Consider the following 510,730-nt stretch of genomic DNA (forward strand, 5'->3'; position numbering starts at 1 on the left):
AAGAAATCAAGAACGGTCTGGCCTAGTTTTGGCCGGGGAACCGCCTCCGACGCTCAAATCAGCCTAGGTAACAATAATGGTTCTTGAGAGAGTTCTCAAGAACGTAATGAGTAAGTACTCAGATGAAAGTTCTCGATACCTTTCTCCATGTTGGAGGTAGGTTTATATAGAAGTTACCTGGAGGCGGCGATTCCTTAGATTCCGGATCGATAGTTGAGGAGTGAGTGGAGTAGTGGAATAACGGCTCCTTCTTTGTCGCACCTGATAACGCCGTTATGCTGACTCACCTCCCCAATTCTCGGAATAGATATGCTGAGTGTTTATGCGTAACTAACTCTTCTTGACTTAGTCAAGAGAGTCTTCTGAGAAATGCTAGAGTTGGATATTTTTCCCAAGTGTGGCACTTCTCCAACGAATAAATGAACCTGCCCAAGGGGGAGGTGTCTCTCCCGAATGAGGCCCTCGGGACCTTCTTCAGGGATGAGGTGAGCCATCCCACATGGGAGGTGTCTCTCCCGAATGAGGCCCTCGGGACCTTCTTCAAGGAAGAAATCAGATAACTAAGAGAGGTGCATTTGTCCCGAGTGAGGCACTCGGGACCCTTTATGAGGGAAGAGATGCACCAACCCGAGGGAGGTGCATCTCTCCCGAGGGGGGGGTGCATCTCTCCCGAGGGGGGTGCCTCTCTCCCGAGGGGGGGGAATCGGGACCTTATATCCCCACAACAGATGGGTTCTTTTAAAGTGTTATGGCATGAGCTTGGGAAAAAAACAAAAACTAAAGAAGGATTCAATAAACATATCAAAGTGTGATGCGCACTGACGCTGTCAGTACGAGAGAGAAAACACCATAAAGCTTCAAGTGTGCTGCGCACTAACACTGAGAAGAAAGAGACAATGTGGTAAATCCATTAATGAGTTGACTTTTTCAACTCCCTCCACCATATGCGTAGAACGTTTGACTAATACTTACCATATTGGCAAATAAAGGATTATTCATCGTAAAATCTACACCATCCTCTGTATCATCTTCACGTAACGCATCAAATCTGGACCCAAACCCCAAGAATCTTGCCAAATTACCTTGCTCACCCCTTGGCGTGTTCCCTCTTTCCACATTTGGACCATCTCTCCCATTGCCGGTGCCAGCGCCGGCACCGGAAGCTTTACGAAAATCTTTCTTGTAGTGAGGTTTCTCGACGGTCATCCATGGATCATAAGTGTTCTCCGGGGCCATAGGAGTCTTGCTTGCAATAACTACCCCCTCAGCGCCTTGTGAAGCATCCTTCTTGGCTTCAGTGTTGCATGATTCATCATTGGTTGAAGTAGCACTACATTGTTCTTTCTGATGGCCGAACCTACCACACTCGTAACATAACAAATGCAGAGATTCATACAAAATATTATAAACCTTCTTTTTTCGCCTGAATTTAGAAAGCAAGGGTTTTGATAGATCGATCTCGACACACACCCTCTCCTCCCCTCCCCCTTCCCCCCTTTCCCCTTCTCCCCACCTCCCCCCCCCCCCCCCCCCCCCCCCCCCCCCCAAAAAAGAAAAATTCTTTTAAAAACATTTTTTAAAAAACCCCGGAAACACTACAACAAAAAGGGCATATAACCGCGGAATTTTCCGTAGTAAAATGTACCGAAATCCGTAGTAATAGCTTATAGCTACGGATTACATGCGGTTTATTATCTGTCGCAACAAGCTCCGTCGCAAACGCAGTAGCTACATATAAAATACTGCATGTACAAGGTTGTCCATAGCTATGGTTTTTTAGTTACATGTATTTCTGTAGCTATATATATAGCTACGGATTGTTAGTTACAGATGTTTCCACATCCAACTTCTAGCTACACATATTGAAGCGATGGATATTTTTGTGGTTATATATCATCTAGCTGCGGAAAAAATAACTGCGGATGTTTCCGCGACTACCCTATAGCTACGAAAAAATATAACCACGGATATTTTTGCATCTAACTTCTAGCTACACATATTGTAACGACAGATAATTCCATGGTTATAAATCCTCTATCTGCGGAAAGTATAACTACATATGTTACCGCGGCTACCCTATAGCTACGAAAACTATAACTGTGGATATTCTGCAGCTAACTTCTAACTACACATATTGTAGCGCCAGATGTTTCCATGGCTATATATCTTTTAGCTGCGGGTGTTTTTGCATCTCACTTTTTGGTATACACATAGTAGCGACTGATATTTCCGTGGCTAATCTATAGCTACGATATATTAACTACGAATGTTTCTGCTATAATGCTTTAGGTGTGGAAAATTATTTGTAGGTATTTCATCCACAATGAAGATGTGGCTACAGATTTTATTCTACAAATGTATTCACAGGTCATCTATTGAATATACATTTCTTCGCAACAAATATATAGAAACAAAATATATATTTACTGAATTCAGTATTATCTGAAATACATACACATCAATTAAAAATAAAAAGAAAGTTACTTGTCATCCAACTGACTCAAACTAGAATAATTGCAAATTAAAACTTAATTTTAGATAACGGTCTGTGCTAAAGTTCCAAGTGTACTTGAAAAAAAAAAACACTAGAATCAACTAGTCGATCCACGCCTCTGTGCTTTATGTTATGTGGAACTCTGCAGTGCTTGAATCAGCTTCTTAATAAATTATCCTGCAATCAATATAAAATTAAATAAATAAATAACAATTAACAATATTATAACAAAATTTCATAAGAAGCCCATAGCTTAGAGTATCACATTACCTTCATGAGAACAAGATGCATCATTGCTCCTAGAAAAGTGATTTCCTTCATGACTATTAAATTGATTAAGCTCCTATCACAGGGATACAGTATTTGCAAAATTAATAACAAGAAGAATCATAAAATTTAGGAATAGAATAAGCTTTAGAGATTGATAAAATTTTAGTAACATTACCTATTCCTCAGTTGAAAAATCTTCTATCTGACAATCTGGATTTGATTGCTTAACAATCGAGAAAATCTTGGTGACTTGAGCTTCTAACATATTAACTTTATTTTTCAGGAAAGCAACTTGTTCAGGATCATCTTCTCTTCTCGTTTCCATAGAGGCAAGCCTAGCTCCCAATCCTAGCCCTTGAATGCGTCTACGTTTATCTTTCTTTAACACCTGAGAAAAGATGTCGGTGTCCCAATTATTACTCTCACCATTACCTTGAGAGGCATCAATTTCTGCTTTCTTTTCCTTAACTTTTTCCTGCAATTAACATATAAAATATACATATCATACATATTTATTATGCTTAATTTTATTTGGAAACAAAAAAGTAGCTGACTGGTATTTTGATTAAAAAATAAATAAAAAATAAAGGAAAACATACAATTGTTTTTTGTGCAATCTCATCAATTGGACGTCCATCTGCATGTTCATGAGTGATTACAAACCAAAGACGGTCTAGTTGTACTCCAGTTTCTTTCAATCTGTTTTAACATTATAAATATCATAGTTAAATATTTGATACTATAATATTTATAAATATATAAAATGTAAGAGTTCTATAGTTAGCGTTTTCAAATATTACCTTTTCATGGCGAATTCGTGCAAAACTCTTCTGACCTGCAGTATGTGGTGCAATCAGACACATACAAAAACAAGCACGGTACTACTTACCATGACAAATGAAATAAATGAAAATGAAAAGTGGGTGCAATCAGACACATATACCAATGATTAGAAACAGAAAACATTGAGGATATGTATGGTTGAAACTCCATGAAATGAAACACAAACAAAAAGCAAAACAAAAAAGTGACCATTTTACCTTAAATATCACCGTATTTAAGAAAGTGTGTAAATGCAAATAAATGGTCTTGGAAAGTGAGCAATGTAGTGAATTTTGTCGAGATTCAATGGGATTAAGAACATATTATACATACATCTCCATGTTCTCTTAGAAAAGAATATAATAAAGGCAAAGTAAAGACAGGAAAACAATATTATATTTATACATATTAAAAAAAACCTATTCCTTTTGTGGGTTTTACCCAAACCTCAGATTAAACCCCCTTTTTGGAACAAGCATGAAGATAGGATTTAAGTAGAGACACAGACAGAGACAAAGAGAGAGAGAGAGGGACTGGAGAGGGCGAGTGTGCAAATTGTGAGACAGAGGAGGGGGAAGGAGATGTTGTTCTCTTTCTCTTCTTCGTCTCACTCTCTCACCTTTGGAAGTCACAATCACGACCTCCCCCATTTCCAACCTTTCTTGGTAGCAAGAATAATCAGAAAAAAAATCTAGAACACATTGTTTCGTTTTAATACATGTAGAGAGGGATCAATTTACCGAAAAAACAATGCAAAAAGGGATCAAAAGAAAGCACCTCAGACTGATCTTGCTGCTCTGTCCACATCAAACCTATGTTTCCCGAACTATTGTTTACTTGTCTCATTGCGCCATTCTATTCACAAAGAGGAGAAGAGATGGCGGGAATATTAGGAGGGAATGGGTTTGCTAGGAAACGTGGGGGTTTTTTTCTTTTTTGTAGGAGGGAAACGTGGGTTTTTGGGTGTGAAAATGTTGATCTTTTTCAAAGAAAACGATTTCTCCCCAAAAAAATCGGTTAGAAACTGAATCCAAATATAACTTCTTCCATTTTTATTGGGTAGAAGAATCCAAATATACCACTTTAAATCCAAGTTTTTCTTCTTTCCTTAATGTTTCAATAATTTTTCCTTATAAATACATTTTGTTTCTTTATTATAATTTCTTTCGTACTAGCAAGATTTAAGTTTAAATATTTTGGGGGTTTTTGTTAAATAATTTAAATCATCAAATATTTTCATTTTAGGGGAAAGAAAATTATTGTTTATTTTTTTGTTTAATTCGTTTGATGTTTCATGGTTTTCCTCCTTTCATTTGTCACTATAAAAATTTTAATTTAATACAATTCCATAATTCAAAAAAAATAAAAGTTGATGTAGAAAGAAGGAGACTCTGAATACTTATACACTCTAATTTTCGAATTTGATTATCATCCATTTTCAAGAGAAAAAAATGTTGTATACTTTACTCTATCCGGATATTATCCAATCCGATAAGCAATTATTTGAATCCGAATCCGGTTGCTTAGCAGACGGACACCGATATTTTTTGGATACAGATACCCTTAAACAAATATGAATGCGATTTCGGAGGTGGATTTCGGCTATCCATTTACAGGTCTAGGAAAAGGAGAAATTTCTATATCTCCCATGGGTGAAGCTACATTGGGGCAAAAGGACCATCCCCCCCCCCCCCCCCCCAAAAAAAAAAAAAACCCAATGTTTTGAATATTCCTCCGTTCCCTTATAAAAATTTTAAAATTTTCCTTTTGACCCTCTTTCCATGTATGAAATATAGGGGTGTCAATAAAGCCCGCTTGACCTGGCCCAGCCCTAACCCCCCCGGGCTCGGGCAGAGTCAACCTGAAGGGCGAGTTAGGGTTAGAAAATAGATCTGTAAATGGATTGGATACATAAGTATCCGAATCCGGTTAGCAAAATCGCTATCCAATCCGAATAATCTGACAGAAATTTAGAGAAGGCATCAGAATTCAAATCTAGAACTTTATCGAATATTTGATAATAATCTGATCCGATAAACTATCCGATTATTGATTGGTGATTGTCTTCTTTTTTTATTTTTTTATTTACAATTTCCTGTTATCGATTACCAGTTTCTGAATCTGATTATCAACCCTTTTTTAGAGAAAATTGCTAAATACTTTACTCTGATAGGATAATTTCGATTTACGATTATCTGATTACTAATTATTGGTTTCCAAATCCGATTATCATCCATTTTTCGAGAAAAAAAATGTTGAATACTTTATTCTATTTCTTATCCGGATATTATCCAATCCGATAAGCAATTATTTGAATCCAAATCTAGTTGCTTAACGGACGGATATTGATATTTTCCGGTAAGAAAATTTTCAAATACGGACACCCTTAAACGAATATGAATGTGAATTCGATGGCAAAATTTAGCTATCCATTTACAGGTCTATTACAAAATACTTGACCTTGGTAGGGTCTGGTTGGGCTTGGGTTCCACCCTCGAGTTTGCAGTTTTATTTTAGTATAAAATTAGAAAACTCAATATTGCTACATTTTTAATTACCACAGCAATATGTTTCTCATATTGCTAGAATTCCTAATTTTAGTGTTGTTTCTATAGTTATTATTATTTATTTATTTAATTGTTGTGGTTTAAATACTATAATCTAAAATATCTTAAATTACAACAATACATAACTTTAATAATATTTCTAAAGTTAGAGGGAATATGTTTACTACGATTTTTAACCACAGTTGTTTCCGCAACTAAAAAGAAATTGTTACTATATTTTTAAATAATACAACTATTATATAAATTGTATTACTACAATTCCAACTTGCAGTTCTATTTTAGTAGCCAAAAAAGTTGACATTGTTACACTTTTAATTCTGTAGTAATAAGTTCCATATTTTACTACACTTTTTAGTTGTAGTTTTGTTTCTATAGTTACAGTGTCTTTTTATTACTATGGTTTTGAATATTGTAGTTAAAAATATTTTAAATTACTACAATACATAATTGTAGTTGTATTTTAGTAGCCAAAAAAGTTGACATTGTTACACTTTTAATTCCATAGTAATAAATTTCATATATTACTACACTCTTTAGTTTTAGTTTTGTTTCCGTAGTTACAGTGTCTTTTTATTACTATGGTTTTGAATATCGTAGTTAAAAATATTTTAAATTACTATAGTAGATAACTATAGTTATATTTTTGCAATTAAAGGTAATATATTAATGCGGTTTTGAATACTGTAGTAAAAGGTTGTTCATATTACTACACTTTTTAGTTATAATTTTACAAGCACATCTATAAATATATTTGTTAGTGCAGGTGCTACATGTTGCAGCAATAATTATTTAATATTACTACACATGGAAAAACTGTAGTTAAAAGAGACTAGTAGCTTCGGTTAAAAAAAGCGTAGTTAATTATATGTAGCTATAAGGGGTTTTTGTTGTAGTGAAAACGGATGCGACAATTAGTTTTTTAAGTTCAAGACCTGCTAGGATTAAAATCCAGTTCCCATCTCCTGATGGACAAATAGTGATCAGAGATTATCCAAGGGCCTTCTGTTAACACCCGTCGGAAATCTTCCTGTGACCCAAACTTTGCAATATAATAGTCATATCCAATATCTATTAGTTCCAAAGAACCCCTCGGCTTCCAAAGGATCTGCACCCTCTTAGATAACGCCTTATACCCCATGGTCTTCCCTACTAACTTGAGAATTACTGATTGCTGCCATGGACGCCTGAGTCTTTACTTCTCCTTTTTTGATAGGTTGATGGTTGGACAAAATGGGTTATCCTCCACCTCTTCTTCACCGTTCACCATCTTATCTTTAATTTTCTTTAATGAGAATAAACGTAGGCTGAGTTATGTAAAGAAATTAAGATTATGGATAGCGTTCGTTTTCCATTTACTTCCAAAAATTAACGCTTTGCAACTTGCAAGTCTTCTTCTATTTGAAATTTTGAATTACGAATTTAATAGATTTAAATCTTAATTTAAGATTATCCTCTGCTAATCTTGAAACACGAGGAGGATTAAGAAATAGAAAATGTCACCAGCAAAGAGACCTGGATTGATCAACTGGTGATTATTTAATTTAGATGCACGCCATGATCACAAGCCATATCGACAAACATCATTCTTTCACAAATCTACCTGTTCTCACACTGCAGTTGGTGCGGCTCTCAGATTTCCTGTGCATCTCTCATATGTAGAAATCTTATTTTTTTATTAAAGTTATTGACTTCAAGGATAAACCCTAGGAAGATTGAAATTAAAAACTATAACCACCCGACATACGTTACCAATTGACTACTAAAAGAATGACTAATAATTAAAATGAATGATGTATGTGATCAATTGACTATATAAAAAAAAGGACTCGAGAAACAAAAAGTAGCTAGCTAGCTCACACATCCGTCCAAACAGTGCTGCCATATTTTCTTTTTATTGTATTAGCAAATGGGTTATGCATGTGTTGCCATAAATTGCTCAATATTATGGCCTAATTTCACTACTTGACTTCAGGATGATTGTAATGTTCCAGGAGATTTAGTTGTCCTGGAATTAGAATACTACCTTGTTATTAGGAATTATAATTTAGTGATAATGCAACCATTTATCAAAAATCCAAAAAGCCAATTTTTGTCCTTCTTTATTGAGGCATTTTTTATAATATTCATTTTGACTTAAGAGTTTTTAATTCCTTATACCGTTCAATGAAAAAAATAACAAGAGAGAATATTACTAAAGTATCTTTCTTTGTTTGGCTAAATACCCTTTCATGTAGATGGGGAAAAGGATTTCTTGTTCACCCATCTTCTTCATTTACCCTTCTGAATCACCCACTTTCCCGTATATTATTTTTCTACAATGAATCAAAACTCCACTTGTCCGTATCATTTTTCTTTCTTTCCCCCATCAATGTTACTGTGGAATAGTGCATGTGAAAATTCTTGGCTTTAGCACAATTTAAAATCGTCGTTATTTTATAAGAGTTTTTGGTAATTAGTTAGCAGTTTGAATGCTTACTTCACTGTTGTTTTTGCTGCTTTCACATCTATATCTATCTTCTTGTCCTTTGTTTTTCTTTGGCATAATTAAATTACTACTACAGTTGGGCTATCACTTTTCCAGAACTATGAGCCTAAATGCCAGATCAATGTGGAATGGTAGAGTTTCTGCGTTTGTTCTCTTTTTGCTTTTGAAAATTAAAACATCGCAAGTCAAGTCTTGTCCTGTTTGAAAATTTGAATTCTGAATTTAATAGAGTAGAAAACAAAATAGAAGAAAACAAAACGTCCCTTTCTTATCTTTTGTTGACCAAGTCTGTGGTTCATCCTCCGTTCCTTCTAGAATTTTTTCAGAAGGAACGGAGGATGAACCACAGACTTTCCAAGACTTTAGGCCTCTAACAAGAAGCTGCCTTCCAATGCACTAGAAACGCACTCATAGAAAGACCTCTTTCAGACGGAGCTGACAAAGCCAAGGAGTGCGGTATGACCATTTTATCATATATAAATTCTGAATACATGCTACCAAAAAAAAATAATTCTGTATATAACTTGCAATAAATCTGCACCATTGGAGATGCCATTCTCTTCATTCAAGATTATTTTTAGGTAACCTAGAAACACAATAAGGATTAAGAAATAGAAAACCTCATTATATTAATGCCATTCTCATGGACGCTGTAGAGGATAGGTTCAAATATCCATGTAAGCTTTTGTTTCTTTTTGCCTTAATCACGAAAGCTTACCCATGAAAGAGATGTTTACCAGCCCTTACCACTACACATATATATATATATATATATATATATATATATATATATAAATCATCGCCAGATGGGCACATGGGCCACATGGGCCACATGGGCACATGGCCCATTTGAGAGTCACTCCTACAGGCCATTGATTCGTTATAAATAATATTACATAGGTTTGAAATCGATCATCATAGCCTCCCTCAGCACCCAAGAAGTCTCTCAAGTCTTCCTCATCATCTGTCTTTTCTTCTTTCTCTCTTCTCTTGCAGGCTTTCCATTTTCCAACTTCCTCCTCCGCTGGAACTCTTCACTGCAACTCCATTTCTACCGTCTCCATAACTTGTGATCTGTCCATAAGTTTCCCTAAGCTTCTTTATATATTTTGTCTTGGGCATTTCGAATCTGCATTTTTAATCTTCATTCACAGATGCATCACCACTTGCTCCCCAATTTCTAGCCTAGTTACCCTATTTATTCCTATAATAAAAGCTCACCGAGTTAATTGCACTCCCATCTTCTTTCTTTCACTTCTATTACGTTATCATGAGTATCGTGAGTATCGTTGAGCCATTTCTGGGTCTTATCGACACTTATCTGATTGCTCCCTTGGTTCGCCGGCTTAAGTACTTTAGGAGCTTCAAAGATAACGTAGGAGAGTTGCAAGGTGCAGTTAAAGATCTCCAGGCAAGGAGGAATGATGAGCAAAGCAGTCTCAAAACAGAAGAAAACGTTGGACTCGTGAAGACTGACTCGGCGAGCAACTGGTTCGAAGCCGTCGCTAAAATCGAAGAAGAAGCTGCTAACATAGATAAGAAGTCATTAGAGGAAGAAGGTGGGCGAGGGTGCATCAGCATGAACTGCTGGTCGCGCTACAAATTGAGCAAGAGGTCCGTAGACCTCGCGCTAAAGGCGAAGGAGAGGCAGGGCGAAGAAATTGTTCTGACAAGGCAGCCATCTCTGAAGACTGTTGTAGAGATGCCAATCGAGGTGATAACAACCGAGAACCAACAATTCGTGCTGAAGCAGATACTTGATTGCATAGCTGACCCTGAAACTGGGATCATCGGAGTATGCGGCATGGGTGGAGTGGGCAAAAGCTATCTGGCCAAACAAGTGAACAATCACTTCCAAAAAAATCCTTGTTTTGACACCGTGATAATGTTCACTGTGTCTGCCACTCCCAACATGACAAATATGCGGACTAGCATCAGTAAGCGCCTTGGCTTAGACCTATCAAACGATAGTGAGGATGATGCGAGAAAGAAGTTGTTCGACGCCCTAGGAAGGAGGAAATTTCTTTTAATCTTGGATGATGTGTGGTCCAAGTTAAAGATCCTGGATGTTGGAATCCCTTACCCTCGAAAGCACAAAGGAAGCAAGATCTTGGTGATCAGTCGGAGTAAAGATGCCTGCACGGATACGGGTGCTACAAAAACTATATTGATGCAGCCACTATCAGAGGACGAATCATGGAATCTCTTTGTTGAAGTTGCTGGTAAACATGTTGCTGATGTTGCTGATATAGAGAGAACTGCTCGGAAAATTGTTGAAAGGTGCGGTGGTCTTCCTCTCGCAATTGTCACTGTTGCTCACGCGATGGCAAATCGTCGTGCAGTTGGGTCATGGGAAACTGCCTTAACAGAAATGAAACGATCATCTTCAGAGATCCGAGGTATGAAGGAAGACGTTTTTGCTGTTTTGAGATTCAGTTTTGATGGGTTGGAAAATGATATGCTCAAGAGCCTTTTCCTTTATTGTGCATGTTTCCCTGAAGACTATGACATTGGGGGTGATGAGGTAGATGACATGTTAAATTATTGTGTTGGGGAGGGTTTAGTAGATAAACTAGGGAGTTTGGAAGTTGCTAGAGCTAAAGTAGATGATTTGCTTGAGAGCTTGAAAATCGTTTGCATGTTGGAAGAAGGAGAGAACGAAGGTACAGTGAAAATGCATGACATGATGCGGGATCTTGCTCTTTGGATCACTTCTTCAACGTACTTGGGAACTAATGGCCCTAAGTTTTTGGTCAAGCCATTTGTTGAAGAGGTACCACCCGCAAATGAGTGGGTAGATGTAACAAGAGTTTCACTAGTATCTTCTAGAACAGTGGAGCTGACGGAGTTGAAAGAGACGAGCCCAAATCTAACTACTTTGCTACTAAGGAAGAGTCACATCCGCATTATTCCCCCAACAAATTTCTTCCAACACATGAATCATCTTAGAATACTTGATCTTTCTCACACAAAATTAGAATGCCTCCCAAAGTCGGTGTCATGTTTGGAGAATCTTCGAGTGCTTAGGTTACGGGGGTGTATAAACTTAAGAGCATTGCCTCCATTGGGAATGCTCTGGCGGTTGCAAGTATTAGATCTATGTAATTGTCATAGTTTATACCAGCAAATCCTCGGACTAGAAGATGAGGGGTGGGAAAGCAATTTAAGATACTTAAATGTTGAATGGAGCAAAGCTTCTATTCCGGAGGGGCTACTTTCTCGTCTGCATAAGTTGGAGGAAGCGAGATTGCATGGAGCAAGAAATATAAAATGGAGGTCGGTGAAGGCTAGAGATCATGGCAAAGGGGACGTGAGTGAATCTCGTGCAAAAGGACAAAGGGAAGAGGTGGTGGAGATGAGAAGTAGGTCTATTGATGTCGAGGAGTTGTTTTGCTTGAAATATTTGAGATATGTTACCATTGGATTGGAAGGTATCATTATCTCTGACGATTGGTTCAAACCATTGGTTGATAAGATTAGGAAATTATCGTTGACACGTTGCATGGTGGTAGAGCAAGCTCTACAGGCTATCGACCAATCCCGAAAACTGGAGGAACTAACACTTGATGGTTGCCCAGGTGTCAAATGTGTGCACATAGGTGCTAAAATTACCAAGTTAAAAGGTTGTGGAGATTTGGAGATTGTGACGGAGCGTGTGGAAGTCTCTAGCACTGAGGATGCAGTTTGCGTGTTACTGCTAGAAAGTTTGCCTAAATTGGAAAAGATACTTGTTAGCCGCACACCATCAAGTTACTTTGGTCGACTGTCAGAAATAGAAATACTGAGATGTCATAGCTTGAACATGGTATTCACCAAGGAAATGCCCCGCCAATTCAACAACTTGAAGAAAATCATAGTTGAATCTTGCAATAAGATGGAAGTAATAATTGAAGCAGAGGAGGAGGAAGAAAAAGAAATACAAGTTGGGGCTTTCGCTCATGGAGACATCTCACCCTTCCCAGTACTGGAGGAATTAATACTGAGAGAGCTACCTGCATTACATAACTTATACAGTGGCAACCACATCTTGCATTGTCCCCTTCTGAGATTTATAATAGTGGATTGTCCAGGGTTAAAGACGGATCCACTCAACATACGAGTAACGGATGGGTTGGTGGAAGTGAAGAGGAATCATTGGCAAAGGCACAAACATCATTGAAGGTGAAAGAAAGAAATTCAATCTTCAAAGAGCGGATCAATGTCTTGAATCTTGTCTACATGATTTTAGGTTTGTCTAGCGTTTGTTTGTTTTTTCAGGTAAGCTGTATTGATTTGAAGCTGCATTTTTCCCTATTTCTTCTTGAGAGAAAGTTTTTTTTTTTTTTTCCCCTGATTCTTTAATTGTGGTTTCCTAAGCGTGGCGTGTTGCTTTTTAATGGTATAATCCATGGTATTAGCTAGTGTATGAAAGTTGCTTTGAATTTGGCATTCACAAATATGTTTTGAGTAGGCATTTCCACAAAAAGTAATTATAAATCACCATTATGAATCAGTGATCGTCTTTCTTTTTTCTTCTCAATTACCTTTTATTTTAAATAATTATCCAGATTATCCCTTTGGTTTTTAGTTTACTTTGAGCAGACTCCTTTATTTTATTTATTTATTATTTTTTTAATGAATACTTGGCTGTTATTTTGCCAACTCTCAATTGTTGTTCCATTGTTTCACTCCTTTAGTTTGAACAATTATTTACTGATAATGAGTAGTGAAAGGGAATTTCCTACCAAGAAAAAAAAGAGTAGTGAAAGGGAAGTGTTAGCGTGGACTGCGCAACAGGAAACTACGTTCTATGGATGCTCAATCTTGCAGCTCAAGTTCCAGGGACAAGAGTGCTGGTAAAGGGAGTTGTGGCTTCTTTTTATGGGATCCAACAGGGAATTTCGTAGCTGCAGAGGCTCATACAAGTAAAGGAATTTCTGCTGCTGCTATAGAACCTGAAGCAACACGTACGCGATGACATCCATCTGCTATTTCACTGTGAGAGGGCAAATCTTGCTCTCTATTGAATCTTCTTATCTTTTTCTTTTGGCATTCACTTAACCTCACTGGTTTGATTCTCACTGAATCCGGGCCAAACCACTCGGGTTGGACCATTGTTGTATAAGTATCAGTGTCAGTTCATTTTTTGAGATCAATGTATTCGGGTTTTTTTGGGTTTTCTTCCTTTTCTCTCAAAGCGACGGCTAGCTCTCTGGTTCTCTTTTTTCTTCTCAATGGTTTCTTGTTTCTTGGTGCATGGAGGCTGCAACCGGGTTGTTGATAATGATTTGAGGTTTTGGTAATAATGATAACATTATTTTCTAACCCAATTATTCTATTCTGCTCTCACGAGAACATTCTCACCCTGCCAATGAGTAAACATTGAGAGTGTGAGAGAGGGTGAGTGACAACCCAACAAAAGGACAACCTTTGCTAGTGATAAGCACAACCCTAGCAAATGTATTTTGCATCTAGCAACAGATGGATACTTTGCTATAAGCCATACTCCAAAACAAGCCCTAATGTGTGGAAAGATGCCATAAAGCCAGGGCTGCCTAGGGGGAGTCCGGATAAGCGACCCCGACGGGGAGCACGACGCTTCCTGACCACAAACATCAGTGGGGCCTACGGTGAAAAACACTTTTTGAAAAAAAAATTAAAAAAGAAAGTTTTTTTTTACCAGTGGGGCCCACTGGTTTTTGTGGTCAGGAAGCCATGGAGGAGCACATAATAGTTCCCGACAGGGAGAAGATCCAGATTCGCCTAGTGGTGGCCCTCTCAAGATAGTTGGGCAGCACAACTTGAAGAGTCAACTGGAAAAGTTAGGACAACAAACAACAGGCCCTTCCTGAACCTTTAGCCCCATCAGACCCAAGGACCTGGCAATTCGGGAGAACAGTATCAAGACAAAATTAGAGTTGTCCTACTCCTACTCAAGAAAATAACGGTTGCTTTTGATTTCAATAAATCACCAAGCAGGTCTAATGCAAAAAATTCTGCATGCATTCTCAGCTCTCTTTTTAAACAGACAACCATAGATTCCAGTTGGGAATGGTTAGGGGGTTCACAGTCTAACCTATTTGAAGGAATATAATGCAACAGTAAAAATTTGGCCTCAGAAGCCAGCCCTACCAGATTACAGGGTGAGTATTGAGGAAGTAACTTCCAGGCCCAAATGCATATCGAGCTGAACCACGGCATGAGGGCAAGGGAGAGGGTAAGCCACTCGACAAGGAACTTGGTTCAGAAAACCAGCTCATTTTACTTATGAGCCACCTAACTGCCAAAAAAACTGAAGTTGCCAAAGGGAGACATGCAATCTAGGAAATGACCTAATATGTCAGGTGGAAAACCGAAAGAGAGGATTACGAGTACAGACAAACTTGGAATCCAAATACAATAGGGGCACAGCAGGATTGCAGGAAATAAGAACAGCACCACTGGATACTACTATATAGAGTACTGAAGTAAAGGGCCTACCGATCGAGGACTGTAAAAAGGAAGAAACTATATCTCTTCAAAGCTGAATCCAGATCAGTCACACTAGATAAAGAAATACATCAACCTGAAAGAATTCAGTCAATAAAGCATCAATCAGCTTGCAATTTGACCCAACTATAAATAACCAAAACGTACAACCAGGAAATTAAGATTACTTTTCTGAACTTATATCTAGAGGTAGACAACAGTCAATACATCTTCAGATTCCCGCTAGGGGTTAATTGAGCAATAATATATATATATAAAGCCAAAAGATTCTGGTTACAGGGAGATCCATCAAACTTACAGACTGCTACAAATCAACCATCTGCAGGACACAATGGAGAGAGCTCAAGGATTGATGCAGACCGATCACCAAAGAGGCCTCTTCGATCAGAAAACAACCTAGATTAATGTATGTATGTTGGGACTAGTAGGTAAAAAAGGGACAAATACAAATATTAAGTATATGACGCAACTTATTTTAATAGTTTAGGACATTCTGATTCTATTTCATCCGTCCTTTTCAGTCACCCCAGTTCGTTTAATTACCCCGTCACCAATAAGGTTTACAACAAATTTTGCGTTCCCCTTTAAAATAGGAGAAAATTTACGAGGCCTTCTATACAAAGGTATAGCAGGTTACTTTACCGAAATTTATAAAATGATTCGCATGGCTTAAAGAGCTGCTAATTTTTTGGCGAAAGGGCATGGGCGGTGAACACCCAGATGTATTTGGAGGAAGGGATGGAAGGGATTTCATTTTTTACCCTTGTAATCTAGAGTACATATGCAACAACGTCAAAAATTTAGAAAGAACCAGAAAGCATATACTATTCGAATTTACACAAACATTGACTTCACATAAAACTTGGTAAATGCAAGTCTAACATTGAACAAAAAAAAAGATTCACACCACACTATCAGTATTACCGGTAACTTCTTCAACCAGTAAATGTTACCCAATTCACGTCACTCCAAGTTGCAAGCCAAACATCCATATTACCAGCAAACTCAGTAAGGTGAGGTGATACACTAATTAGAAATTGCTTCCTTAAATTCTTAGAAAGTTCCTTGTAGCAGAGTGCAGCTGTGTCGCATTCAGAAGAAATATCAACTGATTTACAGAACTGAATAATAGCGTTAAGCCACTTATCCAATTTATTCTCAGCTGACACAAGAACAGGCCTGGTGCACGACATCAGAACTTGAAATCCATACTTCAACCGGTCACACACAATCTGCCAAAAGAAAAAATAAAAGAATAATCAAAAGATACAATCTAAGTTCAAACAATTAAAAGCAAAACCAGATCCCACTTACTTTGCTAAACAATGTGCCCATGAAACTATCCAGACCGCTGCAAAGTGTCAAACCACTGGTCTTAGAACCAAGATATAGAGAAGCCCCTACAGCTTCTCTGTTAAACGCAATAATATGCCCAACCACTGGGAAACAACATCCTACGGGAATCGAAAAGGCATCAGACCTGAATAAAGAAACTTATTACTCCAAAGAACCAAATTAAATCCTTAGTCCTATTAAATAAAGCTTATACATTATTGCATTCTTAGGGATCAACCACTTACACTATTTTCAGGGAGGCGTTTCCCAGATCAGGAAATAAAAATCCGACAGACACCATAGTTGGTTTACGGCCGTCAAGATAGGCCTATTCCCAACAATTATTGGGTTTGGGTGTCTTGTATTATGTGGGTCCATGTAATTATGGTTTTAGATTGTATTTGTAATTGAAACAGGGTTTGGGTCAATTACTAGTACTGGGGTAAAATTGTAATTATATTGGGATTAGGATTTTAGATTTCCTTATAAATAGTCTCTGTGGGATAACCTATAGGTATCAATCCCTGTAAAGGATTGGGGAACCCATCCTGTGGATAAAGAGTGGGGGCAGGGAACCCATCCTGAGGATAAAGAGTGGGGGCAAGCAAAGGGTAACACTTTGTGGTGGTGTGTGTGGTTTCCTGGAAATAGTGAAACTTCTTTTCTCTCTGGTGGACGTAGGCAGGGTTTTAACGAACCACGTTAAATTCCTCTTGTGTGCTTTGCTTGTGTTCTTCTCTAATCGTGGTTGTGCATCCATTATCTCCAAACAAGTGGTATCAGAGCGAAGTTCAGTGGATCTTCGTCGGAGGTATGTGAAGATCCAGAATGAAAAGGATAGATGCCAGGAGAACGGAGAAGGCTTCGACGGATTGATCGAAGGTATAATTCTGGACCTAGAATCGTGAAATTTTTTTTATCTCTTTTTCCTTGAAATTTGATCGGGTTAAATCGATTTAAAAGAAAAAATGACAGAAGGGAGCGGTCCGACTTGGGATCGCTTGGTGTTTGTTCGGTGGTGTTTTTAGGTATTTTTTTGTCACCACAATGCAATGGTTTGAAGAAAAAAATTAAAAAAATAAAAAAAAAAAAAAAAAAAGTTGTGAGTGGAGAACGTGGGGAAGAATCGTAAAGGAAAAAAAAAAGGAGAGGAGATTGGGGAATTGGGGAATCAATCACTGTCGGGTATTGGGGAACCCATCCTGAAGATAGGGAGTGGGGGCAAGCAAAGGGTAGCAATTTGTGGGTGTGAGATTGGCGTGTGGTTTCCTGGAAATAGTGAAATTCTTTTATTTCTGGTGGACGTAGGCAAGGTTTTGCCGAACCACGTTAAATTCCTCTTCTGTGCTTTGTTTGTGTTCTTCTCTGTTCGTGGTTGTGCATCCATTATCCCTAACAAGTGGTATCAGAGCAAGGTTCGGTGGATCGTCGTCAGAGGTATCCAATATCCTTAAAACAAAAATCGTATATCGTCTTTGTGGGAAACGGCGGCGTATCATTCAACAAATTATTTAAATGATACCAAAATACTGCAGAATGTTTCGGATGCAAATCCTACAATTAAAGGAAAATAACAGTTTCACCAATAAAACCAACAAAACGCAAAAGAACAAGAAATTTAACAGAAAAAAAGGAAAGACCTCTTGTGTGCTTTGCTTGTGTTCTTCTCTGTTCGTGGTTGTGCATCCATTATCCCTAACAAGTGGTATCAGAGCAATATCCACCCCCAACAGAAAAGATAAACGTAATGTAGAAAACAGTCAACATAGTCTGTTTACGGCCGATGACAGCCCTATTTCCAACAATATCCTTAAACCAAGGATCGTGTGTGGTCTTAGTGAGAAAATGTGATGTTTCATTTAACAAATTATGCAAATGATACCGGAACACTTTGCAGTGTTTCGGATTTAATAGTCTGTTTAAGAAGAAAAAAATAATACTTACGGTGAGACACCGACCATCTATTGAAATGATGTACTTCTTAGAAGACATAAGAAACCCGAAGGCTCTCATAGAATGATCATTACAATTAAAACAGCAAGATCGTACGCCTAATATTCTTTTAACGTCACTGGATGTATAGACCTTATAACTAATTCCATCTGGAATTAAACTCCATCTGGAATTATAACCTCACCGATTTCACCGCAAATCACCACAATTAGATCGTAGAATTGAAAAAAGTCCTGACAAAATCACAAACAACTCAGATCCCATGTGCTGGAAGAAACTACGACATCAACCTCCGACGGGAGGAGGTAAACGTAGTAATGCCGAAGACACAGTGTGGACATAGATGTTGAAGACATCTTCGAGAAAACCAAGTAATCAGAAAGAAACGAAAGAAAAGAAAGACAAAAAAACTAAGCAATCAGAAATATCAAAAAGAGAGCTAAATGGTATCAGACTAGCAAGAAAAAAATTAGAAAGAGAGGAAAGAAGTTCAACCCAAGTTTTGAAAAGAAGTCCAACCCCTTCCACTAGTTCCCGTCCATACCAAGCTTATCATCCACTAGTTCCCGTCCATACCAAGCTTATCAGCAAAAATATACATAAACCCCTTCCACTTGGTTCCCGTCCATACCAAGCTTATCAAGCACAAAATATACATACTCAAAGACTCCAACTAGAACAGATAACAGAATACTCTAGAACAAGAATAGACAAAATAAAACTAAGACAAAAAACTTAAAAATGGGATAGCTCCCAGATAATCGTCAACGCGTTAACGAGATTTATAGAGTCGCCTTCGTTGGTTGTTCCTTTCCTCAAGCGATGTGGGACAAAACGAATACGACTTCTTTGTTTAACATTTTGTATCCATATTTATAGAGTTGCCTTCGTTGGCTTTTAAGTTCCTCAGGCGATGTGGGACAAAACGAATACAACTTCTTTGATTAACCTTTTGTATCCATATTTATAGAGTTGCCTTCGTTGGCTTTTAATTTCCTCAGGCGATGTGGGATTAAACCAATACGTAAAATTAACATTTGTGCTGAGTCTACCCTATTTCCATAATTTCTCAATATTATTAGTAATATTTGACGGGCCCACTTACGTCTATAATTTGGATTTTTGTTTGCCACGATCACGCTGCCGTCGCCAAAAGTGGAGATTTTCCCACGTATACAAGAGGCAATCGGATGGTGTAAGATCAAAATTCAGGAGCTTAATTGTAAATATAATTTTTATTTTTATATTCAAAAATTTTATAAGTTTACAAATTTACAAATGGAAACCCTCACCGTCAGCCACCGCCCCCAACGGAAATCACCCACCACCGAACTGTCACCTGAAAAAAAAAGATGAGAGAGAATGAGAGAGGAACAAAATTCCATTGAATATGGAGGGAGATGGTGAGTGGAGGAGGAGGAGCACGAGTTTTCGCCGGAGATCGGAGAGTTTCTTCGGATTGCTTCCTCTTATCATCGCTTGAAAACACCTTTTTAGCCATCGCCATTGAAGAAGAGGGAAGTCTGTGGTGGGCCTGAGAAAGAGATCCAAAATTGTTCTTCGCGTGTTGATGTAGCACAATGCAAGCACAAGAAACTTAACAATATAAGAAGAAAGAAAGGAAAGACCTCCTGTGTGCTTTGCTTGTGTTATTCTCTGTTCGTGGTTGTGCATCCATTATCCTTAACAAGTGGTATCAGAGCGATATCCACTTCCGACGGAGAAGGTAAGCGTAATGTAGAAGACAGACAACATAGTCTGTTTACGGCCGATGAGGACAGCCCTATTTCCAACAATATCCTTAAACCAAGGATCGTGTGTGGTCTTAGTGAGAAAATGTGGTGTTTCATTTAACAAATTATGCAAATGATACCGGAACACTTTGCAGTGTTTCGGATTTAAATCCTACAATTAAACATTCAAATCTTTCAGATAATTCAGTAACAGCAAACGAAAACAACCGATAAAACCAACAATGCAAGAACAAGAAACTTAACAATATAAGAAGAAAAAAATAATACTTACGGTGAGACACCGACCATCTATTGAAAGGATGTACTTCTTAGAAGACATAAAAAACCCGAAACTCTCATTGAATGATCATTACAATTAAAACAAAGAAGATCGTACGCCTAATATTCTTTTAACGTCACTGGATGTATAGACCTTATAACTAATTCCATCTGGAATTAGAACTCCATCTGGAATTAGAACCTCACCGATTTCACCGCAAATCACCACAATTAGATCGTAGAATTGAAAAAAGTCCTGACAAAATCTCAAACAACTCGGATCCCATGTCTTTGGAAGAAACTACGACATCAACCTCCGACGGAGGAGGTAAACGTAGTAATGCCGAAGACACAAGGTGTGGACATAGATGTTGAAGACATCTTCGAGAAAACCAAGTAATCAGAAAGAAACGAAAGAAAAGAAAGACAAAAAAACTAAGCAATCAGAAAGATCAAAAAGAGAGCTAAATGGTATCAGACTAGCAAGAAAAAAATTAGAAAGAGAGGAAAGAAGTCCAACCCAAGCTTTGAAAAGAAGTCCAACCCCTTCCACTAGTTCCCGTCCATACCAAGCTTATCATCCACTAGTTCCCGTCCATACCAAACTTATCCGCACAAAATATACATAAACCCCTTCCACTGGTTCCCGTCCATACCAAGCTTATCAGCACAAAATATACATACTCAAAGACTCCAACTAGAACAGATAACAGAATACTCTAGAACAAGAATAGACAAAATAAAACTAAGACAAAAAACTTAAAAATGGGATAGCTCCCAGATAGTCGTCAACGCGTTAACGAGATTTATAGAGTCGCCTTCGTTGGTTGTTCCTTTCCTCAAGCGATGTGGGACAAAACGAATACAGCTTCTTTGTTTAACATTTTGTATCCATATTTATAGAGTTGCCTTCGTTGGCTTTTAAGTTCCTCAGGCGATGTGGGACAAAACGAATAAAACTTCTTTGATTAACCTTTTGTATCCATATTTATAGAGTTGCCTTCGTTGGCTTTTAATTTCCTCAGGCGATGTGGGATTAAACCAATACGTAAAATTAACATTTGTGCTGAGTCTACCCTATTTCCATAATTTCTCAATATTATTAGTAATATTTGACGGGCCCACTTACGTCTATAATTTGGATTTTTGTTTGCCACGATCGCGCCACCGCCAAAAAGTGGAGATTTTCCCACGTATACAAGAGGCAATCGGATGGTGTAAGATCAAAATTCAGGAGCTTAATTGTAAATATAATTTTTATTTTTATATTCAAAAATTTTATAAGTTACAAATTTACAAATGGAAACCCTCACCGTCAGCCACCGCCCCCAACGGAAATCACCCACCACCGAACTGTCACCGAAAAAAAAAAGATGAGAGAGAATGAGAGAGGAACAAAATTCCATTGAATATGGAGGGAGATGGTGAGTGGAGGAGGAGGAGCACGAGTTTTCGCCGGAGATCGGAGAGTTTCTTCGGATTGCTTCCTCTTATCATCGCTTGAAAACACCTTTTTAGCCATCGCCATTGAAGAAGAGGGAAGTCCGTGGTGGGCCTGAGAAAGAGATCCAAAATTGTTCTTCGCGTGTTGATGTAGCACAATGCAAGCACAAGAAACTTAACAATATAAGAAGAAAGAAAGGAAAGACCTCCTGTGTGCTTTGCTTGTGTTATTCTCTGTTCGTGGTTGTGCATCCATTATCCTTAACAAGTGGTATCGAGCGATATCCACTTCCGACGGAGAAGGTAAGCGTAATGTAGAAGACAGACAACATAGTCTCTGTTTACGGCCGATGACAGCCCTATTTCCAACAATATCCTTAAACCAAGGATCGTGTGTGGTCTTAGTGAGAAAATGTGGTGTTTCATTTAACAAATTATGCAAATGATACCGGAACACTTTGCAGTGTTTCGGATTTAAATCCTACAATTAAACATTCAAATCTTTCAGATAATTCAAGAATGAAGCAAACGAAAACAACCGATAAAACCAACAATGCAAGAACAAGAAACTTAACAATATAAGAAGAAAAAAATAATACTTACGGTGAGACACCGACCATCTATTGAAAGGATGTACTTCTTAGAAGACATAAAAAACCCGAAGCTCTCATTGAATGATCATTACAATTAAAACAAAGAAGATCGTACGCCTAATATTCTTTTAACGTCACTGGATGTATAGACCTTATAACTAATTCCATCTGGAATTAGAACTCCATCTGGAATTAGAACCTCACCGATTTCACCTCAAATCACCACAATTAGATCGTAGAATTGAAAAATGTCCTGACAAAATCTCAAACAACTCAGATCCCATGTGCTGGAAGAAACTACGACATCAACCTTCGACGGAGGAGGTAAACGTAGTAATGCCGAAGACACAGTATGGACATAGATGTTGAAGACATCTTCGGAAAACCAAGTAATCAGAAAGAAACGAAAGAAAAGAAAGACAAAAAAACTAAGCAATCAGAAAGATCAAAAAGAGAGCTAAATGGTATCAGACTAGCAAGAAAAAAATTAGAAATAGAGGAAAGAAGTCCAACCCAAGCTTTGAAAAGAAGTCCAACCCCTTCCACTAGTTCCCGTCCATACCAAGCTTATCATCCACTAGTTCCCGTCCATACCAAACTTATCCGCACAAAATATACATAAACCCCTTCCACTGGTTCCCGTCCATACCAAGCTTATCAGCACAAAATATACATACTCAAAGACTCCAACTAGAACAGATAACAGAATACTCTAGAACAAGAATAGACAAAATAAAACTAAGACAAAAAACTTAAAAATGGGATAGCTCCCAGATAGTCGTCAACGCGTTAACGAGATTTATAGAGTCGCCTTCGTTGGTTGTTCCTTTCCTCAAGCGATGTGGGACAAAACGAATACGACTTCTTTGTTTAACATTTTGTATCCATATTTATAGAGTTGCCTTCGTTGGCTTTTAAGTTCCTCAGGCGATGTGGGACAAAACGAATACAACTTCTTTGATTAACCTTTTGTATCCATATTTATAGAGTTGCCTTCGTTGGCTTTTAATTTCCTCAGGCGATGTGGGATTAAACCAATACGTAAAATTAACATTTGTGCTGAGTCTACCCTATTTCCATAATTTCTCAATATTATTAGTAATATTTGACGGGCCCACTTACGTCTATAATTTGGATTTTTGTTTGCCACGATCACGCGCCACCGCCCAAAAGTGGAGATTTTCCCACGTATACAAGAGGCAATCGGATGGTGTAAGATCAAAATTCAGGAGCTTAATTGTAAATATAATTTTTATTTTTATATTCAAAAATTTTATAAGTTTACAAATTTACAAATGGAAACCCTCACCGTCAGCCACCGCCCCCAACGGAAATCACCCACCACCGAATCACACCTGAAAAAAAAAGATGAGAGAGAATGAGAGAGGAACAAAATTCCATTGAATATGGAGGGAGATGGTGAGTGGAGGAGGAGGAGCACGAGTTTTCGCCGGAGATCGGAGAGTTTCTTCGGATTGCTTCCTCTTATCATCGCTTGAAAACACCTTTTTAGCCATCGCCATTGAAGAAGAGGGAAGTCTGTGGTGGGCCTGAGAAAGAGATCCAAAATTGTTCTTCGCGTGTTGATGTAGCACAATGCAAGCACAAGAAACTTAACAATATAAGAAGAAAGAAAGGAAAGACCTCCTGTGTGCTTTGCTTGTGTTATTCTCTGTTCGTGGTTGTGCATCCATTATCCTTAACAAGTGGTATCAGAGCGATATCCACTTCCGACGGAGAAGGTAAGCGTAATGTAGAAGACAGACAACATAGTCTGTTTACGGCCGATGGAAGCCCTATTTCCAACAATATCCTTAAACCAAGGATCGTGTGTGGTCTTAGTGAGAAAATGTGGTGTTTCATTTAACAAATTATGCAAATGATACCGGAACACTTTGCAGTGTTTCGGATTTAAATCCTACAATTAAACATTCAAATCTTTCAGATAATTCAGTAACAGCAAACGAAAACAACCGATAAAACCAACAATGCAAGAACAAGAAACTTAACAATATAAGAAGAAAAAATAATAAACTTACGGTGAGACACCGACCATCTATTGAAAGGATGTACTTCTTAGAAGACATAAAAAACCCGAAGGCTCTCATAGAATGATCATTACAATTAAAACAGCAAGATCGTACGCCTAATATTCTTTTAACGTCACTGGATGTATAGACCTTATAACTAATTCCATCTGGAATTAGAACTCCATCTGGAATTAGAACCTCACCGATTTCACCGCAAATCACCACAATTAGATCGTAGAATTGAAAAAAGTCCTGACAAAATCACAAACAACTCAGATCCCATGTGCTGGAAGAAACTACGACATCAACCTCCGACGGAGGAGGTAAACGTAGTAATGCCGAAGACACAGGTATGGACATAGATGTTGAAGACATCTTCAGAAAACCAAGTAATCAGAAAGAAACGAAAGAAAAGAAAGACAAAAAAACTAAGCAATCAGAAAGATCAAAAAGAGAGCTAAATGGTATCAGACTAGCAAGAAAAAAATTAGAAAGAGAGGAAAGAAGTCCAACCCAAGCTTTGAAAAGAAGTCCAACCCCTTCCACTAGTTCCCGTCCATACCAAGCTTATCATCCACTAGTTCCCGTCCATACCAAGCTTATCAGCACAAAATATACATAAACCCCTTCCACTGGTTCCCGTCCATACCAAGCTTATCAACACAAAATATACATACTCAAAGACTCCAACTAGAACAGATAACAGAATACTCTAGAACAAGAATAGACAAAATAAAACTAAGACAAAAAACTTAAAAATGGGATAGCTCCCAGATAGTCGTCAACGCGTTAACGAGATTTATAGAGTCGCCTTCGTTGGTTGTTCCTTTCCTCAAGCGATGTGGGACAAAACGAATACAGCTTCTTTGTTTAACATTTTGTATCCATATTTATAGAGTTGCCTTCGTTGGCTTTTAAGTTCCTCAGGCGATGTGGGACAAAACGAATACATCTTCTTTGATTAACCTTTTGTATCCATATTTATAGAGTTGCCTTCGTTGGCTTTTAATTTCCTCAGGCGATGTGGGATTAAACCAATACGTAAAATTAACATTTGTGCTGAGTCTACCCTATTTCCATAATTTCTCAATATTATTAGTAATATTTGACGGGCCCACTTACGTCTATAATTTGGATTTTTGTTTGCCACGACTGCTGCCAGCTGCCAAAAGTGGAGATTTTCCCACGTATACAAGAGGCAATCGGATGGTGTAAGATCAAAATTCAGGAGCTTAATTGTAAATATAATTTTTATTTTTATATTCAAAAATTTTATAAGTTTACAAATTTACAAATGGAAACCCTCACCGTCAGCCACCGCCCCCAACGGAAATCACCCACCACCGAACTGTCACCTGAAAAAAAAAGATGAGAGAGAATGAGAGAGGAACAAAATTCCATTGAATATGGAGGGAGATGGTGAGTGGAGGAGGAGGAGCACGAGTTTTCGCCGGAGATCGGAGAGTTTCTTCGGATTGCTTCCTCTTATCATCGCTTGAAAACACCTTTTTAGCCATCGCCATTGAAGAAGAGGGAAGTCTGTGGTGGGCCTGAGAAAGAGATCCAAAATTGTTCTTCGCGTGTTGATGTAGCACAATGCAAGCACAAGAAACTTAACAATATAAGAAGAAAGAAAGGAAAGACCTCCTGTGTGATTTGCTTGTGTTATTCTCTGTTCGTGGTTGTGCATCCATTATCCTTAACAAGTGGTATCAGAGCGATATCCACTTCCGACGGAGAAGGTAAGCGTAATGTAGAAGACAGACAACATAGTCTGTTTACGGCCGAGGACAGCCCTATTTCCAACAATATCCTTAAACCAAGGATCGTGTGTGGTCTTAGTGAGAAAATGTGGTGTTTCATTTAACAAATTATGCAAATGATACCGGAACACTTTGCAGTGTTTCGGATTTAAATCCTACAATTAAACATTCAAATCTTTCAGATAATTCAGTAACAGCAAACGAAAACAACCGATAAAACCAACAATGCAAGAACAAGAAACTTAACAATATAAGAAGAAAAAAATAATACTTACGGTGAGACACCGACCATCTATTGAAAGGATGTACTTCTTAGAAGACATAAAAAACCCGAAGGCTCTCATAGAATGATCATTACAATTAAAACAGCAAGATCGTACGCCTAATATTCTTTTAACGTCACTGGATGTATAGACCTTATAACTAATTCCATCTGGAATTAGAACTCCATCTGGAATTAGAACCTCACCGATTTCACCGCAAATCACCACAATTAGATCGTAGAATTGAAAAAAGTCCTGACAAAATCTCAAACAACTCAGATCCCATGTGCTGGAAGAAACTACGACATCAACCTCCGACGGAGGAGGTAAACGTAGTAATGCCGAAGACACAGGTATGGACATAGATGTTGAAGACATCTTCAGAAAACCAAGTAATCAGAAAGAAACGAAAGAAAAGAAAGACAAAAAAACTAAGCAATCAGAAAGATCAAAAAGAGAGCTAAATGGTATCAGACTAGCAAGAAAAAAATTAGAAAGAGAGGAAAGAAGTCCAACCCAAGCTTTGAAAAGAAGTCCAACCCCTTCCACTAGTTCCCGTCCATACCAAGCTTATCATCCACTAGTTCCCGTCCATACCAAGCTTATCAGCACAAAATATACATAAACCCCTTCCACTGGTTCCCGTCCATACCAAGCTTATCAAGCACAAAATATACATACTCAAAGACTCCAACTAGAACAGATAACAGAATACTCTAGAACAAGAATAGACAAAATAAAACTAAGACAAAAAACTTAAAAATGGGATAGCTCCCAGATAGTCGTCAACGCGTTAACGAGATTTATAGAGTCGCCTTCGTTGGTTGTTCCTTTCCTCAAGCGATGTGGGACAAAACGAATACAGCTTCTTTGTTTAACATTTTGTATCCATATTTATAGAGTTGCCTTCGTTGGCTTTTAAGTTCCTCAGGCGATGTGGGACAAAACGAATACAACTTCTTTGATTAACCTTTTGTATCCATATTTATAGAGTTGCCTTCGTTGGCTTTTAATTTCCTCAGGCGATGTGGGATTAAACCAATACGTAAAATTAACATTTGTGCTGAGTCTACCCTATTTCCATAATTTCTCAATATTATTAGTAATATTTGACGGGCCCACTTACGTCTATAATTTGGATTTTTGTTTGCCACGACTGCTGCCAGCTGCCAAAAGTGGAGATTTTCCCACGTATACAAGAGGCAATCGGATGGTGTAAGATCAAAATTCAGGAGCTTAATTGTAAATATAATTTTTATTTTTATATTCAAAAATTTTATAAGTTTACAAATTTACAAATGGAAACCCTCACCGTCAGCCACCGCCCCCAACGGAAATCACCCACCACCGAACTGTCACCTCAAAAAAAAAAGATGAGAGAGAATGAGAGAGGAACAAAATTCCATTGAATATGGAGGGAGATGGTGAGTGGAGGAGGAGGAGCACGAGTTTTCGCCGGAGATCGGAGAGTTTCTTCGGATTGCTTCCTCTTATCATCGCTTGAAAACACCTTTTTAGCCATCGCCATTGAAGAAGAGGGAAGTCTGTGGTGGGCCTGAGAAAGAGATCCAAAATTGTTCTTCGCGTGTTGATGTAGCACAATGCAAGCACAAGAAACTTAACAATATAAGAAGAAAGAAAGGAAAGACCTCCTGTGTGATTTGCTTGTGTTATTCTCTCTTTCGTGGTTGTGCATCCATTATCCTTAACAAGTGGTATCGGAGCGATATCCACTTCCGACGGAGAAGGTAAGCGTAATGTAGAAGACAGACAACATAGTCTCGTTTACGGCCGAGGACAGCCCTATTTCCAACAATATCCTTAAACCAAGGATCGTGTGTGGTCTTAGTGAGAAAATGTGGTGTTTCATTTAACAAATTATGCAAATGATACCGGAACACTTTGCGGTGTTTCGGATTTAAATCCTACAATTAAACATTCAAATCTTTCGGATAATTCAAGAATAAAAAAACGAAAACAACCGATAAAACCAACAATGCAAGAACAAGAAACTTAACAATATAAGAAGAAAAAAATAATACTTACGGTGAGACACCGACCATCTATTGAAAGGATGTACTTCTTAGAAGACATAAAAAACCCGAAGGCTCTCATAGAATGATCATTACAATTAAAACAAGAAGATCGTACGCCTAATATTCTTTTAACGTCACCGGATGTATAGACCTTATAACTAATTCCATCCGGAATTAGAACTCCATCTGGAATTAGAACCTCACCGATTTCACCGCAAATCACCACAATTAGATCGTAGAATTGAAAAAAGTCCCGACAAAATCTCAAACAACTCAGGATCCCATGTCTTTGGAAGAAACTACGACATCAACCTCCGACGGAGGAGGTAAACGTAGTAATGCCGAAGACACAGGTATGGACATAGATGTTGAAGACATCTTCGAAAAACCAAGTAATCGAAAAGAAACGAAAGAAAAGAAAGACAAAAAAACTAAGCAATCAGAAAGATCAAAAAGAGAGCTAAATGGTATCAGACTAGCAAGAAAAAAATTAGAAAGAGAGGAAAGAAGTCCAACCCAAGCTTTGAAAAGAAGTCCAACCCCTTCCACTAGTTCCCTTCCATACCAAGCTTATCATCCACTAGTTCCCGTCCATACCAAGCTTATCAAGACAAAATATACATAAACCCCTTCCACCGGTTCCCGTCCATACCAAGCTTATCAAGCTTATCAACCAAAATATACATACTCAAAGACTCCAACTAGAACAGATAACAGAATACTCTAGAACAAGAATAGAAAAAATAAAAGTAAGACAAAAAACTTAAAAATGGGATAGCTCCCAGATAGTCGTCAACGCGTTAACGAGATTTATAGAGTCGCCTTCGTTGGTTGTTCCTTTCCTCAAGCGATGTGGGATAAAACGAATACAGCTTCTTTGTTTAACATTTTGTATCCATATTTATAGAGTTGCCTTCGTTGGCTTTTAAGTTCCTCAGGCGATGTGGGACAAAACGAATACAGCTTCTTTGATTAACCTTTTGTATCCATATTTATAGAGTTGCCTTCGTTGGCTTTTAATTTCCTCAGGCGATGTGGGATTAAACCAATACGTAAAATTAACATTTGTGCTGAGTCTACCCTATTTCCATAATTTCTCAATATTATTAGTAATATTTGACGGGCCCACTTACGTCTATAATTTGGATTTTTGTTTGCCACGACTGCTGCCAGGTGCCAAAAGTGGAGATTTTCCCACGTATACAAGAGGCAATCGGATGGTGTAAGATCAAAATTCGGGAGCTTAATTGTAAATATAATTTTTATTTTTATATTCAAAAATTTTATAAGTTTACAAATTTACAAATGGAAACCCTCACCGTCGGCCACCGCCCCCAACGGAAATCACCCACCACCGAATCTCACCTCAAAAAAAAAAGATGAGAGAGAATGAGAGAGGAACAAAATTCCATTGAATATGGAGGGAGATGGTGAGTGGAGGAGGAGGAGCACGAGTTTTCGCCGGAGATCGGAGAGTTTCTTCGGATTGCTTCCTCTTATCATCGCTTGAAAACACCTTTTTAGCCATCGCCATTGAAGAAGAGGGAAGTCTGTGGTGGGCCTGAGAAAGAGATCCAAAATTGTTCTTCGCGTGTTGATGTAGCACAATGCAAGCACAAGAAACTTAACAATATAAGAAGAAAGAAAGGAAAGACCTCCTGTGTGATTTGCTTGTGTTATTCTCTGTTCGTGGTTGTGCATCCATTATCCTTAACAAGTGGTATCAGAGCGATATCCACTTCCGACGGAGAGAAGGTAAGCGTAATGTAGAAGACAGACAACATAGTCCGTTTACGGCCGAGGACAGCCCTATTTCCAACAATATCCTTAAACCAAGGATCGTGTGTGGTCTTAGTGAGAAAATGTGGTGTTTCATTTAACAAATTATGCAAATGATACCGGAACACTTTGCAGTGTTTCGGATTTAAATCCTACAATTAAACATTCAAATCTTTCAGATAATTCAGTAACAGCAAACGAAAACAACCGATAAAACCAACAATGCAAGAACAAGAAACTTAACAATATAAGAAGAAAAAAATAATACTTACGGTGAGACACCGACCATCTATTGAAAGGATGTATTTCTTAGAAGACATAAAAAACCCGAAGGCTCTCATAGAATGATCATTACAATTAAAACAGCAAGATCGTACGCCTAATATTCTTTTAACGTCACTGGATGTATAGACCTTATAACTAATTCCATCTGGAATTATAACTCCATCTGGAATTAGAACCTCACCGATTTCACCGCAAATCACCACAATTAGATCGTAGAATTGAAAAAAGTCCTGACAAAATCTCAAACAACTCAGATCCCATGTGCTGGAAGAAACTACGACATCAACCTCCGACGGAGGAGGTAAACGTAGTAATGCCGAAGACACAGGTATGGACATAGATGTTGAAGACATCTTCAGAAAACCAAGTAATCAGAAAGAAACGAAAGAAAAGAAAGACAAAAAAACTAAGCAATCAGAAAGATCAAAAAGAGAGCTAAATGGTATCAGACTAGCAAGAAAAAAATTAGAAAGAGAGGAAAGAAGTCCAACCCAAGCTTTGAAAAGAATTCCAACCCCTTCCACTAGTTCCCTTCCATACCAAGCTTATCATCCACTAGTTCCCGTCCATACCAAGCTTATCAGCACAAAATATACATAAACCCCTTCCACTGGTTCCCGTCCATACCAAGCTTATCAAGCTTATCAGCACAAAATATACATACTCAAAGACTCCAACTAGAACAGATAACAGAATACTCTAGAACAAGAATAGAAAAAATAAAAGTAAGACAAAAAACTTAAAAATGGGATAGCTCCCAGATAGTCGTCAACGCGTTAACGAGATTTATAGAGTCGCCTTCGTTGGTTGTTCCTTTCCTCAAGCGATGTGGGATAAAACGAATACAGCTTCTTTGTTTAACATTTTGTATCCATATTTATAGAGTTGCCTTCGTTGGCTTTTAAGTTCCTCAGGCGATGTGGGACAAAACGAATACAGCTTCTTTGATTAACCTTTTGTATCCATATTTATAGAGTTGCCTTCGTTGGCTTTTAATTTCCTCAGGCGATGTGGGATTAAACCAATACGTAAAATTAACATTTGTGCTGAGTCTACCCTATTTCCATAATTTCTCAATATTATTAGTAATATTTGACGGGCCCACTTACGTCTATAATTTGGATTTTTGTTTGCCACGACTGCTGCCAGGTGCCAAAAGTGGAGATTTTCCCACGTATACAAGAGGCAATCGGATGGTGTAAGATCAAAATTCAGGAGCTTAATTGTAAATATAATTTTTATTTTTATATTCAAAAATTTTATAAGTTTACAAATTTACAAATGGAAACCCTCACCGTCAGCCACCGCCCCCAACGGAAATCACCCACCACCGAACTGTCACCTCAAAAAAAAAAGATGAGAGAGAATGAGAGAGGAACAAAATTCCATTGAATATGGAGGGAGATGGTGAGTGGAGGAGGAGGAGCACGAGTTTTCGCCGGAGATCGGAGAGTTTCTTCGGATTGCTTCCTCTTATCATCGCTTGAAAACACCTTTTTAGCCATCGCCATTGAAGAAGAGGGAAGTCTGTGGTGGGCCCGCAGAAAGAGATCCAAAATTGTTCTTCGCGTGTTGATGTAGCACAATGCAAGCACAAGAAACTTAACAATATAAGAAGAAAGAAAGGAAAGACCTCCTGTGTGATTTGCTTGTGTTATTCTCTGTTCGTGGTTGTGCATCCATTATCCTTAACAAGTGGTATCAGAGCGATATCCACTTCCGACGGAGAAGGTAAGCGTAATGTAGAAGACAGACAACATAGTCTGTTTACGGCCGAGGACAGCCCTATTTCCAACAATATCCTTAAACCAAGGATCGTGTGTGGTCTTAGTGAGAAAATGTGGTGTTTCATTTAACAAATTATGCAAATGATACCGGAACACTTTGCAGTGTTTCGGATTTAAATCCTACAATTAAACATTCAAATCTTTCAGATAATTCAGTAACAGCAAACGAAAACAACCGATAAAACCAACAATGCAAGAACAAGAAACTTAACAATATAAGAAGAAAAAAATAATACTTACGGTGAGACACCGACCATCTATTGAAAGGATGTACTTCTTAGAAGACATAAAAAACCCGAAGGCTCTCATAGAATGATCATTACAATTAAAACAGCAAGATCGTACGCCTAATATTCTTTTAACGTCACTGGATGTATAGACCTTATAACTAATTCCATCTGGAATTAGAACTCCATCTGGAATTAGAACCTCACCGATTTCACCGCAAATCACCACAATTAGATCGTAGAATTGAAAAAAGTCCTGACAAAATCTCAAACAACTCAGATCCCATGTGCTGGAAGAAACTAGACATCAACCTCCGACGGAGGAGGTAAACGTAGTAATGCCGAAGACACAGGTATGGACATAGATGTTGAAGACATCTTCAGAAAACCAAGTAATCAGAAAGAAACGAAAGAAAAGAAAGACAAAAAAACTAAGCAATCAGAAAGATCAAAAAGAGAGCTAAATGGTATCAGACTAGCAAGAAAAAAATTAGAAAGAGAGGAAAGAAGTCCAACCCAAGCTTTGAAAAGAAGTCCAACCCCTTCCACTAGTGCCCGTCCACACCAAGCTTATCATCCACTAGTTCCCGTCCATACCAAGCTTATCAGCACAAAATATACATAAACCCCTTCCACTGGTTCCCGTCCATACCAAGCTTATCAAGCTTATCAACACAAAATATACATATTCAAAGACTCCAACTAGAACAGATAACAGAATACTCTAGAACAAGAATAGACAAAATAAAACTAAGACAAAAAACTTAAAAATGGGATAGCTCCCAGATAGTCGTCAACGCGTTAACGAGATTTATAGAGTCGCCTTCGTTGGTTGTTCCTTTCCTCAAGCGATGTGGGACAAAACGAATACGACTTTCTTTGTTTAACATTTTGTATCCATATTTATAGAGTTGCCTTCGTTGGCTTTTAAGTTCCTCAGGCGATGTGGGACAAAACGAATACAACTTCTTTGATTAACCTTTTGTATCCATATTTATAGAGTTGCCTTCGTTGGCTTTTAATTTCCTCAGGCGATGTGGGATTAAACCAATACGTAAAATTAACATTTGTGCTGAGTCTACCCTATTTCCATAATTTCTCAATATTATTAGTAATATTTGACGGGCCCACTTACGTCTATAATTTGGATTTTTGTTTGCCACGACTGCTGCCAGCTGCCAAAAGTGGAGATTTTCCCACGTATACAAGAGGCAATCGGATGGTGTAAGATCAAAATTCAGGAGCTTAATTGTAAATATAATTTTTATTTTTATATTCAAAAATTTTATAAGTTTACAAATTTACAAATGGAAACCCTCACCGTCGCCCACCGCCCCCAACGGAAATCACCCACCACCGAATCACACCGAAAAAAAAGATGAGAGAGAATGAGAGAGGAACAAAATTCCATTGAATATGGAGGGAGATGGTGAGTGGAGGAGGAGGAGCACGAGTTTTCGCCGGAGATCGGAGAGTTTCTTCGGATTGCTTCCTCTTATCATCGCTTGAAAACACCTTTTTAGCCATCGCCATTGAAGAAGAGGGAAGTCTGTGGTGGGCCTGAGAAAGAGATCCAAAATTGTTTTTCGCGTGTTGATGTAGCACAATGCAAGCACAAGAAACTTAACAATATAAGAAGAAAGAAAGGAAAGACCTCCTGTGTGCTTTGCTTGTGTTATTCTCTGTTCGTGGTTGTGCATCCATTATCCTTAACAAGTGGTATCAGAGCGATATCCACTTCCGACGGAGAAGGTAAGCGTAATGTAGAAGACAGACAACATAGTCTGTTTACGGCCGAGGACAACCCTATTTCCAACAATATCCTTAAACCAAGGATCGTGTGTGGTCTTAGTGAGAAAATGTGGTGTTTCATTTAACAAATTATGCAAATGATACCGGAACACTTTGCAGTGTTTCGGATTTAAATCCTACAATTAAACATTCAAATCTTTCAGATAATTCAGTAACAGCAAACGAAAACAACCGATAAAACCAACAATGCAAGAACAAGAAACTTAACAATATAAGAAGAAAAAAATAATACTTACGGTGAGACACCGACCATCTATTGAAAGGATGTACTTCTTAGAAGACATAAGAAACCCGAAGGCTCTCATAGAATGATCATTACAATTAAAACAGCAAGATCGTACGCCTAATATTCTTTTAACGTCATTGGATGTATAGACATTATATCTAATTCCATCTGGAATTAGAACTCCATCTGGAATTAGAACCTCACCGATTTCACCGCAAATCACCACAATTAGATCGTAGAATTGAAAAAAGTCTTGACAAAATCTCAAACAACTCAGATCCCATGTGCTGGAAGAAACTACGACATCAACCTCCGACGAGAGGAGGTAAACGTAGTAATGCCGAAGACACAGGTGTGGACATAGATGTTGAAGACATCTTCAGAAAACCAAGTAATCAGAAAGAAACGAAAGAAAAGAAAGACAAAAAAAACTAAGCAATCAAAAAGATCAAAAAGAGAGCTAAATGGTATCAGACTAGCAAGAAAAAAATTAGAAAGAGAGGAAAGACAAACTATTACATATAAACACACATGAATAACAAAACTCAGACAAAAAGCTAAATAATGGACTGGCCCCTTCCACTTAGAACCAGTGGAAGGAACCCGTCCATACCAGTGGAAGGAACCCGTTTTGGAAGCAGACCCCTTCCACTAAGAACCAGTGGAAGTAGGGGTGTAAATGGATAACCGAAATCAGCTTTCGAATTCGCATCCGCATCCGTTTAGGGGTATCCGAATCCGTCCGATTATTAATAGGATGCGGATATGGTATACCCCTTTCTTACCGATTATTATCCGTCCGATAAAATTATCCGATTAAGTTACTTATTTAGATTTATTATTCTTATTTTTATAAAATTTACATATGATATGTGACTATTTTTCTAGATTTTCCTACTAAAATAGCTACTAAAGTTGTTAAATTCTTAAATTTCAAACCTAGCCCTCACAAATAAAAAGGTAAATGTGTAAACAGGTAGTCAAAAACTTGTATTCAATCTATATTTATGCCCATTTAGAATAATCTACTTAAGAAAATAACTCGATTATCATCCGAATCCGACAGAATCCGTCCAAAAACCAATAGGATATTATCCGAATCCGTCCAAATATAATAGGATGCGGATATGGATATACCACTATCCGATCCGAATCTGGTCCGTTTACACCCCTAAGTGGAAGGAACCCATTTTGAAAGTAGACCCCTTCCACTAAGAACCACGGAAAGAACCCGTCCATACCAAGCTTTGAAAAGAAGTCCAACCCTTTCCACTAGTTCCCTACCAAGCTTATCAGCACAGAATACACATACTCAAAGACTCCAACTTAACGGATAATAGAATACTCTAGAACAAGAATAGACAAAATAAAACTAAGACAAAAAACTTAAAAATGGGATAGCTCCCAGATAGTCGTCAAAGCGTTAACGATATTTATAGTCGCCTTCGTTGGTTGTTCCTGCCTCAGGCGATGTGGGACAAAACGAATACAGTTTATTTGTTTAACATTTTGTATCCGTATTTATAGAGTTGCCTTCGTTGGCTTTTAAGTTCCTCAGGCGATGTGGGACAAAACGAATACAGCTTCTTTGATTAACATTTTGTACCCATATTTATAGAGTTGCCTTCGTTGGCTTTTAATTTCCTCAGGCGATGTGGGATTAAACCAATATGTAAAATTAACATTTGTGCTGAGTCTACCCTATTTCCATAATTTCTCAATATTATTAGGAATATTTGACGGGCCCACTTACGTCTATAATTTGGATTTTTGTTTGCCACGACTGCTGCCAGCTGCCAAAAGTGGAGATTTTCCCACGTATACAAGAGGCAATCGGATGGTGTAAGATCAAAATTCAGGAGCTTAATTGTAAATATAATTTTTATTTTTATATTCAAAAATTTTATAAGTTTACAAATTTACAAATGGAAACCCTCACCGTCAGCCACCGCCCCCAACGGAAATCACCCACCACCGAACTGTCACCTGAAAAAAAAGATGAGAGAGAATGAGAGAGGAACAAAATTCCATTGAATATGGAGGGAGATGGTGAGTGGAGGAGGAGGAGCACGAGTTTTCGCCGGAGATCGGAGAGTTTCTTCGGATTGCTTCCTCTTATCATCGCTTGAAAACACCTTTTTAGCCATCGCCATTGAAGAAGAGGGAAGTCTGTGGTGGGCCTGAGAAAGAGATCCAAAATTGTTCTTCGCGTGTTGATGTAGGCAAGGTTTAAAGTATCCCACGATACCATACGATACTAGCCGATACGTATCCATATTTGACCTAACCGATACGACACATCTCGATACGTCTCCCCATTGAATTACACTAAAATAAATTAGCTAGAGCGATACAATACTCGATACAGGACGATACGTCTCTTAAAATCACCTGACCGATACGATACTCGATACCGATACTTTAAACCTTGGATGTAGGGATCTAATGGAGTGATTCCATGATTCCATCTACAGAACCCTTGATCCTTGACTGCTTTGACAGCCCCGGTGCTTGCAGCCACGATCCAAGCCCTGTTCATTGAACTCATTTTGTGTTCTTAAATCTCTTGAAATCGATAAAACTATGGGCAAGAAAACAAGAAGCAGATTGATAGAGTGTGGTTATGATTTCGTTGTGTTTATAAAGTTCAACCATCCCGGATCTTTGGAAGCTAAATAATCCAACACAAATCCTAAAATTTTCAACATTTAGACTTTTTCTTTTGAATTTTTGTTAACTTGCAGCATTCACCAAGCTAGCGAATAGGTGAGGTTTAGACTGTTTTTCTAAGAAGGGTGGTGGTGGTGGTAAAGAAGGGTCATCTATTCGTCTTCAACTGTTCTACAACTCAATGGATTTTGTTTTTAAAAAAACAAAAAGAAAAAATTTGAAAAATCTGTTAAGGAATTTGGATTCCTTGTTTGGGTATTTGCTAGATTTGGATCGGGCAATCCGATGGTCTTTTCAAAATTGTTGGTCTCAAGAGGTGGTCAGCAGCGCTGGTGGTGGTGTTAGAGTGTGCGGTAGGATTTTTCTGTTTGACTGATGCTTGGTTGGGGGAAGATGAGGAAGGCTAAGGTTGGTGGTGGCGGTGGTGGTGGTGGTGGAGGTGTTAAGAACAACGTCGTGTTCCCCAAAATTTGATTCTTTCGCCTAAGCACTTGAGGTAGAGAAGTAACAGAGATCTTTCTCAAAAAGGTATTTTACAAACCCTAAACCCTAGAGTTTACAAACCCACCATGGATCCTTTACGGCAACTCTCAATTGCAGATAAGGTTAAAGGGTGAGCATGTTTTCGTAGGTAAGTCTTTGAAGGGATAATCGAACACAAGCTCGAGAGTGAAACTAGAAAGAATGTCGACGTCGACGTCGGCGTCGGCAGAGTGAAGGGCCTCATTTGTAAATTTGCAAACTTAAATGTAAAAACAAAAAAAATTATATTTACAATTAAGACCCTGACTTTTTTTTTTTTTGGTAAACTGATTTTTAATTAGAAGAAGGGCCAGCAAAACCCAAGACATCCTGAGTACAAGCTTCAAGAAGCCAAGGAGCAGAAATAGGCCAGACAGTCCTACTAGCCATGGACCGGGCCTTCCTAGCTAGGGTATCGGCTACAGAATTAGCCCACCTAGAAACAAACTGAACCGACCATAAAGGTTCAGAAGAGAGCATCCTCCAAATGTCCTCAATCACACGCACAACATCCACCTGAATAGGAAAGAAGGGGTCTACAACAGCTTTACATAAGTTAAAAGAATCAGTTTCAAAAAGCGAGCTTGTAAGACCAGCCTGTGCAGCCTAAGAGAGAGCTTCCCTGAGGGCCAACAATTCACCAAGCAGAGAGGTAGAAGCCGAGGAGGGGATAGAGCAGGCGTGGAGACACGAGCCACTACTATTTCTCGCAATGAAGGCGAGACCTGCAGAATCGTCTATTGGTGACCATGAGAAGTCAGAATTCACTTTAATGACAAGAATCGCAGGGGTAATCCAGACTCTAGAGATCGCAGAGCCATCATCACTCAGAGGAGAGCTTGAGCATCCAAATTCATGATAAGCAACCCCGACTTTTGATTCACACCATTCGTTTGCCTCAAGAATCTCCACCATTTGCAAATAAAAATCCATATAATTTTGGAAGATTGAATTTATTAGATTTATTTAGTTTCAGGCTTTCAGCTCCTGTTGTTTCCCGAGTTTTTAGAATGGTAGAGTTCGTTTTATGATTCATGCATGTGGCTTATAAAGCTTAGTAGTTCCTGTTTGTCTTAGCTTCTAATTTCAGATTAAGAAGTTATATTTTGTTAGCGTCAAGAATATTGGATGAATTAAAATTTTGCTTTATTATGTAAGGCTGATTTTATGAATTGATTATTTGAATATTTGCTTTGAGTTAATTCTTTTGTTTCTTGTGGTTGAAAAAATAATAGTAACCGCAAGCACACCGTATCATTTAGTTAACAGCTCGATCTTAGGGAAATATATTTCTTCACTTCACTCACTTATGCAATGAGAGATTGATATGGACTATGTGATTAATTAAATTGAACCAACGATCCTAACACATATTTATTTAGAACAAATGATACCAGTCTCAAATAAACACACCTAATGAAATTAAAATTTGGAATGAAAAATTGAAGTCCTAACTATTCATCGTCTAACAAGTAATAATAAAGCAATACAAACAAATAAGTTAAAGCAATAAATAAAATGGACCTTAATTAGAGTGTGACATGATTGTAGACATCTCTAATCAAGGATCCAGGGGGGAAGGGGAACAAGAAAGAACAAGAAAATAAAATAACTGAAAAGTAAAATCTTAGATTAAGAATGGTAAGTAATCAAAAGAGGGAAGTGGAGGGTATAGAGAAGAAAACTAACAAAGCCTACTTACGTGAAACTTCAATCTTGAACTATGAACATTGGTTCATTTGAAATTCTACCAGCCCTGAAATGAAATTTGAAAAGATTGAGTATGAAGTTGTTAGGCCCGGAGAAAACTGATCATTTAAAAAGTTTGTACTTAAAAGAAAAGCTTTGAAGACTTGTATTGATCAAATATAAAAACTATTACTTTCTTGAATGAAAAAAAGCTAGGAAGAAAACTAGTTGCATCAATTACATTCAAATAAATTCAACCCTAGACATTTCTATGTCTAAGAAAATAAAAGAGGAGAGAAAGAGAAAAGCGTAATTGCAAATAAAAGTGAATGTGTGAGTTACAGGAAGAGAGGGTCATATATGAAAACAAGGTTGGGAGAGAGAAGATATGGAAAGAAAATGTTAAAAAAAATGTCGGGATAAAGAAAAGAACAGAATAGATATAGTAGGACTACCTTAATAGAAGAAAAGAAAGATGGGAGAGAGCATGGTTCAAGAACTCGCTATTGACACCAATCTCGTCAGGCCAAAAAAGTGAGATCTCGCTCGAGATGTGGTATTTTTTTTGGCCAACTCAAGGGCCCATCCGTTGGGGTTTTAAGGGTCAAGTTGGGCTCAAAGTTGGTATTTAGTCTATTTTAAGTTTTCTGAAAATGTTGGTGGCCTTAGATTTGTGAAAATAACCCTAAATATGAATTCTAACTCAATCCTAAGTTTGAAATCGAAATACTGTAGGAATGAATATGCAAAAGTTATAAAGCATGAAATATAGAACCATTAGGACATGAAAATGAAAAGCAAGTGATGAGATACATCAAATAACTTAAATAGCAACAGAATTCCATCCATATGAGTACCATAGAATATCACATTCTCGACTCTCGAGAATACAATAATACAACCATCACAAATTCATAACAAAAGTGTTGGGTATGGTTTATGCTTTACATTCTGTTGTGAATAAATAACCTTTCCCCTAACTCACCTAGGCCTGTAGAGGCTTTAGGACTTCCTTTACAATTTGGGCTTTGGCCCATCAATAGTTTTTGTGGGAAAAATGTCACATTGGTTGAAGATTTACTTGAAATGGGCTTGATTGATCTTTTGTGTTGTAGATGTGCTAAAAGTAGTTGCAATTGAAGACCCGACTAAATCCACAAGAAATCTAGCTGAGAGAGTTGAGTACTCCTATCCAGTTTTTTGGGGTGAATACTCCTGTCCTTGTTTTCCTATATTCCTATTCTACTTCTTGCTGCTGCTGATTCTCTGTTTAAGTTCCGCTTTGCTGAAGACTATAGCTGTTGTTGCGAAGGAAGGCCACCCTTGAATTGGTTGCTGCTGCTGTTGAACCTGAAGAACCATTTAAACTGAGAGCAACAATTCAAGTTGCTATTAAAGCCTACTGCCGATCCCCTACTTGGCTCAAGTGAGTGAGTGAGAATTGGACTGATGAACCTTCTTCTTCCACCTGGGTTTATAGACCTTTCATTCCACCCACAAACCATGCTGGGTTTATAGACCTTCCATTACATCTCACCTCTCCTTCATCAATCCACCATTCCATGCATCCACCTCCTTATTCCACCATTAGACCAGAAATTTTCTATTTTCAGTCCACCTCCATGACTTCCAATCTAACTGCTGAAATCAAACTTCCAATCTAAGTTGAAATCAAACTAAGTTTGCATTACATATTACCCAACCAAGGCTGATCAGTCTTGGTGGCCGGTTTGTTTGAGACACTTCCTAACTCTGATTTGTGGGTTAAACAGGGCTAAGCTGATCCACCATTCCATGCATTACTGTTTGTTTCCCCAAAAATTATTGGGGAGTCAAATGCAAAATGTCATTTTTTTTTGTTCGAAAATGACTTGGGTCAAACCTTAGGGGGTCCAAATGAAAATTACACTTAATTAATTGATGATGTACTACCACTAGCACCACATAAAGAAATGGTAATGGTGCAGTTCTATTAAACATTATGTCCGTCCCATTACTCTCACTGCTAAACCAAAAACGAAGTATTTAGGGCCACTCATTTCAGGTCTAGTCATTTTTTGGCAGTTTTGTAACAGTCAGCTGTTGACTCTGGATGTGCTTTCTATTGATATTGGGGTGTCAAAATTATTCATCTAGCGTTGAAAGATTTGATAATGATACAGCTTGTGAAGGCTAAGGGAGAAAAATAAAAGCAGTTGTGAAAGCTATGTGGACAAGAGAATAGAGGAATTACAAAATTAAAGTCAGCTATATTCTCCATGAGGACCAGTCATTCTTGTGTTTTTCATACTGACAGATAACAACAGTGTGAATCCCACACTTGTAAGTGTCAATTGGCTGCGTTTGTTTGCAAAGGTGGGGTGGGGAAAAAAAAAAACATGTGGGCTCCATGTGTAGTGGGGTGAGGGAGAAGGAAAGGAAATGAAATGGTTTTGTGGAAAAGTGAGAGTGGTGAGTCCCATTTTGTACTTTTCCCAACTTTCTCACAAAATTCCATCAAATATGTGGGGTTTTAAAATAGCTTGGGGTGGGAAACTTGGGCTACCACATCACGACAAGTTTCCTTGATTCTCACTTTCCCACCCCAAGCATCCAAACAATCTACCATTTTGGGATTTTAGGAAAAAGTAAGAAATCTACACTTTTTTCAAGAATTTTCCCACCCCACCTTTATTCCAGCAAACAAACGCACCCTTTGAGTAAAAAAGCGAGTCTTTTCATTTTTTTGATAAAAGGTAAAAGCAAGTAAAAAAACAAATTAGATGAAGAGTATCTAGAATATGAAAGGCATCATTGTGTCTTGTGAAGGACATTGGACTTTTCATCTTTTTAGTTGAATCTAAGAGTGTAAATAAATAACCGAAATTCACTTTCGAATTCGCATCCGCATTTATTTAGGAGTATTCGAATTTGTCCGATTACTAATAGGATGCGGATATGGTATATCCTTTTCTTACTGATTATTATTCGTCCGATAAAATTATCCGATTAAGTATTTAGATTTATTTTTCTTATTTTTATAAATTTTTTACCAGAGATATGTAACTATCTTTCTAAATTTTTTTTATGGAAATAGCTATTACAGTTGTTAAATTCTTAAATTTCAAACTTAGCCCTCACAAATAAAATGGAAAAGATGTAAATAGGTAGTCAAAAACTTGTACTCAATCTATATGCATTTCTATTTAAAAGAATTTACTTAAGAAAATAACTATCCGATTATCATCCGAATCCGACTGAATCAGTCTCAAAACCCATAGGATATTATCCGAATCCATCCTAATATAATAGGATACAAATATGATATTACCACTATCCGGTCCGTTTACACCCCTAGTTGAAACAAACATTGTCATTTGATACACAATGGAGGATGAAGGACCTGCTATTGACAAGTAAGACAGTACACCCTACACCTTAACTCTAGAGCTTTGTAATCAAGATGTCTTGTGTCATTTTTTTCATTTTTTTCCCTTCATCCTTAGGTCTTTCTTCATTCTCCATTCATTATTTTAATGAAAATGTTGACAATCACCAATCAACTAACTAATAAAAAAAAATCACTTAAGTGTCATAATATTTCATCTTTTAATATGTTTCAGATATTAATAAAACTTTCAAATAAATCTTCTTGTACCAATAAAACTTCATGATTTAATAGCTCATCATTTGTTTGACATTAAGATTTAATAGATCGCATATCATAATTACGATGCATTTATATTACAAGATGGACAAAGACAAACTCTACTGTTTATAGAAAAAAAGCGCGGGGAGGTCGATGGTCCGTTTCACCTTGAAATAAAAAGCATATATATTGATAAAGGTGTTATAAAATAGAGAATATAAAATAAAAGCAAAGGCAATCAAAACAATGGCACTAATGATGAGGATGATGACAATAACAATGATTAGACAATGACATGGAAAGAAGCGGAAAGATGAGAATAAGTTCCAAGTCGTCAACGGGGGCAAATGAGAACACTAAATTCGTTTAGAGTTGATTGATGCTTGGTCTGGGCAAACCTCCTCGATCTATATCACATGAACCAACATGGATTTAATAGAGTTTCAATATGGAAATTATCATGATTGTGTGATTCAATTTGGAAGAATCCATACGTTTAACCTTAAATCATGAAGCCCAAAAATTTTCCGGTCTTTTGGGAAAATTGACAATTCCACGTTATTCTTGATTCTATGCCAATTCTTTAATGCTGGCAATCAAACGGTTATCTCTACTGCTCAATATAAGAGAGATAGTATGATATGTACAATTAAGAAAAGTAACCAAACAGTTGTACAAAATCGGATTCATTGATTCTACATATTTCAAATCTATTATCTCTGTACAGATATGCATAACCAAATGCACTTTAAGAGGTTTAATAGGGTTCACTTGTATTAGCTAGAACCATTCCATAAAGTAAAGTAGAAGCTGTGGTGCAGATCTATCTGAAATATATTAGATGTGCCCCCCCCTGTCACACCCCACCCAGTCGGATCCGGTCATTACCCGAATGCCCGTGGGGGTGATACACCGCAAGATCTAGGTTCAGTGACAAATCCATACAAAACATGATATAGTATAATTAAATGGACAAGAATAAATCAAGTTCAAGCAATAAATTATCATTTTTCGAAATAATGGTTACAGTCATCCATTACTTCAAAATAAAAGGTATAACATCAGAGTTTTGAAAAGAAAAGAGAGTAGTTTTATTCGAACCGAAAAATAAACTAAACTTGTTCTCTAATGGAATCCAATCCAAAAGAACTCCTTGATGTTAAGCTCCATGGCGTCCAATTCTTCTTCGGTCACTCCTTCAAGAAGATATACTATGCCCTTCCTCCATTTGGAAGAAGTCCTCATCGTATAATCTAATAGAAAAAGACATATAAAAGGAATGAGTTCAACTCATGAGGTCAACTCAACATCATATCACACATTCATTCTCAAGATTCCACACCACACATATAACATGAATATCAATAATGTAATTAATGACAATGATATGATATGTGAATGATTATGCTCCTAACTCTATCATGAAGTTCTCTATGGTAGACACGCATTAAGTCATACACCAGTCTTCTTTGGGCGGTCTCATCACTCTTCCCTCACGGCACTCAAGCACGTCCGTTGGGTTCTCCGCGGTTGTTGTGTAAAGTCTTGTCAAGCCATGGTTAGGGATTAGGTCACCACTCTCTCACATCACCATTGGTATGAAGATCCGGGGTGCAAGGATAATCTTAGGCCCAATGCAAAGTCATATGGTCTCGTACTACATATGGTCCGGATATTTCCCCTCACGCCTAGTGCTCTGTTGGTTCAATACCTTCCCACCTATGAATGAAATCCTCAATGGAGGCATCTGTTGGACCCCATTCATTAACCCGGTGGTCATCCACATATAATGGACGGGATGATCTCCATGTCCTCTCACGGGTCATTTCACCGGTCTTGAGCGTCCATGAGCCCTTATCTATTATATGCAACCCTACCTCTCTATGATGATAGTGGGCACGCTTGACATAGCGTGACCCCACCACTAACATCACGGGTTAACCGGCTTCAATACCCCTGCCGAAAGGGTAGTAGTACTCATGAGGTCACCTAACCAAACACTTCTAGACATGCCCTAAATATGTAAATTAGTAATCGGGAAAGAGCCAAGGGCACCATAGGAATGCGTCTCATACCGCCTCCTCTGGTGTCCTATGGCACTAAAAAAGGGCATTCCCCATTCCCAACCACAATATAAGCAATCATATAATGTCACTAGGGCAATGAGTGAACCCACAACCCTAGTAGAAAATACAAGGTAGAAGAAATAATAATATTTCTCCTCTCATACAATCACATTCCATTCCATAACAACAATAAAGATTTCAAAGCAAGGATCAACATCATAAGTAATAATAAACATAAATCATAGCAATTCATATTTAACAAAAGACATAAAATAACCACAAGATAATACTAAAGCAATACAAGATATCAATAATGAAAAGTAACTGACATCATTACACATGTAATATAAAGTTAAGTATATTCCTCACCTTTTACTTTGTTCTTCCTTCAAATCCAAGAATCTACTCCCACAAATTAGTGATTAAAGATATATTAACCTATTCATGCAAAAGAAATAATTATCACAAATTAGAGCCAATTTGGGTTTCAAAGGATATCCTAAAATCTTCCCACGAAAACCCAAATATGAAAACTAGGTTAAAAAATGGGTAGTTCTCGACCTCACTAGTGAATGGTCACTAATTTGCCACCAACTCAAAGTTTATAATGAAGCAAAACTTTGGGAAAATCTAATTGGAAACAAAAGGATCCTACGGTTACCTTCAATTTTATTAAATTTGACCAAAATCAAAATGCCCCAAATTTGGCTCTCATAAATCACCCGTGGGTGACCTAGAGAATCAAATTCTAAAATCTTTTGCAAGGAGATAAACCAATACTCCCAAACTCAAGGGAAACATTAATATAAGAAAATATAAGCATCTAGGGTACTTATCATTATTCCCTTTCACAGATCCCTCAATAGAAGAGAAAAGATATCACTCCCACAAACTAGGAAGGGACATTAATACAATAAAGGAAAGCATCCAAGATACCTAACAACCTTCCCTTTCAAGATTCCTCAAAAGGAAAGGAGAGAAAATACTCACAAAATTGGGAGTAAGAGAAGCATTAAAGAAAATTAACCTTTCGTAATGATTTTGCAAAGATAGATCATCCCTTCGGAGATTGAAAATCGCTCCTCTATTTCGTTTATCCTTTTCTCCAAAGCCTCCGCCTCTTTCTAGCCTCCAAAAATGCGTTTACGGATGAGATAAAACAATAAATAGGGTTTAAAAATCCGAATTTCCAATTTTGCCCCTAAATAGAAAATAGGGATGGGGGTTGGTTCACCTAAGCGGCTCAAACTTCGGCTCATGGTTGGACCCCAAACGACTCCGATTTTGATGATCTTTGGCTCGTTGGAAAGGTCTTTCGACGATCTTTGATTTGATATCTTATTTACGTCAATCGGATTCTCCATCACTAATCTACAGATATTCCAAAATTACCCTTTTTACACTATCGAGACTAATCTTCTCTCTTCACTTAAACTCTAGGAGAGTTTTTGAGTCATTATAAGGGTCATCTACCAACATTTGTTTAATTTCCAATCCTTCGGGCTCGAATTGAATGGTCCACAATTGTCGCCGAATCAAGGCCCAGGTTCTCGGTCTTAAAACCACGGGTTAAAGAGGTCCGGCCCTCACCCCCCCCCCCCCTTGCAATTTTTTGGCCCTGATAGGGTTGTACGAGGTTGGATTTGCCCTCATTTTTGCTTCTTCTTTTTTTTTTTTAAATGAAAATTATTTTTAAAAGAAATAAAGACAAATGCCCCACCTTGGTGCAATTGTAAAAATCTCTATTCAAATTAAAAACAATGATCAGAAGCTAAATTCTATTCTATAGCAATAAGGGAAATTAGGAGAGAAAATTAAATAGTAGATGAGAAAACAAAAGCTTTAACAGAAGCTGTTATGACTTTTAAGGGCCTAAATGATAATATTAGGAATATTTTTTGAAAAATCAATCAAAATCCTAGCTGCCACTCTATCTCAAGCTAATGCAGTGAGAGTTGCTTCTTCTAAGAGTTCCCAGTTAATTAAATACTAGCTAGCCACTAAACTCAAGAAGGTCTTTACAACTGGCACTCACAAGGACTCTCATCAATCTAAAGAAAAGTTTGATACAAATTACAATTTCTACAAAATCCTGGTTAATATTTTATGTAATTTAAAATATCTATTTTCGTGTAAATCCAAACATTGTAACTCAGGGAATCTAAAAGATCACAAATACAAGAGTCTTAGAACATTGATGAACAAAGACTCTATCTCTATATAAGGAAGCCATGTACACTACTCTCAATATAGTAAAAAATATTTGAAACTCTCCCGTGAACATAGATTGAATTAAACCGAACTACATAAACTTAGTCTCACGCTCTTTCTTCTCTCTCTGTCTCATTTTGCACTTCTCTCTTATTTTCACGATTCTATCATATATTCATTAGTTTAAAACCAAGTGGTCAAATTTGTTTATCTTAAAAAAATAATAAAATATAAAAGTGGTATAGCTTGGAGTTAAATCCAAAGTCCGGGTGGGCCGGGCCTATGTTTACAACTGTAACCTAGCCCAAATCCTGATCTCAAGCTTACACTTGGCAACCCCAACCGGGTCCTTTAGGCCCAAGTCCTATTTGGGCTCAAGGCAAGTCAGACTGCGTTTGAGCGCCCATGTATTCCTAATTGATAACTGTTCATTTTTGGGCAAAAAAATCTGAATTCTAAATCTAAAACGAATCTGCACCAATTTAGAAGGTATGTACATCCAATAAGGGTACCTAGATCTGATCATACTCGATCTGTTTCTATTTTAATCTAACAATATTGGACTGGTTCAAAGCTCTATTCATTTTTGTGTATGTATGCCTATTATATATATATATATATATATATATATATATATATATATATATATATATATATAATGCTTAATGACCAATTATTTCTTTTTCAAACCATATATTAGCACAATGTAATAAATAACTTAAGGGGTATTTTAGTCATTTTATATTTAAAATTTAAATATACTTAATGACGGCTAATAGTGTTAATCTACTTGGGACTCACACGTAACATATTGCATTAAGAGGACCCAACATTAATTTATGGCCCACTAAAGAAACCCAAATTTTTTTTCCTTTAGAAACTACAAATTTCATCAAGGTCCTTTGCCTTTATTTCCCCCCTTCCCTAGGCGGGACGACGGTTCAACCGGACTCTTCCGGTGATCTCATCTCACCTTTTCCTCGGCGGGTGGTGACCTCGCTACTTGCTCCAAATCTGCGCTTTTTTGGGCCCTTTTCCCCCTCTTTTTACCCGCGCCGAGACCCCCCCCCGCCAAAAGAAATGATTGGCTCAAAATGATAAAAATTCTTTAGTATCTCTAAATCCTTGCTTAAAAAAGGAGTGTAGAAGACAAGATACAATCTAAGGATCCAGATAATTGAACAAATCACCCAAATTAACAAAATAAATCAAGGATCTTGTAGAAATAAATTGAAGACAATCACAAAATAAATAACAACAAACCACCACAAAAATAAAAAAGAAATGCAAACAACATACAAAATTTTTATGTGGTTCACTAATCCGAAATATTCAAAATTAGTCACATCCACAGGGAGGGAATTCTTTTTTTAATCTTCAAAATAGTACAAGATTTAAGAATAATACAATGTTACCTCATCCAGTCCCACTACCTCTCAAATCTCTTTGAAAAAACCCTTCCACCTTCAAGTTCTTGAAGAAAACCCTTCAATCCGAGCTCAAACTTTAATGGAGTTGCAATGGAAAAGAAAACAAGAGAGAAGAAATATCTTTCTTGCAAAACCACATGAAGAAGAAGAAGAAGAAGAAGAAGAAGAAAACCCTAATAGTTCAATCTCATTTTTGCTCAAAACCCCTCATGGAATTCACTAGAAGCTCTCTTATTTTTCTTTACCCTATTTACCTCTCTCAAGGCCCTCTTAATAATACCAAACATTTAATTCATGTTTAACACTAATTAGGACCCACCAAATTTAAATTTGAACCCAAAAAGATGAAGTGATTTACATCACAAACCTAACAAGAAGCAGTAAACGATCAACAGTCAAGATGGATCGATTTGATAGCAACCCAAATGATATTTATTTCCAAAGTCCATTTCTTCATGAGCAGATGATCCGCCATTGAGTTGCTGGCCTCAGTTTATTAATTAAAAAATAAATTCAAGGACATCACAAAATAATCGATAAAAAGTACAAACACGCCAAAACTTTGTGAAAATGGCAATGGCGCTTCAAAATTTCTCTCAAATTTACACAATAGTGCACTGTGCATCTATTTAGCAAACTCTATTAAATTATGATTGGATAATTTCTTAATTTCTTAATTACTTTTAATCTCCTGTGATTTTACAATGTCGTCCTTGGTAAAACAAAACACCAAATTGTATCTATTATTCTTTCTTCATTCGTCATTTTGTCATAAAATATAGAATAATACAACTAAGGATATATCATTCATTTTCTCTAACTAACTAAGTGTTCTAACAAGAAAAGTCGTTAATTTGACTAGTTGTGGGGGTGTCTATACTTTTCCTTAATAATCTTGAGGCATTTCTAAAATTTTCCCAAAATAATTGACATGATTAGTTTGTAAAGTGGAATTCATTACAATACTGATACGACAAAAGAAAACTACATTGCGGTTTTTTTTTTTTCTTCGAATATGTCACTTTTATATATTGGAGATGGGTATTAAATAATATACCATCAAACATAATCGAACCCACAACCTCTTCACTAAAAAGTGTTGGTCTTCCCAACCGAACAACTCTAAGATGGTACAATGTCAATGTCTTCCTAAATTGTATTTTGGCACCTCTATCAAGAGTCGAGACTCGTTAAATTGCCATAAAATCTCTAAGGGCCTGTTTGGTTACGGGGACACCGGACGCGAACCGTGCCACCCCCCGTTGGGGCACTTTGCTAACCGGTCTTTCTTTTCCCCTTTTTTTTTTGTTTTTTCCCTCCTAAAGTGTCTTTCCTGTTTTTGCATTTCTACTAATGTTCATCTTCCAAATATACAACTACACAAAAAAAAAATTGTAATTCATCTCTACTTCACCAATGGCAATTGCATGTTAACTCCCTCCTCATGCCAGTAGGATCTACCTTAATCAAGCATATTTCAATACGATATTTTAATAAAATTGTTCCAACAAACTAGGTATACATGGCTGAAAATGGACTAGTGCGTATTAATGAAGAGGTCAGGACTCTTCTTAGTGGTATATGTAATAATCTTTCACTTTCACTTAGGAAATTAATAATATTTTAGAGTGTTTGGTGGCTTCAAAACTTACTCCCCTGTGAACAATTATTGCTTCATGCACATCTTCTTATCGATAAATTTTTGTTTATTATTAGTGGTAAAGTTAGGTAGGTTGTCACTTTCTTGAGATAAGCTGTGAAATTTGTGTGACATAAAGATGAACAATTGGTATCTTGCTTTGTGACGAGCAATATGATTATAATACCTCAATTCTCAAATCATGATTGTGAATAAGGATAAAGTTGAGGGATATCATGAATCAAGATTCCTTCAAGATTTTCATTCTCCCCTTTTTATAAAAGAGAAATTTATATTGAATGAAGCAAAATTGTTAGTAATTGGTAATGACATTCAACTTGATTATTCTTCAAGATTTTCATTCTCCATTCAAGTACTTTGATGTAGAGATTCTTTTCACCAGTCAGTCCTTCCACTCACGTATTATAAGTGTGAATAAATGAGTAAAAGAAAGAGCAAGTTGGATGAAGAATACATATCTGGACTCATGAAAGGCATCATTGTGTCGTTGAATTGATGCCAAAGGCTTAAAAGTCATTTTGTGGTCCATTAATTTCTTTAGTGCAGTGGTTGCGGGCAGCTGTACTCTCACCGTTTAATTCAACGATTCAGATGTTGGATGGGTGTATGGTTGTCCATCCAGCCGTTGGCTGCAGATACAGCCGCTGCTGCACCCAAGCAAAACCAATAAATTAGAGTTAAATCCAAAGTGTGGAAGGGTGGGCCAATGTTTTCAACCCTAATCTTCCCCAAATCCTAATCTCAAGTCGGAGATGAAGTTAGAGTGAGAGTGAAGGGGCAAGGGCATTCAAGATATTTTACATAATAAGGATAAAATGGTCATTTTAGAATAAAGCCATTAAAAACATTTTACATAATAAAAGGGCAAAATTTACATTTTTGGTTTAAAGTTAATAGGAAATTGATTGAGGGCTAACAAAGGATAACGGATAATTTATCAAGTTGTGAAAAAAGGGTAGTAAGTAACACTTCCCACTTAAGAAGGTAGTTAAAAGTTTGAGCCAAACTTAAGAGGGTGTCAAGTAGAAAACTCTAAACTTGAAGAAAAATGAAAGTTTCGGAGTTTTCTTCTATATGAATTATGAACATGATAGATTGTATAAAGGTTTTAGTTCCTAGTGTTTTCCTTTTTATTAGAACGGCTATTGTGAAGGACATTAGGTTCTTCATCTCAACTATTCCAAGATGTTCTTTGTATTTTCTTATTTTCAGAGAAAAGGATATATATATTACCATTGATACACAAGGGAGGACCTACTTTTATACGTAGGAGAGTAATAATAAGCAGAGAATAAGTATTGGACACAGATTGAAATTTTCTCTAAATTTACTGAGCTGTTGAGTGTGGAACAATAATGGCAACATGAGCAAATCGCCAAAAAAAATTTTATTTGAATAAACAATTTTAACAAATAATATTAGGACTGCGATCTCATAAATTTTAGTTGTCAATATTCCCACTTGGAGATTCAACATAGAAGGGAACAAATTTAAACAGCAACCGAAAGAAAAGAAAAAAAAAGGGTGACAACGATCAAAATATTTTATTCAAAAAAAAAAAAAGCCAATAATAAAGACAATGGCAATCATAATAATGGCACCAGTGATGAAGATGATGACAATAACAATGACTAGACGATGACGTGGAAAGAAGTGGAAAGATGAGAATAAATTCCAAGTCGTCGTCGATAGAGGCAAAAGAAAAGACTAATTCGTTTAGGGTTGATTGATGCTTGTTCTGGGCAAACCTGCTCGATCTATATCACATGAACCAACATGGATTTAATGGAGTTTCAACATGGAAATTATCATGATTGTGTGATTCAATTTGGAAGAATCCTTACATTTAACCTTAAATCATGAAGCCCAAAAAGTTTTCCCTTTTTTTGGGAAAATTGACAATTCCACGTTATTCTTGATTCTATCCAAATTCTTTAACACTGGCAATCAACCGGTTATTAAAATATCAGATTTTATTCATTATTTTGGTGATAGAATTAATATACCAGATTTCACGATACAACAGATTTGGACCGTGGAATCACTACTCAAAACGGACTATGATTGTTTCGAAGGTTGACGTGGTACAAAGGCATTTTTATGAGATTTTTACATGTGGGGTCCTTTTAGTGGACTATAAATTAATATTAGGTTCTCTTAACGCAATATAGATCCCGACCAACATCATTAGCCACCTTAAGCATATTTAAATTTCAAATTTAGAGGATCAAAATACTCCTTATATTACTTGATACACTATATGACTAAAATGCCCTTTAACGCTTAATGACCAAAATACCCTTATTCGCAGTTCTTATTTTCTAATATTTCTCTTCTTTTTTTAACCATCCGGACCATTAGTTAGTATTCTTATATTCCCAGTTTCTATGACAGACGATCTGTTATTGTACCCATGGCCATGAGTTCTTTCAATGGATTTGAAATCAAACAGAGTCGAATTGTATGGTCTATTTCCGCTCCTTGGCTTTTTGAAGTGTGTAATCACATGTGACATTTTCTTGCCTTTCTTCTAATTAAATCTCGATTTACCACAAAGAAAAAAAAAAAAACAAACAAACATTGTAAATGGATCTAATTGCAGACTGGATAGTATTTAAAGCATCAATCAACAATGAATGTAAGCTAGGTGGGGTCAAAATTGATTGCATGGCCGACAAATTTTTCTCTTATGTTGTTGATATTTATTAATTCTACAAAATCTAATGAGATGATAATCAGACAAATATGAAAGGTAACTCATCATTACATATTTTAATCTTCGAATCTCTACCACTCAATATAAGAGAGAGTACCATCTTCTTCAAACTAAAAATCATCAACCCAGCCTTGAAAGTGAAATTGAATTTCTTTAAATTGAAATTTTCACTTTAAATGATTCCGTCGTACGTTTTGTATAAATTCACTTTAAATTATGAATCTCTTTGTATAAAGTCACTTTTCAAAAGAAGATAAGAAATTCTGGCATTAGAAAGAGAATAAGACCGAAAAATAGGAGTACTTTGGTCATTAAACATTAATTAATATAGAGTTTAAAAAATACTTATTGTGAATAGTTAAAAGACAGTTTAATCATGACACATTGTATTAAATAACTATAAAAGCATTTTGGTCAGTTCAAGTTTGAAATTTAAATTCACTTAACCATAATTAACGATGTTAATCTGTTTAGGACTTATATATAATATATTGCATTAAGAAAACTTGTCGGAACAAAATGAAAATGGAATACATTACATGATGGTACGGTACGCATAGGTCAAGGGTAAGATAGGTTTTTCCTTTAGCAGATTCCGTGGCCGTGGGAGTGGACCTGCCAAGTGCCAACAGTAAGGATACCAAAGCTGATTGACACGTACGTGGAGCTATTTTGTCTGTTTGGAGCCGACAAGAAATGTGTGGGGATAAAGAAAAAGGAGAAGTAGCTTTCTGGGTTCATTTCATCTCATCTCATCTCATCTCCCTCGCTAGCTACTGGTTGGTTCTTATCGAAAAAGGAAAGAAAATCCCAATTTGAGTTAGAAGAGAAAGGAGATCGGAAATGGCAACAACTCAACACTCAGGTGTATGAGTCTATCGTCCACCAAAAGAAGAGAATCTCGATCCCCATGTTTCAGTGGCCTTAGTTAGATAGAAGGCTTCAAATCGATCATCAGCAGCAGCCTCCCTCCCTACGCCTTGCCTTCCTCATCACCCTGTCTTTCTTTGCTTCTTAATTTCTCTGTTCTGTTCGTTCCCCCCTTGCAAGGCTTTTCCGTTTTCCAACTAATTACTTCCTCAGCTGGATCGATCTCTAGACTACGAGGACGAGGACGAGGACGAGGACGAGGACTCCACTTCTCCCATCTTCATAAGTACTTGTCTGTCTATCCACACAATTTTATATCGTTAATTCTATTCTGTCATGGATATCGTTGTTGGGCCAGTTGTGGATCTTATCAACACTCATCTGATTGCTCCCTTTGTTCGCCGGCTGAAGTACTTGACAAGCTTCAAAGACAACGTAAGTGAGTTGCAAGGCGTAATTAAGGGTCTCCAGGCAAAAAGGAAAGATGAGCAAAGCAAACTCAAAGCAGAAGAAAATGCTGGACGCGTGAAGACTCACGTAGCAAGCAACTGGTTCGAAGCCGTAAGCAAAATCGAAGAGGCAGCCGTTAACATTGAAAAGGAGTCACTAGAGGAAGAAGGTGCACGAGGAGGAGGAGGAGGGTGCATGAACTGCTGGTCACGCTACAAACTGAGCAAGAGGTCCGTAGACCTCACAGAAAAGGCCAAGCAGCTGAGACACGGCGGCGAACAAATTGTTCTCACGCGACAGCAATCTCTCAAGGCTGTGCAAGAGATGCCGACCGAGTCTGCAACGATCGAGAACCAGCCATCGAGTCAAATCATGCTGAAGGAGATACTCGATTGCATAAATGACCCAGAAATTGCGATCACCGGAATATGCGGCATGGGAGGAGTGGGCAAAACCACTCTGGCCAAACAAGTGAACAATCACTTCAAAGGCGATCCTTGTTTTGACACCGTCATAATGGTCACAGTGTCTGCCACTCCCAACATGAAAACTATCCAAACCAGCATCGGAAAGCGCCTCGGGTTAGATCTAGCAAAAGATTACAATGAGGACGGTGCAAGAGAGAAGTTGTTCGATGCGCTAGGAAGGAAGAAGAAATTTCTTCTAATCTTGGATGATGTGTGGCTTGAATCTAAGTTCAGTATTCGGGAGGTTGGAATCCCTCGCCCTCGAAACCAAAACAAAGGCAGCAAGATCTTAGTCACCAGCCGTAGTCAAGATGCCTGCACTTACACGGGTGCTACGAAAAATATACCGGTGCAGCCACTATCAGAGGATGAATCATGGGACCTCTTTGTTGAATTTGCTGGTCAACATGTTGCTGTTGATGGAATAGAGTGCTTTGGTCGAGAAATTGTTAAAAGATGCAAGGGTCTTCCTCTTGCAATAGTCACTGCCGCACGTGCAATGGCTAATCGACATGGGGTTGGGGAGTGGGAGGATGCAGCAAGGGAAATGAAGCTATCAGCTGCCAATCTCCAAGGTATGAAAGATGAAGTATTTCTTCCTTTAAAGTTTAGTTTTGATAGATTGGAGGGTAAAAATGCATCGGAGAATGATATGCTTAAGGATCTGTTTCTTTACTGTGCTTGCTTCCCTGAAGATCATAGCATAGAGAAAAAATATATATTAGATCATTGCATTGAAAAGGGATTGGTAGATAAATTACAAAGCTTGACAGCTACTCGAAATAAATGTGATGCATTGATTGGAAGCTTGAAAATTGCGTGCATGTTAGAAGATGGAGGGTATGAAGAAAGTGTGAGGATGCATGATATATTGCGAGAGCTTGGAATTTGGATAATTAATTCTTCTGAATACTCTGGTAGTATTAGCCCGATCAAAGTCTTGGCCAGAAATGAATCATCAATTAAAGAGGCACCACAGGCTCATGAGTGGTCAGATGCAACATGGATCTCACTCGTGGATACCCGAATTGAGAAGTTACCAGAGTTGGGAGAGATGTGCCCAAAACTAACCACTTTGTTGCTGACAAGTAACGACACCCTCACTGTCATTCCTCCAAATTTCTTCAAATATATGAATAATCTTAGTGTGCTTGATCTTTCCTGGACAGAATCATTGGAATCTCTCCCAGATTCTTTGTCATGTTTGGTGAGTCTCCGAGTCCTTAGGTTGTATGGTTGTAGACGACTGGAGGTGTTGCCCACACTGGGAATGCTACGACAACTCCAAGTTTTAGACTTGGGAGCATGTGAAATGTTAGATAGGCAGATTCTCAATTCTGAATGTGTGGCTATGAGTAATCTAAGATACTTGGATGTGGTAGATAGCAATGTTTATTTCGAAGAAGGGGGAATTTCTCATTTGCGCCTATTGGAGGAATTGAAAATAAGTGAAATGGAATGGAGGGTGAGCGGTGAAGACAACAAGGAAGAGGGAAGTGGGTTCTCTGATACTGACTCCATTCTTGATGTGACGGAGTTGTCCCAATTGACCAACTTAACGTCCCTTGATATTTCCTTTGACAAAATAACCATTTCTGATTGGTTCAAACCTCTGGCCAACAAGATTAAGCGGTTGATTCTGAGACATTGTAGCGTAAGGCAAGACGCTCTAGAGGCTCTCAATGGATCCCAAAAGCTATGGTACTTAGAGATGAGTAATTGCTTGGGTGTGACATGTGTGCCCGCATGTAATGCGAGTGAAGTTGACATACGGAATTGCATGGACTTGGAGAAAGTGATGGATGAAGCGAAGGCCTATGACCACCCAGATTCCTTTACCGGGTTGTTCCTAATTGAATTGCCCAAATTGAAAAGGATAATTGGTAATAGTCTGTCTCTCACACCAATAAATTGCTTTGGTCAACTGGAGTTCATAAAAATAACACACTGTCATCAGTTGAAGATGATTTTCAGCAAGGAAATGCCACGCTCGTTCAACAACTTGGTAAGAATCGTAGTTTCGGATTGCAATGAAATGGAAGTAATACTCGAAGAAGAAGAAGAAGAAGAAGAAGAAGAACCACTTGTGGGGGAGGTGTCAGTAGGGAGTATTGGAGGAAACAACATATCACCCTTCCCACGACTGAAGTGGTTACATTTGGAGAATCTAGCAGCGCTACATGACGTGTGTAGCAGCAACCACTTCATGCATTGCCCCCTTATAGAATGTGTGGAAGTGCTCAATTGTCCAAGGTTAAACAAGGATACTCTCACCATCGAAAATGATGACGAGTTGCAACTTGTCATCATTGATGGGTTAAGGTGGGAAAAGACTAACAGGGTTAAGGAACACGAAATTCAAGCTTCAGTGTAATCGTCATCATGAGGGTTACCATTCTTGGCTCACTCCCAACTCCCAAGCATCTTCAATTCTAGATCGGCATTACATTCTTTACTGATTTGTTGTCTACGTTCGCACACCCACCCATCTCTCTATTTTCTTTTCTTTTCTTTTCTTTTTTTCCCTTCAATTCTGTATGCTTGTCCCCAATTACATTATAAGGTGATTTTTTATTGTCGTTTTTGTTTTTGTTGTTGTTGTTCATAATCATTATTTTTTTATTATTATATTAGGGCTAATTATTGTTTTCCCTAGCTTAATTACTACTTTATCTTATGTATTATTATTAGGAATTATGAAACTGAGTCGTTTACAAATGTTATGGTTAGGGTACTTGTCTAATTCCAAATAAATTGGTAACGTTACCCTAAGGCGCCAATATGGGAGCCAAACACTAAAACACAATGCGTGAAAAAGGATTTAAGCTTTTATTACTTCTTTCTTTAAAAATGTTCAGGGTTTGGCTTCAAGAATTGCAGGGGCTCATTGTGGGAAAATGACAGTTAGAGAAAGTAAAGATTGCACATATCCATGCATTTTTATTTATCTACTTAGGGAGGATCATTTTCACCCCCCCCCCCCCCCCAAAAAAAAAAAGGTAGCATGTCATATTAATCTCAAATTCATCCAATACTCAACCAATTTTGTTACATTGATCGCCCAAGATCTGACGATCATGAAGCACTTACGAAGGTCGATCATAAAGCCAAAGTAATATCTATTTACCTATGTAAACTTAACCTACTAACAGTATCAGGTGTGCACACTTTGATTTACTTTCTAATACTCATAGCTCTGCAAACATACTTTATTCTTCTAAAGCTGTGAGCATTTACTGACTTGATCGTCAAAGAATCTCCTCAGCTACACCGGCCGAGCACGTTATTTTATAGATTACTTGTTTCGTGGGTGATTAGGTTTTTGGAGCAACACAATACAATGATCGAGAATTAAGCATTAAAAATAACACTATAAGTGATTACGAATTTCAAAATAAATAACCTGTCATATCTTCTCAAATTCGCTAGACTTAGCCACCCATACTTGTAGTTTACATGGAAGCACAAAAGGAAACCAAAATAATAACCTTCACCAACAAGAGCAAAGTAACCACAATGTCTACGCCATATTCTTGGGGCTATGTTAATCTAATATGACATTCGTACTATAAAATTTGATCTTACCTATTCCATTATTATAAGTAACTATCACTGTACTATTAGTTTCTACTTCATCTTTATTTTTCTTTTTTTTAATGTGAAAAGAAAAGTTTTACAGGCTTTATTGGAAAGTTATGTCCTGAGCCGAGCAGAGTTGACTATGATAAAGATAATAAAGTACAACCTGCTAGTTTTATACCCTTTTCAACACTTTTGAGAAACTACAAGGATAGAAACATATGAAAATCTTACTTCAAATAAATAAAATATAAAATATAAAATATAAATAAATAAATAAAGATAAATATCACTTACGGCTCTTCTTAGCTAGACAAATAGCACTTACACCATTTTTCACTTGGATAATATCACTTACCTCCCCTCTTACCTAGTAAATATATCAAATACTTCCTCTCTGTTAACTTTCTTCATTAAATTTAACTTTTACCGTTAAATATTTTTCTAAAACTTCAAAATACCCTTGGCTAAAAATATTTTTTTTAATCTGAACCATATATTATCTTAATCACCCTAACAGCTAAAATATTAAATTTTCCTCGATTAAAATAATTGTTAAAAACCAAAATAATATACTTAAAACCCAAATTATCGTTAATTATTAAAATCCCAACATACCTTTTTTTTTAATTTTTTTATCAAACAACTAAAAAAAAAGAACTGCTTGATATCAAAATGCAATTTCAATACTGAATTATCAAAAGGGTATGTTGGGCTTTTAATAATTAAAGATAATTTGAATTTTAACTATGGTATTTTGGTTTTTAACAATTATTTTAATTGTTAGGGTTATTACGATAATTTAGGGTTTAAGCTAAAAAAATATTTTTAGCCAAAGGTAGTTTGAAGTTTTAGAAAAATATTAACAGTAAAAGTTAAATTTAACCAAGAAATTTAACAGAGGGAAGTGTTTGATATCTTTGTTAGGTAAGAGGGGAGGTAAGTGATATTATTCAAGTAATAGGAGGTGTAACTGCTATTTGTCCAACTAAGAGGAGAGGTAAGTGATATTTACCCAATAAATAAATAAACCAAAAATGCCCTTGTACCCAAAAAATTATCCTAAAAAGTAATATAGGACCTCCAGACATTGGATCACAATCAGTCATTTCTAATAATTTAAAACTTTGAACACATTTGAGGCCTCAAACAAACTCCAGACATTTCACATGATGAGAATGGATTGTTACCCCTATAAAAAGAAGGCTCAGTTTTGTAAGAAAATTAATACATAAAACACTAATGCAATGTTACTCAATTAGTAAGACCAACACCTCTTGTGAAGATATCATGGGTTCCATTCTTGATGATGGCAATATATAATATTTGCATCACTTATGCATAAAAAGCATTCTTACATCAATATACTCAGGTGCGTTCCTTATTTTCTTTTATTGTAAACTTGAAATTAAAATATTTGGAAGTCTTCTACTACTCCGATTATAAACTTGATAGAATATAAAACAATGACTTGAGGAGAAGTCTTATTTTTTTACTAAAATTATTGATTTGAAAGAAAAAGACCAGGAAGATTGAAATTGAAAACTACAACCATTGAAATATGTGATATTTTTCTTTTTTACAATTTTTTTTCGTTGGATTAACTAATGGATATTTAATGATGTTTCGATCCAAACGTCAAATTAAGTTAGTGTTTTATCTCTTGATCTGAAGTTCATTGAAGTCAGTTTAGGCATACGTAATTATATTCTCAAGATAGCTTTTATATATTATATATAACCTAAGTTAACATACCAGAGAAAGTTGATAGCCAATGACCTTTTTGGTCTTCACTAAAAACCATTGGTCATTTGTCAACTGACTAACCCTTGATGATATTAAGCAATTATTTTTACCATCTAGTCATTTAAATGTGTAAGCATAACTTAAAATAACAATTTCATAAAATTTCAACTATTCTTTTGGCTTAAAATCCATCGAAACTCAATCAAGAAAACTATTGCATTTTGACAAAAATTGACATCTTAGGAGTTATATGACAATGTTCTTGTATTTTTTTATTTATTTATTTATTTTTTAACAAAAACAGCCATATCATGTATGTGTAATCCATTTCAATTCTTGTGTTTTTTCCATCTATGAAACGAATTGGCATTTTGACACAGTTACGCCCACTTTCAAAAACACTTCAAATTGGTATTTCTCACACCAAAAAAACTTCTTTTAAAAAGGTAGAGGGACAGTCTTGCTTTTAAATAAAACATAACCTCCTATTATTATTAGATATTAAACACTCAATTTTGTTTTATTATTTCATTCTTTTTCTTTCTTCTTTCTTTCATTTTAGTTATAAAAACAAATTTTCTTCCTTTTCTAACTATACATGATTTGAGCACCGGAAAAATAATGAGAAAGAATGAAAATAAAGAGAAACAAGAAAAAAAAAATATTTTCTTACCTAAAAATAGGAAACACAATAGAAACATGCCATAAAACGCTTTAATTTGCAATCCCCCCTCCCAAAAAAATTCCCCGCTAGTCACCAAGTCTAAAGCAAAACCCGCTTCATTCTAGAATCGCCCTTGTTCAATACCTAAACAACCTACAAATTATACCTACCTGTACCTTATGCTAGAGTGCCAACTGAAGCCTTACCTATTTCCACACTCCATGCAAGCTTATACAATTCACCTGATTTGTGCCCTCCATACCCATTATCAACTTGATCATTAATCGTTATATGAACCCACAAGCTCAATACCAACGAAATGAAATTTTCTCAATCTGTCACTTCCATTGAGTTTCAAATACCCAAAAACCCTAGGAAAACCTAATATTGTACTAAAACCTTTACACAAAATCGTGTGGAAACAACTATACAGTATCGATCCGAGAAAGAAAACAAAAAATCAGTTTTTTTAACCCAACAACCCTAGGAACACCTAACGCCATAACTAAAAATCTTCACAGAAAATCATGTGAAAACAACTGTATTGTACCGATCCAATAATAAAAACGAAAAACCAATTTTAATTATTTCCAACCTGCCGCATCTTCTTCTCTCTTTTTTTCTTCCTCTTTTTACTAGACCGGTAAATGGATCGGATTCGGCTCGGATACACCAATATCTGAATCTGAATCCGATTAGCAAATCTGCTATCCGAATCCGGAAAAAAATTTAAAATAGGCATCCGAATTCGAAACTTTATCGGATATCCGAATATAATCCGATCCGATAAACTATCCGACTATTGATTGATAATTGTCACTTTTTAATATTTTTATTATAAATTTCTAATTTCTAATTTCTGATTACCGAATACCGTTTTCCGAATCCGATTATCATCCATTTTTAAACAAAAATGTTAAATACTTTTTTCTATCTGGATTAATTTTTATTCGGATATTATCTGATCCGATAAGCAATTATTCGAATCCGAATCCAGTTGCTTAGCGGACGGATACGGATATTTTCCGGTAAGAAAATTTTCGGATTCGGATACCCTTAAACGAATACGAATGCGAATTCAGAGGCGGATTTCGACTATCCATTTATAGGTCTACTTTTTACTACTCCACGTTCTCCTTCACCTTCAGCTCCTTTTTAAAAAAAATTATCCCTTTCCGATGTAATGATTACATTGAATCTGCTGAAGAATAAGTTTAAAAAACTTCAAACAAGAACCTCAACACAAAGCCTTTCTTTTCTAGCTATTTCACGGTCCAACTCCGAGTTTATATAGTCGATCCCTAATTTTTTATTCTTTTACAACGATTAAAACCAATCGCCCCTTATTTTCTAAAAGCAAATAGTGAAACAATATCAAACAAAAAAACAACCCAACGTCAAAATCCAGTACGGTCACTAGCTATCAAAACCAACCATCTTTCACTTCGCCAATGAGGGGTTAGTCTAGCGGTAAAAGACCCGCCCTCCCACGGGAGGTCGCGGCCTCGTGGGTTCGCATCCTCCCAGCGGCATATATAAGTAAATATTAATTTCTGCATTAATATAAAAAGTTACCCTGGGAATGTAATCGTGGCTAGCACAAGCTAGCCCAATGAACCTCAAATCCAAAAAAAATAAATAAAATAAATTGAAGTCTTGCAAATTAAAAGAGGAAGAAGATGCTGGAGCAATGAAGACTGATGTAGTGAGCAACTGGTTCGAAACCGTTAGTAAAATCGAAAAGAAAATGGATTCCCATCCTCTACAATTCCCTATAATTCCTATCTAAGATTACAACACATGGCAATTAATTTTTTTTGGTATCTGAGGTTCATCCGGACCAGCTTGCGTGCACCTTGATTACATCATCAAGGTGGATGCTTGTCGTCCGCAAGCATGGATCTTAAGAATTGAATCTAATAAATCTCTAAAATTTCTCTTAATTATTCAAGGGTCAAGATTTTGTCGAATCACGTTAAAAAATCTTCTTGTGTATTTTGCTTGGGTATACTTCTTCGTTCGTGATTGTGCATCCGTATCCCCAACATCTCCGAGGTATGAAAGACAAAGTATTTGAATGGAAAGAGACAAAGTAGAAAGTAGAATATTGTTAAAGTGGGAGACACAGTGGAGATGAATTGCAGAGGGAGGAGTACTGGCGGAGAGAGAGAGAGTCAAGCAAAATGAAATAGGGATTTGGGGGTAGGGTAAATGAGGGGTCTGATTTTGTAAAGTAGTAAACCTTAAACCCTTAAAATGTAAAAATAATATTTACAAATAAATCCCCTCCATTTGATTCTCAACCATTCGATGTGTTTTGATTACGTAGCAAAATCACCACCGTTGACAGCAGCCAAAAATCCAAGGGCCTCCCCAATGTGAGGGGGAGGGAGAGGGAGAGTGGGAGAGGTTGCTTTCATCCCCTTTTTCTGTTACATCTCAAAACAAGGTCCTAATTTACCAACACTAAATTTGAAAAACATACATTCCATACATTCCTTTTTATATTAGAATGGTTAGTATTTTAAAGATAAAAAGACCATGTACGCTTACACAAAGGGTCGGAACTGAAAAAGACTATTATACCCTTCTCCCATGAAATTTTCAGATCAGAAGACTTGATGGAAAAAATTCCTTCATTCTTGCAAGGCTGCTAAATCTATTAAAAATAAATTAACAAAATTCAAGAGTGAAAGGAGGTAATCAAAAGGGTTATTGGGGATTTTGAAGAAGAGAAAGAGATGGTTTCAATTACAGTTGCATTCAAGCTATCCGATTCTTGAAGAAATGCCCACATCTTTGTTAATAGAAGTGATAGATTGAGGAATAGAAGGTTGTACGCTTGTACAGGTTAGAAACATGGTACACTGTGTTGGCGATATATCGCCGTGTCGCTGGGGGGCGACACGACTCCCCCAGCGACACGAATTTACAATATATCGGCGATATATCGCCGAAAAATCGGTGATATATCGCTACATTCGCATATATAATAGTATAGTATTTCATTCGTTTTTCGCCGATTTTTGCCAAAGTGACATAGGACCTCTACAGGTTCCGGACCCCGTGTCCGTCAACAACAATATGTGAAGCATGAGCCATACTCAACATAATTGTATAATGAATTGTAAACTTTAGTACATCTATTTACTAGTTGTGTATTTGTGTTTTGTTTACATATTTATATTAGTTTTATGAATTTTCCAAACTTCCAATTTTGCCCGTATATAGCCGGACATGTGCTAATATAAACTTTAGATTAGGTGATGTTTTTTGTCAAAATAACACTCCCAATGTGAAAATTGGCCTCAAATTAGGCTACACGTCGAAATTCATGTCGAAAATCGAACCCCTGCTAAAAGTCGGCCGACTTTTGGCGACATGTCGCCCGAGTTGCCGTGTCGCCATTGTTCGACACGGTGACACGGACTAACATGTCGGACCATGGTTAGAAGAGAGATGCAATAAGTCGATGACACGTTGAAGGAGCAAACCACTCCGAGTTTTTTTCCATTTGAACCTTTTAACGATAGAATAAGAGAATGAATGGAGAGTGAACAGTGAAGTTAAGGCTTTTGTTTTGGAGGTGTTGGTACAATTTGCTCTTATCAAAACCAAATAAAAAGGATGAGAATCATGAGTTGTTTACAAATTACAACCGATATGGTTAGGTAGATTACTCGTCAAGTTTCATATGAAATGCCAGCATTACCCTAAGCCAGTATGACAGCCAATCACAATGCGTGCAAAGGGATTTAAGCTTTATTATATCTCTAAAAATACAGCATTTTTCAAATTATTTAAGATGTGTTGGGGCACTTGTGCTTTTCCACTGAGAAGTATGAATCTTACCACTCTACTGACCTGTAAGAATAATAAGCAACTTCATGCTTTGAATTCTTTGGAGGAAAGGTATGGGTGTAATTGAAAAAGACTAAAATAGGAAAGGACATATTAGACAATTTACATGGATAATATTACATGCATCATTTCTTTCTTTCAATAAAAAGAAATAGGGTTACATTGAATCTTAAGCCTAGAACGCTAACATTTTTGAAAGATATAAATTGAAGTTTGAGCTTTCTTTTAGCCCAACATATTTACGATAAGGGATTTACATTATAATAAATAAAAAGGAGAAAAATAATTTACACTCGCATGGCCTTGGCAAGGTAAATGGACTAATTTATCCTCATAGAAAATCTAAATCCTTTGTTTGAACTAATTTGATAGATAGTCTTTGTATGTGAAAAAAAGGATGATTTTATCTACTGGAAGGACTTACCATAAAGAAAGTATATAGTTTGATGTTGGAAATTAAAGACAACTTCGTCCAATACCAATTTCAATATCAATATTGGTTTTCATGTCTATTTTTTTGACTACTTAATCAACCAATGTTTGCACTGATTCTGATTTCAAATATATAGGGTAAACATTCGTAGCATCGTAATTCATTAGAAATTAACTGTTTGATTGCTCTGATGTTGCGAATTCGTTCAACTTTAAAAACAATTTGGTTACCATGATCATATGAGTTAAGGGTTTTTTTACTCAAGATCAATTGGCGGATTCCATGGATTAAGTATTTAACCCCAAACCATGAATTCCAAATAATTCTAGTTTTTAGGACACTTCATAATTCTGCATGATTCTTGGCTTTCAAATGATATACACAATTAACAAAAGTAACCACACAGTCATAAAAATATGGGACTCATTGATTCTTCATATTTAATATATGATCTATATGGATATGCATAACCAAACACACTTTAAGAGTTTTACTTAGGTCCACTTTCATAAAGTAAAAGTTGTGGTGCACAGCTGAAATATATTCAATGTGCTTTTAGGATTGCAGTGATAAATGTAATTAGGCTAAGAAAAAAAAATTATATTTGAACTTCCATTCTTTCACACTTTCTTTGACCCACTTCATCCATGAGCATTGAAGAGTGAAGCTGAACCCACCTGCCCTTTTCTTCTGTGTCTCTGTAAGAAGCATCCCCAGCAAATCATTTTGATAGGATTAGTTTCAAAATGAATCTCTCTCTTTTTTCTCATATCCGCAACTGTTAACACAAAAATATAAAGCGGGGAAAAGAAGAGAAAAAGAAAAAAGCAGGAAGAATCGTAATTTATCTATCCAAGTATTGATCTTCATTTCCTTTGCCCATGTGATTTCAATTTTCAAGTTTGTCCAAATTTATGCCAGTTCATTAATTTACACCGTCTTCCTTCCTGGACGGCAAAAACTTAAGAGGATTTTGACGGAACCAACGCTCATCACATTCGAAGGAAGAAGGCAAGAAGAAGAAAGATTGAAAATCATCCCAAACGGAGGGGTGGTCAGAGAAGATGGGTTGTAGAGAGAGACATAGGGCAATTAGATTTGGGTATTTTGGTAATTTTTCTTAAGGGAGGGTATTTTCGTAGTTTGACTTGAGCTTTTGAATCACTAAATTTATAATGAGGTTATTAGTGTCATCTAATTAATTAAATTGGGGGCATTATCGTCATTTCCTTACCCAAAGGGCATTATAGTAATTTGAAATTCAAATTTTAAATGTTTTAAATAAAAGTAAAGACATTTGAATAATTTCATAATCCATTTTAACAACAAACTTAATTATGGATAATTTGTAATTTTTCATGTTATTTATGAAGCAACAATGGTTGGTCAAGAGTTTTGTCCCAAATATAATAGGTGCCGTGTAATTTGCCCTAAAATGTTTTATACTATCGTGCCTAAATTTGTATATTTTTTAATATTCATCTTCCAAGTATGCAACTACACACAAACACTTAACTTTATTTTTAATTCATCTTGATTTGAAGGGAAAACCCGTAAAGATTGAAATTAAAAAAATATATATAACCATTGATGTATGCAGTTAACTTAAGTCTTTCTTTTATAAGAACCAGAAAATTTTCATTTAGCGTTGCTAGATTGGGTGTGAGGAATAAGAATACTTTGATGAAATAAAAGTAGATAAAAAAACATATGGAGACTGGTACCGAAATCAATAACTCACCATGAAGATACTTTAATTGCAACATTTGTCAAGAAAGGAAAACTATCAGTTTCCAACGAAGAGAAAATGTTATGAAATTGATTTGTTGAGAAAAATGGTACAACGGGAGCAACCAACCATAGTTGTAGTAGTCACGGAAGAAGACCATGAATAAGTAATGGTGAAGGTTTAGAATCATTTGTTAGGTTGATACTATATTAAGATGAATCTTTAATAAGAAAAATAGTTGAATGAATTCCATATGGGAGAATTCTCTAATAAATAAATAACATACATCCTATGCTGTTATGAAAATAGCGAACAATAAAGGAAAAATACAAAATATGAACATATGACATATGAAAACGTTTGAATAGAAAAAACCAACAAAACTAAATCATGAAAGTGATAGAAATAAATGGTAGAGATCCTATGGAAATAATTTAAATAGAAGGAAGAAATTGTATAAAAAAAATTTTAATTGTGGACAGGTTGTCAAAAAACATGAAAAATCATCATTATCACGCCAAATACTTAACCATCACGTAGCCTTGCTCCTTTTTGCTTCGCTTTCTCGATCACAAAACATGAAAAATCATCATTATCACTCCAAATACTTAACCATCACGTAGCCTTCTCCCTTGGCTTCGAATCACATGGACTTTTCCCTCCTCTTCATTGCTTAATATGCATTGTTCTTCAAACGCTTTTGACGGGAAGTTGTAAGAGATCTTGATAAACCGAGTACTTGGGAAATCTGGCATAAGATTAAGTTATTTGGAATGGATAAGCCTTGCTCCCTTCCCTTTCAAGATCACTTAGACTCCCTCATCTTCATTGTCTTAATATGCATTGTTCTTCCGAAAACGCTTTTGACGGGAATTTGTAGAGAGAGATTTTGATAAACCGAGACTTGGGAAATCAGTAAGGTTAAGTGGGTTAGAATTTGTAGCCTTGCTCCCACCATTCGATCACATCTAACTCCCTCATCTTCATTGTCTTAATATGCATTGTTCTTCCGAAAACGCTTTTGACGGGAATTTGTAGAGAGCCTCTTGATAAACCGAGACTTGGGATCATGATAAGAGCTTAAGTGGGTTTACTCATGGGTAGCCTTGCTCCCACCCTTACCTCAGGGTCCCGATCACAAAACATAAAAATCATCATTATCATAAAAGTTAACCATGCACGTAGCCTAATTTTTGATCACCACTCTCATCTCATTGTCTAATATGCATTGTTCTTCCGAAAAAACCTTACGAATTTGTAGAAAGGATTTTGATAAACGAGACTTGGAATTGTTGGCATAAGATTAAGTGGGTTTAACAATGGGTTGCCACGCTTAATGTGTAGTGGGGTGAGGGAGTATGAAAGAAAGGAAAGAGTTTTGTAATAAGTAATGGTGAAGGTCTAGAATCATTTGTTAGATTCCCACAATATGTAAGGTTGAAATCTTTAATAGAAAAAATAGGTTGAATAAATTCCATATTCGTGATTCTCTAACTAAATAAATAACCAAACAATCCTATTCTGGGATAATGGAAATAGTGAAAAACCTATAATGTTTTCAAGAATTTTCCCACCCACCTTTATTCCAACATATGCAAACGAAAACGTTTGTATAGTTTAATCCAACAAAATTAAGGTATCATGAAAGTGATGGCTTATAAGTGTAGAATGGAATTTTTTCCTTCGAAATAATTGTATGGCAATGATTCTGACACACTTATTTTGTGTCATTTGTCTATTTTAAAGGTAATTTTCATTCTGGACCCCGAGGTTTGGTCCATGTCATTTTTAGTCCAAATAAATAGACACTTTGAAACCCCGGGTATCCAATAAAATCAATTAAGGCAAATTGTGATCTTTATGACCAAAATACCCTCACATCTATTCCACATTAAGATTTGCATCAATGTCTTATCAAAAAATGGGGTATTTACCCATTAAACACGAACGTCAAATTCCATAATTTGATTTTCGATTAAACCTTAATCAATGCCTTGTAACCCTCTATTACCAAAGGAAAAATAAGAAGACGAAAGATGAAGAATTGTTAGTTCACAGAAAATAATAATAATAATGACATTGAATTGAAACCCATAAAGGAGAAAACGAAGATATAAGAGGAAAATGCATTAACGCATTCCTATCGATCATCTTCTATCGCTCTGCTTCTTGTCGACTCGTAGTACTCTCTCTCGTTCAATCTTCGATCATCTCAAATGCTTCGTTCTATTCTAGATTTAGGGACAAGGACAAAATGCTTTCTTTGGAAGGTAAACAATGGAGTTTAGTTTGTAAGTTTATCCATTCGCCTCGATTGCAGGAAATTGAGAGAAAAAAAATAGAAGATTACAAATACAACCTAACCCAGAAAACAAACTGCAAGAAAAACAATACCCATTTCAACCACCACGTCTCTTTATCATCATCGTCTTCCTTTTCTCGTTTCTGGGTTTCAGCTTTTTTCTCTTTTTTGGGTTTCAATTCAATTCAATGTAATTATTATTATTATTATTTCCAGTAAACTAACAGATTCTTCATCTTTCGCATTCTTATTTTTTCTTCTGGTTATAGAGGGTTATGGAGTATGTGCGGCAGATTGGTTTAATAGAAACCAAGTTATGAAATTTGAGGTATCGTCTTTAATGGTGTAAATACTCTCGGTCTTTTGATTTTTACCGTCGAATTTAATTGCGAAGATATGATGTAAATCTAGGATAGAATAGAGTAAGGGTATTTTGGTCATAAAAATCATAATTTGTCCTTAATTGATCTTATTTGATACTTCAAAGGAGGCAGATGCAAAGTGTCCATTTATTTGAATTAAAAATGATATGGACCAAACCTCAGGGGGTCCAGATGAAAATTATCCCTATTTTAACACAGAAGTCACCAGAATCTTGTATGGTAAATTGGTCCAACAAAAATGTGTTGAATTTTGAGGGTTTGTCACACAATTTCTGCGCCGATAAAAATCTCTAAGATAGAGAATCACTTTTGGTGAAAAAGCGGGCACGGTGTGTGAAGGCGACGGTGATCAGGGTTAGCTATGTAATTATACAACCCTAATTTCAAAAGCTGCAAATCGTCTCTCTCGACTCTCTGGTGTCTCTCGTCTCTCTCAACTCTCACGACTCTTTCTGGTCTCTTGAGAGTTGAGACTATCTCGTCTCTCTAGTCTCTGTAGTGTCTCTCGTCTCTCTGAAGCCCTAAGCAAGCCTAAGGGCTCGAGGCAAGGTCTCTGCAACCGATCTCTCTTCCAGAAGCCGAAGCCCTGTCTCTGCAATCGATCTCTCTTCAACCGAAGCCGTGTGTGTCTGCAACCCACTTCTTCGTTCAATTGCTTCTGATTCGAGGTATTTTCCACTTCCTTATGCATATTTTGGGTAGTTGCTGCTTTTATTAGTCCTGCGTTCAGAGCTGTTGGGGATTTTCTTCAGATTTTTTATCATTGAAAATGTGTTGTTTACAAATCATTCTCCTAAACTCATTTTGGGTTTTTTCAAAAGGATTGTGTAATTTGTTGGCACTGCTTATCAGGTTGGCTTTGGCTATGAAGGTAATCAGACTTGCGTTATACGACTGTTGTTTCTTAGTTCTGTTTCTCACTAAAGTCATAGGGAAATCAAATATTACCATCGGTGGGTCTTGTTCACCAAGTTGAGATTGTTTGGTGGGATTCTGGATTCCTAACGATATAATGCCTTTCCAGATTTTGGTTTTCTTGTCGAAGTTCGTTGATTTATCTGGGAAAAAAATCTGTACTTTCTTGCTCGCATCTACAGGTTATCATTGGAACTTCTTATTATTCTATCTCCCAAAATCCCATCTTCCTCTAAAGGGACTTCCAATCGTCTGTGTTAAATTCTTCAGCAGTTGTAGAAGTAGAGCTGTTTGGAGAGAAGAACTTGATGAAGATGAAATGCTTGTTATTGGCATCCGCTAGACCTTAATTTTCTCCAAGCTACAGAATGTAAAATTTCTGGACCTTTATGAATGTGGAATATTTCCTATGTATCATTACTAAATTAACTAACAAAGGTCCTTCAAATGTTTTTTATTCAAATCTGGTTTCATGTATGCATGGGGTCTGTCATGTAGCTGAATGAAAAGCTATGAAATTATCAAAGAAAATAATGGTAATAACTTGAAATATGCGTGGTTTCCGTTTGTGGGCTTGGTTTGCATGCTTCTTTTCAGTTTGAATGGGTTAGTGACGAGGAAAACAGGATAAAGTTTGAATGGCAGACAACTGATGTTCCCTTTCCCCTCTTTAATGAACACTTTTTCATGGCTTTATATTAGATATCTGATGGCATTCACTTTTGGAAGAGTTGCTGTCTCTATTCAAAGTGATCCTTTTGTGATCACAAACCAAAAATGGTAGACTAAATTCTCTTCCTATCCATGTGTGAAGAAAATCTTGGGTGATGAAGTATAATTGTGCTTCACCAAGAGCATGTGAACTTACAAACACTTCCAAGCCGCTGCTTGGATTACACAACCACAACAACCAATCTGATTAGTCATCTGAACATTAGTTGTGGTTTTCTAAAATCACAGTTTTATATAAGCTGCTAATCTGTTCCCACAGGCTATGATCTTAGGTTGCAATGCCATGAAAAGACCTGAAGTTTGAGAAACTGATTGAAACTATTATGTTCAAAATTTGTAGACTAAAAAAAATTCAATAAGAATTTTTTTGTTTACTTTTTACCTAGACTGAACATTGCCATTCAAAGACCTGCATTTAACAATTGACATTAGATTCTAGACACTTTAACAAATGTAAAAGTTCCCCTAAATGTATATAATTGTAATTCAAGTTTTTTAAAATCTGTATTACATACCAATGTGTATGAAAATGAGGAATGGAACAGCTTCATTGTGTTACTCTTTTCTCCCCACCGTCACCTGCTGTCAACATAGAGAAGTTGGTCTGCTCTATCAAATATTATTCAACATAGAATTGCATCACAATAAGTTTGGAATCCAGTATCTGACGTTTCTTGATTTGTAAGTATTTTCTGGCTGTCAATGATGCACATCACTTATTTTTTAAGCCAATCCTTTCTTTTTCTCAATAGAGTAGGAAAAAACCTACAGGAAAAAACCTTGTTGGTTGAATGCATAAATGACATCTGTCAGAACTATATCGCATTGAGATCATTGTCATTTTCATTCTTCTTGCTGGCTGTACTAGGCAGACATCAATGAAAGAACTCTGTACTCTTTCTTTCCCCTGTAAACATTGTGCAACACTTATTTATTATTTGAAGAACATGGCTTTGTAAAATGTGTGGTCAATTCATGAGTGGTTTGAATATATACCATATGATCATCAGTTTTGTTGTAGAATGAAGATATGTAAAAAGGAAGACAACCTGAACTGAGGGGGTCAGCTATCATGTCTACATTTTTTTTTTTTGGGGGGGGGGGGGGGGGAGTAGAAAACATGAATTTGTTCATGCAGAGAATCAACCCATCTGGTAACTAGTTTTCTTGACCCCACCCAACCCAGAAAAAAAAAAAGAAAGGAAATCATGCAAAGTGAGAATTTCCGTGCAGAATTTGTGATGTTTAACTGCATTCAAAGCTACTTAGTCTGAGTATGGTTTCCCTTGGCAAAGAGAGATGCCAAGTATAGATGCTGTTTAGCTGTTCCACCTCAATTAGGTGCACCGTTATAGTGTTACTCTGCTAGTGATCATATTTGGTCAGAACATGGATTACTCTATAGCTCTGAAGAAGGGGAGAATTCTGAAAATTAAATGTCTTTTTCAGTGTAGCTCTTGGCATACAATCAGTTAACAGAAATCACAGAATAGATCCTCACTAAATTTATGTTGCAAGGTTGCCCTACTGCCTAGGATGAACATTTTACATTATATCTGAATCATGTGGTTGTGCTGTAAGTTCAATAGAGTTCAAATAATCTGTGAAGTTGACATTTTGGATTTGTGTTTTACATTTTCTTGTTCTTCTCCACCTTGGTCTTTTGGTTGGTCTCCTAAATGATCCTTGAAGTTTAGATTGCTCAATTTTAGTGGACCACACTGCCACTAATCACTTGAAACATTATAATCTCACCTGATTTTATGTGAGCAACTGTGTATCAACTGATGTGTATTTACCTTTTTTAATATTTTATTAAAAAATTAAAAAGTGCTCATTTTGTATCCAAATTTTGTACATACCATACAAGACTCTGTGCCAATTTTGCCAGAGTAACGTGCCCGTCTGTGCCCAACCATACAAGATTTCAGTACAGATTCTATGCCTAATTTGCCCAATTCTGCACAGAAGCATAAAAAGTGCATTTTGTGCTGAATTGGGAAATTTGGCATAGAATCATTGCCATACAACCCCTAAGACTCTAAAACCCAAAACGTCTCATAGGCTTACAGCTATTATACAAGGCAGTGAGATTCCAACATCAACTCCTCAACAGACTCTTCTTGATGAACGATCATCGACAACCAGCTTTATGCTGTTGGTTCAACATTCTTCATCTGCATTTAATCTTCAGATATTGTTCGGTTTCTCTGATTCTGTCCAATTGAAGCGTAATAGACATTGTTTTTGGAGGGAATATATCTTTGTTGAGGGTTACTTTTCTTCTTTTAACTTTTCCATTCATTCCTCGTTGCGTTCATGTGATTGGGGAAGATGAGTAGTTAGTGGATGAATCCAAAATTTCATCTTTTCCAAGCCTTGCCCCGTTTATTCCGATTTCTCTTTATGTTCATATTTGTGCGTTAAACAGAAAATCTGAAAACTTTTTTTTTTTTTTTTTTTTTCTCATTCATTATCAGTTTAAGCTCACATATTGTTTTTCTTTGGTTATCAGATAACTGATTTCAGAGAAGGCGGTGCTTCCATGGCCGCAAGGGCTTCCAGGAATTTTTTCAGGGAGGCTTTGTACAGGAAAACGAATTTTAAAGCTTTTGCTGGGTCCAGACATTGGAGTTCAGTTGCTGCGACTGCTCCAAAGATCCCTCAGTCTTCTAAGAAAGTATAACTAAAGCCTAAGTTTATTTTTCCTCTTCCTCTTGTTATCTCTGATTCCTTCGCTAAAGAATGCAAAAGCTTTGTTTGACTAGTTCTGGAAAGAAGAAAAATATGAATAATAGAATGAATTTTCAAGTTTGGGTTCTGTCCGTGTATCCGTCAACTAATATCCAACATACCAAAAGAGAAGGGAAAAAACTACATATTAACACTAGACGAGATAAGGATCTTTTCCTCGGGATAGCCTTTGCGGTTCCTACTGCTTTGTCTTCAGGCTCTATTTTCTACGTTGCTTGTTCTGTCAAAAGCCTTTTTTGTATGCTTGTGTTGCTTTCTTGAGCATTTATATGTTATTTACTAAGAAGTTACTGGTTGCATTGCCAACTTGGCTAAATTATGGTGGATATCTTTTCTTCTTTGTATAAGTTTCTTTTGAAGGCATTTGATGTTGGCTAATTTTAATTCTGAATTTCAATTTCCTAATATGCTTTGGTTTTTAGGGGAGGTTATTGACTGGGGCCACAATTGGCCTATTGATTGCTGGGGGAGCTTATGTGAGTACTGCAGATGAAGCAACTTTCTGGTACACCATTCAATTTTCCATAATTATGCAGTTGTTTTCATGTCACACTTACTTATTTATCTTTTGTTTTGATGCTGCTAGTGGATGTATGATCATGAATAGAAGTCCTTGGCTTTGTTATCAATTTTGTTTGATGGACTGTTGTCTTTCTAAGTTTTGAGATTGTTAATAGGTTAAACTGAGTATTAGTGGTTGGTGCTACCAGATGGTAGGAGGTTCTGAGTGGTTCTTTCTGTGTATTTGATAGATTACTTAAATGGTGCAGTTGTTGTTCGTGATTCAGTTTTGTATTGAAGGGATCACAAACTCTTAAGAATCTTGTCAACATCTTTGAGTCATACTTCTTCTGTTATTTCACCTACTGATGAGTTACTTGGGATCTTTATTTTCTAAGGGCACTATGAAGTTGAAGTGTAAGAAACAAACTATCATTTTAATTTCAACTCTGTAACTAACTAGCTTGGTTAGTGGTTCCTGGGTAGTGGCCACAGTACACACCTTTTTCCCTCCTTTAGGTTGAATTTGATAAGGAAATTGAATAGTTGGATGGACCTGATGGTGGTGATACAGCCTATCAATTAAACATCTGTTCTTACTGGTGGAATGCCATTAAAAGATTTCTTTAAAAATTTCATCGATAGAAAATGCACTGCTTGAGGTGGAGTAATAACTGAAATTTTGCTTGAGGGATTATAGTGTTTGTGTGGCCAGGATGGTGATATGGTTCCCTTCTATTCTTTAGCTGCCCTTTGCCTGATTGAATGTGCAGAGTGATGCAGCTGGCCTAATCCTAATCCCTGACTAGCAATCAATTAGATTTGCTGCGACAGACTCAGGTTACAATTCTTAGAAAAGGTACTTTTTGGATTCACTGTTTTAGCAGTGTACAATGGGGAAAAAAAGGGGAATAAAGAAGAGAATATAGGAGAGGAGAGAAATTAGGCTGTCCAAACTTATCAAACTTGGATCAAGTGATGTGTAAATGGTTTACAAAAATAAATAATAATTTATCCATAAGTGATAAGCTTAGAGAAAGTCGTTTGAGGTGGCACGGCCACGTTCAACGGAGACCTATAAATGCTCCTGTACGGAGAAGTGATATAATCCATATTGAAGGAACTAGAAGAGCTAGGGGTAGACCTAAGATAACCTTAGGAGAAGTGGTGAGAAAGGATATGTATAGCTTAGGCCTCGTATCTAGCATGGCCTCGAACATAACTGATTGGAGGGCAAGAATCCATGTAGCCGACCCATTTAGTTGGGACAAGGCTTATTGTTGTTGTTGTTGTTGTTGTTGTTTATCCAACTTTTTATAGTAGTATTTTAAGTGTTATGTCATTCAACTTTTTTGGACGTTTAATTATGATCATATGAGATCTGATTAAAGACATGTTCGATGGATTGGGATTGGCAACACTCAAGAATCAAGATACATGTCCTATGGTCCATCACGTGATATTGTTTTGCGGGGCACATCAATTAAAATGTTTATTGAATGTAATGTTAGTATCGGTGGGAATATTAAATAGGTTTTAGGTAATTTTTGAGTACTTGCTGGAATTGCTGGATAGATCGCAGGCTTCAAAGAGAGTTTCTAGACAACCCGGGGTCCTCGAAAGGACCCTACTTAAACATCCTTGGCTGTAAATTCGTTATTATTTTCATTGATCAAAACTGATTTGTTACAGCTGTAGGCCTTGAATTTGTAGCCATTATATAAAGACTCCAAATAAGACTCCAGTGTAGGGGACCGAATTCTAGAACATCTTTGGACTCCTACTCAGACTCCACAGCCACTAACCCCTTCTTTCTCCTCATCTCCCTTTTACCCTGCAGCAACTCTTTTCTTCAATTTCTAATTGAGAAACCTCCAAGAACCTGCTGTTCCGATCCCCAGTCCACTGCTAGTCCTCTTTTAGGCTACCCAAAACCTTTGGCCAGCAATCCCAGCGCCTTCTCCCCCCATCTTGCGCAACCAAGAAAGAAGAAAGAAAAGATAAGAGAAAAAAGAAGAAAGAAGGAGAAAAGAAGAAAAAGAAAACTAAAGAAGGAAGGTGAGCAAGATTGAGTAAGACTCCTAACCCCCTCTTGCGGTATGCTTCCCATAGCCCCAAGTCCCATTTCCAATTTGTTAAAACACTAACTTTATTTTCTTCTTAACCCTCCTAGGTTTCTGTTAATCCAAATTTACCCTAAACCTTAGACAACCCATCTGGAGATTATTAAAACCCTAAAACCTTCCCAATCCATCTCCAAACCCTAGAAATATTGCGGTGAGTAAAAATATGAAACCATAAGTACTCCAGCCTCCTTGGTTACATCAGGAAATCCCACCTCTTTGTTGCTCTCAACCTTTGGCTGCTTGGTAATAGACTTCAATATTTACTGCGTTTTTGCTTGGGCTGCCTTCAACTTATGCTTCAGTAGGGGTACATTGAGGGGATTCAACACCAATGACTTCACTTTGAAAGTTAAGATGCTTTGATTCTTAAGGACACTGTTGTCAACAAGGGCATACAAGTAACACATCGGTGAGCCTCATAGGGATAACAGCACACCAAACATTTTCCTCGTAGTCTGAAACTTTCAAGGGGACCAAAGTGTCCATTATTTAACAAAGAGTCAAAGACACTGTAAGGTTGTGGGTGAGACTCCACCTAAAGTTACTAATCAACCACAAAAGCTTATGATACGACATTGACACAATTGCCACTGTTAACAATCACTTGGGCTGGGGCTGGTCTGCTTCCATGAGTGCATAAAAAATACAATGTCGTATCCAATCCTCATCTTTTTTTTCAGCCAACAGAATTTTGGTCACCAATTGACCTCCTAAGTATCTTCTTCCTAGCCTTCATACCATGTATCATCTGCTTCTTCTCCTCCTTGATTAGTGTTGATACCCCATTCATCACCAAGTTGTGGTCCACAAAGCAACACTTCGGGTTTGTCTTCCATGGCTTCAGCGACTTGTAATGTCTAGGGGCTGCCTTCAATAAATATTCAGCTTCAAGGGCCTTTTAAAAGCTATCGTTGAGGTCAATAATGGGTACTACTCCCATCTTGCCATGAATCTACTTGAAGCATGAGAGGAGCTGTTCATCATCTTCATGTACCTCAATATGTGAAATTAGGTTATTAAATTTTTCCATGTACTCTTCAACGGATATAGTGCCTTGGCGAATGGTGTTAAGGTGATCACGTAGCCTCCTACAGAAGGTAGAAGGAAGGAACTTTGCCTTAAGAAGGTCTTTCATCTCTTCCGATGTGGACCATGTGGTTGGCTCTTTATGTAGGCGATGCACCTTTGACTCATAATTTCACCACCACTCCCTTGCTGGTCTGGTCAACCTAGCATGAGTCAGCTTTAAATTTCGGTCCTTTGTCAAGGAGAACCAATCAAAATAGCTGTCAAAGGTGCACAACCAGTCATAGAAAAGAACGGGATTAGATTTCCCATATAATCCTTCAATTCCATCTTAATTTTGTGTTTAACATCTTATTGCCCCCCACCAAAGTTGTCATTGTGTTCTTTATGTTGCATTTGGACCCTTTGAGGAACCGGGAGATGATGTTGTTAACAAGTTGGAGGTCTCTCTATAGTAGCTTACCTTGTACTTATTGAATTTTTGCATCTCTCTCTCTCTCTCTCTCTCTCTCTCTCTCTCCATGATGTCAAATCTGTCCATCATCCTTTGTAGAGCTTGAAATAGATCATTGATACAAATTGGAGCATGGTTAGAGTTGTTAGAAGTTAGAACTACCTCCTGGAATCTGGCTCTGATACCAAATAATGTAAGCCTAAGATCAAGGCTGACTTAGCCAATTAAACCCACAAACCAGAAAATTCAGAACTAAGACAGAATTATTAGTCTAATTGATCTGGCCAAATCAAATTGTAGAGATGAGATCAGAATTTGAATGAGGGACAACATTAGTTCGGTACAGCAGCAACTTCAACACAAGCTTGAACAAGAGAAGAAAAGAAAAAGGATAAAGGTGCTTCAGCTCTCAGTATTTAGCTTCAGCAGCAAGGGTTTTACCCGTCTTATCACTCAAGCAAAAAGACATGATAATAAATTCAAAGTAAAGCTTCATTAGTAAGTTCATAAGAATCTGTGGGGGGTGAGAACAGCCTATTATAAATTTATAGAGTGCTATTACTTGCTCTCCAAGTTACACAAAATATTTAATCTATGGGCTGAGAATATTTTGTTGACCTAGCTAATATTTTGAGGAAATTTTTTTTTGGGTACAAATGCGCTTTTTATATATAGGGATAGGGATATTACATGCCGCCGGTAGGAGTTGAACCCATGACCTCTCCACTTAGAAGTTAGGTTCCTAACCATCCTACTACTCCTCCATTGGCATATTTTGAGGAATTTTTTTTTTCTATAATGAAGAAAGTTAGGATCTAGGCTTTATAATCACCCACATGCTTGAATCCTAAAATACAACTAACTTTTACAATGTAGGAAACAAGTAAATAGAAACTAAATAAAATCTAATGAGGTCTTCAAATCTTCCAAAGCTGTAGATGCAAGTGGGTCTCATCTAATCTTGCATAATAGGGAAAATTTCAGGGACACCCCAAAATAAATAGTTAAAATCACAGACACCCCAAAAATATATTAAATTGGCAGAGAGACCCCAAAATGTCTCTTAAAATGGAACAATGGTACACTTCATTACCAGTTTAAGTCAGGTTAGATAATTCATAATTCCTAAATTGACCTTAATGACTAGTGACTTTATAATATTACCCTTAACTACTTTCCTCTAATTTTTTATAATTTTACGATGCTGCCCCTAGTGGAATGAAATCCTAATTCAATAAATCCCAATTAATAGATACCGGTCATCCATCTTCTTCCTTTTACCTCCCCCCCCCAAAGAAATAAAAAAAGGTCATCAATACCCCCTTCATTACCTACACAAAACTGCCTCTGCAACTCCAGTTCCTTCACCTGTTTCACAGCTATGAAACTGTTGATAATACTATAGTTCATCTATTCTTGTGATCTTCACTACCCACCACCCATCATTATCATAAGCACCCACTTCATTACCTATACGAAACTCAGAAGCGTGATTTTTGGGGGCATCATTTGGTTGCAATGAACAATTTCTCTTAACCAGCATCTGCTAAAAAACTTTTTTATTCCAGAGAAACTTGTTTCATTTTTGTTGACAAATCCTTAGCTGCATGGTAAGAATCCTCAGACCCTTCTTCCTGGCTGTAAATTTCAACTAAATCTTCAATGTGATAGGCGGCCTATCATAGGCCAGGGTTGATTTTGAGTATTTTTTTAACTGGAAAGAGGAGATTATTTGTGTTCAATCAGAGGAAATTAAACCAGTTTTTGATTCGTAGATGAGAAACCCCAAAATAACAGAAGAAGACACGTTTGTATTCTCACAGAGCTGGGGCAGTTAGGAGGATTTGAACTTCGCCGATGCTTCCCTGTTGTTTGGTTTGCAGAAGGAGCAATGACGAACGAGGAAGAGGGAAAGAGGAGAGAGAAAAGATATTGTGGTTAAAAACATTTTTTTTATATTGGATTGATTTCAACCATTGGATCTTTTAAGTGGACATGTGTTATGCTTCTGTTAAGTAGTGGATGGAAATGGATGATACCAGAAATGTACACCATAAAAATCCTAAATTTTGATGGGAAAGAAAAAAGAAAAGAGTATATTGCTGTTTCTAAGTATAATATATAGAATAGAGTAAAATCATAATTTTAATTTTTAGTATTGAAATATTACTAAGGATATATTTTCTTATCCTCTTTTCAATTTACCATTCTAACGGAAAACAGGGCAGTTGCCAGTTTAAGAGACATTTTGGGGTGTCTCTGCCAATTTGGTATCTTTTTGGGGGTGTCTTTGATTTTCATTTTTTGTTTTTGGGTGTCCCTGAAATTTTCCCTTAATAGTATTCTCATTAAGATCACAAACGAAGCTGTGTCACTGTTCACATTAGTGTACACGTGAACAGTGTTTTGGCTCTTCTTGAAGCCCAGGTATGCAACTACTTGGCCCTATGGCCCTATGGCCCTATGGCCCAAGGGGTTGGTTCAAAAGTGAACCATCTCTGTTCTTAATTTTTCTGTTATATTTCTTGCCAAACAGCTCACCATCTACATCACTGCATGTCTGTCTGTGCACAGGTGCTTGTGTAAACTTTGCAGCAAACTGAGAAACTTCTGTTTCACATGGTTAATGGGTTATGTTGGAACTCCTCTATTGAGTTGATAGGGAAAAGTTTCTTCAGTTTTAAAATACTGATGATCTGTTATCTTCATGCTATATTCATGCCTATAGGATTAGCTTGCTCTATTCTACTTATATATGCTGTATTTTTCTGGTTAATGGACATTTCTTAAATTTACATTCTGCAGTGGTTGGCTATTTTCAGCTACAAAACTTGTGAATCCATTATTTGCCTTTCTGGATCCAGAAGTTGCTCATCGACTGGCAGTCTCTGCTGCTGCCCGTGGTTTGGTTCCAAAGGAGAAAAGGCCAGATCCATTGATATTGGGGCTGGAAGTTTGGGGACGCAAATTTTCAAATCCAATAGGTCTTGCTGCTGGTTTTGATAAAAATGCTGAGGCTGTAGAAGGACTGTTAGGGTTAGGTTTTGGGTTTGTGGAGGTGGGTTCAGTGACTTCTGTTCCACAGGAGGGTAATCCAAAGCCTCGTATCTTCAGATTGCGAGAGGAGGGGTAAGCCTGCATATTGCATCCTAGCCTTTTCCATTGAGTAAATAACCTAAGTTGAAATTGCTTACTCTTGTGGAGTCCGAGTTTCACTATCAACAAGAAGAGATTGGCAATTGTGTTGGCCTTGTTCATATTCCTTTTTTTTGTAATGATTTGTGGAGCTGCTTGGTTTTTTTGGCAGTGCTATTATAAACCGATGTGGCTTTAATAGTGAAGGAATTGTGGCTGTTGCAAAACATTTGGGTGCTCAGCATGGTAAGAGAAAGCTGGCTGAAATATCAAGCACTTCGACCTCCTCCAATGATGAAGTTCAATCTGGAGGAAAGGCAGGGCCTGGAATTCTTGGGGTTAATCTTGGCAAGAATAAGACAAGTGAAGATGCCGCTGCTGACTATGTTCAAGGCGTTCATACTTTGTCCCAGTATGCTGATTATTTGGTATGTTCTTTCCTTTTTGTTTTATGGTGCCATGGCTTTTATCTAACTTAGACACTTGACGAAGTATGTTATCTTTTGGTTGGAAGACTTAAATGTTTAAAATACTGAAAGAATACATTAATGCTCTATTAATCTTTATGAAAAAGATTCACATTATAGTTTTTATAATATCAAGTCCCATGCTAATCAAGTCACTCAACTTTTCATACTTTCTTGGGAATTCATTGAATTTAGCCCATATAAACTAGTAGTATTGCTGTGCAGGTTATAAATGTTTCATCACCAAACACTCCAGGACTGCGTAAACTTCAGGGAAGAAAACAATTAAAGGACCTTGTTAAGAAGGTTTGTATCTCCATGAACATATTTAGCTATTGATTACCCCTAACAACAGAAAGACCAACTGCTCCCTTGTTTTGTTCTGAAGGTACAAGCTGCTCGTGATGAGATGCAATGGGGTGAAGAGGGCCCTCCACCATTGCTTGTGAAAATTGCTCCAGACTTATCTAAAGAAGACCTTGAAGACATTGCGGCTGTATGTAGATGTTTTACTTTATAAGTTATTTTATTTACCATTGACCTGTTGATTCCATCTAAAGTGTCTCATGTTTTGTTTTTGTTTTTGTTTTTCATTGTTACAGGTTGCTCTTACTCTCCGCTTGGATGGATTGGTAAAATTTTATTGACCAGAATGTTAAGTCATTAACCTCCTCAGATTTGAGTTAAAAGATACTATAGTGGGTGCTTTACTCTGTTCTTCATTATCGTATGTCACTAAGTTGGCAGTATTATTGATTTAAACCCAGATATAGGGTTAAGGGTAGTATTGGAATTTTCCTAAATCAAAGGGTTTCCCAAGAATTCCAGCAAAGAGGAAGGCTTATTCTAGAATGTTCAGGATGTTGTTCTATGGCCCTAGAAACCCTGCTGTAATGCTGAACTCAGACCTTAACATAACTAAAATTCAAAAACTAGGGTTTTTTTTTGGGGGGGGGGGTTTGACTAGGGTTGGACAGGGTCTCCCCTTGCCATTTCTGCAATTTCAGAACTTGTTTTTAATGATTCTTGGACTTGGGGAAGGTCCAAATTGCATAAGCTTTAGGTTTATAGAACTTTTGAGAAAAGTTGCAGAAATTAGATGAAGAAGATGGAGTGCAGAATTTTCTTAAAGCTAGGGAAACAGGGTTGAATTGAGGGAATAACGGTAGGACTGTCTTCTAGGGAGTGGTGTGATCCTATTGGAAGCAGAAAGGGGGGGTTAAGGTGCTGGGGATAGGGGTTGCAGGGGGTAGGATCCTAGGGCTGCCGTGGGGGAGAAGAAGGGGTGGGGAGACCTGCGGGTGTGGAAGTGGGGAAAGGGCTGGGAAGAGTTGTGGACTTGTGGGGTGGGTTGGGGGGCTGCTGCAGTGTTGCAGCAGCAGGGGGATTCAGAGGTGCGCAGGACAGGGTAGGGGCAGCGAAGGTGCTGGAGATGAAAAACAGTGGTAGGGGATGCTTGTGTGGGCAGGGAAAAAAGGGGTTGTTGTTGGGGGGGGGGATACTTGGTAGGAGCTTTTGGAGATTCTCAATTGCTGCTGTGAAGGAATTTAGCTGCTGGTTGTAGATGAAAAAAGCTCTTCAAAATCCGCTGTGGCCCTCCCAAAGAGAACCACGGCCTTGTGTTCCACAAAGACTCTTAATTTTATTCAATCAAAATCAAAGAATTCCAAAGAAGACTTGGCTATTTATGGCCTTTATTTTAACTTTGACACTATTGGGAATCCTTAATAGACAAGGATCCCACCACTTGACCAAAACCCTTGATTTGGAATCTAAATAATGAAAGACCCTAACTCTAGGTGGGATTCCCTTATAGATTAGGATCCCACCACATGAATTAAACACATGAACTTTAAGTGACTTTAAACTCTAATTAGCATATGCTAAATTGAGTAGAATTCTAATTGACATGTGCTAGCCTAATGACTTAAAACAAATTCAATTTAAGAAATAAAAACAACTCAAACTCTAGAAGTAGAGCTAGAAATAATTCCAGCACTCACAAGAGGGCTAAAATACCCTAAATACCCCTACTAGGGGATTCACCCAGATCAAGGGGGCTTCTTGGAGCCATCCAGGGGGCCCCACTTAGGGTTTCTTGTTGGCAGTCTAACATCCCAAGGAAATTGGATGATATTTCTGATAGTACAGAAACCTAAATTCATGGCCTAGTGAGGTTAAAAAAAAAAAAAACACTTGAAACAGAGGCAGCCTTGTTCCAGCAGCAGTATCATTTTCAAATTTTTATCTCTTTTCTTCTCCATCATATGTTTTCATCTCCCAGTAAGCATTTTCTCTAGAAGAGATATCTGCAAATTGAGAAGATGCTAACGGAATGAAATTCCTAGTGTGACTATGTACTTACAATAGCCAGTTGTAAGGAAGAAAATGTTAATTTTAGGAATAGAACCAGATTTTCTCTTTATCTCTTGCTATTGTTGGAGTTTTACTGCAAACCCAATATCCCTTCCTTGAAAACAAAATCCAGGGTCTGCTACTCTCACCGGGACTTAACCACTACCAACTTTGTGTAATGCTATTACAGCATTAGGAATATAAGATGACAGAACCACAAGTTGGGCTAATAATAACTGTTACAGCAAAGAAAGAAAAGAAAATTTTCAATAGATGTTACGCTAAGAGCATATAAAACACCTCTGCGTCCCTTTTAGGAGACAAATATTTTGAAGTGCTATTCAGAATGTTCAGATCAAAGTGCTTCTGATGCTTGATTTGAAGTTTCACTGCTTCAGGTTATTAGCTTCAGATCGACCATGTGATTCTTAATCCTCATTCTATAGTCTTATGGGATTAGGTCCATACCACTGTTTCCAAATTCCAAATCCATACTTTCTTTGTAATTTTTACTAATTATGAAATTGGGCATAGAAACTAGAACCAGGAAGAAGCAAAAAAAGTTCCGAAGCCTGTAATTTTTTTGGAAATTTGTTGAATAAACTTGAGGATATGACAACAGGAGTTAAGTTTCATTGATGTTATGTAATGTTAGTGATGATAAGGAGGCAATGGTTCAAAATAGCGGTGCTTGTATCGATGAATACGCCTGATCCAATTCTTACCGCTGAAGCCATGACCCATGTCGTGTACCTGAAGAAATCTGTGAGCGTAGCAAAGGAAACCTAGGCTTGACCTTGAGATTGATATGAACTGCATATGGAAACTGAGGTTTAAATCACAAAAAGAGTGAAAAAGGATTGAGCAACAAATGTGGAATGAGAAACCCCTTTCTTCCCTGGAAACCCAATTTTAGGGTTAGGGTTCTTGGAAAGGATTCCCAAAAATTAAGGGTTTGCCCAAAATTTTCCAGCAACTAGTCTCCAAAAGTCAATGGGATGATCTAAGGTACCAAGGATGTTCCTAAAGTTATTACGGGAAGGTGTAGGGATTTTGTTTAACAAACCTAAGTGGGTTGGAGAATTTGGTTAACAAAGAAATGTGGGATGCATTTAAGATTTTAACAGAGTAGTGAGGGGTGATTAGGGGACCTAAACCTAACAAAAGGTACCTAGGGAAGTCTGCTGTTGGGTTTTGAGAGTTTTAGGGATGATTTGAGATAACTATGGGTTGATCTCTAAGTGAGGAAAAGATCTTTGGCAATCTGGAGTTCTCTTTCTTCTTTTCTTGTTTTCAGATTTGCTGCAAGTCAGAAACAGGGGAGGGGAGGGTTGTGACGGAGAAAGAGAGGGGAAGATGGGGCAGCAGGGTAAGGGAGAGAGGGGGGGGGTGCTGGAAAGGATCGTAGGTGGTAGGGGGAGCATTTTAAGGCTGTCGGGAGCTGGTGGAGTTGCAGCCAGCGGTGCGACAAAAAAGGGGGAGGGGTTTAGGGTTTGCAGAAGCAAGGGAAGGGATCTGTGGTTGGGGGCTGATTGCAGGTGGTAGGGGAGAGATGCGGCAGGCTGGGAACGATCCCAGGTGGTAGGGGAGGGTTTTAAGCCTGTTGGGGGCTGGAGGAGGAGCTGCCAGGGGTGCAACAGCAAAGGGGGGGGGGTTTAGGGTTTGCGCAGGTAGGGGAAGGGGGCTGGGGTAGGTGTGATGGGTCTAGGAGGGTTGGGGGCTTGCTGTACTTGGAGGCTGCAGTGGTTTCTTGAAGTTGTTGGAGAGTGGAAGAAGAGTGCTAGAGCTTGAAGACGGTGTTGATCTTTGAAGAAGACTCTGAATCTTGACTCAACCGTAATTGATCATGTTGATTCTGCAGAATCTCCTGTACTAAGTTTCTGCTGCAGCAGCACAGAAAATCAAGGCAGTAGCCTTGATGGATTAAAATTGAGTTATCTTCAGAGGAATAACCAGCTTGAGAATAATTAAATATTGCAAGCTAAACAATGCATGGCATCCAGGTGAGAACCACTGGCGGCAGAAGCACCTGGAAAAAATCAACAGGATCAATTCTTGAGAGATCGAGCCTCGATGTTAGGTTGATCCAAAAGTCTTTGAGGCAGCAGCACTAAACCAAAATAGAAACACTTGGTGATGAATGCAGGAGTTATTTGTAGTTAATATTATTCGCAGCAGGAGGTGGCTGCCACCACATTGGAAGAACTGAAAGAAAATAACAAGAGAAAAAAAGGAAGATGAATTCATGAACCTAATTATAAGAGTTTGATATCATGTTAGCATATCAGTGGACTGTAATCAAGTCAATTAGAAAGGTGGAAGAGATAAAGTTGAAGAAAAGAAGAAGAGGATTCAGATCTCTTGAAGGAGACCTGCGGCAGAGTTTATTAGGAACTCTACTATTAGGACTCTCTTTATAATGTTAGCTTTCTTAAAGTAGAACACATGACAATTCTGCCCCTATACTCATGACACACTTAAAACACCCTATAATCCACAACTGAAACCAGTCTTAAGAGGCTGGAGTGGACAGAACTACCCCTAGAATTTAACAACAGGGTGCTTTTTGCAATTTTTTAAATTGCGAATTAGGATACATTTACTTGACTTTTTTGAATTTCCCCCTTTTAAATATTTCCATTTTCATAGAAAGAATCCTTGACTTTTTTCACTGATAACTTTCAGTTTCTTTGTATAAAGTACATTCTGTCTTTTGGTAAAGCTTTGTATTACCTTTTATGGGTATATATGTGTGTGTGTACACACACACAAACACACACACACACACACACACACACACACACACACACACACACACACACACACACACACACACACACACACATATATGTATATTTTTCTTGAACCGTATGCTCTTAGTTTCTTCTGTTTCCTGGTTTATTTCTTTGTATAAGTTTTATCCTGAAACATTAGTTGTCCTTGTCTGTTCATAATGATCTATCTTCTTCAGATAATATCAAATACAACCATTTCAAGACCTAATCCCATAAGTCAGAACCCAGTGGCTGAAGAGTCTGGTGGCTTAAGCGGGAAGCCTCTTTTTAATCTATCCACCAACATCTTGAAGGAGATGTACCTTTTAACGAGGGTATGTTGTACTTTCTTTTCCTTCTGGGATTTTGGAGGGGAGGGGTTCTTTTTGTCAACTTCTTGTTGCTTACTTGACCTCATTTGTCTGCCCTTGCCCTGCTTATTGTGTTTTTTCTTTTGAGTTGACAGATTTCTTAATATTGACCGGCAAGATCTTGCAAGGTCCCTTCACAATTTTAAGCCAGTTGCAATATGTACTTACACATGACATCTGGGGTCTGATTCCTAAATATCTAGTCATTTCCTCCTATGTTGAATGAAGGGCCATCCCTGGTGATCTGGAACCACTTTTGGTGTGGGAGAGAGAAAAGGGGGTGGGGGTAAAAAAAGTGAGCCAGAGATGGTCAGGGTGGGCAGGGATTTTGGGTGATGAAGAATCCAATGATATGAATTTGCTGGAAATTACTGTCACTGGCTTCTAACAGCCACTAGAAAACTTCCTAATATTAAATCCTTCACACCCTCAAATTTTGGGCTGTGGGGAAGATTGAATTCTGGCAGCTGATGGTATCGTTATTCAATGATAATGTGAAATTGTGTGAAGCCCTTCCCTTTAGGTGGAACCCTCAAGTAACATAAGGGTGAAGGAGAGGTTGCACCTTCCAAGTTCAGCTTCATGGGTGATTACTGCATGTACCCATGGTTTATTATCTACTCTGCACTTCTTCAAACTTCTGCTCCATGTGAAGGTCCAACAATATATAGCCTCTTGAGCACATTGTTAAATAGTTTTGTGGACACCTGAAACCAAGGTTGTCAAAGTGACCAAAGCGATGGAGGGCTTCCCAGGCACAAAAGCAACAAAGCGCCAATAAAGCGACGAGTAAGCGGTCAAAGCGTTTTAGTGTTAATTTTTTAATATTTGATCCAAATATCAGAAGTTACATAAAATTCCTAGCATTTAAGTATGAAACATTTTGCAAACCTAATGAAGATTTCATTCATATACTCAATATATAAGATTGGAAAATGTAACATAGTCATTAACTTCAAATATAACAACATCAAAGTCACAAATCAAACTTCAAAGTTTTACAACCAAATTATAAAAAAAACTAAACAACCCTATTCGGAGACAAAAAGTAACTCAGACACCTGCTGAATAAATAACTCAGGCATTATGCCATTCACTTCCAGTTGATAACCAGGAAAAATAACATTAAAAAAAACCCAATATCAGAATCTTAGAGAAGAAATGCTATTTCAGAATCATAGTGATGTGATATTGGGTTTATTGTTGGTAACCAAAGATGCGATATACTGATATTGGGTTTACCATAGAAGTATTATTTCAAAATCTCAAAGAAGAAAACAGAATAAAAGTGGCAATAATAGTTGTGGCTAGACGACCAAAGCGACCACTCGGATGCTTAAGTGATGCTTTTAGCGACAAAACGACCTCTTTATTGACTTAAAAAAAAGCGACGGTTAAGTTGACTGGGCAGGACCGCCTGGACGCTTGAGCGACGCTTTGCCAATTATGCCTTGATGAGAAGAGTATTGTTGTTTTATGGTTGGGAGATGTGAATGCCTGGACTACTTGTACTCCACATTATAGGAAAAACAAAGCAAAATAAAAAAATGGCGAAGGTATCATCCACCTGATGCATGGTTCTAGATTTCAACTTTGATCTGGGTTTCAACTGTCTGAAATCTGTTACAGTTTGATTATCAAAGTCATATCTTGGTTTGCAGTTCCAGTGAAAGTCTAAGCATATTTAAACCTTTTTATTATAAAAAGAAACACCAAATGTTAGTTTGACTTTGGAAAGTATGTTGGTATTGTATATTGTGTGCTTCAGTATCCTTTCTTTTTCATGACCTATTCTACACTTAATTTAGTAGTTTAAAACACAGTTTAAAAACAGCATTCAGATATGCAGCTTAAGAATGAGGAAAAACAACTCTCTCATAGAACAATATAAAAAAACTGTTAACATAGCAGTTAATAGAGACTGTCTATTTGAGCATGTTTACGCATATTTGAAGCATTTGATTGGTAGAAAGAACACCCAAAGGTTTAAGTTGTAGTTTGGCTTTGAATCCTATGACATATGGCAGTCATTTCATGTCCTGCCTGAAGCATCTTAGTACATCAGAAGAAATCCATGGGTGTAAAATTTGAAATTTGAGGAATTTTTTTGGCCACGAGATGTTATAAATGTTCCTCCCAATTGTTGTTGTGGGCACCCCCAGTTGACCACCAAGTTCTTGATTCAAGTAGTAAAAGAAGGAATTTTCTAAAATGTTTTTTTTGGTTTTATAGTAGCGCTAGAGTGCTGAAGAGAAAATGGTGCAAAATCACGGAATTTTTGCCCAGATGACCAAAATAACTGAAATTTTGGCTGAAAATGTCCGATCAAAATTTGGTATTCGAGCAGAGTCAATCGTTGTTCTGTTTTGGCCAAGATTTCAAAATTTGATTTGATCTTTTGAATTCATGGCTACGAAATCTATGGCTAATGTTTCTTGAATACATTTTTCACATTCTGTTTGATGATATTTGCAACTCCTTGTTTTTTCAGGGAAAGATTCCCCTTGTTGGTTGTGGGGGTATTAGCAGGTTAGTATCAGTCTCTTTGTGACAGTACCATCTTTTGTTATTTGTGAAGATGATTTATGGTTTTTAAATCTGGTGAGTGGGTTGTGTTCAAAATGCAATTGATCCAGCGGTGAGGATGCATACAAAAAGATACGAGCTGGGGCAACTCTTGTTCAGCTTTACACAGCTTTTGCCTATGAAGGGCCAATTCTCATTCCCCGGATGAAGGTACACCCATAAGTTGGTTTTTAGGTTTTTGTCAAACGCACAAGTATATAAAATTGCATTTCTACATTTTAGAGAAAATGCTAGTCTCTTTATATATTTGGTCCAGTTGTGATTTTGAGCTCTCCCACAATCTTGACTGCAAGTTTTCACGGTGGAAGTCATTTTCCAGATTGACTCGTGTTCATGTTGATATGAATTTCTGGATTAATTTTTTTTTACCTAGTTAGAAAGGGCTGTCCAGATTTTATTGTAAAGTTAAAATTGGGATTGATTATCCCCAAAATGGGCCACAAAACTAAATTAAAAGCAACATTCAGAAATGCTTCTAGTCAAAGCACCCTGTAGAATTTGATCAAACCTGGATCGGAGATGGTGGGATGTAGATGACACATTGCTGAAAGTTTTCAATTGATTCCAGGGATTGAATTGAGAAATATGGCTTCAAACATCAAAATATTAACTAGGGTGCTGGAGGTCAAAGAAGCTACAGTTTGGCTCCAAATTTGGGTCACATGGAGGGTTGATAGTGAGCTTACAATGCAATTTATGGTTGAATTCTGATGATGTAATCACAGTTATGAAGGTGGCTTGTGAATAGAAACTATGTGATTGTGTGTGAAATAACTGATTGATGAAGGGATGTATTGAATGAAAGAGAGGTCTGAAAACCCAGCAAGATTTGGGGAATGGAAGAAAGAGATGAGGTGTTCTGCTGGTAGAACAATCAATTCAGATTACTGAGCAGTAGTGGTGGCATAATACTGTACTTGACTAGTTATAATAAAAGCCAATTAAGATCTTTTCACTTTGAATGATTTCTGACTTGGAAGGTTAACTGTGATACAAAATCCAATGTGAAACAAAAGTGAAACCCAGAGTGATATCATAATGGTGACTTTAGCATGACATTATGACAGGAGGGACATAATTGTAATTCAAAGTAGGGCCAGAATTGTAGATCAGAAATGAGCTAGGTTGAAGTGTAAATTACAACTCGTGCACCCATCTTGGTGGTGTTAGGGATCAATTTGGGCTAGAATCTGGTATTTAGTCTATTTTAAGCCTTCTAAACATGGTGGTGGCTCTAGGTTTGTGAGAAAACAAATGTATGTATGAATTCCAACTTGACCTTAACTTTGAAATAGATGTGCTAAAGGAGTGAATATGCAAACTTATAAAACATGAAATAACAACCATTACTTGATATAAATGAAAATGTAAAGGTTTAAAGTTAAATAATACATCAAACCATGAAAAAATTTCCACCGAAATGGGTGAAACTCATAGTTGTCACGCGACGAGGCGATGCAAGGCGGTTTAGGCTAATTGAGGCGATGAGTCGACGAGGCACCCTCCGAGGCGCTTTTGAGGCGTTTTAAGTGAAATTTTTAGTGTACATCTCATTCACTCTAAATCTATCATATCTTATATAATAAAAAAACTAATATCAGACTACCTCAAGTCATCCAACATACTACAAACCACACATAATATGTCCTAAATAAAAAGTCGCGAGAAGAAAAGAAGAGAAGAAGAGAGGAAGAGAGAAAGACATTAGGGATTAGAGTGAGAGTGAGAGACTTGAGTCAAGAACTTTTTCTTTCGATTTTGTTTGTTTTTATTTTTATTTTAACATTTGATCACATGTAGTGTCATTATACATATGCATATAGGTTCAAACAATAGATACTTTACAATTGGAATCTAATAAATATTTCAATACATGCCTTCGATTAGGCATCTTTCTCGTGATTTTAAAAAAAAAAAAAGCGGATGCCTTATTGCCTAAAAATAAGGCAACGCCAATTTGAGGCGCTCTGAAGGAGCCCAAACGCCGAGGTGACGGCAACGCCTTGACAACTATGGTGAAATTTTGACCAAAATATCTGCATTTTTCAAAGTCGAAATGAAACTTGCGAGATTTCATTTTGTTACATTGTTTCGCACGAACTGGTCTGAATTTTGACCAGTTTTGGTTGATTATTCCTTATAAAATCCTCTGTCTATTTCACGGGTTTAGACCTTTCTGCCCTAGTTTCGTAGCTTAGGTCTCGACCTATATTTGCTAATTTCTCTTGTTTTTTGTGATTTCTACCCCATTTTCACCCTATTTCCACAACTCCTTTGCCTTGAAACACCTCCTAAGCCACAAAGTTATTCATGGGCTCAAGCCCAAACTACAAAGGGAACTTTGAGGCCCAAAGTGGTATAAGGCCTTTACAGGCATAGAATGTCAAGCATGTGCCATACCCAACAGTTCCAAGCTTCCCATTTGCCTTAAATGAGCCATCACTTGATCTAGTTGGCCATTGTATTTTGTTGACTTGTTTTATATGTAACCATTCTATAAAAAAAAATTCATGTATGCTGATGACTAATGAGTGATGATTCTATGCTTGTAGGCAATATAATTTGTACTTCTCAAAACCAGTCATTTGTTAGTGCATTTGAATGATAACTTTTTAGTGATTTTTTTGCAAACTACTAGTTACATTGTGTTTATTATCCTTTAAATAGGTAGGAGGCAAAATATTAGATGAAATGGAGGCCATATAAGCCCCGAAACCTAGGGTTGAAACCTTGCTCGAAAGGTACCAAGCTTCGACCAAAATTTCGGTCGAAACCTCAAGATTTTAGTTTTTGGCAGGTCGAAACAGCCTCGAAACCGACTTTGATCTATGCATCGAACATGTCCCGTTTTTCCCAATTTCACATTGCAACATTGTTGTGCTTATAAGTTAAAACCACGGGAGTATAAGAGTAAAATCAATGACTAAGCAGCTCTTCCAACTTCTGCTCCACCAGCACCAACACCACCTCCATCGATGTAGAATATAATTTATAAGAAAAGGAAGTTTGGGAAGAACACTCACCTTGCTTTAAGATTGACTTCAATTTTTTTTAATATATTTTTGTTTTAGATGAGTTAAATAGCTTGTTGATGCACCTTAGGTAGAGATCCGACCACTTTTCGGCCAAAAATTTGGCCAAGACACCAAGACTAGCAAAGGGAGGAGTACAAGATTGAGATATCTCAGCTCGCCTCGATCGAGATATAGTATTTTTAGGGATTGGGTTGAACCAAGATCTTGCAAGATATGAGATCTTGAACCGAGATCTTGTATCTTTCTGGGATCATCTCATTTCACATGATATCTTGTCTCTAGGTCTCAAGAAAACGAGTTTTCAGCCGAGATTTCGTGAGACCTTGAACTATGTCAAAGTAGATAGGCAGTTCTTATTAGTAACTGAAAGCAAAAGATTAGTTACTTGAATAAACTTGTGAAGAGATGAAGAAAGTGAGGGAACAAATGAACAATAGTAGGGAATGAGAAACAAGTGAGGGAACAAATGAACAATACTAGGGAATGAGAAACAATAAGGACAACATAGTAACACCCTAGCTTCCACACTGTAAGGTGGATCAAAACACCAATCTACCTTGATAAAAAACTTGGTTTTTCTAGAGAAGAATGGTTTGCAAAAGCAAATATTGATTTCAATTCATGAGTGAGGTGCTCAGCCCTCTTACGTGAGTGTTCTTTTATAAAGCCATTCTAATGACACATGGAAATTAAATACATCAACGAACCACTAGCTAACCCTTATCAGCAAGAGTACTAACTCAAACCTAACATTGATTCAACCACTACCTAACTCTTGACAAGTGAAAGCCCCTTTAACAATGAAGTTTTTTATTTCACACTACAGCCCTTTTATTAACTTTTCTGTTTATACATGGACTGGACTTGGGCTGAGGCTTAGCCTATAAGACTATACCATGTGGGCTGATTCTAGCCCTGTATTGAAACTACTAGTCAAGTGATGAATCTGCTTCAAGTAGCCTGGTTTGACTGGGAGAGCACAGTAACATCAGCAACACAACAATCCTATTTGCAGGGGATGGTTAAAGTAGAGTTTGATGTTCTCTTCCAGTGGCAACAACTAGAAGCCTCTTCAGATCTTCAACACAAGTAAGATTCAATATAGAAGAGGAAGGAAGAAATAATAAAACTGAAAGTAGGTGGATAAAGGTATTTTGGTCCTCTCAGCCAGGTTCTACAGCCCTTTATCCATACAAGTACAAGAACTCAGTTTGCTCTCAATGGCAATCTCATAGCATACATCAATAATCAGAATTGTCAGGATGGGCTCTTACAGCTTATTACATATACATAGAACTTTATTGCTTGCATTATAAGCAAGGTCTGAGTTTGAGAGACTTATCGGCCTAACTGTTGGCTTTGTGGCCCATGGGATTGGTTCACCAATTGGATATGGGCCTGTTTGGTTACTGGAGTCTGGAGATTTCAAATATCCAGAGATTTCAAATCTATGGAGTTATAGTTCATACAATTAGCTGTGTGGTTAACTTGAATCTGTGGAATGAAATCTGTGGATTCATCTTGAAAAACTGTTTGATTAGGTTAACCTGAATCTGTGGATTCATCTTGAAAAACTGTTTGATTACTTGAATCTGTGGAATGAATTCTCTAGATTCATCCTGAAAAATTGTTTGGTTACCCTGAACCTGTAGAATGAAATTTGTGAATTCATTCTGGAAAACTGTTTGGTTATCTAGATCCATAAATTCCAAAACATTAACTTATATTAAAATTTTTTTTTGACTTTTTAATTCTTATGCTGACTTATATATGTTATATCACAGAAGAACTTGTTTGCCTTTTTTCATTGATTGTTGTCATTTTTGTCATTTGAATCACAAAGGGTTGAGTTTTTGCAACATTGAAGGCAATATTTCACAGTATTGTCATTTGAACTTGGTGTTTTCCATGTGCACACTTGATCGAATAAATCTGCAATGACTTGAGTTTGTGTGCTAACAAACTCCCATCCTTGACCTTTTTCCTCTTTTTACTACAAGAAACTCAATGTAATGTCAAAACATCATGGATGGCCATGGAGTTCACCACTTATTTTCTTACCAAAGTATAGAAACAAAGAAATTAATTAAAAAAATCATACAATTAGTAAACATACAAAGAACAAGAAAACAAGTAGATATTCAGATCATATCATTACTCATATCCAAAGATTCACTTAATCACACTTCTACAAAGATCTCAACTAAATCCCATCCCAGATTCGCTGCAACTCATAAGATACTACTTGGCAACTGCTTGGTATTGATTGATGTATTCATTTTGCTTCTTCTCAGGCCGAGCTAGCACAGTGCTTAGAAAGAGATGGTTTCAAGTCCATAAGCGAAGCTGTTGGTGCTGATTACAGATAGCTTTATACTGATGCTGTATATTAGCTTCTGGACAACTCCTTAAAACTGAGTGGTATGCATACCTTTCATTGGAGCTCTGATCTTTTGTTTATTTATCATTTCCATTCTTCCTCCCTCACGGTTGACTGTTTAATCATTTTCCGTCAGTTTTCCTGTTCTTTGGATTAGATATCTAATTTTTTGTAATTACAGGGAGAAGGGATCTGTGAGTAGAGCAGTCAAGGATCTGCTGGCTAAAAAAAAATACCAAAAGAAAGAAAGAATATTTCTCCAACTTTTAATCCAACATTGTGGATGTTAACTACTGTGAATACCAAGAAATTTTGTATCCCATTTTTATTTTTGTTGAGCAAACGAAACAAGTTCTAATAGAAGTTCCAAGGTGACTTGGTTTTTCATTTTCCCGATTAACCAAATTTGTTTGTGACAATGTATAATCTCACGTTTATGGTAGATGTGTCCAGGCACAGTGGTGGCATTTTCCTATATAGAGGTAGCAAGTCCAAGGAGGTAGTTTGAATTTTTTTCTACTTTCACACCTCTCCCTTCCCATCCCATGGGTTTATGGGTCTGTCCGTTCTTGTGATTAGCTTGACGATGACAAAACAAAAATCTCAATGTTATGTATTAATCAGAAATGTGAAGGGCCAATAGCAGTTGGGGGAAATTGCCATTTTGTTGAATTGGATCTTTAGAGGATGCAAACCAATTATGCCCAAATAGCACCTGAGGAAGCTTGGGCTGATAAAAAAGGGCTATTTGGAAGTACTTTGCCTTCATTATTCAGCCCTGGAGAGACTGCTCAGAATTTGAAAGCTCTCCATTCTTTTTATATTTAAGCCTCCATTCCTTTTGGCTTGGCAATCGGTGTTCCATGCTATGGTTGGATGTAGTGATGAACCTCCATTTGACCAAAAGAAGGTGCAATAGGCTTTGTTTAGATCCTTGAGCAACACAGATGGAGAAGTTTGAAACATGACATAAATTGGGAAGGAAGAGCTGTTAAACAACCTTCCCTAGTGCTGACAAATACTTTGGATTTTCATGTCTTTAAGTCTCCTGTCTACTCTATAAGTAAGGGTGTTACAGGGGTGTAAATGGATAACGAAACCGCTCGAATTCGCGCCGCACCGTTAGAGGATCCGAACCGTCCGAACAATAGGATGCGGAAGGTAACCCTTCATCCGGTTATTACCGTCCGATAAAATTATCCGATTGTTACTTATTTGGATTTTTTCTTATTTATATATTTTACTGAAATAGTGAGTATTTTTTAGATTTTTATTAAAATAACTACTAAGTTGTTAAATTCTTAAATTTGAAACCTAACACTACAAATAAAGTGGTAAAGATGTTACTGGTAGACAAAACTTGTATTAATCTTTCTCTTGATTTTTGAAATACTTCCGTTCCCGTCCGTCCGATCCGTGTTCCGTCCGCTTGGTCGGTTGGTTCCCTTCCGTCCGGCCGTGGTGTTACAATGTGCCATCTTTAACTTGCCATTTATTAGAGGTATGCCTAGGTTGATATCTATATCTGATGAAGACTTGATGTTGAAGTGAAAAGAGGTGCAGCCAGGGTTGTTACAAATATATAATAGATTCATGATATTGAGATACTATATTGGAAATCCCCCTAATAGCATAGACATTAGATGCGAAGGCCACGGCTGACTAGGCTTCCATCAGTATTAGCTTCTCCCATGTGGACCAATCAGAGATGATCTATATTAGTTAACCAACTAATAGATCATCATAGGTTTAAAAATTCATTTTTAGACTATAGTGCAAAAAAACATTGAAGATTTAGTTTAAAGTTTGAAGATTCATTGATGATATTTACATAGAGCATAATATTGTATAACTCTAGACTCTAGAGGTGATGGGAAGTGAAGGTTTCGAATTCTTAAGTCCTAGGGGTTGATTACCAAAAACCAAAAAAGTCCTAGGGGTTCACTTCCGCTATCCAAAATTCCAAATGTCTTTTTTCTCTTTCCCCAAAAGTTAAGTTGCGACTTGCGTGCACTGTCATGTGTTCTCATGGGTCTTCCAAATCATCTCGGTCATCAACACATGTGAGTTGTCAGTACTTTTTTGAAAAATATCATTGACTTTGGGGCATGGGTGGAGTGGGGGAATCCGGATCATCACCCCCGACGGGTTTTCCACCACAAAAAAAGTGGGCCCCACCACTGAAAATGTAAAAAAGAAAAAAAAAAAACTCCCATCACCACCCTGGCCCCCCCCCTGTTTTTTGTGGTTTTAAGCCGTCGGGGGAGCACAAAATGCTCCCCTTACGGGTCGCAGATCTGGACTCGTGGAGTGGAGTGGGCAAACGCAAAACCACTCTGGTTGTCAGTTGTCACTTTTTCGGATTACGTTTTTCAAAGGTGTGTGTGTGTCAGGCAATTTGGCATTATTAGTGGACTGCGGACTTTACCACCATTGACTCTTTTTAATTTGGATAAAATAAAACAAAGAAAAAATTAATTTGACTCAACCAACTTATCATTATCAGCCTAAAGAAATTTCTCTAATTTTGGAAGTGGCTTTTGTATGATTTTCAAGATTTTCATCTCATTAGACAACATTCTTGAACACCAATCGACTACTTAGTTTCATTCCCGTTTAATGTGGGTGAAACTACATGTCCATTTGATATGAATTTTTTACGGATGTCATTAATAATGTTCCCAAACTTTCTTTGGATCTTTGAATAAGGATGAAGAAGCAGGATACCCTGGTGAGAGTCAGATTTTATTTCAATAGGTCATGCCTCCATATTGAAAGCAATGCTCAATCCTTCCTTCAATACCAAAAGTTTAGTTTCTAGAACTTCATTACTTTGCACATTTTTTGTGAATCTGTTTCGAAAAGCTCTACTATAGTCTCTAATAACTCCTCCCGCTTAAGCAATTTGACATTGTTTGATCATGGAGGTGTCAGTATTACATTTAAACCAACCCTTTGGTGGGTTAAACCAATTACACTTCTTTGTAATACTTGGTGATTTCTGTACTTTCGCATTGCATGATTCCCATGCATCCTTTACTGTAGTAAAATAATCCTCAATTATTAACTTCTCATTTCCAAGTCAAACATAATCGATATCATGCACATCTTTATTCCTCTAGTTCCACAAAAAATGAATCACTCAAACGAATTTCTTTGGCTATCTTGAATACCATTTAGAAGCTTCTCCACAAATGTTAAGTTCATACCAAGAGGTTCAATCACAAGTAACAAATGAATTTCGACAAGTCGGGTTGACTAGCTGATTTCATATACCCATAGTAAAACCACGAGTCTCGAAAACATGCATATTGTCTTCCACTCCAGCACTATAAAAATTGCATCCATCTCCATTCTAGAGTTTCAAATATTTTTTGCGAGCATTCGTTAAGAGGTGATCTTTGCTTGCAAACCAAGTAAACAAGCACAATCTACTTAGTAGTTTTAGTTTCAAAATCAAATCCCAAAAAGTTGATGTGTTCGAATCAAGAGCCGACATTATTAGTTTATTTGAAATAGCTTCATAAGCTATGAGAACAGTGAATCACCCCATTTGGAGAATGTTTTCATATGAACCTATCACTACCATTATCTTCTGAAGATGGACACATGCTTTAATCTGTTGACAGATATTATTTGGCAAAAAATTAATAAATTTTTTATTAATAAATCTTAAAAAAAATCTTGGGAGACTTCCTCTATCAACTTGACATATTATAAAAATCCGATCACTAGAAGTGTTATTCTTTTCATTGAATTATTTATTGGTTTTAAGAGGAAATATCAGGTATATCTAAATTCAAAACTATAACCATTGATGTATGAGATTAATTAACTATAAAAGAACTATTTAAAAAATAACAAAAAAAGTCGCTAGTACACTAATACACCCCATCCAAAGGTCTCCTACCGTACGCCTCCATCCAAAAATCTTCTTCTTGTTTAGAATCTTCATGAAATTCTTATATGATATTTAGTCTGGTAAAGTCTTTTTCTCTGAAAATATAAAAAATAAAAAATAAAAAATAAAAAATAAAAAATTGACATCCTCTGTAATTTCTTTCCCTGCAATTCCCTGTAATTTCATCATAGGATTATGCCATTTGGCATTAAAGTAATCCAATCACACATGACCAGAGGCGTTATAAATATCCCCCGCTCAAATCGATCAATCATAGCCTCCATACTCAACACGTCTCAGGTCTTCCTCATCACCTTTCTTTGGTTCTTTCTGTATTCTCTTGCAGGCTTTCGTTTTTCAACTTCCTTCCTCCGCTGGATCTCTACACAACAACTCCATTTTTCCCATCTTCGTAACTTGTGATCTGTCCATAAGTTTCCCTAACCTTCTTTCTATATTCTGTCTTGGGCATTTTGAATCTGCGTTTTTCGTCTTCATACACAACAGATACATACATCACCACTCCCCAGTTTCATAAGCTCACAGAGTCAATTTCACTGCCATCTTCTTTCTTTCACATCCATCTAGTGCGTTGTCATGGATTTTGTTGGGCCATCTGTCAGTGTTATCGACAAATATCTGATTGCTCCCTTTCTTATCAGTTTCAAGTACATGACGAGCTCCAAAGACAACACAGCTGAGTTGCAAAGCGTACTTGGAGAACTCCAGGCAACTAGGAACGATAAGCAACACAAGCTACAAGCAGAAGCAAAAGCTGGAAGAGTGAAGACCGACGTAGCGAGCAACTGGTTCGAAGCCGTCAGTCAAATCGAAAAGGATGCCGTTGACATAGAAAAGAAGTTGGAGGAAACAGGGTGCATGAACTGCTGGTCACGCTACAAACTGAGCAAGAGATCCGCAGAACTCACGCAAAAGACGAAGGAGAGTTTGTACAAACAAATTGCTCTGACAAGGGAGCCATCTCTGGAGACAGCGGTGGAGATGCCAATCGAGCCGGAAACAACTGAGATCAGGCCATCTACTGAAATCATACTTGATTGCATAAAGGACCCTGAAATTGAGATCATCGTAGTATGCGGCATGGGTGGAGTGGGCAAAACCACTCTGGCCAAACAAGTGAACAATTACTTCAAAAAGAATCCTTGTTTTGATACCGTGATAATGGTCACAGTTTCTGCCACTCCCAACATGAAAATTATCCAAACCCGCATCGGTAAGCGCCTCGGGTTAGATCTAGCAAAAGATTATAGTGAGCATGATGCGAAAGAGAAGTTGTTCGATGTGCTAAGAACGAAGAAATTTCTCCTAATCTTCGATGATGTGTGGCCCAAATCCAAGTTCAACATCGAGGATGTTGGAATCCCTCACCCTGGAATGCACGAACACAACAGCAAGATCATGGTGACCAGTCGGAGTAAAGATGTCTGCACTGATATGGGTGCTGCGAGAATTATATTGGTGCATCCACTATCAGAGGACGAGTCATGGAACCTCTTTGTCGAAATTGTTAGTCGACATGTTGATGTTGCTGGTATAGAGTGCTTTGCTAGAAAAATTGTTAAAAAGTGCAAGGGTCTTCCTCTTGCAATAGTCACTGTCGCCCATACAATGGCAAATCGACATGACGTTGGGGAGTGGGAAAATGCAGTGAGGGAAATGGAGCAATCAATCACCAATCTCCGAGGTATGAAAGACAAAGTATTTGATACTCTCAAGTTCAGTTTTGATAGCTTGGAAGATGAAATGCTCAAGGGTCTATTTCTTTATTGTGCTTGCTTTCCTGAATATTTTGACATATGGAAAGAAGAAACATTAGCTTATTGTGTTGGAAATGGATTGGTAGATACATTAGGAAGCCTGACAGCTACTAGGAATAAATGTGAGGCGCTGATTGGAAGCTTGAAAATTGCTTGCATGTTGGAAGATAGAGAGTATGATCCGAGTGTTGTGAGGATGCATGATATGTTTCGAGAGCTTGGAATTTGGATAATTAGATCTTCAGGATATCTCTCTGATAGTATTAGCCCCAACAAGGTCTTGATAAGAAGTGGTAGGTCATTAATAGATGCACCAGAGGCTCATGAGTGGTCAGACGCAACATGGATCTCACTCATGGATACCCAAATAGAGAAGTTACCAGAGTTGGGACCGATGTGCCCAAAACTAACCACTTTGTTGTTGTCGAGTAATGAGACTCTCACTGTTATTCCTCCAACAAATTTCTTCCAACATATGAATCATCTTAGTGTGCTTGATCTTTCTATGACAAAATCATTGAAATCTCTCCCAGATTCTTTGTCATGTTTGGTGAGTCTTCGAGTTCTTATGTTGTACAATTGTGTAAATTTAGAGGTGTTGCCTGCATTGGGAATGCTACAGCAGCTCCAAGTTTTAGACTTGTGGGGATGTGAAAGCTTACATAGGCAAATCCTCAATTCTGAATGTGTGGAAGGTCTAAAAAATCTAAGACACTTGGATGTGGCACATAGCAATGTTTCTTTCCAACGGGGGGCAATTTCTCATTTGCGCCTATTGGAGGAATTGAAAATAAGTGAAACAAAATGGAGGGTAAGTGATGAAGACAATGAGGAAGAGGAAAGTGGGTTCTCTAGCACTAACTCCATCCTTGATGTGAAGGAGTTGTCCAACTTGACCAACTTAACATACCTTCATATTCAATATATCACCATTTCTGATTGGTTCAAACCTCTAGCCAACAAGGTGAAGCGGTTGGAACTGATAAATTGCAAAGTCAAGCAAGACGCCCTAGAGGCACTCAATGGATCCCAAAATCTACGGGGCTTGGAAATGCAGGGTTGCTCGGGTGTGACATGTTTGCCCACATGTAATATTGCTAGCAAAGTCATAATAGAGGATTGCAAGGACTTGGAGAAGGTGATGGATGAAGCAATGGCTTATCACCACCCAGATTCCTTTACCGTATTGAGCCTAATAGGATTGCCAAATTTGAAAAGGATAATTGGCAACAGTAATCTGTCTCTCTCACCAATAAATTGCTTTGGTCATCTGAAGCTCATAAGCATAGTGAATTGCCATAGGTTGAAGATGGTCTTCACCAAGGAAATGCCTCGCTTGTTCAACAACTTGGAAGATATTTCAATTGTGAATTGCGATGAAATAGAAGTAATACTCGAAGAAGGAGAAGTAGTTGTGGGGGAGGAGTCGGTAGGGAATACTAGAGAAATCATCAGATCACCCTTCCCACGGCTGAAGCGCCTATATTTGGAGGACCTAGCAGCACTACATGATGTGTGCAGCAGCAACAAGTTCTTGCATTGCCCCCTCATAGAAGAGGTGGAAGTGTTCAACTGTCCAAAGTTAAACAATGATACTCTCACCATACAAAATGCTAGTGGGTTTTTGCTTGTTGTCAATGATGGGTTCTGGTGGAAAAAAAGACAGCTAGGTTAAGAAAGATGAAACCCAAGCTTTTCTTTACGTTCATTACTCATCTATTGTTTACCTTTGCACCTTCACCCATATCTCTGCTTTTCTTTTGTTTTTTTCCTTCAATTTTGTATGCTTGTCCCCAATTACATTATAATGTGATTTTATTATCATTATTTTTTGTTGTTGTTGTTTTTGTTATTATTACTAAAATTTTTCACATGCATGTACACCCCTGTTGTTATTAGAGTTTTTTACTTGGACACCAGTGATTCTCTCACCAAACTTTTGGCATCGTCTAATTGTTCAAAAACTACATGTAGGTCCAAAAAAAGTTAAACACCCTCCCATTGCCGTAAATGGTTGAGGCGAGATGATGATTATACCCTTAATTATAAAAGGAAATTATACCATAATCCATACCCTGCACTAAACAACATAGATGGGCGAAGGGATTCACTTTTCACTCATGTTCTTTTTTGCTTTCTTCCCCCACCAGATTTTTCAGTTTTTCGAAGGTGCAATTTCGAGTTTTGAAAAGGCCACCTCCGATGGGAGGGAGAGGAAGAATAAGAGGCTGCTTTCAAAATATGGTAGTTGACAAACGATTACTTCATTAGATTGTGAGAAAAGGTTCATCATTTACCCAAAAAAAAGGTTTAATTGTTGATGGATTTTTTTTACCTTTCCTCCGGTGTTGAATGAGGCTTGAATTGAGTGCAGAAAATCCAAGCTGGAGAGATAAGTTGGCAAAATGATTTATTTTTTTATTATTATTATTATTATTATTATTATTTACTATTTCTTCTGTTTTTGGTGAAATTAACTCTTCTACTCGGTCTTGCTGCGGGTTCTAAATTTCTAATCGAAAAGAGGATAAAATCTAGCAACAATGAGTCAAGGCACCCGTCCGGTGTTATTTTTTGAATTGCTTTAATGGATACCACGTACACACATAATCAATTAAAAAAAATTCTTTAAAATAAATCCAACCATTTTTTAAGCGGTAGAAATTTAACAAAATTTACATAGCGTACAGTGGGCACCAAAGGTTCCAAAATGTCAATTGTACTACTCAATCAACATCCTTCAAATGCACTATTAACTTATCCAAACGCTGATTGGGGTTGATCGTTCGGATCCCATCCCTGGAACCTTGCTTGTGTCATATGCATTTAATGAGTAGGACACGTCAATCTCGCTGTCAGATCGAGATTTCGATCGAAGATCTCAATCTCGATAGTCGAAATTCAATGGTTAAGATCGAAATCTCGATCCAACAATCCGTTTAATAGTCAATGCGCATTAACTAAAGCAAAATGCGATCCCCAGCCTATCTTTCCATTTTATGATGACCCGAATTGTCCTTTTGTTTGAACAAAAACAAGCCAGAACACATTAAATAAATCCGCTGGGAGGTGAAGGGTAAGATAGACTTTTCCTTTAGCAGATTCCATGGGACTGGACCTCCCAACAGCAATAATAAAAAAATATCTCAAAGTTATTGAAACGTGGAGCTGTTTCGTTGGTTTGGAACCGATAAGAAGTGTGTGTTTAGATAGAGAAGAGAGATGCAGCTATAATGCTTCCAGGGTTCATCGTTCATCTCCCTCGCTTCTAGTTGGTTTTCATTACAGAAAAACGATCTCAATTCGAATTAGAAGAGAAAGAAGAGCAGAAATGGCAACAACACTAGCTGGTGTGAGTCTATCGTCCACTGGAAGAACTGTGGCTAAGGCAGACGATTCACCCAACAACACACAGAAGATTGGAGTCTCTCCATGTTTCGTTAGCCTTAATCAGAACATGAAGCTGAGAAACCTTGGAGGAAGAAGAGCAAATCTTGTGTTAGTGAGAACTGCACCAGAGAAGATATCTGAGAAGGTGGTGGAGAGCATAAAGAGTGCAGAAGAGACCTGTGCGGACGACCCAACTAGCGGCGAGTGCGCAGCTGCATGGGATGAAGTGGAAGAGGTGAGTGCAGCTGCTAGCCATGCAAGACAGAGGAAGAAGGATTCTGACCCTTTGGAGACTTACTGCAAGGACAACCCAGAAACCGATGAGTGCCGAACCTACGAGGACTGAAGGATTTATTAGTCTCTCCTCCTCCTCCTTCTTCTGGTTATCATTTCCATGACTACTCTTATGGATCGATGCATCTTCATCAGTTATCTGTATGTGGTTTTTGTGTTTTTCCACCCCTTTTTAGTAGAACTTGTCTGTGTGTTAGATTTGCAGTTTCTCCTGGTTTTCTTGTGAAATAATTTTGTGGGTTCTTGAACTTTAGAAAATAAATCTTGGTTATATGAATAAGCTTTCAGAGTTGCAGTGTGGATGTATGTTGGTTTGGCTTATAGTATTCTTTAATCAATAGGATATTATAGTAGCCCATATGACCTCACAGTCTGTTAAATTCTTATCCAGTGAGTTTCTGTGTGCAATTCAGCTTCATTAGCAGCTATGAGAATAAAAATAGAAGTAAAAATGAATAAACAAGAAGTTGTCTTGCGGCTGGAACTTTAAAATTCAAGTTATCTAGAACATGGTGGATGATTCGTCCATCTTTCTTTATAATTCTTGAATTTCAACTGAAAAGATTTTCTACTTATTCTTTGAATAATTTAATTTCTTTATTTTTTTTTCTTTCGAACCCAAAAAGAAAAAGCTTTTCTTGATTATGTTCTTAAATGTTTTATGGCCTTATATAAGATTGGAATCCACAGGATTGTAACTTTGTAAGTGAATGAATCCGGAATGATTTGGATTTCATGTTGGATTCTACTTGATTGATTCTTAGAATATCTTGGACATACAATGATTCGGGCTAAAGGAAATTTTGATTCTTAAAACTATGTTCATTAATTATCTCGAGTATTTTGCTTTAGAATAATCTACTATCTCACAATTCTCTATAATTCTTATTTAGGATTGTGACCGGTGGTAGTTAAATTTTCCACCGTCACGATTAAAACCCATCAATTTTGTCTTTCCTCTTTTATTGAGGCTTAAATTTAGCCTGGATAATTAACTGTCACGTGTTGCAATCTTATATAGAAATTACAATAAATTACAGATAGAAATTACAGTAAATTTACATAGTGTGAGAATTGTAGAATATAAATCCTATATATGGTTGCTATTTGATTTGGAGAAGAAGAGGGGAAAAAAAGTCCAGAGTTAACCATTCAAATATTAATAAAGTTCTAATGTAATTCTATATAAAAAAAATCATAATATAATTGAGTTTAGAGCAAATTACAGTGCACCACTATATTTGGGGTGAAACTAGTGACTGTCCACTATTATTTCATAAATTACATGGCACTCATATGCATAATTAAAAAATTATCCACAATTAATTTGCTATTAAAATGAGTTACAAGATTACTCAAATGTCCTTGCTTTTATTTAAATCATTTAAAATTTGGATTTCAAATTATTCAAATGCCCTCTGAATAGGGAAATGACAATAATACCCTCCCATGCCCATCTTGTACATACACTTTGCCGAAAACCAACCCACTGTCGTCCCCCACCAGAACCCACCCCCACCCATTCACCCCACTGGCGACCAACTGCCCCCTCCTCATGACAAACATTATCCTTTCCTCTTTAACAATCTATGCTCTTTTCCTGCAAGGAATTGGTGGTTTTATCTTCTTCTTCGTTGCTCTTTTTGGGATTTTTCATGTTTGTAATCTTTAGGTTTTGTTACTGATTACAGATTGTTTTCAATGCTACGATTTTGGTTACGATCTTGATTCAATTGCCTAGGGCCATCATTAGCTCAAGAAGCAACTGAATTGAAGCTTGACTCATCAGTGAGCAAAACCCAATTTTTTTTTATTGAATTGACATTTACAGTGTATCGTTTCCCCTGCAGAAAATAACCCTTAAATTGTAGATGGTATTTATAGTTTTCCAGTCAATTCACTGATAACTATTGAACTCAAAATTTGATTCAAAGAGAAACGTTATAATCATTGAATTTTATTTTTATTTTTATTTTATTTTTTTATAATCAAATCATTGAATTTTATTAAGGAATAGATAATGTTTTTGTAATTAGTCATGCAGCTATTCTATTTTGTAACTACACTTTGTGTATATATATATTTTATGATGGACCTGTATTAAGGTAACCATCGAGTTTATTGTAACCATGGCATCAGTCGCTTGGGTTTGACCCTAGTTCGTTTTTCTTGCTCTGGTTCATTTCTTGAACCTACTCCTCTTGATTTGTGACACAAGTTTCTCGAAATTTGCGTTACTTTTATGGGTTACTTTTCTTGAAACTTGTTCGTTTCTCCTCAACAAAGCTATGGAAATGAAGGCGACCAAGTCGTTTCAAATGAGATTTACGGATGGTTTCTGTTTCTTCTAGTTCTGCTTCTCAAATCAGTGTTCTTCTTCTCAAACCAGTTTTTTTTTTTTAATCTGTGTTTTTCTAGTGTGTTCAAGATCTGTGTTTTTTGTTAGAAGCCTGTGTTTCTGGTCTGGGATTACAGAGTTGGCTTGCATTTCTGGTCTGTTTTCAGCGTGGTCTTTGGTTACATATTTGGTTTGTGGTGGTTTCAAATCTGAGTTTCAAGCTCTGTTTTCTGCGTTCTATGTTCTAAGATTTAAGATCTAGTTTCAGTGTGAGAAATCCAAGATTTGTGACTTTTGATTCAAGATATCCAAGTTTTTTTGCTTGTCAAGATTTAGCAAGATTTGTGATTCATGGCTTCTGATTCATCTACATCTGATGTGCAACCTCTGGATTCGTTTTCTTCTCGTTCATTTTCAAATGTCCATCATTATTTGTCTGTCAATCTTCCTGGAGAGAATTATTTGATATTGGCATTCTCAATTTCTGCTATTGTTAAACACCACTGGTTTCATGTCTCTTGTTTGATTGAACGAATCCTCGTCCTGATCCATTTCTTGACTCTGACTTTGCATCTCTAAGACCGAATCCAACTTTCTTTACTTGGCATAAACAAGATCAACTGCTGTTGAGTTGGCTTCTTTCCTCCCTCACCGACTCTGTTCATTCCCAAGTGGTTGGCTTAAAAGACTCCTTTTCAGGTATGAAATGTGTTGATTGCTACCTATGCCTCTTCATCTCAAGCAAGGGTGATGCAGCTCCGGCTTCAATTGCATAATGAAAAGAAGGAAGCTGATTCCATGAATGAATACCTTCTGAAGTCAAAATTTCCGATGCTTTGGCTCTTGCATCTACTCCAATTTCTGAATTTGAACTGGTGTTATTTATTCTTGAAGTCCTAGGGCCTGAGTAATAAAGATTCTGGACTGCTTGATTCAGTTGAGTGTTTAAATCGTTTAAATGGGCCATTAGTTTCTATCGATTTAAGTAACACTAATGGACCTGCTACTCCTACACAAGGGGATTTCATTGATAACATTTTTAGTTAAGCTCATTTACATGGACAGACAGACTACACTTGGGCAGCATTTCACTCAGTTGACTTTACCTCCTACACATGATTTGGTTGATAATATATGTCGCTCTCTCTCTCTCCAATGAGTTGCCACTTAACTCAATGAGTCAATCTACTCCAATTGTTTTGCCTAGATCTCATCCAATGGTGACTTGATTTCAGGATGGGACCCGTATCCCTAATGAAAATGCTAACACTGCTGTTATGAGAGTTTTAATGGATTCACATGCTAAAAAGTGGGGGTTAAATAAAATTTATTTGTTTGTGGGTGCGTGGACTAATGCCTGGCTTCTATGAGGGAATTGGGGGTTTGGGGGGATGAGTTTTAATACAACCAAGTCTGAAATTAATATAGGAAAATTTTTACTTTTGAACATGAATTAATAGACTAATAATTCTTCTTTAGTACTAAAAGAACTTCACTAAGGAGACACGTTAAGCAAATGGAAGAGGCATACCTAGAAGACCCTACATCTCAGCCGTCATTTCTCATAGTAACAGTGGTGATCAATAGTATTAAATTCTATTTTAGTCAATATAATAAAATCAAAATCTTGCCTTACGATTGAACATATACGTGTTAATAATCCAACAACGTAAGTTAAACAATTTCCTCTTTTATACTTGAAACCATGTAGAGTGTAACTTTCTGTTTCCATGCATATTCAAATATAATCAGATATCCACTACCCGAATCAATAAGTTTACATCCGTGCAATAAACATATAAATAAGGATCAGATATGATTGCACGCAAGGAACTTCTTTTTGCAGAAATTCGATAATTTCGCCCCCTGGATAACTGAAATGAAACAATATATTGCGGCGATATATTGGAAATTTTAAAATTTTTTTTTATGTTATTTCTTGCACTTTTTAGGCGATTTCTCTTGTAATTTTATTACAATCTTACCAATTCTATCCCAATGATTCAAGACTCAAAATTTAATGTACTAAATGTAATTAGGAGGAGAATCTACATAGAATAATTTAAAAATAGAAAGACATTTTATAACAAAATCTTCAAGATTAATGAGCAATCTTACCAACTATATTCAAGTGATCTAGTCCTCAAAAGTCAACATGCCAAACGTGGTTAGGGAAGAGTATATACATGAAATAATTTATGGAAACAATTTAAATTATGAAGGGATTTTGTAATGGAATCGTCGGTTAATCATTCCAACTATGTCAAGAATGATTTAGGCCTTAGAAGGTAACACGTTAAATGTGGCTAGGCAGGAGATTTAAATGGAAATATTTATAGGAAATAATTTAAATTTACCATATATTTGCATCAAATTAGGATAGGCATCAAATTTAGGTTCAAAATGACCAAAAATACCCTAAAACTCATGTGGCGAAAATTACCAAAAGTCAACATGCCAAATGTGATTAGGGAAGAGTGTATACATGAAATAATTTATGGAAACAATTTAAATTATTGATAAATCTTGTAATAGAATCTTCAGAGTGAATGGATAATCATTCCAATTATGTCTGAATGATGTAGGCCTCAGAAGGTAACATATTAAATGTGACTAAATAGGAGAATTTAAATAGAATAATTTTTAAGAAATAATTCAAATTTACTATATATTTGCATCAGATTAGGATAGCCATCAAATTTACCAAAATTATCGAGTAAAAATACCCAAAAATCGGAGGCGAAATTTTCTATATGTGGGGCGAAATATCGCCAAGATCTCGGCCATATTTCGACAGTTCGCCGGTTCGCCGGGTAGCGAACCGGGCAAAACTTCGTTCCTTGATTGCACGTATAGCCTTTGCTTGTTTGTTAGGTAGATATTCATTTGGCACATTGCAATACGGTATTCAAAGCGTGAATGACCTCCTTATTAGGAGAGTACATATTGTTCTCTTGACATTTTTCTACTATATAATAGGATCAAGGTTCATAAGGAATCAACCGAAGGTCTTACTTTTGAATTATTTTACAAGTACTCAAATGCGAGTCCCAATAAACACTTAAAACACTTATTGTGTAATGAAAAAATGTAAAGAATATGCGCTCCCAACGCAGAGATGATTCAAGATTCCACACCTGATGGTACCCCAGAAGTGGCTAGGTCTTGCTTAGGTGTTACACAATGACAAAGCTGCCTATGGTCCAAATCTGTTAGGATTAGAGCGAGAATAGAAAACAAGGAAGAAGAAGACATGAATTTTACCTTGATTGACCTCAATGCGAGACTACGTCTAGCATTAGGTTTCTTTCACTATATTCTTCTCAAAAACAACTACATACAATGTTTTGTTACAAGAGAATTTATATAGATGCTTAGAAATTCTAAGCCACAGCTATTCATAGGCTCACACCCTAACTATAAAAAAGCTCTTAGGCCCACAGAAAAATGGACCTTCTACAGGCTATAGGGGTGCTGTCCTCACACCCCCGCCCGGGCAGCCTCCCTAGACTCCCATCTGCTCATCGAGGAGCAGGATCCTATGTTTACCGGCAACACAATGAGAAATATGAACCATACTCAACAAAATCCAAAATTATAATGGAGATAAAATCTCAACCATTTGTTTTGCCTGATTTTACATTAATTGCACAGGACTAAATCAATTCGCGACATGACTAGTCAGGGAGCTGAGATGGGAGCACCTTAGTTGGCGGGGGGCCTCACCTCAAAACAGACAACACAGACAACATTTCAAGCACAGGATTAGGACAGATGACTACACCAGGACAGCAAGTGGGAATCGTTGCAGTACAAGGAACCGAACAAATGGATGGAGCTGTGGCAGTGCGTGGTGATGCGATCGAGCTTTAGAGCTTTTGATCCAAGTGGTGAGCTGGGTTAACTTACATGATCTTTTTGTATTCACCAACAGGTGTTGCGCGTTGCTGTCCGTATTCATGCAGTGTCTTTCTCCAACGTGTACCTAACTGGAGCTTTAATTGCCACTGAAAGGTACGGTGGTGCTCTTCATCAAGCCCTGCATTGCCTACGCATGCAGTGACGTCGATAACGCAATTGGTGGTGTCGTATCAGCATGGAATTGAAGGAAGGGGTTCAATTTCAAATACAAATACCATAATACATGGGAAGTTATACGTATTTTAGGCATATAGATTCTTTGCGTTCATGTCTTTGTGCGTTCAGTCAATCCAATCGTTGGATGGACGACATCTAGATGTATAAAAACTGAATTATTGGATCTGTAATGTGTTTTCAAACATTTAACTATTCAGCTCTTTGTGCGTCTAGATGTCATCCATCCAGCAATTGAAAAAATAAATGCACAGAGACTTTCGACACAAAGGATTTGAATTTTAGATGATGTATCTCAACTGATGCATTGTTCATTATATTCCAAGAGAAGTCAATATTGTGGCTGACTTTATGACAAGAAATGAAATGAAGAAAGGCCCTGCTGATTCCACGTTCCTTGGTTGTTGGAGATTCCTAATCCTGGGGCTTAGCATGATGAAAATGTGAGTGTTCAATGTGCTGTTTAGAGGAGGAAATTTCAATGCACTTGTTCTTCTATTCCCCTTGGACTACTCATGTTTGGAGAAGTGGTTTGTTGAGAAATGGACTTTCACATTTTCATTGAGAAAAACCTGTTGGAGCTGTCTTTTCTTGTTTGATTTTCTTAGCTATAATAGGACGCTAATTAAGGAACTGGTCTTTCTCTATCAATATTATGCTACTACTACATTTGGGTATCTTGAAATAGGACACAACAAAATGATAAACATTATCAACTTCTAATTTCTCTTTGGGCACTTTAGGACATCTATCCATCTCGAATTGATAATTCACAACCATTCTCTCCTCTGGGAAGCCATTAAGGTTATACGAAGAGCCTTGCTTGAGTTTATTCCACCACCTCCAACACTAAGACATCCCCAAGTTCAACGTATGGTTCATTGGAGACCTCCTCAATTGGGATGGGTAAAGATCAATGTAAATGGCTCTTCTTTTGTTGATCTCCGCCTCTCCGGCTTAGGAGGTTTAACTTGAAATTATGATCATTAGGTCCTTTTTTTCTTTTGGGCAAGGTAGAGGTGTCCAAGATTCTATGGTAGCCGAGGCACTTGCAATGTGCAAGGCTCTCCAGTGTGCACAACAGTTTCAACTCTCACACATCATTATGGAAACAGATAATCAAGCCCTATAATGACATTGACATTTCTCACATTACAGATACATCCTTCTCGGAATGTTACTACCTTGTGAAGGATATTCTCCCCCTTGCCACAACTTTCACAACATGTCAGTTTCATTTTATCCTTCACGGCCCTAATTTCGCTACAGATGTTCTCGCCAAAAGTGCCACTATATCACAAGATTGTTTCTGTTCTTATAGTGGGTTTTAGTTTAGTGGGTTTTACTTTATGATAACGTTAGATGTAAAATTCCAAGAGGCTTATGTAAAATTCCAAGAGGCTTTGATATCAGTATATGAATGTCTTATTCCTGACCACCTAAAAAAAAAAAATTTAATCCAAAGAAAAATTTGTCTCTAGTAAGTTACTAGATGACAGGAACTCATATGTTAGATGAAATGTACACTAATCCTCCTCTCACAGGAAACGAACCGCTTCATTCACATGAAAACATAAGCTCAGCCACACATTCAGATAGGATTAGGTCATCCGTAGCTTTCCTCCTGTCATGTCCACCAAATATGGTGTAGCAGATAAGATGTTCTTCATCTTTTTCTATGGATTATACCATTTATTTTCCCCCAATCAACACATCTAAATTCGTCATTGTGCAGATGTGCCACAGTCCCAAAGACTCCTAAAAAGAACATGAAATCTAACAACTGAGGAGATTGATGAGTTGACTTAGCCAATGGCTTGAAACACCATTTTCATAAAATCTATATAGAAAAGAAATGCAAACTAAAGGAAGAAAAACATCCGGACATACCCAGATTTGACCAGGAAAAAAAAATGAGACAAACACAAATTTGCATTTTACATTGACAATTTTATTCAAATTTAAATTTTAAACTCATATCAGATCAACCATGATCGATTACCAGATCCATCCATTTATCAATAAACGATTTAACAATCGATTACACTAAAATCTGCAGCCGGGGGAAATTTGCTCAAGCAGGGAAAGCCCTTTCTACCCTTTTGGGTGTGATTTTTTTTGCAAACTTAGCTCAAGGATTTAGCTTCCAAAGCCCTGACCAAACATGTTTTCTCTTTTCTGTAAATCCTGACAAGACTTACTGGATGTGCTAGACAAATTTAGAGTTAAGACGACTCTTTGTCAAATTCTTCGTTTTAATTAATCATCTTTTCTGTCCAATGAAAAAAAAATCCAACGATTTAAGCATTTCACACGAACCTGCTTGATTCAGTGATGAGGTTATGAAAAGAAGTATCTTCGGAATTAAATTGGTGCAGCAAATCTCTTCCAGATCCATACAGTGATAAAGCTCTCTTATTTAATCCATCGATATTGTCTTCGATCAACAAGATCGACAGAAACCTCCTAAATTAAACAGCAGACGAAGCCATTCCATCCATGACTTCCCACAACAAACCCAGTTAAGTTGCACTTCAATTTTCACGGATCATAAATGATAAAACCACATCTTTCATGCAACGCTTAAGAATTAGGAAGCAACCCATCTCCATAAGACATAAACAAACGATCATTAACAACTAAAACACAACAATGTCTTAACCCAGGCTACAAAACCATAATAAAACATACTAATACTATCTGAAATCAGAACCAGAAATTCAGTAGCAGACACCTACATGTACCTAATCTATTCACATAAAGATGAACATCAATACTAAACTAAGACTAACTTTATAGAATGAAACGACATGGTTGAAGTTCAGAGGAGCAACTTGCGCACTAGAAAAACATTGGGCTCATATGATCAGCAGAAGCCATTATCGGCTGTGATTGGCATGGATGTTGCCATGGTTTCAGCAGAGGATCTGATACCTCAGGCATGTTCATGAAGAGATCGCTCGTATCCTCCATAAAACCAAGGAAAGTGTTGAGATACTCCAACCTTTCATTCAATTCCGCCATTCGAGCCTTCAAAACCTGATTCTCGGATTCGATCTGGTCATAACGCTGCAGTGTGGTCTCGGCTCTCTGCGCTATTTCACCGTTCTGTTTCTCAAGATCGGTTACTTGACTTATCAACTCATCCAAGTGCTTCTGCTTTCTTTGTCTCGATCGCCTCGCAGATTCGCGATTCGAAAGCATCCTTTTCCTTTTCCGGTCATCGACACCTGCGTAACGCTGATCGCCTTCAGATCCAGAGCTTGTCAGTGGCTGCAAAGTTGACATTCCTCCTTTTTCCTTTATTTCTCAGGAATCAAAATTTTTCCAAAAAGTTCGATTTGATAGTGATGCAAATCTACTAACTTAGCTAAAAAAATTACTCAAAAAAAAGCCGATCAAACAGAGAGGAACACAATCATGAGACGAAATAGAACCAGTAGAGGAAGACAACAGAGAAAGACTGAAGAAGACGAAGCCTGCGCAATAAGGTAACGTAGCTCATCTAGACATGAGATTTCCTACGAAGAAAACCTAATTCGATTAATATCATGAGAAGAAAATCTATCTAGTATCGGAATTCGAAGGATTGAAACAAACCCTAAAACCTTCAAATCAGGAAAAAAAAAACAGATTTTTCCCGAGGAGAACTGAAAAAGAAGAACGAATACTTAGCTGGATCGGAAGATGATCGACCTTGAACACTAAAATTGAGCTGGAATTGCAGAGGAGAAAACGAAGAGAAGCAACGAAAACGCGTATGTGTGTTTGGGAGAAGGTAAGTAATGAGACCTGAAGAAGTCCTTCACTTTTTTATAGAGGGAGAGATGGAAAACCGAGACAACGAAGAGAACGAAGTAAACGAGGTGGCTTCCTAAATTAAAATATTAAAGCATCATTATTATTATTATTATTAATTAATCTTAATTATCCTAATTAATTGCCGAAGTTCTCTAGAAAAAGCTTTGTGGAAGGATTTTTCTAATTTGAAAATTGAAGACTGAAATTTAGAGAGAGAAAGATTTTCTAGAGAGACAAATGGAAAGATGAAGATTTAGATAATGGAGCATCTGAGAATTTTCCAAAACAGCTGGCGTACATTATAGCACGATTGTTTGCATGTGGCTAGAGTTTGGAACTTCCATATAGCCACCAACTTTTGCATATTTCCTTTCCTGTCCTCTCCTTGTGATTTGGATATATAGATTTGTTCAAATCTAAATTAGAATTATTTGCACCCCAAAATGGAAGTCTTAAAGAACTGATAACTCCATTTTATGTTTAAAAAATATAAAGACCTAAAAGTTAGATTTTTATTAGATATATTTGTCTAATTTATTACTAAAAATAATTAAATCAGTGTTTATTTTGTTTCAATTTTAAAGATATTCCTATAATAAATAATCTGAACGATTTTTAGTGATAAATTACAAATATATTCAATAAAAAAATTTAATTTTGGGGCCTCTATGTCAGTGCTTTAAAGCCTTCATTTAGGGTTGCTAGAAATTATTTTCTTAGTAAAGGTTGTTGACTTATTTTTTGAAATAATTTAATTTTCATCATGCACTAGGGTAGTGAAGTAATTTGATCTTAAAAGATTGTCGCCGTCGGTGTTATTACCAAAAATAAATAAGGTAATTAAGTAAAATTAGGTTATGAAAGCTTAATTTAATTGCTTAAGCTCTTACGTCAGTTTCAAAAGACACAGTTTGATAATGAACTTTCAGGAGAAATAAAGAGGGATGATTCATGAATCATGGCTCCAACACTACTTGAAAAGATGGATTAAAGAAAGAAATGAAAGATAATGGGTAAAGCCTAAAACCATAGTTTTTTATATGGCAGCCGTTATACACTAAATCCACTAACTTAGTAAATAAATTATTTATGTTTTGCTTTGCTCATCCCTTGCGACAAATTTCTATTATGATGTGACTCCATTGTTTGGTTGTTTTGGATAAGAACAGAGAAATTGATACCAAAATCAAAATGACAAGACATTTCATCTGACCATCCTCTTAATTTAGGTAATAATTTTTTTAGGAAAATTTTTCGACATAGTTAATTTAAAATGAAAAAAAAAATTCTACTCAAGATATTTTTATAAATTTTTTCATTTTAAATAGATCTTATTTTTTAAAATAACTATCAAATCCCAAATGTTATGATAATTTTGACCTTCAACTAATACGGTGTGACTTTTTGGCGAAGTTCGTGGATTCGCCCTCCGATGAAACCCCAAAAACAACGAACTTCGCAGAAATTTCAGCAAATCTTCGTCCAATAATGTCATTGTAGGTGAAGTGAAACTCGAAGATTCCCAAGTTTGCGGAGATGGGTTTTTGAGTCCGATGATTGAGTGGAAGAAGATTAGAGAGACTCAGTCAATCAAGGACCGGGAATCAAGAGAAATGCATCTACTAGAGACACGATGAGAGATATGTGAGTGATCGGTGACCGTCGCGTGATTTCCAAAGGAAGAACGAAGACTTCTTGTTGTTGCAGCAATAATCTCTTAGGTGGCGGAGGAGGAGGTGGAGAATGATGGAGAAGATGAACACGACGAACACAACGAACACAACGATTAAGATGGATGGCGACGGTGACAAAGTAGCAATTGCACCAGTTTGCATACCACCTCCGATAAACGCCAGCAAGGGCTAAGGACCGTCTAATAACCCTAAAATCCAGAGAGAGAAAAATAATATTTATATTTTACCGTAATGAGAGGTAATTGCCAAAAGATCTCATGTTAAATTGCGAAATTTTCAGAATATTTGCCGGTTCTCACAAGTTCTTCGATTTTCCGGTTATTTTTGTCAATATCGATTTCGATGATATTTTATTTTGGTAGTATGCGAACCGGCTGAAATTCTTCACATTTCAGGTGAATTTCACCGAAATATTTTTCCATGGCAATTAATATTATACTATAAACTACCCAAATTACCTTCAAGTCTTTTATATAAAAACTTTTGAGAAGTACTTACCAATCCTTCAATCTCTTGGCAATTTTAGGGTCACATCTTGTCTTTTATAGTTCTCAATAGTCTTATCATTCGTTAGTTTCATCGTTTGCAATGAAAAACTTAAGAGTAATTTGGACAGTTCATGATAGAATATTAGTTAGACAAGAAAAATTATTACCAAATTTGAGATTTGATAATTATTTTAAAAATAAAATCTATATGAGTAAAACTTTTTAAAAATATTTAATGAATAGATCTCTTTTAAAATCTGACCATCTGAAAGATTTTTCTTATTTTTTATTTATCTATAAGAGGAATGGTCAACTGATATAATATATTGTCAATACAAAGAGTCCAATTGTGACATCAAACATTTACTTAATGAATTTTCATTAAATTTTGCAAAGGATAGATATGTCATGCATTTGAGTTCACTAAAGTCAAAACTTTTAAGGAAAGTTATCTTACCTAAAGTTCTAAGGAAAGTTATCTTACTTATCTTGATATTAATATCTAACCAATTAAATCCTAGGAGTTTTTTATTCTAATGATAATAACACATCTACAATCCATGCCCAAAAGGGACCACAATGAGTTCTAGACCAAATATGATGTAATTACGTACATGATAATCTCTTTTAAATTGGTTTTAAAATATTAAATAGGATCATTCCATGCATTTTGATCATTGATGCTTGTACACAACTAAATTATTTCTAGAAGGTAAAAGAAGATTGATTTGAAGAACTTAATAATTTTATTTGCATTCATAACTAAATAATAGAAAAGTTTCTTCAGACTTCAAGTCTTTAGCTAGAGAAGTATATGATAAATACCACCTAGTTTACGTGCATTTCAGCTGCATCTACACGAGATAACTTTATATATTACATATAAAACTATAAAGTGTTAGTATTTGCCAAGTGAATCAACTTTTGGGACTTTCGTCATTTAATTTTAAAGCCTCTATCGTACAATATTGACTTATCCGTGAACTGTAACCTTAGCCGAATTAGTCTTCCAGACAATTCTATCAATACTTATATGAATATCTAGCCTTAGCATATGCATATCCTTTCTTATTATATATGTAATGGTCAGTTTAGCCCTACCTTACCCGGTTCTATAAATATGATATTCACAATTTTTAGCTCCATAAATATGATCTTCACAATGTTGTAAGAACCATCTACATTAAAATATGTTAAAGGCTGTATTTGGTACCACAAGTTTGAATCCTAAAAACAGCCTTGGAAACATAGGTTATTTTTATATATGTGAATAAAAAGATAAACACTCTTAAAATATTAATATAGTATATCTAGTAGGAAACCCAAATACGACTCTCCAACCATATCCAATACTCATTTATTCCAAATTCCAATATTTAGAAGAAAGGGTTTTGTTTGTATTTAATATCACTCATTGAGGTACTCAATTTATTACTTAGATTTTCTATAGGGGGAAAGTTGTATCAATGACTCCCCTGCTAGTAGGAAATAATGGTTAAACATTAATATAAGTTAAAACAATTCCAAAAAGACAATAACATTCTTGAATGAAAATCCCACATGACTAGTCTTTACATTTCTTTACGTTTTGATCAACTACTCATCTTCTTCCATTCTTACATATCCTACATGATTTTTAATTTCTCACAAAAATTTGAATTTATTCTTGTTATAAAATAAAGAAAAAATATAGAATACAAAGAATAAAGACAAGATCAATTTAACTCTTCTATTGAGTTAGTCATTAAATATTTATAATGGAACTAGCATCTTCTTTGATATGGTAATATCAAAGTCTACAAAGAAATATAATATATGATTCTCGTACACAATAAAATAATCTTGATATGGAAGGATAGATTGCCACTCAAGCTAAAAGGTGCATAGAACGGAAATATTGATTGCCAACATTGTGTAATGAGATGGCTGTGACCTTCAATAATATGAGAATGTGAATCATTAAGATTGTATTCTGAAGTAGTTGAGATCTTCAATTAAAAGTACAATTTCTTTGGGATAATGAACATCCATAAATATAAATATTATTTATAACAATTATTTATTTTTCTATTATTTTTCATCATCATTTCTTAAGATATAGGGGTAATATTGAAAAAAAAAATTCTTAAGCTAGCACTATTAGTAATAAGGGGTCTCATTGATAAACTAGATAACTGAGGATGTGACATTAATTTTAGAAAGTAACTTAGGAGTGACGTTGAAATTTTTCCCATTACTATTTTGGATACAAATACAAGAAATTACATAAATAAGTCAAGGTCAAGAATTCAAAATCCCCTTAAAATGTAATAAATATATAAGATTCTAAAAAATTAGTCTATATGCATGTAAATTGATCGAAAAAACCTCATTAAAAAATGACCCACTAATATGAGACCAAAAACAAGTTCAATTAACTAGGTGCCCATGCCACACCTTATCTAAGAATATAAAACTACCCTTCTGACATTGTTAGGTTTAAATTTCTTAATGATAATATAATTTTATTTTTTTGGATAATTGATGATAATATAATTTTTGTGCACTAAAAGTTTAAAATAGCCTGCAAAGTGAGTTACCAAACATAGACTATTTTTGCCACCACCAGCCTCCAAATTGATTCAAATTCTTTGGGCGACTTTAAAACCGTGGGGCCTTTCTTCTAGAATCTGCGAAAGGGTGTTTGAAGTTGAAGTTCAATTTCAATTTCAACATGAGTAAAACTAGAATATAGCTTTGGGAGCTCTAAAGAAAAAAAGGTATAGCTAGCCAACCTCTTTAGACATTGACCATATTCATGAATCATTTATGGGTTTTGCTAATTAAGAATTAGAGGGTCAAGTGACCGTACACGAATGAGAACACTTTTAGATCAAAAACACATGTTTTATGTTGAACATGTGAAACTATTATGTATATTTTAAGTATAATTATCATCACATTTTTTTCAACATCTGCATACCATGGATCTTGGACATCTTCAAAGATTCAACTTTATCAAAAAAATTATTTTATTTTTTTTTGTTGATATACATATTTATTGGGTCAAAAGATGATATACGTATTCAAGAAGAATACGAGATTTCACTTATAATAGGTCTGTGAAGCCATGGAGAGGATAACGGTCAAATCGTTTTACTTGACAACATCAGGACCTTTTTGGCAAGGCAATGTGCTAATAAGTTTGCATTCTTGAAATATGAAAGACACCATACCAACTGAAAGAGCCGAAGAAATCTTATTTTGGAGGGGCAGGGGGAGACTGGTATTTACAAGCAATCAAAGAAGAGACTAATCTTGAAGAAACCTACTTCTAGGGAGTGTAACAATGCATTCCGAATGACTGAAGTTTCACTCAAGCTCGCATCTCACATTGGATAGGTCCCAACATCATAAACCCATATTCGCACCTTGACAGTTCTTTCAAAAAATTCATCTAATTGATGAAAGTGAATGCAAGGAAAAGACTCAAAAATAACGAATAATGAGACACCACTCATCGAGAGAAGCCTTCGAGTGAAGGAAGATGGCTATTGAGGAAAGGTTAGCACTTCGGTCAAGGAAGCAGCCTCTCTTTCTATTGCCAGTCAGCCTCAAAATGTAATGTGACTCTTTGAAATGCAATTACGGGCTAAGGATGGGACCATTCCGCCGGTCAAGAGGCCAATAGGAAGAAGATGGTACACTTGAATTGTATTATTTAAGTGCTTATTGCTTGCTAAAGATCCTACAGAGAGCTTTGAGCCTTTGAGCCATATGAGCTGTAGTTGGGTGTTGTTCTTATGGGTACTTAGGCTTTTGGCCTCACTATTCCTATTGATTCATACTGATTCCATAACTACATGGACTTGATTCATACTGGGATTGAATGAAGATTAGACCATTCAAATTAAACTTCACACCCATGCTTTAATATTTAATAATTTCAAGATTTATCAATGAATCTTCTTCAAACTTATATGAGTGGTCATTTTTGGTGTCTTCAGCCATCTAAATCATATGTCGAAAGTATCTAAAATCACATAAAATGATTTTTTGAAACGAAGGAGTTGTTTGATATGACCTTTTGGTATGCATTTCAAGAATCTGTATGACTACCAATTACACCTTTGCTTGACAAATCAATTACAATTTTTTCTTATTGTTTCTTTTTTACCAGAAAAAATTTCTGAAGAAGTCCAACTAGAGTCTAATTGTTTGGGTATTTGCAAAACCATGGCTTCCCCTAGATCTGTGAAAAGTTGTTTCAACTCTAATTATAAAATATAATTTAAAAGAAAAAAGAAAAAGGAGGTTTCAATTTTAGTTGTGTGAAAACCAAAAGACGTTTTGAGCTCTAAAGATAACGATGTAGCTTTTTATAAGTTCAACTCTATCAGCAAGCACCATATATTCTATTCTATTTACGAAAAAAAAAATGGCAAAAGAAAAAGAAAAGTTGAACCACATTGCAATTATCCGCCAAGAAAGAAGAAGAAAAAAAAACTTATGGTCAAAGGGGTAAGTCGTCTTATTGGTGCAACTATCCTTGAAATTTCCTCCATCTTGTTTTAACTTTTTGAAATTTTTGATTTGGTCCTCTTTTAGTGTGTGAAATACTACCACCTCGTCCTCTCAATTTTTTTGAGTTTTCCTTTCTCTTCTTGATTTTTTGAATCTTCTCCTCTAGCCCTCTTTTTATGTATGAAATATCTAAGTACTTGATCCTATTAGAAACTTGTTGAGGAATCTTTATGAACACGTGAAAGATTAGTTGTAATTACGAACTTAGTCAAAGCTGAAACATATCAGAGTTACTTTCTTTAAAGTATTTAGACACCCTAGTTTGTGCAATATAGGTACCAAATGTATCTTCACCCCCATGATTAGTCAACCTAAACCTCTAAGGTTGTACTTCATAAAGGTTATTTCAGGTGTAATCAGGTTGTACCTCTAAAAGGTTACTTCAATTGTAATCAGGTTGTTTTCACCGCTTAACAGAAAGACAATAGGGGTAGAGAGAGAGAAAAGGAAAATTTATTGTTAGAAATGAGCTTGAAAATAGGCTTATATAGAGTCTAAAAAGTTGTGGATGAAAAGGTAAAGTCACCTCCTTTTGTGAGGTTACCTTTCAGCTCAACTCTTTATAGGAAATACTTATTTAGTTGGCCTCCTTACAGGAGAGTGTCTCTCTAATGACATCTCTATACTTCCACCCAGCAATAGGCTTTTCGGATTAAAGCCCATGACAAAATGAACTTTTCGGATCAAAGTCTATGACCCAAGTCCCAAGTCATATAAAAATATTAATTAATATATAGTTATGTAACTAGGGTCCAGGTTTGCAACGTATTACATAAGTGTGATATTTAATCCTAAAAATATATTACTTAAATATTTACTATATATAAACCAAATAATCAACTCATTTTTGTCCAACATAAAACTAAAGGTGTCGATATAAAAATCATAAGATGAAATATCAACGTCATAAATAAAACATATATTAAAATAAGATAGAGAAGTTGTAAACATTTTTCAAACAGCCCTCCTCGATATTAAAATATAATTATTTATTTATTTATTTATTTAATTTCATTGAAAGGCATAAGCCAAGGGAAAACCACATCAGTACCCTACCACTTTGGCAGCACTTTGCAGCGAAGTACAGTAATCATCAATCCCACTATTGCCTTTGGATATATAGGTTGGTTTTAGGCATTAGAAAACTTCCCATGTGCTGTGCTTTGATGCTATCAAGTTTGTTCGTATTCCACGGTTTAGGAACACAGCTATAATATATGTACATCAATTCCGTCACTGCTTTTGGAACCGTTGGTTTTAAATATTATTGGACCATTTATTAGTCACCTTCCCATTATTATATAATTTAGGTGTTGGTTCTAGACCTCCAAACACTTTGTCTGATGCCAGGCTAATGTGGGTCCGTGGGCTGGTGGAACAGGTTTTATCCGATCCTTGCAGGGAAGCACAAGTTGGGGGTGCTTATGCTCTATCACTGATCTGACTAAGGCATATGTAAGAATATGTCTCTGAGTCTGGATCATCTTTTGTGATGATTCCTCTAACATTTTTTCAACCACAAAATCAAGTGATAATTATAAATAAAAATTATTTAAAAAAATTTAAGGATGGTGGTACCTAGAGTGATATCCTATGGGGCCTCAATACTTGTGGTCAGAAAGCGTCTGTTTACTCCCTATTAAGATCGTTGATCTAATCTTAGGTGTCTCGCCAATTTAGAGGTAAGTCCCGTTCCTAGTAGATGACAGATAGATGATCTAGGACTCCTCCAATCTCAATCTTAATTGTCCAAAGGGAGAAAGAACAAGCATCTAAAAGAGCATATGTGGGTCTGATGGAAGCATCTGGAACTGCGTTCAGATCAGTTCCTTTCGTTAGGAGAGAACAATGTATTACTTTCTCGATATTTCTCCACCACCTAATACATGTAAGACTCACTGAATGTCTCGAATCTGGATCATCTTCCTTGACGCTCCCCTAACACTTTTTCAACCACAAAATCAAGTGAGATCTATAAATGAAAAATAATTTAAAAAATTTAAGGGGACTGGGATCCATAGTGATACCTTGTGGGGCCCCCATACTCGTGGTCGTCTTTGTGCTTTCCATTAAGTTCGCTGATTCGGATTCAGGTGTCTCACTAATTTAGAGGTAGATCCTACCCCTAATATATGACGGGAAGATGATCCGGACTCTCAAATCTCAATCACGATTGTCCAAAGGGGGAAAAGGAAGCTTCTGGAATTGAGGCGGGGTCGGCCAATTTCAATTCGAATCCGATTCGGCCGATCTAACGTTAAAAGCTGCCTTCACGGCTCGGTTAGAACTGCTAGAACACTCGCGAAGCACGCTCTGCACAAGTTTAGTTGCTGAAGATTTGGGAAGGAAAGTAGGAACTGCAAGGCTCCCTCGCAGCAGGTGTCGAAAAACTCAATCAAGACTGAACAGATTTTTTAAGTCTCGAACTCAAACCCGAAATCAAACTCACAGAACAAATCGATCAAAATGAGTACTATGAAATTTTGCCGCGAATGGTAACGCTTCTTATCCTTTCCTTTCCTATCTGTTCCTGCATTCATCTTGGTATACATATTGCATTTCTAATGCGATCGTAATTTTTCACGTTTCGATTGAGTAATCACAGCGATTTCTCTTTTTTCTTTATCGGATTGGTGCTATTTCTTCTGATTTTGCTTTGCTTTCTCTTATCAGCAACAACATTCTTTACCCTAAGGAAAAAAAGGAGGAGAAGATACTTCAATACGCTTGTCGAAACTGCGATCACCAGGTTCCGATCTTTCTCTTTTCCATGTTTTTGCTTTTCTTTTCGCATTGCGTAAATTGGGATAATATTTCTGCTTTGATTGGCTAGGCATTACAACATTTGCGCAGAGCTTTAACGGAATTAGGGTTTTCTTCTGTAGTATCTTCTCTACTCAATTTACATTGTCTCCCAGTACCAGAGTTGTAGAGAACCCTAAATGTTGGATTTGATAGTGAGTCTGCCCGGATAAATTTAGTTACCCAGACAATGTTAGTAAAACAGATAGGGTTGCAAAGAAAATAAATTTTCATGCTTGTATAGTTGTACCTTCCTCATTAAAGAGCCACTGGTAGAGGCAAGTCTCTCCAAGTTCATAGAAGGCACGGTTTACCATAGTTTTCGGTATGTCTGCGACGAATTCACTGGCTTATGGGTTCAAATGAAGAGAATGAAGCCCGATGAGGATTAAACCCTTAAAAACTCTTTTCTTCTTTGAATTGTGCAGGAAGATGCTGAGAACAATTGCGTTTACAGAAATGAGATACATCACTCTATTGGTGAGCGCACTCAAGTTTTGCAGGATGTTGCAGCTGATCCAACTCTACCTCGAACTAAAGCTGTTCGATGTGCTGTGTGCAATCATGGAGAAGCTGTGTTCTTCCAGGTAATTTTAACTTCCTATATTTTATACTGATCCTTGGAAGAAGCCACTTATTTTTGAGTTGGTTACAAATAAAATAGGATATATGTGTTTCGATTATAAACCGATTGATTGGTAAAACTCTTTTCAGCTGATTGAATTTTTTTTTAACATCTGAGAGGAAATAGATGCTGAAGATGGTGAAGCAAAGTAAATAAAACCTTAGTGTTTTTGTAGGTTAAATGTTTTATGTAGTCTATCATACTTCAATGAAGGAAGAGGGGTAGGGGAACCAATATGACACAAAATATCTTTCTTTACTATCTTGAATACCTAGCATTATGAATACAGGGAATTTAAGTGTTGAAGCAAAGGAACTAAATTTAAGAGTTTTAGTTCGAGTTGTAGATTATGCCCTTCTGATCATATATTGGGTTTGTCCTTTTTCTACAACTCACGTATTTCATTTATTTATTCTCTTAACTATGTGCTTGGATCTAGGCAAGACTGATTTAGGAATAGTAACTTTGATGGCTGGAAATCCATATCTGCTCATGGATGGCTTCAAGTTGTTAGAGTTCTAATTTATGTATGGCAAATCCAATTCCTAAGGAGACTGCTATTTTCATGATCTCCTAGTTTTCATACTCTATTTTCTTTTTGACTCAACATCCTATTATACAAAAGCCTTAGTAGCCAAAGATTCTTTTACCCAATTGATTGATTGGATTAAGGGCTGAGAGCCCTGCTTGTGAGACCCGAAATTCCTCATCCCCCCCCCCCCCCCTCCTCCTCCTTCTTTTCTTGCGATCTTGACCCTTTTGGGGTGGGCGCTACGCCGCGAAATCAAAACATTAAGAGCTCCCATTGGGATCGCTTCTGCTTAAGCTTGGAAGCCTTGGGAAGTTCAAGAGGATGTTTTATGGCAGAAGAACTTCATCAAGACAAGCCGGGATGAGATTGGCATCTGTAGCAGCGTGAGTATGGTTGACCACTCCCTCTTGGAAACCTTATACCTTTTTGGTGTCTTTTTAAGCTCCAAGAGCTGGAGAGAAACAATAGCATCTCTTGTTCAATACCTTTTGTTTTCTTTGATGCTATGAATCTTGTAAAGTTGCAACTCCATATCATCCAAGGTTGAGTTGGATCCTATCGGAGCTTGAGTTTGATATTATCAAGGTTCAATACCTTGATTTTTGGCTCAAGTTGTGCCACCAATATTTATATGGCTTCAGTTCACTCTGAGCCATTTATGTATAAGCTAGTCATGTGAATCAAAAGTTGAAATAACATAATTTGTCCCTATCCTATATTGCTCGACAAGGAATGAAATGTTTAGAAGAATCTATTGTAGCCAGATTGGTTTCAACTTACAACCTTACTAAATGTTTATTTTTCTCTAGAGCCCAAAGAAATCAGTCCTGAAATTATTTTTAAGTTGATTATCTGGAGGCCAGAATGTTTATTTGTGAGGGGTTTTGTATGCACTTTCCTTGTTTATGTCCAATGTATGTCTAGTAATGCCAAGAACAACTAATAAATAACAAGTGATTTTAGACATTTTGAAACCAAACAAATAATTTCCGGAATCCATGGAGCACATTTTCATATTATGTTGTCCATGTTGATAGAAAGAAATCATCTGTTACACAGTCAAAACATTGACATTGGACCTGCAGGTGCTGTAATCACAGAGGTTCCTCTACACAGCCCATAAAATGACATTTGGAAGCATGCACAGCTCATTTCTTCATCGTGCCCTTAGCATGGTAATCAAAATGTCCTCCAAGACACCAAGGCCTATTTTTTGGTCAAGGCAACGCCTTGTCGCCTTGGTTTTTGTTGCCCATTATCACCTCGCCTTGCCTTGTTGGCTCGACAACATTGGCCCTTAGTAGTTAATCTAGGAGATATAATCCCATGCAGAAAGCCTAATTGCTATAGTGCATCAAATACCCACATTCAATTAGGTTTTTTGTCTCATTATGTTGCTTATTGTTAATCTAGTATGGCCTCAGATAGAGCTGATTGGAGGCAAGGATCCATGTAGCCAATCCCGTGTAGTAGGGACAAGGCATCTTTTGGTGTATCATTTCATTGTGAACCATCCCATTCATGCATAAGTGGTTGACAGAACTTTCTGAGCAAGGTTCAGCATTTATCTGCTATGCCATGGCAAGGGTTAAACTCTTAGATTTGCTCAAGTAGTAGCACTTACTGAGCTTTTGCTAACTCAGAGCCTATTCAGAGTCCTTATTACTAGTTGTACATGATCCCACATTCATAGTGCAATTCCCCACTAGCTGGATTCTGAGAATGAAGTTTGGTTTCTTTTTCTTTGTCATAGCAATTTGTTATCAAGGATTCAAGATCCAAAATTCCAAAGAGTTGAAATTGTTTTGAGATGAAAATAATCTGCTGCACCTCATGAAAACTCAATTGGGGGTGGGCTAGTATTTGTTACTATCCTCTTTCAATATCAGTATCAAATTCATGTAGGTATCTAATATTTTGGCATACAGGTCATTAATCTACTATCGTCTATGATGGTCATTTTTTAATCCTGTTGATGCATGTGCAGGCAACTGTTAGAGGAGAGGAAGGAATGACACTATTTTTCGTTTGTTGCAACCCCAATTGTGGCCATCGTTGGAGAGATTGATTCACATGTATGATCTTGACTGATGTTGTTGAAGTATGTAGACATGTAACGTCGTAATTTGGTCATGCATCTGTCAGATGGTCGTTACATTTTTGATAGATGATGGTCGTAATGTTTGGTTACAAATTTCAGGAGAAACCATTAATTTTACCCTTACAAGTATTCAGAAAAGGTCCAATTTTAGAATTGACTGTTGGAAAGCTACTTCTCTTTCTCTCTGCGTCTCTCGGTCGTGTGTGTGCCTAGCCTTTTTCTGAATAAATAAATTGAGTTTTGGCACCGAATACAGGATTTGTATCGGTCTAAGTTCTTACGAAATGAATCAGGCATTCTACTAGGCTTCCGGAGACCTAATGTGGCTCTGGGGGATGGTTGATTCCAAATCTGATGCATTAGGGAAGAAAGTTTGCACCCTTGGTTTTTTATTTTTTTAAAACTATAGAATAGAAGTGGGATACATCACTTAATGCAGATAAAATAACTTAGAGGTGGGATCCATTGGTGTGGTTTAAAAGCATCAGCAGAGCACATTATTGGTAATCCTGACTTGATGTCTCGAGGGTCTGATCCTCTTTTTGGGGTTTATTTGGGGTCTAAATGGATAGTTGAGATTTGCCTCCAAGTTTACATAACTATTACATTAATCTTGCAGATTGAATAACAAAAATATTACATTACTTAGTATTTGCTTCTCCGGAAAGTTGGTTAAATAACAAAAATATTGTATTTTCGTTGAATGTACCAATCAAACATATTTGCACCAAAGTAGAAGAACCAGCATTCATGAATTTCGATTTTGATTCTGAATCCAGCTGCAACCGACTAGACGTGGTCAAATCAGGACCCTAGAAAGAATCAACTGGATCCATTCAACCAGCAAAACTAGCTCTTTTTGGTTGGGTCTGATTTCTCAAGGGGTGGAAGGCTAGAAAATTATCTTTACCGAAAGAAAAAAAAAAAAAGGCTAGAAAATGAGTAGCCACATATTATCTGAACTGAAAGTGAAGAAAAAATGGCAAAAAATATTCAAAACAGTAAGGTCTTGGAATATTTCCCCCTTCTTTCTCTTGCTATTGTATAATGGCGGAAGTACTCTCTATACATCAAAGAATGACTGGTGGGTGTGGTTTTCTACTACTTCCTCTTTACTCAAGAACCCCCTCCCCTCATAACAATATTTCAAAGGAAAAACCAAATCCCTTTAATAAATAAAAAGAAGAAAAGAGCTATATACAAATATAACCTGACAGGGGTACCTTTTAACCCCCTCCAAGACCATTGAATCTTTTACAAAACTTTCTGGAGAAAATCTAGCTTCTGTAAGAACCAGTCTGATAGCTTCCTCACCTTGGTCGAAAGCTCTGTATTTTTCCTAAAGTAGGATTCGGCATTGGACCGCATCACTAAAATATCATGCTTCACTGCCTCCAAGCTGCGATAATAGTTATTCTGCAACCTTTCCAGGATCACTTCCAAAGACAGCGGAACTGGAAACCTGCAACAGTTCAATGAAGCTTATAGTATACAACCAGATGATAAAGAATATTGAAAAAATTAAATAAGAAAATGTGAAACTTTCAAAGTGGCTTGCAAAATAAGTTGTATGACATCATTCAAGCAAATCAAGTTTTATTAAAACCCATTCAATCCCCTTTCTTTTTCCCTTCTTTTTTTTTTTTTTTTTTTTGGGGGGGGGGGGGGAGGAAAGGGACGGTCCACACTTTCAATCTCCAACATATTTAGGAGAACATGAGGACCATTGTCCTCCTTGCTCACAGTGCATCTGGACAATGGTAATGGGAGATTCTGCAGTTCCATTACAAAAAATGTACAATACATTACAGCACGAATGCACAGTCAAACGGAACATTGGACTTAAGGTTCCATTGTTTTTAGGTAGAACTCCAATGAAAAGTTTTGAAGTAAAATTTGTAACTCTCAAATTGACTTTACATGATAATTTTCTTCAACATGGCTTCGACAAGAAACAAATAGGAAGCCAAAATGCAACATAATGGGAAAGTTCTATTTATTACCGATGACTATAACTAATGAACATACTTTACTCCACTATCCAACCAACTTACCTAAATTTCATATTAAAAGCGAGACTATCAAGAAATTTTGCTCCACTCTCCAACTATTATCCAAAACATAGCTGTTTCCTAACTTTTTAAGAGGCAAAGGAAGGTTCCACCAAGTTTACAGGATGTACAGAGGCAATTTTGGAAATTTCTTTGGGGAATGGAAGGGATTAAAAGTTGAATGGAATGGATCAAACTGATCTCAACTGTATCAGAAGGATTAGGGATCCACATGCAACTTTAGGATTCCCAGGTCAGATATAATCCGGATCCTAATTCTGGGTTTTTATAAACAGGATTTGTTTTGTGTGTGATCACTGATCAAGTAAATCATTCATACTGTACCATATCATACTCTATAAGAGTAGAAAAGCCTAATGATTGTTTGGTATTACCTTCTTTACTCATCAGAAATACCTAGTAACATATATCATTTCCACGTCCCTCTTAATGATTTCACAATTTCTCTTGTATTAAATTTACGTAGACAATAGAAACTCCCAGAGTCCTCACTCACAGTCATCTTTCTCTTTCTCTTCATAATGTAGATAACTCTTTTTGCATTCTTATGTTCCCTCTCTATACTTGCCCAACACTCGCAATTTCTAATTGCACAGGTACTCTTGTGCAATGTGTTAACTGACCCATCTTTTAAACAATTTATTATACTTCAAACAATAAAGATATGTGCACTTGTGACTGCCACCACTTTAGAGGGTTGACTTTTTCAATTTCAATCTGCATCCTATAGGATGAACATGTCCAATTTGAGGCCCCCTCTAACGTGATTTTAAGTACAAGAAGGGGAAAAACAAAACAAAAAAAAAAGGGGGGGGGGGGGAGGAGGTGAGAATCCATGTATCCAAATCAATAACCAAAATTGATTGAGTAGCCCTACATTTGGGTCAACAAACAATACAAATCCCCAATGCTATAAAAAGGGAAATTTCAAGAACACCCCAAAATAAATAGCGAAAAGCATAGACACCACTAAAATACATCAAATTGGCAGCGACAACCCAAAATGTCTCTTAAATTTGCACAATAGTACACTCCCTTAGAAAATTTCATCAAGTCATGGTTAGATAATCTTGAAATTCCTAAATTGCCCTTAATGTTTTACGACTTTACAATATTACCCTTAACCAATTGCCCATACTTTGGAAAATTTTCCTTAATCTATTGTATTCAAAAAAATTTACTTCATAATTTGTTTCTTATTTTTTTACCTCGATGGGTTTAAATTTAAGAATACTAACTTAATACCTATTTTAATGCTTTTCATTCCCTCTTAATACAAATTTTAACCTTAACTACCCAAAATATCATTTTAAAGTTTTTCCCCTCAATAATTTACTCCTAAAATTTAGTAACTACTACTCAAGTTTTCTCAAACAATTTCAACGAATTTATTCCTACAATTTTGGTATTCATGCTTTATTTAAATATTTCTTAATAATTTACTCCTATAATTTTGTTACCAATCCTCATGCTTTCTAATTTTTTTGATAATTCACTCAAAAGAAAAATAAAATATAATAAATAGAAAAAGTCGTCGTCAAAATTCAATTTTATTTTAAAAAACGTTGTTGTAAAAATTTAAAATTTTCTTAATAATTTACTCCTTAAAAGAAAGATCATTCCAAAATTTTAATTATTTATTTCCATAAAAATTAAGATACAATGAATAAAAAAGATATTGTGAACTTTTTAATTTTTTATTTGGACAAATTACTTCACCACGTCAACTCAAGAAACAAACTCCTACTATCCAGAATTTTTGGTTAGGACTTTAGAGTAATGAAGTAAAAATTGAAACAATCTTTGGAGTTTATTAAACCTATAATAAAACTAGGAAGAACTACTGGGTAGGGAAAAAAAACTATAAATTGACTAGGTGATAGTTGCTCGAATGAGATAAAAGGAATATTGTCTTTCTAAATTATAATATGATACGCACATTTATGTGTGAAATCTTAGGACATAAAGCATGTATTTTATACACTTAGAGTGGAGCTACCTTTGGTTTTATGTTGTTTTTGCATATTTTATGATTTTTTAGGACTTGAGCAAATATTTGGAATTTTGGGTATGAAACATGCAATTTTACACGTTAAGAGGTTGAATTCAAATTCTCAAGTGCGAAAAAGGCCAGATTTGGAGCATGATAGGCCATAGTTGTCAAAGCGTCCGCCTAGGCATGCCTAGGCGGTAAAGCAGTTTTTCAATTGCTTTGTTTTGAACCTCTTAATTGATGCCCAATCTACAAACAAACTCCAAGGCCCAAAGTGACATAGAACCTATTTTTTGCTCCGGGGGTGCTGCCCCCATACCCCGCCGGGGTGGCCTCCCCGGACCCCCGCTTGCTCACCGGAGAGCGGGACCTCGTGCCCGTTAGCAATAGAATGTGAAGCATAAGCCATACTCAACATCAAGAATTAATGAATCAGTAAATGCCTAGGCGAACGCTTTGACAACCATGGTTTGATGAGATGAACATATGTTTGTGTCTTTTTTTTTTAATTATTTTTCATAATTATGAATCTTGAATGCTTGTTTTTTTTGGATGAATGTGACTATTGAATATTTGTTTAAATTATTATAGAAAATAGTTGTACTAATAAGTTATATTGAAATATTTTTACCCAACCGGTTAGGTCGCCTTTTTGCTGCCTAGGCGGGAGCCCCAATCGCTTTGGTCGCCTTGCCGCTTTGACAACTATGTGATAGGCTAGAGATACGATTGTGGGCCAACTCAAAAATATATTAGAAATAAAGAAGCCAATTTTGATCGATGGCTGAGATTAGTTAGGATTTTTATTTTACTTTATTGTTATTAAAAAAAAAATAGTGCATGTATAGGACCCACAAGTAGTCAAATATTAGGATTTTCTAGTTTTTTCATAGATTTTTTTACAATATTTTATTCTATTAGATTTTGTTTCATTCCTTAATTATTTTTCTCTCTCCACCCACTTTCTATTTTTTTATTACCTTTTTATTTTTTATTTTTCCTTTTCTTTCTCACACTAACTCATTCTTTTCCTAGAAATTTTTTTTTCTCTTTCCTCCCTCTTTCTTCTCCATGTTTTCTAATTCAATATTTATTTATTTTCCTTTTCTCTTCCCCCCCTTCCATTATCAAACGAATTACTTATCTTTCTTTATTTATTTGTTACTTTTTTCCTTCCCATTTCACTCTTTATTTAATTAACATTATCATTATTGTTATTTTATTTTCTCTTTCCTAATTTATAATCCCCTTCATAACCCTATAAATACCCCTCTTCTCTTATATTTAGGTTACACTCTTTTTTCTATTTAGCTTTTTTAGGCCTTCTACACTTTTTTTCTCTTTAGTTTGTTTAGGTTTTCTCTAGTTCTTTGATTGCTTTGTGAAGTTCTAATTTTTAGATTCAATGTTTAGGTTAATTTTTCTATGTAATGCAACAGCTACTCAAGTTATTTAGTTTCTTTTATGCAAGCGTATTTTATTTCTTTTGATCAATGCAATTTCAATATCAATTTCGAGTTTAAGCTTCAAGTTTCAATTTCCAAGAGGATTCGTTTGTCTCTGGGTCTAGCAATTGCAGATTTGGATCATTCTATATCTAGTTGTTAGGGTTGGTTGAGATTCGAATCGATCATTCAAGGTTTTTTTTGTTATTCAAGATTCAAGGATGCAAGTAGCTTTCGTTAGTAACCCTCTCTCCCCTCTCCATTCCTACTACTATTTGCCACTCTATATTCTTAATTTAGGATTTATTTTTCAGTATTTATTTATTGTTTTCTTTTCCCCCGGTCCTTATCAAAGATGCTTACAGTCGTGCCTCTCTATGGTTCAGGTTTCCATTTTCCATTTATTGTTTTGTTATTTGTTTTATTATTTATTTTCTGGATTTTCTTTTTCTTTAATATATGTTCCCTTGATTAGTGGACTGTAAGTTATGGCAAAGGGTCCACGGTCAAAGTCATCCTAGTTATACTCCTCTTCCCTCGATCTAGAGCTAACACTCGAATCACTTTCCTTTTATTTTTTTATTTATTTATTGTTCGCATCTTTTTATTCCTGCCTTTGTTTATTTATGCATTTTTTTATTAGCGGATGAATGGTTAGGTTATGTCCATTTTATTTTTATTCTCAATTCGATCAAACTAGATGTATGTGTTAGGACCGCTTATGTAGATCTTTTAATTTAGTTTAATTAATTCATTAAAAATTTTGAATCCTTGTACTCTCGCATTACTATTAAGAGGTTAAATTCTAAAGTGGTATATCTCCCTAAGATCGACCAGTTTGCTACACGATACCGTGCGCTTGTGGTTACTTTTATTTCACGAACATAATATATAGAATAGGGTGTAGTTTTTAATTCTAGAACACAAATACTGGTAAGGATATATTTGTTTTTTCCTCTAATCAATTTACCATTCTAACAAAAATGGGGATGATTGACAATATGACATACTTGTGGGGGTGTCTTTGTTTTTTGCTATTTATTTTGGAGTCACTGAAAATTTCCCCAAAAAAACAGAAAACAAATCCACAACATAACAGAAATAGCGTACAAAAAAGCAATGGAAAAGTAACCTAAAATAAGAAAGGCATGCATTTAACACCCCCTCCCCCCAAAAACTCTCCCAAAGAAAAATAAAATAAAATCAATACATGCATGTTTGCTAATCACCAAGAAGAAGAGCATATGCAAACATTTATCCACTGGATAATTGCTTACACTATTCAAAATGACACCCTAGGCACACATATGGGTGCTTGGGGGCTCACCTAGGTGTGTAGCCGGCCAATGAGTTGACATAATTGGATCATGGTTTCCTAACTACCAGAGAAGGGAGAAAATATAAATGCTGGAAGTCAGGGAAAAGTACCTGTTTAAATAATCTGACTTCTGACCAACCTGTTTCAATTTTTGAATTCCATAAGAGTCCTGCAATGTTTAATAACTGAATCAACAATCTCATTACAAATTTTATAGTTAGTCTTTTCTACTAAAACAATACTAAACTTCGAGCATTAAAATTCTTTACCTCTAAAACATTGACCAGAAAAAGCATAAAAAAGAAAGAGATATGGAAACGTCAGTGCAGAATCTAACAAGAAATCAAGGCCCACCTCTTTCCTGCTGGCTGATTGCTCTAACTTCATGAAAGAAGTCAACAGTTTTTCCCTGGTCTCATCATCAATATGTGGGTGTTCCCATCGGATATCAGGATCGTGCAACTCCCAGGGGCAATGTAGATGCTGGCCAGCAGGATCACTCTTGTATGAAACACCACATCTCTCCCATGGACTGTCTGGAAACTCTGGAGACTTGGGTTTAACAGCCACAATCCGACCTTCCCACCAGCTCCCACCTTCTTCATTCTCCTCTCTCCAATACACCTGACATTTATCTCTATGTGTCCAGTTTCTCTTGATTGCAGCATCGTATCGTGTTCTTTCAACAATAAAGTCTGGGAAGGAAGTCAGTTCAGGCAACGTCAACTTGAATTCACTACCAAAAACACTCGATGTTGGATCTATGAATTCAAGTTTGATTTTACAGCAGCTCTCCCCAGACCCTGGAAGTGTAGAATAGTCAAGTTCATTAACTTTACAAAGTTCCACTGCTCTCACATTACCCTTGGCTGATTTCCATGGTCGTGCTTCTGATGACTGGTACATTTCAATAAATTCTTGATGGCCCTAAAAAGAAAGTGAAGCCTTGTAAGATCGCTCTGACAAGCAACCTCTGGATTGAAATTGAAAACAATCACATGAACCACTTCAGAGTAAAAGAATCATCCAAAAGGAGGGAGGATGATAGTAATCAGAAAACATATAAACATAGTTAGCAATTACCTGTCTCAAATATATAACTCCATCGCCCAACTGAGGAATGTATCTGTAGCACTCTTCATGCTCTGTTAACATTAACCAAGAGAGTTTTCCCACTGAATGATGTGACTTCCGCTTATCTGGATGAATTATGCCACCATTGTAATGGTTGCCTCTTCTGTTCCTAGCAGACCTTAAGCCAACAGGCATTTTTGAATGTGATCGCCACTCTTTACATAGGAGCTGCTCATGCGTGTTCCTGGCAAACTTCTCTGCATTTTTTGACGTTTCTGCCGGCTCATAACCTTCCCTTGCTCCAACATTTTGGTTCAAAGCACTAGTTTCCCCAATGGTTGCATTCATTCCCATGGATCTTGTTCTACGGACCCCATCAGATGCATCCACTGGGAGGTCCATCCTTCCGCCTAGATTATGCTTGCTTGCATTAGAACTTGAACTTTGTCCCATACCATCACCATCGCCTTCTGAATCAAGTGTAGCCTTATATGACTTCAATCTTTTGTAAACAACATGGCACATCTTATTGTTCGAACCTGAATGCAACCCCTTTGAATCCTGTAGAACAGGTGATTGAAAGCCTTTATCAGTTAAAACCTCCGATCTCCCTAATCCATCCAAATCATGATCTGGGTCGACTCCATTAGCACCTTCCTCGTCACCATGCTCTCCTGAAATTAGGTTCAGTTCCATGGATGAAGGACTTTTGGACTTAAAATCACATGCAGAACTTCTACAATCCTCAGTCCCAGTAGCAGGATTTTGCTTGTGAGGACTTTCAGCTTCCCTCACGATCCTTTTCGTTCTTATCCTTAACCTGGTAAAACTGGGCACAGATTTTCCTTGTCTTGCTTCCTCAGAATCATTGCTTCTACTCTTAAAGCACAACTCCGAAGATTCAATGGTTTCTGCTTTTACCTTGTCACCAAATTCCCTGTATTCACAAAGCTCAGATTGGTCATTGGTACCCATATTGACATATCCATTACTATTATCTGGGGATGCAACTCTTCTCTGTTCATCAAGGGAAGGCAGCTCAAATACTTTGGACTCATGTGACAACACAGGAGGAACAAGCTCTATATCTCTTGTACCATCCAAACCTTCTGAAGCACAAGGAGATGTCATGCCTCCTATGTTTTCAGGATTCAAGTGTTCATCAGCACTATTTACAGGAGTATGATTCACAGTGGATCCAGGAGCATCAGTTGGCGTGCCTAATCTGAAACGCTTGGATGTGCGTGCCTTGACCTCACCCCATTTAATTTTATTATCCTTGTACCCTGCAGGCAAATCCAAATGGTCCTCGATCCTTTCAGACGGTGTTCCCACTCTAATTTTACTTCCAAGCACAGGGTCAATTGCATGGCCAGAAGAACTTGGATCTTCAGAGCCTAAATATGCTTTAATAGTTTCCGGAGGACATTTGGATGATGAAGCCACTAAACCAACCAGTTTTTCAATATCAGATCTTGCATCTAATGGAGGTTTCTTTGATATTTTCAGGACTAACCTCTTTCTGTTTCCTGAATGCTTAACAGATGCAGGAAACTCAGAAGGTTCGCCCACATCGTTACTCTCATGAAAAGAAGGTTCTTGAAATCTAGGATGTTTTTGATGTTCGTTCGGCATGGATTTGTCAGAGTCGTAGCTCTGGCTGTTCATTGATTTACTTTCTGATGAATCAGTGTCTGAACCCTCTTCATCTTCTCCATCAGTTGAAGCTCCAGTGATTCGAGAAAACAAATTAAGAGCATTCCGTGCAGCAACTCTACGGGACGTGATGATTTTGAAGTAGAGGACTTCCACCTCAAAGCTTTCTGGCCATTTCTTGATTTCTTGGCCCTGTTAGTCCTAGATAGAGTACCATCTCGCTCATCCAAATTCCTCCTCTTAACACGTCTCCCAGAAGAAGTCATGAACTCAACCTGAGGAGTAGAAATAAATTTAGCAACAAGAAGGCCCAACAAGTAAGAGATGGAAGCTTGGGCAGCATCACTTACTTCTTTGTGTTTCTTTCTTTTTGATCTGCGATGGCTGTCTTTGTGGCTGTGCTCAACCTCATTGTCTTCTCCGCTGCACTCTGGGTCACTTGAAGAGCTGTTACCTAAGCTTCCTTGCTCCCCTTCACTTGAATATTCCTCAGCCACATTGTATTCTGAATCAGTATCTTCGCTTTGGACTTCATTTTCTGGTTCCCAATCCATTGCATCTATGAACTCTGGCAATGGATCAATCATTCTGTCCAAATCTGCTAACGGCAGCATTTGGTAATTGTGAAGTCCAAGGCTAATATCTGCTCCAACAGCATATTTTACAGCAGGAGGATGCCAATCCAAACCAAATGCACCTAATCGCCGTCGCTGATACATACTCTGATAAGGTTCCGGATAAGGAATAATGCCTGGCAGGATCAAATAACAACCAACACATCATAAAAGTGACAGATCATCCTAAGGACATAATGTTAATTGAGCTGTGGAATAATTTTCATACTGGCATCGCAGAGGAGATCCTGCATATTCCTCCGAAAAGGATTAAGTTGCGTCTCCTGCATCAAATTTAGCCAGGATTTTCAAATTTAAGCACATAAAATACTGAAAATATGGAACATCTCATGTATTATGAAGATACACCATAGATAATTTCAATTCTCAATCGGATTTGCAGTACAATAGAAAATACTGTAAGAACATGGAGATAAAGGAATAAAAAAATAGTTAGAATAAGGAACAGAGAGATGCTAACCAGCTTTGGGTTTCACATGTGAGCCTTGCTCAAAAGATGATCATCACCAATAATCGCTCCACAATTTTCAAGAGCATACACATTTAGACACTTAAACGAAAGTTCCACATGACTACTTGAGGTAATTATCTTTTGGGGCAGAAAAAAAAAAGACTAACTTGAGGACCACCAAACAGATAAAGACTGGAAACTAGAAAGGCAATTACATCATTGACCCTACCAATCCATTCTCACTAAACACAATCACCAACTAACCAATAACTTTCCTGGACACTTGCATATCGAAAAAGAATAGATGACAGCAACGCCTGAAGAGTCTTGGCTCTAGGCCTACTAGGCCCTCCACAGAGTCCTAAGTGACGTGAACCAAATTCTAGGGTTTAGATGTTAGAATTATGCCCTAGAATTGACCTCACTCTAAGATCCTCTTTCTTAGGAACCAGCAGTCTTCTAGGGCTGAGGAATGCCTTCGTTGGTAGTGTTTGGGGTGGTTTTAGGGTTCACAAGGGTTAAGTAATGGCCTAGAAGAATTCAGCCAGCCTTAAGGTTAAGGGACTAAGGGTTTTAAACTTGAATCCTTGCAGTTTCAGGTCTGAATTTATGATTAGGGTTAGGCTTTAGGGGATTTTAGGGTTCAGTTGAAAGATATTAAGGTTCGGGTGCTTCTGTTTGGTATTTTCAGAAGTGGATTTAAAGGCTAGGGTTTAGAGAATAGGGTCTCAAGGTTTTTGCTAGGTTAGGAATGGGACTGTTGTTGTTTTATAATTTTAGGTTTAGTCCTAATGGGTTTGGATTTAGTTTGAGGTTTCCTATTTGGAGTAGGACTCTTAGGGAAGTTAACTAGGGTTAGAACTTGGAAGGGGAAGTAGAGTAGGTGTAGGAGATGTTAATCCTAAGTGGTTTGGATTGTGGTCGAGAGTTTAAGTCTAGAGGTTGGAGATGAATTGCAGAATTTTAATGAAGAAGATGAAGTGCAGGATTTTTAAAACCTTATGGATGAAGGCCTTTTCATGACACTAAAAGTAGAACTGATGGGTAGCGGTAGGTGTGCTCCTATAGGGAGTGGGAGGAGTGGATAGGGGATGGGGATCTAGAAGTTCAGAGAGGAGGCGGCAGGCTGCTGCCGTGGGACAGGAGGGATTGGGGAAGGTGTGTGGGGTGAGAAAAGAGAGGAAGAGGGGCTGAATCATGGGTGGGGTTTATGGTAGTCACTTGGGGAAAGAAATAGAGTTCTCTAGTGGAAGAAACTTGCTGAATGTAAAGAGAAAACTGCTGAATAGATCACCTCTTGAAGTGCGTTCTCAATTTTATTAATCAAATCAACCTGCAAACACCAAGGTTGGAGGTTTATTATAGCCTCTCAAAGAAAGCAAACTAGGACTCAATTTATGAAACCAACTGATTTGAAACTAACATTCTAATTCGAAGTATGACACTCTTACTTAAGACTCTAATTCAAACAAGGATTCTATCATATCTCATTCTAGAAGGATCCAATTTTGCATCTAAGATTAGATATGTAATCCTAACAAGAAGTATATTGAAACTAGGGGATTCCAACATAACCTAAGAAAGTAAGAATCATACCCTAACAAGGACTCTTCAATAACTCACAAAATATTGACTCAAATTAAGAAACAAAAGTAGATCTAGGGTCCTAATAACAAGCTGGACCCAATGAAACCCTGACCATGGACTTCACAAAATTTACTAAAATGACCAAAAATGCCCCTGGTTCAATTTGGAGCTGTAGGGTTCAGGGAAGTAACCCTTGGCCCTATGCTGCTCCTGAAAACAGTTCACATATCCAAACTAATCAAGTAATCACAATGTTGCATCATTCAAGAGCATTTCTAAGTAGCTATTGGTTATATAGAAAAGGGGGGGGGGGGGGAGGAACTACACCATTTGGATAATAAATAAAGTTATAACTTATTTTCATAGGGAGTTGGATTTTTCTCAACCAAGGAAAATTCTAGACCTATTCTTTTTGTCTTCTAGTTTTCAATTATGACACCCTCACCCACAGTTCCATCTTTTCCATCTTTAATGATCACTAAGTCCGTCATCTAAGACCTTTAAGTTTATACCTTCATCCTCTCAATCAAATCATATTTAGGCATTTATAACCTTTATGGTGTTTGAACAATATGACATAAACCAAATAACCCAAATGGTATTTAACCATGACAAATTCCCTAAGAGACACACTTAGCTACCATCAAGATTCCAAGAGTTTGCAAATTACAAATCTTAAACCACTTTTTTTTTCTTTCTTTTTTTCCCCTCTCTTCTCTTCTCTTGCAATCAATTCAAGCTACGAGAAAGTCATTTGAGGTGGCACGACGACGTTCAACAGAGGCCTATAAATGCCCCTGTTCGGAGAAGTGATACAATCCAGATTGAAAGAATTATAAGAGCCAAGGGTAATGATATAATCCAAATTGAAGGAATTAGAAGAGCTAGGGGCAGATCTAAGATAACCTTAAGAGAAGTGGATAGAAGGGGTAGGCCTTGTATCTAGCATGACCTCAAACCGAGCTGATTGGAAGGCAAGAATCCATGCAGCCGACCCCATTTAGTTGGGACCAAGGAAAACTTTTCGACCCAAGAAAAGGCCAAAATTTTTAGTTTTTTTTTGGAAAAGACCCATATGATTTTTATTTTATTTTTTGAAATTTCGACCCTAGGTTTCGGGTCTTATATGACGTGCATTTCATCTGATTTCTTGCCTCCTACCTATTTAAAGCATAATAAACACAATGGAAACAGTATTTTGCCAATAAAAACCATTGAAAATTTATCATTCAAGTATACTAACAAATGTTTGGTTCCGACAAGTACAAACTGTATTGTATACGAGCATAAAATCATCAACATACATGAATTGTTTGATAGAATGGTTACATATACAACAAGTCAATAAAATAAAATGACCAACTAGATCAAATGATGATGTCTCACATATATTAAGTTGAAGCCCATGTATCATATATACATAAAATAAAAATACATAATTTAGAAAATAACTATTAAAAATCAGAAAATGAAAAAATGCTAGCAAATAATAAAAAAATAAGTTTAACAAAACACAATCATAGATTATAGTCCTAGGCTAAACATATATTCAAGACAATACAAGATCATTTAGGCATGGACAAAACAAAGATAAAAAAAGGGAAGTTTGGAACTATTGGGTATGGCTCATGCTTCACATTCTATTGCTGCCAGAGTTTCCTTTGTAGTTGTTGTGGCTTAGGAGGTGTTTGGAGGAAAAAGATGAGCAAAAGAGGCGCTTGAAGGCAAAGGAGTCATGAAAGTTAGGTGAAATGGGTTAGCAATCAACAAAAACTAAGGAAAAACAAGTTGGAATGTTGAAATGGTCGAAATTTCGGTCGAAACCTGTAACTTTTCCAAAATAATTGGAATTTCTTGCTGGACGGCTTCAACGTGCTGCATAGAGCAAACACAACCCATCACCGTTGGACATCTGCTTCTATCCTGGGCCAATAAGAAATTCTTATTAAGAATGCCTTTCCTCCAAAATTTTCAACCATCTGACCGATTCCGATCAAAACCTGTAACTTTTCCGAAATAATTGGAATTTCATTTCGGTGGAAATTTCTACAAATTCGACTGAAATTTCTTCCATGGTTGAGACAAAGCTTCTTCTTCTTGTTGTTTGTACCTCATCAAAATGGTGAAAGGCTGGGCCAACTCGCAAGAATCTAGACACAACATCTAGAATTTAATGTGCTAAGAAGACTAAAAAAAAAGCTACTCAAGGACATGACCAAGAATAGCATTTCAGAATAAACATTGTTATATACATAAGTTGTCACTTATTATTAATCTAATATTACACCTTGAAATTTTTTATGGGATAATACAACATTTAGTTTGCTAGTTGTGATATGTTCATCTGTGTGGAAGAAAATACCCAAAGTATGAAATGAAACAAATAAGTCTCTCATGGTTTTGTAGGGTCAGAATCCAACATGTGGCTGCCATGTAAACCCCAAATCTGGGGTTCGTCTTCAGGATCAATTGGAGCGAACCAGCAGTAAAGCTAGGGTTTTCCAACCCTGCAGTTGAGGAATAGGGGCTGACTTGAGGGTTCTAAGGTTTTGAAAGGGTTGGCAAAGGTTCAGATTAGGGCTTGTAGAACTTCAGTTTTGAACCTTGCTGTAATTTAGAATTCAGACCCAGGGTTTGAGAATTTAAGGGTTTGGTGAAAATTAGGGTTTTTTTTTTTTTCCGGGGGCGGGGGGGAGTGAGGGGGCAGGGTTAGGGCTAAGGATGAAGGTAGAGAGGGGAGGGGTAGGGGATGGTAATTCTAGAAAGCAAACAGTTTTGGTTGAAGGGTTTGACAAATATGAATGAAAGAGGGTTACGGTTTCTAGGGTTTGGTGAAAAAGAGGAAGGGTAGGATCTTCCAGGGTTTTCGATGAAGGAATGGCGCTGTAGTGAGGATCAAAGATGAGGGGTATCTGAATCCTAGAGGGGCTGGAAAATAGATAAGGGTTTTGAGAGATCTAGGGTTTTGGTTTGGGAAGAAGGTACGGAAACCCTAAGTTCAGAAATCTGAAGAAAGAAGGGTTGTGAAAGAGAAGAAAAGAGCAGAAAGGTAGGGGCTGGGGGTGTGGGGTTTGTTTGCACTTACTTGTAAGCGAGAAACAGAGGTAGAAGCACTCAAATAAGAGCAGCAATTAGAACTCCACAGCGGCTGAAAGCTTCCTTCCTCAAGAAACCCACGACTCTAATATTCACCTTCAATACTCGGTTTATTTCAATATTGAAAACCTGTCCTCTTTACAGTTATGGGGGTATATTTATAGCCTTACATGAGTGGACACAACACTCAGACTCAAAATTAGGTGAGTCAAAATAGGTATTAGGACTGTTGTTCTAACAAGGACTCTGACTTAATTCATCTTAGGATGATTCTAATTACAGGACATGGGTAAGACTAGAGTCCTTGTAGAACTTGAACTACAACTAATGGGAATCCCTCTCTAATTGGGATTTGGGAGTTGGGACTAATCAATAACTTGGCCAAAACAAACCAAACTTCAAAACCGAAGTAAAACTGGTTTCCCAATAGAATTTGGGCTACTGCTAGAGGAATCCCTCTCTATTCAGGACTCTTTCATAACTTAACGAACAACACAAATAACGATATAAAGACAGTTTTGCATTCCTAACAAGATTCTGATTCTGGCTAAATCAAATTGGGTCAGACTAGGGGTACCCAAAATGACCCTATGCTGGCTGAAGTGGCCCTTTCCCACACCCATTCCCCTCATAGACTAAAGTACATATTCTTATATACCCTTTAGGCAGCGCAAGAATAGGGAGAAGGGGTTCTCGGGGATCCTTCCCCCATTAGGAATCCCCTCGAGAATATATATACATTCGTAATGTGTAGCAAGTGAAACTCCGGGGAGGGGCATGAGCTGAACACTACTAGGAGACAAGTAGATGACGTAAGATCCTACAGTAGGCTAGGACCAAACCCAAATGCCAGAGACTAAGCAGATCACGCGAACGGAGGGTCATCAAAACAACTTCTTTACCTGGGTTGCTGGTAGGGCCGCAGGGACCTCCCTTGGGCCTCTTGGGTGATCCTAGATCCGGTTCACATCAGGCTGACATAAACATGCCATTCATTAAGTGGACATGTAACACTAGTAAAAATACAAGAAGTGGATGACAAAATGCAGATCTTTTCTCGTAATGTTTACGTTGATTAAGAAGTACATATTTAGTTACAGTAGAAAAGTTTAAGATAAAAATTGACAAGACTATGCTTGTAGTTTTAATAAAATTTCTTGTTTAAGCCTTGCCATTAACTTAAGAAAGTCATATAACCAAAATTTGTGTTAACATGAAGCACAGGCACATCAGTACCAACATCAACAACTAATATGAAACAACGAACGGTCAACCAACCTGATCAAGAGCATTCCCATGGGTGTCTTGGATAAGGGGACGATAATCCCCTAGGAAGAACTGTCACAACCATAACACAAATAAGTATTGCAGGCAAAATTTCATGGAACCAAACGTGCTCATCAAAAGCCAGGAGGCTGAAAGTTGTAGTACCTGATCATATTTGGCATCCTTTTGGGATTCCCCTTGACCGGTGTTCAATATGTAAATTTGCCCAACATCATCTGAAAGCACAATTGACGTCCCATCCCTACAATACAAAGGGAAACATTACACTCAAAGCCAAGTCTACAACCTGAGGACCAGAAGATAAAAACAGGACATACTACTTTGCAGTAAAACATAGATAGGAACATGAAGGCTAACCCAATTTGAAAATGTACGAACAAAGTAGCAGCACGAAAAGCTGACCCAGTTCTCAAGCTATGAAATAAATGATAAAAATCCAAGTGGCCAAAATCAAGACAACACCATTTCAACTAGGCAGCAACTCATGTAGGTCTGGAGGCCAGCCTAAACCCAGCCAGAGGGTATCCAAACAGATCTTAGGCCTCAGTTTTCCAAGCCAAACATAAGTTATGTGTATTGAAGCAGCTAGCCCAACCCTTGTACTATGATAGATTACACTAGGTCTAGGTTTAGTTTAGGCCCTCAAAATTGAGCTAGTCCCAAGCAGATCAAGGTTGAATACAATTCTATTGCAAGTACCAATGCCATCCAGAACAGGTCATTGTCAATCAAGTCAATACAGCAATCATCCACAAACTCCTATCAATAGCACTCCCTGAGACTGGCATAAGATGGTAACTGAAATCATTGGAAGTCAGGTAAATGACAATTACATCTCTCCTTAATTGGTAGAATGACAATTACCTCCCCTCATAATTTGCAAATGGCATGTACCCACTCTCTAACATAGAAATCCTGACAATAACCTCCCTACCATCAATTTTACCTGTTAAGTGGTAGCAAATGTCAATTTAACCCCACACGTTAAAAGACTAAAATACCCCTAAAACACAACCTCATAAACTCAGAGTGGGGTGAAGGATATTCTTCCTTTTTTCTAAAACACAACTTACCCTCAAGCTTTCTTAAAGTTCTGGCGGTTTTATTTGGGGAAATTCTGTCGTAGTGTCGTGCTAGGTTACTCTGGGTCTTATGCTTGCTTAATTTTATTATAACTTGTATTTCTGCCATTAGTCAGTGGCACAATTGGACTTGTACATGAGTTTATTTCAATATAAAAAAATAGCCTGCGATTAGGTGAAAATAAACCTAACTGCAGGCTGCTGCTTTGGCTTGCAACACATCTCTCTCTTTTCTTACCAGCTACATTTTTCTCCAGAAGGGGGGGGGGGGAAAGAAGGAAGAAAGAAAGGTCTTATCCTTCCCCATACCCATTAGAAACATATAAGGGGAAAATTAGAAATTACAAAATAATGGACGACTACACATGAATTTATAAAAGAGAAGCAATGGAAACAATATAGAATCCTCCATTTTAATAGTTCCTGCTAATGAGGGGAATTGAAGAGGGGGGGGGGGGGTTAAAAAGAAACACATGAATACAATTCAATGACTTCTTATAAAAGGAGTGGCGTGGACGAAAAATAAAAAAACAAATGTTATCACCATCAGCTTGGTTATTAAAAAATAGAGAGAGTGAGAGCACAAACGACTGAGCGAGACAGAGAGAGCAACACTTAATCAGTAGAAAAGTAAAGGCAACAAAAAAGAGAACAATGGTAACAGTAGGAAACAGAGAAGGTTAACAAAAATTGCATATGATATTTAAAGAAGTTGAGCTAAGGAAGCATAATAGGAAATCAGCATGTTTCAGTACCCTCAAATTTTATTAAAATTAGTACTTATTATTATTTCTTTTCATCCCATTTCTTCTCAAATGAAATATTTTTTAATATTTTATTTAATACCCACATTCAACTGCACGAGGATACTTGCTACTTTTTTTATTTTTACCTTTTTGGGTATAAAAAATCAGGGTAGAGAAACAAAACTACAAACTAACAGGACACAGGTAGCTAAATCTGCTTTGAAGAATCCCTTCAAGGTCACTAGGAGGACTAGGAAAGAATACCAAAAGATTAACCAGGTTCATTGTTATCTTAGACATCCAATCAGCAGCATGGTTTGCCACCCCACAGATGTGGTTAAAACTCACCAAACCATTAGAGCAAGCCAATGATTTAATATCAGCAACCAATCTCACAAATTTTCCATGAACCCTTCAACTAGGATCAAGAAAGGATACGGCCTTCTAAGAATCTTCACATGCAAAGGCAACCAACCATTCTCCACGGTTAACTGAAGACCATCCTTGATATCTGATGCTTTTCTGAATTAACACTAATGAATTTAATGTTAAGAAACACTTTTGACTCAAAAATATGAGGGAGAGGAAATAATAAATAATTTTGAGAATATATAGAGGTATTTAAAAGCATAAAAAATAGTATTTTTAATGAATTTGAGGCTGGTAATGATTTCTAACTAGATTATATCTGTTTCGGTTTGAGGTTCAGCTCTGTGCTATATCAGTTTCAGTGCAGTCCAGTTTGATTTTGGTATATGAAAACCTCAACCTAGCATGGTATGAATTTCGGTCAAAACCACCAAAATTTCGACTGAATTTTCAGTTTTTGAAGAAAAAGAGATGAAACTTGGGTGGAATCGAAAAAGTACCATGGTTTGAATGAAAAGGTTGAAATTTCAACCGAGATGGGTTGAAACCTGCGAAATCAGCTCCCGTCAAATTTCAACCTTTGAGTTTTGACCCCTAAACCATTTTTTTGCTGGTTTTTTGTGATTTCAACCCCTTTTTAAAAACCCTAAATCAGTAACTGTTTTACCTTCAATCAAACCATTCGCTCCTCCTTTTGGGGATTTTGGAAGATTCTTGCAAGGTTTGTTCCAAACTTCCCAATTTTTATTTTTTCTTTGTTGATGACTTGAATGGTCTAGATTTTTGCTTTGTTGATACCTTGAGCAAGTGTCGTACGGAGTATTTTCCCTAATGACTCATTTCCTAAGAGGGGATGTCTACATTATGTTGATGATCCCACCTACAGAAACACACTGAATCAGTTCCTAGACAACTTTAGGGATAACATGTCATGGAAAGCTTTCATCCAGTATTCAGAGTCCTACTATAGACAGGGGATGGATCCACCGATTTCAGCTAGGCACTCATCTTGGAATTGAAGCCTGCAACTTTGTTTTGGTTATTGTATGTTGTTGTATATGTAATTTTCTATAGAATATTTTGTGCATGCAATACAATTTGTTCAATTTTACAAAGTTTGTATTTCTCAAAACCTCTCATGTGTTAGTATACTTAAATGATAACTTTTCAGTTGTCTCTTTTAGCAAAATGCAAGTTCCATCATGTTCATCATGCTTTAAATAGGTAGGAGGCAAGAAATCATATGAAAAACACATCATACACGGGTCAAAACTTGTTGTCGGAACTTGGGTCGAAAACTTCTAAGTTTCCACTGAAATTTCAGTTGAAACCAGCAAATCTTGGTTTCTGACCTGGTCGAAACCGAGATTCTAAACCTTGCAACCTGGAAAACAAACCAATAAGCTCATATTGGTTCTAGTCAGTTCGGGCTAAGTTTTGACACCCTAATATATGTTAAAGAAAGGGTGTGAGTGGGTGAGGGTTGGTGAAGGATAAGAGAGGTTCTCTTCTAGTTTTCATTTTACCATTTTAACCTCACTTAAGTAGCACTTCTGTACATGCTATTAATGGTTTCCTCAATAAACTGACACTGGAAATTTATAGCCATAAATATAAACGACGACCAAATTGGACTTATGGAATATATGTAAATTATATCAAAGAGAGCCTTAATGGAAGGAAATATACAAGATCAGTCTGCTTAATCCTATGAAATTGAACTTACGGAGAAAACTTCCCGTCCACCAACTTGAAGCGTCCAGTTTCATATACGCGAATGGGTGTCCCTTCCCATATCTAAAACAAAATAAAAAAAAAAAATTAAAAAGCGCTCAACAAAACAATAGGCTATAAGGAGTTTATAGAACGAGAAAACTCACATCCCATATTATTGTTTTCCCATCATAACCAGCACTCATAGCCATCCGAGGGTTGAAAGGATGAACATCCAACACATAAGTCTACCAAGAATATCAAAAGGAAAACGATTAGAATGCATTATAGAAAGATAAGTATGTGGGTAGTGTCCTAAATATCCAATAGTCAAAGCACATCCATGAGCTAACCAAAACAGTATCTATAAAGGTGACACAATGAGTGAAAATTGGACAAAAGTCAATTTTTCAAGTTAAGAAACCAGGGAGTTGGCATGTTGAGATATGGCCAAGCAGACAACTTCATACTATAAGAACTCTGCTCAGGAAGTGCCAAGCAAATATGAATATATGCATCAAGGTTCAAGGAGAAACAGAAAATTAAAGTTATTCAATAATAAATAGTTATAACAACGACAAATCAAATTTTATAGGCACATAATGCAGAAACAATGAATAGCGCTATCATAATTCCCCAACAAACAGTAAAGAAATAATTACAGTACCATGTCAAAACCAACACAAAGTAAAGCTTCAGTAAAAAACTGGGAAGAGTTGCTCAGGGTCTGACTATTTACAAAAATTGGCAACCTTGCAAACTAAGAATGCAAAAACGCAGAACATTAAAATATGGAACAAATTAAAAAAGAGTTGAACCAAGGTGTCAGCAGTCAAAATTGAAAATTAAAAATACCCTCCAAGTTGGTCAAAATCTCAGAATTGGACGCAGGATCGTCTCCATTGATTCCAATTTGAATTGTTCCAAAACCATCTAGACTCAACCAGAATTGGCTGTATTGGAACTCAACAAACAATAAATCACGGTCAGTTTGACGTGGCATCATTCGTTGTAGATATAATCAGCCAAGTCCAATCAAACTCAACATAGCAAGAGTAAGTATCCAAGTGAATTGGCCAAAATGCACCATATCTTTAAGGTTCAGTTACTTTGGCTTAAAAAAAAAGATAAATTGCAACATGTTGATATGACGGTAAATGGTAGGACAAACCAAACCACACACAATAAGCTCAATACACCAGATGTAGCCCTGGAATGAAAAGGATCAATTAGGGGGCCAGTCTTCAAGGATCCCAATTCAAAACTTATGGGTTTAGGGATTTGAGGACTCTGGGGCAGTTTCTCGCAGAAGGCAGGAACATAGGTTATATAGTGGTTGGATGGGGATGAAATTTGGAGGGTAGGAAATGATATATAGAGATGATTCTTAAAGTTTGGGATGGTTCTAACAGACAGGCAAATTGGCGTAGATCTAATTTTGAAATTTGGGATTTTTAGGGAGTAAAAAAACAGAAAAGGACCCAAAACAAAAAAAAAAAAAAAAAAAAAAAAAAAAAAAGAGAAGAAGAAAGTGAAATAGGGTTTGGGAATTTGAAGGCTAAAAGAATTAGGGATGGAGACGATTCAACTTACCACTGTTGAGGATGTTCTTGAACAATAGAAGAAACTCTTCAAGGGAAAAAGAAGTAAAGGGATAACAATCCCATATGCAATGCTCAACAGCACCAATACTCCAAAAAGTCAAATCATACACTATATAAAGGTGAAACACTGAAACCTTGAGTTAGTTATGGACGATCTTTCATTAAACCAAAATACCCTTCACATAAAGTAACATACCCCTCTGCCATAGAATGCACCCTTTCAAAACACAACACCCCTTAAGAACCCGACCAAAATATCCTTCCTTCAAAGCAACATAACCTTCCACCATGGGATGCACCCTTTCTGTGAAATCCCTCACAACCCTAACCTGAAAATCTATATTGTAGGTCCAAAACCCGGAGTGCAAGAAGAAGACAACTGTGGGTCATCCGAATTGAACCCATTGGTTGTGACTTAGAACCAATGGAAGTAGATGGAGACGATGCTAAGATAGCAACCTTGTCGGATTTCGGAAGATCTAGCTTGAATGATGACGGACTTGGTAGATGGACCAAGAGTACAGTAATGAAACAAGTAGAAGGTCCCGGAAAACCAGGTAAGACCCTTCTATAACTTGGAAAACGACCCAAGAGGAAGTTAGAGCTTTTGGAGTACCAAAATTGCATTTTGACCAAAAACGGGACAGTTGGCAGCCTGCCTTGGTCACCCCAAGTGACCAACCCAGGCGACCAACCAGTCTTGGGGCAAAATTGTAACTTTTGGGAAATTAGGTTTCCAAGCCCTATTTAAGTATTTTTCGTTCTAAATCGTCTCAATATGTCATAAGGCCGTCAAAGAACGTCAGAGACACTCTAGAGCTCTTTGAAAGAAGATTGCCAAGCATCCGTAAAGTTTTCCGTCCAACGATTCTTCTTCTAAAAAGTTAGCAATCACTCTCTTCTCTCTAAATCTATTCTCTCTATTGTTTCTACTTACTGTAGAGATTTTGAAGAAGGTCTAAAGCTACTGTAATGACCTATTCTTCCATCCTCTTAGTTCTAGAGTGAATCTCCATTCACTCTAACTCTTCTGTGAACTTCACGGTGTGATTTCGGTAAAGACCTAGCATGAATCTATATGATTGTTATTCTCTTTGATTAGTTTGATTTCCAATCCATGCTAGACCATATTATATGTTGTTTTCAAACCTTATTCTACTGTTCTCTTAGTCTTGGAGTGAATCTCCATTCACTCTAGTCTATCTGTGAATCTGCGGTTTGATTTTGGATGAAACTTAATTTAAGACTCCTTAGGTTTTCATTCCTTTGGCCATAATTGATGCCAAATCATACTAGATAGTGTCCTACCATTATTTCAGAGTTTTCTAATTAATTTCGGAGTGATTCGGAACCCAAACGATGAGTTTTCGATCGATTTTAAGTTTTACTGTTTGTACACAGTAGCATTGGTCAATTGGCTTGGCAGCCCCGAGCAACCAAGCTAGGCGACCAATGGGTATCGAGACAGCAGAATGCCTTGATTTGCCCTCTTTTCATTTTCGAACCTTTAGGGTTTGTTCCTAACATTCAATCATCATAATATTAGGGCTTCTTTGGAAAGTTTGATTCTATCTTTTGGTCTACTCTTCAATGGTTTCAAGTCGACAACAAGGTGAGAACGTCTACTTACAAATAACATGAGTTACTTTCCATTTTTGTAATAGAACTTGAATGCATGGTTTATATTACTGTTTTAAGACTTATTCATGATAGATATGCCTCTGTAATTTCATAATGTTATTAGCAATGATGATATGCATCTTTGGTGGAATATGTGAATGTTGGAATGTGAATGAGTTATCATATGATGTTATGGTTGAAATCATATCGTAATGTGATTGCTTAGGTTGTGATTGTGAAATGGGGACTGGGCAGAATGCCAATTGGGTGTTTCTGTCTTGGGACATCAGTGGAGGTGGTATGGACGCATTCCTATGATGCCCCTTGGCGCTTTCCATAATTGTTGGATGTCATACCTAGGACTATCTAGAAGTGTTTGGTTAGAAACCTTGTCATATCTCATCCTATCGGCATAGGTATTGAGACCGAGTGACCCATGACAGCAATGGAGATTGTGGGCACTCAAGACCGGTATCCAACCCGTGAGAAGACAAGACACAATCACATTGTGGGGGCCATTCATTGGAAGGGTCACATTATAATAAGTCTGGGCTCATGGGCGTTCAAGACCAGTAAACAACCCATAAAAGGACATGAGAGCTTCCCATTTATTATATGTGGATGATCAATAGGGTTAAGAGTCTGTAGTCCGAGTTGGTTGAAGCCATAGGATACGATGACTTTAGGGGGAAAGATACTGAAACAGATTGCGAGAGCAAAGGAAGGGAAGTATCCAACCCTAAGTTGATATAACTCCGTAGATGACTTCCATTGGGCTAGGTATAACCTTGACACGCGCCAATACTCATACCAATGGTGGAATGAGAGAGTGGTGACCTAAACCCCAGCCACGGTGATAGTTTGAGATGGATGCCTTGACCCAACTACCGCGGAGAACCCAAAGACATGCTTAAGAGCTGTGAGGGAGAGTGACTGAGACCGCCCAAAGGAGTATGGTGTTCTATCTTAATGCGTGTCCGCCACTAAAGACTAGCATATGTTAGAGTTAAATGCATACTTGCATATTGTCTCATATCATATTGCATCATGCTTTGTTTTTGAATATTGATTGTAAATTGTTGTCTATATTTGAATTACTCGTTGAGTTCTTTTGAGCTCACCCTTCGGGGACAATGTTTGCTTTAGACTTTCATACAGGTGTTGATGACGCCGAGACCTAAGACTACGAGACATCTTCAAATGATTCGTACGATATACAAAGTATTGGCGATCATGAACATCACAGTGAATAATGTCTGTGTGATGACTACACGTACCAGGATTAGTCCAATTTTGGAGCTGGAGTATCCCGTACTAGATACAGAGATCTTTGAATATAGATATTACCTTTTTGATAAAGAGACTAATTATGAATAGTATTTAGAACGTTTTCGAGTCTTCTTTAATTCTTTCAGATGTAATACTTTAGTTGACTATTCTTCCGTACTTTGACTTTTAGAGTTTACATCCGCATACTCTTTTACTCTGATTACTTTGGTATCATTTTTCAGCACTCTGATATTATTTTAAGATCCTTTTAAGATCCATTCATTGTTATTCTTTTTAATTACATAAATACAATAATTATTTCTTACTTATAGTTATATTATTGTGTTATGTGGGAGGATGATTGTTGAGACTCGATCTTCAGGGCTGTGTATCACACCTACGGGTATTAGAATTAGGGTACCGGCTGGGGGAATGTGACACTTTCAAAACAAAGCACCCTCAGTAGCCCACCATTAATAAAAGTCATACTATTGTATAAAATTACAAACTCAAATTATAATACATTTTTTTATTCGATCAACATACCACAACATATCTTCAACAGCCATAACCCTTAATAGTACTCCCTCTCAAAAGCAACGTTTTATTTTCAAAGGGTAAATCTTCTGACTCTATTCCTTCAAGAGTTGTAACTCCACAAATACATTTAAAACCTATACACTACACTCCTTCAAGAGTAGCAACTTCCCATGTACAATTATTAAAAAAATCATATTTGAGTTTTTTACGGATGGTCCTCTTAGTGAAGCATAAATTAATGTTGGTTCTCCTTAATGCAATATATTACGCTTAGGTTTTTTACGCATGGGTCCTCTTAGTGGATCATAAACTAATGTTGGATCTCCTTAATGCAATATATTACGTTTGGGTCCCAAAGCAACTAACACCGTCACCCACATTTAAGTTTTTTTTTAAATTTCAAACTAAAGGGACCAAAATACCCCTCAGAGGCTTAGATTGTTTAATAACCAAAATAGCCTCCTCTACATATCCTACATTCATTCTTATGCCTACCATCCTAATACCTATTGACTCTCATGCAAAACCCTTATTTGATTGAAGTTTCACTATCACGGATTTGTTGTGTTTCCCTGTTCAAATTCCTTGCACAGCTTCAACGGTTTCATTCACAAGGACTTGAATTGGTACGTGAAACCTTAGTTCACATGATACTTGTCTTTTAAGTTCAACTTAGAATAAATCTTATCACTTTTTACCTATGTTGTTATCTGCTATTGCATGAACTATGTTTGAATTTTTAATGGTTCCTAAAATTCGTGATGGTTGACTTCAATCTACGTGGAGCTTTGTTTATGTTTCAGTTAATGTCATTTCTATTGCATTTTCTACTCTATTTCAATCTGATATCTTGAAATCTGTTCCAGGCTTTGCCTTATCAGCTCCACAGGAACTCAAATCAGCTTCTCGTTTGAGAACCGTGCAGTTCTTAATTACACCAGTCACCAAAGACTTTGGCTTGGTATGTGACATTAATTTTCTATCATACATCTTTTATGTGATTTTATCTCTGTTTCAATTTCGACAAATTTTATTGAGCAGTCAAGTTGGATTGCATCAGATTAATGGTTCTTTGTTCTTACTCGAAGTGAGCTGTTTGATTGTTTACTTTTTTTTGGTTTCCGTTTAAGATCTTTAGGAATAGAGAGTCAAGACCTGTTGCTCCTTTTCGACGCACATGACATCAAGTAGAGGTATGAAGAGTTGCGAGAGGGAGAGGGAGAGTGATAGTGAGAAATCATTAGGTATTAAGATCATTGGCATAAGAATGAAAATATGATATTCACAAAGGGCTATTTTGGTCATTAAACAGCCTGAGGGGTATTTTGGTCCCTTCAGGATTGAAATTTGAAAAAACTTAACGGTAGATAATGGCATTAGTTGCTTTGGGATCCAAATGTAATTGATTGCACTAAGAGGACCAAACATTAGTTTATACTCTACTAGAAGGACCCACACGTAAAAAACCCTATATACTACTATTATAAAAAGCATATACTCAAGGGACATGGCTAAACTTTTTTTTCCTTAAAATCCCTTAGTTATCAACATAGTTGACATCACTAAATGATGTCTACAATTGGAATTTTACATATACTAAATATGTAATCAACTAATATTAATGACATTCTATAATAATTAATATTATATATGATAAATGACAAATGAAAAACTCAATCAAATCAAACAATAATAAATATTGAAATGTCAGTATTCCAATAATTGGAAAACTGATGCTCTATAGCCTCAATCAATCATCAATTAAATGACTTACATGACAAAAGATAAAACGATACAATATACCCCTACCTATTGAAAAATAGGCATCCTTGGTATTTACCCCTACCTAATTGAAATTTCAATATGCAAGGGGAGAATTGGTGGTCCATTATCAAATTAAATAGAAGATATATGTACATGTATGATTAAAATCAATAACAATACTTTTCAACTAGAAAATTGGCACTCATCAATAGAAGTTATAGTTTCCTATCTTATCCCATTCCATATTGAAATTTTACAGTTTTATCTCACTCCATTGCCCCCCATTAATTTATATTTACTCATGCCAATCAATTCCAAATTGAAATATTACAATTTTCTATCTCATCTCAATCCCTCTTTATTTTATATTTTACTCATGATAAATGATAAATGAAAAACTCAATCAAATCAAACAATAATGAATATTGAAACATTAGTATTCCAATAATTAGAAAATCGACGTTCCATAGCCTCAATCAATCATCAATAGACATTACATTTTTTTTTTTATTTTTTTTTGTTTGGTTCAAGACATTACAATTTTCTATCTTATCCCATTCTATATTGAACATTACAATTTTCTATCTTATCCCATTCTATATTGAACATTACAGTTTCTATCTTATCCCTTTGCCCCATTAAGTTATATTTACTTATCCTAACTCTTCTTTATCAACTGAATTGAACCATTAGAGGTGAAACTTGGTACTGCTATCCAGCTACGTCCAACTATGTGCATCTAAGTAGAGAGGTACGTTCTTCTTTTCTTCACTACTTTTGCTTTTTTTATAGTCTTCCTCTTTGTAAGTTTTTTCTGTGTATATCTCACATGACCAGAGTTGCATGGGATCAGAAATTTGCATGTATGGTTGTGTTCCACCCAAGTTACTAATCACTGTTGATGCTTTAAACGCTTGTAGAAGAAACTTTCACAAAACAACCAGTCAACGTTTGGAGATCTTCCCAATTCCCAACTTCTTCTTCAAGTGTAAGTGACCGGTGAAAATTCATATTGGTATTCAGGTACAATCACCTTCATCAACTGTAGAGGTATGATAATCTTCGCTTCATTTGTCTTGTGATATTTCAATTTGTTTATTATTATTATTACATATGAGTGATTTGTCTAACACATCACACGTGCACATGCACATTCGTCATTACTAGTCAATAATAAAATCATCACCATTGACGGATGCATTACATAGACATGGACCTAAAGTTCCTTATTTGACTCATGCAAAAGGCTCGATAAAGTAAATAAACTCAAAACCGAATTATATCTAGTTATTAAGATCCTAATCTCACTCAAACACTAATTTAAATACAGAAATTACTAATCACGTGTACTGGCATTGCCCCCACTTCATTTCCTTATATATTAACTCCATTACATGAATAAACCCAAAAATAAGAAGTCTAATGTCTATATAAGCCACCTATGGGCCAAAATAAAGCATTTTAAGGCCAAATTGACCCACCTGGATTCTGGACATCCTAAACAGCATTAACATCTCTCATAAACTACATAACATTATCCATCCAGGCACAATACTTGCTACATGTAACGCGTTCTAATCATAAATTCTTTAGCAAATCAACTTGATTATTTGCCTCTACTGTAAATAAAAATGACTCTTTTGAGAGTTAAATACTCTGCAATCAAGGACTGAAACCAGATTTTGCAAGAACAGTTATACATCGAACTTTTGAATTTTTACTCGAATTTTAATATATAATGGAAAATAACCTGAATGATTGCACCAAATTAAATTCTTTAGTAACGTGTATAATCCTAGACTTTCCCCAAACTGAAAAAGACAATGTTTCCTGCGTAAGAAATTGCACCCATTATACATATTCAATTGAACACGCTTGTCTTGATGTACTTTGCTCCATGGTAGGAGATCTCGCTCTTGAGCGAGATCTCGTTACCATGAAAAACCGAGATCTCGACCCATCTCGGCGAGATCTCGGCGAGATATGCCATTTTTTGGGCGTCAACTAAGTAGCCATCTCGGTCGGTTTTAGGGTCCTAGTTGGGCTAATACTTGGTATTTAGCCTATTTAAGGCCTTTTGAACACATTAGTGGCCTTGAATTTGTGAGAAAATAGCCCTAAGTATGATTTCTAAGTCTACCCATAGTGTGCAACCGAAATATTGTAGGATTAGAGAATGCAAGGTTATATAACATGTAATATAAAACAATTAATGCTGTAGGATTAGAGAATGCAAGGTTATATAACATGTAATATAAAACCATTAAGGCATATAAATGAAAATCAAGTGTATCAAATACATCAAATAACTTAAATGTCATCAAGATAATATTCGTACAAGTATTACAATCTTGACTTTCAAGAATAGAATGATAAAAGTATACAACCATTAGAAGTTCTATATAAGTCATTAACGCATAAGTTCATAAGACAAGTAGAGGATGATTGAGCTTCCTTTGATGTTGTAGATGTGCTAAGAGTAATTGCAAGTAAAACTTTGGCTGAAATCCACAAAAAAATAGGCAAAAATTGAGAGTTCTAGCGAGATTTGGGGAGATATAGTGAGATATGGCGAGATCTCGAGCGAGATATCCCATTTCACAAGATCTCGCCTTGATCTAGTCTCGGTTTATGAAAAAACCGAGATACCTCGCGAGATCCCACCATGCTTTGTCTCCTTTTTTTTTGGATGAATAATTAATTAAATTACTAAAAGCAAACAAGAGCACATGTACAAATGGGAAAGAGAGGGGATGTGGAGAATACCAGTCAAGGAAGTGACTAGATAGAAGAAGTGAGACTCCAAGAACTAACAATCAGCCTATTTCTTGGAGAATCAACAACAGAGAAATGGGGAAGAGAGCGAAGTCTCGAAGAAACATCAAAATAGATGGTATTCCAAATCATATCTCCAGATCGGGATTTGGAAGTCCATCTTCTCATGTTACACTCCCACCAAAGATGGTGAACAATGGCGGCAAAGACAAGCTTACCCACTTGGCAACGGCAAAGTTTCTCAGGATCCATTTCCAATCTCGGGCAAAGCCAAATGAACTTCACGATCTGGGCCAAATGGAGGCCAAGGCTAAGGTCCAAAAAGAGCGGGAGAGCGGGCAACAGAAAAATAAATGGTCAAGGTCCTCTAAACTATTCCAACAAATGGTACGGTTGGGGCTAGTGGGAATGTGGCGGCTAATGAGGAATGCTTGAGTAAGGAGGGCAAGGTTAAGGGCTCTCCAAAGAATTAGGGAGTGGCGAGGGATGTGGCCTTTAAACCAAACAAGGTGAGTCCATGGAACAGGGGGGAGGGGGTTCTAAGGAGGTTCCAAGCGGAGGCAGTAGAATGGGAATGATGCCATGTAATGCGGCCATCGATGTGGGATGAACGCGGGGGGGGGCTTCAAACCTGTGTGAGACTTAGGTGACGGGTGGGGAACCAAGATCCAATGGAAATAAAGGAGGGTTATGGATTTTGGGATACGGGAATTGTACACGGTTCTGGGGCCAAGGAGAGTGAACAGGATACCCATCGGATGCCAAGGGTTGAGCCAAAAGGAAGTGGTGACACCAATTGAAACCTGGACTGAAATGGCAGAAAGAGCACGACCGTGGAGAAGTAAAAGCATTCTCCAGATCTAGGAGGGGTTGGAGGGGAGCGAGACAATTTATCTATATGATCCACAAAAACTTTGCTTATATTGTGCTCTTGTAGCTCTAGAAACATTAGAGACTGTCTAATATTAATTTGTAATGTATTGTGCAAAGTATTAGACAGTTAGGAAGCATCATATAGATAAACTCAATGTAAACGAAAAATAAGCATGTTGAGGAGGATGAATGCCAAAAGTAGGACAGATAACGTAAGGCATGATCTTATTAGAGTTGGGATGGCAAGTGGCTCCTACACATGATAAGCTATGAGAAAGTTGTTTGAGGTGGTACGAGTCGACCATGTTCAACTAAGACCCTTAAATGGTCCAAATGGAGGAGTTATTGAGTCTAGATTGAAGGATTGAAAAGAGCTAGATATAGAGATAAAATAACCTTAAGAGAAGTGGTAAGAAAAGACGCACACAACTTACGCCATGTATCTAGTATGACCTCAAATGGCTGATTGGAAGGCGAGGATCCATGTAGCCAATCCCATTTAGTTGTCATGTAACTAAGATTCTAGGGGTAAAAGGTTTTGTGATTGTTTCCCTAGAATTAGGGTCAGACCAGAATCCTTTCCACTTGTGAACTAGCAAAGTAATTAACAAATCTGAGTGGGAGCTTTTAACAAACTTAGATGGGATGATTAAACTCGATAAATTTAGGGTTCAGGGTAAGAGTAGGGATTAACAAAAATCAAAATGGGTTGCAGGGATTGAGATGGTAATGAGTTTAGGATTTATGGTGAATCTTAGGAACAAGTTAGGGGTGGGCAAATTTGATACCGGTAGGTTTTGGGATGACTAAGGTTTTAACAAATCCCTATGGGCTGGTCTAGGGATGATGAAAGATGGAACAGATAAAGAGGTTGGTTGTTAGAGGATTCTTGGGATCTCGGTAAATTCTTGGGCACTCCCTTGATCTTTTTTTTTCTTCTTTCTTTTCTTTTCTATTATTTTCTTTCTTTTTCTTTCTTTTATGGTTTTCAGATCTGCCGCAAGTAGGACCAGGAAGAGAGGGCCGAATGGGAGAAAGCAGGGGGAGGAGGTACCGCAGGGTATGGGGGAGGGTAGGGTTGCTTTCTAGGGTTGCCACAGGGGTGGGGGAAGGGTCTAGGCGTGATCACAGGGTAGAAGGGGGCTGTTGGGCTGCCGCATAGTTGGGAAGGGGGTGGGGGAGGCTGCGTAAGAAAGGGGAATGGTGGGGAAAGGTATCCAGAGTGAAAGGAGGAAAAGGAAGGGGGCTGGGCTGCTGTACTTGAAGAAACTGCTGGTCTGTTGAACTGATGATGGAGATTCGAATAATCTTCACAGAACTTTCAAGAATAAGCTCTCAAAACCCGTGGTGGCCCTCCCAAGAAGACCACGACTCAACTCCCTCAAATTCAGACATATATTCAATTCAAACTGTCTTTACAATGAGGTAGAGTGGGCTACTTATAGCCTTAAAACTGGAGGCAAAAGACTTAGACTCAAATAAAGAAACCTATCTTGACTCAACTAGCGATTCCCTTATAAACTAGAAATCTAGAACCCCATTAAAATTCATAAATAAACAACCACAAATAAAAATGAAACCATCTTGGAAAATAGCCACTAATTACCCAAAAAGAATCTTACTCCATCTCTAACCAGGACTCTCAATTCTAACTCAATCAGAGAAATAAAACAAGAGATGGACTCACAAATTAAAACTAAATTTACTGGACTAAAATAACCATCAAAAGTAGAAAATGACCAAAATACCCCTGGTAGGGTTCGACCAGCCTACAAGTTGCGTCAAGTGGGTTTGGGTTTCGGGCCCAAGATGCGGGTTAGGAAAGAGGGGTGGGTTTGCTTACATCAAGTTGGGAGACTGACTTGTTGTCATTGTTATTGTTTGCTGTACTAACTTATAATGTTTTATGCTTCAATATTCTATTATGCATGTAGTGTAAGCATTTCCATGTAGTTATTGACTGCTTCCAGGCATATTTGTGGAGCATCTTGAGTCGCTCCAATACAATATAATACATCTCATTAAATACCCTTCCAATATGATACTGGATACAGATACTTTAAACCTTCATAATGAGTTAACCTGCAGAATAGATCAAATATTTTTCACCAGAGAAAGGACTTTCTGCAGGCTCTAAGATACAAAGATGATACTTCAGGGTGAAGTATTGAGACCGCCATATGATATTTCCCATATTATAATTCATTAATATAACTAAGGATGGGTATATCTGCTCAAACTCACAATGCAATAAAAAAACATTAGTTACAAGAGGTGAAAATACTTACTGATTCAGTATGACCAGTCAAAGAATGGACCAGGCTGCCATCAGCAGCATTCCAAACACATATTCTGCAATCTGGAACAATAAAATGAAATCATAGGGTAGATTCAGTGATAAAAGACAAAATAAAAGATTACAAAATCGCCCAAAAAGATACAACACTGCAACAGTACAGGCCTACCCAGCAACTATCACTGATGGTATAGTAAATGTTCGCAAGAGGTTTTTTATTGAATATATGGTCCAAAGACAACTCCCCACATAAGGACAGGCCTACCTGAGCAGCCACTCTCATGTTGGCCTATATGATAAGGAATTAGTTAGGATTGTTGGGATTTGTTGGGCTACGTAGAGGGACATCAGGGAACAGAGAAAAAAGGGGGAGATAGTGTGCTTTGTGTGGGTGAGCTTAGATCATAGGGGAGGGAAGACCCTCAGTTAAGGGGCATTACGGGTAGGGATTCAGGCTGGGGAATTTCTTGTATTACAGACCCGTACTGACCAACTTCAGTGCCAGATTAATTGAGTGATATCTTTATAGTCTTTTCGCTTTGATTTACCATTGAATTGCAGTGTGTGAATGTGGTATGTGAATTTGCAGGTGCTAGCATCATTACTGGGGATCTTATCCAATTGACCAAGGTTTCATCGAGGGTCTTATCACGTAGTATTGGAGCGTGCTCGATCAAGGGAATTATTAGAAGCCGAATGGAGTCTAGGGTTGATGAACTCGAGTTGATCGTGCAGGAATTGCAAGAGCAGATGTCTTCAAAGGCCCAACAGATAGAGAGAGAAGAACAGAGCAGTCGTGATGTGAACCAGAATTAGGGCCGAACTTGGGCCTATGGTAGCATCCCCAAAAACCTACAGCCCTCTAGTACCAGAAGGGGTATTTTGGAAATTTTGCTATAATATGGTTAAGTCCACTTCAGGTTTAATTGGCTGCATTATGTTTGTGGGACCCTAGATTTATTTTTAAATTTAGAGTTTAAGTCACTATATGATAAGTTATTGAAGAGTCCTTGATAGCTTAGGACTTCGAAGTTATGAGGGAGTCCCCTATTTGTAGTCTACTTTTTGCAAGGATTCCATATCTACTATTAGTTTTCAATTTGGAACTTCCTAGAGTGAGATATGAAAGAATCCTTGTATGAGTAGGAGTCCTTAGTCCAAGTAAGAGTTCTAGTTTGAATTGTTTTTTAAAATTTAGTTCTAGTATGAGTTCTTCTAAAGGCTATAAATAAGCCTCTCTACATTATAACAAGAAGTTGATGATTATTAAACAAAATTCAGATTTGAAGAAGCCCATTGCCAGAGTCGTGGGTTCCCTAAGAGGGATCTTGCGGCAGCCTAGAGAGAAGAAAATATGCATGTTAGAAAACAAACTTTAAATAATCAAAACAACAGCTGAACTTGAACAGAGAAAAGAGAGGAGAAGAAGAAGATGAAGAGAAGAGAAATGAAGAACCAACAGAAGAGACCTGTGATTCTAGCTAAAGAGTCTAGAATCATAGAGCCCTTTTTATTTATAGCTTCTAATGAATCTAATACAACTTGAACAGCCAATAATTGTCCTCTAGAAAAGAAAAGAAAAAAAAAAAGAAACAAAAAATTACAGCTTTAGTAACTTTCTAGCTCCAAAAATAGAAAGTTCTGAAAAGAGAAACTACCACCAAAATAGAAACTATACATTCTAAAAACTCCCAAAACTTATGTAGCAAGACTCCTACATTAAAAATAAGGTAGAGTAGCATCACTAGCATAATACTGTTCACGTGAACAGTAAAATTACCCAAAAACTTGCATATACTTCAACACTCCCCCTCAAACTGGAGCATACAAATCTCTCACACCCAACTTGCAATAGATAAATTGAAAATTTGGTCTGAACAAAGCTTTGGTGAACAAATAAGCTAGAGGTCAGTAGAGCTCACAAAAGAGTCGCCATAAGTTTCTTCTTGACTACATCACGCACAAAGTGACAATCTACCTCTATATGTTTCATCCTCTCATGGAACAATGGATTACTAGCCATGTAAGTGGCTGCCTAATTATCACAAAACATTTTCATGGGGACAAAAATTGGAAATCCCATTTCCTCTAACAACGAATGAAGCCACATCAATTCAGCAGCGGTGTGGGCCATAGCCCTATACTCAGCTTCAACACTAGATTGGGCAATGGTGGACTGTTTCTTACTCTTCTAAGTCACAAGATTTCCGCCAAAAAAAGTACAATAACCTGTAGTTGACCGGCGATCAATGATAGATCCAACCCAATCTACATCAGAAAAGGCAACCAAATCCATTCTCCGATTTGGTCGATAGATGAGCCCTTTTCCAGGCGCACTCTTGAAGTACCAAAGTACTCTCAGTCTCATCACTGCATCCCAATGGGCCTTCATAGGAGATTTATATAAACTGACTCAACACACCAACAGAATAAGAAACATCACGACGAGTAACAGTAAGATAAATAAGTTTCCTAATAAGACTTTTGTGAACGATGAACATCATCCAACAAGTCACCATCATCACATCCTAACTTCAACTGAGGATCCATGGGAATGTCACTAGGCTTAGAAGCAAGCATGCCAGTCTCAGTCAAAAGATCTAACACATACTTCCTTTGTAACAAACTTACTCCTTGTTTATTGCGGATTACTTCAATCCCCAGAAAATATTGTAGATCACCTAAATCTTTGGTTTGGAAAGATTTTCGTAAGTGTGCCTTGACTGTATGGATTGCATCAACATCACTACTTGAAAGAACAATATCATCAACATAAACTACCATAATGACAACACAATCACCCTGTCGTCTAACAAAGATAGAGTGATCAAAATAACACTGTACAAATCCAAAAGATTCCACAGTCTTGCTAAATTTCTCAAACCAAGCCCTTGGAGACTGAGTCCATAAATTGCTTTATGAAGCCTGCAAACACGAACATTGTCCTACCCCTGAGCAACATACCTTGGAGGTTGCTCCATGTAAACTTCTTCATGAAGATCACCATATAAGAATGCATTTGTTTATGCCAAGCCGAAAAAGAGGCCAATCATAATTCACAACCAAAAAGATCAAAACACGGACAAAATTAAGTCTCACCACAAGAGAAGTCTTCAAATAATCCACACCATATGTTTGTATATAGCCATTAGCAACCAAGCGGGCCTTGAGCCTTTCAACCGTACCATCATAATGGTCCTTAACAATATACACCCACAGACAGTAGACCACATCTTTCCCAGGAGGTAAGTCTACTAAAGACCATGTATGACAAGATTGTAAAGCATCCATTTCCACATCCATGGCAGCTTTCCAACCAAGAATTTTAAGAACCTCGGTTCCTATTTTGATTTAAAAAAGCTTTGATACCATGTTAGAAAACAAGCTTTAAATAATCAAAACAGCAGCTGAACTTGAACAAAGAAAAGAGAGAAGAGGAGAGATGAAGAATCAGCAGAAGAGGCCTGTAATTCTAGCTAAAGAGTCTAGAATCACAAAGCCCTTTTATTTATAGCTTCTAATGAATCTAATAAAACTTAAGAGACAATAATTGTCCCCTAGAAGAAAAAGGAAAAGAAGAAGAAAAAAAAAAATTTCCAGCTTTAGTAACTTTCTAGCTCCTAAAATAGAAAGTTATGAAAATAGAAACTACCACCAAAATAGAAATTATTTTGGGCTGTATGATTCACTGGCATGGACAGTGAGACCATCCTAGCATTACCAAAAGGGGAAGAAGTCATTGAATTCTTACAAAGACCCAAAACTCTAAAACAATTAGGCCTTTGCAGTCTCTGATTCTAATAAACTTAATGAAGCCCTGAGTTTTTCTAAAAAGAATCACCCATGAAATCAACCGCTCAAAACCCTAAATCGATCAGAATGTAAACAGCCACAATATTAACACGCAATCTGAAGAATTAAATCCAACAAAAGTAATTAGAAATTCCAAAAACACAACTCAGGTGTTTACCAACGGCTATATAGGAACTCCACACAAAAGGCCCAGCCTCAACATGAAAGACCTTTTTACAGGTTGGATGATTCCTTCCTCCTCCAGACGATCATCACCCAAATCGATGCTAACAATCTGAATTCCAGAATTTGTAGGTTTGATAGCACAATCGTTACCAATCCCACCTTCACCGCTCTAATTGCTTCTTGAAGCACCATCCCCAGAAGAAATTCCCAACTAGGTTTCATCCACTGTACCCTAACAACTCAAGTTTAGTTTAGTAGCAGCTGACAACGCCCAAAACTTTCGGAGTTAGAAACGATTGGGGCACAAGACAGAGGGCAATTAGAAATGTCGTCCATGTTTGAAAACAGAGAACATGAAGCAGTGAATGTGTCTGGGCCGAGGACGGTGGATTTAAGGGGAGTGAAGTATCCAGCGACAATGGTGGTGGTGGGAGGGTTTGATCCATTGCAGAGAAGGCAAAGAGACTTTTATGAGTGGTTGAAGTATTTCAGCTTAGAATTAGATAGTATCCCAAATAGGATCAAATGACTAAGAAAATATTGTTTTCCAATCGAGCGATGTTGCATTTTTCAGAGGTTTTTGGCAGGGTCAACAATGGCGTTTTTTTTTTTTTTTTGGGTGTGTGTGTGTGTAGCAGTGGGGTGGTGATGGTTTCCATCAGGGGGAAGGTGGGGACAGTGGTGGCCGCCAAGGGGAGGGAGTGTGGTGGTTTCTGGCAGTGGTGGGTGGTTTCTGGTAAGGTGTAGGAAGAAGATAGGTAAAGGGATTCCCCTTCACCCACCAAAGGGTTGGGTATGGAATGAGACACAAGGGCAATTACAGGGAGAATGGTGGGGTTAGTTTAGTCATTACACATTCTACAAGGGAAATTTCGTCATTTAACATTCAAATTTTGAATTCTTTAACGAAGACTGAGGATGTTATGTGTGTGCTCCATGTAATATTGGAGTGAGTTTCAATTAATTTTCCCCTCTTAAGTGAGGCAACAAGAGTTTCACCCCCACTTAAGTGAGTTACATGTAAAAAACTCAACGTCATACCATTATATTCATACCTATACCAAACTCAACCAACAAAGAGTAAATGCCTCACCCATGATGGCAGCTAGCACAAAACGATTATCCAAGCTCCAGACAATCATATTAACACCACGAGGAGTTGGAAGTAATCTTTGACGCGGGCCACCACGAGGAGGCTGAGGAGGCATTGGTGGGGGTGGAACCTTCAGATGATATGCCCGTGTCCACCGTCCAACTTTTCCCTGCAACCAGGATAGGTTAAAATCAGAAACATTATATTATACGTATCTGACATCATTGAAACACAAAGCTAAATGAAGAAATCATACTACAAAACCATCCTCGTTGAAAAGCCTCTTTAAAAAGAACAACCATACGTCCCACTAAAAATGACAAAATGTACCCAAAAAAAAGCCTGAAAATAAGAGCTCACATGAGATCTACGTGATCTTGGGATCCAGATGATTGCACTTCCATCACGAGAACAAGTAACTATGTTGTCATGCGTAAACCTAAAAGGAGGTCAACACAAACCATGCATTGGCTTCTACATAGTATAATATAAGGCCTAGTAATGCAGATTATATATAAATGGAAAAACATCACACCAGGAATTCTTAAACTTCGGAATATTCTCCTCCTTCAAAGCATCGACTGTAGATGATCTTGAAGGCACCGCACAACCACTGCCCAGGGACATGGAAAAATCAACCAGCAGGTTAAATTTCATACTAAATAGATCTCTATTACATATAGTTTGTAATTTAATCAAATATTACAGAATAATTCATTTTGACCCCGATATCTGATACCTATGATAGACCATGTTTCAGTCAAATTGCTGATGAAAAAATATTTCATCTCAGTGCTATTTGGGGTGAAGCATTACATTGCCTTTATACTTAAAGCAAAGTACCAATCAAAATGGAAAAAAATTTTGACACTTTTCATTTGTTTTATCAGGTTTTGCAAAGGAAGAGGGGAAAACCTAATTTTTGTATTTTCCAGGGCAAATCATTGCCAACCTAATTTCACTCTTGTTAGAGAGACAAGATATTATGTAAAATGATAGGGGAAGTCCCCCTATTATGGTTCCATAGTTGGTTTAGGCCTTTTGTTATTACTGTTATTGTCAAAATAAGTTTCTGTCAGGATCAAGGCTTAGTTTCATAGAAGTCTTACTTCTTTCGTATCTATTTAGGTGCATCACAAATAGGTTTGCTAGTATGGTGAACACATTCTACCACACAGCCCAATAATTTCATGTTTCTCAATCTCTACCATAATTTTGCAATTATTTTGCATTTACCATCAAAACCCTTCTGTACCCTGAACATTCAACCCATGCAAGCACCTTGACCTTCAACCAAAAGCTAGTCAACATCTAACCAGCAGAAAATGTAAATTCTAAATCCATTCCATACCTTCTAATTCCATGAAACCCAAATTACTTTTCATCCAGCCATTCAAACCTCACCATATTTTGAAAAGTTGATCACAAGCTACTTACACAATCTTAACAAGACCATTCAACTTTGGTTGAAATCTGCAGTGCCAAAATTTTGATTTTTTTTTTTTTTTTCAAATTTCTAAACATGGGAAAACCTAAATGTTGCAAAAAAAAATTTTAAAAATAAAAATAAAAACTCCGATTCACCATTCAAATCCAATCCTCGAAGCCATGAATCTTCGTCGATAAACTCCCCAACACCTAGTGATCATAACCATACCATCAACTCCTAGCCCTTAAGTGGGCCCAACATTCTATTCTGATTCATTCAAACTTAAAAGGGCAAACTAGGTGCCAAAGGTTTCCACATAAACAGAGTCAAGGGGGGCGACTTTCATACGCAGCCTTAACCAGCAATTCCTTTAAGAGGTTGTTTTTAATGCCATCTCAGGCTACAACTGTGGTCCACTGATCATTACACCAAGGCCTGCCGCCTAGTTAATCCCTTTCAATCTAGACTACACCAGAGGCCAAGTAAGTCTTTCATTTTTGGGGTCTATCAAACACAGAAAAAGGTGACATAGATGATGAAGTTTCACAAAGAATTCAAATGGGATACAGGGTTATTCAACCTGCTATGACTAATAGGGAAGAATGCTGAGCAGTTAAAAGGTGCAAAATAGTGAACCCATGTGTTGCAAATATGAGGATGTTAAGATGGATGTGCAACAAAACTATGAAGGATAAAGTGGGGAACAAAGCAAAACTAAAAGGATGAAGAGAGGAACAGACGAATTAGAGCTGATGCACGGGTTGCCCCAGTCAGCAACAAGCTCAGAGAATGTCATCGAACATGGTCTAGCCATGTGCAACAGAAGCATGAGAATGCACCAGTAAGGAGTGATTTGGCTCTGATTAGAGAAGCTAAAAGCCCAAAAGAGCTAGGGTCAGGCCTAAAATAATTATAGGAGAGGTAGTAAAGAATGACATCATAGTCTAGGCCTTGTCCCAAGTATTACCTCAGGTGAAACCTATTGGAGGGCAAGGATCAACATTGTCAACACAATTTAGCTAGTATTTTCCTGATTGACTGCTATCCTCTTTCCTCTTGCTGTCATTTGTGCTTCTCCAGTTTCATTTCTTTCCTTATTTCATTTCTTCATCTTTGTTGTTCAATTCTCTTTACTTTGTGTGAATCTCAGTGTGTTTCCTATGCTGTTTAAAATGATCATGCAGCCGACCTCATTACTTGCCATAAGACTGATTTCTTAATGTTGTTGTAGGGGTTTCATCATCTTTAGAGGACCAAATATACCATTTCCTACAAGTTTCAAGACCTAATTTAGCCAACCGGGCCTCAAAACCTTTCACTGAAACTTCCATCCGAAACAGTACAGTTTCGACCAAATTTGGGCGAAACATTGTAGTTTTGTGTCAAAACTGAAATCAACCATATAATACCAAACAAACTTACCTGAATTGCACGTAATTCACATCGTTTTCATGGCCAGATAACACATCCATCTCATGATTTGGTTGATCTGAGTCTTCTATATTAGATTTACAAGCAACCCACACCTGCAAATAACTGATCATTGGTATCAAAGCATCTATATTTTCATCAATATTCAGATGAAATGGGCCTGAAAAATAGACTAGCAAGCAAAATCCATGACTAAAAGTATGAATGCCTAGATGTACCCGGGCTAAAGTGTCTGAGCTTCCAGTTACAAAAACGGTTCCATTAGCATTAAATGCACAACAAAGTATTTGATGGTTCTGAGGGCCAGTACTTGACAAAGGACCATTGCTTTGTCCTACAAGTTTCATAATTCCCATGTAAGCACCTGTCAGGCAACTCCACCAGTTAACCAACATAACCAGAAATAAAATAACAAAAACTACCAGCTGTGACTTCAGTAGGCCTTGGAACGTAAACTCGTGGGCTGCAGTTAGAGTTTCTAGCATCCCATATCCGACATGTACCATCATCTGATGACCTAAAAAGAAAAAGAATCATTGTAGGTTGAGAAGCAATTTGAATTGCTGGACTATGAAAAAGAAGTATTCAAAACGAAGGCTAGTTTCTTTGGGCAAAGCAAGGTCAATTAACCTTACAATAAACTGATAAATATTCATTTTCTTTTTCTGTTGTACAATCTTAGAAGTATAAATAAAAAATTTTGACAGGGATGGGTATCAGCCATTACATGAAATAGGAAATCAAAAGTCAAAAATATAAAAGCAAGTTGATATATTAACAATACCAATTATCAAATGAACATGGATTTTGACCTTCATGGGTGGTGGAGGACCCCCCCCCCCCCAAAAAAACACCCCCCTAAAATAAAAAAATAAAATAAGACTTTAAAAATTCATCAAATCATCCATCATTAAATCACTTTGCAATTCTTCTCCAGAAGAAGCTTAAGGAGCAAATTTGTAATAAACTACACCAATGATTTACCATTGGAAGTTTCTAAGAAGCTTAAGGAGTAAAATTGTAATAAACTACACCAATGATTTACTATTGGAAGTTTCTACACCTATTTACATCTTCAGAAAAAAGCGAAGGTTCACTCCCACAACCCTGATCAGACAAATAATTAACTCCTTCAATATTCTTCTCTTGGAGGATGAACCCTAGGTTCAGGTTACACACCCTGTACCACCGGACATCAAATCCCAAAACAAAAACAGAGGGGTTGGGGACGAATTTAGGTCAACAACAGGGTCAAAGTCTTCCTTCTCTGATGAAGGTCAGACTTTGACCAAGGTCACAACTTAGAATAAGCAAATCCAAAAATACAGCAAGGCTTCAATAATCAAGTAAACAGCAAAAGTTTGAAACCTGTAAACTAAGATTAGTGATTTCTGATAACTGTCGATCTGCACTATTTTCTGGTCAAAGGTGCCTCTTAGGAGGGCCTTTGACACCTCAAAACGTGGTGATCTCCCAGCTAGATCTCTTACGACTCCCATTATTGATCTCAAGGATAGGGCCCAACAGGCATCCATCAGGGTTTTCAGGTGGTTTTTTCCAACAATTTAATCCTACATCTAGCAGTGAAAAACAGAATATAGCCACCGAACCACGCTCCACCCCCCCCCCCCCAAAAAAATGACACTGAGATTAAACAAATCCCAGCAAGCACAACAGAATGGCAATAACAGTACAAATTGATAATTGAGAAGGAAAAAGCAACCTATGGCTTCCCACCAACAAACCTGGATCAGGATCCCACTGATTCCAAAGGTTTTTCCCTCCTTTAATTAAGTCTCACAGCAGTCCATTGGAGAAGAGAAGCACTTTTTCATAATAAAGTAGTAGGAGCTCTTGGCTCTTACAAACTCTGAAAAATTAACTAAAAATTGTGTCCATTCTACAAAACTGATACACAATTTTCAAGCAATATGGAAATCTTTGGGTTTTAGGGTCTGCCCAGGGGGGGTCTAAAGGCAATTGAATAACTAGTTAATAACTGGATTTACCAGCCAATGTTAGGAATATGGGGGCTTGTGGACCCAGCCAGTGGCTGCTTTAAAGTTATAAATAAGGCCTGTTTAGCAGGATCTTTGATTTTCAAGTTACTTGGTAAAGGATATAACGTCTTTAATTGATTCCAACACTAAGAAGATAAAAAATATGAATACAGCTAATAACATCCTTCATCTATCTAACTACAAAAAGAGAATAAAGGTTCCAAACAATGTCAAATAATTGAGACGCAAGTAGTTTTGCTGAAAACCGTCATCACAAACATAAAGGAGATTTTTTTTTTTTTTGGTGGGGGGGAAGGTATTCCCAACAGTATAGTGCTATCCCTTTTTTAATTAAAGAAATATAAATTTGGGGGGGGAAGAAGAAGAAGCTTTTGCCATAAGTTATGTAAATACATGCATTAAAGCAGAGATATTGAAAAAACTTAGATGGCTGAGGAACAGGATAAACTTTCCAAATAAAAATAAAAGAATTGGCACAAAGGTATTTAGGTGAAACCATAAGTACAAATTAGACTTAAAATAGATCACCAAACAAAATATCCCCCCCCCCCCCCCCAAAAAAAAAAAAGAAGAAGAAGAAGAAGAAGAAGAAAAAGCCAATGATACCAGATGGCTTTTCTAATGATTGTGTAACAATCTTGTCCCAAAACCAAGTTTTTAAGTTCAACCTGCAGCTGATGACCTTTTTTCAAACTCCCCATTTAAGGATGCATCATGGAACATACTGCCAGAGATTATCCTAGGACAAACATTTAGTCTCCCAATATTAAAACATCAACAAGATAAATTATTGGAAAGGTGTGAATATTGCCTAAAATTTAGTAAGAAGACGAAATGGGGGTTCTATGGAATAGCAACTACTGGTAAAATCGAGGAAAAAGGCTTACGATAAAAGCTGATAAACGGAGCTAGGCCTAGGACTGAATGCAATGGCGGTAACAGCTCCGGTATGTCCTCGCAAAACCGATATTGGACACCCATCAGGCAAACGCCACTGTATTAGACCACAAGAAACTGTTAAATTATCAAAGCAAATGAAGACAAACAAGACTGGTCACCATAGGTAAAACAAATCTTACAACTCGAATGACAAAATCATTTGATGAGGATGCCACCAAACAATTGTTTGAACTGACAGCCAAATCCGTGATGTCCCCCTACAAAAAGCATTTATACATAAAAATGAAGTATACTAGCATAAGGAACAAAGACAAACCATGCATGCATGTCTAACATATAAACCGTCTAAACTCACTTCATGCCCACGGCAGCTAGCCAAACAAAATGCAGTTTCCATCGACCAGATTTTTACAAGGCGATCATCTGAACCTGTAATCACATATCTCCCAGTGCGATCGAATGTTGCTACAGGATTTTCCATCAAAAAATAATCTATTAGGTACCAATCATTCGTGCCAAAATTCAAAATGCACACTAACTAGGGGAAAAGACTAAAAGCAAAAATACTGACAGAGCCAGGATGGAGGCTAGATACTCCACTGGAGTGAAGATGTGATTCAAAAAAGATGTTAAACATGATCCATATTATGGTCAGACAAGAATCCAAACCCACAGTGCAGATTGCAGAACTTAAAAGAAACTTAAGTCTGCACAGGTGTTTATGATTGATGAGAAATCCTAAGCTGAGTTAAATCATGGCAAAATGATACAACCATCAGCGCAACCAGTACCTTTCTTTATTTTATTTTATTTTTTGTTTTATTTCACTAAAATATGTTGCATAAGGAATGAGAAAACAAGTTACCCGTTTTTCAATATTTATTTTTTTACATTGGGTTACAAAAAGTGAAAATCGCAATGACTTGGTTTCTGGGCAGTTGGACACTATCCCTGTAAGTAACATCGGCTACATTTCAGCCTACCAAACGGTATTCTCTCTGTAGCAGATTCATGTTCTGATGAGCTAGCTCAGCTTTGGATTTATTTTGGTTAAACGCCTAATCCACTGGGTATTCAATAATATCTTTCTTCTTGAAGAATATCAATGGGTTGCATTATCATAGAGTTAGTAGGCTTACTGTTGTTGTTGTTGTTGTTGTTGTTGTAGTGAACGAGTGTTCCTATAAGGATGTGATCCTGGTACAGTCAATAATAAACACACAATAAGGAGTGCATGAGTCATACTGTGCAGTCTCTTCCCTCTTCTCCTTCCTAATTCCCCTTTCTCGCTATTTCCATTTATTTTTCCTCTGCTACTGTAATCGCTGTTATAAGCTTTAATCCAAAAAAGAATCACTGTTACAATATTTGGTTGACTTAAATGGAACTCCAAGTCTGCAAGGAAACTCAAGCTGACTTGGTGCTCCAGATAACAGATCAGTTCCTTCAGTTCCTCAACACAACCAGATACCACATTCCAGTAAATTGTCAGAGTTCCCCTTATCGTCGAAGTCATCACCTGCAACTGTGGGTTGTTACTATCACTGCCGGTAATTTCAGAGGCTTGTCAGTAGATCATTGTGTATTGGTTGGTGTTTCACTGATCTGGACTGGATCAAGGAAAGAACATAGTTTAAGAACTCGATTTCAGAGCCCAACTCAGTCAGCTAAAATAAACAAGTTGGAATGAGGTCTAACCAAACTGGTGCACCTCATTCGGTTGAAATGGAACCCAGGTTTTGGTTGGATGCATACAATCATAATTATAATAAAATACCGAGAAATATAGAGATCCTACCAAGAAATTAACTAGTGGCCATCTTGTCTCACAATCCCCCCCCCCCCCCCCCCCCCAAAAAATAAGGGGGAAAAGAAAAGAAAAGAGATTACCAAGATATTCACAACTTCTCAATTAATGAGAAAGAATTACAGATATTCTCCAACCAGTTTTTAAAAGCCTGAGATGATTTGAAGCAATCTGGAGAACAATCCCCAATGAACTTCAGGTTGGATAAGTTGGATAAGGTTGAAAAAGGCAGTTCTTTTTAATTGCCTTGAAAGATCTAGTTTCTGTTATTTAAACCCAAGACCCTATAGTCACAAAACCCCTATTACTTCACCTCCATTGTTCTCACGCAGGTTTTTCCCCACACACACACCCCCCAGAGTTTTGCTCATTTTCACTGGAAGCTTGGTCGGAGCTCCACCTAATCTGCATCAGGTTTAGAGCATCTACAGCAGTGATCAAGTGAGAACCTGGTGGATCTAGTGCTGGTGTTGGGGGAGCAGGAGTTGGAGTAGCTTAGTGGCTTGTTTAGTTTACACATGTGCTCTCGACCTCTCATGATCACTTTTAAGTACAGCGATCTTGTCATGCAAAATTGTGAACCACCGAACATGTTTGCTGTATTATTTGACCTTAAACCTTTATGTTTTCATATATATCAGGTACTTCATGTTTTATAAGTCTACATGTTCACTCCTTCAACATAACGATTTCAAAGCTAACGTTGAGTTGGAACTCACGTCCAAACTTGCTTTCTCACAAATCTAAGGCCATCAATGTATTTAGAAAACCTAAAATAGGGTATTCCAACCCAAATTGCCCCCTAAAACCCACCGAGATGGGCACTAAATTGGCTCAAATTAAGGTGGCCAAAAATATCATAACGGAGATTTTGCAAGATCCCAATTTTCTGAGCCACTCTGATCCCTATAGAGATCTAGATCTCAAACCATGGAGGGTTTTAATAAAACCAGAACCTACCCTTAGGCTAAAGAGCCTAGTGGGGAGGAGAGGGGGTGATCAACCCGAGGAAAGAATATGCCTCTTCCTGGGGCAATCTCTCGCGAGATCTCGCCACCTTGAAAAACCGAGATCTCGACCATCTCGTCGAGATATGTGATTTTTTGGCGTCAACTCAGTGGCCCATCTTGGTAGATTTTAGAGTCCCAATTGGGCTGAAACTTGGTAGTTAACCTATTTAAGGCCTTTTGAACACATTGGTCTTGGATTTGTCAGAAAACAACCCTAAGTATGATATCTAAGTTTACCGATAATGTGAAACCAAAATGTTGTAGGATTAGAGAATGCAAGGTTATACAACATGTAATATAGAACCTTTAAGGCATATAAATGAAAAGCAAGTGTATCAAATGCATCAAATAACCTACAAGTCATCAAAATTCCATCCATATGAATATCACAATCTCAATTTTCAAGAATAGAGTAATAAAAATATACAATCATTAGAAGTTCTACATAAATCATTAAATCATAAGTTCATCAAACAAGCAGAGAATGATTGATCTTCCTCCGATGTTGTAGATGTGCTAAGAGTAGTTGCAAGTGAAAATCTAGCCGAAATCAGCAAAAAAAGGGCGAAAATTGAGAGTTCCAGCAAGCTATAAAGAGATTCAGGGCGAAATATCATGAGATATGACAAAATCTCGAGCAAGATATCCCAACTCTCTGCTCTTGATCTCCATCTCGTCTCACTTCTTTGAAAAAACAGGATCTCCCATCATGATTACAAGTAGGTTGAACGAAACTTTCCTTTTGACTTCAAGTAGATCGAGTCCCCATTCTAATGAAGAGGTCTGAAGTTAGTGGTCCATTTCTTGGGATTTCACCACATCCAAATGCAATTTATAGTGGCACAAAAGCCCAATTTCCCGATTAGGTCACACAAAGTAGGACCTCCAAAAGTCATGTTAACCCATATCCAATCCCTTTCCAAAGGGAGAAGGCATATGGTTTAGGACCAGAATTTTGCAAGGACTCCTTTTCAAATAGCACAGGCAAACAGGGCAAGCAGAGAAAAAATGATTTGAGCCTTCAATTGCATTCCAACAGAGAATGCAATTCCTAGGGGAAAAAATGTGTCAATTCCATAGGAAAGATTGCATTACAAAGCAATTGAAAAAAAAATCCCAAGCTATTAAGTAGTGCCCATGGAACAAAATTTTGTGAAATGAACTGCCAAGGCAAAATAACGAAATGAAACACGTTTCGCCAAGATTTCGGCAACATTTCAATGCCCAGCGAGAATTGGCAATAATTGAAAACCCCAAGGGCAGCCTCTGTAATTTTGGTTTCAAAACCCACACTTCAACAAAATTTCGTTCAAAAGACAGCAGGGGAAGGGCAAAAATTCACCCCCAAACTTGAATTTTGATAAATTTTACATAAAATCTTTTGATTTCTTACATGGATCTTCTTGTTCTTGTGTGGAACTTGCAGCAAAAGCGTGCCTTCAGTGGATCGAGCCTCATTTCAGCTAGATTTGGGGACTTTTAATCCTAGAGGTATAACATTCTTTCCTAAACTAAATTTTTTTAAATGCATGTTAGGCAGTTGTTCGATGGGCACAAAAACAATATATGTTTAATACCGTGGACCAAGACAAAAAAAAATCCCAAAGTGGATTGTTTTTCTTATTTCCCTATGTTAAAAATCTATTTTCCTACATAGAAAATCTAAGAAATATATATGATATACAACTTGCATCGTGATGGAATAAATATATGTCGAACTCCATGGACTCAGGGGATGGATCCAGCCTGACACAACAACTTCTATTAGATAAGACTATGTCTCATTCATTATGTATTGTTATTGTGGACTGTTGATATCTTGTAGGATGTATGTTCGAATTTTAGCACCTGTAATCAGCATAGGGACTGAAAAGAAATTCAGAAAGAAAAAGAAGAATAGAAGAAGACTGAAGAAGAAAAAGGAGAAGAGGGAGAGAGATTGCATGTATGTTGGGCTCTCCCCTGGAACTTTATTATAATGTAAAACCAAGTCTTAGTTTAGAAAAGTTTCCTAAATTGAGTTGCAGCAAAAAGGAAAAGTACATATTGCATTGAATCTCTCAATCTACTAAAAAGGAAACTATCCTAAGGAGATTAGTTGTCAACCAAGCAATAAGAAAATTAGAAAGTAACCAAAATAGAAAATAACTAAAATAGAGCATAACCAAAATAGAAACCCTAATTTTTTAAAACTTGTCACCAAGACTGCTTCTCTAAAATAGAAACTTCTCCAAAATAGAAAGTTGTACAACTTGTGCACCAAGGCTGCTGCAATTCTCAACAATGTATCTTATTCATTCATTGTTTGTAATTTTTAACCGAGTATTGAGTTCTACACTTCTACTTGTATATTGAATTCTACTTGTTCTTGTATTTGTTATTGCATTTAATGAAAATTTTAGTGTTCTCTTTCATAATATCAAAATTCACTCTTTGAGGAAATGCATATCCCAGATTTTCAGTTCCTCCTTCATACAGTCAGTCACATGAAGATCAAGAACACCACTTTGAGTTAGGTATTAGCCTATTATGTAAAAATAACACTTTCATTGTGTTTATGAGCCTCAACTCAAATTAGGCTGTACACCCACCGAAACATGGCATTGAAACATAGTACATGTTTGTACTATATTTCGCCGAAATCTCAGCAAAATCTGTACCAAGTTAAAGATTAGTTCTTGGGTCTTGGATTCTTCTTTAAGAATAATATTCTTAACCATCTTTATTTACAAAAAGAATTCTTAGTATTTAAAGTCCCAGGGGAATCTATTTTCAAGGAGATTCCACTGAATCTTTGATTATAATTTTGGCAGTTGAGATTAATTGTAATGGGATCCTAATCTACAAAGGAATCTCACTTAGGTTTAGAGTCTTTTAGTAGGCTGTAAATAGCCTATTCTTTCTTTGTAATGGGGAAGTCTGATTATTGAACAAGAATACTGAGTGTAGAACCATGGTTCCTGTTTGAGGGGGCCACAGCGGATTTAAGTATGTGCTTCTCAAGATCAGCAGCAACTCTGTCTAGCACTCTTCTTCCCAGAAATTCCAGCAAGATCCAAGTATGTACAGCCAGCCCTAACCCCTCTCCCCACTCTCCCTCTCCATCGCAGGTCATTCCCACCCCTTTCCCTTCAATCACAGAAGCCCCTCCTCCCCCCCCCCCCCCACCTTCCCCTGTTCTGCACAAGCATCCCCATCCCCTCCCCTACTGCCGCACCTTGGCAGCAGCATCCCTAGGCCCCCACGATACCTCCAACCCCCTACCCTACCCGCAACAATTCCCTCTGCCCCTTCCTCTCCCTTTCCCTCTTTACCCTCTCAGCCCCTCTCTCTGTCTCCTTTTCCTGGCAACAGAACAAGAAACAGAAAATAGAAAGAAAAGAAAGAAAAAGAAAGAAAAGAAAAGAAGAGGAAAGCAAGGAAGAATAAGGAAGATTCTTATCCTAAATCCAGCTCATATTATTCCCACCATTATTTCACCCTTCTTTAGGAATAATCTCGGACAGCCCATTGAGAATTTGTCAAGCCTCAAACTTAATTCCCTTCCATCCCATCTAGTTCTAGTCAACCCCACCCATAACCTTTACATTTAGATCCCCATCTTTATTTTTAATAATATTATCCTTCCCACCTAGACCTGATAATTACTTTGCTGGTTCAAAAAGAAATTATCCTGGGCAACCCTAAATTTTAGGGCATCCTTCAAGAAACCCTAACCCTAAAATTGGGCTTTCCATCACCTCCAAACCCTGCAACAGTAGAAACCTAGTGCACTGTGCATGCCTGTTTACTCTTCTAATCATGTGCCGAACTTTGTAAGCTGAACAACATAATTGTGCTGGCTGCACATCACACGCTAACAGTAACCAAGTTATCAGGAAAAGACCTTTTGTTTTATGTAAAGATCTTCAATGATAGATCCCAGGCCTTCAAACATGGGAAACATAGCATACTATCTTCTATAATTATGCATTGGGTGTCTTATGCACCCTCCCCTGCATTGAACTTAAGTTTACCACCACCTTGCTGTAATATTAAAATCCTACAAGGTCTTTGGCAGAAAGACACAAAATATAGGCAACAAACTAGGAAGAAAATGTGAGGAGAGCCACTAAGTGATCAAAATTTAATAGTAGTGCAAGAATGCACGATAAATAAGGAGAAACAGAATCGAGACCTAGAGATATCCCAACGTTCACATTTGAGAAGGGATGCATAAGAGAAGTTTAAAAAAAAAAAGTAAATGAAAAACAATAAGAAATGACTATAAGTGCAAGCAAAAAGAAATGACTATAAGTGGAAGCAAAAAGAAATGACTGGTGAGTGTTGGGAGAAGTCAAAAAGAAATGACTGTAAGTGGAAGCAAAAATCAGATGATCAGCTCTTTTGTTTCTATGTGCCACCTCTAGTTCTATTAAAAGAGCATCAAAAGTAGCAGGTCCAATAACTACCCAAAAGTGACTAGCAAAAGATACCGTGGATGCCAATCAAATAGCAAAGAATAATTCTTTTCCTTTATCATTTTTGTGTGAACGTTTCATAACCCTAAGGAGTGCACCCAAGCATACCATTGTTCATCAAAGAATATGAAAGGGTAGTCCAAATTTGGATTCATGATTCATATTGCAAATATCAGAGTTAGAAATAGAAAATAGTACCACAATAGACAGCATCCCGATGGCCCCTTAGCTTCTTTATATTTTGCATCTTTTGTACCATAGTTGATGGTTTAGCAATGGCATAACATGCCGCACGAATGGATGGAGCACGATGATGTTTTGTGAAACCACCTCCAACTTCCCTTAAACTTAGACCATGCACCTGATCAGCCTGCATGTGTGGCCAACGCAAGTAGCTAGGCAGCTGATAGATTTGCTTATCTTTATTCCTTTGCGCTGAATGGAAACAGATAATGCATCAAAAATAGGAGGAGAATCAAAGAAATAAAGTAATACACCAGTTTAAGGGAAGAAATACATAGGATACTAGAAATGCAGTAAAAAACGAGACCAGGTTATACAAAAAGGACTGAAGTAATTGACTGCATATTCAAAAAACCACAATTCCAGCCACTAATAAAAGAAATGCCAAAAGTAGATTATTATATACATATCACATACATTCCAATAGTGAGAAGGAACCAGATCCTAAGAGTGTCGGAACATCAGCAGCATTTGGTGCGTTTCCTCCCATCATACCATGCAATGAAGGGGCCGTATTGAGTATCAGTTGCTTTAGAAGCTTTACCAAATGATCCTTTTCAACATGAGGATACCTAAAAACACAAAACGACATAATAAATCAAATTATTTATATTCCAGAAATGTTACATTGAAACCAATATGGGAGAAAAAAGTGAGATATTGGCATATTGAATGATGTGGAAGCCTTAGCAATACATGTTTGATATGATCATGTGATAATATCCACACAATTAAAATATAACCATGTTCATGTGTTGGTGGTTGACTCAAAGGTTGGTGACTTGCAGAAGCCAAAACATAGGGATTTGACTTTTGTGATAGAAAAATCAGATTCCCCTTTATGTTGGCACTCAGGTAATTTGCCAATACAGATTTCTTTTCCATTTTAATATGTTTAGCTATGCTGACAGACCTTGTTAGTTAAGTAAAGATCAAATAATATATATATTCACTTACGGTTTTTAGCCACATGGTACAATCCCTACCATGTCACAAGTACAAACATGCTTCATCATCATGTCAAGCAGTTCGGTCAATACATTATTTCTAGTCAGTAGAAAACAGTCAACAATAGACAGAAAGACAACGTAGGGCTTCTCAAGCCCTCCAGTTGGGGTTGTAGGGGGTTGATTAGAGTTTTAGGATGCATAAGGAAGAGTCATCAGGTGATCTAGGGTTTTCAGGGATTAGTTAAGGTGGCAACTTAGGACCGAAGGCTAGGGTTGGGAAGAAGAAGAGGATCCCAAAGGGGGAGGGGATTCTCTGGTGTGAATTGGAAATTACGGGATTTAGGATTGTGGTCGAATTAGGGTTTTAGGTGGAAGAAGATGAATTGTCGAATTCTAGGGTTTCTATAGGGGTAGTGAAGGCTAGGGTAGGGATCGAATGCTAAGTGGAAGAGAGGGAATGAAATCCTAGAAGGGAAAAGTGTTTGGTGAGGGAATTGAGAGATAAGTAAGGGTTCTTGGGGAAGAAGAGGATGTTTCAGATTTTAGGGTTTTAGTTGGTAATTTAGGGTGAGGGTAGGGGTCGAAGGTTAGAGAGGGGGAAGGGAGAGGAATCCAAAGGAGGTGGGAGTTGAAGGGAGGGATCAAGAGATATGGGAATTAGAGATTAGGGAAGAAAGTGAGAATGCCACCGGGATGGGGAAGGGTTTTAGACTAAGTACGATGGGGGAGAAGAGAGGGGGGAAGGTTGGGGATGTTTTGCTTAGTGCTTACCAGTTGAGAGCTTGAAGAAACTGACCCAAAATCCTAAAACCCTAACCTAACTTGTGTTCCGTATCTCGTCTCTAGTTTTGTTTCCTATGCTAACATATCCTCCACATCCCACACTTGTTTATCTACCATTGAAAATAATTCTCTCCCTAAGTTTGTTACAGAGACCTTAACTAGTCCAAGATGGGTAGTTGTTATGATGAAAGAATTGTCCGCCATACATAACAATCATACTTGTGAATTGGTGCCTTTGCCTCCTGAGAAGAAAGCCATCAAATGCCAATGGATGCTTGCTATCAAAGTTAGCCTGATGGGAGTCTTGCTCGTATGAAGACTAAACTCATCACGAAAGGATATGCTCAGGTGTACAGTGTGGATTACTTGCAGACCTTTTCTATTGTTGCTAAGACAACATCGGTTAGGATTTTAATCTCTTCGGCTGCCATGTGTCAATGATGACATCGGTTAGGATTTTGATCTCTTTGTCTGCTATGTGTCAATGGCCTCTATTTCAGCTTGATGTTAAGAATGTTTTCCTCAATGGTGATCTCCACAACGAAGTTTATATGGGGCAGCCTCCAGCATTTGTTGTTCAGGGGGAGAGTGGTCTGGTGTGTTGTCTTAAAAAGTCTTTGCATGGGTTGAAGCAATCACCTCGGGCACGGTTTGGTCAGTTCACTTCCATGGTGATAAAACTTTGGACTGACTCGTTGTGACAATGATCATTCAGTATTTTACTGTGGCTCTAGCACAAAAAAGTCTATTTCTCAACATTTATAGTGATGACATCATTATCACTAAATATGATTCTATAGGGTTAGATAAATTGAAATTATATTTACAACAACAATTTCAAACTAAGGACTTGGGAAGATTGAAATATTTTTTGGGTAAAGAAGTTCAATCCAGAAAGGGATTTTCTTGTAATTTGGGTCATCCTAGGAGAAGTTATGACAGAGTCCTTGTTAAAGTGAAAGTCTCAAGTCTATAAAGAGTTCTAGTTCGAGTCACCTTCTAAGGTTGAGTCCTAATATGATACACTCGTGTAAGGCTATAAATAAAGCATCTTTCGCTTGTAAAGGAGAAGTTGGATTATTGAATAAATTGAGAATTGAAGGTGAATATTGGAGACATGGGTTTCTTGAGGAAGGAAGCCTACGGCTGTTGTGGAGTTCTAATTGTTTCTGCTATCCGAGTGCTACCCCCTTTCTCTCTCACAAGTAAGTGCAATTAGACCCCATCCCCAATGCCCCCTACCCTTCTTCTTTCTTCTTCTTTCGTATTCTTTCTTCTTCTTTTTCACAACACCCTTTCTTCCGCATCCCCCCTAGCTTGCGGCAATGATAATTCCTCCCCAAATCCAAAATCCTAGGTCATCCCTCTACCTCCATAACCAAGTTATAAGGCATCAGTTTTCACAATTTTGGGAACGCCAGGATTGGCCAGGTTAAGGCAAGGAATTGTTTTGACCAAATTTTTGACTGTTTGAACTTTGAATAGCCGTAATATGATCAGAGGACCATGGTTTGGGATTTTTGTGAGCCGAGAATAAAGGGGTTTGCAGATTGTTCCAATTTGCGGGATGAAATCCCAGACATAGTTGAGGGCTCCCAAGAACCGTTGTAACTGTGTTTTATCATGGATTTGATCAGGAAATTTCTCATAAAAGGTCAAAGATTTTTCTATACGTATGATAGTTCCTTGGCAAATGTTATGACCTAAAAATCTGATTTTAGTTTAGTTAATTCCATTTTCTTAAGTGAAATGACCAAACCATTGTTCCTGATAATTTGTTCAAATGTTTGATATGTTCATCAAGGGATTTGCAACATACGAGAACATTATTGATATACACCAAAGTGAAGTGTTGGTATGGATTCAGGATATTGTTCATAATGTTCTAGAATTCACTAGGAGCATTTTTTAAGCTAAAGGGCATCACATTCCATTCGTATGTCTAAAGGGGACAGTGAAAGTTGTTTTATAACAATCTTGTTCATGGATTTGGCTTTGCCAGAACCCAAATTTCATATCAAATTTGGAAAAGATTGTGGCTTGGTGGATTTTTAGAAGATTATTTTTATTGGGGATAGGATACCGGATCCATTGTAGTACCTTATTTAGAGCTTTGTAATTGATAACAAGGCAAGGTGTCCCGTGTTTGATTTCTGCATTTTTGTTGACATAAAAAGATGCACAACTCCAAGGAGATTTACTAGAGTAAATGAGTTTTTTTATGTAGTAATTCATCAATTTATTTTCTACATGTTTCTTGTAATTTATGGATCATTTGTATGGCATAAGCCTTGGTTGGGATATTGTTTTCAATGAATCCTTTTTATGTAAGGTAACCTTACAATGTGTTGTTTGTGATGCTAGAAGGCATCTGGAAATTCCGAACATAAATCTTTTTTCAAAAAGATTTTTAAATTGTTGGATTTGTTGTTCTATTTTTGGTTCAGATAAACGTTCTTCAATACATTTATAGTTGATTTCATTTCAAGAATTGGAGTAGTTGTTGTTTACTTTGAAGTTGGTTGATGGCAGAAACTACAAGGTCTTTTAATTGGTTGATTTTATTGGTTTGTGATTTTTCTAAAAATTCAAAGAAAACTTCTTTTCCTTGAATATTGGTAGTTATACCATCATCAGTGAAGGTAAAAGGTTTGATAATCTCTAGGAAGGGATGTCCTAAGATGACATGTGTAACAATACCTTTGACAAGGATAAAGACTTGTTTTAGACATATTTGATTATTACATATGTGAACATTTGATAATTTGTAATTTACATTGAGACTTTGCCCATTGGCTCTAGAGAGTCGGTGAGTGGTTTTTTTGTAATATTGGTTGGAACAAGACCTTCTTTTCTGTATCTATGTTGTTAATTTCATGTTCTAAATCAAATGAACTATCTGTTTCAACGAATAATTGGAGAACGGTATTTCTAGTTTGTTCATCATCGATGATAAGATTGATCTTTTGGACTACTTGACAGTGTTTTGCCAAGTGTCGAAATTTGTTGCGTTTGAAACATTTGCCTTTGAATGGGCGGTTCTGTTCATTGTTAGGTTGTTTAGATTGTTCCTCTTTGGTGGGTGTTTCATTTTTAATAGAAGTATTTTTCTTGTTGTATTTGTGGGATTTGTAGTAGGGTTCAATAAGACATATCAATCCTTGTCTTTATACCTACTGGATGTTTTATGGTGATTTTTTTGGATGTTGTATGGTTATTTTTTTGGATTTGATTGGGGCAAAGCCAAATTGTTCATGGAATCCACCTAATTCGTTTTTATAGGCTTTGGATTCTTTATGGATTTGTTTTCATAATCTCATATCTACACACAAGGCAAGAGCTTCCTCATGTATTAGGCTTATGATATTACCGTAAGTTATATTTAAGGGATTTCTCCATTGTTCTCTTTTCTTAATCTTTGTTTTAATTTCTCAAAAAACATTGTTGGTAATCTTGTGATAAATTTCTCTTTCCAGAACGATGAATTTGCGTCATCTCTGATTAGGACTTTGGACATGAAAGCATCCTTATACCATTTGAATCGGTGAAGTCCTTTACATTTTAAATTTGACAATTATTCAAAAGACCTATTTTTCAATCTAGAAGGGTCTCCTATGAAATGAACGATGATGGTGTAAATTAAAATATTTACAGCATCCGAGATTCATTATTTTCAAAGATTGGTTCGCCATTTTCATCTAATCGAATGGCATTCAAAATGTTCAAATGTTGATCAAGGATGAGGATGTGATCCCACCACCCTTTTAATTGACCAGTAAACCTTGCTACAAGGAGCATGGCTATGAATTGGTCATTTGTTTCTCGTAAACGGTAAGCATTAGCTAACACCGTCATTTGTTAGGAGTTTATTGTTGATTTGGTAATCGGTCAGACCATCTATGTTCCATTCATAAATGATTCCAGATTGGTATTGGGCTTGGGCTTTACCTTGTTATTCAATGAGCAAGTCAAGGTAAGTAGGCCTGCGGAAATAATGGAATAGTTGATGGGTATTGTTTTTAACAAATTCGATTTCTCGCACTAACTCAGGTATTAACTCAGTTGAGTCAGACGAGTCAAACTCTGAATAATCATCCCAAATTGTTTCAATTCGGTGAGTATTAGATGAAGATGCTTCAGCAGCTTTAGCTAGAGTATCAAGAATGATGAGATTGCTTAACCTGGACTCAATTTTGGATGAAGATGCTTCAGCAACTTTAGCTAGAGTATCAGGAATTATGAGATTGCTTAACCTGGACTCAATTCAGTGAGTATTGGATGGAGATGCTTCAGCAGCTTTAGCTAGAGTATCAGGAATGATGAGATTGCTTAACCAAGTCTCAATTCTGCTAAGCATTTCAGATTTGCTTAATTCTTTTGCATGAGTTTTAGGGATTTGGTAGGATTTAGAGTTGGTTTGGGAGTTGCTCCGATAAGTGATAAGCTTTGAGAAAGTCGTTTGAGATGGCACGGCCACGTTCAACGGAGACCTATAAATGCCCCTGTACGGAAAAGTGATATAATCCAAATTGAATTAACTAGAAGAGCTAGGGGTAGACCTAAGATAACCTTAAGAGAAGTGGTGAGAAAGGATATGCATAGCTTAGGCCTTGTACTAGCATGGCCTCGAACAGAACTGATTGGAAGGCAAGAATCCATGTAGTCGACCCCATTTAGTTGGGACAAGGCTTATTGTTGTTGTTGTTGTTGTTGTTGTAGGGTTTAAACAAAGGGGTATTAAAAGATTGTTTTTGTTCAATGGCAAGCTTAGTTGTTTCTTTTTGTTGCTGGACTAAGTTTTCAACTCTAGTCAGCTGTTCACTAATTTGTTTGACGGTGTGAATTAGCAAAATTTAATTGTTCAACACTTTTAAGACTTCCTCGTTTGATTCCTTCTTTATTTTTAAAAGGGGCAGCTAAAATTTCTTCGCCTGAGATTGTTAATTTAATTCATTCCATCGGGGGATGAACAGATGTGATTTGTTCTTGGTTTAATTAACAAACCATTTTTTGTAAGGATTTGTGGTTACAAACCCGTTTACTCGATAAATGCTTGCACCAATACTCCAATCCAACCCATCATCATGAAATTTTTTCAAACTCATCGTCGAGGCATGAAACACTGATCAAAACGAATACTTTATTTCAAACAAGCCATTCAATAGCTCATCAACAAGCCACTCCGACCTAAAATGGAGACAAAATATCTCATGACTGCTACCATTAATCTTGGTACATTTACCCAATATTATGCAAGAGCTAAGTATAAGATCAATGAAATGATTGCATGATTAAACAATACGTTTAGTACCCACGACTTGAAGTTGGGTAATTGTTAGCCATGATGACACTAAAGAATGGCACATAAGTCATGACGTCAATATCGGCACCCTATTACCCAAGGTTAGATATGGGTTATCGTTACTACTCCGGCACTAATAGTCTGATTGTCCTATCAATGAAAGGACAACCCTGTTTATCATTCTAGGTTAAGAATGGTCTAGCCAAAACCTGGCCTAGTTAAATTGGGTTAACCAATTTGAACCGAACTAATAGGGAAAACAATGTCTTTGACACATTAAATGCCCTAGAGAGGTTCTAAAAGAAATACAGAACAATTATCAAACCAACAGTTAAGATTTGGCAGACAAATCTTATGGCCACAAATGAAGATGCCTTTGGCCTTAATTGCTCCTTCAATCCATTGGCTAGAAGACAAAGTAACTTTCAACCACATCAATCCATCAATCTACTGGCTAGAAGACAAAGCAACTTTCAACCACAGTAATCTACCATTCCTTTGGCTAGAAGACAACCTACTTTTAGCCACAGTAATTCAACCAATAAGGACAAAAAGTGTTTTCAGAAATAGTGTTCTGACAGAAAACAATATTCATCTACTTTCGGCCATATTAATTCAATCAACGAGGACAAAAGGTGTTGTCAACAAAAGATGCTCCCACAGAAAACACTATTCATCTACAGTGCTGCTGCGCAGAATAATCTTGTGTTTCTACACTACACACCACGTGTGTGGACCCCATGATTTGAACAATTGCAAAGCACAATGCAGTGTTAAATCTCATCAATAAATTGAAGAACATTCGTAGCATTTAGGGGGGCGACTTCAGAAGACTTCACTTTAGAATACTCGTTCACCATGAACAACTTGTAGTTTTTCATCTTATTTTCATCATTGTACACCATTGAAGATCCTTTTCTCTATATAGTATCTATATATATATTTGGCTATTGTTTTGCAAGACATTTGAGAATCCTTGTTTAGGTGAGTCAAATAGGTTGGGATCCCACAACTTGAGTCCACCTTAATCTCATTACTTTTAGGACTCCATATCTACTCTTAGAATTGGATTGGAGTCCTCTAAAGTTAGTTTAAGTTATAGTGTTTTTTAATGTCAAAATAGTTGAGTAGTAGTTGACTTTGTTGGATAAGCCAATTAGAGTACTAGTTGGTTTCCCAACTTAAAAAGTCTTTTTTTATTTCTTATTTGAGGCTATAAATAAAGCCCTCCAGCTATGTAATTTTGATGTCAAATGAAACACAAATCGAGGGAACCCAGGTCGTGGTCTTCTTGGGAGGACCACAGCGGAAGTTGTAGCTTTCTTTCTTCAAGTCAAGCAAGTATTCTTCAACCTACAGCTGTCAATCAATACCAGCAGCAGCCTTCTCTCAACCAAGTACAACTCATTCCCTACCCCTTCCCATGGTTGTTAAGGCGACAAGGCGAGACGAGGCGATAGAGGGCAATGAAAACCAAGGCGACACCGAGCAAGGTGACAAGCCAAAAAGGGGCCTAGGCGGCCGCCCACTTTGACAACCTTGCCCCTTTCCCAACCTTAATTACCCTCCCAAACTCTAAAACCATAACCCTAATGCCCATATCACACTTTTTCTATTTTCTGTAATTTTCAGATTTTTTCTTACACCTAAAATTCAAAGTCTATCTATGGCGATCTAACCGTTAGATCTGTCCCAAACTTTAGGAGCAACCTCCCAATTTCATACCAATTGGACCAACCCAAACCCTAGTCTAACCCCAATCCTAGTGAAACTCTCATAACTCCCAACCCCTCAACCAAACCCTAAATCCTCTTAGGATTACCTTCTCTACCTGCCCTCCAAACCCTAACCCCAACTAAGAGTCCTAAGCCAAGTAGGAAACCTAATTTTGAACCATAGCTTGAAGATTAATTCTCCAGACTAAATTCTGATAAAACAGAATTATTTTCTTCAACTTTCAGACCTAAAACAAATCTCCCCCAGTCAACACTAGACTACCCTAAACTTAACCCTCAGACTTGGTCTTCAAACTAGCCTATCCGCAGGGTGAATTGAAGCATTATCAGCTGTTATCCACTGAGATTTCAATCCAAACAGCAAGGATTTAAACCCTAATTTGCTGCAGGTTCTCTTTGAGAGGATCCTAAAGACTGGCCAGACCCTGGGTTACATCAAGGTGCATAGCAGAAATTAAGAGTGATGATAGAAAACACTAGAAAAAGAGGAAGAAGACAAAGGAGAGAGAAGGAAATGGGAAGAAGAAAAGAGACAAAGCATAGGAAGGCACACAATCATGAATGAGCTGATTGATACATTCACCTATTTGATTCATCTTGGAAAGTAGTCTCACAAAACTACAACTTAACATGACATCCAGTAGACAAGTGACAAAGCTACCCTTACTCAAGGGCAGTTAAACTTCTAACAGACCCAACTGGGGGGGGGAAAGAAGGTGGGGGGGGGGGGGGAGTTCTGTTGAAGGTGATGCTTTTCAGCGTCACAGAGACCAAAGACCAGCCAAAAATACGTGAGATTTTTTAGTATTGCTCTTTTAGCGCCAGAGGCAGGTGATAATTGTCTCAATAGATTGAGCACTTGCTTTTAAGAATATCATGGGGTTGCCTATAGAGCTAAGCGAGATAGACCTTTAGATTCTGGCACTTAAGACATAGGAGAGATGTATTGTAGGTAGTCATGAACTCAATCAGTCTCAATAGAATTTACAAAGTGTTGAAATAAACGATTGTAGTAGAATGGCTTATTGATCCATGATCTCAAGCCCTCTATTTATAATTAAGTGGAAAGTAGACTATTACAAGGAATAGAAGTTTACATGAATGCAAACTCTAATTTAACTCCTATACAAACTCTTATTAGACTCCTAATAGAATCCAACACTCCCCCTCAAGTTGAGGCATGGATATCACACATGCCCAACTTGACCAAAAGAGTATAAAACATCTGTCCAGGTAAACATCTGCAATTTGGTCTTCAAACTTATAGATTACTTCTGCCTTATAGACTTCCATTTGCTTTGTCCTCATCTTTACTGCAACTTTATGTCTCCAAGGAAGAACGCCCAAGAAAAAAGGTAGAATCTTCAAATGTTGAGAAGACTAAATTTCTGCGCAAATCTGAGGGAAAATATATTTTTGGGGTAACAATTGCTAGGGTAAAATAGCCAAAGTGAAACTTTTGATTTGTAGCAATGTTAGATCTTTAAAGGGAAAGTTTGCCAAGGGACAATCTCCAAAGGTAGGGGAAAATTTGTCAAGATAAGTGACAATTTCCAAAGGTAATAGAGATCAAGTTCTGCAAAGGTCAAACGACAAATCTTTTGCAATGTTAGATCTCCGAAGGGAAGTCAAGTTAAGGGGCAAATCTCCAGGGTTAACAGAGATCAAGTTCTGCACAATAAAAAAGATAGCTCTATAGCAATGTTAGATCTCCAAAGTAGAAGATTGCGAAGGTAAGGGACAAACTTTCAAAGGTAACAAAGATCAAATTCTACATAAGGAAGTCTACATGAAAAGCATTGAATTGTAGACATCTTCAATCTCCCCCTCACGTGTAGCTTTACACGTGGGAAAACAATAACAAAGGAAAGGAAGAAATTGTAATGTTAAGATGAAAGTATCAGGAAAACAAATCTAAAAGAAAATGACAAAATTTGAAAGGGGGATGACCTAGCCTACAGTGCCACTGAGGAAGGTCTGATATTACCAAATGGACCGGATTAGAAGATGTAGTCAAAGCAGAAGTAGATCCTCCAATCGGCTCGAGCAAATAAAATCCATTTACCATGTCCAATCTCCTTCCCCGGGACCAGATCCTGAAGTAGCATGGTAGGAGTTGGTAGGGGTAGTAGAGGAAGCAGTGGTCGAGGCTGTACCAGCAGTAGAAGACTGCAGAATACGTCGCAGAGTAGCGAACTCCTCCTGTGAAAAACCAACATCTGCAGAGGGTGTGGTGGAAACTGTCTCAGAAAGATTAGCCTTTGGTTTTCCCTTTCTTTTTGCTCCTTTTTGCTCAAAATCAGCAGGCTTCCCATGCAGTTTCCAACAATTTTCCTTGGTATGATATGGTTAGTGACAGTGCTCACACTTGACAATCTCCTTAGCCGGATCAGATTTAGTGTGAACAGACTGTAAAGCTGATTTCTCCATAATAGGAGTATGAAGCATGACTAATCGACGACTTTCCTCACATTGAACAAGAGCATAAGATTGTTCTAGTATAGGAAAGGAAGAACGACTTAAGACTTGCACTCTGATCTGTCGTACTCCACGTTCAAACCTGCCAAGAAGTCATATACTCGAATCTTATCAATATACTTCTTATATGTCGCTACATCATCTAGATTAGTGGGGTGATAATCCCCATAATGATCCAACTCTTGGCAAAGAGATCGCAACCTAGCATAATAGTGGGCCACAGTTAGTTCCTTTTGGGTAGTCTCATGAAGCTTCTTTCGTAGCTCATAAACCTATGCATCATTCCCCAACTGTCCATATGTTTCAGTAGTAGCCTTCCAAATTTGGGCTGCAGTATCAAGTAATAGGTAACCCCGGGCAATATTTGGATGCATGGAATTCAAAAGGAATGACATAATAAGAGAGTCATTTGATATCCATTTATCCTGTAAAACACATGCGGTAGTGGGTTTGATAGTGGTGCCCGTAATGTATCCAACTAGTCCTCTTCCAGCAATAGTCAGGTAAGCAGATCGAGACCAGATCAAGTAATTTGTGCCGTCAAATCTTACCGAAAGAGAATGAAGAGTGGGAAAATATTCGGATCCAGTGGGAGCAGTAGTATCATTGGTGGCTGCCATGTTGAAAGAATTGTCTGCAGTTCTTCAGTCTTCACCCCTTCTAAAAAAAAACTAAAACGTCGCAGAATGCAATAGCCGAACCACCTAAAAAAAAGGTTATAAATACCCTTCTTCTTTTCTTTTTTTTTATTAGATCAGTAGAAAAGGAAAAAAAAACAATAGAACCAAACATATGGTTCGGCCAAAGACTAATGAGTCTGGTTGGGTCTGGTCTAAATGTAAAGGAAACCAAATATAATTTGGTTTGGTCCAAATATGATGTGGTTTGGTTCAAATATAAAGACTTTTAGACAAAGGGTGTAATATTTGGTTTGGTTTAAAGGGTGTAAAGGGAACCAGAGGGGTTTTGTTTCAGACGAAGGGTACCTGGTTTCTTGGCGATGGCGACGAATTGCAGCGATTCTGTTCGGCTTTCTCCTGAAGTAGCAGAAAACAGCAGCAACAGGTAGCTGAAGTGGTTATCGTCCTCTCTCTCCTTTCCTTCTGATTTAGTTGTTCTTTCAGTGGCAGAAAAACTGAAGAACGATACCAGTTTGAGGCGCAGGAAACAGCGGCTTTTCTTCTGCTTTTTCTCCTCTTTTTTCTCCTGATGGCGCAGGAAGCAGCAGTTGTAGCAGCAATGACAGTAGCAGCCATAGATATCAGTCGGAACTGAAGAATTTCTCAGCAGCGGCGGACGGCGGTAACTGGAAGCAGCAGGTGCGTTAGTAGCAGCGGTGGCTCTTCTTCTCTTCTTCTCTCTTTTTTTTTCTGGTCTTCGTTTGCAACCCAAAAGATAGTGCAAGCGGTAGATGGTGACCTAACTGCAATGGGTTTGAAAGAGAGAAAAAAGAAAGAAGAGAGAAAAGGAAAAAAAATCCTAATCGAATTGAGGCTCTGATGCCATGTTGAAATAAACGATTGTAGTAGAATGGTTTATTGATCCATGATCTCAAGCCCTCTATTTATAATTAAGTGGAAAGTAGACTATTACAAGGAATAGAAGTTTACATGAATGCAAACTCTAATTTAACTCCTATACAAACTCTTATTAGACTCCTAATAGAATCCAACACAAAGCAAGAGTAAAAATGAAGGGCAAAATGAAGCAAGAGTAAAAATGAGGGGCAAAATGGGGCAGCCTTGCCGAACACCAATCTTAGGAGAGAAGAAGCCTTCTGACTGCCATTAACAAGCAATGTTAACCCAGGTTGTCTCTTCAACTTCAAATCCTGGGAATTTGTTTTCTGCCCTTGGAGAGCAAAAATTCTTTACAACAGTATCCAAGATGATCTACTTTCATGGATTAGATGCAAAATAGCATGGCTGGGTTTCTTTTGTTCTTCAGCAAGATCATTTTGTACCTTAAGCTTGATTCTATCTAAATCCTAGATTGAAAAGGGAACATCAAACTTTCAAGATAAACAGGTAAGTACGGAAAAATAATTTACTCAATAATTTACTCTTGCTTGAGGTTCTCTTAAATCAGCTTAGCAATAGGCCCACAACTGACAGGAAGCATAAGGAAGCATATTGATCCCAAACTACTCAATCATCTCTTTGTTATAGCAATTTGTCAAGTATCAAAGTGCATCCAGAATGGAAGAAAAGAATCCAATAAATTAACCAGTCAACAGAGTTAGAGTAAACTATTTGAGAAAATTTGGAAATCTCGAGAATACCAAAAGCACTCAGACAAACAAACTTTCAAAAATATAATGTACCTCTCTACCAACTTATTGTAGTTCAAGGGTAAGGACTGCCCATCATCATTTTCATCCCCACTGCGGGCACCATTTCTTGAATACCAGGCATGATATCTTCTGGGTAGAAGTTGATGTTCCAGGAGCTCATTCCAAAGCTGTCCGTAAGTTCTATGACATGGCCCAGCAGACAGAAAATGCATAATCAGAAAGTAAACTTCTCTGAGGTCAATATCTAAATCAGCTTCCACAGGAGGACATGCAGCTGGTTCTGCCTGGGCATATTGAGCCTTTTCACGAACACTACAAGAAAAACTCAAAGGTGCGTCACCAGCTGCGACATTCTTCCACAGAGCCATGAATCATGCAAAAAAGCCTGCCAATCATAGGGGGATGAGGAAGAAAATAATTAAAGTTGTTCCATGTAAAACCAGGAGTAACAGAAAGAACATATAATCACGATCTTCATATGGAATAAACAGAAAATCCAGTTAATTTAAATTTCAGTTGGAAGTTTTTGAAAGTCCAGACTCTGAAAAGAGAGGAACTAAATCTGACTATGAATGCATGAAAAAAAATTATAGCAAGAGTTTCCAGATCTAATTAAAGATGATGAAGCCAGAGGCAAGATGAAAAGTAATACATAACTTCAGGCAACAGTTCCTAATTTCATTCTAGAAAAAGCATCACACTTACAAAAGGGCAATGTTCCATGCAACAAAGCAAATTTAACAAAGAAACAAAAAAGAAAAAGGATCATTCACTGAACTTTAAATGAGCAAGGAAGAGTGACATGGTTCACTTAGATGGAACAAAAAGATGTAGAGGTAGGCCTAATATGACTCCCAGAGAAGGAAGTACCAAAGGATAGCATGAAGTGGGTCTCTAATGGGGGCAGCAAAGTGGAGAAGAAGATGAAGAAGGAGAAGTTGGAAGGAGGGGGGGAGAGGGAAAACCTGAGGACTTAAGAGTTGCAGGGGGTGGGGGAAGAGAGATCACATAACAAGAAGAAAACATGTGGGGGGTGTTTAGGAAGAAAAGAGAACACACACTAAGCTTAGGCTTCAGTTTATTCTGTTCAATCGTTCATCATTCTCTCAATGAGGCTACATGATGCAAACTAAATTCAGGACCACCAAATAAGGGCCCAAGAGGTTTACCAACACTCTACCCCAATAATCTCGTCCAGGTATAGGGGTAGTTTGGTAACTTTGACAAATTTCGGGTGTCTTAGGTCTGGAACCCATTAAGTCCAATTTGTTGTCTAGACCCTAGATCTAAATTTGTTTTCTTCATTGAGCATATATTTTGCAAATTATTGAAGAGTCCTTGTCTAGGTGTGAGTACTAGTTGTGTTTGGATCCCTAATTTGAGTCCACTTTGATTCTACTTTTTATTAGGACTCCATATCTACTCTAAAAAGTTATTGGAGTCCTCTAGATAAGTCATGGAGGTTCCTTGTGCAAGTTAAAGTCTTGGTCAATTAACAGTTAAGAATCAGAATTGGTTAGCCAATTAGAGTTCTAATTGGTTTTCCAATTTTAAGTCCTCTTATGTTTTCCCTTTTAGAGGCTCTGTTTTCTCTAAAACTGAATAATAAAATTTCTGAGTTTGGAGGAAAAACTGTGCTTCCTTGGGAGGACCACGGCAGTATTAGAGTGAGTAAAATGACCATCATCTTCAAACTCCAGCAACTTTCAGCAAATCACTCAACAATACTAGTAACCTTCACAAGTAACTACCGCATCCCCAGCCCCAACCTTAGCCTTGTCTCTTCTTCCCCCATCCATTGCACCCTTCTTTTTCATTTTCTTGAATTTATGGACTTTTCTAGACACCCAAATTTCAAGATCAGATCTACATCAATCTAACCGTTAGATCTGTCCCAAACTTTAAGAACCTCATCCCTCCAAACCTAGTGACCTTAAGTCCCAATTTGACCCTGTCTAACTGTCTGATTCCAAGATCCAATATTTTCCTGAATTTTCGTACTTCCTAAGACCCTAAGAACAAAAATCTTAATATTTTTTAATTTAGCCATCCAAACACCCCACTAAACTTGGGGGATCACATCCCTCTATTATTATGTACATTACTCCAAATTTCAACCCATTCCGTCACCTATAGACCCAAGCTCCCATCTCAAGGAATTTATCCCATATCTCCCATGGAATGGGTTTTATATCTTCAACATATTTGACTCATAAAACATTAACCTAACCTTCACAAGACATATCACAAGGAACCCTATATCCTCTAAATTTCCAGAACCCTAGCCAAACCTAACCCTACAACCCTACAACCAAACCATTCCCTTCAACCGCAGGGTATTCTAAACCCTAGTTGACCGCTGATTCTAATACAGAGGATGGGGTGAACCTAAATCTAGGGCAACATCATTACAAGGTAAACCCTAAAGAAATGTCAATATACTTGTTGTGGGGTGGTCATAATTGTCCACCAGACCAAGGTTATTAAAGCGGCAAAGCGACCAAAGCGATTGGGGCTCCTTCTTGGCGTTTAGGCGACTAAGCAGCACTTAGGCGGCAATAAAGCGACCAAAGTGGTTTAGTCAATATTTTTAATATAACTACTTTTTAGTACAAATACATTTTATAATAAACTAAAGTACTAAACAAACATTCAACAATCACATTCATAGGAATAAAAAAAATTCAAGAATCACAATTATGAAAAATTATCCAAAAAAATATTAAAAACATAACTTCATCTCATCAAGCATCATAAGATTCATAAAAATAATTATATAGTATGTAATATATCAATAATCAATGTGAAAAATGAAAATGAAAGTAGTAATTTTACATTCTTACTTACCTCTATGATAGTGTGACGCCAAATAAGTGTCTTGTACTCTTGTGCATAGATCAGTAATCATTATTGATGTATCCATTTTTCTCTTTTTTAACCAAACAATTGCCGACATGATAAACTAATAGATCTCATTATTCCGATTTCCAAGTCATTGTTTATTTAATGATTGATTGATTATCAATGTTGAATATGGCTCATGCTTCACATTCTGTTGCCGATAGGCACTTTGGGCCTCGATACCGAAATGGCTAACATATTTAAATTTATATACGGCATTGTAGAATAAATTATGATTAAAAAAAAAGGAAAAATAATATGCACAAATTACAAAATGTAAAAAAAACAGTTACTATAGCATCTAGGCGCAAAAGGTGGCAAAGCGGTAGTGCCTAAGAAAAAAGCGGCAACAATTTAAGCGGTTCAAAAACTACTTTGCGGACGCTAATGCGCGCCTAGGCGGACGCTTTGATAACCATGCACCAGACCACTAATAAAAACAACAATTGGAATACATATTAGAAGGAACTATGCCTATAATAAACTGAAACAAAACTGAGTTTACTAATATAACTGAATAAGAACTAAATTTCAAGCTGGAAGGAGTTACGCTTGGGCTTGGCCTGAGATGGTAGTTCTTGTAGTAAGTTATTGGGCCTAGGCTAAGGCTAGTAGCAATAGAGCCTAGGCTAAGGCTAAGGCTAGTAGCAGTAGAGCACCCCCCCAATATGTCTTGCATCAGTCTCGCGTCTAACGGCAAATACAGTTGTTTGGACTTTGGAGGCAAAGATCCATCTTGTAGACCCCTTGTGGGGGGACGGGGGGTCTTGGGATGCTTCTTTGACTAGTGCTACACGGATACTTGCTCTCCAAAAGGCTCTACCCAAATTCATACTTGGAACAAGAGCAAAACTTTGCATGCCCATTCTCACAATTTTTCCTATGGTCATTTTAGGCCTACCCCCAACTCTTTTAGCTGCTTCAATTAGAATCATATCACTTCTAAGTTCTAACTAGGGCATCTCTATGCCCCCAATGAATATGACCTACAAACTTAAACGGCTCTATCAAAGCTTATCATTGATCGAGGTGATTTCCAAGTCCATAATCTCACTCCTCCCCTCCCTCCCCCTCCCCCCCCCCCCTTCCTTTCTTCCACTTTTTTCGCCCCTTTTGGTGCCCCCCCCCCCCCCCCCCCCCCCCCCCCCCCCCCCCTTTCCACATCCATCTCAACATCCTCATTTCCGCTACACATAGCTTATCGATATGAGACTTTTTAGGTGCCCAACATTATGCCCCTACATCATAGCCAGTGACGATGGTTTATATAAAACTTCCCTTTAAGATTTAAAGAGATAATTTGGTCACATAACACTCCCAACACATCATCCATCTCACTTGAAAAACACCATCCAATATGTTACCTTCTTTACTTATGACTGATTCCAAGTATTTAACTCAGTTTTATCTCTCTTTCATATCATTATCATACTTCAAGAACTCCGTGTCAAGGAAAATTCGGCATCCCAAAATAGCAAGTTGACTTGAGATCTTGGGGAGATCTCAATAAGCTGAGGGAATTTTTTCCTCAACTCAAGGGGTTTAGGGGTCATTCAGGACTGAACCTTACTCTCCAGCCTATTTATGCCTTTCAGAACACAGTGAAGCCTTCCGATTTATGAACATGATAATGTAAATGTGAGTTCCACTTCAGACCCCAAGTTGGAAAACCATTACGCTGAAGAGAAACCTTATGATGGACTATTGTACACATCATTACATGAATACATCATATACTAATGTATTAATTCTCAAATTTCAAACAAATCTAATACCAAAATAGTGAAGCTCGATAAAAGAGGAAACTTCACGAGTTCACTGCAAAAACATATTTGGCAGCACAAGGTTAGCTTCTTGTAGACTAGCTTGAAAATGAGTCGAATCCTAGAAAATATGCCACAGAAGTGCTAGTTATCCACTCCAATAGATACTCTGGCCAAGAATCCAGCAAAAAATCCAGTGAACATAGGGGAAGTGAAGTGGCAGCAAGCAAAGGGAAGAAACTGGCAAAACTCCTCACATTGGTGGTATTGAGTCCCATGCACCTGATTTTTTCTTTGAGATGGGTCAAGATTTCAAGTTGAGATCTCAATCAAGATTCCATACTTTTTTGTATCACCTCTCAACTCATCTTGCTACTTTTATTATAATTAAAAATAAAAAATAAAAAGATCTCGCATCATATCGTCACTAAAATTACACATCATATACTCTGTCTTCATTCATAAAATCTTAAATCCTACTGTTTCTAATGTCGACCTCTAAAGCTCTAGTTTATAGTTAACTACTTTCTTCGTCTCATCCACAAAAATGATATCATCAGCAAAGAGTATGCAGCATGGGACCTTGTCTTGGATGTTTAAGGTCAGCTCACCCATGCTAAGTGCAAAAAAAATATATTCATGGGCTTAAGGCTGACCCCTAGTCTGACCCAATCGTAATTGGGAATCTGTTCTTCACTTCCACAGTTCTCAGACTAGTCACCCCATCCTCGTACATACCATACTACATTATAAAAGCATGAACTAAAGAGTCAAGGCTACTTTTTCACTTCATAAAAAATTATTGTACATTGATTGAATAGAAATAGCTGATTAATGTCCAAAATTGCATTCATCCAAAATAAGTGTCCAAGCCCTGGAGATTTTTCTATTACATTTACGCCCCCATATTTCAAATTATATATCAACCGCACCCCTACTGTTTGAATAATGGAGTTCTGTGATGACTCAGCAGCTACTGTATTTTTAAGATTCCTAAACTGCTCTCATCTACACTCAAACCCGTTTCGACTTTCAAGTGAAAAGAAGAAGGAAAAAGAAGAAAAAAAAAGGAAGAAAGTAGGGGAAGGGTGAAGAGCAAAAATGAGTCAAATGACTGATTCTTCATGTATTTCTTTCAGTTTTTTTTGGTCACTCATAAGAAGATTCAGCAAGGATAAATATACCTTTCACTATTTAAAACTGTGTAAGGCGCACGGGACATTTGTAATAGAATGAATTCCAGGGGTTGTAATGTAATAGTCCACAAACACAGGGGATGTATATGTAATTTGCTCTAATAATTAACATTAATTCCATCCCATTCTTTTAAAAATATAGTAATAAATCAGTAGGTTACTATAAGCAAAATTGAAATTCTACTTGTCATTAGTTATTGTAAAACTAAGTGGTAGCTAATCAAATACTTAACCAATTCCTAAATTACTTTATATTATTTTTGTAATTTTCCCATGTATCCTTCCTATCCTCCTATACTAGTAGACACCTCTACTCTCCAAATTTCTTAAACAAGTCAAAGCAATTCATTACAAGGACATAACAATAATTACATACACCAATTGATCCATCAATATATTATTAGTAATTAATTTAAGTTATTCATATTTGAATACAAAATAAGCATGCATTTGCACGTACAACCTTACTAGTCTTCAATTATATCCAACTTTTTACTTGAAACTACTCGCCTCACTAAGACTTAGACATCTCCAATTAAATCTCCAGGGACCCGGTCATGGGCTTTTTACACATTATCTTACCATCTCTATATCTTCCCGTACACCTCCTGAGTAAGTAATATCTTTTGTCATGGATCTACCTTAACATTAAGCCAAATTGGTTCACCAATATAAGAGTTTCTCTTTCAAACAAGCTTTAATAACCTACTCTTGAAGTCTCATACAGTGACATATAAGCTTTATACTTCCGTGGTTACAAGAGCTTTGGATATCACCTTTAAAATTGTAGATTGGACTATAATGCTTCTACTCTATTCACTAGACATCTCTTTTTTGTTCGTAATCCTAATAAGCAGGTTAGTCAACCAATAAACTCCACTCTCCAAGAGTTTTACATACTTGAATTAGAATCTCACATGGGCCTAAAGTCTTTCCTGCTTTCATCATTCTCAAGGATACTTTTGCTTCCTTTACACTAACCTACCTTACTTGACTATGATTTTCAGTATCTTGCTGAAAAATGGAGTGTTGATGAGGGATGTGACCCAAGGTTCCAAAGACCTAAGGAATATCAACCCACTTGGACTCCAAAGGTTATAAATGGATCTAACACTAGTGCGCCCATAAGACAATGGGCACCAATACAAGCTTGATTTAGTCTTTTGTAGGTGTGCTTGGAGAACAGCAAGAGCATAGAATCGATAGTGGCTGCTTCAAGCACATGACTTCTACCCCAAAGCTACAAAAAGAAGAGACTATAACAGGGGTTATGTCACCTATGGAGACAACAATAAAGGGAAGATCATAAGGAAATGCAAGATAAACATTGGAGGAACCAAAATATTGAACATATACCTTGTGGACAAGCTGGCATACAATCTAGGAGCGTAAGTCAATTGTGCATCATGAGATATAAGGTATTTTTTTGAATTTCTGAGTTTCTCATTGTTTGGTTAAAGACCCTAAAGACTCCCTGATGTAAATCATTTTCCGGGGTAGCATACGGCCTAGCATTACTCCCCCAAATCCTATGGTCCCTAATCCCACAAAACGCATTTAGGTCATTTCTGATAAAATTCACGGAGTCCAAGTTAGGATATCATTGAGTCCAGCATGTTAGTAAGACCAAAGAGCTACTTTTGCCTTTGAATTTTAATCATTATCTAGTAACTTATTGAAGAGTCCTTGTTAGAGTAGGATTCCTAGGTTGTGAAGGAGCCCCTAGCTTCAGTCTACTTCCTACTTCCTACTTCCTAGGAGGAATTCCATATCTACTCTTACATTCCAAATTGGGTCCCTTTAAAGTGAGATGTGATAAAATCCTTGCTGGAGTCAAAATCATCCGTCAAGTAAGAGTTTTAATTATAATTCGATTGCTAGTTTGAACTCCACATCAGTTTCCTAAGTTGAGTTCTAGTGTCTTTTTTTAAGAGGCTATAAATAAGCCTTCATTCTCTATAATCAGCAAGTTGAATTGAATATTATGATCGAGAGTTTGGAGGAAGAGAAGTCAGAAAACCTACAGCAGCTTTAAAATGTGTGAATTCTGCAGTTTTCTTCAAATTCCAGCAAGATTTCATCAACTCCAGCAGCTCCCTTCCATTCCCAAGCAAGTACAACCTACCCCAGCCCCTTCCCAGCCCTTCCCTCCTCCTTCCCACCACCCAAGAGCTCCCCCCATTTCTTCTCTGCGGCAGCAGCACCTCCCCTCTAAACTCTTAAATCGCCAACCCCAATCTCCCCCCACCCCCATTTGGATCACACCCTCCCCTATACCCTATCCCTACCCTTAGCTTCACCAGTAAGCCTTCGTCCCCTAGGTTTTGTAAATTGCCGCACTTCATCTTCAACCTCTAAAAACCCTAAACCCTAGTGTTTCTAAAATTCCTATAACTCCCAAACCCTACAAACCTTCAAAACCTTATAACCCTAGAATTCAAACCTTAAACCATGAAATCCAGTTCTGAAATCACAATTACAGCAAGGTTTCAAGCTTCAAAACTTAGAAACCTTCAACCCTAAGCCTGGCCAAATTCTACTAGACCCTAACCCAACCTACACCAGCCCTATACATTTCCAAAACCCACACACCAAAGGCACTTACAACCTTAGAAAGACTGCTGGCTCTCAACAGAGAAGATCCTGGAGTGAACTTGACTTCAGGGCAATACTCACACAACTAAACCCTAGAATTTGGTTCACACCACTCCCTCATACTCAAAGGCAAAAGAAAAGGCAACATTTTTATATGTACCTTTGTTAATGCCTCTCAAAACATGACTTGCCTAGTTTCATATGAAAAATCCTTACATGGCAATGGCATAGGAAGCTTGGTGATGCCAACACCAAGTTGTTGAAAAATATAGCCTCTAAATCACTTGTGAGAGACTTGCCACAACACACATTTGACAAAAATCACTTTTGTGATGCATATCAAAAGGGCAAGCAAAGTACAATTCCTTACAAGGTGAAGAACACAATCACCAACCCCGGCGTAGAACACAGTCACCAACCCCGGCGTAGAATTTGCTGTAGCTTAACTCCCCATTACCCAAGTTATAGAAAATAAATATACTTATGGTGACAGATCCAAACCCAATTGACCACATCAAGCAATCTGAAGAAATAAAAGCAGCAAAAAAAAAAACGCAACCATTACAAAAGTGTGAACCCATTCTCGCAGCAAAAACAGACCTTAATGAGACAGCTGACGAAATTCTTTTCAGAACTTACCAATTCAACTACAGGTAAGAAAGAATAGAAGCAGATAAAAGTCAAGATAAAGTTCTACATCAAATCAAACCTCGTAGTTTGAGGGTGCTCCGAAGACTCTTATCGGATGGGTGACTGTCCAGAATCCGTAACTCGTATCTAAGCTTCCAAAACCCTAATATGCCCAATTCCATAATACATTCCTCTGCCACGACAAAGAACCCAAAATTTAAGCTGTTATCACTGAACAGTTGGAAGAAGAATAAACTCACCATACATCTGACAAAAGCTATAGAAAGCAATCCAAGATTCATTCTCAAACATGAGATGATCCTATCTGATATACCAAATTGATTCTCTTATCCAACTGAAATTAAAATACCTTCAATGATGCTGGTTCAGAGACCAAAGGGCACTTCTTTTCCCCCGCGAGTTGGAAGAACACCACTACCTTCGATTGGTGAATTGGTAAGTGAAGTTTTGAGTGTATCAACAGATTGCAGTGCTGCAAATGTGACAAATTAATCGGCGATTGTTAAACGCGTTGCGACTCGCGAGCTATAACTTGAGGTTACCCAAGAAATTGTAAAAGAGAGAGATCGAGCTAGCCTTGCTTGTTTTAGTTTTCCTCTACTCTGTTGTTACTCTGTTGTTTCTTTCGTTTTTTGTTTTCCTGCACGAAGAGAGCGAGGAGTGAGACGGTCGAACACCTTTTAAAAAATTTTAAGACACACTTCTTGGAAGACTTTACGATGGCAACTAAAACAATATTTAAGAAAAATAATTGAATTTTTTCACTTAACGCCCCTTTAAGTGGAGAATATTAATAACTGCCCCCTCTTCATAACTTTATAAATACCAATCATTCCCTGTTAGCTCTCGACCAATTTTCTGTTAATTTTAAACCCAACATGACTATTTTGCCCTTCATCATGTAAATGTCTTTAATGCCCCTATTCTCAAATGACTATTTTGCCCTTGTTATGTAAAATGTCTTTAATGCCTCTACCCCTTCACTCTCACTCAAACCTAATCACTGCCAGCAACCACCACCCTTCCCTCTACCGGTGACCACTGCCGTTATCTTCTTCCTCGCTCTTAACTTATTTATTTGAGCAGCAGATTTGACCTTGCTACTAGAAGCCCCACTTGCTCTAGGCTGCAATTACTCTAGGATTTCTTCCTACCCAACTTCCGTGCAATTTGGGATCTGCTTTGATATATCGTTGAACTTAGTCTCATTGATCAAATTAAAATACAACTCAATCTAACAATGTTATTGTTTCTTTATAAAGGTAAATGAGGTTATTAACTACTTCAAATGTTTTAATTGTTGTAGTGTTCTTTTATATCATTTTGTGGGGGTAGCGATTGGGTTCTGAGATGAAAGTGGATTTAGGGATTTGGCGTTGATTCGCGAAAGTTGGATAGCAAGCTCAATAAATCTAATAAATCTATTTACCAAATCACATAGAATTTATTAGACTTTAATTTGGCTAAATGCCCTATTGCATCCTTGCAGACAAGGCTTTTACAAACCTAACCAGCATGAAGACGAGGGTTTATTGAAGTAGCAACAGATGCAACAATGGTAAATTTGGTAATTTGATGATTTCAAAGGCAAGTCTATCATCATTTAAAGGTTGCCCCTGATTTTCTTTGGGTTGCAGCTCGCAAATTATTCTTTCCCAAAACTTTCGTTTGATTTGGTGGAATTTCCCCTCTCAAAATTTCATGTGATTTCTCTGAATTCCTTGATTTATCCATCTACAATTTATAGAAAAGCCATATAAGAATCGCTACTTAATCACAACACAATGGAACTATCTCCATGTTCGCCAACAATAAAGGCGATGGAAAAAGGAAAAGTATTTGAATGGATGAAAACAAAGAAGGGAAGCCACAAAGATTCAAGTTGGAATAGGTCTGTTTACAGGGGATGGTGGTGGGTGATTTCCGGTGAGGATAGGAAGAAGATGGGCCACCTGAGGGTTGGATATAGAGGGTAATTTAGTCAAAACACCCCATGGGCAAAATGGTCATTTCAAATTCAAAGTTGATAGAAAATGTGAGAACTTAACAAATGGTAACAGACAATTTATCAAGTCGTGTAAAGAGGGCAATCAAGGGTTTCAGCCCAACTTAAGGGGGCGCCAAGTAAGAAAAAAACTCAAAATATTAATGTCACCCTCTAGGTTGTTCAATTTGTTGGACAATCTTCCTATTATTAACACAGTTAGTCTCAATTAGCTTCTACTTATCTATTTCCCATGTTACCCCACAATATAAGTTTAAAACCACTATCTATGATGCATATATTCCCAATTTTGTGAGATTTATGATTGACGAAGGAAGCACTCATTGATGATAGGGGGAAACAAATAACTAGTTGAGCATGGATTTTTCGTTTAAGGTTATTTTTGTCATTTTAAAATATTTAATTTGCTTGCATTAGCATTTATTACAAATTTCTAACAATAAGGGTGTGTCTTCATATTTTTATCTTATATGAGGTCTGATTGATAAATTGAATTAGTGAGTGGTGTTAATTATAAGGGTTAATTCAGGAGGCAGCGCTAAAACTTTCTGGAATATTTTACAACAAAACAATTTTGGAGTAAATAAGTCATGGAAGTGACGCTAAATGGCTTTTCCCGGCCAATGAGAGCATGTGACATCATTTAACATTTCAAGTAGCTTTTCCCGGCCAATGAGAGCATGTGACATCATTTAACATTTCAGGTAGAGCATCATTTATCATAAGTTTCATTTTTCTGGCAAAAACAAATTTCCCATCTTTGCAACTACTCTCTGCATCATCGTTTTAGCATTTCGTCTTCATGGAACAGAGGTTTCGCTCCATTGTTCCACTAAATTTCCTTTTTTTTTTGTATTTTTGTATAATTATTTTATATTCTTTTCTTTGTTATATTCTGGCTCTCGTGCTTGTTCTTGTTGGGACAAGAAAAAACATGATCTTTGTGATTGCTACTAGATTGGTCACTATCTTGCTTCCATGAGCAGTTGTTTTTAAACCATTGGCTTCCAATAGCTTATTTTTTCTAGTGCCACTATGATGTTGTCATCTTTCCCATTGCAAAGTAGAGTTCGAATCATTTATAATCACAAGAATACAAGAAAAAATGCAAAGAACGGAAATTTCAGTATGCAGTTGATAGTAGTTCCTGTGGAATTTCCTATAGTCAATCATCAACGGAAGTTAACATTGATTAGTTACCAACAAATAGTTAGTTGCACAACCATTGGCTTGGAAAGTGCATGACTTAATTTTAGTTATGACATATTATGATGATGTATCTTTGTGTTCCTTATTTGCCACATGTAATGTTCTTTTTATTCAAAAGAGAAAAACAGCTTCGCCAACTTCCTGGCTTAGATGGCCCTATCAATGTCGTGTTTGACGGTTTGGCATGTTTCCACTCTATGGCTTGTGAGTTTGATGTAATGCTCCCTTGTGTTTCTCACGGTTTTATATATATATAATATTATTTCTACTAAAAATAAAATTCTTCATAGTAATTAGGGGAAATATTTTTACCAAAAATGCTAAGGGATTCTTTTCATGTATTTATTTATATTTTTCTTGTTTTATCATTAAGAATGTAGCAATAATTTCTAACAGTTCTCTTGACATAAATGATCATATTTGTGATTGAATAATACTTAATTTTCTAATAAATATCAATGATTACTTCGTTAAGATGATTAAATATGTTTTAATGATCTTGATCATTAATTTTGGCAAAAAGACGACAAAATAATATGACAAAGGTGGATATAAATCAAATCACTAGTATAAAAATAAAAGATAATTTAATTACCTTGATGGTTTAAAAGCCTAATGATTGAATAATACCCTCCAATATTTAAATAAAACGGTTATGAAAATGTAAATTTTTTTGTCCAACTGCACCTAGCCTCTGGGTCATAGTAGTTAGAATGTTGGAAAATATAAAAGGGGAATAAGGTCACAATGATAAAAGGAAAAATTAAGGGAACTCTTGAGTTCAGACTCCGGACAAGTTATACATTTTTTTTTTTTTTTAAGGGAGTTTTTCGTATATAAAGTGTGGGACATTATATATACCATCAGGAGGAGTTAAACCCATGATTTTTTCACTAAGAGGTATTGATCATTACCAATTAAGCAACCTTGTGATGATATATAAAAATTAAAAATATTTTTTTTTATCTTTCATTTATAAGGAAAAATATTATTTTGACTTTATAATGTGATAGTGTGGTTTTTCACTTAACCACATAAATGACTTAATGCATTATATATATTTTTAAAGTGATTTTTTTCTCCTATTGCTCTAGGATATTTCCTAAAACAGATTTGATCAATTAAGCCTAATTGTATTCGTAAAATAATGTTAATAGCACATCATAGAGCTTTATAACCATCAAATTATTTAGTTATTTATATATTCAAATGTCTCAAATGAAAACTATAGAAATAAAAAAAAAAAAAAAAAGGAGTGGGGAAACTTTTTTTTTTTTTTGCCTTCCAATAAATAAACTGTACACAAAATACACTACACTTCAACTATTGTGTGCTATGAATATAATTGAAGAGTTTTACCAGAGGATTCTCGTTAGGTCTTTACCAATTGAACAATAGATTGGGATTATCATACTATGATTTTATAATTAAACTTGATTTATCCATTTAACACATATATATTCATTAACCCCACCTCCTTTTTTGGTCAACCATTTATTCCCTTTTTATCCCATGATTTGGATGGCTGAACTATTTCATTAAATAGTGATGTCACCGTCCTTGTTATGAAAATTACGAGATCTTTTTATCAAATTATTAAACATAATTAGTTTTAAAAACTGAAAATAGATTTCAAATAATTTTAGAGCAAATTATATGTACCTACCTTGTTGTAAACTATTAGGTTTATACACTTGAATTTTATTTATTTTTTTCTCTAGAAAAATTGAAACAATTTTGAAGGTAAAGTGAAAGCAGTATGGAAATTTTGAAGATAAAATAGATATTGATTCATCATTTAATTCCATTATTTTGATGATTAAGATTCGATAAACATACAATCTAAGATATAAGGGACATAAATATAATAGAATAAATTTGAAAAAGTGTAAATAATATACTGTAAACTCAAATAATGTATACGTAATTTTCTAAGTTCTTTTTAACGGTGACAAGAAGCTTTTTTTTTTATATTTTTATATAGTGAAAAACATTAAAAATAAAGTTATGAGATACAACTACATAAACCATTCATATTGCAGTTATTGTATGTCATAGTAGCTAGCCACCTAAATGTTTTTTTCTAGGGTGGGGGATTCAAACATGGTAGTATTAATTTTAGTACAGTCCTTTAAGTCAAGCAAAATGGGGATAAGATTAATAGGCCAATTCGGGTTTTGCCTGTGAGGGAAGAGTTGGGCTATGTTTTCATCATTGCACCAGCTTTTCTTTAGTTGAACTCCTACTTGAGAAGTGAAGGTGACTCCTTGTTACAGTCCATAGACAATAGCCTGTGATTTTGTCCCTTTGTTGAGAGCGTCTTTATTAAGGTACTATACCTTCCCATTATAAATTACTCCCACACACCATGTTGTTCTTTCTAGCTCTGAGTTATGTACCCCTGCACATAATAGAATTGGTAAGTGTATGGATTTGATGTTATTACATATACATAAATTGACATTGTCAAACTGCATGTTCTATGTTTCTTGATTATTGGTATGTACTAGAGGTGAAATTTTTTATTCAACCACCCAATTTGAGATGGAATGAAGGCTGTCCCTGGATTTGGCGGTTGTTAAGTGAAGATGGTTGAATTTATTTCCTTCCACATGAAGTAGCAAGTGATGATAAAGATTGACATTATCCATCTCTTTGATGAGTGATTTATTTGCCAATCCCTTATCATAGAAACACATAGATTTAGGATGGAATCTGAAGTAGCGGTCATGTTTTCCATTCTAAGACCTAGATGTCCAACGGCCCATATCTATTTGGTCCAGTCACATGAGATAAAGAGGTGCCAATATGTTTCTTCTCCATTGCCACATAGTTTGCATTGTGATGGAGTTGACATCCAGTTGGATAAAGTGGAGGTTAGGGGAAGCACTGCATTGAGAAGTCACAAAGAGAAAGGTTTAAATTTAGGATGGATTGGGAGTTCCAAATTCTTAACTTTGAGAGAGCCTTTTCTGCAGATTTTGTTGATAAGATCTCATTACAAGAGATTATATATATCTAGATATCCTTAGAGGTGGATAAGGATGTTTGAGGTGCGAAAGAGAGGTGATTTGGGTACTCCCTGTTTCTGAACTGTATAGAGTGGATTACTTGTTCCACGGTTGAATTGGTAGGCCAGGGACCATTCCATGGGTCCCTCACTAGGTGGTTTGTAGTAGCAGATACCTAAGGGTCAAACTAGAAGGAAATATTTCTCCCATTGCTTACTTTTTTGAGCACCATTTGTTGTTGAGTAGGGAGCAGGTTGCAAACGATGTTCCATGTCCACAATCCTTTCTTTATCTTTGGGTTGAAAGGTGATTTAGGAAAGTATCTTCCTTTCACGACCTATACCCAAAGTGATTCATCTTTGGTGAGCATTCTCCACCCTTGCTTGAGTAGTAACACATCATTAATGTTCACCAGTTTTTAAAACCCTAATCCTTCCTCTTTTTCGGTCTACAACATTGATCCCAAAAAATCAGCGTTAACTGTTTTTTTTTGTTGGATTTTCCAACCAAAATCTTTGGCACAAGAAATCCATTTGGGAGCAAAAGTTTTTTGGGGAATTTGAAGCACCGCATATAATAAACAAGAAGCTTTCTTTTATCAGCCATATTTATGCTTAATGTTCCTTCATAATTTCATATTTATCTTTTCTACATATTAGATACTTAATATTCCTTCATATATTTCATATTTATCAAAACACATCCATGCCCAATAACAGAAAGAATTCTTAATTTACATAGGTGAAGAAAAACCTGATTCCAATATTTATTCACCCACAGTTTTTTTTTTGGCAGACCCATTTACATTATATAAATATCTTTTCTTTCCCTTCATGTGAGATGATCAGCAAACTCTCTTTCTCTTAACCACTTCCCATCAGGATATATCTGGTTAATAGGGCTCAGTGTAAATCGGTCCCACAAGATCAAACAAACATCTTTTTTCTGGTGAAATATCAAACATTTATTACAAATGCACGTGTACAAATGTACATTAAACTAAACAACCAAAGATAAGGGCTAAAAGAAGTTTCATTTTTTGTTGTAAAAGTATATTCTGTGCCGTCCTAAGATTGCAACACAAGATATCTTCAAGATTCAAAGGCTTCAGTAGGATTATTAAGACACTACATAGTGACTAGCAGTTGAAAAGAAATAAAGGAATAAGATTCAAAATAGGAAAATTTGAGGATTTAATCGTTCCATGGAAATTTCATTCTGCAACGAATTGTAATCAGCCAGAATCAACCCAAGTAACGGCCCCTACCAATCTTATTTAGTGGTTTCTAGTTTTGAAATTGGTGTTTCAATCAGATACTAAGAAATATGAAACATTATCTGGGTCAATGCTTGTTCACGTTCTGATGGTGATCACCTCCAGTTCTTGCATTTCAAGAATAATAAGAAACGGGACTTAACTCTTCACATCCTCTTGTATCAGTTACCTCAGAAACCTGCACTCGTTCAGTCTTGTTGGTTCAAACCCTCATTAGTCACAACCAACACTTTTTGGTGAATGACTTGATCGACCAGCAACTGTTTTTATAATAACAAAGGATCTTTGAATTGCTTGATTTTTTAACACATCCTATATATCATATCCGGTTACTGAAACAATAGCATGATTCTACCCAAAAAAAAAAAAAGGGGAAGACTGAAACAATAGCATGATCAAGAATGATTTTCTAACTCACATCCTTGAAAACTATATCTGGTGAATAAAACAGTAGCATGATCAAGAATTCTACCAGCCGCCTCAGCTCCAATTGCCATAACTTTAAGATTGGTTTTCATTTAAATGAAGGGAAAAAGGGTGGGCAAGGCAATAGAGTTCCCACCCTGTTTCTCTCAGTTCTCTTCTCCCTCCCCATGAGAAAGGATCACTCTACCTCGTTTGGCCAAGGTTGCCACCTTACCTGGGGCAGGTGGAATGCCCAACTCTCTCTCCCTAGAAGAATAACCGTGGAAAAGACTAAGCATCAATGAAACGAATGTCGAAGGTATTTGGATGGATCTGCCAAACATTTAAAGCTGCATATTCCTCCAAGCACTCCTTCAATTGAGCTTCGCTGTATCCCTGCACACATGCAAACAATGTCCCAACAATTAGAATTTACGAGCAGAAAGGGTCAGATTATAGTTCACTGATTTTAACCAAGAAAAAAAAAAAGAAATGCAAGGTTGACACCACACTTAATCCATGCACCACAAAAAGGGAATTCTGTTGATATTGCTGCCATTGCACAGGATGAAAAGTTCTGATGGGTGCAGAAAAATGAAGTGATCAAGATTAGAAATGGCTTGTTATTGATGTCATTTCGACAAGTGATTGCGGAGAATATTTTACCAACTTGGACATGGCTTGGCCAAATAATTGTGGCATGGATTTTGTATTAATTCACTCATAATCTCAAACAGAAGTTTAGAGCTATTTCTCACCATGTGATCAAAAGGATATTGGGGCCATGTGTACCTATTAACACCAGCCAGTTGACAAAGGTAACTGTGGTGTAACCTGGTTCGTGTGTGTGTGTTTTTTTCTTCTGGCAATTAAATCTTCCAGCTTTTACAAATAGCAACTAACCTTTCTGGAGATCCAATTGAGTGCATGGGCATAGGTCACATCCAAACGGTTCGTCCTTGCAGCTTCATCCCGGAGAATAGAATAGATATCAGAAATGGCATCCAAACCAGATTTCTGACGATCTTCTGAATAGAGTGAGAACTTTGACATCTGCATTAACCTCAGTGCCTCATCCACATCACTTTGAGCCACAGTTTCTGAGAATCTGAGCCTTGCTAACGCCTGTTTGTAGCTTAATCAGCAATGACAATTACTCTCTATGAATAGAGGAGAAGCAGCACTGTTTTTTAATATCAGATTATCTAAAGAGAAAATGAATAACTCACGGTGGATATCCGGAGAATACTGAGTAGGGTCCGCACTGTTGTGTAGGAATGAGGAGCACTTGATTTTGCCTCATCTTGTCGAATGCTGGTGTATGCAGTTGCTATGTACTCATCCAGCTCCTTTGGCACAGATGGACACATTCTTCTTGCAGCTGAGATATATGACCTGAAATCAAGTATAAGAATAAGTACCAATAGGAAAGTTATTCCTAGTCTAGAAATAAATAAAAAAATGAGTCAATTATAAGATCAAAATGTAATTGTACTCTCTATTCCATACCCATTTGTGATATAAAATCTTGAATAAGATGATGACATGGTCATACATGGTTAATTAACTCGTAAGCACTTCTATTCATTTCATACATAAAACATAGCTGATGGGTATTCTTGTTCATGCACTGGCATACTTGTTTGATGCCCCATGCTGATTGGCTTGGTTTAGGAGTTAGGCGTTTACATTGGATTTAATATTTTATTCTCTATTGAAATGAAAATTGATCATTGACCTGTTGTTATTTTTATTACCTTGAATGTATTGCCTCTAATCTCTTTGCCCAACTTTGGATTAATAGCACATGAAATCGGATTTGTTTCCTTTAGTCTTTATGATATTCACTTTTCTTACATTCGTCATTGCTGGTTAAAATCATATCGTGGACATCTTGCTAGTAGAGCGTAAGTGTTGTGCAATCCCCTCCCCAGCCCCTCCTAGTGTCTTTGTTAGCTTTGGATCTTGTTTTGTTGTAGAATACCCTAGTTTCTAGGGCTGTCCTACATCAATAGCAGCATTCACATTTGCATATTTATACAATTTAAAATTGTATTAATACATGCTAATACAAAAATATGGACATCTTGCTAGTAGAGTGTAAGTGTTGTGCAATCCCCTTCCCAACCCCTCCTAGTGTCTTTGTTAGCTTTGGATCTTGTTCCGTTGTAGAATACCGCAGTTGTTAGGGCTGTCCTACATCAATAGCAGCATACACATTTTCATATTTCTACAATTTAAAACTGTATTAGTACATGCTAATACAAAAGTATATGATGAGCATTGCTCTCTTTTATTTGAATACACTAAGTAATCATATAAAGAATTGGAGAAGAAATCCCAGCATATTAAATTACTATTCTGACGCCAGTGATCCTCCAATATGGTGGCAAAGTTGTGAATTATCACACTTGTTTTGTTCACTAATGCAAAGTTAAAATCAAGACGTATATGTATCAAAGACAACAGCAACTTCAACTACAGGTTGATTAGCAAGAATTACCGAAGAACAGATGGGTCAAGCGGAGCGAACCCAAGAGCAGGAGATTCTTTGTTTTGATGTACATAGAGGATATGCCTAGCCATTTCCAGATCTTTATCCCTATCTGCTTGATCCAGAATAAGCCACAGGAGATCAAAACGTGACAAAAGGGCCGGAGGGAGGTTAATGTTTTCAGCTGGAGTCCTCCGTAGATCATATCTTCCCCTTCAATATCAAAGATAAAGCTTTAGATGCATTATTCTGAGAGAACTAATTACACAATAACTGCTCAATCCATGTCCAAAGGAAACAAAAACTTGTACTTACTGTCATAAAGGAAATGGTACCACTTCAATTTGAGAAGCAGTCTAATATTATGAATGTGTGACAGAATTTTAGTAAAAAGAGTAGTTCTGTACCAAGCAGGGTTTGCAGCAGCTAGAACAGCAGTTCTAGCATTGAGAGATGTGGTGATTCCAGCCTTGGCAATGCTGACTGTCTGCTGCTCCATCACCTCATGTATCGATGTCCGATCAGATTCATCCATCTTGTCGAACTCATCAATAGCACATATACCCATATCTGCAAGCACCTGCAACACAACTCATCCTTCTTGAATCTAGAATGAAACACTGGAAGTCCCCCGGAAATTTCAGTAGCACGTCTCCACAGCAAAAGATCATATTTCTAATAATGAAGCTTAACCTAGTGACTATTTTCCATTGTGTGGGTCAAGTGAAATATTCTTTGCATTCCCAAAAAGGTCACAGATCACAGATGACTACATATTCTTGCTGGCAGGTTAAGTTAGATGAAGAACCCCAGATTAAACCTAAACACCTCTGAATAGGACTGAGACATCAAACACAAAAGAATCAACCTTCTCAGATGAAGGTCAAATTCTATCATATATATACTTTTATATTTATATTTTTAATATTATTTTTATATTTATATTTTGTATTTTATGTATTTATATATAGTATCATAAATAGAATACTAAATTTTAAGCTTAACAGTTACTTAAGTTTACTTGAAATTTGAAGTTCATATTCCTTTTTTTATTGTGTTATCTTCTTCCTTCAATTTCCTCTAGGTGAATACTCCATGGTATATTTTTTCCATATGTCAAAGCAAAACAAAAATACATCTAAAATATTTCTCTATTTACTTTAAAATTGAGATAAAATTAAAATTAAGTTAAAAAAGAAACCAATCAAAATAAATGAACAAATGCATCCAAGAAGGAGAAGTGGAGAGGTGTGTCCGGGGTCTTGTGTGATCAATGTATTCCTTTAAAGCTCAAAGGAAAATTCTATATGACCGTTCAACCAATTATGTTGTTTGGTGCAAAGTGTTGGGCTGTTAAAAAAAATCATATAGAGCAAAAATCAGGATGCTAAGATGGATTCTAGTTGAGTTCCTCTCAAGTTTTAGGACATTGGAAAAATCAAGAGGATTCTAATCTCTGGATCTTAAATCTAATTCGTATTAAAAAAAAAAAACCGCATGCAAATTTTAGATTCAGGTATTGAGTTGTGGAAAATTCAGAACTGAGCTTAAATAATAAAGGAAGAATATGAACTTTGGTTTCCCACCAGCAGTCTTGGATCAGAATCACACTGATCCCAAGGATTTCCCACCCTTAACTGAACTCGCAGCATGCAAACTTTCTCAACGTCAAAAGAAAAGGCTCAATCCAAAATATCATTAACCAAATTCATGTACAAAGCTGTAACCCCTTACAAACTTGTATGGAAGACTCAAAGAGAGATTTAAAACTTCACAAAGAAATGCCTAACTCAATTCTAAAGTAATACGGTAACATAAACCGACTAGGAAACTAAAACAATGAAAGAAATGGATTCGGAATGACTTTAACTAAACTAATGAAGCAAATCCTATTTTCCTATTTTCTAGCCATATGTAGGCCCATTAAACAGTCCATTTCAAAGAAAAACTGATGAAATCCAATGCCCAACAAGTACAAAAATCATCTCTAAGTGACTTATCTGCATCATTGGCAGAACTGCAGTAAGATGATGTGGCCAGAAATTGTCAGCTATATTAAGAACATCCTGGCACTAAGCTGCATCATTTCCAAACTATGATTTGCGGGACTTTTCCTTACAGGCTCTTGCATTTATGTCGTGACAGTTAGACATTCAGTCACTGGTATGTTCTTTGCATATAAGATAGCTCGATATTGTCATATTTTAATGTCATCGTTCCTTCTTACGTTTCATGTCAATCATTTCCTTGGACTTGCTTTACTGATATCATCAGCACAGAAATAAACCTAGATCCAAGCGTCTGTCTCAATTGCTGAAGTTATATTTATTGCTGATTTACCTTTTCATCCATATAATGTGAGTTTATCTACTGTAACAAAGAGCAAAGGAACAGAAATAATTGCATAAACAATGCAGAGGCTCCTGCCACTGCGGGGTCTGGGGTCATAATGTATACGGCCATGCACCCACATAGTAGAGTGGCTGTTTCTTGATATATATATCACACATATTTGGTGTGGTTTTTTTGGTTTTGGGGGTGGGGGTGGGGGTTAGGTTGTTCACGTCCATATCTGCACTATTTTTCTAACATTAAAAGAATCAATAAATGGTGTAACCCAAGTAGAATACACATGTCAGATACAATTTTATGCTTCATGAGGACATGCTTGGATGGAAAGATGAAAGAGCTGTAGTGCACCTAGTAGTTAGAATTCTCACCAAGGCTCCACCTTCAAGGACCATCTCATTTGTTACTGGATCCTTCTGAACAGCAGCAGTTAGACCAACCCCACTGCTTCCTTTCCCGGTGGTGTACACTCCCCTGGGTGCAACATTGATTATGTGCTTGAGAAGCTGACTTTTTGCAACCCCAGGATCTCCCATCAAACAAATATGGAGATCACCTCTGATCTGCACCCAACAAGAGATTTATTTATGCAATTGTTATGACTGATGATACTGAATGAGATATAATTCGTGAAGAATGAGCCTAGTGTCACTAAATTTATGAACAAACACCCAAGTTGATAAAAGAAAGTATGATAGGAATGCTGGAATATCAGGTTAATTACAATCATATAACCAGTCAATGAATTACTACAAGCCGAATATTTGATACCTATTAAGAAAAAAAGTCAAAGCCACAAATGCAAATGCTAGAATGTGAGCATCACTAAATTTATGAACAAACACCCAAGTTGATAAAAGAAAGTATGACAAGAATGCTGGAATATCAGGTTAATTACAATCATATAACCCAGTCAATGAATTTCTACAAGCCAAATATTTGATATCTATTAAGAAAAAGTCAAAGCTACAAATGCAAATGCTAGAATGTGAGCATCCTGGTTGTTCATCGACCATGAAATAGACTTACTTAGCCTTACATGGATGGTGATATCCTGTCTGATGCCAATATAGTAATCAACAAAAATGTCCATTGAATAGCCATCATGCCATTACCTTCATTCCATCTTTCAATTTTCTGTGAGGAGCACCCACAAGGAGAAGAAGAAGAGCTTTCTTAACATCTTCATGGCCAAAAATCTCAGGAGCTAATGACTTTGCCAACTTATTGTAAATATCACCATCCTCAGCTAAGCGTGCAATTTGCTCCTCTTCATCATCTTTAAATTCATAACTGCAATTAGGAAGCCATGATATAAAGTCACCATTCTTTTACACTGTGGCATCATCCAGTGATCCAAATATCTTAAATTTTATATGGGTAGACAACAAAATAGGTCTACAGACAGTAGATACAGTGAGTTGATGAAAAATGACCAACTGAGGTCTTTTTTTTAGATGAATAAATAATTCATTAACCAAAAAAAGACAGGGGGGGGGGGACAACAAGAAAGCAAGAGCAGAGACCAACCGAAGCCAACAATGGCCCTAAGCAAAAGCAAAGAAAGAAAAAAACGAACTAGGCACCAAGGCCGCAAACAAAGAACCAAGACAAACTCAAGGAACAAAGCTAGGTTTTCCTATTTTTCTTCTTCCTAGAAGACTTAAACAAAACAGTAAAGTCTTCGCCAAGGTGGTGGCACCCTTTATTTGAACAGTTGCTTCTCCTACTACCTTGAAGCAGAGGGGAAAGTGTATCAGATTCAGAAGAGCCCCAAGCTTAGAATTACAAGAGGCAAATTCCTTGTGAACACCGAAATGGGATCAAGATTAGGCTTTAGAACCACAAACAAAAGGGAAGAATTAATGGATGGGAGGGGCGTGGAGCTCTGGGCTGCAAGGGGGAAGAGACAAGTGGGCTGGGAAGAAGAAACGGGATTCGGGAAGGGAGTGCTGGATAGGGGGCTGGGAAATAAACGATGGGCTGGATAAATAGAGCAGGCCGAGTGGGCTAGGGGAGTGCGATAGGAGGGAGTATGGACCTAGAGATTGAAGGGGGGAAAAAGCAAGAGAGACAGGTCAACGACCTAGCTGAGGGAAGGTAAAAGGGGTGGGGCCATGAAGAGGCCACATGGAAAAGGGAGACTAGGTGAGAAAGATGAAAGGGATTAAGAGAGAAGGCTTACCGCAAGGGAGGATAGAGGAAACACAAGAAAGGGAAAATGTAAAGATCATAGGAGGCGGTAGGGTCTAAGGAGAGAGAAGAGAGATTTAGGGGAAGGGAAAGTTAATGTGGGGTGATCAATGACAGAGGCAGCAATGGAAGGCTCAAAAATAATTGTGATAAGGAGAGGCACAACCACACAACAATGGCAAGGATTTGGGGGTCAAAAGCAGTGAAGAGATGGGATTTAGCCAAGAGGGAGAATTGCCTTTGATCAGGTCTCGAATAGGGTGAGATGAAGCAAAATCAAAGGCATCATCACATCTCACTAAGGGATTGTTAGAGGTTGGGGATAGGGAGGAGAACTAGTTTTCCCTGTAAGTGTTTAAAGAGGCAACAGGCACTGATGCTAGCAATGAGGAGCCGAGCATCTCTAGTGAAGGCTCATCGGGTGGTAACTAAACCACCTATTTTCCTCTAGGGTTCAAGGTTCACAACAATAGTCACAATGTTGGATTCGGTGGAGAAGGATTGGTGACATAAGAATTCAAACGCAGAGCATCATTTCTAGCATAATCTCCCAAGGATGGTGTCCAAAAAAGTTGTAAAGAATGCAATGAGGAGGCTTCCATTAAGATGCCACTTCTTGGGTGAAAATATAAGCACGTTTCCTCATTGAGAATGATAGACAAAGGCAAAGGAGAATCTGTCGCTACCCCAACATAAATACGAGCAAGGGTGAGCCTATCAGTCTTTTGAATTTCGACGTTGGTGAATAGGGAAGTCCCTAAAGCCAAACCCTCGATGCTCAAACCTTCACTAACCAATGATGGAGTGAGAGACATAGGAGGGAGATTTAGTGAGGAAGCGAGGAAAACTCATCTCAAGATAGTTGAAGATGGCGATGCCACTATCGGGGGGGGGTAGGAAAGGGGGATCGGACATTATACAAAGAAAACTCTCAACCTCTATTTCAAAAAATATGAATGAACGTTAAAGATCCTTAATTGAATAAGGATGTTTCAGACAAAGGAGTTTGATCTATGCAAAAGCCTTGCTGTTATATACAAGTGCAAGAGGAAATAATGGGAATGCACAAAGAAACAGAGTAACCATTTTCTGTGTTGACAATTTCATTTGTAGAACTAGAAGGATCCCCAAGAAAGATGACGTAGCCATGACTGGCACCCGTAGGGCACCTCATATTTTAGGTCCAGATTCAGTCCACAAACATGCAGCACCAAGGGCTGGCCGAATCTGATCAGGGGTATTTTGGTCATTTTATCCCCTCTCTTGGAGCCTTGTAGGACTTGTTAGATGCAGACTGCTGTTAGAAGCCTATATCTACTTTTATTTTTTAGTTTGGTTTTGTTTTGGTCAAGTCATCAAAGAGTCCCAGTCTTGTTAGGAGTCAATAAGAGAGGGATTCCCTTGGTTCGAGTCCACTCCTTACTCCTTACAAGGATTCTAGATCTCCTATTATTTTATAATTTGGACCATTCCTTGATAAGCTATGGTGGAGTCCTTGCTGGAGTGAGTCCCCCTAGTCTAGTAGGAGTCCTTTATTTTGGTTTCTAAGTTGGAGCAAATCTTAAAAGGGATTCCTTCTGAATTAGAAGTCCTTATGTGTTTGCACCTTTATTCAATAGTCCTTGTTTGTTTTGTTTTCTATTTTTTAGTCCAAGTTGGTTTTCTTTACCAAGTCCTATTTATTTTCCTTCAATGTAATATGGCTATAAATAGAGCCGTCACCCCCATGTAACAAATCAGGCTTTTGATGAATAAAATCATGAAGAGGGTTGAGGGAAGACTTGGAGTCGTGGAAGACAGCCCACAACCTGGGTTCTAGAGTTACATTATTTTCTGCAATTGTGGTTCTTCTTCCTAGGTCTGCAGCAACCATTTTCAGTTTCTGAATTCTTCAACTTCTTCAAGGAACACCTTCTAGAAATGCAAACATTTCCCAAACCCCTACCTATCCTCTCCTACCTTCCCCTCCCTTGTGCAGCCCTTTCCCTCTTCCACTTTCATCTTCTTCCATCCAGCAACCAGAAATCCTAAAACTCTAAGAAATCCCAACCCCTTCCACCAAATGCTAATTCCTTTTGAGGGCAACCCCTACCCACAAGAAGTAACCTTTGACCTTGACAGGACCCCAGCCTTAACCCCCTAAAACCCTATAATCTAGCCTCCAACAAAACCTTAACCCTAGGATGAATTTGAAATTAAAAAACAGCAAATGCAACTTTCAGTTTCAGTCCAATCCTTCATCAGAAACCCCTGGCAAAACCTTAGTCCCTTTCCTCTCAACCCTACCCACCCTCCCTAGAATCCTAGACACATTAGGAGACCTAATTTTAAGACCCCAGCTTGGGAATCAAACCTGAAACTGGTATTCCACAGAAATGGCTTTGATCCTCTAATTTTCCAAGTCCTAATCCTGCTGGCTGAAACCTACTCCCAATCAAACCCTAAATCATCCCTAAACCCTAGAAACCCTAAAAGCATAAACCTAGCCTTTTCCCAAACCCTAGACTTGAATTCCAAACTACAGCAAAAATGTGGACTGAATTTTATAAAACATACGATCCTAACCGTTGCCCACCCCTCCTAAAACCCTAGAACCATCTAGCCAGCCCTAGACCTATGACTGCAGGGTATATTTCACCTTGCTGCTGCCCTTGAGAATTGACTAAGATTAGACCTGAAACAGTGAGATTAAACTACTGCTGGTTCTATTAGACAGGATCCTGATATGACAGGTTAGCTTTTTCCCTTCTAAGTTCCCAAATAAATGTTTTTGTTTAACCTAAAAGAAGGAAGTGTAACCTGTCCCAAGGACCCAACTCCAAAGTCGGAGAAATATGATTCTAGACACTCAGCATTTATTTGGCACAAAGCTCTCTCCTTCAGACTCAAACCCATTTCTTCAAATGACAGCCATCTTGCAACCACCACAAGAAGTCATGGTGCTTGGTTGAAACAAATCTCCACAAAGAGCACTTGAAATGGTCCAAAGTGCAAAGAATGCCAACAAATCTGTTGGAACAACATTCTACAGGAATAAAGATGGACTGCTGCCTCTTTTTTTAATTATTCCAATTTGTTATTAGAAATGCTTCAATTTTTCATTATTTTGGATAGCTATAGTGTAGGCTCAGGCATTCTCATCTTACTAATGTGTCATCAAGTACTTTCTGGGACAGATATGGCAATTGCCAAGTACAAAAGAAATCCATCCAGTAAACAACAGGGAAGAAGCAATACGGAGAGCGGCTTATATATTGGTATCATTAATTATATATATAAGGGAATGAAGTGATAGGAATGCTGCATATCTTTGATGTGGCATTTGGGTTATTTGAGTTCATATGCTTACAGAGAGTTTGAAACAACTTACTCCTCATATTTTTTCTTGAAATGGGTAACAGACATGGCCTCCAAGTATGTATCTGCAACCAAGCCTGCCCGCATTGCTCTAAATCCCGTGTATGGCATAGGAAGAAATATTCCTGACAGTTCAACAACATCACCTGGGGCTACCTGGTCAACACCAACAAAGAGAAGGAAAAAGCAGGTGCAAATCAGTAAGCATAATGTAATTCTGGAAACTTCAGTGAAGGGCAGCCTCCCTAAATCTCACCCCTGTCCACCCATAAAATAGGAGGTGATAGATAAGAAAATCCACCTTTAAATTCTCTTGGGATTTGAAGCATTACCCACAAAGCCTGTTAATTTTTCTAGGATTTGAAAAAGAAAAATTTAACCCTCATCCCCGAAAACAAGGTTATAATTTCTTCAATCTCCACTTTTGAGATGACCAGTTATAAATTCTGAAATATAATTACCAAAAGAAGTTCTGAAAATATATGTAAATGTCCACTAGGAAACTCAAGATGTAACCCCATCCTTCCCAAAACTGTAAGAAAATATATCAACAAACCTTCCTAGTGAGCTCTCCTCTAAAATGAATGGTCATTGTCCGTGGTATGCGCCCCTTGGGAACATGTTCTGCTAATTCTTGAATTTTTGCCTGCAAAAATTTGCTTCCAACGGTTTATAAGAGGCAGAAGAGAGATGGGGAAAAAAGCATCGCTTGATGCATGACATCATAAGAATGGAATATAAATCACAGATAATGTTTTGCACTACAAAATCATGGACATAGACTTCCAGATTATGAGAGCTCTATGGGGAGAAGGAATGCAGCACCTCTTGAAATTTCAAAAATTTTGATGCCCTGAGCTGAAGGATGAGATTCCCTTTTGTTTTGTTGACTTTACAACGGGTGGATGGGCACTCAAACAAGGGCATGAACACTCTAGCTGTTACTTCCTGTTTTTCAGAACAACCAAAGGGGGATTGAGAAAAATCAATCATTATGACAAAGGGTTTGGAACCTATCAATATCATGATAAAAAGAAGAAATAAGAATATGTGCTTGTGGAACAATTCAACCAAGCCCTGTACAAACTCATACTACATGAGTAATGCTCTTCCATTCAAATCTGTCTATGGATATTTCTCCAGTAAAATAAACCGTACAATTTGATTACACGAAATGAAAAATCTTGTGAGATCAAATAGAATGTACTTAAGGTAGGATTCAATACCTGGTAAATTTCAAAACCGCACTCTTCACATGTATACACAGCCACCTGCATCAATGGCTTTACATCTGAACATCTAGTTATAATCCCGGAAATCCTTACAAGACAGCCAATATTGGAAGCTGTAACTTCTCGAAGTGAAAATGGTCTTTCTTTAGAAGAAGCTTTTATGTAGACTTCACTGCATTACAAGATATCACAAAGAGATGCTTTTCACATTAAGTACTGGATATTGTTGAAGGGTTGGGGAAGGTGAGTCAGTAAGCATCAAACACATATAGCCAATAGTCCAGTTTCATCTGAATAAAACAACAACCATCTTGGTAGAAGTCAAAATTCGTGTCCAACCGGCTATCAAATGACAACAAATTTGCTACTAACATGTTACAAATACTAAACAGCTTGTTTGAGGATAATTTTGTTCAAACTTCAATGAATGTATGAAGTGCAATAGCAGCGGTGAAATGGTTGTCCTTCGACTTACTAAAAACGCTTAATCTCTGGGGGCATTCTCTGGAGTGGATCCGAGCCATCTGCATTCTCAGTTCCTTCTTCCATTCTCTGAGTCATCAGTACATCATGGTCGTCGTCGGGAAATACCTCTGTTGGCGGTGGAAGGAGCTCATCAATGGCTTCGGCGAAAATACTAAGGTATCGACGAGTATTTCCGGTAACCCTTTCAAGGAACTCCTCGTCCAAATCCTTATACTAAAAAAGGGAAGGGGAAAGAGGAAACATAGCAGTAAAATTAGGGTTTTTGCAAATCGCGAACATAAGATCTGGAAGAAAGAAAAAGAAGAAGCTCGGGGAAGTGTGGAAGTGTACATTGAAGAGATCCTCAAGGTCGATCTGGACAGCTCGCATTTTACGGTTGGCGACTTCTTGCTGAGGAACATCGAAAGATGTCAGGTGTTAGGAATCACACATAAAATCTAGTTTTTTTTCTAAGAGATACAAGAACAAACTTACGAGAATGTTGAAATATTTGGGATTGCCATGTGCATCGGCGAAGTTCCTCAGGAAATCCTTTGCCAGTTCTGCAACAGACAAATAGCTCCGGCTTTAGATTACAGGAGAGATAAGCGATAAATCGTTAATGGTGTCGTATGATTACCTTTGTCGGCACTGAAATCGATATCTTTCATGCTTCTAGGCTGCTTTCTTCTGTGCGCGTTGCGTTAGAAATATGAGATAGAGATGAACGGAAGAAGAACCGGAGTATCAGAGAGCAAATTTGAGCATGACCTTCTGTCTTTTGGCGGGAAAAGAGGCTCAGCTCTATGCGTTTTGGCGGGAAGCAAATGGGATCGTCGCAGTGTCGGAATCGGAATGCAGCCCGGTTCATATCAGGTTAGAATCGTTGGGAAAGGTGTTTTTTTTTTTTAGTAAAAAAAAGTAAAATTTGGTGTTGTATGATTCCCTTTTAGGCTTTTACTATAAATGTTTTTCTTTATAGTAAAATTAGGAGGTAACTTGGGTGGTGTTGTTAAAATCCCTTTTACCCTTACCAAAAAAAAAATTCCCTTTTTCCAAAACATGAATTTCATATAATCACCTAAGGGGTGGTATTTTCGTTGGATGTATGTGAATCACTTTTTAACATTGTCATTATGGGAAAAAATTTACGTTAAAACAACAAAATTTCAAAGTAAGGATGCAAATGTATAATCAAAATAGACATCAATATTTTAGTGAAAAGCTCATGAGTTTGACGCTCTTGTGTGATATGTAAAAGAGTAATTGAATTCAAACAAATCCATGGCTTAAGAAGAATAAAAGAAAGGTTAGTTTTTTAAATTTGAAGTATCAATCCCAATCCTCATTGTATATAAAATTCAAAAATTAAAAATCTATATCTAAGGGTTTTTTTTTATATCAATTTTCATTCTTGCTTTTCCCTCGTTAGAATAAATCAATACTAAAACCATCTAAAGTAGCTACTTAGTAGTTAGTAGCAGGACTAAACATTACTTGCCAAAGGAGATGGTTAGCTGAGTTTGAGCGAAAATGAAGCCTAAACATTGAGTTGAACAAGGGTAGAGGTAGGAAGAAAAGCAAGAAACCCAAGAATCAAGGATCCAGATCCTCTATGTCTAAGCTTTTGTTTATCTGATCTGTCCAATTGTCAAATGGGCAATGCATGGACGAAGATGATGATAATCGTTTGATCCAAGGGTTGAATAGAAACAGTCCATTTAGAAATGGCTGAAATGGAATTACTTTGTTTTCAAAACGTGTGATTCCATTTCAATCTTGCATCCAACAGTTGTCATCCTCTCCGTTCATGCATCGCCTATCCAATGATTAGATGGCGGACAAGAGGAGAGGATCTGAATTCAAGAATTAGGAATCTAGGGATGAGAGCCAAAAACAGATGATAAAATGATATGATTCGTGATTTATAATGTACTCATAAAATCAAGAAATAACTTGTCCCAACAACAGACTAACTGTACAGAAAAAAACTATAAGTTTGGACAAAAAAAAGAGAGAAAGGAACTATAAGTGAAAACTGGTACAGAGGTCTTCTCCTTAACATTATGGAGCTGTCTCATTAGCCAAACAAAGACAAATTTGCTCTTGTTAAAACCTGAGACCCAATGACATACTTGGGCTACTTATGGCCCAAATTCTGGAGCCTCATAGGTACCCATCAACTGTAAGACAAAATTCAGCAAAGAGTTTAGTTAGCTCTGGCCAGATAAAAGCATGCATTGAAGTTCTAACTTGACCAGCTTTTTGATGAACATACAATGTCTTCATAAGCTTTGGATTTCATATCAATGTCTAATTTGTTCAGGTTCCCAGGTTGGAGTGATTCTCTTGACATGTCAAGAACATTACACATAGACTTCACCTTGGCTAAAATTCTCTTTTCATCGGAGCAACCCGATGCAAATGCGTCATTTAGCAAATGATCTGCAATCTCATTTAGTAATAAATTGTCTGGAGGAGGGTTGTTATTCACCAATTCATCCCCATAAGAAAACTGTGTCCCTTGTCTAGTGGAAACAGTCAAGGGTAGTGCTCCAACTTGTTCTTCCTCTGTACTTCCAAGATTTTGGCCATTGATCATTTCTTGAACCCATAATGGAGCAGTTCGAGACTGTCTTCTGTAGTGATCACCAACTGCAAATGAAGTTGGCAGTTGAGTCACAATAAAGAAGGCCATGAGAAGAGTTGAGTTCAACAAAACAGGAACAAGTAGAAGATAGATTATACCTGACATAGGAAAAGTTGAATCACTGGTAGCTAGGGAAAGTCTGGTTATTTCATTATTCCAACGTTGATGCAGAAGCATTGCGTTAGAGCAAGGAATACTAACATCGCTATATTGTAAACTTGGTTGAAGACCATTGAAGCCCAAAGATAAGTCTGAGTACTCATAGAGACTTGAGTAGAAGTATGGAGAGTTTCCTGTAGGGAAAGGCTTCTTGCTCAACATTAGCAACCGGTTGTCACATTGCAAGAGCTTATCATAGTGCCTCTCAAAGGTTCCTCCAGGGAATTCAACATAGTGCAACCTGAAGAGAGAAACAGAGACACCAAGTTGAGTGGCAGAGACCACTGAACTGTTTAAGGCTAGATGTGTTAAAACAAATGCTTAGAAATATAAAACACACAGAGATTTAATGTACTTGATTCATGCACCAATGTAGTGTGCTAACGGGCAAAGAATAAAAACTTTTAAGGAGATTTCTCAACCAATCCCAGAACGATGCTACAAAAACTCTCTCCCCAAAACCCAAAAACGAAAATTCCAAATCTCTCAATGACCTCGTTTACGAGACAAGGTACGAATACATAAGACTTCAACCGGGTCAACGGGTGAATCCATTGGGTCGGGTTGTACCCTGCACTCCTCGATACACCGAGATCGAGTGATAGGCTTTCTAATTCCATTGCATAACTCTTTGGCTCATTTGGGTTGCCTACCAAAATATGTCGGGCTTGAGTATATCTCCCAAGGAGGTACAAGAATTCAGGTCATGACATAACAAGGTAAATTCTGATTGAGTGACCCAGGTGGCTTTGTGGGATGACTCATACCTGTAAATGGGAGCCTGACCTCCTGTGAAATCAGATGTGGTTTGCCAAAGAGTATGCTTTCTGGGCTGAGGATCGGTCTCTCTGAAGAACAATGGAGTACGGCACAACTGCAAAAGAGAACCCATCTTTTATCAATTAATGGATAACGAAATAGGATTTGAAAAAGCATATGATTTTTTTCAGCATAAGAAACGATCTCTTCAACAGAAAAAAGCATCAGAAGAGAAGAATTTTAACCTCGATTTCCAGTACATCAGCTTCATTCTCACGGAAGATTGCTCTAATGGCTGAAATGTCAGACCACTGGATCTCAATCTTACTCTTCAATCCAAGCTCCAACACTTCCCAAACCAGTTTACGCTTCGCATAGTAACACTTAGCAACTAAATCGCCTTCATGTATAGACATTCTCTCCCAGGTGCCAATTCTGACTAAATTTACAGGAAAATTGGAAGCTTTCAGCTTTTCCGAAATGGGTTGGGAAGAATCTTCCTTAATCGCCCTTCTGGTCTCAGAATCTCCATGGCTTCGACTAAGATTGTTTCCCTGTGACAGCCTCATCTCTATGAGGTCTAGAAAAGATGGAGTCTTCCTAAGTGTCAATCCCAAAGGACTAGGTTGTTCAAATACATTTCCGGCTTCAACCTGCTAGATTTTTAAGAAAGAACAAACACAAATAAGAATCCCATTTAATAAAACTAGAAGATTCAAGCAGAACCCATGAAGAATAACTGGTTATTTTCTACGCCCACCTTTTGATGAGAACTCATGAGTTTAACACGCTTGAAATCAGCTTCGGAGCGTTCGAATCGCGAACCAGATTGAACCATAGTGGCCTTCTTCTTTTTCTCAAGCCCTTCTTTAAATTTATTTGTTGATCAGATAGAAATGGGTTTTTTCTTTTAACTGATTAATTTCAGATTCTAATACAAAGAAAAAACAGGGGACGCGTAAACAAGATCAACAGGACAGCAAGAACAATTGAAAATAGCAGAGAAGGCGGGAGAGGAAGACATGAAATGGGTTTTGATTTCACGTTTGAAACCGTTCTATCCATGTTTGGAAATGAAGAGCTTTAATAATAGAATAAACTCCATGGGCAAAGGTTCCGTAGTTGGATTCAGCTCATCATAAGTCCAAGTTTGAACTACGTCACAAGCTTCTTTCGACGTAAATGTCTGCTACGTGTTGCGTCTTTATTCCCTTTAGCCTACTCGCTTTCGGACACTTTAGAGATTGCGTGTATTTCAAGCCAATCTCTTATGCCATCTTTGCCTTTCGTTTTTTCACTTTTTTTTTTTTCCAGAGGTGAACATTTTTTTTGGTAAATCAGCCTATAACAAGAGAAGCTTATAGAAATTAACATGATAAAATTGAAATGATACAGAGAATATTGAACATGACATCTACGCAATGATGACAGATGCAACTTGCAAAATGGTTCAAATTGCTTCTAGTTCAAATGTAAATCCAAAAGGAATTGCAGTGTTGTTTTTGTTTTGATTGGCAATGATAAAGATCAACTGTCTTGTTATTGTATACAAGACATGGTTCCAGCTTGACTCTTAATGTGAATGTGAAATTTGCTGGAATAAAGGTGGGGTGGGAAAATTTTTGAAAAATGTGTAAATTTCTTACTTTTCCTTTAAATCCTAAAAGGTAGAGTGTTTGGTTGCTTGGAGGTGGGTAAGGTTCCTTGAATCAGAACCTTGTTGGATGTGGGGTTCACTTTCCCACCCATGCTATTTTAAAACCCCACATATTTGATGGGATTTTGTGGGAAAGTTGGGAAAAGTAAAAAAGTGGGACCCACCTGATCACTTTTCCACAAAACCCTTTCCTTTCCTTTTCTTCTCCCTCACCCCACTACATGTGGGACCCACATGTTTTTTTTCCCACCCCTTTTTTCCCACCCCACCTTTGCAAACAAACGCAGCCTACTCTTAATGTGAATGTGAAGTTACAGTAACTTCAGGTGTCAATCAATTAACATATCAATTAGAGTCATAGTACTTGACACATGACATTCACACAAATTAGTTTCTCTTTTCTTCCTCTTGAAATAGAATCCGCTTCTGTTTTCTTTGAAGATAGTGTATAACTATAACATTGATATATTTGACCATATTTGACTATGTATTCTTGTTGGGGGTCCTCATCTATTTGATGGTGATACTGGTTTTTTTTTTTTATGTTCTAAATGTTGTTAGATCTAATTAAACAAGTATCAAAGTATTCGGATGCAAGGCTTCTGATAAAGATTTTGCACGAGTTGCAACCTCTTTATCCTCTGTTTTAAGGTTGCTAATATTAGGGTTTTTCAGCCATTCACCAGCCTTGCAATAACTCTAACAGCCCTCTTGGGCCATGCTACTATAACCTCCTGAACCCATGATGTTGCTCCAATCGCTTTGGAAGCATTGAGATTAAGAAACCCCTCTAATTTGATGCTCTTACCATTTGCAATCCTTGTTAAGTTTGGTTCACTAAGTTCAATTTCTTGGCTTTCTTCTGAGCTGTATTGTTTATTGGTTTCTATCTTCTTTATTTATGCCATTTATAAGTTTATTGTAAAGCTTAGTGCTACAAATTGAACCATCCTAATTCTCTTTGTATTTTCCTCCCCTTCTTTCCCTTGATATTAAGTTTATACATTCATCTATAAAAGTTACTTAAAGTGCTCTAACTCGTCTAGTGACATCATTTCACTATTGCATCAGATTTATAAAAATAAATTATGACAAGTGGTTAACCCTCTCTCTAAGGGTGTCAATCAATACGGTTTCGGTACGGTACCAACTTTAAATATCGAAAACCATAATTGTTATACGGTATGGCGGTATTGTATGTTTCGGTATGAAATAAATGCAAAAATACTGTTTAAACATGATATATAGTGCGATATAAATTCGGTTCCAAAGAACCCATTTCACTTTTATTATGGGTTTATTAAAATCCTATACTCTAGATGAAAGTTCTTATTGTCCAAAGTGACAGTATCTGTGCTTATGACCATAGGATCACGAAATATAATTCAACACTTTTTACCTATATCATCAAATATTTAATAAAAAATAGCATAATTCAAAATAATATTTTTATTAGATCACCGTGGATATGATCTTCAATCAGTAGCTTGTAGGTTGAAGTGGAAGGGTGGTTTTACGGTAGGTTGGGAGAATCGGAGTTTAGATTTCAAGGAACCTCCATTAGTGTGTACTTTAAACGTCCGGGGGCTAATCAACTTACTTGACTTGAAACACAAAGCAAATAATATTTAGTATAGACTTTAAACACCAGATTATTCTGTCACAAAGTAGAAAGATACTTTATAAGTGTGAAATTATATATATAGGCTCTATTTGATATGGTATACGATTTTATATGATACTATACCGTTTATGCAAATTTAGTACGTTTCGGGACATACTGTAGTTTGATTCCATCAAAACCGATATCATACTGGATTTTGAACGGTGCAATACAATGCAATTTCAGACGGTACGGTTTAATATAATATTTCAATACACAATTGACACCTTTACGGCTTTACCTCCCCTCACGGATGCAATCATAAAATTTGGGTGGATTGCAATGTAAGAATCCCTAGCCAGTATCAAATTGGAAAAGCGAGATTTTCTGCGGAAAAAAAAAAACCCAAATTGAAAAAGAGCTGAGACAAATAGGAAAGGAAACTAGCCATCAGCGTATTTGTCACTTCTTCACAACAAACCAAAACAGAGAGGTTGTCAATTCGTCATCCTTGAAAAAATTGGATTCCCATTGGAAGCCATATATATATAATTGAAAAACGAGAAAAAGCCAAACAGACAAGAAGAAGTAAATAGTCCACGAGTGGCTTCTTTCAGAAAATAGTAGGAATAGAAGAAGAATTAAGCGGCGCAAGGAAATAGAAGTGGAATTCTATGATTGGTTGTCACACTTGACAGCGCCTCCAAGCTTAAAAGACAAGAGCCGTCGGCAATTAGGTAAAGCTGATTATTAGGAAGCCCGCATTAGGCGTCGGCTTTGTCATGCACGCCACCTCCGCGCATGCTTTAAGTTGTGGCAATACACCGTCAAAGGCATCAAATAACCCATAGCTTTCTAGTTGAAGAGGGGATTTTGCTTTAGGCTGCGTTTGGTTGAAAAAAAAATAAAATGTGGGTTCCATGTATACTGAGGTGTGGGGAAAGAAAAGAAATGAAAAGGTTTTGGGGGAAAAGTGATAGTGGTGGGCCCTATTTTTACTTTTTTTTAATTTTTTTATCAAGTCCCACTAAATATGTGGAGTTTTAAAATAAGGTGGGGTGAGAAAGTTGAGTCGCCACATCACCAAACAAGCTCACTTTCCCATCACAAGCAATCAAACAATCTACCATTTTGGGATTTAAGGGAAAAGTAAGAAATTTACACTTTTTTCAAAAAAAGTTTCTACCCCTTTTTTTCCCACCCCACCTTTATTCCAGCAAACAAACGTAGCCTTAGTGAATGCACATACCGTTGTGTGATACATTTCAATCTCTCTGATCGAGAACTTGGTCGAAATATTAGAGTCGATGGTCTGAAATTTCACTTGAACCTATCTTGACGCATTTATGAGTAAATAATTTTGCTAAAGAGGTCGATATAAGGGCTGGTAAATTCAATATACTTTTAGCAGAACGGTGACAACCTTTTATATAAAGGCATTAAGTCCAAACAAGTTTGGATTCGAAGTTTAGGTCCTTACCACAACTTTCTTCTCCCCCTGAGGCTTATGGGCTCTTAGTCACTATGATTATTTTAATGATGGTTCTAATATTTGATGTTGGAAGATGCCACAATGATCTTTTTATTTTTTCTATATTTTTACATAGAAGTTAGAACCTATCCATATTGTAGTAAAAAGATCCCAAACAACTCAAAATCAGTCACCGAGTCATCCGCTCCTCTCCACGTCAAAGTCTTTTCCAAGTGAGGTGGACCCCAGCCTCCACTCAATGACTCACTCAAACGAACCGAAAGTCGTCGCTTTCACACTTTGAAGATCCATCCAGTAATTTTAACGGTGACGTAGAGATGGATAAGTTTGACATGTAAAGTGTATTTGTCAAGCCGATCGATCAAGGTTCAACCTTACTCTTTCCATTTTCCACATCGCTCTTCCTGCTTAAATTTTCTTTTCTTTTCTTTTTTATTCTTTTTTTCTGTTTTTGGAAGCAGGAGAATTTTTAAACTGTTTTTCATACTTAAACAATTATTATTAAGGATTAAAAAGCGTGATCAACTTAATAACAATTCCTAAAAGATTAATTTAAACTATAAATTACTACAGTAATTCTCACAAAGTATTGTTTGAGTGCTGTGTAATTAATGCACAACACCTACAGCTACAGTACTGCACATTAATTACATAATATTGAAGTCGAACTTATCCTCACAGGTGATGGCTGTGCATCAGCACGAGGGTCATAAATTATAACATAACATGCCATACAACGGTTGACTTGGGATGTATAATTTTTGCTTTCCATCCACAATGAAGTAGTTGGAATCGGTTTTGATTTTTTTTTTTTTTGTGTAAAAATTGTGATTGATCTAGTTTTTAAATATTGTGAAGTAACTGCTTTTGCATTGTTTTGGATAGACTTTGATCCAAGTCTGATGAGTCTTCATTATTGTAATGGTTTGCATGAAATGTTTCTTATGTGCATCTATATTTATTTACATTAATAAATATATAAGAAAAAATATGGTGTAAAAGTTTTCATACAAGCAAAGTTTGGGGGACATTTTTTTCTATGCAATCTTATTCTAATTGATTTTATTAAGATGATGTTTTGATACCTTGACTTCAGGTCACAACTATAGTTCACTAACCAGAGCTTCCCCCTCTATAATTAGGACAATTAAAAACAAGAATTTTCCAAATATGATGTTGTTAGCCAACTCAAAGTTGCTCAATTCGTAAGAAATGACTCTTGGTGTAATACCACATCCTTTATATATAAAAAACTTCATAGTATCAGAAAAATACATAAGATAATTAAATATAGTATATAATTTAAAAATAAAATTTTCAATGTTTTTGTTTTTGGATAATATTTATTTTCATACAATAAGTATATAAAGGAAAAATAAAATATAAAAATAAATCTCATATAATACCCATATGATTATGTGATTACCTTCAGATTTTTTTTTTGGTCAAAGTCATTTCCTTTCCACACAAAACATTTTACATGAAATATTTATTGGTAAAACTGAAAGGTTGGTTGACATAAGATGGTGGGAATTCATTTTCAAAGTCCTTATTTTTTCTGCCAAAACCATCTTAAGCAGGAAGAAAAAAGAGAATTCCTAAACGTAAGGTGACAAAAGTCACCGACAAAACGTGTTTAAATGATTTAATGAATCCGACTAGATTCAATGGCTTTTGAGGTTAGAAGCTCTTGCAAATTGCAATACTTCTTTTGAAGAGCATAAACAATTCATTATTTTTTTGGTGATTTAAAAAGCACTTACATCAACAAAACATCCACATAAGACGTGATGGCATCTTCCACTAAAAAGAAACAAGCTTTCTGAAATCTCACCTGCTTAAGATAAGGATTCAATGCCAAGTTTAATTAATCAAAATTTTTTTTTCGATAAAATCTAGGGGTGTCAAAACTTAATCCGAATAGTTAAAATTGGACTGAACTTGTCCGAACCGAATCTTAATGGGCTGTGTTTGGGCTGGTCTGGGCCAGGTTGTGTGTGGCCTGCAAACCAGACCATTTGACCCGAAACTAGCCCTAGCCCGAACCCGAACCAGAACCAGCCTTGTTAAACCCGTTATAAATAAAGAAAATAAAATAAAATAAATTTAAATGTAAAAGACAAGAAAACCCTCAAGTATCTATTGTTTTTCTTAATTGTTTTGCTTTGGAATATACAAACAACAAGCCTATCAAAGCCTTTACCATTTGGAACCTGGGCTTAGTAAATATTTAGCAAGTGTATTTTCATTTGAAAATCTTTTAATGCTTTATTTTGATCCATTTTTACTGGTGTCGCAAGGGGGGAGGAGAATAAGCAGAAACAACCCACTAAAATTCATCAAGATGCCAACTTTCTTTTGTATAGTAATTCTATAATTTTTACTTCTTTATAGAATTTTTTTTTGTAGTTTTGAACACCCAACACAAAAGACTTGGAAAGAATTTAATGATTATATATTTATATGTGTTCACATGCTCTTGATAAATTTCACATGTCAACAAGGTACTCAAAGCATACCCTTAGTAATCCCGAACCCAATTTGTTAGTAAACCTAATTCTAAACCGTTAACTAAAACTATTATTCAGTCTGAACCCAAACCGCACCGGCCTGAAACCGTTATTAAACAATGTACAATATACTTGTTAGTTTATTTTCAGTAAAACACATCATATAGGTATGTCTAATTAGCCGCTAAATCAAGGAAAAATAAAACTTATGAAAATTTAAGACTCACTTGATAACTCACCAAGTGTTTTTGCTCTAAATGCCTAAATTATTTCTCACTTTTTTTTTATTTGCTTTGTTTGTTTATGTTATATTTCTATCCCTTTTAAATTGTCTCACTTAAAACAAAATCATTTATTTTGCAAAAATCATGCGAAACAAAATGGTTTTATTACATAACTGTCAGCTAATTTTTTTGCTTTTTTTTCCGCTAAAGGATCATTATATTGCAGAATTTAAATATATCAATTTACCTTTGAGAGCTAACCTCCTTTACTTACCTCTTTCCCCTACCCCTTCTTCTTGGTTCCTCCCGTTAACCCCCTACCCCTTCCTCCCGTTCTTCTCGTTAGATAACCACTTTTTTCTGCTTCTCACAACACTAAACTTTTTCGTGGGTTTCATTCTTTGTTCTTTGAGAACACTTTCGATCCCCTTTTATCCTTCTCTCTCACGTTGGAAGGGGGGGGGGGGGGGTCAACTAGTGGAACAGTCCATAATAATCAGAAATAGGAGAGAAAATAATAAAAAAACCAAGTGGAAAGGATTATACTAGACTATAATCATATATAAATTGAGTTTAAATAACTAAATAATCAAGTATTCCACTAACCCTAAAGACCTAGACGTATTTCTATTTCAATCAAAAGTCTATCAATCTCTTCAACTTTCATCACTCCAAGATTTCAGCTGCCATTGGAGAAGTTTCAAGTTTCTAAAAGTTCAATTATACTATTGAAAATAATTAAGAAATTTTTAAAATTTTTTATTTATTTATATAAAACATGAAATGTAGACTATACTTGTGACATGCATAAGATTCACAATGGGGTTAGGAATACATTGCGCTCATAGGTTTTTATTTGTAGAAAGTGCATCATGACCTACCTTCCACAGGAAGTTCCTCACCTTTGGTAAGGTGTTGATCCTCCACAATTTAGCCCAATGAGAGTTATTTGAACTCAAAAGAGTTGAGGGCCAGAAGTGTGTGAGAGTGAAGTGATGGCATCAGATGCTGATCTACACTACACTTCCCATGTTTTGTGAGGGGCCAAACCCATTCATCTTGTGTGTGTTGGGAAAAGATTGGGAGGGTAAATATATGATAAACCTCTAAGGATGTAGAAAGAGACCTCAAAAGGGGAATGTTCCAACAAATGAGTTCATTCAACAAAACTGGATGGGGACTTTAAGGGATGTGGGTAGGGTATGGGTGAGATTCTCTAGGAATCCAAGGGTCTTTGAAAAATGTGTTGAAAGATCATTTCCAACTTTTCTCAAGAGACTTATCTTAAGAATGTATCTCACTACCATGACACTCTTCCAACCCCAAGAAGCTCCTTTGGGAACTTGGGCTTGCATAAAAGATCGTTTCTTTAGGTATTTTCCCCACATTGTTGATGCCCATAAGGAATTGGGTTGGGTTAACATGCACAAATTTTGTTTAGCTAAAAGAGCTTTATTAAAATTATACAAGTCTCTAAAACCTAAACCACCCAATTTCTTGAGGAACTTTGTTTGGGTTGAACCATAGGTTTGATTCTTTCTTGGTTTAATTTAAGACCATTTGAGGGTTTAAGTGAAATATGTGATGAGGACCAAGGATATAAGAGGAAGAAATGAGTTAGATGAAGCTTGCTTTAACAATCTTGTGTTTAGGAATGATTTTGGGAGAGGAATCTTGCAGGGATATAATTGGAAAGAAGCAAAGTAACCACACAACTATAAATTTGCCATCATTTTGGACCAACCAAGTGATCTTGAATTTTATTGTAATATGCAAAGAGAACAACGGCCTTAGTATGAAAGAAATGAGCTTGAATGACTTTTGGATTAAATCCATTGGTCTAGAAGGGTGGTGAGAATAAAAATTATATGGGGATAAAATGGAAAAGAAGGTTAGGAGGTGCAAATTTACATTGCATGCCACTAGAAGTTCTTGTGAAACAAAAGGAATTAAGCTCATTTGGGAAAGCCATCGTTTGCAAGAAAGGAGAAGAGAAGAGAAGAGAAACCATGGAATTTTGAAGGTTTGAAGAGGGGGTCCAAGTGCTTGGAAGGTAGTTTTGGTAAATTGAAGTCTTCCATCCAAGTAAGTTCTGTTTTTAGCTTTGATTAGTTTCATTTGAAATGAAGATCTAAACTGTAATGGATGGTTGTGAAGAAATTGATGGTTTGGATTTTGAGTTGATGATGATGAAAGTAAAAGAAAGATGGGTTAAGCTTAAGACTTGTGTAAGAATGACTTCTTACATGAAGTTCTAGATTTATGATTCAACTGGGGATTCCATTTTGATTCTTATTTGTATATACTGATTATGAGGAAGTAAATTCGTGCTCAGACAAATCCATTCAAGGTGATGAAATGATATGATAATACTCTATTTTAGCAGATTGACTTTCGTATGTTTGAAAGAGCATGACTTTCTCATATGAGACTGAAATTCAGTGATCTAATTAGAAAGAAGACTCGTTTTTCTTTCATTATTAAAGAAATAGTGAATTCGTGAATCTGCTCAGAAATGGGTCAAACCCAAATAGGTTGTTCAAAATGAGTAAAGTTGCTCAAAAATGCCTTAGTAGGATTGGATAGGGCATCTACCAAAGGATGACATTTGTGATGTAATCACGAAATGTTTAGTAATGGCATCACCTGATCATATGTTCAGTAAATAATCAGTTTAGTGGTTCAGGAAAATGAGGCTGTGCATCTGAATCGATTTCTTGAGATTTAAAAAGCAAACACAAGAATTGGTTTCATACTCTTGATTGTACTTCCGCTGTGTGTTCTCAAGCGAACCAGTACAATTGGAGCATTTTCATTTGAAAAAAAAAAAAACCAGTGGAAGAAGCTACTGAAATTAACCCAAGACTCCTAACAAAAAATATGCCAACTTGAGCCTTGAACCAACTTTCACCAGTTCCTGCAGATAAGGACTCCGATTTCATCACGAATTCAAAATATCCCAGACAGTAAATTAGCTGCAGTAGTGATTGCCGCCCCTGTAATGGCGCATTGGAGAATCTGTTCGTGCGAGTGATCCTCTGAAGTGAGTGCCAATGTCGCTCCAGTAATTGCACCTGCAACTGCACTATTCTTCTGCACCAACCACCAGTAGGGTTTAGACATCAAGAACTCAGAAACAAAAACTCATCAAAAAGGAAGATGGGGTTTGAGTTCTGAAACACTACCCAATCATGAGCACCTCGAGCTTCTTTCAGTCCATATGTGAGGCCTGAATACATTCCAGCAGCTAGTCCTGGCATATATAATGACTACTATCATTCCATGCTCAGGGAAAGCAGGAACCAGTCCATTTCAATTTCAATGAAGAAAAACATAAAAGAGAAACAATGACCCAGGTGAGCCTTACCCCACTGCAGAGATTCTTTGCCTGTACTTTTCACCTAGAAGGGAAATTAAGATGAGAGAAAATTAAACACTACCAGTTCATATTTAGTTTTCAGATTATTCAATCATATACATACCATTGCTTCAAGAGATTTCCTGTTTGTCTCCCCTGCAAGAAAAAGGCAGCAGCATTGAATTATATGCTTTGTAACTATGATTGCTAAATCTATCTAAAACTACCAAACAGTTATGTTAATACTTAATTAATACTATGATCTGGTTTATAAGATAGCAATCAAAGTTCAGGCCTTTTTGTTCTCAATTCTATTCTCTAGAAATGCATATAAGAATTCACTTTTTGGTAAAAAATGAAAATAGTTTGGTATCTTTCATTCCAACTCAATTAGGAAATAAGAAAAAAAAATAAAAATTGGTATGTCAAAATAAAAAATTGATAAGAAAATAATGACAATTGAAAACAGATTAGGATTTGAAGTAGAATTTTTGTCTATTATGAATTATTGGATTTAAAATAGATACCAAACCCAATAATAAAATAAATAAAAAAAATCGTCAAAATTAGAATGTGAGTTGATCATCTGATAGTTGATACCAAAAAAAGCCTACAAATATTACCTTTGAGGTTTGGGAGATGGTGCTTCTTATTAGCTCCAAATTCTGGAATCCCGCTCGAATCCATTCCTGAACCTGTAAATACACATTTTCACCAACTTCATGTATAGACGAAAATCTAAAATCACAATTCAAAAACCACATTCCATGATTCCATCACAAGGAGAAAAATCCATTTCGTACCTTCCATGCTTGTTAAACAAGCCTCGCGAGAAACTGCCTGAACTGCGCCAATCTTTAAAACCACAAGTGCATAGCTATGAATCAACCACAAATTCACAAGTTGTATCGAGAGAAAAAGCAAGATTAGGTTAAAAATATACCCCAGCGGCTTTGACAAAGCTTTCAGCAACACGGTTGAGGAGGGGATGGCCGAGATCGAATAGGTTGCCCTTGTCGAAATTTCGTAGATCATCCAGCAGAGATCGACTCTCCAAATTATTAGTGTTCATCATTTCTTCGTTAAGTATTAACCTCTCAAATCAAAACCAGGAAAATTAGACACAGAGAAATCTGCAAATGCCACAACGAGAGAAGGAAGATTATTGTTGCAAGAGAAGTTCAGTGAGGGAGGGGGGAAATGAAGAAGTGAGAACGAAGAAGAAATAGTAATCTAACGAAAGAATAGCTCGTGGTTGAGCCCGTGGTGCGACACGTATACTTGCTGCCTCTGTTGCGTTGCCACGTGGAACGAAAAAGGCCAAGTGCGTGTTAACTCACTGGCTTCCATGCACCACGTGTCGAGACAGAATGCGAATAATCTGTTTTATTTATTTTTTATTTTTTTTAAGCTGACGAGTTTATATTAGTCGGAATTTGTGCTTTTAACCGCTCAACTAACAGCCCATTTTGCCTAACGTCCGTGTCAGAGTAAGGTAAGAATGATCCATTCTGTTCGCCAGCACGTCAGCTAGATTCCATATCAAAGCAGGAGATCCATCAGGCTGAAACGGGACAGAATCATGTAATTTTTTCTTTAATGGAGAGAAATTCTTTTTTTTTTTGGTAAGTAGAAATTCGTTACTTACTCACAAATACAAAAAGGTCATCTATGCTTACATAGATCATGATATATTTTTAGGTGATTGTCAAATATGATGGGTAGCTTAGTATGTAATGATTGATAACTTTTATCGAAGGGGTTACAAGTTTCATGGACCTTTTGGGCAGAGCTATAGTGGGGACGAATGACCACTTAATCTTTTGAAAATATATTTTTAAATTTATCCATTCACTTCCTGAAGTTCTGGAAATTTTTACTATCCTCTTCTATGTGTGAAATATCGTATTTGAGCCCTGATTAGAAAAAATTTTTGTTGATAAAAATAGTGAGTAAAAAATTCATTTTGTTCTGTATGAAATATAAGTACTTGGCCATTCCACTGTTAAATCCTGCTCCGCCCTTGCTCCCTTTATTATACGTAATAGTCCCCACTCCCTAATGTAAAGCTCCAAAAAAAAAAAAAAAAAATACACACAATTGTAGGAAAAGTGCCAACACATCCAAAAGATTTAGTAGTGCCACCCCATTTAAATTAATCTGAAATATCCTTCAAATAAAAGACCAAAAATTCACCCTATTCTTTTCAGCTTTGGTTTATGTACCTTGCAAAAATTGAGTTAGGATGATGATGAAAAATTAGTTTCTGCATGGCATGATAGATACAGTGTTCAAGATGCACATTTTGAGGCATTAGGGTTCATCCTTAACCACCCTCAGGGGCTGAATTTTAAGATTCAGAAACCACAAGGATACACAATCTAGAACCCACCTTAGATTAGGGGTTTTGTTTCTTACAGAGCACATCATCGTACAAGTTCCACACAAAATAACAAGTGATAATAAAACTGAAAACAACCACTTATGGATACTCTATACAGGCAAATCATGTAAATTAGACTATGACAATGCATATGGTGGCAGCTTCCTAGGCAGTAAAACCAAACCTCTGTCTCACACACCTTGTTCCCTTTCGTTTCTACACCCTGGGCTTTTGGGTTCTTAGTCATTTTCTCTTGCTCCATTTCCTTTTTAAAATTGCTTGGGAGATGTGGCACCTGCAGCGAATGGTGGAGATATAGATCTTGACCGTTCACAACACAGTGCTGCGCACACTAAAGTCAAGCTCTTTCCTTCTTTGAGCCTCAAATCGTTGTGACTGATTTGATGCTAATAAAAAGAAGAATATCATTGAAGTGGGCATTAGCCTAGGCAATACCTATTACTATCACCGAAAGAAAACAAAAGGCTTAAGCCACACCTTGAAAGGAGTACACAATCTTTTCTTCTTGGGGAGATTACACAATTTGTGAGAAATGTTTTGCCCATCGAGAAAAAAATAAAACACTAACATGTGGTATTATTCACTTCGATCAAGCATGATATCATCACAATGATGGTGTTTGCAGCCACTAACCTGTTAAAGCTGTCTTTATAATGGTTCTCTTCCCCTCTTCAGAATGGGGAACTACAGGAAGTTTTAAGCTTTAAATGTCATCCTGTCCTCGAGTAAATAGAGAAGAAATCACAGTAATTCGAAGCAATTATAGACTGAAAATTAGTTTAGGTTATCATGACCAAGTTCTGATGTTGTTTTCCTAACTCAACAGCTTTGGAGTGTTTCTAGCGCAGCTCAGTTGCCCTAATTAAATGGGTTTTTCTTTATCTTATGGATCCTTTCGCTTCAATCAGTTTTACTTTGTGGTCATACTTTGGTTGTCTTTCAACGCCACTTTTTCTGGGTTACATGGTTTTGTTACTAGTTATTTTAGGTTGATCAACATGATTCAATTTATTCATTTGGATTGCATGTCCATAGAAGTCCATACAACAAACCAACACTGCCGCTCTTCTGAGAACGCTGAAACAACTTGGTAGGAGGGAATAGCACCTCTTGCGTTTTTTATAGTTCAAGATCAACAGGGAAGATGTCAATGGTTCCTGCAAAACCTATCTTACCGAAGAATACAACTGTTGGATATAACAGCTTCGTTAATCAGAAATGCACTTCATTCCCCCCCCCCCCCCTCTTTTGTTTGATTACAAATACACTTCATAACTGCATTTTCATCATTGTCAGCAGGAAACATGGCAGTAACTCAACAAATTTCAGTCTAGGATACGGTTGCTGCTGAAACAAACAAGTTCTTTGCTCTTACCACTTCACATGATTTTTTTTGGGTAGCAGACTTACACATTATACAACTACTTCAAAAGAGATGCAGCATTTAGGCCAACTAATAGCTAATAATGTACAAATAGCATCACCTTTTGAAATGATTTTTCACAGATTTTCCACACAGGATATATCTGAACATCAATTATTCCTACTGGAACAAATCCCCACGCCCTATTGCCCCAGAATGCATAAGGGAAATTACCTATACCTAAATGATTCCCCGACTGCAAAATTGGAAAACAAAGACAATAATGTTAGGGCCACAGCAAATGTTGGAGCCCCTTCTATACTACACTATAAATTGACAATGGTAAAAAAAGGAAACAAAAGTGGGGGGAGAACCAATAACTGATGAATTTTATACAAGAACATCGCCTGTCTTGCCTCCAAAGGAAAACAAAACAGGGGATAGACCAGACCACATCATCAAACTTCAGCCTTTTGCCGCTCTTACCGGCAGTACGGTGTATATCTTCTCCTTGCCTATTGTGAAACGGAAACTTAAGCCAACCCTCAGTATGTTGGCAAAACCTTCTTGACCAGTCGCTGTTCATTTTGGAGGGGAAAACCAACCTGACTGGCTGATTGTAAACTTTCACTTTCATGGCTTGAAAATGTCACAAGATAATCAATCATCGTACTGAATATGGTTCTGAGCCACTGACATTGGTGCCATTTACAGCCATTTCTGATGGGGACTTGTTGCCATTAGGCGCCATCAATGAGCAATCATCTCCACTTGATTGTCTAGTGCCAGAGGCATTGGACGCACAATTGGAACAATTTCTTGGAGCTGTAGGTTCCTTCCCAACATCTGAAATGCTTTTAATATCAGCGGTGCGAGTAATAATACGCATGGTGCTGGTCACTTTCTTGCCATGTGATGCTGCATGAGTAACTTTTGCAGATATACCGCCATTCTTTGAGTTCTTCTCCAACTTCTGCCTCTTCGTGAGCTCAAGCTCCTCTTCTTGGGAAGCTGAGTTGCGTTTCAGCTTGAGGGACTCCATTGCACCGCTGTCCCCACCAGAGGCCTCTGGTTTAGGAGGTGGATTGTAGTCATCATCATCATCATCATCGTCATAGTCAACCAGCCCACCAGAAACTGGTCTACATAATTACAAAGATAAACGACATGAAGCAAAATGTTATGAAGATGATTCCATTACTACACATTAACAGAAATATTACCTTAATGACGGAGAGCTGATACTGGAATGATTTGGTAAGACAGGAGGAGTACATTGGTCATGGGCATTTGAAGTGCGTACGGATGCAGTGTCTTCTTCATCACTAATCACATCAAAACCCAAATAGTTACTTGGAAACAAAAAAAATTCAAATCAGGAACCATTACATTCTCAAATATCCCTACGGAAAAGTAAAGACCTGTCTTCATTGAAGTAATCCTCCTCTTCTCTCTCAGGGGCTCGCTCATCATTGCGCTTTCTTGGATCCACAACATTAACAGCATCTCTTGTTTCACAGGCTTCTAGGGACTGAAGAAAGAAATGTCAGACATATAAGTTACTATTGAATGGCTTCTTACTCTCTCTCACACTTCCACAAATCACACTGGCTGAAAACTGGGAGATAAAGAGGCAAGCACCTGCTCATATTTAACTTTCAGCGCTTGGATGGACGGTAAGTGCTCAAATTTGACCAACTGTTTCCAGAATGAATTGACCACATATGTGATTAAAGTTTTAAAGTTTTCCTGCAGCAAAGAAACCAAAGCTCAAAAAAGAAGTAGCTTGCATATTCATTTACTCAGGAGGAGGGACATAACAAAAATTAGCACCTTCCGCATATACTCAAAAAGTTCTAGGACCGCAGAGTTCAGCAGATTATAGCGACTACCATTGGCAATAAATGCCTCAACAATTGGTTTCAGAAGGTTGTTCTTGACAATGTGACGCAGCAGATGATCATCCTGCAAATCACCGAGGTCAAGATGTGATGATAGATGACCTTAAACATGATTCTTCTTAGAAATGTCAAACATGAGTTAAAATTGTAAAAATAAGCAATATGTTAAACACAATTCTTCTTAGAAATGTCGAACATGAGTTAAAATTGTAAAATGAAGCGATCTGGCAAGGTGCCATCACATTTATGATTTATTACTAAGATTTTCTTCTATGAAAGAAATGAATGTAAAAATGCTTAAAATCAACACTGAAGGATGGATCATCCAGAACAAACCAATCTAGACCTTTCATTTGTCTGTCCAGATCATTTATCATCATGCAGATTCAATAGGAACACCAATTTGGCAATCCAAAAAATCGGATCTGATCTTTCAAACCATAGAAGAAAAATGAAAAATAGGATCTTCTCCAATGAAGACACCAACAAAAGTTATCATCAGATCTTCTTTGTATAAACAATCATTCTTACAAAGATAATGCAATTATATTATTGGTTTTTAATGAAATTGTGAAACTTGAAAAAGGTAATTGCTTCTTTCTACGATGAAAGCCAACAATAACACATGCCCTAATTTTCCAATAAAAGCAACCAATTTTAAGTCCACCTTATCTCTTGCCAAAGAACAAACCTCAGATGCATGCGTTGCAAATGATTTCATAATCTGAAACGTCAAAATTAGCTGCAGTCCTTGTTACTTGAAAAATGACTTTGAGGTCACATGAGAGGAAGTATATAATTTGGAACATAATCAATTTAGGAAGCTCTCTCTCTCTCTCTCTCTCTCTCTCTCTCTCTCTCTCTCTCTCCATGTCCCCCCAACCCTGAATGGCAGGTTCTGGGGAACTGCGCAAGATCCCAGAATAAAAGTTCTCTACACCAGCTTGTAGATTCTTCTTCTTCTATTTATATTTTTCAAGATATTTTTCACGCAATTAAAGTCTTACTAACACTTTGTCCCCCACCATTCTTAAATTGTCACTAACCTATCATACAAATCTTCAATGATGTCCACATATATACTTGCAACATTTCTTTTCTGTAGTACAGTAGTACTAACCGAATTAATGCTTTAAGGACTCTATCATAAGCTTTCTCTAGGTCAATAAAAATCATATGAGGATCTTCCTTACAACTTATACCTTTCTATAAAGATTGGTGTTGTTGAAGTATACGCAAGTTTGGGCTATTTCACTGTTCACGTGAACAGTAAATCTGTTTTTTTACTGTTCACATGAACAATATTATGCTAGTGATGTTACTCTACTTTTTATTTCTAATGTAGGAGTCTTGCTACATAAGTTTTGGGAGTTTCTAGAAAGCATAGTTTTTATTTTGGTGGTAGTTTCTATTTTTAGAACTTTCTATTTTAGGAGTTAGAAGTTACTAAAGTTGTAATTTTTTTTTTCTTTTTTCTAGAGGATAATTACTTCTCAAGTTCTATTAAATTCATTAGAAGCTATAAATAAAAGGGCTCTGTGATTCTACTCTTTAGCTAAAATCACAGGCCTCTTCTGTTGGTCCATCATCTCTCTTTTCTCTGTTCAAGTTAAGCTACTATTTTGATTATTTAAAGCTTGTTTTCTAAAATGGCATCAAAGCTTTTTTGAATAAAAAAAATGTTGTTCTCAATATTTTCTTTTGAAGTTCTCTTTTGTTTTTCTGTTTTCCTTGGTGCGCAACCACCTAATGCTGTATATTATGGACTGTTAGATCATGTATTCATGTGAATTGATCTTCTCTACCTATTACCATACTCTTACAAGTTCCAGAACTTGAATTAAATATTGTTTTCTACCTACCTTCATTACCTCCTTTTGCTGCACTTTGCAAACTCTTTTTCTTTCTTTCTCCTATTCGGTTCTAATGTTGCAGAAATTTTATTTTGTGCTCATTCTACTTCAAGTTCTGGAAAACTGATTTGAGTGATATCTACCTCGGTTTAATGTCTTCACTTACAAGTGACTCAACCATGAGTACAACTGAATCTAAAGGATCTCAAGGAGATCATGTAAACGCTCAATTACATCTATCAAGCTCAAAGGTAGTTCTAATTACTTGCTGTGGTCACAAACAGTTCGGGTGTACATACTTGCAAAATGTAAGCTTAATTTCATTGAGGATGAACCTCCTGCTGAGACTAACAAATCCTACTCTAGTTGGATCCAAGATGATGCAATCATTAAAATTTGGATGTGGAATAGTATGGAAACTGATATTGCAGTGAATGTTATGTTCCATAAGACTGCAAAGGAAAATATGGGATGACTTGCAAGAGACCTATTCCCAAGCTAAAAATATGACTCGGATATTTAGTATTTATGAAAAGCTATTTCAATTTCAACAAGCTGACAAGTCTCTGCAAGATTATTACAACTCCTTTAAAAGCATGATGGAGGAGTTGAATGTCTTTCAACCTCTCACCAAAGATATAAAGAAGCTTAAGGCCCAACGGAATAAATTTTTTGTATCCAAGTTTCTTGCAAGATTGAACCCTAAACTGAAATTTGTCAAAGGACATCTTCTTGCTGGTGAGCATGTCCCTACCCTTAGTGAAACATATTGTAGACTTCAACGTATTGCCTTGCTTGAAGGGATTCTCCAAAAAAAAGTTCTAAAAGGAGAAAATTCGGCCTTCACTACCTCTCGTGGAAGGGGACGTGATCGTGGTTCAGGGGGAGTTAGCAGGTCTTCTAGAGGTCGTGGTGTTCAACTGTTTGATAAGACATCTCGACTTTGTACTCATTGCGATAAAACAAGACACCTAGTGGAAGCTTGTTGGGCCAAACATGGAAAGCCAGAGTGGGCCAAACCCCTTGCCAATCATGTTGTTTCTGATGGTGGTAGTGATAATGTACAAACAACGATGGTGGTTCTAGATCTTCTTCAGGGGATTTGTCTAAAACTCTAAGAGATGATGTAAGCCAAATCCTTCGCCGATTGCAAAATATTAAAACCGACGCTTCCACATCCACTGGTATTTCTGCAGCCACACTTTCTCATGCAGGTACAACACTTCTCACTTCTACTCCCATCTCTTGGATCATTGATTCAGGGGCCGCTTCCCACATGACTGGTAAGTCATCACTTTTCAGTTCTTTTTTTAAATCTATTGAAGTATACGCAAGTTTGGGCTATTTCACTGTTCACGCGAACAGTATAATGCTAGTAATGCTACTTTACTTTCTATTTCTAATGTAGGAGTCTTGCTACATAAGTTTTAGGAGTTTCTAAAGAGCAAAGTCTCGATTTTGGTGGTAGTTTCTATTTTCAGAATTTTCTATTTTAGGAGCTAGAAAATTACTAAAACTGTAATTTTTTGTTTCTTTTTTCTAGAGGACAATTACTTGTCTCTCAAGTTGTATTAGATTCATTAGAAGCTATAAATAAACGGGCTTTGTGATTCTAAACTCTTTACCTAGAATCACATGCCTCTTCTGCTGGTTCTTCATCTCTTTTTTCTCTGTTCAAGTTCAGCTGCTGTTTTGATTATTTAAAGCTTGTTTTCTAACAAAATCTACCACTAAAAATTTTGTTGTCATAACTAATGGGACTTCCAAACCTATTCTAGGCTTTGGAAGTGTTTCTCATACACCTTCTCTTACTTTGTCATCCGTACTTTATGTTGCTAACTTTCCTTTTAACTTATTATCTGTTAATCAGTTAACTAAAACACTAAACTGCTCAATGACTTTTACTCCCGCTTATTGTGTTTTCTAGGACCTTCACACGAGGAAGACGATTAGTGGAGGGTGTGAAAGGAACAGATTCTACTATCTGGACTATGTTGCCCCTATTGCTGTTCTCTCCGATGATGGTGTAGATGCTCTCCAGTGGCATTGCCGTTTAGGCCATTTGTCTTTACCTAGATTAAAAATTTTATTTCCTTCGTTTAAATTAATGTTTAGATTAAATTGTGAAGCGTGTGAGTTAGGGAAGCATCATCATGCCACCTATCCCCCACGCTCTATCCCTCATAGTGAGTCCTTGTTTTCTGTTTTCTCTTGTTCACTCCGATGTTTAAGGTCTTTGTAGAATTAGCAATAGGCATGCTTTTCAATATTTTGTCACTTTTGTAGACGATTTCTCCCGTCTTATATGGTTATACCTTTTAAAGGATCGAATAGAGTTCTTAACTACATTTAAAAGTTTTATTCTTGAAATTCGGACTCAATTTTCTCTTCCTATTAAAATTTTTCGGTTTGATAATGCTTTAGAATATGTGCAACATGATATATCTAATCTTTGTGATTTTTTGGAATGATTTATCAAGCCACTTGTTCATTCACTCCCCAACAAAATGGAGTGGCTGAATGCGAAAATCGTCACCTCTTGGAGGTTGCACACGCTATTTTGATTCAAATGAATGTTCCCAAGAGTTACTAGTGTGATGCGGTTTAACTGTTGATCATATAATTAACCGAATGCCTATGACTTTGCTTTTTAAAAAATCTCCTTTTTCAATTGTTTTTCAAAAATAGAGGACCATTTTTAGTTCCACCCAAAACTTTTGGTCTTGTGTGTTTTGTTCATAGACCACATCCATTGGATAAACTTCTCCCCCCGTTCTATTAAGTGTACTCATATACTCAAAAAGGTTTTTGCTTTTATGATCCGGTTCTTCGCAAACAATTTATAAGTGCGGATGTGACATCTTTTGAAGACACTCCTTATTATCCTAGTCAATGTGTCCTTTGAAAATTGTGTTTTGGATGATACTCCTCCTATTCCCTCTTTAGTTCCTTCCATTAGCAGTGTTCCTCCTGACAATATTAGCGGAGACATAAGTTGGCGGAACATACTGTGGATAGTAGAGTTCCTCCTAACAATATTAGCAGCTCTCCTTTAGTGGCGCCTAATGCTGGCTTGGCCCTACGGATGTTCCTTCTTCATCCTCTCCACCGGTGAATTCTTCTAGTGGAGATCCCACTCCACCTTTAGATGACTTACCAATTGCTTTGAGAAAAGGTACTCATACTTGTACTTTACGCTCTAACATTGTTTATCCTATTTTCAATTTTGTCTCTCTCATCTCCCTCCTTGCTTTTATTGCCTTGCTTTGTTTATGTCTGCCATTCATATTCCAACCCATCATACCGAGGCTTTAAAATTCCTGGTTAGAAAGCCGCTATGGATGTGAAAATGGATGTTTTACAGTCTCGTCATACATGGTTCACTTACCTCTTGGGAAAGATGTGGTCCACTGTCGGTGGTGTATGCTATTGAGTACCATTCTTATGGTATGGTTGAAAGGCTCAAGGCTCGGTTGGTGGCTAAGGGCTATACAAAAATGTATGGCGTGGATTATTTTAAGACTTTTTCTCCTTTGACGAGACTTTATTGTATTCGTGTTTTGATCTCTTGGGCTGTGAATTATGATTGGCCTCTTTTTCAGCTTGATATAAAAAATGCATTCTTATATGGTGAACTTCATGAAGAAGTTTACATGGAGCAACCTCCAGGATATGTTGCTCAGGGGGAGTGCAAGGTTCGTGTTTGCAGGATTCATAAAGTGATTTATGGACTCAAACAGTCTCCACGGGTATGGTTTGAGAAATTGAGCAAGACTGTGGAGTCTTTTGGATTTGTATAGTGTTATTCTGATCACTCCATCTTTGTAAGATGGCAAGGTGATTGTGTTGTCATTATGGCAGTTTATGTTGATGATATTGTTCTTTTAGGCAGTGATGTTGATGCAATCTATACAATCAAGGCACACTTACAGAAATCTTTCCAAACCAAAGACTTAGGTGATCTATAATATTTCTTGGGGATTGAAGTGATCTGCAGTATATAGGGAGTAAGTTTGTCACAAAGGAAGTATGTTAGATCTTTTGATTGAGAGTGACATGCTTGCTTCTAAACCTAGCGACATTCCCACGGATCCTCAGTTGAAGTTAGGATGTGATGATGGTGACTTCTTGGATGATGTCCATCGTTACAGGAGTCTTGTTGGGAAACTTATTTATCATACTATTATTCGCCCTGATATTTCTTATTCTATTGGTGTGTTGAGTGTCTCTTAGGAAGGCCCATTGGGGACGCAACGATGAGAGTACTTCGATACCTCAAGAGTGCGCTCGAAAAAGGGCTCATCTATCAACCAAATCGGAGTATGGACTTGGTTGCCTTTTCTGATGTAGATTGGGCTGGATCGGTCATTGATCGCCAGTCAACTACAGATTATTGTACTTTTCTTGGTGGAAATATTTTGACTTGGAAGAGTAAGAACAATCCACCATTGCCTGATCTAGTGCTGAAGTTGAGTATAGGGCTATGACCCACACCGCTGCTAAATTGATGTGGCTTCATTCGTTGTTAAAGGAAATGGGATTTCCAATTTCTGCCCGTATTAAAATGTTTTGTGATAATCAAACAACCACTTACATTGCTAGTAATCCAGTGTCCCATGAGAGGACGAAGCATATAGAGGTAGACTGTCACTTTGTGCATGATGTAGTCAAAAAGAAGCTAATAGAGACTCCTTTTGTGAGCTCTACTAACCAACTAGCTGATTTGTTCACCAAAGCTCTGTTCAGACCAAGTTTTCAGTCTATATGTTGCAAGCTAGGCATGGGAGATTTGTATGCTCCAGCTTGAGGGGGAGTGTTGAAGTATATGCAAGTTTGGGCTATTTTACTGCTGACGTGAACAATAAAAGCTGTTTTTAACTGTTCACGTCAACAGTATTATGCTAATGACGCTACTCTACTTTCTATTTCTAATGTAAAAGTCTTGCTATATAAGTTTTCGGAGTTTCTAGAAAGCATAGTTTATATTTTGGTAGTAGTTTCTATTTTCAAAACTTTCTATTTTAGGAGATACAAAGTTACTAAAGCTGTAATTTTTTCTTTTTTCTTTCTAGACAACAATTACTTGTCTCTCAAGTTGTATTAGATTAATTAGAAGCTATAAATAAAAAGGCTCTGTGATTCTAGACTCTTTAGCTAGAATCACAGGCCTCTTCTGCTAGTTCTTCATCTCTCTTCTCTTCTTCTTCTCTTCTTCTTCTCTCTTTCTCTGTTCAAGTTCAGCTGCTGTTTTGATTATTCAAAGCTTGTTTTCTAACAAGTGTAAATCCAATATTGAATCTTAGTCTCTTGAAAAGTCTGAAAATTCAAGAAATTTCAAGACAAATAAGGAAAGGCTGATATGAGAAGCGACTGAAGTGTAGGCTGCTAGATACCTAAATGGAGCCTGAGGATAGAATACTTAGATGAATAATGAAAGTTGAACTCTGATCTTCAACCAATTGCAAGTGTCAAGGATTGATTTCACCTTTAGAACCCTAATCAGCCTTGGATCTTCAAATCCCTATTGATAGAATCAGAACTTACTAACACAGATAAGAGGAATTACTCAAAGAAAAGCTTTCTTATTCGATACTCAAATTTGATCAATCCCTGTTATAGTGAAAAGGTCTATTGATGCATAATCTGATTTGGACTCCAAGTTGAACTCTAACTCAAAATTAGAAACCAACTCACTTGTACTAGGACACTTTGAACAATAACAAAAACAGAAGAAAAAGACTATTCTGCCTTATAACTTAAGTTGGGCAAAATACATATATTTAGATCAGTTTAACTAATTGACCTATTTACATACTTAGCTTTAAAACTGTTTGGGTCTGTAAGCCAACGACCACAAAAACATATAAATCAAAGGCCCAATACCCAGATCTTTCAACCCTAGGTTGACTCCATAGCAAGACAGACCAACTTGGTGCTGGATCTGCATGAATATCAATCTTCAACTTGATATGCGAGAGTCAAATGCAAATATCAGAAAGTTGTCATTAATTGTGCAGTGTACTTGAAGCTTAGAGGATGAATCAATGGTGATAGAAAAGGAAGGGGGAAAAAAAAAACCATGGAAGTGGAGATCAGGCAGAAATGCATATTCCAATAATATTGCAACAGAAGGGTTGAACCATGTCCAATTCTTACTTGTGAGGCCCCATGACCAGATTCCCATTAAAGAAGGCCATTTTTAATCCCCATAAAAAGATTGTGAAAGCCAATCTTGAGAAGCGTTGGATTATCACCCTCACCAAAGCTGAGGTTTGTAGGTGCCAAATGAATGGCGTAAATCTTATTTTGAAACTCGCGATCGAGTTCTTCACAACATCGAGAGAGCTGATGCAGTTCAGAATGCCCAAGTGGATCAATTTAGCTCTAGTACTCTAGCACAAGGGTGGGTTCTATACTTAGTAGGGAATTAGAAGTCGAATTCAATATTTGAATCTATGTTTTGGGTTAGACTAAATAACCTCATAGCTAGATAGAATTCATTCTTGATTTCATTTCCTCATTGAGTGATGTAACCTGGGTCCCCTATAATTGAGCACAAAATTCAGACCCAAAGAAGCCAACCCAAAGCTCGCAGAATCCCCCTCAAGGGTATTTTGGTCATTATTCCTTGCACCCTTTTAGAGCTCAATATGGGTCTAGAAAGAAACCCCTTGACCGAAGGATCATGGATCTATTTTTAGTTTTTTTGTTTGAGCTAATAGTTTGAGAATTACGGTCCATTTTAAGTTGTTCGGACTTCGGAGTGAGTAAGTTGTGGATAAGATAAGATTTCTTATCAAAGGGTTTCTTGTCTTTTAGGACTTTGTTTTAAGCAAGGAAAGAAATCTCACTGAGATTCGCCGGTTAGCCACCTGGTGAACCCGGCGAACAGCGCTGACGCCGCTGCTACTACTTGTCCAGATTTCGCCGACCTGCTGCTACTGTCTTCTGTTTCTTTCTCTTTCTTCTTCTTCTTCTTCTCCTTTCCGGCGAAAATAGCAGCGGCTGCTACTGCTTGTCTTCTGTTTTTTTCTCTTTCTTTCTTCTTCTTCTTCTTCTTCTTCTTCTCCTTCCCGGCGAATATAGCAGTGGCTGCTACTGCTTGTCTTCTGTTTTTCTCTCTCTCTCTTTCTTTCTTTCTTCTTCTTCTTCTCCTTTCCGGCGAAAATAGCAGCGGCTGCTACTGCTTGTCTTCTCCTTCAACAATCCGGCAGCGATGAAGATAAAAGGGGTTTTGAAGAAGATAAATAGGACTCCTACAGTCCTACCCACCTCAGACTCTTAGAGCACAGAACAGTAAAGCATAAGAAGATCGTCAAAAAAAAAAAAAAAAAGGGGTTTCGAAGTTTTGCCAGAAAATCATAGTTTCGCTGGAAAATCGTCGATTTTCCAGTGAAGTTTTGAAATCTCGGTTTCGATGACTTTTTTATTTCGCCCACTGGTGAAATTCGCTGATATATTGTTCCGTGGTTTTAAGTAAGAGTTGTTTTTATTTAAAGAGTCCTTGTAATGAGGTGATGGTATCCTAAACTATAAAGGAGACCCACCTAGAGTCCAATTCTTTAATTATTTAGAGTCCAAGTTAAAGAGTTAGGCCAGTAGTTGGATCCTTATCAATTAAGGAATCCCAAGTTGAGTCCAAGTGTCATGTAATATGGCTATAAATAGCCTCTTTATTTCTGAATGCAGTACGTTGGATTATTTGAGTAAATTAGAGGCTTGGGCCGTGAGGAAGGAAACCCTTGCAGCTTGGGCTGGAGAGTAATTCTCAGTTCAGCAAGTTCCAGCAATCATCCACTTCCACAGCAGTGCACCCGCAACTCACAGCAGCCCCAAGTCAGTTGAAGATCACCCACACCCCATCACATCTTCCCCTCTCTCACTTCTCTTTCAGTTCCAGCAAGCTTAGTCCCCATTCTGCCCTAGCCGAACTACCCAGAAACCCTAGTTTTGTGCTTGTTCTCATCTAAGAAGATCCTGGAAGATCTAACCCAGACCTTAGGTTACAGTAACTGCGGTAGCCTGGTCCTAGACAGCCCTAGAAGAGCTAAAAAAAGGGCCCAAGCCCACTCAAAAATAGAAGCCAGTCCAGGAGGGTCCGAACCATCGCAGGTGCATTTTGGTCTTTTCTAGCCCCTGTGTCGGGCTCAATATGGGTCTTATAGAATCTCCTCGATCCAAGGGTCATGGATCTACTTTTGTTTATCTATTTGGGTTAGTCAATTTTTGAATCATGAAGTGTCCAAGTCCTTAGAAGTTGGTTGTGGATAAGATAAGATCTCTTATACAAAGGCGTTATTATCTTTGAGGTTGTTTTTATTTGGAAGTTGTTTGCTTGAGTCCCAAGTGTCTTAACAAGATTTCAATCCTAGGGTTGTGATCTTGTAATAATTTGATTCATTGTGAGTATGGTAGTCTGGAGTTGGGATCCTAATCTATTAAGGAGTCCCAACCCCAGTCAGATTTGATAAATCATAAATGAAAAATTGAGTTGAAAGAATGGACTCGAGAGAAGTCGTGGGATCCCGAGATGGGTGACGTGCGACTGGGTTTATGACAGTGTTTCTGAGTATTAGTCTTCTCCTTCAGACAGCAGCATCAGCATTAATTCAAGTCTTCAAGTAAGTGCAGCATGATACCCCTTCCTCCAAGCCAACTGTAGCCCTTCCAATCCCTTTCCCCTTCTCTGCTCAGCCCCACTTGACCCCATTCCCCTTCCCCTAGAGTCGCAACAAGCATTAGGATACTCCCCTAACATTATTTTCCCCAAACAACTCTACATCCCTAAACCAGAATTTTTCTGCAATTCATCATCTTCCTTGGGAGAAATATGCAGAAATTCCGAACCCTCTAAAACCCTAAGTAATTAGAACTAGACCCTCTTAAAACCCTTGACTCTAGTTCTGCCTTACAGAACCAGCACTGAAAACCCTAGTCTACCCTGGCCGAAACCCACCCTAACCCCAGCTTGAGCCTCAATTTAGAATTTCAAATCTGGAATTTCGAATTGCATAAACTATCAGACCTAATCATCTGTTACAGCAAGTTACTTGAGCCCTAGAATACGCAACAGCCTTTGAAACACCCTTCCCCTTTTGCTAGTAATCCTGGGCAACCCTAAGAATCCAAGGAAATTACCTGACTACCTGGCTCTAGAATTGAGGTTTCATCAGAACTGATGTAACCTGGCCCCAGACATCCCAAGAAGAACCAAAAAGGGGCCCAAGCCCACTCGAAAACAGAAGCCCCAGTCCAGGAGGGGCCAAACCAGCTTAGGGGCATTTTGGTCATTTTCCAGCCCCCCTCTTAGGGTTTAATATGGATCTTGATAAAATCCCCTCAATCCAAATGTCTGGATCTACTTTTGTTTTTCTATTTGGGTTAATCAATTTTGAACTATGAAGTGTCTAAGTCCTTAGAAGTAAGTTGTGGATAAAATAAGATTCCTTATCCAAAGGGGTTCTTATCTTTTAGAGGTTGTTCTATTTGAAAGTTGTTTGCTTGAATCCTAAGTTAAGTGTCTTAACAAGATTCCAAACCTAAGGTTGTGATCTTGTAGCAATATGATTCCTTTTTGAGTATGATAGTCTAGAGTTGGGATCCTTATCTAGGGAGTCCCAACCCCAGTCAGAGTCTTTATGTTTAGGCTATAAATAGCTTCTTCTTACATTGTAATTTTCAGTTTTGATGAATGAAAATATAGAGTAGAAAGGATGGAGTTGAATCTTGAGATGGGTGACCTGCGTCTGGGTAACAGTGTTTCAGTGATTTAATTCAACTTCTTTAAGAGTTTTGTTGCTATTGAGCAATGCATACCGGATTGGTATCCCGATATCCTGATTTATTCTCTTCTCTTTTCTGCCTCCTAAAAAAAATCTTCTATCATTCGAGCTGCTGGTCAAGAATATCTTCAACAATAGTAAGCTGAATTATCCCCAACCCCTATTCTTCTTCTACATCTAATCCTTTAAATCTCCATACCAAATTACTCTCCTATGTTCTTAAGTACCCCAATCAGCTCCCCAAAAATCTACAACCCTAATACTCTTTTAAATGAGATCTTGGAGACTAGCCCCCTGCTGATCCTATTCAATCCAGAGCTACATTATGAACCTTCCACTCTAAGCCTACATCATTGAATACATGTGAAATTTTAATCCAATCGCAGTTGGCCAAGTGGCAAAACAACGCATTCGAAAATTTCAAAATTGCAGAGCGTATAGGCAATGCATGGACATCTCAATATATAAGGAAATATGCCATTACATGATAAGGAATATGACCAAACTTGGATCTGAAGTGAATTGAACACGGTTGACCCCCTATAATTGGGCCCACAGCTCAGACCAAAGAAGCCAATCCAAGGCTGGCAGAATTCCCCTCAAGGAAATTTTGGTCATTTTCCAGCCTTTTTAGGGCTCAATATAGGTCTAGATTGAATCCCCTCAATCCAAGGGTAATGGATCTGATTTAATATTATTTCTTTATTTGGGTCAGTAAATTTTGAGTTATGAAGAGTCTAAGTCCATTATAAGTTGGTTAGTTGTGGATAAGATAAGATTCCTGCTATCTCCCTTACCATGAATTCTCCTGAACCTATTATCCCTTGCATCCTTGAGCCTCCTTTGAAAGCCCATAACTCCCTATTTAACCCCTCCCACTTGCCAATCCCATCTCTATCTAGCCACAGCTGCAACCTCTCATTCATCCCTCCTACTCCCTCCCCCAACTTGCCCCCCTTGGTTCACTGCCCTTCTGAACTAGAATCTTGTTGTATTTGGTCAATTTCTTGGCCCTTGCCCTCCCCTTGGTATTGTTAAAACATCATTGTCTAAGCAATGGCACGCTAAAGGTTCATTGGAAACTCACATGATTGATGCCAATACTTTCCTCTTCAAATTCATCTCTCCTTCTTGCAAAGCTAAAGCCATTGAAGGATCTCCATGGTTTGTTGGTAAATCTCCCATTTTCATCAAGTCTTGAGAGCCTTTTAAGCCGCTTTGCAGGGTCGACTTCAACACCATTCCCCGTGCATTAACCTCCCTGGTCTCCCTTTGAACTTCTGGAATCAAGACTGCCTCGGTAAAATCAGCTCAGCCATCAGTCGCCCCCTCCGCTCTTATTTGAAAACTTCACAATTGGAATGTCTCTCATATGTAGGATTCTACTAGGACTCTAGGAGTCCAATTAGAGTTTGTATAGGAGTTAAATTAGAGTTTGTATTCATGTAAAATTCTATTCCTTGTAATAGTCTACTTTCCACTTAATTATAAATAGAGGGCTTGAGATCATGGATCAATAAGCCATTCTACTACAATTGTTTCTTTCAACATGGCATCAGAGCCTAAGTTCGATTAGGATGTTCTTCTATTTTTTTCTCTTTCTTCAAAAACCCATAAACCCACAGCAGATTATATTTTTTCTCCAAAACCCTTCGCAGTTTTTTCTTGTTCTTCTACAACCTAATTCTGCAACCATCGTTTGGCAGAGTTTTTTCCCCTTTTCAAACCCATCGCACCGCTGCACTATTGTTTCAGTTCCACCTCGAAGACCAGAGAAGAAAAAAAAAAAAAAAAAAAAAAAAAAAGAAGAGAAGAAGAACCACAACCTGCTGCTGCTTCTAGAGATTGCATCGATCACAAACCCTCACAAATCCATCGCAACCAATTTCTTTGCACTACAGTGGGCTCGACCAAGAAGAAAAGGAAAGAAGAAGAAAAGAAAGAGAAGAAGAGAAGCCACCATCGCCATCGCCTTCACCTTTGCTTCCGATTCTGATCACACCCTCTACCATCGAACTAGGTAACCCTTTCCAAATCCCGTCTCCCTTCTTAAGCTGGCCCTTCTAAAAACCCATTAAGCCCACCTGGACCAAACCAGACCACATTTCTGAACCATAATTTGTTCCCTAATTGTCCGGTTCGAAATCCTATTTTGTTATATATATATATATATATCACACACACATATATTGATGTTTTAGGGGTTCATATTTTTAAGAGTTTATTTGTTTTAGTCATAGAACAAAATTCCATCGAAACTTGCGAAATTTCCACCGAAATTTCACATTTTGGAAAATGCGAAACGAAACTCATGAGGACCGAAAAAAAGTCCTCAGTTTTGATCGAAATTGTCAAAACCTCGAAACTTGTCGAAACTTGGTTCAACCCAGTTGGACCAGCTGTTCATGAGGGAAAAAATTCCCAAATTTTGTGGGAAACTTGGGAAATTCCATGGAAACTTGGGAAATTTTGTGGAAACTTGGGAAATTTGGTGGAAACCTAGGAAATTTGGTGGAAACTTGGGAAATTTCGTGGAAACCTGGAAAATTTTGTGGAAACTTGGGACTTTTTTCTGTAAATTTTGTAGCTTTCCCAAATTTTCAATTTTTTTGTTTATTTCATATTTCCCCGTCAGGACTTCCCTATCCAAAGTGCGTATTCCCTTAGGTTGGTTATCTAAAGCATATTGATGACCAGACTCATAAAGTTACAATTGTCGATTAACTTGACAACCATAGGCATAAAATGTCATGGGATGTCTATGTTCGTTGGTTGGAGGAGAGGATGTTCCAGGCATAGTACTACTCAGCTCACAGGATGAATCCACTCTTGGCACTCCTCTTAACAATAAGTTGTATTTTCCTTTTATTGTCAACTATTTTGAAGTTATAAATTATATATTGAATGTTATGTGCTTAAGTAGTTAAGTTTATAATGTATTTTTTGGACAACTCTACATTGATGTTATGTACATTTAATGACATATCTACATTGATTTTTTTTAGCAAAATACAACAAATGTATTCTTTATACTCTAATTAGCTTAAATACAGGATCCCACCCCAAAATACTCTCTAAAACCTGTCGAAACTTGTACGGAAAAGTCCTCGGTTTGCTCGAAATTTCCCAAGTTTCCACCTAAGTTTCCCATTTTCACCCGGTCGAAACTTGAGTTTCCCTTGAATTTTTTTACCATGGTTTTAGTTAAAAAAAAAAAAAGGAAAAAAAAAAGAAGGGAGAATTGTTCATACCATTGTTTGGCTATTGCATTTTGCGACGTTTTAGTTTTTTTTTAAAAGGTGAAGACTAAAGAACTGCAGACAATTTTTTCAACATGGCCACTATCAATGGTACTACTGCTCCCACCGACCCTGAACATTACCCCAATCTTCATCCTCTTTCGGTAAGATTTGATGGGACAAATTATTTGATTTGGTCCCGATCTGCTTACTTGACTATTGCTGGAAGAGGACTTGTTGGATACATTACGGGCACCACTATCAAACCTACTACCACAGGCGTTTCACAGGATAAATGGATCTCGAATGACTCTCTTATAATGTCATTTCTCTTGAATTCCATGATTCCAAATATTGCCCATGGATATCTATTACTTGATACTGCTGCCCAAATCTGGAAGGCTACTACTGAAACATATGGACGGTTGGGGAATGATGCACGGAGTTTATGAGCTACGAAAGAAGCTTCATGAGACTACCCAAAAGGAACTGACTGTGGCCCACTATTATGCTGAGTTGCGATCTCTTTGGCAAGAGTTGGATCATTATGGGGATTTTCACCCCACTAATCCAGATGATGTGGCGACTTATAAGAAGCACATTGATAAGATTCGAGTATATGACTTCTTGGCAAGTTTGAACGTGGAGTACGATCAGATTAGAGTACAAGTGTTAAGTCATTCCTCTTTCCTAAAAGTCGTCGATTAACCATGTTTCATACTCCTATCATGGAGAAATCAGCTTTACAGTCTGTTCGCACTAAATCTGATCCGGCTAAGGAGATTGTCAAGTGTGAGCACTGTCACAAACCATATCATACCAAGGAAAATTGTTGGAAACTGCATGGGAAGCTTGCTGATTTTGAGCAAAAACGAGCACAAAGAAAGGGAAAACCAAAGGCTAGTCTTTCTGAGACAGTTTCCACCACACCCTCTGCAAACATTGGTTTTTCACAGAAAGAATTCGCTACTCTGCGACGTATTCTGCAATCTTCTACTGCCGGTACAGCCTCGACCACTACTTCCTCTACTACCAATACCAACTCCTACCTTGCTACTTAAGGCAAAACTTTTACAAGCTTTCAAGCTTCTTTAGTTTCTACTCCTTGGATCATTGATACAGGAGCCACAGATCATATGATAGGTTTATCCACCTCTTTCTTACAATATTCTCCAACTTTTGTAAAGGATAAAGTTCGAATTACGGATGGTTCCTATTCTTCCATTGCTGGAAAAGGGACCATTCAGCATTCTCCATCACTTTCTTTGTCTAAAGTTTTACATGTTCCCTCTTTCTCTACTAACTTGCTCTCTATCAGTAGTCTCACACATGACTTGAATTATAAAGTGATTTTTTCCCCATCTTATTGTGTCTTCCAAGATCTCGTCACGAGGAAGGAGATTGGACGTGGTAAACTAGACAATGGACTTTATTTGCTCGAGTCGATTGGAGAATCTACATCTGCTTTGACTACATCTTCTAATCCGGTCCATTCGGTAATATCAGACCTTTATCAGTGGCACCGTAGGCTAGGTCACCCCCCTCTAGGAACTCTTAAGAAAATATTTCCTGATTTGGTTTCTTCTTGTAATAAGGATAATTTTTTTTTGTGAAGCCTGCATTTTTGTGAAGCATACTCGTTCTACTTATTTACCTTCTCTTCATAATAGAAAACCTATTCCTTTTATGCTCATTCATACTAATGTGTGGGGTCCCTGCCGACGTGTGTCTATTACTGGGCCATATGTACTTTGTTACTTTTATTGATTGTCACTCTCGTTCTACATGAATTTATCTTTTAAAAAAAAAATGAAGTTTTTAGATGTTTTCGTGATTTTCATAATATGATTAAAACCCAGTTCAATGCCACTGTGAAGATCCTTCGCAGTGACAATGGCACAGAGTATATTGATGGTGAATTTCAAAGATATCTCTCTGACTCTGGCATAATACATCAAACCAGTTGCGTTGATACGTTCTGACTCTGGCATAATACATCAAACCAGTTGCGTTGATACGGCTGCCCAAAATGGGGTTGCCGAAAGGAAGAATCGACATCTCTTAGAGATAGCCCGTTCCATTATGATTGCTATGAATGTATCTGACCAATACTGAAGTGATGCTATACTCACTATTTCTTACCTTATGAATAGGATGCCCAATAGAGTACTTGGTTTTAAATGTCCTAATGAGATTCTTCAGGGAGCCTCTTCTTTTGTTATTCCCCCAAAGGTTTTTGGATGCGTGTGTTATGCCAGAATCACAACCCACCAGTGTAAGCTGGCTCCCCGCGGACTACGCTGCATATTTTTGGGGTATTCTACTACTCAGAAAGGGTACAAATGTTATCATCCTCTTTCCAGGAAAGCCATTGTATCTATGGATGTAATTTTTCATGAGTTTTGCCCTTACTATACACCTCTCCAGGGGGAGAGTCCTAGAGGAGAGGTGTTCTTTCCGACTCTAGATCTTCCTATCACACACCAACACAACTTAAGAGTCCCAGAAGAGTTTCCTAACCAGGGGGAGACTTCGGCCAGTATACCTGAGGACTCTAATCCTCCCCCTTCGATTTCTGAACCATGTGAAGAACCTAGCCAGGGGGAGACCACTCTTGTGAGACACACTGTTGGGGTCTTTCAAAACCAGATTGACCAGAATAAGGAGGTGCAAACTTATCAGAGGAAGAAATACAACCGGCTAAAGCAGGTGGAGAAAGGTGATACGTTACCACTTCAGTCTCCTGCTCCAGAATCAGATTCTACTAAGGTATCTTCTTCTGATCTTTCTATTGTTGTTAAAAAAGGGGTCAAATCTTGTACTCAACATCCCATAGCTAAATATGTTTCTTATAACTCTTTGTCTGACTCCTACCGTGCTTTTATATCCTCTCTGTCATCTGTATCTGTTCTTAAAAGTTGGCAGGAAGCCTATGCTGATAAGAGATGGAAGGAAGCTATGGTAAAGGAAATGCAGGCAATGAAGAAAAATGACATTTGGGAGTTGGTTACACTTCCTCCAGGAAAAAAACCAGTGGGCTGCAAATGGGTATTTGTGGTTAAACAAAATATGGATGGATCAATCAACAAGTTGAAAGCTAGACTAGTTGTAAAGGGGTTTACCCAGACCTATGGGATTGATTATCAGGAGACCTTTGCCCCTGTTGCGAAACTAAATACTGTCAGACATCTGTTGTCTGTAGCTGTGAACAAACACTGGAACTTGCCCCAACTAGACGTACAAAATGCCTTCTTACATGGGGAGTTAGCAGAAAAGGTCTATATGGAAATCCCACCTGGTTTTTCCGATAACAATACTGCAGGGAAAGTCTGTCGGTTGAAGAGGTCAATATATGGGTTAAAACAGTCTCCTAGATGCTGGTTTGGACGCCTTCCGAAGGCAATGACTTCTATTGGGTACAAGCAAAGCAATGCTGATCATACACTTTTTGTCAAGAAGTCAAGTACTAACATCACACTTCTCATTGTTTATGTAGACGATATTGTCATCACAGGGAATGATGGTGAAGAAATTCAAAAGTTGAAAAACTTTCTTGGCAGAGAGTTTGAAATTAAAGATCTAGGGAAGTTACAGTATTTCTTAGGGATTGAGGTGGCTCGATCAAAGAAAGGTATATTCCTATCCCAAAGAAAGTATGTCCTAGATCTATTATCAGAAGTGGGAATGTTGGGGTGTAAAGCAGTTGATACCCCTATTGAAGCTGGAGCTAAACTTAAAGAAAAAGAGGGAAAACCAGTGGACAAAGGAAGATACCAAAGGCTGGTAGGGAAGCTTATTTACTTGTCCCACACCAAGCCAGACATCGCTAATGCTGTATGGATAGTGAGCCAATTCATGAATGATCCATATTTAGCTCATATGAAGGCTGTTACCAGAATACTACAGTATTTGAAGGGAACTCCTGGAAAAGGAATACTTCAGTCACCCACCGATAATCTAAAAGTATAAGCATACACTGATGCAGACTGGGCTGGATCTCCAGACAGGAAGTCAATTTCAGGTTATTGTACCTTTGTTGGAGGTAATCTAGTTACTTGGAGAAGTAAGAAACAGAATGTGGTAGCTTTATCTAGTACCGAAGCTGAATATAGAGCTATGGTTCGTGGAGTTTGTGAGCTACTATGGATGAAAGGCTTGCTGCAAGATGTTGGAGTCCAAGTTCCAAACCCTATGATGTTATATTATGATAACAAGGCTGCTATTAGTATTGTTAATAATCCAGTGCAACATAATCGAACTAAGCACATTAAAATTGACAAGTTTTTTGTCAAAGGAAAGTTGGAATAAGGGCTTATCTGCATGCTTCTTGTAAGATCTGCAGAGCCAAGTAGCAGATGTTTTCACTAAGGGATTGAAATAAAGAGATTCCCTTCCTATTGTAGGCAAGTTGGGCATGACTAATATTTATGCCTCAACTTATCTATGCCCAACTTGAGGGGGAGTGTACGATTCTACTAGGACTCTAGGAGTCCAATTAGAGTTTGTATAGGAGTAAAATTAGAGTTTGTATTCATGTAAAATTCTATTCCTTGTAATAGTCTACTTTCCACTTAATTATAAATAGAGGGCTTGAGATCATGGATCAATAAGCCATTCTACTACAATCGTTTCTTTCAACACATGCTAGGATTTGCGTTGAAATTTCTGCAGCCAAGCCCCTACCCCCTCATATCATCATCGAATACAACAATGGTCTGCATTACAACCAAATTATAGCCTATGACTGGATCCCTACAAGATGCGACGCTTGTGCCTCCTTTGGTCATGAAGAATCCTCTAGCAAATCTGGATTTCCTAAAGTCGATTCATTGGTTGGAATTTTGCCCAAGTCGAACATTGTGAATACCTGCATGCCAATGAAAATTGTTCTCCTCTGCCTCTTGAAGAAATAATGGAAGAAAACCTCTCAAATCCTGCTCAGATCCCCTTGATAGACTTGTGGGAAGAAGTCTTGGTGCCCGTAATTCTTGCCGCCTCATCTCCGACATCAGCTCCGACGAAAACTTACCGAAGAAACAAGAAAAAGAAAGGAAAAAAAAAAACAAAACTCTCTTGGTTTTGCTCCTCTGACCTTCGCAAACCCTGCTTCTCAGGGGAATGACAATGCTCTCTCTGACACTGTTCTGCCAAAGCTCCCTCACCTCACATTGAAGGCTATGCAAACGATGCTTCAGCCTTCAGGTCATCGCGAGATCAGGCTCTCCTCGTCCATGCCAATCATGATAGCCTAGGTGTTGCACCAATTAAACCTTCGCCTCCACCTGCAACCAAAAAGTATGCCATGCCTTTACTGCCTCAAGTCATCGCATGCTGCAAGGCATCGCCTGTTGCTCATCCTCTGAACTCAGCTAATGATTTGTATCCCACTTCCCCACCTTCTTTAACCCTCAGCTGCAATGACGTTGGGGGGGGGGGGGGGGGTGGGCCCCTCTTAACCTTTTCTCCCTCTTTCAACATTACCGCCTTCTCAACCCGACCCTTCATGGGCCGTCTCTTTTTAGCCCATCATCCATTCATCCCCCATATATCCCTTAACCAACTTTAAAACTCTAAACCCACCTAACCACCTTGGCCCAAGCCACTAACAATCCACAATACCCAACTAAAAGCCAACCCTTCTCTCTTCGTCCTCTCAATTCATGCACCTCTAGCTTATTATTCCCTCTTTGTCCTCCCCTTTCCTTCTCACCATTATCTATGGCTTTAATCGGCCATCCGACCGATCCCCTCTTTGGGAGGATCTTCGGTCCTTAGCTTCTTCTACTGAAGGATTCCCTTGGGGGCATTGGGGGTGATTTTAATATTGTTCGATACTCGCATGAGAGGGTTGGTGGCAACCTTCCGGACCCTGCGGCAGTGGAAGATTTTAATTCTTGCCTCGAGGATACGAGACTCATGGATCTTCGATGGTCTGGCCATTTCCTCACTTGGTAGAACTGGAGGATTCAGGAAGCCTGTATCCCCTCCAAGCTTAGATCGTTTCCTGGTCAATGAGTCTTGGCTCACCTCCTTCCCTGTCTCCCATGCCTACTTCTCCCCTCCTAGTCTCTCTGACCACTCCCCCTACATCCTCCATACTCTTGACCTCTCATCCACCGGTCCCAAGCCCTTCAAATTCTTCGATATGTGGGCCACCAGCCCTTCTTTTCTCCCTATGATCATTAAGGCTTGGAATCAGCCGACCCACTGTAACTCTCTCTCCCCCGATTGCCCTGGCCTGCAGGCTCAGAAACACTAAGTCCGCCCTCCGATCCTAGAACTCTTCCACATTTGGAAATATCTCCTCCTAAGTCACCTCTTACTGCTCCGATCTCTTTAGAATTCAGCTCCTTCTCCATGGGAATCCCTCGAACCCCTCTCTCGTTGAGGAAGAGCGTGTTCTCTCCCTTGCCCTCTCTTCACTCTCCTCCTAGGAGGAAAGCTTTCTTCGGCAAAAAGCAAGAATCAAATGGCTCGACCTTGGGGACGCAAACACTGCCTATTTCCACCGCTCCCTCAAAGGTCGTTTAAACCACAACTCCATTCTTGGTCTCCTGTTTAGGAGCGGCTCCTGGATCACTAATCTCCCTAGTATCAAGAATGAAGTTGTCTCTTTCTTTTCCAGCCTTCTTTCTCCGCCTTCCCTCCCTCCTCGACCCTCTCTTCTTAACAAGTTTGTTTCTCCCTCTGATCTAGATTCCCTCCTTGTCATCCGCTCTCACAAAGCTAATAGAGCCCTTGGCCCTAATGTTTAATTATAGGAAGAGTTTTAGTATGAGCCGACTTCTTGGGACTTCATTGTGGATGATCTTATCCACACCATCCGGAGTTTCTTTCTCAATCCTTCGCATCTCTCCTCCATTAACCAAACTTTCCTCTGTCTCATTCCCAAGAAGCCAGGCGCCTCTTCTCTTTCTGATTTTTGCCCCATTTCCCTCTACAATGTCATCTAAAAGTTCATTTCCAAAATCCTTGCCAATCAAATCAAGAGGTTATTCCTTCTCTTGTGAGCCCTAACCAATCTACTTTCATCTCAGGTCGGAGCATCTCGGACAATATTCTCCTTTGTGCAGAAATTTTTTGAGGTTTTGATAGATCTTCCCATTCCCCGGCTGCTCTTCTGAAAGTGGACCTTCACAAGGCCTTTGATTCCATACGTTGGGATTTCATTAGCGAGGTCCTCTCTTCGTAGGATTCCCTCCAGGTCTTTGTCCACTGGATTGAGATTTGTATCTCCACCCCTTGCTTTTCCATCATCACTAATGGCTCCCCTGCAGGCTACTTCCCCTCCAAGATGGAAATCTGCCAAGGCTGTTCTCTCTCCCCTTACCTGTTCACCCTGGCTCTCGAGGTCCTCTCCCGTATCCTCCAATCAAAAACGGATAAGCTCCTCATCTCTCCCATTCCCAAATGCAGATCCACAAACCTCACCCACCTCGCTTTTGCGGATGATCCATGATCTTCTCCAAAGTTGACCATCAATCCATTCCACCATTCTTTCCTCCCTCTCCTTTTTTGAATCTCTTTCTAGCCTCCGTGTTAACCTCAACAAATCCACCCTCTTTCTCCCCAGTGTCTCGGATTTTACTCGAGCTTCTCTTCTGCAGCTCTCAGGTTTTAGTCTTGGCTCATTACCTGTGACCTACCTTGGTCTCCCTCTCATCCCTAGTAGGCTCACCCGCCACCACTGCTCCCCTATCCTTCATCATATTAGGAAAAAGCTTCAACTCTGGAAAGGAAAACTTTTATCCTTTGCTGGGAAAGTGGTGCTCATTCAATCTGTCCTCCAATCTTCTTACCTTTATTAGAGTGGTATCTTTTCTATCCACAAATACATTATCCAGTCCATGGAGTCCCTCTTTTGTGCCTTCCTTTGGAAAGGTCAAGAAGCTTCTAGATTCCTTCATCCCATCTCTTGGGCGGCGGTTTGTCGTCCTAAAGCTGAGGGTGGCCTTGGCATCAGTCGCATCCTTGACATTAACTTGGCCTACCTCCTTAAGCTCATTTAGAAGATTGCTTCCAAGCATGAGTCCATCTGGGTCTCCTAGGTCTATTCTTACATTCTCAAACAGGATTCTATCTGGACTGCTTCTTGCCCCTCAAATCCTTTTTGGATTTGGAGGAAGATTCCTCTCCTTCGGCCCCGCGCCCTCTCTGCCCTCTCTATACAAGTCTCGTTTGGTTCCTCCGTCATTTTCTTGCTAGACCCCTGGCATCCGTTGGGCATTCTCTTCACCATTCTTGGTCACTGCGCAGTCTATGAGACTTGCATCCCTAAGACTGCTATCCTTGACATCTTCATCTCCCATGGGGCCTGGTCCCCTCTCCCCCACCCCAATCTCACATATGTTTGGAATGCGCTCCCCTCTATCCTCAATCTGTCTTGAGATACCACCATTTGAGTCCCCTTTACCATCCATATCCTTTACCACCTCCTTCGCATGGAATCTTCTCTGCTCCCCCCACCCCCACCCCCCGTCCCCTAGTCCCATTTGGTTTGGTTTGAAGGCCACATTCCCCATCATATCCTCACCCTTTGGAGGGCTCTCAACCATGCTCTCCCTACCCAATCCTTCCTCATTAGCCGCCAAGTCCTCGCCAAGCCTAGTTACACCTTTGCTGGAGTGGTTCAGAGGACATTGACAACCTCTTCTTCTCCTGTCCCTTCTCCCGTCCCCTTTGGGACAGAGCCCTTGCATCCATTTGGCCCCGCTCAAGACACTCACACAGGTTTGTTCATGATTGGTATTGGATCTCGAGGAATTTTGCCGGTTACTCCATTTGCGATCGCCTTGGCAAGCTAGTCTTTAGTGCCGCCATCCATCACATTTGGTGGGGGCGCAACCTTAGAAGATAGACTCCCAAATCTCTATCCTTACACGTGATTTGAAAAACCATCTACTTTGATGTTTCTTCTAGATTGCTATCCCTCCCCCATCCCCTGTTGCTGACAACCCTAGAAATAGGTTAATTGTTAGTTTCTGGGGTCTCACTGCTCTCTCTTCTCCCCCTCTCGAGCTCCTGGCTCCTCCCCCCCCCTCTCTTTTATTTCAGTTCCTCTGTATTCTTATTTTGTAGTATTGCTTGTTGCTTTTAATATATTACTTATTCATCCAAAAAAAAGAGAGATAAGATTCTTTGTCCAAAGGGATTATAATCTTTTAGGAGTTTGGTTGTGTTTAAAGACTTCTAGTTTGAATTAAAGTTGTTGCTTGAGTCCTAAGTCATCTTAATTAGCATGTGTTTTTAAATTAACTTAAAAGTGTGGTTAGAAAGATTCCAATCTAAGGGTTGAGGTCTCATAGTAATTTGACCCTGTTTTGAGTGTGTTGGTACAGAGTTGGGATCCTTATTTCTCAGGGATTCCCAACCCCAGTCAGAGTCTTTTGTAAATAGCTTATTCATGCAATGTAATTTTCAGGGTGGATTATTGAATAAAGTTATTGAGTAAGAACTAGGGTTCCTCTTTCGAGGGGGCCTTGACAGGTTTTGAAAAAAATTCTTCAATCTTCCTGCATCTTCATTCATGTTTCAGCTCCTTATCAACAATCCAGCAGCATACAAGCATTCTTTCCGGCAGCCTTCAACCAAGTACAGCAATCACCCATCCTTCACAGCAGCTTTTCCAACAAGTACAAGCCCCCACACACCCAGCCCCTGCCCCCTCCCCTCCCCCCCCTTTCTGCGCAACTCCCCCAACCCCGTCCCTGCTGCCCACCTGTGTATCAGTATTCCCAGACCCCATAACTCTCCCAGTCTCTTCCCTACCCAATTAGGCCTCTCCTCCAATTCTCCCCTAAAACCACAGCTACCATAGAGACCAACCCTGTAGAGCTTCCTTTTCCCAGCCACCTCACTTATCACTCCAATTAGGTTGCATCACCCTTTGGGTATTAACCCTACAGTTCCCTTCTTATTTAACCTTGTCTTCTTAAGTTCTAAAATCCTGCAACTTCACCTTATTTGTGGGAAGAATTTGGCAGACAATTTAAGCCTCCTAAAACCTCTAAACCATTGAACCCTAGTTCTGAAATCACAGAACCAGCATAGATAGGCCCCAATCCAACCTAGCCGAACCATCTGAAAACCCTAATTTCTGATTTCTGTTAAAATCCAGAACCCTGTTTACACTATAACAGTGCTGTGAAAGTGTGAAAACCTGCTGACACCCTAGAAATTTCATTCTTCTTTGCTGGAATTTCCTGGGCAATCATAAATCTAGGGAATTACCTCATTACCCTTAGCCCTAGATCCTGGTTTCCACCCTGAAGTTTAACATGAGGCCAATCAAGGTCATTCTCTAGATATTGAATGGTTGGTATTGCCCCATCACACATCCACTTGGCAGAGATTGGTAAACCTATGGGACGTTACTTTAGACATGCCAGTCTAGAACTTATGCCCAAGAGAATAATATAAACCAGAATCATAAAAAGATGCTTGAAATAGAAATTTTAAACAGTGTACATGACTACATGCCCTACAGTCATCGAACTCCCCCTTCCATTTCAAAAAACAATCATTTCTAAGTGAAAGAACATTCAACAATTGCACTACATGAATATCAACATCAAGAATTCTAGATGATCAAGGACACTGTTAAAAACTTTTATCTTGAGATCTCATGCTGTCTAGCAAAGTATGAAACTGCCAGTGTTGGGTGATACGGCAGTCAAAGAAAAAGCCCTTGTGTTGTCAAAAGTTTGAAACCATATTGTAAACATGACTTGTTAGAGTTGTGAAGACAAAGGACAAGCTATGCATAGTCTAAGGATGAACAGCCAGGAGAATTAAATCCACAAACTCATGAAAATCAATCTGTTCCTGGGAAGGCAGCACCAGGCAAAAATTTTAAATAGAATCCGAAAAAAAATGAACAATGAAAAAAAATCTCTCAGAAGGATTAAAACAAAATCACTCACATTGCGGGAAATAATAGTCCGCAGAAAGCGGACAGCAGCAACCACCAAGTATCTTTCCCTTCTACGAGTTAGAAACAATACTTTTTCTATCACATTATTCAGGAGATAGTTGCACCTACATGCAAAACAAAACCGGGAATAGGAAGGGGAAAAGATCAGGTACTCAGGCTTGCATGGTAAGAACAACCAAAACATCTAACTGCAAACAGAAAAGTTTGAATGAAAATATAATTACTTTATCCTGTAAGGATGGTGAAGCACACAGAAGCAAAGAAGTTCACAGATGTTTAGCAAAATTTCAGGCTTTATGACAGCCTGGCTTTTGGCACTTCCACCAGCGCCATCAGATTTGGCAACCAGATGAGTACCACTTCTCGGAGGACATGACGATGTGATAACGTCAATTAATTGATCCAAGTGCTTCTCATAGAAAATCTCTATAATATTGTCTCTCTGCACCAGCCCCCAAAAAAAAATTCACAAAATGAGTACAAATATACAGAGGATAGTATTGTAAGAGCTTAGCTTACAGAGGTGTGAAGATGGAAATATTCTTACATGTCAATTTCACCGAAAGTTTTTCCAACAATTCAGACCAGAAAAACAATCAAATACAAATCAATATTCAATGTCCTACCTGCATAAATAAACTTGAATAGGTTGCAGATACCGTACACACAAAACCATATGGACAAATTCAGAAATATATTAACAGGACATTCAAGTATAATATCCCAAACAGTTGAAAATTAAGCACCAGATATCTCTTTCATACAATAGAATATGAAGTCAATAGGTCTGTCAGGTACAAGTGTAGTGTAATATATCATCTGTGCTCAACAGAAATTAATCAGAGAGAAAATTCAACACCAAATGGGCACTGCTTAGTTAGATTAAAACATTTAAAAGTGTGTGCCAGTGCACAAGGTTCCAACCATGTTTTGAACCAACAACCCAATGGTTGCACAACTTAACAACCAAGGTTGCTCACATGTTAAATCATTCAAATTCCAAGTAATCTAACCCAAGACGTTTCCATGTTTGCAGACAACTCAATAATAAATCACTATTTGTTATAAAATTTTAAATTCCAGCCAAATTAACCCACGACCTTTCACATGCCAATCAATTGGTCCAGCACTTCTCTTCTGACAAACTACCAGAGCATTTCAACCAAGCACCAAAGCCATTCAAGGAAATAGAAAATGGAACAGAAACTGATAAAAAGATAAATATGCTAGAGAAGCGTGGGTAATAGCAGTAATGATTTCATAAGATAGTTTAATGAAAATAAGGCACGTCATACTACAATTCCCTGAAAATTTCTCCCCTCCTCCATCCACAAACTTGAGTTATGTCATGAAATAACTATTCCCAATGCAAACATTTTCTACTCAGCAGCTGGATTGGCCATATTAGCCCTCCATAAGTCTCAAAAGATTCAGCTTGATTAGCTTACCAAACTAAATATCTAAAGAACTATAGATCACGGATGGTTGATAAAACCACTCACGCCAAGCACAGTTGTCACGACATTTAGACAAGCAGGCATCTGCTGAGTGGGGGTGAAAAAAATCAATGCATCACAAACAAGAACAAGGCATTGTCTAGGCAATATAGAGACAACTTGAGTGCATAGGCAACACCAAAACACCTGGACATCTAGGCGACACATTGACATCCATGAGATCAAGTAATTAATATTATAAGTGAACATCAACCATAGGGAGAAGGGTCAAAAAAACTTATGGCAACAAGTAATACAATTTTCACAGAAACATATTAGCTATTCCCCTTGTGCTTGGACATGCAAGCAAATATTAGAGAAAAACAAGCACAACATTTAGAGCTTTATTTTTTGGGCGGGGAGGGGAACAAGCATATTCATCACACCTGAGATCCAGAAGAAGCGTATGAATCCAGTAAGCTGCGAAGAATTTCCAGAAACTGGCAATGCATATTCTCCCCAAAGTCTGTTATCATACCTTTGACCTGCAAAACACCAAGATAATCCATCCATCTAAATTTAAGTGGTCTTGCTACATTCAACAACACAGCTTCCAAGGCACATAGAGATTTAGACGACAAAGAAAGACGGGGGAGGGGAAGGACCCGAGTAAAAAATTGCCAATTTAGAAAAACAAATGACCACTATGGCTTAAAATATCAGACAGTCCCATATCATTTCAGCCAATATTTTTCAGCATTGCAGGCCCGTGGTATAGGACAAGATGATGTCTCTAAATTTCTTTTTTTCCATCTCGTCTCTCATGTCTCTCAATGTATCAGCAGGTACAGCTCAAAAAGACGGGTGATATGCCAAACAGTTAACACATTTGATAAGTATAAAAAAATTAACTTAATTTATAATTTAAAGGGGATTGATACATCACAATAAGGAACAAGACAACGCAATACAAGATATGTGTCAACTTAAAATGAAAACAATATGATTTTTCTTAATCAATGCATATCAAAGGTACCAACTAAATTGATGTGTATCAATTGGATACAGGTCAATACTCATTACTTATCAACCCGATTGATACGTATGGACAAGTCTTAAAAGGTCATGAAGAAGAAGTCTCCGCAACTCAAAGGCGGAAACCAGGAAGAACAACAATCGAAATTCAAAGCTTTTTTCCTTCTTTTGGGGAAAAAAGCATTAGGGGTTGGGCATTTGCTTCCGTTGTGATTTGATTTCTATGGCGTGTGCTGATTGATGGTGATGAGGGTGAGACCATGAGATCAAATGAACTCACTAAGATGAGATCTGACTCATCTAAGATCTGAGATCATCTTTAAGGTTTATTTTGTTGTGCGCGTGTTGACTATTGGAGAGAGTCATCCATAGATGTCTTCAAGTTCCCTGAACTGCCAAATTCAATCCCCACTCAGGAAGCTCCGAATGTGCAGTGATTTCCGCAATCTCAGGGATCAACTCAAGCATTCCAGTGATTGTTCTCCAACAGAGTAAGTTCTGAACTGAAGTACTCCAGTTCTTTTCTACTTACTATAATTTTCTTAAACCCTAATCCCTCCTTTTTGAATTTTTATTTTCTCTAAACCCTAGCCATTAAAACCTATTCAAAGTCAAAACTAAAGATTAGCAGAAAATACTCCACATGACCTACATATCAATCCGTCTGCTTGAATCTCCTTCCCAGATACTCTCATCAATCAAAATCCAAAATGAAAGGCCTCCTTTCTTGGGATTGATTACACCAAGTAACCTCAACCTCCTAACAGATTTAGATAAATCAACCCATTAGATTTGTATCAAATTTAACCACAAATTCCATACACTATAGCCTATACTCTATCCAAATTTCACTTCAATCAAGCCACTACAACCTATGTTTTTGGCTACCCAACATACTATACCAAAACCCTAACTATTCCAAGAAACCAAGCTCTACCCATCAAATTTGTTCAATCTTGAAATAACACAAAGTTATCCTGCTGCATACGTACCCCATCAATTTGAGTAAAGCATTCACCCAAACCCTAATTGAGAAGCTTCATTCAATTCAACAAAATCTTGAAATCCCATCCAATAAACCCACACTTATTACACATTAGAGATCATAAATGCAATTGCATATTCCCATGTTGTTAACAAGCATTCACTTCACAACTATTAGAGATCAAAATTCTAACACTCCTATCAATTTTGGGCTAATCTTAACTCCTAAACTTGATCTGTTTCTATTCAAGATCCTGTAATCAGCCCTTACAACATCTAAGGCTACATCAGTCCCTCTTGGCATCTCCTACAGTTCCCTTTGGAAAGGGTAGCAAACATCCAAATTCCACCATCCATGGTTTAAAGTATTGTGTATTGGTTGGTTTCTTCCTAACTAGAAGGCCTGATGGATTGTTAAGGACTGCAAAGGTGATACCAAGGGGGAGCCTGAGCACACAAAATGGACTAGTGGTCTAGGAAGTGTGCCTCACTCCATACACTCATATAAAAGTGCAAAGGTTGAGTACTGTCAGGGTTCGAAATCTCAATTTTGAGGCCAGCTATGGCTGAAATTTCGGCAGAATGGGCTGAAAACTAAGGAATTTTCACTAAAAATTTCGGTCCCCAGCTTCGGTCCTATTTTGGTTGTTTTTTAAACCTGGGTTTTTACATACACCTTGTTTGTGTACTTAAAAAATAAATAAATAAATAAAACAACAAAAAGTGCTCATGCATATCCTTATACATGGAGAGAGGTATAAGCAGTTCCAACAAATACAAAGAGTTCGACTTATTGCACTTTCAGGTGTTCCATACAATCAACATTCCATGAAAAATAACATGATTATCATGAAGTAAAAGCAAAAAAAAAACTCGTGTTTGAAATCTCCAATTAATTCCAGAATGAGTTCGTCGGTGGATCCATCCATGAACCGCATACCACTGCATCTATCTCAGCCTCACCTCTGAATGTGCACATACACATCCCATGACATGAGTTCAGCACCAGTTATTTTGGCAGTTCATAATAATTTCCCATCTCTAGACCCCATCGTCAACATGAGAGACACATCCCAACCTTGGGAATGTGTCACCCTAATTGTCAGAGGATGATGGATGAACTAGGTGCAATGGTATCCATAATTGGAGTCACAAATGATTATCATGTTCCTAACCATCCTCCTATCCATGCATAGACATACTAGTAGCAGATGACCTAACCACTGCAATGTCTGCATGTTCTAGTTTCTCAAAGGAAAAGCCACTAGCAAGTCCCCTATGTGCTCTATAACCCACATGTGGTGCTAATCAGTGCTCTCCATAGTAGTGCCATGGGTATCAATGAAGGAAGGTGCACACCAGTGTCCAGATCCCCAATGCTCCCACAAGCACATGAATCCCACGGCATGGTAGAAGATCTAGCTCCCAAGCGAGATTTCGCCACCCTAAGAAGCCGAGATTTCGGTCGAGATGTGTGATTTTTTTTCCCATCAACTCGGTGGGTGTTAGGGTCCTAGTTGGGCTGAAATTTGGTATTTAGCCTATTTAAGGCCCTTTTAAACACACTGGTGGCCTTGGATTTGTGAGAGAACAACCCTAAATATGAATTCTAAGTCTACCCATAGTGTGAAACTGAAATACTATGGGATTGGGGTAGTTTCACACTATGGGATTGGGGAATGCAAGGTTATGCAACATGTAATATAGAACTTTTAAGGCATATAAATGTAAAGCAATTGTATCAAATGCATCAAATAACCTAAATGCCATCAAAATTCCATCCATATGACTATATGACTATCATATCTCTACTCTTGAGAATAAAATAATAATATTATAAAACCATTAGAAGTTCTATATGAGTCATTAATTCATAAGTTCATAAGACAAACAGAGAATGATTGATCTTCCTTTGGTGTTGCTGATATGCTAAGAGTAGTTGCAACTTGCAAGTGAGATCTGGGGCAAGATATCCCATTTCGTAGAACTTGACTCCCAACTTAAAAAAGTGAGATCTCACAAGATCTCTCACCATGTCCCATGGTGCCTAGCAAGGTGAGTATATCCATTGGAGACCCATACCTCTCATCCTCAATAGATATAACTCCAAGGTTGCAACGTGGTTGTAGGTACATCCACCATGATCTATATCTTGTGTTGCATCAGTGAACTGAGACTCCCCTGTGAACCTTCACTAGCATTGCCTAACTCCCAAACCAGCTTGTTGTTGTCTTTTATACATTTGGTTCTCTTCGTCAAGTAGAGAACTTAACCTATGGTTTGGATCAGTTGATGCTCCACCACCAATACCATCATCACCCCCCCCCCGATAAGTGGTTGAGACTTGAGTGGCATCATCATTTGTATCAAACCACTATAACTGATCTTTAATACTATAGGATGCACTGACGTGTGGCTCGAACGGACATGGGTTTTGTGTATGTACTCTCCCATTTGTAGCCATATGCTCTCCACATTCACACTTATATGCTTTGCAATATGTGTACTAGGTCACCCCCTTTTCATCCAACAAATGCTCACCTTTGTAATCCACAAATAGAAGGGGTTCTCTTCATCGTCGTCCACCTCAAATATCTTAGCTAACTTAATCGGACTTCCATCACGTTCCATCTCCAGTTTAATGTGCTCGTCTCTCAATCTCATGTTATAATGCACATAAACTAGGTCTTCCAACTGCTTTAACAACAATTCGGTTCCACCTCTTCGAGTGAATGAGGTTGAAGGTACTCTAGTGGTAGATAATGTTTTTGACAGCACTCTATGTGCAATCACTGCCAAGTTTGGTGAGTCACCCTCACATTGTAACCACCATTCAGCTGCAACAAACGTATACTATTCAACCAATAAGCTTGTCCGCTTAAATATAGAACTAAAAGAGGCACTATTTGGACTTTTATACTAACTGACAGTAGTGGTTTCATGAGCCGACATTGCCATTGATTGGTGGAAACTCCCAATGGTATGCCTAAAAGCCTTCGTTTAAAATTCACAATAACTAAGTTACTATAAAATTAACCTAAGTTACTAAACAACGACAGATAACACTAATTAGTTCTCACCTCGGAATTGATAATTGCTCGTTTAAATGAACTAATTCCATCCTTTCCACCTTAGTTTGAACTGCACTGATCAACTCTTGCAGTCTTGCCTCATCCCAAGTTGAAGCTTTAAGTGTTACTTGGGATTTAGATAATATGCTAAACATAACAAGAGGACATAGTAAGAAATTCAACAAGAGATTCTATAATATTTTTACTTTATTTGCTGGAAGATTTTGGGCAAATCCTATATTCTAGGGGATCTCCTCAAAAAACCTAACCCTAGAACTGGATTAGTCTAGAATGTTCTCGTAAAGGTTATAAATAAGCCTCATTGCTCATTGTAATTCTGAAGCTTGGATGAATAAAAATTACTGATATTGCAGTCAAGGAAGGTGCAGCAGGGTCCTAGTTGGTAGGACTTTGTGGTTGTTTAGTTCTCTTTTTCCTGTGATCCAGCAAACAGCCCAGCAACTCTACAGCAGCCTATCAACAGTTCCAGCAATCATCCTTCAAGAATTTTCTGCAAACCAGTGAGCCAATCCCCTTCCCAATCCCTGCTCCACTTCTCTTCTTCTTTCCCTAGCCTGCAACATCAATCTCATACTGTTTCAGAATCAAGAAACACCAAAAAACTCTCCCCATTCCTTCCCCCTTCTTGCGCAACACCAAGAACCAGCACCTGTCCTTTGCAGCCCCTCCCCACCCCCTGCAATCACTTTAGGAGCCTTCCTCTCCTCCCTCAAACCCAGTTTTCACAGGCTTGGTGGGGCCCACATTATGGACATTCAACTAAGGCACGTGACAGTTCCTCTCCATATCAACCTCTTTATAACTACTAAAACAAAATGCTAAACTAAACATTCACAAGGGCAAAACAGACAACCTGTTTGACAGCTTGACTCATAAACATATGTACACAGTCTAATGTCCTTTTATGTTTACATTTGACCTTTCAACAGTATCTAGTTAAGTACATACAGTCTCAAATGAATATATACATTCACAGTCCAGTTAAACCAACATCAGTTGCAACAAAAAGAAAAGAGTTTATATCTTCAACTTTAAAGGTACTGTCAGGTGGCAGCACCCTTGCCATTATCATGTATTTGAGGACCTGTCAACATTTACAATAGTGAGCTTTGCGGCCCAGTAAGCAATATAGACAACCATGTAAGTAAGTCAGGCAGTTCATCATGCATCAATTATCACATCAAAATCATATAACATCATGCATTCCAATTTTCTTTTCATTTTCCTTTTTCCTTTTTCCTTTTTCATTATTAAACCAGACCTAAGCGCTACCTGTAGAGAGAGCACCATCAGTCTAAACCACACAAGTGACATCAGTCTCAGTCTCAGTCTTAGAGGTTCTAATCAAGAGATTCTCTTTTCAATCTTTTGGCACAAGCCCAGGTGTTTTCTACAAAAGGCCATCATCAGTCTAGTATATCTTTCCACTTTTCAGTCTTGCTTCATGCCCTCCCATTTTGGTACATTAAGTACCAAGACTTACAAAAGCCATTAACATTTTATTCTTTTCACTTTTCAGTATCACTCCATGCCCTCCCATTTGGGTACATTAAGTACCAGGACTTACAGAAGCCATTACATTTTATTTATTTCTTAATTATTATTATTTCCTCTCTTTTCTTTTCACTTTTCAGTCTTGCTTCATGCCCTCCCATTTGGGTACACTAAGTATCAGGACTTATAGAAGCCGCTTCACGCCCTCCCATTTGGGTACGTTAAGTACCAGGACTTACAAAAGCCATAACATTTTATTTCTTTTTATTTTACTCTTTTTATATTCAATTTCAGTATTGCATTAACATGCTCTGTCTTCAATGCACATGTTTCATTTCAATCATCATTTAGTCTCATCTTAATAAAATTAGACACAATTCATACAATTCAATCATTTAAATATGAAAGCATGATAATTTCATAGTTCTACATTTAACAAGCATAAGCATCATTTCACATTCATAATTCAACATCTCAAGAATACTATCGACATTTCAATTCAAGCAATTCAATCAAGTCATTAAGCTATCATCCGATCCCATACATTTCTATTCCATTCACAAGACAATGCATCATGCATTTTCATAAATTGCGTGAGTCAATAAAATCAATTCTATATTAACACGTGAATACTACCTTTCCACTAAATGGAATCACCTACTTATAACATACATGGGTTGGTCGATATCACTTACATGTTCCTGTTCCATGTGTGTGTGCCTTGATCCTAGTTCAATTAAAATCCGCTCGCCCTCCTGCATCCCGAACAATTAACGGCTATTACGAATACGCGGGAGCCAATACGAGATTTCTCCTTTTTGTTTATTTTCTCTCCCCTCTCTCTCCTTTTTTATTTTCTCTCTCTTCTCTACGTTCTTCCTCTTCTCTCTCTTCTCCTCTCCTTCTATTCCTCTTCTCTCTCCTCTTCAATTGCTCTGCAACTTCTATATTTCATTTATATTTCTTCTCTCTCCTCTCCACTCCATCTCTCTCCTCTTACTCCTCCTCTTTCTTCTTCTCTCTCCTCCTTAACTATCTTACAAACGTTTCTGTAAATCTAAAATCTTTCCTTCTCTCTCCTCTTTCTCTTCTTTCTCCTCCACTTTCTTCTCTCACCTGTTAACTCCTTAACTCCTTTTCTATTCTTTTGAAATTCTTTCTCATTCTTTCTCTTACTTCTTAACTCCTTCTCAGCTCCACTCTCTACTACACGCATGGTCTGTTTTTTTCTCTCCTTTCATCTCTTTCATCTCTTTCACTCCCTGCTCTTCTCTTATACTCACTTTAACACCTCACACATAAGATAAACCACCTTTTTACAAAACTCAGCCATGCAGGTGGGAGAGAGAGTGGGAGGTGTCACCTCCTCCCTCTTTCTCTCCTCCACTCAGCTCATTTCCCATTTTTTTTATTTCCTTCTCTCTCTCCTCTTTACCTTATATATATATATACCTAGTGGGCTTCTTTATGGGCTCGTGGGCCAGCTCTATTACTTACGCAGGGCCCACTCAGAGGTGCAAATATTCATACCTTCAGGTTCATAAATTTATACTGATCATTTCCTCGTTTCCAGTTCAGTCTAATTATATTGTTGTGGGACCCACAAGCGATGTCTGACCTCGAACAAAATGTCAATTGGAATATTGTCTTATTTAAGCTATTCTTTAACTACACTCGGATCATTTGATTAAACCATTAAACCATCAAACCAACCATCATATCCTTTAATAATCTAAAGATTGACACATTCACACACACTAATAAAATAATAATATAAAAATATGGGGGGCATCACACAAGGACTCTTTAAATAACTTGCAAAATAATAAATAGAAAAATAAAATAAAAATAGATCCAGGGTCCAGATGACACACTGGACTTAATGGGACCCATATATAAGACACCCAAACTATTCAAAATAACGAAATAACCTATAAGGGTTCGGGCCCATCCTTGGTGCGCCAATTGGGCCTGGGTTTTTGGACCCAATTATAGGGGGGCCAACCTTGTTCACATCACTATGGTCACCTCTTCTAGTTCTTCTACTTCTACTTTATATACTTTACTTCAGTGGCATCCTCACCTTGATCATCCTGCCTTGGCTACTTTATCTAGACTTATTCCTGATTTAGTAAAAATATGTGATGTCCTTTGAATGATGCTTCCATTTTAGTAAAACAAGCTAGACATGTTTATTCAATTTCTAATAATCGCAATAATGTTCATTTTTCTATTATTTATTCTAATGTTTAGGGCCCTTCCTACTACACATCTTCTTTTCGATTTCATAAGTTTGTTACTCCCATGGACTATTTTACTCCTTTACTCATACCACTTGGGTTTATTTGTTGCACAAAAGTGATGTTTTCACCCATTTCCAAATTATTCATAAAATATTAACCACACAATGCGTTGACCATTAAAATTCTCCAAACGGATAACGGGACTGAGCACAGTGTGGGCAAACATCACTCTTACCTAACTCATCATGGCATCATCCATCAGACTAGTTGTCACAATTGGCTGAACGTAAAAATTGCCATCTCCTTGAGATTTCTCATTCTTTGATGTTCTCTTATTGTTCCCCCTCGTTTTTGGGGAGATGTGATACTATTGGCTGCATACCTCATTCATTGGATGCCATCTTGCGACTGCCCTTTGACCTCCTTTTGGGTTTTGCATCCTTCTTAAAGCCTCCAAAAATTTTTGGGCATACTGCCTTTACTTAACCCTCGTGGTGTGTTTCTTTCGGATAAGTCACCACCTAAAAAGGGTATAAGTGCTATCACACACCATCTGTGATGTGGTCTTTAAGGAAACTGTTCCATAGTTTCCCCCTGCACCTCTTGAGGGGGTGAGTGAGTCTACTGAAGAGGCTTCGGTCTGATCCTCCTATCAAAACTCCTATAGAGATGCCTGTTGATGATGCCCATCTCAAAGAAGGTGTGGCTAGACAGGAACAAAGCCAATGGTTCAGATGGGAAATTGGTATGTAGGGGGAGCAACCTACTTTACAATCTCCACCAAAGGTATACCATTCTAAGAAGAAAGAAGCACCATAAGACAAGCCTCCCCACAGTAATGCCTGGTCAATCAAAAGCACAAACTTTTCTGGCCCTATAGCTATCAATGCCGGAGAGCCTATTTCTGCTCCTACTTCCGACCACCCTCATTAGACTTACCAATTGCGGTTGTATAAACAACAAAGAGCATCACTAAACATCGTATTGCTAATGTTGTTACATATGATTCCATCACCTACTTTCCGATCTTTTGTTTCTTCCCTGTCCTCTATTTGTATTACTAAAACCTGGCAAGAAGCACTAGCTCATTCTCACTGGAAAGAAGCGATGAATGAATAAATGAGAAATGAAGGCTCTTGGGGGGAAACAAAATGTGGAAATGAGGACTGTAGGTTACAAGTGGGGGTCGTGATTAAGCACAACACTGATGGTACTGTGGAAAAATATAAGGCATGACTTTGGGCCAAAGGATTTACTCAGACCTACAGCAATGACTATCAAGAGACACTTACACCACCAGCCAAGTTGAACATAGTAACGTTGTGCTCTCATGTGCAATAAATCAGTATTAGGATCTTCAACAACTTAATGTCAAGAATTTTTATTTTTTTTTAATTCATGGAGAAATTCAAGAGGTGTACATGGATGTCCTACATGCATACACTACTACAGAAACTCATGGAAGGTCTGCAAGCTCTATCATGCTCTATACGGGTTGCAGTAGTCCCTAAGAACATTGTTTTGGAGAACCCATAAAACCATGGTTTCCATTATTTACAAGCAAAGCAATGCAAATCATACTCTGTCCATCAAGAAAACTAACAGCTGCATCACTGTATGATACTGTATGTGGATGATATTGTGATTATTGGAAGTAGCGCAGCTGAAATTTCATCTCTAAAGGCCTTTTGGGAGCTGAGTTGGAAATCAAGGACATGGGAAATCTGAGATATTTTCTGGCCTACTCCTTTGATTGGTAACACCCCATTTTCATTTGAACTATTGTTTGTATACTTAGATCTTAGACTCTTCTTAGAGTAAATACTAGGACTCTCTCATCCTTAAGAGACTGACACGCTTTTCTAAAGCAAGAGTTGAAAATTGTTTCCCCTCCTATTGAACCAAAAGGATATCACTAGAGGAAGCTTAGAGAGGAGTGAACATAGACTTGATTGAGCCAAACTACTATAAAACCTTGTATTGCTTATGATTGTATCCTCATTTTAAGTCTCAGTATTTATTTTCATTTATATTTTACAACAAGGAAACTCTCCCCTAGTTTGACCCCCCAACTCTAGGTTAACTTACTATGCAAACTGTTAGCACGGAAGTTCCAAAATAGCAATCTGCATTTTAGTACGGGTCCATATAAGCGATAGAAGACATGTTATGAACCATTTTCCCCCCACCTCAAAATTTACATTAACCAACAATATAAACTATACAACCCAGGGATGACTGATCCAAAGTTGATCATAATGCTTTGGCCTTTGGGTTTTAAAGTGAAGTATGATTGTCAATAAAGGTCCATAAACATACAGTAGCAATGTCAATTTAAGTTTGATGGGTGATGCAAAAAAAATTATTCATCAATGGGTTCATGACCGACCATAAATGATAATTTACTTCATTTTGTTTGTTTCTAAGTATTTGCAATCCACATTTACCATCCTACTTAATCATTATAAAATAAAATAAATTAAAAAGTAACTGTGTAATATCTCACTTATAACGCTGAAGCATCCAGCTACCATGAAACCTTCAACAACATTATAGCACATGCCCACACTCCCACAGCCACACATTTGCATCACATAGGATGGAATACATAAATAAAATAATTGGGGGAAGGGGGAAGACCAGGGACGGATAAAAAACTTGCATACCAGAAGTCCAAGAATAGGACTGCCCTCCTGTCTAATCACATATGACCTAAGAAGGTTTGGATCCTGGTTCAGGAAAAGAATAAGGATGTCTGTCCTGCACTCCACATAAAACGGATAATTATTAACATTACTAACATTGTTCATTGTTAACTAAGAAATAAACATTAAGGACAATATATGCGTCAAAAGTCACTCAAAACCATACAGAATGGCATAACAAGGATAACCATTACCCCGTTAATACAAGTTTTTTATCTGTGCTCTGCAGAACATCAGTTATGATATCAAAGAAGCCTTCATTCATGAGATCCCTAAAGAAAGCATGAATGAAAAATGTAATCAGAGATTCCTGGTAGACAAAAATCTACAAAAAAATAAATTAAGTACATAACCAAAATTGCACGACTCAGCCATTCCAACTAGTCTATCAATCATTGCATCTATCATAAGTTTAGCTACCTGAATAGTCGCAGTTGCTGGACCAGCTGCAAGCTTCTACTCAAACTACAAAATTCGTGCAAGAAGAAAACCTGTTAAGAAGAATGCAAGAGAGTAAATCCTCAGAATATACCATAAAACACCAAGAGGCTTTTTCCTCCTTACTGGGGTGTTGGCCTTGAAACCAATCCTTAATTCAGCCTTAAATAGGTTGGGTTTATGAAGAATCCTATAAATGACAGTAAAGTGCTATACAAATCCACAAACACATTCACCAGGAAAAAAAATCCACAGACACAAAAACATGCACCCACACAGGTAAAAAAGGATGCTGTGAATAAGACAATATTTGTGTCACAGCTATCACATGCAGTCTATCTGATAATATGCCTGCTGCAGTAACCTTTAAAGTAGAAATGAAGAAAATGAAGACATATGGATGAAATACACCACAGCAAGAACCTTACAATGCACCAGGATGTGTGCATGATACAGATTGGAGAAGGCGCAAATGACTTTTGGAGAAGTCACGAAGAAATATGGGGAAGGGATAAAGTTGACAAGAAGCATGGTAGAAGATCTCGCCACCCTGAAAAACCGTGATCAAGCCTTCTCGGTCGAGATGGGTGATTTTTTTGACATCAACTCAGTGGCTGATCTCAATGGGTTTTAGGCGGTCCCGGTTAGGTTGAAACTTGGTATTTAGCATATTTAAGGTCTTTTGAACACACTAGTGGCCTTGGATTTGTGAGAAAACAAACGAAAGTATAATTTTTAAGTCTACCCATAGTGTGAAACCAAAATACTGTAGGATTAGGGAATGCAAGATTATACAACATGTATCATAAAACCTTTAAAGCATATAAATGAAAAACAAGTGTATCAAATACATCAAATAACTTAAATGTCATCAAATTTCCATCCATATGAATATATGAGTATCACAATCTCAACTCTCAAGAATAGAATAATAAAATTATACAACCATTAGAAGTTCTATATAAGTCGTTAACTCATAAGTTCATAAGACAAGTAGAGAATGATTGATCTTCCTTTGGTGTTTTTGATGTGCTAAGAGTAGTTGCAAGTGAAAATTCAACTGAAATCCGCAAAAATCTGTCCAAAATTGATAGTTCCAGCAAGATATGGCGAAATCTAGGGCTAGATATCCCATTTCGCAGAACTCGACTCATATCTCGTCTCGATTAATCAAAAAAGCGAGATATTAGCGAGATCTCTCACCATGACAAGAAGTAAACCTTTGCATGGAAGGAACAGAAAAAGAGGATCCATACAACCTAACTTAGTGGGATGTGGATTAGTTCGAGGCTGGACCTCAGTGCAACAGCTAGGTTGCTCCATTGAGTTGGGAAACAGCCACTCCATGAAAAAGAGGCAGGGAAGCATATGTTAAACCATCCCCACAACTTGCAGTGGTGGGAACCTTGTGCACTGTGTGCCCCTTTGATGTAACCCAATTCTAGGGTTAGGGTTTATTGAAATATTTCCCTAGAATTTAGGGGTTATCCATGAATCTTTTTTGTAGAAACAGCAGTTGGGAACCCAAACCTAGTGTTTAAGGGTTGCCAATAAGCCTAATGGGATGGATAAATTTGTTAAAAATTGATTGGATTGATGAGTTGTAGATACGGAAAAGAAGATAAATTTTGGATCTATGGGTAAGGTTTGGTTTGACAAAACTAAATGGGATGGTAACAAATCTCTATGGGATGATCTTGAGATTCCCAGAATCACCCTAGGGTTAAAAGAAATAGTGGGGAATAGATTTGGGAAGGTTTAGGGGAACTATTAGGCTTGATCTCTGAAGGAAGGAAGGGTTCTTGGTAAGTTCTTGGTAAGTTCTTGGTAAGTTCTTGGGCAGTCTTGGATTCTCTCTCTTTCTTTCCTTTTTTTTCTTCATTCTTTCTTTCTTCTTTTCTTTTCTTTCCTCTTTCTTTCTTCTCTTTAATTTCTTGTTTCTTTTCTTTTTCTTTTCGGCTTTTTTAGATCTGCCACAACACAAAGAAGGGGAAAAGAAAGGGGGTCAAAAGAGAATTGAAGGGGGAGGGATGCTGCAAGGGTTAGGGGAGGTGAGGGAGGGATTCTTGGAGGCTGCGATGGGTTGGGGAAGGGTTTCTTGGTGGCTGTGATGGGAGGGGGAGGGTTTCTTGGTGGCTGCAATGGTGGGGAGGGGTTTCTTGGGGCAGCGATGGTGGGGGAGGGGTCCCAGGTGGTTGCACAAGAAAGGGAAGGCTGGGGCAGTGCTGTGAATGAGAGAGGAGGAAGGGGAAGGGGATGGGGGCTGCTGTACTAACTTGTGAAGGTGCTGGACTTGTTGAACTGATGCTGAAGATTGGAAGAAGCAGCAGGAACTTGAAGATCTCTCAAAAACCTCAACTGTGGGCCTTCCCAGAAGACCGCAATTCAATTCCCCCAATAATTAGATTTGTATTCAATTCAACCTTCATTCACACTAAACAGGGTGAGCTATTTATAGCCTTACAAGTGGAGGGATAACTGGGAATTAAAGACTGATTTCAACTGCCGAAAATTTTGTAGACTAGGATCCCCTTACAACTAAATGAATATCAGCCACAATTCACAAATCAAAAGAAACTTAATTTGCAATAAGATACCTAATTATCCACAAGGAATCTTAATTTAAAATAAACTCCTAATGGCACTCCAACTCTAACTAGACTAGACTTAACTAACTCAAACAAGGATTTAAAAACAGATTTGGACTCACAAAATTAATAAACAAATTCTGCTACACTATTTAACAAAATAGGAGGGGGAAATGATGAAATTGCCCCTTAGGTGTTTTGAGTCTTTTGACCAGCTCCTAATTGTGCCAAGTGGGCTTGGGTTTTGGGCCCAAGATGCTGGTTCAGATATTTTGATTTCTTTTTTGTGGGGGGCGCGGTGGTGTACATCACCTTTTTCTAGGGATTAGGTGAGTTGAGTCTTTGTGAAGACTGAAGAGTAAAGTTGGTGAAAAAGAAAACTTATATTGGAAAGAACAACAAAAGGACACCCCAGAATATTACCAAATTCTTCTTTGATTCTGAAGAAGTTCTGGGGGATCTCATTTTTGCAAACAATTCCTGAATGAAGGTACTGTCATCCTTTAACAATGAAACCACCTATAAAAACCAGAAATCGTCAGAAAAGATAGGGAAAATAAGAAAAACATGAACTAGGATTAAAAAGAAATCAGAGTAGAATAAATCACAGCTTAGAAGGATCAAAGTATAAACACTTACGACAGCATTATTTGCCTGGACAACAGAATTTAGATTTGCAACTGTTGCCTCATCCAGTACTCTTGGCAAAATGACATCCTGAAAAGATGATGGAAAATAATCAGAACCACACCAATCAGACGATGGAGCAAGAGCAGTCAGGATCACAACAGTACCCAAAATAAAGAGTGAAGACAGACAGACAGACAGACAGACAGACAGACAGACAGAGACACACACAGACACACACACACACACACACACACCAGCACACCCGTGCAGACGGATGCAGACATGCACACACATACACACACAAAGAGAGGGGGTGAACCTGGTGCCAAAGGCTACCGCACAAGCAGAGTCCAGGGAGGCAATTTTGCTACACAGCCTTAGGCTGTTTCAATAACAGACACACACACACACACAAACAAAAAAAAAAAACAAAAAAAAATACTAGATAACCACTTGGCTCAACAGCAAAATAACATCAAGCATACCTTTATGTAACCAATTCTGTATGTCTGATGGATCTTTGACAAGACCATAGGATCTTTTATAGGAATTGCCTGCAGAAAGGAAAAAGGAAATTAAAGAATACTTAATATTTCAAGAGCTAAGCAGATAGATCCAAAATGGTACTAAGCATTGAAACTCACAACCCAAACAATATAAATGAATCACTAATGAAAAATATGAAAAATATTTTGGCAACATTACCTCCTTAAAAACAACATGCTCCTTTAAGAAAGCACGATGACGTTGGACATGATCAATTTCGGGATCATCTGCATGACATCATCATCAGGAAATAATGGCTAATCATTTAAAATGCTCTTCAGGTTGGGGAGAAAAGAAAGAAAAAGAAATGAAATGGGTAAGTGCAATCGAGTTGTCTTGGTTCCAACCAATAAATAGGTACACCACTCTTTTTCTTCTATTATTTGTTTCCTTTTTCTTGGGGGTTGAGGTGTGTTCATACACTTCAATCAATTGAAGTGGATTAAGAAACATGCAAAATCAGTCTGTAGACATTTTCTTCTAATTGTGTTTGCCATTCCATCAGTGTCCCTAAATAAAACCTTGCATGACAATATGAAAAATAATGAACCTACAACACCAATTCATACTCCAAGATAGGGTTACAACTCACAACATGTAAAACATGACCAAGGATTCTTTCTTTCAATAAAGAAAAGTGAATGAAGAAAAAGAAAATGAGACTCCACTGACAATCCAAGAACATACATTCCAGGGACCCAATAATATCCATGATGAGGTCATCCCCAAAAATTTTCTCAAAGATCTGAGAATTGTTGAGTAAAACTGCAGACAAGAAACCATAAGAAGTCAAATCAGCACTAGATTCCTAGAATAATGCTACCATTGTAAAGGGCATAGAAGTACAAAACAAAAGGGAAATCCAAGCACTGACTAATCCCCTTGACTATTTTGAATATCGTATGAAGACCCTCATTGTTTTCCAAGTCTTCACATATTCTAAACAGGTCCATCAGCTTCCTGAAGAAATCTTGCTGCATGAAAAACAAAAAGAAATTTCATTTAGATACATGGTCCAATCATTGACCACTAGCAAGAATAAAGGAGCCAAGATAATAGAGAATGTAAGGGTTAAATCAGAAGTAGAACACAATGCACCAGACCATCAGTTCCAAAGTGGATCAAAACATCCTTCATTGTCTTCCAGACAGAATAAGTATATCCTAATTTTTTTTTCTACATCTGATAAATAACATTACGATTTTGCAGAAGCATATCAAATTCAAATGCCCATCACCTCGTCATCACCCATAAGCAATGTGACAGAAAATATGTTTTACTGAAAGAAAAAAGAAAAGTTGATAACTTAAAGAAATGCCTATGAGAATGCACGTAGAGAAGTGAACACCAACAATCACACACAAAGCATTTTGCGGTAACAAGCAAACTATCCAAGCCATTGTCATGTATAGACATCGTGGTAGGGTGAACATCATGTATTAGAAGATGTTAACAGATTATACAAGTCATCCTATCCAGACGAAACCATAGTTGTCAAGGTGGCACGCAGGCATCCAGACACCCTGACAACTATGACCAAACCGCATCAGCGTCCAAATAATGATGGGGGTAAATAACGAACAGCTATAGCTTAACACCCCGCATGGATAGCATCATTTAATTATCATTGCCTTAGATTATTTTAAGATTTTCCATAAAAGCCTAACAGATTATAGGACTTTATAATAGTGTTATACACTAAAGTGTTATTATGATTAAATGATATTATACACTAAGAGAATAGTGAAGCAGGTGAGATTAGTCAAGCAGGAGGTGGCTATACATATGTCAGTGTTATAATTTACTTAAATGGTTTGGTTTGGCTGAACCAAGTGATTCAAATATGAATTTACGTGGATTGCTCAAACAAAGGAGATTCAGTGAGGAACAGCCACATGGTTAAATCAAATCAAGGTGGAGGCAACATGGTCAAGTCCAAAGGAGGAGGCAGCCCAAGATGCTGCTTGCTGTGAAGGTTTAGTTGCATGAGCAAGGTTATAGATGGTTATACTGTCCATACAGCTCAACTGAACCTTGCAAACTTCACTGGAAGGCTAACTTAGAGAAAGAAGCAGAAAGGAGTAAGGAGCGAGAAGGGGGACGAAGGGAGGGTGATGTAGGTCACCAAAGAGTCCCGAGGCCCAAAAGAAGTCCTCGGTCTGCTGCCCAGCAGCATAAGAAGCTCCATCGATACCAGGGTAGTTTGGTTATTTTGACAGTCCTACTCAAGCCCAGGTGGGCATAATTGTAATTAGAAGCTGTTAGGAGCCCAATTCTGCTTTTAAATTATTATTTGAGTCAGTCTAGGCTTAGATAAGTGGGGAATATTTGAAGTAGAACTCCTATTTGAATTCTGTTTTTAATGTTACGTACTGTTAGGAGTCATTATTGAAGGCTATAAATAGATAGCATGTGCTTGTAAAGAACACAGAATTCAGAATACAATTATTGAAAGTTTGTTGCAGCAAGATCCAGGTGTCAAGTGAAGCTTCCAGGGTTTCAGAGTGAAGGAAATCTCCTTCGACAGTCCCTTTTCTGGTATTTCCCATCTTATACTGGTTTTTTTTTTTATTTCCTACCCCATTCAGCTGTCCCTTTTTCTTCCCTCAAACCTAATTTTCATATCTACAAACCCTCCATCAGAATTCCCCCTACTTGTAGATCCACAACCTTCCCACTCCCATCAATACTGAAGGAAATCTAAGCCCTAAAACCTTGAAGCCCTAAATCCCCAAAACCCTTAAATCTGAGGCTAAGAACAATAATTTTGTTTTTGGACTTTAGACCGATAACCCTAATTTCAGGGCCTGTAAGCCCATCAGAGAGATCCAAAAGCACTAAACAGCCTTGAATCCATTAGCGGCAGGGTCTTGTAAACCCTAACAAGAGTGTTGATTATCAGGGGATCTGGTTTACTGGCCCTCATTCACATGAGGCTACACTAGAGTGGTACCAGAGCCATGGATGAATCAGCTGTAGCCAAGCTTTAGAGAACATGCACAAGAGCCTAACAGATGCTTTAGCACAAGTACAAGATCCAGCAATGTAGCCTCAAGTGAATGAAGGCCAATTCTTCAAAGATGTTTTAAGAGAACCAACTTATAAGACCAAGAAAGGATTCCTTGAAATTTTGGGGGTAGGGTGTATGGGTAGTTGTTACCAAACGGTTCCTAACAATTGTGTTCTCATTCCCTGCTGGAGGTTTGGTTTGTTTGATGGCATATAGATGGATAAAAGTGTCAAGAATATTCAGGATATGAAGGATACTTTAACCCATTCCACAAGAGGTAGATAAATTGATGTGAACACAAAGACCCCCGGCCAAAATCCAAATGGAGACCCCAAGATGGCTCCAAGAAGCCCCCCCTAAGCTGGCCGAACCCCTTTTGAGGGGTATTTTGGGCATTTTAGCCCTTATTTTATGTCTGAAATTATTTTCCAGAATTTTTGTTGAACCCAGTTTGCTAATTTGAGTTAGGTTTGGTTTTGTGGAAGAGTTTCAGTTTGAATTAAAGTTGTTTTGAATCAGTCCCAAGTTAGTTGTGATAAGACAAGATTCCTTATCTCATCTGTTAGGAGTTGTGGAGTTGCTATAATATCAAGAGTCCAGTCAAAGATGAAATTAGAAGTTAGAACCTTATTTGTTAAGGAGTTTCAAAGTTGAATCAGAGTCTTTCTTCTTAGGGTATAAATAGCCTCCTCATACAATGTTATTTCAGTTTTGATGATTAATATGATTGAGTTGAGGACCAAGGTCTCCTTGTTGGCTAGGCCTTGGTAGACTGTTTTGTTCAAGTTCTTCATCTTCTTCAACAATCCAGCAGTTTTCAAGTAATCATCAAAGCCTTCAAGCCTTCTACCAGCAGCTAAAAGTAAGTTCAGAGCATCCCACCCCCCCCCCTTTCCTGCGCAACCGTAGAGCACCATCCATCACCACCGTAGCCTCCCCAGCCTCCCCTTCCCTCTTGAAAGACCTAGAAGCTACCCCAGCCCCATCGCAAGTGATCCCACACCCTTCCCCTTTAGTTTCCTTCAAGCCCCAACCCTCACGGTTCAAGATCTCGCACTCGAGCGAGATCTCCCCCCTTGCAAAAACCAAGATCCCGACCAAGTTGGCGAGATCTCAGTCAAGATATGGTCTTTTATAGGGGGCCAACTCAATGGCCCATCTCAGTGGGTCTTTGGATCCAGATTGGGCTCAAACTAGGTAGTTAGCCTAATTTATGCCTTCTAAACACACTGGTGGCCTTGGATTAGTGTTAACTGTTACACCAGCCCTGTAAAACAATAATGAGTTGTGATCGAGAAGGAAATGGAGGCAGGCTACAAGCACAGCCGAAGGAGAATCCTTCAAATAGAAATCCAAGGTTGCTTACTTGATCACATGGAGATCCCCTACCACTGATGAGAAACCCTACTAACAACTTGCTCTTAGGTAGCAACTCTCTTTATTAATTGTATTTTGAATCTGACCTCTGTTACATGCGCATGGCTTTATTTTTAGTTTAACATAAAAAGCTCCTAGAGAAATGAGGACTTGGAAACTGCCTCTCCTAGTTGTACTCAACATACTAATCCAAATTCAAATAGGAACCTTATGATTATACTAAATGGACTCCTTGTCATATCCTAAGTTGACTTAAGGCTCTTAAAACTAAAATATTCTGCCCCTATAACTTAAGGGGAGAAAATTTTACATAATTAGACCAATTAAACTAAGAAATAAACATATTTTCATACTTGACCTAAACACTAAACTTATGGGTTCATATAATTGGCCCATGACCATATAAACCTGCTGAACAAAGGTTCAACACCTGTATCTATCAATCTAAAGATGATTTCAAAGGATAGTTAAAATTTTTGGAGCCGAACCTGCATCAATATTCGCCATCCTCAAATTCAGTAATGAGGGGCGAGAGTTGGGGAGTAACATGTATCATGTATGTAGCAGCTTTAACAATTCCTAATCAAAAATCAGGCAATGTGGGAATAATAGGAATGAAGTCTTCAACTTCGGGAGCTTTCTCTGCAAAAAACCATGGTGGCATGGAAAATTCAACATGCTCATGCTCAAAATCAATAACCATTTTTCCACAGGGTCTTCTTTAGGCACATCTCCAGCTGGTGGTGGTGTTTCAATCATGGTGGGAGATCTTGCGAGATATCTCGTTTTTTTCACCTTGGCGAGATGAGATGGAGGTCGAGAGCAGAGAGTTAGGATATCTCACTCGAGATCTCACCATATTTCGCTATATCTAGCCATATCTCGCCTTGAATCTCGCTGGAACTCTCAAGTTTTGCCTTTTTATGGATTTTGGCTGAATTTTCACTTGCAACTACTCTTAGCACATCTACAACAAGGAAGATCAATCATTCTCTACTTGTCTTATGAAATTATGATTTAATGACTTATATAGAACTTCTAATGGTTGTATAATTATTTTATTCTTGAAAATTGAGATTTTGATATTCATCTGGATGGAATTTTGATAACATTTAAGTTAGTTGATGCATTTAATATACTTGCTTTTCATTTATATGCCTTAAAGGTTATATATTACATGTTGTATAACATTGCATTCCCTAATCCTACTACATTTCGGTTTCACACTATGAATAGACTTAGAAATCATACATTGGGTTGTTTCTGACAAATACAAGGCCATCAACGTGTTCAAAAGGCCTTAAATAAGCTAAATACCAAATTTCAACCCAATTGGGACCCTAAACCCCACAGAGATGGGCCATCGAGTTGATGCCAAAAAATTGTATATCTCGACCGAGATCTCTCTTTTTCAAGGTGGTGAGATCTCTCTCAAGAGCGAAATCCAAAATCTGGATTGTTTAGTTCAAAGGGATGGAAAAGTGAGCAAACATGCTTCCTTAAGTTAAAGAAGCCTGTCTGCTAACATGGCAGCCCACTTTTCCAACCCCATCTCTATCAGGAGTCCCACACATTTAGTGGGACTTTTGCAAAAACTGATAAAGATTATAATAGTGGGACCCACATTTGCAACTTTTCCACAAAATCTTTTCCTTTCCTACTCCCCCACCACAATATAAGTGGGTCCCACGTGTTTATTTTTCCCACCTATCTAGCAAACAGACAATGCCTTACTAGCTTTATCAATCATTAATCTTAATATCCTAATTTCAAATGCACTACATTTTTTTTTCATACGTTGTTTCTTCATGCCCAACATTCAGCTCCATAAATCATTGTTGCTAGTGTGACACCAGGTGAAAATGGGAAACTTCGGAGAAAACCTGGAAATTTAAAGTAAACTTAGGACTTTTTCGTGCAAGTTTCAACAGGTTTTAGGGAGTATTTTGGGGAGGGACTCTGCATTTAAGCTAATTAGAGTATAACAAACACATTGGCACATATATTTTGCAAAATATCTATGTAGATATGTCATTCAATGCAAGGAAAAAATATCGATCGATATGGGAATTTTGACCTTGAAAATGGTCGAAATTTCGACCGAAACTAGATACTTTTTATCTGACTCTTGAAAAGTCAATTTCGAACCTCAAATGCACTCAAATTGATTTGGATTTTTGCATACTACCTATTTCAAGCATAATAAACACTATAGAACTACTAGTTTACTAAAAAATTTCTAAAAATGTAACATCCAACATTCCAAGTATATAGTACATGAATCAGAGAAGAAGCGGGAATGTTATTACTTACAAGTCTATTCTATTCAAGCCTCAAGGTCTCCCTCTTCCGTCTACACCCCATACAAATGACAATACAACTCCCATGATGTTTGCCCCATATAGTTTTGGACATAGTCAACAACTGCATCTCTGTACGTGGCCTCATCCACATGCATAAGATTTCTTGACAGTGGGAAGTTGTGAATCTCCAAAGGAACTGGTGGTGGTGGGCCTTGTGGCCGTGGAATAGTGTGGAAGATCTGCTCAATAAATGAAAGAGCACCCTGGCTCTCAGGACTAGGAGAAGGATAAGGATACTGATAAGGTCCCAGTGGTTGACTCCGATAATCGACAGTGGGAGGGACACCATAAGCTCTATAGGCTGCTCCATAACCATAAGGCTCCAATAGTGGCTAACTGGCCTGACCTTGAATCCGATAGCCAGGAGGGACACCATATGGTCCATAATCATAAGTCGACTCGGTAGAACCAATACTCTCCACAGCAGTATCATATGAGGACTCTGCAGGCCTATGCCATCCGGACCCTCTGGAGGTGGAGGAGTCTCTAGCAACATCAATGCTCATCGATCTCATAGATCCCACCAAGCTCTCGGCATCGGGTGGACGGTAGGACCCTTATGATGGCGTGCTGTCTCCCCTTCCCCTTCCTCGAATATATAAAGGATACATTTTTGCCTCGAGATGCAGTTCCAGTATGGTCTAAATCCTGTGTCGCGTGGGTGAACTGACTCTCGCCTGTGAATCTCGTTGGTCGTCCTCCCCACCCTAGATTCTCAGTTTTGAAGGAAATGGAGTACTAGAAATTAGGTGTAGAAGGGGATGAAAGCAAGAGAAATCACCAAATTTTTCAAAAGGGGGTCGAAATGCAGAGGGCGATAAAGCGTTGGTAGGTCGAAACTGGGTCGATTTTGGGTATTTTATAACTTGCGTAAGTAACATTTAGGCCCGATATGGTATCGGGCCGATATTTTGACTCGTATAGATCGATGAAACGATATTGTACACTTTTCGTTCCTACAACTACATTTCATTTCGATTTCAAAATTTGCATACATATCGATCGATATTTCGACCATATCAATTGATTTTTGTTCCATGATTCAATGTACTTAACATCAATGTAGAGTTGTCCAAGAAGTATACTATAAACTTAACTACTTAAGAACATAACATTCAATGTATAACTTCTAAGTTCAAATATCAAATACAAAGACAATAAAATGGAAGTACAACTCAGTGCCAAGAGGAGTGCCTTGGTATATACATCTCGTGAGCCTAGTAGTATTGTGCCCGTAATATCCTCTCCTCCGACCAACAAACATAGACACATCCCATGACATGCTATGCCTATGGTCGTTAAGGTAATCGACAACTGCAGCTCTATAAGTCTAGTCATCAACATTCCTAAGATAACCAGTCTAAGGGAATACACAATTTGGATAGGAAAGTCCTAATGGAAGGAGTATTGGTCGTGGTAATTGGGGAAACATGAAAGAAAGAAGAAAAAAATCGAAAATTTGGGAATACCACAAAACTTGCAGGAAAAAGTCCCAGATTTCCACGAAATTTCCCTAGTTTCCCTCGAATTTTTCCTCGTTTACCAGCTAATCCAACTAGGCAAACTAGGTTTCAACTCAATTAGGAGAAATTTCCTAGTTTCGCATCGTGTTATCAAAATTTCAAGGGTTTTGATCGAAACTTGGGACTTTTTTCCGCACCCCCATAGTTTTGTTTTGAGGTTCTCCAAATGGAAATTTCTATGGTTTCGATCAAATTGTGTATGATGGGTGTGACCATCCTATTTCGTTCAAATTTTAAAAAGGACACGACATCCACACCAAACTCAAATGCACCCCACCACTTCAACTACTCTATTTTAATTCTTAGTGCAACATCCTCCTCTATTTCTCCTTTTTTCTCCTTTTTTATGATTCAACCTACTTGTTATAAATTTTCACTTTGTAGATAAGTGTCATCAAAATCTTCCCAACATTTCTATGAGAACCAAAATGGTATCATCAGAAGAAAAAAAAAGCAAAACAACAAGGATTGTATCTTGAATACCTCTAATTAGGAACCCATTAACCCCTTCCCCCCCCCACCCACCCACCCACCCCAAGAATAAACATTAGTTTTAAACTAGTCACCACATCATGAAGAAAAATCCTTCTTGTTTAAAACAAGAATCAAGGGCTTAATAGAGATCCTTGCAGTTCTAAATTATGCCTAAATAGGATTTCATCACTCCTACGAAAATGAGAGGGGGCAAGGGTTCCTGACCTAATTATTTTACCATTTCAAATGACTTGTAACCCATATTGTGAAATTCTTCTCATGGTAGAGAATTTGTTCACCTTTTCCTTACTGTGTGTTGGTGTGTTTGTGTGTGTAATAGTCATGAACTAAGAAGTAAGGTCATTTACAACTTTACTTCAGCCATGCAACATTCCATCCAATAGAACTGCCCGCAATAACATTTTTCGGGAAAATTTACTATAAAAAGTAAAAGAATCATCAGAAGTTCCACAAAGGTTTAGAGGATGAGTCTCCTGAGATGGAAACCTGTTCAACCACTTACACTATAAAGGTTTCCATCTATGCTACACCCATGAGAAGAAACACACAGACATAAGCACACGCAAACACATAATATATATAACATACACATGTGCGAACATCAAAAAACCAAGGCAAGGCTAGATATCCCAAATTATCTTGAGGGCTAAATTTTTTTATAGGAAGCTTAGATATCCCAAATTATCTTAGAGACCTCAATGTTCTTAGGAAACTTACATCATGCAATATAAGTTCTATCACCCGCATCTGATCCATAATGCTGCTCTCCAATACAGTCTGTAATAAAATTTAGCTCAAATCAATAACAACTTCTTTCAAAAACCAGGTGGATGGAAGAAAGAGCACAATGATTGTAACAGCAGCAACAATGAACGTCATTACACCATCAAATCCAGCAAACTGTTATCTTCATAGAAAGTATCTACATCAGATCTCACGCTAAGCAGGATTACCATGCTACCAGCAGTGAATGCCTGAATCGATATGTATAAGAAAGGGAAAACAGTTAAAACAAACAAGGCTGCAATGTCATGGACAGGTTGTTGTGTTATATGCAAATAAAGCATCACTAGCACAAAACTCAAACTGAACTTCAACATACTCAACCTAAAAGACATGGATAAATAACCCACTAAATCCAACCTTTCTTGGATACAAAACCATTGGACCAGTTATGCCAGGGTTTGGTCTCCATATCCTATAATGCTGGTCCAACCAGCAAAGTTGTATTGCATTGAATAAACAACTATAAAAGATTACAAACTACAAATCACTTCCTTATTTCTTAACAAAATTGTTCACTTGTCAGAAAAAACACACAAAAAACATACATGTATAAAATTTTCCACAAAGGTTTCACCCCAGATAGGCAGGAGACAATGGCTACTAAAGAACTATTATAGCTTGAAGATGAGTCGACGCCATAGGTTTCACAAGCCTAATTAAACAATTAGTCCACATATCTGCCAGTTCGGGACCCATATGAAAACAAACCAGGTATGGTTAGATATTGGATTTAGTGGGATATCTTTTTTATTAAATCTCAAGTGTTGCTGTACGGGGCCATTGCTTCCTACTTTCCTCATTAAAAATAAAAATTTTGCTACTTCCCTCGCCAAAGGTAGGCAATTATGGCACAATACTGTTGGTCGCTGATCAGTTTTCTAGTATGCCACCTTCATCCCCGCATCCACATTTTGCAGCACAGAAGAGGCGGCCAGACTATTCTTCAAGCATGTTTGAAGTATTAGGGAATTTAAAAGTCTGAGTCACAAATAGAGAAAGGTTTAATTTCAGTATCAGAATACAGTAAGGGTCTTCTAATTTCATCTTTAAATATAAGTGCAACCTTCATAAGATTTATATCAAGTGAATTGATCAACCGGTTGAAACATGTTGCCGTTTTGATTGTTCAAGTGAAACCCTCTTCTCCTACTCCTTTTTTTCTACTGTTAAAAGCTTACAGCTTTACTTAATCTCACTTTATGTATTAAAGATACTGCTCACCTGATTTCATGTTTGTACACTGTTCTAAAGGAGTAGCCATTCCCAACCTAGAACCAAGGCTGCGTTTCAAAACCCTTCTGTAATAGAATAAACGCAATATTTAGGACTGATTATTCCCACAGCAACTCAGTTGCAGACCTTGATTCTTACCTGGTTATCTGATCCATCAATTCAGTTGCTGCGAATCTCCACAGGTTAACTAGTAGTAAATTGCATCGTGGTAACTTTCTGATGTGAACCAAAAGTCTTCCCTTGGAAGAAACCCTAAGTTGGGCCCAAACCCACGCCTAGAGGGAAGCCTCCCTAGGCTAGCCGAACCAAGGGGGGCAATTTTATCCTTAACCTCCCTTAGAAAAATTTCAGCATGTGTCATCAGTTAATTAAAAGTTTAATTTTCAGCATGCGAGTCTTTAGTTTATTCAATTTCAGCATATGTCAATTAGAGTCTCTAGTTAAATAGAATTCACCATGTGTCAATCACAGTCTTTAGTTAATTAGGATTTTATTCCAGCATGTATCAATTAAAGTCCATTAGATCTTTTATTATTTATTTATTCTGCTGTGATCCGACGTAATGGGATCTAATCTATAGAGGAGTCCCACTTTGGTTTTGAGTCTTTAGCAGGCTATAAATAGCCTATTCTTTCTTTGTAAAGGAAAATTCTGATTATTTGAATAAGAGTTATTGAGTTGAGGACTGTGGTTCCTTTTCTTTTTTTTTCTTCTTCTTCTTTTGGGGGGGGGGGTTGTGGGGGTTGTCAAGGCAGATTTCCAGCAAGTTTTGTCTTCAAAAATCAGCAACCACCTTCTGTCTAGCACTCTTCTTCCAGTCTCCATCAAAATGTATAAGAAACTACAGCAGCCTACAAGTAAAGCATAAAGCATACCCCATCCCTTTCCCCACCTCCTACAGCCGCTCCGCTCCCTGCGCAACCCTAAGCCCCAAGACACCCCAGCCCCTTCCCCAACCCCCTACAACCTCCCTTAGACCCTCCCCTACCCTTCCCCTAACCTTCCCTAACCTACAACACCTCCCCAACCTTCTTGAACCTCCCTCTCTGTCTCTTCTTCCCTACAGTAGCAGCACCCCTCCCCTATTAAGTCCCCACTCCCCCTCCCCTTTCCCTCCTAATTAGATTGTGTATCACCCCTCATCCCATCCCTACCCTTAGTTCCATCTAAAGTCTAAAACCCTAACACTTCTAAAATTCCTGCACTTCATCTTCTTCATTAAAATTCTGCAATTCATCTTCAACCTCCAGACCTAAACCCCAGTTCCACATAAACCCTCAGCCACACTCCAAAGCCACTTAGGCTTAGCATCTCCCACACCTACTCTATTTCCCCTTCCAAGTTCTAACCCTAGTTGACTTCCCTAACAGTCCCACTCCAAGTAGGAATCCCCCAACTACACCTAAGCCCATTAGGACTAAATTGAAATTACAAAATAACAATAAGAGCCCCATTCACCTAACCAAAGCACTAAAACCCTAGTTTATAACCCTAAAGTCAGACCCGAAACCATCATTAGAGGACAGTTTCAAGTTTAAGACCCTCTGCCCCTTAACCCCAAGCCTGGCCGAATTCTTCTAGGCTTTTACCTGACATTCATGAACCCTAAAGCATCCCAAACATCCCATAATAATAGACTTACTTGCAGGAAGATTCTGGGCATCCCTTAATTTTAGGAAATTAAAAAAAAACCTTACCTAAAATTGGGTTTCACATCACTTTCTCCCCATATCTCCCCCCTTGATTCGACCTGTATTGAAGGAGATTTCTTTATCAACCCAAAACAAATTTCTAATTTTGTTGGTTGTGGAATCTAAGAAACAAGACAAGTGACAAGACAAGTGACATAACCTTGGTTGAACAAGGCCAACCAAGGATGAGTTCTGCCAAGATCTCATAAGAGCACTGTCAAGGACGTTTTCGGCTGTCAATAAAAAGGATCTAAAAGAACTGGCAAGGGTGTTTCTGGTTGTCAACAGCAGAGGTCTTGCAGAGGCGAAGAACAGAAATAGCTCGCTAAGTGAAAACTCACATAAACTTGCCCACTTTATTCTCCCACAAGGGGTTATAATTTATAAATAGGCTGTATCAGCTTACAAACTTAAATTATAAAAGGAAACTAAAACTGATTCCATTCCTATTCAGAAAACAACTTCTGAACACAAGCCGACCGACTTAATAACAATCCAATAACTTATAGGAGACAAATGGATACTTAATTATTATAAACAGAAGTCTTCCCCATGCATGGAGGCAACAATTAGTTCATTAATGAGCTCTTCACTTAGCAAGCACATGAGCTACTTGTTGACCGGTCACGTTGACGCAGATCCAGCCACTAATTAGGGTCTTAGACTTGCTGCCCTGCCCTTAGAAGCCCAGCAGTAGTCCCCTAGGTTTGCTGCCCAGCAGCACTTCAAATCATTATTGTTTTTCCATGGGTTTCTTTTCAGTGTCAGTAATTTAAGTGGCAGTTTTGTAATTATTTCCTATCTGCAGGGTACTTCATTAATTATTTTAACTAGTTTTCAAGTCAACAAAAGACCCACAATTCAGGGTCCTAATCCATGTAAAGGTCTGAAATATATAGGCCTGTCTAGGTTAGTATTTCTATTTCCTAGGCTAGAGCAGTTAGTTTCTATTTTGAGTTTGAGTTCAACTAGGAGTTCAAATTAGATTAGAAGGCTAGCTTATCATGCATAAATAAGCCCCTGCACTAAATGAGAAAGATACCAATTTAGATCATCAATAAAGTATTTTCAGTTCAAGTTCCCTTTGAGAGCATTGCTGTTGCAACAATGTTTTTTTGCAATTTGTTAGGTCCAAGATTGAAGAAACACTAAGGTTCATGGTGAAGTCAAACCAGATCCATGCTAGGACTAAAGAGATAGACTTCAACAGCTACTCCAAAAGCTCTAAATCAATCTAACCATTAGATCTATCCCAAACTTTAGGCGCATCATATCCCCAACCCAGTGACCTAAGATCCCAGTTTGACCCCATTCCAACAATCCAATACCAAGATACACGTATTTTCTTAAACTTTAGTACTCCCTAATACCCCCAGACAAGAATGCTTAAATCTTCCAACTTAATCATCCAAACCCCACTAAATTTGGAGCATCATATCTCTATGCTATTATCTACATTCCTGAAAGTTTTCGTCTACCACTTATAGACACCAGTTCTTCATATCAAGGAATTCATCCCATATCTACCATGGGCAACTAATTGCCTGATACATCCTTCAAAACCTAACCCGTTTCCCCCTCAAGTCAGTCCATACCATCCCATACATACCTATTACAACCTAACTGCCATACCCATAATTTCGAAGCTCACAGGTTCAAACTCAGTTGGGTCATACCCCATTATTGATCTCATAGGCCATAGAAGTTTCAAGAAACCATTTTTTGGTCCCATTTGAGAGAGTTCTCTTAAAAGCAAGGTTGCCAAAGCATCCACGTAGGCGAGCCTAGGCGGCCACCTTGTCGCGTAGGCATTTTTGGGTCAAGGCAGCGTTGCCTTGCCTGGTGTCACCTTGGTTTCGTTGCCCTCTATCGCCTCGCCTTGCCTTGTCACCTTGACAACCATGTTTAAAAGATCTTAGAAGAACAAGCCCTCATACAATGAGGCCACATGACACTTGTAACTTGGACCAACATTTAAACAACATAGACCAAATTGAACCACGACACAATGGTCCAATCAATAAAATTAAAAGCTTGATAAAACTGGGTATATAATTCTATACTAATGTAGCCTCACTAGGTGACGGCCAAAATCCAAGATCTAACAAGGAATCAACAAACAAATTAGGGTTTATAAAATCCAGCAGCTAGGGTTTTAGGGTTTGTAGGAGGCATGTACTGGGTTCAGTTAGGGTTTATAGGGTTAGGGATGTCGAAAACCTAAATCTGAACCTAGCTGTTTTGGTTTCAAATTCAAGTTCAATGAATTTAGGGTTTTGGTTCCTGTGCAATGATCAAGGCTGCTACTTGGAGTCCAATGCTAGGGGATTGAGGGCATGGAGATTATAAAAGGGGAGAAATTTTGGTGGTAAGGATTGGGAGATACAGAAATTGGGGTTTGGGAGGGTTTCAGATTAGGGTTTATAGAGGGAAATTGTGGCTAGGGTTGGGGTCGAAAACTAGATGGAGAGGAGGGTCAGTGATTCTAGAAGGGGAGAAGATTTGGAGGGGGAATGGATTTTAGAATTTCAGGGAAAGAGAAAGTTGGCTGCAGGGAAAGGGAACGGGGGAAGAACAGGGTAAAGGCTTACCAAATCAGAAGTTGGGGAAGGAAGCATTGCTGAAAGAGAAACACCCAAACCAGGTTGCCACAGGTGTTCTCCTGAATTAGAAACCCTAGTACTCATTCGAACCTCACTCTCTGCTGTAACTCCTCAATAATTTTATTTATCAAAACTCCATCTGTTACCAGCATTAGGCAGTGAACCAACAACCTTTACTGAAAAACTCCTACAAGGACTTGACTTCAAAAGCAAAAAAATAAAAAGCCTTCTATTTTATATTGAACCCTTAACTAAAATAGGGCTGCTTCCTAACTTAACATAGACTAGATCAAAGACAGAATTGGACTCCAAATGACAAAATTGGGCTCGACGTGGACTGCCTAAATGACACAAACACCCTGCAGTCAAACCAAGCTGCTTGGCAGTGTCATGGGCTGCTAGGCAGCAATCCTAGGCCACTGGTTCTGCATCCTATGCTATCGGTAATTCTTAGGCAGTTTTTTGCACCTTCAAAGACAAAATTGGGCTTGAAGTGGACTGCCTAAAATCACAAAAATGCCCTGCTGTTGAACCATGCTGCTTCGCAGTGTTGTGGGCTGCTAGGCAGCAATCCTAGGCCGCTGGTTCTGCATTTCATACTGTGAAATCCCCCAGATTTCTAACCCTTTAACCCATGGTTTCAAGACCGCAAGACCAAAGCTCAAGTAGACAACAATTGTGAACCATTCAAGTAGAGCCCAAAAGTTCGAAAATGGACTCCATGGAAGTGGATGACCTTGTATAAGACTCGGCCACTCTATTAGAGTTTAAGAGAGAGAAGATTAGTCAAGAAGACTTAATAGAAGGTTTTGGCACGTATAGAAACCCACAGAGGAAGGCTCAAATGTCAAGGTAAAATATACAATTGATTAGGCCGTGAAATGACCTTTCAAACCATCTAAGAATCACCAAAATCGGCCCCCACATGAGGGAGTTAGAGGGCGGTTCATTGGAGCTAGTTGAACGGCTGGGTCGACCGCCCCCACCCAGTCAGGGCAGACTCAGTATTTCAAACCAAAAACCCTATTTTAAGCTCCCAACTCATTATAAACGTATTTCTTATTGCTAGAGTGGGGCTGAGGGCTTGGGAGAAGAGAAATGCAAGGAGTTTGGTGGATTTCTTCCTCACGGCATCGCATCGAAGCTCAAATCATCGCGATAATGCTTAGAACGGTGAGTGTTCTTGAAAACCCTCTTCTTTAACCTAGTTTTGATGGTATTTATTATCGATGAATGTTAGGTTTTGGTTGTTGAAGTTGTTAGTTGCATTGAATGTTCCCCCTTGTTTCTCTTTGTGCCTCCCAACGTTTTTGAGAGTTGGTTATGCGAATCTTTGCATTCAAAACCGATTTGAAGCTCTCTGGAGACGCCCTGGCAAAACATGAAGACCCAAATTTGGGGCTTTTCGTTTGAGACCTAATTTGGATGTTTGGATGGTACTTTAGGGACCCTAATATTGTTAATTTGAAGACCCCAAAGTCCCATTTTGAATTGATTTCGAATCGAAGCCAAAATCAGAGTGTTTGCTCATGACCATTATGGCGGGGGGGTTAACTGGCCAATCAACCAGCCCTGTCAACCTATCCAACCGGCCATATTCAGGATGTGTGTTTTGACCCTCTTTTGAACCCCGATCGATTCTCGATTGTTACTCACTTTCTTATGTAACTAGGGTTATTTTGGGTCTAACTGCACACTCTTTGATGAACTCTTTGGGACTTGAAGGGCATTATTAACTTGAAAAGGTGAGGAAAATACTTAATCATATCTTGTGTGATTGATGGTGTCATTTGAAGCTTCATTATTTTTTATATTATGTATCCTATTATAAATTGTGTGCAACTTCGCACAAACAAAGGCAAGATCATTTATGTTTGATTCTACCTTCAAATTTTATGATTTTTTATATAAGAATGATTTGAATGTGTGGATTTGATTGTAGGACTTTGCCCTCTTGTATTTATATGTCAACTAGGGTTGTGGATTTGCCCATTACCCTGGTGACCCTATGTATATATGCACTTAGACCTAAGTACATGGATATTAGGTGTCTAGATGTGTTGCTTAGGTAACCCCATAAGTACTACCACCCGTCGGGTAGGGGTATTGAGGTTGATTAACCCGTGATGTCAATGGATGGGCTAGGGCTGGGCCCTATGAGCATCAAGCAATCCCACTGCTATCATGAGATGGGAGGGTTGCATATGTCTAAAGTTTGGGCTTGTGTCACTCTAAGCGCAATATGCAATTTTGTGGGGAAGCCACGAGAGCATCCCCTATACATGTGGATGATAATAGGGTTGAGAAATAAAATCCAACAGATGCCTCCCGTTGAGGATCTCATTTCTAGGTGGATAAGGATATCGGACCAACAGATGCCTCCCGTTGAGGAATGATATCTAGACCATATGTAGTACAAGAACGTATAACCATGCATTAGGCCTAAAGTTGTCCTTGACACTCGTCAATTCTCAAGTCAAATGTTGATGTGAGTGTGACCTATATCCCCAACCACGGATTAATGTGACTTAACCCAACAACCGCGAAGAACCCAATAGACATCTCTTGTTGATAGAGAGTGATTGAGACCACCTAGATGAGGCTAGTGTATAGCTTAATGCGTGTCTACCATAAAAACATCATAATTAGGGTTAGAAGCATGATTGCATATTCATTTAATTATTCATCTTATAATTTTATTCATATGTATTCGTTGTGGAAAATTGTGAATGGACACTTGATATATAGTTGAATTGACCTCACTGAATTCTATTGAACTCACTCCTTATATACAAATGTTTTTAGATCTTGTTACAGATTATAAGAACTCCATTCAAATGGAGAATCCGTCGTCAGTAAAGTATTTTGAGGGAGTGACTTACGAGGAGGTGGACTCGTATGGAGCTTCATGCCCGTGCCTGGACTGATCCAATGGAGTCGGGTACTAGTGAAGAGCCAGCAATGTCTTTCAAGACGATAGCATCCTTTGTAGCCTTATGCTATGTCTTTGCCTTTAAACCTATAGAGAGAGAAAGAGATGATGTCGTCTTCCATCAAAGAACCTAAAATTCCACTGCAAACAATTCTTTCTTTTAAACTCTGATGATTATATTTGATTGACTTTAGATAATGATTTTAACTTTAAATTAATGAATGATTGTGACTATATTTGGTAACTTTTGAATATTGATCCTTTGATTTATTCTTGTCCTTTGATTATTCTATGTTGTGTGGTAGTATGGTTTGCCCATGAACCTTAGTCCTATATTGTGTCACCCCCACAGGTATTCGGATATGACCAGATCCTGCTTGTGGGGGGGGGGGGGTGACAGATACTGTTGGTAATTTTTAGGTAGTTTCTTGCACCTGCAGATCTAGATCTTCAGATGTGCAACAGATGCTCGTCCCACTTATCTGGAGGCTGCTTATGGGTTTTGAGGTATTTAAGGTCCTCATTTGGAAAACAGATCCCCTCTTCTCCTCAGAATCAATTATAGATTGAGGCATTCACTAATGCTGATTGGGCAAGATTTCCAGATGATAGAGGATATACTTCGAGCCAGTGCACTTTCATTGGACTTACCTGATAACTTGGAGAAGCACCAAGCAAGATATTGTTCCATGGATAGTGGTCAGAAGCTCAATGTTTTGCTAAAAGCTCAATTTTTTAGTAATGGCGTATAGAATATGCAAACATTTCTAGGAATTTCTTTAAGATTCATGCGTTGGTGATGAACTGCCAAGTGACCTTAATGCAACAGCAAATCAGCAATAAGTGCTGCAAATAATCTGACAATAATCACACCAAGCATCTTGAGATTGATTGCTATGTTATCAAGGAAAAGTTAAAGCAAAAAGCTATTATGTGTCCTTTTTATTCAACCTATCAAAAAGATTAGCTTATATTCTAGGGGAGTTAGTAGTGAGTGCTTTATTCTTTAGTTAGCAAGTTCAGTATGTTTAATATGTATGCACCAACTCAAGGGAGAGTGTTGTAACTTGGCTTCAAGGGTATTTTTTTCAAAGAAGCATCTCAGTCTTAATACCTATTCTTGAAATCATGTCATAATAAATAATACGGCGCCCTTATCATAAAGTCATAAGCCATTACTCTAAACATCCACACCTTACATATCTCCCTACCCCCCCCCCCCCACCCACCCCAAAAAAAAAAAAAAAGACACCATATAGAAACTACCAATTACTCTAAATTCCATTGAATTACAAATTCGCCATTGCTTCATTTTATTGGATCATAATTCTTTGAGGAGACAGGCATGTGATCCAAAATTGGGGTTTGGAGACCACATCACCATCATCATTGAAGAATCTATGAACTGAAAAAAGATAATAACATGGTAAAAAGCATGACTATATACACACACACACACATATATATATATAGCTACCAATCCATATCCAAGGAAAGAAGCCTTCGACGAAGAGAAACAAAGAATTTTCAACACCATTACATCATAGAGAAATGTAAGGACTTCATTCATTTCATTCCAAGACGCAAGGAAACAGAGATCACTTCAAAAAGAAATAAGAGATCCACCATGCCCACTGGCCCCACTCAAGCAAAAGAACGAACAAGGATTAAATGCCACAACATAACGGAAAGTAAAGCAATGGAAAGAGACTAAACATGTTAATAAACCTTCAATATCAGAGGAAGCGTGGATAGCTCAACCGCTGGCAACTCCTTCAGTTCACTATTGACGCCATGAAATGATTCATCTACTGAATTATCCACCCCCCACCAACCAAAAAAAATCCCCAATAAGAAGGAAAAGGTCAAATTGTTAGGGAGGAAAAAAAAGGCATTTTCCTACAGAAAGAAGACTAAAAAAATACAGAAAACAATAGAAAAATCTGCAAACTCTAATAATATCATGCAGACTAAAACACGAGACATTAACAAGAACACACTAGGAAAAAGAAAAGAAAAAACAACGCAAAAGGTTAGCAGGTTAGGTTAGATAGTGACTTCGACATACTAAAATGCAGAGTACAGAACACAGAAGTCTGACGACACTAAAAGGCAGAGTCCAGGAGAGGATAGAAGTCTGAAGTCTTATACTTGAATCAAGAGAGACTGCAACTAGCAAGGACTCATTGGAAAAAGACATCCAAATCAATAAGTGTTGGGGAGCACTGCAGGAGGTGATGAACAGGCAATTACGGATGCAGGAAAGAAAGAAAAAAACTGAGCTTCTTCTTTTACTTTTTCATTTTTTTTTTTGGGAGGCAGGGCTTTGTGGGTTGGGAATGGTGGATAAGAATAATAAAAAATTGGGCATAATAGTAGATAAAGATTTAAAGAATGATGTAATGGATGGTAAAAGTTCAAATAAAGGAATATATCCATCAAGGCCATTGTGGAGGAAGAGGTTGTAAATATTATTAGCAATTGAGCATCCCAAATAGGAATCGATGAAAGTAGTAAGTTACAGTCATAAAACAAATGGATAGATTAGTGCAAGGTTTCAAGAGCAGTGAAAGATGTCCAGCTATGTCAATTTGGCTTTATAATACTCTTTATTTTGGCCCATGGGTGGGTTCTACAGGCACTAGGCTTTTCATTCTTGGGTTAATTGAAGCAATTGATCTAATCTATGGGCCCGTAAAGGAAGCATAATGTTAGTATGTGGTATTAGTAGTTAAATTCAATATTTGAGTTTGACTAGGTTACTCGATAGCTAAGTAGAATTATTATGTTTTGATTTTATTTACCTCATTGGGTCTTTTCAGAGTGATTAAAATTTAAAAGCCCTTTTATGACTAGATTAGGAATTTTAGAAGGCCTATACGTATGAAATTTCCCATCAATTTGAGATGATTTAATTATACAATTACTTTTTCTAAGAAATTTGACATTGTTAAGCAATGGATTCAAGCTTGCTATCCCAATTCTGATTTATTCTCCTTTCTTCCCTAAGAATATCTTCTACCATTCAAGCTTCAAAAATATCTTCGACAATGGTAAGTTGAATTATCCCCAACTCCAGGATGACTTCTTCTAATCCTCTAAATTCCCATTCCCAACTGCTGCCCTATGTTCTTGTGTAACCCAATCAACTACCCTAAGATCCTAAAACCCTAACATTTTGAATTTAGATCCTGGAAGTCTGGCCCCCAGTTGATCCTATTCAATCGAGGGCTATATTAAGGGCAAGGTGGGCAAGATTGAAGAGGCTATGAAGGTGTGCTTGGAGGATATGCTTTTTAAGAGAGGAATCTTAAGGGGTTCTCAATCCTATTCAATTGAGGGCTATATTAAGGGCAAGGTGGGCAAGATTGAAGAGGCTATGAAGGTGTGCTTGGAGGATATGCTTTTTAAGAGAGGAATCTGAAGGCGTTCTCAATCTTATATATCTCAGTAGGTATTGATTTATCCATTGTAAACACTCACTTATAAAAAAGAGGAGCATTAAGTTACATTCAAAAACAGACATTATACTAGCCAAATAGATTTCTTCTAAACTAGAAGATCGGAAAATTGTCATGAATGGACAATAAGGTCATAGAAGGGGAGAACCTTACTACACAATATAGACTAGTGATCATCGATATGTGCCTCACTACAGAGTCATAAAAAAGGTGAGCTAATTTACACTAGGATAAGCCGGTGGTGCTTAAGAGAAGATACTTTGAAATCATTTACTAATGAAGTGCTCAACCAAGGAAAGTGGGACCTAAAAGGAGACACTAACACTTGCATCCACCAAATTTAAGAAAATACAAAATTCTCAAACTAAGAGTTTACTCAATTCAAAGGGTCAAACTAAATACAAAATAAGAAATTATGAGCAAACATACTCTATGCTTGTGGATATAGACCAATATGAGCTTGTCAAGGTCTGATATGATGAACAAAGTAAGAAACTTTAAAATTAGATCAAGCAGATATTAGAACGTGAATCAGTTATGAAAATAATAAAGGAGAGGTATGCAATTAATGATGAAATAATAAATATTACAATAATTTAAAAAAAAATCAGCAGGACAAATATGTGGTGTGATTGGTCAGATTTGGCGTACAAGGAAACAAGGCCAAGTGAAATAAGTTGATAAAAACAAAAGCAAAACCTGAGTTTACTCATTTGTTTCGACATAAAATAGCAGGTCAAAAGCAGAAGACGATAATCAAAATTAGTTGTGAATCAGTTAGAAATCGATATGACATAACAAAGGAGAACTAGTAATTAAATATGAAATAATAATTAACTTAAGTAAAAAAAATCTCAGGCCAAGTATGTGGTTTGATAGGTCCGACATGAAATGGTGTGAGAGGAAATAGGGCTGAATGAGATTAAAGAAAAATTAAAAAGAAAAATAAAGTTGAATTTACAAATATTTTTCAACATAAAATAGAATCAGAATATCAGGTCACAAGCAGTGAATCACTTGGGGAAGAAACAAGAAGAAGAAGTGACGAGATATTTAAAGATTAATTAAACAGACCTGATAGGAATCTCTGTACCAAAAAACAAAAGTAAGCCAGAGTGCTCAATAAAAAAAAGTCAACTGTTGAAAAAGGATAGCAAAAGCCAGCTGCTGCAATGGTTATAATTCAGCTAACTACCAAAAAAAAGGCATACTTATCCATATCCAAAGATCATGCAGCATTTATTAACAACCAAGAGTGCAAATTCAAATAACAAAAGAATGGTGTTTTCCCCCAATATGAATAATTCAAATATCTCTATCAAGCTTAAAACAAGCTTCCCTAAAGGTTTCATAATCAATAATGGCCATTTTCCACCCAAACAGGAACCCTGGAACAGTTAAACGAAAACAAAAGCATAAAAATTGCACTATCTCACACGTCAAAAGATATAGACTCAACCTCGTCAAGATAACTGTTCAAGATTCCAAACCTTGTCAAGAAGCAAAGTTAATCTAATATTCTACTCAACAGCCAAACCACTACAAAATCCTTTTACTGAATAAATATTAATTCTGGGATTATGGTTTTGGCCAGGACAATGAAGACGATAGAATAAGAGGCTCAACGCATGTGCTATGCTAACCCAAGGCTTATCTTCACTCTCGACACCTTCCTTTGGGCTTTGGATGCCGAATTTGATCAAGCATGTGCAACCATTTAGAGCTTTCATCAAATACTAAACAAATAAGTATGGATTAGGGGGATGGGGAGGTGGAGATGTCGGATCATCACCGCAGGTTGCATGTACTTTTTTGCTTTGGGGCTCAAAATCTGAGGTGCCCTATGGTTGCCAATCTTACCTGTCCCTGGTAATAAGGACCTTTCTCCATTGCGTGATAAGAACATCTTTGAGGGTGCCCCCCCCCCCCCCCAAAAAAAAAAAAAAAAGACGAAATCTCTACGCCTTTATATGCCTCTAATCGAGATGTTTGTGGGAGAAGCAACCATATAACCAAGGAGCATTACCAAGTTGATGGAGATTTCCAAGTCTCCTAGGATTGCCCCTAGTCTAGCGTGGCCAATTTGCCTTGCTTTTTGGTCCATTTTTCCTAGTCTTTGGCCTGAAACCGGTTGCTAAGGCTCTCTTTTTCTTCTTTGCTTTTGGTTTGGCTTTGCCCTTTGGTTCATTATGATATTCTTTAACCCCCCCCCCCAAAAAAAAAACCTTAAATTAACTGTCCTAATAAATAACTGAGTTAATGTTGGTAGTGAGTTTATTCAAAATTGTTTGTCATCTAGAACAATTATTCATGTCTAGGTATGTTAAAGACTTCCTTGTTTTCAATCACTTTTGAGGGTTAGGGATGCCAAGGATTAAAAACGAAATTCTACTAATAACCTTCAGGCTAATTTATCATGGAGGGCATCTAATAGTATATTCATTATAAAGGAGAGAAAAGAGTTTTGTAAATAACAACATTTAGGCCGTTCTTTTTGAAAGACTGCTGGCATTTCCTCATTCCCTGAAGGCTCAGACAATTATCAGAGTATCTGCCTGCAACGGTTTCGAAGCCATTCATAAATTGACACACGTGAAAGAAAATCTAAGCTCAGGAGGAATTACCATTGGCCTGAGATGTTCCAAATGTCTCCAATGCCTCTGCAACTGTGCGATGACCCATCTCAAGGTCTATAAAGAAGTTCAGACATTTAAAACAGTGAAAAGGAAAAAATAACAAACAGTTCATAAATCAACAGATAAGAAATGGATACTTACTATTGAGTGTGTTAAATTGCATATTTCTCTGCACACTGCAAATGTGGTCCCTAGTTGTTTTAAAGAAAAGGTTATATGATGAGGTTATATGATAACTGATAAGATAATGGAAATAAAATATAGTTCACATGACGCTAACGATGATAAATCTTAGAGTTTTTTACCGGTAGCCCACTTAAGGGGGGTGAAACTATGACCTGCCCACTTAAGTAGGAAAAATTCCTGGACGCCCACTTTTTACAAGTTCATAAATAACCTGTTACCCACTGTTAGTTTTTCTACCTTGGACAGTTAAAAAAAATCAAACTTTGAATTTAGATGGATGATAATACCCCCCCCCCCAAGGTGTGTAACATGACCAAAATGCTCTCAGTCACACTTTTGTCTCTCCAGATGTCTCTCTCTCTTCCCATTGTAAAACCCATTTTCACTCTCATTCTCTGTTCCTTGCAACCGTCCTCCGACTCAATAATCGGAAATACCTCACCGCTACAACTCTTCTCCACCACCACAAGTATCACTCACCTTTTGTGTAATTCCAGTTCTCTCAGTTACCTTTTGCATATTAATTGCTGCTTTTTAACTCATTTTTTTGTTGAGATGATTAGCAGACGCTTTTCAAGATTCCTCTGCTACAATTAATTGGCTGCAACTAGCTTCATGAATTTGTCAAATTTCTTTTGTACCTGTCACAGCTTAACTCATTAAAACTTCTAGTTGGCGATCTTTTATTTAATTTTATATATTTGTCATCTACTAATATTACTTTATGTGCATGTTGCAGAAAATTATTTTACCATTTTCAGGTAAATTACAATGTTAAGAAACCCCAAGACGAGTAAATTTTCAAACTGACCCACCACCATCAGGAAATCCAATCACGGGAATCGTAACCGAGACGATAGAACCTGTTTTGGGTAAAAGAACCGATAGAACAACTAAAAAGCCATACAGATTCAAGATTCACTTGTAGGAGTTCAGAGAATCAGTTAGATCCGAAAATTAAAAATAATCAGAATTTCTTCGAACTAAAGCAACCGAATAGCTTGACTGGATTGAATAATCATCAAGAATCTGCATTGAGCTCAGAATCTGCATTGATGTAAGCTGTATTTATGGTTGCACTTGAAAACAGAGAGAGAAGAAGATAGATAAATCTTCGGGACCAGAGAAAGAGACAAACGGTGGACTAACCAGAGGTTCTAGACATGGAACAAAATTCAACCGAAATTAAAGAAATTTTGGTCGAAATGCCTGCATATTTTCACATTGAAACGAAATACAAGGACAGGCACAAAAAGTGTCTTGTATCGTATCGTATTGACCGAAATTTCAGTTGATACGCTATGAAATATAGACACGATACTGTATCAAGCCGAAACAATACATTGGTATGCTATAAAGTGTCCATTTATCGACCTATCGCTGTTTCGACTAGTTTCGAGTCATATCGCCTCAGACATTTCAACCCTCTTTTCAACTTTTTTTTTATTTCTCTTGATTTCATCCCTCTTTTCACCTAATTTCTACAACTCCATTTCATTCAAATACTAGATTTGTTCCTCCATTTGTGCATTTTCTCAAATCTTGTAAGGTGAGTAACCAACTTCCTAATTTTTTTATTTTTGTTTTGTTTGTGCCTTAAATCTTCTTGGATTGCTTCCAAATTTAAGTATGTTTACTTTAGAATGTTGATCTATGAATTTGTAGTGTCAAAATTAATTTTTTATTCTTCCTACTTTTTTTTATTTTTCTGTTATTAAAAATTATTTAGTAAATTATGTATATTGCTAAAAATGTATACGTATAGTAGATGTATGAGCTTCAAATTAATGTATGTGAGAGTTGAGACACCATATTGCTGTGATGGTGTTGAATCAAATTTTTTCTGTTAATTATGTAATTTTACTGAATTTTTTATATATATTTAAATAATTAAAAAATATTTAAATATTAAAAAAACTAATTAATTTCTGTTTTAAATTTAAAAATAGGAGACTATTAGTGGAAGCATGTATGCAATTTTTGGAGCATGTTGTGGAGCTTTTTAAGATAGTTAGTGTGCATTTTATATATTTTTAAATTATTTATATATTAGAAAATACTTATATATATTCTTTTATATTTAAAAATATGAGGTTATTATTAGAAGCATGTATGTAACTTCCCACCGTCAGGAAATCTTAGGCATGTGGATGAGGCCACGTACAGAGTTGCAGTTGTTGACTGCGTCGACAACTATATGGGGCAAACATCATAGGACTTGTATTGTCATTTGTATGGGGTGCAGACGGAAAAAGGAGACATTGAATAGAGTAGACTTGTAATTAGCAACATTCTCGCTTCTTCTCATATGTAGCATATACTTGGAAAGTTGGATGTTACATTTTCAATGGTATTTTGGTAAACTAGTGGTTCTATAATGTTTACTATGTTTGAAATAGGTAGTATGTAAGAATCCAAATCATTTCGAGTCCATATGAGGCCCAAAATTGAAGTTACAATTGCCAGAAAAAAGTATCCAGTTTCGGTAGAAATTTCGACCGAAACATAGGAATCTCGGCCTTTTGCAAGGTCGAAATTCCCATATCGATCGAAATTTGTTCCTTGGTTTTAGATGTTGAGAGAAGGAGATCAATCGATGAGGTGCTTCCGATGAAGATAAACCCACGAGTGCCATTAAATCTCTCAGAGAATGAGCCCCGCCGAAAAATCTGTTGGTGTGCATTATCACCCAATCCAGAAGCAATAAATGTAATAAAACCCTATCTCATCTAAAACCCCTAATGAAATTAGGTGAATTTAGGAGAAAAGGAAACAATTTGCAAGGTCAAAGTCATTTAATGGAAACAGGGATTCAATTGAAACAAAAACCCTAAAATTCTAAAGGTGAAAAAATGCTCACTCGATGTGTTCTAGGAGTCGATTGGGAAAGTGAGGATCCCATTGTGAAGACAAAGAGGTAGGTAGATCAGAACCAATGAAGAAGAACATAAAAGTGATATTCCTTGACTTGCTAGGTGGGGCCATAGAAAAAAATTCGGGGGAAACTCAAGTTTCGACCAAGTGAAAATAGGAAACTTAGGTGCAAAGTTGGGACTTTTTCGTGCAAGTTTGCTACCAAGTTTCAACAAGTTTTAGGGAGTATTTTGGGGTGGGACTCTGCACTCAGCTAATTAGAGTATAAATAACACATTGGCACATGTATTTTGCTAAAAAATTCAATGTACATAACATAAATGTAGAGTTGTTCGAGAAGTACACTATAAACTTAACTACTTAAGTACATAACATTCAATGTATAACTTCTAAATTCAAAACATCAAATACAAAGTAACTAACAATAAAAGGGAAGTACAACTCAGTGCCAAGAGGAGTGCTCCGGTGGATCCATCTCCTAAGCCGAATAGTACTGTGTCTGTAACATCCTTTCCTCTGACCAACGAACATAGACATCCCATGACATGTTATGCCTATGGTTGTCGAGGTAATGGACAACTGCAGCTCCACAAGTCTGGTCATCAACATGCCTAAGATAGCTAATCTGAGGGAATACATAATTTGGATAAGGAAATCCTGATGGAGGGGGCATTGGTTGTGGTACTTGGGGAACATGAAATAAAGAAGAAAAAAAATCAAAATTTTGAGAAAACCACGAAATTTGCAAGAAAAAGTCCCAGATTTCCACGAAATTTCCCAGGTTTCCACGAAATTTCCTAGGTTTTCCCAAAATTTCTCAGGTTCCCATAAAATTTTCCAGGTTTCCCTTAAATTTTTTCTCATGAACCGGCTGGTCTAGCTTCAACACAGTTGGGGAAATTGCCCAGTTTTTAGATGGTTTCCTCAAAGTCGAGGGTTTTGATCAAAACCTAGGACTTTTTTTTGCTCCCCCATGGTTTCATTTTGAGGTTCTCAAAATGCAAATTTTCAATCGAAAATTCGATGGTTTCGATCTAACTTTGTACGATAGCTGGGGCAGAGGGTTTTGAACTCATATCAAGGTTTTGCTAAGATAATGGTCAAACTAAGATAACCCACTATAACATAGCTCTTCTATATTATGTAGCACATTTCCAAGAAATGATCAAAGAGATCTCTGCAACTAACAATTTGGTCAAATTAACTGAAGAATTCCTAGATGGGATTAGTTATTGGGCCTGGTTTGATACTCTGGTAGCTGTGAAACAATGTCAAGATTTTGTACCAGCAGTTATTTCTTCTAGGTTGCTTCAGAAATGCTTGGATTCTTTCATAGCAAGGTTGGTTGCTTCTACCATGATGCGAGTCCATCTACTTCTTATTAAAATAGTTTTGGTTACTATGTTTCTTATGATACTGGAAAGACCGAAAGCTTTAAGAATTACTCTCAGCCAAATTGGTGGTTCGATGGGTTTTGGTCCCCTCCCCCCCCCCCCCTCTCACAAAGGCTTGGGATTCCCTTCCCCCTTCCCTTTTTGACTCCCCTCATGACCTCACTATTTGGCACCCCTACCACTCCAAATCATTTTCCACCACCTTAGTGTGAAACTTGATTCGCTCTCCCTCCCTCCCCCCCCAATTCCTTGGCCAACCTTGGTTTGGTTTAAAGTCACATTCCCCGCCACTCTCACCCTTTGGAGAGCTCTTAACCTTGCCCTCCCCAACCAATCTTTCCTCATTAGCCACCATATCCCAATTAGCCCAAACTGCAACCTTTGTTGGAATGGTTCAAAGGACTTCGACCACCTCTTCCTCACATGTCCCTTCTCTTGTTTCCTTTGGGATAAAACCCCGCTCGAGGCATTCTCTTGGTTTTGCTCAAGATTGGTCTTAGATTCTGAGAAATTTTTCAGGTTCCTCCATTTGTGATTGGATCGGTAAAGCTAGTTTTTAGTGCCACTATCCAACACTTATGGTGGGAGCGCAATCTTAGACGATGGACCTCCAAATCTCGTTCTCTAGACATGTTATGCAAAGCCATCTGTTTCAATGTTTCTACAAGAATTACTTCTATTCCCCATCCCCAGTTGTAGATACCCCAAGGAAGTGAAGAACAGGCTCATTGTTGACTCCTGGGGTCTTAGTTCTCCTATTCGGCCTCCTGCTTGAAGGTTGTTCTCTCTTGTATTTTGTTTTGCTTTGCCTGTTAAAATATTTCTTTATTCATCACAAAAATAATTGGCGGTTCGAAGACCTTGTAGTTTGAACCACATTTTGATTGAAATGGCTCTAAGGGCCAGGGTTGCTCAAAAATTTGACCAAGTAATTCTCAGTAAGTTCCTCTTCTATTAACATAAGTCAAGATATTCCAATGCCACCTCCACTGAGAAGTGCAAAATCACAAAGATTGTAGTTGAACTGTTGTTTTTGTTGGACCATAACTCTATTTCTTGCAAGAGCTTATTTAAGATTTTTCGTGTAGCTTTAAGATTGAATGCTAGTAGACATTGTCGGAATAGGTTAGAGAATATGATTGGCTCACAATTACTTCCAGTTGTCGTCCGTGATACTGGTGACGAAGGGTAAGTGATACTTGCAGTGGTGGAGGAGTTGCAGCAGTGAGGCATTTCCGATTGTCGCAGTTAGAGGAGGGTTGTGGTGGAGAGAGAATGAGGGTGAAAATGGGTTTTGCAGTGGGAAGAGAGAGACGTCCGGAGAGACAAAGTGCGAGTATTTTGGTCATATTACACACCTAAGGGGTACTATCGTCCATCTAAATTCAAAGTTTGAATTTTTTAACCGTCAAAGGGAGAAAAAGTAATAGTGGGCAACGGTAACTTATGAATTTGTAACAAGTGGGCATCCAGTAATTTTTCTCACTTGGGGGCAGGTCATAGTTTCACCCCCACTTAAGTAGGCTACCGGTAAAAAAAACTCTAAATCTTATCTTAGAAAGGGGGGGAAATCATTCATAAAAAGAAAAAAATTAAGATGAAAATATTGAAAAAGGGTTTTATAGAAAATCACCAGATGTAAGAGCACCCAGCAGTCTCTTGAAAGCTAAGAGCTAACTCTGTAGAATCCTCTGGATCACGCCAAGAGATGATCGTTCCTGGAACAAGAAATAAACCATTCCACATAAGTAAGGTCATTCAATAATGTGAAAACCATAACAGAAGGCAATTATTGATATAATGTAACTATAAACTTACCTTCTTGCCTTTGATAGATATCATCAGAGCTGATACGGTGTGCAAGTATTGTCTCATTGTCTTCCTCGTCGATGACAAAGAGACCAAGCTCTTCCGATCTCTGTTGAAACAATTTAATTCAGTTATAGCACTCCATTGAATATTTGGCCAGTCCAAAAATCCGTCACTCAAAAGATAACTTCTGGCTTAAATTTAGAGCAGTTGGATGATTAAAAAGCAACGTAAATGTCAACAAACCTCCAGATAATCAACAGTAACATGTCCAGTTCCACGGTCATCCCACTTTCCATGCTCATTCAGACGATAGACCTTGACACGCTGCAAATTAGGAACACTTGTCAATGATTTAAATAAAGATGCTAGGAATTGAAGGACTAAAACTTCCTATCTGAAAGAACAAGCAAACATGCAACAGAAATCCCTTTGAGAACTAAATTAAAAGGACCTAATCAAGCACACTAGGAAATGAGAAAATAAAACTTGACTATCCAATAGTGCAGTTCTTTATTACCCTGATACCTGTTACAAGCTTTCAAAGACTGTAGAGATCCACAGGGGATATTTTAAAAAATAATAATAATAAGTAAATAACAATAAAAATCAATTTGCAGGTTTATTTTGCTTATTCCAGGGTTACAAATTCAATAATAGCAGAACAAGCAAGGATCAAAGTCAACAATAAACTCAGCCTTACCCCAACTTAACAGAATCCGTGACATGGATCCACATTTCAGACAAAGAACGTAAAGGGAAACTGAGGTTTAAAAAAAGGGAAGAATATAGAGGGAAAACAGCAGACATGAAATGGGATTGAAAAAGATAAGGAAAATGGGAATGGTAGGAAAAAGGAACAAGTCAGAAAGTTAGGAGATTCTCGGCTAACTGCGGTGTGCTATGTAGAACCTTGCCCTCCAAAGAGTTCTATGATTCTATCCCAGGTCATACATGGTACAGACCATGACTATGCTCACAACTTCTCCTACAGTATTGGGCATTTCGCTAGCTTGTTTAGCTCCTACTATTGGAACCATATCACTCTTCCTTACTGCAGCATCTGTGGGCCTTTGTCAAACATTACCATCCTAAGTCTAGTTTTTTAGCACACCCACCTTGACATCCTCATCTCTGCTACACAAAATTTCTCAACATGACATTTCTTACCTGCCACACCCTCTACCCCATACATCTCAGTTGGCGGTACTACAGTCCTATAGAACAGCCACTCAAGCTTCAAAGGAGAAGCTCAGACAGACCTCTTAACTTCAACAATCCCACTTTAATTCTATGAGAAACATTGTCTTCCATGTCACCTTCTTTATTTATGAAAGACCAGGAATATTGCTTACTAGTTTTTCTGTCAGCCAACATCCTTAGTTGTGCTCCAAAAATTTTGAAATTACTATGAAGTCACCCTTAAATTGCTCAACCAGCATAGCAGCAAATTCATTTATTTACATCCAAAACTCAATACCTCCACAATGATCATCCGCCCTACCTACTCTCTGAATTGCCTCCAACATCTTTGCGGAACCCATCAGTCTTAGGACCTTCTCCCTAACATCATTTCCTTTTATCAGCACTTTCTCAAGCTTAAGAACAAATCTAACCGGGAAGCTGATCAAAATTTCCTATTTTTATTAGGGAAAAAGTCTAATCGTGACATATAAAGAACCCTGCCGTCAAACTTATAATAACTTGATTCCACGATGCAGTTCCGGCAGGGGAACGTAACAAACCGGACGTACACTGATTAAGAGTAGTCATAATTGAATGACAAAGTGGACATAAAACAAGAAAGTATCATATTTAAGTTTTTGTGTATAGGCTATAGCTACAAGAGCTAGAGCTCATCGTTGATTTTATCTTATCAAAATCGAGCTCGTGCTTGAAAGGGAATAACGAAGAATGAATAAAACTAAAACTTCCACGCTAGGGCAACATAAAAAATTGAGGGCTTGGAAGAAAGAAGGCACCAAATTTCATTCGAAAACACTAACCTGCATCGAATTCGTGACAGCCGTAGTTTTCTCTAAAGCGCCCATCAGTCGTTCCTCCTTCCTTCTACTGAATTTGTACAAAATCTTAGTCGGTATTGGAAAAATGTAATAACCTATAATTGAGGGGATGAAATACGAACTTAAGAAATATAAATACAGAGGAAATGGCGGGACATTTGAGTTTCGGGGATCAACAGAGAACCCTAACCGCCATTAACGTCGGAGGGAACTCTCTGTTCTGTTAGCTCCCTTTCTCTTTCCCTTTTCCCCGCCTTTATTCTGTGTACTTCCGCACATATCCATAAAATACCGAGAAATACATAAAAGCACATAATGTCCATAATGTCCTCAATTTGTTTAAAGGCACTGTTTGTAAAATTTTGAACTTTTCCATTAAATTTGAAAGTAAAGTTTATTTGATTCATTATAACGAAAAAGTTGATAAACTAAATTTTTCACTCCATTCATTTTCAAAATTCAACAAAATATGTAGAATTTTATTAAAAATATATAACATAATAATAAAGTATGACCCATAATTAAAACTTTGTCACAAAACTATTTCATTTTCTTTTTTATTCTTCAACCTCATTATATATCGGTTCATATATTTATTTTTCTCACTCCTTTTCCTATCCCACATTTGCATTTGTTTGCAAAGGTGGAGGTGAGAAAAATAAACATGTAAGACATATACTTAATAAGATAAGAGAATAAAAAAGAATTTTATATAAAAGATTGAAGCGTATATCCCACTAAAGCACTGTTTATTTGCTGATTCTAAAGTGGGGTGGGAAAAAAATGTGAAGAAAAATTTGAAAAAGTAAAATTTTCAATAATATCCCAAAGTGTGGCTTGTTTAGTTCATTGGGATAGGAAAGTTGACAGACAAACTTGTTTACCTACATAGCATGCTAATTTTCCCACTTAATCTCTTTTCAAATACCACTAAATAGGTAAAATTTTGTGAAAAATGTGGAAAACAATAAAAGTAGGTCCTATGTTTAAGACTTTTCTACATAAATCTTTGGTTTCAATTTTTGTTTATCCACCCAATTGCAGTCTCACACATTTATTTTTTCCACCCCACCTCTGTAAACAAATGATGTCTAACTGGTTTTGACTTTTCCCTAGTAATAACCGAAAGCTTTTCCTTTTCCACAAAAACAACCAACCCCATGTTGACATCCTCTTAACGATAATGTACAAAATCCAAAGTATAAAATATCATTTGTTCCTACCCCCATGCACTTTGTTGTGTGTCTAATCAATCCAATCTGGTGTAAAGGCACTATAGGATAAGTTAAAAAGACTCTTACTCAGATTGTTCCATGAACTTTGAGGCTTTTGGCTCACTGAAAATAACTTTGAAAAAAAAAAACTACCTAAACTTGGTGAGCTTATAGTGAAAGCTGCTAAAAAAATGTACTTTCACCTTGTACTTGAAGCAATGCAAGTGTGCGCTATATTGGGACAGCCTATGACTCTGGTTTGGGTATGTCAATCTCTTCATCGCTTTCAATAGTTGAACTCAAGTCTTTGACAATAGGAGAAGCTACTAGTAAAAGATTTGAATGCACCTTGTAATCCATCATGGCTCAACTATTGTAGAAGAAAAAGTAATGATCTCAATGTTGTGGTGAATCCTCTTCTTGTTAGTCCAACATAGCAGAACTGCATGATCAAAGGCAATATGAGAATGGTGGGAAGTTAGGTTTTTGCTTTCTTTCACTAATCTTTATGCAATTCACATTATTCTTCGATGATAAACTAATGAATCTGAACTAGTGCAAACAAAAGCAATAATAATTTGAATGAATTAACGTTGAGTTCAGTAACCTATAAGGCTATGTGGGGCCCATCATCATTAAAAGCAACAACCAAAATCAAATTTGGCTTTAAAAAACTTTTGGAAAGTAAACAAAAAAAAGTTTTTTAACTCCAACCCCATGCAATAAGAGAAAAAAAGACTAGAGAACAAAAAAAATTCCAGAAGAAAGAGAGAGAGGCGGTGAGCATAAGCATAAAGAGGTAGAGCTGGAATGATGTGAAATTTGAAATGAACAGTTGTGACATCTAGCACTTTACATCTAACTGTTAGAATTTAATTCTACCACATTTTTTAGGAATATTTGGTGAATTTTCTCCATTTCTCTTAAATTTTAATTTTGATGATGGTGATTGTGTTCCTCTTGTATAATCTAAAGATGAGATACTGATTGTGAACCCATTATTATTTTTATTTGGTGATAGTGGAAGTTTGGGTAAATTTCGATAACAGTCTTGTGGTTTTTTTTTACATTAAAAAATTCGTGTTTGTTTACTTCAGTGGTTTCATTGGTGATTTTTTTTTTTTTTATCCATTAATGACTTTGTTGCTTTGATTTACATTGTGATATATTGTTTGGCACCTAACAAAATGGTATTAGAGTCTTGTTGATGGTTGTGGGTATTGTATAAATTAAAATGGAATGTACCTTGAACACAATTGTTAAGTTGAATGGGTCAAATTGGTTAATTTGAAAATATGATGAAAGATCTCTTATTTTGTAGAGACTTGTATGAATCCGTTGAAAGTGATATCAATTGACCATTTGATATGTCTAAGGCTAATAGGACCAAATTGAATAGAAAAAACTATTGGCACAATTTGACAGTGGTTGGATATCAGAGTTTTTCATCATGTTGTAAATGAGATTTCGGTGAAAGAACTTTGGAAGAAGTTAGCTAGTATTTATGAAAATAAAACAACTAGGAATAAAGTTTTAATGACGAAAAAGCTTTGAATATGAAACTAAAGGTAAATACTTCAGTTATTAAGTACTTGAATAAATATCAAAGCATAATGAATCAGTTGAACACAATGAAGTTGAAACTTGAAGATGAGTTGTAGGCTTTGTTGTTATTGAGTTCCTTACCAAATTATTGGGAGACATTATTTGTGTTGGTTAGTAATTATACTCTAGAAGGTAAACTATCAAATAACGTGATTATTAATGCATTATTGAATGAATAAACAATAAAGAAATACATGAGTTAAAATGATGCACAAACATTTGTCATAAAGAATAGGGGAAGGAGCAAAGACAAGTTTAATAAAGGTTGTGACAAAACCATAAGCTTTAGTAAATCAAAATAATGATCAAAGTCTATAGAAAAATTCAAGTGTTACCACTGCAGTGATGATGGACACATAAAAAAGATTTGTCGATTTTGAAAAAGAGAGCAAAATGAAGGGAGCAACCACAACAAGAAGATGTTGTAGCACCTCAAGTGAGGCAGTCCACAGAGAGCGTAGATCACACAAGGGTATCATAGTTATGAGTACATTCTTCTCACTGATGAAGGGGAGCCCGAAAGCTTTCAGAAATCAATGATCCACAGTGATAAAAGTAGTTGGATGAAAGTTATACAGGAGGCGATGATCATACTTGTGAGTTGGGAAAACTTCGTAATGACAAAAAAACATTGAGAGACAAATGGATATATAATATAAAGAGAGATGCATCTTGTAAACTAATGAAACACAAGGCTCGTTTGGTGGTGAAAGGGTTTAAACAGATTAAGGGCACTGACTTTGATGAAATATTCTCTCTAGTTGTAAAATTGACATCCATTTGAGTGATTATGAGTTTAGCAACTACTATGGATTTTGAGCTAGAGCAATTAGATGTGAAAATTGAATTTATTTATGATGACTTAAATGAATGAATTTATATTATGCAACCACAAAGTTTTGAAGTTAAAGGGAATGAAAACTTGGCATGCAAGTCAAAGAAGAGTATTTATGGACTGAAAGTAGACACCAAGGCAATAGTACAAGAAGTTTGACTCACTTATGGTGGCTATTGGGTATAAGAGATCTCAGGCAAATCATTGTGTATACTTCAAGAAATTTATAGATGGTAAATTCATTGTTATTTTCATTTATGTTGATGATATGTGTTATTGGGTAGGATGCATATATGATTAAGATGTTGAAAGAACAATTGTTCAAGTCCCTTTATATGAAGGACTTTGGGTCAACTAGACAAATATTGGGTATGCAAATTGTTCGCAACAAGACTGCTATGAAGCTATAAGAAAAATTTGTTGAACGGATGCTTGAAAAATTCAACATGCAGTGTGTTGAGCCTATAAGCACTCCTATTGCCTACCACTTTAAACTGACAAGTAGTCATATCCATCCACCAATTAAGAAAGATAAGCAATGTTAGGTATTCCCTACTCATCTGCAATTGGTAGTCTTTTGTATGCTATGGTTTGCATTCAATCATATATTGCACAAACAGTTAGTATTGTGAGCAGGTTTCTTGATAATATAGGGAAAGATCATTGGGAAGTTGTGAAGTAGATCTTCAAATATTTGAAAGGAAGTTCCAAAATGTGTTTATGTTTTGGAAGTTCAGATCCAATCTTGGAAGGGTATACAAATTTTGTCATGATGACCTTGATTGTAGAAAGTCAATATCAGTTATTTATTTACTTTTGCAGGGGGAGTTGTTTTTTGCCAGTCCAAATTACAAAATGTGTTGATTTGTCTACAACTAATGATGAATACATCGCCGATGCAAAAAATGGGAAAAAAAATGTTATGGTTGAAAAGATTTACCCAATATTTTGGTTTGAAACAAAACATATATGTAATCAATTGTGATAGTCATAGTGCTATAGACTTAAGGAATAACTCTACATATCACTCTCGCACAAAGTACATTGATGTGATATATCATTTGATGCACAATGTGGTGAAATGTGAGTTGTTGAAGATTGTGAAGATTCACACAGATAATAATACCTCTGATATGTTAACAAACGTTGTTACCAGAGATAAATTTGAGGTGCGCATGGAGTTTGTACACATGGATTCTAAATAAGGAGTCTAGTGGTGGTTTCCTCCCTGTGAGATTTGTTGGGTTTTGTGGCCCATAAGGTTATATGGGGCCTATCATCATTAAAAGTAATAAGCAAAATCAAACATGGCTTTCGAAAACTTTTAGAAAGTTAAAAGAAAAAAGGGAAGCAATACCCAATTTCGGTTTTGCAACTTTTGAATTTCTTTTAAACTTCAACGCCATGCAATAAGAGAAAAAATACAGGGAGAGAATAAACAAAAAAAGTGCAGAAGAAAGAGAGAGAGAAACAATGATAGATAGGTGGCGAGCAGAAGCAGAAAGAGGTAGAAGAAGAGTTTTTATTAGTTTCTCCGGGTAATCCAACGAAGAGATTTGGCTTGAATGAGGTGAAATTTAAAAGGAATCGTTGTGACATCTAGCACTTCACATCCAACGGTCGTAATTTTATTATACCATCGTTCACAAGAATATCTAGTGACTTTTCTCAATTTTATCTTAGATTTCCATTTTGATGATGGTGATTGTGTTCCTCTAATATAATGTGGAGATGATATACTTGTTATATACCCATTAATATTATTATTTGATGATAGTGGAAGTTTTGGTGGACTCTAATAACAATCTCATAGTTTTTTACCTTACAAAAGTTTTTTTACATTAAAAAAATTTTATGTGTTTGTTTATGTGATTTCATTAGTGATTGTTTAACCCATTGATGATTTTGTTGCTTTGATCTATACTCGTATATTGTTTGGTACTCAACAATTAGAAGTATCACTAGTTTCTAAAGTTAATAATTGTGGCTTATCTCATCAATAATAGTCAAATAACTTACAAAGTACTAGTTAGTTTCCACTTTTCATTGCCTAAATATATTTTGAAACCATAATAGATAAATCTTACAAACTGCTTTGGAATATTTTTCTACATTGCCTGCAAGATATTTCATTTTTTGGCATCCGAAAAATTGGATATTAGTATTCACATTTGACAATATCTTACCGTTTTAATTTTTACTATTTAAGTTATATCTTTAACTGTATTTAGAACTTAACGCCTTATTGTAATTGCCCCGTTGTCTTACTCCTTATTATTCTTTAAGCCAGAGGTATTAAAATTTTTTAGAGATAACTTGAAAATAGCTTATTAAATTTATATGTTATTCCCAAGTGCCTATTGTCATTCAATTAGCAACTCCTAAATACCTCATAATTAAATATTAGATGCTTTTAGTTTAGTTTATGTCTCTCAATTCCACCAATAACTCACTAGAAAACACTTCATAAAGTACATGATTATTTTAGGGTCTGTTTGGTTACATGAATCCAGAGATTTGAAATCTTTTGATTCATGAATCTGAGAATTATACCCGTTTGGTTGTAAAAATCTATAGATTCATGAAATATAGAGATTCACCTTTTTACACTAAAAACGTGAATCTGTAGATTTATGGGTAAGGGGTGAAATCTAGATATTTCAAAAAAGCTATACATTTGCACATTCACAAAAATCACATTGATCAAATAGTTTTTTAGGATGAATCCACAAATTTCATTCCACAACCAAACATTTAATTTTATAAATTATGACTCCATAGATTTGAAATCTCTAAATATTTGAAATCTCTAGACTCATGTAACCAAATAGGCCCTTAACTAGTTTCATAAGATTACATTTTAAGAGAAAATAAACCAGATTTTTTGAGTAGACACTATTGATTATTTCACTACAAAAGTTTGAATCCTTTCAACTCATAGCAAGTGAAACTTGTGATAATTAATACTTTTTATTATTCTTAAAATGCCATTTTAAAGGCATATCTTTTTTTATCAATTCTCATTATTTATTATGCATATTTAAAAGAAATAAGTACTATAATTCATTATTGGTCAATAATGAAAAATGATTTGATGAATTTTGTCAAAATAATTTATGGAATAGAAAACAAGTTTGGTATGTCAAAAAAAAAATTTGTTAGAAAATGATAGTGAACAAGTGAAAAAAGATAAAAGGAGAAAAAAAAAAGTATGATTTTTTATAAAAGAATATGTATTGACTATTTTATCCCATATTAACTATCAAATTTTAAGTAAACCTTTGCATAAATAAAGAGAATGGAATTCTCACCATAATCCATAATAGACAAAAAATCTATCATGAATTTTGAAGACTTCTCTATTATTTTAAATAAAAATAAAAGTGATAATAGATACCAAACAATTTAAAATAATAAACATTTATTATAATTAAGAATGATAATTGATACCAAAAAGAATTTGCAAACATTCTCTCTTATCTTTAGATTTATTAGGTTGGTCATTCTATTTGCTCTCAAATATTTATATCAGTTAATTAACAAATAAGAATGTCAACTGTTGTGCCTACTTCAACTTTTGGGAATGTGAGAAATGTTATTTTGGGAGGTATTTTTATTTTATTTTTATAAGATAAAGCAAATTATATTAATTTAAAACACTTATAAATATAAGTTTGCAAGCCATTAGCTTCTATCCCTAAACAAGTAGCCTTTAAAGCTAGATTATTGATCTATTGATGGAGCACCGAGGATGGGAATGCATCAACCCTAATAGTTTTTGTTATGTAGCTATTTGCATTAAATTAGCTATTACATTTAGTGGCCAAAAAGTAGCGATATGTTTGGGTAAGACATTTGGTAATGCTGGGTAGTTACTTCAGATTTCTCCCACTTCCAGTCCCATATCCTTCGCAATATTTAGTCATGCTTGTAGTCCCACAAGTATTGCTTCCAATCGTATCTTCAATTTTTAGTTTGCCAAAATTGTCGACGTAATATGTCCATCTACTGCAATCCCCATGCTCCATCTAGCAATTTTCATCCGTTTTTTAAAAAATCCCTGCACACATTAACACAATATTATAATTAGTTGGTATAAATGGGCATATATGTTCTTCTACCTAAGGGGTACGATATCCTGTGAAAAACTTACAATTTCTTCCAAAAATAACGGATCACATCATCACTTGAGTCATCGGGTATATTCACCAAAATTTTCTATAAATAAAAAAAAAAAAACATGAATTCAACCCTAGAAAGTCATACACAAACCAAAATTTTCTTTGTTAGTAGATGCAAACCAATGGTAGTTTTATCTTACTAACTATAGACATTTATTCACGATAAAATCAAATAACAAAAATTGTAAAAGAAATAAAGAAACAAATAGTATAAAATCAAATAAAAATAATAAAAAAAAAAGAAAAGAAAAAAAAGGAGAGGGGGAAGGAAACCCTCTTGTGGGGGGGTTTTTTTTTCTTTTTTTCCTTACCCCATCCTTATAGAAAGGGAAGAGAATAAATAGAAAGAGAATATGAGAGAGGAGAGAATAAATACGGATTGAGGAGTTGATTTTTAATTAGGAATGAAATTTGAATACCTAATGATTTTTTTTCCAAAATTTTCCTTAACCCACGTCTATAAAAAGATAAGAGAATAAATAGGAAGAAAACATGAGAGAGAATAAGGGGAGAATAAATAGGGATTGGGCTGTTTTAATTTAGGAATGACATTTGTATCCATTATATTACCTTTAAAAATGGTTCTCAATATTTGGGGGGCCAAATAGTGCCATTTCACATGTAAAAAGAGAAAAAGCGGAAAATAAAGGGAAAAACGGAAATTAAGGATTTTAACAATTTTAAAAAATCCGGGGGGGGGCCATGGCCCCCCCGTGATGATGAACACAGAGAAGATCCATGTAGCCGTTGACTTATCCATTTGACATTGAATATTTTGACACATACTTAACAGTGAGATGTCATTCAAAATGTTCAAATGTTCTCAAACCTAATAGCATGGCCGCATGAATTCCCTTTGTCCAATCACACGATATCAACACATTCCAGATAGTTTATATTCCCTTCCCACATAATACGCAATCAGGTTGGATATTAATTCATTGAGCTAGTTTAGCTTTAATAGGTAAATTGTCATCCAAAACTCGCCAAAATAAGACTTTAAATTTAGGATAAATTGATAGTTTCCACATGAACTTCCACCAGTTAGCCGCGTGATCCGTCTGTGGTGATGATCGCAACTCCAGTATTGTGCAAAGGGCTAATTTGACCGAAAAATCCCCATTTGGGGACAACCGAGATACCCAGACATCATTTTGGTCCGACAAATTCAATGGCAAATTTAAAATGGGGGTGGGGTTAGAAGAGTTTGAGGAAATCTCCTTTTCAATCATTTGGAGGTCGTTGAATGCTTCAACAATCGTGAATTGCCTTTGTCATTTGGAAAATTTTGAGTATTTGACAGCATTGCCCATTGCTGTGGTAACCAAGGATCAAACCAGAAAGAAGTCTGCATTCCATTTCCAACCCTCCAACTCACCATTGTTTTCAGTTGTGGGAGTATACTTGAGATACTATTCCATGTCCACGACCCTCTTTTCTTCATCACTTGGGATAAAAAATCGAACAATTTTTGAAATATCTGGCTCTCAAAATTCTAACCCACATCACCTGCAGTTGAGTGAGCATCCACTAACCTTGTTTAAGTAATAAGGTTACGTTATAGTCATCCATTTTCTTGAATCACACTCCGCCCTTTTCTTTAGGTTGGCAGAATTTCTCCCAATAAATCATATTCAGTTGTCTATGCTTCCCCGGATTCCCGTTCTAGAACCTTCGGCAAATCTTATCAATTTTTGTGCATATATTTTTTGGGTATCTGACGCATTGCATCTGATAAAGTGCCATTGATTGAATTGCAAATTACATTAGAATTTCCCTTCCTACAAATGATAGATTATTTGCCTTCCAACATGCCATCTTCTTAGACAACCGATCCATCACAGATTGTAGTAGTATTGTTTTTTCTCTTCCCACCAACAATGTTGTTCCCAAGTAGGAGGTTTCCTTCTTGATTTTTGTCACCCGTAAAATATTCAGCAACCAATTCTTGTCCTCTCTTGATACACTCCTATTGAAAAAGGCCCCGCTTTTGTCGAAGTTAATTTCTTGGCCACTCAAATCCGAGAAGAGTTCCTATTTGAAGGCAGAAAGCTAATGTTTTTCGATCAATATTAAGATCACATTTGGTTTCGTAGTTCTTCAAGATTTGAAACATTAATTTCTAGAATCCCTATCCTATTTTGCTTTGTCAGGATCCCAACTTGTACTCATTTTGCCAGGAGAAAACAATTTGTATTAAAGGGGGAAGCCGGAAACATTTATCTTTTTTACTGCCCAAAATAGATAAATGTTCCAAATCTTGAAGAACTACAAAACCAAATGTGAGGGCAATCTGATTTCAGGAATGGGAAGAAAATTAAGCAACTCTCTATTCATGCTACATTTAAACTTATGTATATTGTTTTTTATTTAAATATATATTTTAATTATGTCTTTTATCTTATAATTTTGATAATGAAAACTTTAGTCTCATCTCGGGCAAAAAAGAGATGATTATCTCGTTTATATATAATAAGACCTATGTCATATGTATTTTGGGTTAAGGATCACACTTATGCACTATGGTACGAATGGCGAATCCATGTGCAACGCGTACCAAGCCTAAACCCTGGTTTGACCCAACCATAGTTATATAGCTATATGTTAATTAATATGAATATTTCTATATGATTTGGGACATGGGGACGTGGGTCATACGCCTTGATTCGAAAAACCCATTTTGTCATGGACCCTAATCTAGAAAGCTCACTATTGGGTGGAAGTGTGGAGATGCCATTAGAACAACACTTTTCCTTAGGGAGGTTAGCTGAATAGGTACCTTTCTGTAAGGAGTCGAGCTGAGTAGGTACCTTCACAAAGGGAGATAACTTTACCCTTTCACCTATAGCCTTTGGGGCTCTATATAGACACATTTTCGAGCTTGTTTTTTACAATGAATTTTTTCCTCATCTCTCTCTCTCCTTGCTGTTTTTCTGTTAAGTAGTGAAAAACAATATGATTAAACATGAAGTAACCTTTCTAGGGTGCAACTTTAAAGGTTTGGATTGACTAATCTTGGGGGTGAAGACACATTAGGTACCCATATTGCACAAATCAAGGTGTTTAAATACCTTAAAGAAAGTATCTATCTCTGGTACGTTTAAGCTCTGACAAATTTCGTGATTACAACAACCTTTTTATTGTTTGTGCAAATTCCTCAACAATTGAAAACTTTTTAAAAATTACAAATGACAAAGGAAGAACCCATATCTGGCCTTTTGGCTTGCATGGCTGTTCATTTGAAGACTGGACATTGGTGGAGTTGACTGGAAACAGCTCATGTACAGCTAAAAAAAAACCGAAAATAAATAAATAAATAAATAAATAAAAGAGAAAATCCCACTCTGAAACTCTTAAACTTCCATTCACAGTTACTGATTCACAAGCTCCCTGCAACAAAAACAAAGCTTAGCTCCAATTCATTGAGGCTTCTACTTCTCTGCTTGTCTTCCTCCATTAACAGCTGCCCTGCTCAACCAATCAATGAAAGAGAAGAGTAGAGACAAAGCATGTGCATATGAAGTGATTGGGTTGCATAAGATTTTAATATCCACTAACTTTTAAAAGTGAGAAACCATGGCTTTAATAATGTTGACTGTAACCCCACACAAAATCCGGGAACACTAGGGGTCATAGAGAGGGTGCATTGGTGCAAGCCCAAGCCCCCGCCTCTCGCGAAAGGTTGGGATTTTGAAATCTCATCGACTTTCGCATTTTGTTTTGCTATAAAACATTCTATCTTTACTTTTCAGTTTTCACCTTGTCATACTTGAATTAATATACTTCGTACATGTGATGGCGTGGGTGTCATAACTTAGCTTGAAAGGCAAACACAGAGCTTTCCATTGATTAGTTCTTCTTTTTTTGGTGATCATTGATTAGTAGTTCTGAAACTATAACTATTTATTCCCAGCCTATCAAGAGCTTATACTTCGATTATATAAACTTGTTTACCAAAAAAAATTTTTTTTTTTAAAAACAAAAAAAAAAAAAAAAAAAACTACATAGGGATACGAATCATCCATAGGCTAACACCCATTGGTTGGTCCCTCTTGAATCTTGATCTTCTTCTTATTTATTTATTTATTCTATTCTAAATAGTCTTAGATGGTCTTACTAAGAGCTGTAGGTCTTATTCTACGGTCTTAGTCAGGTGAGTCAATCCCTTGGTGATAACTAAGAGAATTTCATTGAGATCCTTGCACCATCAAAATGCTATTTGTTCCAAGCCTAAAGTGGAGTGCAATGTTATACAACTTAGGTTGATGCTACAACGTAGAAGCGGATATTAATTTTGTAATTGTACGATTATATATGATTCTTCGGATATAATTAGGAAAAGTTAAGCACTGCGTGCTTTTGTTGAGAAACAATACCTAAACAAATAGCATAATAGATAGAAACGCATAAGAAACAAGAGACAGTCATTTACTTGGTTCGATCATAAAGACCTGCATCCAAGGACGAGCATTAAGAAGACTCATCATGCATGGCACTAATCAATATCAAAGAGAATGATTGTAACACTAGAAATTTACACTCACAAACTCACAAAGCATGAATCATAAAGTACAACAATAACAATGTTAGAATACACCTTGAACAAGAAGAACCGATGTACTCTTCAACATGAATGAAGAAGAACTCAAAACCAGTGTCTTCCACGCACTATGTAGCCAATAAACTCCATCTTCACAATGTTTGAGAGCTGATATGAAGAGGAATCAGAAACCAAACAATTACGGACCAAAGAACAACCTCTCTCACTTGAATGAACACTCCACAAGAAAATAACGCATCTACACTATCCTAAATCTCAAAAGAGATTTATACACTAACTATCAAAATGACCAAACTATCTTAAAAATATTTACATAATACATTAGTATCCTAAATACATGTAAAAGACAACAAAGCCCCTAGACTAAAGACACTTTACAACAACTTCTTTTTTTTTTAATGAAAGAGATTTTCAATACATGTTGCTTTATATAAGAGGGATAACTATTAAATATATATATAAGGAGTGATTTCTTTGGCATAATCAATGGTTATGTCTATGCCTATGAACAATAATTATGATAATAGGTTATGAATATTAAACAATAATCGTTTGATTATTCTTACCAAAAAAAAAAAAATCTTTTGATTATTAATAGGCACAACCCATTTTTATATAATAACAAATAAATATGGTATAATTGGATGAATAATATATTACGTATTGTCACATCGGTTTTCGGTTGGTTTTTGTTTACTTAGTAATTATACTTCTTAGCTTTAGTTTTGGAGGGTTTGTTTTCCATTTTATTCTTATATTACTTGGATAATGATTATGCAAATGTTCATTAGTTAAGTGTTGATGTTAGATAGTTAAATATCTCAAAATTACTAAAATAACCTTCAACAACATCAGGGTAGGTCCGGTAGGAGGTTAAAAAAAAAAAGCAAAAGCTGTGGAGTTCTTTTTTTTTTTTTTTTGGTAAAAAAGCTGTGGATTTTTTTTTTTTTTTGGTAAACGGAAAAAAGCTGTGGAGTTGGTAAATAAGAGATATGTCTCTGACAAATTGGATAATTCTGGGAATGACATTAATATTAGGAGAAAAATCGGGGTGCGTTGAAAATTTCCGTTAAAACTTCACTATATTATACAGCTCTTCCGCACATTCCCAAGAGCTGTGTCTGGGGAGAGGAGATTGTGACTGGTGTGTTGTTTATTTGTTCCTACAATGGCGATTCCGCGGAAAAGCCCTATAATTTTCAGTCTGGTCGCCCTCACCATTATCTCAGTTGTTTCTGCGGAAGTGTATTTCGAAGAGCGCTTCGAAGGTGCATTGTATCTCCGTGATCCTTTTGTTCTCATCTTTTGCTCCCATTACAGCCGCATTTTGATTCATATAGGGATTCTGAAGTTTTCGTTACGCGTTATAAATTTACGATGATCTAACTTTGTTCTAGTTGTTTCATGCTTCTCCTTCTGGTTTCGTAACCGATTGGGGGAAAATTGATAACCTTGTTTTGTTGATCTATAAGTAGTTTGATTTGGTTAATCATTTTCGACATGATTTAATTTTATATGGTATTAATCTGTATGTGGTGCATTTCTATGTTCGTTTTTGCATTAATACGTTGACAGAGTGCATTCGTGAAGGTTTGGCAGCATTGTGATATGATCACATATATTTGTTGAAGTTAGTTTGAAAGGCCTATTTTGGAGCTTACATCCTGATATCCAACTCAATCTATAGCTTCTCCTTTGATGATATTTTCTAGTGTTAGATCATATTCTGCGACTGATCAGAACTTCTTCTTCTTTTTTTTTTCTGGAATTACCGATTCCGTGGATCCATCCGAATTTGTGGGCTTTAAACTCTGGACTGCCTGTTGCATTCTTCGACCCGATGCTTTCTCACCGTCGACATATTTTTTGGAATTTGTTTCAATTCTCATTCTCATTTCAACCGAATAATTTTCATTTACATCATGTTAAGATTTTCTTTTTCCTCCCCCCCCCCTTCTCGTCTTAATATCCCTTTACTTGTGAAAAGCTTATTATTTTCTCTCTCTCTTTTTTTTTGGGAGGGGAGGGGGAAGTGTGGGAGTGAGGGATCTAATGCCTGGAGCTACAGACTGTTAGTCCACATACATTTTATTATTTATTTGGACACCACATCAGCTTGGATTATTATTTTTGTGAGAACAAGAAAAATGCCCTCCATGGCACTATTGTAGATTTACATTTTGCCTCTTTTTCTTTCTTTATTATTATTATTATTTTGGTGTTGAAAGGGCGCTGTGATTGGTTGGCTGTGGATGTTCAACATAAAAATGAGTGTGTGCTCTCAAATTGATTTTCATGCATTTTCATAATTTTTAATTATTTAATGGGTGAATATTAAGATGGATGGGAGAACCGGTGGGTCAAATCCGAATGGAAGAGAGATGAAAAGACGGCTGGGGAGTGGAACTACACTTCTGGTCAATGGAATGGAGACCCTAGTGATAAAGGTAACTTCTAAATTTGCTTTTGCCTTCTTTTTCACCCCCCCCAAAAAAAAAACTGAAGGACCATAAAATGCTTAATTTGCCAGCATTTTCATGTGGTTCTTCCGTACTAGCTCTTGAATATTCTAGGGTTACTTGATGGCTTTGATCTCAATGTAGGTATCCAGACCAGTGAAGACTACCGGTTTTATGCAATCTCAGCTGAGTTCCCTGAGCTAAATAATAAGGATAAGACTTTGGTTTTCCAGTTTTCTGTAAAACATGAGCAGAAACTTGACTGTGGTGGTGGCTACATGAAGTTGCTCAGTGGTGAAATTGATCAAAAGAAATTTGGGGGTGAGACCCCTTATAGGTAACAAACTATGGGTCAATAGCATCTATTATATGTTTACTTATTTATTAGACCTTATGAGAGACCCTCTTTAGGGAATGAACCATAGGTCAATATGATCTTCTTCTTCTACTCTCTTATTTATTTATTTATTGTAAGAAAAGAATTGACAACAGATCTTTTTATATGGTGGATGGCAGTATCATGTTTGGACCAGATATCTGTGGCTTCAGCACCAAGAAAGTTCATGCTATACTTACACGCAATGGAAAAAACCACCTCATCAAGAAGGATGTTCCTTGTGAGACTGACCAGCTCACTCATGTTTATACTTTCGTCCTCCGACCAGATGCTACTTATACAATCCTTATCGACAATGTGGAGAAACAATCTGGGAGTTTATATAGTGATTGGGATATTCTCCCTCCAAAGAAAATTAAAGATCCCGAAGCTAAGAAAGTAAATCCTTTTATAAAATAGTTATTATTTGCCCCTGATGTCTTTTACTATTGTAATATGTCTTTTATTGCCGTAACAAACCACATATTCATGTGCAGCCAGAAGATTGGGATGATGAGGAATATATCCCTGATCCTGAAGATAAGAAACCTGAGGTATTCATCCCCTATAGGATTTTTGTTGTTTCTACTGGGAATTTTAATTCACATTTCTGCTACGTAGTATAAAATCAAACTTACTGTTTTTGTACATTCAAAGGGGTATGATGACATCCCAAAGGAGATACCAGATGCTGATGCAAAGAAGGTAGGTGATTCAGGACTTGCTTCCTCAGTATCTTTACTATGTTTGAGCTCATTTCCCTAAAATTGAACTAGTTACTAAGTATTCTGCTTTCATTACTCCATAGCCAGAGGATTGGGATGACGAGGAAGATGGTGAATGGGCAGCACCAACCATCCCTAACCCAGAGTACAAGGGTCCATGGGAAGCAAAGGTTCTTGAAATTTCTAAACTAACCAGAAACATCATTTTATTTCAATGGGCTTCAGTCTTTTTTCTGATTTTCATTATCTGCAGAAAATAAAGAATCCAAACTACAAGGGCAAATGGAAGGCACCAAAGATTGACAACCCAGGTCTTTAGTTATTCTATATCAACCCCATTGTTACTTATAATAGTTTATTCTATTAACATTTATATATTTGTGTTCAGATTTCAAGGATGACCCAGAGATTTATGTTTATCCCAATTTGAAATATGTTGGCATTGAGTTGTGGCAGGTACATCTGTGCTGTGGAATTTGATTGTGTTTTTCATTCCAAATAAATGCTAATGGGTGAGATATGTACATGTCAGGTTAAGTCAGGGACATTGTTTGATAATGTTTTAGTTTGCAATGATCCGGAATATGCAAAAAAGCTTGCTGAAGAAACATGGGGCAAAAACAAAGATGTATTTTGCTTGTGCCTTACCTATTTCAATTCTTGAGTGTTCCTGCAATCATGTAAAGAAACTAATTCTCAAGAAAAGGTAACACTCACGTTGAGATATTGGGTTTTACAGGCTGAGAAGGCAGCATTTGATGAGGCTGAGAAAAAGAAAGAGCAGGAGGTATAGTTCTTTTACCTTGAATTTGTTTACAGATTATGTTCTTGCCTTCAATACATGTAATTCAGGTGAACAGGGCAAAATTTTTTGCTCATGAGGGTGGTGGTACTACAGTAGAACACAAAAAGAAAGAGGAGGCTTCCTTTTATGTATGGTGGCTCGGGGTGGAGGGTTACTAGTCCAGTAGCAGGCCTGAAGAGATTTTTCTTCCATTCTTCTTATGGCTAGATCAGATGTCCTGTTTGTGACAGACTCAATTGAGCTGAAACTTTACTAGACATGGTGCTTCCGGAGGGCTGCTGGTTGGCATAATTGTCATGGCACCTAGTTGATCAGAGGTGTTGAAGAGAGCCAAAGAGCTGGAGAGCATCAGCAAGGTCACCCAGTCAGTCAAAGGCTGTCACCTAGCAACTAGACAACCATGCTAGTAGCATATCAAGTTTCAGCCAAAATTGAGTTGGCCAAGTGGAAAATAAGGTTTTAGAAATCTCGTGTGAAGTTTGGCACTTCTAGGAGAAAAAATAAATTGTTGAGTTTGCACAAGGGAATCTATAAATATATTAGATTACTTGAGAGATCCAGTATAAAGATGGAATTCTCTACAATAAGTGGGATGGTTGAATATAGAAGGTAATCTGTTGTTACAAGTAGTTATACAGTTCTGACTCTGAAATTTAATTTGGGGCCAATCATGGTGAATTTAAAAAGCATGGTGTCAGACTGTCAGTATCAAATTGCTCTGTCAGTCTTGCCGGACCAGAAAAGAACATCTATTCTTCTAGGCATATTTCTCTGACCTGTTGTGATTCTTTCTGGCAGGAACCGAAGGATGATCCAGTTGATTCTGATGTAAGCTTTATAAAACTACTCATGAAGTTAGAAATATATCATCTATTAATCTTCCTCTATTTTCAATTGAATTAACATGTTTTGCAGGATGAGAATGAGGAACACGAAAATGATAATGCTGAAGGCGAGAAACCTGATAGCGATGACATTGAAAGCAGCAAGACTGATGATGATCTGCGTGTATGTTTCCTCTCTCAGTTTTACAAAGCTATGAAATTTCTGGAAATGTGCACGATAGATTTTCCTCCTTCTGACTTGTACACTTCCTCTTTGTGGTCACTCATTTGCAGGATGAGCTGTAAGCGGATCTCTCAAGAAGGCTAGGAAAGAAGTGGTTTAGGCACTAACCACTCAATTTTTTTCCTTTTCTTCTTTTGGATATAGGAATCCTTTTAAGGGAAGAACGCTTCGTGCTGCATGAAATCATGTGGCTATCAGAATTGTCTCATTTCGGAAGCTATGAGAATTTTGTTTTAGCCAACTTGTTAAGGGCCTGTTTGGTTACATAAGTCCAAAGATTTCAAATATCTAGAGATTACAAATATATAGACTTCAAATCTATGGAGTCATAATTTATAAAATTAAGTGTTTGGTTGTGGAATGAAATCTGTGGATTCATCCTAAAAAATATTTGATCGACGTTGATTTTTGTGAATGTGCAAATGTATAGCTTTTTTGAAATCTCTGGATTTCACCCCTTCACGTTTTTAGTGTAAAAAGGTGAATCTATAGAATTCATGAATCTAGAGATTTTTACAACCAAACAGGTATAATTCTCAAATTCATGAATCAAAAGATTTGAAGTCTCTAGATTTATGTAACCAAACAGGCCCTAAAGTAGTTCTAAGAAACAAATGCATTGACTTATCTCGGTTTTGGTTTCACTTGTTCAATTTACTTTGCTTGTTCCTCCTTGAGGTGATTTTGAGTCCAAAACCTTACTGCATTAAGCTGAGACCCTTCCAGCTCTGCGGTTACACATGGTTTTAACCTGGGACGGATAGAGCCACTTGGGTTCCATATGACCTGTGTAGTGGATAGATCGATGGGTGAAACTTAAAAGGCGGCCACAACAGCCTGTAATACACGGGAAACTTTTATACTATTTGGATATGCATGAGAGTGCCCAAGATAATGAAGATATGAATGTGGTTACTGAAAGCCTTGTTCCCGTGAAAAGAGGAATTCCTAACCATGTTGATGCATGAGAGTGCCCAAGATGATGAAGATATGAATGCGGCTACTGAAAGCCTTGCCCCCGTGAAAGGAGGAATTGCTTGCCATCTTGATGCTTTAGGTTTGCACAAATGCTCCCATCGACCTTAGGTTGTCAGTAAGAAAATTCTTTCTTTGATCGAAATGAGAAAATTCTTTGTTTGATCAAATAAACGCATTTCGAACCCTGCCAACCTCAAAGTATCCTATATAAGCAACGCGTTAGAACTTAGAAGAAGCTCAGAAAAATCATTGCAGTTCATTGGCTTGAAGCATGTTGGCTAGCAGATTTCATGAGAAACTGCGAATGACAGTGAAGTCCGCAATTTTAAGAGTGGCTTACTCTAATTGACTGAAAATATCTGATGACGAATGAAGCAAATGAATAGCAGATTTTCTCCTCATTAAGGACCTTGGAATGGTCCATCGTAGATTGGTAGGCTTCTGAACGAACGTGGTTCAACTACAAATAATTTCCTGAGAAAGGTTCCAACTCTTAAGTTGAAGCATGAAACAGCAGATCAATTTTTACTGAAGAAGTTTATGAGAAAAGTAAAATATCATTAACCAGCCGAGATTTTAACATTGTCTTCTGAACAATCCAAAGACTGCTGGGCGAGTAGTCCAAGCACGGCAGGTAAAACAACCAGCAAAGGCTTGAGCAGTGATGCAGAGGCTTGGGAATGTGGCACACTTATTGGTTCCCATGTGTTTTTAACATAGGCAAAGGGAAGGTGATCGATGGAGAAACAAGCTGAGAAACATGAGTTAATTTTATTGATGTCTCAGCAGCTCAGACGTTGCATGAGCTATTTGCTTAATGCTAAAAGAAGGTTTCTTCCATCTATATTAGTCTAATTGCTCAGACTAATCCATTTTTGGCATTTGATAGATAATAAAACAATGCATACCATACACAAGAATGGTTATCTGGGACAAAATAATAGCATAAATTTATGGAAGATAGCACAAGGTGAAGGCCGCTTGTTGGAAGTATCTGATGGATTGGGAATGTCAAATGATCCGGCAAAGCTTATTGCAAGACATATTTACTGTTTCCGACCCCCCCCCCCCCCCCCTCCCCCAAAAGGAAACAGCTAACCAACGGCCCCAACCGTCCCCGTTTTGTGTCTCCTTTCTTCGGGGGCTTGGCTGGGTTCTTTATTCTTGTGGTAGAACATTAGCTGCTTCCTGATCCCTATGTGAGATTAAGCTGATACAGGTGCAAAGAAAATAAACAACCAGAAACAAGATATAACCAAACACTGAATTATAATTGATGCCTAAAGAAAAATATAGCTTATGATGCATCGGTGTTGCTAACCGCATGAAATCATCGGCAGAATTGGATCTAATGTAGAGGAGCTAAAGGTTTGTTGTCTTGTGGCCTCTTCTAAGCAAAAGGAATGAGTCTGTTTTTCAGTCCAATATAACTCATGTAACTGGGGGGGGGGGGGGGGGGCATCTATATTGATGGGTATCCTCTTGGATGTGAGTGTCTACAGGTACTGTAAGGTTGACTAAATCATAAAGACATCGCCCCCAGAGACCAGATATCCCACCTCAAGAACAGTAAGGTGTACCAAGTTTCAAACACCATTCAATATTTAAACATTAGTGAACAAAAATATGCAACATCAATAAGAAACCATAGTTTCAACTTTCAAGGGGGCAATATGTCACTCTATGAGCCCCCAACTGATATAATGGATACTACAAGTTAACTGATCAAGCCACAATAAAGACTGCACCATAAAAAGATGCATGGTCCTTTGAGAGATGCACAACTGGGTTCCAGGGATCAACTGAGACAAACCTTTTTTTAAACTGGGTCATGATCTTCTCCTCACCATTTTCTCCATAATCTCAGTCCACTTAGTAGATACAACAGAAGCCTCACATTGGCTGCCTCCTTCACACCATCCACAAAGGGGAGAACTGCATTGATCTGTAACTCTGCTGAAGATTGATTCTTTTACTCAAAAAGCCCTAAAAGTTTCCAAGCTTGGCCCTTCCAGGGACATTGAGCAAGCAATCAAAGGTACCAATCCTCTCTCGAAGTTTCATTCTCAACTCAAAAATCTCAACAGCTCTCTCAAAAAGCCATAAAAGTTTTGATCGGATGTGAACTCATTGACTACGTCTTTCACATTCTCACCAAGAAAGAGACTATCGTCGGTCTGACTTCCATTACTTTTATTCTCGCTTTCATCATCATCCCAGGTTTGTTCTGTTTCTATTTCTCTATCTGAAAAGCCAGGAGGCCATATGATTCAAAGACAGAAGAAATAAGTGTAGCCGACGAAATCGGACTGCACTGCGTGATTAATCAGAAAGACCGCAGCATAGCTGTGTGAGAAGAGAACAGAGACACGATACTAACTACGACTAGTTGCATAATTGTTATTATACCTCGTTTCCTGCATCTACCCCTGAAACCCTATAAAAATTCTAAAATTTAACACCCAGAAACTCAAGACTTGAAATTCTTGCTGTAAACCAGACTGGAAAGAAGCTGAGGAAAGAAACTAACACCATGAAACTCAAGACTTGCAATGCTTCCTGTAAACCAGACTTGATAGACTGCGGAAAGGTGTGTGACATAATATATGAAACTTCACTATGAGAACTATCGAAACAGCGATGAGGAGGAGACTAATTATGACAAGACAAGGACAAAGAGCTACCATTACAAAAGCACATTTGCTGTCCGCGAACTCGTCTTTGTCGTCTTGATCGTCCCTGATCTCGAAAGCATAGCTTGGAAGAGGAGCATCAGTCGTCGCCATGGAGATGGTAGATTTGAGTTTCCAGTTAGTCAAAACGGCAAACAATCATATGATTTCCTCGATTAAAAGGAAAATGGGTTCCGATCTGAGAATTCCAGGCTCAGAAACGAACAATGGAGAAGAAGCTTGAAAGATCCTCCTCTCAACCGCTCGAAAAACTGAAACCAATTGAGACTTCTGGTTAACTAACAAAACAAACTCAGATTCAGAAGATGCTGGTGATGAATTATTGTGATTTCTTATCTTTTATATCAAATCCGGTAGGTAGTAGTGGCTCATCCTGTTCGGTTTTCGTCGGCACTCGGTTGGTACATGGTGGACTGGTAGCGGCTCAATTCATTCGGTGGGTAGTTCTGACTAAGGTCTCAATTGAATTAGTTGAGTTTGGTTCAACCGGTTCCAAAAAGAAATCTGTATAAACCGAACCAGAAGTGAATCGATACATAATTGGTTTGCTTTTGATTTTACATTTTTCCTTTTCTTGTATTTATTGATTTTATACTGTCTTGGAAGGAGCGCGGGAACCACCGCCCGGGCGCTTCATGCCCGTCATCATCCCACTCGCGGGCGGGCGCCACGCCGGCCTGTGGCGGCCCGGCCCACCCCCCCTTCGGGGCGTGGGGCTCGCCCCGGCTTGGGGCCCCGCCCCCGCCCGGCGGGTGGGTGGCGGAGTGGCGGCGCGCTTGCTGGGTTGGAGGCGCGGTGGCCCTCTGCTCTCTTCCTCACGTTGGGTCCTTGTGTTGCTGTTCGGGTTTTTTTTTTTTCTTCTTCTTCTTGGCCGCGGCGCCCTCCGTGGTGGGCGCCCCCCGCCGGGGCCGGTCCGTTACCGCGGACTGTTTGGCGGGGGCGGCGGCGGGTGGCCGTGGGGCCGCCGGTTCGGCGGCGGCGCTTCGGCCCGGTGTAATTTTGGTTGCGGCGGGGGGCCCGGGCGGGACCGGGGGGGGTGGGGGGGGTGTTGCCTGGTTTTGCCCCCGCTTTCGCCCCCGGAGGACCGCCCTCTTGGAATGGGGAGCCATCTGGCTCATTCTTCCTCAAAGGAAATTTAAGAACGTGTTTGATAACTCACCAAGTTTTTGCATAGAAAAACACCAGAATTAGTTATTGTAATTTTTAGAAGTATAAACATTTTTAGATATTTGATAAAATTTATTTTTGAAAGCCAGAATTTTATCAATATAGTTTTAGTAGAATTTTTTTTTTTATATAAGACATCAAATTTTATAAATACTCCTATCTAACTGTTTCACTTAAACTAGCCAACACACAACTTTTGCTTAAAGAAAAAAAAAATGCAATAATAATTTGTTGTTGCGTCAAAATTATTACTTGAAGTAGAAGTTTTCATAATTTTCAATTATGTTTCAACTTTTAAGAATCACTTGAAACAAAATAGTTTTATCAAAAGCACTAAAAATGATTTTGGATGAGTTATCAAGTGGGTGCTCATATTTTCCTCTTTGGTTCACTTCTTCATTTGAAGAATGAAATGAGCAGAACTGGAAAGTGAAAAAGGACAGAAATTGTGCATTCACTGCATTATTTGATCAATTTGATTCAACGATAAACTGGTCCAAGATATTTTAATTAAACCGGGTTTTTTCGTTCTTCGGATTGAATTCGTTTCAAACGTCCGATTTGGATTACAGAAGTAACATAGAACGAATCGGGGAGCAAGTAGCAACACAAAAGAATGTGGTGCGAAGTGCAGCTGCAGCTGTGCGCGCCGCGCCGAAATTTCCCGCCAATCCTCTACAAAGGAAACGCTTCTGATAAATTCTCAATTGTCTTCTTCCCTCTTGTGGTGTGTAACGATTCCTCCAGAAGTGTTACGATGCTCGAATCAGTTCAGAAGACGGTCAAGGATTTTTGTTCGACTTCGGATGAATGCTGCTATGAAGCTTGGCTTAATATATTCGATAAGCTGGTTCGTAAGCACGTAGTTCGGTATGATTATGCCAAGGAGGAGGTTTTGGTTCTTGCACATGAGAGGGAAGCATCGGATGAGAGTTCACCAACGAAGGCTAAGGGATAATGTGGGGAAGGAGACGGTAGAAGCTGATTAACAAGAGATGGATCTCGATAAAGAAGATGAATATGCGGTGTTAAAGAGTTCAAGATTATCGTTTTACAACAGGAATTCGTGGTACTTTGAATGATTACAGAACCAGATTAGTCGTGTCCGTGAAATGCTGAAAGTAAGTTCTTTTGGTTCTCTTTAAATCTACTCCTGGCAATCGTTGATCCTGTATGAACAGTATGATAGAGGTCTTTTTTTCTGAAGCATATCATTTCACTACCTAAATCAATAACGAGTCAACTTCTCAACGACCATTGTTGTTCTTTTTCTCCAGGTTGTAAGTTGTAATCTTATTGTATTTCCATTACTTATGCTTTATAATTAATTTACTTATTTGTAACTCGTGGATTCTGTTCTGCTGAACTTTTATTTTGAAGATGAAACAGCCATATGTTATCATGCATAATAAGAGCTGTATAGTCGGAATTCCAGCTGAAAGAGACAACCCGGGAGTGGTCTACTGAGGAAAATAAAATAACGGCAATTAGATAAATGGAAATTAGGTAGTCCTATTCCTAGTCTACTCTTTTGTGAATCATGGTGTTTCAGTTCTTCCTGAGACACGAGTGCATATTATCTTCAATGTGAAATGAAATCAAAGCATCCCTTGAGGGTAGAATTTTACTTGTTCTGATGATTCTTTTTTTCCCTCTGTGTTGTTGCTCTATGTTTTTGGTATACCTAAAGGAAAAAAGATGCAAACAATTTGATTGTGAAATTTCCTGTGTGCTGTTGCTCTGTTTTTGGTATACCTAAAGGTAAAAAGATGCAAAAAATTTGATTGTGAAAATGTCTCACCGTAGGAGAACATCTGCCTCTATTTTTACAGGTTAGCACTTGATGATGCAGCGTGATTTGGTTCACATGAAGTGGAAGTAAGTACTAATCTATCTTGACTCTACTCCCCTAACTGCTTAACATAAATACAAAGTAAATGCAGTTCTTGTGTTGATTGGTTGAGTTGTTATGTTACCTTGCATATGTGTCGATGTAAAGAGGTTCTTAGGTACCTATTCACCTGTCTCCCATTCTCCCCAAACACCCCCTTCCCCCACCAGATTTCTGTTAATTAAGTTGTAGCCAAGATTCAGTTTTGTCTATCTCCCTAGTCAGAGGATGCTTCAGTGTTGCATTTAGATTGTGGAGGCATCAATATGATCTCTTATGCTTCCTAGATGTTTCAATTCCATTACTTGAAGTATAATATTCTCTTCTACTGCGGAGGATCTTAAAGATGGTAAAAGGAGGTCTTCTAAGTGAAGTGAATTATGATCCCAAGAGTCATTACTTGCATCCTGACTTCTTCAAGGTGGGGGGTTATCAGGTGGACATTACTGATCCTTGTAGTTGGTTAACTGGGTTGCTTTTGTGCTTTATATTAGTTTACCTGTAGCGTTATTGGTGGGAGTTCAAGTTGAAACATGTGTATAAACTTCTTTTACAAGGTATTACTGTGGTTTATGTAGCATGGTTTGAAAATGTTTATGAGCAAGTTGCATAGACGAAGTTTCTTGCTTTTCAAATTTTGCCGGAAAACAATGAGGTATAATAGAGTGATATTATACATTGAAGAGTAGCAAGGCCATTTCATGTGGAGAGAGGGAGACACATGTGCCAGTGTAACTATCCTAGCTGCTCACAGAACCTTTTCACTGAGTTTAAACATTTGATCATTTTGGAGCAGATGGAAAATTTTTATGAGCTGTCTGAACTGAATGCTGATATAGAAGGCAGAAGAGCTTGACTTCGAGTACATGAGGTATTCATGAGTATTAGAACATTTCCTTCCTTTGTTCTATATGGCTTCCCATGATTTCTTTTGGAGATCTTGGTTCATGTAAAAATCTACTGCTAAGTGCTTTTCCTCCTTTTAATTCCTTTATTTTCTTTGATTGCAAAAGCAATGAAGCTGCAGTCTTTGTCCTCCTCACATCCCCACCACCTACAAGAAGAAATCCCATGCATTCTCTCTCTCATGGGATATTCTTTTTAAGTTTATGGTTGATACTACCTGAGGTGAATTTATTATGTTTGCTAGAAAAACAATTGCTGAAATACTCATCTCGTCAAACGTTGTGAAACATGAAACCTGACCTGTAATTATGTAAGGAACACCAACTGAAGGAGAGATGCTATCAAGCACCATTATACTTCTTATCTGAAGGCAGGCTGAAAGACAAATTTTGGGTAACCAAGAGAGTTTGTGCTTGAACACAGGCTGACTGTAGTACTTTATTTTGTCTTCCAAGTAAACGTTTTTCTTTATACTGCCATGATATGATTCATGGCCGCCTTATCATTAGACTGAAAGGAAAGTCAGTGTAGTTATACTATCCAACAAGTGTGTAACCTGAACCTGTTCTTTATTCATCCAAAAAAAAAAAAAAAAAAAAAAAACCCTGAACCCTGTTGGTCAGATCTGCCAAACTGGACCTTTTTTTGACCTTTTAGGTGTTTGTATTTCACCAACTTTGTCCCAACAAGATTTTCTTTGATTTCAAATATTGGCCTTCAAATAGCTGAAAAACAATTTCTTTTACAGAGAGCAACGATGTGGTGCTCAGCATCCCCCAAACCCCACCCCCCACAAAGAAAATGACAAGTAGGTATAGAATTTTCAGGAGTGTTGTACTTGGGTATGTACTGAGTAGGTTAAATATTCATCTTCATCTTCATCTTCTTGGCCATTTGAATCTTCTTGGAACCGTGAAGAGTCACGAAATTCCTGATACATCAAAAAACAAAATAAAAAATCAACAGTTGTTTTACATACATGCGTTTAATGCTTTGCAAGGACACCATTCCTGGGTGCCAATCTTTTTGGTTTTAATCTGCAAGATCTATATTCATATGGAATTTTAAGGTAAGAGGTTATGTACACTATTGTGTACTCAGTGTATGGTGCATGATTCTGATTCAGCTGTTGGATGAGAATGAAAATCTTCATGTCATGCAGTATTTGAAAGCACATCTGAAAATCTCTGTGTTTCTAAACTTACCTGATGCCGCTGGTGAATGGTTCTCTGGATTGCAGTTATTGTCCGCATCATTACATAGAGAGGAACAATGATACCGCCAGCTCTCAGAACAAATAGCTGCGAAAATCATGGGAAAAGAAGCAGAGACATAAAAAAAGAGGAGACCATCAGACCGAAGTGTCAAAAGTACCTAGCATCTCATCCCTCTTTTTTCTTTTCAAATTATGTCAAACCCCTATTGAAAAGTGTGATTTCTTTTACTTACTATTAGAATTGTGAAAGCATAGTGGTCTGTTCCACCAGCTAGCAATGCAAGGAGGTGTTTCAAAAGCAATAGGACTCCAAACTGCATTTCATTACAAAACAAATTAAGAGTGACAATCAGAAAAGACAATTCAAGATCATCATTTGGATTAACAAATGTGTTAGTGCATCTTTAGGGTGGTTGCTGCATAACCAAGTTCCCAGTTTGGTGAGGAGAATCTGAGTTAGGATCCTCTATCTGACAAGGTAGATGTATGTGTTCTCCTCACATATTTTTTTTAACACACACAACCGATGGGATTCCTTTACCTAAGTCAACAAAATGATTTACAAGTGGGTCTCACGTGGGTCCTACACCTATTATAGGGTGGAAAATTGTGAATAGAGCACAAACCTCTACCGAAAGGGTTAGAGGATATGGACTCGGTGATCCCAACCTCGTGTCATGATAAAAGACTATGTGGATCTGACCTGGCAGGACATGTGTGCCACGTGGATGGATAAAAGAATGGAAAATAGAATTGGTATGTAATATCCATCCATATCGGATCCAGTCCACCTCAGGTGGATTTTTTATTTTTAATTAATTAAAAACTCCAAAATGAGTGTATTTTGACAGGTCTTTTTGATGCAAGGTAAGAATTTTGAGCTTGGAGTTTCGACAGTTATAGACATTACCGCGAGGGCCACGGATCGACAGCAAGATGCGCTTCTCTCGGCGGCAGATGAACACTCGGAGTAGTCGGAATCGGCGGCGACGATCGCCATTAATCCTGGGTTACGTAGCTCTTGTTCTTGCCTCCGTAATCGAACGGGTACTTCCGACTCCAGGCTTCCTCTGTTTTTCAATTTTGCTTTCTGAGGTTAATAATCCAACGATTTAACATGAAAGGAAACAAGAAACTCAAACATGTAAGTAAAACTGAGAACAAAGGCTTACCTGATTGTTACCACTACATCGGCAGAATGAGCCTTTGTTGGAGGTGCCTTGTAACCAGGTTCAAATTTCTGCAAATTTTCAATCGCCAGTAGAAAGTTAGCTCAAAAGACTTCATTTTTTTTCGTTGGTGTAAAAAATATTTCGAAAACAGATTTCCATTTTATGGAACTATATGATCAAAGGAGAAAAAGAAAACCCAATTGAAATAGAAGAAAGCACGCCCAATTCAAGACAAAGACTCGAAATAGAAGAAAAAGGAAAACAGAAAGAGAACCCAATGAGGACCTACATGTATGTCCTTTTGTTTCCTCTTTATTACTCTGTTTTCCTGATCAATGAATTAACATTGGTACTAACCTGGAGGCAAATTTCACAAGTAGTGTCACCTTTCTCGTTGCACCATCTCTGTATGCACTCCCTGTGTGCAAACTGAAAGGAACGAACCAAACAAATCTTGATGAATTTGAAGTCAGAGAAACTAGAAGAAAAAGCAAAACAGAGGGAAAAGACACCCCTAAGTTAGGAACACATTTTCCACCTTTACAGTTCCAGAACAAGCACATGGAGATTCCAATGCCTTTGCCTTCAATTCTTCTTCATGGCATATTCTACACTGAGGAATTAAAAATGAGGTCGAACTCTCAACAAACAATGCCACTTCTCCCATTTCAATCTCCTTCGCGCTCTCACTATTGGCTCTCTGTGTGCGTGTATGGATTATGAATTTGGGAATCTGGGTATGATGGATCCCCTGTTAAATACTTAGAAAGCAAACCCTTCTGTGTTATCGGAAAATGGAACTGAAACAAATAGAAAATGACGGATGAAATGGAGATGCGTTCTTACAACACAAGACACCAATCCATACTATTAGGAGGGGAGGAGAGGAAAGAAGGGTATTTTGGTCCGACCAAGTAAACTTGGAATTCACGAGGCCAATTAATTTTCTTAATTACCTTTTTTTTGGTAAACAACCTCTTCTTAATTATCCTTTTTTTGGTGAACAAGTGAACAACCTCTTCTTAATTACATAGGTTATGACTTTGTAGACATCAATCTCAGTTTAAAATATAATATTTTAATAACTCAAAAGGAATTGAAAGTTTGAAACAGACCAGGCCTGAGTTGGGTTCCAGAGGCCTCATCTGTTTTATTTGCAAAGCTTCTTGTGTTTGAACTTTGAAATCCGAATGGGGTCATCATTTTTGTTATTTTTTAATTTTTTATATATATTTTATTGAGTTTTTTTTTTTGGGTAAAATGGGCTGCTTCTCTATTGGACTTTGCTTTGCTGTTTTTTCTACGAGTTTGGGTTTGAATTTTGAATGGGTAGGGAGGGAGGGAAGGAGAGAGAGAGAGAGAGAGAGTGAGAGAGTTTTGCACAGGAAACATGTGGAGAGCAATTGGTGATCTGTTCAGGCCACATTGTAAATCAATTGTCATATCCACTTGGTCTGCTGTCTATCTAAAGGTTGAAATGAACAAATCAGCTAGCCTTCCACCACCTATTAATGGTTTAGACTTAGAGAAGGATTGAGATGATCCATGAAATTTTAGAATGAAAAATGTAAAAAACAATCTTTCATTTGCATAGATTAGCCAAAACTACCGTTCTCTGTTCCCAAGGCTTTAGGCATGCAAAGACAGAATGTGGGTTCAGAGAAAGAGGAATGTGTCTTGTACCGTCTTAAGTACTGCTGGCTTTTTGAATGATTCAAGGGATTTGAAATAGGGAGGAGCAGAGAACTATGAATATATGTATAGTAATAATAAATAATACTATTAGATTAGATTAGGCTGATAATGACAATTATGACCTAAGCTTAACTATTAATTTCTGGGGGAAAAAGATCACGCAGGTGGGTGGGTGATTGGATCCTCTCATGTTCTGGTCATGTAAATAGGAGTATAGGACTGGACGCTATTTTTCTTGAGATGTGGGCCCCTTGAATGATAATAACGTTTCGCATATTATGATTGTTTTTTTTTGTTTTTGTTTTTTTTTTTTTTTTTGGGTTGAAAAAGTATGATTGGTTTGTCACGGAAGATTCTCCACACATTTTTGAAATGGATATGATATTGATATAAATTGACATGTATTAGAGTGTTTTTAGAATTTTTTTCTTCTTCCTTTTAGTTATTACTTTTGATCTTTATTGTTATAGTAATAATAATATATTATTGACATAACATCGGAATCAATGGTTGGTGATGCAGTGGTCCACCGAACACCGCGTCAAGGCCCCCGCTAATGGTTGTTGATAAAATATAATAATCTTTTTTCCAATTAGTTTATATTCAACTTGTTACCTGGTTTGTATACAATTATATATATATATTTTTTTAATTTTATAATTTTATAATTATTAATAATGATTTTCTGGTTCATGTTGAGGGCTTTTTGGCTTTCTATTGCCAAGGTTCGGTTAGGTGTTTTCTTTCTTTCTTCTTCTTCTTCTTCTTCTTTTTTTTTTTTTTAAATTATTATTTTTTATAATGAAAAATAAATTAGCAAATTTAAAGAAGACAGTTACGTAGTTTACTTAGGTCCAATACATTTCAACTTCAGAAGTTCTATTGATGATCTATACGTTAAATAAGTCAAACCATTGTTGGAGTGTGGGGATCTTAAAAACAGTAATGTCTATCGTAGGAGTACAAGAGGCTAGATTTGCCAAAAAGGGGACATGTTCAAGTGGCTATTGTTTGTTCTTCGGGTTTCAAATTAGGTCAATTACTTTTTGCATGTTGTACTTGGTGATGTTGAGGTGTGATTTACAAGCTTGATCTATTCCCGTGCGAAGTTTGACAATGGAAGTGCCAATGATATCTTCACTCCCTAAGCCTCTTGTGCTGATATAGTTGATTTGACCTTCCCCAAAGAAGCCCACACTCCATCCTGCAAAGTGTAGTTGTGAATTATGTGTCCCTACACAATAAAATGGGAGATTGAAACATGTTAGTGTAATGTATATATTGGCAAAAACACGCCGGTCTTTGCATATGGTCCATTGTATTGTTTGGATTCTTTTAGAATCAATAATCCCTTTGGAAGTGAGATTTAAGTTATTACGTATAGGGAGATATTGTGCAATACTCTTGTGGGATTGGGTGCTTGTTTATTAAAGACTTTTTAATTGCATTCTTGCCATACATAGTAATAGGCGATCATAAACACAAATATTAACCACTGCTTAGAATTTTTATCAACAATGTCGATTGATAAGAAATATGTGCATAGTTGCAGGATGGATTGGTATGTAAATCCCTCCGTTCTCAAGCCTAGAGGTCTTGTTGTTTAAATTCTTTAGGTCCAACCACATGAAGTGAAAGAATGCCAATATGACTTTCACCATTTCCGCACAATTTACAATCGCTTGATGATGCTGTCCATTGAGCAAGTGATGCCTTTACCGAAAGTCCTGCATTCAAGAGACGCCAAAAGAAGGTTTTAAATTTGGGGTGTAAGGGTAATTTCCAAAAAAACTCCCACTATGGTTTTGAGGTGTTGTCTGTTGGGGTAAATTTTGATTTGGCCAACGCTTTCATTGCGAATTTAACTGTGAATATTCCGTTTCTTGAAATAAGAGATTGCCAAGGGTCAGATTTAGAAGAAAGATTCAAAGATGCAAAGAAAGCAAGGAGAGGGATTTGATTAGAAATGTACTCCTATTAACATGGTTGAGCGAAGATGCTACTTGTGCCACAATAGTAGTTCTTCCCACAGTTCATAATTGTGTGTTTCCCAAATTTGAGTGTATTCTTGTTGGACTTGATTATGTTTTACCCAAGGATTGATCTAGAATGACGTTTTCCTTCCATTGCCCACTTTTTTTTTCCGGGAGGATGCTTCCAATACCCTTCCATGTCCAAGATCCCTTCCAATAGGATTGGGTTTGGTCTTGTTTTTCACTTTTTGATGTTCAACGAAATCCAATTTTAGCTGATTACACGATATTCCAATTTAAAATCAAATCAAAACTGATTTTTGTTTTTTTTGAGTCATTTTGGTCCAGTTTAACCGCTTTCAACCAAAAAAATGACTCACGTAGCTTTCTGAGTTTTTATTTATTTATATTTTCCCACATCATTAATATGGTAATTTGGAATGTATGGATTGCACTGCTGTGAGTTGTGCTTATCCCCTCTTAACAGTCAGCTTTCTTTGTCGATCATATCATTTATTTTATCTGTCACGATCCCAATGACTAGGATTCAGATTCTTCTCTCCGTTGTGTATCACGTAATGCTTGCTCTTTAAAATCCATATCTTAACAAGCGAGAAGGGAGAGGACGCTAAGTAGTAATCGATTTCGATATGCAGACTGAAATTTTGTTGAGGCTATGTTACTAAAACTGGGTTTTATGAACAATGGGTCAGGTTGGTAATGGTTTGCATTATTCCGTATTCATACAATTTTGCTAACCAATGGTGCTTCGCAAGGAATCATAATCCCTACCCAAGGAATAAGGTAGGAAGACTTCTCGAAAGTTTTGACTATCCCATACACAGAAGACCCTTTTAAATATCGAGGGCTGCCAATGGAGTTTGGGATAAACAAAGCGAAGGAATTTCATGAGCTACATAAGAAAGTGAGTAGCGAAATGGAATGGTGGAAACAAAACTTCTAATCACCCGTTGGACATGAAATAATGCTAAAATCAGTAGCTTTCTGTTGAAAACATGAATTGAGGTTTTCTAATTAGAATATGATTATGTTTCTTAATAAATTTAGAGTTTTATTTCTATTTATTTTATATTTTTTTCCTACTTAGTATAGGGCTTAACTAGGTTATAACTATAAATACTCTATTGAGGTTTTGTGAATAATAAATTTTGATGAGCTTTTCTTTACATTACAACACTTTCTCTATGAACAATTGTGCAATATCACACATTTGACTCCAACAAACAATATATACCACACTCAGGAGGAAGGCAAATGATTTCTATAGGGGAAAAAATGGGGAGGCATGCAAGGTGCATTAGGTTAGCTAGGAGAGGTTGTGTGGGCCAAAATTCAGAGGGTTGGGTTTTTTAAAGATACAAACCATTGCTCCGTTGGCCAAGGTGGCATGGCGGCTATTGAAGAACTCATCCTCAATGTGGAAAAGGTTTATGAAGAGTAACATCATCCTCTCGATTTTTCTTCCCCCAAAATTAAATATTAAAAGAATCAACAAAGGTCATGGTACAGTTTAAATGTCTAATCCATGAAGAAGCTATCAGAATTGTTCGTAGCCCAAAATCCTCTAAGTAACATACTGACATTGTATTACAAACCAATATCACATTATTACCGTGGAAGTCCCTGTGTGCCATAAAAATAAATGAACCGAAAAAAAAAAGAGAGCTTCGTAATTTGCTACCCTGGGAACAGTAAATAAAGGAGAGAGAAAATACGGCTACAAACCCACCCTAAATTTGAAACTTATAATTTAGTTTACATCGCAACCAAAAGCCAATCCAAAGGGATAAACACTTCCAAAATCAAGTCCAGTGATTAATTGCACCAGAATGTCAAAGAACACCATCCGCGCAGTAGGAATCACAGCCTGCTATGTCCTCTACTTGATGTATTGAGAGACCCACTTGAAGCCATCCCCATAACCCATCTTCCGGACGATGCTGCACATGAAGACCTCAAGTGGACGAACATTAGAATCAGCAAGGTTCACCTTACCTTTGCCTGTGGTGAAGTTTGTCAGGCCAAGGTGGTACCGCAGTTCTTCCTCTGATACTGCATAAGCTAAGTCAATTTTGTTCCCAAGGATAAGGAATGGAACATTTGCCAAAGCTTCATCTGAAAGGAGGGCATCCAGCTCTTTCTTTGATTCTGTAAACCTCTCTCTGTCAAATGCATCCACCAGGTAAACAACTGCATCTACCTGCACCATAAACAATAACATTTCGACAGTTAAGCTTGTTACTATAAAACATTAATGTACACTAACGTTTTTGACAGTATATAAATAGGCCAAAATTACAGCAACGAAGGGATTGGGTAGAGAGACAACAAGGCAAAACCATGTAGCAGACATGGTTGTGATCGCCATGAATGCTGCTGGGTTATTAACCCAAAAAGACATTGGAGGTGAAGTCAATAATCAAATATGCACAATGATCTCAGCAAGCTCATGAACTATGATATGCCTCATAAAATATTGCTTTTCTTTGAATATTCTCAGTATACTCGACCCCCAATCTGGAAGCAAGTATGGCACCTGGACACAACAGGGATATCCCACATAAAAAATTATCAAAGATGCACAATCACTGCGTGTACTGTCAATCTCTCTCAAATCCAAATAACTTCTCGTTTAACTTTGAGAAATTTTAGAGCTAAATAAATATTTAGATGCAAAAAAATAGCACTAAATGATGCTAGAAGGATAAATTGACTTATGCAACAAGCAATTCCACAAACACCAACCGCATGCACATCGTTCCAAGAATAGCAAGTCCAACAAACCATGGGGAAGAAAAGAAAAAAAATCAACAAAGTTGAAAAGATTGCATTTACAACCAAATGCATCCGTCTCTGATATTTTTTTCTCCCTGATCTCACCACCAACTTATCTCAACATGCATAACTCTTTTCTGTACCTACGATCAAATATCCCTCCTTACAATCAGCTCCATTTTATCAGTAGTCTTGTAAACATCATATAAACCATGCATATGTGTTCCTTTTTCTTCCCCCCTACAATATCTTCCTTATATGTGATCATTTAAGAGGAAGACCAGCTATACATAGTAAAGGCTCACAACAGAAAAAATAAATAAGCACTCCATACACACAGATACAGCAGCTCCAAAGTAGCCGCCTTAATTAAGTCCCTTGCTCTTTTCCTTCCCTCTCTCTGTCCCTGTGTATGTGTCGAAGAAAAATGATTGACTGAGGTTATAATTACCCTTTTTCTTTTCATGTTCTTATATTATAATTTCTTAAGCGCTGAGATAGCTAAACTCACAGTACATTAAAGGCTGTAAAACATAAGCCATCAAGTATTGCTGAAAGAAAAGAATGTGGATCAGCTAGGCAGCTCAGAGGTTAGAGTGAAGCATATGACTCAAAGATCAGATCATAAAACTCTATAAGCAAATTGGAAACTCAATGGAAACAGGAACCCTGTAAAGGGACAGAGAATAAAAATGTTTACAATCTGAGGCTACCGACACTTAATACATCCTACCATATAAGTTGGCTAGTTGCAAATCAGAATTGTATGAAAAGAATGTGGATCAATTCTGGAAGGACATAAGACGGTTAGACTGTAACATATGACTGAAATAGCCTAGGTTATACAAAAGCTAGAAACAAATTGGAGACACTGAGAAACAGGAACCCTGTAAAAGGAACAATGCATAAAAACTTAAGACAATTTGCCAACAAACTGTGATGAATGACACTGTATCCTACCATATAGCTGTAAATCAAAATTGTATGGAAGGAACTTGGATGAGTTTGGGGACAGCTCAGAGGGTTAGACCAGAAAATAAGACTGAAAGACCCTATATCATACAAAAACTAAAAAAAAAAAAATAATAATAATAAAAAAAGAAAGAAGAAGAAGAAGAAGAAGAAGCAGCAGGAGCCTTGTCAAGGGACAAAATAAAAATCTTTCACAGATCCCTAAATTCTATGGTAACTGACACTTAATAGCCATTGATACAGAAAAGCCGCCTTGGACTGACCCAAACCCAACTTGGTTTCTAGACCAAAATGCACTGGTCCAGTTTGAGTCATGGGTCTAGCAGAATTTTATGATGCATTTGGTAACGTCACATAGAAAGGTTTTAGTGAACGGGTAGGTATTTGTTAAAATGGTTCGTTCATTTGTTATTGAAGAACGAATGGGTGTGAAAAATGGTCTAAAGAATGGCTTTTGCAAAACACGTGACATGTTCTGTTGAAGGAACAAAATCAAGAATGATAAGTTGTTTGTAATATTCAAGGAGACACACATCAGAGTAGTTCACGTGAAGTCCTCTATTGCAGGGAGAGGTCTCTTGCAACTCCTAAGTCTCCAGGTCTCCTGATTTCCCTCATTTCAACTCCATGAAACTCATGTACCATCAAACAAGACAATCAAGATATCGAAATCCTAGGAGGTCATGACACCAGGAACTCCTCATCAAAACCAACTCAGAATTTCTCAAAGCTGAAAAGCTTTCTTCTCTCCTCTGCTTCTGTTCTTTCAGCATCCCACCATCATTCTCAACTGCTGCTCTCTCTCACCACCTTACCTGCTTTCTCAAGTCAGAGTCAGCTCTTCATCGGTGAACTCATTCAGATTCTTTACATACCCTTGTCTCTGGTCGTAAATTCATTCATTCTACTTTACACTCTTCAAGACTATGAAAATCTCATTTGTAGAAGTTTTAGATCACAAGTTCCGCGGGGGGGGGGAGATATTTTGGAGATGGTATCAAAAATTTGTTGCAAGACCACTAGTGGCAAGGAACTTTGATCTTCTTGCTGGGTATGTCTTCCAAATTACATTCTCCACCTAGTTATGTAAATTTTTGTAAACCCTTTTGCTTTGCTGATGAAGAAGTCATAGCCTCTTGTTTTTCCCCCCTTTCTATTATATTACTACTTTAGAGAACCACAATGTCTTTGTTTGACAACTTTCTTTTGGGTAACTAATGCTTTTGTTTTGTATGTTTTGCATAGATGACCGGTAATGGCTTACATATTGGGTTCTGTATTCCATGATTACCCTCTTCAGGCTTACCTTTGCCAAAGTTAATTGAGTGGTAAAGTTTTTCTGACAAAATTTGTTTTCAATCGTCAAATAACTTACAAAATTTTGTTTAGATCCTGAACTGATTTTGAGATACTGGTTTGGCATGAGTATATGATTGCTTTCCCATATATAACCTATTGGCCCCTGGGTTTCACGTTTTAACCGATGCTACAACTTAGGAGCACAAAATTAACAAAAGGAACCAATTATATGATGAATGTTTTTTTGAGGTACACATTGTTTGAACCTTAGCGAAGTTGGTGCAGTAGGCTAGACTAGTTGTAGCTGTAGGTTAGATGTGGTAACAATCATCCACAAGGGCAACTCCGATAATTTTTAACGAAAATTGACCAAAAGCTTGAACAAATGAGCTTCTAACAGAAGAAAATACAAAATTTTGATTGAGTTGGGGCAAGATATCTCCTCCTGTTCGCGTTTACAATATCATCCTCTATATCTCCAGCTCTGCTGCAACTCAAGATAATTCCCAACTAATATGATCCTAAATGTCGACACCAACAACCTGAGCTCAAACCTGATCTCATTCTAGCTGATATGTCTCCTATTAATGAGAGGTAAGGAGGACATGAACCATGAAATTGAAAACATTTCAAGAGTGCAAGAATCAGGCCCAAATGGATAATGTCAATAAGTGTAGGAACCACGTTATATAGCATGAACAAGCACGTTAAAATGGATGTGAAGATCTCAAATGACAACTTGGCCAGAAAAATTCAAAACTCAACTGAGGAACTTAAATGAGCAGTAGAAAAGTGATATCTACCAAAGAATGCACTACACGTCATCATCAGCCATTGTTTAGTGAATTTACTTCTTTTCCATTACAAGAACTTTTCACACACATCTTCTGCAACATTTATATTCCTACCAATAAAGATCCGCTATTCCATTAAGGATGCGTCCACTTACGAAGGATGGATTTGTTCCATCTTGATATCCGTTATCGAATCTAATTAGTTTACTTCACACGAAACACAGCCAAATTAGTTGTTTTAGAATGCTATTTTGCGAAGTGAAAGCATTCTGCAGAAGATCACCTTAAACTATATGCCTCAGTAATCCCCCCCTCCAATAAAAAAAGAAAAAAAGAGAGGAGATATTAAGCAGCTTAAATGAAAAGTTTTAACTAAAATCAATCTATTCATTCTTTCGCATTAACTCGTCAAATGTACCTTAGCATAGTAATCTTTCCAGACTCTGCGGGCGATCAGATGGCCTCCTAAATCAAAGGCTTTAAACTTGATTTTCCCGATACTTAATTCCTCCGATGTTGGATACTGAGTCGGTTGATGCTGAACTAGTCTCTGGATGTCACCCAATAAACAAATTAAAAGAACACACATAAGGTAAAACCAAAGATATGGGGAAGAATTTTAAATTGTGCAAAGAATCCAAGGAAAAACTAGAGACCTCATCTTTCAACATATGAAGGAGAGTTGTTTTCCCAGCATTATCAAGTCCTAGAAACAAGATCTTGGCCTCCTTCTGCCAAAGACCAAGAGATGCAAGGACACCGTAGAACCAATCGAAAAGAAACATGACCCCTGACGAGAGTCAAGATCAACGAACGGACAAATCCCTCAAGAATCCACTGCAGAACCTACCAAAATCCGGTCAAAATGACTAGATCGACGGATCGAATACCTTCAAAGTTCATATCTGCGTTCAATTTGTCTGAGAACTAACAAATTTCCCGCAAGCAAATAAATGACGAGAGACGGAAGCAGCCATGGAAACCTCGAGGTAGACGAGAAAGAGAGAGAGAGAGAGCATAGAGCTTTGAAATGACGGAATAAAAATTGGAGAAACCGCGAACCCTTGTGTAAACTGGACCGGGTGTTCGCATATGCCCCGTCTACGATTAAAGCACGTGATCTGGGTCAGGTTACGGGTCCTTCGGTTTTCCGGGAGTATCGGGTCTGGATCACCCAATGCTTATAAAACATTCTGATGTTCTTTTGTTCGTTCGACTAAAAGAAGAAAACAGGTTCTTTTGTTCTCTGAGAGAACAAAAACTAACGGTGATGTTTCAGATTTGAAATCTCTAGATTTTTGAAATCTCCAGACTCAAGTAACAAACAGGCCCTAAAAGAGTTTTTTATCAGTGGCCTACTGAAGTTGGTGAAACTCCAGGTGCCTAACCCCTTAAGTAAGAAACGGTGCCCAAGACCGTCAAATTGTCCTGTGGGAGCCCCCTAACTTTATTTGTTGATGGAGCGCCGGGCCCGACCGCGATCTTGTGAGGGGTGTCTTTTTTTTTTTACGGGTTCATTCCCCTTCTCCCCCCGTCCCGTGTGCACCTTCAACCACTGTTTCTCTCTCGGGTTAACTTCAGACCATTCCCTATACCCTAGTCGTGGATTAACATTTGTCGAGTTCGATTCTTCAAGCCCTAGTTCGATTATTCAAGAATCCACTTTTGCGCTTTAGGGGTTGAGGGCTCATCAAAAACCCTAAATCTCCTCGTTGAACCAGGGCTTGAAGAATCTACTATATGGTCCTATTGGGCTTTTTAGTTGTGAACTGTACTAAGTAGTTTATAATCTATAGCATTCTTTTCTAGATGCAAATCTTGGGTTATCATTTTGGGGAATGGCTTTTATCCTGGCTTCTACGAACTAGGGCTTGAAGAATCCATTATACCATGCTATTGGACTTTTTAGCTATGAACTAAATTAAGTAGTTTAGAGTCTATAGCCTTCCTTTTTAGGATGCAGATCGTGGTTCACCATTTTGGGGAATGGTTTTTGTCCTGGCTTCTACAAATCTTATTAACTAAAATAATTGCTACATATATTGGTTTATTATTTTGTAGAAGTTATTCTTCAAGAATTGATCTTGACAAATACTAATCCACGACTAGGATATAGGAGAACTGTTGATTCTTGAAGTTTACCCTTTGAGAGAAGAAAAGGCAATAGAGTTGGAAGAAGCAGATGGGGTTGTTGTTCTTCTTTGGGTAGAGAATTGTTGATTCTTAGAGTCGGGTAGATTTAGGGATGTTAAGTATGGTTGTAGGAAACTCTTCATTGTGTAAAACAAATTTTACATATTTATGTACCAGGACACCATTTTTAATAAACTAATTCTAAAAATAGGCCCATAATATGAAGATTCTTGTCTCAAGCAAGAGCAGGGGGCAAGAGAGTAAGGTGGGGAAGTTTACGAGCAAGGGTGGGGTTAAGGGTAGTCTTCAAAATTTTCACCGATAGAATCATTATCAAGTTTTTGTTTCCACAACTAAACATGTATTATGTATTCTACAAAAGCCATTCTTTAGACTTTTTTTTCTTCCATCGATTAGTTATTAAAGAACAAAAGAACAATTTATTGTGACAAACACCTACCACTCGTTCTTCTGCTCTATGAAACAAAAAAACATCAACATTGTTCTGCAAGATGATTATTAGACTAACAAATGGAATTAGATGGTCGCTTCATACACTTCCTCGTGCAAATCCCTGTGAAAGAAGGTATTCTTTACATCCAACTAAAACAAGAACGATTAAGTCCTAATCTCCTATAAAGGGTCTGCAAACATTCGTAAACTCTTTTGAGTTGTCGAGTCTTAGATACATCTTGTCTCTAAACACACTCCAACTTAAACATACTTCTAGGATTATGCTTTGATACCAATGCATCAAAAACAAAACATGGCTGAGCCAAACTTGTCTATTAAGACAATGAAATCATTTTCGGATTTTCAGTATTACGTTGATATTCCATGCATGAAGTGGTTTAGAACACGAAGCAAGGCGATTGAAATACTTGATAGCAGCCACTCTAAATCCTATGGATTTTCACTCACAGATTTATCTATAAAGTCCAGCATAAGGATCCAAAGCTGAGGTGACAGTGATCCTAATTCCTAATTTTGTATAAGGATAGGGAGCCGTGTACAACAAATTTAAGTAGTTCTCTTTACCATACATCACCATGCTTCAGAAGCTGAGACTTTCAGGGGAGATAGTGGCAAGAAAGTATCCCAGTGTTCAGGCCCAAGTGCCATTCACATGAGTTTCTCATGTAGGTTGCACAAAATCCATAACACCCCACCTTCCCTTGGTAAGCCAATATATATATAAAGCAGACTTCTCTCTATTCATCTTTGTGGTATCACACTGGAAGATTATCAACTAATTCAGTATAAGATGATAAACTTTCAATTCCCATTCACGTCAACATGGATTTAGATTTACAGTAACCCAGATATGGATGTACAACCAAGGTAAGAAATGAGTCAAACTGTACATTAATATTTCTCAAAAGAAATCCTATGTAAAATATGTACCATGTAGGACTAAAACCTGCAAGGATCTCAGTGTGGGTCAGGTTGAGCCATTTGTGATATTCAGAATCTCTAATGAACTTCTTCCGGCTTGACTCATGTGACCTTCACCTCTTACTTCACCACTAGGATTAAGAAGCCTCTTTGTATTCCAACTGCATGAAGCATGATTAATTCAGTGACACGGTATACAAAATCAGAATCACATATTTGTGATTTCACCAAATCATCATAGAAACACCTACCGTTGCTTCACTGTAGGCCAACTTCATCCTTTGGTACTCTAGTTGTGCTTGCTTCGACCTGAACATGGATTGGACTCGTACAATAGCTCTCTCCACACGCTCTTCTGCTTGCTTCCTGCCGATTTCAAAGAAGTCCTCGACACCATTCTCTTGGTTTTTATTTACTTCAGCAACTTCAGTGTCTTGGACCTGAAGTCCACGGAATCCCTTTTTCTTCTTACGCCAACGTAAAACTGCCTTCTCAAGTACTCCAACTGACCAAAGAATCTTGCGATATTGCTTCCGTACTATGAGACCTCGGAAAGCAGCCTGAATTCCACCCCGCAGGGGGGGGGGGCACATTTAAATTAGCAACTTCTTCATTAAGCCATAGAAAAACAGAAACTGCAAGATTCTAAATTCAAACCATCTTATAACACACTAACATGGCTTGAGGTAGAACATGTTCCAAATAGCAATAGCAAAACCTCCCTAGTAGACTTGGTGCGCTATAGTTACACATAACTTAGAGTCTGTAAGAGTAAAATAACCAGGGAAGCATTTATCCGGGGCTGACTTGCCTAGTTGTAGACAGACTTGGCAGGGTAGAATGTACAGCTATTACATATGCCCCACAATAACACAATAACACATCAACTCATCAAAGCATGTAGCAAACCCCTCAGAATTCAGGAGGACTAATTGAGTTGAATTGCATGACAGTTAAGAACCATTTGAGCAGCATTAACTTGTTTAATGTGGGTCCTTTTGACAGTAAAAAGTAGTCCCTCCAACAACAAAATAACTGAAGGATTAGGAAAAGGCAGTAAGCAGTTGGGATGGGATACTTCCATCCATGTAATGGAACAACGGTCATACACATGTATTAGACATTGACAAGAGGAACATACTTGAATTTTAATAGCCTGCCGACGCATATTGAGATACTCTTTTCTAATCTTCCAAGTACGGAACCTATATTGGATTCGTGCAGCAGCTGACATCTTCTTTCGGATCTCATAGTTTCGGAAGGCGTGCTGAATTCTCATAGCTGCGACAATATTACGAGCCTCATCCTCTGGATTGGAAAACTCAACAGCTGTTCTCATCTGCTTTAGAGAACTCTCCCTGTATGCAGACTGTATACGGGACGCAGCATCAGCAGCTGCCCTATATGCTTCCAAAGATTCCTTCAGGCACAGCTCATCCTCACTGAGGTTTACTGGGATAATCAGGTCAGGAGAGATGGTTGGCAAGGAACCCCTTAAGTTTCCTGATAAGTGCATATCCTTCATCTGTGCTATCAATCCCTTTTCCGCAAGATAAGCAGCTAGGCCCTCAAATCCATTCTTAGAAGCAAGATCAGAAGCAGTAAGTCCACCAGGAAATTCTGGAGTAGGATCTGTGACTAAGTTTGGCTTTGCTCCTGCAGATAAAAGAGCTGCAACCATTTCCTTCCTACAAATGAAACTCATCAAGTTTGAAAGAACTAATGTAGTGGAAATCAGATATTTGAGAATAAAAAATTATTCTTCAGTGAAATAGGTTTAGTTACCACACAGACACACACAGGATCCAGGATCCAGGATTAGCATTGAAAGAGAGACGCTGTTATATGCACATATGAAGTCTCTCCTCATTAGGGAATATGATATAATACTCATTTTTCTTTTTCCTAGGAGCCAAACATACTGTCGAGATTTGCCTTGGTGCACAAGTTTTGGCCTGGAATTTCCTTTTGGATACTTTCTATTTTCCTTTTGTTTCTATTTTAGTTACTTTCTATTTTTCTTGTTGCTTGGTTGACAAGTAATCTCCCTAGGATAATTTACTTTTTTTAGTAGATTTGAGAGATTCTATGCAATATATAATTTTTTTTTTTTGCTGTGACTCAGTTTAGAAAACCTTCCTAAACTAAAACTTGATTTTATATTATAAATAAAGTACCAGGAAAGATCTAAAAAACACACACAAATATGAGCTGTCCCCCTTTTTCTTCTCTTCTTCTTCAGTATTTTTTCTATTCTTCTTTTTCTTTCTGAATTTTCTTTCCGTCCCTAAGCTGATCACAGGTGCTGGAATTCTATCATGGTATCAAAGCAGGTTTAATCAACCTAGGGACTGCTTCTTCTCTCTCAGTTTTGGATCCTTTTTTTCCTGGGTTTTTTTTTTATTTTTCCTGGTGTGCAGCTACTTATTGCTGCCCTGTCTAAGTAGTGTAGATCCTTCTTAACAAACATATGAAGGGATCTCTATCTACCTATTAATACTACTAAAGGCCCATAAATCATGGAGAGTTTCAGATTTTGCAACTAATTCAGATCGTGGAACTTAGTCACAAGTCAGAAGTTCTTCGTGTGGACTAGATCTGCTCAATTTCAGATTTTATAATTAATTCAGAACTGTGGAACTCTGAGCCCACAATTTCTGTGCAAATCAGAGGTTTCTTTTTTTTTTTTTTTTTGAGTGAATTCGATCTGTCTTCTTCTAGTTCTTAGGGATGCTTATTAATATGAAAAAGTATGGTCTGCTTATGGTTTGATTATTCAACAAATGTTGCTGCCCTTTTAGGCCTTTTATTTCTGTTGCACTACTTTTTTATGCAAATCCAAAGTTAGATCTGTCTTGTACTCATGTCTTGGGATTCCTCTTGATTTTTGCAAAGATATGCCCACTATTTGTCTTCCATTGTATATGCTATAAGTTCTGCTGCAAATTATATACTAATACCCTGTTTTATTGAATTTTTCCATTCTGCTGGTACGTATTGTTTTACTGCTGCTTCCATTGTTTATTTCAGAATCAAGTTCAGCCTCCTCTTTATCTAATACTTCTACAAAAACCTGAAAGACTATTTATGCTTTGCATCGAGATCTGTTAGAGTTTCAAAACTAGCGAAAGTTTGCTGCTATGGTCCCAGGTACAATGCAAGATGTCTCTTTTCTTCTAAAGATCAGACTGCACTAGTGAGAACCTTTGGGATGCTTTTTCTTTTTTTATGAACTATGAATTTAATCCAATCTGCACTACATTGGCTGTTTTTTTTAATTAATAAACACCTTATTTTTATCTGCTACTACGGCAATTGTTACTGCACTTCTGCTGAGCTACTATTGTCTGAGATTTAAAGCTGGTTCAGTAATTTCTTCTGATTTAATTTGCTGCTGTCCTGTTTGAGTGTTATTTGTGATTGATAATTTCTTTTTCTGGTAAACAAGGCTTTATCCTGTGAGACGATTTACTACTGCTTGGTCAATTTTATTAGTGAATAATACACTGCTCTATGGCTGCTATTTTTCCTTCTTGGGTTTCTTTTGTGCTCATACTTTGAGATTCTGGTAATTGGTCATCATTATTTTTCCACATGTAATGCTACACGTGAGAGGGGGAGATTGGAGACTCTTTCTCTATCTACTCAGGTCTCAGGATTTGTTGAAGAATATTATTGGTGAAGATCTTTATTCTCCTAAGATGGTATTCTATACCTTTTAACTACCCAGTCTGTAATAACTCATATTGTCTTTTTACCTACTTATTTAGTCCGCAGTAACCCATACTGCCTTTTAACTACTTACTTGGTACGCATTAACCTATACTGCCCTGTATCTGTCTACTTGGTCCACAGTAATCAATATTGTTTTTTACCTGCCCACACCTTTGCCTACTACTTTGCCTTCTTGCAACAGGTTATGTGTGGACATTGGAGTTACAACTTTTATTTGTTAGTGTGAAACTTCCTCCCCACTATTGGAGTATTGGTATTATTTGGGTAGTGCCTTTGTTGATGCTATACTTATGGACAGAGGTAGAACTACATTGGGGCCGGAGGGGACCATCCCCCTTCCCCCCAAATTTTATGAATATTTTGCTTCTTGTCATTAATTTTTCCTTCTTTTTTCTCTCTTCCCACATGTGAAATATCATTATTGCACCCACTACCCGAAAAAGAAAAAAAAAAAAAGAAAATAGTTTTTAAAGTTAAAGATAACAGGTATAAATATCATTCTCAATGACTATCCAAAGGGTACAATTAAAACCCTATATTTAAGGAAGAAAATAGTCAAATTCCAATTAGTTAGTAACACCTCAATTCTTAAAATTCCTCTCTATTTATTCTATCCTCTTTACTTTTCTATTTCTTCTCTCCTCTTTCTTCACACGTGGCTCAGGGAAAACTTGGAAAAGCTCAAAGTTCATTCTTAAATCTTCTCCACAAATAGGTATTCTCTCTCTTTCTCAATTTATTTGTTTCTCTAAATTTTTTTTTGTTATTCTTTTTATTTAATTTTATATTGTCTCTTTTTCTTTATTTTTTTTGTTATTCTTTTATTTGATTTTATATTCTAAATGGAATATTTATTATTTGTAGGGTAACTAACTACCATAATTCGTTTGGTTTGCATAGTCTTTAATGTTGAAAGCATGTTTTTTTTTTGGTAATGTTGATTTTGTAAGATTTATTTATTTATTTATTTATTATTATTATGATAGAGAACATTCATTAAAACTTATGCTTTAATTTACCTATATTTTTTAAAGGGTAAAAATGTTATTATCAAGGAGCTGCTGGAGTTGCTGATTTGCTGGAAAAGAAAGCTGGAGCTCATGTGGAAGCATTGAAGCCTTAGTTTCTTCTTGTTTTTATAACTCTATATTCTTACTTTCTAGTCTCATGTCAACTATACTTGGTTTTATGCATTTGAATTCTGTTATGGGCTAAATCTTAGTTGTGTTGGGATGATAGTAGTACCTAAACCTGAATTTTGATATGTAACTAATCATGTGTTCTTTAGTTTTATTGCAATCCACTTTATTGTTAATGAATTCAGCATGTTATATTGACTAATTTCAGTTCTTGAATGATCTTTCTTGAATGAATGTTACGATTTCATTAATTGGAAAATTAATGAAGTCTAGGTGTTTGTTGAATTGTGTGAGTTAGCATAATCTTTAATTAGGTTGTGTTAATTAGTAGGTTGGGTAGGAATACCCAATTACCTCACATTACCATTGATTGGATTGGGTTTAAATTGCATTCTTAATTCAATTCTTCATAAGAATATGCAGATGTTGATTTAGGATGCTAGCTTATGTGTATTGGAAAATACCATATTGCCATTCATTCCAAGTTGTTGATTTATCTTGGGGTTGTAGTATTGCTTTAGTATTTGTGTTATAAAATTCAGGGGAAGGGAAACTTGATTCCTAACACACTTGTCACTCATTAAGTTTCTTCCATTGCTTAATCTACATTTTAGTTCCTTAGTTTTCTTTACCTGTCATTTGGTTATTTAGTTAGTCAATCACCAATCAACCTTGTTAATCTCATTTAAATCAATTTTACTTTTACATTGAAAGTTAAGGATATAATTCTCCGTGGGATAGATACTTTACTTATCATTTATTACTTGATTGCGATACGTACACTTGCGTAATATCTTGAGATACAAGCAACAGTGGCCTTGGACTAGAATTTTTTGGCTTAGACACAGCTATTTTTGTTGTCTCTCAATCTAGAGCACTCTCCCATGATGCTTGCATGGCCTGTTACTTCAACATGAGGGGAGACTTGAGTTAAATTAAATGACATCTCATACTCCACCTGCTGTGTTCGTATCTCGTCAGACGAAATACATTGGGGGGTTTTACAAAATTTAATCAAGGACCATCAAGCAACAAACCACTCTTGCCCACACCCACCAATTATATACAGAACATATCATCTGCTAGAGGGGGCAAATGACACAATTCTGGGCCATTCTGACATATCTGTCGATGACAAGGCTATCAAGCCAACAATTGCAGGAGAGTTTTAATTCTCAGTTTGTTACACCACCTCAAGCTCATTATGCAGCCTCTACTGGTGCTCCTCAACCAGTGGCGTATAATGCACCACCTACCATTCCACCTTCTACCATGGATCTTCAATTTTGATATCTTGATTCTGGTGCAACCCACCACATCACCAACAACATTTTTCGCCGCTCCCAGGTCATTAGACCTATAAATGGATAGCTGAAATCAGCCTCCAAGTTCGTATTTGTATTCATTTAAGGGTATCCGTATCTGAAATTTTTCTTACCGAAAAATATCGGTACTTGTCCGCTAAGCAACTGGATTCGGATTCGAATAATTGCTTATCGGATCGGACAATAACCGGATAAAAATTTATTTAACTTTTATCCGGATAGAGTAAAGTATTTAACTTTTTTTCTCTGAAAAGGGTTGATAATCGGATTTGGATACCGATAATTGGAAATCGGAAATTGGAAATTATCCGGTTAAAATAAAGTATTAAACAAATTTTTTATGAAAAAATGGCTAATAATCGGATTAGGAAACCGGTAATTGGAAATTGGAAATCGGAAATAAAAAATAAATAAAAATGACAAGCACCAATCAATAATCTGATAGTTTATCGGATCAGATTATAATCGGATATTTGATAAAGTTTCAGATTCGGATTTGGATGTCTTCTTTAAATCTTTACCGAATTCGGATTCGGATTAGGATTCGGATTCAGATACTGGTGTATCTGAGCCGAATCTAATTCGTTTATAGGTCTACAGGTCACCCCATACACTGGCAACCAGCAATTAACTGCAGGCGGTGGAGTTTCTCTTCCCATTATTCACACAGGTACATTCATGCCATCTTTGAGTTCTCATCTATTAGATGTTCTGGTTGTTCCAAATATCACAAAAATATGCTCTCAATATCTAAATTTTCTCGTGATAACAATTGTGTTTTTCTATTCTACCCTACCTCATTTGTTGCTGTCTCTGTTCATACTGGTAAGGTATTCCTCCAAGGTCAGCTAGAAAATGGTCTATATCGAGTAACTACCTTTGACAGGTCACCCACTGCATTTCTTAGTTCCTTCAACTTGTGGCATCAACTACTGGGTCATGCATCATTTGACAGAGTAGCTCGTTTCCTTTAGTCCACACAAATAGAAGTTTCTAAGTCCTCTTTCAGTTTTTCTCATATTGTACGGCATGTGCCAATAGTAAAAATAAAAGACAACCCCATCACCTGTCTATGTCAAGAGCTAAATCTTCCCTTGAACTAGTCCACTTCGATGTCCGTCCACTGTCACTTCTATTTCTGGATATAAATATTATTTCTTCTTTATCAATGATCACTCTCATTTCACTTGATATTACCCTTTTACCACTTGTGATCAATTAGCAGCAATCTTCAAAGCTTTTCACAGGTTTGCGGACCCCAACTGCAAGGTCAACTTCAAACCAAGGAACTATTTTTCGGCGAAATTCGCTGGTTTCGCCCCCTGGCAAAACGATACCAGGGGGCGAAACGACATTTACCAAATCGGCGATATCTGGCGATATATCGCGATATATCAGAAAAATCAAAAAAAAATTTTGTGTGATTTTTATACTATTTATTGCACTTTTTAGACGATTTCTCTCGCAATTTTATCACAATCTTACCAATTTTATCACATGATTCAAGACTCAAAAGTTAATGTGCTAAATGTAATTAGGAGGAGAATCTACATAGAATAATTTATAAATAGGAAAACATTTTATAGCAAAATCTTCAAGATTAATGAGCAATCTTACCAACTATATTCTAGTGATCTAGTCCTCAAAAGTCAACGTGCCAAATGTGGTTAGGGAAGAGTATATACATGAAATAATTTATGGAAACAATTTAAATTATGAAGAGATTTTGTAAGAAGTGTCGGTTAATCATTCCACATTCCAACTATGTCCAAATGATTTAGGCCTTAGAAGGTAACACATTAAATGTGGCTACGCAGGAGATTTAAATGGAAATATTTAGGGATAATTACTATTGCCCCCATATACTTTGGTTTTATTACTAATCAAACCCCATTCTTTGTGAAATTACTATTGCCCCCTCACTTCTAAAGGTGTTAAGTGACTGTTAACATCAAATATGAAATGTCTATTTTGCCCTTAAAATTAAGAAGTAAAAAATATGGCATTACCCTCATTTATAAAAACTATATTGCATGTCAATTATATCCTTTAAATCTTATATTTTATAATTAATTTTGGATTTGGTGGGACCACATACTTATAATTGTTGAAACTTTCACATTCCACTTAAATTTTTCATAATCACCATGATGGAAGTTTTTCAAACAAATTAGCATATAAGATCTAATTGATAAAAAATTTGGTAACATACATAATGGTTAGCATATATTAGGTGATTTTCAATTTTCAGCTTTGAATTAAATTTGATATTTCTTAATATTTTAGTTTCTATTTAATTACATCTTTCCTTTATTTGGTGATTTATTTTTAGAGAAAAAAAAATCACATCTTTCCTTTATTTGGTGGTTTCCTTTTAAAAAAGAAAAGTGAAATTAAAGTTAATTTTTTCCTATTAAGGGTAGTATTATAACTTGAAAAAAGAGCAAATAAGTAAAAAGATAATTGCAGGGTTATTTTTGGAATTTTGAAAAAATATATAGATGCCACATCATCAGTATACTGACGGGGCTTAACGGTAGGGGGGCATTAGTAATTGTTGACAACGTTAAAGGTTGGAATAGTAATTTTAAAAAGTACAGGGGATAAAATAGTAATAAAATCAAAGTACAAGGGGGCAACAGTAATTATCCCAAATATTTATTAGGGAATAATTTAAATTTACCACATGTTTGCATCAAATTAGGATAGGCATCAAATTTGGGCTCAAAATGACAAAAAATACCCCCGAAATTGGTGTGCGAAAATTACCGAAAGTCAACATGCCAAATGTGATTAGGGAAGAGTGTATACATGAAATAATTTATGGAAACAATTTAAATTATTAATGAATCTTGTAAAAGAATCTTCAGAGTGATTTGATAATCGTTCCAATTATATCCTAATGATGTAGGCCTCATAAGGTAACATATTAAATGTGACTAGGTAATAGAATTTAAATGGAATAATTTTTAGGAAATAATTCAAATTTACCACATATTTGCATCAGATTAGGATAGGCATCAAATTTACCAAAATTATTGAGTAAAAATACCTAAAAAAATTGGGGGCGAAAATTTCTATATTGGGGGGGGGGCGAAATATTGCCGAGATATTGGTGATATTTCGCCAGTTCACCTGGTTCGCCGGGTAGTGAACCCGGCGAACCGGGCAAAACTTCGTTCCTTGCTTCAAATAATTCAATGCGATGGCGCACCAGAATTTTATCGCTCAACTGAAGTACGCAATCATCTCATTCACCATGGTGTCCATCAACATGTATCTTGCCCATATGCCTCTTTTCAGAATGGCATAGCAGAATGGAAGCATGGCCACATTGTTGATACAAGGCCTAGCACTTATGAGTTATGACCCATGCATCAGTTCCTTATTAGTTTTGGAAATATGCTTTTGGAACAGCAGTAGATCTCATCAACAGGAATCTAACTCCTCTTCTAAACAATCTCATGCCTTGGCAGACATTGTTCCATACTCCACCAGAGGTTTCACACCTTCGTGTATTTGGGTGTACATTCTTTCCATATTGGTGTACTTATGCCGCTCACAAGCTTGCTCTAGATCTCAAAGACGCATTTTTTTGGGATATCCTTTAGGACATAGACGCTATTGACATTACTGGCCACAGACAGGAAAGATCTACATTGCAGTTGATGCCGTTTTCGATGAGCAGACCTTTCCCTTCAGCAAACAATCTTCGTCCCCATCATGTAATACTCCATCACCATCACCTGTGGTCTTATCTCTACCACCAATAGAGCAGCCCTTACCATCAACAGATTTGCCAGCCACTCCTCAATAACAAATCTTGAACCTAGGTCCTTTACATCAACCTCATCACCCACACCTGATGCTTCTTCCAAATCTTCCCCATCAGGTAACTCCATCTCCCCTACCATGGACATGACCATTTCAGCTCCAACACATCCCATGGTAACTCGCCTACGCGATGGGACAATTCTCGGCGGTTCCTCAACACCAATCAAACTTTTGCTTTGACTGCAAGCTTGCAAACTCTTGTGGAGCCTACGTGCTTCACACGAGCCTCCTGAGATCCAAATTGGCGCACAACAATGGCCGCTGAATATGATGCCTTAATCAAAAATGGATCTTGGGAGCTTGTACCATGACCTCCTCATGTCCGACCAATCGGCTGCAAATGGATTTTCAAAATCAAGCTTAAATTTGATGGTTCTCTTGAATGTTATAAGGCTCAACTAGTTGTAAAGGGTATCATCAACAACCAAGTATTGACTATTCTAAGATTTTTAGTCTTGTTTGACCCCAAACCTTTCAAATTCTTTGACATGTGGACTTCGATTCCTTCATTCATCTCTATTGTCAAGGAAGCATGGTCGAAGCCTGTCCACTGTTTCTCTCTCCCCCTTATTGCCTTTGCTCGCAGGCTTCACAACACTAAGGAAGCTCTTCGTTCCTGGAACTCTTCTACCTTCGGCAATATTCTAGTGTTTCCTTTTGCCGCTCAAATCCCCAACGGGTCCAGTCTCTTCTTCAAGATGACCCCTCCAACCCCTCTCTTGCTGAAAATGAAAAGAACCTTTCCTCCCTTCTTGCCTCTGAAGAAAGCTTTCTCTGCTAGAAAGCTAGAATCAAGTGGCTCGAGCATGGGGACTCCAATTCAGCATATTTTCATCGTTCCCTCAAAGCTCGAAATAACTTCAATCCCATTCCATCACTCATCACTAGTTGTGGCCCTCGGATCTCCAACCCTGCTAGCATCAAGGCGGAGGTAGTTTCTTTCTTTTCTAATCTCCTCTCTCCTCCTTCCCTTTCTTCTCGCTTCCCTCTTCCTCCTAACCTCATCAACAAATTCATTGATCCTTCCATCACCTCCTCTCTTTGTGCCATCCCAACCTCTGTGGAGATTCTCCTTGCCATCCGGTCCCATAAGCCCAGTAAAGCCCTAGGGCGTAATGGCTTTAGTATGGGATTCTTTCTTGCCTATTGGGAATTCATTGAGAATGACCTTGTTTAGGCCATCCACAACTTTTTCTTTAACCCTTCTCAACTTTCCTCCATCAATCAAACCTTCCTCTACCTCATTCCCAAGAAGCAAGGAGCCTCCTCTCTTTCCGATTTTTGCCCCATCTCCTTTGTAACCTTATCTACAAATTCATCTCTAAGGTCTTAGCAAATAGGCTAAAAAAGGCTTTACCCTCCCTCGTGAGCTCGAATCAGTCTGCTTTTATCTCAGGGCGTAGTATTGCAGATAACATCCTCCTCTGCATGGAAATTGTCCATGGTTTTGATAGATCCGCTCACTCCCCGGCTGCTCTTCTAAAAGTAGATCTTTACAAATCCTTTGATTCTATTTGCTAGGACTTCATTAGTGATGTCCACTCTTCTATGGGCTTCCCTCCCCCTTTCATTCACTGGATTGAGATTTGTATCTCTTTGCCCTGCTTCTCCATCATCACCAATGGCTCACCTGCGGGCTTCTTCTGGTCACGTGTTGGTATTCGCCAAGGCTACCCCCTTTCCCTTACCTCTTTTCTTTAGCTTTAGAAGTCCTCTCCTACATCCTTCAATCCAAAATTGATCAATTCCTCATCTCCCCCATCCCAAGTGTAAATCCCTCAACCTTACCCACCTCGCTTTTGCTGATGATCTTATGATTTTATCCAAAGCGGATCACCAATCCATTTCCTCCATTCTCTTGGCCCTCTTTCTTTTTGAATCCCTCTCTAACCTCCGGGTCAACCTTGATAAATCCACCCTCTTTCTCTTCGGTGTCCCTAATCAGCTTTGTTCCTCCCTTCTCTAGCTTTTAGGCTTTAAGCCTGGCTCCTTCCCCATTGTCTACCTTGGCCTCCATCTCATTCCTGGTAGACTTACTCGCCACCATTGTCTCCCAATGCTTGATCATATTCGCAAGAAGCTCCAACTCTGGAAGGTCAAGCTTTTGTCCTTCGCCGGTAGAGTAGTTCTCATTCGCTTTGTGCTTTAATCCTCCTCTCTATTGGTGTGGGATCTTTCCCATCCCCAAGTCCACCATCCATACTATGGGAAGGGTGGGAAGCCACTCGTTTCATCCATCCTGTCAATTGGTTGACTATTTGTCACCCAACTTCTGAGGGAGGTCTGGGAATCCGCAGGATTACTAATGTTAACCTTGTCTGCCTTCTCAAACTCATTTGGAAAATCGCCTCAAAGCAAGACTCCATTTGGGTTAATTGGGTTCATTCTTACCTTCTCCATGCAGATTCCTTTTGGACTACTCCTTTGCCCTCCAACCCTTTGTGGGTCTGGAGGAAAATCCTCTCTCTACATCCCCTTGTTCTCTCTACTATTTCTACCATCGTCTCCTCTGGCTCTTCCACCTTATTTTGGCTTGACCTGTGGCATCCAATGGGCATTCTCTACACCCACTTTGCCCTTCAAAATGTTTATGACTCCTGGATCCCCAAAGACACCCCCTTGTCAGCTTTCATCACAAATGGTTCATAGAACCCTTCTCCCCTGCCCCTCCTCACATAGGTTTGGGATTCTCTCCCCCCTCTCTAGCTCTGCTCATGACCTCACTGTTTGGCTCCATCCCCCACTAGAACCTTAACCCTCTCCACTTTCTCAGCCTGGAATCACCTTCTTGCCCACAATCCTAAACCCCCCTAGGTTCCCTTGGTCTAGTTCAAAGGCTCCATCCCTCGTCACTCCCTTACCCTTTGGAGAGCTCTCAACCATGCCCTTCTCACCTAATCCTTCCTTATTAGCTACCACATCCCAGTCAACCCCAACTGCATCCTTTGCTGGAACGACTCGGAAAACCCTGAGCACCTCTTCTTCTCTTGCCCTTTCTCCAGATCTATCTTGAGAAAAGCCATTGCTTCCATTTGGCCCCATTCGAGGGGTTCCTTTGGGTTTGCGTATGATTGGTCTTAGATTGTGAGAAAATTTTCAGACTCTTCCATTTGTGATCGAATTGGTAAGCTTGTTTTCTGCTTATTCATCAACTTTGGTGGAAGCGCAATCTTAGGAGATAGACAACCAAATCTCGCTCTACATACATGATTTGAAATGCCATCTATTTTGATGTTTCTTCTAGACTATTAGCTTCTACCCATCCCCCTGTTGATGATACCCTAAGGAATAGATTCATTGTTGTCTCCTGGGGTCTTAGCTCTTCTTTTCGGTCTTCCTCTTAAAGACCTTGTTTTCTTGTTTTCTGATCTTTTAATATAATTATTTATTCATCCAAAAAAAAAAAAAGATTTTTAGTCCAGTTGCTAAACCAATCACCATCAGAATAGTTCTTGCTATCGCATATTCTCGAGGATGGCCTATCCGACAGCTTGATGTCTCAAATGCTTTCCTTCATGGTCACTTATTTAAAGAAGTGTACATGACACAACCACAAGGATTTGTTGATCCTCACCATCCAATTCACGTTTGTTTTCTTCGACGATCTTTATATGGATTGAAGCAAGCCCCACATGCTTGGTATCAACGGCTCAGCTCATATCTACTCAAAGTTGGGTTCAACCTCTCTCGTGCCGATTCCTCTCTTCATGATGCACGCTTCGCATTGTGGTATTTTTCTCCTTGTCTATGTGGACGACATCATCCTCACACAGTCACCTCATGCTCCCTTACAAGCCTTACTTGACACACTTAATGGTGAATTTGCCATTAAAGATCTTGGACCCTTGCACTATTTCTGAGGAACGGAAGTCTAGTTTACTGGTTTTCTACTCAATCAACCGAAGTTCATTCAAGAGATCCTACAATGGTCTAAGATGATTGAAGCTAGAGCTGCATCCACCCCTTTACACCACTGATGAACCATTATCAACTCACTCCGGTGATCCCACGCCTAACCTTGCTCTACATCATAGCATTGTTGGGGCCCTTCAGCACCTCACACAAACCAGCCCAAATATTGCCTACTCTGTAAATATTGCATGTCAATTTCTTCATGCTCCCACCAATATGCATTACTAGGCTGTGAAACGGATACTACAATATCTCGTTGATAAACCTCGGCATGGCCTTCACTTCATTCACTCCTCTTCCACCGCCCATCATACATTCTCCGATGCCGTTGGGCCGTGTGACTGTGATGACCGACGTTCTATTGGTGGTTTCTGCATCATCATTTCCTAGAGTTCGCTCAAACAACGTATGGTCGCCCGCTTTAGCACTGGAGTAGAATATAAAAGTCTAGCTGACACCACCGCTGAGTTCATTTGGTTAGAGTTTCTCCTTCGTGATCTCAAAGCATTGTTGCCACATCCACCAACCCTTTGGTTTGACAATCTTTCCTCCATCTATCTCACCGCAAATCCAACTTTCCACGCCATCACCAAACATGTGGAGGTCAACTTTCACTTCATCAGGGAACACTTGGCACATCGCCAACTATCAGTTCACTACATCTCTTTTATTGATCAACCAACTGACATTTTTACCAAGGGACTCTCATCGACAAGATTTTGGATGCTACAGTCCAAGCTGGTTGTCCATTCTGCCCTGTCAGATTGTGGGGGGGGGGGGGATGTAACAAAATCTCCACACCAAAATCTTGGCTCAATCTCAGCAAGCAAATCCACAGCTCATTCAATCTCAATCATATCAAACAAATTGAGAAAATCATGTTAACAACAATCACACTTCAACAAAAAAGGCAAGACAATCAAATCAGATAGTTCATAATCAAATCAAATGTTTCATAATCAAATCAGACATCTCAATTCCTTTGTAATCCCTTAGCTATTGTAGACACTATAAATACTGAATATTGTAACACACCGAAATACAACTGAGTAGAATCACAGAATTTCTTCTTGCCCAATACTTCTTCTTCCTATCCATTTATCTTTTCCTTCTCTTAGTTATGGCAGCAAATAATTCAAACAATAGCCATGGAATCCCACTTCCATAGCTTTCTCTGGTAATGGAATGATTCTACTCAGTTCCTTAACACCCCCCCCCCTTTTTTTCTTGGGACACTGTCTACAAATCTAAGTAGGATGGGGGCCTTAGTCTAGTCAGATAGAGGATTTCAATACCGCTGGTCTCCTAAAGTTGATTAGGAGATCTCCTCCAAGAATAAGTTCATCTTGGTTGATTGGGTCTACTCTTATCTCCTCAAATCTAACTCCCTTTGGACTACTACTCTCCCCTCCAAACCCCTCTTAGGTCTGAAGGAAGCTTATTGAGCTTTGCCCTGTTACCCTTAGGTTTATCTTCACTAGTATTGGGTCTAGTTATTAGACCCCTGGAACCCCTAAGGGATCCTATGACACTGCATGGGGCCAGAGCGGTCTATTCTTCTGGTATCCCCAAGAAGACCGCCCTATGTCATTTAATCTCCGATGGCTCCTAGGTCAGCCCTTCCTCTCCACACACACCCCCCCACCCCAGAAAAAATAAAAAATCTTTTACCTTTTTGGTCCTCTCTTCCCTCGCTCCCCTCCTCTCGTTACCCTCTTGACTTATTCATCTGCCTTCCCTCCTCCAACCACATCTTCTCCACTACTTTGGCTTGGCATTCCATCAGATCCCATCCCCCTTCGTCTCTTGGTTCAAACTTGTTTGGCTCAAGGGCTGCATGCCCTACCACTCCCTTACAGTCTAGAGAGTCATTTCCTGCTGCCTCTGTACCTTCTCTTTCCTTTGAAGCAGTCATGTTCCTGTTAACCCCTTTTGTACCTTTTGTGGCCACCCTAAAGAAGGTACCAGCCATCTCTTCTTCTCCTGCCCCCTTCTCTAAGCCCATTTGGTCCTGTGCCCTTGCCTCCATCTAGCCCCGTAGCAGGTGCCCCCTCCTTTTAATAGGGCAGCTGTTGGCTCTTGCGTACCTTTGGCTCCACGATCTATGACACAACTCGTTTGGTGTTCAGTGCCACTATTTCTCACATTTGGTTTAAGAGTAATCTACTAATCTTTGTAGATGGTCCTCCAAATCTCGCTCTAATGATCATGTTTGGAAGGCCATATGTAGGGATGTTAGTGATAGGATTTCCCTTTCCACCAAACCCCTTACTAATAACCCAAGGAACAGATTCATTGTTGTTTCCTGGGGGCCTGGGGCATCAATATTTCTGTTTTGATAGCTCCCAGTGTCCCTCAGCTGTGTCCCCCCCCCCCCCCCACCTCTTGCCTTGTACATTTGTTCCTGTTTGTTTTAATATATTGTTCATTCATCCAAAAAGAACTTAACTCTGTGTAAGCAATTAATAAAAAAAATCTTGAATAAACACTTCAACCTTTTTAAGCAAAAGAGGATGCCCTGCTAACAGAAATAAATTTGCAAGTTCAAGCAGTGTAAAGAAATACCTCCCATAATATGCAGCCCAATGCAGTGCTGTCCATCCAGATGAATCACGAAAATCTAAAGATAGGCCTGAACTTGAGTATGGTTTAATAGACCAGGTATAGTCTAGGATAGCACACAAATGGATGACTCCTTGACCTTTATGGTCCCGAGCAGGTATTTTACACCCTTCAAGCACCTTTTCCAAAAGCCACTCTAGAAACTTGTTCTTCAAAGAGAGTTCAAGCAAACTATTTTTGGCTTGTGGAAAGGAGATCCCATCACCAACTGACTTAATTAAATGTGCCCAATCTTTGTCAATGGAAGAGATTGTATGCGCAAATCTTTTTGCCTCCCTTTGGGAATTTCCTGATACCTTAGTAGATAGAAGAGCAAGGCTATTAGTTGTAGAAAAGAGCAAATGTGCCAATCTTAACTGCAATTGATATTCTTCCCACTTATCTTCCGGTTGAACAACATGGACATTTATAGGAGAACGATACTCAAAAGTCAGTACTTGGCTAATGGGAGTACAACCATCAAGACTCAGGTAGAAATTGACTGGACCAGGGATATGTGGCAATGCCATACATCGAAGCACCCCAAATTGAACCATTTCTGCAGGAACACATACACTGCCAAAAACACAAAGCAATCTACTATCTGCAAGATGTGAAGAATCTCTGCTAAAACATCCGATCACTATGACCTGCAGAAAACATCAATCGATTATCACACTTCTAGTTAACATGCAAACTTTGTCATACAATTACCCAGTAAAATAAATGATGGGGCTACCTTTGATGGGTGATCAAAAGACTACAGACTGCAGGATGCCAGAAAAACATAATTACTTTCAAAATAATTTTCAGATTAGAACAAAGTAAGTTCCATTAAGAAAGGAAATTTCCTATGACAAATACTCATTCAGGAGACATCAATATGACTGTTCAAGCCTTTCCTGCAACTATTTAGGACCACCTACTAGGATCCTCTTGCATGCTGTTCTTCAATCTTACCTACAGCCACATCTGCCGAATGCAAGATTCCAGAAAACATAAAGAATTTGAGACAACCTGTCTATTTACACACTACCACTAATCACTATTTCTTTTTGTTGCATGAATCAAAAGAGGTTGAAGAAGAAGCCATTTTAAACTTTGAGAGGTGGGTGTAAGACTCCATCATATACTAAACTGTCAGGTGATATCCTTGGAACACTAATGATCAACGATTCAAAACAAATTGAGATTAACTCACCTATAAAAATGAATTTCATGGCTCCACAACTCTTGGAAGTGGATTTAAATTGTGTCCAGGGAGCAAGCCCACTCAAATTGATCTAGCCCAACCCATTTTTCCACATCACGATTTTATTTTGATTGCTTAGCTTGGAATTGATCTTCATACCTTAATCCTTACTACCAAAAAAGAAAAGATCCTCATTCCTTTTGTCAAGATCCAAACAGTCTTAAATTCTTAGGAATCTCCAATTATTGTAAATATTTTGCCCTGTGCAGTAATGGAAATTTTGGGAAAACTTCAGGCTGCATTTGGCTGCAAGGGGAATTAAATAGAAGGGAAGTGAAATACTTAAAAAAGGAAACTTTTGTAATCGTCATCATATGTGACTATAATACTACTCCAAATTATTCAATATTTGGCTATCAAATTTCACTTTAATTTGGATCCGGTTCTCTTTGATATTAAAATAGTAAATAAAAATTGAATTGTAAAACATATCATTTCTAAATAGGATATGAAACTTAAGTAGCTTATACAATCACATGACATAACGATTACAAAAGTTTATTTTTTAGGTTTAAGAAGTCTTCACTTCCCTTTCAGTTTAATGTCCCTTGCAACCAAATAAAGCCTTAGGGAATGGTATCGAAAAGAAACAGAAATATGTGACGAGGGAAATATTGCCCAAAAAATTGAACCAGAATATTTCTCTGTAAAACTGTAGGGAATGCTCAATAAAAGAGTTTACAGACTCGTGTCTCACGAATGACAAGATCTACTGATGCAGATCTGAAGACCCTAAATCTGCAAGAGGTAGAAATATTCCAAATGTCTTAGTAGTAGTAGTAATAGTAGTTTGTTCCCATACTTAAGTATTTATTCTGTCTCAAGATTGAACCTATTTGCCGTGAGACTTCACTGAATGCTAAATGTAAACGGTTACATTGTCATGTCTCAAGAGTAATAAGATCCAATGATGCAAATCTGGAGACCTACATCTCCAAGAAAAGAACAAGGAAGAAATAGTCCAAGTGTCTAAGTAGTAAGTAGTAGTTTGTTTTTTATTTTCTGAATTAAGTTTGAAGCAGTTCTGCTGGATTGGACCAATTTAAGTTAATTTAGATTATTACCTTGTTGGCCTAGGGGCTTGTTTTTAAATTGTAACTAGGGCCCCACACCTACCACAAATTTTCAAGGGAGGCTGCATTTCTTTGTCTTTCATTCCCCTGGTCTAAGTAGTAAAAGGCCAATGGCCATACTATAAATAAAGGAATTTGGTAGATGGTTGAACTCACCTCTGAACTTTGAAAATTGACTAGTTTATTGCGAACTACTTGGCCAACTTGCCTTCTCCACTAGAGTTTAGTGTTGGATTCTATTAGGAGTTCAATTAGAGTTTGTATAGGAGTTAAATTAGAGTTTGTATTCATGTAAAATTCTATTCCTTGTAATAGTGTACTTTCCACTTAATTATAAATAGAGGGCTTGAGATCATTGATCCATAAGCCATTCTCCCAATATGTTTCTCAACATGGCATCAGAGCCTAATTTCAATTAGGGAATTGAGAAAAAAGAAAGAAAGGATGTTGAACTTACCTCCTCACCTCTCTCGCTGTCTCGTCGCCAGAAAAGTATCGAAGCCCATCGTTTTTTTTCTTTTTGGCAGTTCTTCAAACCAATCGAGTACCCATCGAAACTCATCGCCCTTTCTAGCTGTTCTTCAGTACCGCTGCATTCGGTGAGTTCAATTCGACAATACCAAGAACAGAAAAAAAGGGAAAGAAGAAGAAGAACTCTGCCATAGTCTTCACCATCGCCGTCGAAGTTCCGCCATTGCTGCCAAAGTCACCTTCAGCCTTCGTCTTAATCGAAGCAACCACAAACAGGACGACAACAATCCGGTTTGGGGATTTATATTTAACACTCGAGAATCCGAGAGCGCAAGAGGAGTAGAAGAGAGTCAAAAGCTACTGCTTTGCTTCTCTAAAACGGCGAGGGATTATCACCGACGAGAATCTGCAACACGACTTTGAACCCATCGCCATCGCTAGCCAGGTACCCTTCGTCCGTCTGAAACACGACTTGCACCCTTATTCTTTGGCCAAACCATATCGTTGCTTCTCTTTTTATTTAAACCAAACCAAACATATTTGGTTCTCTTTGGCCGAACCATATTTTGGTTTTTTCCAAATTACCAAACCAAATTTAGACCATTGCATATTTGGCTGAACCATATTATTATTATTTTTCTTCTTCTAATCTATTATTTTGTTAAAGAGAGAGAGAGAGAGAGAGAGAGAGAGAGAGAGAGAGAGAGAGAGGAGAGAGAGAAGAGAAAAAATAAATAAAAAAATTGGACCCATTGCTCTTTGGACCGTGTTTGTTTTCTTTTTGGGCATCCTGAAAATATATATTGGGTGATTAAGTCCATGTCTAGGAAAATTTTGTCTAAGGAGTCTGGTATTTAAGCGGACCGGTAGTGTCCCTTCAGTCTTTCCTGGAAACTTTCCTGATGTACTTTGGTTTAACAATATACTAATTGGAGGTAACCTGAGGAGATACTTTTCACGTGTTATCATTACTTGGAATTGTTTTGGGTTGTTCGGCTATTGCATTCTACAACATTTATGTTACTTCGAAAGGTTGAAGACTGAAGAACTGCAGATAATTTTGTCAACATGACAACTATTGATAGTACTCCTGCTCCCACTGGCTCCGAACATTACCCCACTCTTCATCCTCTTTTGGTAAGCTTTGATGGGACAAATAATTTGATTTGGTCCCGATCTGCTTACCTGACTATTGCTGGAAGAGGACTTGTTGGACACATTACGGGCACCACTATCAAACCTACTACCACAGGCGTTTCATAGGATAAATGGATCTCGAATGACTCTTATTATGTCATTCCTTTTGAATTCTATGCATCCAAATATTGCCCAGGGTTACCTATTACTTGATACTGCAGCCCAAATTTGGAAGGCTACTGTTGAAGCCTATGGACAGTTGGGGAATGATGCACAGGTTTATGAGCTACGAAATAAGCTTCATGAGACTACCCAAAAGGAACTGACTGTGGCCCAATATTATGCTGAGTTACGATCTCTTTGGCAGGAGTTGGATCATTATGGGGATTATCATCCCACTAACCCAGATGATGTGACTACTTATAGGAAGCACATTGATAAGATTCGGGTATATGACTTCTTAGCAGGATTGAATGTGGAGTACGATCAGATCAGAGTACAAGTCTTAAGTCGTTCTCCCTTTCCTACACTAGAACAGTCTTATGCCCTTGTTCAATGAGGAAAGTCATCGATTAGCCATGCTTCATACTCCTATTATGGAGAAATCAGCTCTACAGTCCTGTCGCACTAAATCTAATCCGGCTAAGGAGATTGTCAAGTGTGAGCACTGTCACAAACCATATCATACCAAGGCAAATTGTTGGAAACTGCATGGGAAGCCTGCTGATTTTGAGCAAAAACGAGCACAAAGAAAGGGAAAACCAAAGGCTAATCTTTCTGCAACAGTTTCCACCACACCCTCTGCAGACGTTGGTTTTTCACAGGAGTTCGCTACTGCGACATATTCTACAGTCTTCTACTGCCGGTACAGCCTCGACCACTGCTTCCTCTACTACCTATACCAACTCCTACCTTGCTACTTCAGGTAAAACTTTTACAAGCTTTCAAGCTTCTTCAGTTTCTACTCCTTGGATCATTAATACAGGAGCCACAGATCATATGACAGATTTATCCTCCTCTTTCTTACAATATTCTCCAACTTCTGGAAAGGATAAAGTTCGAATTACTGATGGCTCCTATTCTTCCATTGCTGGAAAGGGACCATTCAGCATTCTCCATCACTTTCTTTTTCTAAAGTTTTACATGTTCCCTCTTTCTCTACTAACTTGCTCTCTATTAGTAGTCTTACACATGACTTGAATTGTAAAGTGACTTTTTTCCCATCTTACTGTGTCTTCCAGGATCTGGTCACGGGGAAGGAGATTGGATGTGGTAAACTAGACAATGGACTTTATTTACTTGAGCTAATTGGAGAATTTGCATCTGCTTTGACTACATCTTCTAATCCAGTCCATTCGGTAATATCAGATCTTCATCAGTGGCACCGTAGGCTAGGTCACCCCACTCTAGGAACTCTTAAGAAAATATTTCCTGATTTGGTTTTTTCTTGTAAAGAGGGTAATTTTTTTTGTGAAGCCTGCATTTTTGCGAAGCAGACTCGTTCTACTTATTTACCTTCTCTTCATAATAGAAAACCTATTCCTTTTATGCTCATTCATATTGATGTGTGGGGTCCCTGCCGACGTGTGTCTATTACTGGCCATAGGTACTTTGTTACTTTTATTGATTGTCACTCCCGTTCTACATTAATTTATCTTTTAAAACAAAAAATTGAGGTTTTCCGATGTTTTCGTGATTTTCATAATACGATTAAAACTCAGTTCAATGCCACTGTGAAGATCCTTCGCAGTGAGAATGGCACAGAGTATAATGATGGTGAATTTCAAAAATATCTCTCTGACTCTGGCATAATACATCAAACCAGTTGCTTTGATACGACTGCCCAAAATGGGGTTGCCGAAATGAAGAATCGGCATCTCTTAGAGATAGCACGTTCCATTATGATTGCTATGAGTGTACCTGACCAATATTGGAGTGATGCTATACTCACTGCTTCTTACCTTATGAATAGGATGCCCAGTAGGATACTTGGTTTTAAATGTCCTAATGAGATTCTTCAGGGAGCCTCTTCTTTTGTTATTCCCCCAAAGGTTTTTGGATGCGTGTGTTATGCCAGAATCACAGCCCACCAGTGTAAGCTGGCTCCCCGCGGACTACGCTGCATATTTTTGGGGTATTCTACAACTCAGAAAGGGTACAAATGTTATCATCCTCTTTCCAGGAAAGCCATTGTATCTATGGATGTAATTTTTCATGAGTTTTGCCCTTACTATACACCTCTCCAGGGGGAGAGTCCTAGAGGAGAGGTGTTCTTTCCGACTCTAGATCTTCCTATCACACACCAACACAACTTAAGAGTCCCAGAAGAGTTTCCTAACCAGGGGGAGACTTCGGCCAGTATACCCGAGAACTCTAATCCTCCCCCTTCGATTTCTGAACCATGTGAAGAACTTAGCCAGGGGGAGACCACTCATGTGAGACACACTGTTGGGGTCTTTCAAAACCAGATTGACCAAAATAAGGAGGTACAGACTTATCAGAGGAAGAAATACAACCGGCTAAAGCAGGTGGAGAAAGGTGATACGTTACCACTTCAGTCTCCTGCTCCAGAATCAGATTCTACTGTTCCCCTTAAGGTATCTTCTTCTGATCTTCCTATTGCTGTTAGAAAAAGGGTCAGATCTTGTACTCAACATCCCATAGCAAAAAATGTTTCTTATAACTCTTTGTCTGACTCCTACCATGCTTTTATATCCTCTCTGTCATTTGTATATGTTCCTAAAAGTTGGCAGGAAGCCTATGCTGATAAGAGATGGAAGGCAGCTATGGTAGAGGAAATGCAGGCAATGAAGAAAAATGACACTTGAGAGCTGGTTACACTTCCTCCAGGAAAAAAACCAGTGGGCTGCAAATGGGTATTTGTGGTTAAACAAAATATGGATGGATCAGTCAACAAGTTGAAAGCTAGACTAGTTGCAAAGGGGTTTACCCAGACCTATGGGATTGATTATCAGGAGAGCTTTGCCCCTGTTGCAAAACTAAACACTGTCAGAGTTCTGTTGTCATGTAGCTGTGAACAAAGACTGGAGCTTGCACCAACTAGACGTAAAGAATGCCTTCTTACATGGGGAGTTAGCAAAAGAAGTCTATATGGAAATCCCATATGGTTTCTCCGATGACAATACTGCAGGGAAAGTTTGTCGGTTGAAGAGGTCAATTTATGGGTTAAAACAGTCTCCTAGATGCTGGTTTGGACACCTCCTGAAGGCAATGACTTCTATTGGGTACAAGCAAAGCAATGATGATCATACACTATTTGTCAAAAAGACAGGTACTAACATCACACTTCTCATTGTCTATGTAGACGATATTGTCATCACATGGAATGATGGTGAAGAAATTCAAAAGTTAAAGGACTTTCTTGGCAGAGAGTTTGAAATTAAAGATCTAGGGAAGTTACAGTATTTCTTAGGGATTGAGGTGGCTCGATCAAAGAAAGGTATATCCCTATCCCAAAGAAAGTATGTCCTAGATCTATTATCAAAAGTGGGAATATTGGGGTGTAAAGCAGTTGATACCCCTATTAAAGCTGAAGCTAACCTTAAAGAAAAAGAGGAGAACCAGTGGACAAAGGAACATACCAAAGGCTGGTAGAGAAGCTTATTTACTTGTCCCACACCAGGCCAGACATCGCTTATGATGTGGGTATAGTGAGTCAATTCATGCATGATCCATATTTAGCTCATATGAAGGTTGTTATCAGAATACTACAGTATTTGAAGGGAACTGCTGGAAAAGGAATACTTTTGTCACCCACTGATAATCTAAAAGTAGAAGCACACACTGATGCAAACTGGGCTGGATCTCCAGACAAGAAGTCAATTTCAGGTTACTGTACCTTTGTTGGAGGTAATCTAGTTACTTGGAGAAGTAAAAAACAGATTGTGGTAGCTTTATCTAGTACTGAAGCTGAATATAGAGCTATGGTTCGTGGAGTTTGTGAGCTACTATGGTTGAAAGGCTTGCTGCAAGATATTGGAGTCAAAGTTCCAAACCCTATGATGTTATATTGTGACAACAAGGCTGCTATTAGTATTGCTAATAATCCGGTGCAACATGATCGAACTAAGCACACTGAAATTGACAGGTTTTTTGTCAAAGGAAAGTTGGAACAAGGACTTATCTGCATGCCTTTTGTAAGATCTAGAGTCCAAGCAGCAGATGTTTTTACTAAGGCTTTGAAAGAAAGAGATTTTCTTCCTATTGTAGGCAAGTTGGGCATGACTAATATCTATGCCTCAACCTGAGGGGAAATGTTGGATTCTATTAGGAGTTCAATTAGAGTTTGTATAGGAGTTAAATTAGAGTTTGTATTCATGTAAAATTCTATTCCTTGTAATAGTGTACTTTCCACTTAATTATAAATAGAGGGCTTGAGATCATTGATCCATAAGCCATTCTCCCAATATGTTTCTCAACATTTAGTCTAGAGTTTGATCCAATCAACTCCTTGAGGGGGTCAAGCATGGGAGGCTCAATTAAAAAGTCCTCCTTCAACTTGTTTGAGCATCTCCTTAAAGTTATCATTCAAGTTTGAACCTTTATTTAAATTTCACCATTAAACAAGCTGCCCCCGACCCTCTACTGCAAAAGTAGAGAGTTCACAGCATCCCCAACCCAATCATCCTTCTTCTAATCCTCTAAAGTCCCAAACCCTAATTTTCTCCCTTTTACTTTTCAACTTCCCCCAACCCCAGAAGCTTGTCCAGAGTCCGCAGACCATTCCAGCTATTCACGTGGTCCAAACTTGGACCAAATACTCCCATACTCCATCGAAGAACTTGATCCAAAGCTCAACCCTTTCAATCCATTAAGATCCTTGAAAACCCCAACTCAACTGATTCCCATAGAACCTTTAAATTTCACCTAAAAGAATCATCATAATTATCTACAAATCTGACCAATTACACCTGTATCCTCCTAGCAAGACCATTAGAGTTTGGTTCAATTCAAACAAGTCAAACCGTAGAACTTCCACTCATATCTCTTTGACAACCCGAAAACCTAACCCTAAACGACTGAACTTCAATTTGAGCAATAATCCACATCTATGGAACCCTAAACCTTCACTAATAGCCTTTCCTACACTTACCTATCATAATCCCATTATTCAATCCAACCCTAATATTGACCAGAAACCCTAATTAGACTTTAAACCTGTTTATTGAACATACTAGATACTGACTCCTATTTTTAGGGACCTTGGCAAACTCCTTGATAACAATGCACTACAGGGATTGACAAACTGAAGTAATGTTTGTAACAACAATTTTAGACTAAGAGTCTTAAGTCTTGAGGAAAACTGAAATATTTTCTGGTTATAGAAGGTTCCAAATCTCGGAAAGGGAAATTCTTGTCACAGTGGAAGTATGTACTTAATTTATTGAAAGAGACTAGGATGCTAGTTTCAAAGCCTTTAGATACTCCTATGAATCCAAATGAGAGGCTGAGGTCATAAGATGGAGATATCCTTGATGATCATCAAAGCTATCGAAGGCTTGTTAGAAAGTTGAATTATCTCGCTGTGAATTTCTTACTAGACCTGGAAGTGCCTTTTCAATCAATGCTGAGCCAAATTCTGTCTGCCCAAAGGATCCCATTGGAATGTGGTTTTACAGATATTGAGGTATCTTAAAACGGCTCCCGGTTGTGGACTATTGCATACAGATAATGCTCATAGAAGGATGGTGAGTTTTCTAATGCAGCTTAGGCTGGGTCACCAGTTGATAGGAGATCAAGCACGGAATACTATACTGATTGGTGGTAACCTTGTGTCTTAGAAGAGTAAGAAATAGATTGTTCGCCGTGGCTAGGTCAAGCGCAAAGTCTTCAGTATAGGGCTATGGCACAGGTTACTTATGACTTGTGACTTGATGTACAAATGATGAAAGAGCTAGGCTTTGATGAGGATCAGTCTATGACATTGTGGTGTGATAACCAGACAGCCATTCATATTGCTACAAATGCAGTATTTCATGAACATAATGAAGTGGACCGTCATTTTGTTAATGAAAAACTCCAATAACCACTGACTTCTCCTGAGCATGTTCTTACAGGAGAACAGTTGGCTGACTTGCTCACAAAGCCTTCAGGCGCTACTGCTTGATTCTATTTGTAACAAGCAGGGCATATTTTATTTGTGTTCCAGCTTGAGGGGCAGTGTTAAAGGTCAAGGGTAAAATAGGAAATGGAGGTTTAAGAAGAGAATAGAATTTCGAGTTAGCACCTGGCACTAACTCGAGACCATGTTTCCCTGTTTACTTGGATTCTCCCTATCGACTTGGAGTTTCCTAATTTATCTTGTATTCTGATTTTTATTCTATAAATAAGATTGATTGTAGGAGGCGTTCAAGTTAACAAAAGCCTCCTGAGTTCTTCCACCAACACCATCTCCTTCCTCTTCCGCCTTCTCTCTTATTCCCCTTTCTTTCTTCTCTTCTTACATCTGATTCTGCTACAAATTTACACAGGTAGGCTGCTTGGGATTAGTTTTAGTTAGTTTTAAATTGCAAAGAGTTCTAGTATAGTTGTACATTTATTGGAGTATGTCTCTTTTATTATTTTAACCCTCATAATCAACCTATTGAATATGTAATAAAGAGATGAATTAAAGCTTAAGTGTTGTGTGTGCATGTGTGCAACCCCTCCTCTCCCCTTTCGCTCTTCTTCTACTTATGAACTTTCTGCTCCCTCATCCCATACTTCAGGTCTGATTCTTCTCAGGTTTTCCCTTCTTTCCCTTATCTTCTTTATCGTTTCTCCATCTCAATTTAGTCCCCCATTAATTGATATCTAAGCTAAAACCAACCTGGGTAACTTTCGCTCACTCTCTCTCTATGGATTCTTCATGCTCTCAATTCCTCTCTCAGTCTGTCTTCCCTGCTATTCCTTCTTCTTTCTATGATCTTTTTTTACTATTTTGTTCTTCACCTTTCATTGTCCCTGTGATTGACAACACCATCAGAAAACCCTACCTCCCATCATCTTCACACCTAAAATAAACAGATGATTCTTCCTTCTTGATACAACCAATTTCTATACTTTGATTTCCTTCTTTATTTGTTCTTCTCTGTCCCCCATTAAAGATCTTCAAGAAAGAAATCTCATTCAATAAAAAAAAAAGTCCCACTAGTACCCGTAAGCAGTTAGATAAAGCCATTTGAGACTTTCAACAGCAGTTCATAAAGTTCTATAATCATTGCACCCCCAACTTCACATGGTCCCATTTACTATGAACCCTTAATTAGATAATTTTTATCCTATAGCATCCATTCTTTTCATATTTCCTTTCATTCTAATGAACATGGAGGAATGAGAAACATTGTTTTGTAGCTGTTCAAAGTAATATATCTCTAAGATATTTCAATGTTTAGTCCTTTGAACCCAAAAAAAGAATTAAAAAAATCAACGTTTAGCCCACTAACTCTTCAATCAGCAACTCATTTATAAACGTGTTACTAAACACAAATATCAGAGACTCATTTCTCACCTGGAAAATAGTTCTAGCCTCAAATAAGACATGCAAGCGAAAACAAAGAAGCTTATTTGCTAGATGAGAACATAGAGAAAATGAACTTATCAACATAATGAAGCACCACCAAAGAACATGGGGAAATAAAAGGACCTTTGTTTCTTCAGTTGAAAAAGCCCATGCAGGTGAAACTTCAGTTATACTGAAAACTTGCTCTCCGATAGAAGGTTGATTATTATCTATCGCAACTGATTCATGACCACTGTAGAATGGGAGTTTGAGTTGTGGATCATGTATCAATCCTGGGGAATCAGTCATAGTGCGGTTCATCCACCTGCCGAAGCTGTCCTGAGTTTGCAAACCTTCAACAGGAACATTTGATGAATCATATTCTGCACCTATCAGCTCTTCAGGATCCTGTCTCATTCCCATTGTTTGAAAGCAATCTTGAAGTGGTAGTTGTACACCATCACAAACACATCCAGCAGTAGGTAAATTGTCTTCTAGGAGAATACCACCCTACAATAAGCCATAGATAGGGATTACTATATGGTTGATTGATAGGGATTACTATATGGTTGAAGTTAATAAACAAACATAATATTTTTAAATATTATAGTTGCTTGACCTCCTAATAATTGCAAGAGCAGGAGGCAATCGTAGACTTTAGTACATTGCATGGGAAACCATCCAGCTAGATAATCATGTATGCATCATTGTCAAGGCATAGCCAAGGTGTCCAAGCCTCCCAGGTGCCTTGGGCACATAGATGCCGTGACAACTATGATTGTAACTATATGAAGAATTAGCAGTTGTTCAGCAAGCTAACACAACCAATTGTAAGTGACACTGAACCATAAAATGGCACAGGACACACTTTGAGTTCTTAAATTCAAAAGAGTAATGTATGCAATAGAGAGCCTAAAATTTGAAGTATTAGTATGTAGCAACCGGCGATTAAAGCTACAAAATAAGAAACAATGTCTAAGTAAATTCAGAGACAATATGCATCATACTAATAAGGAATTTTGTTTGCATGAGCTAAAGTTCCTTCAGTGGTTGTCATGTCAATCTTGGCTTGATAGACCACCTACTCTGTACCCACATGGAGGACCCCTTCAGCTCAAAGCCTCAAACTAACCATTGGATGGCACCCCCTGCCAATGTGATTAGCTAGTAACCTTGTACCAAGTTTGAGTCAGATCTATGGGGTACAGTTGACCATGCGAAGACGTAAAGCCTTGTATTTCGGATTGGTTAGACTGCCCAAAATTTTCACCTAATTTTCATCCAATTTGCAGAGTGATGCAGATTCATTACAAATTGGGCTTCTCTTCTTAGGAATAAGTCCAGGGTTGAGTTCTATACAAGTTGGCCTTTGATCCCATGGGTTCTCTATGTGATAGGCCACTTTTATGAGGCCTAAACTGTGGGTTATTAGGTTGTATACTTGTACATTTCTTTTTTCTTTTTTTTTTAAATCCATAGTTTTAGTTTTGGTTTTAAAGTGACCAGTGTGGCAAGTTTGGACCAGTCCTTCAACTTACTTTTGGAAATATTCTCTTTAAGTTGTAATTCACTCTACTTTGAGTCTAGTTCAGTCTCCTGTCAGTTTACGTTATCCATAGGTTAAGGATTGATTAGGCATTTTCTTTTAGTATTGGATTATTATTGAGGATTTTTACAATAGGGGCAAGTATTGAAAATGCATTGCTGAATAGATTTTTGGGTTTTGTTTTCAGTTATTGATGAGGCAAAATGGCATGGTTGCAATGACCATCTTCTTCTCTTTCTTTCTTCCCAAGAGCATCTTTGACAATTCAACCTGCAGGTTGTCGATAAACTGTAAGTTGAATCATTCCCACCCTCAATTCTTCTTCTAATCTTCTAAGTCCCAAAAACATGACATGAATTTTTGTTTTCTACAAAACCCTGCCCACTAAAAAACCTCCACAGCCTTCTTTTCTTTTTTTGAAGAATCTCTAGAATCTTTTTTTTTTTTTTGGGGGGGGGGGGGGGGGGGGGGGTAAATAAATACATATTATAAACACCCTAGAGGGAAAGGACAAAGAATGATGAAAGGGGGGGGGGGGGGGAACCCAGGCTATTAGAGCCTCGGAGAAGACAATAAAGAGCTATCGAGTCCCCAAGTAACAATGAACCCTCCACAGCCTTACTTAACCACTAGAAGCCTTTCAAATTCAGCCTACATCCTCCCCAATGTCCCCACATCAATCCTACGCTCATTCCACTTTGCAGTCATTCCCTCCATTGAAACCCTACTTTCACACAAAGATTCCTCTTTTAAAACCTGAAACCCAAACCTAATTTGCTGAAAGTTTGAAATTCAGCATTCAAAATACCTCCGGAAAATCTTAAACCACCGATACTATCCCACATCATCCACTCGACTAAACCTAATCATCAAACTCCAACAGATATCTAATCCTAGTCCGACGTTCAAAATCTGTCTCAAACAGCTCTCTCAACCAGATCGAGTTTCTCTAGATCTCAACGAGTTTTTGCTATTCATTTTTCCATTTCGGAATGATGTTTCAATTGGCAAAAAGAGATGGGGAAAAAAGAACCATTAAATAGATGATTCGGCTTTGCATCCTAGGTTAATACTTGATATTCTACACATTGTTTGAGTGCTATGAGACACAATTATGCAATACATATTGAAGTGATAATTAAAGATTTAAAATTTCTACTACAAACCACAAGACACAATGGAATGTTAAGAATGCATATTACTGAGAAAGCCAACCCAAGTACAGGGAATAATAAGTTATAGGCACCTTTTACCCTGGTCCAACAATAGAATACCATAAGTGTTCTCGAAATATTTGTAACTTCAGTAAAAGAAAAATAAAAACTGTGCAGTTTTGTGTCTTGTATGCAAGGATCAAGACTTCATTTCACCTCGAGGTTTCAACCACCTTGAGATGACCAAACTCGAGATTAGGCCAAAATCTCGCTGAAACTTTTTTTTTTGGATGAAAAATTAATTAAATTATGGAAAGCAATCAAGAGCACATATACAAAGGGGATAGCGAGGGGGAGGGGGAGAAGACCAGTCAAGGAAGGGACTGGATAGAAGAAGCGAGACTCCAAGAACTAACAATCAGCCTATTTCTTGGAGAGTCAACAACAGTTGGATGGGGAATAGAGTGAAGTCTCGAAGAAACATCAAAATAAATGGCATTCCAAGTCATATCTTGAGATTGGGATTTGGAAGTCCATCTTCTCATGTTACACTCCCACCAAAGATGGTGGACAATGGCAGCAAAGACAAGCTTACCCACTTGGTCGCAGATAGTGGCACCGGCATAGTTTCTCAGGATCCATTCCAATCTCGGGCAAAGCCAAGTCGCGATTTGGGCCAAATGGAGGTCAGGGCTGAGGTCCAAACAGAGCGGGAGAGCGGGCAACAGAAAAATAGATTGTCAAGGTCCTCTGAACTGTTCCAACAAAGGGTAAAGTTGGGGCTGGAGGGGATGTGGCGAGCTAATGAGGAATGCTTGGGTAGGGAGGGTGAGGTTAAGGGCTCTCCAAAGGGTTAGGGAGTGGCGAGGGATGTGACCTTTGAACCAAACAAGGGGAGTCCATGGGACAGCGGGGAGGGGGTTCTGAGGAGGTTCAAAGCTGAGGCAGTAGATGGGATGAGAGGGGGGGAGGGAGCTCCAAAGCTATGTGAGACTTGGGTGAGGGGAGGGGGGACCAAGAGCAATTGGAAATAAAGGAGGAGAGGGGTATGGATTTAGGGATGTGAGAGTTATAGACAGTTATGGGGCCAAGGAGTGTGAACAAAATACCCATTGGATGCCAGGGGTCAAGCCAAAAGGAAGTGGTGGCGCCAGTAAAAACCTAGACAGAAATGAAGGAGAGAGTGCGACCACGGAGAAGCAGTAGCTTTCTCCAGATCCAGGAGGGGTTGGAGGGGAGCGGGACAGTCCAAATGGAGTCAGTCTTAAAGAGGTAGGAGTAGACCCAGGAGACCCAAATGGAATCATGTTTGGAGGCAATCTTCCAGATGAGTTTCATGAGACAAGCCATATTCATATCAAGAATTTGGTGGATTCCAAGACCTCCTTCAGATTTAGGATGGCAAATAGTCTTCCAGCAAATGGGATGAAGGAAGCGGGAAGAATCTTGGCCTTTCCAGAGGAAGGCACAAAAGATGGATTCCAGAGAGTGGATGGTGGATTTACGGAGGGAGAAGATACCACACCAGTAAAGGTAGGAAGATTGGAGGATAAAACGGATAAGCACCACTCTCCCGCAGAACGAAAACAACTTGCTCTTCCAAAGTTGGAGCTTTGTCCAAATATGATCAAGCATATGGGAGTAGTGGTGGCGGGTGAGCCTACCAGGGATAAGGGTAAGTCCAAGGTAGGTCACCAGGAAGGAGCCAAGGCTAAACCCAGATGATAGCTGAAGGAGGGAAGCTCTAGTGGCGTCAGAGATTCCTGAGAGAAAGATGGTGGATTTCTCAAAGTTGACTTTAAGGTCCGAAAGGGATTCGAAGGAGAAGATGGAAAGGATAGAAGAGATAGAGGAATGGTTAGCCTTTGAGAAAATCATGAGATCATCCGCAAAAGCAAGGTGGGTGAGCTTTAGGGATTTACACTTGGGAATGGGAAAAATGAGAAGTTGATCAGTTTTGGATTGGAGGAGACGAGAGACAACTTCCAGAGCTAAGGTGAAGAGATAGCGGGAGAGGAGACACCCTAGGCGGATACCAACTCGAGAAGAGAAGAATCCAGCAGGGGAACCATTGGTGATGATTGAGAAGTGAGGAGTGGAAATGCAAGTCTCGATCCAGTGAACAAAGGAGGGGGGAAGCCCATAGCTGAGAGGACTTCACTAATAAAATCCCATCAGATAAGAGTTAAAGGCTTTATAAAGGTCAACCTTCATGAGAGCGGCTAGGGAATGAGCAGATCTATCAACTCCTTAAACAATCTCGGCACAGAGGAGGATATTGTCGGAAATGCTACGGCCTGAAATGAATGCAGATTGATTGGGAATCACCAGAGAAGGAATGACCAATTTAATTTGATTGGCCAGGAATTTGGAGATGAATTTATAAAGGAGGTTACAGAGGGAAATGGGGCAAAAGTCCGAAAGGGAGGAAGCACCAGGCTTTTTGGAGATGAAGCAGAGGAAGGTATTATTGATGGAGGAGAGTTGGGAAGGATTAAGGAAGAAGCTGTGGATAACATAAATGAGGTCGGGCTCAATGAAATCCCAGGTGGCCAAGAAAACTCCCATGTTGAAGCCCTCGAGACCGGGAGCCCTGTTGGCTTTATGGGATCGGATGGCACTCCTCCGGGGAGGGGATAGAGCAAAGGGAGGGTAAGAGGGAGAAGTTAAGGGAAGGGAGGGGAGAGACGAGGGGGAAAGGAGATTTGAAAAGGAGATAAATTCTGCCTTAATACTAGGAGGGTCATAGATCCAAGCACCACTACTAGTAAAAAGGCAAGGAAGGGAATTTAAGTTGCGGCGAGCTTTGAGAGAGCAATGGAAGTAAGCGGTGTTGGCGTCTCCTAGATCAAGCCATTTGATGCCGGATTTTTGGCGGAGAAAGCTTTCCTCTTAGGATGCAAACGAGGATAGGAGCAAGGAAAGAGACTTTTCCTCCTCAACCAACAACGGGCTAAGAGGGTCGATCTGAAGAAGGGATTGAATTCTAGAGAGATCCAACCTACACAAGGTGACTCTAAAGGAGATATTACCAAAAGTAGCAAAGTTCCAAGAATGGAGGGTTATTTTTGAGTTCCGAAGCTTTCAGGCAAAAGCCACAAAAGGGAGAGAATTGTAGTGGATGGGGCTGGTACCAGGTACCAGGCATTAATGACAGTGGGAAGAAAGGAAGGGCCGGAAGCCCACATATCAAAGTACTTGAAGGGTTTGGGGCCAAAGGAAGGATAATCAAGTAGGTTAAGATGGCAAGGGGAGTGATCCGAGAGGAGACGGGGTAGAAATGGGCATGAGAAGAGGGAAAGTGAGTGATCCAAGGGTCGTTGACTAGAAACCTATCAAGTTTGGAGGTAATACTGGCAGATCCCGATCTACCAACTGAACCGGTGGCCAAACCAACGAAGATAAAAAAAAAGACCCGCATCGTCAATCCAGGAATTTAAAGCATCAATAGCCACAGGGTCAAGGGGTTACCTCCAATTCTCTCATTCGAGAAACGAACGATATTGAAGTCCCCCCCGATACCCCAGGGTTGACCCACCAAGGAAGAGGAGAGAGAGTGAAGGTCAATCCAAAGAGGATCACAATCAACCAGGCGGATAAAGCCATAAACGATGGATAGGTAGAAAGAGGGAGAGGAGGCAGAAGACAAATGGATGTCTATGCATTTGCACTCTTGTGGGTGTTTATGCGGTCAAATCTAAATGTATTTTCACACATCTAAATATTCTTGAAGTATAATTCACATTCGTGGAAACCTATTTTAAGTTTTAGAGTTTTTCACACGGCACCCACTATTGTTGGGGTGAAACTAGTGACCACCCACTTTTTTGTTGAAAATTACATGGCACCCACTTGAAAAATTACAAGTTACCCACAGTTAAGTTTTGCTCTTAAATGGCGGGTAAAATTACCTAAATTCCCTTACCCTTATTTAAGTCATTTAAAATTCAAATTGCCTAAATGCACTCAGGGCACTAAAATTACACAAATACCCTTAGATGGGTGAAGGTATTCTCTTTCACCCATCTTATATTTTGCTGAAAACTGTCCACCGCCGGAAACCATCAGACCACCTCCACCTCCCGGAGACAACTGCACCCACTGCCGGCTTTCCCCTGACCAGAATTCACCCACCGAAAATCAAATCATTCTACCTGAGATAACAAGCGACAAGAATACTGATTACCAGCTCTCCGGGTATGATCATCATGTGGGAGTTTTGTATGAGACAGTGCGAGAATTCCAAGATCTCCATTTCTGCCAAAAATTAGTGAGTGGTCTAGAAAGATCTCATAAAGCAAATCTGGATAAATGTTTTCTTTTGTTTCATTTGTCCTACATTTTATTTATGTTTGAATCTCCGTTTTTATGCAATTGGGTTTAACTTAGGATGAAAACAAAGATCGTATGGAATGGATGGAGGTGATGATTCTTTCTCCAACTGCACGACTCTGATGATACGAAGGTATTTTTCTCTTCTTCGGGGAATCCAAGCCAGAAATCTGATCCATCCTTTTTAGCGATTAAAAGTTTTTTTCTTTGTTTTTGTTAAATTTGTTTCATTTCTTGTTTCAGTATCCTAGACTATGTTGATTCATCTAAAGCGAATGGAATGGAGGCAATGACACTTTACCCATATGATCGACGTTGATTCAAACAGTGTTGTTTAATCATCTCAAATTCTTTGGGATCTATAAGCCAGTGAATCCAATCTTCTCCTTCTCACTGCCAACAGTAACAAAAATCAAGTAAATAAAAGCTCAAATCTAAGACCTTACGCTTCAGCAAGCACAATTCTACACCAAGAACAATAAATCGGAATTTTGGAATCTCTCCTCTGATGCTTCAATTTGTGAGATACAACTGATACAACTTCTCCAGCTTCAAAACCTCCACAGGGAATGGAGCCCCGTAGAAGATATTGCCTTCAACACTCAGAATAGCAAGATTTCTTATGAACTCCATGGAAAAGGACCGGATAATCCACTGGAATTCAAACTCAAACGCTCTAACCGGGAGGGAGTGGACAAATCTGGGATTGCTCCCTGGAAGGAATTAGACTGAAGATCTAAGTAGCGTAACTTGCTGCAGTTCCTCAAACCATCTCCAATGGTTTCATACAATGAATTCAATCCAATATTCAGTTTTGAAGGTACTGAAGCTCGCAGAGAGAAGTGACAGGAATAACACCAGACTTTTAGGGTTCAATGGATTTCAATCTGGACGAACTCCAACAATTCTTCCCTTCATATTCATCTTCATGGTTCTTGTGTTTGACGATTTGTCTATGTTGTTAGGGCATATGTTAAGTTGTACTTTGGGAGGGAAATCAAATCAATATCTGAGAAAGAAGACAAAGTGGAGACGACTTTTAGATACTCTATTGTTTCGACAAATGCTTCGACTCCATACTTGATTCAGGGAGATCCAAATCTGAAATCCGTTTCTATTCACATTTGAAATCAATTCCTAACCTTCCAGACAATCTCAAAACTCCAACACTGGAAACATTCAGTGAAGAAGTACGAAAAGGGGTTGAATATCAATAAAAGAAGATAGGTTGCACGAGAGAGAGAGAGAGAGAGAGGCTAGAGTATTTTTGTAATTTCCCTGCCCAAACGGCATTTACGTAGTTTCAATTCAAATTTTTGAATGACTTAAATAAGAGTAAGGGCATTTAGGTGATTTTACCCACTATTTAACAACAAAACTTAAATGTGGGTAACTAGTAATTTTTCAAGTGGGTATCATGAAATTTATAGCATAATAGTGGGTGATAACTAGTTTCACTCCAAAAATAGTGGGTGTCGTGTAACAAACTCTAAGTACTATTAACACATGTAAATGATCATACTGTAAAAATAGTTACCTAAATAGGTGTTCTTTATTCCAAAGTTCCCAAGATTTTGGACCTAAATAACGAAATCTAGTCCAAATCCCAATCAAGAAATCAATTTTGTTTCACATGTATGTTTTGTTTTAGTGACCTCGAAACATATGAAAACTCATGAAACTCAAACCATGCATGTAATCTCATCTCAAAATGGTTAAGATTCTTGAGTTTTCCAAGATATTGAACTATAAAGGACCCACACGCTGTTTTAAATCTTTTGGCCTACTCAAATTTGGCTGGTTCACAGTGGATCCTAGATATTAGCACCTAGTTGTTGTCCTACCAATTTAGGACTAGATTATGAATCCTTCCTTTCTCTCTTCTGCAACTTCCTTTGGAAAGGCCAAGAATCCCCTAAATTTCTCCACTCTACTAGCTGGGCTTCCCTTCGTAGACCCAAATCTAAAGGAGGCCTTGACATCTAGAGATTTAGGGACTACAACATTGCCACTTTCCTCAAACTCATATGGAAAGCTCCTTTATAGAGAAAACCATTTAGGTCTATTTGGTCTACTCTTACTTCCTCAAAAAAGGCTTTATTTGGACCGCTCCCACTCCGCTAACCCATCTAGGACTCAGAGATCCATCCTCGCCCTTAGCCCTGTTGCCCTCTCTGCCATTTTCTTTTCCATTGCTGACAACTTAGATATCTCCTTCTACCTTGACTCCTGGCACCCTCTTGCTATTCTCTCCAAACCTTGTAGGAGCCAGAACAATCTACTCTTCCAGGATCCCTAAAGAGTCCCCTCTCTCCTCCTCCATCCCTAATGAAAATATCCCCTCAAGCCATCCGCCTAAGCTTTACCAGAGTGGTCCCTTCTCCCCCCCCCCTCTCCAATCCCTTCCCCAGTATGGGGGCACCCACCTCTGGCCACCCTCCAAGAAAGGATCCTTCTCCTTCACTTCAACCTGAAACCACAATCAAACCCCCTGACATAAGGTCATCTAGAACAACTTAGTCTGGTTTAAGGGACATATTCCTTGCCAAGCTTTCACTGCCTAGAGAGCCCTATCCCACCACCTCCAAACCCAACCATCCTCATTAGTCGATCCATCTAAGCCTCCCCCTCCTACATCTTTTGTCCAAAAACTGAAGACCCTAACCACTTTTTCTTCTCCTACCCCTTTAGACCAATACAGACTCACGCCCTTTCCTCGATCTCCTCAACCCTTCAAGACCGAGTGTCGCTGTCTCACCTCTTCTTTTAATGGTTCCTTTATTGTTGACATGGTGGGAAAGCTCTTCTTTGGCACGTGAGCTTCTCATATTTGGTTGGACCAAAACCTATGTAGATGGACCCCCAAATCTCTCTATTTCAAGCAAATTTGGAAGGCCTCTTATAAGGACATCAGCTCCAAACTCTCTCTTCTTGCTCCCAAACCAGTGGTAGACTCCCCAAGGAACAAACACATTGTTGTTACCTGGGGCCTACATTCTTCTTTGTTGACTCCAAGGCACTTTTAGCCTTAAGTCCCCCTTCCTTTCCCCCCCCCCCCCCCGTATATCTCTGCCTTTGGGTTGTTTATAATTTCTAATATATTTTTAATTCACAAAAAAAAAAAATGAGTGGCAATAGAGCAGTTACATTACATATTTACGCTGTCAAGGCAAATTTGGATTGAAGCCCATCCATGTCCACTATGTCTTGGCTCAGGGAACTGGTGACTTTTTTGAGTTCACCAACCTTGGTAAAAGTTAGCTTCACTTGTGTGTATGCAAAAAGATATCTCTTCATTGATTTTAAGCCAACAGAAAAGAGAGCTAAGCCTTTGTCTGAATAAAAGAATCAAGTAATTACTCATTAAGATGTTTAATATTTAACTATCCCACACAAAAATATAATATCAAACAATGGCATAATAGTTGGAAACTAAATGGATCACTAAGAATGGGAAGGGTTGAGATCAAAGGGGATGAGGAAGGGAGAAGTATAGTGTTAGGACACTAACGTTGAGGGTGTAGGGATAGAGGGACTGTAGGGTATCTAATCCAAATAACCATGTGGCAGATATAATGAGCTACAAAAGGACAAAGACAGGTGGCAGGGTTCTACTGGGAGCAGCCACTATCAAGTTGGCCTACGTGTAAAGGAGTTTATTACGATTTGTTGGGACTATTTTAGAGTGACGTCAAGGAATATATAGGGGGGATATGGATAGTGTTGAGGAAGCTGTTGAGGTATTTGAGTCATACCCAATTAGGTTGAGGTACTCAAGTTATACCCAACTTATTGTTGAGGTATTTGGGTCATACTCAACTTATGTTCTAATATGAGCCATCAGATTAGTTACGATCTAACGGTGTAATGGGCCTTGTAGGAGAGTCCAATTACCAATAGAATTCAGTATTTATTCTATAAATACTAGCCTGAAGCAGCGGTCTGGGTATTCCAAACTAGATACTCAGGGTGTAATGCTTTAAGCAACCTCATGCTTAAATCCCTAACCCTAACAATCTTAAAGCATTAACTTTTCTTGAGAAGTTCTTGTTCAGAGAAGGTGATCGAACGCTGCTCGACTCAAAGTTATCTGCAATTTAGAGTGAGTCAACTCCTTCGCACAAGTAAGTGTCTACTTATATTTGTACCTGGTGTCTTTCTAAAGAATAGAATTTTCTTTTAGAAATTTGTTATAATTCTTGAATGAATTAGGCGGAACAATTTTTGTTTCGATTAAGAAATCCGATCTGTCGTAACTATTTCGGATGAATGACCAGGCGGAATGATAACGTTAAAGGTACTTTAGCTCCTGCAGGTTAGCAGGTTATTATAATGGGTGAACTTTTAACAAAGTATTCATTACTGTTGACACTTGCTTTTTCTCTTTCATAAATTGAGTTCCTTTTTTGGTCATGCATTGAAATTGGAGACATTGAAATTGGAGATAATATTAACTTGTTTGCAGAGAAACAAAAGCAAACGAATTTATTGTTCTTAAAGTAGACATAAGGTTTTTTCCTTTTTGAAATTTACTTTGACAGCCATACTTTTTGGTTAACCTGACAATGACATTTTTCTTGGAATTAGGTTTTTGAAGTAGACATAAAGTGTTTTATGTTTAAAAAAGTATTTTACACAAAAGACAAAATAACTTTATGTTCTCAGGTTTAAGAATCGAATTCTTTATTGTTTTTCATTGCATTGAAATCTGGTAAGTATCCTTTTTTGTCTTATTCATTGATTTGAAAAGAGGAAGAATCGAATTCTTTATTGTTTTCATTGCATTGAATTTTGGTAAGTATCCTTTTTTGTCTTATTCATTGATTTGAAAAGAGGGTCACAGAAATATTGTTTTGATACATTTGTTTATTCTGACAATAAACAGTGATAAAGCAAAGAAAGATTAAACATTGCTTTATTTCCCCTTTTTCTCTCTTTTCCAACTGAACATCATAATTTTGAAAAGTAAGATTTGATGATGTTTTGTAATTCGGTAATGAAAGTTTGATAATGATTTGATTATTTCTATATGTTGGAAATTAATGGAAGTCTTATCATTAATTAATTTTATTTGTATCTTCTTTGGTTACTGTATTTATCCAGGATAAAAAATGGATGTTGTTCCAATTGACATGGTCAAACTAGACTTTTACTGGATCTGAGTTTAATACCTGGAAAAGAAAAACACAATTTGGATTACGGTATCTGAAAGTGTTTCATACGGTAGAATCCTCTTTTGAAAATACTGTTGAGGAAATCAGTGAATTACAATGGAAAAAAGATGAGGTTTTTTGCAGAGACTACTTGTTGAATGTCCTGTCAAATAGACTTGCAGAAACCTACAACAAGTTTGCAAGTGCTAAAGAAATATGGGACAACTTGGATGCTCAATATAAAAAGGAGGAAGAATTGTCCAAAACTCATCTAGTGGACAAATTCCTGAACCTCAAATTTGTTGAAGACAAAGAAATACTCCCTCAAGTTACAGATCTTGAAAATCTGAGATCCAAACTAGTCACAGAAAAAGTAGATGTTTGTGATCAATTTCTTGTTGGGACAATTATTAACAAGTTACCATCGACCTGGCACTCATTTAAAACTGAGATGTATAGGAAAAAGGTACAGGTGGGGCTGGATGATCCCAAACGGTTCATACGAATCGAAGATGAGAATAGACTTAGTATTAACTTGGAGATGGTGAATAGACAAAAATCTGCTGTGAATATGGTCACTTATCCCAAGTATAATTCTAAGCAAACCAAGCCACACAAGAGTGAACCCAAGAAGTTGGAGGCCAAAAAGTCTATCTTACACAAGAAGAAGGGCAAGTGCCACAACTGTGGAAAATGGGGACACTATGCATCTGAATGTAGACTACCAAAAAGGAGTGATGGACACACTAAAAAGAAAGAAGTCAACATGACGATTGATAACACTGAGCCTAGACATTTTGTAGCCATGGTAGGCACAAAGGAGGTCAAGACCAGTACTTCTTCAGATTGGTGGTTGGACTCAGGAGCTACATGTCATGTTTGCCACAATAAGAACTTACTGACTGACAGCATCAAGGTTTCAGAGACTGTAATAGTTGCCAATAGAGCATCAGCCATGGTAACCCACAGAAGAACTGCAGATCTGATTCTATCTTCAAGTAAGAAACTAACTTTAAAAGATGTTAAAGTAGTTCCTAATTTAGAAAAGAATTTAATTTCACTTAGCCTTTTATGCAATGCTGGCATGTGTATTTCTTTTCATAGTGTTAGTTTAACTTTAACTGTTAACTCTCACTATTTTGGTCGTGCTTATCTAATTCATGGTATGTATAAACTAAGTTTAGGAAATGAGACTGTTAGGTACCTGAATAAGGCTACTTAACAAGGTGGAATAACTCAAGAAGAAAAAAGGGACTTTGAATAAAAATTGAATAAGAAACAATACATTCTACCAGCAGTAGGTGATTCCTACGGCTACCCAAGAGCAATGGCTCTCACATAAACTTCTCTCTATATCCTTTCTACTCATCCTCCCCCCTATTTATAGTAATTACATTCCTATCGAATTAATTAACAAAATCAGCCTACTTCGAGTAGGACTCTTCAAAAGTAACCTAACTGTAATGTAACTCTAACCTAGATGTATTATGACTCTTGACTCTCTAAATCTAATTCTAATAACCTTAACGCAGAAGGACTCTTCATGCTTCAAATTTGCCAGTCGCCTGAATGCAATAGGACTCTACTGAAAACGACAGAACTCTCTTCACTCTTCAAACTGTCAATCGTTTCCTTGGGAGTGCTTTCCTTGTCGAATATAGACTCTTGATATCAGGGGTTTATCAGAGACCATAAACCATATTAGTTCAAACTTAATTGATCCTATTACATTACATTATAGATTGGGACATGTGAACTATAGGAAGATGGTCCATTTTTCCAAAATTTATAATATACCATTAGATAGGTCTAAAGGTTTTAACAGATGTGAAGTGTGTGCCCAAACAAAAATTACTAAAAAACCTTTTCGTCAGGTTTCTAGAAGCACATAACTTTTAGAACTAATACATTCTGATCTTTGTGATTTTAAAAATTTCACAACTCGAGGAGGACGGAAGTATTTAATTACCTTTATAGATGATTTCTCCAGATATTGTCATATTTATCTGTTAAAATCAAAGGAAGAAGCATTTGAAAAATTCAAGATTTTTAAGAGTAGAGTTGAAAATCAATTAAATTTGAAAATTAAACGGCTTAGAAGTGATAGAGGAGGTGAATATTCTTTGACAGAGTTCAAAACTTTTTGTGCCTCTGAAGGTATAATTTTTGAAACTACTGCACCTTACTCACCACAATCAAATGGCATAGCTGAACGTAAAAAACGGGACGTTAACGAAATGTTGAACTCCATGTTGTTGACTGCTGGCATGCCTTCCTGTTATTGGGGAGAAGCAGCATTAACTGCGAATCACATTCTGAACAGGTTACCACATTCAAAATTGATTGAGACTCCATATGAACTATGGTATAAACATCCTTGTAGAATTGACCTCTTAAAAACCTAGGGTTGTATTGCGTATGTAAGGATACAAGACCCAAAAAGACCAAAGGTAGGACCTAGAACAAACATTTGTGTATATCTAGGATGTGCAAAAGATAGTGCTGCAGACCGGTTCTTGGATCTATCAACCAATGTGGTGATATGAATCTAGGGATGCAGTGTTCTTTGAAGATAAGTTTCTTCGAGATCAAGGCAGAACCTTACCAGGTCTAACAGAAATGGTTACAGAATTGATAATGGAATCTGAACCAATTACTGTTGACACTAATCCCAATTTGATCATTGAATCAGAACTTAGGCGTACTTCCAAAAGAGATAGAGTACCCAAAGATTTTGGTGATGACTATGTAACCTACCATTTAGAGAATGATCCATCTACCTAGAAGGAAGCAATGAGATCTAGGGATTCTTTGTTATGGACAGAGGCAACTGATGATGAGATGCACTCTTTACAACAAAATAACACATGGACTTTAGTTGGTTTACCTAAAGGTGCCAAGTGTGTTGGTTGTAAATGGATATTGAAGAAGAAACTAAATCTTGATGGTTCTGTAGCTCGGTATAAAGCATGTTTAGTAGCTAAGGGCTATACTCAAGTCAGTGGGGTGGATTACTTTGATATCTACTCACCGGTCTGCCATCTAGCCACGATTAGAATTCTTCTTGCTTTGGCATCTATTGAGCACTATGTTGTGCATCAAATGGATGTAAAAACAGCCTTTCTCAATGGAGACCTAACTGAAGAAATTTACATGAACCAGCCTGAAGGGTATGTCATGAAAGGTCTCGAACATAAAGTTTGTAAACTAAACAAATCTTTATATGGTCTTAAACAAGCACCTAAATTATGGCATCAAAAATTTGACAAAACAATAAAGAGTTTTGGGTTTCAAACTAGTAACTCTGATAAATGCCTTTACTATAAGTCTATGTCAAATAACGTTGTAATTATTTGCTTGTATGTAGACGACATGCTGATTCTTGGTTCTGATCATTCTGTAGTGAGTGACATCAAAGAAACCTTAGCTAAAGAATTTGACATGACGGATCTTGGTGTTGTAGACACCATTCTTGGTATGAAAGTAAGTTTTTCTGAACAAGGAATTACCCTTAGCCAATCCAGTTATATCGAAAAACTACTTTCTAGATGGGGATATAGTGAATGCAAACTGGTAGAGACACCATATGATTATAACAAAAAGCTTACACCGAATACTGGTAAAGCTATGAATCAGTCAGAATATTCTAAACTGATTGGTAGTCTCATGTATGCAATGAGTTGCACTAGGCCAGACATAGCCTATACAATAGGCATGCTGAGTCGCTTCACATGTAATTCTAGTACAGACCACTGGACTGCCCTTGAAAGGTTAATGAGATATCTTAAGGGTACTACAAACTATAACCTTTGCTATACTGGACATCCTCCAATTTTGGAAGGATATTTTGATGCATCATGGTGCTCAGACATAGGAAACAGCAAATCCACTAGTGGTTATATATTTACACTAGGTCGAGCAGTTGTTGCGTGGAAATCTAAGAAACAGACTTGCATTGCTCTGAGCTCTATGGAATCAGAATTATATGCTCTAGCCTTAGCAGGGGATGAGGCAGAGTGGATAAGAGATTTGATCCTGGATATTCCATTGGTTAACTTGAAGGTAACTTCTTTGAGTTTGTTCTGTGATAATCAAGCAACGATAATGATAGGTAATAACTCACTCTATAATAGTAAGAGGAGACAAATTAGGCTAAGATAGGCTGTGCTGAATTATCTTATTGAACAAGGAGTGATCTCTTTGATTGATGTAAGATCAAAGAAGAACATGGCAGATGCCCTTACAAAGGGATTAGACAAAGATCGAACATTCAAAACTGTGGGGGAAGTGGGGTTAAAGACCACATAAGTAGGTCTTAATCCAAAATTTCTATGTTATTTTGAAGTGTTTCGAATATGATCTAGCCATTGTTAGCATTCATGACAATGTACATATTTCAGATAATTTGGTAAGATTGTGAAGTATAAAGCTTTGTGAAGTCATTCCACTTTGATGATGTAGCAACCTTTATATGAAGCTTGATTACCTTATTACTCCAAACAAGAAATATGGAAATTGTTAAATATGTTTCAATGATGTTATTGTTATCTATATATCATTCCACATCTGATGATATGTCTTCCATAGAAAGATTTGTCATTCCAATTTTGATGACACAATCAACAACTATGTTGGACAAGATGATTATAACATTCCAAATAGAAACATGGTATGGTTCTTGGTAAAATAAACCATTTAGATCTTGTTCTTGTAGAGAAACTTGATGAGAGTGCAAATGTTCTTTCAGTCATTATATGGAAATGTACTAAGTTCTTTTAGTAGAACTAGATACTTGTATATATATATTGTCTAAATGATTGGATTCATTTTCTTATGAAATTCATTGAAAATTTACAGGAAATGACGAAAATGGAGGAGAGCAACTTAATCTGGAGCTCGACGAGGATGATTTACTTGATGAGTAAAATCGCTCAAGGCTAGAAGGAACTATTAATTGTCCATACAAATTAAATAGTTTATATAGAACCTTAATTTGATTTGATTTTGTTTAGATTGATTCTAAAACAAATGATTCTATTTTGAAGTATTCATTTGAATTTAATTGGATATTATTCAATTTGGAAAGTTATGAATGATTCTGTATTGAGTTTGAACTTTACATTTCTGGGACTAATCCTAGAGCCATATATAGAACATAGGAGGAGATTGTTGAGGTATTTGAGTCATACCCAATTAGGTTGAGGTACTCAAGTTATACCCAACTTATTGTTGAGGTATTTGGGTCATACTCAACTTATGTTCTAATATGAGCCATCAGATTAGTTACGATCTAACGATGTAATGGGCCTTGTAGGAGAGTCCAATTACCAATAGAATTCAGTATTTATTCTATAAATACTAGCTGGAAGCAGTGGTCTGGGTATTCCAAACTAGATACTCAGGGTGTAATGCTTTAAGCAACCTCGTGCTTAAATCCCTAACCCTAACAAAAGCTTGCTTGTAGGAAGGGAAAGACCCTCAATGAGCGAACTGAAGAGAGTTCACTAGGGTGTGTCTTGTTGGTTGCTTCAGTCTTATAATGTAATGGAAGAATTTAGTAGGTTAATAGGTGTTTATGCTTCAGTTGCAAGTCCATTTCCCATTATTCATTCTTATTTTGCTTTATTTCCATTAATTGCTTCAGTTGGGACTGAATGATTGCCTCACTCAGGAGAGAACTATTGCCAGAAATACCAGGTTGTATTGGGTTGTTGCTGGAGTGTTGCAAGAAACTGCAGCTTCTTATCAAATAGAGAAATGTTGGAAGAGGAAACCGCAGGCAACAATGTGTCACACTCTTGCCCATGTTCATTATTTAATGGGATCTTTAAAATACATCTACACCTGTATAGTGGTTAAAGGTTAAAAGAGGAAAGAAGGAAAATACAACTTTTAGCTGAATTACATATAAATCCGTGTTGAGAAACACTATGTTGGTAAAATGGCTTATTGATCAGTGTGATCTCAAGCCCTCTATTTATATAATAAACTAGAAAGAACACTATTACATAAATACTCTTGGGTAACAAGAAATAGAAATTTACATGAACAAAAACTCTAATAGAGTTGAACTCCTAGTAGAACTCAACCAACACTCCCCCTTGAGTTGAGGCATAGATATTAGTCACGCCCAACTTGCCTACAATAGGAAGGAAATCTCCTTCTTTCAAACCTTAGTGAAAACATCAGCCACTTGGTCTCCATACCTCATAAAAGGCATGTTGATAAGCCCTCGTTCCAGCTTTCCTTTGACAAAAAACCTGTCAATTTCAATGTGCTTAGTTCGATCATGTTGCACCGGATTATTAGCAATACTAACAACAGTCTTGTTGTCACAATATAGCATCATAGAGTTTGGAACTTGGACTCCAATATTTCGTAGCAAGCCTTTCAACCATAGTAGCTCACAAACTACCCGAAGCATAGCTCTATATTCAGCTTCGGTAATGGATAAAGCTACCACATTCTGTTTCTTACTTCTCCAAGTAACTAGATTACCTCCAACAAAAGTCCAATAACCTGAAATTGACTTCCTGTCTGGAGATCCAGCCCATTCTGCATCAGTGTATGCTTCTACTCTTAGATTATTAGTGGGTGACAAAAGTATTCCTTTTCCAGGAGTTCCCTTCAAATACTGTAGTATTCTGGTAATAGCCTTCATATGAGCTAAATATGGATCATGCATGAATTGGCTCACTATCCCCACGGCATAAGTGATGTTTGGCCTAGTGTGAGACAAGTAAATAAGTTTCCCCACCAACTTTTGGTATCTTCCTTTATCCACTGGTTCTCCCTCTTTTTCTTTAAGTTTAGCTCCAACTTCAATAGGGGTATCAATTGCTTTACACCCTAATATTCCCACTTCTGATAATAAATCTAGGACATACTTTCTTTGGGATAGGAATATACCATTTTTTTATCGAGCCACCTCAATCCCTAAGAAGTACTGTAACTTCCCTAGATCTTTAATCTCAAACTCTCTGCCAAGAAAGTCCTTCAACCTTTGAATTTCTTCACTAGTATTCCCTGTGATGAAAATGCCGTCCACATAAACAATTAGAAGTGCGATGTTAGTACCTGACTTCTTAACAAATAGTGTACGATCATCATAGCTTTGCTTGTACCCAATCGAAGTCATTGCCTTCAGGAGGCGTCCAAACCAGCATCTAAGAGACTGTTTTAACCCAAAAATTGATCTCTTCAACCAACAAACTTTTCCTACAGTATTGTCGGAGAAACCATGTGGGATTTCCATATAGACTTCTTCCTCTAACTCCCCATGTAAGAAGGCATTCTTTACGTCTAGTTGGTGCAAGTTCCAGTCTTTGTTCACAACTACAGATAACAAAACTTTGACAGTGTTCAGTTTCGCAATAAGGGCAAAAGTCTCTTGATAATCAATCACATTGGTCTGTGTAAACCCCTTTGCAACTAGTCTAGCCTTCAACTTGTTGACTGATCCATCCATATTTTGTTGAACCACAAACACCCATTTGCAGCCCGCTAGATTTTTTTTCGGAGGAAGTCTAACCAGCTACCAAGTATCATTTTTCTTCATTGCCAGCATTTCCTCTACTATAGTTGCCTTCCATCTCTTACTAGCATAGGCTTCCCGCCAACTTTTAGGAACAGATATAGATGATAGAGAGGATATAAAAGCACGGTAAGAGTCAGACAAAGCGTCATAAGAGACATTTAACAATGGGATGTTGAGTACAAGATCTGATTCCTTTTCTCACAGCAATAGGAAGATTAGAAGAAGATACCTCAAGGGGAACAGTAGAATCTGATTATGGAGCAAGAGACTGAAGTGGTAACGTGTCACCTTTCTCCACCTACTTTAGCCGGTTGTAATTCTTCCTCTGATAAGTCTGCACCTCCATAATCGGGTCAATCTTGTTTTGAAAGACCTCAATAGTGTGCCTCACATAAGTGATCTCCCCCTGACCAGGTTCTTCACATGATTCAGTCCTTAGGTATACTGGCTAAAGTCTCCCCCTAGTTAGGAAACACTTCTTAAACTCCTAAGTTGTGGTGTGGTATTGTGATAGAAAGGTCTAGAGTTGGAAATAGCACCTCTCCTCTAAGACTCTCCCCTTGAAGAGGTATATAGTAAGGGCAAAACTCATTAAAAATGACATCCATGGAGACAATGGTTTTCCTAGAAGGAGGATGATAACATTTTTACCCTTTTTTAGTAGCAGAATACCCTAAAAAAATGCAACATAGGCCACGGGGAGCCAGCTTACTTTGATGGGTTGTGATTATGGCATAACAGACACATCCAAACACCTTTGGGGGAATAATAAAAGAAGATGGAGAAGCTCATTAGGGCATTTAAAACCAAGTATCCTACTGGGCATCCTATTCATAAGGTTAGAGGCAGTGAGTATACCATCACTCCAGTATTGGTCAGGGACATTCACAGCAATCATCATGGTGGGAGATCTCACTCTCGAGCGAGATCTCGCCACCCAGAAATACCGAGATCTCGACCGAGATGGCGAGATCTCGGTCGAGATATGCCAAAAAATTGGCGGTAGTCTCGGTAGCCCATCTCTGTGAGTTTTAGGGCTCTGGTTGGGCTGAAACTTGGTATTTAGCCTATTTAAGGCCTTTTGAACACATTGGTGGCCTTAGATTTGTGAGAAAATAACCCTAACTATGTCTCCTACGTCGACCCTATGTGTAAAACCAAAATTCTGTGAAATGCAAAGTTAGAGTCTTAGAGAATAGAGATTATAGATATAGAGTTAGAGTCTTAAAGAGTTAGAGACAACATGTAATGTAATTATGTAAAGATATCAAGTAATTCAAGACTTCAAGTTAATGAGTTATCATTTATCAACCATCAAGTATCAAATACAAATATACAATAACATTACACATCAAGTATTCAAGAATCAAGCCAACAAGTGATCAAAGTTCAAACTTCAAACTATCAAAGATTCAAAGTAATAAATTGTTAAACACTTAAATGTCTTCAAAATTTTACAACCATAACTCCATAAGAATTAAGAAGATTACAACTTACAACTTACAAGTTACAAGACTAAGAGTATCACTCAACATTCCGCATCAATTGATTTTGAACGGTGGCCACATATGACTCCCAAGTCAATTGATCACTGAAGTATGTCACATATCGGTTTATATGATCATTATATGTTTGCATGTCGAATCTTTGGAGGAATAGCGATGCAGGATAACCGTCAATCGTGGGTGGGTGAAAGAGCCATTGTTGTTGTTGTTGTTCATATAGTTGTTGAGTATTTGGGTACGGGTTTCTAAACCACTCATTTAACAACCCACCTTCACTCCCATATGCATACTCTCCAGGTGAAGGGTCTTGAGGAATAGTATGACCTCCATAAGAAGAATACCCACCGTAATCTGACCCGGTGCTGTGATCCCCGTATTGGTACCCCGATGACAGGCTCTGCTGTTGTGAATCACTCTGATCTAGGCTCATGCTTCCCATGTTCAATTCAAGATCATGCATGCTCGCATCATCATTCGGTTGCCCCTACCCTTGCTTTGATCTCGCTCTTCCAACTCCTACTATAAGTCCGAGAGATAGGGAAGCTGTGGCTCACATGTGTCGGATGACTCGGACTGGTGGAGGTGAGTCAGGTGACTCCCTTTGTTGACGCTGACTTCCACCAGAAACACGACCAGCCTGACTGCCTCCATGACTCGAACTCGATGTCTGATTTGGGCCACTTGGCCGTCTGGTATGAGTGGTATCATCGGCATCATCATCTAAATCCCCACTACTAGTTGTCACCTCAGTTGTTTGAAGTCGACCAGGTGGCTCCATAAATGGTACAGCTGATCCTTTTGATGCCGCTACAGCAACCTGACCCTCATCAGAAGATAGGTGCTCGGCCACGACATCTCGGGCCCACAAAGAAGAAGCAATGGTAGGATCGGGCTGCCCTTCCGGCCCATCCAAAGACCTGGCCACCTCGATCCCTAACCCACTGATATATGACATCATCTTCCTCATCTTCTGCGGGGGGCTCGTGGAATATATCAGTCAACTCAATCGGTTCACGATTGTCGTCATCTATATTATCTTGTATGTGCCCTACTCTCAATCTCATGTTGTAATGCACATACACCAAGTTCTCGAGCCTCTTACTCCCCAATCTGTTCCGTACCTTACTATAGATGAGCGAGAAGGTGCTCCAGTTCCTCTCGCAACTAGAGGATGAGCAAGTCTGTGAGAGTACTTTAATTGCTATGTCCCTGAGATTTGGCGCACTAATTCCATATAGAAACCACCAGTCAGCTGCATAACCAAAAATAAGAATGCATTAGGCAAGCAAATCTTTATATTTATATAACTTATCAATTATCATTTATAAAGTTATAGACTTATAGTCTATAGACTTATAGACTTAATGACTTATAGAGTAGTGAACTATTTACCAGGATCAGTTTTTTTCCTAGTTGCAACTGCAGAAGGCTTTCCAAAACTCCCGGAGGCATCCCCGAACTCCCCGATCCGTACACCAATTCTTCAATTATTGTATTATGTATATGCTTAATGCACTAATGCAAGAAGTTGAAGAAACAATTGAATAAGTTCTCACCTCTCCATTAATTGTCCCTTGCATGATGGGATTTGACACAAGCTCATTCACCACCTCTTGCACCGCAGTCATCAACTTTACATCAAGCCCCAAATCATTCTTGTAATGGTACTTTGGGTTGAGGTAGTAAGCTTGCATTGTGGAAATAAAAAATTTGGTTAGTGACTTAGTGATTTGGTTGTTTACTAACTTACTTGTTTATAAATTATAAGTTATAAGTTATAACAAATAAAGAATTTAAATTAAAGTATACAACAAAAACTTAAAGACTTAAAAGTGACTCACCAAACAAGTGCAAAGGATGCATCAAGTGCATCTCCCATCTATTATCGATGATCCTCTCGTAGGATTTGAAGGTGCTAGGGGCAGCAGCTCTAACCAACTCTTTCATTTGCTGGAGGGCAGCATATATGTGGGCATTGTGGACTTCTTCTCCGAATCCACCATCCTTAAAACAAACACAATAGGCTCTATAATGCCCAGTGTCCTATTCAGCTGCCTCCAAAAGGAATCATCAGCAATGGTTTGTTGGGCTAGTAATGCATCAGGATGGCTAGATCCACGCCAACCAAACCACTCCTCACTTACAAACATGTGCCGAAGACCCACCACTTTCTTCTGGAAGCTTTTCAGAGCTACATAGTTGGTGGCGAATCTAGTCAATCCAGTCCGACTAGATCACCCTTACAATGGTTCCTCATCATCTTCAAGACATAACCATGGTTATAAATAAAATTACTTACCCTTCTAGCCCTCTCAACCACAGATCTTGATTGACTTTCTTTTCCCCAAGTCCTTCAACATAAGATCAATCGAATGAGCAGCACATGGTGTCCAAAAGAGGTGGATCCTGCTGCTCTTCTTCCTCATCAACATTTCACCAGCTTTTTTGAAGTTTGCACCATTATCTGTGACAATTTGGACAACATTCTTTGGCCCTACCTCGAGGACCACCTCCCTAAGAAGCTTGTAAAGGTAGTCGGCATCTTTGATCTTATCCGAGGCATCCACCGACTTGAGGAAGGATGTCTTTCCATTGCGACTCACCATGAAATTAATGATGGACTGTCTAGTAGGACCAGTCCATCCATCAACCATCACGGTAACACCATATGTACTCCATTGTTCTTTTAATGATTCAATGTATTCATCCACCTCTGCTTTACCTTGGGTAAATATTTATTCATTACTTCCCAAGTCTGTTGGGCCTTTAACCCCTACACCGCCCTAGCAACTCGCATTGATCATCCCCCGATAGTATGGTGTTTTGGCTACATTGGGTGCAATGTTGTTATAGAGCATGAATTTGCTTGATTGATAACCTAGCTTCCTCCTCCCTCTCGCCTTCTCTACCTCCAAAGAAACATATAGGGAATGCTTCTTTGATAGATGTTTTGTTGGTTGAAGAGGGAGGGGTCTTGGTCAAATTTGGAATCATAATGTGTAGTCTTCCTCCTCCTCCTTTCGGTCCTCTCAGTCTCAGTTCCCTGAAAACTATGTCTAGGTGGCATAGATGCCCCTGACCCCGAACCACCTGCTCCCCTTGTTTGTTCATATTGCCTCACACTATCGGCATGTAAGGACTGTCTCGCTAGCTTCCATTGCGAGCCTTCATCTCGTCTCCATTCGGCTCGTGACTCAACACCCATAACCCTCCTCCTCTCTTCATCATCGCTTGATTCCTCATCAACATCAAGAGTAGGTCTAGATAGCACTATATCCTCAAATTCCCTTTGCTTTTGTGCCATCTCTTCCTTTTTTTTGTTTCCCTCCCCTTAAAGTTGCCGCAATTGTTTTTTGGACTTCATAAGGAACCCCAGGGACACTTGGCAACATCTTTATAACCACCAGCCAAATGTTGCTTTAATCTGGTTGAACCACCAAAATTCAAAGTCTTGAGGCAATACTTGCATCGGGATTTCTTCTTGTCAGCAGTCAGTGGATCCCCATGTTGCCAAGCAATGTCCTGAGTCCCACTACCAGTGCCGCCACTCCCACTAGTTGCCATTTAAGATTCAAATGTACAGCATTGAAAGTCTGAAATACATACATGAATCATGAATATTCCCAAATAATCATTAGAATAATTTTTAGATACATAAAAACATGTAAAAACTATTTATAAAACAACAAAACACACACTTTGTTCTAAGATAACATATATACACTGCTCAAACAAACATGTTAGTATTTTTAAAATAAACTACATAATATGAGCATCATTTTAAAAAAAAAAACAGATAAATTTTTAATAACATATTATTTTTTATAATTATTTTATGTAAAAATAATTTATAAAACAACAAAACACACACTTTGTTCTAAGATAACATATATACAATGCTCAATAAGACATGTTTGTATTTTTAAAATAAACTACATAATATAAGCATCATTTTAAAAAAAAAACAGATAATTTTTTAATAAAATATTATTTTTCATAATTATTTTATTTAATTATTTAAGTATAAAAAAAATACAACAAGCATGATAATCAAAATATTAATACATGAGATTGTAGCCCTCTAAATGTAGTTTAACATAAATAATAATCACATTCATATCATAAGTATTTATTTATAATCTTTAATTTTAATTTTTTAGATAATATATTTTTTAAATACGAAAATTAAAAAAAAAAATTAATAACAGAAAATTAAATTTGTTTCCATGAAAGTGTAGATCTAAGCTTGAACATCAACATATATTTATATCACACTCATACAATCATTGTAGAACCTTATATTTGAAAAAAAATCAAATTTGGGGAAAATCTTAGATTTCTTGAAGATCCCTTGAAATATGCTTGAATCACTACAAATATGCTTCAATTTGTTGTTGTAGATGAGTTGATGATGTTGCTATGTTGAATCCCCAACAAATTCCGGCCAAATTCCGGCCAAATATGGGCTTCCAGCGAGATAGAGGAGAGAGAGAGGCTCGAGAGAGGCGAGAGATGCCTCTCTCGAGCGAGACAGGGGCTTTAAAAAGCCCCTAAAGCAGCTAAAAAAGTCCCGTTGGCGAGATCTCGAGCGAGATCTGCAATGAGATCTGCGAGATTGCAGATCTCGCCAGAGATCTCGTCTCGCCTTTCTAAAAAGGCAAGATATCTCGCGAGATCTCCCACCATGGCAATCATAAGTGAACAGGCTATCTCTAAAAGATGCCGATTCTTCCTTTCGACAACCCCATTTTGGGCAGCAGTATTAACAGAACTGGTCTGGTGCCGGAGTCAGAGAGATATGTCTGAAATTCACCATCAATATAATCTGTGCCACTGTCACTGCGAAGGATCTTCAAAGTAGCATTGAACTAAGTCTTAATCATATTATGAAAATCACGAAAACATCAAAAAACCTCATTTTTTGTTTCAAAAGATAAATCCAAGTAAAACAAGAGTGACAATCAATAAAAGTAACAAAGTACCTATGGCCAGTAATAGACACACGTCGGCAAGGACCCCACACATCAATATGAATGAGTCCAAAAGGAAAGTAACTAAGTAAAATAAGTCTTCTTCACAAAAATGCAGGCTTCATAAAAAATTTCATCCTTTCGACAAGAAGAAACTAAATCGAGAAATACTCTCTTAAGAGTTCCTAAAGGGGGGTGACCAAGCCTACGGTGCCACTACTAAAGGTCGGATATTACCGAATGGACCTGATTAGGAGATGCAATCAGAGCAGAAGTACATCCTCCAATTGGCTCCAACAGATAAAGTCCATTGTGTAGTTTACCACGTCCAATCTCCTTCCCCATTACCAGATCCTAGAAGACACTGTAAAATGGGGAAAAAATCACTTTACAATTCATGTATAAGACTATTGATAGAGAGCAAGTTAGTAGAGAAAGAGGAAACGTGTAAAACTTTAGACAAAAAAAGTGATGGAGAATGCTGAATGGTCCCTTTTCCAGCAATGGAAGAACATGAGCAATCAGCAATTCGAACTTTATCTTTTCTGGAAGTTAGAGCATAATGTAAGAAAAAAGAGGATGAACCTGTTATATGATCTGTGGCTCCTGTATCAATGATCCAAGGAGCAGAAACTGAAGAAAGTTTTGTAGCCCATAAAAGTTTTACCTGAAGTAGCAAGGTAGGAGTTGGTATGGGTAGTAGAGAAAGCAGTAGTAGCTGTACCGATAGTAGAAGACTGCAGAATACGTCGTAGAGTAGCTAACTCTTCCTTTGAAAAACCAATGTCTGCAGAGGGTATTATGGAAACTGTCTCAGAAAGATTAGCTTTCAGTTTTCCCCTTCTTTATGCTCTTTTTTGCTCAAAATCAGCAGACTTCCCATGGAGCTTCCAACAATTGGCCTTGGTATGATATGGTTTGTGACAGTGCTCACACTTGACAATCTCCTTAGCCAAATCAAATTTAGTGCTAACAGACTGTAAGACTGATTTCTCCACAATAGGACCATGAAACATGGCTAATCGATGGCTTTCCTCACACTAAACAAGGGCATAAGATTGTTCGCGTGTAGGAAAGGGAGAATGACTTAATACTTGCACTCTGATCTAATCATACTCCACATTCAAACCTGCCAAGAAGTCATATACCCAAATCTTATCAACGTGCTTCCTAGAAGTAGTCAAATCATCTGGATTAGTGGGGTGATAATCCCCATAATGATCCAACTCTTGCCAAAGAGATCGCAACTCAACATAATATTAGGCCACAGTCAATTCCTTTTGGGTAGTCTCATGAAGCTTCTTTCGTAGCTCATAAACCTGTGCATCATTCCCCAACTGTCCATATGTTTCAGCAGTAGCCTTCCAGATTTAGACAACAGTATCAAGTAATAGGTATGCATGGGCAATATTTGGATTCATGGAATTCAAAAGGAATGACATAATAAGAGAGTCATTCGAGATCCATTTATCCTGTGAAACTCCTGTGGTAGTAGGTTTGATAGTTGTGTCTGTAATGTGTCCAACGTCCTCTTCTGGCAATAATAAGGTAAGCAGATTGAGACCAGATCAAATAATATGTTCCATTAAATCGTACAGAAAGAGGATAAAGAGTGGGGTAATGTTCGCAGTGGGAGCAGTAGTACCATTGGTAGTCGCCATGTTCAAAAAATTGGCTGCAGTTCTTCAGTCGTCACCCTTCAACAATAACTGAAACGTCGCAGAGTGTTCTTTCTTTCTTCTTCTTCTCTTTCTTTCTTTCTTTCTCTTTCTTTCTTTCTTTCTCTTTCTTTTTTTATCGGAAATTACAAATAAGTCACTGAAAAATCTGAATTTGCAATTAGGTCCCTGAAACTATGCAAATTTACACATAAGTCCCTAAAAATGTGTAAATTTGCAAATATGTCCCTACAAACATGCAAATTTACCAAAATATCCCTGAAAGAATGTAAATTTACAAACTAAACCCCTCAAACAGGAACGTCTCTTTCAGATGAAAAACAAGAAAAAAACGAAGAAATAACTCAATGTAGGTGCATGAGCAGCGGCAGTTGTAGGAGCAGTTGCAATTGCAGGAGCAGCGGCAGTTGCAGAAGCAGCAGTTGCAGTTGCTGTTGCAGAAGCAGCGGCAGTTGCAGAAGCGGCAGTGGCAGCGGCAGATTTCTTCTACTCTTCTTCTTTCCTCTTTTTTCTGTTCTTATTCTTCCCTATTCAAAGCGAGATGGAACTGAATCGAATTTCTTCTTCTCTTCTTCTTTCCTCTTTTTTCTGTTCTTATTCTTCCCTATTCGAACCGAGACATAACTGAAGAACTACCAGAAAAAGACCGTAGAACTGAATAATTGCGATGGGTTTACGATGGGTTTGAAAAAAATGAGAAGAAGAAGGTAGGTCTCTCTTCCCTAATCAAACTTAAGCTTTGATGCCATGTTGAGAAACACTATGTTGGTAGAATGGCTTATTGATCAGTGTGATCTCAAGCCCTCTATTTATAATAAACTAGAAAGAACACTATTACATAAATAACCTTGGGTAACAAGAAATAGAAATTTACATGAACAAAAACTCCAATAAATTTGAACTCCTAGTATAACTCAACCAACAAGCCGTGACTAAAGTATCCCTATCACACAAACAAACTCCAACAATAATACCATAGGGGCAGTTTACGAAAAGGATTGAACAATGAAGAACAGTGTAAGTGTGGCTGAATTTACTTACGTTGTTTTCAAAGTTGCTCTGTACATATAGGTTCTGTGGTTGAGAATTTAAACCATCATCTGCCATAAAGAAACTTCTATCAATGGTCTCTAGGTTGAATAGCCAAAGCTATATCAGGAAAAGTTTCCAAAGCTATACCTCTCTTAGGTCCTGGAGGATCATTCGGATTTTCAGTTGCCACCAGATCTTCCCACTCAAGAGTGTTAATCTCATGAAGTTCCAGCTCATGATTTCTGACAGTCATGCAATCACCAACCTCTTTTGATTCAACAGCACCTAATATTTTCAACAATAGAACATTAGAATATTACTAATATAAAGAACCATATCAATAAGATAATATCATTAATTATTTACACAATATATATATATATATAAAATCAATAAAAACACAAAATTCATGAACAAATCTAGGGTATCTTCCATCTTGATTGAAATACAAGGTTCCTTTTATTTACACAAAAAAGTTACAGCATAATCACAGGATGTTAATCTCACCAGCATAATCTGCCACAGAATCAACCCCAGAAGAGGCAGAGTTTCCTGAGCTGGAATTTGAATGAACAGGTGTAGTGGGAGAAGCCTGCAACTGTATTGCATTGCATGTTGTATATAAGAAATGCATCACTATCCTGACATTCACGGTAAACAAAAGCATAATAAACCAACAAACTAACCTCTAACGTTTCACGATAATGCACAAGGACGATGTGTTCTTGTTTCCTGTAGAAAAAGAGGGGGACCAGTAGTTTAGAAAAACTTAATTGAACACTAAATAGTAAATACAGAATATTATCTAACAACCACAAGAAAGAAAGAAAAGAAAAGAAAAGAAAAAAAAAATGGAAATGCAAATTACTCCTCACAAATAATTATACATACTTGTCAAGCAGCCAATAACACCTACGGACAAAGTTGGGGTTATCCTGGCCATGCGCATAGTAGACATGGATTCTTTCTTCATTACCAATCTGATGCATGGGTTCCAAGAAATACAAATATTTTAGAGTTACTGTGGTATGTATAACATTGGATTCCAAGAAAACACAACATAAGAAAAGAGAAGGTTGAGAAGTAGGAATATGCTAGCTTGAAAGTTTGTGTTGATGCTCCAAAAGAGATAAGCGACCACAGGAAAATAGTAATTTTTGAACAGAAAGTCATAGATACAAAATTAGGATGACATTTTCTTTATTCAACTACAAACTTAATAAACTTCAAGCAGACATATGTTGCCTACTAGAACAAGACAAACTGTATCAGATGGAAGTAACAAACTTTTAAGTGTTCATGAGCTTCTTTGATAGTCTTCCCATCTTTTTTCTTCTTCCAGTTATGGCCATCTTTGCGGAAGTTCCTCAGCATTTTACGGTCAAACAAAACAATTGTGCCACCTGAGTTTGGCAGAAAAAACATTGAAGGGTAAAATCATTATTCATCTCCATCCAAGTACATTAAAATAGGAGGAAACCCACAGATACATCTTATTTCAACTATAAGATCATTCTTATCTCCAAATGCATAGACATCAATGGAAGCTTAGCATGTAAAAGATATGGATGTTGCAAAATATTGCATGATGAGAATCCCTTTTAGACTGCAATGAGCAAAATTTGTGTGTCCTGTTCTATTAGATTTCCTAGTTCGTACATACTACAGAAAATAAAAAACTAGACATGGCACATTGTTAATGAAAAACTTGATGAAGTACAACTTGGAGAAAGTTTTAGTTATAGGATTGGATTTTGACACAGTTGATTTCTGGTAAGAGAAGAAGTGCACAACATTTTATGTACAAATTAGAGGGTAAGAACATTTAAAAAGAATGGAAGGAAATAAGACATTGAGAGACAAATAAAAACACTCACTGTAATGAAGCTTAGAGTCTCACTGGAATTAAACAAGGCTTGATGAGGTATCAATACCAATGAAACTATGAGTATTTTGAGTCAAATTCCTATAATCCTCACAGGTGCTCAAGAAGACTTCTTTCTCACAAGACAATATCAGATGAACAATCATCTGGCCTCGGCAGAAGACATTCGCATACAAGAAACCAGAAATTTGATATATAACTCTTCGGCTCTTCCAGCTCATCAAATGCCAGTCAACTTAGAAAACCAGTGTTAGCATTTCTATGTAACACTTCATTCCTGCACACAACTTACTTGTCCTCCAAAACTCTTTATCTCAGTTCCTAAGATGAGAAGTTCTAAGTTCTAACCACCTCAACACATATATTATGGCCCTCATAAATGCGCTGGCAAGCAAATTATGGGCCTAGGGTGACCAAAATAATACTTCCTTGAATTTCTGTATTCCCCAAAAGACCCAAATCTCAAAGTTAGATCTACATCAACCTAACACAAAGATCCGCCCATAACTTGGAGCACCATCCCCATGCATCGTCCCCTAGATTTGATCCAGGTTTCAGGTCAATTTGACCAGTAGAACCTGTTTCTTGAAAGTCCTGCCATCTCCCTAATACCCTAAAACCTTGTGTGGGGCCAAGAAACTCATATACTTAATGGATTTGTTTCAATACCCCACCTCACCCTATACACACCCTATCATCTCATCTAAAACTGCCATCCTTAAACCAATATTTGAGATAAACCTATTTTCAGCCCTACACAACCAGATCAATTTTTCAAGATTACCTTTTTCCTCAATTTCAGGTTGGTTTTCATGTAGATCTTGGGTTCCTGGCTCTCAATCTATGGAGGATACAACATATTCACATATGCTGATTGGGCGAACTGTCCAGATGACCACATGTGTACTTCTGGCTACTGCTTCTCCATTGGAGGAAATATTTTACTATGGTGTAGCAAGTAACAAGTTGTGGTTTATTGTTCCAACACCAAGACAGGATTCTGCACTAAGGCACATGGAATATGTGAGTGGTGGCTCAAGAGCCTTTTACAACGTTTTGGTATTGCTACATAGCTCCAGTTCTCCTACGGTTATGATGTCATAATGTGATAGCAAATCTGCTATTAGCATTGCCCACAAACCAGTACAGCATAACAAAACAAAGCATGTGGAAATTGATTTCAGTTCATCATAGAGAAGCTTGACCAAGGACTCAAATGTATTGCATTTGTTCAGTCTAAAGATCAGTTGGCTATTGTGTTTACCAAAGGGCTTGGGAGTAAGGCTTTCGACTCATATTTGATGAAAATTGGTCACGTATGACATCTATGTACCAGCTTATGGGGGAATGTCATATTATGAGCTTTAAAACCACTTGGGTATTCTTGAAATTCTGTTTCTGTTATGTTATAGGGGCCTACTTGTTATCTTCTTACTTCACTAATAATAAAGAGAATATGGATGTGCTCTCTCAAGTCTCAAGCCACAAGTCATTAATTTCCCCATTTTCTCTCATTCTCTCTTCTTCTTGGGCCACAAAAGATTTCTTTAATCCAATATGAAATCTATGTGAATATATACACTGCACCAAAGCCAAAACCAGAAGATTCCAGTTACAAAGATTCAGAATACGAATCCTTCAAGAGTCTATTCTGTCGTCTCTAATAGTCTAGGTGCTCAGCAAAAGCTTGAAAAGCTTATACAAATAGCTGAAAAAAACCTAGATATTAGGTGAAGATCCAACAAAACATTGGGATAAAAATGAGCTCAAAGCCATGTTTAGGATCAAAAACTCATAAAGGGGATTACAATCTAGAAAATGAAGCTGAGTTCTCCAAACAAATAAATGAACTTCTCTAAAAGAAGTTGATAAGACATTCTGCCAGCCCTCATAGATCTACAGCCTTTATGGTCAGAAACCATATTGAAATCAAACGGGAAAAGGCTAGAATGGTCACAAACTACAAAAGATTAAATGATAATACTGTCGATGATGGATACAACATACCCAGCAGAGACGTATTACTCAAACACATTCAAGGATGAAAATTTTTCAGCAAATTTGACAGTAAAAGCGGACACTGGCAAATTTGAATGCATGAAGATAGTATTCCATGGACAACATTCACATGTCCCAACAGACATTATGAATGGCTTGTCATGCCTTTTGGAGTGAAGACAAACCCTTCAATATTCCAAAGAAAAATGGATAATATTTTCGTCCTTATGACTATATTTTATTCTATATTGATTACATACTTGTTTGCTCCCCATACATTGGATGAACATTATAGTCATTTGCAGCTTGCTTCTCTTTATTTTTACAACATAGCCTAATAATTTCTCCAAAGAAAAAGGAATTATGCAAACAATATATTGATTTTTTGGGTACTTGCATCAGAAATGGTAAGATCAAACTTCAAGCCCACGTTGCCAAAAAGTAGTTAGAATTCTCTGACTAAATGAGGGTCTCAAACAACTTCAGAGTTTCCTTGTCCTGCTCAATTATGTCAGACCCTATATTTAGGGCTTGTTTAAGCTTACAGGACCCCTGTATAGTAAAACATCCAAAATGGACAAAGGCAATTCAACCATCAAGACTGAATTGGTCAAAGCCATAAGAGAAAAGGTCAAGCAATTACCAGAATTACAACTCCCTTTAGATTCCAACTATAAAATTGTAAAGACAGATGCATGCGAAGTAGGATGGGGAGCAATTCTTCTAGTTAAACCAAATCAGTATGCCTCTAAATCAGAAGAACAGGTGAGCACATATGTCAGTGATGAATACCATAACAAAGATCAGAATCTAACATCATTAAATTTTGAAATCTTAGGCGTAATTCATGCATTAAATGCCTTAGAGTATTTCTTTCTAAACCATTCACTATCCGTACTAACTGTGGAGAAATTGTCAAATTCTATCATAAGATGAATGAAAGAAAGCTCTCAACAAAAAGATGGTTAACTTTGTTGATATTGTTGAAGGCAATGGTTTTAAAATTCAATTGAATACATCATAGGTAAAGATAATAAAGTTGCGGACCTCTTGTCAACAAGTAACATTTGTTTATCTTATAGGATACAAATTGCTTTATCCTCAAAATGGAAATACAATTAGGAGCAACAAGACTAGAAAAGAGGCAAGAGCCTGTTTAAAGGGATAAATTCTTACTTGAGGATTCTCAACAATGTTTACTGGACAACCTCTAGTGACAAGAAAAAATCCTCAAAAATTCAATGAAGTTTGCATGCTTTGGTTTGGTATCTCAACAAAATGCCATTAACCCCAGTGGAAAAACACTTCTCTTATTATTGCGTGTTCAGAGGAAGAACAAAATAAGTTTCTAAAAAATGGAGTGAAGTATGCTAGAGTGTGAACAATTTTTCTAAGGCATGGTACAAAGGTTTTTACTCATTGTATGAAGCATTAGTGGCCTGGAGAAAGCATGTAGGAATAAATTTTAACATTGTTAATGATATCAAAAATACTCCTTCTAGTTCAACCAATCCTATGCAAAATACAAGGTCCCCTTCTTTGCACAACCAATGCATGCATACTTTTCAAAATTTAGGGATCTGCGATTCTACATCTCAACAAGATGAAGAATGCACCAGATCCAGGTTTTTCTTCTTTCTTGAAATAGTTTTCTCCTACTTTGCTAGTTTTCCCAAAATTTTAAAAATAATTAACTCATTAGGAAAAGGAGAATTGGAGAAAAATATCTGTTATACAAAAATATCTCAATCATGTTGCTACTTTCCTAGGAAACATCCAATGATAACAGCTCATGCAAACACCTTTTGGAATCAAAATCTGCAAGGTACTGCATATATAAAGCTTCAGTTTAGATGAATAAATTTCAGCCCAGGTCTACCAAGAAATCGAAATAACGGCAACCCTATCACTAGATCATGAAATGTTAAGTGAAATCCTCTTTAACCAAATTGAACAACTTGAAGATTTTGGAAGACAATTGGAGATCACTTGTTTACAACTGGATGACTCGGGATATCTCTATATCAAGGTTTCAATCAAAAGCATCCCTCTAGAGTGGATCCTTGGCATTGAACCTGCACAACAATACATAATTTGTCGAGGATATACAAAAGACCCAAATTATCAGTCTCATATACCTCTCAGGCGTGTTCTTACTCTTTGGAAAAACAAGTCAGACATTGGTGTGCTCATATATTTGCATATACTGATCATCAAGTAAGAAACAACAATTACAAAGCAATATCTAAAAATCAGGTTCATAAAACATATGTGCATGTTGATCTAGAGGTTCCTGATGTTCGGTTCTATCGACAGATGCAATATGAAAAGTTAAAGATCCTTAATCTGGATTGGTTCAATGAAGACATTATCACTTTTACAGATGCACCAGCAGGAGTAAATGATGGAGGATTGTCTAAAATGATAACCTTATTGAAGATTGTATAAATGATATTGGCATGAAAAATCTCAACAACATAATGAAGAAGTAAGTGGCATCCCAAAAGGGCACCACCCTTATGACATCATGGACCCCACAACAATGACCGTCTAATCGACTGCAACCATAAAGTACATGTGTCGGTTGTTGTACACAACTTTTCAATTTTCCTAAAGTTGCCCTTATATTAAAAATATCCAAGGGCATTAAAGTCTTCAACCCTTTGTCCCTAGGCTATAAAAATCGAGTTGTGCCTCAGTCTTAAGTATTTTGAAAAAAACTCTCGAGTCCTAGAAATCTCTCCGCAAGAGAATCTTGTTCTATCTCAGAGTTCTTTTTCTATTGAGTCCTTGTAATATACAGTGTAAAGTCTTATAAGCCGTTAGCGAAGGGTGAAAAGCCTCGGCTCCTATATAGCGTCTCTAGTAGTCCTCCGGCATCTACCAATCTTCTTCTACTGGTAAAAGGTTGTAACTTTTTCTTTAGCTAATATATTTTCTTCTTTGAGTGATTTTCTCTTTAACATGGGATCATTGAGGAAGACCCAAGACTTGGCAGCTTGTAAGTCCAACCTATGGGCATGACCTATGGTCACTCATGTATACTTTTAAATTTTCCATAATTATGTTGTTGTTCCATCGTTAAAAATTAGAACCTTGTGCTACTATTGTTTTCTATTGACATTAGTACATTGTTATTCTATTTCTGAAGTGGAAAAGACATAAGGCCGTACCATCGGAAAAAGTATATGTTTAGACATAGAGGACATTGAGAGGAGAAGTTTGACACATAGCTGAGTAGGTAAGCACCAAGGTTGCAAGGTCAGAGGACTACTAGTGACGATGGAAGTCCATATTGGCTTTAGGATCTCGTTTTAAGCGATCCAGTCACCATTTGTGGTTTGGCACAATTGAACAGGCCAAAAAAATTTGAAGTTGTTTGAGACCCTCGATTTTGTTATCTTTTTGACAATATCGGCATAAAGCTTGGTCTTACCATTTCCAATGCAAGTACCCAAAAAATCAATATATTGTTTGAACAATTCCATTTTCTGTTAATGGAGAAATTATTAGGCCATGTTGTAAAAATAAAGAGAAGCAAGTTTGTGAATGATCAGAATGTTCATCCAGTGTATAGGAGCAAACAAGTCTATCATCAATATAGACTAAACTATAATCATAATGACGGAAAATAATATCCAATTTTCTTTGGAATATTGAAGTGATTGTCTTCAATCCAAAAGGCATAACAAACCATCATCCATAATGTATGTTGGGACATGTGAAAGTTGTCTATGGAATAATATCTTCATGCATTCAAATCTGCAAGTATCTACTTTTGCAGTCAAATTTGCTAAAGATTTTCATGTTTGAAAGTGGTTGAGTAATACATCTGCTGGGTATGTAATATCCATCATCAACAGTATTATCATTTAATCTTTTGTAGTTTACAACCATTCTAGCATTTTCCCGTTTGATTTCAGCATGGTTTCCGACCATAAAGGTTGTAGATCTATGAGGGATAGCTGATGTCTTATCAACTTCTTTTTGAGAAGTTTATTTATTTGTTTGGAGAACTCAGCTTAGTCTTCTAGAGTGTAATCCCCTTTATGAGTTCTAATAATATACTCAGGGTTTTTTATCCTAAACATAGCTTTGAAATCATTTTTATCTCAAAGTTTTGTCGGATCTTTTCCTAATATCTGGGGTTTTCAGCTATTTGTATAAGCTTTTTGAGTTTTTGTTGAGCACCTAGACTATTAGAGATGACAGGGATTATTCAGATTCTTAAAGAATTCGTATTCTGAATCTTCATAATTGGAACCTTCTGGTTTTGGTGAAGTGACTCAAATACATATGAGTAGACATGCACAACTCTAGCACCCAAAAAGGGGAAATGCTGGAAGTAACATTTGCACACAATTAAACCATATTCTTTTGAGAAACATATACCCAGACTTCAAGCTTATAGTCACTTAGCAATCTAAAAAACCGAGGTGAACAAGGTTTCTCCGACTAAAGGCATCATCAAGGAAATGAGTTAATGATCCTGTCCACTTGGATCTCCACATAGGCTGGGCCCCCATGTTGGCAATGACAGAATAAAATAGAAAAAACTACAACAATTCATTGGTTGGTGAAGCAATTTCCCTGGTAATGATAAAGAGGCTAGAATTTTGAGGTTTTTTATTATTTTGAGAATTTTTTTATGCTCCCTTGTATTATAATCCCTATTTTTTACAAAATTACTATTACCCCCTAATTTCTTATGGTGTTAAAAAATTATTAAGTTTGGATGTACAACATCTGTTTACCCTTTATATTATTATTATTTTAAATTTCAAAGAGTGAGACTTTTATGAGATGATGTATAGCGTAAATAAGTAATAACAAACTTGAAGAATCCATATGAGATTAGGGTGAACCTGAAGCCTTTTCAAACGGCCACGTTCTCTATCCTCAAACGGCTACGTTCTCCCTATCTCCAAATGGTGCAATCTCTTCAACTAGTAGGTTCTCTCAATCTCAGCTGAATTCTTAATCAACTTATCTTTCCCAATGTTGTTCACCTGTTAGCTTCTCGTACTTGATTTATTCTTTTCTCGAGGCTTCTTCTAATGAATTCTCCTTAAGTTTATGTAGCTAAGTTTACGTCTACTCTTTGTAGATTTTGGAGCAAAATGGCCCTAAGTTTCAGGAATACGTTAGCTATTTACTTTAGGAATGTTGCTTGAGAATCTGCTTGCCCCGCTTGTAACCAGATCCTCCACACAATGGAGGTTTTCGTCCATCATTTCCAAAACACTCATTAAGTCCGATATAATTATTGTCGGCAAGCCTATAGGGATTCATCTCTAATTTGGATGGGAGGAATCAACGATAGGTTCAACTTCCATATGGAAATACTCCCACAACAACTCTATGTCTTCCGTTGTCCCTATTGTCCTAATAAGGAGAGCCCCCAAGCTGATACAGTTGCAAAACACCTCCGCAATGTACACCCTGTGACGTATGATCTGTGTGATATAATGAACATCTACAAGGCCAAGACAAAAATGTATATGCTATAGGCCTCCGCAATGCCAGTCTTCATAAATCTACACAAAGGAATCTCTATAGGCTTCCCAACAGTAATTATATTGGGCTTGGTGAACATTTTGAAAATGATGGACGAAAGCCTTCATTGTGTGGAGGATCTGGTTACAAGTGGGGCAAGCATATTCTCCAGCAACATTCTTAAGAGTAAATGGCTAACGTATTCCTGAAACTTGGGGCTACTTTATTCCGAAATCTACAAAGAGGAGACCAAAACTTAGCTACATTAACTTAAGGAGAATTCATTAGAAGAAGCCTTGAGAAAAGAATAAATCAAGGAAGAGAAGCTAACGGGTGAACAACATTGGGAAAGATAAGTTGATTAATAATACAATCAGCTGAGAAAGAGAGAACCTACCAGTTGAAGAGTTTGCATTGTTTGAAGACAAAGAGAACGTAACTGTTTGAGGATAAAGAGAACATGGCCGTTTGAAAAGGCTTCAAGTTCACCCTAATCTCATTGGATTCTTCAAGTATGCTTAAGTTTGTTATTACTTATTTAGCCGCTACATCATCTCATCAAAATCTCACTATTTGAAATTTAAAATGATAATAATATAAAAGGTAAATAGATATTGTACATCTTTTCACTTCTTAGATGTTGTACATCCAAACTTAATAATTTTTTAACACCATAAGAAATGAGGGAAATAATAATTTTGTAAAAATAGGGTTTAATTAATAATTAAATTATACTACAAGGGAGCATAAAAAAATTCTCAAAATAATTTTAAAAAAAAAATTAAAAAAAAAAAACTCAAAATTCTAGCATGTTTATCATTACTAAGGAAATGACTTCATCAACCAGTGAATTGCCATAGTTTTTATATTTTATTCTGTCATTGCCTACATGGGGGGCCACCCAACGTGGAGATCGGAGTGGATAGGATCATTAACCCATTTCTCTGATGATGCCTCTAGCCGGAGGAACCTTGTTCACCTTGGTTTTTAAGGTATTTAAATGACAATAAGCTTAAAGCTTGGGTGTACGTTTCTCAAAGAGAATATGGGTTAATTGTGTGCAAACGTTACTTCCAGCAATTCCCCTTTTTGGGTGCTAGAGTGGTGCATGCCTATTGATATGTATTCAAAAATTAGAGTTGTGCATGTCTATTTGACAGTTGTGCATGTCTATTTGACAATTGCTTCACAGTCAGCACCAATAGTGAATGGTTTAGAAAGAAATAATCCAAAGACATTATGTGCATGAATTATGCCTAAGATTTCAAAATCTAATGAAGTTAAATTCTGATCTTTGCTATGGTATTGACCACTGGCATATCTACTTTCCTATTCTTCAGATTTAGAGTAAGGAAGGAAATATTGGCGCTATTGAAGCTGGCGACACGAAAAGGGGCAGCGGTACAACTTTTATTAAGTGTTGACAAAAATTTACCAAGACATCTGCGATTTGTCATTTTTATCAAAATCACGTGATATTTTGGCGGTTTTTCACAGAACTACAAACGAAAATTCAGACGAATGTATACAGGACCCTCACAAGAAGTTCTGGCGAGCAGCTTACTAAACTCTAGCACAATGGAAGCACAATGAGCCTACACGGGTTTTGGTAGTATTTCCTCATTCTATATGAGAAAAAGCCAAATTGAATCCTTTGCGCACTGCTTGTTCCTTTAACCAGAGAAAGGAAGAGCATTACAAGAGCAGTGGGAGCACCAGCGGACTTAAAGATCTGAATATGCCCAAAAGCGATTTCATAATCGTCCCTGGAGTCAACTTCAAGAACTCCTCGACTTGGGCTCTAGTGTATCTGTAGGAACGCGGTGGCTGGATTGATTCCTTTCTACAAAGTCGACAAATAAAGGAAACCAAATCATTGACAACTTGTCCGGGAACAAGGATACTTTGTGCCTCTCATTCGTCCAACGAGCAAAAGACTAGCATCGATCTAAATACCACACTGGGAAAGCAATTGTTCCCACTGCAACTACTTCCCTCGGTACATCAAACGTAACTCCATCATGGGAATTCAGGTAATATTACGAACCCGTTCATGCAAAAAATCAAGTGAAAAATGGGCAAGTATGTCAAAATACCCTAGCTTATTCGTTGGAATCCCAATAAAACCCAGGTCAAATGTTGCAAAAATTTCAGCGATAAGTTGGGTTTCGAGGGTTGGACCTTAATTTAAAGGCATACTAATTTGGTTTAACCAGAAGAATCGCTCCCCATCTTGCTTCGCATTCATCTATTTCTATAAATTTATAATCAGAGTCTAAGGGCAATAGTAATTTTGGTGATCGTTAGACCTTTTCTTTATGGCTTTGACCAATTCACAGTCCTAATGGTTGAAATGCCTTTGTCAATTTTTGGACATTTTACTATATAGTGGTCCTGTAAGCTTATAGCTTAGACAAGTCCTAATTCCTAAATATACGGAAAATATTATCCATTTTGTCGGATATTGGCAGATTCGAATGCATAAAGATAGTATTCCATGTACAACATTCACATGTCCCAATGGATATTATAAATGGCTTGTTATGCCTTTTGGATTGAAGACAGACCCTTCAATATTCCAAAGAAAAATGGATAATATTTTCCATCCTAATGACTACATTTTAGTCTATATTGATGATATATTTGTTTACTTCCATACATTGGATGAACATTATGGACATTTGCAAACTTGTTTCTCTTTATTTTTACAACATGGACTAATCATTTCTCCAAAGAAAATGGAATTTTGCAAATAGTATATTGACTTTTTGGGTACTTGCATCAAAAATTGTAAGATCAAGCTTCAAGCCCATATTGTCAAAAAGGTGTTAGAATTCCCTAACAAAATCAAGGGTCTCGAACAACTTTAGAGTTTTCTTAGCCTGCTTAATTATGCCAGACCAAAAATGATAACTCGATCACTTAAAACGAGATCTTGGAGCTAGTAAAGACTTCTCTATCATCACTAGTAGTCATGTGCCCTCAGCCCTCACAACCTTGGTGCACAACTTCTCAGCTAAGTGTCATACTTCTCCCCTCAACACCTTTATGGCTAAAAGGGCATTTTTATCGATGGTACAGCCTTATGTCTTTTGCACTTTAGAAACATAATAACATTATACTAATGTCAATAGGAGACAATGGTAGCACAAGGTTCTAATTTTAACGACGGAACAACAGCGGAATCATGGAAACTTTTAAGAGTATACACGAGTGACCAAAGGTCATGCAGCTTGGACTTACAGGCTGCCAGGTCTAGGGTCTTCCTCAATGATCCCACGCTAAAGAGAGAATTACTCAAAGAAGAAAATATATTAGCAAAGGATAAAGTTACAAGCTTTTACCCGTAGATGCAAGAGGACCACTAGAGACATTATACACAAGTCAAGGCTTTTCACCCTTCGCCGACGGCTTATAAGACTTTACACTGTATATTACAAGAAGACTCGACAAAAAAAAGAACTCGAGATAGAACAAGATTAGATACTCTTGCAGAGAGACTTCTAAGACTCACAGAGTTTATCCGGAATACTTAAGACTAAGGCACAGCTCGATTTTTATAGCCTAGGGACTAATGACTAAAGACTTTAAATGCCCTAGAATATTTTTAAAGTAAGGGAAACTTTAGGAAAATTGAAAATTTTTCTACAGTAACGGACACGTGTGCTTTATGGTTGTAGTCAATTAAACAGTCATTGTCGTGGGGTCCATAATGTCGTAAGGCAACGCCCTTTTGGGATGCCCTTAAATCTCCATCATGTTGTTGAGATTTTCTATGCCAATATCATTTAGACAATCTTCAATAAGGTTATCATCAAGCCATCCTTCATCATTTACTCCTTCTAGTGAATCTGGATAAGTGATAATATCTTCATCGAACCAACCCAGATAAAGGATCTTTAACTTATAATATTGTGTCCATCAACAAAACCAACTACCAGGAACCTCTAGATTTGCATGCACATAATTTTATGAACCTAATTTTCAGCAATTAACTTGTAATTGTTGTTTCTTACTTGATGATCAATATAGGCAAATACATGAGCACGCCAATGCTTAACTTGTTTCTACCGGGAGTAAGAACACAATTGGGAGGTATATAAGACTAATAATTTTTGCTCTTTTGTATATCCTCGACAAATTGTGTAATGTTGTGCAGGTTCAATGCCAAGGATCCACTCTGGTGGGATGCTTTCCTTCAAAACCTTGATATAGAGATATCCCAAAGTCACCAGTTGTAAACAAGTGATCTCCAATTGTCTTCCAAATTCTTTAAGCTGTTCAATTTGGTCGAAGAATATTTCACTTAACATTCCATAATCTAGTAACAGGGTTGCCATTATTTTAATTTGTTAATGGACCTGGGGTTGGAATTTATTCATCTAAACTGAAGCTCTATATATGCAGTATTGCTGTCGATTCTAATTCTGATGTCTGCATGAGTTGTTATCCCTGGATGTTGTCCCGAGAAACTAGCAACATGCTTGAGATATTATTGCATAACAGATGTTTTTCTCTAATACTCCTTTTCCTTAAATGACTTAATCATTTTTTAAATTTTGGGAAAAACCAGCAAAGTAGGAGAAAACTGTTTCTGAAAAGAAGGAAAACCTGGATCTAGAGCATTCTTCATCCTGTTGAGATGTAGAATCATGGATCCCAAAATTTTGAGAAGTATGCATACATTGGTTATGCAAAGAAGGTTAACCTGCGTTTTGCACAAGATTGGTTGAACTATAAGGAGTATTTTTTATATCATCAGCAATGTAAAATTTGTTCCTACATCTACAGCCTGCTAATGCTTCATGCAATGTTTAAAAACCTTTGTACTATGTCTCAGAAAAATTGATCACACTCTCGCATACTTCACTCCATTTTCTAAAAACTCCTTTCGTTCTTCCTCTGAAAACTCAATAATAAAATAAGTGTTTTCCGACTAAGGTTACTAGCATTTTGTTGAAATACCAAGCCAGAGCATACAAAACTCTATTGAATTTTTGAGGATTTTTTCTTGTTAGCTAGAGGTTGTCCAGTAGAGATTTATGAGAATTCTAAAGTAAGAATTTATGCCTCAACAGGCACTTGCCTCTTCTCCAGTCTTGTTGCTCCAAATTGCATTTCCATTTTAAGGATAAAACAATTTGTATCATACAAGATAAACAAATGTTACTTGTTCAGGAGCCTAGACAAGAGGCCTACAGCTTTATTGTCTTTACCTTTAATGTATTCAAATTGAATTTTAAAACCATTGCCTTCAACAATATCAACAAAGTCTAACCATCTCTTTTGTTGAGAGCTTTCTTTCATTTATCTTGTGATATGTAAAGGATAAGTCTCTGAATTTAAATTCAAATTCAAATCCACCGTAACTAACTCTATTCTCGATTGATCTTATCTCCAACCAATCAAGAAGAGTTTGAATTATAGTTGAAGTATCAACAAGTTGTAGAGTTTGATTGTAAACAAATTGTAATTCAAATTCAAATATTTGAATTGTAATTCAAATTCAAATATTTGAATTGTAATTCAAATAATATTAATATACATCTCCCACTCACTAATCATAATGTGGAAGAATTCTCTCTCAAACAAAACTCTAACTTGGTATTAGTTTTTCAGCCTCTGACCGCCGTCTACACGATCCTCAGGACCAGCTCCACCACAGCCATGGCTTCTTCTCTGATTTCACCTACCAACATCGTTTCTCTCTTACCTATAAAGCTTGATCGAAGCAACTATCTCCTTGGAAATCGCAATTTCTTCCTCTACTTCATGCACATGACCTTTATGGCTATGTCGATGGAACCAATCCAGCTTCTCCTAAAACCATACCCAATCCCTCCACCACATCACCCACATCAACCTCCATTCCTAACCTGCATATTCTCAATGGCGCAAGCAAGACCAGATGATCTTATCTTGGATCATCTCCTCCCTTTCTGAAAGTGCTCTTTCTCAAATTGTTGGTCTCACCACTTCCCACGTTGCTTGGAATTCCCTTGAACGGACTTATGCCTCCCAATCTCAAGCCCGCATAATGCAATTGAAATACCAACTCTTCCAAATTCGCAAAGGCCACTCTTTTATGGCCGAGTACGTTCAGAAGATTAAATCTATTGTTGATCATCTTGCCTCCGCTGCTCACTCAGTTTCGATGCTGAATATTATCCTCACAATGCTTCGTGGCCTAGGCCACGAATATGAATCATTTGCTATGTCAATTACCTCCCGTCTTGACCCTCTTCCCCTTGATGATTTCATAGGCCTTTTACTGAATCAATAACTCTTCAAAGATCAAACAAGACAACAACTTGACTTGCCTTCATTAGAAGTTAATCTATCTACCAGATCAACCCCCCACCCACTAACCGAAATCGTGGCCCCTTTCACAGCTATGGCAGAGGACAAGCTCGAGGTTACTACAATCGTGGTCGACATGCAAAACATCTTCCACCTCTCCTCCCTACCCCTATGGTTGCTTGTCAGATTTGCAACAAAACTAATCATACAATGGTGCAATGTTATTTTCGTTATGCACCAGGTGACAATGCCTCCAAGCTGAATTCTTCTCCAGAAACTTTCTTGGCAGGACCCACGGCTTCATTTTATCCTTCTTGGTACCCTGACTCAGGTGCCACTCATCATGTTATGTCCAAAATGTAACCCACATGGATACAACAATGCCTTACCATGGTATTGATCAACTTCACATTGGTAATGGCTCAAGTTTGCATATAAAAAATATTGGAACTGCTTCTCCATCAACGCCTTCAAAAAGTCTTACTTTATCTAAAGTGCTACATGTTCCTTGTATTACTAAAAATTTGCTCTTTGTGAGTAAATTTACACGTGATAATGATGTTTATGTGGAATTCATCCAAGTTCTTGCTTTAAAAAGGATCTCAAAACAGGGACTGTTCTACTTCAAGGATCAATTGAAGTTGGCCTCTATCGCTTCCATCCACCATCCGCATCTCCCTCTGTTCATCTCACTGAACGTGTGTCTCAAGAAGTGTGGCATGACCGATTAGGGCATCCGTTGAAGAGAACTTTGGAATCTCTCTTTCGCAGTTCTGGCCTGCACCAACCGTCATCTACTTCACCATTTTTGTGTGTCCTATGCCAGATGGGAAAATCGCATAAATTGCCTTTCAAGTTGAATAAATCAAGGGCAATATCTCCATTCCAATTATTGCACTCTGATATTTGGGGCCCCTCTCCATCACCATCTACGCAAGTTTATAGTTATTATATTTCTTTCTTAGATGATTACAGCAGATTTACATGGATTTTTCCACTTGTACGTCGTTCTGATGCAATTTCAATATTCAAGAAATTCTATTATTATGTAGCCAATGTCTTTAATTCCAAGATTCAAGTTTTTCAATCTGATGGTGCCAAAGAATATGAATATTTTGATCATTTTTGTAAAGAGAATGGTATATCTCATCAGTATTCATGCCCACACACTTCTGAACAAAATGGGAGAGCAGAACGGAAGCATAGACATATAGTAGAAACAGGCCTCACTCTTATGCTCGTGCTTCAGTCCCCCTTATTTTCTGGCCAGCCGCCTTTGAAACGGCCGTCTTCTTAATTAACTGAATGCCTACACCAATAATTGGGAATAAATCTCCATTTCAGGTGTTATATCACAAAGATCCAGATCTTTTATTTCTCAGAATCTTCGGATGTGCATGTTTTCCTTAGTTACGGCCTTATAACAAAAACAAGTTGCAATATCGCTCCAGGCAAAGTATCTTTCTTGGATACAGCAACTCACACAAGGGGTATGTATGTTATGATCCAACTCTTGGCCGATCCTACATCTCTAGACATGTAGTTTTTTATGAAAGCAAGTTTCCCTTTGCCACTGAACCTGTTAACCACCCTTCCCGCTCTCACTACACTCCCACCATAGTTACAGCTGATAATCTATTTTCAAATTCAAATTCAAATTATGAAATCTCACATCCCATCCGAAATTCCAATTCAAATTCAAATTTTGAATTTTCCCACCCCACCCAAACTTCGAATTCAAATTTTGAACTCTCCTTTCCCAGTCGAAATTCAAATTCAAATTTTGAAATTTCGGAAACTCTATCTCAACCCCTCCCTACACCCGAAACCCTAGCCCATAACTCACCTGCACCATCCCAACCAACTCAACCTCAACCTTACCATGTGCAAACCCGATCCAAAACGGGTCATCCTAAACCCATCTCTAAACTGAACCTCCTAGTCACCTCTTTTGTTGATAATCTTGAAACAGAACCCACCTCATATACCACTGCCAGTAAAGACCCCAAATGGAGGCTTGCTATGAGTGACGAATTTGATGCTCTCTTACGTAATGGTACTTGGAGTCTAGTTCCTCATCAGCCCCACATGAATTTGATTGGAAATAAATGGTTTACAGAATCAAACGAAACAGTGATGGCTCTATTTCACGTTATAAGTATCGTTTGGTCGCCAAGGGATTTCATCAGCGTGAAGGAATTGATTATTTTGACACTTTTAGTGCCGTTGTCAAACCTACAACCATATGCTTGATTCTATCGCTAGCAGTTGCCCAAGGATGGACTCTTTGCCAATTGGGTGTTCAAAATGCATTTTTAAATGGTGAATTATCTAAGGAGGTTTACATGGTTCAACCACAAGGTTTCATTGATCCAAAGAGACCTACTTATGTATGTCACCTTCAGAAAGTTTTATATGGTTTAAAAAAGGCCCCTAAGGCATGGTCTCATTGGCTTGGCAGTTATTTACTCACTCTGGGATTCTCACAGTCCTCATCTGATACAGCACTAAGTTAATTCTGTCATTATGGCCATTGGCAAGGAATTCGCCATCAAAGATCTCGGTGACTTAAACTACTTTTTAGGGGTCGAGGTCACTCGCTCATCTCACAGTTTACATCTCTGCCAGTCAAAATATTCTTCAAATCTTTTGCGAAGGACCAATATGCATGAAGCAAAATCAGTAGCAATCCCGGCCTCCATCACCAAAGCAACATCTGAGGAACCTCCCCTCTATGATGATCTGTCTCAATATAGAAGTACAGTGGGTGCCCTTCAGTATTTGACTCTCACACGCCCTAATATAGCATTTGCTGTCAATAGGGTTTGTCAATATATGCATCGCCCTACAATTGATGATTGGGATGAGGTTAAGCGAATTCTTCGTTATTTAAAAGAGACCCCATCCCATGGAATTCTATTTCGGCCAACAACTAATCTTTTTCTCACTGCATTTAGTGATGCGGACTGGGCCGATTCAACTATTGATCGACGATCTACAAGTGGCTACTGTATCTACTTGGGCCCTAACTTGATCTCTTAGAGTTCCAAGAAACAACCCACTGTGGCCCGCTCCTCTACAGAATCTGAGTACAAAAGGGTTGCTAATGCTACCGCTGAGTTGATATGGTTACGTCAGCTACTGATTGAACTTGGGGTTGTCACTTCTGCACCAACTCTATACTGCGATAATATTGGAGCTACTTACCTTGCTGCTAATCCGGTCTTTCATGCACGAACCAAACACATCGAGATTGACTATCATTTTGTTCGTGAACAAGTCGCCACCAAAAATCTTTTAATCCGATTCATTCCCACAGGAGACCAAATCGTAGACATTCTCACCAAAGGCTTATCTGCTCCAAGATTCAAATTTTTAAAATCCAAGCTCACTGTCTGTTCTCAACCAATGACCTTGTGGGGGAGTGTAAAGGATAAGTCTCTAAATTCAAATTCAAATTCAAATTCAAATCCACCGTAACTAACTATATTCTCGATTGATCTTATCTCCAACCGATCAAGAAGAGTTTGAGTTATAATTAAAGTATCAACAAATTGTAGAGTTTGATTGTAAACGAATTGTACTTCAAATTCAAATAATATTAATATACATCTCCCACTCACTAATCATGGTGTGGAAGAATTCTCTCAATCGAAATTCTAACTTGATAGAATTCAACAATTGCTTCACAGTCAGTACAAAGAGTGAATAGTTTATAAAGAAATAATCTAAAGGCGTTAAGTGCATGAATTATGCCTAAGATTTCAAAATCTAATGTGTTAGATTCTGATCTTTGCTATGGTATTAACCACTGGCATATCTACTTACATATTCTTCATATTTAGAGGCATACTAATTTGGTTTAACCAAAAGAATCGCTCCCCATCCTACTTCGCATGCATTTGTTTCTACGATTTTATAGTCAAAATCCAAAGGGAGTTTTAATTCTAGAAATCACCTGACCTTTTCTTTTATGGCTTTGACCAATTCACAATCCTGATTGTTGAAATGCCTTTGTCCATTTTTGGACTTTTTTGCTTTATAGTGGTCCTGTAAGCTTAGACAAGTCCTTAATATATAGTCTGGTATAAATGAGCAAGCCAAAAAAACTCTGAAGTTGTTTGAGACCCTCAATTTTATCAGGGAATTCTAACAACTTTTTGACAATATGGGCTTGAAGCTTTATCGTACCATTTCCGATGCAAGCACCCAAAATTCAATATACTATTTGTACAATTCCATTTTCTTTGAAGCAATGATCAAGCCATATTGTAAAAATAAAGAGAAGCAAATCTGCAAATGACCATAATGTTCATGCAATGTATGGGAGCAAACAAATATATCATCAATATAGATTAAAATATAGTCATATGGACAGAAAATATTATCCATTTTTCTTTGGAACATTGAAGGAGCTATCTTCAATCCAAAAGGCATAACAAGCCATTCATAATGTTCGTTAGGACATGGGAATGTTGTCCACGGAACACTATCTTCATGCATTCGAATCTGCCAGTATCCACTTTTGCAGTCAAATTTCCTGAAGATTTTTTGTCCTTGAATGCGGTTGAGTAATACGTCTCTGTTAGGTTTGTCTTATCCATCATCGACAATATTACCATTTAATCTTCTGTAGTTTATGACCATTCTAGCACTTCCCTATTTGATTTCAACATGGTTTCTGACCATAAAGGCTGTAGAACTATGAGGACTGGCAGAATTTCTTATCAACTTCTTTTCGAGAAGTTCATTTATTTGATTTGAGAAAGCTTCGTCTTCTAAAGTGTAATCTCCTTTATAAATTCCAATAATATACTGGTTTTTTATCCCAAGCATGGCTTTGAGCTCATTTTATCCCTACATTTTGTTGGATCTTCACTTAATATCTGGGTTTTTTCAGCTATTTGTATAAGTTTTTCGAGCTTTTGTTGAGCATCTAGACTATTAGACACAACAGAACTATCCAGATTCTTGAAGAATTCGTATTCTAAATCTTCGTAACTGGAATCTTCTGGTTCTGGTTTTGGTGACGTGCCTTGCACCTGATCTAGCTTCAGTCAGAGCTGCTTGCTGATAAAGCCTCTACATTGCATGGTCATTTATATGCTTTTCTGATAACTCTAATATGCTAAGTTGCTAATGTCATTCAAGCAAACACGAAATTTAATATACAGAAAGGATATAAAAGTACACGTGACTGCTTTCATCAGGTCCATGTTTTGAGTGGCTGGCACCTGAAACAGGGCTCCAACAGGCAACAGTCACAAAAGAGAACAATTTGCTTAAGTACCAGTCTAGATATATGCATCTCAGTAAGAAGGTTCACAGGTTATTACTTCTCTTTAATTTTCTGAAAGATACACTAAAAGGATGGGGGAACTTATGTTTTACTGATTTACAACATAAACATGCATCTTACCTGAAAACAAATTGTCATACACGGATACAACTAGGCAGGTACGAAATTAAAAGGTATTGAAGCAATTGCTTACTTGGAGGCAAGTTCATTGGCTTGACACGGATACTGAAATAGTTGTGATTAAACAGTATGGCATGAATTTCATTTGGCCTTAGCCACCTTGTTGTGGCTTCCTTCATTATGGCTCCAACATCCAAATCTGCTCAATGAATGAAAAAGTCAGAAAAATGTATATAGGAAAAATCATTAGAGATAACGCACAGCAAATCTTCTTATATAGGGGCACACTAGGAAAGAACCGGCTTATACTCTCAAATAACATATCTGGACTGTTGCAAGATACCAAAAGGATTTAGTTTCCGAGTATTTCAGCACTAAATACTTGAGGCTAAAGAATAAAGATATAGAATACTAACAGTCATAACTAAAACTTGCTCAATGGAATTATGGGGTGCCACAGGGTATTTGTCTTTCAATCAGCAGTGTCTGATGTCACACTTGACAAAGTCCTAAACCACGTATGCTTTCCCTGACCACTTTACAATTCAGCACTGCTTGATGTTGTACTTGATGCAAGACCTCTGCATGCATTCCTTGCTTCTTCTAAGGATCATTTTAGACCTGCCTCTAGTTCTTTTAGTTGGAATAATGTTGTAAATGCAACTACAAACCCTTCGTTGTGCTGGGTCCAGCCCATTTGTTATGTGGGTGGGGCCCAATGTTAAAAAGAAAAGGAAAAAAAAAACAAAAGAAAACAAAAAGAGGGTTAGAGGTTTTGAAAACAGTGTGTGCAAAACTCATTAGAAGAAGAAAAATAGCCGGAGAGCAGAAACGGAGAAAGAAGAAGAAGAACAGGGGCTCCCGTAGGTCTTCTCCGGCTAATCCAATAGAGGTGAAATTTGAAGTGAGTGGCCGTGACAAGCAACTCTTCATATCCAACGGTCAGATTTCATTCTACCACAGTTTTTGGGAAGCCATTTCATTCAAATTTTCTCTATGCTCTCATGATTATCATTTTTTATAATGTCTTTGTGTTCATTTAGTGTTATCTAGATATTAGATATTGTTTGTATATCCATTATTATTAATTTTGTTGATAAGTGAAAGCTTGGGTGGACTCCATAACATTCTCGTGGTTTTTCCACATTAAAAAAATTAGCGTCTCTGTTGTGGTTTGGTTGCTGAATGTTTGATCCCATTATTGTTGTATATGTTGCTTTGATTTAGACTGGTATTGCTTGCCCCCAACATGTTGAACAACTCAAAAGGTCCACTGGAGGTATTTTGCATAAATAAGGATCTTTTGATAGAGCACCTAACGGACTTCAGTATTCAAAGATCCAGTGGCTCTAAACTTAGGATCAAATGAAAACACTTATGACGCCTCTGTTGGGAATTTAATTTTTTCAAACAGAGTATACTTACATACAGATATAATTTGGAAACCCAGCAGCAGTTGAAGTTAGACAGTAAAGTAAGACTTGAGGAATCAAGTTTTGAGCTTACCCTCCATTGTATGAAACCCATGAATCTCACTTCCATCAAGCCGACCAGTAGCACTACCCTCCATGGCGCCGACTCTTCAGCTTCTGATAAACAGACCTATCTGCACCTTCAAGCTTCAAGCAACCATCCCAGTCTTCCAAAAAGAGAAATTCTCAGACGACGTATAGTCAAGACTTCACAGCAACTTTTCCGAACATCAAGCACTTCCCTAGAACGGTTTTAGATACATAATAATTGCAGAAAGAGAGCTCCAGTACAGAAGACGGCGAAAAGGAAGAAACTTTATAGAAAGGAAAAAGAAAAAACGCAGCTAGAAAAAAGTAACAAATGGCAAACAGAGTATGAGTTACGTCTTTGTCTTTATTGTACAGTGCGATAAGATAAGCAGGTTAATCTCCTCGAAATTGCAGCAATAATACATCGTACGATCATCCTTTTCATTTCTCTATGGTCAATATCAAAGCAGAAAAAACTTGAATTCATATGTCAGACTAGAGTAAATGTGATTGTGATTTGGGAAAGCAACAGGTGCTGGAACCGAGATTGCAACAGATTATCTACCATTATTTCTAGATTTAGTGAGAATTTTCCCGCCACATTAAATCTTTAAAGGTATTGTAAATTAAACAGCCATTTTTAGGTCCTGTGGAGTGTGGACAACATATGAGACGAGAGTCCCGTGATTCTTGAAAGTTGAAAGGCCGATGAAGATTGATCTGACTGATGTACAATACGGAGGACCATAAGATTACGTGGAAACTTGTTTTATGTATTGGCAACCATAAAGTGACGGTAGGAAACAAGCCGTATTTTCAATAGGGCGACGGTCGGCCACTTGAAAAAAAAGGTTGCGTTCACATCAGAGACTTTGGACATCTTTAATTGGGAGGAGTCAACTTGAATGTTGTGCATTTAATGCGCCGGAGACGGTTGAGATTAAATATCGATCACGATTTTGATCTCGACTGTCCATTAAACAGATAATAGTAATCAAAACGGACGGATAAGATCGAGATTTGAATTTCAACCTTGAAGCAGCACAGTGATGTGCATTAAATGTGTAGCATTAAAATTGAACCCGTTTGATAAAGGCACCCCCCCCCAATACTTTTACCCCTAAAATTAACCATATCATCACATTAGCAGGTGGGGTTTCTTGAGTTTGGATAGGGGTGTCAACGTTGCGGTTTGGGGTGGTTTCAGGTTGGGCTTAACAATTTCGGACTGAAAAACACCTAGCCCAAACATAGCCCATTAGCAAAATAATAGTTTCGGGCCGGTTTCGATTTGGTGCGGTTTAGTTTCAGGCTAAATAACGGTTTTGGCTAATGATTTAGATTTGGGTTGACTAATGGTTTATGGTATGTAAGAAAAATAACAAGAATAAACAATTGAGCATCCTACAACAAAATCAAAGTTATATGAAAAGCAAAGTTGCTATTGGTCAATTTCCATTAAAAAAAAATCCACCCATTCTATAGAAATCAATAACCTAGATATTAAGTAGTGAAATGACTATTTGATCTTTGAATTCATGCTTAATTTTTTTAATTATCTAATGGTAATATAATGATTCAAATACCATTTAATGTAAAATTACAAAACGGGTTATAACGAGTTGTGGTTCGGTTTCGGGTTGGTACGGGCTCCATAATCCTCAGTCCAATTACAGCCCATTAAGGTTCAGTTTGGGCCGATTCGGTTCATTTTAACGGTTCAGGCTATAAATTGACACCCCTAGGTTTGGGTTATTGTAAGAAGATGATAGTTGTCTAATATGACGGTATAATTAGTCTTCGAAATAATGTTCAAATGAGAGGAAAATTCACTATTTTGTTAGTTTTATAAATCTAACGTTGATTTTAAATATATTTTTATCTTAAACATTAAAAGGCTACTTTTGTAAAGAAAAACCTAAAAGTAGCTAATCATATAATTTTTCTAAAATAGTTTTCAATTTTACTTTTTCTCTTTTATGAACTGATGTTCACCCGAACAAGCTTATACACATGTTGGCTACAATATTAGAGATGTAGTTTTTGCATATAATTTAAAAATAATTCAGCACAAGAGAATTCAAATTGTTGACCTCTTAATAATAAATGATATCATTTGCTTTCAATAAATAAGATAAAATAAAAGGTCGAAATTAGTTTGATAAAATTGTTTTTGCTCTTTTTGCAACATAAGTTGAAGTTTATGAAGACCTATACTTCAAGAAGTACTTTTGATGTACTGTTCTATGAAGCAGAAGTTGGAACAAGCTGGGTTTAAGTGAAATAATTTTGGAGAGGGACATTCACTCTAAGAGCCTTCTTCATCTCCTACTCTTCTCTTATCTTCTCTGTGTTTTACCTAAACCAGGTGCATACCATAAAAAATGTGAAGGTGTCTTCTCTTCTTTTTCATTTTCTCTATTAATCTTTTTTTATTTTTCTATATGCTAGTCTGCGACTGAGTTCGATTCAAAGCCCTGATGAATTAAGTGAACAAATTTCATACCTTTAGCCTTATTTCCTCTTCTTTAGACATGTTCTGATTGTTCTCTCCCTTGTCTTCTAAACCTGTACAAGTTACAAAAACGAAATCTAGCATTGAAGCAAAGCTCTTTGGAGTTGGAGTTGGAACCATAGCCTTCTGTTGGGGTAATTGTATTACAAATTCTTCAAAACATACAAAAGTGAAATTGCAATACAATTGAGAGATGAAGATCTTTAGCAAATTTGAAGAGCTTGAAGTAGCAACCGAACGAACCACTGATTGATGAGATTGAGTCACACCTTGATGCTGTATTTAAGGTAATTAATGCACCCTACTACCAAGGGTTCTTCGCCCCCACCTCCAAGATAAAGCAACCTCCACTAGAAGTGAGGTGTTCTTCAGTCCCTTCAAGGAGCCAAGCTGAGCACACCTTACACACTCGAAAGAGTGACTTTGTAAAACAAACAATGTGGTGAGGGTGTCTCTTGCACCCACAATTGCACCCACATGCAAGGAGTTGGGTTTATATAGGCCCAAACTCACCTTACACCCCTTGGTTCTTGGCATGATTGGATTTAATCCATTCAATAAACTCAACCCCACTCTGGTAATGGCCATGATGGTCATGAGTTGAAATGAGAATTGATGGTCAAGGTTAAAATTGAGTAACTTCCACCCTTCAAGTAACCCCACCACACCACCATGACCAAGACCATTAAGACCCATGACTAATATCATGAAGAGCCTCATAACCAAGGTCATGAAGGGCCTCATTTACTCATGGTGCCTCATTATCACCCTCAACCTCATGGGTCCCACACACTAACAAAATAATTAAATAAAAGAAATGCAAAAACTAATTTTGAAACTTAATATAGATTTTTAATAAAAAACCTAACACCTTCTCCCATTTCTCCGGCTATGGATTGGAAACTGAAACTCCAAGCAGACAAGCCACACAACTCAAGAAATCCAGAAGAAAACCAGGAATGCTCTGGTGTTGGTGTCACAATCCCTTCAAAATTACTCTTGTTTGTCTTCAATTTTCAATGCTATATTATTTCCTCAATTACTTCGATCATTGTCCTCACTTTCCTTGTGTACTAATTTTATGGTTTCGATTAGAGAGAGAGGGAAACCCTGCGGACTGGAAAGAGTCCAAATGCTTCTTGAGTTATTTTTCAAGTATGTTTGGGTGAATTTTTTTTATTTTTTTCATGTTTGGGGTAGTAGGAGTTTAATTGTTTTCCTTGCTGCTAATGTGGATTGGTAAATATCCCTACCTGACCATCAGCTTTTAAGTTCTTCAAAATGATGAATTTTTCTAAATCATTACGTGGTTGCATTGATTTTGGTCATTCTTGCTTCGGTTGTCCAGAGAAAGGGTTTAGTTTCAACTTAACAGTATCAACATTTTATCAAGAAGAAATCTCATCCACAAGACTGTCATATGAAAATTCTAGAATGACATCCCTTCAACATCAGCAAGATAACAACCGACAATAGTGCCACTTTTTTTTTTTTTTTGGTAAAATAATTTCATTGAAACAGGCAATAAGGACTAATGATGTCCTGATTACAAAGATCAAGGAGCCACGTAGTGAAATTAGGTCAAATCATCATGCTTGCCACAGATAATGCTTTCCTAGTTAAAGCATCGGCAACACAGTTTGCCGCCCTAGAAATGGGCTCTAAAATGAAAGAGTCAGGCCCACTAAGAAAAAATTTAATATCCTCGACAATGTTGTAGTCAGTGCCACTTCGCTTTACTTGAACCACAAATGAGATGATTGTAATGTCAATGTCAATAGAGAAGCTAAGCTTTATAAAAGCTGATAAACAATGCAAAAAGAGAATTCTGAATTTGTCAAAGTCAAGCGAGAGCTAACATAAACTCTTTAGCAACAGCCTAAGTCATTTGACAAAGGACATGTCCGACTGCTCCATACATGAACCATCATTATAATTCTAAAATATTTTCCATCTTTTCTATCGTACCTATTTTTTGTGGAGAGAGAATAGAACAAAAACATTTACGAGATTGAAGGGACCCTCATAGCTATTATAATAACAATCCCAAACCCTAGTTCACTTCCACAATGAATTACTTTGGCCTATCTGAAACTTAATGGCATTGCATCAACCTTATTTGTTGAAACCCTATCAATTATTAACCCCAATAATTAATCCAAGCTAAAATATTGTTTAGGATAAACCTAACACATCTCTGCAAAAAAAAATTACTCATATGTATATTGTAGAGTATTAACTTATACGTGAACATTCTATTCCGATTTCATACAAACCATATAGTAATGTGATAATATTTATTACACATGTTCCAAACAATTTGATAAAACAAATCATGTACCATGAAGGTTGTTAGTTGGTAGGCTGATAGTAGATGTTGATTATCATTGTTGCAAGCATACAGTAGGAGGTGCTTTGGTTATTTGAAGATTGAATAGCAATTCCAAATGGTTATATCCATAATAGGAAGAAATGGATTTTTTTAGAAACAATGTATCACCCAATAAAAGTTACGAAAGATTATTCCATAGTAGATACTGTGGCTCATTAAAAGAATTTTGATCATAAATGAACAAATTGTTCACGCTGGGATGTGGCCATGGTTAAAGCACAATACCAAGGGGTTCGGTGCTAGGAAGCATACTACTTGCAAAAGTGGTTAACTCAGGGTCAAGGCAGGAGCCCCTGAAATTGTCAATGATTTATAAGTGGCAAGGGGGGAATTTACTCCTCTAAGGGTTGGATTTATCATATTTTAAAGTGTATAAATATGGATGCTTTTCAAGCTCGTATTCCTAAAAAAATATGGATCAACTTGTAAGGGAGTGTCTTTCAATTTTTCGAACATTTGCGAAAGAGACTGTGTGTGTGTGTGTGTGTTTTCATGTTTGTTTTCTCATCATTTCATGTGACCATGACCTACTAATTTATGATCTAAGCTTATGCCTTGTTTATATTTTTTTTAAGAGTGTAAGGTAAATTATCTTGTTTATTGTTCTTGCTCTTGTTTCTATTTTCTATAAGAGCATAAGAGGTGAATTGCCCTGTTTATTATCTTTGTTACTCCAACAAAATGAAATAGTCACATGATGTTTTTATTTTAAGTCATGAACCTTCAATCCCTCAAACTGAAAGACCAGTTGAGCCATCTAATAGCCAACAAGTAGAGACCCAGACTTCATAACCAAATCAACTATCCAAAAGGGGCAAAGTTAAAACATCACTATGTTGCACAAGTAATTGGTTCAAAATTTGATCATTGTCCTAACAAATATTAATATGGAAGGCCTAAAACATAATGCACAAAATGTGAGAATATATTTTTGGCTGACCCCCAAAAAAATGGGACCACTAGTCTCAATAATCACATGAAAATAGATGTTATATATATATATATATATATATATATCTTATATCCTCCTATTAGTAGGAATATTTTTTTAAGTGATATTCATAGAATCTTTAAGAGGTAGGAAGTTGCTATTAGAGAGGTAGTGAATATGTCATATCAAATAATGTCAATCATAATAGATTTGTGGACTTCAATAGCTAATGATGGGTATATGGCACTCACTGCTTACTATATTTCACAATATTTTGATTGAATGGGGGATTGAACAAAAATTATTTGTAGTGACATTTAATAATCCAGGTTCCAATGATTGGGATTAACTATTTTAAGTCCACTTTGAATTCAAAGAATGCGCGTTGATCTATGAGGAATATTTTTTTCATCTTTGATGTTGTACCCATACTTTGAACCTTAGAGTTCAAGATGTCATCCAATTCATATATTTATCTATTCAGAAGGTTCAAGATAGTATAAAGTATGTTAAGAGCTCACAAGCTAAAAAAGTAAAATTTCAGGAATGTTGTGAGCGCCTAGGAATGCCTTTTATTAGAGGCTTGCATGGAGATGTAACTACACGATGGAATTAAATATTTTAAATGTTTAGTGATGCTCTATTTTATAGGCAAGTATTTGAGACTTTGGGGTATTCAAATCGGGTTATGCTTTGAACCCTAACTCATATGAATAAGAGAGGATTTTAAAAAATTAAAATTCTATAAACCATTCAATGAGGTCACAAAGGTTTTATCAGGTTCAAAGTATCATACTTCAAATATTTACTTTATTTGTGTGGTGGATATTTACATAGCTTTGAATAATGGATCAAGTTTGTAGGAGAAATGTTATTTGCCATAAGACAAAAGTTCAACAAATATTGAGATAAATACTCTTTAATTTTGTCGGTTGTTATTATTTTAAATCTCTAATATAAAATGTGTATTGTCCATGCTACATTTGAATCAATCCATCATGGAAACTATTTTTTAGTGGGGTGATGAAATTCACCGTGTGAAGGGAGCTTTGAAAAAACCATATGGAGAATATGCGAGCATGCCAAAAGATCAAGAATCTTATTCGATTTTCTTCTTATTCTATTATGACTTACAATGCATCTTTTGATTTTCTCAAGGTATATTATTATATGTCTTTGATTTTTTTGTTATATTGTGATTAATATTTCACAAAATCTCACATATTTGAATGAAGTTTTGAAAACGCACGAATAGGAAAAGGGTAATTTTCATTTTGACCCCCTGAGGTTTGATCTATGTCATTTTTAGTCCAAATAAATGGACACTTTGCATCTGTCTCCCCTGAGATATCCAATAAGATTAATTAAGGACAAATTGTGATTTGTATGACCAAAATACCCTTAAATAGTATAGATTTAAAAACTAAATTTATTTGGGATAATTCTGTTGCCCCCCTGTACTTTGATTTTATTACTAATAAACCCTGTTCTTTCAAATTCTTGCCCCTTCCTTATACGGTGTTGTGCCGTTGTTTGTATGTAATGTCCACTTTGTCCTTCATTAAAATTAAGAAATCAAAAGACGATACTACCCCATTTATAAAAACTATATTAAATGTCAATTTTACCATAACTTCATTTATTTTGAATTAAAAAAATATTGGTTTTCCACCTTCACTAAATTATTTATTTTGAATTAAAGAAATTGACAAAATTCAAATTCGATTTGGTTTCCAACCTTCTCCTCTGCTCGTTGTTTCCAACCTTCTCCTCTGCATCGTGGGGGCCACAATTTTTTTTTTTGGGGGGGGGGGCTTTTTTAATATTGAAGCGCGTAATACCTCCCCATGGGAGTGTTTGACTTTTACCGCTTTACTAACCCACCATTGCTAACCACAAATCTTGCCGGAAGGTTACTGTAGGTGATTTCGTTCCAAATTTGAGTTGAATTCTATCTTCCCTCCTCTTCGGTATCTATTTTAATTTTATTCATTTATTATTTCTTTATTTTGGTGATATTTTTTTTAGAGTAAAACAGATTATGATTATTTTTTTCTCTACAATTAATTAAGGGTATTACTGTAACTTGACAAAAGGGTAAATAAGTAAAGAGATAAGTAAAAGGGTATTTTGGGATTTTTAAAAAATATGGAGATGCCACATCATCAGTAAACTAACGGAACTTAACAATAGGGGGGCATTAGTAATTATAGACAAAGTTAAAGGTTGGATTAATAATTTTGCAAAATACAGGGGATACATTAGTAATAAAATCAAAGTACAGGGGAGCAATAGTAATCCCAATTTATTTTTATATTTAAAGGATTTAAAGTTTCTTAATTTACAAAAACAACCCCTTATTTAACTGACTCTCAAATCCCTCGTGTTTTATCTGAATCCTTCTGTGATGGAATTGATCTTTGTGAGACCTACCGTTTGGATTAACCCACGATCTATAACAGAGGGATTAAGAGAATCGCCCAATTAGGTTAATAGATCGATTTCAACGTCTTACAGGGAAAAAGAATTGTAGATGCACCGGGCTGAGAAAGGACTCAATTAATGATTAATCCTCCCTCTCTTTCGCCAAATGTGTAAGATTGATCATATTCTAGAAGGTAGAACTTGGATAAAAGTGGGCAAATGCATTAGCTTTTAATAAAGCGTACAAAGCACGATAATGTGCTTTTTTACAACTTTGCCTTACCCCCCTCTCCATTAGTCGTCTTCTAAGAACTATTAGTTCTTAAGGTTCAACCAAAACTTCTGAAAGCTCAGTAGCGCTCCCTAATCTAGCAGTACTGGGGCCTGTTCAAGCGGCACATCTGGGGCAGATTCTGAGCCCTTCGAACCATCTGCTCCATCTGCTGGCTCTGATCACCACCTCCACCAGAGTAGCTTCCACGCCTATCCTTGTTGAATCTGCCTTGCCTGTCGTAATCCGGGATCTTCCTCCTCTCTCTTTCTGAGCTTGTTCCAGTGCTCTCTACCTATGAAAATAAGAGGGATTTGAGAGTCGGTTAAATAAGGAGTTGTTTTTGTAAATTAAGAAACTTTAAATCCTTAAAGCACAAAGATAAAAAATAAATTTTAAAAGTGAACTCACACTATTTGAGGGTATTTTAGTCATAAAAATTACCATTTGTTCTTAACTGATCTTATTGGATACCTTAGGGGAGGCAGATGCAAAGTGTCTATTTATTTGGACTAAAAATGACATAGATCAAACCTTAGGTCCGGATGAAAATTACCCATAGGAAAAATTAGCGTGCCCAAACTTCTTTATTTTGTTGTCTCCAGCTTGAGTCTTTTCCCACGTACCTCACATTTATTCGGGCAAACAAATGCAGCCTTATCATTATTTGGAGCAGAACCAAAAGCCACCGAATAACGAAAACCGAACCGATTGCTGAAGACGAACGGCTGAGAAATCAGTACGTTAGGCGGCATTTAAAAATGCGCTGTTGAAGTTCTTCTATGCTTCTATTCCCTGAAAAAATTTCCCTGCTTCTTCTACGTGAATAATTGGATACAACCGGGCAAAGTTAAATTTTGGCCACCAGAGAGGTCGATCCTAATACTTGGTGAAGCTTCATAATTTTTATGTTTACTGGAAGTTCTTAACTAGTCAAATCGATTGCCATATGCATTATTTAAAATATTTGGGTGTTCGTTTACATTAATATTGCTTTGGCCCTGCTTTTCACCCAGACACGAGGGCAAGATGTCAAGATGCTATCATTGAAGTCGTCATCTTTATTGTGTATGACAAACTAACCTAATTTGAGTTTCCTTCATCTTTCTTCTGGTGGTTATGCTTTTGAAAGTCTTGCCTGTTATTCATCACAACTTCAGGATCCTTGACCACCCTTGTTTTATGTTATAAGTTGTTTATTGCAAGCCAATTTCTACTCCTTAGAGCATTGCTACTGTAACATAGTAAAGCTTCAGTTTAAATTTTAATGTCATGTACTGATCCACCATATGCTTATATGAGATCATGTCTTCCATAGTTGGTTAACTTGGTTTTATGCTATTTACCACTTCATGATACGTTTGATTAAATCAAATGCATTATCTCAATGTCTGTTGTAACAAAATGTAAACGATACACTAGTTTCATGTCTTTGTTTTGGTTCAAATATGCTCAGAAGCGTGTGTTGGCTTTATTTTCGAGGATCACTGACTTGATCTTGTCTTTATCTTATAATTTACAACATTATCAGTTTACTCTAATGGCTTTATGGACTTCATCATTCCATAAATCGTGACTTTCCCTTAGAGTTACTCAGCTAGTCATTTTGTTTTTTCTTCTTCTTTTCTATGTGTGTGTGTGTGTTTAAGACAACAACATTTGTAACTCTATTGAACTATGAATGTTGTTAATGACATTGTTTTCAACATAAAGAGTTAAAGCAACAAGCTCTCACAGTAGTTGTCAGGAGAGCATAGTTGTTACATTTGGCGATCCACGCTGTTGAGGGCCAAGAAGCACTTGGCTGAATTGGCTAGTTGTCCGCTTAGGTGCTCAAGTATTTGTTAATACCTACTGATGCTGAAAAACTGCCTTAGACTGACCCAGTCCTCGCTGGGTATGTAATGGAGATGAACACAGTCCAGTTTGAGTCTTGGTCTACTAGGATATAAGGAACTTATTTTATATAGAGATAATAACATATTATTTAGTAAATTTCAGAAAGTGAGATACATTTGCAAGTCTTAGTTGGTTAGGAATTTTAGGAGGTTATTTCCTTGTTAATGTCTGTTCTAAGTTTACTAGGTGATGTAGCCTCAACTGAACTAGGGCCAAATAAACCAAGATCTTTGACCAGAACCAGCTTATGGAACAAATAAAATGGGTGTAAGTCAATTCTGCTAGGGTGGAGTGGATGGGTTTACAGGCTAATATCAAATGGGGTCTTGGGTTAAGGCTTTAATGGAACAATAAGGGAATGGGGTTAGGTGATTCAGTAAGGCCAAAGAGATTTCTATTGTGTTGGTGCAGAAAGAAAGTTTGAACTATAGGTCATAGGAGAAATCTTGATAAGGGGTGAAACTTTAGAGTTATGTATCTAGGGTTTTTAAGACTCTGAATGTGATGAAACTAGGCTTAAACCTAGTGTTGGTTGTGTATACAGTATATATGGTCTTCCTGTTATGTAGGGTTTGGAGGTTGGTTCAAGAGTTACGGGAGTTCTTGAATTTAGGGTTCAAGAATTAAGATTTTCAGGAAAATGTTTGATGTGAACATGATTTGGACCCCCTGCCGAAACCCTAAGTGGGGCCCACATGATGGCTCTAAGAAGCCTCCCTAGGCTGGCCGAACCCCCTAGGAGGGGCATTTTGGGCATTTTCACCATAGTTAGCCGCTGGAATTTCATTACAGTTTAATTATAGAGTCCACTATGGTTAAGGAGTCTTGTTTTGAGTTATTAGTTGAGTTAGTTATTAAGTCTTTAGTTGTTTTGAACTCTAGCACATATGGCAATTAGAGCTTTAATTAAAGCAGAATTTAAGCATGTGCTTATTTAGAGTTTAAGTTAATTAAAACTTTTATGTCAGCATGTGTCCATTAGGGACCATTGGATGTTTAGTATGCATTTGGTAACCGTTTCTGTTAAGAGAGACCAGTTCTTATGCAAAACCATTTGTTAATGTTTCTGTGCTAAAAGACCGTTCTTTGCTTGGAAATGGGCGTTTGATAAATTCGTTTTGAAAATATTTTTAGAACAGTATTAGAATAAGTTGGTGTTTGATAAACTTGTTTTCAGGTTTCAATCGTGACCAATTTTATCATTTATGTTTCTATTCTTTGGTAAAACATCTTTTTGATGTTCTGCAAAATGCGTTTTTCAGACCATTTTTCAGACCGGTCCATTCTTAAAGAACAAAAGAATGAACCGTCTTAATATACGCTTCTAACCCGTTCTTCCTTCCCCAAAGAGCAGAAGAACTCCAAAAATGTTTTCTAAGAACGTTACCAAACGCGTTCTTAGATTTTATTTCAATGGTCAAGATTATGTGGTGGGATCCTAATTCATAAAGGAGTCCCACTTGGTGTCTAGTTCCTTTTAGTAGGCTATAAATTAAGTCATATTCTTTCTTTGTAAGTTTAAATCTGATCATTGACTGAAAAGTTATTAAGGACCGGGGGTCTTGTTAAGGGGGCCTCAACGGATTTTTAGTAAGCTCTTCTTCAACAACCAGCATCCATTCTCAAATTCCAGCAGCTTTTACAATCACAACAGCCTCCACCAAATAAGTAAACACCTCAGCCCCCTTCCCCCTCCTTTTCCCTACCCACACAACCACCCTTCCTCTTCATCCCAGCCCTTCCCCTGCCCCTGCCATTTCCTGGCAGCAGCCTTCCCCACCCCCTGTTGACATCCCAGCCCCCCTTCCCTCATCCTTATGACACCATAACCCTTCCCCAGCCCCTCCCCTGTTGTGTGCAAGCCCTAGAACCCTCCCCTATCTTATCCGCCCCCCGCAGCCCTCTCTCTCTGTTTCCTCTTCCCTGTTGCAGGCTTGCAGCAGTGTTCAGCCTCTAATCCCCATCCCCTTACCTCCCCTTCCTCCTAATTGGATCGCATTTTGCCCCTCGTCCCCATCCCTACCCTTATTTCCACCTAAAACCCAAAATCCTAATACTTTTAATATTCTGGACTTCATCTTCTTCATTAAAATTGATGCAACTCATCTTCAACCTCTAGACCTAAATTCTAGCTCAACTAAAACCCTCACCCACACCCTAAAACCATTAGAGCTAAGTCTGAAATTATAGAACAGCAGCCCCATTCTCCACCTAATCGAACCCTGATGCCCAAGTTTCCGAACCCTCCTGTTAAACTCCAGATCTGAAATCAGCATTACAACAAGGTTTCAAGTGCTAAAACCCACCCTACACGCCCTATAAAATTAGTTTTCATTGCTGGCAGTTCTAGGCAGCCATTAGTTTTTACAAAACCTTAACCCTAAAGCTTGGTTCACATCAATGGTGGTTTCTAGGGTTAGGAGGGTTAGATGGGGATGGGGTTCGGGATCAGATATCATTGGGGTGGTGATGTTAAACCCAATTTTAGGATTAGGGTTTTTTGAGGATTTCCTTAAAATTATGGGCTACCCAAAATCTTCCAGCAAATAAGTCTAATATTAGGAGATGTCTTGAATGAGTTTTAGGGTTTACAAGGGTTTGGTAAAGGCCTAGAAGGATGTGACTAGCCTTAGGTCAAGGGGCTGAGGTTTTTAAACTTAAAACCTTGCTGAAATGAGGGTCTTAGGGTTTCGATTAGGTTAGGAATGGCTGTTGTTGTTCTTTTGTAATTTCAGGTTTAATACTAATGGCTTTAGTTTCCTAGTTGGAGTGGGATTCTTAGGGAAGTCAACTAGGGTTATGATTTGGGAGGGGAAGTAGAGTAGGTGTAGGAAATGCTAATCTTAAGTGGTTTTAGAATGTTATTGAGGGTCTATGTTGAACTAGGATTTAGGTCTAGAGGTTGAAAATGAATTGCTGAATTTTAATGAAGAAGATGAAATGCAGAATTTTTAGAAGCGTTAGGGTTTTAGGCTTTAGTTGGAATTAAGGGTAGGGATGAGATGGGGGTTGATATGCGATCCAACTAGGAGGAAAAGGGGAGGCAAGGGGTGGGGATTAGGGACCTGATAGGGGAGGGGTGCTACTGCTGCCGTAGAAAGAAGAGACAGAGAGAGAGAGGGCCGAGAGGGTTAGAGAGGGAGGGGCGGTGTCGCAGGGTAGCGGAAGGGTAGGGGAGCACCAAGGGAGGATCGTATGGGGTGGGGAAAGGTGCTGGGGAAGGTTGCTGCCAGGTCACAGCAGCAAAGGAAAAGGGAAAATAGGGTTGCGCAGGGACAGGGGAGGGGCTGGGGGTGAAGAGGGAAGGGGGGAGGGGGGCTTGCATGGGTGAGGAAGAAGGGGGAAGGAGCTGGGATGGCTTCACTTACTTGGATACTTGAGGAACACTTGCTGGAAATTCTGAAGAAAAGTGCTAGATAGAGTTGCTGGCCATTGAAGAAGAAAGCTTCACTTTAAAATCCACCATGGCCCCCTCAAGCAGGAACCATGGTCCTCAAACTTAATTTTCTTATTAAAAAATCAGACATAAAAAATTACAATGAAAGAATAGGCTAGTTATAGCCTACTAAAAGACTCTTAACCTATGTGGGATTCCTTTATAGATTAGGATCCTGCCATATTAATCACAACCGACAAATAAGATAAGATCTAATGGACTCTAATTGACACATCCTGAAACTGAAATCGTAATTGACTAAACACTCTAATTGATACATGTTAATTAAAAAACTAAAGACTCACATGCTGGAATTAAAACTGAATTACTAAAGAAAAACACTGAAATTAGAGAATTAATTAATCTGGGGGGGGGGGGAGGGATAAGGGCAAAATTGCCCCTCCATGGTTTTTCCAGCCTAGGGAGGCTTTTCCTTTGTGTGGGTTTTTGGTCCAATTTACGGTTTTGGCCAGGGGGGTTAACCCTGTTCACATCAGCTGGTGGAGAGGATATATGAAGTTAGGATGGATTTGTGTTAGGGAACATGGAGACCAGCGGTTTCTCGGTTATAGAGACATGAAGGGTTTTGTCAGGGGTGTTAGGGCTTGGAACGATAGAATAAAAAGGGGGATGAGAAGTAGGGATGGGGTGCTAGTTTCAAGCTTAGGTTGATGGGGTGTCTTGTCTTCAAGAGTGGAAGAGGACAAAATGTCTCAGCTACTGCTGGATTTTGGATGTCACGCACTAAGAACCTAAAATTAACCAGCTTGCATGTTAATCACTGAGGATGTCTACTTACCTTAACTCATATTAGTCAATACTCATGGGAGAGGCAGCAAATGCTGAAAGCAATTTATGAAATCCAGTTTGTATTCTCCCTATCAATCTGTGAGAATCGTCAGGATGATTCCATAATACAATAGGACTTGAATACCCAACTGAAATAAGACTCCTAACTTATACATGACTTGGATGCTTAAGACCACTAATAAAGTCTAATTTTGGAGGCTGTTACGAGTATTAAAAGACTGGGAGGACACTTGTGCCCTGTTTAAACTTGGCAGAAATTACACGACTGCCATCCACAACATAAATGACATAGTTTGAAAAGAAATAAGGTATAAAAGGCTGTAACTACCTGAAATACTTGTGAGCAGCAAGTCTGGGGGCTTCACTTGGCTTCTTCCCGGGGATGTAGGTCTTTAGACCTGCATCACTAGGTTCCGTTGGTTGGTTGGATTATCTTCTCTTAATAAGCTTGTATGACGATGAAATTTCTAATTGAATATATTGAATTGAGTTTAGTGGTTGAACAGCCTTTGGACTGTCCACGTGCCATTCTCTCCCCTTCCACACCCACATTCTTCTGATCCAGTTTCTTCAGTCTCCCACTTGCAACTCTGATTTCTTCTAGGCTTCTCCCTTCTCATAACCAGCCCTCCACCAACTTGATATCAAAGCAGAAGGATCTATCTCCTTTCCCATCAAGCTCTCTCATTCTCTTTCCATTAATCCAACATGTGTGCCAACTGAGAGATGCGGTCTAGAAAAGAAACTAGGAAAGAAAGAAAAAAGATAGTTAGGAGAAAAAAAAAAAGAAAGAAAGAAAGAAAGAAAGAAAGAGAAAGAAAGAAAGAAAGAAAGAAAGAAAGAAAGAAAGAAAGAAAGAAAGAAAGAAAGAAAGAAAGAAAGAAAGAAAGAACACTGTGAACCACTGAAACCCATCGACATCCCCTTCCTGCAGCAGCCATCTCATCTTCCATCTCTCGCTGAATTCCTACCCTAGCCCATCACCTCAATTTCCATCCTCTGTTTTTTACTCTAGTACTTCCCTCCCTAATGCGATGTGGAATGAGATGACTATGTGTATCAAGAAGGTGGCTAAAGATGTCCTAGGTGAATCAAAAGGAAAATTCCATTCTTATAGAGAGACTTGGTGGTGAGATAGTGAGGTTCAAGCTGCCATTAGGAATAAGAAAGCTAGTTTTAAGACATGGCAAAGAACTAAGGATGTTGAGGATCTTCAAAGGTATAGGTTGGTTAGCTAGAAATGAAGCTAAGAAAATTGCGGGAAAAACAAAGAGAAGAAGTATGAAGAATTATACAAGTAAGTAGGGCACGAAGGAAGGGGAAAAATCTATTTATAAGATAGCTAATATAAGGAATAGAAAGAGTAGAGATCTTGACCATGTTAGATGTATTAAAAATGGAGATGGTAAAGTACTAGTATGTGATGAGGACATTAAGAAAAGATGAGAAATCTATTTCTCTAGTCTACTAAACGAGTATGCTTCATGCACTTGTGATTTAGACGATCACACCATTCACCAAGACATCAATTTTCAAACATATATGTGGAGAATTTTGATGTCCGAAGTAAACGAAGCACTAAGGAGGATGAAACTAGACAAGATACAAGGTCCTGATGAAATCTCAATAGCAGTATGGAAGAGCTTAGGAACCCGTAGGCTAGTTTGGTTGACGAAGTTATTTAATAAGATTATGTGCACAGGAAAAATGCTAGATGAATGGAGGAGAAGCATTGTGGTTCCAATTTACAAAAATAAAAGAGATATTCAAAGTTGTGCCTGTAATAATTATAGGGGCATTAAACTGATGAGCCATACTATGAATTTTTGGGAGAAAAATTGAAACCCGTTTGAGACATTTAGGCACAATTACGAAGAACCAATTTGGGTTTAATGCCGGGAAGATCTACAACGGAGGCTATTTACCTAATTAGGAGACTTATGGAAAGGTATAGAGAGTGTAGGAAAGACCTTCATATGATATTTATTAACCTAGAAAAAACTTATGATAGAGTTCTTAGAGCATTAATTTGGCAAGTACTAGAGAAAAGATGTGTTGCAAGTAATATGTAGACATAGTTAAGGATAGTGGGGGGACAAAGTAAGGAATTCCCAACTATAGTTGAGCTGCATCATTGATCAACTTTAAGCCCATATTTATTTGCACTTGTAATGAATGATTAACCAAAGACATTCTAGACGATGTCGCTTGGTGTATGATTTTTGCTGATGATATTGTGTTGATAGATGAGACTCAAGTGGGGATTAATACCAAGTTAAAATCATGGACAACAACTTTAGAATCAAGAGGCTTTAAATTAGGTAAAACAAAGACAAAATATTTAGTTTGTAACTTCAGTCATAATCAAGTAGACGATGAGTTGGTGAAACTTGACAATAAGGAGATTCTTAAAGCGATTGTTTTAGGTACCTAGATTCAATCATAAATAAAAGAGGTGATATAAAGGATGATGTTTCCCCAAAGAATTAAAATAGCGTGGATGAAGTGGAGAGGTGCGTCCGAGGTCTTATGTGATCGACTTAATCCATTAAAGCTTAAAGGAAAATTCTATAGGACCGTCGTTCGACCAGCTATGATGTACGGTATAGAGTGTTGGGCTGTTGAAAAGAATCGTATAGATAAACTTAGTGTAGCAGAAATGATGACGCTAAGATGGATGCCTGGCAAAGCTAAGAAGGATAAGATAAGGAATGATCATATTAGAGTTGGTTTGGGAGGCTCCCAAAGTGATTAGCATCAAGAAAGTCATTTGACATGGCACGGCCATGTTCAACGGAGACTTGTAAATGCCCTTGTATGAAAAAGTGATATAATCCAGATTGAAGGAACTAGAAGAGCTAGGGGTAGACCTAAGATAACCATAAGAGAAGTGGTGAGAAAGGATATGCATAGCTTAGGCCTCGTATCTAGCATGACCTCAAACATAACTGATTGGAAGGCAAGAATCCATGTAGCCAACCCCATTTAGTTGGGAAAAGGCTTATTGTTGTTGTTGTACTTCCCTCCCCCTTGTGATGTAGCCTCAAAATCGAGGGCCAGTTACAGGATCAATTAGTTGAATTCAAGACGCAAATTAGGGTTCCTCAAGACCCTGTGAATGGGATATTTTGGGATCCTAATCCCTACGGCTAGGGTGTTTAGGGTTCTATGGGAATTTTAGGGTTGAGAGGGAGGTGTACAAGGTTTGGCCAGAAGGATTTTGGGCTTGGTTGTTTGAAAATCAAATCTGATCCTGGTATTTTCAGTTCCAGATTCAATTCCCAAAAGTTAGGATTTTAGGGAATCTAGGGTTCAGTTTTCTAAGGTTTCTAAAGTTAGTTAGGGTTCCTCCTTGGGATCAAGTGCAAGGTGATGGGAGGGAAGACAATCCTAAAAGGGGAGGGATTTTGGTGGAGGGGTTTGGGAGATCTAGAAACTAGGGTCATGGGGAAGAAGAGAAATTTCAGAATTTAGGGTTTTTAGGTGGGTGCTTACACTGGGGAGTAGGGATTGAAGGTTAGGGAATGGAAAGGGGTGAGGCATCCAGGAGGGGTTGGGGTTGGGTGAGGGAATGGAGAGTTCTAAGGTTTAGGGGTTTCAAGGAAGGTGGAGGAATGTCGCAAGAGAGGAGAGGGGGGAGAGATGCGATGGCTGAAAGGGTTGGGGGCTGTGGGGGATGAAGACTTACCCTTGTTGAGAGCTTAAAGAAGACAAATGCAGGAATGAGGGCCACAACCAGGCTGCCACAGCGTTTCTTCCTTAGGAATCTTTAACTCCACTCAATATCCCTCCTTCAGTCAATTTAATTAATCATCCAAACTGATTTGCTTACATGTATCAGGCTGTATTTATAGCCTACATTGAAGGGCTCATACTTGGACTAAACTTTGAAAGCAAAACTAATAAGAATTTCTAAAATAATTAAGACTCCTACTCCAATTAGTACTCTTCCTTAGCTCAATGTAGAATGACTCAAATTACACAATATGAGGAGGACTGGAGTCCTAGTGAAATTTGGATAACTAAAAGAATCCCACGTTAAATAGTGATGTGGAGAAAATATGATCGAACCCGGTTCACGCTTGGTTTGACCTTCGACTCGGTCGGGGCGAAGAGAGTCGACTTGCTTTGGAGCGAGCCGGGTCCGGGAGATAGCTTGCTGAGGAAGAAAACTAACTCAGCCACAAGCACGCCCTAATCCGACTTATGGATTAGGTTAATTACCCTAATGATGGCGGACACAACTTGACGGCTGTCACTTATCACTGTTGAAGGGATAATCATCTCAGGAGTCCTCTATTAGTTCAAACTAGTAGAAGTCTATCACTCAACGGATCTAACTGTTAGGATCCAACGACTATCCGAAGAAGGCTCAAATACATCCAACGAAGAAGATTGGAAGGTACACTCTATATAAACATCACTTACCTACAAGGTAAAGGAAGAGGATCCAGATCCAGATCCATACACACACATTTGGGACGTAAACACTCAGATGCTTATGATCTAAATCGTTTTCCAGTTATTCATTCCTTAGCTCTGTGCTTCTAACAGAGCCGTTTGTGATTAAGTTCATCGACTGACTTAGCCTTCGGAGGTGGACTCCCGACCCCAGCGGTCGGGCTACATCTGACGCTTTCGTTTTGCAGGTCATCCTTAGGAGATCTAAGGGTTGAGCAGATTTTGGATGCATCATTTGGCGCCGTTTATAGGAAACGATTCAGAAAGCTATGGTGACTAGATCGGCAGCAGCAGCCACAGCAGCCGCAGCACAACGCGATACTGGTGTCCAAATCCCTGGAGTAAACAATCCAGATATTCCTCAGGGAAGTTTACCACCTCTCGAAGTAGATGGTGGTCAGGGGGGACCCAATCCTCCAGAGACACTCCAAAATCAATTGGATAAATTGAAAGTCCAACTTTTGGATGTAAGTTAAGCACTCCGTGTGCTAACCAGACGAGTGGTATTACCACAAGAACCTATCATCGCGATGCAGGAAGACGTGTATTGCCACGAGATCAGAGATTGATTGACGATCAGAATATCGGTCAGAACTTTCGTGAAAGTGATCGAGTACCTAGGAGAATCGACGATCTACCTAGGCGAGACAATCGGTTTGACTGACCGCAAGGAAGTACAACCGATTCGAATACAAGGTTGGTTACAGGAGTAAGAACTCACTCACCAACTGTGATGATCGAGCTGTTCAGGATGATCGGAATGTTCGTGATGACCGAGTAGTCCATGATGATTGTTTTGTTCGAGGTCGTGATCGTGTTGCAGAAGATCATTCAACACATATTGGTCAGGAATTGGCCAATATTAATCAGAAGCTGGGACAACTGGCTAGAGGAAGGATAACTGATGATATTTATTCAGTTATTCGAAAAACTCCATTTGCCGAGCCAATTGCGGGATACCAGTTTCCTCACAATTTCCGTTTGCCGACTTTTTCTACATTCGACGGCTCAGGGATCCTATGGCCCACATCGGTTATTATCAGCAAACTATGGCAGTTGCAGGTAATTCTGATGAAATTCTTTGCAGGGTTTTTGGTTCATCTTTAACCGGAGCGGCACATAAGTGGTTTTCGAACCTCCCATCTTGAAGGATTGTAAACTTTGATGAGTTGGCACGCAAATTCATAGGGCGATTCCATAGTGGAATCTAGATAAAAAAGACCGAGGAAACCTTGTTTACTATAAGACAAGGGAAGAGCGAATCGATCCGAGAATATCTGAAAAGATTCAATAGAGTTACAATGGAGATAGAGAATTTAGATGAGCAAGTAGCTAAAACTGCTTTGTTCATTGGACTCACTAACCGAAGACTCTTGGAGTTGTTACTTCAAGATATGCCTACAACATATGCTGAGTTGGTATAGAGATGCCAAAAGCAGGCTAAAGTCACGGATATTTTAGATGCACGCCAGGGGGACAATAAAGCCTCCACCAAAGAACAAAAGGCTCCTGAGAACAGGCAGAAGCCAAAGCAGAATGTTCGTGATCGAGTCGGAAAGCCTCAGGCATGGCGGCAGAGATCTTCAAGTAAAAGTGAGTATACTCCATTAAATACTCCTCGGGCTGATATTTTGAATATCATTAAGAAGCGAAATATTTTGAAGTGGCCTCCAAAGATTCCTTTAAAACCTGGAGAGCAACAGGATCGAGAAAAATATTGTCGTTTCCACAAGGATTACGGTCCTTATACCAATGATTGTCGTCATTTGAAGGCAGATATTGAGAGATTAATATCTCAGAGACATTTGTCCAATTTTGTGAATAAGAGAAGAGAGGAGCCACGTGAAGCGGGCCCCAAGAGGGACCGTTCGGTTAGTTCAGAACGACCGAAGGAGGCTCCAAAGTCTAAAAAAGGTAAGGAGGTGATTGATGCTACTCGGTCACCGATCCTTACAATATTCAGAGGCCCCGAACCCGAATCACTCCGGAGGTTGAAAACAAAATCTAAATTTGTTGGAACCGGAGAAACGCAGAAGCGTAAGAGGCCAAATGGTGAAGATTCTATCACCTTTGGCGAAGAAGATGAGAGAGGTGTTTGTTTACCTCATGATGATGCCATAGTCATCAAGGTAGAGATCGCGCGCCGAGAAGTACATAGAGTTTTAGTTGATACAGGGTCTGCTGCGGACCTAATATCTTATGAGGTGTATCAAAAGCTTAAGGTGGATGAAGACTTGATGGAGCCACCATCCACACATTTGTATGCCTTTGCAGGATCGTCTGCAGTAGCAGAGGGATCTGTACAGTTGGACCTGCAAAGGAAGCTACCATCCGAATAAATTTTTTGGTGGTTCGGGAACTTCCAGCTTACAACGTTATCCTCGGGCGGCCATCTTTGTCCAAGCTAGGTGCTATTGTTTCCACGAAGCACTTGAAGATAAAATTCCCGACGGAGATGGGAATTGGTCAAGTTTCATCTGACTAGAGGATTTCTTGGCAATGTTATGTTGCCTATTTGAAGGACAAGGAGAGCCTAAGGAAGGTGATTGCTCTACCAATCGAGGTACGAGATGATCGGGAAGAAGCAAAAATGCAAAGGCCCGAACCGGTAGAAAGACTAGAGCAAATCCAGTTGTTTACCGATGATACAGAAATGATTACTTATATCGGATCTGAGCAGCAGGAAGAGTTCAAAGGAGAGTTGAAGTCTTTTCTTCAACAAAATAGTGACGTATTCACATGGTCTACTGAAGACATGCCAGGAATCGATCGGAGTATTGCAGAGCATAAACTCTGGATAGATCCAAAGGTGAAACCAGTAGTCCAAAAAAGGAGAAATTTCTCCATAGAAAAGTACGAAGCCGTTCGGGGCGAAGTTGAAAAACTGAAGAGTTCTGGTTTCATAGAACCAATTGAATGCCCAACTTGGTTGGCCAACGTGGTAATGGTCAAGAAGGCGAATGGGAAGTGGAGGATGTGTACAGATTACACCAACCTCAACAAGGCTTGTCCTAAAGATTGCTATCCGTTGCCCAGGATTGACCTTTTGATAGATGCAACTGCAAGTTATGAAACCTTGAGTTTCATGGATGCCTATTCGGGGTATAATCAGATCCCCATGAATAAGGAGGATGAAAAATTTACGGCTTTCATGACTGATCGTGAAAGCTTTTATTATAAAGTCATGCCATTTGGCCTGAAAAATGCATTAGCTACATTTCAGAGGGCCGTTAACAAGATATTCAAAGACCTAATTGGGAAAAATGTCGAAGTTTATGTTGACGATATGCTGGTAAAAAGCATTGCAAGGGCAAAACATATCGCAGATTTAACAGAAGTATTCTCAGTACTGCGAAAATATCAAATGAAGCTGAATCCGGAGAAATGCGCCTTTGGAGTATCTTCAGGCAAATTCTTGGGTTTCATGGTATCTCAGAGGGGTATTGAGGCTAATCCAGCCAAAATACAAGCTTTAATTGATATGGAGGCCCCAAAAACTGTTCGGGATGTGCAGTGCTTGATTGGAAGAATAGCTGCTTTGAACCGTTTCATCTCAAAGTCTGGAGAAAAGTGTCTACCATTTTTTAAGGCACTTAAATATTTGAGGGGCAGAAAGGAAGCAAATTGGACGGAAAAGTGCCAGAGAGCTTTCGAGGAATTAAAGGAAACACTGGGAACACCACCGCTTTTATCCCGATCCGAAAGGGGAGAAGTCTTACAGCTATATTTAGCAGCATCCCTTTCAACGATCAGTGTGGTACTTGTTCGGGAGAAGGATAAAAAGCAATGGCCTATTTATTATGTCAGCCATGTATTACTTGATGCGGAGACACGGTATTCTCAGATCGAGAAGCAGGCTTTAGCTCTCATGACAGCAGCTAGGAAGCTACGGCCATACTTTCAAGCTCACTCAATAGAGGTATTTACAACTTTCCCTCTTAGTAAAGTTATTCGTAAACCTGATTTGTCTGGAAGGATGGTAGCCTGGTCGGTTGAACTCAGTGAGTTCCAAGTAAGCTTTAAGCCTAGAACGGCAATCAAAGCTCAGGCACTAGCCGATTTTGTAGTAGAAACTACTGCACCAATGGAGAACATTGTTGAAGAGCCCACTATACCAACCATTTGGGAAGTATATGTGGACGGTTCGAATAATAAAGACGGAGCAGGGGCTGGAATTCTCTTGAAGAGTCCAACATGATTTATCATTCAATATGCATTAAGATTTGCATTCGAAGCTAGCAATAATGAAGCAGAATATGAAGCCCTGATAACTGGGCTTAGATTGTCAAAAGCATTGGCGTTAGCAGATGTAACTATTTATAGTGACTCTCAGCTTATTGTCAATCAAGTTCAGGGTGAGTATGGTATTAAGAACCCCGCTTGCAGAAATATCGAGAGATTGTCCAAGCATTTCAAAAAGAGTTCAGGAATTTGAAGGTATGTCAGATTCCAAGGACAGAAAACACAGTGGCAGATGAGCTATCCCGATTAGCCAATGCCAAAGAGAAAAACTTAGACCCTTCGGTCTACATTGAAGAGATAACATTTCCGAGTTATCACGGGAAAGAAATTTCCTACATTGAAGCAGAGCGTTGCTGGATGGATCCAATAGTTGAATATCTTAGAGATGATAAACTACCAGAGGATCCAAAAGAGGTGAGACTGGTAAGAGTACGGTTAGCAAGATTCATCATACAAAACGGGAGGTTGTACAAAAGATCTTATTCTGGACCCCTTCTGAGATGTTTAAGTCCCGAAGGAGCGGAGTCGGCTCTAGCCAAGGTACATGAGGGGATTTGTGGCGCTCACATGGGTGGACGAGCCCTGGCACACAAAATCCTGAGACTTGGGTTATATTGGCTTTAGATCCAACAAGCTGCTATGGAATATGTTCGCCGGTGTAGCAATTGTCAAGTTCACGCTACAGCATCCAAACGCCCAGCGGAAATCATGACGTCAATTCTAGATCCCATCCCTTTCGCGATGTGGGGAATTGATATCATGGGCAAATTCACTAAGGTGTCGGGCGGAAGAGAATATCTGATAGTAGACAATTGACTACTTCACTAAGTGGGTTGAGGCCAGCGCCTTGGCAACAATTACTGAAAGAAAGGTGGAGAAGTTTGTGCTTGAGTCAATCATCTATCGCTTTAGGATGCCAAAGATAATCGTTACTAACCATGGTACCCAATTTGATTGTCCACAATTCAAGCAATTCTGTGGAACTTACATGATCGAGCATCGTATGTCATCAGTGGCATACCCTCAGAGTAATGGACAAGTAGAGGTTACTAACCGAACGCTACTTGAGGGAATAAAGAGAAGACTTGAGGCCGATAAAGCTTTATGGGTCGAAGAACTGCATAATGTACTGTGGGCCTACCGAAGTACGGTTCGAACACCCACAAGAGAAACTCCATTCAGGTTGGCTTATGGATCTGAAGCATTGGCACCTGTGGAAGTAATGGAGGGAACATTGCGGGACAGAGAGTTCGAAGAAAAAGCGAACGAGCAAGGACTGCTTGATAGTCTTGATTTATTGGATGAAGTTTGGGCAAAAGCAATAGCACGAACTCAACATTATCAACGAAGAATAGCATCACACTATAATGCCCGAGTAAAGAATCGTCGGTACTTAGCAGGAGATTTGGTATTGAGAAATACCTTAGCTTCCGATCCACGCCATCAAAGAAAATTGGATCCTTCTTGGGAAGGACTATATATGGTTATAAAACCAGTCGGTTCGGGAGCTTACAAGCTGAAGAACATGATAACCCAGAAAGAGTTGGATTGTTCGTGGAATGCCAGACATCTGAAAAAATATTATCCTTGAAGATTATCAATTTCGTTCATGATGTAACACATTTCAACTCAATCAATGCAATTATTGGTTTTCAACAACTATCTTTTGATTGGGGGGCATCATACACCACACTCAAGAATGAAAATCCAAGGAGCCTTCTCGTACTTATTTATTTTTGGTTTTTAATCAAGGCATCGGATGAAAATCCGAGTGAGTTCCTTCCACAAGGCATCGGTTTAACCCCGAGTAAGTTCCTAACACAGGGCATCGGTTTAACACCCGAGTAAGTTCCTTATTAGACTTATTGAATCCCGAATATCTCTAAGTAAAGGCATCGGTTTAAAACCCGAGTGAGTTCCTTCTACAAGGCATCGGTTTAAAACCCGAGTGAGTTCCTTTTACAGACTAATTGAATTTCTTTGGAAATCTCTAAGTAAAGGCATCGGTTTAAAACCCGAGTGAGTTCCTTCTCAGACTTATTGAATTTCTCCGGAAATCTCTTAGTAAAGGCATCGGTTTAAAAACCGTGTGGGTTCTTCTACAAGGCATCGGTTTAAAACCCGAGTGAGTTCCTTCTCAGACTTATTGAATTTCTCCCGAAAGTTCGTAAAGGCATTATAAGAGTTCAATTACTTTATTTCTTTAAAGTCAGAGATGAAGTTCAATTCTTTATTTCTTTAAACAACCGTAATTAAAGGGCCAACATATATATAAACAAGTGTTGGGGTACAATCTTCACTCGGTCAAAATGAGAAAGACTTCATCAAGAAGTTACAAGATTGGAAGAGCTTTGCCAGAAGTAATACAGAGTCAGGAAGCAACACAAAATTCAAGAAGGAGAATAGAGTCGGAAAAAAACATGTTACCAAAATCCTCTGCAATTCCATACTCTTTATCCAACTTGACCGGAAGAAGTCTGATCTTTGATGAAACCAGCACTCAGGCCAAGTTCTTCATAACTGAATCCTTGGAGAGGAGCATAAGGAGGGGAATCATCGAGATACTGCGTGATATCCGGATCCGGGGGCGGAGGATCGATCTTATCCTTGGTCCAGTCAGGGGAAGGAAGACCCAACTTGGCAAACACTTCAGGATGACAATCAGCGCTGTAGGGAGTCGTGTCGAAATGAGGATCTTTCCTTAATATCGATTCCCATACTTCCTTTTCGCCATCCCGGTATGCTTGCAAGTTATAAGCATTCAGCATGTCAACAAAGGGCTTACTGTGCAAATACTTGAAGATGCAAGCTCTGCGAACGTCAGTTGGAAGGGATTCGGGCAAGGGAATGTTAGCTTGCCTTTGGGGTAATGCTTCAGATCCTTTCGCCCTTGACTTTCCTACTTCTCGTTCCAGCCGCCGGATCTTCTCCCTGGCATCATCCAAATCTGAACGGAGATGCTCAATCACGGAGTTCTTCTCTCCTGCAACCTCCCAAGCTAATTTTCTAAGGCGAGCAATTTCAACGTCCTTGGCTTTGGAGTCTTCCCGAAGCTTGAAAACTTCATTACTCAGTTTACTGAGTCTAGAGGCTGCTTCCACTTGGTTGTGGAAGTTGCTAGTGAGACTCCTGCAAACAACTTCCGAGTTAGTCAGGAGCAAAAGAATAATTTTCAGCATCAAAAGATAATGAAGAAAAACTTACATCACCAGTGACTTCATAAAGTCGAGTTTGGAAGTTTGGAAAGAAATCTGCTCTGGCTAGGCATTTGAGCAGCAGTTCACCACTCCAGCGCCTTGTCAAACTCGTTTGACACTAATTCAGACCTCCTCAGAGGAGGAGAAGGATGAGCTACATCAAGAGAAGGATGAGCTACATCATCCACCAACCGACGGCGCTTCCTAGTGGCAAAATCCTCCGGCTCCAAAGAAGGAGAGGAAGAGGATGCCGCACTAGAGTTGGAAATAGAAGCAGACTTCTGGGACCGCGCCTGCGTCAGATGCCAACATAGTTGCCTCAGATGTCCGTAGGGTCTCCTCCGGAAAATCCCGAATGGTTTCTCCAACAGGAGCATCAACAGCACAGGCAGCGACGGAAGGATCAAGATCTTCCTGGGAAGATCGAATGGTCTCTTCAGGCGGAGGGAGCGTAGGAGAAGCATCAGTAGAAACTGTGGGAATCTGAATTGAAGATTCACCAACAGCAGTCTCCTTACGCTTAGAAGATTCACCAGATGCAATCACCGCACTGGTAGCAATCAAAGTCGGTGCGGGGACAGTCTTCTTGCATGACTTTGCCCTAATAAAGTTCAAATCGATTCTGGGAGGCACTGCAAGTACATAAAAGGCAGCATCAGTACGAAAATCCAACAACATACAGAGAAAGGGAAAACCCTAGTTCTCAGACAAATATGAACTGCTCAGAATACCCATTAAGTGAACCCCAAGTATTACTACTGTGGAAGTTCACTCGGGAGAAGAAGAGAAGAGGAGATTCGTGACATGGGCAAAGCAAAAGCTTACTTGTTCGATGCCTGATCGAAAATATTTTTGGAATAAGAAAAGTACGAAGGCAGCAAAGGAAGACGGAATGTCGTTTTGTTTTGCAAATCTAACTTGCAGATAGCAGGATAAATGAGGAGTACCCTAGAGGGACTTAAATAGCCTCAGGTAATGAGGCGATGGTTGAGAGGCAAAGGCAACCAAAGGACTGGATTGAAGAAACGCTTCGAGTTCTTCAAAAAGTAAGATCGACGGTCAGAGGAAAGCCACGTGGAAATATGCACCCGGTACGAGAATACCTCCAACCGTCGCACCACCACTTAAATAATATTTGTATTTCCAACTCGTTGGGAGAAGTGAGTGGTATACAAAGGTAGGGAGACGTTGGGACTTCGTAATAAATGAAAGAGCAGTTGGGAATAAGTGGAAGCTGAAGTATCTTTCCCGAACGCCTCTTCATGATATCCCAAGGGTCATCCCTCGTCAAGATACAAGAAGTTAAGTGATAACTTATATCATTTATTTTTTATTTCCAAGATGAGTTTTTGGATATGAGATGAGAGGAAATATTAAAGCAATCATTGGAAAATTCCTATTTTCATTAATTATGGAAGGTCAAGCTTTAAAAAAAAAAGGGGGTGACTCCCTAAGACACTTCCTCATTATCGACTGAGGAGTCTTTCTCAGGATTGTCTTCCTCAGGATCCTTTTCAGCAGCAGGCTGTGAAGTTCCTTCTTGAAGAGGTGGTGAATCAGCAAGATATTCCTCATAATTCGGGTTGGCGGCTGGAAAAGGATCATCCTCTCTCAAAGCCCAGTCGGGGAAGGGCAACTTAAGCTTCCCAAAGATCTCTTTGTGACACACCTCACAAAAGGGAGTTGTGTCGAAGGAAGGTTTAGATTTGAGGATCTTTTCCCAAACATCATTCTGCCCCACGCGGTAAGCTTGAAGGTTGAAGGCGCCCAGTAGGTTAGAGAAAGGAACGCTGTTTAGGTATTTCCAAACGCAATCCCTCCGAAGCTCTGGTTTAATATGTTCAGGCTTGCTAGGAACTGCCATCTTCAGTAGATGTTCGTTCTCTATGGCTTTAAGGGGGTGCGGCCACCCGCCCATCCCTCCCGCCCGCTCCCTCTTCGGCCCTTCCCCCTCCCTTTTTGGCCTCCTTTTTCCTTTCCCTCCCCCTCCTCCCCTTTTGGCCCGTCCGGCCCTTTTTTCCTTTTCCCCGTCCTCCCCTTCCTCTTGCCCCTTTCCCGTCCTCCCCGTCCCCTTTTCTCTTTGGACCCTCCCCCCTTTTTTTCTTGGTGGTCTTCCTCTTTTCTTCTTTTTGTGTTTTTTATAACCTCTTACCTGTATGCATCTTTTGATTTTGGCTCTCCCCCCTAATTTTGGCTCTAATCTTAATATTAATTTGACGATGATCTGTACTACAAGACTAAATTTTTACCCTGATCTTCATACTAACATTGATATGAGTTTTGATTTTGATATTTAGTCACTTTGATCATATTAGACTATTAATTCACTTTTTATATTATTTTAAGGTAATTTTTATTTTTCCAACAAAGTCATTTTTAGTTCAATAAAATATTGATTTTGTTTTTTGACTAAGGCGAGATAATATATTATAAATAATAAAAACTATTACATAAAGAATTAATATCTAACAAATCTATACCCCACTTCTCATCATGAATATCTAACAAATCTACTGTGATATTTCAAAAAAATTTATTAAAAACATATAGCTATCGTCGATTTACTTGTTAACAAGGTTTTGAATATGAATATTTTTGTATTGAATAAAGATATCAATTTATTGAACAGTTGTGAATGAAAACATACCTACCTACGGCTTAAGTTCTTGACTTTGAAGATAAAATTTTCATTTATCAGATTCCTTTTTAATTCTGAATCTCTGACATTTCTAAGTTTACAAAAAGAGTTTGTGTGACATTCTCTATAATTTACTTGACTTTTAAAATATGCCTAAATTTAATTACAATTCTTCTCTCACTTATTCCATTTCATGAATAATTTTAACTCTTTCTTCTGAGAAAACCAAAGGAAAAACAGAATAAAAGAGAGAGAGAGAAGAGAAACTGGGAAAGACAAATTGGAAATTTGGAATGAGTTTGACCATTGTCTTGGTTAGAAATTAATTGCGAATTGAGATAAATCTTTTCTTTTTCCCTTCGAGCTTACATATAATAACCATAATTTTCATCGAATAGCAAATTAAAAACCCTAGAATTTGGATTTCTCAAATCTAAATGGGTATAAATAGTTAAATACATATTGAATATAAGTTTTGGATTATTTGTTGACATCTTTACTATTTTATTTTCCACCGGTTTGGAATTTAAGAATTTAATTACTTTAATATGTATTTTAATTACTACCTATTTTACATTTGATATTTACACCACGAGATATGGCCAATTAAAGCTAAGGACAAGGTCAATTAGGGCCTGGGCCATCGGGGCCGGGCGGGCTGGGCGGCCTCGGCGGGGGCAGGCATTGGGCGCGGGCCAATCGTGGTCGGGCAATCGGCATCGGGGCCAATCGGGCGCCTTAGGCTTCGGGGCTAACCCATCCCCCCGGCCCATTAGGGCCAATTAGGGTGGGAATGGGCTTGCTTTGCCCGTGGGCTTGGGCCGGGGCAATATCTTGGCCCCGCGGGCCGGATGGGCTCATTATACCATAGGGCTGGGGTTGGGATTGCAAAAGCCCGGCCCCGTTGCAGCCCTACTTTAAGCTCAAGACTATCACTGAACATCGTAGCAGCGTTCTTCTGTTTCCTAGCCTCGCGTCGGTAGCAGCGGCACGAGCAACTGAAGAGTTAGGATCCTTTTTCAAGGAATTCATCTCCTAATCGTGCTTCATCTTCAGCTCTTCGGCTGCTGTCTTCAGCCGGTCTATTTCAGAATTGGCTTTCGCCAAATTCTCTTCACAAGTCCGCAGCAGGGAGCCATTACGACCAACTCGGCTCAATGCCTCCATGTGCTGATAAAAACTTAACACAGCATTCCTGAGGACGAGGAGATTATCAGAAGAACTCATAAGAGATTATGAAGGGCAATTGATGAAAGATCAGGAAGGACGGTACCTTGTGGACTGACTAACAAGGGTATCATTGTCCAGGGCCTCAAAGGCCTGGCGATCAGCAGGCAGAAGAGCGAGAGAACTCCATTCTGCGGCCTTCTCAGGGTCTTGTGTTGCCCTATCAGTCTGCGTCAGTGTCCACTGGGGGATAAAGATCTCCTCGCAATCTTTATCCTTTTTGGATTTTTTCGGGGCGGAAGCATCAACTGCATCATGCTTCCTTTTAGTTCGAGCGGCGGAAGGGATATCAGACTCTCCCACCATTGGTTTTTTCCCTCTTCCCGAAGCCTCAACCACTGGCTTCAAGTTCCTAATACCCCTGTAGGAAGGGTCGGGAGAGGGAACAGAGGTTACTTGTTCAACAGTTAAGGCTCGAGGCGACCGTTGCTCAGCTGTCACAACGGCCCTGGCAGCCTTTGCCCGAAGATTTTCAGGGTTCATTCTTGGTGGCACTGCAAGGAAGGACAAAAATCAGGATTGCAAAAAGGCATATCATCATCAGAAAATATAAAGATGGTGGTTAAGAAGCTCACGATGAGCCAGTCCCCAATACTGGAGGATGGAGTTGTATTCCATCTCGTATCCATGTATCTCTTGATACCATGAAATTGATTTGATCTTCCTGATGGCCGTTTTGTCTTCTTTGGATAAGGGAAGGACCCGGTTACCCTCAGAGTATGAAGTATACTGTTTCCAGACGGTCGGGAAGTTGAGATCTGATTGAGGCGCTCGACAGAAAAAATATCGCTTGCGCCATCCTTTGTGATTGGAAGGGCAAGTTCCTTTTGCAATAATGCTTGTCACGACCCCAGTTTTCACAGGCTTGGTGGGGCCCACATCATATACATACCACTAGCGCACGTGATAGCTCCTCTTCATTAACACCTCTTTATGATCAATAAAAACAAAATGCTAGACAAAACATTTTTTTCCCAGCAAAAGAATATGTATCTGCACACTCCAGTTATACAAACACCAAACATAACGAAAGGAATATGAGATTACATCTTCAACTTTAAAGGCATTGACAGATGGCAACACCTTGCCTTTATCATGAATCTGAGTACCTGTCAACATTTACAATAATGAGCTTTGCGGCCCAGTAAGCAATAAAGGACAACCATGTAATTAAGTCAGGTAGTTCATCATGCATTAATGATCACATCAAAATCATATAACATCATACATTCCAATTTTCCTTTCATTTTCCTTTTCCTTTTTCATTAAACTAGACCTAAACGCTACCTGTAGAGAGAGCACCATGAGTCTAAACCACACAAGTGGCATCAGTCTCTTGGCTCAAGGCCAGGTGTTCTCTACAGGAGGCCATCATCAGTCTAGTATATCTTTTCACTTTTCAGTCTCGCTTCATGCCCTCCCATTTGGGTACATAAATACCAGGACTTACAGAAGCCGTTACATTTTATTCCTTTCTTTATTTCTTTTCTTTTCACTTTTTAGTCCTGCTTCATGCCTGCCCATTTGGGTACATAAGTACCAGGACTTACAGAAGCCGCTTCATGCCCTCCCATTTGGGTACATAAGTACCAGGTCTTACAGAAGCCTTTAAACATTTTATTCTTTTACTCTTTTTTATATTCACTTTCAAAATTGCCTTACCATGCTCTATCTTTTCCATGAAAATTTTTCAATCCAATCATCATTTAGTCTCATCTGAACACAATTCATGCAAATTCAATCATTTAAATATGAGAGCATAACAAGTCCATATCTGATAAGCATAATCATCATTTCAAATTCATAATTAACAGTTCAAGAATACTATTAGCAGTCCAAGTCAAGTAGTTCAGTCAAATCATTAGGCTGTCATCCAATCCAGGCATTTTGTTCAATACACAAACACACATATATCATGTACTTTCCATATATTGCATCAATGAATAAATAAAATAGACTTTATGTTATCATGTGCAATATGTCTACTAAAAGGAATCACCCACTTAACATTTACAGGTTCGTCAATATTACTTACCTGTTCCATGTGTGTGTGTGTGTGTCTTGACCCTGATTCCGTTAAAATCCGCTCTCCCTGCATCTCGATCAATCAATGGCTATTACGAAAATGCAGGAGCCAACAGGGACTTCCCCCTTTTTATATTGTTTCCTCTTCATTTTCTCTCTCCTCCTACGGTTTTCCTCTCTCATCTCTTGTCTTTTTCTTCTCTCTCCACTTCTTCTCCTTTCCTCTCATTTCTCTCTCCTCCCTACGGGCTTCTCCTCTCTTGTCTTTCTCTTTTCACTCCACTTTCTCCACTCCTTCTCTCTCCTCTCCTCTCCACTGCTTCTCTCTCCTTCTCCTGTTCTTCTTCTCTTTCTTTCTTTAATGTTCTCCAACTGCAACTGCAACTGTACCTCTTTCTCTCTCCTCTCTACCTCTCATCTTACTTCCTCTAATCGCTTCTTCTCCCACTATTAAATCTCCACCTCTTCTCTCTCCTCCATAATCCTCTTCTCTTTTCTCTCCTCTCTCTGCTGTTTGTTTTGCACGCAGGTAAGGTCTCTGCAATCCACTCTCTCTCTCTCCTTCCTCTTAAACCGATTCCACGCAAATATCACTTGTCTCAACTCTCTCTCTCTCCTTCTCAATTTTTCTGCAACTTTTCCTTATTCTCCATTTCAGTCATCTCTCTCCTCTCCTCTACTCGTTTATTTCTCCCCTGCAACTCCCTCTCTTACCTCTCCACATCCCCTTTAATGGCTTTCCGTGCTCCTCTCTCTCCTCTCTCTTAACCCTTATCCATTTTAATCACTTTTCCATTTTGTCTTTTTCCACTCCCTTCTTTCATGTTACACGCATCTTACAGCATAACACCACTTTTCCTTCCTCTTTCTCCTACTTTATCAACATTAATTATATAAAATTAACATGGAATTATGACACTTAAATAGGTGTCACCTCCTCCCCTTTTAAAATCTCATATATTAGACAATATCTAATGGCCACGTGAGGAGATTGGAGAGAGAGGGGGTAATGGCATCTCCAACAATAATATACAAATATATATATAACTTAACAGATGGGCTTTGATCTGGGCTTGTGGGCCCGCTCTACTGCTTACACAGGGCCCACTTTAGGGTGCGAATATTCATACCTCTGGGTTCAGAAATTTACGCTGATCGTTTCCTCGATTTTCGTTTAGTCTAATTCCACTGTTGTGGGACCCACAAGCGATGTCTAACCTTGACCACAATGACACGTTCACCCACAATAATAAAATAATAATAGAAAAAGATGCGGGGCATTACAATGCTGCCCCTCCAGTTAAGCTCAGTCTTATTGCGCTTGGAAAGCACAACCCAACCGGGAGGATGGGAGATAGAAAGAGAAGATGAAAATGCACAAAAAGAGCAAGAGAAGGCGTAATGCCAAGTTCAAAGCACAAACCCAAGAAGCCGACGATAAGACGCCAGCTATTGGGAAGGAACATTCCAGGACAAATGTCCCAGTGATTCAGGATGGCTGCAAACAAAGGATTGAAGAAAGGAAAGCGAACCCCGCTATCCAATGCATCTATATGTAGGGAAAATTCGCCTGGAAGGGTCGAATCAACCCTCTCATCAGGGTTTGGAGCCCTAAGTTGGTAAGAGGAAGGAAAATCAAAACCCTGAATGGCCAAAAGAAGAGTTTCCTCCTTATATGAGGAGACAACAGAATCAGGTCTACCACTAGGTTTGGAAGTTTGTTTTGATTGCCCAGAAGACTTTGCGGTCACCCTAGGAGTCACAGATGGTCCAGACTCAGGAAGGGCAGAAGAAGTTTCAGCTTTTTCTTCTAATCTCTTTTGGTTAACTTCTGCGAAGTCATGCCAAAGAGCAGTTAGGGTTTTATTATCACTATCCGACTGCTCAGAGGGAAGGGAAACAAGAGCCTCGTTACCATTATCACTATTATTGGCGTTGGGCATAAGGGAAGCTTCGGAAGAAACCCTACTGTCCTCCATTACTAAAGTCTCACTACGGTACAAAAAGAAAAAGAAAAACTTGGAGACAGGGAGTTAACTTTGCAAAGGGATCAGTAAACTTACTGATTCAATGAGGCAAAAAGCTCGAGAACGAGAAGGCGCGAAGGAGACGACGAAGTCTCAAAATTCCAAGACAGAAGAATGAAACCTACGAAGACAACCAACCGCACGAGTGTTCGAGAACATGAACGATCGAGATTAATTCGGCATCAACGATCAAGATTTGAAGACGTTTTGAAAGTTTGAACTCACGAATCCAAAACAGGCGTTCGGAAACCATCGCTTGGGTTACGTGAGCCACGATCGTTCGATTGCAAAAGGACGCGTGGCATTGCCCTCACAACGCTGGAGGAAAAAGTGACCACCGCATTAAATATGACATGACATTTAGTGGGTTATGCAAAAGCCTTGGCTTGACGACGAACCCAATTAAAAACCAAGCCCTCGAGCTCGACCAAACGCTTGGTCTGGGGGGCTCGTGATGTGGAGAAAATATGATCGAACCCGGTTCACGCTTGGTTTGACCTTCGACTCCGGTCGAGGCGAAGAGAGTCGACTCGCTTCGGAGTGAGCCGGGTCCGGGAAATAGCTTGCTGAGGAAGAAAACTAACTCAGCCACAAGCACACCCTAATCCGACTTATGGATTGGGTTAATTACCCTAATGATGGCGGACACAACTTGACGGCTGTCACTTATCATTGTTGAAGGGATAATCATTAGATAACCGTGAGGTTATCTCAGGAATCCTCTATTAGTTCAAACTAGTAGAAGTCTATCGCTCAACGGATCTAACTGTTAGGATCCAACGACTATCCGAAGAAGGCTCAAATACATCCAACGAATAAGATTGGAAGGTACACTCTATATAAACATCATTTACCTACAAGGTAAAGGAAGAGGATCCAGATCCAGATCCATACACACACATTTGGACGTAAACACTCAGATGCTTATGATCTAAATCGTTTTCCAGTTATTCATTCCTTAGCTCTGTGCTTCTAACAGAGCCGTTTGTGATTAAGTTCATCTACTGACTTAGCCTTCGGAGGTGGACTCCCGACCCTAGCGGCCGGGCCACATCTGACGCTTTCGTTTTGTAGGTCATCCTAAGGAGATCTAAGGGCTGAGCATATTTTGGATGCATCAAATAGGACTTCTAACTAGGCTGGGACTCTAACTTAACATGGACTGACTCAAGTAATGAAACAAAAGTAGGACAAGACTCCTGCTAAAATTCTGATTCTAACTAGACCTTACTGGGAGTGCTTAGGACTGCCCAAATTACCAAAATATCCTTTATGCTGGCAGAAACTTCCTAGGCTGCTGGCAGGGTTGCAGGGTGCTGGGCAACCACCTTGGGCCTTCCTTGGGTTCATGTGGATCCTATGTCACCTTCCCATCATGCTTCACTAGTAACCAGGAAAAGGAGGAAAGCGGGAAGAGAAGAAGGTTAGAAGAATGTTGGAAACTATTCTTGGGTTTTTGTGTTATTATTTAAGTTTTATGCCTTTACTTGTTATCCATAACAAGTTAGGGGGGGGGGGGTGAGGGAGTAATATCATTACTCCTAACCAGCCTAACTTTCAATTAAACAAATGGTTCTTTATAAAAGCACGGATTCTTACCCCAGGCTGCTTTCCACAAAGTGGCTTGTAGCTGTGGGTGTAAACAGGTCAGGATTCGGATAGGATAGTGACATTATCATGTCCTTGTCCTACTATGTTCAGATAATATCCCAATGGTTTTCGGGTAGTAGCTAAATAGTTATTTTTTTTTGGATAATTACTGTTGCCCCCCTGTACTTCGATGTTGTTACTACTTTATCCTCTGTGCTTTTCAAAATTACTAATCCAACCTTTAACTTGTCTACAATTGCTAATGCCCCCTAGCGTTAAGCTCCATTAGTTTACTGATGATGTGGCATCTTTATATTTTCTGAAAAACCCCAAAATTAACCCTATACTTATCTCTTTACTTATTTACCCTTTTGTCAAGTTACAATATTACCCTTAATTAACTATGGAAAAAATCAACCATAATCCGTTTTCTTCTCTAAAAAGAAACTGCCATATAAAAATTGAATAAAACTCAAATAGAAACTCAGCACATGGGGTTCTGACCTCATTCTCTCTTCCATGTCCGATAAACCAAACAAAAGAATGGAGGACGACAGCAACAGGAAGAAAATTCAGCTGCAGTTTAGGTCGACTGTGACATTAATCAGAAAAACTGAGAAATCTAGTTTTTGATTGAAAAAAAGAAGATGAAGATATCTGTTCATTCTTATGGTCTTGAGGCTGGTTTCGCTTGGTTTTGTGAATGGTGATAAACCTTAAAGCTAGTTTCTCATGAACATGGACAAGGACCGCCTGAGAGTTTTTGCATTCGCCAAGCTTAAGAGCTTATGCTGCTTTATTCCTTTCTAGCTAAAGAATTTTGTTTCCCCCCCCCCCCTCCATTTTGGATTTGAAGAAGGTGCAGAAAATGAAGAAATCTCTCAAACTGTAGGAATCTGTGCTTTCAGTAAATTGGTAAAAACCTATATTTCTTATTGAAACCACGTCCTGGACACACAGTCTGTGTTGTTGCTCCTTCCGTCAGTAAAAACCGTAGTTCAGGTTGACCTCTGACATCAATAAAAAAAACCCAAAAATCTGCTTCTTTGTTTGTTTTGAAGAAAGAAGATGAAGGTACTGACATGCAACTGAGAAAACGAACAAAGAACAACATATTTCCAAGATTCTCTGTTGAGATACTTTTGAAAGATTTCTTTACACCTCCTCTTTTCAGGGCAGGTTCGAATGAAGAAGACGAAGAGGAGAAGATGTGAACCCAAATCGGGTTTGGATTTTGCCCCTTTTTTTCCAAAGTCAAAATAAATGAAGTTTGAAAATAAGGGTAAAATTGATGTTTAATCTGGCTTTTATAAATGAGGGTAACATTGTGTTTTGATTTCTTAATTTTAATGAAGGACAAAGTAGACATTACATATTCAAACTTAACAGCTACTTAACACCGTTATAGGGAAGGGCGGCAACAGTAATTTTGTAAAGAACAGGGTTTTATTAGTAATGAAATCGAAGTACGGGGGCAACAGTAATTATCCCTTACTTTTTAAATACAGATTTTGCTAAATGGTAGGAACATAGATATAGTACAAATTTCCAACTACCTGTTGACATCTTTACCATATTAATTGATGAGTGTTAAGGTTGAGATTTGAGAATTTAGCAGCTTTTGTTTGTTCCACTCTTTGTAGTCTTTGATTTTCTTATGTTTCTACTATTGATTTTTCTTTATATGTTTGGGAAATCTAGGAAAATAATCACATTGTCTTGTGTTAAAAATTTGTGAACATACGAAAACAAATCCAACAAGGTAACTTAATAATAAGTCGGAGAGGGGTACTACCATCTCCGTATCTTATTAGTTTTTGGACAAATTTGGGTTCCCCTAAACGGATGCAAATGTGGATCTGGAAGCAAATTTCGGTGATCCATTTACACCCCTACTTGCAGCATCTACTCTTCTCTCTTCTTCTATGTAACTTTTTCTCTCTCTTTGTTTGTCAGGTGATTTGGTTTGTTACATTGTATAGAAGAATAGTCTAAGAGACAGTCAAGTGTATCTGATTTTAGGGTTCTGTAGCAGATTAAACCAGTTTAGTGTGGAGGGATTCCTTATCAAAAATAGTTACCTTTTGTTGCTGTTCCTCTGGTTTAAACTTAGAACGTTCCAGGTCTGAGTTGAAGTCTTGTTTCTATGATATTTCCTGAACTCTGCCATTGTTATCACTTATCATAAACCCACTGCCTCATGGAGATTGATCAACATGCTTTACTCCTTTTGGTTGGTGGTGGGGTTTTGTAAATTGCATATAGAATTTTCTTTTATGAAGCATGTTTTCAGGAGCCTGCCAAAAGTAATAAGTTAATATCATCCCCTATGATAAGGTGTCAATTGATATGTACCCTGTTAAAGAAGGGAATGTCTACATGGCAGGGGAGCAGGAGTAGCCTAAAGGCAAGGCAACAGAACCTACTAAGTCTCAAAATCATCAAGCCCCTGTTCGTCTGATTGAGATGCTGATGAGGGAAATGTGGTCACTGGTAATGGCTTTTGGGATGATTCGATCCCTGGTTTACGATGGGATGTTAGTTTAGATTATCACTATCCATGAATGTTTCCTTTTGCCTCTTCTCCTTCTTAGCTTCTGATACTCTGTTCTCTTCTTTTCTTCTTGTGTGTTTTCTATTCTCATCAATTCAGTTGGATAGATCTTTTGGTCCGCCTGCGTTTTGTTTCGTGTTCGTGGTGTCTGTTTCTTGGGGTGCCTGCTTGCTGTCTCGGGTTATCTTGTGGCTTTGTGGCTGGTTTTCGATCGGAGCTATCCCCCCTCCGTCTCTCTCTCCTGCTCCTCTTGCCTCCTGTTTTTCCTCGTTTGTGGTGGCCTGGTGGTTGTTTCGAGCTTTTTGGGTTGCTTCCGAGTGCCCGGTGGCTTCCTTTTTGGATGGCGGCTCTTGGTTTGTTGCCCGGGACGTTGACCTGGGTGCCTTTCTGCGTTGTGTGGTTCGTCCTTCTCCGTTTGGTCCTCGGCACTGCCGGCTGCGTCGTCTGCCCGTTTGACTTAGCTAATCGTTGGGTTACCTCTCTTTCCTTTGTTGTTTTATATGGTTGCTCGCTGCATGGTCACGCTTGTCCTGGTTGGCTGTGCGTGGGTGGCTGTGGGCCTTGGGGCCCCCTTCGTGGTTATTCGCGACCCCGTTGTTCCCTCCGTGTTGCCATTAGCATTGCGCCCCGGTTTTGGTTGTCTCCTTTGGTGCGGGGGGTCTCTTTGTCGTGGGCATTCCGGGTCATTGCCTCTGTTTTGGAGTTTGGTGGGAGGCACCGTGCGTCTGTTGGGCCATCCGCGGAGGGTGCCGAGGTTACATCCATTATCTTCATTCTTGTCGGCACGCACCACTACTCGTGGATTCACCGGGTCATCGGGGGGGTCTTTGATCGGCGGTGGTGTCCCTTTTTCGGAGGAGTCTCGTTGCTGTTTGCGGTGGGGCCCGTGGTCGTGTTGGTGGTGTGTGTTGGTTGTGGGGTTCGTACATCCCTCGGTCAACACAACCCTAATCATTGTGCTATGTTTTGCCGTGTTTGGGGCTGATTAATCCTGGGGTTCGTGGTTGTCTTCTTGGGCCTTCCTGTTGGACTCGGTTGATGTTGCTTTGTCTGGGTGTACTATTCTTCTGGGGCTCCCTTTCGTGGGCTTGGGTGGTTGTCCCCTGTTGCTTTTGTGGTTGGCGGCTTCGTGACCGGCCCTGATCGTGTTGCTCGTGTCTACGCTTGGATTTTGCTGACCTACGGTTTGCCTCCTCGGGAGCATGATCTGTCTCACTTGCGCCAATTCCGCCGGTATGTGCGACCTTTCGGTACCCTCACTTCCGGGAGATTGGCCCTGGTGTGACCATGGGATCTGCCTTGCCCATTTTCATCACCTCCTCCTGTGATGGGACTTGGAGTTTTGCGTGGTTACGGCTTGTGATCACTATCGGATCGTTTCCGTACCACCATTGTGAGCTCTTTGATGTTCTGGGCCGTTTCTTTGGTCTTGTATCACGTTAGAGTCGCGATGACACTCTGGCGTTTCGCTGGGCCTCTTTTGGTGTGCCTTTTGGGCTCCTTGCCGCTTTTGGCTGATGTGTGTGTTTGGCCATTTGAGTTCCTTTTGTTTTCTTTGATGCTTTGATCTCGCCCCCTGGGCCTCCCTGGCATTTGCCTGTCTTTATTCTTCGGCCCATCTTGTTTGAGGTGTGCACTTCGGCCGCTGGTTCTGCCTGTGTATCCCGGCTGCTGGTCTTTCTTCTCTTTGGCCCTCACTCGGTGGGGTTTTTTGGATTTCGGGGTCTATGGTTTCAGTTGCCGCCACCCACTTCCGATTTACTGGGGTTCCGCCCTGGCGCTCTTCGGGTTGGGTCCTTCGGGGTGTTGCCTGTTTCTGCCTTCACGGTGGAGTCGGACGCGTCGGGCATCGGAGCAATCCTTGTGCGGGAAGGACACCCCGTGGCATATTTCGAAAAGCTCTCGCCGAGCCCGGCTACTTCCACGTATCACCGGGAGATGATGGCCATCACTCAGTCGTGGCGGTGGAGACGTCCTCTTGGGTCGTGTTCCACATCCTTACGGATCAAAGGAGTCTTAAGGAATTAAATTCACAAATCATACGCACACCCGAGCAACAGATGGTTGATTCGACTCTTGGGATTTGATTTCGACATCACATATAAACCGGGAAAGGAGAACCGGGGGGCCGATTCTCTCTCCGGCCCCATCGATGGCAATCCAATCCATTTCGTTAACTATGCCGTCACCAAAATTCTTAGACGAATTACGATCGAAGTAGAGCAAGCAGAGGATCTCCAACTTATTTGCAACCGTTGCGGGCGTGCCAGTCGCCGAATACCGGGGAGATGGCTGCTCTTTCATCAAATCGATTGGTGCTGCCGACTACTTCTCGATTCAAAGAATTTTTCTCCATGGTTTCCGTTCCGTAGGTGGACACGCTGGTTATCCGAGAACAATGAAACGGTTAGGGGCTAACCTTACTGGAAGGGGATGCGCAAAGATGTGAGAAATTATGTGGCAGCATGTGAAATTTGCCGGATAAGTCTCTACACACTCATCCCGCGGGTTTTCAACCACTTCCAATCCCGCCGGTATGGGAAGATATCACGGTTGATTTCATTACGGGGCTTCCAAATTCACAAGGCAAGTGGCAATTATGGTGGCCGTGCCGGCTGTCTAGTCGCTCATTTTTTGCATTAGCACCGGTTTTACCAGCTATAAGATCGCTACGTGTTTGCTAGCGAAATTCTCAAATTACATGGGCTTCCTCGTTCGATTGTGTCCGATGGGACCCTCTGCTCATGAGTGGATTTTGGAAGGAGCTACATCGACTTCGGGTACCTTTTGGCACATAGTACAGCATATCATCCTCAATCCGACGGGCAATCCGGTTTTGAATCGGTGCTTGAGATGTACCTCGTTGTTTCGTGTCCGAGAATCCACAACGTGGTCAAAACATCTTTCCCGGGCTGAGTACGGTATAACACGCGTTTCACGCAGCTGCGCATGCCCCCTTCAAGCCCCGTTGGAAGACCCCCTCCTACATTGATACGCTATCTTCCTCAAAGTTCTTCCAATGCAGCCATCGATGACATTTTGGTGTCTCGCGATCAACTATTAGCAGAATTGAAGCTTAATCTACACAAGGCACAATCTCGCATGAAAACATTTGCTGACGGCACCGACGAGAAGGAATATGATATCGGTGATTGGGTTTATGTGAAGTTACAACCTTATCGCCAGTCTACTGTAGCTCGCAGACCGCATCCTAAACTCTCTCGGAGGGTTTTTGGACCTTATCAAATCCAGGATCGTGTTGGGCAGGCGGCTTATCGTGTAGAGCTTCCTCCCGAATCACAAATACATCCTGTATTTCACATCTCCTTATTGAAGCCTCATGTGGGAACACCCCCTGCTAGTCTGAAACTGATGCCACTACCGCCACTTGAGCCCGTCCCAACAGCAATTTTACAGTCCCGACAAGTCAAGAGAGGTCCCGATCTTGTTCATCAAGTTTTGATCCAGTGGGAGGGACTGCCGATGGAAGACGCTACTTGGGAAGACATTGCAACTGCACAGAAATCGTTTCCAGGTTTTAACCTTGAGGACAAGGTTAATTCTCTAGAGGGTGGTAATGATATGTACCCTGTTAAAGAAGGGAATGTCTACATGGCAGGGGAGCAGGAGTAGCCTAAAGGCAAGGCAACAGAACCTACTAGAAGGTCTCAGAGAATCATCAGAGCCCCTGTTCGTCTGATTGAAGATGCTGAATGAGGGGAAGAGATGTGGTCACATGGTAATGGCATTTTGGGGAATGAATTCAGATCCCTAGGTTTCACAGAATGAGGAATGTTAGTATAAAAAGTAGATTATCAACTATCGCAAAGACAATGAAAATGTTATCCCTTTTGCCTCTATCTCCTTCTTAAAGCTTCTGAAATACTCTGTTCTCTTCTTTATCTTCTTGCTGTAAGTTTTTCTATTCTCATCAATTCAGTTAAGAAATAGATCATATCATCAATCATGATACAAATCCTTAGAAGGTGGATTAGATAAGGAAGAAAATGTGGACCATGAAAGCAATGATCAATCTGAAATTTCAGATTGCAGTTGAAGAATTAATTGGTGATCCAATTTCAATTGTGAAGCCCACGTTTGCTAATGACCAGCAGCAGATAGTGACATGTTACAATGAGACAGTTTGGATCACCATACCCCATCAGAGTTGATATTTGTGGATGTCAATCAAATGGTAGGACTCTAATTTTTACAAAACTTGTGGGTGGGTTTTTTTGAATACCAAGGGAGTTGATGGGTCGATGCAGATATATTGCCTTGGATTGACCCAGACCTAATTGGGTATCCAAATCAAGATGAACCAGCTCCCAACCATGTTTTGCTTCAGGAGGATGCTTGGAATTTATTATTTGGGAATTTTATGGAGTTCCTTTTAATTAATCTTAAATTAAATTTTAGGAAGAAATTAGGATGCTTTATTTCCTTCCTTGGTATTGTAGATAAACATGTAGTCAACAATTGAAATGAATTAGTAGATCAGGAAGAATGAGTATTATGGTTTGAGAGGCTCTATGTGTGCCCTCTTCTCCCCATACCCTTTCTTATGCATTCTTCTCCTCCTCTACAACTCTGTCTCTTCCGGGCTTTCATCTTCTCCTAACTGGCCCCCCACCACCTTTCTTGATTAAACAATTTCTATACCCCAAAAGTATTTGAACCTTCCCAAGTCCTTTTGAACCTGCTTGCATTAGGTTCAAGAATGAATGATCCTGGTCCAAAAATAATTACTGGATTGGTAATACCCAGATCAGCTGATGTTGATCAAAATTAGCCCAGCAAGGTTGTGGGATGCTACTGCTGTGAGAGGCAGCTTGGTCTGATGATGTGACAAGTTTTTGTTGGTTCGATGGAGCAACACATAAGGCAGCCCTACTCCAAATAGAAACATGAAAGAAGAAGAAAGAAGACCATGGCACTATTATATTACTGTTCATGTGAACAGTGTCACAGCCAATATCTGCCTTATTTAGAGATGATTTCTAAAAGATTTTGTGAACCTATCAAGTGGAGTTAATGCTGCCATAATTTGGTTTCTATGTTTAGTTTTAGAAAGCATATTCTATTTCATTGCAATAGAATCTTAGGTAGTTACTAATTTCAGTTTGTTGTTATTTTAGAATTTTCTATTTTGATTTTCAAAGGAAGTTTTTATTTGGTAGCTTAGGTTCATTTAGTAGTTTCTATTCTTGAGACTTTCCATTTATTGTAAAGTTTAAGCCAAGTTATAAATAGGGATTTTATTGCAAGATAAAAGAAAACTTGGAAGAAATTAAATTTGGACCTAGTAGGCTTAGTTATGGAGTAAATAGGAGTTTTCTGCAAAATAATCTGATTGCATATGGACCTCAATTGCTAATTCCTGCATTTATATACCTCTATGGGGGGGGGGGGGGGAGAATTTGAACAAATGGGCTGAGTTTTAGGAAGGTACAAAATATGAAGTTGATAGGCCCAATGGTTTGTAAAAGCAAAACTTACAAGCAGGGTCCTTTTTTTTAAATCTATGATCATCACAGACTAATCTGTGGGCCTTTGGCAGCATGAAAGCAGAATCATGACTAGCTAGTGTTGCATCTTGACATAGATGAGAAGATGAGTGAGATTCTTGCATATTGTGCTCCAAAAGTATGCTACCACAATGAAATTTGTTTTGTACTGCATGATTGTTCTATAATGGTTTGTCCTATTCTGTATCTATGTGTTAGCAGACACTTTATTTCTTCAATTGCCTATGAAATGCTACCCTATATCTCCCCATGTTTAGAAGTTTGAATTTTGATTGTTGTTTTGATTCTAGATTCTATGTGACCATAAGATGGAGCCTGAGCTTCCTTCTCCCCCCCCCCCTTAGCATTGGGTGAATGACATTTTCCTTCCTTGGTAGTTGATCTAATGCCAAAGTCCCCCTTCTTAGTTTGAAAATAGACAGAACCTCCACAGTTCATAAGAAATTAAGTGATGACTTCATTGTCAACATTTTCATTTAAACCTCAAATGCCCTCATTCCTAACCTCATAGAGGTGGGAGAAGAAATACCTCCTACATTGATCTCCTTCTTTTTTCCAAATCCAAGACAAAACACAAAGCCTCCCACCACCATCCCCTTCCCTGCCTAGCTCTATTTTCCCCCTGCCAGGACCGCCACCATTGCCCTCCCTCGCCCCTACTGCCACTTGTAATGCAAGTCTCCATGAAAATCCTTTCAGATCAGAGCTCCTTCTCAGTCATATCTGAAAGATATCCCCACCACTCTTTACTTTGAAGTAACAAAACCATTGATATTGGTGCAGGATATTGCCGCATCTCTCCTTACAATCATCAGTTATGATACTTCCGCTTGAAAAACTGAAATTCGATGATTAGGGTTCACAAGATAAAAACACTGGCATCCCTTGCTTTCATAATGAAAAACAAATTGATATCAAGCTTAATATTTCCTGGGTGCAAATTTAACAAGATTAATTTTTTATGAATTTGACCTGTGGCTTCGCTTCAAAGTCCATATGATAGAACTTGGGTTTCTAAACCATCCTATTTCATAGGCGAAGGAAGTTGCAATCTTTAGACAGGATGTCAGGGTAACAGCTCATGATACACCAATTTACACAGATAACTAGGAACTGCCCTTCTCAGTACCAAGTTTGCATGTAACGGCCAAGTAGTGCAGCTTGTTGAATCCTTTCTGCAACCTCTTGTCGATTTTATAATCAGCACCACAAAGGATGACCAAACAAATCTCTGATGGCTCACTAGCTTCTGTACTAAAAGCTATTCAACAACCCAACAGTGTCCCTCGCATCTTTATTCCCAGGTTCATGATGTTTTATCCTACAGTTCCATTCATGTCTCTGTTTTCTGCAACCTAAAGATTGTAGATAGACATCCATGTTAGTGGTTCCCTTTTTTCCTTCTGCAGAAATGATTTGGCAGAAACCTAGGAACAGGGGCAGTTGTTTCAGTGAGTTTAACTAAAGGAAACAGAGAATAGAAAATGGGGTATAGGAAATAAATAAATACAAGATCCTTTGAGGATGGAGATGGAGGCTTTGGTTGAAGCAGCAAGCTGGTGTAGATATATTCGTGGAAGCCCCCCCCCCCCTTTTTTTTCTTTCTCTTTTTCTTCTTTCTTATGAGTGGAAACATTGGTTGTGGTGGTGGGGTTTGGGCATATGGCTGGTGGCAGGGCTAAAGGTGAAACTGGAAAGGGATGGTGATGGGAACTTAAATGTGTTCTGTTTTGATTTTTGGAGAAGAAGTTTGGTGAAGGGGTTTCTTTACCTATCCTATGAGGTTAGGGATGAGTGAATGTGGTAATGTTTTCATGCTCTTCTATGAGGTTAGGGATGGGGACATTTTGGGGTTTAAATGAAAATGTTTACAGTTTTCTTTCATGGAATTGGGTTTTATTTATTTATTATGTTTGATGCATAGCAAGGGAGGTTTTGACTATTTGAAAATTAAGAGGGAAGGGATTTGATGTTAGGTCAGCTACCAGAGGAGGGAAATGGCTCTTCTTTTCTTTTCTTTTTTTCTCCAAAAATGGGTCAAGTTGGATTTAGACATAAAACAGCTTACTAATGTTTGTCTATGATTTATTTACCAAGTTGTTTATCTGGTATGAATTATAGAGCTTATGTATGAAAGTGAATGCTGGTCATAGGTATGCCTCCTTTGAACCACGTTTTGAGGATTAATTTTACATAGATTGCTAGCACCATGTACTAAAGACTATAGGTCTTGCAAGTTGCATTAGCCATGGATTTTCCAAGATAAAGATAGCCAATAATTAGGCCTATGGTCACTCTCAGACCATGTATGATCATACTATGATTGATCATCTTGGTCACTTCGTTCCCCCTTTCTTGTCTTAGCCATGGAATCTGATTGTAAGTAGATGGAATTCTGTCTCACTATTTTGTATAGATAATAATTCTCTTAACCATGTGGTTTATAGTGTGCTTCTTTGCTGTACACCATATGATAAGGCTCTTTTAAAATCAGCAAGGCACAACTTGGTCCTTTGCCGTACCAATATATGGTAGTAGTCCAGCTTGCCAGCAACCATATATGACAGCACTGTAACTTGTGGTGTAAAGACAGGCAAACTTGATAAACCATTTGTTGTGATAGAGAATCCGTGCTACTTTTAGTGTTTGATGCAACAAAAGCAATTACTCAGCTTGCACTACTTATATCATATCTTGCTTTTTATTTCATTTGATATTGAGATACAACATTTAATCGCTTGTATGGTTCGAAATCATGAAGCTGTTGCAGGGGTCTATTAACACATCTCTGGCATTTCAAGCAGTAAGGAAAGCAGCAACCATGCATTTGTTCAATATTGGCTTGCTGACTCCTAGAAATTGTTGTTTGCATTTGTAATTTCTAAATAGTAAATACACATCTTTATGCAATTTATATTCCTCTCATTCTGATCAAATGATTGGTTCTTAAGTTGGTAACCCTTAGTTATTGCTATTGGACCCTCCAATAGTATAGGATTTAATGACATTCAATTTCAACTCTTTTAATTATGTTTTCAGAGAATAATTTTCCTGAAAGCAATTCACATTTTTTTTCCTGATATATTACGCAAGTTCCCTTGGGTCCCAGAATCACACATGGGCTGCTGCTTTCCTTCTCTCTGAAGCTGCTGCAGTTGTATTACAGTTGTTGTGATTTAAGTGTACCTAACTCAAATATTATATCTGAAGACTGCAAAAACATGTTTTGATGGTGAAGCATTGTTGAGTAGATTTACATGAAACTGCATTGACACGTCTTTTTATTTAGTGAAACATGAGTGGATGCAGCAGGAGCTCATAACCAAAGTCATGGCAGGTGGATAATTTCAGAGAGAAACTGGAAAAGAACATTTTGTCAAAGAAAGCAGTTTAACTCTGAATCATCTCCAATCAGGTAATTACCAGCATGTAAAGGAGAGGTTAGGTGGCCAGTAACATCATTCATTATAGTTAGAGATAAAAGAACTCTCTTTCATATTTAGTATCCCTGGGTTTTTTTTTCTCCAAGAAAGAAAAATATTAAGGCCAAAAGTGGGGAGGTGGTGGGAGGTGGGGGCTGAGAGGAATGCTGATGAAATCAAGAAAGATTTAACGACTGCAACTACTCTTTATCTTTGCTGTTATGTTTTTGGGAAAGCTACTTCTTGAGAGCAATCACTACACCTTGGATTCCTATATAAGATCGTTCATTGTTGCTTCTGTCCTTTTCCATAACTCAACTTGAGAGAGACATCAAATGGTTGGTTAGTTATCCTTATATGCATAACTCAATTGGGGAACACATCAGCTCAATCAATATCTGTGTTTGGTTGAGGTTATCATGTTTTGAAAGACTCAGCACCATCTCATAAGGTCTATTTTGACGGTTCAGGGAACCAGTTTTTTCCACCATTAAAGTCTCTTAATTTCTATCCGTTTAAATGCCCATTAAAGTGAAAAATGTTGGACATAAGTCCTGATCCTTTACCTACTTGGAAGTAATTTTTTCGACACATATGGTTAGATTTATGTTATATTGCGTCTGGGGTCTTGTGTGATTGGTGTATCATTAAAGCTTAAAGAAAAATTTTATTGAACCATTGTTCGATCAGATATGAGGTACAATGTAGAGTGTTGGACTATATAAAAGAATCATATGGATAAAATTAGTGTAGTAGAAATGAGGACATTAAGATGGATGAGTGACAAAACTAGGAATGATAGAAAAAGAATGATCATATTAGAGTTGGCTTGGGAGTTGTTTCCATAAGTGATAAACTTCAAGAAAATTGTTTAAGATGGCACGACCACGTTCAACGGAGACCTATAAATGCCCATGTTTAGAAAAGTGATATAATCCAGATTGAAGGAATTAGAAGAGTTAAGGGTAGATCTAAGATGACCATAAGAGAAGTGATGAGAAATGATATGCATAACTTAGGTCTTATATCTAGCATGACTTCAAACAGAATTGATTGGAAGGTAAGAATCTATATAGCTGGTCCCATTTAGTTGGGACAAGGCTTATTGTTATCGTTGTTATCCCAATTTGAATGCAGAATCATATTTTTTACGGAAATTTTGAAAATGTAAGAGTTTTCTACCGAAAAAGAATATGTAACTGATTAGATTTCCGTCTCCGATTCGATATAAGATTGCTATTTTTAGATTGATCATGAATCTAAGTGAGTTGAAAATTTTATTCTCTATGTGGGCAGATGATCTAGAATCAATAAAAGATGTAAATTGATCGAAACCCTTATCCTTGATCTACATGTAAAGTGCAAACAAATGCTTTCTGAAGTAGATAAACCAAGATAAACCAAAGCCAAATTGGGGGAAAAGGAAGATAAAAGTAGTGGTGATTTTGGTGAAATCATTACACTATATTATAATTAGGTAGTGAAGATAAAGAAGCACATTATGTTGTATTCACATCAGTGTTGGAAAGTATTGGATATTTAGATGGTTAATGATCTTATGGTGTTTAATGATACCCACAAAGAAAGAGATTAGACCAAAGGTAATAATAGAAGGGCTGGAAGGACTGCAATTATTGTATATTCAAATCAGTCAGTGCCTTGATAAGCTGGTGACATAAGTATAGCTTGTCTTGAACTCCATGCCTTCGATGTTAAGCTTTTTTTTGGTGTTGGGTAGAATTCTTCAATCATAAGTTTCACAATTTCAACTTGGAAGGAATACTGTGCATACGCAGTCAGTCAAAAGTGAAAATGAAAGAGTTTCAACAACAAACGTGCAACCACACACACCCAAGGAGAGAGTGAATCTTGCTTTATAATGTTGGAAAATTTTTGGTGCATGAACTTCTCATAAAAAATCAGAGTCAATAGATTATCAGGTTTGTAAGTAACACATGGGAAAAGTGCCTTTGATACATTTCACTTCGGTTTCTTAAAAGGGTTTTTAGGAAAATTACAAGATTAGTTACTTTTAAGTTTCTCTTTAGAAAAGTAAAGATTCGATATTTTACTTAAGTAACTTTGTTTGGGAGAGTTTTAGGGGATATGTCATATGCCGTTGAAAGGTTCGAATACACAACCTCATCTTTACTAAGAAGTATGAGTCTTTACCATTCTACCAATCCTGCATTGATCTTTAGAACTGTTTTTATGTGTCAAATATATTAGTACTTAGTCTTTCGATTGAAAAAAAAAATTATCATGAAAAAAATAATAGGTAAAAAAATCATTGTGTTTTACGTGCATATCAATACTTTTCCTCCGACTCCCTTCCAAAATCTTAGCTTTTATCCTTGAAGGATGGAGCTTAGTGTTGCGCAATTAATGTGCAGCACTAAGCTGCGTATGATTCGGATGGTTAAGGGTGAATTTTGACCATCTGATTTGCATTTTTTTTATTTTACTTTTTCAATTAATGAGTGGTTGAGATTTCAACCTCAACCATACGCAGCTCAGTGCTGCACATTTAATGTGTGACACTGAAGTCCAACCCACCCTTGAGTGTGACCCAGTACCTCATGCATGAATTAAAATGACTACCAAAGTGTACATTTATAGCCTCCTACACTTGGGCACCTTCAATGTAACCAAAATCTATTCGATGGGATTGTTATTGAACAAATGAGGCCTACCTACTTTTTTTTATTAAAAGGTAAAAGTAAAGTTAAACGCATTTTGTAGTGAGATGTATGAGGAAAATGGATAATGTTAAACAAAGATAAGAGTATATATGTATATAGTAAACAAATATTCTGTTCAAAATTTCTAATCCAAGATTAAATCTTTATCATTTAATTTAATTTAATGAACCTCATCCAAGACTTTCGGTAATCTAGGCTTTGGTGGGTCCACCACCAAAAATCTCTCCATCCAAGTGGGCTTTTGTCTTTCTTCTCAACTTGCCAAGAAACATTCTTGCCTTGTAAGTTACAGCTCATCCTCATCTCTCTCTCTCTCTGATCATCCATATCTGCTGTTACCAGCCGATTTCCATTAATTCCAAATCTAACTCGGTTTCTGCCCACAAAGAATTTCTAAATCGGTCAATTTCTGCCCTAATCTTCAAAAAGGAATAAAGGATCATTAAATATCCACGTCATCAGTGTAGGCGGGACCACCTTTTTCTTATAATGTTTTGTCCAATCAGATACAGACTTATAAAAGGATTGGGTAGTCTTAAAAAGAACTTCCTCCCTACATATTTATTTCAGAACCCACCCAAACTCCGAAGAGATAAAGTGATGGGCCCTACTTTTTTTTTTTTATTAAGTTTTGGACAGAACTTTATATAAGGAAGTCGCCCAAGTGAGGGTAGATAATTATTTTTTAGGAATAATTAATGTACTATTGTTTAATTATTGTTTTATCTCTTACACTTTCTAAAATTACTGATCTAATCTTAGATTTTTCCGTATTTACTGATGCCCCCATTAAGTTTTGTTAGTTAAGTGATAATATGACATCTTTGATTTGTCTAAAATTCAAAATAACATTGAAATTTTAGGTACTTACATTTTATATTAAATTATACTACTACTCTTAGTAATTAAGAAAAAAATAGTATAATTAGACAATCTTATTCTCTAATCAAAATAAAGAAAGAAAGAAAAAAAAAAAATCTCATTTTCAAAATATAAGGAAATAAAAAAAAAATAGTAATTTTTTATATTTTACCTTTTACTTATTTACTTTTTAATTTGACATTATCAAATCTTAGAAAGTTCTTACTTCCAATCAATTTTTATTTATTTACTTTTCTAATTTGACGTTATCAAATTTAAGAAGTTTTTATTATTGATAGAATTTTTTTTGTTAGTGTGTGAATTTAAAATGATAATAATACAAGCGTAAAATTGGTATTTCATAAAATTTTTTCGTTCTAAATGAGGAAAATAATGTCCTTTTGGTTTCTTAATTCTAGAAGGGCAAAATTGAAATTAAACATAACACCGTTAGAACTGAAAGAGACAACGATAATTTCATAAAGAATAGAGTACTTTTAGTAATTAAGTAATAATACAGGAAAATAATAATAATTATCCCAAAAGTAAGAATTATTTTTTTGTAAATTAATTAAAATAAAATTTACATCGGGCTCCTCCCTACCCTCTGTTTTTGTTCCACATATTTGTGCTTGCCTCCATTTATATAGGATAAATAATTAATTAATTAAATAAAATCACAACTTTTTGTCCTGATCACATAGCTTAAGATCAGGCTTGCAAAAGATCGCCCATTAAAAGGCTCATGGGCCTAGGGTCCAAAGGGCCCAGCCTCCCAGATAATGGAAGGAGTAAAAAGCACAAGATAAGAATCCAAAAAGGAAAAGCAGACAAACACAAAAGGCTGACGGTGGGGTGCTTAAGGTGTAAGTGTGTAACCGTGTGAGCTTCGAACAAGTTATTCTGCCTTTCTCAGTTTTCACCTTTACGATCTATTTACGGCACCAACTAATTAACTATACACAAGTGGAGTCGAAGGTGCGTTTGGTTCGTTTTTTGATGTAAAGATTTGGTTAGGACTCGGCCGATTCCCTGATTCAATCAGCTGGTTTTCAAATCCGATTTCTGTACTTCAAAGCCTTGCTTGTGGGGTATCCATTAAGATCTGGCCTTTACTCAACTATAGAACAAAGAAAAAGTGCCCAAACACAGAAAGCCCTTGAACGAGGGGTCTTCAATCCTCATTTGTACTTCAATTAATCTCTTTTCTAAGTCAAAATTTGGACTTCAATTAATTACTTCACTAGTTTTTTCTGGCACAAAAGAGAGAGAGAGAGTGACTCAGTGTGTGAAAGAGTGGGTGAGTAACGAGGGCGACAGGTTTCTACCATTACCCTCTCATGGGATGTGGACCCCACGGCCTTACGAAAACATAAAATTGCAACTTGCATCCTAAAATAACCTCTTTTTTCCACCGCCATAGGTCCCACTTGTCCAAAAATTCTATAAGTGCCTCTCCCTTGGCTTAAAGTCGCAAGATCGTCCGCGATTTTCTTCTACTCACTACTCTGTAGTTCACTCACACAAACACATTCATGCATAGATTCTTTCTTTCTCTACTTGCGACTTTCATATCTCTTCAACAGCATTTCATCTTCCCCTGATGCGTGTGTGTTCGTATCTCTATATATATCCTCATCTCTGCCACTTGCTCAGACACACAAGCTCGACCCAGAGAAGAGAATCTCTTCTTTATCTGAAAAATGAGAAGGGCCTTCAGAGACAAACCCACTTCTTCTTCTTCATCTTCTTCCTCAGTCATCTATCTTGTCTTGTTTCCAGTGAATCTCCTCTGCTTTTCACTCTTTCACACTGGAGAAGCAGTTCCTTCCTTCGCTTGCGATCCAAGTAATGCTAATACGAACACCCTACCTTTTTGCCAAGTGTCTCTACCGATACCGGCACGTGTGAATGACCTCATCGGACGGCTGACATTGCAGGAGAAGATCGGACTCCTAGTCGACTCAGCCGCAGCGGTGCCTAGACTCGGCATCAGTGGGTACGAGTGGTGGTCGGAGGCGCTTCACGGTGTTGCCGGAAGCCCCGGTGTTAGATTTGGCGGAAGCTTCCCTGCTGCCACTAGTTTCCCACAAGTCATCACCACCGCTGCTTCTTTCAATGCCTCTTTATGGGAACAAATCGGACGGGTGAGATTATTCACAACCCAATCTCCTTTTTTGTTAGCTTTTATGTAATGTAATCTCAGATCATCTTTAATGTACGAGTGAACACCACTCAATCAAGAATGTGGCCGTCATGTAAATCAGAGGAACTATTGTTTTATATGATCGATGTGACATAAAATGTCATTGTTTGCTTCACCTTCAACTGAAGGTTTTGTGGGGCCCAAAGCATGCCTTATCTACTGTTTTTATTTATTAGGGTCGTAGAAATTAGCTACTAGCTACTACGAAGAAGAACAGCCAAAGATATTTTGTCTGATATTTGTTGGGAATAAGTGACGGTGATGTGATGTGACGGTGATTGTTACAGGTAGTCTCTACAGAAGCGAGGGCGATGTACAATGGAGGAATGGCAGGTCTGAATTATTGGAGCCCCAATGTAAACATTTTCAGAGACCCAAGGTGGGGCCGGGGACAGGAGACTCCCGGTGAAGATCCGGTTTTAGCTTCTAAATATGCAGTCAGCTACGTCAAGGGACTGCAGGAATCGACCGGGCCCGACGGTAGCAGGTTGAAGGTTGCCGCCTGCTGTAAACACTACACCGCCTACGACGTCGACAACTGGATGGGCGTCGATCGCTACCACTTCAATGCTCAAGTATGCATATCTCTCGTTCGTTGATAAATGTCTAGGGTTTGCTTTTTATTACTGGTGATTGATCTTAAAAGTAAGTGAACAGGTAAGCAAGCAAGACTTGAAAGAAACGTTTGATGTCCCATTCAAGGCATGTGTGATGGAAGGGAAAGTGGCGAGTGTGATGTGTTCTTACAATCAGGTTAATGGAATCCCCACTTGCGCCGACCCAAAACTCCTTCGCGAAACCATTCGTGGTCGGTGGAATCTGAACGGGTACATCGTTTCAGATTGCAATTCAGTTGGAGTTTTATATGACACTCAACATTACACCCCCACACCTGAAGACGCAGCTGCTGCCGCCATTAAAGCAGGTGAATTCGAGTTATATCCTTTGCTGTTTTTGAATCCATTTTTCTAATTTCAGATTTTGATTTGCAGGTTTGGATTTAGAATGTGGAATCTTCATGACTACACACGCGGAGGAAGCCGTGAGAACAGGGAAACTCAGCGAGTTGGATGTGAACGGCGCGTTGGCTAATACCCTGGCCGTGCAGATGAGGTTAGGAATGTACGATGGAGATCCAGCGGTTCAGCCATTTGGGAACCTTGGTCCGATGGATGTGTGCTCACCGGCTAACCAAGAACTCGCCCTCGAAGCCGCTCGACAAGGCATTGTGCTCTTGAAGAACGAAGGACCATCGCTACCATTATCTACGCTCAGCCACCGAAAAATCGCCGTGATTGGCCCTAACTCGGATGTGACGGTAACCATGATAGGGAACTACGCCGGTGTAGCATGTGGATATACTACACCACTACAGGGAATTGGGAGATACGCTACGACCGTCCATCAGCTGGGATGTAGGGACGGGGTAGCATGCAATAGCGACGAGCTGTTTGCCAGGGCCCAGGCGGCGGCGCGTCATTCGGACGCGACGGTGTTAGTAATGGGACTGGACCAGACCATCGAGGCTGAGTTTAAGGACAGGGATGGGTTACTCTTACCAGGACGTCAGCAAGAGCTGATTTCTAGTGTGGCTATGGCTTCCAAGGGCCCCACAGTGCTGGTGTTGATGAGTGGTGGACCCGTTGATGTATCATTCGCGCAGAATGATCCTCGTGTCACTGCCATCCTCTGGGTGGGGTACCCTGGCCAAGCTGGAGGGATGGCGATTGCTGATGTGTTGTTTGGAACCACCAATCCAGGTAAGCTGATTGCCACATAACTAATTTAGTTAAACATGATAAGATAACATTTCAACCGTTGGATAGGAAAGTGGAAACCACATCTTTCAAAAGATGTGACTCTTTTCAATTCAATGGTTGTAATCTTCTTCTTCTTCGTCGTCCACATGTGAACAGAGAGAATCTGGATTCAATGATAAGAGAAAGAAATCTAACCCCTCTCGAAAACATTTAATGATACTGAGTGTATAATTTGACAAGTCACATTCGACGGCTATAATGACAGGAAGGGAATCTTATCCCCGTCCTGCCAATTGAAGGGTTGGGAGTCTTGTGAGAGATGTAATCTTTTTCCAAGTGATAAGGTCCTTAGACCCCATGTCCATGTCAAAATCCTAATTTCAAGCCAAAGAGAATTGATAAGCTAAGGATAATTGAACTTTGATATCATGAGGTATTGGTGTTTTGCCAATTGGGCAATCCTTCGAGGATTCGAAAAAACTTATTGTAGATTAATATTATGGTGCATATTCATTATCAGGAGGCAAGCTACCGATGACATGGTATCCACAGGGCTACGTGGCCAATCTACCAATGACGACGATGGCCATGCGGCCTGACGCGGCAAGTGGTTACCCAGGGAGGACCTATAGGTTCTACAAAGGCCCAGTTGTGTATCCCTTTGGGCATGGATTGAGTTATACCAATTTTGCGCACACCATTGCGGATGCTCCAACGGAGCTCTCAGTTCTCTACGGTGGCGGCCATAGCTCTAATGGCACTGCCTTCTCAGGGAAGTCTATAAGAGTCAAACATGCCAAATGTGCTGGGCTCTCTGTCGGTGTGAATGTCGATGTGAGGAATACCGGGTCGAAGGACGGAACTCACACCGTGATCGTGTATTCGAAGCCACCGGCGGGTCACTGGGAACCTCACAAACAGTTGGTGGCATTTGAGAAAGTTCATGTTCCTGCTGGGTCTCAACAGAGGGTCAGTATGAACATACAGGTCTGCAAGTATCTGAGTGTTGTGGATAAATATGGACATAGAAGAATTCCAATGGGCCAACATAACTTTCACATTGGTGATCTTACACATTCCATCTCCCTCCAAGCTATGCCTTCCGGGGAGATCAAATCATAGTAAGAGCAATTTAAGTCATTTTCGATATTAATTAATATGTGTAAAGAAAGCATTCAGTCACAATTTTACAACTATTGTATTATGCTCTCAGAAACTGAGAGCTGTCCACTTCATTCTTGAAATCTGAAAAAACGGTGGAATTTATGTCTGCCTCATGTGTATTTATATCTATTATAATTATAACAAAGAGAAGTGCAGAGATTGTTTGCTAGAGAGAGTTTATATCTACAAATCTATCCACACAAACCAATGATGACAACTCTTAGAGAGGAGAGGTCACGAGTCCAACATTTCTTGTGGTGTATGCAATAGTCTCCACCTCTAGCCTAAAAGCTACTAGTTCTCGAAAGAAAAAAAAATAAAATATAAGCTAGTTACTAGTCTTAGGGAAAAACTCAACAATGGGCCAAGCCCATGTCACTTATTTTTGGAATTCCATTCATCATGGTTTGAGCTCAACACAGAAAACATACTCCATGGGCCACAGGGTTCAATTCCCTAAAATGCTAGTCGTTTATCTGTAGACCCGTAAATGGATGCTTGAAATTTGCGTCTTAATTCACATTTGTATTCATCTAAGGATGTTCGAATGTAGATGTTTTTCACTGGAAAATATTAGTATCCGCTGAATAAGCAATTGGGATCGGAGCGGATAATTGCTTATTGGATTGGATGATATATTGTTAAGGGTAAAATGATTCACTCTTTATGTTTTTAAAAAAGAAACATGATATGTTTAAATTTTAAATAGTATCTCACTAGTTAACATTTTGACACTCACTGAAGTTTAAATTGGTTGATCCCAGTGAATAGGTTGAACTCACCCTAAACCAGTAATAGGTATGTTAAACCTAGTTAATAGGTTGAATCGGTAATTTCCGACCCGAAATCAGAAATCGGAAAATGTACAATCGGCAATTAGTCGAATACTTTATGGAATTAGATAATTATTAGATATCAAATAAAGTTTAAGATTCACATTCAAATATTTTCTGTAAATTTCCATTGAGTTGTGCGGTTTTTCTTCGCTGTAATCGAATATGAATAGTGGTGTATCTGAGTTGAATCCGTAAGGGACATCAAGTTAAAGGATAATCAAAACAAGGTTGCTTTGCCCTCTTTATCTTTCATAATAGATGGCTAAACTAAGCAAAAACAAAAAAACAATGGCATGAAAACATATTTTTATTGACCAATTAGAATTTTTTCCCGACGCCAATTCATGGAGGTTTAATTATTGAATCACTTCCCAACTGTGTGTTTTGGGTTCGTTTAGATAATGAAGATCTGATTCCTAGGTTATGTTTAAGGAAGGTAGTGATTGGAGTAAAGTCATAACAAGGTAGCCTTACTGGAAGGTGCGGCAGGATCACCTCCTTATCAGGGAGAGCTAATACTTGTTGGGTATTTTGGTTTGACACTACTTCACACCCAAAAAGAAGCGAGCTACGTCTGAGCTAAGTTTGGAGATGGAAGTCTTCTTTCGTTTCTCGATGGTGCAAATCCACTTAGGAGCATCAAATGGAGATTCGTGGACGAAGAACCATGAGAAAAAGAAGTGGGATTTTTTATTTTTATTTTTTTGTTTCTATTCTAAATTGAACATCGTTACCAATACATGAGTAACAAAGACAGTATAGATACTATCGTTTGGTTTTGTTCCTATTCTGAAATTGACACTCTTACCAATACGAGCTTCGTTATGTGGTATTATTATCTTGACTATCTTGTTGTGGTGGGACTGCTTGTAGGACCTCAAGGGGGGAAGAGAGAGAGAGAGAGATGTCGGTAACAGAAGTTGTATTGAATGGTAGTATCTCTCTCTCTCTCTTTCTCTTTCTTTGATTTGTGTGGATCAGCTCGTTAGTGTGTGTGAGTTAGTTAGGGCATTACATGTTCATGTTAATTAGTTTGTTAGCAATCCCTTTTTGTCCATCTATTTAGTGGGTCTTTGGGGGAAATTTGGATTTCTTGCGCTGCAAACTCATTCAACCAACTACATTCTTATAATCTTATCCCTCCCTCTCTCTCTCTCTCTCTCTATCTCAACCTCTGCTCCCCTTTCCTCACCCTTTCTCGCTGTCTCTACTTGGTGGTTGAAGGTGGTGCTCTGGTTAAGGAGGGCGAGAAAATGGCCGGTTGCAACAGTAGCAAAGAGTGTTTAGCTTCCCAGGAGCAGGTAGGATTCTCTCTTTTCTTACTTTCCTTTTTTCTGGGTTTCTTTGAATTTGTTGAAAATGAGGTTTAAGGAGTTATGATGTAAGTTTCAATTTCATGAAGATCAATGTCCATGTCTTTACATTTTCAGAATAAGAAATAGAGAATGAAGGGTAAGTGAAGTGTTTGGGGTTGGGAGGAGGATTTCAGAGGAAATAATCATGTACACTATTTCTTTTCCGGCTGCTAAAGATATTCCAGGTAGAAGCTAAAGCCCAAATGAGACCTACCAAAACTTGGATTCCATTGCCCTCCCATCAATCCCTCTCACTTCAGTGGGTTTGATTGAGGCCGTGGGGGACCCACACTCACAGTCACCTTATCACCCTTGAATTAGCATCTTCTATGCATAACATATGTGGTGTCTGTCTCTTGTAAGATAAGGAGAGAGAAAATTTCCTTGCAGTTGCACAGTTCTCTTCTTTTCTACCAAAGACTGGTAGAAGGCAGCTCTGTTGTGCTTGGGAGCTACACACAACCCAGATGCATTTTGAGAACTAAATCAAATCTGGACAGTTGAATGAACACTTCACTCAACGGTCAAGATTTGCTCTGGACTCCAAAATGCATCTGGGTCTTTGACGGCTAGGAGCTGTGCTGTTCTCAAGCAAAATCAAGCTCTGATGCCAGGAGACACTGCTTGAAAATCCTGCATGATTCTCAAGGGTCTTTGGGCGACCCGAACCAGCTTTTGTCCTAACTATCTTTGATCTAACCAAACTGACCAAGCTGGCGATTTGTCGGTTGGGGGTGGTGACTAATACATATAGCACAAAGAGCATCAAGCCTATGGCCTCTTCATTAAGAAATGTTGGTCATTACCAAATGATCAACCCTCTGATGATAGACTGAGCTTGATCATTGACATCACTTGATGATCAAGTACTTCTCTAATTTGTAGTTTCTATTTAATTAAAATACTTCTCATACAGGCTGCAGCACCTGGGGAAAAGTATGGGGGACTTGTGCCCAAAAAGAAGCCCTTAATCTCAAAGGTAAACTTTTTTAACTAGTTTAGAAGCTTGGGCGCCTCTTCCCTTCTCTTCTCATTTGCCATAAGAGAAACATTTTTAACTTATGAGTTCTTGTGTTCAGGATCATAAACGTGCCTTCTTTGATTCAGCAGATTGGGCCTTAGGGAAGGTAGCTTACAGGATACTGAGCTATAGTTCCTATACCCAATAGAAAAAGCTTAATGGGCTGGTGCAGGCTCCAGAAGCCCTTAAAGATTTGGAATTGACAATGAGGCCCATTTGATGCTGGGAGTTTATATGTTAATGGTTTTTTGAATTCTCTCAAGAAATTTGACTGAATTCTTGTGCTTGGCAGCAAGGGGGAGCTGGGCTGGATCAGAAGTCAAAAGCAGCTGTAGAGACTCTACGTCCAAAGTTGCAGGTACCCATTAACCATCATGGCTACTACAAACCCAAACCCAAATCGGATCCTCTCCCTCGGAGCCTCTCGTCCGTCTGACCATTGGATGGACGACACATGGATGGAGAAGATGACAACCATTAGATGCAAAGGATGAAACGGGATCACTTCGGTTAGAAGAAGAATCACACCTTTTGAAAACTGAACTGATCCCTTTTCCCCCCTTGCATTTAACAGATACCATCCTCTCTATCCACGCATCGCGCATCTACAATCAAACGGACCCAACAGACGAGAGGCTTGGACGGAGAGGATCTGGATCCGGGAAGGGTTGTTGGCTCTTTTAGGACCAATGAAATCATATTTGGTGGGAATTGATGGTTTGATTGAATTGGGAATTCCACAGAAAACGCCTCATCAGCAACTCCCTCCTAGGAGACCAGCCTGTGCATCTGAAGTAGATGTCCTTGTGAGTTGAAAACTTTGTCAAGGAAGCATCTTTAATCATATTCTATCTCTCTATCTACTCTAATTAACTTAACTACCAGTTAATTAATGCTGATCTTCTTTCACCTTATCTTCCAGGCTGACTGAGATATCTTTGAGGCCACTAAGTAATGGTGCTTACCAAGACATTCTCAAGAGAGACAGAGAGAGAAAGATAGAGTTCTAATTGAGATTATCACTGAATAAGAAATCAAACCAAATTAATTTGATTTGGAATTAGAAGTAGACTTCCATTTGAAATTCATTTTGGTTTTTTTCCATCTCCACCCTTAACCTGTTGAATCAAATCAAAATCAATCCTCTGGGTACCTTTGCCAATACCAGAGAAAAGTAAAAGGATGCAAAAGTGGCATGTTACTTGCAGCCCAAACCAAGCAATGTTACTGTAATACAATTTATTTATGTTAGGTAGGTAGAGATCAGAAAGAATCTGAAAAAAGATCCTTTCCACTTTGCTTCCTTCACAGGCAACATGTTTGGAGATTGGGAGCATATATAAAGGAAACCATTATAAAACTCTATTCCATGTGTAACTTAGTCAAACAAAGCTTCCTTTCTAAGTTAAATATTGACCATACAGTACTTAAGGCATATAGAAGATTAAGAGGGATTAATCTTTAAATTCCCCTTCAAAAGGCAGCAGTTTATTTGGCTCAAAGAATTGATAGTTCACTCAGGCTTATACCACCATTGAACCAGCATCACTTTATTTGACCTTGTGTTGCGAACTTGCGATGCTTTCTAGGGTTTTTTGCTGTCTGGGTTAGGGCTCTGTGTTCTTCTTTTGTTATCTTGCGGTTTTTTCTTTTTGGTTTTAGGATCTCTGGCGTGAGATTCATTGTGTTTACAGGTTGTTGGATTTTCTTGTTAGATTATATCTATTGGTAAGGTGCATTGAGCTCAATGATGACCTCCGGAGACATGGTTTTGATTTTGGCTGAATTCCGTGATTGTATCTCTTGTTTTTCTTCTTTTCTTGTTGATTTCTTCATTGCGATTCAAAGTCTAGAATTCATAGGTTGTCTAGTCCGACAACGTTTAAAGATGATCTTCTTAAGCTATGCAAATAAACCAACTTTTTAACTCTAATACAATTAGAGTGAGAAGTATTAGAAGCTTAGATGATGATTGACCCCCCCCCTCCCTAATCCAAATGAAAACTTCTTTCATTTGAACAATAACTATATAGCTACTTGTGACAAATCACAGCCAATCATGTATCCTATGTTGCACTTTCACTCTAATACAATTTATTTATCTTATGGTAGATATAAATAGAGAAAGAATCTTTAAAAGTCCTTTCCACTTTGCTTCCTTCACAGGAAACATGTCTAGAGATTGGGATCATATATATATATAACAGAGAGGAGGAAAAAGAAAAAGGAAACCATTATAAAAATCTACTCCATGTTTGAACCTGTCAAACAAAGCTTGCTTCTAAGTTAAATATTGAACATATAGCACAAGCATAGTTGTGAGGGATTAATATGTAAATACCCCTTCAAAAGGCAGCAGCTTATTTGGTTCAAAGAACTGATGGTTCACTCCGGCTTATACCAGTGTCATTTTATTTGTACTTTTGAAACCGGGTGTATATGTTATTTTTCTGAGTCGAGTGTTGCAAAGTTTTTAGGGTTTTTGGCTGTCTGGGATAGGGTTTTGTGTTCTTCTTCCTCTTCTCTAAGTTGTAACCCTTGATTTGTAGCCGCAATCTTGCAGTTTTTATTCATGGTTTAGGATCTCTGGTGTGAGATTCATTGTATTCACATTTTCTTGTAAGATTACAGGTTTTGATATAGTTCATTGAGCGTGGTTTTAGCCTTTTAGGCTCTCTGTTGTGAGATTCATGGTGTTCATAGGTTGTTGGATTCTCTAGTAAGATTACAGCTCTTGGTATAGCTCATCGAGCTCTTTGTTTTTCTTCTTTTCTTGTTGATTTTTTTGTTGTGGTTCAAAGTCTAGAACTCATACGTTGTATTGTCCAACAAAGACTAAAAATGATCTTCTTCAAAGGGGTAGCTGTTATATATAATTTAAATATAAAGTGAGATCACGCCCTTAGTCCCGAGGGAATTTGAACTCTTGCCAACTAATCAACCCCTCAAAATGGAGTGAGAAGTGATGTGAATGGTTTCTAATTACTTAGATGGATTCAAGCAAGAGCGAACCAGATTGACCAGCGGTCAAACCCTTGGTCGAACTGTATGCAAATCAAGAAATTCCGAAATGATAAACAAAGTCTAAGTTATAACTACCCTCCTTAAAGAACCGAGGAAGAAGATCAATCGTAATGAAAGACTCAAGTCGACCTTGGAGTTCAGATTGGATTATACAACTGAAAACCAAATAAAACTCTCTCAAACAAGCAAAGTTCCATTCAAACTCTATTATTACGTGGATGAGGTAATCTGTAATCTATAAATACTTACGCTCTCTTCACCGGAAAGTAAGTATTCTTGAGTTATTCTCCAAAGCATCACTGGGCTAGATTAAGTTTTCTTATTCCTAAAGCCCTGCTTCTTGCTAACTTGATCGTCAGAGGCATTACTCGAGCAACCCGGTCGAACACGTTCTTACAGGTTCACTGATTCATTCAGTCGAACAGGATTATTGCAGCAACAAAAAGTATTAGAACCTTAAGATGATGATCAAAGCCCTCTAACAACCTGAACATAATTGAGCAATGAAAACAAATCAGAATTCAAAATTTTTAATTCCAAAAGACATGGTCCCACTGATCACCTTGTCTCAGCAATCACATGTTCATCCTGCAATGCATGGTTGGAGCCTTGTGATAGAATTTCTTTAGTTAACAGACTTTTGTTGGAAGTTCTGATTAGGGAGAACGTTTAGCCAACTAACCAACCAATTCCAATTCAAATCTAACTAAATAATGAATTGCAGAGATTCAAATTATGTACTTTTCTCTCTTGATCCACTTAGAAACTATTTTAGAATTTTTCAGGTTCACATTCCACTTTTTGATAACTAATTTGTTTTGGAACTGTTCTGATATGGTAATGGGCTGTTAACCATGTGCAATGGAAGCCTAATAAAAATACATCATTATGGTGAAATAGTGGGTTAATTTGGGAGGCATGTGCTTAAAGATTAAATTTAATTAAGAAGAATATTTTAGATTTGGTTTTTATTTTAATCAATTTTGTGATTGTATTAAATTAAAATCATGGGTGTCCTAAGAATATTAGTTTGTATCATTTAGGAATTATATGTAAGAACTGACATCATAGAGGAAAAGAGGAGCTCATATTTCAGAATAATTGACTTTAATCATGAACCTTGCTTGAAAAATGCAGGTCTTGAAGAGCAAGATAACTTGGATCATGCCTCACAGCTTCTACCATTCAAGCTGTTTCAGTTGTACAGCTAAATTTGAGTCTTAATTTAAAACTTGAAAACCACATCTATTCATAAAATAAGTAAATAGACAAAGCCCCACCAATGATAAAGTAGATATTCTACATCATAAATGAGTTAAATAATCCAAATATAGTTATTAAAATGTTCAAGAAATTTAAAATGAAACCCAAAAAAAAAAGACAAGTTGACCTAGAATATGAATAAAGAATTTGACTTTTCATGTGAGAATGAGATGTATTGATTCAAAATTTGCATTTGCTCCATAAATTATTAGGTGAACAAACTAGGAGAGTCAATCACTTGAGTTTTTTTTTTTTTTTTTTGGGGGTGTTAGAGTGACATCTACATCTTTAGTCTGGGCATTCTCACGAGTTCATATTTATTATATAATCATACAAACCGTGTGATACTAGAATTGAATAAGAACTGTTCAACTTTCACCGAAAATGGTAGATAACACTAAACACCATCAGTGAATGGCCCTAAGATTTATAAAGAGTCAAACTCAAGACGTACCAAGTGGTTGGCCCCAAAAATTTATATCCAACATAAATGCAGTCGATGTTTTCTTCTTTCTTTTTGGTGAGAAAATGCAGTTAATGTGAGTTCATAAATTCATGGGAGCATTTATGCATTCCACATTCCTGGATTGAATGTTTTCTCTAGTACATATCATAATCGATCACTTGATATTCAACTACTCATACTTGTTTTAGCAATCTTACCTTGTGTTTTGATTCGTCACTAACTCAAGGTTGAGTTATAAGATGATCATTCAACTGGCAAAGACCTGCACCTCATAAGTAATGGGTCAAAAATTCAAATCTTTTTTGAAACTAAAACTTTATCCTTATATATGTAAGTTACCCTTCATGAAGAGTAGTCATGATGCACGTAAGCCAGTCTGAATACCTCAATCATTTTAAATCAAAGAAAAAGAAGTGTCAATTCATTTAAGATACCAATCTAACTACATGCACCGAAGGAATTTAGGAAATGTGGGGCCTAAGGTCTCTGGTTCTTACGAAATGAATTTGAAGCATTAATGACATGGCAATGTACTTCAGTTCACAAAAAGTCAAATTGGGATCCACTACCCTAACGTTACGCTTCCTTCGCATTCCTCCACCATTTATGTTTAAGAGAAAAACGCATTTATGGTCCACTTTATTAATGCTCAGAGGTAGATTCCCTTCCTAAATATATAGTAGAAAGATGTGAAAAAGAGCACAATCCTCATTTTCTACCCACTAGAATAGGGGATTCTGACTCATTAAAAATCACTCATTACATAAGAAAGCTTGCTCTGTCGTGTAGGAAGCAATCTCTAGGGGCATTAATCGCATGTTTTAGCATCCATCTAGGAGTTCAGATCACCTCTCCATTGAGGGAGCACTGTGTGCTTCCCTAATACTTTTCTAACCACATTTTGCTCGTGGTCAAAGTCTTACTCATTAGTGATCTCATATTTGGAATTTTTTTTTTATTATATTCAAACGTTAGCCCACGCAAAACGTGCAGTAAAAAAAGTCACTCAACGAAGTTAGAATCAGCTCCCCTGTCAGGGGAGAACAACGTGTTTTCCTGATACTTTTGAGCCACATAATAGGGAGGTCCCACTAGAGATTCATATTACTTTTGAATCTTCCATTATTTGCAGGTGGGCCCCACCACACTGTGTGATTCACCAGCCACGAGGATACAGCGAGGCAAATTGATGACATGGCATGAGGAATTGCCAGCTGTGTACATGCGAGATTGTTGGGAGAAAGTGAAACTTTTGAAAGCCTACGAATCGTGTGATTTGTGAGGTTAGGGATGCTTTTAAGGCGAATCACATCTATTTCCATGTGCCCTCATGAATTAAATTTTTATAAAATATATTTATTTTTTTTCAGAAATAAAGTGTGATCGATGATGATTGGGTGAAGGCAAAGCAGGTTAAAAGCCATGGGAAAAAGCATGATTCTTGTGTCTTAAAGGAAACGTTACTTTCCGCTTCTCCTTCCCCATAAATATTCTAACCACCCAATCGTCCTTTGAAAATTAAAACTTCATCACCCAGATTTCTCTTCCCTCTTTTTGGTAAATTTTGGTAAAAAATGACTAGTTCATCTCCTTCCTGTTTTGCCATTCTTGGGTAAGATCTAGGGTTTCCAAGGATGGCCCAGTACTTGTAATGGTCTTGGCCTGATTATAAATCGATTCATTAGGTAGGACGATTTGTTTTGTAGGAGATTTTTAGTTTCTCGAGCATTCATTGACTTCATCTTGTCGAGTTCACTTTGAAATTTTGTCGATTATTATGTAATTAATCATATCTGATCTACTAAGACAAAATTAACGATGACAATTCAAACCTAAATCGACAATTTTTTTCTTTGATGGGTTGATAAGATTATGTACTCTGCTGAAAGGGCCACAAAAATCTTACCTAAATTTAGTATGAACATCGAATTCAAATGATTTTTTTTGGATTGATTGTGAGCAAAGGTCAGATGTAGACAAGCATCTACTTTTAGTTTTCAAATAGAAGACACCAAGGATAAAATAGTAAATGAACTTTGCTAGATGTCATTTTAACTTCAATGAGATCTTACACAAGTGGTTGACTTAAGAGTTCAAATCATTTTTCCCTAAGGAGCACATATTGTGCCCATGGTGCTTCTTAACGTTACAATAATTACAGAGTTCACATCTAAATAATGATATAGTAGTTCAGATATAAGATTCTTATTGAATCCCATATGAACTTCACTCCTGTTATATAGCGAGAAAATGTCAAAAGAGACCGTAATTGCACCCCCGAGAAGGTGAATCGGCTTCATTGACCCGACTGGTGCGGTGATAAGTTACTGGCTGTAGACAGTAAGATCCTGAGATTTTACCGGGTGGAGACAGAGGAGTGAAGGGTGTAATTAATAGAGGTTTTCTTTCTTTCTTTCTTCTTCTTCTTCTTCTTTTTTTTTTTTTTTTTTTTTTTTTTTTTTTTTCGTCATTTTCTTTTTTAGGTAGAATTTATAGAGGTTTTCATTTCCTTTTAATTCCAGGGGTTAGAGTTATTGTTGTTGTTGTTGTAGTTGTAAGCTGGGTGGTGACAAGTGAGTGGAGAGAGAGAGACCTCTCCCCTCAAGCCTCTCGTTTGTGTTGCCAGCGAAGAAGTGGTAGGATCTAAGCTTTCCCTCAGAAGCTGGCATTTCTTGTGCATTTTCCTTCTCATCACCACCTTATTCTACCCTTAAATCTGTGCTTAAATCCATTACTTCCATCTCTTTCCTCTCCTCCTGGCTCTTCACAAGAGAGCTAATGTGGAGGGTTTGAGAGACTCCTCATGTTTGAAGGTCTTGGAACCACTGCAATCATGTCGACTTCTCCGGCCAAAGATTTTGCTGGTGGAGAGAAGAGGTATTGGTGGCTTACCAACAGAAAGGTGGGTTTCTCAGTTTTTTCATTATGGGTTCTCAGATTTCTTCATGGATTCTGGTTTGAAATGGGTTTAATGTCTTCTTTTCCTTACATTACAGCTTGTTGACAAGTATCTAAAAGAAGCTCGAGCGTTAATCGCAACCCAAGAGCAGTCGGAGATCGCTTCGGCTCTGAACCTCATCGATGCTGCCCTTGTGCTCTCTCCGAGGCTTGAATCTGCTCTTGAGCTTAAATCTCGATCTCTCCTCTGTCTTCGACGTTTTAAAGAGGTCGCTGACATGCTTCAAGAATATATACCCAGTGTCAAAATGGTATCTGAAGAATTGTCTTTTTCTTCCGACAACTCCTCTTCGAGGGAACGGGTGAAGCTTCTTTCATCTGATCAGTTCTCGTCTGGTACGGTAGATAAAGAACCCATTTTCAAATGCTTCTCTGTTTCGGACCTGAAGAAGAAACTAATGGCGGGTCTCAGTAAGAGCTGCGAGAAAGAAGGGCAATGGAGGTATTCCCCTGTTTCTTACCCATCTTCCTGTTCCTATTTTATGTCAAAATCATTGAAATGGTGTCGTTTTTTGCTGCTCATCATCTCTTTATTTATTTATTTTTTCTTCTATTTTTGGCAATGAAGGTATTTGGTTGTGGGTCAAGCTTGTTTCCATCTGGGATTAATGGAAGATGCAATGGCGCTTCTTCAAACAGGAAAACGTCTAGCTTCAGCCGCGTTCAGGAAGGAAAGCGTGTGTTGGTCTGACGACAGCTTCTCGTTAGCCAATTTTGCAGGCAACAGTGATTTTAGTTACGGCAATCCACCGGCGGCGCCAACACCGCCGTCGGAATCTGAATGTGTGTCGCAGCTTCTCATTCACATCAAGCTGCTCCTCCGTCGCCGTACAGCGGCGCTTGCAGCCTTAGATGCAGGTCTATACTCGGAGGCGATTAGGTTTTTCTCCAAGATAGTCGATAATCGCCGAGGAACCCCACAAGGCTTCCTCGCTGAATGTTACATGCGTAGAGCTTCCGCTTACCGTGCCGCCGGCAGAGTTGCAGAGGCCATTGCAGATTGCAATCGAACCCTTGCCCTTGACCCAACTTGTATCCCTGCGCTGAGCACGAGGGCCAGTCTCCAAGAGACCATTAGATGCATTTCTGATTCTCTGCGTGATCTGGAACACTTGAAAATTTTATATGATTCCATCTTGCGAGATCGAAAGCTACCTGGGCCTGCTTGGAAGAGGCACAACATCAGGTACCGTGAGGTACCGGGCAATCTGAAGGCCTTAACTTCGAAGATTCAGGAATTGAGACAGAGATTGGTATCTGGGGAGACGGGTAATGTAGATTATTATGCTTTGATGGGATTGAGAAGGGGTTGCTCGCGATCAGAATTGCAGAAGGCGCATCTGTTGCTGAGTTTGCGGCACAGGCCTGATAGAGCTATCAGTTTCATCGATCGTTGCGATTTTGTTGATGACCGTGACATTGATTCGGTGAAGGATCAAGCAAGGATGTCGGCATTAGTGTTATATCGTCTTCTGCAAAAGGGGTATTCGACCGTGATGTCCACCATCATGGACGAAGAAGCAGCTGAGAAGCAGAGGCAGAAAGCTGCAGCTGCGCTACAGGTAGCAGCAGCAGCAGTGGAGATTCAAGGGAAAATCCGGAGAAGTCCTTCAGATTACAGTGCAGTGGATGAAGTGAATGAGAAGAAAAGCTCCAAGGCTAATGGGTCTGCAAATGCAGCTGCTACAGCAACAGCAGCTGTCTTTCAAGGGGTTTTCTGTAGAGACATTGCCACCGTCGGGAATTTGCTGTCTCAGGGTGGGTTTGATGTTCCAATTCCGGTCAAGTATGAGGCTTTGAGCTGCTGATTTGATAAGGATGAGAAGTTGTTCAGCTCCTACCCTGTCATCTGCAGAGTCTCGCTGTAGAGAAAAAAAAAATGGAATAGAAAGAGAGTTCCACCACCATTCCCAATGGGAAATTTTGTCACCTTTGCTCCCATGAGTAGTTGTAATTTGGTAATTTAGTATAGGTTTCAGTCTGGTTCTCTTTCTCTTATTTTGAATCCTTTAAATGTTTAGTGTTTCTTCAGATATGTACAGTATTCCATTTTCATCTTTCTGTGATTCTGGTCTTTTATTACATTGAAACAGAGCTTCAGCCTTCAGCTTATTTAGAAAGATATTTTCCTGTGTTCTGCATCAGATCAAGGGGTTGGTTCTTCTTCCCTTGTCTGCTCAGCTGACTCTATTGTTCTTTCTGGAGGAGCTAAAAGTTTAATGTTGAAACGAATGGAGGTTGTAGCATGGTGTTTCAACCATAAATTTACTGGGAAATTGAATCAAAATGATTCCAGTCCTCTCTGCTCTCTCCCTGTAAGATGGGTTTTGTTGGAATCTTCATACTGTGCGGTGGCTGTCTTGCTGGTTCAAAGCTATGGGGTTTTCTCCTGCTATAAAACCTTCCAGAATTGGATTGCTCTTTCGGTCATTCATGCCATGTGTTGAGCCACACTGTTGGGTGAGTGAGTTGGCAGAAAAAAACTGACAAGTAATTCTGGAAGCTGAAGCTTGCTGGCTAGCTAACCTTTCAGCCTTGTCTCGTGTTATTCACTTCTTATTTCTGCATCATCAGGCTTTGATTTGATGCAGATCCACATCCAAAATTACAAATTATAATGGGGTGCTTCAGGATTCATACACAATTATTATTGAAACCCAGTTTCCCAAATGAAAGCATTAACCGAGGAGTAAGAAAAATAAAAAGCAGAGGAAGGTGAGGAACGAAAAAGGGTGAGGTAAAAGTAAACAGATAATCCTAATGATGACTGATGACCATCATCATCATTATATTGGCTGGCAACAGTGTCAGCGTAGCAGAAAGGAAGAAGCTGAGGGAAGGGGTTCTTTACTTGTATAGTGAGTAGCAGAAATGGTTGAAAATGTGTTAAAAGAGAGAGAGCAGAGGATAGTTAGCAGAGGAAAATGAACAGGTACCCAAAGGCTACCCAAGGGGGGCAAACAAAGAGAAGGGCCTTACAATAAATCTGCAATTCGCCACATGCCATGCTTTTACCAATTCGAAGGTCCCCCAGGTGCCATTATTGCCAGGTGAAAGTTGTAGCAGGAGGTGTGCGAGAGAGACTGACCGAGGCCATCTCAGCTTAAATCTTGCCAACATGATATGACCATGACATGACAGGACCACCATAAAGAGGCGCCAGCTCTCCTGCCCAGGGAACGACCTGGACCAGCACAACTTACTAACCCAACCCAACCTTGTTAGGATAGAATCCTGGGAACAACGGGCAATAAAATAGATATACGGAAGATTTACATGAGCAACCTTCAATGGGGTAACACCTTTGAAAAATTAATTACAGAGAGAGAAGAGAGTCACATATTTATATATCAAGACTTTAATCTGAGATATAATTAACATTCTATATCTGTCAAAGTAAGCTGAACTATATAAAAATCTGAATACAATTTGAAATTCATCAAAAATAATTTTCAACAAAAAACTAGTATAAACCCTCCCAACTCTACATTTATTTGCTTCCTGAAAACCCAACTAGCTTACTTCACTCAGAATTAAACCCACATACATAACAAGCCTAACAAACCCAACTAGCATAATTCAAAGTTCAAACCAACGGTGCTCAGGCCCTACTCCCTAGTTGGGTTTGGCACTAATTAGGGTAATGGGTATTTTCGTCAAATAGATCTTCAGGACTTCAGGTTCAGGTTACGTACAAAAGACTGGCTTTGAAAGCTGGAACAACAGCTCAAACTTCAATGGAAGACAAGTCCAAAGCTTTACCCACTTATTATTAGGACGGGAACTTCGATATTTTCAATCACTTTGGAGTTTGGATCCTTGGATGCGTAGGGTTTCCAACTTTCCAATTGGTTGGTAGTGTATATCGTACGGTATTTACACCCTAGAGAACAGAGCCTATCTCCAGAGACGTGCAAAGCAAGCCTGAAACAGGGTAAGCTAATCATAAATAATACTAACTAGGCCTGACTGGCTCTGAGTTTGGGTGAGTTAATCTTCCCACATGCCCATGTCCCTGTCTTTTCAAATTTAAGACTGACTATACAGCAGCAGCAAGACTCAGGCGAATAATGCATTCTTTCATTCAATGATTCATTTCTGGGGAACAACCCCTCCAACCCACCCTTCAATCCGACACAGATGCTAGTTATAACTTATAACTGTGCAGGAATCCAATGTATGTTCATCTCTCTCCCAGTCTCTCTTCTCTCTCTCTCTCTCTCTGCCCCCAAAGACCCTCAAGTCCTAAACAATTATCTAATCATTTTCATTGATAATGGGTTTTATTATCTTATGGCGAAAGAAAAGGGTTGAGGGTTTAAGTCACACTGCTTCCCACAATGAACTCTTCCCAAAGGAACCTTACAATGCCCAAGAGTATCTCAATTCTCAAGCAATTATGCTTGGGGGTGACGAAGGAATCTCTTCATTTATCCATCCATGATATATTGATACTATATCTGCATTCCTAAAATGGTGTGTCTTGTCTGCAAATCTACTTCCTAGATCTAACCAAAGTTAGAACTTAGACACAAACAACCCTCTTCCCAATTCTGGTCCCAACCTTTTGAGAAAATTAAAGAAAAAAAAAGAAGAAGATAGCCTTGATGCTTGAATCTGGGAAACCAAAAGTAGAGATTAGGTTGGAGGGAAGAGATGATGATTATGTATGATGTCAGATAAGGCATGTGAGGAGTTTCACCTATCATGTGTTCTCCATTACATATTCTTTTATAATGTTTATCAAATAAAATCTCAGATTAAGCTTCATAAACAATATCAGTAGTTAAATACAGAGCAACTGTTTAGTGGGCGAAACGTGAAAGCTTGAAGAAGGGGGATGAATGCTGCGTTGGCTGTACTTGAGTTATCTGTTTCTGATTTTGTATATGATATTATATGGGTAAGGTTAGATATTAATCAACTCTGCGTCTCTGCTTTTCTAATTCACAGGAGAGATGATATCATTAGATACTCTAATTAGTAAAACTACTGATAAGTGGAGACAAATGAAGGCTTTAATAACATTAAACATATGCTCTATCATCAATTAAGAAGGATTAATTAGGATTTGGATATTTATAAATCTAGTTTGAAATCTTAAGTGATCTTCCATCTCCTTATGTTCAGGGAAAGGGAATATTCTAATCTAATTCTATGACTTACAGGGCAAGCTAGCACATAACAGTCTGTCAAAACTCATTGAAGATTGGCTTTACTGATTGCCTATTGGTCTGGGTCATGATGGTCTCAACCCTTTTCCTTGCTTTCCTTCTCTTTTATTTTAGCTTTCTTTTTAACTCTTTCTACTGTCTGCTTGTATATGTTAAGTCTATCAAGTGGTGCCCATGAGTCCATCACAACCATATGAGAGAGAGAGAGAGAGAGAGAGGAAACCAGAGGGACCCTGGCTGTCATTTTGATTTTATTATGTTCTAATTAAAATGGAGTTTATGCCTCTCTGGTGCCATTGCCACAACCAGCGTAGACAGGAGGAGATGGGACCTTGCAGTGGTGAAAATACAAAAACTTGTAGGTGGTTTTTTTGTACAAACTCAAGGTAGTGCTCTTCCATATCTAAAACAATGTGAATCCAGTTTTGAGTGAAGAAGAATAATGGGAAGTAGTAGTAT

General features: G+C 37.9%; 18 protein-coding genes, 2 long non-coding RNA genes and 1 other non-coding gene across 27 annotated transcripts; 11 read left to right on the top strand and 10 right to left on the bottom strand.

Annotated features, from left to right (window-relative positions):
* The first annotated feature begins 9,568 nt into the window (after positions 1 to 9,568).
* On the top strand, positions 9,569 to 13,982 carry LOC149019519 (disease resistance protein RPS5-like). The gene has a single exon (XM_089153516.1). The coding sequence runs from the start codon at positions 9,909 to 9,911 to the stop codon at positions 12,795 to 12,797; it is 2,889 nt and encodes a 962-aa protein (XP_089009642.1). The 5' UTR covers positions 9,569 to 9,908; the 3' UTR covers positions 12,798 to 13,982.
* Positions 13,983 to 53,932: 39,950 nt separating this feature from the next.
* Positions 53,933 to 57,976, top strand: LOC149019520 (disease resistance protein RPS2-like). The gene has a single exon (XM_089153517.1). It carries the CDS (start codon positions 54,449 to 54,451, stop codon positions 57,401 to 57,403), a length of 2,955 nt encoding a protein of 984 aa, XP_089009643.1. The 5' UTR covers positions 53,933 to 54,448; the 3' UTR covers positions 57,404 to 57,976.
* Positions 57,977 to 70,029: 12,053 nt separating this feature from the next.
* On the top strand, positions 70,030 to 96,128 carry LOC149019521 (dihydroorotate dehydrogenase (quinone), mitochondrial-like). Of its 3 annotated transcripts, XM_089153518.1 has the most exons (13): positions 70,030 to 70,394; positions 73,889 to 74,053; positions 74,550 to 74,632; positions 81,040 to 81,363; positions 81,542 to 81,797; positions 82,062 to 82,142; positions 82,225 to 82,332; positions 82,439 to 82,468; positions 87,163 to 87,300; positions 89,828 to 89,865; positions 89,973 to 90,072; positions 95,252 to 95,378; positions 95,519 to 96,127. In XM_089153518.1, the coding sequence occupies exons 2-12, from the start codon at positions 73,919 to 73,921 to the stop codon at positions 95,324 to 95,326; spliced, it is 1,368 nt and encodes a 455-aa protein (XP_089009644.1). In that variant the 5' UTR covers positions 70,030 to 70,394; positions 73,889 to 73,918; the 3' UTR covers positions 95,327 to 95,378; positions 95,519 to 96,127. The 3 variants fall into 3 exon arrangements, with proteins under 3 accessions (XP_089009644.1, XP_089009645.1, XP_089009646.1); XM_089153519.1 differs by lacking the exons at positions 95,252 to 95,378; positions 95,519 to 96,127 and adding an exon at positions 87,432 to 88,125 and having other exon boundaries at positions 89,973 to 90,021; XM_089153520.1 differs by lacking the exon at positions 70,030 to 70,394 and having other exon boundaries at positions 73,964 to 74,053; positions 81,057 to 81,363; positions 95,519 to 96,128.
* Positions 96,129 to 99,835: 3,707 nt separating this feature from the next.
* LOC149019522 (disease resistance protein RPS2-like) lies at positions 99,836 to 102,691 on the top strand. Its single transcript, XM_089154102.1, has one exon. It carries the CDS (start codon positions 99,836 to 99,838, stop codon positions 102,689 to 102,691), a length of 2,856 nt encoding a protein of 951 aa, XP_089010228.1.
* Positions 102,692 to 104,246: 1,555 nt separating this feature from the next.
* LOC149019523 (calvin cycle protein CP12-1, chloroplastic-like) lies at positions 104,247 to 104,832 on the top strand. The gene has a single exon (XM_089153521.1). It carries the CDS (start codon positions 104,348 to 104,350, stop codon positions 104,750 to 104,752), a length of 405 nt encoding a protein of 134 aa, XP_089009647.1. The 5' UTR covers positions 104,247 to 104,347; the 3' UTR covers positions 104,753 to 104,832.
* A 9,142-nt stretch (positions 104,833 to 113,974) lies between these two features.
* On the bottom strand, positions 113,975 to 114,421 carry LOC149019524 (bZIP transcription factor 53-like). The gene has a single exon (XM_089154103.1). It carries the CDS (start codon positions 114,419 to 114,421, stop codon positions 113,975 to 113,977), a length of 447 nt encoding a protein of 148 aa, XP_089010229.1.
* A 9,409-nt stretch (positions 114,422 to 123,830) lies between these two features.
* LOC149019525 (DNA-directed RNA polymerases II, IV and V subunit 9B) lies at positions 123,831 to 128,088 on the top strand. Its single transcript, XM_089153523.1, has 4 exons — positions 123,831 to 124,174; positions 124,353 to 124,428; positions 124,910 to 125,068; positions 127,626 to 128,088. Exons 1-4 carry the CDS (start codon positions 124,146 to 124,148, stop codon positions 127,704 to 127,706), a joined length of 345 nt encoding a protein of 114 aa, XP_089009649.1. The 5' UTR covers positions 123,831 to 124,145; the 3' UTR covers positions 127,707 to 128,088.
* Positions 128,089 to 128,667: 579 nt separating this feature from the next.
* Positions 128,668 to 202,733, bottom strand: LOC149019526 (uncharacterized). The gene is given in 26 exon segments (XM_089153522.1): positions 128,668 to 129,201; positions 134,678 to 134,736; positions 134,922 to 135,494; positions 135,651 to 137,419; positions 137,422 to 137,572; positions 137,648 to 138,048; positions 138,141 to 138,195; positions 144,345 to 144,404; positions 144,498 to 144,594; positions 148,277 to 148,347; positions 148,431 to 148,511; positions 160,997 to 161,067; positions 166,076 to 166,244; positions 166,436 to 166,514; positions 166,611 to 166,688; positions 168,927 to 169,030; positions 169,154 to 169,269; positions 169,358 to 169,452; positions 171,844 to 171,950; positions 172,036 to 172,113; positions 172,212 to 172,321; positions 179,332 to 179,568; positions 179,794 to 179,948; positions 192,949 to 193,303; positions 202,083 to 202,196; positions 202,374 to 202,733. Coding segments are annotated over 24 exon segments (5,262 nt in total). The 5' UTR covers positions 193,287 to 193,303; positions 202,083 to 202,196; positions 202,374 to 202,733; the 3' UTR covers positions 128,668 to 128,993.
* Positions 202,734 to 209,913: 7,180 nt separating this feature from the next.
* Positions 209,914 to 222,821, bottom strand: PRL (Minichromosome maintenance (MCM2/3/5) family protein). The gene is made up of 15 exons (XM_089153524.1): positions 222,661 to 222,821; positions 222,516 to 222,583; positions 222,372 to 222,431; positions 222,031 to 222,254; positions 221,550 to 221,727; positions 221,149 to 221,271; positions 220,880 to 220,969; positions 220,337 to 220,479; positions 215,889 to 216,066; positions 215,145 to 215,336; positions 212,832 to 213,004; positions 212,434 to 212,637; positions 211,160 to 211,325; positions 210,834 to 211,055; positions 209,914 to 210,326 (listed from the first exon to the last, which is right to left on the bottom strand). Exons 1-15 carry the CDS (start codon positions 222,689 to 222,691, stop codon positions 210,222 to 210,224), a joined length of 2,157 nt encoding a protein of 718 aa, XP_089009650.1. The 5' UTR covers positions 222,692 to 222,821; the 3' UTR covers positions 209,914 to 210,221.
* A 1,074-nt stretch (positions 222,822 to 223,895) lies between these two features.
* On the bottom strand, positions 223,896 to 226,681 carry LOC149019528 (uncharacterized). Of its 2 annotated transcripts, none has more exons than XM_089151047.1 (5): positions 226,349 to 226,681; positions 225,834 to 226,241; positions 225,597 to 225,703; positions 224,769 to 225,118; positions 223,896 to 224,675 (listed from the first exon to the last, which is right to left on the bottom strand). In XM_089151047.1, the coding sequence occupies exons 1-5, from the start codon at positions 226,424 to 226,426 to the stop codon at positions 224,269 to 224,271; spliced, it is 1,350 nt and encodes a 449-aa protein (XP_089007173.1). In that variant the 5' UTR covers positions 226,427 to 226,681; the 3' UTR covers positions 223,896 to 224,268. The 2 variants fall into 2 exon arrangements, with proteins under 2 accessions (XP_089007173.1, XP_089007174.1); XM_089151048.1 differs by having other exon boundaries at positions 224,769 to 225,070; positions 226,349 to 226,680.
* An 8,976-nt stretch (positions 226,682 to 235,657) lies between these two features.
* ATOEP16-2 (Mitochondrial import inner membrane translocase subunit Tim17/Tim22/Tim23 family protein) lies at positions 235,658 to 237,611 on the bottom strand. Its single transcript, XM_089151049.1, has 7 exons — positions 237,376 to 237,611; positions 237,236 to 237,287; positions 237,056 to 237,127; positions 236,557 to 236,588; positions 236,442 to 236,475; positions 236,260 to 236,327; positions 235,658 to 236,167 (listed from the first exon to the last, which is right to left on the bottom strand). Exons 1-7 carry the CDS (start codon positions 237,505 to 237,507, stop codon positions 236,024 to 236,026), a joined length of 534 nt encoding a protein of 177 aa, XP_089007175.1. The 5' UTR covers positions 237,508 to 237,611; the 3' UTR covers positions 235,658 to 236,023.
* Positions 237,612 to 240,091: 2,480 nt separating this feature from the next.
* On the bottom strand, positions 240,092 to 317,772 carry LOC149019530 (uncharacterized). Of its 3 annotated transcripts, XM_089153526.1 has the most exons (26): positions 317,618 to 317,772; positions 317,478 to 317,544; positions 315,718 to 315,798; positions 315,481 to 315,580; positions 315,296 to 315,380; positions 309,350 to 309,399; positions 309,197 to 309,262; positions 304,840 to 304,922; positions 294,584 to 294,643; positions 285,973 to 286,072; positions 285,786 to 285,863; positions 285,258 to 285,325; positions 285,038 to 285,106; positions 284,562 to 284,639; positions 284,346 to 284,441; positions 281,317 to 281,387; positions 281,091 to 281,168; positions 280,858 to 280,951; positions 269,790 to 269,888; positions 268,132 to 268,349; positions 267,897 to 268,011; positions 242,033 to 242,164; positions 241,841 to 241,948; positions 241,621 to 241,730; positions 241,423 to 241,524; positions 240,094 to 241,341 (listed from the first exon to the last, which is right to left on the bottom strand). In XM_089153526.1, the coding sequence occupies exons 2-26, from the start codon at positions 317,520 to 317,522 to the stop codon at positions 240,864 to 240,866; spliced, it is 2,664 nt and encodes an 887-aa protein (XP_089009652.1). In that variant the 5' UTR covers positions 317,523 to 317,544; positions 317,618 to 317,772; the 3' UTR covers positions 240,094 to 240,863. The 3 variants fall into 3 exon arrangements, with proteins under 3 accessions (XP_089009653.1, XP_089009652.1, XP_089009651.1); XM_089153525.1 differs by having other exon boundaries at positions 317,478 to 317,772; XM_089153527.1 differs by lacking the exons at positions 304,840 to 304,922; positions 309,197 to 309,262; positions 309,350 to 309,399; ... (3 more) ...; positions 317,478 to 317,544; positions 317,618 to 317,772 and adding an exon at positions 303,062 to 303,196 and having other exon boundaries at positions 240,092 to 241,341.
* Positions 317,773 to 331,037: 13,265 nt separating this feature from the next.
* Positions 331,038 to 335,951, top strand: LOC149019531 (calreticulin-like). Its single transcript, XM_089153528.1, has 14 exons — positions 331,038 to 331,159; positions 332,231 to 332,338; positions 332,495 to 332,687; positions 332,867 to 333,125; positions 333,224 to 333,280; positions 333,384 to 333,431; positions 333,535 to 333,621; positions 333,705 to 333,762; positions 333,840 to 333,907; positions 333,984 to 334,079; positions 334,191 to 334,238; positions 335,055 to 335,084; positions 335,172 to 335,264; positions 335,375 to 335,951. Exons 1-14 carry the CDS (start codon positions 331,060 to 331,062, stop codon positions 335,384 to 335,386), a joined length of 1,257 nt encoding a protein of 418 aa, XP_089009654.1. The 5' UTR covers positions 331,038 to 331,059; the 3' UTR covers positions 335,387 to 335,951.
* Positions 335,952 to 337,748: 1,797 nt separating this feature from the next.
* Positions 337,749 to 339,400, bottom strand: LOC149019532 (uncharacterized). Its single transcript, XR_016173087.1, has 2 exons — positions 338,987 to 339,400; positions 337,749 to 338,547 (listed from the first exon to the last, which is right to left on the bottom strand). It is a non-coding gene; the product is annotated as an uncharacterized LOC149019532 (long non-coding RNA).
* Positions 339,401 to 343,557: 4,157 nt separating this feature from the next.
* LOC149019533 (uncharacterized) lies at positions 343,558 to 346,171 on the bottom strand. Its single transcript, XM_089151050.1, has 7 exons — positions 345,886 to 346,171; positions 345,705 to 345,776; positions 345,348 to 345,415; positions 345,086 to 345,245; positions 344,409 to 344,489; positions 344,165 to 344,260; positions 343,558 to 343,890 (listed from the first exon to the last, which is right to left on the bottom strand). Exons 1-7 carry the CDS (start codon positions 346,012 to 346,014, stop codon positions 343,783 to 343,785), a joined length of 714 nt encoding a protein of 237 aa, XP_089007176.1. The 5' UTR covers positions 346,015 to 346,171; the 3' UTR covers positions 343,558 to 343,782.
* Positions 346,172 to 350,478: 4,307 nt separating this feature from the next.
* LOC149019534 (small COPII coat GTPase SAR1A-like) lies at positions 350,479 to 355,927 on the bottom strand. Its single transcript, XM_089153529.1, has 3 exons — positions 355,533 to 355,927; positions 355,295 to 355,426; positions 350,479 to 351,236 (listed from the first exon to the last, which is right to left on the bottom strand). Exons 1-3 carry the CDS (start codon positions 355,659 to 355,661, stop codon positions 350,916 to 350,918), a joined length of 582 nt encoding a protein of 193 aa, XP_089009655.1. The 5' UTR covers positions 355,662 to 355,927; the 3' UTR covers positions 350,479 to 350,915.
* A 2,248-nt stretch (positions 355,928 to 358,175) lies between these two features.
* LOC149019535 (calmodulin-binding transcription activator 5-like) lies at positions 358,176 to 438,493 on the bottom strand. Its single transcript, XM_089153530.1, has 13 exons — positions 437,897 to 438,493; positions 436,464 to 436,589; positions 416,580 to 416,695; positions 416,184 to 416,272; positions 415,979 to 416,024; positions 415,800 to 415,890; positions 415,440 to 415,577; positions 415,302 to 415,360; positions 386,529 to 386,894; positions 374,915 to 375,600; positions 359,546 to 360,092; positions 358,656 to 358,964; positions 358,176 to 358,565 (listed from the first exon to the last, which is right to left on the bottom strand). Exons 1-13 carry the CDS (start codon positions 437,958 to 437,960, stop codon positions 358,542 to 358,544), a joined length of 2,661 nt encoding a protein of 886 aa, XP_089009656.1. The 5' UTR covers positions 437,961 to 438,493; the 3' UTR covers positions 358,176 to 358,541.
* LOC149019536 (small nucleolar RNA Z103) lies at positions 393,501 to 393,595 on the top strand. The gene has a single exon (XR_016173319.1). It is a non-coding gene; the product is annotated as a small nucleolar RNA Z103 (small nucleolar RNA).
* A 52,030-nt stretch (positions 438,494 to 490,523) lies between the features above and the next one.
* Positions 490,524 to 494,356, top strand: LOC149019537 (putative beta-D-xylosidase 2). Its single transcript, XM_089153531.1, has 5 exons — positions 490,524 to 491,191; positions 491,538 to 491,825; positions 491,908 to 492,175; positions 492,243 to 493,010; positions 493,531 to 494,356. Exons 1-5 carry the CDS (start codon positions 490,748 to 490,750, stop codon positions 494,130 to 494,132), a joined length of 2,370 nt encoding a protein of 789 aa, XP_089009657.1. The 5' UTR covers positions 490,524 to 490,747; the 3' UTR covers positions 494,133 to 494,356.
* A 1,654-nt stretch (positions 494,357 to 496,010) lies between these two features.
* On the top strand, positions 496,011 to 501,080 carry LOC149019538 (uncharacterized). 2 transcript variants are annotated; one of them, XR_016173088.1, is made up of 6 exons: positions 496,011 to 496,311; positions 497,282 to 497,344; positions 497,445 to 497,492; positions 497,679 to 497,744; positions 498,130 to 498,192; positions 498,309 to 501,078. It is a non-coding gene; the product is annotated as an uncharacterized LOC149019538 (long non-coding RNA). The 2 variants fall into 2 exon arrangements; XR_016173089.1 differs by lacking the exon at positions 497,445 to 497,492 and having other exon boundaries at positions 498,309 to 501,080.
* Positions 501,081 to 504,679: 3,599 nt separating this feature from the next.
* LOC149019539 (Tetratricopeptide repeat (TPR)-like superfamily protein) lies at positions 504,680 to 507,834 on the top strand. Its single transcript, XM_089153533.1, has 3 exons — positions 504,680 to 505,041; positions 505,136 to 505,539; positions 505,666 to 507,834. The coding sequence occupies exons 1-3, from the start codon at positions 504,943 to 504,945 to the stop codon at positions 506,903 to 506,905; spliced, it is 1,743 nt and encodes a 580-aa protein (XP_089009659.1). The 5' UTR covers positions 504,680 to 504,942; the 3' UTR covers positions 506,906 to 507,834.
* The last annotated feature ends 2,896 nt before the right edge of the window (positions 507,835 to 510,730 follow it).

Source organism: Hakea prostrata, chromosome 4 (genome assembly GCF_041222555.1).
Source record: "Hakea prostrata isolate BN-2017 chromosome 4, UWA_Hpros_2, whole genome shotgun sequence".
Lineage (NCBI taxonomy): Eukaryota > Viridiplantae > Streptophyta > Magnoliopsida > Proteales > Proteaceae > Hakea > Hakea prostrata.

Bases quoted from the DNA above. Each gene is read 5' to 3' on its own strand.
- LOC149019521 (XM_089153518.1), top strand. From the start codon at position 73,919: ATGGCCGCAAGGGCTTCCAGGAATTTTTTCAGGGAGGCTTTGTACAGG. The intron at 74,054-74,549 runs GTATAACTAAAG...TTTGGTTTTTAG, and splicing joins TCCCTCAGTCTTCTAAGAAA to GGGAGGTTATTGACTGGGGC. The intron at 89,866-89,972 runs GTTAGTATCAGT...CAATTGATCCAG, and splicing joins GGTTGTGGGGGTATTAGCAG to CGGTGAGGATGCATACAAAA.
- LOC149019520 (XM_089153517.1), top strand. From the start codon at position 54,449: ATGGATATCGTTGTTGGGCCAGTTGTGGATCTTATCAACACTCATCTG.
- ATOEP16-2 (XM_089151049.1), bottom strand. From the start codon at position 237,507: ATGATGAACACTAATAATTTGGAGAGTCGATCTCTGCTGGATGATCTA. The intron at 236,328-236,441 runs GTAAGGCTCACC...TATATATGCCAG, and splicing joins CAAAGAATCTCTGCAGTGGG to GACTAGCTGCTGGAATGTAT. The intron at 236,168-236,259 runs GTAGTGTTTCAG...TGGTTGGTGCAG, and splicing joins CTCGAGGTGCTCATGATTGG to AAGAATAGTGCAGTTGCAGG.
- LOC149019533 (XM_089151050.1), bottom strand. From the start codon at position 346,014: ATGGGAGAAGTGGCATTGTTTGTTGAGAGTTCGACCTCATTTTTAATT. The intron at 345,246-345,347 runs GTAAGCCTTTGT...ATTGAAAAACAG, and splicing joins GATGTAGTGGTAACAATCAG to AGGAAGCCTGGAGTCGGAAG. The intron at 343,891-344,164 runs GTAAGTTTAGAA...TTGATGTATCAG, and splicing joins CCATTCACCAGCGGCATCAG to GAATTTCGTGACTCTTCACG.
- LOC149019531 (XM_089153528.1), top strand. From the start codon at position 331,060: ATGGCGATTCCGCGGAAAAGCCCTATAATTTTCAGTCTGGTCGCCCTC. The intron at 333,126-333,223 runs GTAAATCCTTTT...ATTCATGTGCAG, and splicing joins AAGATCCCGAAGCTAAGAAA to CCAGAAGATTGGGATGATGA. The intron at 335,085-335,171 runs GTAAGCTTTATA...CATGTTTTGCAG, and splicing joins ATGATCCAGTTGATTCTGAT to GATGAGAATGAGGAACACGA.
- LOC149019525 (XM_089153523.1), top strand. From the start codon at position 124,146: ATGAGTACTATGAAATTTTGCCGCGAATG. The intron at 124,175-124,352 runs GTAACGCTTCTT...TTCTCTTATCAG, and splicing joins ATGAAATTTTGCCGCGAATG to CAACAACATTCTTTACCCTA. The intron at 124,429-124,909 runs GTTCCGATCTTT...TGAATTGTGCAG, and splicing joins GTCGAAACTGCGATCACCAG to GAAGATGCTGAGAACAATTG.
- LOC149019528 (XM_089151047.1), bottom strand. From the start codon at position 226,426: ATGGTTCAATCTGGTTCGCGATTCGAACGCTCCGAAGCTGATTTCAAG. The intron at 225,704-225,833 runs GTTAAAATTCTT...TCTCTTTTGCAG, and splicing joins CTGATGTACTGGAAATCGAG to TTGTGCCGTACTCCATTGTT. The intron at 224,676-224,768 runs GTATAATCTATC...CTTCATTTGCAG, and splicing joins TTCAACTTTTCCTATGTCAG to TTGGTGATCACTACAGAAGA.
- LOC149019523 (XM_089153521.1), top strand. From the start codon at position 104,348: ATGGCAACAACACTAGCTGGTGTGAGTCTATCGTCCACTGGAAGAACT.
- LOC149019535 (XM_089153530.1), bottom strand. From the start codon at position 437,960: ATGGAGGGTAGTGCTACTGGTCGGCTTGATGGAAGTGAGATTCATGGG. The intron at 436,590-437,896 runs GTAAGCTCAAAA...TTCATTGAGCAG, and splicing joins TGGGTTTCATACAATGGAGG to ATTTGGATGTTGGAGCCATA. The intron at 416,696-436,463 runs GTAAGCAATTGC...TGCCAAACTCAG, and splicing joins GCCAATGAACTTGCCTCCAA to GTGGCACAATTGTTTTGTTT.
- LOC149019522 (XM_089154102.1), top strand. From the start codon at position 99,836: ATGGATTTTGTTGGGCCATCTGTCAGTGTTATCGACAAATATCTGATT.
- LOC149019530 (XM_089153526.1), bottom strand. From the start codon at position 317,522: ATGGGCGCTTTAGAGAAAACTACGGCTGTCACGAATTCGATGCAG. The intron at 268,350-269,789 runs GTGTGATGAATA...GGGCTGGTGCAG, and splicing joins ACGCTTCTTCTGGATCTCAG to AGAGACAATATTATAGAGAT. The intron at 241,525-241,620 runs GTCTTTACTTTT...TGATGTGATTAG, and splicing joins GATTACTTCAATGAAGACAG to TGATGAAGAAGACACTGCAT.
- LOC149019519 (XM_089153516.1), top strand. From the start codon at position 9,909: ATGAGTATCGTGAGTATCGTTGAGCCATTTCTGGGTCTTATCGACACT.
- LOC149019537 (XM_089153531.1), top strand. From the start codon at position 490,748: ATGAGAAGGGCCTTCAGAGACAAACCCACTTCTTCTTCTTCATCTTCT. The intron at 491,192-491,537 runs GTGAGATTATTC...TGATTGTTACAG, and splicing joins TATGGGAACAAATCGGACGG to GTAGTCTCTACAGAAGCGAG. The intron at 491,826-491,907 runs GTATGCATATCT...GTAAGTGAACAG, and splicing joins GCTACCACTTCAATGCTCAA to GTAAGCAAGCAAGACTTGAA.
- LOC149019539 (XM_089153533.1), top strand. From the start codon at position 504,943: ATGTTTGAAGGTCTTGGAACCACTGCAATCATGTCGACTTCTCCGGCC. The intron at 505,042-505,135 runs GTGGGTTTCTCA...CTTACATTACAG, and splicing joins GGTGGCTTACCAACAGAAAG to CTTGTTGACAAGTATCTAAA. The intron at 505,540-505,665 runs GTATTCCCCTGT...TTGGCAATGAAG, and splicing joins GAGAAAGAAGGGCAATGGAG to GTATTTGGTTGTGGGTCAAG.
- LOC149019534 (XM_089153529.1), bottom strand. From the start codon at position 355,661: ATGTTTCTTTTCGATTGGTTCTACGGTGTCCTTGCATCTCTTGGTCTT. The intron at 355,427-355,532 runs GTCTCTAGTTTT...GGTGACATCCAG, and splicing joins TTCATATGTTGAAAGATGAG to AGACTAGTTCAGCATCAACC. The intron at 351,237-355,294 runs GTACATTTGACG...TTTATGGTGCAG, and splicing joins GGAAAGATTACTATGCTAAG to GTAGATGCAGTTGTTTACCT.
- LOC149019524 (XM_089154103.1), bottom strand. From the start codon at position 114,421: ATGTCAACTTTGCAGCCACTGACAAGCTCTGGATCTGAAGGCGATCAG.
- PRL (XM_089153524.1), bottom strand. From the start codon at position 222,691: ATGAAAGATATCGATTTCAGTGCCGACAAAG. The intron at 216,067-220,336 runs GTAAGTTGTTTC...TCCTAATTGCAG, and splicing joins TTCAAGAAAAAATATGAGGA to TTATGAATTTAAAGATGATG. The intron at 215,337-215,888 runs GTAATGGCATGA...TGTTGGGTGCAG, and splicing joins AATTGAAAGATGGAATGAAG to ATCAGAGGTGATCTCCATAT.